Genomic DNA, 500,444 nt, shown 5'->3' on the forward strand with positions numbered 1-500,444 from the left:
GCTGCATCTGTGTCCAGCGCAGATTCATGGAGGTGGCAGTAGAGGTGAGTTTGGGTCTAGTACAAGACCTGGCAACATTGGCGAGGTGGGCCCTAAGTGGACCCATGGCAGCGGAGTCGAGTTTAGGCCAATGTGGTACCTGGTGGCATTAAAAACTCTCTACTCTCCTCTCCCATTCTCTCCATTTCCCCTAATTTTTAAAACATTTTGCATGAAATAGGTTAAAGACTAAAAGAGATTTCAAATTAAATTTTCTGCTTAAATTTTCTTAAAAATAGACACTTTGCTGGATTGACAATATGGATTCCACTATTCTGACATGATGCCAGTTGACCACGATTTCTGGAAAGTTCAGACCAGAGGGCAGAAAGTGTGCATCATCCCTCTGGAATGTGACATTCCTTATATTCCAAAAGCTAGTAGCTTGATGGAAACATGTATAACCATACAGCTTTGACTTCTGTTCATGAGTAGGCTTGATAACACTAGAAGAGAAACCATCAGAGTAAGCAATTCCAACCTTAATGCTTGCTTCTGATATCAATACCTCACAAAAGTCAAATTTCTGGAAACTTATATTTAACTGTGAAGTGAACTAATAATTCCAAGCTTAGGACTATTTCACTTTCATCAGCAGTTTGACTTCATCTGAGCTCCTGTGAAAGAGAAACCTCTGTGCAAGCCAATTGAAAGAAACTGACCAGGACAATGCCTTACTGGACTCCCTAATTCATGTGAACTCAATCTGATACCTTTGATTTTGAATCAATTATAATTTGTAATTCTCTCCTTTCTCTTTCTTTTTTCTCAGATGTTTATATGTAAGAAAATGTGTCATGACCCATTCTTTAGACCTTCGTGCAGTAATACGCCCTATTTTGGTTTAATCCTAAGAAATCTGCTATGAGGTCATTTTTATTTAGACCTCACAAACATGATTTGGTGCATATACCACCTACATTTAAAAAAAGGGAAGAAAATAAGAAACAAATTTGAAAAACCATCTCCTGTTACAGACATGGCAAGATAATGAAAATAATTCAATTCATACCTCCCTCTTGGACACTACACTCCCAATTTGAAACATATTTATACATCTTGAATGCATGTGTGCATGAGTCAGACATTTTTTTATTTTACTAAGTAAGGTTTTAACCAACTACTGTAATTGCACTTCTAAAAATAAAGTGTCAGGTTGCCGGAGTGGCAACAGCAGTGTGAAATGTTAATTAGGCTATCACTGTTTACTCACCAGTTAATATTAAGAAGGAGATATTGACTACAACTGGGCATTACATTTTCTCCCCTCTATGGATGAAACAAAGTAAGGAGATCCTCATTAGTCAGGAGGTTATTGATTGGGATAAAGTGAGAGACCTCAAGTATGTGCCCACAGGTCCCAAAAGGTGGTAGGACAAATAGATAGATAAGGTGCTAAGAGAGACATATGGGATACTTTCCTTCATTGGGTGAGGTACTGGATACAACAGCAGTAAATGTAATGCTAGAACTATATAGAATACTGGTTAGGCCATAGCTGGAGTTTTGTGTATTCTTCTGGCCACCACATTACAGGAAGGACATAGTTCTGCGACAGAAAGTACAGAGGAAATTGACAAGTATGTTGCCAGATTTTGCAAACTGCAGTTATGAAGAAAGATTTAAAAAGCTGGTTATTCTCCTTCAAAAAGTGGAGGCTAAGGGATGACTTAATTGGAGTACACAAAAGAATAAGGGGCTTGGATACGGTGGATAGAGGAGAGTTGTTTCCTCTAGCAGAAAGGTCAATTACCAGGGGCTACAGATTTAAGGTTATTGATAGATTGATTTGAGGAGACACAAGGGAAGGTTTTTCTTCCACTCACAGTGGAGGATGTCTGGAGTTGACTGCACAGGGAGCTCAGGATTTGTTTGCTATCCCTTCCCTTTGAGGGAATGTTCTTTGACTGTACCTGAATATCTCTTGAAGACAGTTATTGTTTAGCACAGTTAGTTCCAACCTTTGATTCCAGTCTATTTGGCCAACTTTCATTCTTGTCCCAGGTCTAACAGTATATCCTTTTTAGTTGGACTGGACATATACCGCTGTAGGAAGTTTTCTTGAACACAATCTAGGAATGTTTGCCCTCTCTGCCCTGAATGCTACCATTGACTCTGTCTACATTCAGATAGTTAAAGTCCCTAATTATAACCACTGTATAATGTTGACAACACTCTCTAAGTTTCCTGCAGATTTGTTCCTCCATATCCTTCCCACTCATAGAGTTGTCGAGTCATAGAGATGTACAGCATGGAAACAGACCCTTCAGTCCAAACCGTCCATGCTGACCAGATATCCCAACCCAATTTAGTTCCACCTGCCAACACCCAGCCCATATCCCTCCAAACCCTTCCTATTCACATATCCATCCAAATGCCTTTTAAATGTTGAAATTATACCAGCCTCCACCGCTTCCTCTGGCAGCTCATTCCATACACGTACCACTCTCTCTGCCTCTTAGGTCTCTTTTAGATCTCTTCCTTCTCACCCTAAACCTATGCCCTATAGTTCTGGACTCCCCAACCCCAGGGAAAAGACTTTGTCTATTTACCCTATCCATGCCCCTTATAATTTTGTAAACCTCTATAAGGTCACCCCTCAGCCTCTGACGCTCCAGGGAAAACAACCCCAGCCTGTTCAGCCTCTCCCTATAGCTCAAATCCTCCAATACTGGCAACATCCTTGTAAATCTTTTCTGAACCCTTTCAAGTTTCACAACATCTTTCCGATAGGAAGGAGACCAGAATTGCATGCAATATTCCAACAGTGGTTTAACCAATGTCCTGTACAGCTGCAGCATGACCTCCCAACTCCGATACTCAATACTCAATAAAGGAAAGCATACCAACGCCTTCTTCACTATCTACTTTCAAGGAGCTATGAACCTGCACTCCAAGGTCTCTGTTCAGCAACACTCCCTAGGACCTTACCATTAAGTGTATAAGTCCTGCTAATATTTGCTTTCCCAAAACGCAGCACCTCACATTTATCTAAATTAAGCTCCATCTGCCACTTCTCAGCCCATTGGCCTAGCTGATCAAGATCCTGTTGTACTCTGAGGTAACCTTCTTCGCTGTCAACTACACCTCCAATTTTGGTGTCATCTGCAAACTTACTAACTATACCTCTAATTCATGATTAATAAACGACATCAAGTAATATAATTGTAACTTTTTTGTTCCTTAGTCCTGGCCTAATACTCTTTCCCCAGCACTGTTTTACGCTTCTTTACTAACTGCCAACCGTCCTCTTTGCTTTCTTTTCCTAACTTTTCTGAACACACTGTAACTGAGAATACTTAACACATGGTCCTGCCTTTTCTTCAGCCAAATCTCACTATCACCACAACATGGTAATCTGTAACTATAACTCCTGGATCTTATTTAATATATTCCATGCATTTACATACATGATCAGTAACCCTGATTTAGACTTCATTACTTTCTCTTTGACTTCAACTTCATTTATTGACTTTCTAATCTTTACACTATTGCCTTCTATCACTCCAAGTATTCTGTGTGCCCTGCTATTCCTCTCAAATATTCTCTCTTGGATCCCACACCCCTGCTGATTTAACTTAACTTCATCCCAAATGTGAAAGCAAAACACCCACAAGGAAATCAGTCCCAGCTCTGTTCAGTTACAGCCCATTTGGCTTGTACAAAAGAATGCCCTGCAGCCTCACTGCAGCACCCTTGACTGTGGCACTAGGGATACAACAAACCATCCCAGGGTTATGTTTAGCGAAATGCCAGTCTGTTCCCATAACGAACGAATTCACCATTGCAATGTTTCTTCCTTCCTTCTCCTTCCCTTCTTGCATGTCTATACCATTCAAGGTGCCACAAACTTGGCTGACTGGACTTCTCTGTCTCGGGCTTGCCGCAGCATTCCAATGAAGCTCAGCAGAAACTGGAAGAAAAGCACCTCATTTTCCACTTGGGAACCCTGCAGCCTTCAGGATTCAATATTAAGTTCAATATCTTTATGGCATGAGCACCTTTTTCCGTGTTCTTCCCCCCCCCCTCCCCCCCTCCACACACACACACACCAGGTCTTGCTATCATATGAGCTGCTATCACAACCAACTCATTAGCAACTATTGATTCCCACAGACTGATCTTTACCCATTCCTTTGTCTGCCCAATCATTGCTCTCCATCTGTGAGCTTCAGCTACCAAAGGAAGTGATAGATGCAGGGACAGTTGCAACATTTAAAAGACATTTGGATAGGTACATTGAATAGGAAAGGTTTAGTGGGATATGGGCCAAATGCAGGCAAGTGGAACTAGTTTAGTTGGGGAAACTTAGTCACCATGAATGAGTTGGACAGAAGCTTTTTTTTCTATGCTGTATGACTCTATGACTTTATTGTTTACTCCCACCGCTTCCCAGCTTCAGCATATATACCAACCTTTTACTAGCTACAGTCAGTTCTGAAAAGGGGTGACTGGACCCAATATGTTAATTCTGCTTTCTCTCCACAGATGCTGCCAGACCAGCTGAGTTTTTCCAACAATTTCTGTTCTTGTGTCTGCCTATACAAATGTTGAATTTTTCTTTAGAAATTCAGTGTCAGAAATCTACATAATGTATTTTGGCTTCCTTTTAACAAAGAAATACTGTATGTATCCAAAAGCATGAAAGGATTCTGCACCTGAACAGGGTTATAATAAGTCTGAGATTTAATTAATTGGGATTCTACATACCTTCCAATTATAGTGCTGGCGAGTGTCCTAAAATTTAATTTTAATTTTTCTAACTGCTACTGAGCTCCTGAAATCCAATTTTCACTCTTATTCACTACTCTTGTGTTTAGCCATTTGATTATTACGGCAGGAAGCCAAACCTCACAAGAATTGGTGTTAGCGCCTGTGTCTACCCACAACTTAATGGAAGATGCCTTTGCATTCCATTCTGTACTTCCACCTTCACATTGGCCTTCAACTCAACAAAGGCAGAGCATGAAACGTTTAGACAGTTTTTTTTTTCTAACCAGTGCAGTTAATAAATCTGCAGCCTTGTTGTTACTCTGAAAAGCAATTTGGAGAAACAGCCCAGAGAGCTAAACTGATCGGACGTTGCAGTACTTGCAAACTAGGTAGTCTTGTTCAGTTTCAGTAGAAATTTTGCATGCTTGTACATGTGCAGAAGGTTGGGTGTGGAAATAGATAATGCTATTTATTTTTCTTGAGAGATTAATGACATAATGAGTAGTGCCTGCTCAGAGAAATTATAGTGAACTGTTAACCATAAATGGAACATCAGAGGTAATTGCAAACTGTTCATATGCCTGTCACTCAATCCTGACAAATGTTATCAGAACATTGACCTTTATTATTTTTTTCTGATCTTTCTTTTAATTTTTTTGATTTTGTTGTCTGTCCCTTCCACAGACATACTTTGATACTTAGTCCTGACAGTTTATTGTTATTTATTTCAGAGAAAGTATTTGTTTGCATTCCAAAAACCTGATTAATTTTACATTTTACAAATTTTACAGACTTACCATATTAGATTAAATCTTTCCTCATCGTACTGTTCAATGTTATGCATTAAAGTATTGGCGCCATTTTGATCCAGTAAAGCCCATCCCTAGCTATAGCCTTCTCTTATCTCTGTCCGTAGAAATTACCCTATTTCAATAAATCACCTCATTCTCGTGCTAACTTTTCTGTTCAGGGCCTGCTGCAATGTTCCTGTGCACAAAGTGTCCTTTCAGCAGTTTTGATGATAGTTGCCAGTGTATCCATTCTATAACATTCTGCAGCACTGAAGTGCAGGTCCATACTGTAAGTGGATCAAGATATGCCACAATAGCATGGAGAAGCTGACATAATGTCAGATGCCAGCATCTGTGGACATAGGGTGCATGAAGCCTCTTCCATAGAGTGTGGCCTAAAACATTGATGTCAAGTGTCCAAAATGGAGATCTGGAAGAGCAAGATCTGGAGTCACCATGTATCCACATTGGATTTCACGTTGTGAATTGTTAGCGTCTAGTCCTGTTTGATGGGAGGTAGGATCATGCTAATGAGGTAAGATTAGAAAATAATGAGTTCTGAGGAAGGGTCACTGGACCCGAAATATTAACTCTGATTTCTCTCCACAGATGCTGCCAGACCTGCTGAGCTTTTCTAGCAATCTCTGTTTTTGTTGTAGAATATAATGAGGGTGACTATGAGCATTAATTCCTGCGAATAGGCCTCTTACCACTCACTTGTCAGAATCTCATCTTGATATTGCATTTGCTTGGTCTTGCTGCTCAAGAATGGCCTTATGTGGCTTTTCACATGATTCTCCCACATTTTTCGCCATAGCCCACATCATTCAGGGTCTAAGAAAATTCAGTCCTAACAGTTCTGTTGATTAGTTTGTCAGAAGATGCTGCTGCAAAGGGCATGAATGTAACTTTTCCAAATGAGAATTATCAAAGTGACTCACTGAATTAGTCACCTCGTTTACTAATAAAGGCTTTAGGAAAGATCTTTTGGGTAGGAAGAAGAACTATAGCATGGATATATTATTCACAGACAGATGCAATACGAAGCCATAGGCTAACAAGAAATACATACTTTAGCCAACAACATTGTTATAGGCAGCAAAGCACTTCAAACCAACATCTGCAACAGATGAGGTTTTTCACATTATTCATAAGCTGTCCAATTTACTAATATCTGTAAAGCATTTGTTCCCAAGGGTATTAGACATGAATGTGCAGGAGATTTGATTCCAAAATCCAAGCCAAACTCCAGAACAAAACACAGATGACCAATAAGATAGTACAACACTACAACATTGGAGCAAGGAAAGTGCTAAGAAGATGCACAAACACAAACACATTAGTATGGTTCAGAATCAATCATGCAAAGACCAAGTTTTATAAGATGACCCACCTTCCCACATTGTTAAACTCATATACCATTTCAATGGTTCATGGTAACTGGAAATGTTTACAAACATTAATATCAGATGTCTTGGAAATACAGGGTGACACACACTAAAATAATATTGCATCAGAGCTAGTGCCAATATATTACCACTATGCATCCTGGAAAACATGTACTTCAGTGAATGGTGCTCCATGGTACAACCTACAAGACAGTGTAATAGGTACCAATTCTGTGCATCAGCACAGCCACTCTGAAGTGTCAATACATAAGCTCAGTGGTTCAGTGGTTAGCACTGTTGCCTCACAGTTCCAGAGACCGGGGTTCAATTCCAGCCTTGGGCAACTATCTGTGTGGAGTTTACACATTCTCCCTGTGCCTGCATGGGTTTCCTTCAGGTGCTCCGGTTTCTTCCCACAATGATGTGCAGAATAGGTGGTTTGGCCTTGTTAAATTGTCCATAGTATCCAGGGATGTGTAGGTTAGGTGGATTAACCATGAGATATGCAGGGTTACGGGAATAGAGTAGCAGGGTCGATCTCAGTGGGGTGCTCTTCAGAGGGTCGGTGTAGAGTCGAAGGGGTGAATGGCCTGCTTCCACACTGTAGGATTCTGTGATAAGGACATGTCTGCAGGTGTTCTTCATGATAGGGTCTGAGACCCAGCCATCTTCAGCTGCTTCATCAATGACCTTCCCTTCATCATAAGATCAGAACTGGGGATGTTTGCCAATGATTGCACAATGTGCAGCACCATTCGCGACTCTCCAGACACTGACTCACTTCCTGACTCCTGAAAGCCTGTCTACCATCTACAAGGTGCAAGTCAGGAGTGTGATGGAATACTCCTACTTGTCTGGATGACTGCAGCCCCAACAACACTCAAGAAGCTTGACAACTTCCAGGACAAAGCAGCCCGCTTTATTGGCACCACATCCATTCCCTCCAATGCTCAGTAGTGTGTTCTATTTACAAGATGCACAGCAGAAATTCACCAAAGATCCTCAGACAGCACCTTCCAAACCCACAATCACTTCCATTTAGAAGGACAAGGGCAGCAGATAAATTTGAAGGGGAACACCACCACCTTCGAATTCCCCTCCAAGCCACTCACCATCCTGACTTGGAAATATATCGCCGTTCCTTCACTGTTACTGGGTCAAAATCCTGGAGTTCTCTCCCTAATGGCATTGTGGATCAGTGGACTGCAGTGGCTCAAGAAGCCAACTAGGGATGGGTAATAAATGCTGGCCAACTAGTGTAGCCAACAAGTCACAAAAAGAATAAATTTTAAAATTTTATGATATGCTCTCTTGGTTTCCTGCATTCTCCTAGCCAGTAGGTACCAATGGTCTACAATAGCAGGACTACCAGTACACTGATCTCAGTATAGTCACAATTCATAAGATATTAACCAGACCTACCGTGCCAGAACAGACCACATGCATCAGTCAAAAATCTCCAAAGATATAACTTTGAAATTTAAACCAGAAGGCCTGTCCCAGAGATGCATCAAAATATGTCTGAATGGATTGGATAGAAAATAAATAACTATGAAGTGAGATGTATAGCAGGTACCAGGATGATTACATCTGAAATGCTGAGCAGGTTATCCAACTGTCCTCTCCTTGCGCAGAAGTAGCAACAAACACATTTATGATGTGCAGAGAAGATTATATCCTTTTGATGTATTACTTCTCTAAATGTCCCATCGTTTTTTTTCAAGGTAACAACACAATAGATATAACTATTGCTGAAACCGAGTGTTATTTTTAGTTTATTCAATATCCAGGATCAGATAGTGTCTGGCAATGGACTGCAATAAAGTGGAAAATTGTTTCAAGGTGCTAGTTCTCAGTAAGGAGTGACCCAGATCACATCATCACCCCACTCAAATGTTCTAGCAGAATATTCTATCATGGTGGCTCACAGTTCAATTCCAAACTCAGGCGACAGTCTCTGTGGAGTTTGCACATTCTCCCTGTGCCTGTGTGGGTTCCCTCCAGGTGCTCTGGTTTCCTCATACAGGTAGAGAAAAATACAGGAGATACAAAATGAGAAAGCAAGTAGAGAACTACCAAAACTGTACACTGGGCAGAGACTGAAAGTTAGAAATACAAATGCAAAGGGCAGAATTTTATAGAGTTCTTATAAGGCTACAATGAGATTTGTAACAGAATCAGACAAGATGTCCAGTAATGCTAATCTCAACTTTGGGAGCATTTGTTGATCTTCAATGTTTTTGGCAAACGGCATAGTGATCTTCTGTCGAGGCAAGATTGAGTTGCCAGTTATAGGGATTATTGCTTGTTAAACGCCTTATTAACAGCCCAACTCAGCTTATTAATATTCAGCTTTCTATTTCACCAAAGTCACCAAATAAGCTAGACATTGTGAAAAGTAACATGGAAACCAGAGCAGGTAGTTGGCAAATTCAGTTTACGATTGTTCTGAACATCCTCTGAGTTGAACATCAGGCATCAACATCTCCATGGGCACCAGCAATGCACAATAAATGCCATTGATATTAGCAGCCTAAATCTGCCAGCATGTAAGAACCCTCAAGACATGTCTCGGACTGACTTACATTTCAATGTTGCACTTGGTGCTGCGCTGGCAATTATAATGCAATGCTTCTGCAAAGTCACTGTGCGCTCAGGGATGTACACTTAGCACATAGACTGAAGCAGGCTGTATTCCAGGCCCTTAGCTCACTGTCATAGTAGTAACTCACTTTGAGCCTACCAGGATGCTCGCAGTATCCCTGCGTTGCAATAGCTTGCCTTGACTTTTTGCAGTTTGTCCTCTCAGCCAGAGGTGTCAGAGTCACTACTTCTCTCTTCCTGTGCTGTTTAGTGCAAAGGAAGAAAGTCTGTCATTGTTGTCAACAGTCCTTAGTCAAGTCAAGCCTTCACTCAGACGGTCCTGGTACAGTAAGTCAAGGGCGGCCTCCAATATTAGTCCAGAGGCTATGAAATGGTCATTCATCCACTCGGGGTGGTCAGAGTCAGGATGCTGTCCATATAACGGGTGAAAATCTGAATGCTGAGCAGCTCAACAGGCTGTTTTCCTCATGGAATAAGAGAGAGGCAGGTAAATAGGGAGATGAAAGTGGGATAAAGCTATTACATTTGCTTGTAATGGATTCTTCAATTCTACAATATCCTGGCCTGGTTTCATATGTTACAGAATGTAAACACTGTTGCATCAGGTTAAACATCTGATTGGAAGCAGAATCACACCAGATAGTTGAAACTTGACATAAAATATATTGCAGTTTTCCTCTGGCATGACATCTTTTCATTTCATAGTCATTGACAATTTGAGCTCATATCTACCTCTATCAAAAACTGCATATCTGTTTGGTCTTGAGGACAAAAGGCAAAGGAAGCAAAATTAATTACAGCAAACAAACCTCCCAATCAAAAAGTCCAATGCATTGGGACTTTTTTTCACATAAATAAATGACATAATTATATTTTCTAATTATTTTATGATGAAGCCTACACTCATATCAGTCAATAAATGGAGATAATGTATTAAAGTCCAAGACTAAGAAAAATGAATTAAAAATGTCCACTTGGGTGAGATATTAGAGAGCTGTTAACTGTTACGTATTGTTTGCTAGCATGGATCAACGCTTTCATTGTACAAGGGCAAAGGAGAATGGATGTGGTGCAGATTATGTGGGGAGAACTGATGCAGGCAATAATTAGCTAAGGCACTAGAACTGGTGCACTGAAAGTTAAACAACATTCTCATGTGAATAGCAATTTGGATGCTTCTCAGCTATGAGTTGTGGAATGTCAAACAGCAGCTGCTTAGGTAGAAATGCAATGGATATAATTTTCTTACAACCACTAAAGGACCCTAATAAATCAAAGTGTAATGAAGCCAAGTGACAAACATAGCACAGGTGATGTGGAAAGGGTGGGGAGGATTACACTTGAGCATTTAATCTACCAGGGGCCAGACTGTAAAGCATTAATTACTTTATTTCTTTTTAATAGTTGAGAAGAGGGTTTTGTTTCTTTCCTTGTCTTGTCAAGAGAACAATCTTACATTCATCTGTCAACACCAGGATAAGATACAGTTTGAAACTGTAGCCCATTCCAGCAATGAACACAGGCCAAAAGCACGCTCACCTGAAACCAGTTTTTGTGGATAACTGCCTATAGGCCATTTATTTCATGCGGGTCTGGACAGCTGATGCCTTGTTCTGAAATAGTACAAGGCAGAAAGAACTCAGTTATTGTACTCAATCTGCAAGAACATGATTCAGTCTTGGCTAGACATTGTGAATGTTAACTTCTCAAATGTAACTTGTTTAACCCATAAGGTTTCAGCCAAATCCAAGCTCAGTGCGTGCCAGACAACATTGTACAGGTTCAAACTCCTGAATGGCAAGTGTTACACATTGCTGCAAGTTCTGTGTGAATTACAAATTGAGTTGATGCCAAGTTGTGGCATTAGTAGAAATATTTTTGAGATTTCTATCCACAGTTCCCGATTGTTGGCAGCTCCAATAATCTCAAAGTAATGAGGATTAAGATGGTCAGCACAAGCCCTCAAATATTTAATTTTTACTATGTGAGCCTCTCCATGCTGGGTGTAGAAAGTATAAGAAGTGAATTGACATACAAGGAAGTGAAGGTGTCACTGAAGTAGTAGTCCAGACAAACCAATCTAGTTCAATAATATCCCTTTAGGAAGGAAATCTGCTGCCTTTATTGGGTTTAGCCTACATGGATTTGAGATCCACAGCAATGCAAATGACTCTTAACTGCCCTTTGAAATGGTCTAGCAAACAACTCAGTTGTATTCAATTGCTACAAAGTCCAAGACCTTAGTAAATCATGCCTAACAGTCATGATCTAGACACAACCAACATCTTGCCTGCGTATATCCTATCCTGCCCACAGGACAGACCTACCAGAGGTGACTTGGCAGTACTCAACATTGACTCTGAATGTAATGAATTCTCATGGTGTCAGGTTAAACATGGATAATGAAACCTCCTGCTGATTGCTACCTATTGTCCTCTCTCAGCTGATGATCCAGTTCTTCTCCATGTTGAACACCAACTAGGAGAAGCACTGAAGGTGCTAAGAGCATAGATTTACTCTTAGTTGGTGACTTTAATGATCATCACCAAGCCTTGATGTGGTGTCACAAGGACTGACTGAGCTGGCCAAGTTCTAAAGGAGATAGCTGGTAGGCTAATCTACTTGTCATAAATTCATCCAAATATGATAACATTGATAGGAATCATCATTAGAGATTAAAAAAAAATCAGCAGATGCTGGAATTCAAAGTAGACAAACAAGAAGCTGGAATAGCACAGCAAACCAGGCAGCATCAGAAGGTGGAAAAGGCAAAGTTTTGGGCATAACCCACTTTTCAGGAATCTTGGGAAGCAGGTAGATGCATGCAGTGCGAGGCTGTGAAACTATGAGGTTGGAGGCAGTGGAGGGGAGTTCACCGGAGGCGATGAGGTCACAGACAATGCAGATGACAGTGGCCTGATGAGCTAAGCTGGGGTTGTGGTCAAGGGGGGGGGGGGGGGGGGGGGGTAGGGCATGGTTTCAGAGAGCTGGTGTTTGGCCTCTGTGACATAGACTGCGACATTCTTGAAGAAGGAATCATCATTATACAGCATTGTGGAGACAAAATCTCATATTTATGTTGAGGGTACCTTCCATTTCATTAAATCATTACAAACAGATCCATCAGCTCAAAATTAGATACTCAGGGGGCATTGTGGGTCAACAGCAACTACAGAACGTTTTTCAGCTATAATCCGTAATCTCAGTTTACCATTAGCAGTAGACGAGGGATTAATCTGGTTTAATGAAGAACACAGAAAGAAATGTCAGGAGCAGCATGAAGCATACCTAAAAATAAGTTGTCAATCTGACAAAGTCAGTACACAAGACTTGCAACAATTATAACATTGCATTTATTCTCTGTTCCTGGAGCCATCTCCTACCAATGTTCATGTCCTTACTACTGCCTGCAACATCTTTCTTTGCTCACTGCTACACATTTCAATCCCTCTGGGCTGCCTCACTCACTCAGGACACCTCCCCACTTACCCCTTAATTAACAGCTGTGCCACCTTTAGTACCTTTCTCTCATTACTGGAGGAAAACAGATCACAATAAGGCAGAGAGTCATGCAGCTGGTGGGCTGCTCAATGTTCAGCTCCTGATCCCTAATGATGAGACCATCCTGAATTTGTCTATCCAAGTGGCTCATGGACACTATCCAAGCTCCTAATCTGGCACTGGAAGTTTCCTTTGATTTATTGTGCTGGGGGCTCCTGACCAAAGGATATCTCTCTTGATTGAGAACTGCTGACAACAATGACAAAGCAGTTCTATGAGTCCAATATCTCTGGCTGATGGGCAAGACACAATAAGACAAGGATATAGGTTTGCTCGCTGAGCTGGAAGGTTCATTTCCAGGTGTTTCATCACCCTACTAGGTAACATCTTCAGTGGGCCTCAGGTGAAGCACTGCTGATAAGTCCTGCTTTCTATTTATATGTTTAGGTTTCTTTGGGTTGGTGATGTCATTTCCTGTGGTGATAATATCACCAATGTAAAGAAACCACCTCAGCACGCAAACCTACATCCAGAACCTCAACCTGAGCTACAAATCTTTTCAAAACTCACTAACAATAAGACAAGACAAGGCAAGTCAGGGATGCTGTGAGTATCCAGGTAGGTGCTAATTGAACAAGTGGTAAGAGATCAAGTGAGCCGCCCTGAGGTGCAGCCTGGTCCTTTCCATCAATTGGATTTCTCCACCCCGGGAACACAGTGTCTTTGCTGCAACTTTACAATGATAGATGGTGTGGCACACCAAATACAGCAATGAAGTACAGATGTATCCTGCAAATGGATTAAAAATTTGCCATGAAGGTTCTTAGAGGCTAGCACATGTCAGATTCCAATGCCCATAGATATGGGGTGCATGTGGCTGATACCCATGGAGAGTGCCCTGAAATGTTTATGCCTGGTGTTCAACATGAATATCCTCTACAGTAAGCTATGAGATGAATTTTCCATATGCCCAACTGGTCTTCAATGTCAAGAATTTTCCCATTTTATGTAGTTCTACCATGTCTCACCACAGCTGACGTCATTCAGGTCTCTCTAAGATCTGTCTTATGTCTCAGTCTTGTATTCTTTTTCACAACTTGTCCTATCACTTTGAAATGATTAATGCATGTTTACCCACACATCTGTCTATTTATGAAGCCCCTTTAAATTTAGTACAAATTAGTTTGTATCCTCTCTCCTCATTCTTCTTAGACACCCACCTTTGTTATTTGATTCACCTTTCCCCATAACCCTGAACATTGTTTCTATTTAAATATTCAGCTCATGCCCTTTTGAGTGCTGCAATTGAAGCAGTCTCTATCACACTTCTATGTAGTGCATTCCAAACTCAAACTGCTTGCTATGTGAAAAAGATGTTTCTCACCTTGCATTTACTTAACTACAATTCAAATCTAATCCCTCTGGTTCTTGATTCTTTGAAAGAATGAAATGTTTCCCCATATCTACGTTGTCCAGATCCATGATTTTGAAAACTTTTATAAAATCTCCTGTTGGTCTTCTCCTCACATACAGTTTGATGCTTCCAGCTGGCTAGTTGTAGGTAAATCCATAAGACAAGTCAGATGATTTTTGTAAGACTTGTTTAAAAGCTCCTCTGTATCTATCGTTAAAGGATGACTATAGTTTTAAAAGCTTTAGTTCATAAGTACATGTCTTTAACACCAAGACAGCTCTGATTGAACCACTGACGTTTGACTGAGATTATTGCGAAGGTGCTAGTTCAATGAATGGCTTTCCTAGAAGGTTTAAGGGTAGGTTTTAGAACTCTGAGGGCTACGTGCTACATGCCAGGAAGACAATCATTTACTGGAAGATTCAGAAGCATAACAGAGAATAACGATTCCTAAATTTTGGTGTACCTGATTCATCCTTATCGATCACATGGGAATTAATTAGGAGAGGAATGGTGGTATTGTTACTTGATTAGTAATCCAGCAGGTTAGGGAATCCAAATTCAAATCCCACCACAGCAGAGAGTTGAATTTGGAAATTATTTTCAAGAAGGAATTTCATATAGTTCTTATGGCCAAAGGGACCAAAAGATATGAGGATAAAATGGGAACACTATACTGAGTTGGAAGAGATAAGCTATGATCGTATTGTATGGCCTCAAAGAATTGGATGATCTATTCCTGCTCCTATTTTCTAGGTTTCTATGTGCCCATACAATGAGTAGTTTTCCTAAAGGGTACATTGTGTTGAGGTAATGGACTGACTGTGCCCTTTATACCCCAATAGCCACGAAATTCTTGCTGTAGCTATCACAGTCTGCAGCAACTTCACATTAAATTAGATTAGATTTCCTACATTGCGGAAACAGGCCCTTTGGCCCAACAAGTACATACCGACCCTCCGAAGAGTAACCCACCCAGACCCACTCACCTACTCCCTACTAATGCCTTTATCACCATGGGCAACTTAGCATGGCCAATTCACGTGACCAAACATCTTTGGACTGTGGGAGGAAACCGGAGCACCCGAAGGAAACCCACGCAGACACAGGAAGAATGTGCAAAACTCCACGCAGACAGTCACCCGAGGCTGGAATCAAACTCAGATCCCTGGTGCTGCAAGGCAGCAGTGTTAACTACTGAGCCACTGTGTCATCCCTTATTGAGGTTTATAAATTGACATCACAGCTGGAGAAGAAAAATATTGGAGACAAAGATCTGGATGAACTGATAGTCACAGCCTTGGAGCCAAGTCTTGGAACAGAGGACTTATAAAGATGAGAACACTGAAATGTGAGAATCAATTAGCTCGTTTGGTTGGATGGCAGGTTTGCCATGCAGAGTGATGCTAACAGCATGGGTACAAGTCTTTCTCTGGCTGAGGTTACCATGAAGGGTTCTCCTTCTCAATTTATTCTCTCAGGTTAAATCACCACCAGTAATCTCTCTCTCTCTACTGAAAGAATAACCCTTTGATTCAGTTAGACTATGATGACTTTTTACTGAAATGTTCCTTCAAAACAGAATAGTTTTATTTTGGAAATTGGAATACTTGCTTTTTTTTGAACACTTTGAAACAAGTATCTTTGAGTGATGTTACCCTCAACTCCTCAGATTTTCACAATTATCTCCTGCTTACAGTACACAAGGTATCATGTGCCAAAAAGTCTTTTCTCAGGTGAGGCACAAAATTGAATTTGAAAAACATGAGAAAGTTCTAAGCTTTTTTAAATAGCTTCTATTTACAGTTGATTGCTCAAACTTTCATATGGGCAGCAGTCATACGATGTTGTTTTGGGTCCAAAACATTGTGCCACATGGACACATTTCTATTGTGGGACACACTGGCTGCGACTTTGGTGAGATTATTAGTGTAGGTGCTGAAACATATGCCATAAGTATGCAAAGTATGCAATGTAAGCAAACCAGTCAGTCAGCATTTAATCTTGGTTTGACTGTAATATTCCTGTCCCTGTCTTGAATATTTCAACTCACAAAATTTCTTCAATTTTCTTCACTTTTTGAGAAGGTGACAGATGGCATTATTAAGGATGGAGTGGGCAGCGTGGATTTGCCATTTGGCAAGCTGATCTTAAATATTAAAATTATTGGAGTCCAAAGTAAAGTGGTAAATTGAACCTAAACCTAGTTTAATTGGAGGATGCAAAAGACAAAGGTTGAGTTTTTTTCTGTGACTTTTTTTTATAAACTATGCGGTTTGACAGGATTCAGCACTGTCTCTTAACTTGCTTTTAATGGTGAAGAGAAAGCTTTAGATTGCAGGAAGGTAAGGAGAGTCTGATCAATTGGGCAAGAAAATGGAGTTCAATCCAGAGAATTATGAGGTAATGTATTTTGAGAGGCTCAACAAGACCAGGTAATGCTGTAAATGGAAAGAATCCGATAAAGGTGAGGGATCAGAGGGAATTTGGAATATATATCTACAAATCCTACTCCATGATGGGCTTCAGTGCTGAATCAGGGAACTTTTATACTGTATGCCCTATTTTCTTTTCTTACAGGTCAGACTCTCTTCCTCAGCCACTTGCAGCATCTGCTCTCTTTAAGAGGTGTAATCTAGCCTTAAATAGTGAAAGCTAGCTTTGATGAATTTGGGCCTCGCACTGAGCAAAGCCACTGAACAGTTCATTTAACACTGGGCTGCAAAGAAAAAGCAACCAAATGATTAGACAACTTACAAAAACAAAAATTTCTGGAAAAACTCAGCAGAACTGGTTGCATAGAACATAGAAATGTACAGCACAGAACAGGCCCTTTGGCCCACGATGTTATGCTGAGGATTATTCCTAATCTAACATAAAATAACCTAACCAACGGACCCCTCAATTCACTGCTGTTCATGTGCATGTCCAGCAGTCGCTTAAATGTACATGTGGGAGGAAATCAGACAATCTGAAGGAAACCCCCATCGACACAGGGAGAACATACATCTGTAGAGTGAAATCAGAATTAATATTTCGGGTTGAGTGACAGCAACTTGAAGTTCATGTACTACGTTTATGATAAGAAATGAGCACATTTTAACCTCACATTACTTTGTCCATTTTCAGAGGCTCTTGAATTTATCCTCAATATATTTAGCCTCAACAATATTTATTGTTATGGTAAATTATGGGAATTTCAACACAGCTTATATATATGATATAAAAATGTTATCTTTTCTCTATTCCATTGAAATTCTTTTCCATCTTTTTACTGAAATCCAGTGGTACTTCCCAAAATATTTAAATATGCTTTTTATTTTTATAGCTGCTCAATGTTTGCGCTGAAGCCAAATTTAAAATTCAGTTCTCTGCACCTGACATTTCCAATTCAAACAAATCAAAAATATATTGACTGTCAGTGTTTTCTTTTAAAAAGTGACTTGAAGAAATATGATTAATTAATCAAAACTGAATGAGTACCTGGCAAACACAGCTAAAAGTGGATTCACATTAAATAGAACAAACACTACACTATTAAGTAATTCAGGCTCTGACATGAATGAACCAGGATCCTTAGAGACTGAGATGGTATTGGATTTAGCCTTGAAAAGTAGTACTTGGGTCAGCAGTTCTGTATAGTAGAAATGACTGGGAAATTTGGCTCAGCAGATTTTGTTCAACTTTTCTTTTCTTTTACTTTACGGCTGCTCCAGAAAATCAAAGCATTATTGTCCTCGTGCTCACTTTCTTTTCATTCCTTTTCAGCTTTTCCTCATTTTTCCGTCAGGATATATACCCTCACTTTTTAAATATATTTATTGTCTCTTCCTTTGATTTCTGCACCGCGCAGACAACATCCAGTGACAGGTGACTTCCAATAATGGTATATTTTGAAAAGAGGACATTATGAAGGTGCATATTCCTAATCTCTTCCTGTGTGTGATCAGATGGCCTCTACTTGTTGCATCTCCACAATGGACTTCTGAGGCCAGCAACTCAGCACATGGATGACATAGACAAGAAACAGTATTCCATTAAAGTAGCTCGACACCTCCATTTCTGCTCTACTGTATCTCTTAGGTAAGAAGAAAAGCTCTGACTTGCTCTGGAATTCTCCAGCTGCCAGGAAGGTGTGCAAGAATGCCTTAGAATAAGTTCCTCCAGCTTCATAAGTGGACATTGACCTGAAGTGCAGCAAATTTGCAGTATGGGAACAGGGATTCAGAGCCACCATGTAACACAATTCCTCCACAGACATTTGGAATGATTCCGTGCTGGAGGTTCACAGCTCAGACACAATTTCTCCTATATGAATGAAGTCACTGAGGTTGAGTAGCGAGAGTTTCTGCCAAAGTTATGGCAGTGGAGAAGTTCATAAGAGAATGTCTGGCAATTTAAAATTTGATTATGAAATTCATCAAACTATGCGGTTAGGAAACTCGGGCAAACTTTTAACCATGGCACGTTGATGCAGTGGTAGATCAGGAAGTGGACATGAGTTCCAATGCAACTCAAATTAAAATTCAAACTCCTGTTGGATTACACAGGAGACACATGCAATTCCACATTCAGGAAAGCTTTTCATATATTTAAAACCACCATCATTTCACAATGCAGCAGTGAGACTACTAAAGAACCTCCTAAACAAATGGGGAGGCTCTGCATCACAGCCCCATCAGATCCATTTTTTGCTGCATACCATCAGCAAATTCAGCTCTGCTTCCCCTGTTGAGGAATATTCTCCCATCACATAAAGACACCTCAACTGTACGCATGTCAGAGCCCAGTCAGAGACCAATTACTGAGCATACCTTGAATTCACCAGTTCAGTGATGCCACAACAAAGATTCTCCACCATACTGTCACGGCAACACAGGAAGTGCTTTCCCTCCAGCTGATATCAGAAGACCTACCCACCTAACCAAGATGCCCAAGACTGGTGGCAGAGGAGGTAAGCAACCATGGATCCATAGCAGAACCTGGGTGTAATGCAGGAAATTGGTGAACAATATGCTCAGACCCATCAGGGTGAGTAACAATCTCACATTCTAAGAAGGGGCCTCTGTGGGATCATTAATACATTATATTTATAAGTGGATGGCTCTGCCAGGTAGTGAATGCCTGATTTGTCTTAGAATCACTGAGTGCCATGGCAATTGAAGCCAAAGCATTTGACAATTATTTGTGCTTAGATTTGTGTGGCAAGCACAGTGGCTCAGTAGTTAGTAGAGCTGCCACACAGCACCACGGACTAGGGTTTGATTTTAGCGTTGGGCAGCTGACTAGGTGGAGTTTGTTGTTCTCCCTGTGTCTGTGTGGGTTCCCTTCAGGTACTCTGGTTTCCTCCCAACTCCAAAGATATGCAGATTAGGTGGATTGGCCATACTAAATTGCCCATAGTGTGTGGGAATATGTAGTTTTGAAAGATTAGCCATGGGGAATGCAGGATTATAGGGTAGGTGCCTGGACCCTGACTGTCCTCTAAGTGCCAGCAACCTGAGGCATTTCTTCCTTGGTCATTCACAGAATGTGGCGCCAAAATATGCTTCCACAAGTATTGAGGCTAATATGCACGTTCAAGCTGACTATATCTGAGCAGATGGAGGATAAAGAAGTCAGCCTTGCCTCTGAGAGTTCTGTGACTTCTTACTCAGAGGTGAAGGAGGAGATGCTGACTGGAGTGACTGCTCCCTTGAATATGGAGACAGACTGGGAAGTCTTGCAAGCTCCAGCTTGCAAGATAGCACCAGCACTGCATTGTGGAGGCATGGTGCATACTTAATGAGATGAGCAGTAGAGAACTGCACAAGATAACCCACAAAATTCAGTGATATTAGACTAAACTTCAGTGATACTAGACTAAAATCGAGTGATACTGGACTGCAGAGCCCATTATGATGAAAATAAAGTATTTCAAAGTGTCTGACAGCAGAAAGTGGATTATATTACATTAAAACGGCTTCTGAATACTTGATCTAATTTCTAGAATTTTATTCTTCTGTCTAAAAAAATCACTGGAAAGAACTAAATGTTAGAGTGGAGATATGTGTGGCATTCTTCATAAGCAATACACTAGGCTTGCATTGAATCAGTTTTCATAATAAAAATTCTGATTTTGAAATAATCACCTGACTTTTAAAGTCCTTTTTAAAACACAGGAGTTAAGTGTTGGTTATTTATGGGGCTGTGCAAAACAATTACTTAGAGACAGAGAAACAAAGAACCTGCAAACATGAATCAGAAGCTTTCTTCCCTATGCACAGTCTTTTAGTCTCTTTGGGAAGGCAATACTCCAAGTTAGCTTGCAGCTCTATCTGACTGTCATCGCTTTGTTATATTATCCCTGGCCCGGGGAGATTCACACCATCACTAACTATTACTTGTATTATATCAACATGTAAATTAAGTTAATCTGTCAGGGCAAGTGGAAATGTACCATGTAGTGAGGAGAGATTGGCACAAGAAAGAAAAACAGTCTATTTCCAGGGAGAATTGAAGGTAAAGAATTGTGCAGCTGGGACTTTGGATTTATTCAGGGCTTGTTATGGAAAGATGAGATGTTACCTTTGATAAAATCTAGATTGACTTCTTCACAGTTTCAATGTCCAGGTACCATTCTCCCCTCATCTTATGTTTCCTGATTTTTTTTTATGTCAGCTTTTTCTGATTTAACTTAATTGTATGTCAGCAAAGTCTTTTGCCCATCACATTTAAGACATCACACTTTGGTTGTTATTTGTATATTTGCAAATATCTTGTTTGATAAAAAGAACCCTTTGGGAATAAATTAGACATTTTAACCAATATGTAAGTGAATAAAATACCTGCCATCTGCATCTAGTCTGCATGGTTGACTCCTTACTGCCGAGAAAGGTAGCTTCGCCAATTACTCAGTTGTGCCAAACTGCAACACAGAATATCACACTGATCACCATGGTTCAAGACTATTCACTATCATCTTTCGAAGACAACTGGAATTGGAAAATAAATCATGGTCTTGTCAGAATTGCCTATGGAATGAAACAAAAGGCCTCATTTCTGTGTGTGGAGATTGCACAAATGACAATCACATATACACCATGACCAAAGCACAGGACAAAACCATATCAAACTTCAGAAAAGGTCAGCATTGTAGGCAGCCACAATTCAAGCTTAGCAGAGATATATGAACAGAAATGTTTTTCTATACACTTGATACAACAAAATATTCCTTGCTAAGGAAGGATGAGTGAAATAGACTTAAAGAAGTAAAATCAAAATAGTTATCACTATATCTTCTGGGTCTTGCTCCAATTAAATTATATGTTCCTCTTTATTCTTGTTTTCAAAATGTACTGGGTTTTCCAATGCAAAACACAACTTGCAAAATCACTTGTGGAAGTGATCTTGAGCGCTGTAAAAGATTGATCACAATGATTAATATGTTAAGATTTGTAGAAGTGATTTTTAAGGCTGCAGCAATACAAAATAATTGAACCCCTGTTCAACATCTTCAACTTCACTTTCATAATATTGAGTGCTGTGTGAAGATCAGCACTTTATTATAATCTCTTGATCGTTATTCTTCTCTATAAAATAGTGCTGATAATTTTCAAGAAGTATTATCTTCCTTCCCATGAATCATCATATTCTCAGAGAAATATGGTGCTTCATAACCTAGCCACATATACTTCCTGTCTCATGCCATCAAAGTCTATGGCAAAACAATTGTTGCAGTGTAATAATGAAGAATAGTGCTTGAAAAGGGAAAGTGAAGGGTTCAGAACATGAAGGGTTAATACTTACAGACTGCAGTGTTATGTGCTGTTCCCAGAAGAAGAAACGTCATTGGAAACAGTAAGCCCTGTGCACACACGTGCAAAAACAACTAACCGTCTTTCGTGGAATTTTTTGTAGATGACATCAACACATCATCAAAAGTATAAAAACTGCTGTAACTTTTGTTCAGACAGAGATGGCATGGACAAGACCCACAGATAGGCTCAGAGTCGTGCTGCCTCTCCCAAAAGCTTTTGTGTAATAAACTGTTGATTGACTTGCTTCTAAATTTAAGTTTTTATTAATTTTACCTACAACAAATTGGCGCTGCAAACATGGTCCTATTCATGGTCCTGGGTAGGGTGGGCACCTTCCAGGAGTCGGGCAGGATATCGGACAAAAGCAGATCAAACTACAGAAGCTGTTGAGTCTGGTAAGAGTGAATGAGAGAATACCTGTTGTGTGGGCTCTGAGTTGAGTGATACTCAGATGCCAGTGTGATTGTCCCAGCCTGGGATAAATACCTAGATCACTCTTTAAAACAGGTATCGCCAAACTCTGATAGAAACAATCCTAGGTGAGATGCAGCTGGTGGGAAAACATGCAGCAATTGTGGTCGTGGGTAAATGTGATCGACCGACAGAGTATCCGTCAGTATAGACCTATCATTGTTATGGCAGGACAGGAGAGATCAATAGGAACCCCAGGGATCTCTCATTAGCTAGTATATGATCGACAGTCATTCGTTAGACAGATGAAACAGGGTAGGTGGGACTCGTTCCAAACCCTAGATTAACAGCAAGGTTAGCTCATGGGTGAAAAAAAAATAGGACCAAGAAAATGAGAGTCCTTTTGGTCTATCAATTGGCCGGCCTCATAGGCCAGACTTTGGAATCTACAAAGTACTGGACCGAGGAAAAACAAATGCTTCACTCCTGAGTAAGGGAATTGGAAAAGAAAAATCAGTTCCTTGAGGATAGTCAGTGGGGATCATTGCCACCTTATAATGCCCGGAAGGACCCAGTCACATTCCCTGAACTTTGGACAACCCTCCAAGGAAATTAACTCGGTCCCGGTAACTCACAGTGGGGAAGGAGCTCACGCGAATGCAAAATGTAAGCCATTTATGCCAGATGAATTGTTCTGAATATGGGGAATGACACTTTAGGGTCTACCAAGTATGCTCTGGGATTCCCCAGATAGCCCACTCTGACTGGGTCTTATTTAGGCTTTCAAGGATGGATTGTCTCCCATGCACAAGGCCTTCCTAAAAATGGGGTAATCGTTCCTCAAGACAATGACACCGTGGTAGAATGGGCAACACGTGTTAAAGAGGATACGGGAGGAACCCCCCCATCTCCACCCCCCATGTGTGTAAAGCAGGAATACCTAGGCGGCGTCACAAAGACAAATCTAGACCCATGTGTAACAATTGTGGTAAGACGGGTCACTTTGCTTGGGATTGTATGGGGAGGAAACAGAACAACAGGAAACCCACTTGTGTCTGTCAGTACTGATGCAAAAGGGGCCACTCTGTAGACACCTGTTTGGAAACCAACAAACACTGAGAATACATCAGACTGACATTCGGCACCCTCCATGGGCATGGGTGAGTAGGAGGGTAGGATTTACATGTCTGCAGTGTGAGATCTAGTGGACACAGGAGCCTCCATATCCATTAGTGCCCACACTAACAAAATGATTTATGTGAAGGAGATTAATGGGCAACAAACCCCTGCATACTTGAGTCGGCCCACTCTAGTAGAAATTAATAACCCGTATGTACCAATGCATTTTTATGTGTGTAAAATTAATGAAGGAACTATTCTGGGTAATGACTTAATGAAGTCCTTATAGACTATGGGAAGGGTGAATTAATAAGGTCCCATCCCAATGGGAGAAAGGAAAAAATGGGGACTTGTGCGAGCCACTTGAGCGCTGTCCATGTTCCCTCCTCTATGGGAGGCTTTGGTGCCATTTGTGCTTCTGTCCTAGGGGTATGGGTGGAAACTAAATTAGACACAAGCTTGATTAAAATCAACCCCATAGTCGTGGAAGATCTGCTGAGTCAGCCCTAGAGACAGAAGACATCCATCCCTTGTTTGCCTCCTTCACTGAGCACGGCCCCACCATAAGTATTATCCAACTGCACACTGATATTCCTGAGGGGGCCACGCCAGATGAGATTGAACGACAAGGTTATGCCCCCCACATGCATCCAACATACTTTCATGCTCTTCTACCATGGCATTTCCCATGTGGGCTGCGATGCCATGATGACCAGCATCGGGAAGGAATGGTGGTAGAAGGGCATGGGCAGAGATATAGTTCGATTCTGTCACCGCTGTGTGACGTGTGTCCAGCACAACCCAGGCAGGCCCATTAAAATTAGAATGGGTCACCAGCTGTGCTCAGGGGGCCCTGAGAACATATTCTGATAGATTTTAGGGGACCTCTTCCCCAATCCCATGGATGACGTATTGCCTTGTGATTATTCACCAGGTGGGTGGAAGCCTACCCTACTCAGAACTGCTCAGCTAACACTGTTGCAAGAAATCTAGCTGAGGAAGTGATTCCCAGGTGAGGGATGCCATCCCAGATTGACTCCAACCAGGGGACCCATTTTACTGGAAGAGTTGGAAAAACAATACGTCAGCTGATGAGCATTAAAGAGAAATTTCACATACTCTACCATTCACAAAATTCTGGCATGGTGGAGTGAATGAACAGAATTCTTAAAACCTTCCTTGCTAAGGCCATGTAGGACTCTGGCAAATGCTGGACTGAGGTCCTGCTTTGATACTCATCTGACACCAGTCCACCACAAGCTGGTCAACTGGTTTGACCCCTTATGAGTTGATGACAGGTAGGGCAATGCAACTGCCCAAGTCCATCATCATAGGGGGTTCTGGTGTTGGCCCTCTCTGCGATAGAATACGTCACCATGTGCTCGAATTGAGCGCCCAACTGAAGGAGATGCGGAAGACAGGTAGGGACAAACAGTAGGGACAGGATGAACAGAGACACTTAGAGGATTGTCCTGAGGTCCCATCGGCTGGTAGTAAGGTTATGGTTAAGACTCTACCTGTCAAACCTGGCTTCACCCCTAAGTGGAATGGTCCCTATGAGGTTATCATTAGTGGTGACACGTGCGCCTGTATTGACATGTGAGGGAAGGGAGTCTGAAAACACTGGTCACTACTGAAGAAATATACAGACATCAATTGAGGATCCTCACCCTCTGCTTTTTTTCAGGCTGATTCCTCTCGAGGCCTGCTGACATCCTTTGTGTGCACGTGATTGTTGCGTGCAGGCAGTATAGCCTTTGGACCATTGTATAACTCTGTTTGGTAAACTCCAGGATGTTTCTGTCTATTTTTGCCTTTGCCCTTTGCCTCGTAGCCACTTGTGGGGGGGGAGCAGCAATGGGATTGTGCTGACCTAGGTACTGTTCACTGTAAGCATCTTTGTAATCGCGATTCTGTCTTTTGCCCCCATCATACGTATGGGTTGGGCCCATGGCAGGTCACCCGCCTGGCCCACTTTCAGGCTTACTCAACCACACACTCACACACAAGGTTAGACGGATGGGGGGAACCTGGAAATTCCCTTGTGGGGACACCTGGTGCACATGGAGCTTTAGGTGCCCAGTGGACAGTCAAGGGGGAACGCCAGGAGGAGCTGGTGAACAAGTACCTCCGCGAGCGGTTTAGTCAATCCAGACACTCAGTAGGCTGGGATAGATGCGAGATACATGCCAATACTTACCTAAAAGTGTCCTACATGAACGTGCAGCAAAATAACGTCTCCAAATTCTGGGTCTGTAGTCAATTCCCCGCACACTCTAAGGGAGGGATTCCACTGAGACCCATTCCGTTTAATAAATCAGAAACGGTGGAATGGTGGTTGCACCAGGACTGATCCTCACAATTATCCATTTGAGGGGGGTAGGTCTGACAACGACTCTCATAAATCATTCAAGCGAGGCCCTGACAGGACCATTTATGTTGCCAATAATAACGTCACCTGGGAGACTGCGAGTTATAACATGCAAAACTATAAAGGCTAATTCCAGCATCACTACAACCTTTCGCATACACCCTCAGCTCTGTCCCTCACAAACACCATAGGTGAAGGAATGCCCATGGGGACTATTTGTTTTAAATGTAATCACACGTCAGGGTGGAATGCCGGAACCAGCGAATGTTGCCATTCCCTGCTCCTTACCCTCTCTGACCGCCAATCGTTTCCTTCTGGAAGTATCCTGAGCCTTGAGGTTGTCAACAAGACTACACGTAACATGTTCAAAACTATTTGGATAGCAATTCAGACTAATGTTCTGAGGACTTAGAATTGTACCTATTTTGTCTGTGGTCTGAAGGCCTACTCTTGGCTCCCTCCAAATTGGTCCAGATCTTGCTACCTTGCCCATGTGGTCCCTTTTGTTCACCATTACAGTTTTCTCCACCTTCATCCTAACATACACCTACTTTGATCCAAACAGTCCATCATGAGACTGAGTGATTCTTTATGATCACCTTCCCCACCTAAGAGATCTCTAAGGCCGTTAGGGAACTGATCAATATGGTCTCAACTTTGGAGAGGCTTGCTAATGAGACTGCCGATGGCTTTGCAGCCATTAGCACAGCCATCTCCAAGGTGTTGGCCAAAGTTGTTGCTTTGCAGAACCGTTTGGTCCTTGACTATTTGCTAGCGGCACAAAGTGGCGCCTGTGCTGTTACTGGCCCCGAGTGTTGCACTACATTCTGGATAGTTCAGACAATATAACTAATCTAACGGATTGCAGCCACCTAGAGGCTCATAAGATCCAGCAAGAGGGGAAACTGTTTCATGATTATAAATCCCCAGGGTGGCTCGTATGGTTACTAGGCAGATCTTGGGGCTATTACCTTTTGCATGCCTTCATCAAGCTCATTGTTATTGTTATCATGTTGCATTGTTATGGCTGTCCTTAACTCATGTTGTAAAGTTCTGACAGCGGGAATTATGCCGGGTGCTAGCCTCCATGTTGAGTCGCCAGGGAGTCACCCGTCTTGCTGGCCTTACTGATGGCTACTGGAAGTTGGTGGTCTGTTTGTCATGCTCCCACATGTCTCGGACCACAAGGGGCAACTGAAAACAGAAACTGAAGGGTTCAGAACACAAAGGGTTAATACGTACAGACTGCGGCATGGTGTGCTGTTCCTGGAAGATGAAACATCTTTGGAAACAGTGAGCCATGCACGCATGAGTGCGAAAACAATTAATCGTCTTTCAAGGGTTTTTTTGGAGACGTCATCAACACATGATCAAGAGTATAAAAACTGCTGTACCTTTTGTCCAGAGAAAGACGGTGTGGTCAAGTCGCACAGATAGGGTTAGACCTATGCTGCCTCTCCCAAAAGTTTCTTGTGTAATAAACTGTTGATTGACTTGCTTCTAAATTTGAGATTTTAAAATTAATTTTACTTACAATAGTGCTCCGGTGACAAATTACAAACAAAAAATGCAATAGGAAAGACTAAAAAACTGAGCAGGATCCCACATAACAAATGAAATAAATCACTGTTTTAACAGCATTAGTGAAAAAAAAAATAGCATATCAATTAAGTATATTTATTAGGTCTGTGCATTTATTACCATTTACATTTACTTCAATTTTCATAATAAAATAAACATTTTTATGGACCAGGCAAAACCCTCTCAAAATATGTTAAGAAGATACTCTAGATCCTAACCTTTTCTTATTTTAAAGGTAATTGTGAGGCAATGCATTCCATTGCAATTCTATTGGTCCAATTACTTGACATGAAGCAAAACACACTTTATTTTTACAATACAGTTAAAATACAGACAAACTAAAATAAAACAATTGGCCCAACTGTAACTCTAGTAAAATGTTTACAAAATAATAGATATATTAACTACTACTAATTAACTGCTCCGATAATAGCAACATTCAACTAACAAAGGCAAATTCAATAGATTTGTGCCACATGCAATTCTAGCAGCAAAAAGAGAACCCTAGCTTTTAGCTGTAACAGAGACAGGAATAAGAGGTTCCACATCCAGCTTCAAGACCCCAGCAACTGCAAAAGCTAAAACTAATATTCCTGGTTCTGTGGAGCTTGACCCCACTCATTCAGGCTGTTTCTATTGGTTCAACGTTACAAAAAAAACCAAGGCCTCACAAGTTGTTAATTTTATTGGCTTTGAGCAGACCACTATGTACTTCTTAAAGCCGTAGTACTGTCACAACATTGTTTTCCTGTGGGCAGTGGGAGTAGATAACCAAATACCTGAAGGAGAACAATTCTGATAGCAACTTACATATAAATATATTTTCCATGGTAATTTCTGTGGGTCAGGGTTGAAATAAAAAAGGGAATGGGTGATGTTTGAAAGAATAGTTAAAAAAAGTGTCAATGTGTTTTGATGCTGCAAAGATAAAATATGATAGAGTGATTTAGGAAGAGAATTCCAAAGAGTTAGCTTGTGATAATTTAAACTATGAATGTGGACAGATCCATCTTTGTAAAACAGTTAATGTTTTACTACATCAGTGTTGACCAAATCTCCTATGACTGAAACCTTAAAATAGTTGATTCAAATAGTTTGCGTGTTCTGGTTACCCAATAACCACAGTGGAGAGAATGTCATTTAGTGGCAAGAATCTTCCTGCTACCCATATAGTCCATCAAGTCCATTGCAATTAAAGTTATACAGAATAAAGATGTTTAAATTCTTGAGGCACAGCAGTTGGGGTGAAAGCTTTCACAAAAGAACAAGTTATACAGTATTTTCTTAAAAATGCAATTCCTTGAGGTCAGAGGCCTATATTTTCACATCATATGTTTACTGTTTGGAAGATCACCATAAAAATGCTGCTCATTGCACAAATCATTTCAAAAGTAACATTATTGAAGCTAGTGGTGGTGAATGTATTTTAATCATTCAGCCACACCAGTTTTCTTGACTTTCAGCTTTTCATCACTAAGAAAATAAGGTGATGGCATTGACTCAGGTAATGTTTGCCTTGTCACATTTACTGTGTTTTATCTCTAGACACTCCAAACAAAACATAGCCAAAGGCAAAATGAAATTATATTGAACTTTATTCTGAATGGTAGCTGTTGAACTCGTGGTACGTTTCACACAAAACAATGGGTAGATAATGTACAAGAAGCAGAACGTGTAATCCAATATCAAGGATTTCAATGACAAACAGAAACATCCAAATTCTGTTTTTGTGTTTTATGACATCAGGCTAGCCCATGACTTAAATAGTTCAAATGTGTGGGAGGAAGTGAAATGATGTAGCTTTATGAGTTATTCTTGCCTTCGGAAAAGGGATAATACTTTGAAAACAAGTAGGGTAATTTTCTATGCTTGTTGCTGGAACTACTCTGCCAAATGTGAAAATAAATGTTGATAAAAACTAACAATGAAGAAAAAAAAACAAAGGATGCAATTAGTCTAAATGAAAACAACTTCGGTTCTGCAAATCAGACATTAAGTCCTGAAATAACTCCAAAGAGAAGCACAATGAGACTTCCTCACATAATGCAGTCTCATTTATATTGCTTTGATGTCATGTTGAGCCTTGAGTCTGAATTAGACCCACTAATCGTAGTGTTGGTACTTACAGAAGTTGATTCACATTGATGCAAAACTGGGAAACGGTATATTAGCCTTCATTGCAAAAAGATTTGACTACCTGAGCAAGGATATCTTGCTGGAGCTTGATGAAATTACACCTGGAGTACTGTGTTTAGTTCTGGTCTCCTTTTCTAAGAAAATATATACTTGGCAGAGAGGGATTGCAGCAAAGGTTCACAAGACTGAGACTGGATGGAAAGTTTGTTGTAGGAGGGGAGAGTGGATTCACTGGGCGTGCATTCACTGGAGTTTAGAAAAATGAATGGAGATCTCGTTGAAATATGTAAAATTCTGACAGGGCTGGTGAAACTGGCTGCAGGGATAATATTTCTCCTGGATAGTGGACTAAAACAAGGGGTTGCTGTCTCAAAATGGACAGTCACTGAACATATTTAAGAAAGATATAGACAGGGTTCTAGAGGCTAAAGATGTCAAGAGATATGGAGAAGGAAGAGCAGGGATATTATGTTGAAACAGAGGATCACATTTAACAGCGGAAATGGCTGGATGGGTTGAATGATCTATGTCTGCTGTGATAACAATTAGTTGGTGGGCAAGTTTAAAACCTAACTATCTACATATGTCATTCATTGCCATCATAGTAAAATGTAAAGAATTATTTATTTAAAATTTATCTCAATTAATTGAAAAAAAAACATTTATGACCTAAATTGAGACAAACAAAAACACAGTTTCAAATTAGCAGTTAACTATCATGCTGTTCTAATAATATGGTTGGACTTAAACCATACATGCAATTCTCCACCTGCAAAGTTTTTGTTGGTGAGATATTCCATTGAAGGAAATACCCAGTCAAGAACATGTCTGTGCTAAATCCCAATTATATCATTGCAACTGTCTCAGGAATGCTGTGGACAGATGTCAGGGAAGGCTATTTGCTCTCTTGGAAAGAAATGCAAATGTAAATTTGACTAAAGAAGCAAAACCCCATACCACTACAAAAGCTTAATAGGAAATAGATTTTATAATAAACAATTGAGCAAAATTTTGGCAGAAAGTCATGTGTGGAGTTAACCTCCAACTAGACTTCTAATGCCTTTTGATTGATATTATTCTAGTTATATGAATTTCAGCAGTATAAAAATATCTGAAAACTATTGCAGCTGGGCTGTGCTGTTGAATAAATCATCAACCCAATTGCACTTCAATCTACATGTAAAAGAAAATGAACTAGTCTAAGATTGCAGTTAGGGGTGATCACTTCCCGACCTACACTTTTCTTTTTTTTTAATTTATAAAATGGATAAATTACATGTGATATGTTATAAGCTTTTGTTGTTGTAAATAAAAGCTGTATCCAACATTAAATAAAGCTTTTACTGTATTTCACATAAGGAGTGGTATTAAATCAGTAATATGAAGAATAAGTGTTTAATGTGGTTAGCTAATGTAAACATACCTCCACCCAAGGACATTTTTCTTGAATGTTATTTATTAAATCTTTTGATGGTGATTCAGGTAGTAACATGGATAAAAGCTGTCTACATTCAGAGTAAACATATCCAACAGGGTTAGAATTGTCTTGTGTTTTTGGAGGCCTCAGTGAGAAGTTGGAATCCCAGTAAAGGCAAAGAAAGATCAGAACCACATTATTATTTCACTATCATTTCGGGAAAGTTCATGGAGGATTTCTCACTGTAAGCTCCAGCAGGCTATTTCTCTGCTGCTCACCTCAGTATGTGTGTACCAAACCTCTAAGGTGCTGAACTAATACTATTGAGTGCTCACCAATGACAGAACTACTCGTCATTGCTGGGATTTTGCAGGATTCTTGCCTCCAGCTCCATATTATCCCCACATCATCCAAGAAATGCACATTGAATATAACTGCATATTAGCAAACAATATACTCTTCTGTTTTTTTTTGTCAAGATGGTGGCAACGGCAGGGTAGAAAATGTTTGGGCTCTGTCCCTGTAGACTCCAACTCACCTGGCTGGCCACACTCTTTTTGTTTCTCCATTTCTCTTTTGTATCAAAGTTCACCTTTTCTTCTTTTCTGTGGTTACAGCAGAGCAAGGCGATTGCAAGGGCCTGTCAACAGTACCTAGTTTATACACATTCTCATCCAATTCTTTCATTTCGGTCTTCATCTCCCAACGTTTCCTGTGAGTCCTGAGCCTTGGGCTTAGCCTGCCAAACATTATGATGCACCATCATGCATCAATTCATAATGATGCTGAGCATTGATAACCTCTTTCCCCACATTCCACAATACACTGTCATCTTGTACCCTTAAATATTGAGTTGTCTCACTGTCACATTCATTGTCCCATCTGGAGGCCACAGCTGTGGACCTTGATGAATCATCTTGCCCTTCAGTAAACAGACACCTAGTACTGTCCCTGACCCACCTATCTGACCAATTTAGGAAAGCAGTGTGACTGATGAATGACTAGCCCTCTGACTGATCTCTTTGTAGCTCTCTCATTGACTTACTATTAATCTCCAACTGGTTGTACAGACTTGTAGAACTAACCATGGTGCAATCTCCAAACTGTAATGATAAGGATCCCCTGATAGTAATCACTCCTGCTATCGAACTGACCACATTCAATCCCAAGACTGAGAAGGGCATTGTCACTGATTTACGATACCAGTACCCCAGGTGTCTTCCTGGTCTTGACTGAAGATTCTCCTTAAAAGTTTAAGGCATTGCCATTTGTTTGAGGCACATGCAGTGTGTTTGCAACATAAGCTGCTGGCACATGCTGTAGGTGTGAGATAAACATAGTTCAGTGCCACAGAGCAACATGTCCACTACCCTCTTGACTGATCACCGCTGCTAACCTTGATATGCTGTTTAGCTTTGCTTCTGCACTAATTGGCAAGACACAAGTAAACTTGTAAGTATGAATGAGGGAGCAGAGAGCAAAATGGCATGGCAAAGTAGAGATGCTGCTAACATCCAAGTACATGCTATGAAAGTTAGTGAAGAGTCTTGAGATGCACCCACCGCCACTACCCCTGAACACAAATTACCCTGGCAGCAAATTACAACACTAGGAATTGGCATGCTCCAAACTGCAGCATTGACGTGGATAACTGTATTGTAAGTGAGTCCAAGATACACAGTAGTGATTTGATGAGGCTGATGCATGTCCAATGCTAATCTCCTCGGAGGGAGGGGTGCAGGCATTCACTGCCCATGGAGCATGCCCTGAGCTGCTAGAGACTGCTGACCAGGATGGAGGTCAGAGGAACTGGAGCCACTAGGGACCCGTTCAGGTCTTCACAATGGGATTGTCGGTCTCATTTCTCTCCACCACTTGGGCAAGTAGCACTCTTACATCTAATTGCATACACAGCAAAGAATAGGCAATAATGAGATATAAATATATGCAAACAGACCTTTCCCTACTCACTAATATGATTCTCTTCTCAGCATTCAAAAGTGGAAAATCAGATTTTTTTTCTCAACTTCAAGAATCTAATTTTTTCAATCTCACCATATTTTTACAACTGCCACACCATTGCCTACATTGTTCAGGAGGTGGAAAAAATCCAGCCCAAAAAGTTTTAATTTCGGACTCAGCCATTTTCACAGTGCTTGAAATAGGTTTTGTTGCTAAAATGAAGCAATGCTATTAGCAACTCATGCATTAATAATTTTACTTAAAAAAACCTACTTACAGTTCAATAACTAAACTTTCTACAGTTTGGTACAAGACAAATTTTATTTCTCCTTGTTTTTGTTCATCTGAGAGACACCTTACTAATTGTATGTCAATATTGTTTTCTTCCCAATTTTAAAAAGTTAAGTTCCTTGTTTCTGGGAAACAAATTCTATGCACCAACTAAGTCAAAATCTTCAGTTACTTGCAGTAACCTAACATGTTAGGAAAATAGGAACTACACTCACTTTAGAAAATAATCAACTTGAATGGAAGCAAATAAATTATAAAAAGAGCATTGTAAGTCATCAAAGCAATTAGGTTAGATTCCCTACAGTTTGGAAACAGGCCTTTCGGCCCAACAAGTCCACACCGACCCTCCGAAGAGTAATCCACCCAGACCCATTCCCCTCTGACTAATGCAACCTAACACTATGGGCAATTTAGCATGGCCAATTCACCTGACCCGCACATCTTTGGACTGTGAGAGGAAATCGGAGCATCTGGAGGAAACCGACAGAGACATGGGAAGAATGTGCAAACTCCACACAGACAGTCACCTGAGGCTTGAATTGAACCTGGAGCTGTGAGGCAGCAGTGCTAACAACTGAGTCACCGTGCTGTCCAATTGCAATCCTAACAAAGCATTAGGACTTACTTATAGTGGTATAGAGTTCAGAAATAGTAAAGTCATGTTGAACTTGTATTGGACTCTAAGTTGAGTCACACAACATTTACTGGGGTAGCACTCTGGAACTAGAGCCTGGCCATTCCCAAAGCTGTCATAAGTGTTAAGGATTTTTTAAAAGTATGTAGAATTCCATGTTGACAGAAAAAATGGACTAGGTTTCAGTATTTAACAAGACTGACTATCTCTCTACAAAGAAATAGACTCTAACTATAGATGATCAATTGTTGCATAATATAGTTCATATTATTGGGGATTATGTATTAGCATGGATTGAGGATTGCTTATCTAAATGCAGACAGCCAGGATTGATGGGTCTTCTTCAAGTTGGAAAGACGTAAATTAGTGGAGTGCCACAAGGTTCAGTTAGGGCCTCAGTTATTTGGTATTAATGACTTGGAGGAGGGGCCAGAGTGTAATTTGCTGATAATACAAAAATAGGTGGGAGGGCATGTTATGATGAGGATATAAAGAATCTGCAAGTGGATATAAACAGTTTGACAAAGTGGGCAAAAACTTGGCAGATGGAGTTTAATGTAAGAAAAGTCATGACTTTGGTAGAAAGAATCAAAAGGTAGAGTATTAATTACTTAAATGGAAGGAAACTCAAGAAAAGTGTAGTGCAGAGGGATCTAGGTGCTCCTGTGCAAGAAACACAAAACATTATCATGTCTTGCAGCAAGTTATTAAGATGGCAATTGGAATTTTGGTCCTTATTGCTTGGGAGTAGGAGTTTAAAAATAGGACAGTGTTGTGACAGCTGTACAGAATGTTAGTTAGACTGCACCTGGAGCTCTGTGTACAGTTTGGTCCCTGGACATTCATTTAAAACTGAAATGTGAAGGAATATATTCTCCCAGAGAGTACAGAATATCTTGAATTCTATTCCTCAGACAGTTGTGGAGACTGGGTCATTGGAAGTATTTAAAGAGCAAGAAGATACATTTTTGAGATATTGTGGAATTGAGGACTATGGAAGCTTGGCGCAAAAAAAAAGTCGAGGCCTGGGGCAGATCATTCATGATCTCGTTAAATAGTGGGGCAGGGTTGGGGGGCCAAATGGGTTGCACCAACTCATATTTCTTATTTTCTAATGTAGATACGTGGAATGGCCCCACCTGCAATCTTTCCTTCATTCCATTCACCATACTGACTTTGAAATTGCCACTCCTTCACTGTCATTGGGTCAAAATTCTGGAACTCCCTTCCTAAACAATACGGGTGTACATGGAGAGCAATGATTTTTGAAAGCAACACACCACCTTCCCAGAGCAATTAGAAATGAGCAATAAATATTGGCCTAGCCAGCAGTGCACTTGTTATCAATGAACAAAACTCCTTGAATTGCAAAAGAAGCAGAGTAGAATTATTAGCAAGATTTATATCATGAGCAAGGGTCATTATGTTGACAATTGTGGCTGTAAATAGAGTCGAGAGTATGGTGCTGGAAAAGCACAGCAGGTCAGGCAGCATCCAAGGAACAGGAGAATCGATGTGTTAGGCATAAGCCTGGCCTGCTGTGCTTTTCCAGCACCACACTCGCGATTCTGATCTTCAGCATCTGCAATCCTCACTTTCTCCTCCCTGTAAATAGAGTCACCTGGAAATAAAGTGTAATTTCCTAAAAACAGTAAAGGCAACGTTGAAGATAATTTTGGATAATGTGAAATGTGCTCTGTAGCAAAATTGTCATATATGATAAACATAAAAATTTCTGTTACCTCTTTAAAATAATGTCATGGTAATTAGCCTAATTAGCAAAATGACTGAGGGATCTGAAATTTTTATGTATTTGAATTCATCTTTTTGGAATTACAATAGGCATCTATATTTCTCCTCAGCTCTTTTCTTGTAATTTAGACCACTATTCAATTGTGACCTTTGATCTTATGTGCCAAAAATAGCTAGTGTTTTGAAATGTACTTGCCTCATTGTGTTCCTAAAACTAGTATTGGAAAACATTGGTGCAACTGGTTGCATTCTTCTGACCTTTCATTTTCTTTACTTAGCAATGTAAATGGTGCTTCTACAAAAACTTTGCCCCTTTCTAATTCAGCTACAGTGTTTCTACAGGTTTCAGTACAACTGGATCTCCTGCCTACCAAATCATGACCTATTCAAGTTAATAGTATATTCTAAACAACTTGTTCAGAGATGTTATTACACACCTGTGGAGCAGGTAAGAGTTGAACCTAGGTCACTCAGTGCAGGGGTAGGGGCACTACCTCTACACCACAAGTGCCCCAAGTTAATGCTATATATGCTGGGGTTAAGTTAAATCAATTAGGTGGGCCATGTGAACCTGGAAATGACTCATCTCCAACTAAATTAGTAGGTGTGAAGGCCATTGTACTTAAAGCACATCACACCTTGGTCCAGACCCTGTGCACAGACTATGGAACAACCAGCAGTCATTTTGCAAGGCTGATATGATATTCAATAAATCTCTCTTATATGAATATTCTCTTTTCATTGCTATAATATTTGCTTTCTCCCTGCACCTTAACTAGCTTTTATGGCATCTACTGCATGCTGTTTCTTCAGAGATCAGGCAGTTTGAGCATGGGAAAAAGACAATAAATAAGGTTGAATAGATCTCCAGGGAAATGGGCTCGAGTTTAAGGATTAATTTAAATTTGAAGATTAGGAATGTATTTCTGTAGAATTCAACATTATCTGGTTTCTGCTCACAGTGATCAGCTCAACTTCCTTCTTAATGCAGCATAAACCATAACGTGCCCACAGGAGAGGTGAAACACTAACAGGGATTAAGGGCTAAAACAGAGAAGGTCAGTTCAAGGGAAAACAAAGGGAACATTGTTGCAGTGTAAATCAAGTGGAGACACAGCATGCAGCTGAAATATGAGCCAATGCATTTCAGGAGAAAAAAAGTTCTCTATGTGCAAAGATTGGGAGTGTAGAAGTGGATCCCACACATTATCATACTATTCCCAGGGAACATAGTAAGACCAAGTAGTAGTCCATGACCAGTCATACTCAATGTTTTGAATTTGTAAAAGTCATTGATGTGGAGTTCCAGATAAAATCCTTAAAATACATATCTTCATAAACGTAAGAAGCGTAAATCTGTCCACTCAAATCTTCTGCCCCACAGAAATACTGTGTTAAATATTATACACCACTTTAATTTGGTACATTTCACTCTGTCCCTCTTTGTTTGTTATGTTTAGATCTATTTTTTATGTAATTGAACCTTCAGGATTTTGATAATTTAATATCCTTCGTATGAGGCTTTAGGTTATGAGAGCTATCTGGAAGTTTTTAATATTGTTGGATTAGCTATTCTTTGTTGAGGATTACATAAATATAATTCTTGGTTGATCTTTTCATTTAATAAGAAGCCTTGTGAAATAGTCCGTCTCATCTTCCTGAAATGTGTAATCTATGAAATAGAATATGTTGTAGAGAGGAGGGTCTTCAACATCCATCACCAAGAATGGCAGCTGAGTTGACAACATCATGAAAGCTATTTATGTCAGTCTAGGTCTTCAATAGCTAATGATAGAGTCTAGATTAGAGTGGTGCTGGAAAAGCACAGCAGTTCAGGCAGCATCCAAGGAGCAGTAAAATCGACGTTTAGGGCAAAAGCCCTTCGTCAGGAATACAGGCAGAGAGCCTGAAGGGTGGAGAGATAAGTCATTATTACCTAGTCTATCATTACCTAGCTAATGATAGAACCAACTCATAAGAAAACCTTACTTGACCCTGTCCTTGTCAGCCTACTGTTGCAGCTGCATCTGTCTGGAACGATACTCATCAGAGTGAGTACCACACACACCTTTTGGAAACAATGAGCTATCTTCATACCAAAAACAGCCTCCAATTTGTTGTTCTGAGGACCAGGTGTTAGGTAAGTGCTTCTTGGGAGATGGAAGCAGTTCTTGAGTTGGGGGTTACGGAGGGAGAGGTGGGTCGAGAACAGGGTCTTTCAGGTAGTACTACCTCATGCATTTGATCGGACTCTGAGTGCCTTTGTTCTGGAACAACAATTGCAGTCATGAAAGAAAATCTTGGAAACAGTTATTACTTCTGAAGTGTTAAATCAGTGTAGATCTCTGGTCCTGAATGCTAATCCAATCTTAATAGCTTACTTCTCTATATCAGGTAGACTCAAACCTGGAAATTATATATCTGAGGACTGTTTAAACATGTAAATTCTGTTAAGAGGTCTATGCCCTAACTTAAACTTGGGAATTTTGTGGACAATATACCTTTGATATTCCCTGCTTTGTTACCTATCATTTGCCTTTCAAAAATGAATTAAGCTAGCTTCTTGACAGGGATTAACTAAGACATTGAGGATTGTCTAATGTACTTTAGTATGATCTCCCAGTGGTTCCCAGTGACCATATCTGTAGTAAATGTTGGTTGCTGGAAGAATTCCGGCTCAGAGTCGATGAGCTTGAGTCTGAGCTTCAAACATTGCAACACATCAGATTTACCTGGATGCTGTGTTTCAGGAGACAGTCACACTCCTTACACTAACTAGCTTGAATTCAGCCAGTGGTCAGAGATAGGAGGGTGTGGCTGTGAATAAGGCAGGTAGAGGGATCCAGGAGGTAGAGTTGCAGGTGCCTCAGTCCCTGTCCTTGTCCAACAGGTTGAAGAGCTTTGCTCCCTGTGTGGATGGGAGTGGGGACTGCAGGGAAGATGAGCTGACTGACCAAAGCACATTGGTGCAAGGAGCAATTCAAGTGGGGGGAGAGAAGAGAAATGTCATAATTGGGGATAGTTTAGTTAGAGGCAAAGACACTGTGACCAGGATCGAGAGTCCTGAAGGTTATGTTGCCAGCCTGGTGCTTGGTTCAGGATATTTGGGCTGCAGAAAAACTTAAGAGTGGGAGTGGTCCATGTAGGTGCCAATGATATATATAAAACTTAGGCAGAGATTCTAAGGGAGTATGAACAGCTCGGAACTAAATGAAAAATTAGCACAAAAAAGGTAATAACCTTCGGATTATCACCTGAGCCACAAGCTAATTGGGACAGAATCAATACGATTAAGCAGGTAAATGTGTGGCTCAAGGATTGGTATTGGGAGAATGGGGTTTGAATTCATGGGACATTGGCACCAGTTCTAGGGAAGAAGAGACCTATTCCGCTGGGATGGTCCTCATCTGAACCGAACTGCGTAACTAGGGCTGTAGACAGGGATTTACACTAAATGGGTGGACGGAGGGGGGCTCAGCTATAGGGGAGATTAGAAAACCCAAATTAAAGGAGAAGGTAAGAGCGCGGAACTCAGGAGAGGTTATTAAAATCTCCAGCACAGACACAAATAGGACAGTATTTGGAAAGGGTTAGCAATCAAACTTCAAGCACACTGGACAAATGAATGACAATGAGAAGAGGGATGGTTAATACAACACTAAAGGTGTTATATCTGAATGCATGCAGTATAAGGAATAAGGTAAATTAGCTTATGGCGCAAATCAAAATTGGGAGAAAGTGAGGACTGCAGATGCTGGAGATCAGAGCTGAAAAATGTGTTGCTGGAAAAGCGCAGCAGGTCAGGCAGCATCAAAGGAGCAGGAGAATCGACGTTTCGGGCATAAGCCCTTCTTCAGGAATGAGGAGGGTGTGCCAAGCAGGCTAAGATAAAAGTTAGGGAGGAGGGACTTGGGGGAAGGGCGTTGGGAATGCGATAGGTGGAAGGAGGTTAAGGTGAGGGTGATATGCCGGAGAGGTTGGGAAGAAGATTGCAGGTCAAGAAGGCAGTGCTGAGTCCGAGGGTTGGGACTGAGATAAGGTGAGGGGAGGGGAAATGAGAACGCTGGAGAAATCTGCATTCATCCCTTGTGGTTGGAGGGTTCCTAGGCGGAAGATGAGGCGCTCTTCCTCCAGGCGTCATGTTGCCATGGTCTGGTGATAGAGGAGGACAAGGACCTGCACGTCCTTGGCAGAGTGGAAGGGGGAGTTAAAGTGCTCAGCCATGGGGCGGTTGGGTTGGTTTGTGCGGATGTCCCAGAGGTGTTCTCTGAAATGTTCCGCAAGTAGGCGGCCTGTCTCCCCAATGTATAGGAGGCTACATCGGGTGCAGCGGATGCAGTAAATGATGTGTGTGGAAGTTTAGGTGAATTTGTGACGGATATGGAAGGATCCCTTTCCGCGACTCCCTCATCAGGTCCACACCCCCCACCAACCCAACCTCCACTCCCGGCACCTTCCCCTGCAACCGCAAGAAATGCAAAACTTGAGCCCACACCTCCCCCCTCACTTCCCTCCAAGGCCCCACATTATTTACTGCATCCGCTGCACCTGATGTGGCCTCCTATACATTGGGGAGACAGGCCGCCTACTTGCGGAACATTTCAGAGAACACCTCTGGGACACCCGCACAAACCAACCCAACCGCCCCATGGCTGAACACTTTAACTCCCCCTCCCACTCCGCCAAGGATATGCAGGTCCTTAGCCTCCTCCATCGCCAGTCCATGCCTGGAGGAAGAGCGCCTCATCTTCCGCCTAGGAACCCTCCAACCACAAGGGATGAATGCAGATTTCTCCAGCTTTCTCATTTCCCCTCCCCCCACCTTATCTCAGTCCCAACCCTTGGACTCAGCACCGCCTTCTTGACCTGCAATTTTCTTCCCGACCTCTCCGCCCCCACCCCCTCTACGGCCTATCACCCTCACCTTAACCTCCTTCCACCTATCGCATTCCCAATGCTCCTCCCCGAAGTCCCTCCTCCCTACCTTTTATCTTAGCCTGCTTGGCACACCCTCCTCATTCCTGAAGAAGGACTTATGCCCGAAACGTCGATTCTCCTGCTCCTTTGATGCTGCCTGACCTGCTGCGCTTTTCCAGCAACACATTTTTCAGCGCAGATCGAAATTAGCAGGTATGGCGTGGTGGGCATCATAGAGTCATGGCTGCAAAAGCTGAATATTCAAGGATATAGAGCCTCTCAAAAAGATAGTCAGGTGGGCAGAGGGGTGCCTTATTAGTAAGAAATTAAATCAAATCAATAGTAAGAAACGAAGTAAAGTCCCATGGTGTAGAATCTGTGTGAGTAGAATTGAAGAACTGCAAAGGTGAAAAGACCATATTTGGAGTAATGTACAGGCCTTCAAATACTAGTCAGGAGCTGGGGTGCAAGATACACCAGGAAATAGAAAAGATGTGTAGGAAATGCAAGGTTACAGTGATCATGGAGGATTTCAATATGCAGGCGGACTGGGAAAATCAGGTTGGTAGTGGATTGCAAGAAAAGGAATTTGTGAAATGTCTATGAGATGGCTTTTTGGAGCAGCTTGTGGTGGAGCCTAGTAGGGAACAGGCAATACTGGATGTAGTGCTGTGCAATGAGGCAGACTTAATAAGGGAGCTTAAGGTAAAGAAACCCTTAGGAGGCAGTGATCATAATATGATTGAACTTGCTCTGCAATTGAGGCGGAGAAGATAGAATCAGAGGTAATGGTGCTACAGCTGAATAAAGGCACCTATAGAGGCATGAGAGGGGAGCTGGGTAGAATTGACTGGGAAAAGAGACTAGTAGGAAAGACAGTGGAACAGCAATGGTAGGAGTTTCTTGGAACTGAGGGAATTCTGGCTAAGTTTGCAGATGAGGTCATGCAGTTTGGTAGGAAGAATAGAGGTATGGACTATTTTTTTAAATGGGAAAAAGTTCTCAAGTCTGAAGTATAAAACAGATTTGGGAGTTCTTGTCCAGGATTCTTTCAAAGTAAACTTGCAAGTTGAGTCAGTAATTAGGAAGGCAAATGGTGGCATTTATTTTGAGAGGGCTTGAATATAAAAGCAAGGATGTACTTCTGTGACTCTATAACGCTCTGGTCAGACCACATTTGGAATATTGTGCGCAGCTTTGGGCCTCAAATCTCAGGAAGGATGTAGTGACCTTGGAGTATATTCAGAGGAAGTTCACGAAAATGGTCCAGGAATGAAAAGCTTAACATGAGGAATGTTTGAGGACTCTGGGTTTATTTTTGATGGAGTTTAGAAGGATGAGAGGGGGATCTAATTAAAACTTACAGAATACTGGAAGGCCTGGACAGAGCAGATGTTTTTTTTTTATTAGATTAGATTATATTACAGTGTGGAAACAAGCCCTTCGGCCCAACAAGTCCACACCGACTCGCCGAAGCGAAACCCACCCATACCCCTACATTTACCCCTTACCTAACACTACTGGCAATTTAGTATGGCCAATTCACCTGACCCTGCACATCTTTGGACTGTGGGAGGAAACCGGAGCACCCGGAGGAAACCCACGCAGACATGGGGAGAACGTGCAAACTCCACACAGTCAGTCGCCTGAGGCAGGAATTGAACCCAGGTCTCAGGCGCTGTGAGGCAGCAGTGCTAAGATATTTCCATTGGTAGGAGGGACAAGGACCCAAGGGCCTGGTTTTAGAGTAAAGGGAAGACCTTTTAGAACTGAGATAAGGAGGAACATCTTCAGATAGCGGTGAATCTATGGAATTCATTTCCACAGAAGGCTGTGGAGACCAGATCATTGAGTATATTCAACTGAGATAGACAGGTTCTTGAGTATGAAGGGCTATGGGGAGAAAAGGGAGAATGGGGTGGAGAAACCTATCAGCCATGACTGAACGGTGGAGCATGCTCGATGGGCTGAATGGCCTAATTTCTGCTCCTATGTCTTCTGGTCTTATGGATTTAAGATTATCAATTGTATGTTCCACCTGCAGATTAACTTGCTTGATGCACAATAAACTTCATTAGCACAATGCTTATCAATGCTGCTCACCATGTTACCATATGATATTAATGATAATATTTTAATGATCAGGGATGTCAGGGATTGATAAACTCTGTGGGTTAGTTTATTTAAAACAGTGCAACACATTACAAGTTATGAAACAAATATTCCAGCAACCTGATTTCTATATGTGCAACTTAGAAGTACACAGCCTACTAACTGCTATGCACAGTGCAACATGTGACACAGTGCCACACAAACATATGAGGCAAATTGTAGATCATGGAATAACAGGTCAGTAATACTTTGGATACAAAACTGGCTGAGTTGTGAGAGTCAGAGCGTAATAGGCAATAGATTTTTTTGAGTTGGTGGAAAGTCTGTTATGGAGTTCCGCTGAGGTCGCTATTGGAACCCTTTTCTTGATGTATATTAATGATGTAGATCTTAGTATGCAGGGGACAATTCCAATATTTGTCGATGAGACATATCTTAAAAGAATTATAAACTGTGGGGAGGACAGTGTAGAACTCCAAAAGAACTTAGACAAGGTGGTGCAGTAGGTGGATAGGTGGCAGATTAGTTTCAACACAGATAAGTGTGAGCTGATGCATTTTAGTAGGAAGAACATCGTTAGATAGTATAAAATGGGTATACGTCTAAAGGGTGCACAAGTGGAGGGATCTGAGTGTATATATGCACAGATCATTGCAGTTGGCAGGACAGATGGAGAGAGCAGTACATAAAGAAAACAGTATCCTCAGCTTTATTATTAGGGATATGGATGACAACAACAAACATAAGTCACTTGTTAGGGCCCATCCGGGGTATTGCATACATTTCTGGCACCTCACTAATAGGAAGATTATGAACAAACTGGAATGTAGAAGTGATTACATGTTGAGAAACTTTAGTTATGATGATGGACTGAAGAAGTCGGGACTGTTCTTCTTGAGAAAAGAGGGCTAAGAGAGAACAAATGGACATTTTCAAAATCATGAGCAGGCAGGACAAAGTTGACAGGGAGAAGCTGTTTCCGCTTTCTAAAAGCAATGAGAACGAGATGGAGTAAGGGATTTGCAAAAAAAAAACAAGGGTGATATCAGAAAAAAATCTTTTTCACGCAGTGAATAGTTAAGGTATGGAATGCAGTCCCTGGTAGTGTGGTGGAGGCCAGTTTAATTGAGACATTCAAGAGGACATTGAAAAAGCAGGATATTGACACTAGGAAACCATGCTAATTTGAACAGCCAGTGCAGACATGATGAGCCAAAGACTTTTAGCCCCTCATGTCTGCCATAAGACTTCTGTGATTCTGTTAACATTGTACCCACAAACACATTTAATGCTTAAAGGTGAACTCTTTCTTATATATATATTTATTAATTTTGAGAAGACTCATGTGTTGCAAGTGTACAATGTTTCATTGTACATCTTTATAACAATCAAAACGCAATGCTGGTCCCACTCTTAAATAATGATTCTTCCTAAGAAACAGAATATTTAATAATAATGTGTAGATATTGCACAACCTCACACTATATCTTCAGCATGTAATCTCCTATTTTGAGTTCTCTAATAAGAGCAGCTTTTGTGCCTGCAAGTTCTGTTTACAGCTACATGGTAATATATTATGCTAGTTTATAAGCTTTACATGTTTTGCTTATTTCAGTTACAGCATCAGAGTTCATCTTTCACTTTTCCAGCTTTCTCTCAAATTCACTGCTGCGCTGAGTTTTTACAGAACACAGCATTTTTCTTACACTTTGCCCAAGTAATCATTCGACATGCATGATATGATCTGTCAGCGGGTGATTTGATTTTTGGGAGAATCTCAGTTTAAACTAATCCTGTCCTCACACATAAAGTGGTCAGCATAGTGACCATGTGTAACTAATTACCACTGTCCCTTGAACTCTAGCTTATTTAGCATAACTATAGCTCGCCAATATCTTGACAGACATCTCAAAATAATCCACAGGCTGAAATCTGATGCACTCCTTACTGCTGAACTCCTTACTGCTGACAGTACTTTTACCAACCTGGAGTGTTAGTAGAGCCCTGATTTGAATTAATGTTAGAGTTTATAAACCTACAAGCTGTTTTTTGGATGAATAGTTAAATTACTGCTCCACCACTGTTCAATGATCTATGATTACTAATGATATACTAATTTCTGTCTATTGACATCAGCGTCAATAGCCCAGGATCACTGGGTTACCCAGGTCAGTGGTAAATAATTGCAGTAGTAGTTTCACGAGGTGGGGTTTGCAGGGGAAAGGAGTGGCGGGAGGTTTACAGCAAAGGCAGGTGGAGGAGTGGCTTTTAGCTTACCGAATCCTGTGATTTTGGGGATTTATATGTATGATCTCCATCAAAGTTAGAATTATCTTAGGCATAAGAGTTCCTACTAAAGCACCACAACTGCTAACAGAAGTGAATCTGACTCTCAAATAAGTTATCAGCATGTGCAGAAGCTCTGAACTTGTAATTCAATTGCCACAGCACATAATTGGGAGAATAAGTAAGTTTGTCCATATTGTGGAGAGACAGCCTGAACTAATGCACGATATTGACAAGGACCTCCGACTTCTCCACAATCTTGAAACGTAGCTTAAACCATTAAAGAGTGAGTGACAGTGTTTCTTTTTCATCCCTGTCTTCTTGCTGTTTCACCTCTTCTTCTTCCATCCGAAGATCACCGAGCCAGAATGTATTCCTTGGATATGTGAAAGGAGAAAAACATAGGCCAGTACAGTGAAGGGGGAAAGCGAAGAGTATCTTGTATTATTTCTAAGTAGAAATAAGGAAGGATTATGTGCTGAAAGGAAAGTAAAACATCTAAGGAGGATTATGTATGAGTGTACCATAATGCTCTATCATTTCAGCCTTGCTGCTAGCCACTCCAACGATGATGATCACCATTTGCTCCCATGGAAAGGACATTAAGCTATTCTTATTCTCTGCAGGTTAACTCTTGTTATCTCCAATTATGCAACAACTTGCCCTGTAAATCATCATTTGAGTGGCTAGCAACAATACAGGATTATGATATAGACACGCATGATCCTCCTCATATTTCATTTTCCACATATCACATAGCCTTCCTTATTTACAGTGGCAAATAATGTAAAAAACTCCACTCGCTTTCCCTCTCCCCTTTCCACTTCTCTGACCTTGTTAGTAAGTTAGATGCAAAACCAAAATACTAAACAGAAATTGCTGGAAAAATTCAGCGGGTTTGGCAGCATCTGTTGAGAAAAAGAAGAGTTAATGTTTTGGCTCCAGTGACCCTTCTTCAGAATGCTGCAATGCAGTTAGGTGATGTGGCAGTCATGTTTTTTAAGGCTAGTGCCACTATCTCAAGTTTTCACTGTTTAGTATTCTTCCATTTTTTCTTTCAAACTCAGGACAGACTTCTGGGTTACATTGAAACAATAGTTATTGACAATATGTCCATGATAATAAGGCAATAAAACTCCATTTGTCAAGTTGCACTGGTTCCAACCTTCTAACAAAGTCTTGTTGCATGACTACCGAGGTCATAATTAGAATACAACATACCATGGAGGCTCATTTATATGCTTATTAAACCCAATCTTTAAATTCCCTTCCCTACCTTCACAAACAATCAATCTCTCAGACACTATCATTATTACTTCAAACATTTAACCAAATATATTCTTATTTAACTAAATGCATTTGCAACCCCACTATCTACCTCTAAAGTCAGTTGGTCACAAATTCAGGTGCATTGGTTATCTTTCAGTTCTCCTTAATCTGATCATTTCAAACATTGTCGGAGGATGATAGCCTGCAGGCTGGAGAGGAACCACAATTTAAGCACCTGAAACAGTAGAAGTAGGATTAGTAACATTATCCCAAATTTTACTGTAGGACCTTATTGAAAGGACCTGTTTCCTGTGGGCTGCTGTATCAGTACAACAAACAGGTGGGTGCTCACCAAGTAGGTGCCCCTTCTTCTTGACTGCGGACTAATAGGATTTAGCTCTTTCATGAAGTCTTCTGTTGAAAAGATCATCTGACAACGAAAGACCACTGAAGGGATTACCATTCAATGACAATCTAAGATAATAGGTTCTTGTGCTATATTCATACGTTCAGGTCAAGGAAAATCATCAGGAAGACTGCAGAGTATTGAGTCACTCTTCAAAAGACTCACACAAGGACTGTTAACATTTAATTAAAAATCTCTTAAGAAATTGCTGCTTGCACTAGAAGGTTTTCAGCCAAACCATCACGACTATATCTACAGTTAAAGTCTATAAAATTCTTAAGGTGCTTGAAAAGATGTATGTTGACTGAAAGACTAATACAAGGCCTGATGGCATCTGAATAAGGTGTCAACCATTTATGACAGAGATGAGAATTTTTACATTTAAAGAGTTGTGGATATTTAGAATTTTCACCCAATATGTATTGGAAAATCAATTGTTAAATAAATTCAAGACAGAGATTGTTAGATTTTTGAATAAAGAGGGAATTAAGGGATGTGAGAACATTGTTGGAGTGAAACGAGGTGAAAGATCAACCATAATCATTTTGAATGGCAAAACAGGCTTCTTGTAAGGGTTCAAGTAAGATTTATTTGAATATATGCATACAAGCAGGTCTCACAGCCTCATTCAACTAAAAAATGTTTGCAGCACATATTAATAGTACTTAAAATTCCTAAGCCCACATTATACCGTTCCACAATTTCATGATTCATCACTCATATGGCAACATATGACAATTTCATTGAGCTTTCTGATACATTCTGTTCTGCACATAAAAAAATGCACATAATCCTTATATTAACTTCCCCACCTGTGGACTATTTGTTTCCTTTTATTTGCATGTTTGTTTTTTTCTCCTATTTTTGCTTTCAGACACACCTTCTCTAGCCATGTTATTTGTCTGTTCTTTTTTTGTCACATCATCATTCTCATTTCTTTTGTGAACGAAATCTTCTGAAATTCAATCTCTCCTTTTTTATCACCTAGGCGAGTGGGAAGGCAATGGACTAGTAGTTTAATAATCCAGAAACCGAAGTAATGTTCTGAGAATCCACAGCAGTTGGTGGCTTTGAAATCAGTTTCACTAATGACCTTTAGGGAAGGAGAAGTGAATGAAATTGGACGGATCATGCCATTGACTGAGGTACTAGAAATGATATGAGTAAACTCAGCTCTTTCAACATTGCAAAGCCCTTCATATCAATATGCCTAACGGTGACTTGGTGATGGGATACGGCCTCTGTAGAGTCATTCCAAGAAGAATGAGAAGTGATCTAATTGAAGCATATAAAATTCTTAAGGTGCTTGAAAGGGTGAATGTTGACTGAAAGTCGTTTCATAGACCATTCGGACCACAGACCACACCTCACAGTGACGCTGGATGCCACAAAGTCTCATGTTATCAAGCCAAACATGGGCAGAAAAGCTTCCTGTCAATTAGCACATAATGAGCACACAATTACAACATAATTAGTACTCTCAAAACACGCCTATGGCTACAGAACTTCTTGTCAGTTACCACAGACCCTATCCTCTCCCAACGGCTCATGAATTAGTAATCCTCATGGATAGGATAAATGGACAAAGTCTTTTCCCTGGGGTCGGGGAGTCCAGAACTAGAGGGCATAGTTTTAGGCTGAGAGGGGAAAGATATAAAAGAGACCTAAGAGGCAACTTTTTCATGCAGAAGGTAGTACATGTATGGAATGAGCTGCCCCAGGATGTGGTGGAGGCTGGTACAATTGCAACATTTAAGAGGCATTTGGATAGATACATGAATAGGAAGGGTTTGGAGGGATATGGGCCAGGTGGTGGCAGGTGGGACTAGTTTGGGTTGGGATATCTGGTCAGCATGGATGGGTTGGACCGAAGGTTCTGTTTCCATTCTGTACATCTCTATGACTCTATGACTGACATTACATCCACAAAATTTCTCTCCCTTTTTCACCAATGCTCAGGAGCAAGAGTATGTACCAACAGTAAAATGCACTACACCAATTGACCAAGGGTCCTTCAATGGTACTTGCCAAACCATGGCCACTATTATCTAAAGAACAAGGAGAGCAGATACATGGCTCGATCACCATGTGCAAGATTCCAATTAAGCCACTCAAATCTTGATTTGGATATGTATCACCATTCCTTCAGTGCTGCTGGATCTAAATCCTGAGCTTTCTACACCGCCAACGCCATTTTGGGTGTCCCTATATCAAATGGACTGCAGTGGTTCAGGATGGCAGCTCACCATCACCTTGTCAAAGTCAACTTGGAATAGGCAATTAACGCTGAGCAATGCCCACATCCCATGAATGAAAATTTAAATAAAAACCCAAAAACAGATATTCCTTTAGTCTTTGTGTTACCTGTAACTTGGTCAAAACCCAATAAATCTCCAACTCTTCCCAATTGCATTGAAAGAACATTAGCCTCATTTGTTGACTCTCCATGGTTGGAGCCTGGCCTGCTGAGCACTTCCAGCATTTTCTGTTTTTATTTCAGATCCTCCGGGTGCTCCGGTTTCCTCCCACAATCCAAACATGTGCAGGTTAGGTGAATTGGCCATGCTAAATTGCCCATAGTGTTAGGTGAAGGGGTAAATGTAGGGGAATGGGTCTGGGTGGGTTGCGCTTCAGTGGGTTGGTGTGGACTTGTTGGGCCGAAGGGCCTGTTTCCACACTGTAAGTAATGTAATCTAAGCTAATTTCCAGGGAGCTGATTTTTGATTAGTTTGCCTCTCATCTGCTGAGTCCCAAAGGTTGCACCGCACAGTTGCTGGAAAATGAAGACTAAACATTTGTAGCTGTACAAGCATATATACGTGGGTGAGTTATATACTGCTAAAGAGTTACAATTATGTTTTGTTTGTGAGCAACAGGCATTTTTTGATCACTTCCACATCTTCTCATTCATAAATAATAACACAAAATGTTGGAAATACAGATGAAGGGCTTTTGTCCGAAACATAGATTTTTCCGCTCCTCGGATGCTGCCTGACCTGCTGTGCTTTTCCAGCACCACTCTAATCTAGAAACAGAACAGAATTAACATGTTGGGTCTGTGATCTTTCAGATGTATTTAAATGGGAAGATACAAATTTTTGTGAAGTGACAGAATGAAAGGAGGTTTCCTTGCAGGGCTACTTTGAGCTGATGGACAGGAGGTGATGGTGACCTTCATCACATATTGTTAGTTGACAGGTGCATTGGTGGACATTTTCCTGTGCAGCAACTCATATATTCTGCCTGTTGTTCCTCCACTTAGTCTTTCCTCCTCCTTCTCTTCAAATTCATCCAAACAGGTTCTGTCTTCTGCTTACTGTTGCAGGTGTGGGTCCAAACCTCATTGCTTTGCAATATTAAGCGAAGCCCAGTGTGCCATGATCATTTTGACGACACTGGTTTGTGCAGATTTACAGCCACCAGGCACATGAAACATATGTTTACAGCTTTCTGGACACAACACTCAAATTGCAGCAAAAGCTCAGCAGGTCTGGCAGCATCTATAGAGAGAAATCAGAGCTAATGTTTTGGGTCAGGTGACCCTTTATCAAATCATTCCAGCAAGTTCTACTTTTGTTTCTGATTTACAGCATCTGCAGTAGTTTCAGTTTATACTGATTTCAACAATTTCAGACCAAATCAGAACGAACATGCCAATAGATTTCTTTTGATGACACATCTGGTGGTAATATGGCACTCACTGTAATGCACCAGGTTCTGAGACATAGCATGAGAAAAAAATTGTAAAATATAAGAAAAACTTGCAAAATATAGCATTTTTTAACATTTATCTCAAGATACTATACATAGTAGCCAGATGGGCATCATAGTCAGCCAGGTGGATATCACAGAATATGAATTAAATAAAAACTGAATGAACTGCAGAAGTTGGAAATCAGAGACAAAAAGAGGAATAGCTGAAAAAGCTCAGCATGTCTGGGACATCTGTGGAGAGAAATCAGAACTAACATTTTGGGTCCAATGACTCTTCCTCAGAACCAATGGCAGCTAGGAAAGTGTCATTTTTTAATGCAGAAGTTAGGTTGGAAGAGAGGGAATAAGGTGTAAACAAGAGGTGGAGATAAAGCCCGAAGAGAGAGAACAGTTGGGCAGACAAAGGAGTGGGTAAAGATCAGGCATGGAGTGAATAACTGTTAATGGGGACTATTAGTGGTGAACAATGGATTGTTTGTAATATTGTTGCAGTGTTCCAGCAGAGCTCAGCGCAAGCCAGAAGCACCCGGACCTCCTTTTCCGCTTGAATCTCTATAGCCTGCAGGAGTTCAACACGAGTTCTCCCATTTCTTACCCCTAACCCCTACCCACTATGCCTTGTTGTGACATTTTTTTTAGACTAGATTAGATTCCCTACAATATGGAAACAGGCCCTTTGGCCCAACAAGTCTACACCGACCGTCTGAAGAGTAACCCATCCAGACGCATTCCCCTACCCTATATTTACCCTATACATCTAATGCTATGGCCAATTCACCTGACCTGCATATCTTTTGGATTGTGGGAGGAAATCGGAGCACCCTGAGGAAACCACATAGACATGGAGAGAATGTGAAGACTCCACACAGACAGTCACCCGGGGCGGGAATCAAAGCCGGGTCCCTGGCGTTGTGAGGCAGCAGTGCTAACCACTGAGCCACATAGTCTGCTATTACACAGAATGCATTGTCAGCCACTAACAGTCCCCATTAACAGCTGTTCATCCTCCTAGTTTGATAGTTATCCACTCCTTTGCCTGTCCAAAACATTAACTCTGATTTCTCTCCATAGAGTATGAGTTCCCTGATTGGGGCCATTAATCTGGTCCAAACAGAGAGTCCTGGTTGACAGATAAAAAGAGGAGTGTCAGACATTCTGATACTCTGACAGTGGACTCTGAGGGAACTGGACCAGTGAAAAGGATTTTCCATGTGTAAATAAAGGATGACTTGGTGACAGGATACCAGCCTCTGTGGAGTTATTTCATTTTACAGACAATAAATTACTTTTGAAATGTTATAATTATTGTAATATCAGGAACACAGCAATCAATTTTGTACACAGCTAACCCCTAGATACAGCATTATGACGATGACCAGATAAACTATATTGTGTTGTTGACTGAGATAAAAATATTAGTCATAACACCAGACATAACTGTCCTGTTGTGCTCCAAATTAGTGTCATGGGATTGTTTACATGCCCGTGGGGACAGATAGGGCCGCTGCTTAATGTCTCACCCACAAGATGGCACATTCTCCCAGTAATGCATTGGAGTTTCAGCCTTAATTTATGTGCTCAAGTACTGGAACAGGTCTTGAACAGGATTTTTTTTTGTTTTAGTTTGTTCAAAGGATGCTAGCATCATTGTTGAAGACAGCATTTATTACCCGTTCCTAAATGCCTTGAAGAAAATGTTAGTGAGTTATTGTCTTCAATCACTGCAGTTCATGTGGCGTAAGTACCTCAACAGTACAATTAAACTGGAAATTCCAGAATGATTTGGAGGAGAATCCACAGGTGCTGGTGTTCCTATGATCTGCTCCTTTTAGATAAAAGATATTATTGATTTGTCAGCTTCAATCGAAGGCAACTTGGTGATTGCTACAGTGTATCCAATACACTGCAGACATTATTGCTACTGTCATCTTGGTCTTTATATGTGGTCAAAAATAACACAGCTGATATTATAGTATAGAACATGAAAGTGCAGATCGAATCACTAAACCTCCAGACGTAAATGGCACTCAAAGTTTGTAAAACAACCTCTTAGAACAAAGCCTTTGCTACAAGCAGGTATATTTACCCATTATAGCTTTATGTCTTGTTGCTTTTGTCTTGCAAGGTATTGAGATGGAGCCGAAAAGCAAAATCCAGGAGGTCCATGTATTTACATTAGGAAGACAAATTTCAGAACATTTACAAAGGTGGAAAACATCCCTAGGCACACACATTTTTCTGGGATTGAACCACAGAATCCGTGCCTTCCAGTTGTACGATGTCACATTAGACTCATCAGATGCAAATTATTCATGATTTACCACTAATCCCGGATACCCTGTTAGTAATTGTATACATCACAAAGCTCCTGTCAAGTAGAATTAACAAATGTGTAAAATCTATTTGACAGAGCGGCTGACAGAAATACTCATTAACACTTGAACAGCTGATACCTAACAAGACTGTTTATGACTACTTTTTGTTTTACTTTTTATCAACTATTTCAAGACTTGTTTTTGGTGCATCCTAGCCTTCATCTCAATACTACCTTGTTGCAATACAAACACAACCAGTAATGTATTAATGTTAGTGGATTGCTTAGTGTACATTTTCACATTGCAAAGTCTTATTTGTCTGTCAACACTAACTCTCCTTATGATTAATGCATGAGTGTTTTTCTATAATAACAAGCTTTATTATGCTGACCAATATGCTGATCATTCATAGTAAATCGCCTGCAAATAATACAACCTCATTCTCAAGATCCCATTGACTCAAAAGCACCTGACAGACCAACACAAGTCGAGACTGACAAGTCCTTGAGTCACTCTCCATGCCCCTGCAATTTACCAAACCTTACTGTACTACTGGATTCAACAATAATACTCCATTCTCTCAAACAAAAGACTACATCCCCTATTCTATTAAATAAAGGGCCATTTTATTCTGCAAATACCAAAAGTACTTCATTTTAGTATAGATCCCAAACCAAACAAAACATTTCCTGCTTTCAAAATCCCATCATCCAAGACTCCTGTGCCATTACCCAGCCCCATAAACTTTGCCCAATTATTAACATACAACTCGTACAGCCTTCATTATTTTGCTGTCATCTTCAATAATGCCGATACTTCCAAAAAAGAAATAAACATTAAATAATAATGCCAAACCCCTTTTACTGGTAACCAGGTAATGGCTTTCATAAAATAATGATTTGGAGATGCCGGTGTTAGACTGGGGTGTACAAAGCTAAAAATCACACAACACCAGGTCATAGTCCAACAGGTTTAGTTGGAAGCACTAGTTTTTGGAGCGCTCCTCCATCATCAGGTGGTTGTGATGAAGATGACAACCACCTGATGAAGGAGCAACGCTCCCAAAGCGAGTGCTTCCACTTAAACCTGTTGGACTATAACCTGGTGTTGTGTGATTTTTAGCTTCATAAAATAAGCTAGCTTTTCTGGATTTGGTGCTAAAAACACAAGAATAAATAACAGATTGGTATGATATTAAAGCAGGATTTTCTACATTATGTGACAAGGAATGAGTGTTGCGAAAACTATTTTACACAAAACAAACCTACTCTTTTGGGGTGAGTGTGTCTGAAATCTGAAAAATAATGCCCAAAGATAAAAATGTCTGAAAATTATTTGAACACAAAATTGTGTAACTTTTTATGATGTGTATGAATGCAAAAACGTCTAACCTAATTTTAATGGGTGAAATTCATAATTGTCAATAGAATATTTATATAAAAGTACAAAATGACTTCTTCAACATTTCAGTATTTAATGCAGTTAGTATGCACAATATGAATAATAACTACTAACATTAGAATTTGACTTATTTCTGTCTGTCATCACAGACGTTTACTGCTGCCTTTGTCCTTTGAGATGGATTGTGGATTTGGAAGGTGCTGTCTAAGGATCTTTGGCAAATTTCTGCAGAGCATCTTGTAGATAGTACACACTACTGCTGCTGAATGTTGATGGTGGAGGGAGTAGATGTTTGTACATATAGTGCCAATCAAGTGGGCTACTTTGTCTCAGATGGTCATAGAGTCATGAAGTCCAATAGCACAGAGACAGGCCCATTGGCCCAAAATGGTCCATGCTAACCACCATGTCTGTCCACGCTAACCCAATTTCCTGCATTTGGTCCATATCCTTCTAAACCTTTCCTATCCATGTATTTGTCCAAATGCCATTTAAACACTATTAATGTACCTGTCTCAACCACTTTTGCTGGCAACTCATTCCATATGCTTACCACCCTCTGTATAAAAAAGTTGCCTCTAAGATTCCCTTTTATTCTTTCCTCTTTAACCTTAAACTGATGGCCTCTAGTCCTCAATTCTTCAACCGTGGGAAAAAGACTGAGTGCATTCACCCTATCCACGCCTCTCATGATCTTATACACTTCTACAAGAGCCCCCCTCAATCTCCTACGCTCGAAAGAAAAAGTCTTAGCTTGTCCAACCCCTCACTATAACTCAGACCCTTCAACCCTTGTAAATTTTGTCTGCACTCTTTCCAATTTAATAACATCCTTCCACAGCAACGTGACCAAAACTGAACACAATACTCCAAGTGCAGCCTCATGAACATCCTGTACAACTGCAACATAACTTCCCAACTTTGAACCTCAGTACTGACTGATGAAGGCCAGTGTGCCAAAAACTGTGCACCTGAACTGCAGTGCAACAGTCCCTCTGTTGCACTGCAGTACTTAAGGTCCTACCTTTCACCATGAAACTCTCACCTTGATTTGACTTTGCAAGATGCAACATTTCACACTTAGCTATATTAAACTCCATTTGCCATTTTCAGCCTACTTTCTGAGCTGATCAAGGTCCTGCTGCAATTTCAGATAACTTTCCTCACTGTCTATGATGGTATCAAGCTTCTTGAGTGTTGCTGAAGTTGAACTCTTCCAGGTAAGTGGTAATTATTCTATCACACACTTGACTTGTGCTGTGTAGATGGCTGACAGGCTTTGGGGAGTTAGGAGGTGAATATTTACCACAGTATTCCTAACCTCTGACCTGACCTTGCAGCCTTGTTTTTATGTAGTGAGTTCACTTGAGTTTCTGGTCAATGGCAATCCCAAGAATGTTGATCGTGGGGTAACATTATTGAATGTTAAGGTGCGGTGGGCAGAGGACCTCAACCCACCACCTCCATGATCACCTGCCTCCTTGGGAGAAAAGTGGCTACTTTCAATAATGAGAAAATAAGGTGACTTGCCTGCCGAGAGTGTTGAGGGCTTTTAATTCCCACAAATTGGAAACAATTTGAGGCATAGTGAGCAAGGATTGCCTCTTAAAACATCCCTGTGCTCCTGTCCCAGTTTCGTCATCATTACAACTACAAACTTTGGGGCAATATAACCTCCAACTCATTGATAACAATATCATAAGAAATCCACTGATAGGAATAGTATAAATACAGTGACAATAATACAGTAACACCTGGGAGTAAACTGCAAGCTGGAATTAATATGTTTGGATGTCTAATGAGAAGAACGTCTGATATCAAAGAGTGAGCTACAGAATATAATCTACTTTGTACTGAACCCATGGGATGATTATAAGGTTGCAAACTTCACAGGGGTTAAGATAAATCGTATCACAAAATTTACAAGTGATATTTAAGCGTTTTAAAAAAAAACTTTCATAATGAGATTACAGATTTTAAATTCCTCTAGTTTATTTAGTGAGTTTCAGTTGTTGAATGCAAGAAAATCAAAGGGACAGAATTGGACCTTTTCTTTTATAACCAGAAAGCCCAAAAAGATAAGCAATCTGAAGCTGGGAATTTTCAGATATCTCTAATGATGGCTTCTCTCAGATATTAGGCAACTTAAGTAGAGTCATAGAGATGTACAGCATGGAAACAGACCCTTCGGTCCAACCCATCCATGCCGACCAGATGTCCCAAACCCAATCTAGTCACATCTGCCAGCACCGGCCCATATCCATCCAAATGCCTTTTAAATGTTGCAATTATAACAGCCTCCACCACTTCCTCTGGCAGCTCATTCCATACACGTACCACCCTCAGTGTGAAAAAGTTGCCCCTTAGATCTATTTTATATCTTTCCCCTCTCACCCTAAACATATGCCCTCTAAGTTTTGGACTTCCCAACCCCAGGGAAAAGACTGTGTCTATTTACCCTATCCATGCCCCTCATGATTTTGAAACCTCTATAAGGTCACCCCTCAGCCTCCGACACTCCAGGGAAAACAGCCCCAGCCTGTTCAGCCTCTCTCTATAGCTTAAATCCTCCAACCCTGGCAACATCCTTGTAAATCGTTTCTGAACCCTTTCAAGTTTCACAACATCTTTCCGATAGGAAGGAGCCCAGAACTGCATGCAATATTCCAACAGTGGCCTAACCAATGTCTTGTACAGCCACAACATGCCCTCCCAACTCCTATACTCAATACTCTGACCAATAAAAGAAAGCATACCAAACGCCTTCTTCACTATCTTATCTACCTGCGACTCCACTTTCAAGGAGCTATGAACCTGCATTCCAAGGTCTCTTTGTTCAGCAACACTCCCTAGGACTTACCATTAAGTGTATAGGTCCTGCTAAGATTTGCTTTCCCAAAATGCAGCACCTCGCATTTATCTTAATTAAACTCCATCTGCCACTTCTCAGCCCATTGGCCCATCTGGTCAAGATTCTGTTATAATCTGAGGTAACCTTCTTAGCTGTCCACTACACCTCCAAGTCTGGTGTCATTTGCAACCTTACTAACTGTACCTCTTATGCTCGCATCCAAATCATTTATGTAAATGACAAAAAGTAGAGGACCCAGCACCGATCCTTGTGGCACTCCACTGGTCATAGGCCTCCAATCTGAAAAACAACCCTCCACCACCACCCTCTGTCTTCTACCTTTCAGCTAGTTCTGTATCCAAATGGCAAGTTCTCCCTGTATTCCGTGAGAGTAGAAATAACCCTTCAGAGGTCATCATCCCATTACTAATCATCCTTATTTACAAATGCCTCACTCAGTCAGGCATCCAGCAACTCAATGTCCCTGACATTCATCCTTTTGCATCAGCCAGATCTCCCTATTGGACCAGGTTAACAGCCCCAATCAGGGAATTCATATTCTGAGGTCCAGATGGATGACCTCATTACAGTCACGACATAAGTGTATAAAATGACAAGAAACTGGTGCTCCAAGCAGTGAATTAGATGACAGTCTCACTTTGTATGAATGAAGCCTAGAAATAAGCTGCTTCACTATGAAGATGAACTTTAGGAACTCTTTAAAATGTTCACATGTAGTTGGGATAAGGAGGACTACACGGAACTCCTACCAGCCATGGATGTCTTCATTTTTTTTCTTTTCTCCTCTCACTCTGGACAGGCAGGTGATTCAAATTTAATTACAGCAAAAGGGAAAATGCCTTTTGGAAGTACAACAAGCAGCAAACCCCATCCAGATTATTTAGGAGAGTCTATAGGCACAATTTAAATCCTGCCTCAGGTTGAGCTTTTCGGGTTGTGCATTATGGTTGCATTACCATGTCCACTGTAAAATCAGACGATTACGAATTTCTGCCCCAAAGATTCACTTCATATTGCTAAGGTTACTCCCAACTTCATGTGCACAACTTCAAACAACTAGGTTGGTTCCTTGTAATGAAATTGCAGCTGATCTGGAGAATGAACATGCTTTTCTTAATTCTTTTGTTGTAGAGTCTGAGATCTACCACTGCCGGGGGATGGGATAAGAGACATGACAAGAGTTCACGAGGTAGCTGAATGTTTGTGGAAGGAGCCAAAAATGAACAGCTTCTGATTTTGTAACTAATTATTTGTTTCAACTAGGTATTTAAAAGGATTAAAAAGACAGATGTACCTGTGATATGCTTCTTATTACAGATGACTGATAAACTTGTGCCTTTGTATAAAATGATGAAAAGGAGCCAACTGCTGATATCTTCAGTCCAGAATTAAATTTACATGTAAATGTGCTTCTAAAACCAAACCAAAAAAGCCACTGAAATGAAATGTTAAATACTAATTTGCTTTCAAGTTTTAATCTATATATCTTAATTAACTTGTTTCTATTTAAATACGTGACTGCATTTTTTAATATTAACTGTTTAATTACATTGTGAAATACTTTGTTACCAATACAAAACCTACTATTGTAACAGAGTTTTTATACACCAGTCTCCTGCTTTGGTCCCCTGGTGATATTGCTGTGAAAGAAACTTAGATTTTATCTTTTATTATAAATAACTAGATTTAAAATTGAAGCAGTGGTCTTTTACTATTGTTTCTAAATAGAGTACCAAACTTGTACTGAAACATGTTTACAGCTAAAAATAGTTAAGTCAAATCTACTTGATGAATATCATAACATATTCAAAATGTTCATGGATATAGACATTGACAAAGAAAATTGCTCTGAATTATGTCTGTTCATGACTTATTCACATAATGCAAGGGTGAATTTAGCCAATGTATGTCATATGAATTGGAGCTCCATTTTGAATAGGGTACAGGCACAGAAAAATCTTGGGTTCATGAACTCATTCTGATGCTTCATCTACTGCACTTGCCCAGTTTCTTTATTGCTTGCCCCTCTTCCTTCCATGTGCTCAAGACTGTCAAAATCAAAGTAGTACCTTGCTACTTTGTTGTAAACCACATTGTGAAGATATCACATGCTATATTTGCTGCTGAAAATGTTCTGGTGCTTTAACAAAAGTATTATTAGATCAGAGTTGAAAGTGGGTGCTGGAAAAGTACAGCAGGTCAGGCAGCATCCAAGGAGCAGGGGAATTGACATTTCAGGCAAGAGCCATTCATCAGGAATGAGGCTTGTGAGTCGAGCGGGTGGAGAGATAAATGAGAGGGGCATGGGGCTGGTGGGAAGGTAGCTGAGAATGCAATAGGTAGATGGAGGTGGGGGTAAAAGTGATAGGTCGGAGAGGAGGGTGGAGCGGATAGGTGTGAAGGAAGAGGGACAGGTCATGAGGGCAGTGCTTAGGATCCTCCAACCACATGGCATCAATGTAGATTTCACCAGTTTCCTCATTTCCACTCCCCCCACCTTATCCCAGTTCCAACCTTCCAACTCGGCACCACCCTCATGACCTGTCCTACCTGTCCATTTTCCTACCCACCTATCCGCTCCACCTTCCTCTCCGACCTCTCACCATTACCACACCTCCATCTACCTATCACATTCTCATCTACCTTACCCCCCACACTCCCCCCCCCCCCCCCCCATCCCCTTCTCATTTATCTCTCTACCCCCTTGGCTCACAAACCTCATTCCTGATGAAGGGCTCTTGCCCGAAACATCTCCTGCTCCCCGGACCTGCTGTGCTGTTCCAGCACCCCACCCTTGACTCTGACCTCCAACATCTGCAATCCTCACTTTCTCATATGATTAGATCAGCATAATTCAGTTAACCCTGAAGAAATATCAACGTGTTCCATTAATTACACATTATAAAGGACTGTAAACCGTTTTATTAAGGAACTATCCATAAACAAGGGCAACAAGTATTATAACCACATTTAATGTATTCCAGCTCCGTGGGCGGCACGGTGGCACAGTGGTTAGCACTGCTGCCTCACAGCGCCAGAGACCCGGGTTCAATTCCCGCCTCAGGCGACTCTCTGTGTGGAGTTTGCACATTCTCCCCGTGTCTGCGTGGGTTTCCTCCGGGTGCTCCGGTTTCCTCCCACAATCCAAAAATGTGCAGGTTAGGTGAATTGACCATGCTAAATTGTCCGTAGTGTTAGGTGAAGAGGTAAATGTAGGAGTATGGGTCTGGGTGCTATACGTTTCGGCGGGTCGGTGTGGACTTGTTGGGCCGAAGGGCCTGTTTCCACACTGTAAGTAATCTAATCTAATCTAGGAAAAGAAATTTACTCCTTTTTAATTTTATATGTCTTTCTGTGTGGGAAAACTTCCTTTCTTTTCCTGGTTGCTTCAAATGTTGGCTAGGACCGAGAGCTCACAATGTGCTAGCAGGTTGATATACTTTCGCTTATTTGAAAATATTATGTGGCATGCAATCAATATCAATAACCATTATGTTAGGTGGAAAACCATCTCACAATTAAGATGATACAAGTCTGATGATTTAATTTACGAGAGGGAGAGTTTTACTTTTAAAACTCCAGAGTTAGAGTATATTAGGACCAAGAGAAATCTGGAGGCTATGCTTAAGATTCCAGAAATGCTTTTGGTGAAAGGAGAGTTTGCAAATATAGAATGGTTAAAGGAACAAACTTGCCAGGTGCATAGAGTCATAGAGATACACAACACGGAAACAAACCCTTTGGTCCAACTCACCCATGCCGACTCTAACCTAATCTAGTCCCATTTGCCAGCACTTGGCCCATATTCCTCTAAATCCTTCCTATTCATATACCCATCCAGATGCCTTTCAAATGCTGTAATTGTATCAGCCTTCACTACTTCCACTGGCAGCTCATTCCATACGCGCACCACGCTCTGTGTGAAAAAGTTGCCTCTTAGGTCCCTTTTATATCTTTCCCCTCTCACCCTGAGCCTATGCCCTCTAGTTCTGGACTTCCCCACCCCAGGGAAAAGACCTTGTCTCTTCACCCTATCCATGCCCCTCATGATTTTATAAACCTCTAAAAGGTCACCCCACAGCCTCCAACGCTCCAAGGAAAACAGCCCCAGTCTATTCAGTCTCTCCCTACAGCTCAAATCCTCCAAATCTAGCAACATCCTTGTAAATTTTTTCTCAACCCTTTCCAGCATGCAAAAGGTCTAAGAAATCTTAACTCTTGTACACATCTTTGAAGTAGTCAAACCAAGTGGTTATCTTCTAATTTTTGAGAAGTATCTGACTTGAGTTTTGGGTGTCAAACTTAGTATAAAAGGAAAATAGATGAATGAAGTTGACAGCTTAAAAATATGTTGCTGGAAAAGCACAGCAGGTCAGGCAACAAAGGAACAGGAGAATTGATGTTTCAGGCATAAGCCCTCCTTCAGGAATGAGGAGGGTGTGCCAAGCAGGCTAAGATAAAAGGTAGGGAGGAGGGACTTGGAGGAGGGGCGTTGGGAATATGTTAGGTGGAAGGAGGTTAACGTGAGGGTGACAGGTCGGAGAGGTTGGGAAGAAGATTGCAGGTCAAGAAGGCGCTGCTGAGTCTGAGGGTTGGGACTGAGAAAAGGTGGGGGGAGGGGAAATGAGAAAGCTGGAGAAATCTGCATTCATCCCTTGTGGTTGGAGGGCTCCAAGGCGGAAGATGAGGCGCTCTTCCTCCAGGCATCGTGTTGCCATGGTCTAGCAATGGAGGAGGCCAAGGATCTGCATGTCCTTGGCGGAGTGGGAGGGGGAGTTAAAGTGTTCAGCCACGGGACGGTTGGGTTGGTTGGTGCAGGTGTCCTCAAACAGACTCGCTACCACAGCCACATCTCCTTCCTCAGCACCTGTCTACAGAACCGACTGACCCCGCATGGACTCCGGACTACGTTCAGACCAACAAAATTTGGACCCAAACAGTACCTACAACAAATCCGAAGCCTGCAACAACAGACCTCCCTCCGGATCCTCTGCTCCATACTTGCAGCCATGCGCCGCTACCTACATTCCCTGCAATCAGCTCTAACCCAGCTCAGGACAACACTCTCACAGCTGAAAATGTGTTGCTGGAAAAGCACAGCAGGTCAGGCAGCATCCAAGGAACAGGAGAATCGACGTTTCGGGCATAAGCCCTTCTTCAGGAATGGGCTTATGCCCGAAACGTCGATTCTCCTGTTCCTTGGATGCTGCCTGACCTGCTGCGCTTTTCCAGCAACACATTTTCAGCTCTGATCTCCAGCATCTGCAGTCCTCACTTTATCCACAACACTCTCACAGACCTGTAAAGGACCTCTACTCTTCTTCATCCACAGAAGAATCTATACACTAAACAAACAGTTCTTCCGAGCCATATCGGAAATTAAAGATAGTAAGTACCAAAAACTTTCATGTACTTACCCCCACACTCCGGATTCCTCAACCATTCCAGAATCTTCCATCGGCCTCCGGAAGCGCTCGGGCACCATTAACCACACGGCTGCTGCAGCAACCGCCGCCGCGAACCATGATGTCACTTCCGCCCCCACCGACCATGCAGCCTCCACGATCGCCGCCCAGACAACCGCCTCCACGATCGCCAGGAAGACCATTGCTGACAGATTTGCAGCCTCCGCGGGGTCCACAACCACCGGGAACACACCGTTTCTGCATTCGCCGCAGCCACCTCCACCCCCAGTGACGTCACTCGCCTGCACAACGACCACGCCGCATGTGTCCCCGCCCCCACGCCGATCCCTGCCCCCACGCCGATCCCTGCCCCCACTCCCAGCTCCAGTCCCACACCAGATCCTAGGTCCTAGCTTCTAGCTCCCAGCCCTGCCGTATTTTCACCATCCCTCCAGACCTCCCCCTCTCTGAGGACGAAAGATTAGTCCTCAACAGAGGCCTCACCTTCATCTCCCTATGCTCCCAGATTAACGAATTCAACACGCGGCGAGACATCAAGCATTTCTTCCGCCGCCTTTGCCTCTGCGCCTACTTCTTCAACCTGGACTCCCGCCCACCCTCTGACGACCCCTTCTCTCGCCTCCAACATACCCCATCCACCTGGACACCCCGTGCTGGCCTCTTACCCGTCCTCGATCAACCTGTCCACCCCCTCACCCACTCCAACCTTCACCCTCGCAACATGCAGCCCTCCGCTCCAACCCCAACCTCACCATCAAACCGGCAGACAAGGGAGGCACGCTGGTAGTTTGGCGCACCGATCTTTATATTGCTGAGGCTAAACGTCAGCTCGCGGACACCTCCTCATACTGCACCCTTGACCATGACCCCACCTCCCGTCACCAAACCATCATCTCCCAGACCATCCATAACCTCATCACCTCAGGGGATCTCCCATCCACCGCCTCCAACCTCATAGTCCCACAACCCCGCACTGCCCGTTTCTACCTCCTGCCCAAAATCCACAAACCTGACTGCCCCGGCCGACCTATTGTCTCAGCCTGCTCCTGCCCCACCAAACTCATTTCTGCATACCTTGACACGGTCCTGTCCCCCTTAGTCCAAGAACTTCCTACCTACCTTCGGGACACCTCCTCTATGATTTTCGCTTCCCCGGCCCCCAACGCCTTATCTTCACCATGGACATCCAGTCCCTATACACCTCCATCCCCCATCACGAAGGCATCAAAGCCCTCCGCTTCTTCCTTTCCCGCCGAACCAACAAGTACCCTTCCACTGACACCCTCCTTCGACTGACTGAACTGGTCTTCACTCTGAACAACTTCTCTTTCCGATCCTCCCACTTCCTCCAAACCAAAGGTGTAGCCATGGGCACCCGCATGCCTGCCTCTTCGTTGGATATATGGAACAGTCCATCTTCCGCAGCTACACTGGCACCAACCCCCACCTTTTCCGCCGCTACATCGATGACTGTATCGGCGCTACCTCGTGCTCCCATGAGGAGGTTGAACAGTTCATCCATTTTACTAACACCTTCCACCCTGACCTCAAATTTACCTGGACCGTCTCAGACTCCTCCCTCCCCTTCCTAGACCTCTCCATTTCTATCTCGGACGACCGACTCAACATGGACGTTTACTATAAACCGACTGACTCCCACAGCTACCCACCCTGCCCCCTGTAAAAACGCCATCCCATATTCCCAATTCCTTCGCCTTCGCCGCATCTGCTCCCAGGAGGACCAATTCCAATATCGAACAACCCAGATGACCTCCTTCTTCAAAGACCTCAATTTCCTCTCAGACGTGGTTGTCGATGATCTCCACTGCATCTCCTCCACTTCCCGCTCCTCCGCCCTTGAACCCCGCCACTCCAATCACCACCAGGACAGAACCCCACTGGTCCTCACATACCACCCCACCAACCTCCAGATACATCGTATCATCCTTCATCATTTCTGCCACCTCCAAACAGACCCCACCACCAAGGATATATTTCCCTCCCCACCCCTATCAGCGTTCCAGAAAGACCACTCCCTCCGCGACTCCCTCATCAGATCCACACCCCCCACCAACCCAACCTCCAATCCCGGCACCTTCCCCTGCAACCGCAAGAAATGCAAAACTTGCGCCCACACCTCCTCCCTCACTTCTCTCCAAGGCCCCAAGGGATCCTTCCATATTCGTCAGAAATTCACCTGCACCTCCACACACATCATTTACTGCATCCGCTGCACCCGATGTGGCCTCCTATACATTGGGGAGACAGGCCGCCTACTTGCGGAACATTTCAGAGAACACCTCTGGGACACCGGCACAAACCAACCCAACCGCCCCATGGCTGAACACTTTAACTCCCCCTTCTCACTCCGCCAAGGATATGCAGGTCCTTGGCCTCCTCTATCGCCAGACCATGGCAACACGACGCCTGGAGGAAGAGCGCCTCATCTTCCGCCTAGGAACCCTCCAACCACAAGGGATGAATGCAGATTTCTCCAGCTTTCTCATTTCCCCTCCCCCCACCTTATCTCAGTCCCAACCCTCGGACTCAGCATCGCCTTCTTGACCTGCAATCTTCTTCCCGACCTCTCCGCCCCCACCCCCTCTCCGGCCTATCACCCTCACCTTAACCTCCTTCCACCTATCACATTCCCAATGCTCCTCCCCGAAGTCCCTCCTCCCTACCTTTTATCTTAGCCTGCTTGGCACACCCTCCTCATTCCTGAAGAAGGACTTATGCCCGAAACGTTGATTCTTCTGTTCCTTTGATGCTGCCTGATCTGCTGCACTTTTCCAGCAACACATTTTTAAGCTCTGATCCCCAGCATCTGCAGTCCTCACTTTCTCCTAAAGAAGTTGAGACTATACATAACTGTACACCTTGTGCTTTTAAAATTGTTAACATAACTGAACTAGTTAAAATAGAGTGTAGTTATTGGAATTCATATGTTCTTTACATCTGTAGTGAAGAAAAAAAGGAAAAGGAATTGGAGCTGTGGCAGAGAAAGCATAGAACTGGAAGGAAACTAAATCAGATGCATAATAATAACTAAGATCAAGTTTTTTTTCCAGTTTCAGCAGATGAGCTGACATTTTAGTCATGTCAAGCCCATCAAAATTTTGAGACAAACAGAAAAATCTCTCAAGAAAATCAGCTGGCTGGGTCTTGCTAGAAGTACATAATCGTATTCTTAGAATTGCAACCATTGTTTGTCAGCTTTAGCATGCATGGATCATGTTTACAGCATGTTTAAAAATCTTTGAATCTGTATTATAAAGGAAAAGAGCAGGTGAGTTTTGTTTTTATCACCGTCGTTATTTTTACTGCTGTTGTTAATGAACTTTTGTTTTATTTTATTGTTTAAACAAAGACTTCAACACTGTGTGCTTATGTTTTAGTACAGTATCATGTTAGTTAAAAACTAATTATTACCTATCCAGTCAGATCCCTTCTAGGAATATGATCTGTCTGGTATAAACATCAACTGGACATTCCCTGATAACAATTGGGGCCATGAGGTCAATTTGGGGATTATTTGGGTTGTTTGAATTAGTAACTATGAATGCTGTTGAGACATGAATGTGGGGAAATGTATTGCACAACATTTGAAGATGGCTTTGAATGTTGCGAAGAGTTTTGTGGAAGTAGAAGATGTAACAGCGGATTATTTAAGATATTTGATTAAAGCTAAACTGAAGGATTTAACAGATAAATACAAGATAGAAGTAAAAGCAGGGTCTTGTAAGGATGAGAAACTTCACATGATTGTACAACAATTAGAAAGTTTGGAGAATGCAAATCTGAAAGTTGGGCTCCTATCATATATGTGTAGTACTGAGCATTTGGATGCACTTCCAAGAAAAGCAATGACCCCACACAAATGGTCAAGGTTGGTAAATCTATCTTCAAATAACATATTTCCTCATTCACCAGTTCTTCACTCACCTACTGAAAGCCTCTATCATGAATTGAAATTAATATTTATATACCTCACCTCAAAGTCATCTACCTAGTCCTGCTTCAAATCTCCTTTCCACATGTCTCAGACTGTACACACTGCAAATTATGCAGCAACCATATCAGTCAAAGACAATGCGTCACACTCAGTCACAATTACTGACTTTTGGGCGGCACAGTGGCACAGTGGTTAGCACTGCTGCCTCACAGCGCCAGACACCCGGGTTCAATTCCCGCCTCAGGCGACTGACTGTGTGGAGTTTGCACGTTCTCCCCGTGTCTGCGTGGGTTTCCTCCGGGTGCTCCGGTTTCCTCCCACAGTCCAAAGATGTGCAGGTCAGGTGAATTGGCCATGCTAAATTGCCCGTAGTGTTAGGTAAGGGGTAAATGTAGGGGTATGGGTGGGTTGCGCTTCGACAGGGCGGTGTGGACTTGTTGGGCCGAAGGGCCTGTTTCCACACTGTAAGTAATCTAATCTAATCTACTCTCCCTTGCAAGGTAAATTGGTGCCGAACTGAAGGTTGCAGCAGTTAACTAGGGAGGGGGGACAAATATGCCTACCCATCCTTATATCTATGGAGGAATTGGAACTTGCTATAATTACAATGAAATCATTAGGCTGTGGTCAGTGATTAGAGTGGTGCTAGAAAAGCACAGCAGGTCAGACAGCATTGGAGGAGCAGGAAAATTGACTTTTCAGGGCTAATGAAGGGCTTTTGCCTGAAACATCGATTTTCCTGCTCCTCCGTTGCTGCCTGACTTGGTGTGCTTTTCCAACACCACTCTAATCTTGCCAGTGATGACACAGTCTCTTCTGATTATAAGCTGTAGATGTCATGAATTCGTATATTTTGCTTTCTGCTCATCCTTTCACAACACTACCCTCATGCCTGTTCCTTTTCAGATTCCCAAGAACTACAACCTGACCAAGAATTGATGGGAGCAAAAGCAGTGGAACGGCAGCAGTACAATGAAGAAACATTGGCCTGAATTTTATGATATGGGGAGTATTGAGCAGCTCAATTGAAAACAATAATGAACATTAGGGCTTTTAAATACTGACTCTCACACAGGAAGCACTTATGTGGGAAGTTTAAAACTTTCAATTGACAGTTTTAATTCCCAACGATAGGGTGTTCAGGTGACCAGAGCCACTGGAACCTGTGCTATTTGGGCTATACTTACTTTACTTTTTAAAAAACATTTACCAAGAGCCTTTCCAAGCAGATATAATGCCTGCTGAGAAGGACAGCCTTCAATAAATCAGCTTGAGTCCCAATGCACTGCATCACCACAGTAGCCCCTATACAGCTCACCCCATCCAAACAATGTTCATCCCCTTCAGACAATGTTTGCAGACCACTGAACCCATCCATTGCCAAAGTCCACCCACCTCTCAGCTATGTCGGTCCTCTCCCAATAACATTCAACTCCAAGTCTCCCAAATCATCTCTGGAATCCATGGCTCCTGTCAGAGCAATATTGAACCTCATAGAATCACTATACATTTTAGATACTTCCATGGGTAATCAGGATCCTTAGGTAGGATGTATGACATAAGCTTTTGACTTATACACAGCTACACACCTCCAATATTGGCCATATACCATCTGCATTCTCCTTTATTTTTCCACAATTTTTTTCTAAGAATTTGGACAAATAATGGTTCGAAAAGATTGTCCCAATCTACCTCCTGAACATTACTTATGCTAAATCAATGTCTAAAGATGATGCTGTTTAGTACAGCAGAGAACTTGCTGTCTTGCTGTATGTCACAATCTTTATGCCATATGGCCTTTTAAAAGCTGAATCCTACTCAGCTTGCAAACACTTACAAAGCTCTGCTGATTGTTGCTTGGTTTCTCAAAGATTGAGCATTGAATAGTGGTCACTGACTCATTGACAGCAACCAGCCTCTCATTGACCTGCAGCTCTATGAAGTGGAAATCCTGTCTCCAGAATATAAACAACTGTGAGGCAACTGCTTTTCACTTGGACAGGATCTCTCACCTGACTTTTCAACCAGGGTAATTCTGGACAACAGTAGCCCATATAATTTAGCCAAATGACTGGGCATTGGAGCTCAGAATGAAGTTTGGGAAATTGTTTGCTGCCATATAAGCTCAGATTGTCGCTACTATTGCTGCAGTCACCAGTGTGCAAAGGGTCTTACAGGATTGTACAAAGGTCCAGCAATCGATCCAGTAGCATATTTCTAGGATTACTTAACCACTACCATGTTGGAATGGCAGTGGCTTAGTGAAATAAGGATCTGTTGCACTCAGGATGACAGCATTCTTACTCCCACCAATGTCTCTCCACCAGTGATCTTGCTGTTACTTGCTCCATTTGCCAACCATCCTAGACTGCTGCTGTGCATGCTCAGGTTGTATTGTTTGAAACCTTCTCAAGTCCAAAGCTATTTTATATCATCTTGCAATGCCACCTGCAGTCACCCTCACTGAAATCTGGCAGGCTTTCACCAGGTATGCTGTTCCTATTGGGTAGGAGCACTAGGCCAAGCAAAAACAAATGGAAGATGGGGACTAATCATTTGCACAAGAGCAATTAGTTGACTTTTCTTTTCAACATTAGATAGCTTGATTGATAATATTAGTTTGGAATGTCTGTTTGTGCTGGCTTATTCTTTCATATTGTAGCCAAGTGGTGCCAGGATAGTCAGAATTGAGGGAAGGCAAGATGTGAAATTGGTGGCGAATGGGTTTTGGAGTCATTTTCACCAGTGCTGTAGTTAAGACGAGCAAGGGATAGACAGGTCAGCAGGAAAGGAAACAAAAACAGAAATTGCTAGAGAAACTCAGCATGTCTGGCTGCATCTATGGAGAGAAAGCAAAATTAATATTTTGTGTCCAGTGAACCTTTTTCAGAACTGTAGCTACGAGAGGGTTGGTATATATGCTGAAGATGTGGTGTGGGAACTGGGGAGGAGTAAACAATAGGTGGAGATGGCGCCAAGAGAGAGAGAACAAAAATTGGGCAGACAAAGAATGGTTAATGGTCAGCCTGGGAGAATCAATGGCTACTATGGGGACTACGAGTAGCTGACAATATGTTGGTTGTGGTAGCAAACCATGTGATGACAAGGCCTGGTGTGTGGGAGTTGGGGGAAAGGCATGGAGGAAGGTGCTCAGGTCACACAATTATTGAATTTGATATTGAGTCCTGAAGGCTGTAGGGTCCCCAAGTGGAAAATGAGATGCTGTTCTCCCAGCTTGCATTGAAGTACTGTAGTGGCCAAGGAACAGGGTGGTCCATTGAAGTGATAGGTAACTGGAAGCTCAGGATCATTTTTGTGGACAAAATGTAGGTATTCTGCAAAGTGGTCGTCCAGTCTACATTTCCTCTCCCCAATGTTGATTAGACCACATTGTGAGCAATGAAAACAGCAGATTGAGTGAACTGCAGGTAAATAGTTACTTCACCTGAAAGGTGTGTCTTGAATCTTGGATAGTGAGGAAGAGGAAGTAAATGGGGAGGTGTTACCTGTGATTGCAAGGGAAGGTGCCATGGGGGTCTTGGGAGTGGAAGAGGAGTGGACCAAGGTGTTCCAGAGGGAACAGTCCCTGCGGAAGGCTGAGAAGGGAGGCAAAGGGTGGTGTCTGATGGTGGCACCCTGCTGGAGGTGGCAGAAATGGTGGCTAATGGTCCTTTGGATGCTGATGGGGTTATAAGTGAGGAGTAGAGGAACCTTTCAGTGTTGTGGGAGAGAGCAGAAGGGTCGAGGTGAATCCTTAGTTGAGGAAGAAATGGACATGTCAGAGGCACCCTTGTAGATGCTGGCATCATTGGAACAGATGCAAGAGAGATGGAGAAACTGGGAGAATGGAAGGTAGTATTTCTAGGAAGCCAGGTATGAGGATGTATAGTCCAAATACTTGTGAGGGTCAGTGGGTTTATAGTGGATATTGATGGCCAACCTATCCCCAGAAATATAAATAGAGATGTCCTCCTATCTATCCCTGACCATGATCCTATCATTGAACACTAGGCTGACTTTCAACAGCAATCTCTGTTTTTGTTTCTGATTTTCAGTAGCCATACTTCTTTGGTTTTGTTTGATCCAGTAAGGAAGGGAATGCGCTGATTGCCTTGTCCTCAACTTGCCATGGTATACTAAGCGGCAAAGGTTGGAGAGGTTGTGCATCATGCAGCAGACCACAACAAATCAGAACAAATATTTTGGTGAATATTGCAAAGATCCTCAAGAATGATCCAGGTAGTGGGAAATATTCCTTAAATATCCAATGGTCTATGCCATGACATTTGATATTGTACCATTACTTTTATTATCATGTTGGCCATGTGTACATGGGTTGGGCACCAAAGTAATTAGCCAGGGGTTAGCAAGGAGCCCATGTCATCCATCGCCACTTTCTGGTTGTCCATAGTGGCTCAAAAACACCTGACACAATGGACTGTTGCAGAATTATCACTGCTGCCAGAATACTGGATGTTGACATTTGTGATTTCCTTCCTTTGGTCATATACCATTAGACAGTAAGCAAATGGAATCTCTTCTGTACTTCAAAGTCATTTGCAATCCTTGCAAAGTGAAGGGTGTGCACTCTGACATATGATATCATGTCAGCAATGCTGGCAACCTTAGTCTGTCTGCTTCTTCAGACTAAATATATTTTGCATACATAGCGCAGTGATTTCCCCCCCCCCCACCACACACACACACAATAAATACAGGAATGTCAAACATGGGAGGTGTTTGTAAATATCATCTGTCCCAAGAAATAACAAGTCATGTTTAAATTGTCATTGGCAATTTCATCCTCATTCTGCTGCAAGGTTACAAAAAGTGGCAATTTCGGTGATGAAGCCACACAAAGTACTGTTTCTCACTAAGATTGAGATTGAAAGAATTGCTTCCAGAAGACCTTGTGGCAATTTAGTCTTCTGGTGAGAGTCTTTCTTCCTCTCCTCCTCTCTCTTTAAAGAGCTTATCCAGATCTGCTGTCAAGTTGCAACCCAAGAGGGAAGTAAGCAGTCAGATCAGAATTCTTGAAATCAGGACCAATTCCTCAAGCTCTTGTTAAAACCAGCTCTTGGACCCTTAGTAACTTCAAAGCAGTAAAACCCACACTTCTACAACTCAGCAAAGGTCAGTAAAAATTAATCAGCAAGTAACATGAAAGTCATGAATGATTCTTTTAATTTGTGTGTGTGTGTGGGGAAGAGCTTTATTTTCCTGAACAACCTGTTCAGATATGTTATTACACATCTCTGGTCAGGTGCGACTTGAACCCAGGCCACCTGGCTCAGACGTTCGTGTTGCACTATCGCAGTGCAACACTAACCCTTTGTTGGGGAGGCACTGCTAATGCATGATATATTCAGCTGTGTGGGGTTAAGACTGAATATTCGCTTAAGCATTCAAGTTGACTGCTGGCGGGGAGTCTGGTGGTAAAGACCTGGGTTCAAGTCTTATCTATTCTGGAGGTTGTCATCGTAACATATCTGAACAGGTTAATTAAAAGTAAGTACAGTCTGGGGATAGGGGTGGATATTATATTTCCAGCATCAAGTTATGAAGTGACTGCTACCTCAACCTTCCGACTCTTATACGCTGCTCTCTCGGTGGCAAAGCACCAACTCGATAGCAAGTGAGGCCTGTACTAACTACACTGCGCCACACATTACCAGTACTCCACAACCATCTGATGAAGGAGCAGCACTCCGAAAGCTAGTGCTTCCAAATAAACCTGTTGTGTGATTTTTTAACTTTCCACACATTACCCGTTTGGTTATGGGCTACCTTTCCTCTCACCAGAATAAGCGGAAACATCTAATTGGCGGTCACTTAAATGTTGCGCCACTAGCCTCTGACGATCACTTAATTGTTCATCGAGCCTCTTGTAACTCTCACTCCCGGTACCGCCGCTTCTCGTTTCCCAGCGCTCGGGGGGCGCGCACGCTCCTGCGTCATGACGTCAGCCACTGCAACGGGCAAGATGGCGGTGAGCTGTGAATGTGTTCCTGAATTAACCGCCCGCCTCAAGGAATTAACTCGAGACTGTCAAAAGGAAGAGTTGGCGCTGGTTTCCATGACACCGATCCAGAGTTTGACCATCGCGTTCAAAGAACAGCGTAATAGGTGCGTCAGTTAGTGTTTGAACTGCATTTGTGCTTAGGCTTCAATTAAAATGCAGCCGTCTGACTAATGAGTGCCTTCAGTGAGGCTTTTGGTTTAAATTAATTAAACTTTTACCGATGCGTTTACCCAGAAAAGTTTATCTTTCGGTGGAATGTCGTCATCTATGAATATGTTCACCACCCTCCTGCTCATGTCTTATGTTACACGTTCAGTTTCCATAGAAAGTCTTCGGGAAAAATTGTCTGGATGGCATCATTCGCGCTGAAATTGTATCACACAAGTCGCCTCACTGCCACAGAAGATCTCCTTACCACTCACCTCTCACTTACGGAGTTCCCAGTTCAAACCCTATTCCAGAGCTTGCGTGTCGAAGTCAAAGTTGACACATCAGTGCAGTTTCTACTGTATTGCACTGTTGGAGATGCCAACTTTTGGATGAGACGTCAAACTGAATGCCTATCTGCCTGTTTTGGTGCATTTAAAATGTCCCGTGGCGTTATTTTGAGGATGAACTGCGGAGTTATTCCCAGTTTCCTGATTAATGTTTATCCGTATTCCCCACTACAAATCATAGATTATCTGGTCATTATCATTTTGCTGTTTGAGTCATAAACGTTATGAAATACAGTGGTGTGTTTTTGGTATGGATACAACTGCAACAGAAATAGTTATTTGAAGATTGTGACTCTTAAAGTTGAGTCACCTTTCATTCTCCTTCCTCAACATGTATTCACATTTAGGTTTCTAAAATAAACCTTTGTTTTTCCAACAAAACTAATGGCAAAGTAATGTACCAAACACAATTGTTGGAAAATGAAGTTTAACAAGATTTCTATTCTTATGTTAATTCTCCTGATAAAATTGAATTTTTATTTGATTTCAGGATTACAAGTATTACAGAGACTACATGCACGTAGATATATGTAGTGCCTTTATCAAAGTAAAAGGCCCCAAGTTGCTTCAGAGATTTTATCATCAAATAAAATCTGATGTTAAATTGTATTAGGATATGTGAGTAAAAACTTAATCAAAAGGTAAATTTTAAGAAGAGACATGTAGAGAGGTGGAGGGAATTCCTGAGACTAGGTCTTGGGGACCTGAAATCACAACCTGAATGATGTAGTTAAGAAGGTTAGGGCTGTGCAAAAAGCCAGATTTGAAGGAAGGTTATAAAGAAGACATGTGATGAGATTTTGGATGGAGTTTTAAACAGAATGCAAATCTTAAAAGTGATGTGGCCAAATCATGAGATATTTGTATTTGCCTAACACTTACATTATGTACAATTAGGCATAATTATTCCCTTTTTAACAGCACTGTGAGCAATACCTACACCAAATGGACTGCAGTATTTTAAGAGGACAACTAATTACCACCTTCTCAAAGGAATTACAGATGGGCAATAACTGCAAGTCCAAGCACTGAAGTCCAAACTCATTGATTCAAATAAATTCCTAATAGCTTGCTGTAATTGTATAACTTTGTCTTATATAAGTGTACCCAAGTCTCTGATGTCAACCTCTACAAGTATCTCAGCATTTTTCGAAAGCATCAGCTTTTCAACCAAAGTGAATACATACGCACTTCTCCACGATATAGTCCATCTGCTGTCTTGCTCTAAACTTACTTAATCTGTTTATTTCTCCTCTTCAGCCACTTTGAGTCTTCTCTACAGTGTACCTTTTTACCCAGCTTTGTATTATCCTCAACACTACTCTCTCTTCACCTAAATCATTAATAAAGATATATTTCAAATGGTAAAAGAATAGAAGAGAATCAATCTACCCATTCGATTCTTTTGCATTCTATTCATGTGCTTGTTTTGGAAGTGCTACAAAAGAGGTGCTTTTCCTCTGTTCGGTATTTAGTATTTGTTTCCTGGAAATCCTGTTTTTGCTTTTTACCATTCTTTCCCAATTGGCTCAAAATTACATTAGAAACAAATCAACACTAGTAATAATGAATGTAAGTAGGTAGAAAATAGATAGCTAAAAGGTCCATGTATTGACTGAATGAGTCAGGAATGCATACAGATTTAGAAAAAATCAATTCCATTTATTTTTAGAAAAATACATGTCCTATAATCCATAGCTATTTCTGATATCGCAATTTAATGTTTTATAGTTTAATAAAATGTACACATTTAATTGTATTTTGCACTACCCTAATCGAGTTTTACTTCATTAAAGTTTATGTCAAGACTTAACCTGTAACAAACTTTTGTTTTGGATATTTTCCTCAAAACAAGTGAAAGGAGTTGCTGACCACATGTGTAATCTAAGCTGGTGTAGTTATTTTAGAATTTTTCCAGAATTCATTTATGGGCATTTCTGACTTACAGTGGCAAGTTGTTTCCTTCATTATGTAAGAAATTGAATGTATTTTCTTTTCTCCAAAAATATTCAAATAAGTTGGAACTTGAATTCTCAAACTTTATCAGGGGTAAGGTTCACAATTAAAGTTTTGCTACAGGTAAACTACATTTACAATGAACATGTCTGGTAAGTATGTCCTTCCAGTCACTTTACTATACTGTATGCTTATTTTGTGTAATTTGCCAATTCACATCATATCCCTGCACTGGGGCATTGAGAGTGTGTTTGCAGCCTATTCTCTAATGGCTATCTCATTGGTCATTGCCACAAAATGCAGTCTCTCATTCGTTGATGCTGATTGAAGAATTTCCTTGTGATCATCAAATAAAGCCATGGGATTTATTATGTCCATGTAAACAGAGGCTTCTTTTGTCCTTTTGTTAAGTCCTTGCATTAAATTGACTTCCAATCTTTTCTTCAGCCAAGTTATCTGAATTTTAGCCTGTGATGTCAGTTTATTATCTCGATTTCAATGGAAAGTTCCTTGTTGAGTCTTAAGCCTTACTCAGATCCAAGAACACTTTTCCTTTAGATAGTGTGTCCAGTTTTTCTCTTATTTCAATAGCTCTGAATGGGTCATATGTAGTGCAAGTAATCTGTTTCGTCTTTCTGAAGGTGTCAAACCATGAATGTGAAGCTGTTGTAATTCAAATCTTTAGATATTTTGCTGCCTTAAAATGTACACTTAATTTTCAAAGAGTAATTCTAGTTCTAATTTCGTTCTTGTGTCCTGTTTAATTGATACATGTAAGCTATTTCAATTTTTAAAGCAAAAAGACACTTATTTTAAACTTTTGCTTTGAATGCAACAAAAAGTTGGCATAGGAATAGTTCAGTTTGGATCTTTGCTTAATGATTAATGAGATTTAATGCTTTGATTAATGGTATTTTCTCTAAATTGTAGCTGTGTTCTCACATTTAGCCATATTAATTAAGTAAACTAAAATATATTGTAAAAGCAAGGTATATATTTTAAACACACATTTAAAATAATGTCAGTAAGTTTGTTTCAATGGATGCTGTTGATTGTGTCAGATTTCCAGCAGTAAGTTTTGTAGTTGAACTCATTTCCTTCCATTTATTTATTTTTGCTGAGAAATCAAAACTGATATAGATACCTTCCTTCAACTAATGTTACTCAAGCATGCAATGAAGTTCTATATTTTATAACTTGATTTATTTAATTTAACTGCGTGGGGCACTCCTAAAATGAGAATTGGAATTAAGATAGTGTTCATCTAAATTTCAGGCTTCCCAATTTGATAAAATGAAAATGTATTTTGCTGTAACTTTAAGATCTTGACTCCCAAATCATCCTAAAATTTCCACATTTGTGTACAAACATTTTCAATGCTTACTTTATTGTGACCTGAATTAATTTAACTTGTTTAAAAAGCTGTAGGCAGAATGGCAGCTATTTCGAGTTGAGAGGGTGGTGTCTGCAAAATAGAAAGCATTTTCAAGGAAAGGTTCAAAGATAGGATGCAACTCACTTGAAAAGATTTATATGTTAATATCTTCGATGTCTTTGGAAACTAAAATATGTATGTAGATTGACACTTTATTGAGCATGTGTTGCTGGAAAAGTGCCAGCAACACATTTTCAGCTCTGATCTCCAGCATCTGCAGACTTCACTTTCTCCACTTTATTGAGCATATACATTATATAAGAAATCATTGGTTATGGTTGAAGGTTTTCTTTGGCATTCTGAGAAATATAGATTTTATTTCACTGCTTAATGTTCAATATGGAATTCATTGATTTTCCTTAAGGCTCAAGCTGAATAATAGTTAATTTATTTTTTCATAGCATATGAGTCTTGTATTTATTGCTCATCTTAAGTTGCTCGTGAAATGCTGGTGGTGAACTGTCATTAGTAAGACATTCAAACTTTAAAATTAGATTTAGCTTTGCTAAAATTGCTACTTACACCAATGGAAAAAAAATTCTCAAAAGTCTCAACTTACTTTCTTTATCCATCTTTGTGCCCTCAGGAAATTTAGCAATCATTCCTTCGGTTGCTTCACCTAAGTCATTTATATAAATTGAATCTCTGGCACCATTGTATACCATTGTCACATCTTGCCAACCAGAAAAAGACTCTTTTAGACCTACTACTTTGCTTACCAATCTTCTACCTGTGCAATATGTTACTCTCTACACTATATGTTCTTATTTTCTAAACTAACCTTTATGACACATTTCTCTAATGTCTTCTGGAAATCTAAGCACGCTACATCCACAGGTTCCTGTTATTCAGAGAATGCATTACTTCTTCAAAAACTTTGATAAGTTGGCTCGATATGATTTCCCTTTCACTAAACAAAGGGATGCTGCCTGGTTACCTTCATCTTCTCTAAGTGCTCGGAGATAACATTTTCATTAATCACTTCTAACATCTTCCCTATGACAGATGGTAAGGTAGCTGGCCTGCAGTTTTCTCCTTTGTCTTGTTTCCTTTTGAAATAAAGAAGTTACACTTGCTATTTTCCAATCAAATTGAGCCTTCTTTGAATCTAGGGAATTTTGGAAAATAAATCCAATTTTTCAACCATCTCACCAACCACTTCTTTTAAGAGTCTAAGATGAATAATTGTCAGTCCAGAGCTCCAACTGTTAACTCAGTACCATTTCCCTAGTGATTTTAATTTTCTTGCATTCCCCTCTTCCATTTACAGCTATTTCTGGGATGTTATTTGAATGCTGTACAGTGAAGACCAATGTAAATAAAGTACCTGTTTGATTCATCCACCATCTCCTTATTTCTATATTAATTCCACAGATTCTGACTATTAGGTGTCTATTAAAAACTTTGTTTTTAGCTAGCCTTTCTTGTACTCCAATGTCATCATCTTGACTAATCATTGTTAGTCATTCTTTTCTGTTTTTGTATTCTGTCCAACCTCCTGACCTGCCATCCATATTTGTGCACTTAGAACTTTTCTTTAAGTTTGACACCATCATATTTTTCAGTTAATTATGAATGGTAGGCCCTCTCCTTGGAATTTTTCTTCGTGATTGGAAAACCTCTATACTGTGTATTCTGAAATATCCCCTTAAGTGTCTGCTAAGGCTCCTCTATTGATGTATCCTTTAACAAAATTTACATTCACTTTCTCTAGCTCTGCTTTTACACCCTGACAATTGCCTTTATTTAAAATTAAGATTGAAAATACTTTTATTTTAATGTAAAATTGATTACTATTGTGATAACTCTTGCATAGAGGTGCCTTCATTGTGAGGTAATTATTCTCATTGCACAGTACCAGGTCTGGAGTAACCTACTCCCTGGTTGGCAGTAGAATGTGCTGTCTAAGAAACTGGCCCAAAAACCTTCTATGATCTCCTCACGTAGTTAACTTTTGTTCATCTGATCTTTTTCAGTCAACATGTAGATTCAAGATCCCCATGATTATCCGACAAACTCCTCCTGTAACTGTACACACAAGTGATTTATTGCCTTTATTGTTTTTCATCTTTATCCAAATTACTGTTCTGATGAAAGACCATCAATCTGAAATATTAACTCTTTATCAGCTTGGATGGCATCTCACCTAAGTATATCCAAAATTTTCCACTTCTATTTTTGTACTTTCCTGTGTTACTGTGTGCCATGAATTACTGTATGGTTACAATAATCCCAGACACTGTTGCGGTGTCCTTGTGCAGGAGCTGAGGTGGACCTGTACATAATCTATTTGTCCAGACAGGAGTGATCTGAGCAACCACGGTCACTCCACATGTCCAGAAGATTTGTTTGTTGAACTTTGAGATGCATTGGAACTGCAGTGTGATTGTCGAGAGCAATTTCAGTTATTTGCCTGAACATAGAATGTATATGACATACAGATTTTGTTTCTCTAACAGGAAGGAGGCAACACAACCTTTATTTGAAACTTTCGTAAACATCCTCACGGCACAGTTGACTGAGATAGAGGTATTCACTGACAATCCTGACAGTAACAGGAACAGACAACTTGAAGCTTGTTTGCGGCTCATTGCTGAGTGCTTCCGATGTCTTAGAAATGCTTGCATACAATGTGTAAAGAACCAGTCTCATGGAAGGTAATTAAAGCTAATGTTCTTTTTGTGATAGAATGTGATGTGCAATTTGTACAATTGTGTATGTTGCATTGGGAGACATATATGCTTGCGGTTTTAGATCAGAGCTCCTGATCTGACTTGCACTGTTGTGGGATAATACATAACAGAGACAGAAGTTTTCCCATAGAATAGATGAGACTTGCTGGGAACATTCATCTACTCTGCTTTCAGGTGAGACCCGGGAATAGCGCTGATTCCAGTGCACGGAGCATAAAAGCAAAGAAATGGGACTAAAAATACTATAGAGAAAAACTGTACCATTGGGTTGAGGAATGAAAAGCAGTTGTTCTCTCAATATTCCAAATTAAATTGAAGTTTCTTTTTAAGAGCTTATGCACATAATCATGAGCAATAGTTAAATGAATTTGTTAAATGTTCTCACTATGCACTGATAAATATAGAAACTAGGAGCAGAATTAGGCTACTCAGCCCCTCAAGCTTGCTCCACCTCTTGAGCATATTCTCGCTTTCTCCCCAGCGCCTTTGTTTCTTGAATGTATTCAGCGGCTTGGTCTACCTAGCTTACTGTGGTAGAGAATTCCACTTTTCATTACCCTTCGTGAAAAAATATTTTTCTTGTCTCCATCCTACCCTGTACCCCAAGTCTGTCCCCCCGATTCTAGACTCCCCAACCAGGCACAGCATCCTGCCTAGTTTGTCCAGCCTGTTAAAAAGTTTTTTTTATGTGTTGCACTCCCTCTGTGGCAAATGTATCCTTTCTTAGGTAGGAATAATAAAACTGCATGCAATACTCTAGATGTGGTCTCATCAAGGCCCTGTATAACTGCAGCAAGACATCCTACTTCTGAACTTAAATCCTTTTGCAATGAAAACCAGTTTACCAGTTGTCTTCCTGACTGCTTGTTTCACTTTCATGGATTGGTGTGTAAGGACACGCAGATTCCTTTGTACATTCATGTTTTCCAATATAACACAATTTAAATAACATGCTTTGTTTCTGTTTTGCACACTCACGTGTATATCCATTTGTACTGCATCTTTCAACTCAACCAACTTGTCTAAATCACCTTAAAGCCGTCTCAACGCAGCTCTCAATCCTACCCAGTTTTGTGTCAACAGCAAATGTGAAAATATGGCATTTAAATTATTATTCAAATCATTTATATAATCATGAATATGTGGGCCAAAACACTAATCCTTGAGGTCATTGCCTGTCATTCAGAGAAGGACCCATTTATTTCCACCCTCTACTTAGAACATAGAACAGTACAGCACAGGAACAGGCCCTTCGGCCCACAGTGTTGTGCCGAACATGATGCAAAATTAAACCAATTCCTTCTGTTTGTTGTTGGTCCATATCCCTCTATTCCTTACATATTAATGTGCTTTTCTAAATGTCCTTTAAGCACCCTTAAAATATGTCTTCGTACGGCACAGAAACAGATCCTTCAGTCCAACTCATCCATACTGACCAGATATCTTAACCTAATCAAGTTCCATTTGCCAGCACTTGGCCTATATCCCTCTAAACCCTTCCTATTCATATACCCATCCAGATGTCTTTTAAATGTTGTAATTATACCAAGCCTCTACCACTTCCTCTAGCAGCTCGTTCCATATACGCACCACCCTCTGCATTAGAAAGTTACCCATTAGGTCCCTTTTAAATATTTTCCCTCTCGCCCTTACCCTATGCCTTCCAGTTCTGGACGACTCCACCCCAGGGAAAAGATCTTGTCTATTTGCCTTATCCATGCCCTCATAATTTTATAAAACTCGATATGGTCACCTCTCAGTCTCCGACACTGTAGGGAAAACGGCCCCAGCCTTTTCAGGTTCTCCCTCTAACTCAAATCCTCCAATCCTGGCAACATCCTTGTAAATCTTTTCTGAACCCTTTCAAACTTCACAACATCCTTCCAATAGGAGGGAGACCTGAACTGCACACAGTATTCCAATAGTGGCCTAACCAATGTCCTGTACAGTCGCAACATGACCTCTCAACTCCTATACTCAACCCCGATTAAACTCCATCTGCTATTTCTCCGCCCATATCTGCAACTGATCTCTATCTTGCTATATTCTTTGATAACTTTCTATACTATCCACAATTCCACCAATCTTTGTCATCTGTAAACTTACTAACCCACCCATCTACATTTTCATCCAAGTCATATATCGGGATGCTTGCAGAACACCACTAGTGAAGGACCTTCAGCCAGAAAAACACTCATCACTACCCTCTGCCTTCTATGGGCAAGGCAATTCTGTGAATCCAAGAGGCCAAGTCACCATGGATGCAATGTATCTTAAGCTTCTGAATGAGCCTGACATGAGGAACCTTGTTGAAAGCCTTAGTAAAATCCATGTAGACAACAACCACTGTTCTACCCTTATCTTTGTCACCTCCTTGAAAAATTCACTCAAGTTAGTAAGACATGACCTTCCCCACACAAAGCCATGCTGACTTTCCCTAATTAGATCATGCTTTTCCAAATGCATGTAAATCCTATCCCTAAGAATTCTTTCCAATTGCTTCCTAACCACTGATGCGAGACTCACTGGACTATAGTATCCTGGGCTATCCCTATTTCCCATCTTGAACAGAGGTACAACATTAGCTACTCGCCAGTCCCCCAGGACCCCTCCAGTGTCTAGTGAGGATGCAAAGATCTTAGTCAAAACCCCAGCAATCTCCTGTCTTGCCTCTCTCAACAACCTGGGGTAGATACCATCGGGCCTTGGGGTCTTATTCACTTAATGCTCTTTAAGAGACTCAAAACCACTTCCTCCTTGATCTCAAAATACTCTAGCGTATTTGCATGCTCCACACTAATCTCACTATTCTCCGTATCATTCTCCTGGGTGATTACTGATGACAAGTACTCATTTAGGATCTCACTCACATCCTCTGCCTCTAAGCACAAGTTTCCTCCTTTATCTTTGAGTGGTCCTGTCTTCTCCCTAAGTTTTAGTTTGTTTTTAATGTATGTGTAGAATGCCTTGGAATTCTCTTTAACCCTTGCCAAGGTAATTTCATTGCCACTTCTTGCTTTTTCTAATTCCCAGCTTGAGTTCTTTCCCTGCTTTGTTTATATTCCTCACATGCCCTGTCTGATTTTAGCTTAATAAACCTTAGATGTGCTTTCTTTTCTTTTGGGAGTCAGAGCACAGCAGGTCAGGCAGCATCCGAGGAGCAGGAGAATCGACGTTTCAACCATAAGCCCTTCATCAAGAATGAGGCTTGTGGGTTGGGGCTGAGAGATAAATGGGAGAGGGGGCCTGTTGGGGGGGAGGTAGCTGGGAAAGGAATAGGTGAATGGAGGTGAGGGAGAAGGTGGTAGGTCAGAGGGTGCAATGATGGATGGGTCCAGAGGACGGTGCTGAGTTGGAGGCTTGGGACTGGGATAATGGGGGGGAGGGGAAATGAGGAAGCTGTTGAAATCCACATTTATTCCATGTGGTTGCAGGGTTCCAAGGCCGAATATGAGGTGTTCTTCCTCCAGGCATCGGGTGGTAATGGTTTGGCGATGGAGGTGGCCCAGGACCTGCAAGTCCTTGACAGAGTGGGAAGGGGAGTTGAAGTGTTCAGCCATGGTGTGGTAGGGTTGGTGGGTGTGGGTACCCAAAGATGTTATCTGAAATGTTCTGCAAGAAAGCATCCTATCTCCCTGATGTAGAGGTGACCACACCAGGTGCAACAGATGCAGTAGATAACATTGGTAGAGGTACATGTGAATTTCTCACGAATGCGAAGGATCCCCTGGGGCCTTGGATAGAGGTGAGGGGAGTGGTATGGGCGCAGGTTGTGCACTTCCTGCGGTGGCAGGGAAAGATGCCAGGAGTGGGGTGTGGGCTGGTGGTAGGTGTGGACCTGACAAGGGAGTTGTGAAGGGTTTTTGGAACACTGATAGGGGTGGGGATGGAAATATATCTCTGGTGGTGGGGTCCGTTTGGAGATGGTGGAAGTGGCGGAGGATGATGCGTTGTATGCAGAGGTTGGGGTGGAAGGTGAGGACCGGGGGGTTCTGTCCTTTGCTGCATTGGGAGGGGTGGGGTTCAAGGGTGGTGGTATGTGAAGTGGAGGAGATACGCTGGAGAGCATCGTCGACCACATGGGAAGGGAAGTTGCGATCATGGAAGAAGGAGGCCATCTGGAACTTTGGGGTTGGACTGAAGGGTCTGTTTCCACACTGAACATCTCTATGACTCTATGGTCATCCTGGGAACAGATGCAGCAGAGGCGGAGCAATTGGGAATTGGGATTTTTACAGGAGGTAGGGTGGGAGAAAGTGTAGTCTAGCTAGCTGTGGGAGTCGGGCTTGCACTATATGTCTGTGGTTAGTCAGTCGTCAGAGACGATGATGGAGAGGTCTGGGAAGGGGAGAGAGGTTGCCGAGATGGTCCAAGTGAATTTAAGGTCTGGGTGGAAGATGTTGGTAAAGTTAATGAACTGTTCACCCTCCTCATAGGAGCATGAGGTGGTGCCGATAAAGTCGTTAATGTAGCGGAGGAACAGGTGGGTGGTGTTGCCGGTGTAACTGTGGAAGATGGACTGTTCCATATATTCGACAAACAGGCAGGCATAGCTGGGTCCCATGACTATCCATTTGGTTTGGAGGAAGTGGAGGATTGGAAGGAGAAGTTGTTCAGGGTGAGGGCCAGTTCAGTCAGGTGGATGAGGATGTTGGTGGAAGGGTACTGGTTGGGATGGCGAGAGGAGAAGAAACAGAGCGCTTGGAGACCTTTTGTCGTGGTGGATTGATGTGTATAGGGACAAGATATCCAGGATGAAGATGAGACGTTGGAGGTTGGGGAACCAAAAATCTTGGAGGAGGTGAAGGGCATGGGTGGTGTCATGAACGTAGGTGGGGAGTTCCTGGACTAAGGGGGAACAGGACAATATCTAGGTAGGAAGAGATGAATTCGGTGGGACAGGCACAGGCTGAGACAATGGGTTGACCGGTTTGTGATTCTTTGGAAGGAGGTAGAATCAGGCAGTGGGGTGTTCATGGACAATGAGGTTGCAGGCTGTGGATGGGAGATCCCCAGAGGTGATGAGGTTGTGGATGATCTGGGAGATGATGCTTTGGTGATGGGAGGCAAGGTCATGATCAAAGGGGCAGTAGGAGGAGGTGTCTGCGAGTTGGCTCCTGGCTTCAGCGTTTAGAGGTCTTTTTGAATTACTGGTCCTAATATCTACCTTGCCCTCAATCCCACCACTTGCTGACTTGCTGCTCTGGTTCCCAGCCCCTGCCAGTTTAAACCCTAGTTTAAACCCTTGTGAATAGTAGTAGCAAACCTCATAAATCATGAATATCTGGGGCCCAAGCACTGATCCTTGAGGAACCTAACTAGTCACTGCCTGCCATTCGGAGAAGGACCCATTCATTTCCACCTTCTACTTCTTGACTGTCAACTAATTCTTGATTCATGCTAACATATTATCCCTTAACATTTGCCCTAAGTTTGCTGACTAACCTCTTGTGACAGATCTTATCTAAATCCATATATGCTGCATCTACTGGTTCTCCCTTACCTATGCTATTAGATAATCATCAAAAACTCCAGAAGATTTGTTAGCGTGATTTGCCTTTCATAAAACAATGCTGGCTTTGTTCAGTCCTGTTACGGCTTTCCAAATATTCTGCTTTCATGTCTTTTATGTTAGACTGTAGTGTTTTCCCCAGTACTGATGTTAGGCTTTCCGGTCTGTAATTCAATTTGTTTCCTTTTTTTTAAAATAGTGGGGTTACCTTTGCCATTCTTCAATCTAAAGGAACTACTCCAGAGTTCATAGAGTTTTGGAAAAAGACCTCTAATGCATCCAATATTTCCATGGCTGCTTCCTTTTGTACTCTGCTAAAGACGCAGAGTGAATGAATGAACTGGATTTGTTGACAAACTGGGTGTCCAGAGAGTGAAAATCATAGTATGATGCTAATATCGCACAGCCATACCAAAGTGGGGCTTCCGAGCCACACCTGTTCATGCCCAACATAGTGTTGATGATCGTAGTGCACACCGCCTTCTTACAAGATTGAGGACTGCCATTTGTATTGTGCTTGTGCAGTGAAGTCTAATGCAATATATACATGACATTTTCAGGGGATAAGTACCTGATTGGTAATTATCTATACTTTAATATCAAATTGGTTTCCAATTACATCATTTAGGAATTAGTTTGGTTAGAACTTCTATCTTTGCCCTTGGGAGAGAGAGGACCAGAGAGAGCAAGGAAATCCCAATCGAGCACAGATCAACAAGGCCATTTTTGCACATTTATCAGTAGAAAGTGAGATTTGAAAAGGAGCTGCAAATGCCAAGAGAGATGGTGTACGGAATGGAAGAATAAACTTGATCTGTAGACAAGCTGTCTATTTACAGAATGTAAACCCTAGTTATAAAAAGAAACTATGCTGGAGGAATTTGTTGCTCATGGATACAGTTTTATTTAGTTAACTATCACAGCTGCCTTTCAAATTAAGAACATTGTTACCAAATGGAATGTCTTAATTCCCACATTTCTGTCTCAACCCCGTTTGGAGGTAGTGATTAGTTCCATCTGTGTGTATCTAATTTTATTCATGTTGCTTGATTGGGTGTGTCATGTTGGGACAGTCTGGTTTTGATTGCCTTGTATAGAAGATTTGCATTGCCTATGAATGAGAATGATCCATTCAGACTGACTGAAAAGGTTAAGTATAGTATTGGATTAAAAGAAGAGATTTCTAGTCATAGAATCATACAGCATGGAAATGTAACATGTCCTTTGGTCCAACCAGTCCATGCCGACTATAATCCCAAATCAAACTAGTCCCACATCCTGCACTTGATTCATATACCTGGAAACATTTCTTATTCATGTACTTAACTAAATGTCTTGTAAGTTGAAACTTTATTGCTGGAACAGCACAGCAGGTCAGGCAGCATCCAGGGAACAGGAGATTCGACGTTTCGGGCACAGGCCCTTCTTCAGGAATGAGCAGAGAGTGTTCAGCAGGAGAAGATAAAAGGTAGGGAGGAGGGACTTGGAGGAGGGGAGTTGGAAATGTGATAGGTGGAAAGAGGTCAAGGTGAGGGTGATAGGTCGGAGTAGGGTGGAGGCGGAGAGGTCAAGAAGAAGACTGCAGGTCAGGAAGGCGGTGCCGGGCTGGAAGGATCCGGCTGAGACAAGGTGGGGGGAGGGGGGATGAAGAAACTGGTGAAGTCCAAGTTCATCCCCTGCGGTTGGAGGGTTCCCAGTCGGAAGATAAGACGCTCCTCCTCCGACCGTCGGGTTGTTGTGGTTTGGCGGTGGATGAGTCCAATGACCTGCATATCCTCGGTGGAGTGGGAGGGGGAGTTGAAATGCTGTGCCACAGGTTGGTTGGGTTGGTTCGTCCGGGTGGCCCAGAGGTGCTCCCTGAATCGCTCCGCAAGTAGGCGGCCTGTCTCCCCAATATAGAGGAGGCCACACCGGCTGCAGCGGATGCAGTAGATGATGTGGGTGGAGGTGCAGGTGAATCTGTGGCGGATATGGAAGTTTCCCTTGGGGCCTTGGAGAGAAGTGAGGGGGGAGGTGTGGGCGCAAGTGTTGCACCTCCTGCGGTTGCAAGGGAAGGTGCCGGGAGTGGTGGTTGGGTCGGTGGGGGGTGTGGATCTGACAAGGGAGTCGCGGAGGGAGTGGTCTCTACGGAAAGCTGATAGGGGAGGGGAGGGAAATATATCCTTGGTGCTGGGGTCTGTTTGGAGGTGGCGGAAGTGACGGCGGATGATGCGCTGTACATGGAGATTGGTGGGGTGGTAGGTGAGGACCAGTGGGGTTCTGTCCTGGTGGCGGTTGGAGGGGCGGGGCTCAAGGGCGGAGGAGCGGGAAGTGGAGGAGATGCGGTGGAGGGCACCGTCGACCACGTCGGGGGGGAAATTGCGGTCCTTGAAGAAGGAGGCCATCTGTGTTGTACGTATTTTGAACTGGTCCTCCTGGGAGCAGATGCGGCGGAGACGAAGGAATTGGGAGAATGGGATGGCGTTTTTACAGGGGGCAGGATGGGAGGAGGTGTAGTCCGGCAGGATGGGAGGAGGTGTCTCCTCCACTTCCCGCTCCTCCGCCCTTGAGCCCCGCCCCTCCAACCGCAGGGGATGAACTTGGACTTCACCAGTTTCTTCATCCCCCCTCCCCCCACCTTGTCTCAGCCGGATCCTTCCAGCCCGGCACCGCCTTCCTGACCTGCAGTCTTCTTCTTGACCTCTCCGCCTCCACCCTACTCCGACCTATCACCCTCACCTTGACCTCATTCCACCTATCACATTTCCAACTCCCCTCCTCCAAGTCCCTCCTCCCTACCTTTTATCTTCTCCTGCTGAACACTCTCTGCTCATTCCTGAAGAAGGGCCTGTGCCCGAAACGTCGAATCTCCTGTTCCCTGGATGCTGCCTGACCTGCTGTGCTGTTCCAGCAATAAAGTTTCAACTTTGATCTCCAGCATCTGCAGACCTCACTTTCTCCTAAATGTCTTGTAAACATTGTAACCGTACCTGCATCCTCCACTTCCTCTGGAAATCTGTTCTGCACACGAAGTATTCTCTGTGTAAAATGAAAATTCCCTGCATGTCTTTTATAAATCTTTCTCCTCTTATCTTAAAAAAAAAATGCCCCCTAGTCTTTAAATCCCCCACCCTAGGAAGAAGACATCTGCCTTTCATGTTATTGATATCCCTCATGATTTTGTACACCTCTATAAGGTCACCTCCCAATCTCTTAAACTCGATTGAAAAAGGTCCCAGCCTATCCAGCCTCTTCTTGTAACTCAAACCCTTTATTCCTGGCAATATCCTGGTAAATCTTTTCTGAACCCTCTCCAGCTGACATGATCAAGGAGGCTAATAAACCTGACTTTTGGGAACATTCTGGAAGTCAACAAAGGATGATCAAAAAATTGATTTGAAGGTTAATAAAATGACCATATACTAACAAAACAACATTAAAAAGTGTAAGAGCTTTATAAGTATGTCAAATGAAATAGAACAGTAAATGAAAATAAGTGGGTTGTCCAGAAGTTGAGACTGGAACAATTATAATGGGGAATAAATAAATGCAGAGATGTTGAAGAACATACAGGAAAGCATATTAAATGATGTGGAAAAGCAATGTAATGAGAATAAGGAATTTATAGTAGTTATTATTTGTAAAGAAAATGTATTGGAGAATTTACAGCTTGTTTTGCCATAACGCAACAGTTATGTTCCTCTGCAACTTCAAGCTCAGCGAGCTAACTTACATACTTATCACCAACCTGAGCTACAAATCTTCTAAAACATCGCTAGCATTAAATAAAATCCAAATATCCACTATTATTCTATGTCTACATTGCTAGTTACATCCTCAAAAATGTCTATAAAAGCACATCAACTGCTGAGTTTTTTTGTACATTAGATTCTCTAAATGTTTTGTGCCAGGTACCTTAACAATGGATTCCAGCATTTTCCCGATGGAAAATGTCAGGTGTACAGCCCTGCAAGTTCCCAATTTTCTGTCTTTCTCATTTGTTGGAGATCAAGTTTAAATTGCTTAAATTTCAAGGAGGAATGCTAGGAAATGGTAAAATTATATTAAGTAATCAAAGTAAATTAAAGTTACCCTAACTTTTAACTGTAAGTGTATTTATTTTAATGGTAACAACTAGTTTTCAGAGTTACAGAATGGCAAGTCAGCTGGGACAAGTGGAGCATACTTTCAGTGATGTGTGTGAAATCATGGACACACTGATATCACAGAAAAACACATCTGCAGGAAGTGTTACCAGCTACGTGTGCTTAAGCTCTGGGTTTTGAAGCTGTAACTGGAGTCATTATTGTGCATCCAAGAGGCAGAGGACTACGTGGATAGCACCTATAGGGAATACACACTTTAAATTAGAAATGTCCAGAGCGGAGGGAATGAGTGACTGCAAGGCAAATGAAAAAAGCTGGGCAGATAGTGCAGGAGTTCCCGCAGTCTACCATGCCTGTCAATTGATATTTTATTTTGGAAACTAGTGATGGTGATGGTTCCTCAGAGGGGTGGAGAAAGATAAAGCTTGGAAGGTCAACAGCAATAGGGGATTCAAGGAATCCAATAACATTTCTGCACCATGGAACCTGACTCCAAGATGGTCTGTTGTCTCCCCAGTCAAGAATGTTGGAGAGCAGTCATAGGACATCTTTCTCTGGGAAAGGATTAGCCAGAGGTTGTGGTCCACATTGGTATCAATGACATAAGTAGGAAGTAAGATGAGGTCTTGAAAGAAGAATTCAAGGAATTAGAAAGGAAATCTAAAAGTAGGGTGCAAATGCAGTGATTTCATGCTACCCTTGGTGCCATGTACTAGTGAGTACAAGAACAGGAGGATTGATCAATTGAACACATGAAAGGAGAACATTAGATTTCTGAGGCATTGGAAACAACCTGAAGCAGGGGGCACCTGTGCAAACTGCATAGGTTATGTATTAAAGGGGTTGGGCTAATTTTCTCTCAGGAAAATTTGCTTGTGTTGTTGCAGTTAGTTTAAACTATCTTGCCATAGGAGATGGGAACCTGAGGGGTAGCCCATATTGGAACAGAGTTAAGCTGGTGACAAGAAATAGAAAAGCTGTAAGGAAGATTATAAGACAGGAGAAATAAAGCCAAGTGTTGAAGTATACTTCAAATGCAGAATGATATCAAAAATCAATGTCGCCATTTAGTCACAGAGATATACAGGGTACAGCATGGAAACAGATCATTTAGTCCAAGTCCTCCATGGTGATCGGACATGCTAAATACATCTGGTTCCATTTGCCAACGTTTGGCCCATTTCCCTCTAAACCCTTCCTTTTCATATATCATATATACCTCCAGGTGCCTTTTAAGTGTTGTAATTGTACCGACCTCCACCATTTCCTCTGGCAGCTCATTCTACACATCACCCTTTGTGTGAAAGGGTTGCCCTTTAGGTCCCTTTTTAAATCTTTCTCCTCTCACCTTAAACCTATGCCCTCTAGTTTTGGACTCCCCTACCCCAGGATAAAGATCTTGTCTATTTACCCTATCCATGCCCCTCATGATTTTATACACCCCTTTCAGGTCATCCCTCAGCCTCTGATGCTCCAGGAAAAATAGCCCCGCCTATTCAGCCTCTCCCTGTAGCTCAAACTCTTCAACCCTAGCAACATCCTTCTAAAAATGTTCTGAACCTTTTCAAGTTTTGTGACATTCTTCCTATAGCAGGGAGACCAGAACTGCGTACAATATTCCAACAGTGGCCTAACCAATGTCCTGTACAGCCGCAACATGACCTCCCAACTCCTATACTCAATGCACTGACCAATAAAGGCAAACTTACTAAACTGGTATCCTATCTACCTATGCCTCCACTGTCTAGGTACTGTGAACCTGCACTCCAAGGTCTCATTGCTCAGCAACACTCCTCAGGACCTTACCATTAACTGTATAAGTCCAGTCCTGATATGTCTTTCTAAAATGCAGTGCCTCACATTTACCTAAATTAAACTCCACTTGCCACTCTTTGGCCCAGTGGCCAGTCTAATCAAGATCCCATTGTACTCTGAGGTAACCTTCACTGTCCGCTACACTGCCAATTTTGGTGTCATCTGCAAATTTACTAACCATACCTCCTATGTTCACTTCCAAATCATTTATATAAATGATGAAAAGCAATGGATCCAGCACCGATCCTTGTGCAATAATAATTTCACTAAAGATCCTCAGACAGTACCTTCCAAACCTATGATCACTTTCATCTAGATGGGCAAGGGCAGCAGATACATGGCAACACCACCACTTCAAGTTCCCATCCAAATCACTTACCATCCTGACTTGGAAATATATTGCTGTTCCTTCACTGTCACTGGATCAAAATCCTGGAATACCCTCCCTAGTGGCATTGTGGGTCAACCCATAGCAGGTGGACTGCGGTGGTTCAAGAAGGCAGCTCACCACCACCTTCTCAAGGGCAACTAGGGATGGGCAATAAATGCTGGCCAGCCACTGACACCCACATTCAACAAATGAATAAAAAGAAATCTACAAGCGCAAATTGCGGTAAATGATAATACAACTGTCATTGCCACGTGGCCATATTTTTGCAATCGGGACTGGGAACTGGATATTTACGGATATTTTGCATTTAGGAAGGATAGACATAAAGGAAAAGGAGGCAGAGTTGTGCTGATAATACAAGATGGAATCAGAACATTAGCAGTGGATTCTTTCAGACCTGAAGAATAATAAATGGGATCTGTTTGGGTGGAGGTAAGAAACAGCAAAGGGCAACAGACATTGTTTAAAGTTATTTATAGGCCACTAAATATTAGTGCTATAAATCAGGAAATCAGAAGCTTGTAGCATATGGACTGGAGAAATCAGGTGACTTCACTCCAGATAGACTGAGTAAATCAACTGAGCACCAAAGCTGTGGAGGACAAGTTTCTGGACTGTGTTTAGGGATGGTTTCTTGAACAGTATGTTTGAGGACATACTTTTAAGAGGATAACCTATTTTAGATTTAGTAGGATGTAATGGAAAGAGCTAATTGATAATTTTGTTTGTAAAAGAATCTTTAGGGATTAATAACCACACTGCCAGAGTTTTACATTGTTTAAAAATGAGGCGTGTCAGTCTGAAGCAAGGGTGTTACATCTGAACAAGGGAAATTGTGAAAGCAATGAGGCAAACATTGGCTGAGCTGAATTGGTAAAAATACATTAAAAGGCATGGCTGTATATAGTCAATGGAAGTATTACAGCAACTATGCATTTCTTTAAGATACAAACACTCAAAAAGGTCAGACAACTCTGGTTGACAAAAAAAGTTCAGAATTGTATAAAATTTTAAAAAGGCCCATAAAGTGGCCAAAAGTAGGAGTACACTTGAGGATTGGAAGTTTTTTTTTAAGAATACATCAAAGTAGGATGAAGTAAGTGGTAAAGGAAGAATAGAATATAGCTGTCAGACTCAATGTTCTCGTTGGTAGTTAAAGAGAGTGCATTCAAGGTCCTTGGAGATAAAACTTTACTGTTAGCTTCCATAATCTAAAGCACTTTTTCTAAATCTCATTAATGTGGAGAACATGTTGCAGTAAAATGAACCTTTAAAAGGTTCATAAAAATGGGAGTCAGCCATGCATGCGAGTAACAGTTTCACAAGTTATATTTATTGTCAATGGCAGTTGCATTAGTTAATCATTTTGAAGCTTCCAGGCTATTGAAATACATTGCATGTTTTATATGCTTGATGTTTGGTTATGAATTATATCCTTTAAAGCCTTGAACCTTAGTTGTCTCTCCACTAAATGCTTAATTTTGAGGGGAAAAAGTGTTGTTGCTATTATTAGTAAAAGTGAGCATTTTACAAGATTTATTTTAATAAAAAGGGTTACCTTTTCCTGCTGTGGCTAGGAGTAGTATCAACAGCTTTCATTTCATGCTGAAGTATGTTGATAATTTGAACTGTGGTAAAACCTTGACGTGAATCATTCTCAGGCCACCAACTCTCATTGAACCTCTGTTAGGTTGAGTGGGAATTTGGAGGTTATTTATGAACAACAGTACATTATTCTTAACCACATGTGTATTGAATGTACCAATCAGCTCTACAGGATTTGATGTCAGAAAAGATGTTACAAATATTCACTTTCCTGTTTCTAATTTATCTAAAAGTTATTCCATAAATTATGTTGCGCCAAATGTTTTTTTAAGGGGGCTGTAAGAATAAACTCTAATGTTGAGAATAATGCTAAATATAATGTGTTTTTTAAAAAAAAAACACACACACCTTCTGATGCACTGTTGGAGAGGGATTTTATAAAGGAGTCTTGAGTCCTATGTTTACTAGAACAAAATCAATCTTTATTCAGAGCTCCTTACCAATGCAGTGTGGGAGAGGCCTCTGGAAACAGACTCCAAGGCATTCTAACTCTCCCAATAAAGTGCAGGATATTTGTATATTTCACGTTATAGTGATTATTTGCAACATTGATATCAGTGTCATCCACATCATGTAAATACACGATCAATGATGGGCAACTTCATGGACAACCGTAGGTATTTCCATGTTCTAATGTTTGCCAGGCATCCTGACCACAATTTTTCCTGCTATCAAGTCTCCCTCTTATCAGGAACATTCCCATACTGATATGATTCAATCATCCCTGCTAGCAAGATGGAGGTATCTCTTTTCTATCTGCAGCCGTTTATTTAAAGCAATTTATCTAAATTCCTTAGTGTTAGTTTGTTGGTTACATTTATAATTTTACTATACCTTAATGTATAATATGCAATAGCAATTACCCAAAAGAATCTTTTCCCCTTTTTAGCCATACTAAGTAACAAATTTTAAACAGGCTTGCTAAAAGGTTTTCATCTGAGTTTCTTTTATCGGAAATGCCTGATGTCACTCTCTTTCACTAAAGTTCCCATATTTTCTGCCTGTGGGAACTGTTGTATTCAGTTAGCAATTCTCTTTAGCTATCTTATGTCTACGGAAAACCACAGGCAGCTATTTTGTTTTACCTTCAGCCGTTGGCAGCTCCAACATGCATCGTGATTTCTTCACGACTCCTGCAGAACATCACTGTATGCAAGCTTTGCTGATGTAGGAAACAATTACCAGTCATAACTAATCTTGTGCTTTATTAACTCAGTTTCCTTGTCCTTATCGTTGTGCCATGCATGTTTGGTATTCTCATATGGCATTGGAGGTTTTTAACCACTATATGCTATGCTAAAAGCTTGGGTTCTTATGCACTAAAACATTGAATTTCAAGCATTTCAGGCATGCAAATAAAAAAAAGTTGTAAATTTAGTGTAAAAGCAATGTACAGTAGCAACACTGTGTACCATCTACAAGTTGCACAGTAGAAATTTGTCAAAGCTTCCAAGCCCACAACCACTGCCATCAAGGGCAGCAGATGTACGAAAAAAACACTACCTTCTAGTTCCCCTCCAAACCTCTCACCATACTGGCTTGGAAACTAATCATTATTCCTTCAGGACTGATGGGTCAAAATCCTGGATATCCTTGCTGAAAAGCTTTTTGGTTGTTCCTAAACCAAATGGACTGCAGCAATATCGGAAGGCAGCTCTCCACTGCTTTCTCGAGGGCAGTTGGAGATAGACAATAAATCCCATCCCAGCCAATGATACCCACATCCCCTAAATGAATATGCGGTGTGCCTGTATGGGTGCAGCTTGAACAGCATTCAAGCTCGCTATCATCCACATCAAAGCAGCTCCTTGATTGGCACCACATCCACCTCCTTGAATGTTCATTCTGTTCACCACCAACGCAGTGGTAGCTGTGTGTACCAACTACACACAGCTGTATGGTAGAATCTCACCTAGAATCCTTTGAAAGCACTTTCTAAACCCTTCGCCTGGACCACCAAGAAAGACGAGGGTTGTTAAGTCCCTTTTTAAATCTTTCCCCCATCACCCTAAACTTATGTTCTCTAGTTCTGGACTGTCCCACCCTATGGAAAAGACAGTGACTATTTACCCTATCCATGCCCCTCATGATTTTATAAAGCTCTATAAGGCCAGTCGTCAGCCTCTGATGTTCCAGGGAAAACAGCCCCAGCCTAAACAACCTCTCCCTATAGCTCAAACCCTCCAACCCTGGCAACATTCTTGTAAATCTGTTGTGGTTCTGTTTGCCGAGCTGGGAATTTGTTGCAGACATTTCGTCCCCTGTCTAGGTGACATCCTCAGTGCTTGGGAGCCTCCTGTGAAGCGCTTCTGTGATCTTTCCTCCGGCATTTGTAGTGGTTTGAATCTGCCGCTTCCGGTTGTCAGTTCTAGCTGTCCGTTGCAGTGGTCGGTATATTGGGTCCAGGTCGATGTGCTTATTGATTGAATCTGTGGATGAGTGCCATGCCTCTAGGAATTCCCTGGCTGTTCTCTGTTTGGCTTGTCCTATAATAGTAGTATTGTCCCAGTCAAATTCATGTTGCTTGTCATCTGTGTGTGGCTACTAAGGATAGCTGGTCGTGTCATTTCGGAAAGATCACAGAAGCGCTTCACAGGAGGCTCCCAAGCACTGAGGATGTCACCTAGACAGGGGACGAAACGTCTGCAACACAAATTCCCAGCTCGGCGAACAGAACCACAACAACGAGCACCCGAGCTACAAATCTTCTCACAAACTTTGAATTCTTGTATATCTTTTCTGAACCCTTTCAAATTTTGCGACATTCTTCCTATAGCAGGGAGACCAGAATTGCACAAAACATTCTAGAAGAGAGCGAACAAATATCCTGTACAGCTGCAATGTGACCTCTCAACCCCTATATTCAATGCTCTGACCAATAAAGAAAGCATAGCAAATGGCTTCTTTCCTATCCGCTGTGACTCCACTTTTAAGGAACTATGAATCCGCACTCTAAGATCTCCTTGTTCAGCAACAATCCCCAGGTTCTCACCATTGAGTGTATAACTCCTGCCCTGATTTGCCTTTCCACAATGTCATACCATTTATCTAAATTAAACCCCATCTGCCACTCCTCAGCCCATAGGCCCATCTGATCAAGATCCTGTTGTACTCTGAGGTAACCTTCTTTCGCTGTCCACTGCACTTTGAAGTTTGGTATTATCTGCAAACTTACTAACTACACCTCTTGTGTTCACATCCAAATCATTTATATAAATGAGGCAAAGCAGTGGATCCAGCACCAATCCTTGTGGCACACCACTGGTTATAGACCTCCAGTCTCTATCACCCTCTGTCTTCTAACTTTGAGCCAGTTCAGTATCCAGATGGCTAGTTCACCTTGTATACCATGTGATCTAACCCTACTAACTGGCCTACCATGAGGAACCTTGTCAAACACCTTACTGAAGTCCATATAGATAATGTCTACCACTCTGCTCTCATCAATCCTTTTCGTTACTTCTTCAAAAAACTTAATCACATCGTGCATGGGAAATCATGTCTCACTAAAGTCATGTTGACTATCCTAAACAGTTCTTGCCTATCCAAATATATGTACATCCTGTCCCTCAGGATTCCCTCCAACAACCTCCCCAGCAGCAATGCCAGGCTCACTGGTATATAGTTTCCTGGTTTTTCCTTATCATCTTTCTTAAATTATGGCAGCATGTTCGCCAACTTCTAGTCTTCCGGCACCTCCATCTGTGACTATCGATGATCCAAATATCTCAGCAAGCAAGGGGCCTAGCAATCCCTTCCTTGGCTTCCCACAGAGTTCTAGGGTGTGCCCGATTGGGTCCCGGGGATTTATCCACCTTTATGCATTTTAAGACCTAAATCCCGCCCCCCCCCCCCAAATCAGCTCCGTATATGGACATTTTTTTAAGATATTCCCCCACGTTCTACATCTTCACAGTAAACACTGGTGCAAAATAGTTTTTTAGTGTCTCCCCTGTTTCTTGCGGTCCCACATGTAGGCTGCCCTACTGATTATTGAGGATCCTATTCTCTCCCTAATTACTCTTTTGTCCTTAATGTATTTATAAAATCTCTTTGGATTCTCCTTAACCCTGTCTACCAAAGCTATGTCTTTTTCCCCTCCTGATTTCCCTCTTAAGTATACCCCTACTGTCTTTATTCTCTTCCATTCACTCGATCTCTGCTGTCTATACCTTCTTTTTCTTAACCAAAACCTTTAATTTCTCTACTCATCCAGCATTCCTTACATCTACCAGCCTTGCCTTTCACCCTAACAGGACCATATTGTCTCTTGATTCATGTTATCTCATTTTTTGAAGGCTTCTCATGTTCCAGCCATCCCTTTACCTGTAAACATCTGTCCCCAATCGACATTTGAAAGTTCTTGCCTAATACTGTCAAAATTGGCCTTTCTACAATTTAGAACTTTGACTTTTAGATCTGGTCTATCCTTTTCCATCACTATTTTGAAACTAGTAGAATGATAGTTGCTGGCCCCAAAGTACTCCCTGTGCCCCCCCCCCGGACAACCTCAGTTACTTGCCTGCCTTATTTTCCAAGAGTAGGCCTCTTTCCTCACTGTCTCCTTATGTCCCCACCTTACTAGTTTAAATCCTGAGCAGCTGTAGCAAATCTCCCTGATTAGTTTATTCATCCCCTTCAAATTCAGATGCAATCCATCCTCCTTATAAGGGTCACTTCTGCCCCAGAAGAATATTCCAATGATCCAAAAATGTGAACCCTTCTCCCCTGCACTAGCTCCCCAGCCACGCTTTCATTATCCTCCTATTCCTACCCTCACTAGCTGTGGCAACGGAAGTAAAACTGATACCCTCAAGGACCTCCTTTCTAAATTCCTGCCTAACTTCCTATATTCTCCCTTCAGAATCTCATCTATTTTTTTTTTCTTCCTGTCATTAATTCCAATATGTACAACAACTTCCTGCTGGTCCCTCTCCTCTTTGAGAATATTCTGTGCCTTCTCTGAGAGATCCTCGATCCTGGCACCAGGAAGGCAGCACATCATTCGGATTCTTCGCTGTTGACTGCAGAAACTGTCTGTGCCTCTGACCAGAGAGTCCCCTATCACAATTGATCGCTTGGAACCTGATCTGCCTCTCATTATACTAGAACCAGTGTCAGTATCAGAAACTTGGCTGTTCGTGCTACATTCCCCTGCGAGTCCATCACCCCTTACGTTTTCCAAAACCGCATACTTTGTTGAGATGGGATAGCCACAGAAGACTCCTGCATGACCTACCCCTCTCTCCTACCTTTCCTGGAGGTAACCCATCTACCTGACTGTATCCACAGTGTTTATCACTTTTCTATAAATACCCCATCGGTCCTGTAAATTTCTCATTGCCTCTCACTGTCACTCCAACCGACCCATGTAATAGGATAGGATTCACAAACAAACGCACTTACTGTAGACATAATCAACAGTAACATGGAAACTCTACCAAATCTCCCACATCTGACAGGAAGAGCACATTACTCTGTTAAAGGCCATCTTTGTACCCTAAAAATCTACAGACCCAGAAAACAGCACAGTCTTACCGCTCTAAAAAAAACACTGCTCCAGGCTAACTTAGTACCTGTGTTTTGTATTTTTAAATTTTAATCAAGTGACAGATCTCAAAACATAGAATCATAGAGACGTACAGAATGGAAACAGACCCTTTGATCAAAAAGAACCCACTCTACTCACTATTGTAGACTTCCAAAAAAAAGAACAGCAAGGTTACACTTCAAAAACTATGTGCTTATCTGCTCCTGTGGTGTGAGCTCTCCCACACAGCTTCCTCCAAAGTCAGCTGTGATTTTCAATGTTTGTTAATTTTTTTAAGATGTACTCCGATGTTCTGAAATACTTGAACTCAAACATCAAAGGCAGTAGCTGTGCAGATTCACTGCTGTGTCATCAGCAGTGTAGGTTTCTTTTTCTCTCCCTCATTGACCATGTGATCTCTGCTTTTGTCTGTCTTCCTCCTTTTTAAAGTGCCGTTGTTTTGATCTTTCCCCAAAGTTCCGAGTGAAACAGCTTACAAAACAGCAATTACAGCTCTTGAAATTTGAGAAAATCAGCTCTAACACCTAAAATACCTCAAAAGAGGAGCAGCATTTATAGCCGCAATCTTTTCCATCCTCCATCTTGGATTACCTAGAATTCTTTTTAAAATAATGTTTATATTTTTCAAATGCATGTGTTCTTCTAATTTACCTGTTTTCTTTCCAGGAATGTAGGATTGTTTGAACCAACTATTCGGATTCTCGACTTGCTTCACGGGTTAAGATTTTCCCAGAGTGATGATTTGTTGGCAGGTAAGAAATCCTCGTATGTGCCAACTTCCAGTGATTCATGGTGTTGGTCAATACTAGCTGTCATAAATCAAGTCCATATGTGTGCCACTCCGCTCAGTCCCCTCTACCTGGTAATAGACTGAGGAGCTTTCTCTAATATTAACCAAAATCAAAAATTGATGGAAAAACTCAGCAGGTGTGGCAGCATCTGTGGAGACAAAGCAGGGTTAATGTTTCTGGTCCAATGACCCTTCCTTCTTCAGAGTGTTCCGCAATCTTTAAGCAATTTATGATTTTGTTTCTGATTTCCAACATCTGCAGGTTTTTGTGGTTTTTTTTCTTTCATGTTTCTCGCTCCACTACTATGAGTGAGTTGAACCACTGCAAAGCTGAATTCCTGACGATAACATGCACTATCCAAAATTGTAACTGTTAGTGGTAGCAGTAAAGTTGGAGGGAGAGGGGCCAAAGGTTTTGACTGTTAAGAGCTTGATTCTGAGTGTTCTGTAGTGGTTGAAGAAAGAATAGCAACAAAGAGGAAAGGGCATGGGGAAATGAATGGAAGCTGAATAAGGGATGCAGCTGGGAGTAGAATTTTGGAGTTGGGAAGGCAAGAGATTGATAGTATCAACTAATGGTAAAGAAGGAGAAAGCACCAACTTCACCTGAGGAAATTCGTTAAGGAAGGAAACTGCCAGTTCAAATTGGGCTGACAGGAAGTAGCATATTAGCTAAACAGCAAATATGAATTGGTCATTTGCTAGGACAATAGATTGTCAGGTTGAAGTGATGGAAGGAAGAAAAAAGGAATCAAAGTGCTTTAATGAGCTGGAGGGTTAGAGACTACCTCTGCACAATTGAAGGATGGGATAATGGAGGAAGGTATCCTGGATTAGGAGAAACTACTGTTTTATAGAGAATTGGGATGGGAATATCAGATGTAGTGTAGTGCTGCATTAACTTCTTGGCGGAATTGTGTGGTTGGTTTGTTTGTAATTAACATGGTACTTAGATTTTAATTTTATAAAGGAAAAATAATAGTAGAAACAAAACCTACTTAAATGAACTAAATACAGGTACTTTTATTTTTAAAATTTGACATTCCCCACAGGAGCATGCATTCATTTTGAATCTAAAGATCTTCTCGTACTTAGTTTTTACCTCCTGTTTAAGTTAATTATTTACATAAGTTATAGCTGGAACCATTTTTCAGTTGTCAGCTCTTTCAAATCTGTTGGTGAGATTTTATAGTTTGTCAAAGTTAATATACAGAAGTTTTAAAAATTTAGAAGTAATATTCATTGAAATTGATAATTTTCTTGCTTTGGAAATAGAGAAAATTGTAATGCTGTTAATATAGAAATAAGATCAATAAAAATCTATTTCTTAAAATATTCTTTGCAAGGTCAATTACAAGTCTTGAGAATGCTTTCAAGATTCTCATACTCCACTGATTTGTTTTTTTGTAATGAAAAGTAGAGGATAGTCAATTGTTGTGGTTGAAATAAAAGCTCTCGTTTTCAAGCGATAGAAAATACTTCTGCAATTGTTAGATCATAACAAAAGTTAAAACTAAAGGCTGAGAAAGCACCGCTTTGCTTCCGTATCCATGGTTATAATAGTCTAAGACTGATGAGACAAAGACTGACGTGAATTTATTTTGGATTAAAACCACTATAGTTTAACTGTGACCAGTCTAGTTTGTACTAATGGCACCACCTACATTCAAAAGCGATGTGATAGTCCACAATGCAATCGCAGGCAGAAAGTTTAAAAGCACAATTTAAGTTGCTATAACCCTCAAACGTAGCTTTCTCTTTGTGTGTCTCTCTCTCTTTACTGTCTCCCATCTTGGATGTTGTTAGCTGTGAAAAGTTTAATGCTTACTGTTTTATATACTTTCATTGTATCTATCATTGCAGTCTAATGAGAAAGCATTTGAAATTTATCAATTCACATAATTTTAATGAAAAGCTGAGAGATTATACATATTGAACTATTTGAATATTTTATTAATATTCAGTTCACAGAAGTGTGTAATGACTGTATATTTATTCAATAGATTTATACACCTGACAAAGCAGGATGCTAAGGTGTAAAGAAGTTAGCTTTGTGCAGAAAGCATTCTAAAGACTTCTAACTGCAAAGAATATTTTAAGAAATGGATTTTTATTTCATGAAGTTTTCTGAATTGAACAACTTTTTGATTTTTTTTTTAACATGTAATACTTGGTTCTTTCACAAGTTCAAAAGGCCCAGTACTAAACAGAATTCATAAGCTGTTGAAAAGTCTCTATTGGCACAGAGCTTGGTCCATTTAACAACAATGCTTTCTCTGTGACGATTTAAGCACAAATAAGATGAAGTGAGAGTGAAATATAAGCAGATTGGATCTCAATTGACCTAGAAGCAGAATTGCATCTAGGTTCTTTTGGAAATATTGATTTGGAAACATCAATACTCATGATGTCAATAAAACGACTCAGGTTGGAATTTTCAAAATGCAATGGAATAGATTTATGTTAGGTTAGGCTATCAAGGGGGCATAAAGAAAACTCAGGTAAATTACGTTGAGCCTTTGATCCACTATTCAACTAGATTATGGTTGAATATCAAATTTTTTTTTAACAAGAAACAATTTTATGTTCATTATTTTGTTTCGAAATGCTCAATTTTATATTCGTATTGAATTTAGCACATAGAGCTAAAGTTAACCAAATAACATTCAATTCAAGTATTTAGTTCTGAAACCATGATATTGATACACTGTTTTGATAGAGCATACAGGATTGCACTGTTTTTGTGTTTAGTAAAGATCTCGCATATTCTTTCAATGTCCTTCTAAATATTTCCTCAAAAAATGTTTTAAGAACTAAAAGTGCTATTTTGATGGCAGGTTGTGATTGTCCTACCATTTGGTACACTTTACAAAAATTGCAACACAAAACTGTACTGTAGATAGGTTAAAAATTGTGGATATTTGATTTTTGCCTGTGGATGTTGACTTTTGATACCTATTTTTTGGTACAGATAGGCAAATTCACGATTTGTGATTTCAAAGTTACAGACAATTTACTGCAGTAAAATTTCAGAATTCATCTTAGAGTCATAGAGATGTACAGCATGGAAACAGACCCTTCGGTCCAGCCTGTCCATGCCGACCAGATATCCCAACCCAATCTAGTCCCACCTGCCAGCACCCAGCCCATATCTCTCCAAACCCTTCCTATTCATACACCCATCCAAATGCCCCATAAATGTTGCAATTGTACCAGCCTCCACCACTTCCTCTGGCAGCTCATTCCATACACGTATCACCCTCTGCATGGAAAAGTTGCCCCTTAGGTCTCTTTTATATCTTTCTCCTCTCACCCTAACCCTATGCCCTCTAGTTCTGGACTCCCCGACCCCAGGAAAAATACTTTGTCTATTTACCCTATCCATGCCTCTCATAATTTTGTAAACCTCTATAAGGTCACCCCTCAGCCTCCGATGCTCCAGGGAAAACAGCCCCAGCCTGTTCAGCCTCTCCCTGTAGCTCAGATCCTCCAACCCTGGCAACATCCTTGTAAATGTAGGGTGTAGGTTTGCTCGCTGAGCTGTAGGTTTGATATCCAGATGTTTCATTACCTGGCTAGGTAACCTCATCAGTGGCGACCTCCAAATGAAGCAAAACTGTTGTCTCTTGCTTTCTATTTATATCTCTCTCCTGAATGGGGTTCCTGGGGTTTGTGGTGATGTCATTTCCTGTTCGTTTTCTGAGGGGTTGATAGATGGTATCTAGATCTATGCATTTGTTTATGGCGTTGTGGTTGGAGTGCCAGGCCTCTAGGAATTCTCTGGCATGTCTTTGCTTAGCCCGTCCAGGATAGATGCGTTGTCCCAGTCGAAATGGTGGTGTTTTTACATCCGTGTGTAGGGCTACGAGGGAGAGAGGGTCGTGTCTTTTTTGTGGCTAGCTGGTGTTCGTGTATCCTGGTGGCTAACTTTCTTCCTGTTTGTCCTACATATTGTTTGTAGCATGGAATTTTGTAGATGACGTTGGTTTTGTCCATGGGTTGTACTGGGTCTTTTAAGTTTGTTAGTTTTTGTTTGAGAGTGTTGGTGGGTTTGTGTGCTACTAGGATTCCGAGGGGTCTTAGTAGTCTGGCCAGAGAATTCTTAGAGGCATGGCACTCCAACCACAACGCCATAAACAAATGCATAGATCTAGATACCATCTATCAACCCCTCAGGAAATGACATCACCAGAAACCCCATCCAGGAGAAAGATATAAATAGAAAGCAGGAGATCAACAGCTTCTCTTCACTTGGAGGTTGCCACTGATGATGTTACCTAGCCAGGTAATGAAACGTCTGGATATCAAACCTACAGCTCAGCGAGTAAACCTACACCCAAAACCTCAACCTGAGCTACAAACCTTGCAAAAATCCTTGTAAATCTTTTCTGAACCCTTTCAAGTTTCACAACATCTTTCTGATAGGAAGGAGACCAGAATTGCATGCGATATTCCAACAGCAGCTGAACCAATGTCCTGTACAGCCGCAACATGACCTCCCAAATCTTCTTAAATTCAGTTTGATTCAATTCGGCTTCTTAACTCTGGATTGACTTGATGAGCCTTGACCAGAGAAGACTTACTGAATACTTCTTTTTGAATTACCCAGATTCCCAAAAGAAATACCAGATAATCAAATATCTGTCTTTGAAGCCAATATGACCTCGCATAATGGACTTTGTTTGGACATTATTCGGGTCACCACACATGAAGACAAAGTTCACAGAACCTTTTTCTGTAACTATTCTATTTCCTTGAGCAGATGTGGCCTTCCCGTGACTACTAGAGATGCTACTACCTTTGCTCCTGCCAAATTATTCTCTCTTAGCAGGTCATGGAATAAGGAGTTACTTTTCCTATTGAAAAGAATCCCCTGTAACACTTGGGCAACTTTTTTTAAATTACGCTCCAGCAGTGTTTATCCTTGGTCTCAGTTGTAATCAGACTTAATCTGTTGTTAGTCTCCGTATCAGCTCCTGTCTCTGAATTGAAGTCAATCTGGACCCCAATAGATTACCCCATCATCCACCACGTTACTTGAAGGTGCCTTCAGACATTAATTCCACCCTTGGTATTTTTCTTCTCAACCTAGGAGGTGGTCATAGGTAACCATCCCTTTTTGCTTCGCGCTTCTTGACTTTTACCATCTCACCTTCTATCTTTCAGTTTGTGTGGGTGACTGATGAAATGGTTGAGTTTGTGCACATTCCATTCAGTCGTTTCCTCTGTCTATTTTGCTGTTGCAACCTTCTGTTTTCCTGTGAGCTCTTATCAATAGAAGGAGTGAATTTTTAAATTGTTCTAAGAGAATTATTTCCCTCATATGTAGACTATACCCTTAATGTCTGCATCTAACAGTCAAAATTATTTTACTTTACCCTGTCAAATTCTATGCAAGCCATTCCCAGACATGCATCTGAATATTCTAAAATTTCTGTCTAGAGGTCTCGGGGACCAATCCATAAACAGTGAGAATAACTTTACTTGCCACCTTATAATCCATAGAAGGCTCTTTAGAAGGAAAGGCACCAATTTCATGAGCTCTTTTTGTTAACACTACTCGTGCAAAGCAGGTTCAGTTTTGTTTTGGTCACTCCTTTTGAAAAATTGATAAGCAAATTAAATGAAAAAATGCTTCAGTGATCCTTTTCTTCAGACTTTGGGAATATGTGCAAATTTAAACAGTTCTCCACTGAAACTTGGATTGAATTCCGATCTTTCCTTGTCAAAATGTTTCCCAGAGTTAGAGGCTTTTTTATAGTCTAGAAGCTAGTACTCTCTCTCGCGCTCTCGCTCTCTCTCGCGCTCTCTCTCTCTCTCGCGCTCTCTCTCTCTCTCGCGCTCTCTCTCTCTCTCTCTCGCGCTCTCTCTCTCTCTCTCGCGCTCTCTCTCTCTCTCTCGCGCGCTCTCTCTCTCTCGCGCGCTCTCTCTCTCTCTCGCGCTCTCTCTCTCTCTCGCGCTCTCTCTCTCTCTCGCGCTCTCTCTCTCTCTCGCGCTCTCTCTCTCTCGCGCTCTCTCTCTCTCTCGCGCTCTCTCTCTCTCTCGCGCTCTCTCTCTCTCTCGCGCTCTCTCTCTCTCTCGCGCTCTCTCTCTCTCTCTCGCGCTCTCTCTCTCTCTCGCGCTCTCTCTCTCTCGCGCTCTCTCTCTCTCGCGCTCTCTCTCTCTCGCGCTCTCTCTCTCTCGCGCTCTCTCTCTCTCGCGCTCTCTCTCTCTCGCGCTCTCTCTCTCTCGCGCTCTCTCTCTCTCGCGCTCTCTCTCTCTCGCGCTCTCTCGCTCTCGCGCTCTCTCGCTCTCGCGCTCTCTCGCGCTCTCTCGCGCTCTCTCGCTCTCTCTCGCTCTCTCTCGCTCTCTCTCGCTCTCTCTCGCTCTCTCTCGCTCTCTCTCGCTCTCTCTCGCTCTCTCTCGCTCTCTCTCGCTCTCTCTCGCTCTCTCTCGCTCTCTCTCGCTCTCTCGCGCTCTCTCGCGCTCTCTCTCGCTCTCTCTCGCTCTCTCTCGCGCTCTCGCTCCCTTTTCGATTCGAGTGTCATCTTCTTAAATACTCTTTCCTTTTTCTTTGGCTCTTTCTGGGATACCTTTTTGTTCCTCTCTTCTCTGTAGCGTTCATGTTTTGTTGCCATTTCCTTTATTGTTTCTTGTTTTATCTGCACTTTGATATTCGGTTGACTCACTATCTGGTTTGCATTGCTGTTCTTCTGTTTTCAAAAGTTCTGGTACTATTTTCATTACATCTGCCTTTCTGCCCCCTACTTTAACTCCTTTGCCAATGCAGCTAGGCTAACCTTCATTGTTCCTGCCATATCATTCAGCAATAAATCTTTCAATTCCACACAAGTCTTAGCAATTGGCAATGCCATTTTGATGTAATAATACATAAGGGACCTGGTGCATTTTGCAATTATTATTAGGAGAAAGTGTGGACTGTAGATGCTGGAGACCAGAGTTGAAAAATGTGGTGCTGGTAAAACACAGCAGGCCAGGCCCTTCTTCAGAAGGGCTTATGCCCGAAACGTTGATTCTCCTGCTCCTCGGATGCTGCCTTGCCTGCTGTGTTTTACCAGTATCCCATTTTTCAACTGCAATTATTATTACCCAACTTTCAATTAAATGTCTATTGGGTATCCTGCTGGAAGAGCTCTCACTTTTATCTTACAACCAAAGTTGGAGTTACTCAATAAGTCATAACATAAAATAAAAATTGTTTTCCAATTGTCAAGATGACTATTTAATACCTTCGCTATATTGTGTACCACAGTGTCATAGAGCCATACAGCATGGAAACAGACAATCGGTCTATGCCAAATATAATGCCAAGCTAAACTACTCCAACCTGCCTGCTCCTGGCCCATATCCCTCCCAATCTTTTCTATTCATGCACTTATCTAAATATTGTAACTGTGCCCACATCTACCATTCCTCAGGAAGTTCATTTCACACATGAACCACCTTCTGTGTAAAACATTTGGCCCTCATGTGTCTCAAATCTCTCCTCTCATTTTAAAAAATGCCCCTCCTCCTGAAATACCCCATCCTAGGGAAAAGGCACTTACCATTAACCCTAACTATACCCCTCATGATCTTATACACCTCCTGTAAGGTCACCTCTCAACCTCCTACACTCCAGTGAAAAAAGCCATCTTTTTGAAGAACCCACTGCCCGGTTCTACCTTCTTCCCAAGATCCACAAGCCTGACCACCCTGGATGCCCATTGTCTCAGCATATTCCTGCCTCACTGAACTCATTTCTCCCTACCTCGACACTGTCCTATCCCCCCTAGTCCAGGAATTCCCCACATACGTTCGAGACACCACCCACGCCCTCCACCTCCTCCAAGACTTCCGTTTCCCCGGTCCCCAACGCCTCATCTTCACCATGGATATCCAATCCCTCTACACCTCCATCCGCCATGACCAGGGCCTCCAAGCCCTCCATTTTGTCCTCTCCCGACGTCCCCAACTGTACCCTTCCACCGACGCTCTCATTCGTTTGGCCGAACTGGTCCTCACCCTTTAACAATTTCTCCTTCGAATCCTCCCACTTCCTCCAGACCAAAGGGGTAGCCATGGGCACATGTATGGGCCCCAGCTATGCCTGTCTCTTTGTTGGCTACGTAGAACAGTTGATCTTCCGTAATTACACCGGCACCACTCCCCACCTCTTCCTCTGCTACATTGATGACTGCATTGGCGCTACCTCGTGCTCCCGCGAGGAGGTTGAGCAGTTCATCAACTTCACCAACACATTCCACCCTGACCTTAAATTTACCTGGACCATCTCTGACACCTCCCTCCCCTTCCTGGACCTCTCCATCTCCATTAATGACGACCGACTTGACACTGACATTTTTTACAAACCCACAGACTCCCACAGCTAACTAGATTACACCTCTTCCCACCCCTACCTCTTGCAAAAATGCCATCCCGTATTCCCAATTCCTCCGCCTCCGCCGTATCTGCTCCCAGGAGGACCAGTTCTACCACAGAACACACCAGATGGCCGCCTCCTTTAGAGACCGCAATTTCCCTTCCCACGTGGTTAAAGATGCCCTCCAATGCATCTTGTCCACATCCCGCACCTCCGCCCTCAGACCTCACCCCTCCAAACGTAACAAGGACAGAACGCTCCTGGTGCTCACCTTCCACCCTACCAACCTTCGCATAAACCAAATCATCCGCCGACATTTCCGCCACCTCCAAAAAGACCCCACCACCAGGGATATATTTCCCTCCCCACCCCTTTCCGCCTTCCGCAAAGACCGTTCCCTCCGTGACTACCTGGTCAGGTCCACGCCCCCCTACAACCCACCCTCCCATCCTGGCACCTTCCCATGCCACTGCAGGAATTGCAAAACCTACGCCCACACCTCCTCCCTCACCTCCATCCAAAGCCCTAAAGGAGCCTTCCACATCCATCAAAGTTTTACCTGCACATCTACCAATATCCTTTATTGTATCCGTTGCTCTCGGTGCGGTCTCCTCTACATTGGCAAGACTGGATGCCTCCTAGCAGAGCGCTTTAGGGAACATCTCCGGGACACCTGCACCAATGAACCACACCGCCCTGTGGCCCAACATTTCAACTCACCCTCCCACTCTACCGAGGACATGGAGGTCCTGGGCCTCCTTCACTGCTGCTCCCTCACCACCCAACGCCTGGAGGAAAAACACCTCATCTTCCGCCTCGGAACACTTCAACCCCAGGGCATCAATGAGTATTTCAACAGTTTCCTCATTTCCCCTTCCCCTGCCTCACCCTAGTTCCAAACTTCCAGCTCAGCACTGTCCCCATGACTTGTTCTACCTGCCTATCTTCTTTTCCACCTATCCACTCCACCCTCCTCCCTAACCTATCACCTTCATCCCCTCCCCCACTCACCTATTGTACTCTATGCTACTTTCTCCCCACCCCCACCCTCCTCTATCTTATCTCTCCATCCTTCAGGCTCTCTGCCTTTATTCCTGATGAAGGGCTTTTGCCCGAAATGTTGATTTTACTGCTCCTAGGATGCTGCCTGAACTGCTGTGCTCTCCCAGCATCACTAATCCAGAATTTGCCTTTTACCTGACTAGTAAACATGTTGAGTTACATGTGCCTGGATCTTCCAGATTGCTACATGTTCTGCCACAGGAATTTCTTCGGCTATCCTCACTATTTTTGACGATATTTTGGTGGTACCACTGTCTATTGAATCACCGTGTGCTCTTCATCTGTAGGTTTCTGTAGAAGGCTCCCACTTCTTCAACAGTGTTATGTGATAGATTGAGCATCTGGATCAGGATACTCCATGTGTTTTTAACCTGTCTCCTTTGTTCATGAAATACGGACAGAGCCAGAGGATAGAATAATGTCTCTTTTCTGACCCCAAAACAACAGTTACATTTTGACACAACAAAATACACTGTAATAGATTATAGTGTTCACATAAATCACCAAATACACAAGAAATTGCATCCAAAATTGTACATGATTGATACAATATTTTTGGCCAGTGTCTGTCCAATTCCTGTTCTTGACCGCTTGTGTAGATTGTTGGTCAGGTTTTACCCACTGCCTGTGCTTTCTTTTATAGATTCCTTTCATAGAATCTCTACAGCGTGGAAACAGGCCCTTCGGCCCAACAGGTCCACACTGATCTTCCAAGGAGTAATCTGTCCAGACCCATTGCCCTACATTTACCCCTGAATAATGCACCTAACCGACACATCCCTGAACACTATGCGATAATTTAGCATGGCCAATTCACCTAACCTGCACATCTTTGCTTGCCCATATATGTTTGTGCTATATAAACCCTTTTGTCAGAAACCAAAATTTAATATACAGTCATTCCTCCATATCCATGAGGGTTCCATTCCTGAGAACCCCACGAATGATGAAATCCATGAGTGCAGAGCTTGTTTAAAAATTGTTTGAAACCCTCCTCAAAACTTCTTGCTTTCTTTATTTAAGATGCTGCTTAAAATCTATCTCATTGACCAAGCTTTTGACCATTTCTCTATTACAACCAATGTGATATGAACCTAACTTTTCAAATGATGACAAAATATTTTAGATACTGGAATTCTGAAGCACACTGAACTATCTTGAAATCAGAAACAAAAACATAAATTGCTGGGAAAACACAGGTCTGGCAGCATCTGTGAAGAAAATGCAGACTTAATGTTTCAAGTCCTGTGACCTTTCTTAAAACCTAATAGGAAAAGGTTAAATATGCTAAAGGTGGGGTAGAGGGAGGGGGGAAAAGAGTAAATGATAGGTGGAGATAGAGTCCAGAGATAGAGAAAAACAGTTGAGCAGACAAAACATTAGCAGCTGACAATGGTTTATTTGTGTTAGTAGCCCATGTTATGGCAAGACTTGGCGTATGGGGGTTGGGAATGAGGACATGGGAGAAGGTGCTGACCTCCTAAAATGATTAGTTCAATATTGACTTCAGAAGGTTGCTGTGTTCCCAAGTGGAATATGAGGTGTTGTTCTTCTAGCTTTGCTGGATCACCACAGCAAGCCAAATAAAGATGTTGGCCAGGGGACACTAGTATGTTGAAGTGGCAGGCAACTTGAAGCTTGGGGTCATTTTTGTGGACAGAGTGTAGGTGTTCTGCAAAGCAGTCGTCCAATGTAGGAGAGACCACAATGTACAGCGACGAGTATAGTAGACTAGATAGAATGAAATGCAGCTAAGTCGTTGCTTCACCTGGAAGGTGTGTCTGGGGCCTTGGATATTGGGGGAAGAAAGTAAATGGGCAGTTATTAGATTTTCTGCAATTACAGGGGAAGGTGGCTGTGGGGGTGTGGCAGTGTGTTGAGACTGAAGGAAGAGTGGACCAGGGTGTCATGGAGGAAATGGTCCCTATGGAAGGCTGACAAGGGATAAGAGGGAAATATGTGTCTGGTGGTGCCATCCCACTGGACGTGATGGAAATGGTGGCTAATAATCCTTTGGATGTGGATGCTGATTGGATGGTAGGTGAGGATGAGGGATACTCTTTTTTGCTGTTGTGGGAGGGAACAAAGGGGCTGAGGGCCAAAGTGCGGGAGATGGACACAGCTGAGGGTTCTGTCAACCATGGTGATGAAGAACTTACATTTGAGGAAGAAGGTGGACATTTTGGAAGCCCCCTTTATTGAAGTTGGCATTATCAGAATAGAGACAGAGGAACTGGGAGAATTGAATAAGTGTCTTTACCGGAAGCGGGGTGTAAGCATGAATAATCAAAGTAACTGAGAGTTAGTGGGTTTGTAGTGGATATTAGTGGTCAGCCTATCCCCAGAAATGGAAACAGATATCGGTGGGGAAGGGAGGAGTCAGAGATGGACCATGTGAAGGTGACAGTCGGGTGGAAATTGGAAGAAAGATTGATAAACCTTTCCAATTCTGGGCAAGAGAGGGGAGCAACACCTTTGATATCAACTACATACTGGAGAAAGAGTGTGGATGGGGGCCAGAGTAGGACATGAACAAGGAACGTTCCACGTAGCCCACAAAGAGACAGGGTACCCATGTGGGTACCCATGGCCACCCCTTTGACCTGAAGAAAATGGAAGGAGTTAAGGGAGAATTTGTTCAGTGTTGGTGAGCTCGGCCAGGCTGAGGAGGCTGATGGTGGATGGGGGCTGTTCAGGACTGTTTTTCATGAAGAAGCAGAGAGCCCTGAGACCATCCTGATAGGGGATGAATGTGTAAAAGGGATTGCATATTCACAGTAAAGAGGAGGCACTGGAGCCCATGAACTAGAAATTTTTAAACTGATGTAAAGTGTCAGAAGAATTAGAGATAAGTGGGAAGAGACTTTACAAGGTCAAGCAGCATCTGTGGAAGGAGAAATAGTTGAAGTTTTGAGACAGGTATGACTCTTCAAAGAACGCAATATTAAAAACTTTACAGCCTAGAAGAAGAAGCCCTTACAATCCGCTGTGTATGTATGGCAGATGTTAAGATGTTCAGCTTAACTTCGTTCCTATCTCTTGGTCTGTAGCTCTGCAGATAGCAACACGTAAAGTACAAAGGCAAACTTTTTGAACGTAATAAAGTTTCCTGCCTCTATCTCCATATGTAACACCATATACTGTAATTATTTTATTTACTGTAGTTCTATACCTCTGAGTAACCCACTATTTATTGTGTATTTTCTTGATTGATTTGCTCTCTCAAATGTGTTTCTTTTCACTTTGTCAGTTTTATTTCACTTGTAGTTTCTTTTTTGCCCACCTAACAAGTGCATTGATGTTTCCAGTCTGCAGCTAACTTCCATTCTTCTAGTTTTTGTATCATTTATTCAACTCTTCACAGTTAACTGTAAATCAAAGACATATATGGCAAAAAAGCAAGGAACCCAGTACTGAACTGTGTGAAACCCCACTGAAGGCTCCCTTTACTAAATGATCAGCTGTGATGTGATCTTGTTGAATGCTTGAGTAAGCTTAAAAGATCAAATAGCCAACTTGAACTTCTATATTTTGCATTTGTATGATGAAGATCCTTGTAGCATTAGCATCCTGTTTACAGCTATAATTGATTCTTCAACCAACGTTATGACCTCTCCTCCATATTTTTACTTCTCCTTACTACTTTCAGAAAATCCTGATCTCTCATTCTTGCCCTTTTAAACCATGTTTTGTCAGAGCTACTATATCACACTTCATGTTTGTCTGTGCCCTCTGCTCATCTGCCTATTTATTAGATTTCATTTTGCACTGAAATAAATGCAGTTAATCACTGAACAACCTGTATGTTGTTTATTTTGTAGGTTTTGTTTCCTCTGCCTTCCCTACTTGTTTGCAAATTTTCTACTTTCTGTTTCCTGTTTAACTTCTTTGCCTTTTGGACTTGTATTTTGTGCATAACTGTGGGTTCCCGGAATTTTACTTCCTTAAAATACAGAATCCCACCAGAAATTTGTCCTTGGTCAGTCTGCCAGTTGAATAATTGAATTCCGTTAAATTATTAAACATCTATCAACATCAGATCATTTCTTGGCATTACTTTGGTTATGTTTTATTTACTGTAGTTCTAAAAATGCTGGAGCCTTACAGTTTTCATTTCTCAGCTGTTGCTATGTGGATTTGCATGGTATCTTGAAACATAATACTGCAACTTTATTAAAATAAATTTGAAAATATTTAAACAAATGCAAAATACTATGAAATCAATAACAGCTATAACAAATGTATAAAGCTTTTGTACTTTTGAAACTTATACCAGGAAAGCCTCTTTCCATCTGAAGTACAGAAGAAAATGCCATTCACTGTATTAAGACTCTATCTGGTACTTTTCACTACAAAGCATCTTATCTACTAGACTATCCTGTTTACTCCCTTTACTCCTTAGTATTACTTTTCAAGTAACTGTCTAACTTATTTTTAAAAGTAAGTTAATCAGAAGTACAGATCTAATTTAAAGAAAGCATTCTGATTGTGACTGCTAGAATAGGAAGATAAGATTAATCTATGTTCCTGCTTTTGATCACTAATCAGCAAGTCCTGCTTCCAGTATGCTGTTAAGTCTGTATTATTCAATAACAGTATAACTTTTTGAATAATTTCCACTTGGAGACTATCCTTCAGGAAGAAGTCAACAATGATAACTTAGGCAGAAAGAGAAGTTCGTTGACTTTTTTATGCAAAGGTTTGAAAATTGAAAGGAGGAATTTGAATAAAGGAACGCATATGTAGTCATATTATTTATGTGAGAATTGCTACCAATGATAGTCGTATGTTATCTCTGAAGTTACTTTATATTCTGTTTGCATGGAGATACCCCATGTTTTATTTAAAGTGCATCAACAGAGGTTTTGTGGACCTTTCTTGAGAACCTATTTGAATTTAGTGATATTGCACCAATGTGATCTCTTAAAACTACTTTGATCTTGCAGAGATGGTGAACATATCTGATTTGGGCACATTTGTACAGGTGATTAGCTCTTAATGTGTTGAATTGTCTAATTTATATGACTTCTGAACTGGGGAACCTTCAGGACAATTCTTGGGTCTGCTAAAAAGCTGAAGCTGCAGGATGTCAGGCCTGAATGAGGAAATTGGTTATATATGGAGAATAAATGATGTTTTATCTATTAGATATGTTAGTACAGTAGAGCAGAAGTTAATTTCCAACAGTATACTGTGGGGCTTTTAGTTGGGTGCTAAGGTGAAACTGAAGATGAAGAATTTATAAATGCTTATTCCTTAAAGGCTTTGGTTGAGCTTAACCTTAATACAGGTAGAAAGTGAGGACTGCAGATGCTGCAGATCAGCGTCGAGAGTGTGGTGCTGGAAAAGCACAGCAGGTTGGGCAGCGTCCGAAGAGCAGGAGAATCGACATTTCGGGCATAAGTCCTGATGAAGCTGCCAGACCTGCTGTGCTTAACCTTAATACAGTCAGGTTCTATGATATTGGAAGCCATGATTCTTTGAAAATCCACAAAGCACATGGAAAATAGGAGCTATTAAATAAAATAACTTAGAAAGCCCATTGAAAATCATTTTTATGATACTGATCTGAGGTTAATTGGTGCAGAAATAACACCTAATGAGGTTACACACTTGTGATTAAAATGGTTGCATAAGTTTGGTTCTGCTCCAGAGAAGCAAGATTGAATTCAAGTATTGTATATGCCCAGAGGAAATCTAATAGCTGTTCAGGTTAGACAGTGACTAAGTGAGAGTATTGACCACCAGATTTTCCAGTCCAGTTAGATGGTGACCAAGTGAGAGCTCAGGTCATCAAGTTTCTCAGTGCCCAGTTTCTAAATCTTTCTGATAGAAATTTCACTGAATGTATCCGATATGAGGTGTGTTCTTTCTTTGCTATACATGGAGAGCATTTATTTTCTTCAGTTGCAAAATAAAATTCAATCATTTGTGAACAGCCCATGCCATCCAGAAGCATAGACTTTGAAAAGAAGATATAAAAAGGAACACAAAATTTGCTAACAGCAGATTTCCTGTCATTAGTATCTGTGCCGAGATCAATGCTTCGTATGTTAGTTTTCAAACTGAAGTCTGTTTAACATTAGATGATCTGTGATGTTATTCGATTTGTCAGCTTGTTATCTAATTTTGTAACTTTCAAAACTTTGCTAAAATGCTTTTTATATTCATCACTCATAAAAGTATTTATTTTTTTCCTTGGGATAGGTGACATTGTATTGGGCGGGGGGTGGTGTTTAAATTTCCCAAGATCTGAATCATTGGCAATCTAATTCAGAAAAGATTTGCAAAACCTCTTGTATATGTTGAGTTCTGTACCAACACAGCAATTCACACATGGTCTGCTCAAATGCTTCCTGGCTATCTGATTCAGAGCGAAAAGAATAGAAATCTGGTGCACGTTGTCTGTTCTTTTTCTTCAGTGAGCTTATCGTCTGTAGTGGGAGATCTAAGAATTAAGCAAAGTTGGTAATCGTTATTTTATTTTCCTTTATAAAAAATAAAAAAAAAAGCCTGGTCACTTTGGTGTTACCCAGGGCCAACAAAATTAATATACCCTTGGTGTGAAATGAAAACAAAGTACTGGAGAAACTCAGCAAGTCTGGCAACATCTGTGGAGAGAGAAACAAAGTTGATGTTTAGAGTCCGATCTGAACTATTGCCATACTGGACTCAAAACATTAACTCTGCTTCTCTCTCCACAGGTGCTGCTAGACCTGCTAAGTTTCTCCAGCACTTTTGTTTATCTTCCAGGTTTCCATCATCCACTATGGCTTTTAGTACATCCTTGCTGTTGGAACAAATAACATAAATGTTTCATCAACTGAGATGAATGTATAATTGTTGTTGATAAATATATTGGCAATTGTTTTTAACTATTTTCTAAATTATAATGTTTTTATGCATATTTGAAGTTAACGAGTATTTGTTAATACTTGCAAGTCATGACAGCTAACTTGAGAACACCTCTGATACAAGTTAGTTCCTTTTAGAAATAAATTTTATTTCAGGAGTTAGTTGTAAAACATATGCCCTTGTTTTTGCATAGCTATTCGATGCGGCCTTCAGTTCCTTGGAAACTTTGTAACTGGCAATGAAGAGTCTAAGCATATTCTGTGGAAAAGCGCCTTTCCAGATCTTTTTCTGTGAGTATCGCTTCGAATTTGGTTGTGCAAATTGCTGTTTGGTTGGTCCAAGTTTTGTTTCACTATGGGATATGAAACTGCCCATTTCACTTAAATTGTTTTGCTCATCAGTGAAAGCACTTGGGACTGAAATAATTCAAAGTCAGTGCATTCCATAAGTTCTCTGAAACACTTTATTTTCTTTTCCTCGTTTGAGTCCATAAGATGTTTCCATCTTGCCTCAGGGCCACATGTTATCCTGCTGAGAAGATGGATATTAGAGGCCTTGTTAAATGCTGTTTGAGTCTGTAGGCAGGTGTTAAACAGTTGGGCATGCCCTTGTCAACCTTTGATTTATTATTCTCCTTTCCAATCCTGCCTTCTGACAGATATCTAACTGATATTAATTATAGAAGCTCAGTGAACTGTATCTGCCATGCCAGTACCCCAGAATGTAATATCCCTCCATAACTGTTTTTAATGTTTCGAGAATGCTTTGATGGTTTATCAAGAGGAGGTTGTTTGCAAAGTTACAGATTTGCGACACAAAACATTTAAGTCCGTTATTTAACTGTTCTCGCCTGTGTTTATGTTCCAATGACTGAGATAAACCATTTGGTGAAGGGGGTGAATCACTTCCCAGAACTAATTAAGAAAAATATGAATTGATCCTGAACTGAAATTGGGGCTCTTTAGCTTTACAAACTTCAAATTGATGCCTAGTTCACACCCCTACCCATTTTGTGAAACATCTTATCAATTGTTAGATGTTAAAAATAGTGATTTATTTTTTATTGTTGAATGTAAGTCAAATGACTCAGAAAAATATAAACCTTTAGACTTTTTTTTCTGAAACTTGAACTTCTTTACTTTCATGACAATATATCTGATATAAAAGCATACAAGAGTGATTTCCTGAACCAGTGTATGAAGTTTCCTGTTTTTAATCTCTCCTAAGGCACTACCTGACTCAATCCGATAAGAAAGTTGTTACCTATTGCTGCATGGTTCTGTTCACCTGCCTTAATGCCGAGAGAACAGCTGACCTATTAAACCACACGAAAGGGGTTGAACTGGCTGAAGCTGTTATCAAGATATGCAAGAAAGAACCTGAACTAGATTGGGCGTATGTACTTTTTGAGCAACATTTAAAATGTACTCTTAATTATTTGAGCAGGAAACCATAAGACTTCAACTTGCCTTCAGCTGCTGGTCTACCTCCTAAAATATTAACATCAGTATTACTTTGCATTTTTTAATTCTGTGTTTCAAAAAATTCTGGAATGGTCGGTGACTTGTTAACTTTTAGATTTAATTATACAGTCTCTTGATCATCGTGAAGAATTTGTTGCCATTTTTTGAGCAGGAGTTCCAGAATTGAAGCTCTTTCCCTGCTTTTAGAATTTGTGTCTCTCTTCCCCTCAAAGCCACTGACTCCATGCTACAGTATGTTTCCCTAATATTTGTCATTACTTATACCATTGCAAAGGCTGTTCTCAGTGTTGGGGTCCCGACAGTGGATACCATGAGATTTTCAACTGTGGCACAACTGAATCAGTTCAACATTTCAATGCATACATGAGCTCACAAAAATATTCTATCTGCAAGCAGGAGACATAGGATTGTGATTAGTCACTGATTTGTTTTCCTCTGAGTCACAACTCACTATATTGTCTTGGCTAACCTAACAAAGTTAAAAATTGAACCTGAAATTTTACTTCTGAGTATGGCTCAGCAGTTTGCTGAATAAGCACAATGAGTAATCAGAAAAACATCAGATTTGATATTCTATTTTTTTCCAGTTTTATAAAATCAGTTGTGATTTTTTTTGTGCCAATGACATTGCTAGAATGGAAGTATAAATTGTCAGCTGAAAATGCCTTTCTCTGCCATGCTTCACCCATACGATAGCCAAGTGTTTTAGTTTCCGATTGTACGTAAAGGACTTTAGACACACAAACTCGGAGCAGGAAAATGTCATTTGCCTTATTGAGCCTGATCTGCCATTCATTAGGATCATGGCTAACCCTTAACTTCAATACCATGCTTGTACTCTCTCCCCAAAACTATGATGTCTTGAAATTCACTTTAAGTTTAAAAATCTACTTATATCTGAAGTATATTCAGTGGTTTGACATCCACTGTGTTATGTGGTAGAGAATGCATAAGGTAATCTTAATGCTAAATGGTCTACCCTATATTCTACCCTACTCAATGTTCCAGACCCTCAGCTGGGGGAAAATAGTCTCTGCATCCAGTCTGTTCATCTCTGTCAGAATTTTGTTTGTTCCAATGAAAACTCCTGTCACTCTTCTAAACTTCAGTGAATACAAGTTTTCTTGTCAACCCAATCTCTCCTCCTATGACAAATCTGCCATTCCAGGAATCAGTGTGGTGAACCTTCTTAAACTTACTGCATGGCAAGTATTTCTTAATACCTCAGATGTGATTTCACCAAGGTACTGTACAGCAGGGAGACTTCCTTGTTATTGCAGTCAAATCCACTTGTAATAAAGGGCAACATTTGTCTTCCTAACTGCTTGCAGCTTGCTTTCAGTGACTGGCGTACAAGGATACTTGGGTTCCTTTTTACATCAATCTTTCTCAGTCCATCACCATTGAAATAATATCATGATATATGAAGAGAGACTGGATCAGTTAGGATTATATTCATTGGGGTTTAGAGGAATAAGGGGATATTTCATGGAAACCTATATAACCCTAACAGGACTATGCACACTAAGTGCATGAAGGGTGTTCTGGATGTTGGGGAATCCAAAGCCAGGCATCAGAATCTAAGGATTCAGGGTAGGCTTTTTAGGACTGAGATAGGAGAAATTTCTTCACACACAGTGGTGAGCCTGAGGAATTTTCTGTCACTTCAGTTCCTCTTTTTGTGTTTCTACATTACATGTTTTAAGTCCAAAGATATTCCTCTTCACAACTGAAGGGGGCTAGAAAAAGATATATTTATGCTTCCTGTAAAGACTTCATTCCTTTTTCCCAGTTTCTTGCCTTTGTTGTGATGATGCCATCTTCAAGGAGTGCCTCTGTCATGTTCTTCCTTTTCCTCAACTGAGGACACTGCCAACCATGGATGACAGTCCTCATAGAATTGGATGTTCTCAAAATAAATCTTAAGACCATTAAATGACAGTTTAGATGCATTGACATGTTGAATCACAATAAACAGAGAAAATCTGTGGATTAAGAAAAAAAGGAAAAGACTTCCATTCATCTAGCACTTTTTATAACCCTTTGGACATCCCAAAGCATTTTTGTGCCATTTTATACCTTTCAAGTATAATCATTATTGTAAGTAGGCAGTGGGACAAGCAATTTGCATACAACAGTTCCCAAAAGGTGCAATATGTTAACGACCAGATTATCTGTTTTTGTGATGTTGATTGGAACATTGACCAGGATTCCTGGAATAACTTCCCTACTTTTGAACTATTACTGTATAGCCACATAAAACATTAGATGATTTCATTTAGTACCTCATCTGAAAGGCAGTACTTCTGCCACTGCAACCTTACTGAACTGGAATGGCAAGCTTGATTTTTGGGCCTGAACTGAGCATTGAACCTGCAACTGTCTAACTCTGTGGCATGAGTGAACCAAAGCTCTCATGGGATAAATAACTTGACTGTAATTATCTTTCCCTATTTATTTTTATAGGCAACTTTGTAAATTAGTACAATATTTTTGAACTTGCTGATAAGTTAGGGTTTTTTTGAAATCCTGTACAATTTTTTTGAAATCCTGTACAGATCTCAATTTAGTCTCCTTAAAAGTTACAAGCATGTATTGTACACTTTTGGAAAATAACCACCACCAAAATATGTAACTATTAACCCAACAAATATGCTAGTATTATTCTCTTATCAAACTTTATAATTAGCTTTCTTGAGCTACTATTGTTTTTTTCAAATAAATGTTCATTTATCTGATTTAAAGTACGCAGAGACAAATTGTTTGAAACTTCATTAAAAAGAAAATTTGTGTCTGATTGCACCTTTGAAGTTTATTGTCTTTATGCTTTTAGTTTGTTGTGTTTCTAAATCAGGACAGGACTTACACAGTTAATGATAGGATCCTGGGGAGTGTTGTCAAACAGCGAATCCTAGGGCTGCAGTACATTGTTCCTTGGAAATGGAGTCACAGGTAGACAGGGTGGTGAAGAAGGCGAAAGTGAGGACTGGAGATTAGAGTCAAGATTAGAGTGGTGCTGGAAAAGCACAGCAGGTCAGACAGCATCCGAGGGGCAGGAAAATCGATGTTTCAGGCAAAAAGGCATTTGGCATGCTTGCTTTCATCGGTCAGAGCACGAATTGCAGCATCATGTTACAGCTGTGCAAGACACTGGTAAGGCCACATTTTGAGTACTATGTACAATTCTGTTCACTGTCCCATGGGAAGATATTATTAAACTGGAAAGGGTGGCAAAAATATTTACAAGGATGTTACCAAAATTAGGTGGTTTGAGTTGTAAGGAGAGGCCAGATACGCTGTAACTTTCTTCCCTGGAGCTTAGGAGGCCAAGGAGTGACCTTTTTTAGAGTTTTATGAGAAGTAAAGATGATGATAGATAAGGTAAATAGCCATGGTCTTACCCCTAAGGTGGCGGAGTCTAAAACTATACAGCTTAAGGGGAAATATTTCAGAGGAACTTGAGGGGCACAATTTTCATACAGAAGGTAGTACATGTATGAAATGAGCTGCCAAAGGAAATGATAGAGGTGAGTACAGTGCCAGCATTTAAAAGATAATTTGGACAGGTACATGGACAGGAAAAGTATTGAGGGATATGCACTAAATGCAGGCAAATGGAACTGGTTCAGCTTAGGAAACCTGATTTGGCATGGATGAGCTGGGCTGAAGGGTCTGTGTCTCTTCTGTATGACTCTATGACCAAGTGATATCTGCTATTTCACTCCTGATCGGAGCTCTAATTTTAAGATTAACTGTCAACTTCTATTCTACAGCAGTGGTTTGGGAACAGAAATCTCCTGACATACAAATGATAGCCTGTTGTAAGGCTTTAGGAAACTTTATTCTATTAAATAATGACTGTTATACTGCAGTGTAAGTATTATAAAAGTTGCACTATGTAAAATCTAGTGATTGCTTTGAAAGCAGACTGAAATCTGACAAGCTCTAAGAAAACTAGTCTTTCTAGTTGGAGCTTGCGAACAGTTTACTATATTTAGTACTGTGTGCACCAACATATTATGTAGAACACCTCGAGTTTTCACATCAGATTCTAAAACCAGTATTTATGTTTGTTAATGTTGCACCAGCAATATATCTCATTTTACTGACGAGTTCCTCTGTCTATCCAGTATCTGTAACCAGTATCTGTACTATAGTGAGGTTGAAACTAGTGTTGCTGCTCTAAGTTATTTCTACGTACAAACTATGTAAATTACTATTTGAAAAATTTAAAGTTTTGCAAAGATTTGCTTTGAAAATATGGTTAATCATATTTGACCTCTGATCAGTTTAATACATACAAACATGTAAGTATGCTTGAATGCCCATTGTTAATTACTCCTTGCCTAGTTATAAAGGCATGAACTGCCCATATAACAGTCCCCCCATTATACATATCGAAAGAATATTACCAAAGATTAGCAAATCTCATTATTTAAGAACTCTCTGCTCTGGACAAGGCTTAACCAGTTAGTTATCAGCACAGAAAATGAGCTTCATACTGTGTGCCCAGCTTGTTTAAAACAAAATCTGCTATCAGCGGGAGGTTTACCCTGCAGGTTTTGTTGATGAATAAGGCTGATTGGTATTTGAGGTACTATGGACTCACTTAGCTCTAGGATCAGATTACTGACTCTGATTCAGAAGCTTCTTATTGGTGGGCATGTCATGATGTTCAGGCACCTTAATCCTGAAGATCCCCAACAAAGATATTTAAAGTGTCAGCAACGTCAATTTTGGAAAAAGAGAGTTCATGATGAGATGCCATTTTTCTTTGAGAAATTACTGAACAAATTTAATTTGCTTTCCTTCAGATTAATCAGATTAAAATTGTGCAAGGCTCTGGTCCCTAACTGATTAATGGTGTTCTCGTAACCAGAGAGAACTGTCATATATATAATGTGTATCTCATTCACTCCACCTTATCTTCTGTCTGTTCCATCTCGGTGATGCTGAAATCAGGAACTACACTCCTCATGCCTCCTATGCTATGTTTATCTACCTGATTTTAGACTAGAATTTGATGTTACAAACTTTCACATATAATAGTATATGAATACATTCACTGAACACCCATTTCAATAAGAACAACCTTTCTATATAATTGGTATGAATACCTTTTTAAAAAAACTCTGCTTTACAAGGATGTATTAACAATTAAGCTACAACATATTTTTGATCGACTGCAGCGGTTTCTTGTTCCTATTTGACATTTTAGTATTGAAAAGCTGCACTTTGTTCCTGTATAATTAAATAATTATATATTGCAGGCTGCCATGGTAATAAATTGTTGTTGTGCTTCAGATGCAGTGCTTTGGCAGTTCTTTTCCTTGTTTAAATAACTTTTTAGTTTCTGATGTATGTTTGTTTAGCTTTTCTGGTAAATTAGATTTTGTTCTGATTGGCCTTATGAAAAGTTATAGTTGAGGTCATGATAGTAACTCCACTTCATTCCTAGATATTCACCCATGTCCCTGTGCTTAGTTAAAAGATATTTAATTGAGAAGTGAAATTTTTCTTCAAGCATCTGGCCACCAGACTGAAGCTACCATCTTTGTGGCATTTTTTTGCTGGAATAGAATGTTTTCGTGCTTAATTCTTAGCTCCCAGTACTTCAAATGCTCTTTTTTAAACTTTTTTTGGTTTTCTTTCTATCTCCTGTAAAAGTGCTAAACTCATGTTGGCAGGGAGTTTGAGCTTTCATAGCAGACCAACAGTATCTCGCCATATAGTTGCTTCTCATTCTAAGCTGACACATTGTTGGAAAACTACTTTCTCAGTGCATGTTGCTGCCAAATGTGATCTGATATCCAGTAGTAACCGACAGATTACTGTCCAGATTAATGACCCCTGCTAATGTTTCTTTTTAACTCATTCACTCCACCTTTTCTTCTGCCTGTCCCATCTCAGTGATACTGAAATCGGGAACTACACTCCTCATACCTCCTAGTTTAGACTAGAATTTGATATTACAATCTTTTAAACTGGTCCTAATGAAAACTTGATGACTGGAGCACCCATATTTAAGGAGATTAGTAAAAGAGCCAATGGGATATCATTTTAGCACAGAAAGTGTTTATAATTTGAAATATGTTACCTAGTAAAGTGATAGAAACAGATTTAGTAGAAGCTTTCAAAGGAGAATAACATCTCAAAGGCGAAGGAGTAAATTTTGTCGGGATAAGAGGAAAGATTTGTGGAGTGGGACCAACTGAATTAATCTTTGACAGAAATGATATAGAGGTAGTGGGCTGAATGACTTCATTCTGTGCTGTGCTATGTTAAAGAAGTATTGATCAGAACTATCAATTTAACTTTTGTTTAGATGAAGATATTTAGTGGTAAGAGTCACAACCCATCTGCTTTATATTGTAGTAATATAAATCCTTTGAGTTTAAATAGTAGAGATTTGAGCTAAAGTATTTTGGCATAGATTTACATTACAGAATTTTCATCCATTTATGAAATACATTTGCATTCAATTCATTTTTGGTGGTGATGTCAGCCATTGGCGATTTAAGCCACATTTTGGCTGCACAGATTGCACACCAATTGAGGGCAATATAGAGTTGAATCCTCCCTGAGGGAAATAACTATGTCAAGGATTTTAAATGACCTCTTACTTTTGAAATCAAGTTGGACTTTAACTAAAATCATTGCAGGAAAATTAAAATCGTGTAACTTCAAATGATATAATCTGGCAAAAATCTGTGCAGTCTTCTAAATATTCATTCATCTGACCAGAAGACTTGAAGAAAACATTGAGTCAAAATATTTCAATTGAATTTTAAAAGTAACTTACTTAAAATTTAAGAAAAAACATTGTATTTTATTTAATATATAAATTTTGAAAGCCTCGCTTCATGACTGATTATCAAGTAGTGTGCAAACTTCCCTCTAAGGTGCATGACTGCACTGCACTTGGGGCAGTTGCAAGCCACATGGGACAAATGTGCCACAAGCAAGCAGCAGTCCTTTTTCAAATGAATGCATGCATCAGACTCTTAACAGAATTCCTTAGTGCAACAAAAACTGGTCATGCACAGCAAAGGAAAATTCAGGAGAACACTAGTTGTAACTCAGCGACATAGGAAATATAGATGATGCATATAGTACCAAGTAAATAAATGACAAATCTTTTACTTGATTTCCTGTAAGTTGTATTTGTTTCAAAAATAGGCATTTGTGAACCTAAAGTTTTGTGGCAAATATCTTGAAAGTATTTCAATTTAACTGTGACTGTTCGTTCTTTCTTGTAGGATCTTAAGAAGCTATCATTGAAGAATGTTGTGATAACAAGTTAAAATCTTACAACTTAATATTTTCTTTTCAGATTTCTGATTATGACAGACCAATTTCTGAAATGTCCAGACTTGATGGCGGAGTTGTACATAAAATTGAATAACCACGAAAGGTAGGACAAAAGTTCACTTTGGAAAGCTGCTTTACGATCTTTGGTCCTAGCTGTTCAAATCTTAATATTTCCAAACATACCTGTTATTTCTTTATACTTTTACAGATAACATCAAATTCTTACAAGTTTGGGTGTTTTTCTCAATTTGCTGTAAAAGTGTACTTTTTAGATTGCTCTGGTTCGATATAATGCCAAAGTACTTGAGTCAGGTTGACCTCAGAAGCTCTAATTTTAAATCTCTGTGTCAAACAGGATGATTACCCTAATCAAGCTATTGTACCCACTGCTGACTGACCATGATTTTAGCATGGAAAGTCTACCTTTAACTTTTTGTTGCCTTTTCATTTAAACTGGGAGATTTACCCCTTGTACAATAATAATTAGCACTTAGACTATGCAGAGTAAATAGTGATTTTCAGTAGTTCAAAACTTGATTTCCCACATACTCACTTGTGCCCTCTGTTACTGACCCTGTTGAATTGTGTGCCTATTTGGAAAAATCTGAATAGTGCTTGTTGTGAGAATTTTCAATGGGTGTCTGCACAAGGGCAGAAGGAGTTTTGCTGTGCCTTCTCCAAAAGGACATTTCATTTATTCCCATAAACCTGCTCTGATAATTTTCTCTGGGGTGTGTAGAAGCTGTGCCCCAAAACAGTGCTTCTCAGAAATTGGAAGGGAAACCCGAGTCCTACAAGCAGGTGAGAAAGAGAACACACCAACCTCTCTATTCAGCTTAGTATGGATATCCTTCCCATTTCAAAAATGTTAAAATGCCTTTGTAAAGTGAAAATGTTTTCCTTGATGAAACATATTGTTTGTCCACTTTATTTAGATTACCATCTTGTATTTTCCCTAAAAGTAGCCATTTTCTGTATATGTTTTTTAATGTGATTCTTGCCAAGCTGTGATAGTTTTAAGGAAAGAGCATATTTTTGGCAGTTAGTTGAATTAGATTAAATTCTGCTTTTATCTCAGAATAATGTAATTAGTTGAAATCTGACGTAGGAAATTTGAAAAAATATAAATTTTAATAAAGGTCTACTTTTACAGATGTTAGCAAGATAAATTTAAAACAGAACAAGACCGTACATTATATTAGTGTTCATAAATCCCTTTGAAGTTATTATATATTGAAAATAATCGGATATGTATTATTTTGCTGTTAGTGATATCACATATTGACTTTGTATATAATAGGCGCTTTGCAGGAACTTTATATATAGTGAATTTTCAGTAGGTGTTGCAAAGTTACAGCTCTGCCTAACAATCTTCTGTTTCAGGATTGTTGTATTGGATCTGATTTCTGTAAAGTTAAGTGAGATACTGGGATGTCCAGCTGGCAGTGATGACTTGAGTGCTCTTATGAAGATGATGCAATTCTTGGCAAGCTGTTTCCTAGAAAAATGCATGGCAGTATTGAAATTCACCTCTGCTACTGAGGAAGAGAATGAGGTATGATGGAGGTTTAACCCACTTCTGCCGAATCAGGTTGAAAAAGATAGCTTTAATTTCATAGAGCTGTTCACATTGTGTACAGGGCTTCAAATAATTGTTTTATTGCCAGCTTGTGAAGAGGGTGATTTGGTGGTGTTTGGCTGTGGTTTGAGCAAGACAACTTATTTAGATGTATTGCAAGAATTCACTAACAATTGCTGTGATCAATTTAACAAATAATTCTAGTTGATAATTATTGTTTCTCATTGCCAAGTTACAGTTATGAACTTGGGTGTTCTATCAAAATATAGAACAATTGCGTTGACTTTACAGAAGTATTTTTATATTTGTTCTTTGGTGATCAGATGGGTGACACATGCAAGGCAATGTAAATTACATGTTCTAAGGTTCCCTGGAGGTATTACGTTGAACCCTAATTCTGCCATTTAGTTTTTGACTTGATTCATATGTTGAGCTGATAACTTAGGGGTCACAGATATTCTCCCAGGAAGTTAGAGAAGAGGAAAGCTTTTGCTGGCCCCGAAATTACTAATACTTACCACTGTGGGATTTGAATTCATGAAATTCTGGTTGTTGGTCCAGCACCATAGCCAGGTCATGCAATCGTGCTGACACTACATCTCCACCAAATGTTGATGCTCTGATCAGGATTCTATCCTCTCCTGACACCTTGTTGTTCTTTAGAATGGTTTTCTCTACCTCATGCCAGGTTTTGGTTGTGTTGAGTTGGTAGTGTCCACGCCCTCACTGAAGCTATGCAGCATGAATCTTAGAGTAAACCTGATAAGACAAAGGTCCTTTACCAAACATCCCTTCCGCAATGGACTGCCCCTCCACTTCCCAATGATCAAAATCTACAAAGAAGCTTGAACATTATGGACCACTTGGGATCCTAATATCAACAAGGACAGACAATGTAACAGTCAACATTGCCTTCAATATGTTAGGGCAGATTTTAGTTCCCCGAGAGAGCATCTCAAACCACAAACTGAGAGCAGTAGTGATACCTGCACTCCTACGTGGTTCAGAGCCATGGACTACGTAGTGTAGGGATCTCAAAACCCCAGAGAATTTCCACTAGAATTGCCTCTGCAAAATTCTGCAAATTCGTTAAGTGTAGGTACATCATGTCAGTATTCTTACCCAGACATTGAAGCATTGGCCATGTTTGATGAGCTTTGAAAGGTCAGACTACTTCATCTGCATGCATGACATGAGATTTCCAAAATAAACCCTCCACTTGGAGCTTCAACACAGTAAGCAAGGCACAGGGAAAATGTTTCAAGCACACACACAAAGCCTCCTTGAGAAATGTGATGTTCCCATTGCCACCTGGGAAATATTGCCCCAAGATTGCTGAAGTGGAGAGAAAGCATCTGGGACCTGTAAAGCTGTACACCTAAAGTCTCCTCGACAACACAAGCTGAAGTTGAGACTTGACGGAGAAAGAAACACTTGTTAACCCATTTCCCCAACCACTGCTTGCTCCCCTGTGACAGAGACTGTAGGTCATACATTGGACTCTTCAATCACCTAACAACTCCTTTTCAGTACATCCCCAATCACGAGGAACTACCTAAGAAGCAAAGATGATGACCAGGAGGCAACATATGGATGAGTACTTTGTACAAACAGCAAGACAGAAAACCCATCTCATTCTATTGACAGCTGATCTTGAATATTCTTATACAAATACAACATCTAATGTCTAGCTGGTTTTTTTATGACACAAAGGTATATATCTTCATATTATGGAGTCATACAGCACAAAAACAGACCCTGATGTCCAACCAGTCCATGCCAAACATAATCCCAAACGAAAATAATCCCACCTGCCTGTTCCTGGCCCATATTGCTCCAAACCTTTCCTATTCATGTATCTATCTAAATGCCTTTTAAATGTTGAAATTGTACCCAGATCAAGACTAATTCATACTATCACTTGTTCTGCTCTGTTAATCCATAATCCCTTATTTCATCCATAACACTGCATAATTATTTGCATTACTATTATCTACCTTTCTAGATCCATGTTTGAAATGCATTGGACACCTGAGCTGTTCATTATAGAATTTAATTTTCTACACCACCAGCACCAGTCTCTGACCATCAGTAACATGGAATTTTTTTCTTGTCTTTCAGACTGAAGAATAGACTAGGGATTTTGGTATGCCTTAAGAAAAAAAAGAACCTGAGCTTCCTATGCCAGAATTTTTTGTTTTTACGCAATGACAGAAATATATTTAGATAGACTTCTTTTGCCTTTCCACCACCTCTCTTTATTCCAAAGGCTGCCTTTGCGAGATGCTCACTTTTTAAAATCCTGGTTTTTCACATCTGCTTTGTGAAAGATGCTAATCCACATGAGCTGAAGCCAGGATCTTCAAAGTGCCTCCTATTTCTCCATATTTTTCCCAATTCTAGAAGGTTTAAATACATTCCCAACTCTGTGTCCTATTCCTGTCTGGATATCATGACTGACTACTTGATTTCCCTGGACAACAGGGTGTTTGGAAGTTTTTCAAAGTCTGTTTGTTTTCTTCACACCGGTGAGATTAATGAGGTACTGCATAAGACACATTCAAATCTGACTGAAATTGAACCTCTGATACTCTGGCACTACCTGCGACTGTGAAGAAACTGTTAGTTGCCAGATATCCTGGTCATAGTTGCTTTAAAAAGCTGGTGTATGCTTCCACAGACTGGAATTGTTTAAACCCTAATGGGCAAAGCAGTTACTTTTTGATTAATTTATTTTTCCTTCCTCCTTGTATAACTATGAGCTTCAATCTTAAAACAGAACAGTTCATTTGCCCTTTATTATTGAATCGGCTTTATTATTGAATGGGCTTTATTAAATGGGCTTTATTAAATCATTTGTCACAACGACAAATTAGAATTTGGTCTATACATAGAATCAATGTGCTGCTTGGAAAAAATATCAACTCTATTTGGTTTCGCTTTAAATTTTGACAAGAACGATTTTGCTGTAAAATTATTTTGAAACTTGTTATGTTTCTAGAAGCACTATTCTCTAAATCTATAGTTTGGGATACTTATTTAATTATAAAATGTCTCTTCGTGATTTATCTTATGAACTCATTGTCTGCTTTTTCTCTGTGAATCACTTTTAGGTGTGCAACACATTAATTTATCCTTTTTGTTTTTTTATGTTTTGCATAGGAAGCCTTCATTGTAATCAGGCTCCTTGATATTCTTTGTGAAGCAACTTCAAACTATGAAAAGTTCAGTTATTTGCAGAATTCACCTGGTCTGCTAGAAACTGTTGTTGGTAAGTACAAAGGAAAGATAAACTTTCTTGCAATTGTTCCACATTTCTGAATGATGTTGAGAAAGTTACTATCAAAAGAAATAAAAAGATATTTGTTCTGAATTTTACATGGAATGTTTAGTTGTTACTTTTAGTAATTATTGCAGTGATAGTTTTAAAATATGAAACTTATTTATTGGAGGTTATAATCAGATTCATAAACCAAAAGAACAAACTGTTGGAAGGTGGAATAGTTAGGACCAGGATATGGAAAGATCAGAGTTAAGATTTTGAGTCCAATGACCATTCTTCAGATTTGCGTTTCTCCACCAATTCTGATTTTGTTTTACATTTCCAATGTGCACAGTTCTTTGTTTTATTTTATTGTAAAATATTAGTTGTAATCTTATTTGAGCTAGGATCCATGAGCTATTTCACTTAAAGCCTTGCCGACAGTGAATAGTTGGCCAAGAAAATGAGCCACGTGGAATATGAATCCTTAGAGAGTACCCAAATTGTGCAGCAATTATTTTGCTAATCCAATGACCTGAAAATATAAAAAGGGCAAAAGACTAAAAGAGAACAATAAAACATTGTTCTCCATCTTCCATAAATTGACCAAAATTATTGCAGTGATACATATTACTTTGATGTAGCGACAAATGCATCATTACTAACAGACTAATAATGTTGGCCCCTGTTTTTGCAGTCAGATAACCCCGGATAATATAGAACAGGCAATGAGGTAATTGATTAAAATTGAAAATTCACAACATTAGCAAAAACTGAAATTTGGCAGAAGCAAGGCTGGATTGATGGTGAATTATTTTAGGTTCTAAAGCTTATTTATGTTGAAGACGAAAGCCTACATTTTGTTGTTGTAATTGTAACTGAGAGGCTATAAGTGTTATCAAGGAGCAACGTCTGGCAACTTTACCTTTATAGTTAAACACTGAAATCAGCAAGTTGATGTCAAGTTTTCCTTGCTCCTTCACAAGCCTTGCTGCATTGATGTCTTAATGAAGGCTCAATGTTAAAACATTTGAAAGTCTACAGTATTTGCTCACTACATACTCACCAAGTACATCAGAATAAGCTCATATTTGAATTTTCAAATATAAATGAATTTTTAATAGACTGATAAGTCTTAATTAATGTCAACATCCTCCTGTTGTGTTAAAGATGTATTTTTTACGGTGGAGAGTCTTATTGCTTTGGGTGTTCATTGTTTTACATTTTTAAAAATGTAATTTTGATTTTTTTTTTCCTTTATCTCTCAACCTCTCTGTATATGATTTTGCATTGTATTTCCTGCTGTAGTTTTTGCATCTTATTCTTCAGTTTGTTTGGATGAGAACAAGTAGTGTTCAGGGTATCCACATACCCTGAAGAGGGTACCACTCTGTTTTGACTGATTTACAATTGTCAGGCACAGTGGAAAAGCTAACTTCAATACTCTGTACAATTATAGTCAGTGGGGAGTTTGTTCGCATTTGACTGCAAAATCCCGACCAATACCACTGCACTGGACCACATGGATTTTGTTAAAAGTGGTCTAAACAGAATTCTTTTGGATAAAGCTGAAGCATAACAATTGGCAGATTACTGGAAGCTTGTTAAAGGTAATAGAACAGTGGAAAGAAATTGAATGATGACGTTTGATAACTGCATTGAGGATGTGTACTGACAATTGTGCCTTTTAAAGATTTTTAAGACACAGCAATACCTGGCAGAGAAGAAATAACTTGCATTCATGTAGCACCCTTCATGAATTCAACACATTCCAAAAATGGAAAAAAACACTGTACAGACAATGAGGTGCTTTGAGTGTAGTTAAAGTTTTAATGTAGGGAATGTCACAGTCAATTTGCATCCAGCAACTTCCCCCAAACAGTAATGGGAAGATACTGATCAGTCTGTTATTGTCATCTTGATTGTGGGATAAAAATCAGCAAAAGCACTGGAGAGTTCCACTTGCTTTAGCTTCCTTATAAAATTATGAAATTACATTTCTAAAAGATAGGGCAATGTTTGTGTTTAGTGCATAACATTTTTTTCAAACAACACACTGTTAATCTAACAAGGAAGGAAACCCTTTGTTAGTCGTGAAGTTGAACATGCAAGTGATCTAACAGTGAATGAATTTTTGAGAAGGACTGGGTCTTAATATGAAAGAAGAAAAGAGAAATCAATGGTTGTTTGATTTTTTTTTTAAATGTGACCAGATTAAAAGCAACACTTGGCAGATAAAACCCAGTGGCTCAGTACCAGGGTCCCAGGTTCGATTCCAGCCTCTGGCGAATGTGGAGTTTGCACATTCTCCCTGTGTCTGCATTGGTTTTCTCTGGGTGCTCTGGTTTCCTCCCACAGTCCAAAGATGTGCAAGTCAGGTGAATTGGCCATGCTAAATTGCCCATTGTGTTAGGTGCATTAGTCAGAGGGAAATGGGTCTGGGTGGGTTACTCTTCAGAGAGTCGGTGTGGACTGTTTGGGCCAAAGGGCCTGTTTCCACACTGTAGGGAACCTAATCTAATCTAAACCCACATTGGCAATGGAAAGCGTTTAAGCACAAAAAGGAAAAGGTATGTATTGAGGTAAGAGGGATAAAGGGAGTAATTTGGGTTCTATGGGTGAATGTGGAAATCAAATTAAACTTTAAATTTAAAGTAAAAATTACCACCTCACATGAAATATAATTAAGAGAAATATGGATTTAGAAGTTGAGGGAACAAATGCCAAAACATTCAGATTGTAATATACATGTTAACGTAACATAAAACATTAGCAGTTTTAGATCTATTTTTAACTGTTTACTTAAAATTATATGTATATAACTAGTACATATTGCAAATTGTGAAAAGCATTATGAAAAAAACTGCAGGACCAATAACTGACAAATGAAGATTGGAGAAACATAATGCATTTTTGACACAAAAATGGCATTTTTATTTAAGATTGAACATTAATGCAAATATGAGACATCATATTAATATTTTCTCTTGAATATCACATTCTGTTCTAGATCTTTTATATCAGACGCATCTTGCAGGCAAACAGCAACAGAATATTTTCAGCATAAACCAATCTTTATCATTCACTGACCAGACCTTCCACCCTGCTGTTGGTTTTAAAGCTCATTTGATCCATCTCATTGGAAATCTTTGTTATCACAACAATGAAAACCAAGATAAGGTGAGAATTTGTAAAGTAAGACTTTTGTTTATAAAAAAATGGCTTAGTTGTGTTTCTGAAATTTTTGGAGACATTAACTTCTGATTCAAGGAAGAACAACACCATTTTAATTTTATTATTCAAGATCTTCAAGCCATTGCAACAATGTGTTTCATTGTGTTCTTATGTGAGCTCTTCAGTTCTTAAAGAAGGAAAGGCCAGACATCTTAGTAACTGTTAAATTATGTTTATTGTTACATGATGCATGATGGTAAGGCCAAGAAGGCTCCAAGCTGCATAGAATCCAATTTCATTGTAAAACACTAACACAAGATCACAGAAATTACAGTGACGTTGCAGCTTAACTCATGCTCATCTATATATTCGTTCAACTGTTTCACAACCTTCCCCATGTGACACACCAAAAGCATTTTTCCAATTTCCAACTAAACATAATGTGTTAACACTATTAGCTGAAACATTGAACAAAAGGCTTCCCCTTTATGACTGACTGACTGTATTTCAACACCATCTTTTCCTGAAGTCCTTTTCTCAACAGATCCACGTGTTGTGAAGATGTCTCAAATTGCTGAGCTGGTCATTCAGTGTGGTTTAAGACAAAAACAGCAAGAAGACTGAAATCACTCTTTCACCAACAAAAACAAAGAACAGGATGAGTGACAACATCCCGAAGTTCAAAGCACTGAAAGAATAACTGACCACTGAACATTATTTCTTTCATGATATCTTCGAGTGAGTAGAAGATTTGACAATAAAAGAAGTTGCATTTGTCAAAGAAGTAAAGAGTATCATCATTCAGTTGAATATCAGAACAAAATCTTGAGATTCCTATGCCATATTTTCTATTCTAGGACAAAGGGATGAGTCAATTTTCAAGAAGACTGCAATGGATAAATTGACTTCTTCACAGAATGCAAAAGGTGCCAGTTACAACACTGGCTGTTAAGTGCTATTAAGCAACATCTGCTCAGCAATAACCTGTTCAAAAATGCCCAGTTTGGGTTCTGCCAGGGCCACTCAGCCCCAGACGTCATTACTGCCTTCATTCAATTATGAACAAAAAAGCTGAATTCCAGAAATAAGGTAAGAGTGACAGCCATTGACATCACGGCCGCATTTGATCGAGTATGGCATCAAGGAACCCTAGCAAAACTGGAATTAATGGGTATCATAGATAAACTCCTTGCCGGTTGGAGTCATGCCAAGCACAAAGCCTGTCCACCATCTGCAAGACACAAATCAGGAGTGTGATGAAAAACTCTCCATTTGCTTGGATGGGTGCAGCTCCAACAGCACTCCAGAAACTTGGCACCGTCCAGGACAAACAGTCTTGATTGGCACCACATCCACAAGCAATCATTCCCTTGACCACTGACATTCAGCTGCAGAATATACTACCTACAAAATGCACTGCAGAAATTCACCAAAGATCCTTGGTGAGTACCTTCCAAACCCATAACAGCTTTCAACTAGAAGGACAAGGGCAGCAAATACATGAGAACACCACCAGCTGCAAGTTCCCTCCAAGCCACTCACCGTCCTGACTTGGAAATATATCCCCATTTCCTCACTGTCGCTGGGTCAAAATCCTGGAATTTCCTGCCTAAGGGCATTTTGGGTCAGGGAGACCTACAGCAGGAAGACTGCAGTCGTTCAAAAAGGCAGCACACTACCTCCTTCTCAAGGGCAACTAGAGATGGGCAACAAATGCTGGCCCAAGCAGCAACACACATCCTGTGAGTGAATACATGTTTTTAAAAAAAAAAGTGAAGAGTCAACAATAATCTCTTCAACCATTGCACTGAAAAGCAAGTAAGACTGCATCCGAAAGCCGTCATAAACCATTTTGGATGAAGGAATAAATAAGAAGAACTTCCGAATCGCTGACTGGCACGTCTGGTAGTGTCCCTGGAATACTAGTTCAAGACTAAAGATTTTCTGGGCTCTTGTACAAAAGTAGAGCATCAGTCCAGTTTTTCAGTCTGGTTGAAGAACCTTACTGCATATACGGAGTGTTCTGTTCCCTGTAGTTTTGGGCAGTTTCACCAGGCACACTTTGCATGCGCCAAGTGAAACAGCAATACCATCGCCTCCTTACAGTGAAAACTACTCGAACTTCCCATCTCTACTTCAACATGTAATACCCTCCTTATTTGTACTGCCAGTCATGCAGTCAGACTTCACTGAAGAATAGCTGAAGAATTCTGCCCCTTTGATCTGGAAGTGTATCACATGAATTATGATATATAGCATCTAGAACTTGAGAGTCAGGTTCTAGTTGGTCACATCCTTTCCAACTCAACACATTTCTCCGATGCTGCAAGATGTAAATCTGGTCCTTAATAACTTTACAATTGTAGATAATTATTACTTAATTACAGTCTTCATGAGTGTGGCCTCTCAGATGCTGGATCTTGACTTTTGACAGCTAAAGGCAGATGGCCTTTTCAAATGCAGCCCTGAGACAATTCTGTCCCAGTGGAACTCTATCTTGTTTACCATCTAAGTGCTTTCATTAGTAGTGAAGAGTCCTGAAGAGGTGGGGACTGCTGAGCTGGTGTGAATGTGCTGCCACTTCAGAATTTACCTCACATTGCCTCATTTTGGGTAAGTCTTCAAGTACTTCACACCATTTTTGAAGCCTGTTGAAGATAGCAGTAATTTCAGATTCGGAAACAAGAAAACTTTACTATCAGAATTTTTGACTTTCAATATGACCACATCATATTTTGTTGTAAGACCAACAATATCTACTTGACCAGAGGTCAAAGACCATTATTTCTGCTTGTTCAATTTGCTGAACTCTCCTTTATTTGGAGGGTGATTTGTATGATTTACTTCTAAAGGATGTTCTCTCATTGCAGAATTTTTGATCGTAGCCACATCTGTCATGGAATGCCCTATCATGAACTATCTTGTCACCCATGATTCGTCCTTCCCATTACAATATCAACACTTCAAAATAATAATTCTTGCTTTTTCTCGCTTTTGACTAACTTCTTGTTGGGCAAGGGTCTTAGGGCCTAAATCACTCACTGGCTCAAACCAGGCTTCAGTCTTACATTGAATCATCCATTCTCACCCATTGCCATTATTTTGCATTCATCCGTTCTTGTGCACTGACTCACTTGTTGGAAAGTCAGCCCTTGTTATGACTGAAATAAATCAAGGAGGTTACTGTCAAATATCCAAAAGACCTCATCTCTCAAACTGAGTCTTTGCATGAATTAGCGACATTATACAATTCTTTGGGATCTACTGAGATTACTGAATGCTGAGACCCGTGGGCTGACTGTACAGATTTGACACCAAAATCCTCAGGACTGACTGAACGTCTGCTAAGGTTTCATCAACACTTAGCCTGAAAAGGATCTTTTTGGTATTGGATCCGTTGCACACAAGTACTTACTCACCTGGAGCTGTTGCTGTTTCAAATGGAGATCTGAAATGATTCTATACCTGTGTAACTCCATCTTGATACTATCCAAGAGCTCTCATCGGTATTGAGAAGCCCAGAAATGATGGGGACTATTGAACTGGTGTAAGCATGCTGCCCTTTAGGATATACCTCACTTTTGAATCTTCTTTTGAATCCTTTTGCCTCAGTTCCTCAGATTCTTCTGGAAAAAAAGAAACCATGTATCTTAGACTGATACCTTAGTCCTAGTCACCAGTTTTCGTCATGTTCTCCTAAGTTCTTAGGATCTGAGCTTGTTTTCACATCCAAAGCCTAACCATCTTAAACTGCTTCATCAATGACCTTCCTTCCATCATAAGGTCAGTGGTGTGGATGTTTGTTGATCATTGAACAACGTTCAACACCATTCATGACTCCTTGGATTCTGAAACAGTCCATATCCAAATGCAGCTAGATCTAGACAGTATCCAGGTTTGACTTGACAAGTGGCAAGTAAGCATTGTGCCTCATGAGTGCCAGGCAATGTCCATCTGCAACAAAAGAAAATGCAACTTTTGCCCCATGTATTCAAGGCATTACTGTCACTATTCTCCCACTATCAACATTCTGAGGGTCACCATTGACCAGAAGCCGAACTGGACTAGTCATACAAAAGTGGTTGCAAGAGCAGGTCAGAGGCTGGAACTCCTGCATTGAATAACTCACTTGCTGATTTCCCATAGCCTGCCATAGAGTGTGATGGTATTCTCCCATTTGGATGAGTGCAGCTTCAGCAGCATTCAAGAAGCTTGGCGCCATCAAGTGCAAAGCAGCCGGCTCTCCTCCACCAGCACATAGCGGCAGTACAAAATGCACTGCAGAAATTCACCAAGTCTTCTTCAAAGGCATCTTCCAAACTCATGGCCACTATTGTCATATTGTGTGTGTAATGTAACAAATGGCATTCAAACAAATCATGACCCCTGGCAAATTATATGTTGAATGTGGCTTCCTGTCAATTAAAGCCGAGGCATTGAATAGATGTTGCATTCAGTAACTGGTAACTTGGCAGTATGGGGCAGAAAAATTTCTAACCATTGTCAGGCTACAGCGTTATCATAAGGAGATCTTTTCTTTCATACTACACAGAATTGTACAATTGATATTCAGTTGAAATTTCTACTGGATGCTAAAACTATTTCTCTTTTGACTCTGGTTTACAAGTATTAGTGATTTTTGACATTCTTTTAAAAAATGACAAATTATCCTTTGGTACATTATAAGCTGGTTGGTATTGTGATGCAATTCTTGCTCACTGTTTTGAAGCTCATTTGACTGAATGGAGGAAAATAAGGCTTCATAAAATTGAAAATTGGAATGAAAAGCAACTGGATGGAAAATGTGACATATTAACTGGTTATTCTGAGAATGAGTGTGAGAGAGACTGTAAATTGTATTATTTACAAGTAGGTATCTTCAGGTATTCGCAGGAATAGAAAGGTTTTAGAGGGATTTGGGCCAAATGCTGGCAAATGGCCCAAATCCCTCTAAATTTAGGATATCTGGTCAGCATGGAGGAGTTGGACTAAATGGTCTGTTTCCATGCTGTACATCTCTGACTCTACAATTCAAGAATATTTAAATGGAGAGAAGCTGCAACAAAAAGGGACTTGGGGTACTTATGCACGAATCTCAAAAAGCTAACAGCAGGTAATCATGAAGGCTAATGGGATGTTGAACTCTTTATCAAAGAGTATGGAGTATAAAATTAGGAAGTCTTAATGCAACTGCACACCGTGCTGGTAAGACCACATCTGCAATACGTAGAGCAGCTTTGGTCCCTTTACTGAGGAAATTATCATTTTATTGGAGGCAGTTCAAACAAGGTTCACTCGAATGATCCCTAGTATGGAGGGATTGCTTTATGAGCAAAGGCTAAACAGATTGAGACTGTACTCGCTGGAGTTCAGAAGAATGAGAAGTGATCTCATTGAAAGATATTGGATTCTTAAAGGTCTTGACAGGATAAATGTGGAGAGGATATTTCCCCTCTTGAGAGAGTCTAGGACCAGAGGGCATAGTTTTACCAATAAGGGGCACCAATTTAAGACTGAAATGAGGAGGAATTTCTTCCTTGAGAGTTGACGGACTTTGGAACTTTTTGCCACAGAGCGCTGTGGAGGCAGAGTCCTTTAAGGCTGAGATAGTCACACCCTTAATCGGTAGGGAATCAAGGGAACAAAGGAACGGGCGTAGGCTATGCAGCCCCTTGGGCCTGTTCCACCATTGAGTGAGACTGTGACTAATCAAAGAATAGAGGTTTATGGGGTAAATGCAGGAAAGTGGATGTGTGGAATTTTTGATCAGCTCTGATCCTGTTGAATGGTGGAGCAGGCTCAAGGGTTCAAATGCCTATTCCTGTTTCTATTTGTTACGGTCTTATTCACAGAGTAATCAGACGGGAAATATTAAATAAGTGTCAGCAGGCAAGCTCAATAAGAGGGGATTGGGGTATGTATAGTTCAATAATTGTAAAATGTTTTAACTCTGTCACTTTAGGCACAAACTTTTTATATTGCACACGTGGGATATAAATCTTCTTTTTTCAAAACTCCTTCAGTTCATGGCTTGAATAACTCTGACCTGGACTGGTTGGACTGAACAGATTGTTTCTGTCTTGTATATTTTACATAATTCCACATAATGTTCTTTGTTCTGACATGTTTTCTGTGTGGCCCTGAAATGTAAAATTCTCGAGGGGGATGGTTTGCTCCGTTTAAAAGAAATGTTGACAAGACTGCACATGATTCTATTGCAACTCTACCTTCACTATAATTAGAATGAGGTTTGCACTGGTTGCTTAAATTAATAAATCAAGTTGTCTTGCATGTGGTAGTGTATGAAATTAAAGTGGCTGTTGAATGGAACCAGAATAATAAATAGCCTGTTTTTCAAATAAACTTGAGATGGAACAAAATACTTAATTGAGTTGTGTGCATGATTCCTAAAGTTTTTAAGATTATAAATGATGAATATTCAAAGCAAATCCCATATCTAATATGCTTCGTAGAAACAATGCTGGTTCTATTTACCTGCAAAATCCACAGCCTCTCATTATTAACAAATAAACAAAGTCAACTGATTTGTTACTCTTTTTCTTTCATCGCTTTTTGTTATCTGGATATCTTGTGACATTTCATTCAAATAAATTTGAAATTATCAGTTCCTTTTCAGGTTCAGGGAGAAAGTTTTGTGTGAGGTGTGAATGGAATTTTACAGCTGATGTTTGAAACAGCACAACTAGAGATGTAGTGAATAAACTGGCTAGGTTTTTTTAACTTCTTCCAGACAACTTTTATTTGTGTTTCTTGCAATGCAGTTGAAGAGAAAAGCTTTTAGTAATGTTTCTAAGGAAAGACTAGAGCTAGTAAGGAGGACTGTTGTGGGAATTACATGTCAGAGGACTTGATGGGCATAATGTTGCAGAAATAGGGGACATAACTGATGTGCTGAAATAAGTTGAAAATTAAAAACAGTAAGTAGTGAAAAATGAGAAAAATAAAATTCTTTCACTTTGTATGAATGGCTTTTGCATATTCAGGACATCAAAAGCACTTCATAACAAAAATGTTCTTCTCAAGTGTAATCACTGACATGTTGCCCAACATTAGTATTGCAAGGACTCTCAAACACAAATAAGATAAATAACCATGTCATCCGTTTTGATGCTGTTGGTTTAGGGCTCTGAGAGAAGTCCCCTCATCTTCAATAAGTGTCATGGCAACTTTTATGTCTACTTGAAAAGGCAGACAAGGCCTTCATGTAATGTTCTATTTGGAAGGTATTACTTCTCAAAGTACTGCCTGTATTATATTCTCAAAGATCAGAATTCTGAACAAAGCTGGCACATGAAGAAAATTAAAAAGCTGGAGATCTTGAGATTGGAAGGAACCATTTTGTTTGTATTGAGGGGAAAACATCAAACCAAGTTGGAAATATCATTGAAAATAGTGAAAAAGGGAAAACAGGAACTGGGGAAAATTGATACAATCAGAATATAAAGATGTAGCTGTTAGGGAGAGATAGAAATGTCTGGTGAGAAATTTGCTGTGAAGTCAGACATGGATCATTTTCGGAGAGACAGAGATGAAGTTAATTCAGTATTTCTTAAAGGGTCTCCTGCTGACCCAATCTGGAATACCAAGCAAGGATAAAAACTTGAAGCTAGATGTTACGAAATTGAGAAGATAATCTGAGTTGTTTCAGGGATTAAAGACAAATTGGAGGTCCGTGATCTGAATATTTCAAAGCTTTGGCTTATGGCAACAACATCGTATTTTTGGAAACTTAAATGGCAATGAAAAAATAAGTATCATTGTATAATTATTGGTATATAGGTTGTTGACCAATTCAAATTGGACATCTTATTTTAAATTGTACTTAGAAGTAAAACATCCATTTGGAGTGGGCAATATAGTCTCTCTTAGTAACTAGGGATAACTGTAAAATTTCCAAAACGATTCAGATACATAGTGGTGGAGAAACATCTTCAATCATCTACAGTAAGTAAAATAATCCTGATTTACTACTCTAGACTGCATTGATTGTGCACTAGTTTAGACCTTGAAAGTCATTACTAATTTTACTTTGCATTCTTGGCATACAGCCTGAATGTATAACAGTATTGCCCAGAAGCCCATGTGAAGGGTGTGTAGAAAATGAATTGTGAAATGAGGAAAATACTAAGGGCAGGGTACTTTTAGAAAAATGTTTATTTTGAACTGCACTCCTGCAAAATATTGTTCACAGGCATGCCTAAATTTCAATTCATGTCAGTAATTGAGTCCATCATTCTGAAGAATATAAGTGGATCCTTTAATTTACAATCCAACTAAAACTCTTTTCTTTGTCTCAATTCTAAAAACATAACATAATCCCTTCAGACCAGTTAATAAACTCTATAAGAGAAAAATAAAATGCTGGAAATAGTTAGTATAGAGTCATAGAGATGTATAGCACGGAAAACCTTCAGTCCAACTCATCAATGCTGACCAGATACCTTAATTAATCTAGTCCCATTTGCCAGCACATGGCCCATATCCCTCTAAACCCTTCCTATTCATATAACCATCCAGATGCCTTTTAAATGTTGTAATTGTATCAGTCTCCACTACTTCCTCTGGCAGCTCGTTCCATACACACACCACCCTTTGCATGAAAAGGTTGCCCCATAGGCTCCTTTTAAATCTTTCCCCTCTCACTCAAAACCCATGCCCTGGGTTCTGGGCTACTCCATTCTTGTGTATTTGTCGTGCAACATCGCTGAAGAGAGAAACTGAGTTAACATTTCAAGATAATTATCTTTCATTTCAATTGAAAATATAAAGTACAGTGATGTCTCAAATCCTGGTGTCCAGAAACTGGATTCTTTCAGAATGTGTAATAAGAAGTATTTTCATGACATTGTTTTCTATTTACCGCTCGTCATGAATGTGGATCCTGGTTGCTTTTATATCTTGGCAGCTTTCTGCCTAAAACATGGCTGTGTCCACAGTCTAGGATATGATTACAGGTACAGACTATTTGTAATATTTGTCAGAACAAGTGACATATTTAATATTACTGACTTTGACAGCTGTATTGAAGTGTATTTTTGAGCAACAGCCGGATGTCTACTATGACGCTATGAAAATTTAAAGGAATAATTTAATTGAGTAAAATAAGAAAAGTTTTGGTTGTACAACTTGACAGCTTCTGCATTTGTGCAGTGTGGCACCAGATATGTTACGTGCTTCAACAGTTGCATGTCAGTTCCATTCCCATGCTCCAAGCAGTCCTTGACCCCACTCCATCTGATTCAGCTTTAACCAATCCACCCAATTTGAAACTCTGAACTATCCAAAATCTGGAACAAAGAGGGACTAAATAGTAAAAGATGTGTGGTACACTGTCAAAGTGACTGGTCATGAGACAAAAAGCAAAAGATGTGTCCAGAAAAGGTATAAATGATCGTACAATGAACAGCTGCCAACCAAAAGCAGAAAAATGGCAGAATAAAATCAAAATCTAAAAATGGAAACAAAATGGGAAGAAATTATGGTCTGACATTGTTAGATTTATGTTGAATTTGGAAATCTATAAAGTGCCAGGATTCGAACCAAGGTTCCCAGAACATTAACATGGGTCTTAGGATTAACAGTCCAGTGATAATACTACTAGGCTGACCTTCCCTAAATTCAGTATCATTAGAACACTGCAGAAGGCCAAGGTCAGAAAAATGAAAGTGAAAGCAGATCAAAATGGCAGGCGACCGGAAGCTCCGGGTCACACATCAATTGAATGAAGATGTTCACAATGTAGCCAACCAATCAACCTTTGGTCTTCCCTTTGGGGAGCAGATTTCCATCATTTGCTATTTTGCTTTTGAATAACATGTTGATCTTTAATAAGCATGGTAAGAGTCAGTGTATTTTGCAAAATCTCAAATTTTATAACATTTACTTGCTAACACTGTGCTATTGAATATCTTTTGAAAGCATTGTTTCTTTGATAGCCTCTTGATCCATGGTATTGGCTGCACTCTAATACTTTGTCTAAATGGTCATTCTGAAATAGGCTGATGAACTATTTGATAATTTTATCTCTATTATATGTTCGTATGACGATACTGTGACATCTGGCAAATGTTCAGGAACAGGAGCCAGACTTGATTCATTTTATCCCTTGTTAGCACAGGTGCCAACAAGAGTTGTTGCAGTCAATCTTGAATAATTTTTAATCTCATTTGAGCGTGTTATAGCCTTTAAATTTATTCATTCGTAACATTAGTAGGAGCACTAGGACTTGCTTGGCCCTATCTCTTATTGACATTTTCAAAATGCCGCCTAATAATGTGATGTAAATTTGTTCATTATAGTCAAAGATGTTAGTGTCGTGTGATAAGTACATGTTCCTTGTGATTTATTTATGTTCACTGTTCCTGGATCATAAAATATAGGATTATGATGCTACAAATTTCACAGTGTTAATTTAGCTTTCATGATCAATATAAATTATTTCTGAAATCTATTGGTTTTATTTCGTGGGATTTGCATGTCACTGCCAGCATTTTATTGTCTATATCTAATTTCCTTTAAGAAGGTAGTTAGCAACCATGAGCCGCTGCAATTAATCAGGTTCACGTACACTCTCGCTGTCGCTAGGAATGAAGTGACAGGAATAGTTTATTCTTATTTCTCATTTGTGGAATGTGGGCTTCACTGGCTGGGCAAGCATTTGTTGCCAATCCCCAGCTGACCTGGCGAAGGTGGTGATAAATTTCCTCATTGAACCATTGTAGTCCATTTGGTGTTGGTACACCTACAATGCTGTTCGGGAGGAATTTCCAGGATTTTGACCCAGTGACAGTGAATCAATGGTGATATATTTCCAAGCTAGGATAGTTGGTAGCTAGGTGTTGTTGCAGTTGGTGTTGACCCCATGAATCTATGCACTTGTTGTTTGAGATAGAAGTCCTCATGGGTGTGGAAAGCACAGAAGATCTTTGGTGAATTTCTGCATTGCATCTTGTAGATAGTACACACTGCTTTGACTGAGCATTAGTGGTGGTGGGAGTGGATGCTTACGGATATGGTGCCAATCAAGCGGGTTCCTTTGTCCTAGATGGTGTCAAGCTTCTTAAGTGATGGAGCTGCACTTGTCCAAGGAAGTGAAGTGTATTCCATCATACTCCTAATTTGTGCCTTGTGGATGGGCAGATTTTGAGGAGTCAGGAGGTGAATTACTTGCTACAGGTTTCCTAGCCTCTGATCTACTCTTGTAGCCACAGTATTTAAATGGCTAGTTAATTCAGTTTCTGATTATTGGTATCTGTCAGAATGTCATCGGTGGGGGACTCAGAGATGATAATGCCATGGAAGGTCATAAGGTGATGATTAGATTTTCTTTTTTGTTGCTGATGGTCGCTGCTGGCAGTTGTGTGGCATTTGGGCATGGACTGCTTCTATATCTGGGGAGTCACAAATGGTGCTAAATATTGTGCAATCGTCATCGAACAACACCACTTCTCACCTTATATTGGGGGGAGTAGGATTTAGTTGAAGATGATAGGTCCTTGGATATACTATTCTGGAAAGGTGTGGACAGAAATGTCCTGGAATTGAGATGACAAGCCTCTAACAGCCATCTTCCTTAGTACTCACTATGACTCTGGCCATTGCAGAGTTTTCTTTATAGTTTCCATTGATTCCTGTTTTACAAGGGTTCTTAATGTCGAACTTGGTCAAATGGGACCTTAATGTCAAGGGCAGTCATCTTGCACTTCACCTGTGGAGTTCAATTCTTTTGCCCCTGTTTGAACCAAAGCTTCCACTACCTTCGTGGCAGAGAATTCCAAATATTAATTGACTCTCTAACCCCAAAAAACTGTGAAATCCTGTGCCACCCCAGTTCTAGTTTCCAGCATGAAGGGAAGCATTCTTTCAGCATCTACCCTGTAAAGTATTAACTCCATTAAGTGTCTGCACAACCTACTCAACATTCTCTCATAAGACTGCTCTTTGGACCCAGAAAGCATCTTCATGAACATTCTCTGAACTGCCTTTGGCAACTATATCCCTCTTGAAGAAGGTAACATACTTAGAAAGTCCTTGAGACTTATTGTAGTGATACGTAAGGTTTCATGAATGCTTTATACAGCTGCAGCAATTTTCATTACTTTTATGTTCCCTCTCCATTGTAATAAAGTCCATTTGCCACTTAAGTTGCATGCTGTTACCTGCATGCTAAGGTTTTTGTGTTTGAAGTATAAGGTCATCCTGATCCCTCTGCTCCTCTGCATACTGCTGTCTCTCCATTTAAATAATATTCTGCTTTTCTCCTCTTATCAAAATGGATAAACTCAAATCTCAGTGGTGCTAACCACTGAGCCAATGTGCAGCCTGGCAATTGGGAAGAGTGCACCAATAATCAAACCCCACTGTGACACAAACCATCACAAATGTGTGACTATCTAAAACTTCCAAAGTGATTAATTTGCCTGACTGACTGGCAGTTAAGAATTTTTAAAAGCAATTCATACAAACTTTTGTCATGAACAGGAAATGTCTAGTTATTGTAAATGTCTTACTCTTTAACAAATGGCAGAGAACAAAGAAAGGATTGACTCTCCAGCATCTGCAGTTCTCACCATCTCTAAGGATTGCTAATTTACAGGTATGTGGTTTAAACTGTACCCTTTAAACACCAAATACACACGCAATCACTCATGAATATGATAGACAAAAGGCAGATGGTTTGACACATAGGTGGAAAAATATAGATGGAGAATGTGGATAGATTAAGTTGTCTCTCTCAGTTCTTTTCATTTTAGCAATGATAACACAAAGTTGTCACTAGAATGGTCAGTTCACTTTGATAATGGAGTGGACCCAGTTTTTTTTTTTATTGTATTAGAATCTTTCTTATAAGTTACTTTTTCTGCCTTCTCACTTCGAGAGAGAGAGAGATGAAAGATGTTTTCTGCTTGCTGGATGTGGATGGTTTTGTCTGTGCTTCTCCCACTGTTCTGCAGCTCAACGAATCTAAGGGCTGGCATCTAGCAGTTTTTTTTCTTAAGTCAAAAATTCCTGATCCAATCTGGTGAAAAATCTAGCAGCCTCTCTGCTGCAAAAGCAACATAGACATGTACAACTAAAAATCTGTATCACTTGACTTTTTCCAAATTGTAAACCCTGTCTCGTATAGCAATGTCCAATTCCTGTTCCAATTACGGCAGACTTGAAATGTTAACCCTGCTTTATTCCCTCAGCTGCTGCCAGACATGAATTTCGCCAGTAATTTCTGTTGTTGTGTCAGATCTCCAGGATCTGCAATTCTTTGCTTTATGTTCCTTTAGTTGTTAGAAATGTTTAAAGGAGAGACCATACTCGACCTGTTTGCACTTAGAAAATGTAAAACAAAATATCTGCTGTTGGATATGCTTTCACGGATGGGCAACACTTGCTGAATAATCCTCAGTTTGTGGAATGCTACATTGACAACGAATTTTAAATAAACTGCTGAACTTGGAAAATTGCTCATTTAGAACTGCTAAAAGTGCAGAGATATGTTTCCTGGAAACAGAAGGAAATCATTCAAGCATTACACCTCTTTGTGCAGCTAAGATGTTGGTTTCTTGTTTTATCTTAAAAATTGGAACTTCTCTGATTGTACCAATACTTCAGCAAAATACTAAAGTGTCAGTCCAAAAAAAGAAGACGTAGAGAATACAGTCAATAGATTAGCTGACAATATGAAGAAACGGCAAGAATGTTAGAATCCTGTCTTGAAATTTGGTATACAGTAGTTGTACCATCCTCTTGCTGTGTATTATTTTCATTTGAGGGCTTTTATTTGGCTTTCATTGCTGTTTCTTCCACTGAAGTGAGAGTAAATCTCATCTGATGTTACTTAACCTCATTTTTTATAACCCTTTTAATATCTTATTTACCAAAATATTTGGTCATGCAAATACAAAGGAATAGTTTCTCTAATTTTACCAACACTTGGAGTATTCCTGTTAATAAATGAGGGTGCTGTGGTAATGTTAAATATGCCTAGTAATGTCAGAGTTCATAATAATTTGGTGGTCATGATTTTTGCAAAATGTTAACACAATAGTTCTTTTGTGAAAGGAGTGCTTGTAATTTAAAAGCTTTTCTTCTCTCCCATGTCTAGCAATGACTTACTTCAGGGCATTTTGGTCTATTATCTTGAACTTTTATTAGATGTGGTCAAAATTTAAATTGCCAAACTTAAGAAGAATTCTTGTGTCCATCTGATTTGTGCAATTAGATTTGAGTTATGTGCATTAGTACTGTGTGTATTATTGTATTTTTTTCTGAATTCATTACGCTTTATCTTAAGCGTTTTTCTCTTAAGCACACAATCTCATCATTTGAATGTAGGTTTTGTGTCAGCTGTTTCAACTGTGAAAATCAGTTGTATTAGGATAAAGCAATCAAATGAAAACTATGTATGCAACTTCACTGTAGTAATTGATTTTCTGGTATGGTTTTAAATTATATTGTGATATTATGAAGAGTTTTTTAAAATCAAGTCATTGTTGAGGCCACATGTACCTAATGTTACCAAAAGTATACTGTCTTGTGAGATTGTGTGATGTAATTTGTTCTTTGTAGGTAGTCAGCTTGGAGCCATTGATCAGGAATTCTGGAGCTCTGTTTGAAAGAGTGGTTTAAAACTGCTAATAATGAGTGCTAAGTAGACTGGCAGAGGCTGAAAGAACACAGCAAGCCAGGCATCATCAGGAGGTAGAGAAGTCGACATTTCAGGTGTAATCCTCCTTCAGGACTGGGCCCAGTCCTGAAGAAGAGTTACACCTGAAATGTTGACTTCTTCACCTCCTGATGATGCCTGGCTTCCTGAGTTCTTCCAGCCTCCTGCCTGTCTACTTTGAATTCCAGCATCTGCAGTTTTTTTGTTTCTAATAATAATGCGTGCTAATCCTTCAAGTCTATAGCCTTTTGTATTGGCTACGGATAACTGAGGAAGTGAATCTAGTCATTGATTTTTTAAAAATATAATTTGGACATTTAACGAAAAGTGTTATTCCATTCCTTGTTGGCATAAAAAAATCAAATTAAGTTTCTTTAAAGACAGTGACGCAGACAGATGGTATTAAGAATGACAACACAAAAGAGCTAAATGTCTATGCAGCTGAAACATTAGTATTGAATCTGTTTTGACATAGGATTTGAGTGACAGCAATACCTTCCATCACTTGGAACAAAATGCCTTCCTAAAATTATAGAGCCATAGAAAAGTTACAGCACAGAGGAAGGCTATTCAGTCAATCATATCAATGCCAACTGAACTAGATCTTTCAAATGAATCGAATTTAAGTCACCCACCACCCTCCCAATAGAACTTTTTTTTTCTCATGTCCCCTTTAAACCTTCTACTGATCACCTTAAATCAGTGCCTCATGATAATTGACCCCTCCACGAGGAAAAACAGATTTTTCCTGTCCAGTGTATCCAGCCCCTCATTATTTACAATTGAATCACTCACTCAGTGTCTTCTGTTCCCTGTTGCAATATAGTGACTAGAACTGGACACACAACCTCAGCTGTACCTAACCAGTGCCGTACAGAGTTCCAGCATTTTGCCCTTTTTTTTAATTCAATACTTCATCCAATGAAGGAAAGCATCCCATATGCTGCCTTTACCACCTAACTAACTGACCTGCCATCTTCAGAGATATGTGGACATGTACTCTAAAGTTTCTCATTTCCTCTAACCCTCTCAATAACCTCCCATTTATTGTACATTTCCTTGCTTTGTTTGCCCTTCCCAAATGTATAACCTTTTTCTCTGGAACGGTCCCATTTACAGAGAAATCTCAATTATCCGAAGGACTCAGGCAGGGAGTATTTCGTTCAGTTTATCGAATGCTGGATGATATAGTTTCGCCGAGCACTGGGACCTTGCAATCTTGCCGGATAACCCTATATTTGGATAATCGAATGTTGGGCAAACCATTGATCTCATCCCACAGTCAACCTTTTCCCTATCAACGACCCAGCCAATTTTTGTGTTGTTTTCAAATTTCTCAATCTTGCTTCCGCATTTAAGACTAACTCACACAGTCAGAAACAAACTCAACAGTCCCGTTGAACACTACGAATGCCTTCCATTCACATAAGCATAAGTCAACCATTACCTTTTTGTTTCCTGTCACTGCACAAATGTTAGATCCAATTTGCCATATTTCCCTGTATTTCATGGGTTTTACTTTTTTTTTTGACAAGTCTGACTGCTGGGGCCTTGCTAATGCTGTACTAAAGAACATGCAGATAACACCCACTGCACTACCCTAATCAATCTTCATTATTTTCTTCAAAATTCAGGCCTTCTCTTAACAAAACTATGCTGACAATTAATGATTAATACATTCTTTTCCAAGTATTAGTTATTCCTGTCACCCAGTATTGATTATATCATTTCTCACCATTGTGGTCAGGCTAACTAACCTATAATTATTTGGCGATCCTTTTGTACCTTTTTTGAATAATGGTACAACATTTGCATAACCTCTAATCCTCTAGTATTTCATCTCTGTCCATTGAGGATTACAAAATGATCCCAGGGGCATTCTCGCGAAGTTTGCCGATGATACGATGATATGAAGTTAGGTGGACAGGCAGGTAGTACTGAGGAAGTGGGGAGGCTACAGAAGGATCTAGACAGGTTGGGAGAGTGGTCCAGGAAATGGCTGATGGAATTTAACGTGAGCAAGTGCGAGGTCTTGCACTTTGGCAAAAAGAATAAAAGCATAGACTACTTTCTAAATGGTGAGAAAATTAATAAAGCCAAAGCACAAAGGGATCTGGGAGTGCTAGTCGAGGATTCTCTAAAGGTAAACATGCAGGTTGAGTCCGTGATTAAGAAAGCGAATGCAATGTTGTCTCTTATCTCAAGAGGGTTGGAATATAAAAGCAGAGATGTACTACTAAGACTTTATAAAGCTCTGGTTAGGCCCCATTTGGAGTACTGTGTACAGTTTTGGTCCCCACACCTCAGGAAGGACATACTGGCACTGGAACGTGTCCAGCGGAGATTCACACGGATGATCCCTGGAATGACAGGTCTAACATATGAGGAACGGCTGAGGATACTGGGATTGTATTCGTTGGAGTTTAGAAGATTAAGGGGAGACTTAATAGAGACGTACAAAATAATACATGGCTTGGAAAAGGTGGATGCTAGGAAATTGTTTCCGTTAGACAAGGAGACTAGGACCCGTGGACACAGCCTTAAAATTAGAGGGGGTCATTTCAGAACAGAAATGCGGAGACATTTCTTCAGCCAGAGAGTGGTGGGCCTGTGGAATTCATTGCCATGGAGTGCAGTGGAAGCCGGGACGCTAAATGTCTTCAAGGCCAAAATTGATAGATTCTTGTTGTCTAGAGGAATTAAGGGCTACGGGGAGAACGCTGGTAAGTGGAGCTGAAATGCGCATCAGCCATGATTGAATGGCGGAGTGGACTCAATGGGCTAAATGGCCTTACTTCCACTCCTATGTCTTATGGTCTTATGGTAAGCAGTCCACTTTTTCCAGATCATTTCTTAGCTTTGTAAAGTCTGCTTTCTCCAGGTTTAATTTTTTTACTCATGTACAATCTTTATTCCTTCTCAACAATGATGCTAAATCTAACATATTTTGATCACTGACCCTAATATGGTCACCCTATGCTACTTCATCCACTTGGCCAGTTCATTTCCTAACAGTAAATCTAGAATTGAACCATTCTCATTAGGTTTGTTCTGTGCTGACTTTAAAAAAATGCTTTTGAAGGCAGTTCAAAATTTTGGACACTCCGTAACTTTCACACTGTTTGTATCCCTGGATGTTTGGGTAGTTGAATACCCCACCTGTTAATGTCATGTTCTTGCACTGAGAAGTTTGCATACTTATTTGCTCTTATAACTTTGTCCGATGATTTTGAGGTCTTTAATACACATTTAGCACGTAATCCCTTTCTGTATCTTGAGCTCAAATGATATTCATAATGCTTAATTTAGTATATCACCTCTACTTATAGCTATGATTGATTCTTTAGCCAATAATGATTCACCCCTACCTTCTTTGTCCCATTCTTATTCTGCCAAAATCTCTAAATCTAGGGACATTTACCTGCTTTTCTTGCTCTTCTTTAAGACAACTTTCTGTTCTGTACTGTTGCTCTGTTCTATTGCAGGAAAAGGAGATAAACAATTGATTATTTGAATGGATAGTCGCTGGCCAAATCTAGCCTGACTCTTCCCCATGACTCTGATTTTTGATATCCAAAACATAATTTATGAATTATGCATTCAATATGTTGTTAATTTGTACCGTAGCCTTTTTGGAATGAATACTTGAGATTTGGGATACTTGTCCTTTATAATGCCTAGTGTTTTAATTATAAAGTTTTCATTATGTTGGGGGGGGGGGGGGCGGGCTTCCTGATTTTGCATTTTTTTTTGTGAAACTGGTTTCATCTTAAATTTAAGTAGAATTTGTATTAATTGTTTAAAATGTAGAATGTAATTAAAAATCAAGCTTTTAAACTTGCTTGATTTTATTTGCATTGTACCTGTTACAGTAAAAAGATTGTGAACATGGGCTTTTCACATGAGTTAAGTATTTAATTGTTATTTACCATCTATATAACAACTGAAATCTATTTTTCTCCAGTTCCAGTTTTGGCTTTTTTGGGTGGCAATGATTAAACCAACTAGCAAGCTTTTTATGTTTAGGCCCATTAAAGCCTGTGCCATTATCTTGTTGCAATTTCTGGATGTGGGCCAGCCATCTCAACATTATTTATACGAACTCCTTATGCATAACGCACTAATTTCAGCCATTAGCAGTGGTCCAAAGGCTGTCATTGTTAAAACTGTTTCCTTTTTTTTGCCATTTCATTTCTCGAAATGTTGTCAATGTAACAATACAAATTATTTCCTTTCCTATCCCTCAAGGTAATCTTCAAACATTCCTAGGTTCCATATTTGGTGTTACTCCTCATCTATCCTCTGTCCCTTTGTGATATTAAAAAAAGGTATGTGTCAGCTTTCATGCATAAAGCTATACCACAGAAGTGGTAATTCATTAGACTCAATTGGTCAGTGTTGGTATTTATGCCCCATATGAGTCTCCCGTTCTCCAACCATGGCTCTTTGATTATTTTACTTGGAAATACTTAGTAAATATTGCATTAAAGATGCTTTTATAATCAAAGTTGTGAGCAAAAGAAAACACTTGGACTGTTTGGTTGTTACCGTATTGCACCCCATTTACAAGTCATTGCATGGCTTTATTGTTTCTTATCTGTGCATACTTTCCACAGCAACCAAGGAAATTATAGGAACAAAAGAAAAATGGAATAAAAATTTTAAGAAAATTTGTACGCTGAAACAATATTGACTTTGTGCATAGCTGCTTTTGAATAGATTTTCTGTATGCCACATAGAAATTTGAATTGGTTCCATACGAATACAAGTATGTTCAAGTTGGGACAAATGATATTTTCTCATAGAATACAAGATATGAATTTTTATTTAGTTGTATCATCACAAGATGTTCAAAGCAAAAACAAGTTGAGATTTATCTACCCAAACCTGTCATCTTCAGATTTTACATTTCAGTACAAGTAATATCCATTTTATCCAGTCGAATGGAGGACACAATTATATTTTTTTGTAGCATGCCCTGACTGTGCTCAAAAAGCCTCCCTGTTCCAGTTCTGTCACCCAAATTGCAGAAGTAATTATCCACATATATGGTCAATCATAGATATGAAAAACACTATCTTTTATTATTAATGCCCTTTATTCTTGCCTTGTTGATTGGAAGAATTTATCTAAATGAAGATAAGACCTGAGACATTTTATCATCATCTGTGAATAAAACTGTTGTAGTAGTTTGATGTTATCACTGGAGGGTGCTATAGAAGGTAATACAGAAATTTAGTAATGAAATGTCTTAGATTTCAGATGTGGATTTGGCAAAAACCTGCTGAACTCAGATGATGTTAGGAATAAAGAAGTTTTATTTTATTGCATATTTTTTTTAAAAAGCATGTCAGACCTCAAATGTTTGATGAAGTATCATGTGGCAAGTAAGACCTGAAAAGCTTTGATAAAATGTACAGACGAATCCAAAGTATTAATTTCCAGTATGCAATAAAATTGAATCAATTTGCTATGTAATTTTATTTTGAATTCTTATGTTGTGGAAAGCAATTTTGGCTTCCCAAAAATTGTTCAATTGCCATGGCTACAATTTGAAGAACTGCAATCGTCTTCAGGTAGATATTTGATGGTGCCCTTTTGCAAATCAGTAGCTCCTGGTGGTGTTAGTTTTATAAGTTGTTCAAAATGTACATTGATATGAAATCCATTATTAGAAATGCTCACTTATTTTAATACTTCATTGGTGAATAAGTCAATGTGAGGTTCATTGCAAATAAAATTGAAGATAATTTTTCATGTTTGAGCCATCACGTTAAGAGTTCTATATAGCAAGAGAGGACAGGACCAGACTCAAAGTAAGTCTGAAAAATTGAATTTTTTTCAATATTCATTTTTCTACAGTCAACTTTAATGTTTCCCTTTGGAGAGTGAATCATTGTCTTAAACACTTGAATAGTGTATCTGTGGTTTGAGATGGTGAAACCTTAGTCCCATCCAGTGAAATAGGATGTGTTTTGTTTCATTGTTTAGTTAGTGCACAATTTGCAGTTTTGTTTCTAAACTTGAAGCAGCTCAATTTTGGGTTTTACTGTTTTGAATACAACTCCTATTTACACCGCAGGCAGCTGTCTAACTTGGCTGGGTTTTGCATGTTTAGTTCCATATTAACTCTAAAATTAATTGTTACTGTTTTATGTTGGTTATATGGGTTAGCAAACTGGATGATTGGAGCGATATTACAACTCCCATAACACCTGTCTCAAAATTATCTTGAACCGGTAAAAACATTCCTACTTTGTTCTTAGATTGATGGCAATTTAATTTGGGTTCCTCAGGAGTCATAGCTTTGAACTGCTCCATCCCTTATTGTCCTTGAAAATGTGTTAATGAGCTGTCTTCTTGAACCGTTGTAATCCATATACTGTAGGTAATTCAAAAATGTCGTTACGGCGCTAACTCCAAGATTTTGACCCAAAGACATTGAAGGATCTGTAATATATTTCCATGTCAGGATGGTGAATAATTTGGAAAGGAATGTGCAGATAGTGGTATTCCCTTCTGCTGACTTTGTCCTTTGAAATGGAAGTTGTCATGGGTTTGGAAGGTGCTGCCTTAGGAGCTTTCATAAATTTCTGTCGTGCATCTTATAGATTGTCCTGGATGGTGTCAAGCTTCTTGAGTGTTGGAGCTGCACATATCCAAGCAACTGGGGAGTATTCCATCACACTCCTGACTTAAAGATTGGAGAGTCTTTGCAAAGCCAGAAAGTCAGTTAGTCACTGCCTAGGCTCTGAAATGCTCTTGTAACCACTATATTTATATGGTTAGTCCAGTTGAATTTCTGGTCAATAGTAACTTCCATGACGTTAATAGTCGGTTGGGGGTGGTGGAGGAGGAGTTTTCAGTCATAGTAAGTCCATTGAGTGTCAAAAGGTCATGGTTAGATTGTCTCTATTTACAGATGATGTTTGCCTGGCATTTGTGTGGCACAAATGTTACTTACTTACCACTTTTCATTCCAAACTTGATTATTGTCCATGACCTGTTCCATTTGGACATGGATGGCTGTGGAGTTGTGATGTTGAACATTCTGCATTCATCAGCAAACTTCTCCACTTCTGACTTTGTGGATGGTGAGAAAGTTGTTGATGAAGCAGCTGAAAATGGTTGGGCCTCGGACACTACCCTGAGGAATTCCTGCAACGATGTGTGGGAGCTGAGATGATTGATCTCCAACAAACACCACCATCTTTCTTTATGCTAGGTATGACTCCAGTAAGCAGAGAGTTTTCCCCGATTCCCATTGACTCCAATTTTGTTTGGTGTCCTGATGCCACAATCAAACAAGTGCAGCCCTAATGTCAAGGGCAGTTTTTCTGTACCTGGCTTTTTTGTCCATGCTTAAATCAATTCTGCAATGAAGTCAGCAGCTGAGTGGCCCTGGCCCTGGATGAACCCAAACTGAGCATCATTAAGCAGATTATTGTTGAGCAGCAGCTGCTAGATAGCACTGATGATGACACCTTCTGTCACTTTACTGGTGATTGAGAGTAGATGATGGGGTGGTAATTGGCCCAGTTGGATTTGTCCTGCTTTTTGTGACCATGACATAACTGCACAATTTTCCACATTGGTAAAAGCCAGTGTTGAAGCTATACTGGAACAATTTTTTGACTACTGCTGTCTGTCTGATATGTGATCTATGTGATCTCAAAAGTGGTTTCTCCTGCCATCAATAAGATGTTGTTTGGGGGTATATTTTGGCCACAATTGTACATCCCTATCTGGCATAAGAGTAAAACAGGGAAGAGGGCTCCACCATGGCTAACAAGGGATATGTTAAAGTCAAATAGGACGTATATAAATTGGCCAAAAAAAGCTGAAGACTGGGAAAAATTTAAAATTTGGCAGAGGAGGGCAAAGGGTTTAATTCAGACAGGGAATATAGAATATACAAGTAAGCTTGCAGAAAACATAAAAACTGACTGCAAAATCTTCTATAAATTTGTGAAGAGAAAAAGACTGGTGAAGAAAAATATAGGTCCCTTGCAGTTAGAATCAGGTGCATTCATAATGGACAACAAAGAGATGGCAGACCAGTTGAACAAATACTTTGGATTTGCCTTCACTAAGGAGGATACAAATAACCTTCAGAAAATGATAGAGAACAGATGGCCAAGCCTAAAGGAAGAACTGAAGGAAATCCGTAGTAGTCAAGAAATTGGGAAGATTGATAGGATTAAAACCAATAGGCCCCAAGGGCTTGATGCTGTGAATCCCAGAGTACTTAAGGAAGTGGCCCTACAAATAACAGATGCATTGGTGATCATTTTCCAGCATTCTGTAGACTCTGGAAGAGTTTCAATATCACCCACTCTTTAAAAAAGGAGCAAGAGAGAAAATGGGGAATTATAGACCAGTTAGCTTGACATTGGTGGTGGGGAAAATGCTGGAGTCTGTCATTAAGGATGTAATAACTGACCATTTGGAAAGCAATGACAGAATCCGCCCTAGTCAGCGTGGGTTACTGAAGGGGAATCTCATGCTTGACAAATCTTCTGGAACTTTTTGAAGATGTGACCATTAGAGTGGACAAGAGTGAATCAATAGATGTTGTGTATCTAGACTTTCAAAAAGCTTTTGACAAGGTTCCACAAAAGAGATTAGCAAGGAAAATTAGAGCTCATGGCATCGGAGTTATGTATTGTTATGGATAAAGTACTGGTTGGCTGATAGGAAGCAGACAGTTGGAATAAATATGTCCTTTTCAGAGTGGCAGGCAGTGATGAGTGGGGTGTGGCAGGGTTCAGTGCTGGGACCTCAGCTGTTCACGATATACACTAACGATTTGGACAAAGTTGAACGCAATTCCTCCAAATTTGCAGATTTCACTAAGCTGGGTGCAGTATGTATTGTGAGGAGGATGCTAATCCACCCCCTCAACCCCCTTCACTATAGTCCTGTTTTTCTTCAGCTCTTGTATAAAGCAGCTGTCGGGACTCATTGAGAAAAAAGTCATGACAGCTTGTCCTCATTGGGAGCAGTCAACGAGTTCAATGGGAAATCGTTGACTGAACACTTTCTCCCCAATCTCCCTTCTCGGAGTTTGGCGATCCCAGACATTGGTGTAATTCCCGCTGTCTGTGCAAATCCAGTCTCTGGGTGACTTGAACAGACTTACTGAGTGGGCAAATACTTGGCCAATACAATGTAATGTGTGAATAAACGAGAGGTTATCCACTTTAGTCACAAAAACAGGGAGGCAGATTATTATCTGGTGGTAGTTTAGGAAAGTGTGCAATGCATTGAGACCTGGGTTTCATGGTGGAACAGTCGCTGAAAGTTGGCGTGCAAGTGCAGCAGGCAGTGAGGAAAGCTAATGGCATGCTGGCCTTCATAACAAGAGGATTTGAGTTTTGGAATAAGGATGTCTTGCTGCAGTTATACAGGCCTTGGTGAGGCCACACCTTGTGTATTGTGTGCAGTTTTGTTCTCATGGTCTAAGGAAGGACATTCTTGCTATTGAGGGAGTCCAGCAAAGGTTCACAAGACTGAGTAATGGGATGGCAGGACTGATGTATGAGGAAAGACTGGATGGCCTAGGTTTGTTTCACTGGAATTTAGAAGAATGAGGGGGAATCTCTTGGAAACAGTCCTGATGGGACTGGACAGGTTAGATGCAGGAAGAATGTTCCTGATGGTGGGGATGTCCAGAACTAGGGGTCACAATCTAAGAATAAGGGTAAGCCATTCAGGACTGAGGAAGAAGAATTCCTTCACCGAGAATGAACCTGTGGAATTCTGTCCTGCACAAAGCTGTTGGAGCCAGTTCACTAGATATATTCAAGAGGGAATCTCAGTGGCCCTTGCAGCTAACAGGATCAAGGAGTATGGGAAGAGGGTGGCAATGGGATACTGAGATTATGTGATCAGCCACAATCGTATTGAGTGGTGGTGTGGTTTTGAAGGGCCGAATCGCCTTCTCCTGCACCTATTTTTCTATGTTTCTATGTTTTAATAAAACTGGAAGAGCTCCCCATCTTGTGTTTGAAATAGTCCTATGTATTCTGTTTTATTTTCTAATAGGAGAAAGTGAGGACTGCAGATGCTGGAGATCAGAGCTGAAACACATTTTCCAGCATCACATTTTCAGCTTTATTTTCTAATAGTTCATGGGAATATGTATAAAATTTATGGTGGCACATGGTAGTGATGGGATCGTGAGAGATTAGAAGATGAATATTATTGTGTCTCAACTGTAGAGCACATTGAGGAAGGTGAAGGTGAGATCAAAAAGGAATTGACTGGTGTAATACAGTCAATTCCACGTTTTAATTTGCCTTTTAAATTTGTTTCTGCCCACAGTATGTTGCAGAAACCCTGAAGGATTCCAAAAGATTTGGCTTTAGAATTTAGATTCTGGTCCTGCAACTGTCAGTAAAATGAAATAAAAATAGACCTGAAACCAATTTGGTTGATTCTATACATGGGAGAAAAAAATGCAACTTGTGGCATTCTCTGCGTGCACTGCAGCTGAACTTCGTAAGATAGAAAAAAAATTAAATGGGTTTAGTTAAAACTCTTGTTTTGCATTGAGGAAAGAAAAAAATATCTTTTGAACAGATGTATTCTTTACTGATTAGATCTTAAGTTGCAAGCATGCCTTTCAACAGCTCCCAAGAATTGGAGGTTATTGGCAGGTTAAAAGCGGATTAATGATGAGCAGGTGTCTTTGAACTGTCCTGTGAGGGGGCTAAAAAAGGTATGTTTCTGTCTTTGAATCGCCTTTTTCTTTTGATTCACCATTGCCAATTCAGAGGGTTCAGATTGATGTGCCAGTCTCCCTTGATTGATTTTGTTTTTCCCATGGTGTGAAATAATTGGTATCACCATATTAGTTAATTGCATTGTGTGGAAAGCTCGGTGACTGGTTAGTCTAATGCCTGCTTTTCTGGTCTAGTGAAAGAAAATTGTCCAAATCAAAAAACAAAGTATTAATTAACTGATTCATTTTCTGTCGTCCCAGCTCCCACCCCCTCACTTCTTATCTACCATTTTTTAACTGAAGAACGCATGCAATTTGCCCAGTAATCTCACATTTCTACTCAATAGTACTTTCAGTTGGGATTTTAAGACCACATGAGCATTGCTGGAAAAATACCATTTAAGATATTTCTTAGCTTCCTGAGTTAGATGCACCTGACCTAAAGTTGATATCATAACTGAATGATGGAGTTGATGCAGGCCAATAAAGTGTTGGATCATAGCACATCACAGAATTAAACCAATGGACGTGATGCTTTACATTGGAGCAAGAAAAACATTAACTTGAATTAATCTTATAATAATGAAAATATGACATGTATACATAATTCTTGCAGATATTTGCATTGATTTCAACAAGTCAAAACAGACAGATAGAAGTTATATGCCTTTACTTGTATACGAATTGTTAACTGGAATACTATACTCTTCTGCTTTCACTTGTGTATATGGAGTAATTCCAGAGTGTGAATTTTAAAAGAGATGTACGTTTCTCTTCTGGATGAGCATACTTTCAGATAGATTGAAGTACATTTTTACACTGTTTACCTGTTGATAATTCTCCTCTCACAATACTGATTTCCCTCCTTTATAATTACCTAATTTGGCGAATTCTGCCTCCCCTTGCTTATAACTGTACAGTTTTAAGAAATGGAAAGAAAATAATGTTATGATTGTAGATGCTTATATATCATGATAGTTACATATGGTTTTGAGGCATGTGTGGGAAGGTTGTCAGTGCCATATATTGCATTCATACAGATAGATGATGTCTGATTCCTGTTCAGTGTATTTTTTTAATAGTTTTTCAATTAAGTTCTTTGCTCATTAATATATCTGCCAGGACTAACTGCATAATCAAAAATACTGCCATGTTTTATTTATTCAGTAATCCACATTTTAAAATAATCTTAACTTCGTTTGTTCTGATTAACTGAGTGTTTTATTGACAAATTAGTTCTGCTGGACTGAATGTCAACATGGTCCAAAATTCTTTAGTAAGTAATTCTGAGTCACAATTAACATGTTTAGTTGAAGGCCGAAGCCTAACTTCCTTCGAAGCAAGTAAATAATGTGATAATCTGTCCAAGAATTTTGTTCTTCCATTGTTTATATTCTAACACTCAAAAGGGAACGTTGGAGACTGGAATGGAACTGAACAGCAGAGGCTAATAGTATAAAATGTAGCAGATCTGATTCTACCTCTTTTACACTACTGCCAGAGACACAATTTTATTTTTACTGAAAGCAAAAGGGATGTTTGTGCAAGATAAAATGTAATAGTAATAGGCTAACAAATTACTACTTACATTTACATGGCACCTTTAATGTAACTAAATGCTCCAAAGTATTTCAGACATGCACTGTGAAGCAAAACCTGACAGGCAAGCCATATAAGGAAATTAGAGGACTCTAAAGGATGTGTAAATGAAAATAGTAAAGTAGCTACCCAGAGCCATTATCTGAAAAAAGTGGGGCAGTAGTTATGATTGAAAATTGTTGAACTCAATGCTGAGAAACATGGAATATTTGAAGCCTCATTTGAAAATCATAAAAAAAATCTTGTGAAAGGATACATGACTTGTATATGTCTTTAAAAGCAAATAAACACAACCAAGTTCATAAAAGCATTCCTGCTTGATATTAGCCATATCTGAATCATTTGGACTTTGAAAAACAAGAGGCAAAAAAAAATTCTTGCATATTCAAATAAAAATGTAAACTAATTAAATCTGTAAAATTTTACGCAAGTAGTGTATTGTCATTGCTACGATGATTAGTTTATCTATTAATTCTAATGTATCCAAGCTCGCTTCTGCGTTCTATGTGTGTTGTAACAAAATATATTAATTTCCTTCAAATCCCACAGCCAAAAAATGACATTCCATAATAATGATAAACAATTTACAAAACTCTATAAAATACAATCACTAATTAACCTGTTCTTACAAAGGATATTATTACAAAGTCTTGTTTTTCAAAGAACATGTGATTCATTTACGATTAATACCAAGCAGGAACACACTTATGAACTCCATCATGGAGAAGTGCTTTTGAAGAATGATTTTTCTCAGTGACACCAGTACAGTAGTTGAGCATGTGTTCCTCAAAATTCCTTGTACATCTAGTTTTAATTGTAATCTGCAGAGGGGGGAAATCAGGTAGACTGAAGACTTCAATCTCACCAAATGCAGCTTTTGATTCAAGAACAACAGTGACTCAGTGACACAAAAACAGAAAGAACTATGAATGCTGGAAATCTGAAACAAAAACAGAATTTGCTGGAAAACCTTAGCAAGTCTGGCAGCATCTGTGGAGAGAAACATTTTCGGTCCAGTGACTTTCCATTAGAACAGATGCTGCCAGACCTGCTCAGATTTTCCAGCAATTATTGTTTTTGTTTCACTGACTTAAAACAGGTCAGGACTACTTTCTGAGTCAGGTGCCTAGCAAAAGTGAGACTTTGATTAGGCATTAAATCCTCCAAAGCAAATACACAAAGTGTTCACAATACATGGATAGAAGGAGCTGAAGGTAGAAGATAAGGAGAGAAATATTAGCAGCAGGATCAGGAGATGCCACTCATTGGTTGAGGAACCTTGGGTTCCAGACCTCAGTGACTTTGCTATATGGATATTTGCAGAATGTAAAGGAACATATAGCAAGTGGCAAGTCAAAGTGGAGGAGTTGATTATGCAATTAAAAACAGGAAATTCTGGGTGTGTCAGGCAGCACTTGTGGGTCCAGGAATTAAGTTAACACTTCCATATTTGTTGAAAGATTATCAATCTAGAAAAATTAAAAACTACTCCCTTCTGAACCAATAGAGTAGAGGAAAAAAGGGTAAAAGGGCAAGTTTGTAATAAACAGGAAGACAAAGTTAAAAATAACAGATGCAATGAAGCAAGACTTTAGCATAGAACTAAAAGGTGTAACAAGGGAAGGTTTAAGTGAGAATAGTCAAATTGTCACCAAGTGATGTTGTCTGGAAGAAGTAGGGACTTAGATTTTAAACTAAAGTTGTTGAGTTTAGATGTCTGAAAGTACCTAACTGAAAGCTGAATTTCTATTTCTTCATCTTACATTGAACTTCACAGTTCAAAGGAGGAAGGGAGTTGGCACCTAACCCTGGCAAGGTAGGAATCAGTTCAAACAAGAACAGTATCAAACTTCTTGGTAGGTTCAAGGACATTGTTAGTTGGACCTAAGTGAACACAAATTAGAGGAGCAGAGAAATCAAAATGGCCAGTGAAGCCCTAGAAAGGAAGGACCCAGGTTGAATGGAAAATTTGGTGCTTGACGAAATGCCCAATATGCTGGAGGAGGACGCCTGATCAAGTAAATAGATATGGAAATGAAGACAGCTGAAAAAGAGCTCCGAATCATGGTGAAATTGATGTTTAATGCAGTAGACATGCAATAGGAGGAAGAGGTAAGCTGATTGTTTGAAGTCAGTAGTGGAAGGGGAAATGTGAGAGGGGATAGTAAATCATGGCAACTGGTGAGATTGGAAAAAGAGATTGAGGTCAGAGAGAAGTCAAGGCGAGGAAGGATCTGGAGTTGCATTTGTATTTCAGAGTTGTTGAAGCTTGTGATCCTTGACACTTAAAAGAAATAAAATGCCAAAAGGTGCGAAAATGAAATATGGACAGGTCAGCTTTTAGATGGAGAGTCAGTACTGCTAGAGAGAGAGGTCAAGTGCGTATCTATGGTGAATCATTGCATTGAGCATATTTCTCTACATGCGGTGAAAACATGCAGTTTGAGAAGCATTGAATATTTTGGAGATATCTTTATTCCTTGGTGGAAATATGTTATGAGGAATTTCAGTTGAAATCTTTATGCAATAAGTCAGAGGCGATGAGTGAGGAGAGAGATGAGGCAGTCAGTAAGTTTTGATAGACACCTCATCAAGCCTAAGAAGGGAAACAGAAAGCAATGAAGGAGAACATAGTTCAAAGAAACAAATGGTAATCCGATCGGAAAGATGAGCAGAACTTGTTCAAGGTACAAAGTTAAAAATCACACAACACCAGGTTATAGTCCAACAGATTTATTTGGAAGCACCAGCTTCCGGAATGCTGCTCCTTCATTAGGAGCAGCGCTCCGAAAGCTGGTGCTTCCAAATAAATCTGTTGAACTATAACCTGGTGTTGTGATTTTTAACTTTGTACACCTCAGTCCAACACTGGTATCTCCAAATCTTGACTTGTTCAAGGTAGAAATTGCTGGAAGTGAAATGACAGTGAATTAAACATTATTGCCAAATCAAAGTACTGTGGTTGCAGGCAAACTGTTGAAGCAAATTTTCCAGACCGTTACCATGATGGATGGCTTCATAGCTCTTGGTCCATTGTGAATTATGTAGCAACGATGTGCCGACCTCAACTGAAAAATGTTTTGTTGGCAGAGGCAATGATAATGTGCGGTGCTGGCAAGCCTTGGGGAAATATCTCTCTTTAGAATCTGACCTGTCACCAAAATTTATATTTCTAATGGCATCCTAGTTTCCAAGACTTGATCACATAAATAAGGGCTAGCACTTCATTGCATTTGTTAGGGAAGGTTGTGCTGCTGAAAAGTGCTAGGCTTGAGATATTAATTTGACATCTTTCAGCTTTGAGGTGGAAATAAAAGATCTCAAATAATAGTAAGAGAACTATCCTCCGAGCCCTTGTCCATATTTAATGATCCATCATAATCAAAAGCACCATTGGGTCATTAACATATTGTTTTTTAGAAGAGATTACTGTGCATAATTTGTTTATTTGTTTGGGGCTTATGGATGTTACTGGATAGTTCATCATTTATTGTCCATTCTTAGTTACCCTGGAGAAGGTAGCTACGATCTGTTGTCTTAAACGACTGTAGTCCTTGGGGTGTAGAAATACCTACAGTGCTGTCAGGAAATTAGTTGCAGGATTTTGATCTAGCAGTAGTGGACAAATGGTGATATTGTTCCAACTCAGAATAGTCTTGTGGTTTGGAGGGGAACCTGCAAGTGGTGGTGTTCCCATGCATGTCCTGTTCCTCTAGGTGGGTAGAGGTTGTGGGTTTGGAAGATGCTTTGAAGGAGCGTTGGTGAATTACAGCAATAGATTTTGTATATGGTACGTGTTGTTTCCACTGTGATGGTGGGTGGTGTGCCAGTCAAGCACGTTGGTTTGTCTTGAATGGTGTCTGGGATGACAAGAAATGAGTTAGTTACCACAGAACTCCTAGACAAGGACTCCTCCTTTTCGCTATGTATAAAGCTGATCCAGTTCAGTTTCTGATCAGTAGTAACTCCCAGAATGTTGATCATATGGGGATTTAGCAATGGTAATGCCTTGAACATTAAGGGGCAGTGGTTAGATTCTTGGGCACTTGTGTGGCATGATTGTTACTTACCAGTTATCAAGTCAGAACGTTGTTCAGATCTTACTGCATTTGGATCCCAAGTTGGCTTCAATATCTGAGGAAATGCAAATGGACCTGAACATTATTATCAGTGAACATTTTCACCTGTGACCTCATGATGAAGGGAAGGCATTGATGAAGTACGTGAAGGTAGCTGGGCCATGGACATTACCCAGAGGAATTCAGATGTCCAGGAGCTGAAATGACTGAGCTCCAACAACTACACCATTTTCCTTTGTTCCATTCATAACTCACACCAGTGGACAGTTTTAACTGTTTCACATTGATTCCAGTTTTGTTTGGGTTCTTTGATACCACACTTGGTTGATTGCTACATTGATGTCAAGGACAGTCACTCTCTACTCTGGAGTTCAGCTCTTTTGTCAATGTTTGAAGCAAGGCTGTAATGAAGTTAGGAGCTGAGTGGCCCTGGCAAACCCAATGTGAGTGTCACCATAAAGACCATAAAAAACATGCACAGAGTTTAAAAGGAGAAACTGCAAAAGGAAATATCAACATTATTGTTATTATTTTAGTAGTACAGCAGTAAGAAAGTAGGTGAAGAGATGTTTAACAAAGCATTGACCATCAAGTTACAAACCATCTGCCAACAAGGAAGGCTACGATTACAAAGTCAGAAATTTTTTAAAGAAGGTAGAATTTGAGGATGAGACTGAGATAGTTGTATGTTAAATTATTCATTTCCTAGTGAATACTTACAAAAGCATCAAGCACCATGCTCTCCCTCAATAGCAATACTGCAAGTAGAAATACCTTCAGCCTAAATCACTAGGAATGCAAGACAGACTGACAAGGTACAAAACCAACAACTCTGAACAGGTTGTTTCTGTTAGAGTAGTGAGGACCAAGACAGTAAATTTATGAGGAAGTCAATCATTAATGAGGGCAGGAGAGAAGTACACCATACAACAACACACTCAATTACACAGCTGATGTCTCTTTAAATACAGTATACTCAATTATGCTTTGCATGTCCCTTTAAATATAGCACTGTAAACTGTACTGTCAACCCAATCTTCTGCCTGCCAGCCCTAATTGACCTCTTTGAAGATTACATCACAGGCCACACTGCAGACTCAAAACAAATTTGGTACCCAGAAGTTACTTTAATACCCAAGTTTTTTTTAGATGTCCAGAAAATTCTGGCCATGTGACCTCCAAAGCTACTGACAGTAAGTGGTGTGGCTGGAAGAGTTGTGCTTTTCATCAGGTTTCAGCACATGACATTACTTAATTACAGCCTTTGTAAATATTGCTCCTGCGTTTGCTGTAAGAAACATTGTGCTGTAATTTGGATAGAGGTACCTCATTGGTAATGCCTTGCATCACCTGTGTGGCTTGACCACCCTTTAGTGCTGTTATTAACAAATAACCCTAATACTAGAAATTATAGTTCAGACTATGTGATTTTAGTTGTCCGAAGCAGTACATTTTCTATGGAATTGATACCACTTTCCAAGTATCTGGATCAAAGCAGGACCAGTTGCGCTGAATGAAGTTGTACTGAACCTTTGTACAATGCACATGCAATGTTCTTAGCTTTATTCTGTACTGTCCTGGAAATTCAGTTTAAAACTGTAGATGCCTCCTTATCATGGTACTTATGCAAATTCAATTTTGATTCCAGTTAATGCTCTTTAGTAGTGGATGTCCATACATGATATAAACATACCTTGGGTTTCACAGACCCAATGGATATTACAGCATTTGACCAAATTGAAGAATAATTGTTTTGAAAGGGCCTATTCCAATAACCTACTTAAGTTAATCTGCAAACTGCTGACTTGATCTAAATTTGCAACCTCTTTGCACCATTTTAAGTAATCTCCAAAATTTTGATTTGTTCAGTTAATTTATTCAGTATTTTATAGTGCTCAAAAATAAAAACACAAAACGTAAGTAGCTCATACTGTACCAATCCTTCCAGGATGTGATTAAACTTCATGTATAACAGCACCGTTAAAGAATAAAATATGTTAATTTCCATTTCAGAATAATGTGTTGCTATGGTGTAAATATAAATAGGCAACAGGCTTGTGATTTGAATTGGAATCTGATTCCTGATCCCTATGCTGTCAATACACTGATGCCACTTGATCTTGGAAAACACACAGGATCAGGGAATACACCATTTTGAGTAAGTAATTTATGTCTAGTCTTAAAATAAGAGGAATAGGATTAAAAATGTTTAGGATTGAACTTTTGCTAACTGTTCTTCATTCTTCAAAATTAACAGACTCCCACCCATCCAATTTGGAAATTGGTTTATCAAGTTCAAAACATGTATTTGGCATCTAAACTCTAAGGTGAATCAACAGGATATTTCTATTAAGTTTGCAATAGTACAGGTCGTCATCAATGGTACTTATTGCACATCCTCCCAGTTATGGTATTTAGTCCAATATAATTGCAGTTTTAAAAAAAAACTTGAACATAATTCCTGTACCTGGTGAAGACTTGAATATAGAAATTGCAAGCGTAAAGCTACTCTGGTCGAACTGTATTTATAAATAGTCTTTTAACATTTCATTACTAAAATGACCACCCCACTCCTGACACCAGGATTCAGTTTTCTTGATTGTATATCTCTTGAATCTGTGCTAAATATTTCACACCATAAAAGCTTTTAAAGATGGTGATTGCTGAGTCATTCATTCCTATTATTTTGCATGCGTTAAGTAAACTGTTGAAAATTATTGTTTCCAGAATTGAAGATCTTTGTTTAATTCATTCTATACAGAGGCATCCCAAATAGATGTCTGCTCTGAATCTGCTGAACACAGAGGATTCTTGTTGCACATAAGTAAATAGATCAGATGTTATGGTCAGTAATTCAAAGAATCAATATTGACAATCTTAGGTTACTTGTCTGTCTTCTGCTTGTTTATTTTCTTGGATAGATATATCAAGCCTTGTTTGTTGTAAAGCAGATGTTTAATTTTGTGATGAAAATTCATGCTTTTGTCTTTAACAATAAAATCACAAATGTAAATATGGATTAACAGAGATTAAAGAAATTATTTTAGAACTAGTTCAAACAGGCCATATATATTTGCACTTTCACTGCTAATGTGAAGATTTTTTTAAAAATGTGACAATTTATTATCGCGAGCTATCATTTTATGATGTGTTGATAAACTTTTGACTTCACAAAGTTCCACCATTGCTTGCTTGCTTCAGTAGTCTGTGATGTTGTTTGATGTTTTCAAAATGCTAATGCAGTCTGATAATCAAATCTTATTGTGTGATGCTTCAGGTTACTGCTTTTATCTTCCCTTCTCATCTGTGATGTAGGTGATCTATGAAATTATGACTAATTCTTTTAAATTTGTTTTTGAAAAAGTGTTCAAAGTTTGCTCGGTGACGGGAAACACAGCCTGAAGTGTCAGTCTTAATGTTGTCACATGAGGGTTTATTAAATACCTCCAGAGAGAGAAGAGGGAACTTGCCTTTGAAATAGTTTTGTTGCCTGTCAAAACAGGCTTCTTTGGCTTACTCGGGATTTCTATGGCTGGACTTGATTGGTAATTTGGGGAACCTGAGAGGATTGAGTTCAACATTTAATTATCTAAGGAACTTTCTTTGGTGCAACTTACTATCTTTTTGGTTAAAAATCACACAAAACCAGGTTATAGTCTAACAGGTTTATTTGGAAGCACTAGCTTTCAGAGCACTGCTCCTTCATCAGGTAGCTTTTTGGTAGGTAACTAAGACTAACTTACAAATGATGGCAGAGTCAAATGCATGTTTGAATAACTAACAGTTCCATCCCACTGAATTCCATGGCATCATACTATTTATATGGTTTTTCTGACCTCACAGGGAAACTTTACAAGGAATTGAGGACATTGGGTTATTCACTAGAGTTAATAATTGAGTATGACTTAATTCTTATTAATTGGCTGCCTTTTTGAACAGAATGGTTGATGGAGCTTGCAGATTTGCTTCTTCACAAAAATAAGTCTTATCGGGAAAGATGGTCCTGAGAAAAGTGGCAATTTTTATTGTATTGAAAATTCTCCAAGTACCCATGATGTGAGGAGTGCCATCAGTGATTCTGTGCACACCTGTTGTTCCTTTCTTTCCATTGGGAAAGTAACAGGTATATTCACCACTTGTTTAGATGAAGCAGAATATGAATGACTTAAATCAATGTAAGTAGTGGATTGAAATTAGCCAGTTTTATAAATTACTTCTGTTTCAGTTTTAACCTGAATAAATAGGGCTGTTCCCTGCCGTTTGTCTGTATCATATTCTGAGACATAACAGAGTTATAGATTTCCGGTTTGTTCAATATAGATGAGAAAGGCATGTCACTTCTTTTATGCTAGCTCTTTATGGATCACATAATCTAACCAAAGAAATACCAATGTACATTACTTGTAGTTCTCTGTTTGAATGGCTGGTATGAGAGGACACTCCGGTGGAAGATATGTGCTGAAGGAACCGTGCAGCATCGTTAAAAGAAAATGTTAGGACTAATGCTCCAGGTTCAGCTCTCAGGTCAAAAGAGCCAGAATAATTGAAGTGTTGTTATTGCAGCAACCTAGCTTTAAATAAGTAAATCAAAGAACTGCACTGCAAAATGTTGAGGATTTGGAACAGCAGAAATTGTCATTCGGTCATGGAATTTTGTCTCAGCCAGCATGTACACAAAATATCTTATTGAACCTAGCATTCAGGTCAAATGCAATGAATCTCGCCAGCTGTGGTTAAGAGGAATAATGATCCAGTATGCGTCTGCTCATTACTGCTCCGCAGTTTTCTTTCTTCAGAAATCACATGACACCAGGTTGCAGTCCAACAGCTTTATTTGAAATCACAAGCTTTCGGAGTGCTTCTCCTTTGTCAGGTGAAATGGAGGGAGGTGCACAGGCACAGAATTTACAGGAAGAAGGGTCATTGCAAGGTAATTCTGGGTAATTAAGAGTGTCAAAAGATAGTACAAATGGTGTGGGTGAGTGTTGACAGGCTGAATAACAAGTCTTTGCACGTGATTAAAAGTTTCAAAGGGTGTAAGTGTCAGTAGCTGAATAGCAAGTGAAGGGGTGACCTATAAATGATGCAAGTGAGACTTGTTTGCTGCACAGGACCTCTAACTAATGCTTTACTGCAGATACATTGATGACCTTTTCTTCTTTGAACTAGTGAGGAATCACTGAAATGACTTCACGACAATATTGACAAATTTCATCCCACCATCAGACTTACCATGGCTTACTCTTCAGAATCAGTCTCATTCTTGGATACGTGCATCTCCAGGGATGGACACCTTCATACTTCATTCTACTGCAAGTCCACGGATAACCTCACGATGCTTCACCTATCTAGCTTCCACCCCAAACATATTAAAGAAGCCATTCCCTATGGATAAGCCCTGTGCATGCCTAGGATCTGCTCAGGAATGTGACAGACACCTACCGATGCTGAAAGACACCGTCATAAGCTCAACTCATCGATTGCCATTTCCAACATGCTACAGCAAAAAATCATAATGACCTCCGAAGACAAACATGGGACACAATCAACAGAGTACGCTTCCTCATAAGTACTTCCTCAAAATGGATAAATCAAACCTTCAACATATAATTGACGATGATGAACATTTCACCAGGACCATCTCTACGCATTTACTTCTCACCTTCAAACAATGGGCAAACCTCAAACTGACCATTGCTCACAGAAAACAGCCCAGCCTTCAGGAGAACAGAGACCACAAGACTACACAGCCCTGTCATGGCAACCTCAGTTGACATGCCAGATCATTGACATGGATACTACCATAACACATGGGATCATCACCCACCATGTACACAGCAGATACTCATGTGACTCTGCCAATGTTGTCTCCCTCAAACACTGCAGGCAAGGATGCCCCGAGGCATGTTATATTTGGTGAGACCATGCAGATGCTACAACAACGGATGAACAGACACCATATAACAATCATAAAGTCATAGAGATGTACTGTAAGAAAAGAGACCATTCAGTCCAACTCTTCCATACCGACCAGATATCCTAAATTAATCTAGTCCCATTTGCCTGCACTTGGCCCGTATCCCTCTAACTGCTTCCTATTCATATACCCATCCAGATGCCTTTTAAATGTAATTGTACCAGCTTCCTCCACTTCCACTGGCAGCTCATTCCATACACTCACCAGCCTTTGCTTGAAAGGGTGCCCCTTGGGTCCCTTTTAAATCTTTCCCCTCTTACCATAAACCTATGCCCTCTAGTTCTGCACTCCCACCACCCCAGGGAAAAGACCTCAACTATTCACCCACTCCTTACTACTCATGATTTTTATAAACCTCTATAAAGTCACCCCTTAACCTCTGACGCTCCAGGGAAAACAACCCCATCCTATTCAGCCTCGCCCTGTAGCCTAAATCCTCCAACCCTGGCAACATCCTTGTAAATTTTTTCTGAATCCTTTCAAGCTTCGCAACATCCTTCCTGTATCAGGGAGACCAGAATTGCACACAGTGTTCCAAAAGTGGCCAAGCCAATCTCCTGTGCAGCTGCAACATGACCTCCAACGCCTATACTCAATGTTCTGATCATTAAAGGAAAGCATACCAAGCACCTTCTTCACTATCCTATCTACCTGCGATCCACTTTCAAGGAACAATGAACCTGCACTCCAAGGTCTCTTTCCTCAGCAGCACTCCCCAGGAACTTGCCATTAAGTGGATAGGTTCTGCCCTGATTTGCCTTTACAAAATGCAGCACCTCCGCATTTGTCTAAATTAAACTCCCATCTCACCAGATGGGTATGATCCTTCCTAGTTGGGGAACGCTTGGTCAAGGACATTCAGCGTCCAATCTTTGGATAAGCATCCACTAAGGCAGCCTTCGAGATGCGCAACAACGCAGAATCATTGAGCAGTAACTGATAGACAAGTTCTGTACCCATAAAGGCAGCCTCAGCTGTGATCTTGGGTTCATGTTTCATGACATTTAACCCCAGCACACTGTTCTGTATTTGTAAAATCTTGCTTACTGTTCTATTTTGACACCATCACCTTGATTACTTATTATCTCTCTACCTTAATTAGTTTGTACAGTTTTGGATTACTTGTTACTTTGATCAGACCCTCGTCATGCAACTCCTGCACCTGTCTTATTACTTTAACCATTTGATTTCTTCCTAACATCATCTCTTTCTATTTTTTTGTAATTATCTCTCTGCCTTAATTAATTGGATCATTGGTCATCCCTTCACTTGCTATTCAGCTGTTGACACTTTACTCACACCATTTGACACCTTTTGATCACCTGCAAAGACTTGCTATTCAGCCTGTTGACACTCAATTCATCATTTGTACTGTTTTTTGACACTCTTAATTACCTGGAATTATCTTGCAATGATCTCTCCACCTTATAAATTCTGTGCCTCTACTTCACCTGATGAAGGACCAGCGCTTTGAAAGCTTGTGATTTCAAATTAACCTTTTGGATTATAGTCTGCTATTGTGTGACTTTTGACTTTGTCCACCCCAGTCTAACATCAGTACCTCTCAATTATGTTTTCTCTTTTGCCCTAGATTAACTTGACATGCAGTATTGTGAGATGAAAATATCACCGTGCCATGTATGTTGACTACTGTTTGACAACAAGTAACACTGTCTTCTGATCAAAAGTTCGCCACCTTCTCAAGGGCAATTAGACAATTATTTTTGGACATTAATTATGTTTTATACTAGGTGCTGTTCTGTTTACCTATGTCTGTTTATACTGCGTCGATCAAAAATTATCTGGACAATAGGACTTGCAATAAAATCTTAGAGCTGTGAAAAATGTTAAAACCAGAACAGGGTAATGTGTGTTTGCAGTGCAAAGACATTGCAGTTTGTTTCAAAGTACAATAAAAATTAATTAGATATGTTTTGTTTAAAAGAAAATCCTCAGTAGCATTTTGGTTTCAACGTAAATTTGGACAAGATTTTACTTCTAATTCCATTCTTCATGGTGCATCTACCAATGGCATTTAACTTACAGTCACTTGACGCAAGATATTGGAAGTTAGTTATATTAGAGAATTACAAATCCAAGCAGCATTGCTTTGTGTAGTGAGGCTATTGTGTGAAATGAACAGTAGCATTGCTTTCAAGTGCCCTGACCTTCAATACGGCCACACTTGAAGTCAGCCAAAGATTGCTTCATGTCATATTGTTTAGCCTCTGAGTTTCCCACACACATTGTATAAGAACAGAGAAGCAAGTTCAGCAACAGGCTTACTGAGTATACTAAAATGTGCAGTCTTGAACACAGCATTTAGTTGAACTATTTTCGTCAGTCCATTTCTTCTATTCTGGCTATGACTTTTACATTCTAAACTGTGACCTTTCCATTCATACCCACTTGATGATTTTATAAAAAAATGACCATTTGAAAAGTCGCTGCTGATTTGAAAGTTTATACACTTTGACAAAATGCCATTAGTCATTGAAGAATAGTTTTGCTGCTGCAAGATTGCAGTCTAGTCAGTTGTCATTTTGTTGTTCTGACACAATCAGTTTTTTCATTGTTCAAGAAATATTTGCTTTCTTCTGTCATATTTGGCTTTTTCTGTAAGTGATGAATTCCCATTGAACTTTGCAACTCACAATAATGCAGATTTGTTAATGATAGCAATCCTATTCCATCCTGTCATCTTTCGTTAACCATGTTACCCCTATTGTCCACAACTCTTAATTTGCTTTGAACTGATGAATTTAGCTGGATTAATTTTGAAATAAGGAGAGAATGCTCATAATGCAATTGGAAATTCTTACAAATCAGTAATTATCAATGTAGGGAAAGTGTGCTGTTGCTGCTTTCAGATTGCCAATAATATTCCTGGAACATAGAACATTAATTTCTATTTGATAGTCAACCAATATATAGTGTAGCTTTCCTTTTTCCTTCCTTTCAATTGTGGCAGTTTCACTAGACACACTGCCTGTCTTTGAAAAATGTGTACAATTACTTAATTTGATGCAGAACTCATTGAATCATGTTGTAAGTTGCCTAAAACTCCATAGTTACCTGACTGCAAGAGTGTGGTCCATGAACAGGGATTAATTAATCTTATGATGCCATCTTTTAATTTGTATTTCATGTTAAAGGCTCCAAATATTAAGCTTCTGTTGAAGCTAGTTGAAAGTTAGTGTATTACAGGTGTTACTAAAGTTCCTTGGAGGTAAAGAAATATGAAGTTATGAGCAAGAAATTACAGATCACCATATTAAAACAAGTAATGGTAAAATAAAAACACACTGGTAAGGACGAAGTCCCAATAGGTCTCCATGGTATAACATTGGGCTCTGTTCCTTGAGTTCCTTGTTGCTGAATCAAATAGATTAACATTTAAACTAGTGCTTAAACTTAAATTACATGCAATGACTTCTGTAGTTGGTGTTTTCTTGTTCAGGTGTGACAGAAGGACAGCATAATTTAGGCTGAAGTGAGAAGGTTCCTTGTTCTTCACTGGTTCTGTGCATTTGGCACTTTTGGACTGCTGACTTTTGTTCAGCAGAATAGTATTTTGTCTCTTTGTTGCAGTTTCTTTGTCCTGCATCGATCAAAGCTTCTGAGGGTGGTTGTCAAGGCTGCTCCTTATTGTTCTGTACACTGGCTGTTATTAGCCAGGTTTCTTTCTCCAATTCAAAAGCACAAAATGGTGGTATGTTCATTTCGAGGAGTCCAGGGTCCATGTAGCAAAAAGGTCACTTATGATTAATCCCTTTGAAGTTCTTCCTCCTGTCTACTGTTTATCTCTGAAGCCAGAATTCTGACACATCCATTATTTGTTTTGCCTGTATTTGAAGAGTTTTTACATGCCTCGACGTGTGTCTCTGTAAATCATTCAGAATTGTAGCTGTGCAATCTGGTGACTTGTAGCAGCCTCTTTTTCATCTCTTCTGTTGAGTTAGTCAATTTAATTTTTTTTTAAAATGTCTATCATATCATAACCCTTGTGTTCATGAAATAATAGTCATTATTAAGACATGAAGAATGACCAAGGTTGAAAATTAAATTTTCCAAGATATTTAACTTTTAGAAGGGGAATAGAAGGTAAAGAAGGGAGCCCTGCTAACAAAGGGTAGAGTAAACGTAGGAAAGAGGAAGAGCTTTAATTAAGATAATTGAAGTGTCAAATCAAGAACAAGAAGGGAATAAAGATTATGCTCACTGCTTGTTAATGCCTTAACATTTGTGTTAGACATAGAATAAATTAGAAAATTTGAGATTAAGGAACAAGTAATCATGAAGGATTTTAATCCAAAACAACTAAATTTGTATTAATAATTTACAGGACATGCTCATGAAATGTATCCATAGATTTTAAATCATTTTTTGAGCAACAAACCAGAGAATAACCAGTAACTCTCTGATTGTATAACCAAAAAAATTGTAATTAATAACCTTTTAGTAAATAACTATTGGAGGTAAATTTATCATAGCATGATGCAATTTCATAGTTTAATACTGATTTAGTGAAGCTTGAAATGAGAATTATAGCAAATTGTAAAGATATGAAAGCTAAATTTGCAAAAATGTGTTTGGAAACTAGGTTCAGAGTTTAGAAGACAGAAAAAATATAGAAGACAAAAAAATGACAGCAATAGTGAGAAACCAACGTCTGATGAGATTGGCAAAGAAATTGAAATCGGAGAAATTCATGGAACTAAATGAAACAATACCCTGGGCCTGTTGGCCTGTGCCCTATAGTTTTAAAAGAGATAACTAAATAGAAAGTAAGCGCATTGCTTTCAATCATAAACCATTCTTTAATTCTGAAGTTCATAGAATCACTGCAGCGTGGAAACAGACCATTCAGATCATCGAGTCAAGCATCAACCCGCTAAAGCGCATCCCACCCAGACCCACCCCTACCCTGTGATCCTATATTTTCCACAGTTATTCTCCCTAACCTGCACATCTTTGGACCATTGGAGCGCCCGGTGGAAACCCATGCAGAAATGGGAGAATGTGGAAACTCTATGCAGACAGTTGCCCAAGGGTAGAATCGAACACAGCACCCTGGTCGTGAGGCAGCGATACTAACCATTGGCCCACCATGCCACCCTACCATTCTACCTATGTGTTGCAGCATAACAAATACCAATCCACAATTCAGAGAAAAGAGGGATCTATAAACTAGTTAATGTGATATCAATCATTCAGAAAGTGCTAAAAGTGCTTTTATTGCAGATATGATAGCAGGCACTTAGAGTCAGAGTTCTCCAGCACGGAGAAAGGTCCTTTGGCTCAAACTGGTCCATGGTGACCAAAATGTCCGTCCACACTAACTGCATTTCCCTGCACCTGGCCCATATCCTTCTAATCCTTTCCTATCCATGCATTTGCTCAAATGCCTTTTAAATGTTATTAATGTACCTGCCTCAACCACTTGCCCCTGGCAGCTCATTTCATAAGCGTACCACCCTCTGTTTAAAAAAAAAAGTTGCCCCTCCGGTTTCCTTTTATTCTTTTCCCTCTAACCTTAATCCGATGCCCTCTAGTTCCAACCCTAGGAAAAAAAAACTGAGTGCATTCACCCTTTCCATGCCTCTCATGGTCTTCATGATGAGGAGGTACTAGTATTGGACTGGGGTGAACAAAGTTAAAAATCACACAACACCAGGTTCTAGTCCAACAGGTTTATTTGGAAGTACTAGCTTTCAGAGTGCTGCTCCTTCATCAGGTAACTAGTGGGGCAGAATCATAAGATACAGAATTTATAACACACGATCATAGTGTCATGCAACTGACACAATAGATTGACCAACCATAGATTGCTGTTAAGTCTTTCATCTTTTAGAATGGGTTGCAGGTTTTGATTCATTATGCAAATCCCAGAATTTCTTTCAAGTCACATTCCCGAGATAACTTAAGGTTTTATGAAAAACGGGTGACATCTCAGCTCAGACAATGCATTGAAGGTGTGAGGTTAGAGTCTGTATAGATTCCAACCTTTGATTCATAAGTGTCGTGCAACCGATATGATCTATTGAACAACCCTAGATTGCTGTTAAGTCTTTCATCTTTTACAATGGGTTGCAGATTTTGTTTCATTAATACACTCTACCAAGCTACACTCTCTACTCTATTTTAGTGTCTTTAGCAAACTTACTAATCATGCCTTGTACATTCTGATCCAAATCATTGATATGGATAATAAACAGTAATGAGCACAGTACTGACTCCTGAGGAATTTGGAAAATGGGCAGAGTCTACATGGGTTTATGAAACTAGTAGAGATGTGGAAGAATGAATGGAGGTCCATTTTTGATTGAGAAATGGAAAAGCAACTTGTCTAGAATGAGAGAAACTTCAGGGAGCTTTCGTGCAGGGGGGTTTGGGAATCCTCATGCATGAATTGCAGAAGACTGGGATGCAGATGGTGGTGAAGGCACATGGAACTTTGGCGTTTCTTGCTGGAAGAGTGGAGTATGGAAGTAGAAAGGTGTTACAACTTTATGGGATATGGGTTAGACTGAACTTAAAGTATTGTGTGCAGTTTTGGTCCCCTTATTTTAGAAGGGATGTATTGCATGGGAGGCAGTTCAGAAGAGGTTGACTGGATAGATTCCAGAGATGATGGGTTTGTCTTAGGAAGAGAGATTGAGCAGTTTTAAGTCTATACTTTCTGAAGTTTAGAAGAATGAGAGAAGATCTAATTGAGATACATATGAATCAAAAGGGGATTGATAAAGTAGACATAGAGAGAATGTTCCATCATGTGGGGAAATCTAGAATGCATGGTTATAGTTTTAGGATAAAGGTAGCAGATTTAAAACAGATGAGGAGAAATTACTTCTCTCAAAAGTAGTGAATCTATGGAAGTCATTGCCCAAACGTAGAGTGGATGCCAGGGCATTGAGTAAATTTAAGGAGGATATAGACTGATTCCTTATTAGTAACGGGTTGAACAGTTATGGAGAGTGGGCAAGAAAATGGAATTGAGACTGAGATGAGCTCAACCATGATTATATTAAATGGTGGAGCAGCCTCAAGAAGGTGAATTGCCTACTCCTCCTCTCAGCATTCTGAAGGGACCATTCTCCATGACACCCAGGCCCATTCTTCCATTATCCTAGTAGTTCTGCTTTATCTATGCAGGGGTAACTGAAAGAGTACTTGCCCTTTTACTCCTTCTGTTCTTAGCAAGTCCTAAACTGTGCTTTCCATTTAAGTTATTGTCCACTGCTCTCAATGTGATCTCCTCCACATTACAGTAACTAAAAGCACATTGAGTGAATGGTTTGTGGACATCTCTCTTTGGTCTACATGCAGGACCCGAAGCTTCCTGTCACTAGTCATTTCAATTCTCTCTCTTGATCCCACTCTGATCGTTCTGTTCCTGGCCTGGTACAGTGGTTCAGTGAATGTTAATGCTTGAGGGACAGTGCCTCATCTTTAGCATTTTACAGCCTTCTAGACTCAACGTTGTGTTCAGTAATTTTTAGTCATAACCACTGCTTCCGCTTTGTTTCATTTCAGTTCAGGATTTGACTTTTTCTTGTTTCTTTGTTTATTACTAGTATTGCATTTGACTGGTTGGTATGCACGATGCTATATTACCATGCCCCTCCTGCCATGTTGGTAGGTGTGGTAATAATCACATTAGAAAGGTGATGTGCAAGAAGTCTTAGTGAGTGAATGCTGTGCATTTTGTTGGTGTAACAATGGCTCCTGCTATGCAGGTGGTGGCCGGAATGATCATTAAAGGTGTGGATGACTGCCTATCAGGTTTATTGCTTTGAGCTAGATGGTGTCAAGATACTTGTATTGGATCTATTCTCATCCAAGAAAGAGGAGAATATTCCAGTTTACTGCTGATCTGTGCCTCATGAGTCGGGGAAGGGCTCGGGTGTTAAAAGGTGAGTCAGAATATCTGTAACCACAGTATTCAAGAGTGAAAGGAAAGAGAAAAGATGAGAGAGAATTATTTACTAATGAAAGGGGGTGATTTGTTTGGGACCAATCATTGATGGCATCAGTGGCATTGCAATGATTGACCCACAAGTCTAGTGAAGGCAATAAAAGCATAATATTCTAGATGCTGAAAATTTGAAGCAGACACAGAGAATGTTGGAGAAACTCTGTTCATCTGGCAGCATCTGTAGAGAAAGACAGAGTTACAGTAACTCTTTCTCTGAAGTGTCTTTTTGAACTTGCAATGTTTCCCTCTCTGCATCTGCTGTTAGTGAAGGTGACCAGGGAGGAGTAAAGCAAATATTAAAGGCTAGATGTGAGCCAGAAGGCTGATACCAGCAGAATTTTAGAGGTTTACAGAGCTGTGGTTATCCCTGTCCTCCTATATGGCTCTGAGAAGTGGAGCGTCTACAGGAGACAGCCTAATGGACTGGAGCAGTACTACCAACACCGCCTGCGCAAGGTCCTGCGAATCCACTCGGAAGAAAGACACACCATCACCAGCATCCTCAACGAAGCCAACATCCCCAGCGCCGAGGTACTGACCAACCTTGATCAGTTACGATGGGCTGGACATGTCACCTGCGTGACCAACATGAGACTCCTCAAGCAGGGGATGCTGTACGCCCAGCATTGAAACAGCAGGCTAGCCCAGATGGACTGAGGAAACACATCAGTGACACCCTCAAGGCCATTCAAACAGACACCTAGGAATCACTGGCTCAAGACCATCCATAGTGGAGGAAGAGCATCAGGGTAGCTGTTGAGTACCTTGTCTCTTTCCATTGCGAAAAAATGGAAGTCAGGAGAAAACAGCAAAAGGAGTGTGCTGCCACACCAACGTCCCGTGACCACCACCTGCCACAACTGTAACAGAGCCTGCGGTAGCCTGTGCTCACATTTCATTTCATTTCATTTCATTTGAGTATTATGGTTTCCTATGTGTTGTTTCATCAAAAATTTATATCTGGCACTGAATGTCAATCTATTGTTCTCATCTAATCCTCTTATTTTTTTTGCTTAAAAGTCAGCCATTATTACCTTAATGTCTCTCTTTATATTGCAAGTTTTCTTTAAGTCCCATGTATTATTGTCACTGTTAGATGCTCTGATCTTGACTTCACTGGCATTCTTTGCCTAGTGATTAATAGTTACTCTAGTATTGCAGTTCAGAGGACTCTTTGCACTTCCATACTCATTTAACATAACAATTTATTATCATGTCCAGAAACAGTAATTTATTTATTTCTATCAAATGTTTTCCAATATATTCTAATAAATACAATCTCTTCATAACTTATTACACTTCTCTCCCTGGTTAAATCATAGCATGACATGAATATTTGTTTTAATTTTTTTATTTAACTGTTTTTGAGGTTTATAGTTCTTCTGTATTTGAATCTAAGTTAATCATCTTGCTAATTTCTTTAATATAGATTATTCATCTTGAGCCTGAATACTTAATGTCCATTTCACCTCTTCAATCTGTTCAGAATGATCTAAGTGCTTTGAAATATGCCTCTTTGCTCTCTCTATCCTATAAAACTGTTGACACAAGTACATTCATTTATTTTGTATTTTAGCAATCATGTGTAAAATACATGTTCAGTGGCTTCTTAAAGATTCCAATCCTAGTTGGCCTGTCTCCTAGCTCTTCTGTATTTTCTTGGAATCTTATCTTGATCAGATGCTTTCTCCACTACTACTGTATTATATATTTTTACTTTCTTTGATAAATTGTCTAGCTTAAAACTTTGAATTCATTCTTCCCATGCCTTATTGTAAATCAATACATCAGTGTGTATTATCTACAAGATGCACCATATTCACCAAGTTTTCTTAGCACATTCCAAATCCACAAGGACAGCAGATATGTGGAAGCACCACCACCTGCAAGTTCCCTTCCAAGCCACTCGGCATCCTGAGCTGAAAATATATTTCTGTTCCTTTAATGTTGCTGGGTCAAAAATCTTGTGACTACCTCCCTAACAGCATTGTGCATTACCTATGCCAAATGGACGACAGCAGTTCAAGAAGGTAGTCCACCAGCACATTTTAAGGGCAATTGGGATGGGCAAGAAATGCTGGCCCAACCACTGCCATCATATTCCATGATGAATAATACAGAAAGTTGATGCGATGGAAAATGAACATGAGAGTTATGAGGCTTTGGCCATTTGGCTCTTTAAACGTTCTCCACCCTTTTGTAAGGCCATGGCTTGTTGTTCCTCAACTCCATATTCCTGTTTACCTCAATAAATTTCAGTTCTTTTTTGGCAATAATTTATCTACCTCTGCCTTAAAAATATTCAATTACTCTGTTTGTACTGCTCGCTGAAGAACTCAGATATTCAAAGCCTTGCAACCCATGAGAGAAAGTACTTCTTATTTCTGTCTGTAATAGAAAACCTCTTATTAATGGTTTGCCCTAGTTCTAGTCTTTCTCACATGAGGAAACATTCTCTCAGCATCCACACTGTAAAATCTTTTCAGCTTAAATGTTTCATAAGCAACTGTATAGAAACCCCAGCAACAGTAAAGACTATTATTTGTTGTGCAACTAAAGCAATATCTACCACAAATTTTATTGTGAATAATGTTACACATGTGATTTTATATTCTAATTTATTGATGGATAGCACTGTTGACACAAATGGGTTAAACATTTGATCATTCACATCAGTTGAGTTATGATAATTTCCTTCGACAGCGGTGTGGCTGAGCATAGCTCGCAAGACAGTAAAAAGCCTAATTTATATGGACCATTAAAGAGATAGAAATCTTTCATAAATGAGTGTGTACAATGTAAGTAGAATTCTGTGATAAATGTGTTATTTCAAAGGAATGAATTTAACTGCTCGCCCACATCCTTTTCTATCAGACAACTGTATCTTTTATTTAGCTCAGTGCTTTTTCTTTAATCCCAACTCAAGTCGCCTATTTGTGTGCAAGAGTTTCTTTTATGTTTCATTGTGTGGGCTTTAAAAGAACTCTATTGTCGCATTGCAGTCACCTGTCAGGAAGGACTCCAGCTTCCTTATAATTGAATACTCTTCAGAATATCCAGGAACAAAACATATTCAGCTTTCTGAGAGTGGGAAAATAATAACCAATAACTAGCTGTACTGTAAACTGGAAATACTGCCATTTCTTGAATCAAGAAAATATTACAAGCGAATAATTATTTCTATTTTAACTTTTAATGGGTAGTTTTATTTTCTAGCAGTTTTCATTCTGTTCTCTGCAATCAAAAATAGCTAGAAATCTTTTTTTTCTGATAAATGAAGTGTTTACAATCAAAGCATTGGGAATGTCAGATCATGTTAAGTACAGTTGAAGGTGACCACCTTGGCTTTTCCATGCAAACAAAATCTGCAGTTTGCCACACCATCTCCCAGATTCGACACGCCCCTCACAAAAATCACAACTAAACACACCAAATCAAAATTAGTCATGTTTTAAATCATTCTAAAGCTCTTTCCTTTACTATTCTATCCACATGTTGACATTGATTTTGTGTGAAAAACAGTTTGTGTGTTTTCTACTTATGGCTAGTTTGAAACTGTGCTCCCTTTGTACTGTTGATGGGTTATTTATAAGTGTCTTTTTGAACAAGACGGTGCACTCTCCTCTAATTTAGAAAGAGATTGATTCGAGACCCATTCCAGGATTTGAGCACATGTTGACTCATTAATCACGTACACTACAATGTGCTGCATTTTCTCTTGGAATACTACCCTGTGTCACTATTTGAAGATGAGAGAACAGCCCTACAATCTTCTGGTCCTGTGATGACTTTATCTTTTACTTTTATTTGAAGATAATAGGAAAATGTTTGATAAAGTTGACTATCTCCGAGGAGATCAAATGACTAAAAGACCGCATTCATCCAATTTCGCCTTGTTTTCTCTTCACTGTTGGACATCTGTATTTACTTGTTTATTTGTTCATCGGATGTGGGAATTGCATTTATTGCTGGTCCATAATTGCTCTTGGAGAAGGTGATGGTGAGTCCCTGCCTTGAACTTTTGTAGTCGTTTGTATTAGGCATATCATTGCAATTAGGAAGAGAGCTCCAGGATTTTAATAAAGTAGCAGTGAAGAAATGATGTCATTGTTCCATGTCAGGATGGTGATCAGGGCTTGGAGGAGAAGTTGCAGTTGGTGGTGTTCCAGGCATCTGTTATCCTTGTCCTTCTAGCTGGTAGAGATGATAGATTTGTAAGTTCCTGTATTGTATCTTGTAGATGGTAAACACTGCTACCAGTGTACATCAGTAGTTGAGGAGGCGTGAATGTTTTAAGATGGTGGCTAGGGTGCAAATCAAGAGGGTCTACCTTATCCTGGATGTTGTTGAGCTTCCCAAATGGTGGAGCTCCTATTTGTAACTCAGCCAGGCAAATGTTACTTCAGACTTTGCCTTGTAGGCGACCTTTGGTGTGTTAGAAAGTATACTAAGCACCTCAGAATTCTCAGTCTCCAACCTGTCCTTATAGCCACAGTATTTATACAGCTGGTCTAAGTTAGTTTCTGGTCATTGGTAACCACCAGTATATTAGTAATACCACAGGTTTTAGCTATGGTAAAGACATTGAAAAGGGGAATGGTTTGATTGTCTTGAGTGGTTGTTACTTAGAATCTATGGCCATGAGTAGCATTTGCAACTTATCAGCTCATTTCTGTATTTTTACCGCATCTTACTGCAAATGTGCACAGACTGCTTCAGTATATGAGGAGTCCTGAATGGTGCTGAACATTGTGGAATCATTAGCGAGCTCCACGTCTCACCATACCATGGAGGGAAGGTCATTGATGAAGCAGCTGACGATGGTTGTACCTAAGACATTATACTGAGAATTTGAGGGTGCTCGTAGCATAATGGTCAAGTCCCTGCCTCTGGGCCAGAGAAGACACAGGTTCAAGTTCTACCTGTGCTGGACGAGTCCCTCAACATGTTCAAACAGGTTGATTCGAAATTCTTACGCTGGGTACTTGGGACTCTTGTGGTGCAGTGGTAGTTTCCCTACCTTTAAGCCAAGAGGCCCAAGGTCAAATCGCACCTGTTCCAGAGGTGTGTAATAACATCGCTGAACAGCTTGCTTAAAAATATTTGTCCTGAGGTGGTCCTCCAGTAACATCTGGAGACTGAGTTTATTGACTTCCAACAATATGGAAACAATCTTTCTTTTTGCTAGGTATGATTCTAACTATGGAAGCATTTTTCTTCTGATACACTGACTCATTAGAACCCCTTGATGCCACTCTCAGTAAAATGCTGCTTTGGTATTGAGGGCAGTCACTCTCGCCTCACCTCCCAAGTTTAGTTCTTTTACCCATAGCTGAGCCAAGTCTGTAGTGGGGTCAAGGACTACATGTCCCTGGGAGAATGCAAACAGTCAGTGAGCAGGTAATTACTAAACACCTGCTTGATAGCAAAGTTGATGATTGATTCAATCATTTTGTTGATGAACAAGAACACACTGATAAGGTTGGCTCAGTTAGATTTATTCTACTTGTGGTAGAAGGGACTTACCTTGCCAGGTGAATGATGATATAACTGTTCTGGAGCAGAAGTCTTCTGTGCTGATTCCAGAAAGTTGACAGGGTCTATAGTCCTTGCAAAATCCAGTCACTGTCTTTTGTCATTTTACCTTTTTGTGCTAACAAATGAAGTGAATTGAATCGACTGTGAGACTGACATCTATTTGGCTCAGGAACTCAGAAAAAGGTCGCGATGCATTCTCCACTTAGTTCTTCTGGTTGCAAATAATTGAGTGCTTCAACTTTGTCATTTGTACTCAATACTGGGCTGTTCCATCGTTAAAGATAGGAATATTTGTCAAGCTGCCTCCTCTTCTTGTTTAATTATCTACCACCACATCACCTTGTCCACCAGTTGAGTTGCTATCTCAAGAGGCATCCTATGTAGGAATGCTGAACTTTGTCCCAAAAAAAACTGTGCAGTGATCACTCCTACTATCACTGTCATGGAGAGATGCATCTGTGACCATTAAATTGGTAAGGACATGTTCAAGTAGGATTTTACCTCTTGGTTCTCTTATGACCATTGAAGGTCCAGTACAGCTATGCCCTTTAGGACTTGGCCAGCTCAATTAGTAGGGGAATCACAGGTGATGAGATAAAGGCAGGAAAGTGGAGTTGGAAATTATCAATCGTTCATAATCTGATTGGTTGAATGGGGGAGCAAAATCGGTGAGCTGAATGATCTTTTGGTTCTATGTTGTATAGTCAATAATGGTGCTACTGAGTCCTCCACTTAGAGCACATTCTGTTCTCTTGCTGCCCTCAATGCTTTGTCCCAGTTGTGCTGAATATGGTGGAGCATTGAAACATCAACTTATGGGTTAGGGTGATAGTGCCAGATGCCACTAGGTGTTAATTATAAGAGGTTTCTTTGATCATGTCTGACCTAATGACATGACTTATTAAGTCACACTGAGTCAATATTGAGGACTAGCTGGGTAATTCCCTGTTGATTGTACACTGCTATATCACTGCTACTTCTGATGGATCTGATGTGCCATTGGATCAGGCCAAACCCAGGGATGGTGAAGATGGTGTCCAGGATATTACCTGTACAGTTATTATAACAGGCTGTTGTTGACTAGTCTCTGGGACAATTATTCAAATTTTGGCACAAGCTTTCAGTTATAATAAGAAAGGGTCCTCAGGGTTGGGTTTGATGTTCTTAGAACTTCTTCAGCCAGAGATGGTGAATTTGTGGAACTCATTGCAACAGAAAACTGTGGAGTCCGAGTCATTGAGTGCCTTCAAGAGAGAGACATAGGTTCTTGATTAGTAAGGGGACCAAGAGTTACAGGAAGAAAGCAGTAGAAGGAGGTTGAGAAATTCATCAGCAATGATCGAGTTGCAGAGCATATCCAATGGGCTGAATTGACTAATTCTGCTCCTATATCTTATGTTCTTACTTTTAAGTCAAAGCAAGGTGGTCCAACCAAGTTTCATTTCTTTCAGAGTTTGTAGCAGTTTGGTAAAATTGAGTGTTTGTTATCTCATTTCAGAATGGACCACATTGTGGTGGTTCTGAAGAGGCAGGTAGAACTAAATCAAGGACTACAAACTTCCTTCTCTAAAAGACATAAATGTACCAGATGAGCTTTCACAATTGAGAGTGATAAACTATTGATTTAAATTCCATCAGCTGCTGTAATGGGGTTGGAACCCATATCTCTGGAGAATTACTAATTCAATGCTGCAGGAACAATGAAGTCTGTATTTGGTGTAGAATTCAATACTTTACACCTGCAGAATTCTAGTGAACTAGGACAAATCTCCATAGAACATAGAATATAGAATATTACAGCGCAGTAAAGGCCCTTCGGCCCTCAATGTTGCACCGACCTGTGGAAGCAATCTGAAGCCCATCTACCCTACACTATTTCATTTTCATCCATATGTTTATCCAATGAACATTTAAATGCCCTTAAAGTTGGCGAGTCTACTACTGTTGCAGGCAGGGTATTCCATGGCCCTACTACTGAGTAAAGAAACTACCTCTGACATCTGTCCTATGTTTATCACCCCTCAATTTAAAGCTATGTCCCCTCATTCTAGCCATCACCATCCGAGGAAAAAGGCTCTGACAGTCCACCCTTTCTAATCCTCTGATCATCTTATATGTCTCAATTAAATCACCTCTCAACCTTCTTCTCTAATGAAAACAGCCTCAAGTCCCTCAGCCCTTCCTCATAAGACCTTCCCTCCATACTAGGCAACATGCTAGTAAATCTCCTCTGAACACCTTCCAAAGCTTTCACATCCTATAATGCGGTGACCAGAACTGGACACAATACTTCAAGTGCAACCGCACCAGAGTTTTGTACAGCTGCAGCATGCCCTCATAGCTCTGAAACTCAATCCCTCTACCAATAAAAGCCAACACATCGTATGCCTTCTTAACACCCTATCAATCTGGGTTGCAACTTTCAGGGGCCTATGTACATGGACATTGAGATCTGTCTGCCCATCTACACTACCATGAATCTTAACATTAGCCCAGTACTCTTTATTCCTGTTGTTCCTTCCAAAGTGACTCACCTCACCTTTCTACATTAAACTCCACTTTCCACCTCTCAGCCCAGCTCTGCAGCTTATCTATGTCACACTATAACCTCCAACATGCTTCAGCACTATCCACAACTCCACTGGCCTTATTGTCATCTGCAAATTTACTAACCCATCCTTCTACACCCTCATCTAGTCATTTATAAAAATGACCAGCAGCAGTGGGCCCAAAACATATCCTTGCACTACACCACTACTAACTAAACTCCAGGATGAACATTTCCCATCAACCACCATCCTTTGTCTTATTTCAGCTGACCAATTTCTGATGCAAACTGCTAAATCACCCTCACTCCCATGCCTCTGTATTTTGTGCAATAACCTACCATGGGGAACCTTATTAAACGCCTTACTAAAATCGATATACACCACATCAAGTGCTTGACCCTCGTCCACCTGTTTGGTCACTGTCTTAAAGAATTGAGTAAGGTTTGAGAGGCATGACCTACCCTTCACAAAACCGTATTGACTATCCTAATCAACTTATTCCTCTTTGATTATAAATCCTATCTCTTACAACCTTTTCCAACACTTTACCCACGACAGAAGTAAGGCTCACTGATCTATAATTACCAAGGTTGTCTCTACTCCCCTTCTTGAACAAGGGGACAACATTTGCTACCCTCCAGTCTTCTGGCACTATTCCTGTAGACAAATCTGAACCAATTAACATGGATGTGTTTCAGCGTATTCAGTAGATTGTTGCTGTACTGGATGGTTAGAATGCTTTTATTTTCCCATTCATGTATTAATTACTCCCTCAGTTTCCAGATTGCAGAGTCATGGAGACTGCAGATAAGCTGTTCAGTTAGGTACTTTTAGAAAGAAAATGGCACTGATCATTAAAAACAAAAATAAATTTCTGCAAACATTAAAGCAGTTAGAACCTGGGTCAACATCTGAAACATTTATTTGTTCAGTCTCCACAAATGGTAATTTAGCTGCCATTTTCTGTTTTCTTTCAATTGTATTGATAGTAGATGTTTGGAAATGGAGCACTAATAAAATCATCTTAGTGTAGACTGCCAAGGAAATAAGTCTCTAGCAGGTATTAAGGATGATGCCCTGGATTTTATTGTCCAAGGGTGACATCATTTTTAGAGCTTAAACAATGAGCAAACTGCACCCCTTTTGTCCTGGACACAAGCTTTAATGCTCGGCAAGCTTTGAGTAAAGTAGACTTAGGAGGATTCATGTAGGCCTCTCAACAGGATTGATAGTTGAAACAATCTTGTAATGTTAATTAGGCATGAAAAGGGGTAAGAGAAGGAATTAGTGCTGTTAAATTAGACATCAGTTCATCAGCTGCATTTCTTTAGAACTAATCATAGCGGGTATTAAATATCAAGCTACATTTGGTTAATTATATAGGGCTGTTATCTCTTTTAAGGTCCTTTTGAAAAACTGGCAATTGATTTGCCAGTTTATAAATAGTTGCTTAGATAACATTCTAAACAGAGCATTAGGTTTCCAATTAAAGGTGTAATTAAACTATTGATTTGAATTACTGAAGAGTTTTGATTTGGGCCTTACTGAGGACAGGTCAAGCAATTTGGCAGTGAAACCATATGGTATAATTGTGGTTGAACGTCACTGAAGAGTGAAAACAAATTGGAAAGCTTAAAATGGACAAATTTGATAGTGTGCATTTTTTAAAAATCAGGAATTGTTCTATCAATCTATTTATAGCAGGTTTAATTTGAAATAAAAATAAAAAAAATTGCCCATGTTTAAAATGCATCAACATTTCCTTTCGAATTTTCCACACTGAAATGTGTTGAAGTTGAAATTTTTTAATTGATAATACTTTCAAAGTAACCCAATTTTGAATTCAATATCTATATAGGAAAGTAGTTGCTTGTGGTGGCATGTCCATAAAGCCGGTGTTAAATGTTAAAACAATGTTCATTTATGCTTTTTGTATAACATGGTCTTTGAATTTACTATAGCAGTAATGAGTATGGAGATGAAACTGCCAACGATGCATGTAAATGTCTGTTATTTGTTTGGGGGGTGGGGGTGGTGGGGTGGGTGGGCACTGTGAAAATGAATGTGCATATATCAGTGAGTGCTCAAAATTATGTAAAGCTGAGTGTTCCAGTGTAAAATTATATTAAGATTCAAACATTCCAAGTTCCTCCATTGCCTCTGTTCTGTAGACTATTTTTGTCAGACCATCCCTGCCTGGTTCTACTTGTAATGCGTGGAGAAGTTGGGAAGTGGTACAGTTGGACTTCTTCAAAATAAAAAAAAAATCATCCAGGAAGAGATTGTTTGAAAAATTTAACTTCCTGTTGTTTACCTTCTCGCACATAATTAATCTTAACAAAGATTGGGAATATGTCATCATCTATAGATGACATATTGTTGTTGATTAACTTTTTTTAGGATTTGGATTTTAAAATAATGGCAGATAGATGTGGATTAGTTCTGTGAATATCTTTTTAAAAGGTCAGAAAGATATTCTGGGATGGTAACCCAAGTGCATCAGTTCCAGGAAGACTGCAAACAAATGCTTGGCAGACTCCTATAATTGAGAAAATGTTTATACTTAATGACAAGCAGAGTAAACAGAACAAAGCTGTTGTTTCTGTTTTGAATTCTCTTCAGAAGTAAACAAGATTCTATTTTTCAGTTCATATTAGAGGAATCAATCACCTTCATCAAAAGTATTTTCTAATCTGTGGAGTTTACAAGCCGAAAGAGTTTGGCATCATAGGAACGTAGGAACAGGCATAGACCACTCAGCCCCCCGACCCTGTTCCACAACTGAGATTTTGGGTGGTCAGTAGTCTAACTCCATATGCATACCTTTTAACTCATATACCTTAATGTCTTTGTTTATCAAAATGTTACCTACCTCAGATTTAAAATTAACAACTGATCCAGCATCCACTGCCATTTGTGGAAGAGAGTTCCAAACATTTACCATCCTCTGTGCTCAGAAGTGCTTCCAAATATCTCTCCAACAGTTTGGCCCTAATTCTGAGACAATGCTCCCTTGTACTAGAATGTCCAACCAGTGCAAGTGGTTTATATCTATCCAGTCTTTTCTTGTTAATATCTTGAAGACTTCAATCAGATCACCCGTTAACCTTCTAAATTGTAGAGAAAATAGAGCTAATTTGTATAATCTCTCCTCATACCTGAACATCAGGGGTTAAGTTATCATTCTTCTAAACCAATGTTGCAATCCCTCCAAGACCAATATATCACTCCTAAGGTGTGGTGCCCAGATCCACTCAAATTACTCCTAGTAGGGTTTAACCAGGGTTTTGTATAACTTAAGCATAACTTCCGCATCATTATGTGCCAGTCTTCTGGATATAAAAACCAAGATTCCATTAGCTTGCTTGATTATTTTCTTTGCCTAATTGTGACATTTTGGAGATCTGTGCACCTGAACCCCCAAGTATCTTTGGACATCAATTGTATTTAACTTCATACCATTTGCAAAGTACCATGATCTCTCTTTTGTCAGTCTAAATGGTTAACCTCACCTGCTTATATTGAACTCCATCTGCCACAGTTTTGCTCATTACTAAGTCTATCAATACACCTTTGTAATTTTATATCATTTACACTGTGTACAATTATGCTCAATTTTGTGTCATCAGCAAATTTGGATATATGACTTTCTATGCCATTTTTCAAGTCATTAATAAATAATGTGATTAATTGAGGCCTTAACACAGATTCTTGGGAGACATCACCAATCAAATCTTGTCAATTTGTGTACCTCACCATTATCACTACTGTCTGTTGCCTCTATTATTATTACTACTATTCAACTGCCATGGCAGTAATTTGGCCTCCATTCCTATATTAAAGTTGTCAGAAATGAAAGACCTCAGAATTATAAAAGGTTTATGGAATTGGATATGGAAAGGAATCTTAAATTGTCTCTATAGTTCAAGAAAAAAAAAACTGGAAGGCCTAGAGCTATTGGGAAACTTTGTTGTCATGTTTAAGATATTTTTAAAATCTATGTTCTTCTTTCTTTTGTGTTCTATTCTGTTCTTGAAATGCATCTGCAGACTTATGTGAATATGTTTTACTGACAAACCATTATGTATGGTAACCAACTGCAAAAATTAAATATATGATCTATCAATCCCAGTTTCATTCTTGGAGCTGACTTGTCACCATTGATTGGGTTCATAATACAATGTAATTATCAAATTGTTATTTTATAAAATTTTTATTTCAATGTTTCCTGAAATTAGAAACTGGGTTTATGGGACATAGTTACAAGATAGTAAAGATAATTGAGGTGAAGGGTGTTGTGAATCATGTGATCAGAATAAAGTGTCTTCTCTCAAAGTTGGGGTTGTATTCTTGAAAAACACAACTTTAATAAACTCTGACTTTGAAATGTGGTTTCCCATAGAAATCAATATTAAAGCCAAAGTTAAATTAGGGCAAGTTTTGTCCAAAACGTCAACGTCAAGTTTGAAGTACTGTGCCATCATCTGTGGAACTATGTATTTCTAGCTGCAATAACTTGCAAAGCAAAATGGAAACTTAAATGAAAAAAGCAATTTCTTGCTTGCACAGATTTAGATTTAGATTTTATTGCCACATGTATTTAAGTCCAGGGTACAAGAGTACAGTGAAAAGTGTACAATGTCACCTCAAATGGCGCCATCTTAGTTACAAGTATCTTGGTACAAAATCTTTGTTACAGAAGTAGAAAAGTAAAGACGTGTTTAAAGAAATTTATAGTGCAAGTTCCTCAACTGCTGTACCTGTGCAGGCAAAATATTGTAACCTACAGCAGTTAATTTATTTAAAAGTTATGTGCAAGCAGTTTGTCTCCTCGTACATATACGTAAGTATAGAAATTTTAGAAACAAAATTTACCAATAATGTTTACTTCCGTATTTGACCTGGGAACTGTTGGAAGAGACAATGATCTTCAACTGTTTGGGGCACAGTCACAATGATGCCAACTCTAGCAGCATGATCAGTGGGCATCACTAATAATGCGATGACATGAGAGTCACAGCAATATAAGAGGCATAATGCTATGAGACATGACCAGGAAGTAAAGGATGTTAAAATGAGGATCAGTACTCCATATGAGGAAAGAGGACTGAAAAGAGGAGACTCAAATTAAGGACCTTCAATGTTATCATCTTTGCTTCTGAACCAGTATTAGGAAGAATAAACAATGATCAGTCCAAGGAGTTTGCACTATATAATTACAAAGAAGTAAATTAACTTAGCTAGTTAGTTAAGCATGGATTTAACCTTTCATGTGTGATCAATTTATTTGTCTCGGAATATTTTCCTGCCTCAGGCGACTGACTGTGTGGAGTTTGCACGTTCTCCCCGTGTCTGCGTGGGTTTCCTCCGGGTGCTCCGGTTTCCTCCCACAGTCCAAAGATGTGCAGGTCAGGTGAATTGGCCATGCTAAATTGCCCGTAGTGTTAGGTAAGGGGTAAATGCAGGGGTATGGGTGGGTTACTCTTCGGCGGGTCGGTGTGGACTTGTTGGGCCGAAGGGCCTGTTTCCACACTGTAAAGTAATTTAATCTAATTTAATTTAATCTAAAAAATTTAATTTAATCTAATTTAATTTAATTTAATCTAATCTAAATTTAATTTAATTTAATTAGCGCTTGTCAGGTAATCTAATGTCAGTGTTTGGACCTGGATCAAAGATTCATTTTGTTGAAAATAGAATGCTACCTTTTCAGTTTATATACTCTGAGCTTCCAATAGGTTGACCCTTAAAACCAGTTTTTACCCATCATGAGGCCTTTTGAAAATGGTTTGGGCCTGGCAGATTTTTAAACTAGAAGTTAAAATTGATAGAACTGTTGAAAACAAAATCAAATAGAAATTTCAAAAATGTAGGGAAAATGAGAGAAAGGGAAGATGAGAAAAACCAGCGAACACATGATCAAATACTCATTTTATGGAGGATTTTCATTTTCTCTTTTTGGCTTTGTTAATAAAAGTAACTTAATGGTTACTTAACCTCTCAAATCTTAACCATTATCCTTAACTTTTGCGGTGCTTCAGTCCACAATTTCTGATTTCTAAAGGTATAAAATATAATGTGGTTACTCTGTTATTGAGTGATTAATCGTGGAACCTGTGTTGAGATCACTTTTGGTAGATAGGTAGATTTGTACCACTTGGGCTTTCATCAGTGGTAATATAAATTGCCTCAAGTATCTCTTGGACATCATCAGTGTATTTTCTTTCAATTTTAGGAAAGAATAGGGTTTTGAATGTCTCAGGTTTTACCATTGCTAGAAAACTAACATAACAGTTTAGAAACTTCAATGTTATTGAAAGTTTTTAATTTAAAATTGCTGTTCAGAAAAACTCAGTCATGACCCATCTGTTCTGAGCTTGTCAGTTCTCAATTTCATCTCCCTTTCTTCTTGCCTTTGAAGAAGTTCTTGCATCCAAATCTGTGCCTAACTTTCACACACTTGGGTTTCCGTATATGTCACAGCATCAACATGATCTCCAGCCAAATTCAAAAATCGCATCCACTATGTCAGTGACCTTAATGCATCTGTTCTCCTTATAGCCTCTGACTTCCTGACTAACATATATCTCTTGGTTGTGCAGTTCACTTGGGCTATCATCACTTCATTTCATTTATTTTTTTTTGATTGAAGACACAGCATCTCCAATAATTGTCACTGTTCTTATTTCCAGACTGTTGACTCCAGAGCCCCCAAGGATCTGTCCTGGGTTCCATCCTCTTCCTCATATTCCTCTTCTTCCCTTTCGTGACATGATCTATAGACATGAGTATTTGTCTCAAATTCCTTCTAACTTTTGTATTTGTCTAGATCTTAATTTATATTTCCCAGCATTGAGGTCGTTTGAATTTGGCTCTTGAGATTTTCTCAACATAAGTTGCATGCAGATACAAATTTCACAGTCAGAAATTCCAAATAATGCATTTTATCAAAGCGCAAGGCCTTGCTTGCCTATGCCTTATATAACCTAGTTGTTCTTCCAATAATGTGTAACAGACACTTCTTGCTCCCAATATTTACAATTGAAGTGTGCACCTTATTTAGAATTGAGACATTGCAAAAGTTCTAGATGATCATTACTGCTTTCCCCACCAATCCCACCTTTTTGATAGATTTTGGTATCTGCTATCAGAGGTACATTTTCTATATTCTTGTTTTGAATATAGTCTAATATCTGAAACTTTAAAATTTCAATGATGTTGTAAGTTTCAAATGACTTTTAAGACATTACCATGCCCAGAAATCTTGCAGGGTAGCATTTTTCTCCACCTAGTCACTTAGTTTCTTGTGGTTAAACTATTTCAGGAAATTAATGTTCCGTAAACACTAAGCTTGTGCATGCGCATTCACTCAGCAGAGTGGAAGTATTTTTAATCACAATATTTGCATAATATTTTATTACTTTGCCCTAACATGACCACTCTGTCTTGGCTGATCTTTGGACTCTGACTGAATCACCTCAAAGGTTGGTCCTGATCGTGACTGAACAGTTTTTACTACTTATTCTGGAGGACAAAAAGACTCCTTTTTTTCTTTTGACGCGCTATCACTTCGATTTCCCTCCCCACACAGTACACTTCATCCCACTCCTATCTACAGTTTTTTTTTTTTTACTCAACCTCATCTTCATCTATTTCTATCCTTATCTCAATGTCATGGACCTCTACGTGTAAAGTCAAAGCCACCCTGTTTGCAACTGCTGTCTCTTACTATCATCAATATCGAAATTCTCAGCTCTCTCTATTTAACTGTGCATTTATCCTGTCAGTTTTAATGCATCTGATAGTTTATATGTAGCTGATTTGACTCATTCCTGTCACATCAACTTAGTAAGCTAAGGAGATGCTAAACCTTGTCCTGTTCACCCCAGTTCAGCATCCTTTGTAACATCTTTGTTTCCTTCTACCCAAGTATCATGACTTATCTTCACTCTGATCTATCCGTTTTTACTGCCAAAATATCAGATTCAACAAGATTTTGCTTATCTGAAGTTAATCTGAGGTCTGCTGACAGGATGCTTTGTTTTCCATGGTAAAAACAGTGTTGAATAGATGGAAATACATTTGAAATGTATACTGTTTGTTCAGATATGACATGTAAAAGAAACCAGTTTGATGGTTTAAATTTGACCTGACCTAGAATGTTTATCATACTACCTTCCCAATGATAAAATAACTTTGTGTAATGGTATATGTCTGGTTACAGAACTCAGTGCACGCAAACAATGAGGTTTTTATTGTTATGGTCCCTGGGGCGCACTATTCCAAGATGAGGAAAGATAAACTTTTGGTCATGTGGAATATGTAATAGTACTTTAAAGGATGGCAAGCTACAGATAAGAAATTGCTTTGGACCAGATGAATAACTTTGACTGTTGAATATTTTTTAGTTAAATGAAATTTGTTTAAAAATCTATACAGGTCATGTTTGTTACAAAATTGATAAACACCACATTCATCACCTTCAATATTTATTCACTTTGTCACTGATGCACAGTAGCAGCAGTGTGTTCCATCTACAAGATGCACTGTACTAATTCACCATAGCTCATCCAGCAGCACCTCACAAACTCATGACTGCTACCACTAGGACAAGGGCAGCAAATGCATGGGAACACCACCTGCAAGTTCACCTCCAAACACATACTTTCCTGACTTGGAACTATATTGTCATTCCTCAGTGATACTAGGTTAAAATTCTGAAACTTATTTCTCAACAACTTCAGGTGTCTCTACACTTCCATTGACTGCAGTGGTTCAAGAAGGCAACTCACCATTACTTTCTCTACAAGACAATTAGGGATGGGTAATAAATACTGGAAAATCCAGGAAACATCCACATCACATGAATTAATTAAAAACAACCTTCAAAAATATTATTATTACTTCATGGTATGTGAATTTCCTTAGCAAGGTCAGCATTTGTTACTATTTCTTGTAGTTGAGAAGGTGGTGGTGAGTATCCTTTAAAAGTTGCAAGTCATTTGGAACAGACGTCCGCGGCGAGAGTGAAGGAAGAGTGATATAGTTCTAAGATAGGCAGCTGTGATTCTAAAGCAAATTTGCACATGGTAGTGTTCCATGCACCTGTTGCCCTGTTTCCATGTGGGAGGGATTGTGGGTTTGCGAGGTGCAGCTAAAGGAACCTTGTTGAGTTACTGCACAGCATCTAGTAAATGGTGTACACTGCTGCACTGAATGCTAGTATGGGAGTGAATCAATATTGAACGCAGTGGATGGGGGTGCCAGTCATGTGGCTGTTTTGCCCTGGATAATGTCAAGGCTCTTGCGTGATGTTGGAGGTTCACTCGTCCAGACAGTTGGAGAAAATTCCATCACACTCCTGACTTGACCCTTGGAAATGGTCGTCAAGCATTTGGGAGTCAGGGACTGACATCACAGAATTTCCAAGTTCTCACCCACTCCTAAAGCCACAGTATTTATATAGGTGTTAAGCATTGGTAGTGGCACTGGCCATCACGAGGTAAAGGATAGATTCTCTTTGTAGAAGGTCATTAGCTGGTGCCTGTGTACTGCAAATATTTTCTTATTCCTATGGGTATGATGGTGTTGCATGGTGGTTTGTGCCAAAATCAACTGACTATATTTCTGGTCATTATACTGGGGTCATTACATCCAGAGTTTGAGGTCATTAGATGACACCTGTGCCATTATAGACACCTGCACCACTATAGACACTTACTGGCATAAGTCTATACACCCATAGCAAAACAGTGCACATAGACCTGCCAACCCTTTAAAGTCTTCCTTACTGACCTCCAGGGAATTGTCAAAATTGGGAAAGCTAACCAGCCCACAGACTAATCAAATGCATTGAACCAGGCCAGACCCCCTCAAAATATTTCAAGAGAGTAGCCCAGACCCTAACTTTGCTAGTTGTTTTAAGCAGGTGTAACACAGATATTCCAGGAGGGATGCAGTTGGTCAAACCACTTAGTTTTAAACAAAACAGAATTTATTTACAAGATTACCGAATGAAACACAAACAAAAGAGAACAGAATACTGAATAAGTTAACCCATCCAAAAACCCAACGGATCATCCCACCTTAATGATGCTGTTCCAAATAATTGCAACAATTCCCATAAATACCCCTTGGCACAGAAGGGAAAATCAAACATAGGGTCTTACAGAAGAGATCTCTGAGAGAGAAGAGGATCAGCCTGTATCTATTTCTTTGGGTCCAGCAGCTTTTACAATTGCCTGACTGTGTGTAATGAATGCCTGACTAAACCAAACCAGAGAAAAGCTGAGCTGGGAGAGCTGGCCACTCCCTGTTCATTGTACAAGTGATTTTTTTTTTTTTAAAACTTAAATGCCTTCTGCCTCAGGCAGTATCTGTTGGCTATAATTAAATTGGCCCTAAAACCCTTCAATCCCAGATTTTTTGGAACCTGTGCTTTTACGACCCCTTGAGAAAAGAAAAGGACAACATAACCATGTTAAAGGAGCAGCAGCATCACACAAGCAACAGCCTGACATAGTCATATTTACTGAATAATATCCCAGAAAACACCACCATCACCATCCCTGAGTGAGTCCTTTCCCTTTAGCAGACAAACTCACCTATGGCAGTGCCACAGTCGTCATCATCATTGGCGATCCCTCGCAGACTAGTATGACTCGCTTCCACTCTCAGGGCGAGTCCATAGGTGGCTGTACAGACCAATGCGGCTATCACAGACTCTGTTACACTTCAGACAGTCTTGGGCCACTGATTCCCAGGTGTCTGTGAGAATGCTGCACTTCGCCACTGAGACCTTGATGGTATTACTGAAGCGCTTCCTCTGTCCACCTTGCCAGCTGTTTCAAAGCTGGGAATAGAGCACCTGCGGTAGGGAGTCTCATGTCAGTCATGCAGACAACGTGCCCAGCCCATCATAACTAATCAAGGGTCATCAGTGCCTTGATGCTGGGGATGTTGACCTGGGTCGAGGACAGTGGTGTTGGTGCATCTTTCTTCCCAGTGGATTTGCAGGATCTTGCACAGGTAGCCTTGGTGGTACTGTTCCAGCACCTTGAGGTATCTGCTGTAGGCAGTCCACATCTCAGAGTCAAAAGATGTGGCGCTGGAAAAGCATAGCCGATCAAGCAGCATCTGAGGAGCAGGACGGTCAACGTTTTGAGCAAAAGGGCTTATGCTCAATGTTGACTCTCCTGCTCCTCAGATGCTGCCTGACTGGCAGTGCTTTTCCAGCGCTACACTTTTTGACCCTGATCTCCAGCATCTGCAGTCCTCACTTTCTCTTCGTTCACATCTCAGAGCCATACAGGAGGGTGGAAACCACCACAGCTCTGTAAACCATGATCTTAGTGTTGGATCTGTTGTTTGTTGTTCTTGAACACCCTTTTCCTCAGATGGCTGAAGGCTGCATTAGCACACTGTATCTCTTCATCAATAGCTACTTTGGTCGACAGGACATTCTCAAGGTATTGGAAGTGGTCAGCGTTTTCTAATGCCTCCCCATGGATCTTGATGTTCAGGGGTTCACTCCATAATACCAAGCCAGTTACTGGAGGACCTTCGTCTTGCGGATGTTCAAGGTGAGATCCAGGCTGTCATATACCTCCGTACAGGTGCTGACAATGATTTGGACTACATCCTCCGAGATTGCATATTTGCAAACAGCATCTGCATACTGCAGTTCAATGACGCTGGTTGAGGTAGTGCAAGAGAGAGGGAGTTGTTTTGGAAGTCCTCACCTTTGACTCTAGACCCTGTGTGGTTCTGTGCCATCAGGTCAAACATGGAAAAGGAAACCACTTGCTGATGGGAAGTCCGTATTTCTCTAATATTTCTCTCTTTCTCATCTGCACCAATTTACCGGTCACAGATGCACCTATCCTTGTGGGCGGCACGGTGGCACAGCGGTTCGCACTGCAGCCTCACAGCGCCAGAGACCCGGGTTCAATTCCCGCCTCAGGCGACTGACTGTGTGGAGTTTGCACATTCTCCCCGTGACTGTGTGGGTTTCCTCCGGGTGCTCCGGTTTCCTCCCACAATCCAAAAATGTGTAGTTTAGGTGAATTGGCCATGCTAAATTGCCCCCGTAGTGTTAGGTGAAGGGGTAAATGTCGGAGAATGGGTCTGGATGGGTTACGCTTCGGCGGGGCGGTGTGGACTTGTTGGGCCGAAGGGCCTGTTTCCACACTGTAGGTAATCTAATCTATCCATGACGCTTGGTGGGAGTAAGCATCAGATTGTCGAGACCGACTCCTATCTTCACATTGAGAGCATTCTCTATCATGATCTGTGGCACTAACACCTTGTAAAATGATTTCAAATCGATCCAGCATCTTGAAACTGGATATTCATGAGGCACTATGGGCCATCAAGAACAAAATTGTAATGAACCACAATCTCTTAGCATGTTCCTTACTCTACCATTACTGTCAAGCCTGGGGACCAACCTGATCCAGTGAAGAACACTGCAAAGCACAACATGAGAAACACCGGAAACAGTAAAAATGAGGTGTCAGTCAAGTGGTGAGGCTGCAGCATAGGACTATATACGTATCAAACATAGGCAGAGCTAAGCAATGGAATTAGATCTCTGAAATCCTGTCAAATCCAGTCATAGTAGTGAACAATTAAACAACTTACCAGAGGAGGTACCATCTTCAGGGAGCCTAAAGACATTGGAACCATCTTCAGCCAGAAGTCTTGATGCCAATTTGGATTGCTACAAAAAATGACTGAAGACACCAGACACTGTCTATGGGTCCTGAAAATATTCGAGCAGTAGTTCTGAAGACTTATGCTTCAAAACTTGCCCCCCCCGCAAGCTGTTCGAGTAAAGCTATAACTCTAGCATCTATCTTACAATGTGAATAATTGCCTGGGGGTATGGCCCATACAACCAAAGGAGGATAAATCCAATCCAGCCAAGTACAGCCCCATTGGTCTATTCTTGATCACCAGTCAAGTAATAGAAGGTGTTGTTAACAGCCTATCTAGCAGCAATTGCACAGAAATAACTTGCTCACTGATGTTTAGTTAGGTTCTGCCAAGGCTTTCAGCTCCTGATCTCATTAGAGCATTGGGCCAACATGGATGAATGAGTTGAACTCATGAGGCAAGTATGAATGCCTTTGACATCAAGGCAGCATTTTAACAAGTATGCTTTCGAAGTGCCCTATCCAAACTGGAGTCAGAGAATTTGGGGCACAAATATGAACTTGTTAGAGGTATGCCAGTCATAAAGCAACATGGTTGTGATTATGGAGTCTATGATCTTATTTCCAGGAACATTGTTAAGCTAGTGATATTTTCTAATCAACCTGTTCTGGAGATGCTCTTACACAGCTCTGGCATAGGTGGGTCTTGAATCTGGCAGTATCACAAAGGCCCCTTTATTTCCTGAGGGTAATGTCCTTGGTTAAACCATCTTCAAATGCTTCATCAATGTCATTCACTCCATTGTAAGGTCAGAATATGGACATTTGCTGATTATTGCAAAATATTCAGCCCTATTAATGACTCCTCCAGATACTGAAGCTGACTGTGTCCATATGCAGCAAGATCTAGGCAGCATCCAGGCGGAGTTGTAGGTAGCAAGTAGCATTTGTGCAACATTAGTTTCACTGGCCATCTCCAACCAAATCCTCTTTCCTTGTCATTTGAATACATTGCCATTGCTGAATCATCCATATCATTATCCTGGAAATTACCATTGACCAGAAAGTGAACTGAACCAGGACATAAACAAAGCCACCTCCTGCACCTGGAAAAACAAGGGGAACGATGCATGGAAACACCACCAGTTGAGAATTGCTCTCCAAATTTCAGTCCCTTTATCAATTGCTCTATAATACTTGCAATTCATTTGTCCTGAAAGCAGACTATGATGAGTTTGTTAACTGACAATTATCAGCCTCATTCCCAATTTAGAATATTGGGCAGCCCCAAGAGCATTTATATTGTAAATTCAGAATTTGACATGAAAAAAGTCACTATTCTAGTCCAATCCTTTAAAAAGTAGATTGTCGTTTCCCAACCACTATGATAAATTTTAAAATAAAACAAAGATGCAGAAATCTGAATAAGGGTTACTGCTCTCAACGTTAACTCCGCTTTGTCTCCACAGATGCTGCGAGATCTGCTGAGTTTCTGTAGCAACTTCTGTTTTGTTTATGATAAATTTTAGGTTGCTCAACTCACCCAACACCTCCAACATTAGTTTCATAATTTCTCTCAAGCCAATTGATTTCAGTGTAACCTGACTCTTCTTGGAAGTAGAGACCAATTCCCAGGACACTTACCCAGACATATTTCTAAACCATGTGCAATTTTCTGCAAGGTAAGACAGAAAAGTGAAAAGGATCAAAGAACAAGATTTGAGCCTTTAATTAATAGAAGAAAAAAAACAGAAGAGTTAAACGTAAAATCTAAACACTGCAACAAAAAGCAATGTTACCATAATGTATAATGATTTGTAGATGTCGGTATTTGACTGGGGTGTACAAAGTTAAAATCACAACCATCTGATGAAGGAGAGCGCTCTGAAAGCTAGTGCTTCCAAATAAACCTATTGGACTATAACCTGGTGTTGTGTGATTTTTAACATAATATATAAAGAAGCTTATTTCTAAACCTGAATATTGAATTTTATAAACAAAATATTTACTTAATTTTTAGTTAAGGTCTGAGCAAATAATTGAATGTTCTTCAACATTGCCTCCTGGTCCCAAAATCTGTGCAATGATACACTACAAAAAAATCCAGTCCTTTCAAACTCCTCTAGGGCCAGAATTTGCAGGGACAGGGCATCTCTCAAGTAAATGTAAAAAATGGAAAAGGAATGTTAAATAACAAGAAATGAAAATGAGGTGCAAGCTGTGTTGAGGAAAAGTGTTGAATTTTAAAAATCTCTTAGCGCAATTTGCTACGTTCAGAATTAAACTTTTCTTATCCATTGTTCCCTTTCTGGAGTTGAAAGGCTGAGTGGCATCGTAGTCAGTCCTTACGTCTTAGTCTGCTCGCCCAAACTTCCTGCAGTGAATTTAATTCCGTTTAATATTTCAAATATGGAAATTTTTTGAAACTCTCGTGAAGCTTGACTGCACAGTCCCATACTCACAGGGCGAATAGTAGTGTGTTGAAAATCATCCAGCACTTTGTGGTGATTTGCAGCTTACGATATCAATGCCTTAATACAAATTGCTGCGATATCTATAGAATAATAATCATAATATAATGGAATAATAATAGTATGTCCAGCAAATTTGCCATAAATTTCCCAGCAGAACTGTGACTGTGATTCCCTCCCCTTTCCTATTATTTCTCCAGTTTATGTTGGTGGGAAGTTGAGTTTTCCTTCTGGAGGGCCTAAATACGGTGTGAGTAATCTTTGTGTGAAAGGCTTTGTTGAATTGGAGTCTCCTGTTGTCAGATGGCAATAAAGCATGACTTGTGTTTCAGTTTCCAGAAAAATAAGCTGGGTAAAGTTTAAAAGAAACATGCATATTTCTCCTTTTGTTTTCCTGTCATGTGATTAATGTTCTCAGTTATGCTTAACCGTCTGCTTGCCTAGGCATTTGTTTAGATTTAGTTAGCTTTTTCACCCAGCACAATGTTTTGGAGACAGCCCAATGCCCAGCTTGTCAGTCAAACAGAGTGCTTGTATTGTTGTTGCAGCCCATTGTTGAATTGAAGTGCATATTGAAAGAGCATGTTTAAACTATCCTCGGCTTGCCTAAATGTTAAAAATATATGGACTAGCTGGTGTTTTATCCTGACCTTTGAACACAAGAGACAGCAACCTTGTTCCACTTTGTTTCCAAAGACAATGACTTGCACATTTTAAAAATTTGTTTTCCTGTGAAAATCTGGATAGACTGTCATAAACTTTGCACCGGTCATCAACTATTAGGAATGCTTCACCATGGTGAACAAAGCATTACATTCTAATGAAGCACAATTGAACTGTAGGGAATAACTCATTGAATTTACTTGTGGACTTTTCCGTAATCATTGTCTATATTATTTTTTGCTAACACGAAGTGAAGGCCCAGAGAAATTGAGAATCAATTCAAGGAAGGATAAGTGATAAAGTTAAAGTTACCAGTGCAGATGTTAGATTGTGAACAGTGCTACCAATTCCAGCTAGGTGAATCTCCTGAGCCCAACAACAAACTCCATATAATTTTAAACTGTTGAGAACACTTGGCGGGTACTTTTCACTGATCTGAAACATTAGCTCAGTTTGACTCCACTCCATTGCTGAGTATTTCCAGTATATTTTGTTTCTATTTCCAATTTCCACATATGCAGTAGTTTGCCCCTAAGGCCAGTGCTTTGCACACCTTTTTTAAACCCATTACTCATTTATCTTTTGTCATGTATATCCTTTTTTTTGTGTGAAAGACTTTGCAGTTAATAGTGTTGAATTCATCTATTGTGGTTGTGTCCATCTGCAAATAATAGCTGGTTCATTGTGAAGTTCCTGTGATATGGGACCAAATTTCATTCTTCCCCCAAATACTTACCTACCCCATTTATTTTTATATAATCAGTAGTAGTTGTATTTCTGAATTCATGTCTTTTATAGAAATTTAACTTTACAGTGACTGAAGACAGAAATCTGGAGAATGCATGTAGGTCATCTCTCTTAATTCATGCCTTCTGCTTATTTTGCTTTCATTTAGTTCTTTATCTATTCCTAGTTGTATCAATTATATCCCTTTCTTAAATCTGAATTGCCACTTTCCATGTGGATACTTTTTGAAGGCTACATATAGTATATAGCTGGTTTACAGACATTGGAATTCCAGAGCCAAAATTATAAATACTGTATAAATATTATTTTCAACTTGCCTATTAACGCACTTTAGAAGCCACCCCTTCAATCATGCTTTTAGTCACCAGCCCATATATCTTATGTTTTAACTTGTACAATGTTTGGCTGACTTTGCTGATGTGAAATGACTTTAAACATTCTCCTAACTTAAAGGTGCTAGATTAATGCTCACTTTTATATCAGTGTACTAATTAATCTTGTATCATCCCAGATTAAATTGTGTTACGTCAACTATTATTTAGGGTGCCCCAACTTCTTCTTTTCTCAGTTTGGCTACTTTGCCATTACTAGCTGAAATTTTAAGTAGTCTCTTGTGGCATGCCTAACAAACTGAGTCATGCATTGCATTTAGAATTTTAGATTTTTATTTCTTGAACATTTTCAGTTTATACTGTGTTGATTTATGGTATACATACAGCCTTTTTGTTTGCACATCCCTTCTTCATTTCCACAAAAGTTAACCTACCTTCTTTTTGTGGTCAATGATAATCCCTTTATTCAACATAGAGTATGTTTCAAATTAAATATGCAATATTGCGATGTTATTACACCAATGTCAGAATTGTGAGTGAAGCTAAAAGTTGGTTTCACAAAGCAACCTTGAACAGGAAAAGCCCCACCTGACTCTGAGCTGGAGCAAAATCCTGAAGCTTAGAAGCCAAATGATTTCATTTTTCTAAGCCGTTGCCACGGCTTGCTCATGTAACATGTCATCCTTGACAATAATCCTCACTCTGCAATTTGAACATTGAATTAAGCACCTGTACTTAGTAGTTAATGCCTAGAAACCAAAAAGTCTTTACGTGATAGGGCTATAGATCTGTCAAGTGCCATATTGTCATAAAACCCGACTAGCTCACTTATGTCCTACAGAGGAGGGAACCTGTCACTCCTATCAGGTCTGACCTACAAATGACTCCAGTCTCTCACTATGTGATTGACTCTTAACGCCCTCTGAAGTAGCTTACTAATCCAATTGGTTATAAAGAATCGTGACAGAATGTAATCATATGAAAAATACCTGACATAGTTGTATTCACATAGATATTTCAATTAGCCAACATTCCAGACTTCTTCTCCACTCCTGGTTTTGTTTCTATCCTAGCAATCAGATAGACTTAAGAGAGCTGCAGGTACCATGTTATATTGTAGGATGATGTGACTCTAGTCCATTATATTGGCTTCAGTCCTTATAAAATCTAATGGTTTCAGGTCAAAAATGGCCAAAAGAGGTTCCTGCAGGTTTCCACCCATTCTAGAGGAGCGACTTCAATGTCCACCATCAAGAGTAACTCTTTTCACATCACTACTGACTGACCTGAGCTAGTTCTGACGAACCAGATTAGACAAGTGTGTTAAAAGTTGAATGAACCAGCATAAAAGTTGTTTTGTGTTTTTAAAATTATAATTCATGGAAAGGATCAGTTTAAATATCAAAGTAAATACTTAAATTGTACATCTTCCAGTTCTAATACCACACTGGCAAATCTACAAATGTCATCATCATCTCAGGCTGGCAAAAGAATGCCATGGACAAATGAGATTCCCTATATACTGCCTTTATCAGTCTCACTAGGCACACCACCTGCCGTGTGAGCAGGATCTGTCTGTTTCATCTACTAAAAAAATTTGAGCAGGTTTGGCAGGCAGCTCATTGTGATCGCTTCTATCCATGATGAGATTATAAGTAAATTTAGCTATGACAAGGCAACATTAGAATACTAAGATTCACAAATATATTTAAATAATATTGTAGTCTGGCATTGACGTCCTTTGATATATTCTCCTGGCTGCTGTCATATGCTTTTAGGTTTTCTACAGAGAATGCCTGTTTGTGTACTAGAACCGATGGAAAGCTAGGAGCAAAAGCTATTCGCTCCAGCTCACTTGAGATCCAAGATAAGTCTTGATCAGAGAATTCCTCTTTGCTGACAGTGTTGAATTGCAGTTCCATACTGAGGATCGCGATCAGCAGCAAATGCGCAGATTTTTACACAGGTAAAGTATTTTATATAACCAGCTTCAGAAGAACAAATGTTATTGTCCAGTACTTGGAGTATTGCGTAAAGTTCTGGTCACAGCATTTTAGGAAGGATGTGGAAGCTTTGCAAAGTGTTCAGAGGAGATTTACTAGAATTTTGCCTGGTATGGAGGAAAGACTGAGGGACTTGAGGCTGTTTTCGTTAGAGAGAAGAAGGTTGAGAGGTGACTTAATTGAGACATATAAGATAACCAGAAGGTCACAGTCTAACCTTTTTCCTTGGATGGCGATGGCTCACACGAAGGCTCATAGCTTTAAATTGAGGGCTGATAGATATAGGACAGATGTCAGAGGTAGTTTCTTTACTCAGAGAGGGGCATGGAACGCACTGCCTGCAACAGTAGTAGACTTGCCAACTTTAAGGGCATTGAAATGGTCATTGGATAGGCATATGGATGAGAACGGAATAGTGTAGGTTAGATGGGCTTCAGATTGGTTCCACAGGTTGGCGCAAGATCGAGGGCTGAAAGACCTGTACTGCGCTGTAATATTCTGTGTTCTATGACATTGCCATAATGCCATCAATCAACACTGATAATGTGATGCTGTAGTTTGATAGCTTTACATACTTAGGTTCCACAAACACCAGCAATTTATCATTTGATGTTAAAATCAATGCATTCATCTGAAATATTGCAATTGTTACATCCAAGTTAAATAAGAGAATGTAGAGCATTAGCTTGACTGAAAGCATCAAGCTGTGAGTCTACCAAATCCACACCCTTGTGGTGTGTGTTAATATTAAGTCAGTTATGTCGCTAACGCTAAATAAGTGATGGGTCAATTGATTACCTTTTAAGTATATAAGATAAGGGGCACTTGCAATGTCCCCACCTCGAGACCAGAAGGGCTGGGTTCATGTCCCACCTGCAGCTATGTTATTACATCACTGAACAGGTAGATTAAAAATACCTTGTACAATCTAGTGGTCTTTTAGATGTAATTTCACAACAAAAATAAATTTGGGAGGTTAGATTCCCATCATTCTTGGATGTTTATTATAAATTGGCCATCTGTGCCCACCTAAAAATTAATCTTAATTCTCTTGACAGTGTCCCAGCTTTCTGTATTCCCAACAGAATAACATCTCAGCTGTCAAGAACTAATTACAAAAAAACTATTTTTAATCAGATGTGCAAAAGCTGTTTGTATCTTATTTAAAAAGGGAAGAAACCAAAACAGAGTAATAGAATTTTGCACCTTAAAACTGCCACTAAACCTACATTTTTGCATTTACAAAGTCTTTTCTTGCATTTTTGTTTCACCAAATTTTCAAGAAATAACATAATTCTATTTTAAAATATATGCACTGTCTTCTATGCTTCTCTGCCTTTGTGCTCTCTAAAACTTGAATCTCCTCAAGAACTTACATGGTTATCAGATTGATTTGTCATATTCATAAATTGCATCATAATATGCAGCCAAAGTTCAGAGTTAGTTGTACATAAGGACATTATCTTATCACACTGCCGGTATGTGTCTTTACTTTGAATGAATACTTCACTAGAAAATAACAATCAAGGAAATTCTTGGATTCTAACACCCAGCCTCGATTTTAACTCCCTTAATGTGGTCCCTCTATATTTCCCAGCAGATTATTCTTAAGTATTTGCCCTTCTCTCCCAATATGTATTACAAAACTAAAAATTGAAAGAACTGTGGATGCTGAAAATCAGAAATAAAACAGGAATTGCTAGAAAAACTCATCAGATCTGGAAGCATCCGTGGGGCGAAATCAGAATTAACATCTTGAGTTCAGTGACCCTACTTCAGAACTGACTCCTCTTAACTGGATGTGAAACGTTAACTTTGATTTCTTTCCCCAGATGTTGTCAGAAATGCTGAGGTTTTGCAGTAATTTGTAGGGTTTTTCTGTTTTTGGTTCAATTATAAAACTATTTAGTTTGAATTATTGTCCAGTGATCTTGTTTTATTAGCTTAACTTCTGAAAATTACTTCCAATTATCGTATGTACTCATAGCTAATATTTTGCAAAGTTCAGAAATCAAAGAAATGTCTTTTAGTTGAATGACCGTTTCTAGGAGGAGGCAATTGGATTTTGAATCTAAATTTTCCAACAATTTATCTGTTCAGATCTAATACTTCAACAATTACATTACCAAAGCTGCAAATGTCAATGTATAAGACTATCCTTCATGCACGCCATTATATTCTGCAAATGTAGCGAGATGTGCACAATAGTAGAAAAATGTTTTGCTTACTGAAATGCAATTATAAAATGTGGAGCAACAGATAAAGGTAAGCAGTGATATTGTTCATGGTTTCATGGCTGATGTGAGTTTGTCTTATTACATACTGTCCTCTTTTCTTTTTTTAATTTATGCTGATAATTTGGTGCAGCACCAATGAAGTCCTGCATTGCTGGAGTTGACATGTTTTAGATGACGTACTAAGTTAAGACAAAGATGCTTGGAGAGACGGATAGAAGCGATGAGGAATTTGCAACAGCAACAGTATGTGATGGATGGCAGTTATAGGAAGGCGGAGAAAAGTCTCAGATACAGTCATATAGATGGGTTAACTCCAGGAAGGGTAAGAAAGGTAGGCAGCTAGTGCAGGAGTCTTTTGTGGATATACCCATTTCAAACAGGTATGCTGTTTTGGAAAATGTAGGGGGTGATGGATTCTCAGGGAAATGTAGCACGAACAGCCAAGTTTCTGGTATTGAGACTGGCTGTAATGCAACGAGCGATAAGTCAGCTTCCAAGTGATCAATTGTGTTAGGGGATTCTGTAGTCAGAGGTACAGACAGACGTTTCTGTGGCCAGCAGAGAAAAAGCAGAATGGTGTGTTGTTTCCCTGGTGCCAGGATCAAGGATGTCTCGGAGAGAGTGCAGAATGTTCTCATGGGGGAGAGGGGCCAGCAGGAGGTCAATGTCCACATTGGAACCAACGACATTGAAAGGGAAAAGGTTGAGATTTTGAAGGGAGATTACAGAGAGTTAGGCAGAAACTTAAAAAGGAGGTCCTCAAGGGTAGTAATATCTGGATTACTCCCAGTGCTATGAGCTAGTGAGGGCAGGAATAGGAGGATAGAGCAGATGAATGCATGGCTGAAGAGCTGGTGCATGGGTGAAGGATTCACATTTTTGGATCATTGGAATCTATTTTGGGGTAGAAGTGACCTGTACAAGAAGGACGGATTGCACCTAAATTGGAAGGGGACTAATATACTGGCAGGGAAATTTGCTAGAACTGCTTGGGAGGATTTAAACTATTAAGGTGGGGGGGGGGGGGTGGGACCCAGGGAGATAGTGAGGAAAGAGATCAGTCTGGGATGGGTACAGCTGAGAACAGAAGTGAGTCAAACATTCAGGGCAGGCAGGGACAAGGTAGGACTAATAAATTAAACTGCATTTATTTCAATGCAAGGGGCCTAACAGGGAAGGCAGGTGAACTCAGGGCATGGTTAAAAACATAGGACTGGGATATCATAGCAATTACAGAAACATGGCTCAGGCTTGGGCAGGACTGGCAGCTTAATGTTCCAGGATACAAATGCTACAGGAAGGATAGAAAGGGAGACGAGAGAAGGGGAAGTGGCATTTTTGATAAGGGATAGCATTATAGCTGTGCTGAGGGAGGATATTCCTGGAAATACATCCAGGGAAGTTATTTGGGTGGAACTGAGAAATAAGAAAGGGATGATCATATTATTGGGATATTATTATAGACCCCCCAATAGTCAGAGGGAAATTGAGAAACAAACTTGTAAGGAGGTCTCAACTATCTGTAAGAATAATAGGGTGGTTATGGTAGGGGATTTTAACTTTCCAAACATTGACTGGGACTGCCATAGTGTTAAAGGTTTAGATGGAGAAGAATTTCTCAAGTGTGTGCAAGACAATTTTCTGATTCAGTATGTGGATGTACCTACTCGAGAAGGTGCAAAACTTGACCTACTCTTTAGAAATAAGGCAGGGCAGGTGACTGAGGTGTCAGTGGGGGAGCACTTTGGGACCAGTGACCATAATTCTATTTGTTTTAAAATAGTGATGGAAAAGGATAGACCAGATCTAAAAGTTGAAGTTCTAAATTGGAGAAAGGCCAATTTTGACGGTATTAGGCAAGAACTTTTGAAAGCTGATTGGAGGCAGATGTTCGCAGGTAAAGGGACAGCTGGAAAATGGGAAACCTTCAGAAATGAGATAACTAGAATCCAGAGAAAGTATATTCCTGTCAGGGTGAAAGGGAAGGCTGGTAGGTATAGGGAATGCTGGATGACTAAAGAAATTGAGGGTTTGGTGAAGAAAAAGAAGGAAGCATATGTCAGGTATAGACAGGATAGATCGAGTGAATACTTAGAAGAGTATAAAGAAGGTAGATGTATACTTAAGAGGGAAATCAGGAGGGCAAAACGGGGACATGAGATAGCTTTGGCAAATAGAATTAAGGAGAATCCAAAGGGTTTTTACAAATATATTAAGGACAAAAGGGTAACTAGGGAGAGAATAGGGCCCCTCAAAGATCAGCAAGGCAGCCTTTGTGTGGAGCCACAAAAAATGGGGGAGATACTAAATTAATATTTTGCATCAGTATTTACTGTGGAAAAGGATATGGAAGATATAGACTGTAGGGAAATAGATGGTGACATCTTGCAAAATGTTCATATTACAGAAGAGGAAGTGCTGGATGTCTTGAAACGGTTAAAGGTGGATAAATCCCCAGGACCTGATCAGGTGTACCCGAGAACTCTGTGGGAAGCTAGAGAAGTGATTGCAGGGCCTCTTGCTGAGATATTTGTATCGTCGATAGTCACAGATGAGGTGCCGGAAGACAGGAGGTTGGCAAACATGGTGCCACTGTTTAAGAAGGGCGGTAAAGACAAGCCAGGGACCTATAAACCAGTGAGCCTGACCTCGGTGGACGAGTTGTTGCAGGGAATCCTGAGGGTCAGGATGTACGTGTATTTGGAAAGGCAAGGACTGATTCGGGATAGTCAACATGGCTTTGTGCGTGGGAAATCATGTCTCACAACTTGATTGAGTTTTTTGAAGAAGTAACAAAGAAGATTGATGAGGGCAGAGCAGTAGATATGATCTATATAGACTTCAGTAAGGCGTTCGACAAGGTTCCCCATGAGAGACTGGTTAGCAAGGTTAGATCTCATGGAATACAGCGAGAACTAGCCATTTGGATACAGAACTGGCTCAAAGGTAGAAGACAGAGGGTGGTGGTGGAGGGTTGTTTTTCAGACTGGAGGCCTGTGACCAGTGGAGTGCCACAAGGATTGGTGCTGGGCCTTCTATATTTTGTCATTTAATAAATGATTTGGATGCGAGCATAAGAGCTACAGCTAGTAAGTTTGCAGATGACACCAAAATTGGAGGTGTAGTGGACACCGAAGAGGGTTATCTCAGATTACAACAGGATCTGGACCAGATGTGCCAATGGACTGAGAAATGGCAGATGGAGTTTAATTCAGATAAATGCAAGGTGCTGCATTTTGGGAAAGCAAATCTTAGCAGGACTTATACACTCAATGGCAAGGTCCTAGGGAGTGTTGCTGGTTCATAGCTCCTTGAAAGTGGAGTCGCAGGTAGATAGGATAGTGAAGGCGGCGTTTGGTATGCTTTCCTTTATTGGTCAGCGTATTGAGTACAGGAGTTGGGAGGTCATATTGCGACTGCACAGGACATTGGTTAGGCCACTGTTGGAATATTGTGTGCAATTCTGGTCTCCATCCTATCGGAAAGATGTTGTGAAACTTGAAAGGGTTCAGAAAATATTTACAAGGATGTTGCCAGGGTTGGAGGATCTGAGCTACAGGGAGAGGCTGAACAGGCTGGGGCTGTTCTCCCTGGAGTGTCGGAGAGAGAGGGGTGACCTTATAGAGGTTTACAAAATTGAGGGGCATGGATAGGGTAAATAGACAAAGTCTTTTCCCTGAGGTCAGGGAGTCCAGAACTAGAGGGCATAGGTTTCGGGTGAGAGGGGAAAGATATAAGAGACCTAAGGGGCAACCTTTTCATGCAGAGGGTGGTATGTGTATGGAATGAGCTGCCAGAGGATGTGGTGGAGGCTAGTACAATTGCAACATTTAAGAGGCATTTGGATGGGTATATGAATAGGAAGGGTTTGGAGGGATATGGGCCGGGTGCTGGCAGATGTGACTAGATTGGGTTGGGATATCTGGTCGGCATGGATGGGTTGGACCGAAGGGTCTGTTTCCATGCTGTACATCTCTATGACTCTGGAAGGCAAGTGGTAAGTATGAATGAAGAAGGATGTAAAGCTAAACAGTTATTCTGGTATTTTTGTATGTTTTCAACTTTTTATTTGATGGCAAGAGAAAGTATTAGTGGGCGGCACGGTGGCACAGTGGTTAGCACTGCTGCCTCACAGCGCCTGAGACCCGGGTTCAATTCCCGCCTCAGGCGACCGACTGTGTGGAGTTTGCACGTTCTCCCCGTGTCTGCGTGGGTTTCCTCCGGGTGCTCTGGTTTCCTCCCACAGTCCAAAAGATGTGCAGGGTCAGGTGAATTGGCCATGCTAAATTGCCCGTAGTGTTAGGTAAGGGGTAAATGTAGGGGTATGGGTGGGTTTCGCTTCGGCGGGTCGGTGTGGACCTGTTGGGCCGAAGGGCCTGTTTCCACACTGTAATCTAATCTAATCTAATCTAATCTAATCTAATCTATTTGTTTTTGATGAATTTTCCCTCACGAAATCAAAATGATAGAATTGACTTTGATTGGAACGGTTGCACGGTCTTTGGAGAGAATGGCTTTGGTTGGTCAAATTAATATTTCCCAATGCACTTTTTTTGAGTATCATGGGGATAAAGGACATAGTCACCTTATTGGGATTGTTTCTATTTTCCTTTAAGATGAAGAAGGTTCTTCCTGAAATTTAATAGTCTGTTATTACTGTTAAGATTCATTTTGTTTTAAATTAGTGATGAATATGCAATGTGAGGTATGAACATAAGACTGATCCGCCAAACAGTGAGATCATGGCTGATCTGTCTGTGTTTTGAATTCCCATTTCCCAAGTACTTCCAATAGCCTGAGATTTTTGTTAGGCAAAAGAATCAATCTACTTCTGCCTTAAAAATATTCAATGTCCCCCACCTCCTCCACCTTCTGATAAAGTTCCAAAATCACACAACCCTCCGAGAGAAAAGCAGTTTTCTCATTCCTGTCCTAAAACAGCAACCACTAATTTTAAAACAGTGCCCTGGATCCCGACTCACCCACAAGAGGAAACATTGTTTCTTTGTCAAGACCATTCAGGATCTCATATTTAAACCAAGTCACCCCTCACTCCTTTAAACTCCAGTGGAAACTAGCCCAGTGTCCAACATTTGATCAATGAATATAAGTGAAGTGCCATGACATCAACTCTCATGAAGTCAGCTTGGGAAATCACTTTTTTAAAAAGTTCACAGATTTCTCTCTCAATCTAACAATTGCTTCCAATGTTCAAATTGAAAATGTTATTTCTTGAAGGCTCCAAAATGATTGAAATATTATCTGAAACTGCGTCTTTGTTCTACAGAGCAATAAAAAGGAAAGTAGCCTCACAATATATACAGTATTTTGTTGAAAATACCAGAGACATTTCAGGATAAATATGCTTTTTTTTTAACATAATGGTGGATGGGAATTTGTTGGAGCAAGCCCTACCTTACTTGCATACCAGTAATTTCTGCATTTTGTTGCCTCAAGGCTTTCTTAACCTCAAATGTCTCTCTGCTGCTTTGAGAATAAAGACTAGTTTAGGCAAACATGACTTGAAGTAAAATACTAAGTTCTTTCCCAGTTAAGCAGAAAGTTTTGTTCTTACATGCAACTTCCAAAATATTTTGAAATCACCAAATTAGCTGAATGTACTTTTGTTCCTCTTCCTCTTAGATTTGGTGTTTCCATTTTGCTTCTTCAATAATGGTACTTTGGCAATTGTGAAATTTCCACAGTGTTTAAGGCAGGTGCATGTAAATTGCCATGCATAATGACATGATGTGCAAGGAAAAGCTTGACTTCATTTTTCACATAAATCAAAACTTTTTGAAGTAAGAACTACAGTCTTACTATATTTTGGTTGCAGACTCAGAACAGCATTGAAGTTGTCCAGCCCAATTTAACTGAGTCTACAGGCACTTTTTTGTCATAGCAGTGTCATAGAATTTTGTCATGGTCCAACCAGACTAATAGCCTGATTGCTCATTGGTCAGACTTATAGATGCCTTTCTTTGATTTAATACATTATTGGGCATCTGTCATGACTGCCCAAGTTTAATATTGTGTTGGACCAATGTTGTGTTTATTTTTGGACAACATATTGTTGTGTTTTGATGATGATGTCTAATGCAAAAGAAGTGCAATACATTGTCCAGTCTGTATGCTCTTCATGTTTCCCTGTTGGAAAAGGCTAATTTAAAATGATAAGTAAAGGCAGTTGATTGTATACCAATGGGAGAGTGATACACAGAGATAAGATTGATGTCCAGCTCTCTCAATGCGTCATATGTAATTTCATAACACTCATGAATGTCCTTGCATCTTTCTCCAACTTTGAATCCCAGTGCTTTAGAGGAGCAAATAGAAATTGAGCAATATAAAAAAGATTAACAGATAAATTTTGAAATGAGACCTATTAGGCTTCCTAAAGGACTATGGAAGAGGTTTTTTTATTGGAAGGAACAAAAATGGAGTATTTCCATGATTCGATTATGATCCTGATAATTCTTTCAACCACGTTGAATAACTTGAGTGCATTTCTCTGTACCTGCAAGCATTCATTACTAGAACAGTGTTTCTTCTATTATTGATCTTAGAGTTTGATGCTTCCAGAACAATTGATATTGATTTCTAAATTCTAGCCTCTTTATCATATTCAACTTTACTTATCTCATTAAATTTGGGAGAAATATATAGGTGAATGTATATTTAACAACCAATTCTGTTCTCCCACTCAAACAAACGTGATCTGTTATATATCTGATGAACAATGCTAGTATTGACAGTATTTGCTTATACTTTACCAATTGAAGTGTTAAGAGAGTAAAGAAAGACTCTTTTTGTTCAAAATAGCAATGACATATCTGAGAATCTTCATCTCTTCACAGTGAATGCTTTTTTTGAACAGCCTCCATGAATCAACACCCTTTGCGAGCAGTGTTCACATTCGAGTTTGATTTTTCTTTCGTATTGATAAGGTTGTGTTTTTATATGAAGTTTTAAGAGGAAGGACCTAGAGCAATGTTTCACGTATCCTGTGGCATAATCTGTGTAAATATGTGTATCTCTAATAACAGGTTGAGAATGTAAGTGCCCAAAGTAAAAGCACTTGGAAGATGAGATATAAATGTCTTAATATTTAAACCTTAAGGGTAAATATACTTTCTTCCTCATTACTACGAAAAGCAGGACTGCCGAGATGCCCAGTTTGTAGCTCACTTTTTTAAAATTGATCAAAAGATGTTGTTCCTTGCAGGGTATTCTGCTGCATGTGGTTTTGGTGGCTTCTAAAAGCAATATTTGTTTTCCTTTATTGAGAAAAAACTTAGCAATTCGATCTTACCTTTTGGGATGGGTAGGAAAGTGGAGCTCACTGGTTCACATGGATACTATAAATGTGATGTTCTCCAAGTACCAGAAGCATGGTTATACACAGTTGGGATATGGGAGGGTCAGAGAAGGTGAGTGAATTTCTCAAATAAGAACAAAAATGCTGGAAATTCTCAGCAGATTTTTCAGCATCTGGAGTCAAACAGCGTTAATGTATCAGATCAATGACCTTTCAGACAAAAAAATCTTAACACTGCTGTTAATGAAGGTCATCAAAGCTGAGACAGTTACTCCATTTCTATTCAAAATTGCTGTCTGACAAGCTGAATATTTCTTGATTTTGTTTTTGTTTATATTTCAGATTTCCAACATCTGATAATTTGATCATTATATTTGGCAATTTCCATTGCATGGGTAGATGCTTTTCTCTGGCAGATATTTTACCACTGGCATTAATGGGAACTGTACAGTATTCTAATAATTTATTTACTTATGCTATTTCTTTGTTTTGCCACTTACTATCCAAATCATAAAAAACGTCACGTCACTCCGGATTCAAATGTTCTTTTCTGAAACCATTACTTTTAAGATTTTTTCCAAAAATTATAGTTGGAGAAGATAGAGGAATGTTAAAAGAGTCATGTGTTTCCCTTCACAGTGCTTGGAAACAGAGTGTTCTGTAGGTGCAGTGAAGAGGACAAGTTGAAGAGACCTATTATGTCATAACTATAAAACCAACTGTAGTCCTGTTGGATAATTGAAAGCTACCTTATTGGGCAAAACTGAATCTGTGCCTAGACAATACCTGCACAGGTCTAGGGAAAAAAATAGTTTAAATGAAACTGCCTGAAGTGGTCCCAGAAACTTTACTTTCTTGCACTTAGAGTTATAGGGATGTACAGATACAGATGTACGGATACAGACTTTTTGGTCCAACTCATCCATGCCGACCAGATAAACCAAACTAATCTATCCCCATTTGCCAGTAGTTGGCTCCTATCCCTCCAAACCTTTCTATTCATATAACCATTCAGATGTCTTTTAAATGCTGTAATTGTACCAACCTCCACCACTTTCTTTGGAAGCTCATTCCATACACGCACCACCCTCTGTGTGAAAAAGTTACCACCAGGTCCCTTTCATATCTTTCCCCTCTCAGCCTAAACCTATGCCCTCTAGTTCTGGACTCTACCACCCCAGGGAAAAGACCATGTCAATTTACTCTATCTATGCCCCTCATGAGTTTATAAACCTCCATGAGGTCGCCCCTTAGCCTCCAATGCTCCAAAGAAAACAGCCCCAGCATATTCAGCCTCTCCCGATAGCTGAAATCCTCCAACCCTGGCAACATCCTTGGAAATCTTTTCTGAATCCTTTCAAGTTTCACAACATCTTTCTGATAGGAAGAAGACCAGAATTACACGCAATATTCCAAAAGTGGCCTAACAAAAGTCCAGTACAGCCACAACATGACCTCTCAACTCCTGTACTCAATGTTCTGATCAATAAAGGAAAGCAGACCAAACACCGCCTTCACTATCCTATCTATCTGCGACTCCACTTTCAAGGAACTATGAACCTGCACTCCAAGGTCTCCTTGTTCAGCATCATTCCCCAGGACCTTACCATTAAGTGTATAAGTCCTGCTCTGATTTGCTTTTTAAAACTGCAGCATTCACATTTATCTAAATTAAACTCCATCTGCCACTTCTCAGCCCATTCGCCCATCTGATCAAGATCCCATTGTACTCTTAGGTAACCTTCTTCACTGTTCACTAGACCTCCAATTTTGGTGTCATCTGCAAACTTACTAACTATACCTCCTATACTCACATCCAGATCATTTATATAATGACGAAAAGCAGTGGACCCAGCACTGATCCTTGTGGCACACCACTGGCCACAGGCCTCCAGTCTGAAAAGCAACCCTCCCACCACCACCCTCTGTCTCGTACCTTCAGTATCCAATGGCTAGTTCTTCCTGTATTCCATGAGATCTCACCTTGATAACCAGTCTCCCATGAGGAGCCTTGTCAAATGCCTTACTGAAGTTGATATATATCATGTCCACTGCTCTGCTCTCCTCAATCCTCTTTGTTACTTCAAAAAACTCAATCATGTTAGTGAGACATGATTTCCCACACCCAAAGCCATGCTGACTATCCCTAATAGGTCATTGCCACTTGCATCTGTGGAACGTCGAAAGGGAAGAATGCCCCTTAGATTGCTGGTAGCTGTATTTGCACCGATCCTTCAATCCACTGTTGTAAGTTTCTGCAGGATCTTGGGACTACCCCAAGGATTAAGCTTTATAGAAGTTTATTTCTTTACTTCACTTTAGGAAGGACAGTCTTTAGGCCTTTTGACCTTTTAGCTTGCTGAAGAATAGCAGCTGCAGAAATTGAGTTTCAAGTTTTGTTACTTTCCTGATTTGATCCCGTTCTTCTCTCTTTCCACACCCTTGCCCATATGGCCTTTTCTAATCTCTTGTACTAAAGAGTAATTTGTTTGTTTGAACCATATATTCTTGATGCCTTACTCTCTAAATAAGTAGCAAGTGTCTCAAACATTTTCTGTTTTAAACAAAAATAAAGTTACTGGTCCCTAACCAGTTAGCCACACCGACTTGGCTGCTTTGCCAGAGATCATAAAAACACTTAAAGCTGCACATAAGAGCACAATGAAAGAATTTTAAAAATAGAGTGAGTGGAACCAAACAGGATAAAGGTTAACTCAAAATTATAAATATTACTTTGGAAAAAGGAAAGAAGGTATCATTTGGTTTAGGGACAAGAAAGGAAAGCAGAAACGTATTCTGAGAATGTTGATTCCAGATAACAAAGGAACTAGGATAATGGTAGATTTGCCATCTTCAAAGGAACATGTTGGCACTAATTGAAATTGCTGCTGGCATAAAATAGCTTGTGCTACATAGAGTCTACAAACAGAAACCAAACAATGTTGTGGAACTAGTTAAAAAAGCATTTCTTTTTAAGTCCAACAATGTGCTAAGGTTCTCTGCATAGGGGTGGCTCACTCCTTATCTCTGTTCAAAGGCTGCAACAATATCTTCATGTAAGTTAATACTTTTTAAACTAAAATTTCTCATTTTATTGACACTTCCTGTCAGATTAGAAATGTTCTCCACTCCTCTTGCATATTGAAGTATTTCTGAAGTTATCAATGGTTTGATTTTTTTTTTGTTTTTCAGTTTTGTTTTGCAAAATTCAGTACTTTATTAATCAAGAGATTCAATTCTCCTCCATGATGTCCAATTTCAGTACTTTGCAGTACTAAATTAAATTATTCCCTGTCAAGTAGTTCATGAAAAGAAGATTGGAATACGTGAATATCTTGACAGCTTTGTCCAAAGGGGTTGTTTGCTTCTATTGGAGTGTTTAAGGTTATGGATCAAAATAGTGTCACCTGTGCTATTTACTGTTGACCACTTTCTAGTGTATATGTTTTCTTCCTTCACACAAGGCAGTTCAGGCTTCTGGTGCACTCATCAGCGTAGTTTTTTTGGTGCAACTTCCAATCTCATGTTGTTGTAACATTTTAACTATTTAAGTTCCTGAGAAAGTTTGACAGAGTGGATATAGACAATCCACTTAGAATTGAAATTAGAATGATGTTTTATTGTCACGTACTCAAGTACAGGGATACATGAGTACAGTGAAATGTGCACAAAGTTAACATTTCCGGCGCCACCTTAGGTGAATCTAGAGCAGAGGTCTTTATTTAAAATATAGATGTCGCCCATAAATCAGCCAAAATCTTTTCTGCAGATCAAAACTCTTTTGAACTCTTTCTGAATAGCTGGTAGAAGCAGAATTGTTGAATATTTCTAAACAGAGGTATGTTTTCAGTAAGCAAAGGTCATCGAGGTAGGGGTAGTGCAGAGTTGAGGTTACAATCAGAATAGCCAGGTTGAGGTTACAATCAGAGCAGGTTCAAGGAGCCAAATAGCCACCTCCTGTTCACTTACTCACATATTTGGATGCTATTTACCGTAAGGAGAAGATGTGCTGCGTATTCGGTACAAGGAGCTAGGTATCAATTTAAGAAGCAGAGGATTGATGAGGGCAAAGCAGTAGACATGATATATATATATAGACTTCAGTAAGCAAATAATCTCTGAAATTTACCTGCGCCATGTGCAAAAAATGGTGCAGCTTGCTAAAGTGCTCCTTAGTTATCTATTGGTATGTGCTGCGCAATAATTCTTTTGCCTCTTCATTAAAGTCAATAACTTCCTCAAACCTGTTCTGTCAACAGTCTAATGAGCTTATACTGTTTAAACAAAAAGAACACTGTAATACTACAGGAAAGCAAACATTTTTAATTCTTTGAGTGACATGCATGGGTGAGATTTGCTCTAAAAATGTTTCATTGTACCATGTGTTGCATCTGTTTTCCAAATTTATTTGAATTTATGGCTTGAGGCCTAGAAGAATCAACTCGCCCTTAGTTTGAAAGACAAATATAAAATTAATAAAAGCTCTGTGCCTTAGTCAATAGCTTTTTTCCAGAGCTAGCATGGATGCAGTCAATTGAATAGCCTATGCTGGTTGTTCTTCTAAACTAAGACCAGGAAAATCAAAAGGGGCAATCTTGTGAAGCTCCTTGTAGCTACTGATATTGCTCAGAACATTCTTAGAGATCTGGGGACATTGTGCTGCAATGGGCAAAACAGTGGAGGGAAAAATACAGGCTGAAATATAATACGTAAGAACAAGGAAGAATTCAGCTCCTTGAGCTTGCTCCACCATTTAATACGGTCATAGCTGATCTCATCTCGGCCTCAACTCCTTCCAGCCAGCTCCCCATAACCTTTTAGAACATTATTAATTAAAAATCTGTCTACTCCTTAAATTTGTTAACTGTCTGATATCTACCACGTTCTAGGGCAGTGAATTTTATTGATCAATTGAAATATCTAGAGCAATGAGTCTTTGGTAGTATTCTGAATTGGTACAGTGATTATTTAGCTAAATTAAATAAAATCTTATCTTAGATATTTGGAGCTTTGAATTCTGCAAGCTTCTATTAATACTCAGGTAACAGGTCAAGTGTTGTAATTGCTCATTAGCTCAATTCTTTCTGTCTAATGATTTCTAATAAAGTATGCAACAAACAATAGCCAGCAGTAGATGCTACATTTATGCAGCTGTCAAAAAGACACGGTTTGTCAGTCTTGAAATGGCTCATCATTGTCTGATACTTAATTCCATTCCACAGTGATCACAGTGGTGGCTGCTTTTAAATACAAGAGCCCAGTGTGGTTTTTCAAGTGGCCCCTTTTGTGAAGGAATTAAATCTACTGAAGTCAAGCATTTGGTTGGTGTTTTATTTCTTCTCATTGTTGTATTTACATTGCAAGGATTCCTGGTGTTCAAAATTTTGTCATTTTCTCTTTATTCACGTGTTGTCAATGTTGCTAAGGTTTGAACTTCTCACAGCAATTGTGCCAACTTGGCCAGCAGTGCTAGCTGTATGTCAAACTTCATTTATGCTACAACCTTTAACTTATTTTGTTATAAATTTGCCATAATGCTGTAGATGTTGTGGAGCATTTGACTTTTGGTAAAGAGGCAAAGCAGCATGTTCCTTCAAACTGTCCACAAAACAGTCAGTTTGATTTAATTCTGAATCAATTGGCCCATCTCCAGGCAACCTGTAAGAATTGAATGTTTCTCCAACTTGTGTGATATCATCTAAGTAGCTTCTGAACCTTTGCTTTTCAAAAAGATTTTTGCTTCCTGATGAAACTTAATGGAGCCCCTGTAAGTATATTAAAATATGAATTGTATCTGAGTTGTATTTGTTGAATTCACTTCGCGTACATTCAACTTACCAACAACAAAGTTGGTGCAATATAACCAACTGAGATAAAAATGCAATGCAGTAAACCCCCATACCGGTGGGGGATACACTCCACAACCTACCATGGAAGACCAAAACAGCAGATAGGAGCGAACCCATTCATTTAAGTGGGAAGTTTACCTTCCTGGCAGCTTCCTGGTCCCTGCTTCCAGAATATTCACCATAGTATGTTCCAGGCGCAATAAATCGTGGGTAACTTATACCACCAAAAACGATTCCACGGATATGAGAAGTCACCCGGTACCGTATTCATGCTCATCCTGACTTGCTATAACTTTCAACATGAGACACTTGGCTAGAAGGAAGCTCAACAACAGAAACAGGGGAGATATTAGTCAAAGATTCTAATGAGCCATTTTGCACCATACAGCATATTGGTTCAGGCAGGTCAGTCAGTGATAAATAGATTGTCATTGTTGGAAGGATGACTGCAGAAAGAAAAAATCAAGTCAATATAGTGTCAGATAGATACTAATGCACAATGGATCACAGACATGGACTATTTGGCTGAATATGGTAACCCAAAAATGAAGTCCTTGAAAGCAAAGTTGAGACTATATTATGACACCATATGTGTGATGAAAGAACTTATGCTGAGAGCCCAACATGAGAACAAAAATCTGGAGTTCTGGGTCATAGATGGCAAGCAAAAGCCATTTACGTCAGCTGGAGCAAGTCTGAAGCTTGGATCGTAACCTTTAATGTGCTAAAAGTGTCACAGCTCATGAAACTGAGTGTAACCCAGAGGAGTACAATGATGTGTTTTCAAGTTTGGGACATGTTCCAGATTCTTGGAGAATATCATCTTGAGGCAAATGAGAATCTAAGACCAATTCAGGATCTGCTGAAGAAAAGTTCGAACTGCCCTCCAAGTCAGCCTGGCAGACAAAATAGAAGGAAATAATTAAGGAAGGACATCTCCTACAGAACAGATTAGAGGCATGGTAGCAGTGAAACAGCATAAAAAGCTAAATCAACCCAAAGGATCTAAATAAAGCTCTTGAGATCTCAATCCCTATGCCAGTGGCCAAAGACATTTGCCACAACTTGCAAAGGCAAGAATCTTTACCACCATATTACGGATGGTTACAGCGAAGTGAAGCTTGATGAAAACAACAAATTTCTGATTACATTATGGACACTGTTCAGGAGATACAAATGGTTGTGTTATTTGGTACTCGCATAGCTCCAGAGTAATATCAACATGGACAGCTTGTTGTAGGTTGTGATCTTCCTGGAATGCAAGCAATGTTGGATACTGGAACACAGAAGAAGCCATTGCTGAAGACTGTTGCTGCAAAGACAGTGCAACTGCTAGATAGAGATCACCAGAGGATCTAAAGCAGTATAAGAGAAAATTACAATTCGGGATCCCTGAAGTTTGGTACATAGGTCATGTATTGACAGCAAAATGTTTTCAGGTGGGTTGCAAAAAGACAAAAGCTGTAGCAACAGTGAAACAACCAATAAATGTAGAAAAAGTACAACAATTTGTTGATTTAATTATTCTAGTAAAATTTGTGTCCAATCATCAAAGTGTGAGACACTATACCAACTCACTGCAAAGGAGATGCAGTAGTATTGGGGTACAGAACAAGAAGCAAGATTCACTAAAATTACGCAACTGATGATGGCAACACCAATGCTGACACTATGATATAAATTATTAATTCAACCACTCTGTGATGCCACTGAAATGACTGGACTTGGAGCAACTCGAATTTAGAAGGGACAAATTATTGCATTTAATAATCCATCAATAAATCTGTATCTCTAATCCCAATACCAGTTTTTGAAAATTTACCATTGTCTTAATAGATTGTGTAGGATGCCTACCTAAAACCATGAAAGGGAATCAGTATCATTTAACAGTTATGAATATTTCCACAAGTTTTCCTGAATCAGTACCTGTAGGAGGAAAAAAACCCTGCAAAAATGGGAGCAGAAAAGCATTACAAGATATAGATTATTCCAAAGAAATACAGCCAGATCAAGGTTCAAATTTCAAAATTTGCAAAGTTCATTTATAACTGTTTGCTATTAGGATGCTCTAAAGAGTCTACAGGATTCCATTCTATTGAACTGTTATAATGAAGCGAGAAAGGTCTTTAGCATTTCTATAAATAATTTGGGTGTGAATATGAGGTATAGTAAATATGTTTGCAGATGACACCAAAATTGGTGGTGTAGTGGGCAGCCAAGAAGGTTACCTCTGAGTACAGCGGGACCTTGATCAGAGGACAAACAGGCCAAGGAGTGGCAGATGGAGCTTAATTTAGATTAATGTGAGGTACTGCGTTTTGGTAAGGCAAATTATGGCAGGAATTATACACTTAATGGTAACGTCCAGGGATGTGTTGCTGAGCAAAGATACCTTGGGGTGTAGGTTCCTTGAAAGTAGAGTTGCAGGATAGTGAAGGAGGTGTTTGGAACGTTTGCCTTTACTGATCAGTGCATTGAGTATAGGAGGTGGGAAGTCATGTTGTGGCTGTACAGATTTGATTTGATTTATTGGTGGCACATGTATCTGAGTACAGTGAAAAGTTTTGTTTTGCGAGCAGTACAAGCAGATCATAACATACAAGGACGTACAGATTATAGGGTGTTTTGACAGAGCAAGCCATATAGGGTTACGGTTGCATAGGAGGTGCACAAAAGCAAGATCAACATTAGATTTGGAATTAGAGAGGTCCATTCAGCAGGGAAGAAGCTGTTCTTTAACCTGTTCGTTCATGTGTTCAAGCTTCTATAACTTCTGCCTCACAAAAGAGGTTGGAAGAGAGTATTACTAGGGTGGGAGGGAGTCTTTGATGATGTTGACAGCCTTTTCACAGCAAGGCAATGTTTAGATGGAGTCAATGTATGGGAGGTTGGCTTTCGTGATGGTCTCGGCTGTGTGCACGACTTTCTGTAGTTTCTTCTAGTCCTGGGAAGGTCGGTTGCTGTACCAAGCAATTATTCACCCAGATAGAATGCTTTCTGATGCGCATCTGTAAAAGTTAGTGTGGCTGCCTCACCTCAGGTTTTGGAATTCTGCAGTCAGTTCCAGTCTCCCTGATGTAGGAAAGATGTTATGAAACTTGAAAGGGTTCAGAAAAGATTTACAGAGATCTTGCCAGGGTTGGAGGATTGAGCTGTAGAGAGAGGCTGAATAAGCTGGGGCTATTTTCCCTGGAGCTTTGCAGTCTGAGGGGTGACCTTACAGAGGTTTATGAAATCATAAGGGATATGGATTGGGTGAACAGCCAAGGTCTTTTTTTCCCAGGGTGGGGGAGTCCAAAGCTAGGCGACATTGGTTTAAGGTGAGAGGAGAAAGATTTGAAAAGGACCTAAGGGGCAACTTCTTTATACAAAGGGTGGTGCGTACAGAATGAGCTACCAGCGGAAGTGGTGGAGGCTGGTACAATTACACCATTTAAAAGGCATCTGGATGGATACATGAGTAGGAAGGGTTTAAAGGAACATGTGCCAAATGCTGGCAAATAGATCTAGATCTTGGGATATCTGGACAGCACGTGAGTTAGATCGGAGGGTCTGTTTTTTGTGCTGTACCTCTGTATGACTCTAACCACTCGCATTGAATAGAGAAAAATTGATAAACCAAAGCTCAGAAACTACACTTCCAGTGATAAACTAACCAAAGCATGTAGGTTGGCCAATTTGAAAAGTGGTCAACAAACAACGAAAGGTGGGAACAGGTAAAAAAGCTAAAGTTCAAATTTTATTGCTTAATACAAGATGTTTATATTGTTGCCTATCTCTAGAGAACTATTAAAAGAAATGTTCAATAAACCTTATCAAATCAAAATGAAATGTAATGATGTAAATTATATGGTGATTAGTCAGGACAATCAGTATGCTTGTTATGTTAATGAGATATTATGACAGGGAGAATAGCCAGGAGAAAGATGGTGAATGGAAAAGGTTACAACAGGACTTGGGTGCTCTTGGACATTGGTCACTGAAAGTAAGCATGCAAGTTCAGCAAGCAATTAGGAAGGCAAATGGTACTTAAGAGGGCAGATGGCATGATATTTTATCCTTCAGAAAACTATCAAAGTAATTTACAAAAACTATCATAATCTCATAAATCAATTTATGTGCATAGACTAGGAGAAACATCTTTGAGTGATCATGATCTTTACCTAAGGGGTGCATTACCTAACAACCTATTTATAGAATCAGTCTGGAAAAAATTAACTCATTTGATGGACAAGAATTAGTTCATAATGGACATTATTCAAGCGAGTCAGAATAGCTGAAAACCACCTGTCGTAATGGTGCCAAAAACTGGATGGGTCACACTGTTTGTGTTTTGACTATTATGCAGTCAATGAGTTACCAAAGGTGGGCTCATATCCTGTTCCAAAATTGGAAGATTTTATTGAAAGACTTCAACAAGCATTCATCGTGACAAACATTAACCTGCTAAAAAGATATTGCTAAGTTGTGTTAGCACATAGATCAGTGAAATGTCAGCTTTTTTTAAACACTAAATGACATTTTTCAATGCAAAATCTTGCCATTTGAAATGAAAAAAGCACCAGCAACATTCCAATAATTAACCAATATTGTCAATGAAGGGCTATGTAACTGTATGATTCATGTCAACATGAATCAACTTAACTATATTCTGCCAAACCTGCGTTGTTCATTTATGTCATTTGACTGAACTGTTCAGTTAGGTACAGAGAGTCACTTTGGTCTGGCTAAAGTTGATCTTCCAAAACCAAAATTACTTATTTGGGCCACACTATGGGACAGGTCAAGTAGCAACTAGGGGGCAACATGGTGGCTGAGTGGTTAGCACTGCTGCCTCACCGCATCAGGGACCTGGGTTTGATTCAAGCCTCGGGCAATTGTCTGTTTGGAGTTTGCACGTTCTCTGTGTCTGCATAGATTTCTTCCGGGTGCTGCGGTTCCTTCCCACAATCCAGAGATGTGCAGGTTAGGTGAATTGGCCGTGCTAAATTGTCCCATAGTGTTCAGGAATGTACAGGTTAGGTGCATTAATCAAGGGTAAATGTAGGGCAATGTGTCAGGGTGGGATACTCTTCGGAGAATTAGTGTGGACTTGTTAGGCCGAAGGGCCTGTTCCACACATAAAGAAGTAAAAGTAAAAGCTATTTTGGACTTTCAGTCCCAGGAGAAGAGACAACATTTTGCAATTTGCTGGCATGAGTGGATTTTATTGAATGTTTATTTCAAACATCATCACTACAGTGGCTGTTTGACAAATTTGTTAAAGAAAGACAGAAAACTTGAATAAATACAAGAATGATAACCTTACAGTTTTTGCAGCATTAAATTATGAGAAGCCATTCAAGCTGGCTTTTGATACCGGTAACATCAGTGTGATTGCCATTTTATAAGAAGTTGACAAAATGAGGATCTTTAGAGGATCTTTAGTGGGCGGCACGGTGGCACAGTGGTTAGCACTGCTGCCTCACAGTGCCAGGTTCAATTCCCGCCTCAGGCGACTGTGTGTGGAGTTTGCACATTCTTCCCGTGTCTGCGTGGGTTTCCTCCGGGTGCTCCAGTTTCCTCCCACAGTCCAAAAATGTGCAGAGGTTAGGTGTATTGGCCATGCTAAATTGCCCGTAGTGTTAGATGAAGGGGTTAGATGGGTCTGGGTGGGTTACGCTTCGGTGGGTCGGTGTGGACTTGTTGGGCCGAAGGGCCTGTTTCCACACTGTAAGTAATCTAATCTAATCAAACGGCCGGTCAGTTATTTTTAAACTGAATACATGTCAACAGAAATATTTGATGATGGAAAAAGAGACATAGTCTTATGTTGGATCTACATCAGTTTAAAATCTACATCAGCAACAATAGTAAAACAAACAACTTGCCCATCACCAAGGTCAGGCTCACCGGTCTATAGTTCCCTGGCTTGTCTTTACCGCCCTTCTTAAACAGTGGCACCACGTTTGCCAACCTCCAGTCTTCCGGCACCTCACCTGTGACTATCGATGGTACAAATATCTCAGCAAGAGGCACTGCAATCACTTCTCTAGCTTCCCACAGAGTTCCTGGGTACACCTGATCAGGTCCTAGGGATTTATCCACCTTTAACCGTTTCAAGACATCCAGCACTTCCTCCTCTGTAATCTGGACATTTTGCAAGATGTCATCATCTATTTCCCTACAGTCTATATCTTCCATATCCTTTTCCACAGTAAATACTGATGCAAAATATTCATTTAGTATCTCCCCCATTTTCTGTGGCTCCACACAAAGGCTGCCTTGCTGATCTTTGAGGGGCCCTATTCTCTCCCTAGTTACCCTTTTGTCCTTAATATATTTGTAAAAACCCTTTGGATTCTCCTTAATTCAATTTTGCCAAAGCTATCTCATGTTCCCGTTTTGCCCTCCTGATTTCCCTCTTAAGTATACTCCTACTTCCTTTTTATTCTTCTAAGGATTCACTCGATCTATCCTGTCTATACCTGACATATGCTTCCTTCTTTTTCTTTTTGGTCAGCGTATTGAGTACAGGAGTTGGGAGGTCATGTTGCGGCTGTACAGGACATTGGTTAGGCCACTTGGAATATTGCGTGCAATTCTTGTCTCCTTCCTATCGGAAAGATGTTGTGAAACTTGAAAGGGTTCAGAAAATATTTACAAGGACGTTGCCAGGGTTGGAGGATCTGAGCTACAGGGAGAGGCTGAACAGGCTGGGGCTGTTTTCCCTGGAGCGTCGGAGGCTGAGGGGTGACCTTATAGATGTTTACAAAATTATGAGGGGCATGGATAGGATAAATAGACAAAGTCTTTTCCCTGGGGTCAGGGAGTCCAGAACTAGAGGGCATAGGTTTCGGGTGAGAGAGGAAAGATATAAAAGAGACCTAAGGGGCAACTTTTTCAGAGGGTGGTACGTGTATGGAATGAGCTGCCAGAGGATGTGGTGGAGGCTGGTACAATTGCAACATTTAAGAGGCATTTGGATGGGTATATGAAGAGGAAGGGTTTGGAGGGATATGGGCCGGGTGCTGGCAGGTGGGACTAGATTAGGTTGGGATATCTGGTCGGCATGGATGGGTTGGACCGAAGGATCTGTTTCCATGCTGTACATCTCTATGACTCTAAGCTTATTTATACAGGCCACAATCCTTTGGTTTTGTTTTTAGATTTTTGGGGACCAGATGTTTCAATGGCATAAAATCCTGTAGCTATACAATTTAAAGAGCATTCATATGCCTGGAAAAGACAATGTTATAGCTGATGCTTCTTCAAGAGCACTTATGAAAGAAACTGGATGCTGTTCAGAATCAAAATTGTCTAATGTAAAATGCTGTTGTCATAAGTATTGTGTACTTCATGTCAGCATGTTATTACTGTTGATGTAACATTCAAATAGTATTAAGAAGTCTTAGAGGAATGGAAAATGAAAATGTCACTTAGGTTTCTTTTTACTTTGTGGGGAGGTTTGATGAAAGTTATCTGATCTATATATAAATTTTTTTTAGAATTAGGATTTTAAAATAGTTGCATGTGTGTGGGATACATTTTTAAAGATTTTTTCTGAAAGGTAACAAGGTCAGATCGTCCTTCTGGAAGAGTAACCTAATGCAGTTTGTATCAGAAAACACAAACTCCTGGAGTGTTAATGGCAGATTGTTTTTACTGTGGTTATTTCCAACAGGTGGTATAAACATTGAAGGCCATTAGCTTGCATTGGTTCAAGATAATTAAAGATTGATCTTAGCTGAGAAAACCTGGAGGTCAGAAGCTTTTGGACAGTCGTTGGGATCTGATTCTGGTCAGAAGCAAATGCATTTTCTCTTCTTGAAAGGAGAATAGTGCAGTTTATGGAAAGTATAGTTACTTTATCATCCATACCTCAGGAGGCAAGTTTAAGATGTGAAATTTTCGGTTTGGTTTGGTTACAAATCTGCAGGTTATTTAAAGTTGAAAAGGTCTAAGCTACCACTTTTGATAGTATTTACAGGAAAGAATTAGGGAATTTCAGTTAAATTCAACTTAAATATTTGATGTAGAGTGGCAACGCCTCTGAATTTGAATCTCTGTAACCCATAGTTTGGGAAACAGTGTCAGTTTGACTTGCTGTGTGTTTTAAAATTCTTCGAGTTATGTTCTGTATTTAAATAGAATAATTTATTGTTTTTCTTTTTGTATGATGAACTTCCGTTTTGTTATTAAAGAAGATCTGCAGCCTTGTGCCTGTGTTTCAGTGAATGACCATCACATTAATAGAAACTGTGAAATAAAATATACGAACTATGAAGCCAGATTTCATTCTGGGATCTGACCTGTGCAGTAGAACCATCGGCTGGGGCCATAACAAAACAAATGACCAAATATAACATCACAATCTCAAAGTAAAATATACAAACCTAATAGCTGATCCTTCACTACAGATGGCCAATAGGAGCATGTGAACTCATTATCTGTTCAGACCATAGATCAATCGATTGCCATAGATCAACCCTCAGTCGCAGAGGTCCACAGCATCCCAACGATGTAAATGGCACAACAATAGTTACCATAGCAACAACCTGTGACATGAAAACAACATTCCATCTCAAAGTCATATCACTCAGATGAACAGCAAACAGCAATGCACGTGTACCATTAAGAGTTTGGCATTATTTAAAGATTATGTGTAAAGTGCATGTGCACAGACTGAAACGAATAACTAACTGCTAATGCATGAGCACAGTTGATATGCATAGCAGGCATCTTGGATAGCAGTGTAAATAATTATGTGCATTTTTTTATGAAATGGAGAATGTTTGGGATAGGAATACAGCACTGTACTGATGTGCATCCTGGCTTGGTGTAGTCCTGTGACCTCCTGAGACAGTCAGTGTAGGCATACACATATTATAGCCAGCTCAATAAGGACACAGTTCAAGCTAAAAATTGCACAGAACGGCTGGTACAGTTGCAACATTTAAAAGGCATATGAATAGGATGGATTTAGAGGAATAGGGGCAAAATGGTGGCAAATGGGACTAGATTTATGTAGGATATTTGGTCGGCATGGACAAGTTGGACTGAAGTGTCTTTTTCCGTACTGTATATCTCTATGATTCCATGACTGAGCGTTCTGGTGACATCATCAAATGCATTTCCTAGTTGATTGAATTCTTATGCTCATTTTTAAAATCGGGGTCATGCCACTGCACGCTGGTGTATGTGTATCTTCACAGTTAAATTTTCTCAGACTGACTTTTCTCATTGATGAGAGAACATTTGCCTGTGTTTATTGACTGAAGTATAACAGTCCTGAGATGCTGAAGACCTAAACAACAGACTCCACAGATGCAGATCCTTCCACAAACTGTGAGAGTGAGACATTGTTGTATTGCTACAGTGGGCTGGATACAACATGCCTGCAATCCTGTTTATTGCTTGCTGCAAGGTGACAGTTCAGATATTGATAGAGATTATTGCCATTGTCATTGACAAAGGAGAAGCCCAAAATACTGCAGTAAAGATCTTCAGTTTTCATTTTACATCTGCTACCAATGGAGCAAGTTATTCTCTTGAATAGAATGCTTTCTGTGAGAGGTAATTTCGGTTTAAACTTTAAGATGTGCCTGGACCACAGACTGATCTATAATAAAAGACAAAACTTTTGTTTCTTTTCTAGAACATTTTATATACTCAAAAGTAGAATAGTTTAAATTGTGCAGAATGCTGACAATTTGTGAGCAGAGTAAAAACAAACAGGCTATTTTAAATTGTGCAGAATGCTACAAACAGGCCCTTGATTGATGAAACCATTAACACAGGCAGGGAAGGATGAGTCCTTGACTGATAAGACTCCAGGATAGGGAAACGACTCGAGAGACATCTGCTACAGATTGCACAGACAGAGAAGAATAAGTCTTTGACTGATAAGACTACAGGGTGAGAAAAACAACAACTTTAGAGACTCTGGAGACATTTGTTGCAGACTTTGTGATAAGAATAATGATGTTTTTAAGAATGTGAACCTCATGGCTTGTTAGAGTCAAGGAGAGGAGGGACTTGTACTGTATATAATGGGAGACTTTGTAAGCCTCAGCGCGCCTTTTCTTCAAGGGTGCCCAACTCTGCAGACTTGACTTGTTAATAAAACTTTGTTTTCCTGAATTTGTCTAGAGCGATTATTGAGAAGCGATTTTCGTTTCTAACACTTTCTGTCCTTGCCATTACTTCGGCCAGCAATGCTCCTAAAAAGGTCTCGAAGAGCCTGAAGACTTTCTTGTGGCTCATTCTGAATCAGTTTCTTATTCCACTAATTGTGATGGTGAAACCAGCTCGAAAATAATTAAATCTTGCTTCTAAGAGATGCTCCAAGCAAAACTGTGACCTTAAATTGTGCTATAGAAGTGAGCAGGTGTCCTATTTGGATCAATAGCAACAAACTGATCACTGAGGTTATAATGAATTTTCAGAATTAAAGTATTCCAGCTCGTGTATCAACATTTGTGGGGTTGAGTGTGAGCCGTATTGTCTGAAATGATTGCTAGCAAATTAAAATTAAAACTAAGGCTCTTTGCATGTCTTCAGGTGAATGTTAAAATTTCTAAACAGCATGGAATCTGTCAACCTTCACCCCAAAAGAAAAGGTTATCTGCTTACTCATTTCATTCACTATTTATAGGAACACAATCAGAAAATGCTGGAAGTATTCTGCAAGTTAAGCAGCAGCAGCTGTGGAGAGTGAAACGTAAGCTAAAACATTAGAGCTGTAATGAATTTTAAACAAGTGCAAGGATAGAGAAAGAGGGGAGTAAATGACTGATAGATTGGAAGGCTAAGGAGGGAGGTGTTCTCCAAAGAGCAATCACCCAATCTTCATTTTGGTTTATCCAGTAAAAAAGTGATCACAATGTGAACAGTGCATGCTGTATATGAAATTGAAAGAAATCTAAAGCTTTTTTTTTCATTTGAAAGACCTGTTTGAGGCAGCGAACAATGAGAATGGAGGAAGTGAAAGTGCAGCTCTTGTATCTGCAATGCTTGTATCTGTATAGGAAGGTGACATCAGAAGGATCACAGAAAAGTTACATAAAATGAGATGCATTTAGTCAAGAGCCTTACCATCCATTGCTCGAAGTAAATTTTCTACTGTTGGAAAAGGAAGACTGGTATGGATGTTGGCAACTTTGGAATGGATGAGACGGAGAACCTAGAATGGAATAGAGCCCTTACAAGAAGCCGAATGGGTCGGAGTGTAACCGAAGTAGCTGTGAATCCTTGTGTTTCAGGTAGATATTTAAAGAACTTTGTATAATAAAATTATTGACATGGTTTGTTAGTAAGTGTTTCTGCTTCAAAAATAAATTGGTTATGAAATATCTTGTGTATCCCGCAGCTATGTTGATGTATTGTATAATGGCAAATCCTTTCCATGACTTTGCCCCTTTTATCTTTGCCAGTTTAGCTGACATTTAGTAGTTGACTGTTTATGAAATTGGGAAGAAAGTTAACCTCAAAACAATGCAACTCACATTGAGCAGGGTCACATTCAAATGTGCACTGCTGAGACTCTGCTGTCATGGAGTTCATAGCTTAAGATAGTGTAATAGGTAAGACTGCTTATTTCCTATCTGACATCCAGCACTCAGACTTGATTCTGCCAGTAACAGAGCCAAAATTGTATGCATGCCCTACAATTTCCAGTCTCCAAAATACTTTAATGTAGTAGATGCTGAATATAATAAGCCAAATTATTAAATGGCTGTTTTTAATTTTTTTTTCTTTTTAGTGACTCACTGTATTTGTTGTAGGGAGAGATTTGTGGCCATACTTGCAGAATGAAAAGTTTAGGTTCCAAGATTAAACAAATTATAGCAGCACATCTGTGTATTTCTTGAGTCAGGTTTTCCCTTCATTTCAGAATCAGTATACTTTGCTATCAAAACATTTGCACAATAAATATATTGTGTTTGCTTTCCATTTGGTGGTCATTGTAATACACCTCAGTCCCCACAAAACTGAGAGACACAACAACAGGCTGTCTGCCCACCATTTTGATTCGTGACAGGTAGTTGATGAAGTGGGGGAGATTTATGGGGAATTTCCTGATTGAGGAGAAAAAAAATTGCATAACAAGATATTTGTTTCCTTTGTTACTGTATAATTTCCCACATTTATTTGCATTATAGTTTGGCTTTGATACCTTGGCTATTTAAATGTGATATGTAAGTGGATATAAGGCCTTGTCAGAACAATGGTCTGTGGTTATGCAGTCATGTAAATGACAAATTCGATCTCTGGAATGTGGCTGCCACAATTGTGGTCTAAATGTTCAATCCATTACCATTCTCAAAGCCATGCTAGAGCTCAACATTGGTAAAATGCATTTTATTATGTCTTTGCAGTACGTTCTCAAATTGAATAATGCATACCTAGCATACTTGGCATTCATAGCCGTGAGGCAGATAACAATAAATGTGTACTTGCCTGCCTGTATTTTTTTATTTAACCTGTTCTGGATAGTTGGATCGACGGCTTCTCTCCATCTCCGCAACAAAAAGTGTACTACTGTGGGTGTATATTGGAACTTAAGAACTGACGATGGCCATTCAGTCATTTAGAATATCACTAGCAGTTGTATTGTGCTCAACTCCATATCACCTAGAATGGTTTAGCAGTCCCAATCTGGCACAGCAGTCTCTGCATCTGTGCTACAAGGCAAGTTAATGGGCTTTGAAGGTGCATGATTTGCTTACCTCTGTTTTCTCAGAGTCCTCTTCTCAGTCAGCTCTTTTTTTTTTAACTTGTTCCCTCTTTTGAATAGTCAGCCTCTAGCGGTCACAGGCCATCAGTATTCTGTGTCAGTGCCAGCTATATTCATACCTCACTTTCAAGCGTCTTTGTAGAGAAAGTATGGCCATCCAGGAGGTCATGGCCTAGTGATCAGTTAATTGTTTTGAATATTTTTGGCTATAGGGTCTTCATCCATTTAATGAATGTAGTGATGCCAGCAAATATATTGTTGCCTTAGCAATGAGTACATGCTGATAGGATTAGCATGCTCCAGGACTTCTGAGCTGATTACCTTGTCATGCTAAGAGATGCTGAGGATGCATCTGTAAAGGAAAGGTGGAAACTGTGGGCTGCTTCTTCTGTCTAGCAAATGTTGTCCAGGTCTAACCACACCTCAAGTGCACTAAGGACATAAGATTAGTAGACTTAGTTTGATCTCTATTAGGTTGATATTGTTCTACATCTTAGTCAGTTTGGACATAACAGGTGGAGCATTTGTAATGCTTGTTTCAATTTCAGCAACAAGTAACAGTTTGCTGATCATTGTGGTCACATTAAATTAGTGACAACCTCTAAAGGTACTTGTCAATGCTGATAGATGGCAGAATGGCAATATCCGAAACCGTGACATTAGTCTTGCTGATACAGATAATCAAATTAACTTGTTACAGGCATGACAGAATCTCTCCATTTGTCACTGAAAGTGTTCTTGATATTTGCGGCACAGTCGGCTCTCTAATCAATACTTGACGCTTCTTTGCTTTGGATCTCAGGTGAGTTGAGTGAGCAACCTTCTATCAGTTTGGGTATGTGAGCAGACAACTTCTGGAGATGACCTGAATGTATGTTGCAACAACAAAGGGAAAAGAAGTGCCAAAAAGCTTCAGCGTTTAACCCCACTGCAGATCTCAAAGGTTACTGATGTTGCTCTGTCCAGCTGACCTTCCTATTATCTTGTCCCTGAAGGAAGAGATCACTTTGGGCAACACTCCATTTCTCCAGCAGCTGTGTGAGAATGCCTTTGGACAGGTTCATGAATAGGAAATGTATGAGGAATGTGGGCCAAATGCAGACACGTCGGACTAATTTAGCTTGAGAACATCGGTGTGGATTAGTTGGACCAAAAAGTCTGTTTCTCTGCTATGTGACTGAACGATCTGGATCATAGTCAGCACTGTGGTAGTTCTGTGGGTTGGGTATGCTGATCACAGATCTCACCAGAAACCTTGTCACACTTTGTCTTGAAAGCAGCTTTTGGTAGCAGCAAAGTTCTGTTGTCAGTTTTCATTTAACTTCCCCATACCATGGGGTGAAACAAAAGGGCCATGCTTCAAGGTCCACACTCACTTTTGTGTTGAAGTCATCCAGTAGCTAAAGATATCTGACTTAGGAATTCTGCTAATGATAGTCTCAGACTCCTCATAAAGCTGGTCCTTTGCCTCCATCATGGAACATGGCATTGGAGTTTGGATACTTGAGCTGAGCTCAGGTTTGAGTGTTTTGAGTAAGTGATTATAGTGATTGATGAAGGTAGGGCAATGGATGTTGTCTACATGGGCTTTACTAAAACATTTGTCAAGGTTCCTGATGGTAGGCTAGTCAAGAAGATTAAGTAACATGGGATCCACAGTGAATTGGTAGGTTGGATACAGAATTAACTTGGTTATAGAATACAGAGGATAGTTACAGAGATGTGTTTTTCTGACTAGAGTCTGTGATATTCCACAAGGATCAGTGCTGGTACCAATGTTGTTTGCAATATACATGATTTGGATGAAGATATAGGTGGTCTGATTAGTAAGTTTGCAGATGACATGAAAATTAGGAAAGTTGTGGATAGCGAGAAAGTTACCAAAAGGTATAGCAGGACATAGATCAATTAAAGATTTGGGTGGAGAGATTGCAGTTGAAATTTAATCCAGGTAATTATGAAGTGAAAGAGGAAAGTATACAGTAAATGGCAAGATGCTTTGGAGCATTGATATAGAGCAGGATCTGAAGGTGCAAATCTATAGCTCCCTGAAAGTGGCAACATGTGGACAAGGTGGTAAACAAGATATGCTGTATGCTTTCCTTCATTGGTTAGGACATTGAGTACAAAAGTTGGAAATCATGTTACGGTGGCACAGTGGTTAGCACTGCTGCCTCACAGCGCCTGAGACCCGGGTTCAATTCCCGCCTCAGGCGACTGACTGTGTGGAGTTTGCATGTTCTCCCCGTGTCTGCGTGGGTTTCCTCCGGGTGCTCCGGATTTCTCCCACAGTCCAAAGATGTGCAGGTCAGGTGAATTGGCCATGCTAAATTGCCCATAGTGTTAGGTAAGGGGTAGATGTAGGTGTATGGGTGGGTTGAGCTTTGGCGGGTCGGTGTGGACCTGTTGGACCGAAGGGCCTGTTTCCACACTGTAATGTAATCTAATCTAAGCTGTACAAAACTTTAGTTATGGTATCTTTGGAGTATTGTGTGAAGTATAGAAAGAATGTGGAAGCCCTGGAGAGGGTGTAAAGGAGTTTCACCACGGTGTTGCCAAAATTGGATTGTTTTTGCTGAGCTTTGGAAGCTGAGGGGTGACTCGATCATAGAATCCCTCTAGTGCAGATAAAGGCCATTTTGCTCATCAAGTAAGCACCGATTAACAGAAGAACATCCCACCCTATCCTTGTAAACCCACATTTCCTACAGTTAACTCACTTAACCTGCACAATACAGGGCAATTTAGCAAGGCCAATCGACCAAACCCGCATATCTCTGGACTGTGGAAACCGGAGCAGCCAGAGGAAACCCACAGCAAACACCAGGCGAATGTGCAAACTCCGCATAGACAGTCACCTCAGGCTGATAGTAGTATATAAAATTAAGAGGCTTGGATAGGGTAAATAGTCAAATCTTTTTACCTTGTGTGAATAAGGCCACAATTCTGTGGTGAGACAGGAAAGTTTAAAGCAAAGCAAGTTTTTTATTACACAGAAGGTGGTTGGTGCCTGGAAGTTGCTGCCGGGGGAGGTGTTAGAATCAAATCTCTTAGCAATGTTAAAGAAGCATTTAGACAAACAGACAGGTGAACAGACAGGGAATAGAGGGATATGGACCATGTGCAGACAGATAGGATTAGTTTAGAATGGCATCATGATCAGCACAGACATGGTGGACCAAATGGCCTGTTTCTGTGCACTGCCATTTTGTATTCTATGAATGATTTGTATGTGGTTCTTTAATTACAGCTAAACCTTAAAGTTGCTCATGCATTTTTTCCATTCCTGCACAATATGTAAATTTGATCTGACTATAAATCAGATGCGCAAAGGAGTCTGAGAACTTGAATAGGCTGCGCAGCCCTGTAACTTATACCATAGAATAAAATCATGGCTGGTCAGTACACAACCTTTTTTACCTGCCTTTTTTTGTATCTCTTGATGTCCATATCTAACAAAAATTATTGAACCATGGCTTTGAAAATTTCAATTGACGTCCACAACCTCTTAACAGGCAGTTTCAGATTTCAAATATCTTTCCTGTTGAAAAAAATGTTTCCTGTTTTCACCAGAATTGATTTCATTCCAATATTAAGACTGTGGTCAAAAGAACTGCAAATACTAAGAATCAGAAATTGCTGGAAAAACTCAGCAGGTCTGGCAGTATCTGTGGAGAAAAATCAGAGTTAACATTTCAGGTCCAGTGACCCTTCAGAAATGAATGTTCCCTAAAGGACCTCAGTGAATATCTTGTTACATAGGTTTATAATTGTGGCAGGAAATGAAAAGGTTTGTTTTACAAAAAAGAAATTGGACCTGAACCTGCTTTTGTTTACATTTCCAAGTTTTAAGATAAACAACTGGAGGAAGGACAGTGTTAAGCCACCAATCTCATGTAAAATAATTGCCAGCTAACTATGGTTTTATGTTGAAATTCCTCCAGTGTGACGAGTGACAAAAGTTTTGTAGTAAATGTGAAGCCAAATAGATTTTTAATTCAAAGTTTGTGAGAAGATTTGTAGCTCGGGTGCTCGTTGTTGTGGTTCCGTTCGCCGAGCTGGGAATTTGTGTTGCAGACGTTTCGTCCCCTGTCTAGGTGACATCCCCAGTGCTTGGGAGCCTCCTGTGAAGCGCTTCTGTGTTTTTTCCTCCAGCATTTCCTCCGCCATGGGCGGCATGGTGGCACAGTGGTTAGCACTGCTGCCTCGCAGCGCCAGAGACCCGGGTTCAATTCCCGTCTCAGGCGACTGACTGTGTGGAGTTTGCACGTTCTCCCCGTGTCTGCGTGGGTTTCCTCCGGGTGCTCCGGTTTCCTCCCACAGTCCAAAGATGTGCAGGTCAGGTGAATTGGCCATGCTAAATTGCCCGTAGTGTTAGGTAAGGGGTAAATGTAGGGGTATGGGTGGGTTACGCTTCGGCGGGTCAGTGTGGACTTGTCGGACCGAAGGGCCTGTTTCCACACTGTAAAGTAATCTAATCTAATCTAATCTAATCTAAAAAAAATTTATAGTGGTCTGCCTCTGCCGCTTCCGGTTGTCAGTTCCAGCTGTTCTCTGCAGTGGCCGGTATATTGGGTCCAGGTCGATGTGTTTGTTGATATCAGAAGCCTTGATCAACTTCTGCAGTGCATCTAGTAGATGGTGCAGACTGTTGCTGCTGAATGACAGTGGCCAAGAAAGTGAATGTTTGTGGATGTAGTACAAATCAAGCAGGCTGCTTTGATCTGGATGTTGTCGAATTTCATGTGTGTTGTGGGAGCTGCACCCATCCAAGCAAATGGGGAATATTCCATTACACTCCTGACTTGTGCCTTCTAGATTGTGGACAGGTTTTGGGAAGTCAGAAGTGGAGTTACGCATTATGGTATTCCTAGTCTCTGACCTGCCTTTGTAGTCACTGTATTTATATGGTTAGTGCAGTTCAATTTTTGGCAAATGATAAAGCTAATGATGTTGACAGTGATGGATTCAGTGATTGTGATGCCATTGAATGCCAGGAGGCAAAGATTAGATTCTCTCTTGTTGAAGATAGTTATTGCCTGGCATTTGTGTGGCATAACTATTACTTTTCACATGCCAGCCCAAGCCTGGATATTGTCCAGGTCTTGCTGCATTTGGGAAGGATTGCTTCAATAACTGAGGAGTCATGAATGGCACTGAACATTGTGCAATGGTCAGTGAACATCCCCACTTCTGATCTTATGATGAAGGGAAGTTCATTGATAAATCAATTGAAGATGTTTGGGCAAAACCTATAAAGTATTATGAAAGCTATGAAAGACTATTTTGAAATACAGGAAGGGTGTTTTGGCCGAGGGCAACATTTAAATAAAATTACAACAGAGCTTTCGGTATGAACTGCCGGACTGCTGCGCACTCTGCTTCACAGAAACCTGTCTCAACCCATCCATTCACTTCAGGCTGATGGTTTTTCTATCCATTTGTATGGACCGTACAGCATCCTTGGGTAAGACAAAGAGTTGGAGGGGTTTGATTTTTAATCAACAACTGTGGTGCATGGACACTGCAACCCTAGGCAGCCTTTGCTCCCCAAACCTTGAATTAGTCACCATCAAATATCGCTCCTTCTATCTACCACGGGAATTCATCGCTGTTATACTAACTGCTGTGTATGTACCGTCACAGGCAAATGTTGAGAAAGCTCTGAATGTGCTGTACTCCACCACTAACACCCTGGAGACAGAACACGCCGAGGCCCTGTTTATTGTAACTGACAACTTCAATCAAGCCAATCTAAGGAAGGTGTTGCCCAAATACCACCAGAATATTACCTGCCCCACCAGTGGTCCGAACCTTTTAGACCACTGCTATACCACTGTGAAAGATGCCTACTGCTCCATCCCTCGCCCTCATTTCAGGAACTCCGATCACAATACCATGTTTATTCTCCCGGCTTATAGGCAAAAGCTCAAGCAGGAGACTCCCTCGAGGATACAGGTTTAGTGCTGCTCGGAGGAGGCAGAGGATCAACTCCAGTGCTGTCTGGAATCAGCTGATTGGGCCATGTTCAAACAATCCGCAGGTACGCCACCACCGTCACAAACTTTATCAGCGAGTGTGTGGAGGATTGCATAGCCGAGGAAGTCAATCCAGGTGTTCCCCAGCAGGAAACCCTGGATGAATCAGAACATACAGAACCTGCTAAAAAACAGGCGTGAGGCCTTCAGATCAGGAGACCCACTCAAATATAAGGAATCCAAATATGACCTTCACAGAGTCATTAAGACAGCCAAAGACAAATACCAATCCAAACTACAAACCCAGACAGACACCCAGCGACTATGGCAAGAACTGAATGACAATACAGGTTCTAAAGAGATGGTGCAAGATAGCACATGATGACACATCCCTCCCAGATTGTCTCAACACCTATGTTCACTTTGAGCAGAATTTCTATTCTGACAAGTCCTGATGAACCTGTCCCAACAGTCACTGCATCAGAGGGCAAATCAGTTTTCCTTCATGTGAATCCAAGGAAAGCGATGGGACCAGACGCAGTACCAGGCCGTGCACTCAGAGCATGCATAGATCAACCGGCAGAGGTCTTCTTGGACATCTTCAACCTCTCCCTGCAGCAGGCCACTGTCCCTGCCTGTTTCAAGAGGGCCAACATCATCCCTATGCTTAAGAAGGATCATGCAGCATGTCTCAATGACTACCGCCCAGTGGCCTTACTTCGGTGGTCATGAAGTGCTTTGAAAGGCAGCTCATGGCATTAATCAATTTCAGCCTCCCCACTACTCTTGACCCACTCTGATTTGCCTATCTGACCAACAGATCTACGTCAGATGCCATATCACTTGCCTTTCATTCCTCCCTAGAACATCTTGACATCAAGAACAGCTACAGAAGAATCCAATCATTGACTACAGTTCAGCCTTCAACACTATTATCCCCTCGAGACTAGTAACGAAACTTAGTGATCTCAGACTAAGCCCCACTTTCTGCAACTGAATCCTCAGTTTCCTGACCCGCAGACGCAATCAGAGATGATTGGGGATAATATTTCATCCTCACTAACACTCAACACTGGAGCTCTCCAGGGGTGCATACTCAGCCCCCCACTGTACTCACTGTATATGTCGCCAAATACCAGACTAATGCCATTTACAAGTTCGCTGATGATGCCTCCATAGTTGGTTGAATCTCAGATGGCGACGAAACAGAATACAGATGGGAGGTGGAAGACCTGGAAAAATGGTGCACTGCAAACCACCTAGCTCTCAATGCCAAGGAACTCATTATTGACTAGCCCCCCTACACATTAACAGCACAAAGGTGGAACAAGTGGAAAGTGTCAAGCTTCTGGGTGTGGTTCTCCACAGCAAGCTTTTTTGGACTCGTCATGTGAACGCACTGCTACAAAGGCCCAACAACGTCTCCTCTTCCTCAGGCAGCTGAGGAAATTTGGCCTGCCGGCGAATACCCTTGCCAACTTTTATAGGTGCACCATCGAGAGCATTCTGTCTGGATGTATCACTACCTAGTATGGCAACTGTACCATTCAAGATCTGAGATGGTTACAGCAAGTGGTGAACTCGGCCTGGGCAATCACAAAGGCCAACCTCCCATCTATAGCATCCATCTACCAGGTCTGCTGTCAAGGACACCAGTATTCTCAAAGATCCATCCCACCCTGGCAATGTATTTCTACAACCTCTATCATTGGGGAGAAGGTACAGAAGCCTGAACACACACACACCGGCCGGTTTCAAAACAGTTTCTACTCTACTGTTAGAATACTGAATGGACTCAAAAACTCTTAACATTTGCCTGTACCTGTGTTTTTGTTTTTGCCACTGTTTATCTATTATTTACTTATCTATGCTACTTAACTCTGTGGTCTGCCTGTATTGCTCGCAAGACAAAGCTTTTCACTGTGCCTCGGTACACGTGACAAGAAATTCAATTCAATTCAATTTAGAGGGAATGGTTTCAGATAAAATGTGACCACACAGAAAGAAGCAAGTGACTACTTCAAAGCCAGTGACATCGTACAAGAAGGTCTTATTCTGAAACAGCTGAAGTGTGAAAAGTATTATTACCATTGAAAATAAGAAATGCAGATTGAAAATAAATGCATAAACTCCCCAATTAAAAGAAGAGGTAACTAAGGAAAATGTAATTGGTATATATCCTTGTTGCTTGCTGCCTGTGCACTTAATTTGAATTTTAAAGGTTCACTTGTCTGGGTCATCTGCTTAAACAGTTCAGGAAGGTGTGCCATTACGGTTATGTCACTGAATTATAATCCAGAATTCCAGGTTCATGTTCTACATAATGAGTTCAGATCCCACTCTGACAGATTATAAAATCTGAAATCAATACAAATCTGAATAAAAAGCTGACCTAATGGTAACTATGTAACCAAAAGTCTATTTGTTTTGCTAATGTCTTTTAGGAAAGAGTATCTGTCATCTCTACCCAATCTGACCTACATGTAACTCCAGACCCACAACAATGTGGTTTACTTTTAACTGCCCTCTGAGCAATAAGGGATGGACATTAAATGGTGGCCCACCTGTCAACAAATTCAAAAAGTAAATCCTGATCACACCCACTGAGAGATTGTAATGAGTTTTCTGCTGCTTATTTATGGCTGGGTGTTCTGTTTGTTACAAGCCAGTTGGAAGCCACCTTTAATATTTACAAATCTATGAACCTTAAATGCGATACTAATTGGTGGTCTCAAATTCTACCGTTTGAAATTACTTAATTTAAAATATTAAACCCTTCCTGCTGCATTAATGTCCAGAATGTGTCTATATGCAGCAACAAAAATTATTCAAACTCCCTGAAGAAATGCCTTTTGTGTGACCCAAAGCTGAGCTCTCTCAGAAATCATCTCATACTGCCAAATCAGGAGCAGACAGTGGGAACTGACGACTTTGGAAGGAGCTTGGTGAATAGGGTTGTATGGATGAAATTAATCCTTGTTCCCTTTCTCTTGACAAAGAATCTCATGACATGCAATTTTCTGAGAGTTGCTTCATTAATAAGTAGTGGACTTCACATTTTGACAACTGTAATAAAAAAACTATTTTATAACATGACTAATTAGTATAATCTTTAATCACCATGCAAGTCTTAGATTTAGATGTTTTTCACTGAGAGTAAAGTAGGTCCTATTAATCTCTGAAAATTAACAGTAATGACTGGAAGAAAGGTTTATCAAGTGTCATATTAAGAATAGCTAGTTGCTGCATGTCTTTAGAAGCAGTCAGTTTCTGAATGTTCACCGCATTTCTCAGTTTAGAACAAAATGATTTCAAAATGTTATGTTAAGTTACAATGTCACAAATTCAATATTACTCAATCTATTTTAGTGTGAGTGCTGTCCTTTGTATTATTTTTGTTAAATACATGATTTGGTAACATTTTAGATGGTATGTTTCCTTATGTGATTAGAGTATTTTAAATTTTAAAAATTAGTTCAATAATGGAAAATTTGATCTGCAATTTTTCAGATCTCTAGAATTGACAATGCACTGTATCACAATATCTGCTATAGACTCACAGTTCTTAATGTGTTAAGCAGCAAATTTCTCATCTCTGCAATGAAGAGGCACTGAAGGGTGGTCACAAGAATTTTGTTTTTCAGCCTGGGGCAGAATCCAAACTCTGTCACCATTTTGAATTACTATAAAATCTTGAATAACTTCCTTTTTCTAAAATGCCTAAGAACTGAAACCTAATTAATGGAAAGAAGTTATTAAAGGAAGCACAAGTCTGATTCAGATTATATTTAGACCGTGAAAAGTGTGAATGTTTTTACCCAGATCTCCCTGGTGCTATTAAAATTGCTTGACTTGGAACTAAAGTCATAAGAATTATAGGAGAAAGTGAGGTCTGCAGATGCTGGAGATCAGAGCTGGAAATGTGTTGCTGGAAAAGCGCAGTAGGTCAGGCAGCATCCAGGGAACAGGAGAATCAACGTTTCGGGCATAAGCCCTTCTTCAGGAATGGGGAAAGTTTGTCCAGCAGGCTAAGATAAAAGGTAGGGAGGAGGGACTTGGGGTAGGGGCGTCGGAAATGTGATAGGTGGAAAGAGGTCAAGGTGAGGGTGATAGGTCAGACTCGGGTGGGGGCGGAGAGGTCGGGAAGAAAATCCATCGAATCTTCTTCCCGACCTCTCCGCCCCCACCCGAGTCTGACCTATCACCATCACCTTGACCTCTTTCCACCTATCACATTTCCGACGCCCCTACCCCAAGTCCCTCCTCCCTACCTTTTATCTTAGCCTGCTGGACAAACTTTCCCCATTCCTGAAGAAGGGCTTATGCCCGAAACGTCGATTCTCCTGTTCCCTGGATGCTGCCTGACCTGCTGCGCTTTTCCAGCAACACATTTCCAGCTCATAAGAATTATAAACAGGCATAAGTCATTCAGCCCATTGATCCTGATCTGTCATTCAATAAGAAAATGGCTCATCTGATTGTGATCTTAAATCTACTTTCCTACTTTCCCCACCCAGACCTTTGATTTACTTGTCAGTCAAAGATCAGTCTAACTCAGGCTTGAATATATTCAGTGACCCAGCAGTCTCCATTGCACTCTGAGAAGGGAATTCCAAAGACAAATGATTCTTTGAGAGAAGAAGTTCCTTCTGATCTCTGCCTTATTTATAAGCCCCTTATAATTCTAGATTGAAATCGAAGGGAAACATCATTTCAGCATGTACCCTGTTAAGTTTCCTCAGAATCTTATATTTCCATAAGATCATCTGTCATTCTTCTAAATACCAATGATTATAGGCCCAAAATGCTCATAAAGCCAACTCTTTCAGTCAAGGAATCAAACTTTCTCTAACCTGCTTCTAATGCAAGTGCATCTTTCTTAAATAAGAAAACTAACCCGTACAATGCTATGTCCAGTTGTATCAAGACTTCTCTACCATTTTTTCCTGAAGAAGGGCCTGTGCCCGAAACGTCGAATCTCCTGTTCCCTGGATGCTGCCTGACCTGCTGTGCTGTTCCAGCAATAAAGTTTCAACTTCTCCATCAACCTTACAATAAAATCCAACATTTCATTTGAGAATTACCTTCTATATCAACACTCTGTAATTCATTTTTGAGGACACCCAGATTAATCTGTACAACAGCATTCTTCAATTTTTCTCTATTTAAATATTGTTCTGATTTTGTACTCTTCCTGCTAAAGTGGACAAATTTTCCATCATTATACACAGTCTGCCAATTCCTTTGCCCTCTAATTTAACCTATCCATATCTATTCACATCTTTGAAAATAGCTTTCCTAACTGTCTCATTTCATCCACCAAATTGTCTACAGTACACTGGATCCCATCATCCAAATCATTATTGTAGATCATAAATAAAATTCCACTAGCTACATTTACTAACCTGAAGATTATCTGTTTGTCCCAGCTCTATTTAATTAGCCACTCTTCTGTCCATAATAATAAACACCCACTACATTAAGTGTTCTCACCTGATGCCTCATCAAATTCAATTGTCTTTTGGAAATCCAAATACGCTATATCAATTCGTATCCTTTTATCCATCTTGGTTGTTACATCCTCAAAAAGCTCTAAACAATTTGTCCAACTATTTACCTTTCACAAAACATTGTTGAATCTGCATTGATCTTTATGTCCTGCTTCTTCCTCCTTCATAATTCAGTCTAACATTTCCCAAATTTTAGCCTAACACGCTTTTGATTTCTTACTTTCTTTCCCTTCTTTGCAATGCTAAATTTGTGGTTTTCTAATTTACTGGTATCTTTCTGGAATCTAGTAATTTTTGAAAGATTGCAACAAATACATCCACTAACTCTAGCCACCTCTTTTAAGTCCAAAGATGCAGGCCATCACGTCCAAGTGACCTGTCATCTTTTAGTCACATCACTTTTCCAAAGAGCTTTCTTTCCCTACTAATTGTGATTGTTTTAATTTCCTTCTTCCCTCTTGATCTTCTACTATTCTTGAGAGGCATTTTGTGTCTTCTACCTGATGATAGGTACAAAGTCGCTACTATTTCATTGATTCCCATTATTAATTCCCCAATTTCACTCTCTAAGCTTACGTTGCTATTCTGTTCCCTTTTATATATGTGTAAAAGTTTTGTACTTTTTTTCTATTTCTTGCTTATTTTCTCAGTTACTCCAATTTCTCCCTCTTTGTTTTTGGTTTAGTTGTCCTTTGCTAGTTTCTTTAAATGTCCAATCTTCTGGCCTACCACTAACCTTTGCAGCATTGTGCTAGTTTTTTGAATTTAATATTATCCTTAATTTCCTTAGGTACAACAGTGCATCCTTCTGAACTCTTCTTTCTCAAATTATTTGTCTTTATTGAGAGTTGTGAAATAGCCAGAATATTGCTGACACATTCAGTAATGGTAATATCTTTGAATATGAAAGAGATTTATTTAGGCACATTCTTATTGGAGATGGTCATTACTCGGCACTTGTATGGCACAAATATTACTTATCACTTACTAACCCAAGATTGTCCAGATATTGAATCTAAGCACAAACTATTCATATTTTGGGTAGAAATCCAACTAGCAGAGAGGGTATCAAATTAAGCTATAAGCTTTTTTTTGTATTGGAGCTTTTGGGGAGGTATAGGAAACTGCAAGGGAAAGGAGAGGGATAGGAATCCATGAGTGCTTGGAATGATAAACAGAAGGCAAGAAGAAGTGAGAAAGTGTAGACTGAGAATGCTCAGTTTAGAAATTGAAAGCAAAGAATTTGAATAAATGGATCAATCTCAGGATTGATGTTAGCAATGGTTATGATAAAGCTGAGTGCTAGGTCCACACACAGCTGTTCACTATATATAATAATTTAGATGTGGGGAACAATTGGAATGTTTCAAATTTGCTAATATCATAAAACTGAATGAGAACATAAATTGTGAGGACAATGCCAAAAGGCTATAAGATAACTTAGGCTAAGTAAATGGGCTGGAACTAGACAGCTAGAATATAATGTGAATAAATGTGGAGTTATTCACTTTGGGAGGGGAAAAAAAACAGAAGGGCAAAATATTTCTAAAATGTTGAGAGATTGGAAAGTGAGAATGTTCAAAGAAACCTGAGTGTCTTTATTTGTGAGGCACTAAAAGTGCAGCAGGCAATTAGGAAGGCAAATGCTACATTGGCCTTCATTGCAAGGAGATTCGATTAAATAAGTAAAAATATCTTGCTGCAATTTTAAACTGCTTTTGTGAGACTCACCAGGATTATTGAGTACAGTTTTGGTCTCCTTTTGCAAGGAGGGATATAGTCAGCATAGATGGGGTGTTATGGAGATTCACCAGACTAATAACTGAGATGGAAGAATTGTTTTATGAGGAGAAATTGAGAAAACTGAGTCTGTATTTCCTAGAATTTCAGACCTGATTGGAACTTACTAAATTCTTACGGGATATGGCAGGGTGGATGTAGATAAGATGTTTCATCTGTCTGGGGGTGAATCTAAAACAAGTAACAAACTCTGGTATGAGATGAGAAGACATTTCTTTACCCAGAGGCTGTTGAATTAGTAGAATTATCTACCTAGAGGGCTATGGAAGCTTCATTGTTCATGTTCATTAAAAAAAAAGACTCATTTCTGGAAACTAATGACATCAAAGAATACACAGAGAGTGCAGGAAAGTGGCATTGACATATATGATCTGCCATGATCTGATTGAATGCCGGGCTGAATAGTTTACCCTACTCCTGTGTTCCAAAGAGGGTGAAAGCATGAGGAGTGGCTGCTTAGTGCTGAATGCACCTGATCAAAATGATGAGAGATAGAAAGAACACTCAATCACAGATGTGAAGAAGCTTGGTCATTTAAAACCTTTCCAATTTGTAAGATAAGACGTTTCTCAAAATCATAGGGAAGACTTTTCAGTAAAGTTAGTTTTTAGTTGAGGATCAATTTTCCAAATTTAGCCAAACCAGACTCATTTCAGCTACTTTCTTGAATAATCAAAAATCATTGACAGAATCAATTCACAGTAGACCATGACCATTAACAACTTACCATTAGTAACTTTTCTATCCTCAACTGAATGAAACTGTCAGGTGTAATACAAGTTTACCGTTTCTAATAGCAGGGGAAGTCACTGTTGTGACTATGATAGGAGAGCTCACCAGAATCCTGTCACTCTGCAATATGTTACCTTCCACAAAGAAAATGACGTTCCTAAGTGAACTCGTGTACTTACTTATATTTACCAATTCGGGGACAAACCAAGACTGATAAATATTACATTAATAGGAACTGCAGTTCAGGACTGTAATAACAATCTTTTGACCTGAAGATCATTTTAGGATCTCAAAAAATTAACATGTTTTAATGCATTGTACCTTTTCACTTAGCAACAGTCCGAATTGTATGTTCAACAAAAGTAAATGAAATGATATCAGAAAAGCATCCTGTTTTCCCATGCAAAGAAAACATGCAATTACTGGAGAGAAGAGTTGAAGATTAGTAATTACAATTATTCTGTCAACTCTAGCAACCAAGTTGTAGATAGCACTAGCAGTAGCTGAGAAATAAATGTAATGTCTGTTCTCCTCTCCAAGGTAATAATGGCATGGAAAGACTTCCAAGAAGAGAGAACACGAGGAAGAAAATTCATTAGTGTTGTTTTTACAACAGGCATGTAGTGTCCTAATGCATTAAATTGTTAGTATTAATACTTGAATAGGATGCAAGGTTTTCTTTTGACTTTGTTGAGTGATGAACTTTGTGTTAAATCTAAACTGTTTTTATTCTGGTGGAAAATGCACCAAATATGAATCTCATTGCAAGAAAGAACCGTCAAGATCTACTGAAAATGTGATATCTCCAATACTCTTGACTTGCCCATGAATCTAGCATGCCTTCCTCAAGCAACTTCTGTCCTTGTGTGAGGCTTCCTTCTGCAAAAAGAAAGAGGGTAGTAGAGACAGCCTTCTTAGCTGTTTTGTTCATGGGCCTGTCGTGGTCAAATAATACAAATGTTGTGTAAGAAATAAGAGTACAATCATGCATTGAGATGGACGTGAAAGTTTATGGAGGGGGAGTTTGTTTTCACAGACATTGAGACAAGTTTGTTTGTGTGCTAGGATGTAAATTCCAAATATGACATCATGTCTGGATCCCAACAAGTTTGCACCCTCTTCCCTGTTTCATCCAGGTGGGTCATCGACAAATGGGGACTCTCATGTAACTATCCATTAAGATATTTAAATGTTTTACATGTAATGAAATGTTATTTCAACCCTCAATTTGAGTTTTAACAGACAGGGCACCTTTTGTTTTGACTTGTGAGCCGTTCAGCTGGGACACTGAGGTGAACTGAATGGCTGGGAAGCCTTTAATCAATGAAACTTAATAGGACACCATCCATGCCTACTACTTTGAGCGATTGTCCTATGAAAAAGTACGTCATTACAGTTTTCAATCTTGCAGCAGGACCTCCAGATAGCAGGCTTCCCAAGTTTCTTCTCCTTTCCAATGGCTGCTGCAGCCTCAAAAATTCTTGCCTAGTTGAGCCATTGTAATTCACATTGAGGTTCATTTAATTTGAAATCCTTTCTTTGATGCAACACATCAACCTGTCCATCTTGCTGATTGGTCATGTAATCCAGAAGCAGGTTGCCATAGCGATATTAATGGCCTTGGCAAAACCTGATGAAGCTGTCAGAATTGAGAGAATTTGTCTGAACAGATTGCTTGCTGGCATTAAAGTGGCTATCAATCTTTCTGTGAGAAAGGGTTGAAGTTATTTGAGCCTTAGCAGAGCTGAAGTGGTTGACCAATACCATGGAGAATAGGCCACTTGTCCATCCATATACCCAATGGCGACTTTTCTGACCTTTGAGAAAGGAATGAAAAATAGTTTAAAGGTCTAAAATGCTGCTCAGCTTTAACAGCGCAATTGATGTCTGAAAGTACAATTTGAAAAGTAATGCGAGATTTGAGTTTAATCTTTACTTTGTTCTGTACAGGTCCGTGAATTAGGTGGTATTCCAATCATTCTGGACAACTGCAGTATCGATGACAACAATCCTTGTATCCTTTTCTGCAATTTATACCCTCGTCTTTTGATGCACTTTAATCAACACAGCTGAGCATGTCCTTTCATGCTACTTCCCCATAAAAAGCAAGATAAATATTTCATTATTTAAATTTCATGTCCTTGTTGTCTATCAGTTCTCTGGAATGTCAAGAATTGAAACAATAAAATGAACTGTAGTGTTTCACTCTCCCACAAGGTTCCAGATTCAAGTCCCTTTCCAGGGCATGAGCACAAAACGTAATCATGCTCCAGTGCAATCATTAAGAGAGTCTTGCATTATTGGAGGCATCATTTTTTGGATAAGATGTTAACCTGAGGCCTCATTGACTTTCTTGGTCAGTGTTAAAGATTCTGTGGCATCATGTCCAAGAAAAATATGGAAGTTATCCTGGTGGCCTAGCCAAAACTTCTGCCTCATTCAACATCATAAAGGCAAAAAATTATCTGCTCTTTATCACAAGGTTGTTTTGCAACTTGCTGTGTGCAAAATAGCTGTCATGTTTCCTATATTTCAATGTGACTATATTTCTAATACCAAGAAACTTATTAACAATTTGTACTTAACTTTTCTGGTATGATTTCACAATATTGAGAAGTGTTATTTTCTGATATGAAAGATTGGCGGCACAGTGGCTCAGTGATTAGCACTGCTGACTCACAGCGCCAGGGACCCAGGTTCAATTCCTGCTTCGGGTAACTGTCTGAGTTTGTACATTTTCCCATGTCTGCATGGGTTTCCTCCGGGTGCCCCTGTTTCCTCCCACAGTCCAAAGAAGTATAGGTCAGGTGAATTGGCCAGGCTAAATTGTCCATAATGTTAGGTGCATTATGCAGGGGGAAATACAGGGGAGGGGAATAGGTGTTGGTGGGTTACACTTCGGAGGGTCGGTATGGACCTGAAGGGCCCGTTTTCATTCTATAGGGAATCTAATCTGGTATTTTGATTAAAGTTGAGATGAAGTAAATATTACAGTGATTTTTTTTTAAACTTTCTCTTTGGGTTACATGGTTACACTGGCTTCCTTATGAGATCAGGACCTAGGGTTCAGAGGTAGATAAAGTAGGCACTGCCATTTGCTTGAAATTTCAAAATGACAGGCAACCTTCTCTTTGTAACTTTAAAAACTGACACATTAAAGATCATTCATGTTGGTGATTCATTATTTTATTATATTTGAAAGTCCAGTGTTGAACTTATTTTTTTCACTTACTTTACATCAAATCCTGAACCAAACAGTTAACTTGTATTGAAATCTCAAGTAGTTGGTTCAAAAACTTGTATTTATTGAAATAATCTCTGTTCACCAAAAAGTTAGCTTTCTTCATCCTTTAGCTTTCTTCATCCTTCAGCTTCCACAGAAATAAACGATTGTCTGATCATTCAAATAGGAAAATTAGTGAGGGACACAGTGGGTGAGATTTTCGGTTAAGTATTTTGTTTTTTTTTAGATTAGATTACTTACAGTGTGAAAATAGGCCCTTCGGCCCAACAAGTCCACATCGACCCTCCAGAGAGCAATCCACCCAGACTCATTCCTCTACATTTACCCCTTCACCTAACACTACGGGCAATTTAGCATGGCCAATTTACCTAACCTGCACATTTTTGGACTGTGGGAGGAAACCGGAGCACCAGGAGGAAACCCACGTAGACATGGGGAGAATGTGCAAACTCCACTCAGACAGTTGCCTGAGGGAGGCATCTCTGGCGTTGTGAGGCAGCAGTGCTAACCACTGTGCTACCGTGCCGCCCAGTGAGATTCAAGTTTCAAGTGAGATTCATGCCAAGTCTGCCACAATTTAGAGCAATCTTCCGTTCCATCTTATTAATTATGTAATTGAACCTTGGGGGTGCTTCACCAGGAATCAGATAGCAGCACAGACAAAAGCACCCCCACAACTACTTGGATCTTCTGCATTCATGTGCTGTCATCATATGCATACGACTTAAGAGCTTCAAACCAAGAAGTGGCCCTGGCAGTGTGGTGCTTGTCTGTTGTCACCAAAGACATGGCCCAGAGGAAATGAAAACTCACTCCCTGCTTTGAGGGCTGGGTATTGGTGGACATGATGGTGGAGAGAAGGACAGTTCTTCCTACAGACAGCCACAAGAGACCTCACCATGAGACCAACAAAGTCCGAATGTAAATTGTTGCACATCTCAAAAAAAACAGGATTTGCACAAGATCCTGGCATACCTTTTCAATCTCGAGCAAAGTGGAGACTGGAAGATTTGATCAAATGTTTCCAGGTGTACAAAACATCAGTAACCCAGCCTGCTAGTTTAAGAACAACTTTGGAACAACAGACTGAAGAAGAAAAAAATCAATCTCATTCAGAGACAATGTAAAACTGTCTGAATTAAGGTGCTGTGAAGCTAGCTAGGTATTCTTAAATTAAATTAGAGTTTTAAAACTTTTGATAGGTAGGAATTGGACACATTTCAAACAGTGGGGAAAAAAGAAAAATAAAAAGGAATCAAAATTTATGAACTGAATAAAAAGGAATATAAAGCTTTCTTAGTTGAACAACATAACCTTAATGAAGTCCTTAAAGAAGCTAAAGATGATTTTGCTTGGCAGAAAATTGAGCTGGTTACAAAATTGAGAAATGTTAAAACTGAGATTCCTGGAGGAAAAATAAAACGTTAGATTAATGAAGAATGTGGACTTAAAAGTGATCCTGAATTTAAACAGGATGAGAATTCAGTTGTCTTCAATCTAATGTTCCAAGGTTGTTTTTAAGCCAGCAGGCTGGGTTACATTTGGTCCAATCTTCCAGTCTCCACATTGCTAGAGATTGAAGAGCTATGCTAGGATCTTGTGCAAGTCCTGTTTTTTGGAGATATGTGACAATTTACATCCTGACTTTGGTTGAAGAACAACTTGGTATGTTTAACTGAACATTTAACTCACCTTCAGTTAAAGAACACTTAGAATGTTTAACCGGTTTATGCTTTTTCAAATACTTGTCCAGTAAAACCTTAAAGAAAGTGAAAACCACATATTTAAAAACTGAAGAGTGCTGTCGAGTCTGTTTCAAATAATGGAAACCATAATGTCAACTCATTGTCTGACTATAAAATTGTTGAATTCCGAGGGTAAGAAGCAATGTATCAGGAGGTTTTTCCATAGATTTCAATTTATAGTCACCAATATTGAAAAGTAATCAGCAATGTTGTTCTCAAAATTAACCAGACCGAACAAATTACAAACTGGCGGACCCATCACAAATGACTGAACAAAATTCGTAAAGATTTTTGTTTTATAAACAGTGCAAACTCAAGATAATATCTAGGGCGTATCAAACTTTGTCTCCCTTTTAAATGCCTTTGCAGAGTGTCATGATTTGGTGATGCCAGTGTTGGACTGGGGTGTACAAAGTTAAAAATCACACAACACCAGGTTATAGTCCAACAGATTTATTTGGAAGCACTAGCTTTTGGAGGGCTGCTCCTTGATCAGATGGTTGTGGAGTATAAAATCGTAAGACAGAATTTATTGCAAATGTTTACGTGTGATATAACCTAAATTATATATTGAAAAAGAACTGGATTGTTTAAGTGTCTCATCTTTTAGAATGAACATGTTGGTTTCAGTTCTTTCATATGTAAATCGCAGAACTTTCTTAAAGTTACGTTCTCAAGTGAACTTCAACAATAGTTGCCATGTTGGCCCAGGTAATGCATTGAAGGTGTGAGGTGCCCTGTGTGCGGCTGTCTGTGCCCAAATATTCAGACTGATTCTAATCTAAAAAGGTTTACAGAATCTTACATGGATTCATGCAGTTTTTGAGCAAAATAAAATGTAATTGTGCAAGTACAAATTTACCCCACTTTTTCTTTGTGTGGATGTGTGCGTGCGGGAGCATTCGACCTCTGACCTTCAGGTGACCATCCTTCAAGGCAGACTTCAGGACAGGCAACAATGCAAAGTGGCTGATCAGAGGCTGATAGCCAAGTTTGGTACCCATGGGGATGGCCTCAACCAGGACCTTGGGTTCATGCCACACTACAGATGACCCCACTGCACCACGCGCGGACACACACGCCCTCTCCTACAGACCCATACACTCACTCACAAGCTCGCTCTCATACTCTCACAGACACACTCCCACACTCTCACGCATCCTCTCATGGACTTATATCCCTTTACACTCTCTCTCACACACTCACAGACACTCTCACACCCCTGCACAATGGGGTGAATTTGTACAGTCTGGACATTGGCACACAGGGCACCTCACACCTTCAATGCATTATCTGGGCCAACATGGACCTATTGTTAAAGTTCACTTGAGAATGTACCTTTGAGGAAGTTCTGGGATTTATATTTGAAAATACTGAAACCAACATGCCCATTCCACAAGATGAGAGACTTAACAAAGAATCCATGTTTTTCCAATGCATAATTTCAGATACATTTTTTGTATCTGTAAATTTGTAAATTTTTGCGATAAAATCTGTGTCCTACGGTCTTATACTCCACAACCACCTGATGAAGGAGCAGCGCTCCGAAAGCTACTGCTTCCAAATAAACCTGTTGAACTATAATCTGGTGTTGTGTGATTTTTAACTTATCAGAGTGTAGTCTTTTGTTTGGACAGCTGTGGTCATTCTGAATAGGGGAGATAGTCTATTTGGGAATCTAATTGGTTTCAAGAATACTTGATACGAACTTTTAAGGGTTTGCATAAATTTTAGAGACCAATTCTAATTTCTTTGAATATTAAGAAACATTGGTCCACATAACTGAGCAATCTTCAACCTGGAATTAGTGTCAGTAGGAATGAACTTAACTTATGAACGTGTCTGGCCAGATGCTGATTTAGAGCTGCTACAGAAAGGATAATAGGAAAGGCATATTAACAAGAAGTTGTATGTGACCACAAAATGAATTTTTATTTACGTAACAACTGAGCTTCTGATCCTTTTTCTGTCAGCCGTTAAGCAGTACACCATGAATATAAACTGATACAAGCATTTTTATTTAAAATGTCCACTCTTGAGTAGGCTGTATCATGACTTAAATCCAATGGGCAACTGAGGTGGTCAAGGACTATATCTTGTGTTACATTTCAAAACAAAAGTTGCAGAAATTATGTTCAGCCAGATTAATGCAGCAGTACAAATAAGCGACACTTCCACAATTTATTGAAAATGGCTGTTATTTTACATCTTCACCTTGGTTTGTTCTGATTTCTAGAACCATCCACAAAATTTGTGCAGGGAAAATCTCAGCCCTGTAAATAATGTTCTAGTTGATTCTCCAGTCTTTGTAGATTGACCATTTTGGATCAAGTCAAGACAGTGAGTATTGCTGCAAATGTAGAATCACAGGTACAGCAATCCCAAAACATCTTTTTAATGGTCCCACTTTTAAAAGTGACATCATAAGTAGTGTTAGGTAAGGGATAAATGTAGGGGTTGCGCTTCGGCAGGTTGGTGTGGACTTGTTGGGCCGAAGGGCCTGTTTCCACACTAATTTAATCTAATCTAATCTAAAATCTAATCTAAAGCAGCAGTGTTTTATTTTAAAAGGATTTTTCAAGCATCTTCATTGTAAAAATTGATAGCATGAAAATAATTTTCTTAGTGGTCGAGTTGAGTGAACTGAATTGTAGAACCCTTGTACTTTAATTCCCTTGCTATCAGGAGCCATCAAGAAAGTTGAAAGCTATCTACTCAGGCATTTAGCTTGACCACTGTACTGTTTTACTTGACCCTGTTCAACAAAGTATTTGTTTGGACTCAAATATACTTTTCTCTCAATTGTATATTCATTGAATGCTATCATTTTCAATTGACAGACACTATAGAGAATTTGCGACTACCCACATTTGGATCATGCAGTTTCGCCACTTTTATGCAATTGTTGACTGAGGAGAGACCTATCAGACAATCAATTCCTGACCTGGTCTCCATCCTTCTTTGAATATGGTTCACATTGCACAAAGTTGCCTCCCTCCGATATTTGTTGGGATTTTTGTTAGATCTGATATTAAACATATTTATCTGTGCATTTCAGTTCCCTTACAGCTTTGTCTCTCCATCGTTTTCTGTGGTCAAAAGAATAAATGCATTTGACTAATCATGACATATTTGAAAGTGTGCTAAAAAAAATTAGGAAACCAGTGCCATTGATGTGATATGGTAAAGTTCTGCATTTCTATTGTTTGTCTGTGCATGTTTTAGATTGATTGCAGTCATTTACCAGCACTTTCATTGGCAAGATCTTGCAGTTTGAAAATGCCCTTTAAAACATTCTGTCTTAAGAAATACTCTGAGTTTATTGTGAAGTTCTTCATCATTAGATTATCTGCAGGCTTGTCACTTTACTGCTATTGTCTCCATTGTCTGAATTAGGTAGTGCATTTGAGGAAGGCCTCAGGGATGGGGTTAATGAGAGTGAATTGTTGTGAATCTAAGGGTTAATTAAAGATGCAGGCAGTGCTGACCAAAAGGTAAAACTCTGCACAAGAACATTGGGATTGGGACCTGGGTAAATTCTCACGTTGTCTAATTTATTTTCCAATTGTTCAAATCTAGTGTTTTGTGTTAAGGGATTTTTTTTGGTCTATAACTGCTCATATCAATATACATATAGCCATTTAAAATATTGAATATTTAATTGGGTTTGTTGAATGATTTATATTGTATACTTGACTATTTCATAAGTGATCTGTTAAATTATAATTTAATTTATGGTCTTATGATTAAAACAAACAAAAGTTTCATAAATAATGACTTTGCAGTACAGTTTATATCAAATCAGGGAGCCAGGACATTATGCGCAAGATGTGAAGAAGGTGGAGTATATCCATTTATGAGATATCATTGTACTCGAACAGAGTAAGATTCACAATATTCTAGATTTTGTCCATATGGCACAAAAAGATTCAGATCTAATTTTTGTTTGTGGAAAACAATTCTAAAATCAACTAAAGTTATATTGTAATGCTGTTAATTATGGTGTACTAGTTAATACTTTCTCTGCTCTTTCTTTCCCCACCCCCCCCCCCCCCCCCCGTTTTTATTTATTTTACCATAGAAGTGTTAGGTGATAAAGGCAACAAATGTTGGAAAAACTCAGCTGATCAGGCAGAGTTACTGTTTAAGACCTGTGATTTTTCAGCAGAGTATAGAGTAATATGTGAAATGAGTTGAAGAGTAAGTACGTATTCAGAAACAAAAACTGCTTTGCAAGTCATTAAGACTAACTTTCCAAAATGATTAACAAAAGTTCCTCACTCCTGCTCAAGTATATGCAGTGTTTATACATTCTCAACATGCAAAGCCAGTGCCATGATACTCTCCTATTTGGTTAGAATGGCAACTTTTATTAACACATAAAAGGACGGAAATGTGGCAGATGAACTCCACATTGGCAGTGTTGAACATCTGACAGCAAAAGCTACGTGTGATGTGTACACATTTTATCTTTTAAAAAATTGTGAAGGTTTAGCCTGAATGTGCTGAAAAAGTCAGTTTCTTTTAAGGTAAGCTGAAGTGTTTTTTAAAATCACATTGTATTGAGTACTGCATTCAGAATGATTTGAGTTTGTTCAGTAACGTAATTATGAACTTTACAATGGAACTACAGACTCCGAAACACATTAGCTAATGTTTATAGATTACAGGAACTGGAAGTAACCAAACACATATGGCATTAAGGCTTCACTTTAGGAGATGTGTTTTTGTCCAAAATACCGGAACTGATTTCTTGAAGAGCTGACCGAGGTTGTCTTTACAGAGTGTGAAGTGCCTTTTAAAGGGTAATGAACTGGAACTGAATAGGTTCGTACAGTAATAAATACTTCTGAATAGCGATCTGTGCACAACCAAGGCATCAACGTGATTTACACTTCTGAATGATTTTAAAGTCATAGACTTTAAAAGTATTTTGCAATTGTGCTGCTGTCTGCAGCCAATAAACAAACATTAGGGAAGAAAAAGGACTTAACTAATGTCTGATTGCATCTTGAGACTCTGAATCAAGGTTTGTTACGGGGATAATTCTAATTCAATCGTTGCAGATTGTGATCTGAATAGAAATCAATGGTTAGAAATTTAGCTGAAGAAAATAATTATTTTACAAATGAACATTGCCAATAGACAATGTCTCAGAAGTTGTGATTAGAATCCTTCAAGTTTTTCTTTGAGGGAAATAAATTTAACTTGAAAATAAGCAAATTCACAGGCCAATGTTATGAAGACTTCATATTTAAATGTTTGCATGGATTTTAGATTGAAAGATTGTGGATACTTGGATTTTTTTTCAAAGTGGTAATTGAAAAGGCATTGGAACTTTTTTTTTAAAGTAGGCATTGCAGATAGTCATATGGCTTGGGATAACTATTTGTTTACTGGAGACCATCTGACTCGGCATATGGGTGCCAGGCGTAAGTTCCTGCTTTGGATATTGTTTGGAGTAGTTGATGATCAACTTGCTGAAAGAATGAAGCTTCCCAGTTTGATCTCCTGTCTCTGGAAAAATTCTGACTGTGAATCCAGTGTGAAAACAGATTGTCCTCTTGAAGAGCAACCAGAAGAATCTTTCATAATGAATCTCAGAGACAACTGTCCATGTTTGATTACAGCTGTCTCTAGATATCAGAAACTTGAACATCCATGCCTTATCCTTTTTGTCTTCAAGAACTAACCATCAGTGGCCAAGAATGATTTTTTTCATCCCCAAAGTGAAACTCTGGAAAGAGAAATCAATTTTTCCTTTTTCCTGCTCTGCATGAGTGTAGGTTTGTGTGAGAATTGTGGGAATATTTACAAGGGTAGGTAGTTATAGGTTTATATTTCAAATTGTGTTAATTACCTTTAGATATTTGCTAATTAAATCTGATTTTCTAAAATTATCAATAATTTTATTGTTTGTTAAAGAGCTATTGTGGTAAATCTTTTATTTTAAACCTAATATTGATAAAGTATTCATAAGACCATAAGAAACAGGACAGAAATAGGTTGTTTGGTCTCTTGAGTCTGTTCCACCATTGAATAGGATCATGGCTGATCTAATATTTCTCGTGTCCACTTTCCTGCCTTTTGCCCGTAAACCCTTGATTCCCTTACTGATAAAGAATCTATATATCTCAGCCTTAAATATATCCCCCCACAACTCTCTGTGGTAAGGAGTTCCAAAGGCACTCAACCCTCTGAGAGAAGAAATTCCTCCTTATCTGACTCTTACATTGGCACCTTACATGCCCTCTGGTCTTAGACTCTCCCCTAATGGGAAACATCCTTTCAGCATTTACCCTACATGCTCCTTAAAAATCCTATATATTTCAATAAGATCACCTCTCATTCTTCTAAATTTCAATGAGCAGAGTCCCAACCTGTTTAGACTTTGCGCATAAGGCAATCCCTCCATACCAGGGATCATCCTAGTGAACCTTCTGTGAACTGATTCCAATGAACTAATAAAGGGAACATTACTCCAGATGTGATCTCACCAACACTTTGTAGAGTTGCAGTAAGACTTCCCTACTCATTTATTCCAATCCCCTTGAAAATAAGGGCCAACATTCCATTAGCTTTCCGGATTATCTAAATGGACATATTGATAACTGGGTAACATTTTTAAGTTTGTGTTATGGTCATTGGATTAATAAGGCTAAAGAGAGATACAGTGCAATCCTCCAGCCTGTGTCATAATGCTTGTTGTGCATTAGAAGTTAAAGTAATTTCTATTTATATTTATATTATCCTGCAAGATTGTACAAATAGTAAATGTGAAGATTGTAAGCAAGCTTTCAAAATCTGTAGGGAATTCAAAGCAAGCATAGTATTCAGGTCCAACTATCTTCAGAATAAGAGAATAGTTGAATTGGATCAAGACATAGGAATGGGGAGAGACTAGGGCAGTGGAGATGGTGAGACTGTGGGTAAGTGGCAGAAGAAAAATAGATCTTCATGGAGAGACAAAAGTAGAGGATAAAGAAAGAAAGATGGACAGAGAAGTTAACTCGAGTGATGTTTGGAAGGATGGTAGCAAGAGAACATATTTCCATCTGCAACTAAGTTAGCCATGAAGTTGTACAGCATTCTGGAGCAGTACTACACTGCATGATGTGATGATGGAAATCTTCCACTTGCACAAGTCCTGACTTCAGCCATATTCCTGAGTAGGAAAAACAGGAATCATGAAAACTGGATTGTAATTTGATTAAACACATCTATTCTTTAAAAAAAATTTGTTGCTTGAAAATCTCAGCAATAGATCTCCACTCTATTACTCCATTAGTTTAGCTGGCATTGCAATCTCAGTAATGTACAAACTACCTCTTCTTTTAAGAAGTCCATACTTCATATCAGCATCTTTTGCTCTCTTCCTCACAAAGTTGTTATGGCTCAAGTTGCAGAATTAATTTGATCCTTCAATCCCCCATTTTTAAAATTAGCTTACAGTCTCACATCTAAAGTTTATGCTGTTTCTGTCGTTCCTCTCATGAACTTGGTAGTCTATCTCCCCTTTTGAATCTATAACCTGTAACTTTCCATTCTGGCCTGTGAGGATTTATTAATATACCCTTCCATTTTTACCTAATTACAGGATAACTAGCAGTTAACAGATAGCATTTATACTAAGCCAGATCCATCTGTCTGTTTTTGAATTTATGATAGGCATACTCCTTTTCCATCAGACCTGACATATGCAGCAATACTTCCACTTTGTCTTGGGAATATTATAAGCTAAAATTGCACAGTTTGGTAACCAGCACATCCATTCAGATTTATATAGTATAAAATTGTATTAGTAGGTTTTTAATTGTGCATGTGACATAAGTGAAACAGCATGGCTACAATGAATATGAACAGCAAAAATCTCATTCACATCTCTTTAGAGATGTTGCCATACGTGCTGAGTTTCTCCAGGACTTCCTTCTTTTATTTAAAATCTCATTCAGCCTTTAAGTGGCCCATCAGGCCATTGTAATAAATTGGAACATTAATCAAAACAATACATTTATACCCCCATGATACCTTTCACACAATTAAAACAGTATATAATCTATACATAGGCCACAGAAATCATAACAGGATAGAACATGGAGCAATGCAGCTCGGGAAAAGGCTCACCATGCCTGCACTGACTATGTTGCCATTCTAAACTAATCCAATCTGTCTGTACATAGTCTATAACACTCTAATAAACACATGTTCATGTGTTTGTCTAAATATCTCTTAAATGGCACTATCATGTCTATTTTTATCACCACTCTGGCTGTGTGTTCTAGGCTTCTGTCAACCTCTGTGTAAAAGAAACTGTCTCACACATTTCCTTTAAACTTTCCCCCTCTCAACTTAAACCTATGTCCTCTAGTATTTCATGCTTCCACCCTCGGAGTATCCATGACTCATAATTTTATACAGAGAGACCTTGGAGTGCAGATTCATAATTCCTTGAAAGTGGGTTCATGGGTGGTCAGAGCAGTGAAGAAGTCTATTGGTACACTTGCCTTTCTTGATCAGTGCATTGAGTTTAGGAGTTGGGAAGTCATATTGCAGCTGTACAGGACATTGGTTAGAATATTACATTCAATTCTGGTCTCCCTGCTATAGGGAAGTTGTTGATAAACGTACCAAAGGGGGAGAGGCTGAATAGGCTGAGACTGTTTTCCCTGGAGCTTTGGAAGCTGAGGGGTGACCTTATAGAGGTTTATAAATTCATGAGGTGTATATATAGGGTAAAAAGGCAAGATCTTTTCCTCAGGATAGGTGAGTCCAAAGGTTTGAGGGCATAGGTTTAAAATGAGAGGGAAAGATTTAAAAGGGGCCTAAGGGGCAACCTTTTCGTGCAGAGGGTGGTGTGTGTATGGAATGAACTGCCAGAGGAAGTGGTGAAGACTGATACAATTACAACATTTAAAAAGATCTGGATGAGTATATGAATAGGATGGGTTTAAAGGGATGGGGGCCACATGCTGGCAAATGTGACGAGATTAATGTAAGATATTTGGTGGGAATGGACGAATTGGACCAATGGTTTGTTTCCATGCTGCATGTCTCTATGACTCAATATACTTATATTAGGTCACCCCTCTGCCTCCGGCACTCCAGCAAAAACAATCGAAGTTTGTCCAACCTCTCCTTTTAGTTAATACACTCCAATCTAGGCAACATCCTGGTAAATCTCCTTTATACCCTCTCCAAAACCTCCATATCCTTCGTATTATGTGGCAACCAGAATGGCACAAATACTCAATGTGGCTTAACTAAATTTTTATACAACAGTAACATGACTTTCCAACTTTTATACTCAATACCTCAACCGACGAAAGAAAGGAAGCCACACACTATCTTTACCACCTTACCCACTTGTGTTACCATTTTCAGGGAGCTGTAAATTTGTACCCCAAGATCTCTGTGTATATTTGCTCCTAATGGTTTTACCATTTACTGTATACTTTCCTCTTGCATTTGACCTTCCAAAATGCATCACTCATTCTTGTCCAGATTAAACTCCATCTACCATTTCTCTGCCCAACTTTCCAACTGATCCATGTCCTGGCAGCATCCTAACTTTCCACAACTCTATCAATTTTCCTGCCTGCAAACAGTCTAATCAGACCACCTACATTTTCACCAAAACGTGTATATATGACTGAGTTGAAAAATGTGGTGCTGGAAAAACACAGCAGGCCAGGCTGCATCCGAGGAGCAGGAGAATCGACGTTTCGGGCATAAGCCCTTCTTCAGGATTCCTGAAGAAGGGCTTATGCCCAAAACGTCGATTCTCCTGCTCCTCTGATGCAGCCTGGCCTGCTGTGTTTTTCCAGCACCACATTTTTCAACTCTGGTCTCCAGCATCTGCAGTCCTCACTTTCTCCTGTTCTATGACTGAGCCAAGTTTGTGTCCAACTCACTGTGGATCACATCTGGACCACCTACCATGAGGGCCCCTCTCAAATGCTTTAGTTGAAGTCCATTTAGACAATATCTACTGCCTGACCCACATCAATTATCTTCCTCACTTCCTTAAAAAATCTCAATCAAATTTGAGAGACATGATCTCCCCTGCACAAAGCCATGCTGACTATCCCAAACAAGTCCATTCTTTTCCAAGTATGAGTAAATCCTGTCCCAAAGAATCTCTAATATCTTGGATTATTCCTGTTGCTCCTCTTTAAAAAAAGGAACACTGGCTATTTTCTAGTCTTCTAAGACCTCACTTGTGGCTGAAGATTTCTATCAAGGCCCCAGCAATCCCTGCCCTTGCCTCCCTCAGTTTCTTGAGATTGATGCCATCAGGCCCTGGAGACTTTCCTACCTTAATATTTTTCAAGACAACCAACACCACCTCTTTCTTAATAATGTCATGCCCTAGAGTATCAACATGCTTCTCCCTAATCTCACCCTCATTCATGTCTTTCTCCTCTGTGAATGCCAATGCAAAGTGCTCATTAAGGACCTTACCCACTTTCTCTGGCTCAATGCTTAAATTCCCTCCTTTGTCCTTGAGTGGACCTGTGCTTTCCTAGCTACCCTCTTGCTCCTAATATGTGTATAAAATGCTTTGGGATTTTTCTTTATCCAACTTGCCAAGGACATTTCATGATTCCTTTTAGCCCTTCTAATTCCTTATTTAAGTTTGTTCCTGTTTTTTTTAATATTCTTCAAGGGCCTTGTCTGATTTTGGTTTCCTAAACCTTACATATGCTTCCTTTTTATTTTTGACTAAACTTTCAATATCTCCCATGATCCAAGATTCCCAATCTTGCCATTCTTATCTTTCATCCTCACAGAAACAATCTGGCCTTTACAAGACTCCCACATGTCAGATGTGGATTTACCCTCAAATAGCCACTCCAATCTAGTTTCTCCAGTTCTTGCCTAATACTGTTGCAGTTGGCCTTCCCCCAGTTGAGCACTTTGATACAGGACCAATGTTATCCTTATCCATAATTATTCTAAAACATATGGAATTATGATCACTATTCCCAAAATGCTCCCACATTGAAATTTCAATCATCTGTCCAGACTCATTCTCCAATATAAGGTCTAGCACAGCCTCTTGGTTGAGAGTGTGTTGTTGGAAATGCATAGCAGGTCAGGCAGCATCCGAGGAGCAGGAGAATCGAAGTTTCGGGCCGGAGCCCTTCATCAGGAACAGCCTCTTGCCTAGTACAGCCTCTTCCCTAGTTGGACTATGTAGATATTGTATCTAGAAACTCTCCTGGATGCACCTAACAAATTCTGCCCCATCTAAGCCACTGGTACTCAGAAGTCCCTGTCAATATTGCGGAAGTGAAAATCACCCACTTCAATGTTATTTTGACATCGTTCCATGATCTGCCTACGTATCTGTACCTCTATCTCCCACCGGCTATTTGGAAGCTTGTAGTATAATCCCATCATACGGATTGCACCTTTCTTATTTCTGAGTTATACCCAAATGGCCTTGCTGGATGAAACTCCCAAGATGTTCTCTCTTAGTGTGGCTATGACATGTGCCTTAACCAGTAATGCACCTCCTCCACCATTTTTACACCCTCTCTATCATGCATGAAACAGCTAAACCCTGGCATGTTGAGCTGCCAATTTTGCCCTTTGCTCAACCAAGTTTCTGTAATGGCTACAACATCGTAGTTCCAGTACTAATCCAATGTCTAAACATATTTATCTTGCCTGTTATATCCTTTGCATTAAAATAAATACACGTCAGACTGTCAGTCCACTGTATTCATTAATGTGTGCCTGCCTGTTCTTCCTAATAAATTAACTTGACATAACCTCTACCTTCTCCCCATTCATCTACAAGGTGACCCACTGTTCTGGTTACCACCCCGCCACACTAATTTAAACCCTCTTGAATGTCACTCAAAATATGTATCAGCTAATATTATAAATAAAGGATTAACATAAATAATCTTGATATGGTAGACCAGCATCCAAATCTAGAACCCCAGTGTTGCATTCTAACCTTTGTTACAACAAGGTTGGTGAGGTGCCATGCAAAGGTTGGTAAGCAGATTGGGGTTCCTGGGATGTAAGGATTAGTTAATAGATGGGTAATAGTAGGAATGTAGTGGTTCTTTCAGGGTAGCAGGGTAGAACCGGTGGAGTGCCACAAAGGTTAACACTTGACCTCAGCTTTTTACAATTTATGACTTTGATAAAGGAACTAAGTGTAATGTATCCGAATTGGCTCATGATACTGAAATTACACTGTAATCAAGACACAAAGAGACTGCAAATGAATATAGTCCAGTTAGGTGATTGGGCAAGAGGAAGTACAAGGATATTGTGGGGAAAAAATATTTTCATAGAAAGAATGGAAAAGTAGATTTATTTTAAAGAGACAAGCAAATGTTGGCAGTCTTAGGGATTTGTGCATTAATTGCAAAGTTACCATGTAAATTGTATTTTTATATTCTTTCCTCAGATTTAGGCATGGATAGCAAGTATGATATTTGTGGCCCATTTTTAATTACATTTGAGACGGTGCTAGTGAGCCACCTTCATGAACTGCCTTCAGTCTATCTAATGCAGGTACACTTGCAGCGCAGTTAGGAAAGCAATTTCATGATTTTTATCCACTATCAATGGTACGTGGTTTGTAGGACAATGAGGAAGTGTTCCCATGTGTTTCCTAGCCTTGTCCTTCTCAAATGAGAGGTTGTGTTTTAAGAGTTGTTAAGGAATGAAAATTAGCTAAAGCAAATCATATGTTAGTTTTTGTCACAAGGAAAATGGAGTACACGTGTTAGGAAGCTTTGCAATTATATAGGGCTTTAGTGACATCATACGTTTTTGTATCTCCTTAGCAAAGGAAGGATATAATTTTCTTACAGAATGTGACCAAAATTCACAAGATTGATTGCTGGGATAATAAGGATTCTATGAATAGATATTGACTAGAATGGCTTAGATTCTTTGGAGTTTGGAAAAATGTGAGGTGGTCTCATTGAAATGTATTAAATTCTCAGAAGGCTTGTTGGATAATATAGTCAGAGACTGTTTTAGAGAGTCTATAACTAGGGTCATAGTCTCAGGACAAGGGATTGGCCACTTTGGACTGAGGTGACGGTAAAGCAGAGTAAGATTTGGGAGTCAGAAATATTTAAGATCAAGAGCCAAGTACATGACTTTAAAAGAGATTACTTAAGTGGGAGATTTACTAAAACTATGATTAGGGAAGGCTGTTTAGCAAAACTTGAGTTCACATTGAAACACTTTTAAAACTATAATGCTGGGCATGCAAGATAAATACATTCTGAAAGCTGACAAAGCAAAAAAGAACCTAACTGGATTAAGGGATAAAAATAGGAAAAACAACTTTGACAATATTGCAGGAAAAAATGGAAAAGAATGAATACAAGAAAATGAAGAAATATGTTAAAAGGGTCGTCAGAGGGTGAAAAGAAACTTCTAAAATGTCATAGCTGATACTCATCATAAGATTGAAAAGTTATTTAATCAGGGTAGCAATGAAGAGTTAAAAGCTAGTGAAGAGGTGAGTGTTTTAAAAAACATGAAAACATTACATATCCTGGACCCTGTATGAACAACAATGATCAGTTTTGCAATAAATTGTAAACTGCTTCTCATTGTACTTTTTCAAGTGCTGAATCAACCTTGTAATATTAATAACAACAATATTGCATGTTGTTGAAACAAAACTTGAAACTCTTTCCATTTTGAATATGAAAGGATTCAAAGAAAAAATAGTTTGTGTTCCTTTGTGTTGCAAGACTTTCTAGCTGGAGTAAATGTTGAGAATTTAATTTAATGTAACTGCTACCTTCCCTGTTCAATTCTAACTGATCAGTTCTCTTTAAGTTATATGTGCTCAATTCATACAATCTTCAGTGCTATCGGAGTGAGCTGATTCATTTATTGCTTCTTGATCATCTCCTACGTTTTGACAAGCAGTGAAAATCAAATATCATTCAACTGTCCATAAGCAGAATATGTTTATTTCTGTCCAAAGCTGAAACAACAGCTTCCATCTTTCTTTGTTTATTTTTTTCCACTGTTCCTTCATCAATTGATCTATTTGCACATTGCCCACTCTGACCTCAAAGTGAATTCTCAAATCATCTCTATTGCAAAAGCTGGCAGCAAGAAATTCAATATCTTCTTTCATGCCAAATAATTCATCTTCTGTCAATTTGCTTTAAAGCAGAAATATTTTCATGATTTGAATGTTCCTCCTAGTCTGAGGATGCTCTTCTGTACAAAAAAAAACTGTTTCCTAATAGGTCATCCTTCTCATATTCCAGAGTTTTTTTTTTTTGCTTGTTCCTTGAAAACTCCAGATATATCACAATAATTAATTCCTACATCCACAATGTATTGCAATCAAGGCATATTGCAGACTTCTAATAACTTTGTTTACTAGATCCTCGAACCTGAGGAACTCTGTTTCCTCTTTTTACCTCGAGTAGAGACTTAACATCCTACAGGGAAATAGAATTTAAACTATTCTTTTACCGTTTTCAAGTGATTTGATCTCCACCTCCTCAGTGTCACTGAAATGGGATATCTCCATCATTAATTCCTCCACCCAGAGCTAAGTTCCAGTTTTATTTGCTTGTTCATAAAGATTTTAAGTGTTTTTAATATACTCTGTTCAAATTAATGAAGGGACAATTGTGGGCAGCAAATGCAGTTTTCTGACATGAACTTGGGTGTGACCGAAACATATGACCATTAACCAAAATTATCTCCTAAAGCATTAGATGTGATAATTTGAATTTGTTAATCCTTATATGTCCTAGATGCTGTTAGGATTCCAAGATAGCATTTGAGGCACATATACAAATACAGCAGGCAGTGTATTCGTTTAGGCCTTCACATGTGTGCACTAAATATCTGCAAGAAGTATACAAAAATGACATATCATGAAGTCAGCTAACCTGCAATACTGAATTGTTAGCAGGAGTGCTAATTCACAGTTCAATGTTGCAGCTGGTGTCCTTTCTTAACCTTTACAGCTGAATGTGTAAAGAGCACATTTTTTAACTGTGATTTGCAGCACAGAGGATGCTAAATTCTGTATCACTGGATAATAATAAACTTGGGCTTAAAAGTTCAGATTTATTGCAACTGCAGTATCCTTCATCCTCAATAGTTTTTTTCTAATCTAAAACTCTGGTGTACCCAATCTTGTCCTATATTGTATATGTACTTGTTCCCCAATGCTGTACCTTAGATCCATGCACTAGAACTCCCTCTTTAAGCCTTTTTCTTCCTTTTTAAAGATTTTATTCAGAAATAATTTCTTTGGCGAAGCTTTTAGTTGCCCATCCTATTATTTTGTCTTTTGGACTATTTTATGTCTCTATTAAGCATCATGGAACATTTTCTTTGGCAAAAGACTCTAAATGGAGTTTGGTATCCTTCATCCATGAAGAGAGAACGTAGTTCTGACTTTACAGATGACAATAACCCAGATATAGTTTGTAACTTCTGGAAAATCCTCACAAATATTTAATTTGGACTTTTGTGATTGGTTCCTGGAAGTGGGTTTCACAAATTCCATCTTCCAATCTCTTTCTCCCCCCCCCCACCCCCCCATACCCATTCTCTTGCTGTTAGCAAGGCTTCTCTGTTTTAAAAACACATGCATGATTGTTTGTATCTAAATAAAGCTTAAGAAATTTTTGCTTTAGCTTTTGTTCAAATAGTTTTGAAATGGAATTAAACAATAAATACTATTAATGCTATTGATGTATTCTCAGATGTTGTGCATACCAAGTGCAAATCGAAGCACAGGCTTTTGAAATAGGATGAGGTATTTAAATATAGACATTAATGAAGATAAATAAATGCATGAAAGATAATTAAGAGATAAATGTAATCATGTTGTCATAAAAATGTATAACACTATGAATATTTAGATTAATGCTTTATTTTGGAAATTGGGAATTGCATTTGTGAGGTGAATAGTATATTATAAAGCATTTAGAGAGATTCATTGTTCATCAGCAAATTCAGTGAAATGTGACCATGTTTACTGTGATATTTTCTCATTGAAACTCTACCTGAAGACAGCTATAATGTTAATATAAAAAAGTCAATATGATCATATAAAATGTACGGTTGTGGACTTGAGCTGTGTGCTATACAAACAACAGAAATAAACTAAATCAGTCACTTGACACTGTTCACCAAGCCTGTTGATACCTGTAACTGCACATGTTGCAAGAGAATTCTGGCCTGTTATATATACCTCTTGAAAAATGGTTCAACATTTGTCATTTCTGATCATTACTTTTTGGATCTGCATAATGCTAATCCACAAGTTGTGCTTGTGAAATTGTATGATAGCAAATTTTTTCAGTCCTATTTCAATCATTGGAACATGTGTTTTTCAGTTTATGTGCTCTTCAGGAGTACCATTTCAATCATGGTTTATTGATTCATCTTTTGGGTCCAAAAAAATGTTTTTGTGAGAATGTAACTTTTCTGGATGCAGAGACACCAAAATTATTATTACAAGGGGTGATGATAAATCAGATTATATTGTATTATGGAGAAACTCAATCAGCAGGTCTGGCAGCAGCAGACATTCTGAAGAAAAGACTTGAAATATTGATTCTTTCTTTATCACTTTTCAGATGCTGCAAGACCTGCTGGGTTTCTTCAGAGTTTTGTTTTTGAGTTCCAGCATCCACAGTATTTTATTTTTATTGTATTATGGGTTAATCATTTAATTGTAGCTATGGTCCTGTCAGGTTAAATTCAGTGCACAAATAATACATATTTCTTCCTAGTTGTTTGCTTCACTGTCTGTTACACACTGGTGGACCCTATGGTTTACCATCTTAACACAATGCAAGCAGAAAAATGCCTGTTTTTGTGGTTTACTAGATTATTCAGTTCACGTGATATTGTTACGTTCTTATTTTTTCAGACTAGTGGAGTGCATTATTACAGTATATTCAACTGTGTACAGTTTCTATTCTCAGTTGGACATATGATGATCATGTAATCCAAAAAGAACAATCATGAGCTCTCAGGTTAGATCTTGCAAGGTACAGGTTCAGTTCAGACCTGTATTTTTGCCCTCAAAAATATGGATTCAGGTGCACAAAGAATTTTGGCATCTTATTTCTTTCTCCCACTCTGATTTAATTGTGTGAACTGTTAGATTGAAGTACAGTAGCCACACGATTTTGCTTAATGTGTGTGATTACTCTTTTATTATTGTTTCCAAAAGCTAATGATTTAGAGATAATATAAATTAGGCTAACAAACAAAATGATTATTTCGATCATTTATAATGTGATAGGTATTCTGAGTCAGTCAGGAGAGTAGTTAATAAGTACCTAATAAAAATCTTCAATTGTCTTTAAAACAGCACATCTTTGCTGTCACTAATGATGTAAATATTTGAACAAGTTCCACAATTGAAGGTTGAATTCATATAATCTCTTAAATTCGTGTGAAACTTTTGAATTCTTTTTGACACCAATTTTAAGAGTCTTGAATATGTGAAATTGTAAATGCAGGATGAGCCTTTTATTCCATAGATGGAAGGATGTCAAACATGAAAAACATTGGGTAGAGCAAGATTTATTCAGCAGGTTAAGGCATTGCCCTTCCAACATGTGCCACGGTATTGAAAAGTTTTTTCCTCATACTATCCTGATAATAGATTTATCACTAATATTTAGCACAAACTTAAGTCAAAACATCTTCTATTTTTATTTTTATTTTATTTTGCACTCATTTTGACTAAATACTTGACTCACTAGTTGTCATTGAACTAACATCAGAATGGTTCACGTATAAGAGAAGATTAGGCAAAAATGCAGATTTGCCAGCATTACCCAGGTTCCAAGAGAAAAAAGTTAAAGTTGATACACTGATTGATCTGTAAGCCACTAGACTGGGGTTGTTTCTCTGAAATATAGATGATAAATGCATTTTCTTGTTTCTAATCCTGCATCACCTTCATTGTCATACTGTTCCCTAATGATAATAGTATCGAACACATTTCCTTTCTGGCCCTATTCAGCAGTTGAAGTTGTATACTCAGGGAATTTGTGATCTTAAGTGGTTACATTTATCCGGTACCTCTACCATCCATTTTACAATTGTTCTAGAATATTGACAGAACTTGGTAATAGCTGAAAATGTGTTGCTGGAAAAGCGCAACAGGTCAAGCAGCATCCAAGGAGCAGGAGAATCGACATTTCGGGCATGAGCCCTTCTTCAGGAATGAGGAAAGCGTGCCAAACAGGCTAAGATACAAGGTAGGGAGGAGGGACTTGGGGGAGGGGAAATGCGATAGGTGGAAGGAGGTTAAGGTGAGGGTGATAGGCCGGAGTGGGGGTGGGTGCGGAGAGGTCAGGAAGAAGATTGCAGGTTAGGAAGGTGGTGCTGAGTTCGAGGGTTGGGACTGAGACAAGATGGGGGGAGGGGAAATGAGAACTTGATAGTAAGTTAGTAAACCCTGCTCTAATGAATGCTTAAATAATTTACTTAACAGTACTAATATTATTATTCATCATGTAAACAATAGAATTCTATTACACCAGTACATTTTCTGGAATAAACATGTTAATTCCCCAACAATACAAACTGACTCTAATCTTCCATATAAATATTTCTCTGCTGCCTTATTATGTATCATCTGTATTCATGCCCTTTGAAAATTTGAAGTTTTCACATAAATGGTTCGAAGACAGATTATTTTTTGTAAGTGTAGTGACTCTTATATGAAAGGCCAGCTTAAATAAAATGTACCATTTAGATTCAAATGCTCACCCTGGATTGTTGTATCAGGCTTTAGTTTAAATCAGACTGACTTTTGGCCATCTTGGACCAGTTTTACAGCATTCCTCAAAAACACTGATTAAGCCTTATCATATAGAAACATTTGTGAAAATAGGCTTAAGAAATGCCTTCCTCTGGGGACATTCCTGTTTTTGAAAGCTGTGAAGTGTTGTGCTGAAATATAGTTTTGTTTTTAGCTTTAGCTTTGTTGCACTTTTCAGAGTTTTAAAGAGGACACTAAAGTGCTGATATCCAGCAAGTACTTGATACACCGTTTGTTCACTATAATTATCTCTGATATACAAGTTAGACAGGTATTATTGTTCATGTTTCCATTTTTTTTAATGAATCTGGTTGAACTTTCTTCAATGTAACACACATTTGCGTGCTTAATAGTAGAGACAGTCAAAACTTGTTTTCATTCTTTTCAGAATTCAGACCAATAGTTTGTCATGCAAATCATCTCAAAGAATAATAAACTTTGCATTAAATTCAAATGACTCGAAGATTTGCAATTGTATAACATTTTCATGAACATAGGACATTCTTAAGTACTTTTGAAGTGTAATGTTTGTTGAATTGTAAGAAACATGGCAGCTAATTTCTGCACAGCAAAATGACAAGGCAATTCAATTTTATGATGTTGATTGAGGGATTAAACATTGGTCAGGACCTGAGGATAATTCCACTGCTTTTCTTTTAAATAATGTTGTGGAATCTTTTACATCTGCTTGAGAGAGGGCATGTATTTAAGGTCTCATCTGGATGCTAACATCTTTGACAGTGCAGAATTCCCTCAACTGCACAGGCATGTCAGCTCTTGAACTGGATCTTGAACCACCAACTTGATGACTTGGGCAAGAGTGCTACCGATACCAGTTGAGCCATCAGCGAGTTTATATCCAAAGTAAAGTTGTCAATTTTTCAAGGACATTTAACTAAATTCATGTATATTTCAAGTGATCTGTGTTCAAAATAGCCTCAAGATTGGTGAGATTTCCCAAGTGAAATATATGCCCTCTCAAGTATGTTTAGAAACAGTGAAAAATTTGCCTTTCTTGCTGGGTGTATTCATAATGCAAATTTAGTCTCGGGATTAACTCCAGCAGCCCTCAGATTGCATAGATTGTGTTCTCACTGAGGGCAAATGAATAGAACTCTCAACATATACAGGTAACCTCCTCACCTTCAAAGCTGTCAGTAGATTTTAAAAGGGAAGAGAGAACATTTACAATCCCCATCCCTGAAATTATCCAGATAATACAGTTCTTCTTTTCGTTTTGTAATTTGTGCTTTTCTGTTCCTTGCGAAAAAAAAATACATTTACATTATCTTTAAACTGAATGGTGAGACACCTGTGAGCATTCAAATGGGCTAGTGCTTTTATAGCATTGTGTTCTAGTGCTATGATAAAACTAGGGTGAAAATAATATCTTTGCAAGTGTTGTGAGTGATACTGGGCAATTATTATTGTTGCATCATTCTACCTCTTCATTTTCCACAGCAATTAAAAACAATTTTGAGAGACAACTGACAAGATAAGTTTATTGATAAGACAAGACCAGATTGTATTTTCAGCATTCTTGTAATTTTAAAGACAGCTTCTCTTAATGTCTGACATTTCTTTGTATTGGTAACAGGTTTATCAACTATTTCAAAGTAATTATTTTCTGTGTTAAGTTTGTTAGGTAGTATAATTTGTCAGTGTTGCTATTAAGTGATGTTATTTCCAGTATGATAAATATCTTCATACGCTTGGCTTAGAAGGTGCTATGCTGTGCATCTCATCAGTACATTGGCAGTTCTCCTTTTAACTGAGCATATTACCACCTGAGGAAGTTTTTTGACATTCAGTTTTCAGAAAAGCTAGATGCAGATACAGTTGTGACACAAACATTTCCTTTTGGCAACATTGTATTATGGAATTAGTCATAACTGCTGCAGCACAGACTGCCTTAAGTTTTACATACTTTTATTCTTGCATTTAATCAATAACAATTTGATGTAGGTCACAAATGAGATTGCATCTGATTGCTATCCAAACAACCTGAGCTGTCTTAGGAATGCATTCACAACGAACAACGTCGTTTAAGTTGACTATGTCCTTTGTTTAGATTGCCTCATTTTAATCATTCTGCTTTACATCTATCCGAAGAATCCATATTCTCATTTATCAGTGGGAATTTTGATTTAACATCATTTCGTGCTAATATGGCATTGTGTAACCTGATTGCCATTTTGGAGCTGAGTCTCTATTCCCTGGTCACTGCCAATCATTTCTCTCCCTGACGTTCATTATTACTTCTTTGTTCATAGATACTGCCAGATTTCAGTGTGAGATGGGAGCAAAGAATTAAAATGATAGGCAATCAGAAACTCCAGGTTATATCTGTGGACTAAAAGGGCATAGTCCACTATTTAGTCACCTGATCTGCATTTGCTTTTCCCAGTATAAAGGAGATCACAGCATTAAGCAATGCATAAGCAAATTCAGTAAACTACATTGAAGGAAGTACAAGTAAATATTGTTTCCAGTTGAATGTCATTGGTCAGCTTATGGACGTTGCATTTATCTAATAAATAACTGCTTTTCAAAAATAACTCGCTGAAACATTTGAGGTAACAAGTAGTTAGATATTTTATACCAAATGTGATCAATATTGACTGTAAAGTGCATTGTGCTCTATTTTAAAGTGTCCAGATTATCTCTCCCCTTACGGTTGTCACAGACCAGAAACCAAAAACTCCTATGTGCTTGTTTTCTTTTCCTTGAATCATTTCATCCTATTATTCCAGTCGTCTTTTCTTCCTCCAGCATTTGTAAGAACTCTCAATACACGTACCTCCATATCTCAATAATCACAGCTTTAGTGATGTACCTGTTCTTTCTCACAATTCCTCCCATTGCGATTTTCTTTTAGAAATGGGGTAGGGATTAAAATTGAACTTAGTATTTCAAATAAGGTCTTGCTGATACTTTTACTTAGCACGGTTACAGATTTATAATAAACGGTCTGTGCAGTACAGCCCAAGGTTGTATTTTTCTTGGGCTCAGCTTTCTGATGCTATAACAATAACTTGTACCAGTATAGCACTTTTAAAGTAGTAAAACTCAAAAAAGTTTCACAAGTGTTATAAAGCAAGATTTGAAACTGAGCCGCATAAGGTGATGTTAGTGCTGACAGCCCAAAGCTTGATCAAAGAGAGAGGTTTAATGAACACCTTAAAGGAAAAAATATTTAGTATTGAAGAGATTTAAGAGAGTAATTATAGAGTTTAGGGCCTCAGAAGCAGAAGATTTGATTGGCAATGACGTAGCAAGTAAAATCAGAAATATTCAACAGGCCAAATTAGATATGAACACAAATAACTTTGAGATTGTAGGGCTTGGGGAGATTAGAGATAGAGCTGATAAGATTTAAGAAATGATTATTCATTGCTCTTCTCATCTGTTACCATCTTCCAAAATCCCATCAGTGCTATACATTCTGTTATCAGTGAAATTCCGTCTCCAATTTATTGATGAAAATATTTAATAAGGACCTATCACTGGACTAGGGTATCTGACACACAGCCAGATCTAATTTAAACAATACACTTTTAAAAGGTTTTGTTTGCAATCCTTTGGCCAGTTTATTGCCCTTCTTCATTTTCACCCCAAATTCAAAACAGAAGGCTCACTATCCCTCAATAACACTTTTAAACTACATGAAATGGACATATTGTTAAGTGAGGTTACATTCCCATTGTTTGAAGTCAGTCTTTTCAAACATGACCCTCTTGATGAGCTCAAAGTATTATGGCTACTAAATTATGGGTGCTGTCTGGACGAATGTGTATTTATTTGCAAGAAGCAAAAAGTTGTTTAATTTAATGAATAAGTTCATTTGTAGTTTTTGCATGAATTCAGGTTGCAATCTCTCTTAACTCTCAACTGCTAATGAAAGCAAAGAAAAGTGAAGCCACAGAAATCGTGAACATCCTGTGTACTAAATCACAGCTTACATTAGCAAACTAACTAAATGTGCCCTCGACTTGGGAAATAATTGTTTTTCTTTGTTAGATTTATCTATTTTTTGTTGCTATGCTACAGAGCAGTTTAGATCATTAACAGAAATGGCAGCCAAGTTCTTTTTGGCTTCTAAGTGCATCCTCTTCCACTCTTTAAGCATGAGCAGTCTGTTCCCATGGCATTTTATTATTCTAAGTTAGAGTTGACTGCATTGTTTCACAGATGGCTTCTACCTTTAATCAAAGCAATTGTATCTGATTTTTCTTTTTCTTTTGACAAAACTAGTTTCTTATCATTCTTCATATATTCAAAATGACATTTATATTAAAGGTGCTATTTCTTAGAGAGAATCTTGACATTACTAGAAATCTTTGATTTATGACTGTTAAATGGCAAACTCATGCTTTCCTACCAAAGATCTGTTGTAAAAATAATATGATTTGTTTATTTTTGGATAAGAGCATTAAATGAAACTTAGATCTGTATCCTGCTCACTCCTAGCTCTTGTGGATTTATTGCATTCTACAGAATGGAAACAAACAGGATCATGGCCTGGCTTGCAGTAACCGTGGAAACATTAGTAGCTTTTCATGAGGTTCAATATACAATGAGGTGCTCAAGTGCCAGAAGGATTAAGGATTTTCTTTAGCAATGTGCTTTATATTCCCCCTGTCAGTGGGCAGATGAACAAGAGAGTAAGGTGAATGTTGGGTTGAACTTCCTTTAATCTCTTGTAACACTTATGTTCTTCTTGTGCTCAAAATGATCTGGTAGTTTGAGTTTAATGCACTGTGTTAACAAGTAGCCTCATGTTTATGCATCACCTACTTTTTTGGCATACAAGTGCTCGGAGCGAAAAACTGATTAAGTCGTCAATGTTTGAATGTCAAAATAAAATTAGCCAAAGTAAAGTTTTACTTTTAAAAAGCCGTAAAAAGATTGGCAGAGCATAGCTAGGTTTCTTTGGTTTCTACAAGTTCATGCGCCATTCAATTCCTGTGATTTCACAGGTATTTATTTTAAGTTACTTTTGAAGCCTTATCTTTCAGCAAAAAATCTGTAAGACACAAATTGCGAGTGATAGTGAGGTCAAAACTGTTCAAAGAGACACAGGAAATGTTAAATTAAAAATAAGTGCTGGAGATACTCAGCAGATTTGGCGGCTTCTGTGGAGAGTTAACGTTTTCAGTCCAATTACACTTCTTCAAAACTCATTGCTGCAGTGGCCATAATATTACTGCAGATTCAATAAGCAAGCTCAATGAATGCTGCCATCTTAGATGTGCCTAAATTGACAGTGAAGGTATTTATAAGGAATTGTCAAGTAGGCAACAATTGTCATGTTCAATATGAAGAGGTACAAGCATTTTTGATTTATAAATAGCTAGTTATTTAATCACTAATACGTTCCATAATCTGAGTATAGCATAATATACAGGTGAAAAGATGATAACAATACCCAAATCTTGACCCAGAAATTCTCTGACAATAAAATATAAAATTGCATTTTGATGCTTTAAACTCAGTTCTGTCTTGGATTTACTGGAGGCTACATAGGTATTAACATACAGAGTCCTGTTGTTTGCAGGCAGAAAGAACATGTACATACACTGCACCAATTTAAGGTCAACTGGACAGGTGCCAACCATTCTCTGATTCATTTCTTAGGTACATATCTTGACCAATCAGAGTTAACCAGCCTGGTTTAAAATTTAAACAAAGCTTAGTAGTTAGCTGTCGTTATCATTAACTGGTGCATTGTCAATGGCAAAGCCTCTAACAACCAGAGTACACTTGCCATCCAAACAGCGTTGTCCTTTTATACAATATAAACGTTGTTTTCCCTTCACTTTGTTAATTTTTTAAGAATTGTCCTGAAGACAAAACATCTTTTTTTCTTTAATACTACAGAAAATGTACTTGCCCATAAATTGTATGTCAATAGAGCAGGATAAATCAGAACGTATTCTTTCTGACCGACTATCAACCCGCTGCTGGCCTCTACAAATTGAACAATAACAGTTTGGAAAAAAAAGCATTATTACATGGATTAATAATGGCTTAACCACATCTGATGTGCCATAGGATTGTATCTTTAGAAGTCTTTGAATTCAGTATATTAGAGGTTCATGACCACCAATGTAGCTCCTCCATCATTAGTCAAGATATACTGACAGGACGACAGCCGAAGTAGTGAGTATTATTACGATTTGACTAACTACTTTGTATTCTATAAAATTTAATCAGATTCCTTAACTCAGTGCACCATAGTTGTGAGCCAGTGGGCCATTTTTACCATTCGAATCCTTACAGAACAGAACTTGAAGAATCAAGAAGTGATATCCCAGATGGCATATCAGGGTGTGGCAGATAGTGCCATGCTAAACAACATGGGATTGCAAGTTGAAGAACAAGATGGAAAGCTTTATGTGAAGTCCCAGGGAAAGAGTTCATAGTGAGAAGGGTTCCGAAAACATTGCCATAACAGGATTTATCAATCTGTTTTTCCAGTCATTTGTCACACCGAGAAAAATGTAGACTGAGAACAAAAGTAGAATATAATACTACTTTAACTGTTTCAGGACAACAGAATAGTCTGCAGTCATTCTTTGGTGTATTTCTCAGTCCATTGCCTTGACTAATTAGTGTCAACTTGTCTGTTTTAAAATTTAACCAAAGTTTGGCGGTTAACTGCCAGTCATCCTCAGACTGCTACATTATCCATGGAAATGTCTCAAACAATCAGTGTCCACTTGCTAACCAACTTCTTCTATTACATGGTGTAAATATTGTTTTTCATTTGCATTGGTCAGGCTTGTGTATTGTCCTAATGAATACAAGCAGTTTTCAAGTTCTGTACTACCAAATGACAATCTGAAAACTGATCTTTCTTAGGATGTACTGGCTTTAATTAATACTGTACTTATTTGCAATGGCCACTGCTTATATTGACGAAATATAAATTCTCGAATGCAAAAGGTGATCTTTCTTCAAATACAGAATTGTTATCAAAGATCAATCAATAAACTTTGTTTCTCGTAATCTTGTTTCTTTTGAACTGTTGCAGGATATAGTTTCTTTACTAATGCCTACAACTGAAATAACAAGTGAACTATGCCCACCATTCATTTTAACTGTCTTGAGATAAGATTAAATTAATGAAGGAATAGTGTTTTACTGGTAAGTCTGCTCTTTAGTCATACTGCAAAAGGTGCATCCATGCTCCATCATCAACAAAATGATGCTACAAGGCTGTAACAATCCTGGAAAAATGTGAGCTGAAATAACCTCGAATAGGTTCTCTTTCTTATGTGAGTTTGATCTAGCTATCAGGCTATCCTTTAATTTTTAAGTACGAGACAGAGTTGACTATCCTAAAAGTTGTTCTTCATTGTTAAAATCCATTGAATCTTGGAGCAAAAGTTTGAGTATTGCACTAGCCAGTGATGTTTCTTAGAAGCACAGTAAATTACATATTAAAATTCTGTCACACTAAAACTTCAGAATAAGATGGCTGAACTCTAAAGCAAGCATCCATAGAAAATCAAAAGAAAGGCAGAAGTTTAAAGTCCAACTGTTATAAACAGTGATTTGTACTTGTGTTATGCACATCATCAAACACTTGGTCACCATTTCTGGATTTTGAAAAAAATGCAGTAAAATCAATTCAATTTAATCTACTTCCCTCTGGCCTCAAGAAATTATGGTACAGAATTAACTTTAGACAAATGCTCAATAGTGAAGCCATTTATAAATCTCAAACAAACTGCAATCTGCAATTCTCAATCCTACCTCAATAGTTGATTATTTCAGCGCCAAAAACTGGGGTCATTTCCAACGTGGTGATGAAGGCTTTGTCCATCAAAGTTAAGGGAAATGGAGACATGCATTGTGCTGCCCTGCTGATGTCAACTGCACTGTGGCCTGGACGTAAGGGAAAAAAATTAACAGGGTCAGCATTTCTCCTGTTTGTGCATTAATAAGTAAAGATTAGCAACAGAATGCTACCTGAACCCCTAACTTGTAAACATCATTTAAACTACATTTAAATATGTTCTAATTGTTCATTACAGACTTTAGGTTCTCAAAAAAAAGTGCATTGATTGCTAACTTTCAAAAACATACAAACACTTAGTAAAATTTGCTTTTTGTTGCCTTGTCTTTGAGGTGATTGGAAAAGGGAGAAATTGTGGGCAATAAACAACACTTTTGGCAAAAAAAGGAAGTCTAGTATTAGAGCAAGCTAATTTTTTGTTATATTTCCAATCTTATTAATGAGGCCAAATCTCAGTGTTATGTAAAGAGAAATTTGGAGGTCTCCCCAATGGATTACTTACAATTATGTGACATAAAGCAGGAAAGTCTTGAACGGCTGACTTGTACTAGTTCACCTGTCTCAGCCAAGGCTGCAGTCAGAAGATATAATCAACCTTGGAAACCTGGGTTAGATACCTAAAAGAAAAAAACACCATGCATGCTGCAAATGTTAGCGATGAGGAGAAATCACTTCTCTCAAAGTGTCATGCGTCTGTGAAATTCATTACACCAGATTACAGTAGATGTCAAGACACTGAATAAATTTAAGAAGGAAATAGATTTTTAATTACAAATGGGTTAAAGGGTTCTGGGGAGCAGGCAGGAAATTGGAGTTGAGGCAGGCTTGACGGACTGAATTACCTACTTCTGGTCAATCATCAGTCACGTGCCGTGGTTTGGAACATCAGTTGTATTTTTACCTTGAATCTGAAAGTTCTGATTCGAGATTCATTGCAGGCCTGAGCAGGTAATCCAGCTGGCATGCTATATTGTTGAAGGAATTACCTTTCAGAAGAGGATGAATGAAAACCATAACTGAAATCTTGCCAAGTATAAACTGTCAGATATATTGCTGACAATGATAATGGTAATTGAGTTTGAAGTTCTGAAATGTTGAAGTACTGAAGTTAAATATACTGAACATACTCAGGAAGAAAGTTGCCTTTCTTCTTTGCTCTCCATTTAGCTATAAATTCCATTTTCCCCAGTTTGATTTGGGGGAACTCAGAACACTTCAGCAGGTGAGTATACTGCAGCTTGTTCTAATCAACCTTACAGACCACAAACTCAAGATCTGATGTTCTGAATTTTATGTAATGTGAGGATTCCACCTTGCCATTTAGGTGGATCCAAAAGATCATCTTGACATAGATTGAAGAAAACCAGAATTATTCTCTCAACTTTTGGCAACTGTTATGACATTATTCCTGGATATGTCAGATCCACGCCAGGAACTTGGCTTGATAGATTATAATTTTGTTTTGGTTTGGTTTTGACAAAGTGATCTCTTACAGAACCATAAGCATACAAAACTGCAGGTTAAGCTTTAACAATAAAACTAAAGTTTATTACAAAAGGAATTAAGAAGAAACTGAAAAGATTTAGTACTTCCTTGAAAGTCTGAAAAGAAATAGAAGAGAAGAACACAAATTCACTGAAACTTACATGAGACTACATTTATTCAAATACAACAACAAGAAGAAAGGCCTTATCTTCAGATGTGAATTAAACAGATGTTTTTTTTTTCAAGTTATTTTTTAGGATCTGAGCATGGCAGCCAAGATCAGCATTTATTGCCCATCACTAATTGCTGTCAAGAAAATGTTGGTGCATTCCCCCTTTGAAGGAAGGAGTTGTAGGATTTTCTCGTAATGAAGGGATGCTGATAAAGTTGCAAGTCAGGATGATGCATGATGTGGAGGGGTACTTCTCTGCGTCTGCTGTTTTTGCTCTGCCAGGTGGTAGAGGTTGCATTATTGGAAGGGACCAAGTTGGCAAACAGTTTGGTGAGTTGAGGAAACTCACTTTGTGGATGGTTCAACTCTGCTGCCACTATAGAACATAGAAAAGTACAGCACAGAACAGACCCTTCGATGTTGTGCCGAGGATTAATCCTAAAGTAAAACAAAATAACCTAACCTACGCACCCCTCAATTCACTGCTGTCCATGTGCATGACCAGCAGTCCCTAATGACTCTGCTTCCACCAGCAACGCTGGCAACGCATTTCACAACTCTCTGCATAAAGAACCTACCTCTGACATCCCCTCTATACCTTTCTCCTAATATCTTAAAACTATGACCTCTTGTGACAGTCAATCCTGCCCTGGGGAAAAGTCGCTGGCTATTGACTCTATCCGTGGCCAATTCACCTGACCTGCACATGTTTGGACCGTGGGAGGAAACCGGAGCACCTGGTGGATACCCATGCAGGCACTGGGAGAATGTGCAAACTTCACACAGACAGATGCCCTAGGTTGGAATTGAACCTGGGACCTGGTGCTGTGAGGCAGCAGTGCTAACCACTGTGCCACCCCCTAGTTGCTACTTGGCCTGTCCCATAGTGTGGCCCATGATAACATGAAAAACTTAACAATGGGTGATAAGATTTAAAAACAAAATTATTTATAGGATGTGGGTGTCACTGCTAGAACCAAAATGCCATCCCTAACTCCCTTGGAGAAGGCAGGGTAAGCTGCTGCCTTGAACCATTCCAATGCCTTGGATGTAAGAGACATCATAGTATGGTTAAAATTGAGGTGCAGTGACAATGAAGGTCAGTGATATCATTCCAAGAGATCACTGTCCTGAAACATTTGCGACCATTATCGTTTGATGATGATCCTATGACTGCCACCACCTGAGAGTTTTGCCTGATTTTCCTACTGACTGTGGCTTCCTGATGCCATATTCGGTCAAATGTGATCTTAGTGTCAGAGGTAGTCACTCTCGCCTCACTTTTGGAAATTCAACTCCGTTGTCCATGTTTAGATCAAGACTAAAATGAGGTCAGGAGCTGAGTGGCCTCAGTGGAACTCAAGCTAAGAATCAGTGAGCAGATTATTGGTAAGCAAATGTTGTTTGATATCACTGTTGATGATGTGTCCCATCATTCACTGATGATTGAAAGTACACTAATGGAGTGGTAATTGATTTCTGGCAATTCAGAGATTTCTTTGCCCAAATTTGACAAAATAACTGGTCCACAGCCACTGTTGAGAATTCTCTCCTTCGTGTTTATCACTGTGCAGCCACTTCTGCTGGTGGGAAAGGACGAATCCAGAGATGGTAATACAACTGAATGGCTTGCCAATGCTATTTCAGAGGGTGGATAAGTCAATCATATTGCTGTGGGTCTGGAGTCACATTTGGACCACTTCTTCAGGTAACTACAGCAGATTTTTTCTCTTAACTGAGAGATATTTGTGATTGTAGTGCCTTTCATAATGAGTGTACATCCAAAAGGGTTTTACAGCAATTAAGTGCTTTTGAACACTGTTGTAATCAATAAATAGAAGTAGCCACTTTGGACAGACCATGTTCTCATAAACAGCAATGTGATGAAAAACAGATAAGGTATTTTTGTGATATTGATTGATGGATAAGTATTGCCATCACATCCCTGCACTTTTTCATTGCAATGAATAGTCAGCTTTGATTTTTGGGCTCAAGTTCTGGAATGGGAATTGAATTCTCACATGCTTTTGATTCAGAAGTCAGTGTGCTGTCTTCTGAGTGATGACAGGCACTACAAATAACCTGTGACATACAACAATCTATAATAATACCTACTGAGAATAACATCACTTATTTTGTGCATTCGTTGTCTGCTCAAAGGTTCAGCAAGATATCTCATATGTAATCTTCCCTTTACAAATCGGTGCTGCTTCTGATTAGCTCATATTTGCATAAATGTTTGGTCAATCTGTCCCACTGCTAACCTCCACACAACTGACTTTAAACCAACAGGTATCTAATTTCGCAGTTTATTTCTTCCACTTTGTAGAACATTTGAATGAATTTGACAATATTCTAATCCAAGGTGTTAATTCCTGAACTGTTGTGTTTTGGATGACTAGGCCTGATGAATCATCAATTCCCTCATGTTCTTTAATGTGGAGGTCTGTCTATCTTTAACAGCACTCAATTTATTGTCATTTTTGGCTTCTTTTGTAGAGTTGAATTGGTTCCGTTCCTTGATTTATTTTTATTTCCTTTGAATCTTTGGTAATTTTTTCTTAACCTCTATTGTGAAGACCAACACAAAATAACTATTCGGTAACTATACCATTACCTGACTTAATAACCTATAATATCTGCTTTTGTAATTTATGTGGAAGTGCAGGACAAATAAATGCTCAGCTTTGGACCTTGTGTTTTAGTTGAATACTCTATGGATATTTCCTTAATTTGAACAAATATTTATAGAAAATTTGACATTTAATTAACAAAAGCAGACTACTCCTCTTCCAAATTCATACTTTAGGTTTTTTATTGAAGTGAGTTCCTAACACCACTAAGTTTCTTAATGTAAATTAATGACTTGGATGTTGAGAGCGAAGTTTCAAAATTTGCAATGTGCTACATTTTGGGAGGCAATATAAACTAAAGAAAACAATTTTAAAGGTGGTGAAAGAACAAAGAAACCTGAGAGTATATGTGCACCTATACAACTGGAGGACCAGTTGAAAAATGTTTTAAAAGGCATATGGGATCCTGAACTTCTATGAATAGAGAAAGAGGGAAAACAAAATAAGGAATTTATGATAAAAGCTTTTAAAACACTGGTTCACTCTTACCTGGATATATATTGTTAGGGTTCTAGACAGACTAGCTTGAATGAAACTGTTCTCACTTTCACGAAGGTTAAGAATGAGAGGGATACAAGTTTCAAAAGAAGCAAAGGTGAAATGAGGGACATTTCACAATGAGTGGTTGGGATCTGGAATGCACACAGATTTAATTATGGCTTTCAAAAGAAAATTGCATTAGCATCTGATGGGGAAAAACAAAATTACAGGGGTATAGGAAAAGGGTGAGGGACTGAGACCAGCTCCATTATTCCTGTAGAGGAAAATAAAATATTGTGGATGCTGGAAATCTAAAACAAACATGGAAAATGCTGGAGAAACGCAACTCTCCTGAAAGACGATCTCTCTGGACTCAAAGCATTGTCTGTTTTTCTCTTCACAAATGCTGTCAGACCGGCTGAGTTTCTCCAGAATTTTCTGTGTTGTTTGCTCTTGCAGAGAGCCAGGACAGACTTGTCAAGCTAAACACTTCTCTTCTGTGCTGTAACTAAATTTATGATCTGATGGGTTTAACCATGTTACAAGTGATCAACATTGTTCACATTAGCATAAACATTAGTTACCTGGTTGATTATACTAGAAACCAAGAAGTTCATTAAAAAAAAACATGTCAGAATGGCTGCTTGGTTGCAATTAACTAGACAGTATAGTATTCACTTTAGCTTAAATTTTCATTGACCTTTTTGTGTAACCTTCTCAAGCTGGATAATTTAATATCTTGAGTGGGTTGAATAGCTAGGGTGCCACAAGGCATCTGCAAATAAACTTGCATTCTGAGAATATTTTATTTTCCTCATTAAGGCGAATGCAATCATAATATAAGAAAAATAATTTTTCAAATTACTTTAAAAGAACATAAAATTTACAGTAGTTAATTTGTGAGTGACTGAGAGTCATATAAAAGATGACTTGAGGCCTGATTCATGTGTTGTACATGTACCTCAGGTTTAGGATTAGGACAGTATTAGTTGCCAACAGAGGTTATCCTAAATTTACGCAGATTTGCTTTGGGTTAGGAATCTGTCAGGGGAAGCTTACTTGAAGTAAACCAAAGCTGTTCAGATGACTGTCAAATAGCAATAAGCCCACTAGCAGTCAATGTAGTACAATGCCAGTAATCAACGAAGCTCTCACATTATGTAGTGTCCACTGCTATGCATTCAGATGGAATTTCCCACCTGCTGGACGAACCAGTTTTAGTATTTTGTGTTCTCCTATTAAAGGAGAATAGAACAGTTCTAGCAAAGTAAAAAGTTATTCCTCATTCCTAAAAAAATGGGCATAAGTACATTGTGACTACAGAATATGAGAGAAAAAGTTTCCCAGGAGGATATACGTACAAGATACAGTTCCTCATTCAAAAACTTAGTAAAGTTCCATCTTTTAGCTTGCAGGATTGATCAAAAGTCTACATTCAAATCATTAAATCAGTTTTATCTTTACAGAGGCAGCTAGACATGCTGTGCATTTCTGCCATTTGGTGCTTTTCTACTTTTTTAAAACTTTTGTTTTATTTCTTGTAAATATTTCATGGCTTGCACTTCTAACAGTGCAGCCAACTATTTCTTGCACAGAAGGCAACAAATGTCCAACATTTTCAGTGCACTAAATATGAACACAGAGTTAATTCTTAAAAATGCAAGATGCAGAATAAAAAACAGAACTAATGGATTTTTAGATAATTTATTAGACATTGGCAGCAAGGATGGGTACTCCCTCAGGGTTTCAAAGATGGACAGCAGTTCAAGTAAAAGTAGACAAGCAGGAGGCTGGAAGAACGCAGCAAGCCAGGCAGCATCAGGAGGTGGAGAAGTCAACACTTAGGGTGTAACCCTTCTTCAGGACTGGGGGTGAGGTGTAAGGGGAGCTGCAGATTGAGGTAGGGGGTTTGGGGGAGGGTTTTGAGTGGGGAGAAGGGGGGGTAGTGAGGTAGGGACAGGTAGAGGGTGCATCCTGATAGGTCAATGAGAAGAATGAATTCAGTTGGTAGCTGCAAGGAAGTGTCTATCAAATGGAATGGAAAGGAGGGGAGGGGCTGGAAAGGAGTCAGGGGATGGGAAAGTAGGTTATTTGAAATTGGAGAACTCAACATTGAGTCTTCCGGGCTGTAGGGTTCCCAGACATAAGATGAGGTGTTATTCCTCCAATTTGCAGTCTGATTCGCCATGACAATGGAGGTGGCCAGGAATGGTCATGTCGGAAAGGGAATTAAAATGGGCGATAACTGGGAGGTCAGATTGGCCCTTGTGGGCCCGGCTGAGATGCTTGGCAAAATGTGCCTTGAGTTTACATTTGGTCTCACCAACATAGAGAAGACTACATCAGGAGCACCGGATACAGTAAACTAAGTTGGCGGAGAGAACCTTTGTCTCACCTGGCAGGTCTGTTTGGGACTCTGGATGGAGGTGAGGAGGTGGGGTGGGGGTGGGTTGGTGTTGTATGCCAGCAGGTTTTGCATCTTTTACAGTTGAAGGGGAAAGTACCTGGGGGCTCAGGGCTTTGTGGGAGAATGGCATGAACCAAAGATTGCTGAAGGGAATGGTCCTTGCGGAAGACAGAGGTGTGGGTAGGGGCAAAATCTTCTTGGTGGGGGGATCTATTTGGAGTTGGGTAATGTTGCATGTGCAGACTGGTGGGGTAGAGGGTGAGGACAATGGGGACTTTGTCTTTATTGTGTTTTGGGGGTGGGTGCAGGTTAGAGCAGTAGAGTGGGGAATGGAGGTGATGTGGTGAAGGGCTGTCTGGATGACAGAGGGAGAGAAAGCACTTCCTTCAAACTAGGTGGACATCTGGGATGCTTGGGAGTGGAATATCTCCTCATCTGAGCAGATGGAGTGGAGGTGGAAGAATTGGGAAAATGGGTTGGAGTTCTTGCAGGATATGGGTGGGAGGAATTGTCGTTCAAGTAGTTATGGGAGTCTGGGGGTTTATAATAAACTCCAATCTGGAGATGGAAATGGTGAGATCAAGAAAGGAGAGGGAGGAGTCCAAGGTAGACCACGTGAATTTAAGGGCACCCCTTACATCCACCCCCAAGTACATACACTTGAAACATTGACTTCTCCACCTCCTGAAGCTGCCTGGCTTGCTCTGTTCTTCCAGCCTCCTGCTTGTCTACCTTGGATTCCTGCAGCTGTAGTCTTTTTGTCTCTTCAAGTAAGAGTTGCAAGATTATGTCAAAAATTCATATGCAAAAATTAAAGTGGGTATGGGTAGAATTTATGCTAAGGTGAAAGTAAGGTCAGTCTCTAAGATCATTGCAGGCCTGTTTCTTGTTTGAACATTCCCTTTCTAAAGTGAAGGAACCGAAAACAGAACTAAACAGCTGTGATGACTTTTTTAGTTGAATAACCAGAGGTTTTTTCAACAGTTAGACTGGGTAGAACACATGTATGGAGTGAGTGAAGGTTCATTTGTTTCATGTTGACAACAGTGCAGATTGTGGGTCTTGGTATTCTGGTTTAATATAGTGAGCTTTGAAATCATCCTCTGACACCCTGTTGAGTAGTAGTGTCTGTTTCAAGATTTCTCTGTTATGATGTCTGCGCAAAAATGGTTCCTCATTACCAGACTTTCATATGGACCAAAACTAAAATGGCTGCTGTCCTAAAACTGTTCAAACATGTTTCCTATTAGATATTGGATTAACCTAGGCTTGGAACACAGGTCCATCCAATGTCTTCTTGTCAAGGTACCCATGTATACATTGCATCTTTAACTGTCTAAGCCATTAGTTGGGATGGCTGTTATCCTGTAAGGTCATAAGTGGTATAGGAACAGCTGATCACACCTCCAGGAGAAACATTGTCAAGGTGTTTCTTTTATATATTCAAGAGGTCTCTTGTGATGTCGTCTTGAAGGAATTACATTCTGGCCTCAATACTAGATGATTCCACATATGACACCTTAGACCTATTTTCTCAGATAGTGTGTTCATTTTAAAGACAGGTTAGCTTCCTTCACAAAATAAAATTGCCCATTTGTGAAACAGATAAATAAGCATTCGCTGCTGCTCCACCTCCTGTCACTGAACCAACTTTGTCATGATTCTGCCACTATTCCTTTTATCAATAAATGTCATTCTTTCCACAATGCCATTGTGTGGCACATTATCAAATGCTTTTTCGAAGTTCATATTTGTCACATTAACTCTATTAACCTCATCAACCCTCACTGTTACCTCATTAAAACACTCGAACCATGTTAGTTATATGCAATTTGCTTTTAACAAATCCATACAGCCTTTTCTTAATTAATACATTATCCAAGTTGTTTAATTTTGTCTTTGATTCCATTTCTACAACTGTTGTTAACTGCAACTGTCTGGCCTGCGGTTGCAGGGTTTTCAACCAAGGGTGTACCAAATTTCCACTGCTCTGGAATGAACAACCCTCGCAGCTAAGAAAAGGATTGTAGGATTGTGGTCAGTACTTGCATAATTTTGGCCTTTTCATCTCTCAGCATCCTTGATGTAACCCATCTGGTCCTGGTGACTTTTCAACTTAAATGTAAGGACAGGCCTTCTAATACATCTGCTTTATCAGTTTTTAGCACATTTTGTATCTTGTCAACTTCCTCTTTCATTGCATTCTTTGGGAAGACAAGACAACTTGTTCTATTCATGGCCTGTATTTCCTCATGTAGGTCTCCGTTTGCCCCTAATCAATGCTATTCCCCCATTCCTACGATTTCAATGTTTTTATGTCTGTAGAATGATTTCCATAAATGCTAGATGCCAGTCTCTTGTCATAATTTCCCTTTGTCTCTATATTTCCTTTTTCACTTCCCCTGTAAATGTTTGATATTTAGCCTCATTATTATTTTCTTAACAACCTGACATCTGTCAGTTGCCAGATTCTGCAGCTTAATCTTACTTCTGGGGAACTCTTGAATTTGGTTGACAAGTTTTAAATTGGGTCTGAGCCTGATGGGAACAGCTCAGGTATGCGGTCAGAACACTGATCTCCCAAACACAAATTCCAGTCTTGACTAATATCTGTATCTGAGATGTATTTCATTATTAGTGGTTATTTTTTGAGAAGACAATTAAAAGTTGATTGCAGTAATTAAGCAACAACAGACAATTTATGAACAGGGCTACCATTCTATCAGAGGTGAGGATAAATAAAATGATTTATTTTCTTTGGGAGAAAGATATATGGGGAAATATTGTGAGAAATAATGAAATGTGATTTGAATGTCACTTACAAGTTTTTTTTAGTTTTTAATCAACCTGTTGAGAAATATTATTATACACCTTTGGAGTGGGTGGGACTTGTACTCAGGCCTTCTGTGTTAGCGCCTTTGTAAGACTTAATGTCAGTCTGGTTACTCTCATCAATGAAGCTCAAGTGCTTCTGGGCCAAAATGTATCCACTTCTTTGGATGCGGACTATTTCCTTTTTGGTGGGAGTTTTCTTGACTCTTTTCCCCTCACCGTTTAACACAATACGATTGGCCTTTCTGACCCCCAGGAGTCATCACTGCAATGGAAACCTGTCTATCATCAATCATCATCTGGTTAGAATGCCATTCTAACCAAAGCTCCATCAATATAAACATCAATTTAAAGCCTATCTACCTTCCCTTGAAAAATACAACTGGAAATGATATCACCCACCTTAAGAAATGAGATGCGGGACAAAACACCAGCGCTTCACCGGAGACTCTCACTGATGGTGTTACCTAGTATGGTGATGAAACGCCTGAAATAAACCTTCAAGTTCCGCAAGCTAACTTACATACTTGAGATACAATACTTCTATCATTGGAGAGACTGAACATAGAGCAAGCCTGGGACAAATTAGTTAATTACCTTCTTCACAATGATGCACAGAATGACAATTAGGATTACATAGAACAATACAACACAGTACAGGCCCTTTGGCCCTCGATGTTTTCACAGGTCGGTGCAACAATCTAAAGCCCATCTAACCTACACTATTCCATTATCATCCAAATGCCCTTAAAGTTGGTAAGTCTACTACTGTTGCAGGTAGGGAGTTCCACACCCTTACTACTCTTTGAGTAAAAAACTACCTCTGATATCTGTCCTTTATCTATCACCCCTCAATTTGAAGCTATGTCCCCTCGTGCTAGCTGTCACCATCCAAGGAAAAAGACTCTCACTGTCTACCCTATCTAATCCTCTGATCATCTTGTTTGCCTCTATTAAGTCATCTCTCAACCTCCTTCTCTCTAATGAAAACAGCCTCAAGTCCCTCAGCCTTTCATCATAAGACCTTCCTTTCATACCAGGCAATATCATAGTAAATCTCCTCTGCACCTTTTCCAATGCTTCTGTATCCTTCCTATAATGCAGCAACCAGAACTGTTCGCAGTACTTTAACAAAGTGCAGCTGCAACATGACCTCCTGGCTCTGAAACTCTATCCCTCTACCAATAAAAAACTAACATAACTTCTTCACAACTCTATCAACCTGGGTGTAAACTTTCAGGGATCAATGCACATGGACACCGAGAGCTCTCTGCTCATCCACACTACCAAGAATATTACCATTAGCCTAGTACTCTGTATTCCTGTTACTCTTTCCAAAGTGAATCACCTCACACTGGTCCACATTAAACTCCATTTGCCACCTCTCAGCCCAACTCTGCAGCTTATCTATGTCCATTTGTAACCTCTAACATCCTTTGACACTGCCCACAACTCTACTGACCTTAGTGTCATCTGCTAATTTACTAACCTACTCTTCTACACCCTCATCAAGGTTATTTATTAAAGTGACAAACAGCAGTGTCCCTAAAACAGGTCCTTGTGGTACTTCCAGAATGAACATTTTCCCATCAACCATCACCCTCTATCTTCTTACAACTAGCCAATTTCTGATCCAAACCACTAAATCACCCTCAATCCTATGCCTCTGTATTTTGTGCAATAGCCTTCCATGGGGAACCTTATCAAACGCTTTACTGAAATCCATATACACCACATGAACCGCTTTATCCTCATCCACCTGTTTGGTCACCTCAAAGAACTCAATAAGGTTTGTGAGGCACGACATACCCTTCACAAAACCGTGTTGACTATGCCTAATTAACTTCTTCCTTTCTAGATGATTATAAATCCTATCTCTTTATAATCCTTTCTAACACGTTACCCATGAAAAGATTCCCTTCATTCATACAGTACATCAATTTGCATGAATCAGCATCTCTGGCTTCTTAGTCTTGACAAAACTCCTCACATTTTGTTTCTACTCTCTGGTCACTCTTGCAATATTCCTGATTGAAGAGGTTTCTCCAATAGTGTGTGCCCCAGTTTTGCTTTTGTGTCTTCCTGAAAACATCCAGAAAGGATCTAAGACTTTTCAACACAATGGATGTAAGCTGCTTTTCAACACATGATTTTAAAATCATCCAGTACTTTTAAAGTAGTGAAATACATCATTGAAGTTAAAACAAGATTTGACACAAAGCCACATCTGCCAGTGAAGGTGTGATCAAAATTATGGGCTCTCTAGAGGCAAGGATATAGGGTCACATATCTTGGAGGGTTTTGGGGCTAGCACAAGTTACAGAGATAGCATGTAAGGTCCCGTAGGAGTAAGGGAAGAATTTTCAAATCAAAGCATTGCTTAACTATGAGCCAGTGTTGGACAGTGCATGTAGATATGATTGGTAAAGGACACTTGGTGTGAGTTAGGATGCAAGCAGCAGAAGTTTTGATTACCTTAATTTTGCAAAGAGTAGAATGTGGAAGGCTGATTAGGTGTACATTGAACAGTCAAATCCAGAGGTAAACTTTACTCCCTGACCCCAGGCAAAGTTTCCCGATTTGTTACAGTTCCAGACAGGATGCCCCAAATCTTTAAGCTTCCAGGTGAGGAGGAATGAATTGGTTCCCGTCCTTTATTCAACCAGCTGCTCGGTTGGTTATAACAAGGTTAGTTTAAAAACTGATCTCTTCCGTTGTGCATTCCGTCTTCCCAGATCCAAATGAACTTATGTTAACAAGAAGCCAATTTAACCAGGTTTTCTTGAGTTAACAAAGAGTGAGTTTATTAATTAATTAATAAACAGAAGAAGAATTAGTAAACCACTAACACCCCCTCCAAAAATAGAAACTCCTTTGGTCCAAGGATCTTCTGGAATGTTTCCAGGAAGCTACATCATTAAGCTGGTTTTGCCCTGCAGCATAACCCTTCAAAAGACTTTTCATTATGGAAATCAAGTGTCTACCAAATGGGTCTTTTCCTGATACTGATACTAGAAAAATATATTAGTAATGGGGCTGCATCGAGAAGCTATCCTGAAGCGACTCAGTTCCACTTTCCTTGGCCCCAAAGAATGCTCAACTCCCCGTCCCAGATTCTTTACATTATTTAAGTCCAACTATATTGGCAAAGGATCACTCTTGTTCCTTCCATATGGAACAACAGATGTGTCTTTAAACATTGGTTTTCTGCTTTGTTGCTTCTGCAGTTATTAATAAGCCTATTCTACAGTTTCTGGCCTGAACCAGTCTTATTTGTAGTTGTTCAGTCACATGCTGAAGCCTCAGAAGCCACGTGTGAATTTGTGATATTCAGCTCGCTGGATATACAACAAGTAGTGTTTGTGTGCAACATTGGCAAATAAAGGCAATTGATTACAGGAAAATAAAGACAAGGACCCGATTACAGGAGTGTAAACCAAGTATCCCTAAGTCTTTAAAACAAACTGTTTCCTGTCCATATCCAAACTTCATTAGTATGCTTTCTCATAAGGTGGTAACTGCAACTTTTAATTAATACTTATTATGTAGTCACATTTTACGTGGGTACATACCCTTTATTGTTCTTGTTGGAGGGGTTTCTGAACTGTAAAAATAGAAAGCAAAAGAGGAAAAAAGTTTCTCACCATGATTAGTTCTTGGTTTCTACTTGCTCAACTCAGTCTTTCCAAAACTTTGACAAAACTCATTTCCAGCTAATTAATTTGAGATGTGTGGAAGAATGAAAGGCTCTACCTCTTCATTTCAGGTGCCTTTGGTTCTCTTATTCATTCCCTCTGCTGTGGAGTGTGTTGGTAAATTAGCTGGAAGAAGTAAAGCGTATGCCTTTAACGCTTCCCAGTCCCCTTTTCACCTCCAAGATACTGCTTCATTTCCAGCTGTTATCAACCTCTAACTATTCATATTCAGATATATGTTTATCTAGACATGCAAGATACATACTGGGCTTCTACAATTTTTTGAAGAAATCTATTTGGTGTCCTTGTGTGCAACAGTAATACCTTTCTATAACATATTGTGACACAGTATAATCTTCACTAAAGCAGCCAGTCTTAGCATACTTGTGCAGAAGATATACAGACAGAGCACATATCCAATAATATAATTCTGACCAAAAAAACTGATTGATAGCAACTTGAACATTGCACCTTTACTTCAAGCATGATGTGATGCTAATGGCTTTTTGTATTAATTGGATTCTTATATAAACATTCAGAACAGCACACTTGCTTTCATTTAGTTCCAAACTACAATTTTAAATTAAGTGTGGAGATCCTATTTGGGAGAATTCAATACCCAAATCATATAAATATAGAAATAGCATAGTCTATAAAAATAAATAATTTGCTTAAACTAGACTACCATAATTGAGTTTCATTTTCTATCCAGAATGTATTGCTATTCATTGTCAATGAACTTTAATTTCATTGAATATTCAATAGAGTAGCAGATCATTATTAGCCTTTTGTTGATCATTTTACTTTCAACTAATGTTTTCAGTAAATCCATTCATTATCCATTACAATGCGTTAGCTGCTGTAAATGAGATTATTTTTTGGCCATGATCATATTATTGGGTATGTGCTTTACCTGTATATCTTTTGTATGAACATGCCAAAGAGTATCTGCTGCACTGAAGATTGCAGTATTAGTTAAAGTGTTTCACACATCCACTCTGTTTCAACCAAAATCAATTGCTCACCAACGCTCACTAAGCAATGTTTCTTGTGTCATTGTCATGATTTGTTACAGCCAAGGGAAATCTTTCATCTGCCCCTTTCAGATCAGATACTTCTACACCTCATTGCTTGTCCAACCACTAGGAATATACTCAGCACAAATAGGTATAATCCATATAATAAAACAACAAATGAAAGGGGTTGTGTGAAAACAAAGAGTAATGTGCTTGGTTTTAAATAGGGAAAAAGTAGGGCTTTCAGATTGAAAACATGCTGATTACTGTATTGTAAGTGGCTTTTGATTTTGTGGCCGGATTAATTCTCCTGAAAAGTCCAGAACACAACAGCAGCCCTGTCTTCTGCTACTACAGATTCAACCTCCAAGAGACTCGTTCTCTTTCCTAGTGGATTAATTCAGTCCCAATCAGCATTTTGAGATGAAGAAGAAAAAACGTTTGCCTTGTTGAATTTGTAAGAGTGAAGACCAGTCAACCCTAGCCTTGTGACTGTCCTACTGCTTTTTTGGCTGAAATGGTAAGTTCATGATTTGTTGTGCAAAACAAAGTGAGGCACTGAACAGAGTTTCCAACTGTTTCTTGTTCTCTCCCTCCCCCTCCCCATCCTGTCTGTCTCTCTGTCACACACGCACAGAAAGCAACTGGTGAATGAGATTTTCACAGCAATGCTAAGGTTCATTGGAGACAAGTTGTACTCCTTTCAATGTGCTACAGATACCAATTTAATTTGTGTGGTTTGGTTTTCAGGTGATCTCAAAGAAGCAGCGTATTTTTCAAAACATAAACGGGAAGAACATCCTTTTAATAATGTTGAAGATAAGGTGCTCAATTGTGCTTCATCTGTTACATCTTGAGAGTTTTGCTGGTGGAGAGCAGTCATTTGTAGGATTAGACTCTAATTGCTTTGTGAAATAATATTTCAGAAGAAAAAGATTCCAGTTTTAGTTTGAAAGAAATTGTAATTTTTTTAACCCCAACCTACTGTTAGGTATCCTTATGAGGATTTCTATTATTTTAGCAACAAGACATAGTTTTTTCATGAAGCTCTCACCATTTCACACTGCGTTTGCTTTCCATTAGTTATGATACACAACCTTATATTCAACTAATCTCACAGTTTGGAGTTAAAATAATTTCAGTGTGCAACTCATGCAGTGGCTGTCTGCTTTGTTAAATGCTGTTAATCATGTCCCTCCATGCATGAAACAATCTATGTTCTGAAGAGAAATAAACTGCAGTGAGATTTATTGAATCACATTCAACAGATATTTATTGCATAATTTAAAGTAAACTCTCAAAGATGCTTTTGAACCCCCTTATAAAGTTAATTCACAAAAGCCCTGCCACATAATTTTAAAACAAAAGTGTGCATCAACAAGATGCATTGCTGTATTCTATTTGACTGTTCAATGACCACACTGAAAAACTTGTTCGAAATTGTCTTGCCAAAAGCAGACAGACAATGAAGCTTTGCAGAGCAGGGGAAAGAGCAGGATTTGACAATAATTGAATTGAGGTTTCAGTCAGCAGAGACACAAGTAGTTTATATTCGTTTTTGATGCAGTAAAAATACATGAAGCAAGAAAAATAAATTTCTGCAAGTCTGCAGCATACTTTTCCAAAATTCTCTGTGTGATTAAGAGTTATGTACATGGATAATGTTATCAAATTATATAGTGAAAAGCATGTCTCTATGAGCTTGTTATTAGTGATGCCAATATCTTCTGAATTGCTGTACTATTCTAATGTCTTTGGTATGAAGTAGCCACTCAGGAACTGAGTGATATTGGTGCAAGTATCAGAAGGCAAGGAAATAATGGTTGAAAAAAATTGATGGTAATACTAAACTTTAGAGGTGGGGAGAGAGAGAGAGAGAGCAGGCACAATGTGTTGAACGGCTTCCTTCCGCACTGTAATGATTCGGTGAAGCGAAAGTTTTTTTGAAAGGTGAGGATTTGCACACACATCTAGAGAATATTTCTGAAGTTTTACGGGGCAAGGCCATGGAAGGAAAAATATGCTTGGAGCCATATCAGATTGTCTGAGCATTAGAGGGATATCCACTTGAGAAGAGGTAGAAACAGAATCATCAGAGAACACTGCCAGGGGATTGATGATGGGTGGCGTTGGAAGGGCCAACAGCACTTCAACAGCAGAAAGGCCATGGGGAATAAGAAGCAACAGCAAACCAAAGATTTTGGAAACTGCTTGACATTTGCAACACATACATGTTAATGACAGAATGGGTAAGAGCAGTAAAGGAAATCTGTGTTCCTTGAGAAGGACCAATACCAAAACAAGAGTGTATTTGATAGTTGATAAGATAGAAAGAAGGGTTCAGGCAGATTAAAGAGAAAAGTGCTGAGATGTGAAAAAGACATATTTCCAATGAAAAGGAATGCACACAGAGAGACTGTGGAAGGTAGAATTTAGGATGAATAGAAAGTTATTGGGTAGGTCTGTGAAACAGTGAGCAGCCTAAAAGAAACTCCACAATGCTCAGGTAAAGAATCGAAAGAAAAATGAAACTGATGTACATGACAGCACCGGGTAAGTTACCTACAAGGGTGAACACACAGGAAAATTTAAACTTTTGGAAAAACAGCATTTGCAGAAACATAAGTGACAAATTGTTCTGACTAATCTATAAATGTAAACAACTATTACTCTTATTTATATAATGTATTTAATATAACAATGCATACCATGACACTACATGGAGGCATTATAAAAACAAAATCTGATACCAAGTCACTTAAGGAAATATTGGGGGACAGATGATTAAAAGCTTAGTCAGCAAGATTGGTTTTAAGTGATGTCTTAAAAGAGCAAAGTGAGGTAGAGAGCAAAGAAGTTAAAGGAGGGAATGAATGAGCTTGGGGCTGAGGCCACTGAAAACACAGACTTTGTTCTTGTAATGATTTTTTAAAAAATCAGGGTTTCTGAAGAGATTGCAATTAGAGGAACACAGTTATCTTGAAATGTTGTAGGATTGGAGGAGGTTACAGAGATAGCGAGCAGACAAATCCAAGAATTTTAAATTAAGGACTTCCTTCTCCAGAGTACATGGGAAGATCAGAGCATGGGGGGGGAAGGGTGCAAAGTAATGGGTGAATGGCATCTGATGAAAATTAGGATGTGAGTAACATTGTTTTGGATGTCTTCAGGTTCATGGTGAGTAGAATGTAGGAGAGGGACAGGCCTCTGTCAAAATAATCATGTTTGGAAGTATCAATAGGCACAGATGAGAGCTCCAGCAACAGAAAAGCTGAATAAGGCAATGTTAAACAGATGGAAAAATGTTTTGTTTTGTCACAGTGTGGATATCTAGTTGAAAGCTCACATATGACACCAAAGTTTCGAACAGTCTATTTCACTGTTTAATGTTTGCCTGGGAGTGGGCTGGAATTGGTGGGGAGGCAGAAGAGCTTGACATGAGGATTGAACTCAAAGTTTTCAGTCCTTCCAATATTTAATCAGACAAAACATAGTCTTCTCTTTAATGTCACACTAATGTGGCTTGTGTATACCATTCAAAGAAGTGACTCAGTAGCTGGTGTTCAAAAGTATGTGAAGTGACCTGGCCTGAAGTGGGCAAGGCACGTTATTGCTGTCCAAGGTTCTGATCTGAGTGAAGTGAAGAAGTGCAGTGTTTAAATGAAACCATACCATGGCAGATGTTGATGCATGCAGTAGCTGCTCAGACAGACTTAGTTGATGTAATGTTAACATGGAACACAATGAATTTTACTTGTAAGAACAGAAGTGGCTTGGTGCCATTGGTCATGATAGGAAGCTTCATGTGGGTTTACAAGTCCAAGGGAGCAAGTATTCAAAATAATGGAAAAGAGAAGTTCTTTAGAATAAAGTAAAACTGCTAACACATGCCTCCATTTTGAAATAAAAATTTTCAGTAATAGAAAGCAAATAGTAAATGATGTGCAGTTAATTTATTCAAATAAAACATATCTATATTAGATTACCTCCAGTGTGGAAACAGGCCCTTTGGCCCAACCAGTCCACACCGACCCTCCGAACAGTAACCCACCCAGACCCAGTTCCCTCTGACTAATGCACCTAACACTATGGGCAATTTAGCATGGCCAATTCACTTGACCTGCACATCTTTGGACCCACGCAAACACTGGGAGAATGTGCAAACTCCACACAGACAGTCACCCGAGGCTGGAATCGAACCTGGGACCCTGGTGCTGTTAGGCAGCAGTGCTAACCACTGAGCTACTGTGCTGCCCCATGTTAACTAATTATTACTGATTGCACAAGCAACAGTAAGATTCTAACTGAAACAAGCCTGATCAGAAAACATAGGTGAATCACTCTTTTAAAATACTTAGCAAATTGAGGACTGTTGAGGAAAATTGAGTAAATATATCAGTCAAATCTTAATTTCTATTACACAGTTGAAACTTTGTGGGCAGCACAGTGGCACAGTGGTTAGCACTGCTGCCTCACAGCACCTGAGACCCGGGTTCAATTCCCGCCTCAGGCGACTGTGGAGTTTGCACGTTCTCCCCGTGTCTGCGTGGGTTTCCTCCGGGTGCTCCGGTTTCCTCCCACAGTCCAAAGATGTGCAGGTCAGGTGAATTGGCCATGCTAAATTGCCCGTAGTGTTAGGTAAGGGGTAAATGTAGGGGTATGGGTGGGTTGCGCTTCGGGTCGGTGTGGACTTGTTGGGCCGAAGGGCCTGTTTCCACACTGTAATGTAATTTAATCTAATGTGTCTGAATGTATGGGATTTATTTTATATTGATATGTAAACAACTGTCTCAGTATTGTTTCAGTTGGGCAAAATGCAGTTTTATTACATTTGAGACATTAATGTTATGTATAGATGCACACAATCAGTAACTGTCAAATCACATTTTTGTTAGCACTTGGAGATTGGATTAGATGATCCTGCCCATTATTCTGTGAGAAGTGTATATGAGTGGCCTTCTGTATTTCCTCACCTTTGTTTTCATTCCTTTACAAGTTTTGAATATGTGACAAGCATGTGTGGGCAATGTACTTGTTGGAGAAGCTGTTGCAGTACATGACATCTCAGTAGCAGATTAGATCATCCACTGTTCTCAGTAATACTCCAATGAGTTTTTGAGGTAAGGGAAACTAGGAACTGGCAGAACTATCTGTTAGATACAACTTTGAGGGTATCATACAATTTGGACCGCATTGGTTCACAAAAGCAGCTTACTGAAATAATTCCACAGAGGCTGGTATTCAGCCTTTACTTACACGTGCATAGTACTTGACACTAGTCTGGCTTCCTCATAGCCAGCTCTGAGTGAGTGGAATCTCTGACAGTCCTGTTTATATCTGTCAGCCAGGGCACCTTGATTGGACCAGGTGAATGGCCCCGATCAGGGAATGCATACTCTACAACATCCACCTGCTGACCTCATTGCAAACACTACATTCCTCCCTCTCTCAGTCCAGAAGCAAAGGATGGCTCTTTTTCCTATAACCTCTCTTGGTGGGGGGAGGACTGGGTCCAGTTCCCTTGACTCAGTCTCAGATATGGGTGGTGTGTAATAGACCGGAACATGCTTCTTGTGCCCAGAACATCTCCAAAGAAATTTATCCTCTTCCTCAGGTGGTAAAGGCACCGAGGCTGCGACGTTTGCCATGTCCAGCTCAAATTCCTTTCTGGCTGTTCTGAGGAGCCAAGTATGTTTTCTCCTGATCTGTTTGCAAGATAGCAGCTTTCATGTGGTCCAAGTCCTCGTTCAGGACCACCTCACCTTCCCGGACTTTGTAAGGCATGGGACCTGACCTTGCATTGACCATGCCTCTTCCCTATGCAGGGCCAATCCCGTGATTTCAGCACCATACTTTGTCCCCTGAAGTAAACTGTCTATCTCATTTAGAGGAGTCTTGTGTTCAGTATTGGCATTCCTGATGCTGTTTCACCTCTATCCCCAATTCTGGGAAGATCAAATTTAATGTGGTGCGGTGTCTTCTCCCCATTAGCAACTCTGCTGGAGCTATCCCTGTAGTTGCATGAGGGGTAGTTTGATAATCAAATAGGAACTGGGACTGTTTGGTTTCAAGTGAAGTTATAGGCTGTTTCTTTAAGACTGCTTTCAAAGTTTGAGCTGCTTTTTCCATAAGAACATTGGACGATGGATTGTCTAGAGCTGTCCTTATAAGCAGAATGCTATTCAACTTTAGTTAATACTCAAATTCCCTCATGGTAAATGATGGCCTGTTGTCTGTGACCAACACTTCCAAGAGCCCATGTATTGCAAAAGATGTTCGCAGCTTTTCTATTGTCGCCGCATGTTTGACGAATTAACTTTATGCATGTTCAACCACTTTGAGTGAGCATCTACAATGACAAAGAAAGTTGAACCCATGAAAGAGCCGGCATTGTTGATGTGTAACTGAGTCCAGGGTTCACATGGCCATTCCCACAAATGTGGGGGAGCTGCTAGCAATAATTTTTGTATTTGTTGGCACTGTGGGCTCTGCCCCACTAAACTGACCATGTCTGCATCCAATACTGGCCACTAAATATAACTTCTCACAACATGGTCATTTTGGACATCCCTGGACAACCCTGATGGAGTTCAGCCTATACCTGGCGGCAACCTTTGCTCGGGACAATCACTCTTGCCCCTGTAATAAAATGCCATCCTCTATGGTAATCTGTTCTCACCATGTCCAGAAAGGTTTCACTTCTGCTTGTGATGGCCCTTTAGTTTCTCCCATCACCACCATCTGTTTTATTTTTGGCAGAATCAAATCTATTTGTGTCCACAGTCTGATATTGTGAGTGGTGACTGTAAGAGTGTACAGAAAATTTAAATGCAGATGGACTCTTCTAAAGCTGACATCACCAGTGGTGTGCTGGAAATGTGTTGCTGGAAAAGCGCAGCAGGTCAGGCAGCATCCAAGGAGCAGGAGAATCGACGTTTCGGGCATGAGCCCTTCTTCAGGAATGAGGAAAGTGTGTCCAGCAGGCTAAGATAAAAGGTATGGAGGAGGGACTTGGGGGAGGGGCATTGGAAATGCGATAGGTGGAAGGAGGTTAAGGTGAGGGTGATAGGCCGGAGTGGGGGTGGGGGCGGAGAGGTCAGGAAGAAGATTGCAGGTTAGGAAGGTGGTGCTGAGTTCGAGAGTTGGGACTGAGACACGGTAGGGGGAGGGGAAATGAGGAAACTGGAGAAATCTTAGTTCATCCCTTGTGGTTGGAGGGTTCCTAGACGGAAGATGAGACGCTCTTCCTCCAGCCGTCATGTTGCTATGGTCTGGCGATGGAGGAGTCCAAGGACCTGCACGTCCTTGGTGGAATGGGAGGGGGAGTTGAAGTGTTGAGCCACGGGGTGGTTCGGTTGGTTGGTCCGGGTGTCCCAGAGGTGTTCTCTGAAATGTTCTGCAAGTAGGCGGCCTGTCTCCCCAATATAGAGGAGGCCACATCGGGTGCAGCGGATGCAGTAAATGATGTGTGTGGAGGTGCAGGTGAATTTGTGGCGGATATGGAAGGATCCCTTGGGGCCTTGGAGGGAAGTAAGGGGGGAGGTGTGGGTGCAAGTTTTGCATTTCTTGCGGTTGCGGAGGAAGGTGCCGGGAGTGGAGGTTGGGTTGGTGGGGGGTGTGGACCTGACGAGGGAGTCACGGAGGGAGTGGTCTTTTCGGAACACTGATAGGGGAGAGGAGGGAAGTATATATCCCTGGTGGTGGGGTCCGTTTGGAGGTGGCGGAAATGACGACGGATGATACGATGTATATGGAGGTTGGTAGGGTAGTAGGTGAGGACCAGTGGGCTTCTGTCCTGGTGGTGATTGGAGGGGCGGGGCTCAAGGGCGGAGGAGCGGGAAGTGGAGGAGATGCGGTGGAGAGCATCGTCGATCACGTCTGGGGGGAAATTGCGGTCTTTGAAGAAGGAGACCATCTGGGTTGTACGATATTGGAACTAGTCCTCCTGGGAACAGATGCGGCGGAGACTAAGGAATTGGGAATATGGAATGGCGTTTTTACAGGGGGCAGGGTGGGAGGAGGTATAGTCTAGGTAGCTGTGGGAGTCGGTCGGTTTATAGTAAATGTTCGTGTTGATTCAGTCGCCCGAGATAGAAATGGAGAAGTCTAGGAAGGGGAGGGAGGAGTCTGAGATGGTCCAGGTAAATTTGAGGTCTGGGTGGAAGGTATTGGTAAAGTGGATGAACTGTTCAACCTCCTCGTGGGAGCACGAGGCAGCGCCGATACAGTCATCGATGTAGCGGAGGAAAAGGTGGGGTGTGGTGCCAGTGTAGCTGCGGAAGATGGACTGTTCCACATATCCTACGAAGAGGCAGGCATAGCTGGGGCCCATGTGGGTGCCCATGGCTACTCCTTTGGTTTGGAGGAAGTGGGAGGATTGGAAAGAAAAGTTGTTCAGGGTGAGGACCAGTTCAGTCAGTCGAAGGAGGGTGTCAGTGGAAGGGTACTGGTTGGTACAGAGGGAAAGGAAGAAGCAGAGGGCTTTGACGCCTTTGTGATGGGGGATGGAGGTGTACAGGGACTGGATGTCCATGGTGAAGATAAGGCGTTGGGGACCGGGAGGAAAATCATGGAGGAGGTGGAGGGCGTGGGTGGTGTCCCGAACGTAGGTGGGGAGTTCTTGGACTAAGGGGGACAGGACCGTGTCGAGGTATGCAGAGATGAGTTTGGTGGGGCAGGAGCAGGCTGAGATAATGGGTCAGCCGGGGCAGTCAGGTTTGTGGATTTTGGGCAGAAGGTAGAAACGGGTGGTGCGGGGTTGTGGGACTATGCGGTTGGAGGCGGTGGATGGGAGATCCCCTGAGGTGATGAGGTGATCACCAGTGGCGTATCGACCAGCGGGAGGCAGCTCAATTTGCTACTTGGCTTCCCAGACAGTATTCTAACTTGTAATTGTATACACTTAGAATGAGAGCCCATTGTTGGATTTGACATCAGGCTATGGGCGGCACAGCTTTGAGTAACCCTAGTAGAGGTTTGTGGTCTGTTACTATTACAAACTGACATCCATAAGGTTTGGCAGTCATCTTTTGACATGAGCAAGTTCCACCAACACCCTTCATCAGGAATGAGGTTTGTGGGCCGGGGGGGCTGAGAGATAAATGGGAGTAGGGGTGGGGCTGGGGGGAAGGTAGCTGAGAATGCAATCGGTCGATGAAGGTGGGGAAGAAGGTGATAGGTCGCAGAGTAGGGTGGAACAGATAGTTGGGAAAGGTGATGGACAGGACAAGAGGTCAAGAGTTGTCGGCTTGGGACTGGGATAAGGAGAGGGGAGGGGAAATGAAAAAACTGATGAAATCCACATTAATCCCATGTGGTTGCAGGGTCCCAAGGCGGTAGATGAGGCATTCATCTTCAAGGTATCAGGTGGTTAGGGTTTGGTGATGGAGGAGGCCCAGGACCTGCATGTCCTTGGTAGAGTGGGTGGGAGGAGTTGAAGTGTTCAGCCATGGGGCGGTAGGGTTGGATGGTGCAGAATCCCAGAGATGTTCTCTGAAATGATCCACAAGTTGGCATACTGTCTCCCTGATGTAGAGGAGACCACATCGGGCAAAATGGATACAGTAGATGACATTTGTGGAGGTATGGGAAAATTTCTGTCAGATGTGGAAGGATCCTTTGGAGCTTTGGGCGAAGGTGAGGGAGGATGTGTGTGCACGGGTTTTGCATTTCCTGCGGTGGCAGGGGAAGGTGCCAGGAGTGGGGTGAGGGCTGGTGGGGGGGGCGTGGATCTGACAAGGGAGTCGTGGACAAAATAGTCTCTCCAAAACGCTGTTAGGGGTGGAGGGGGGAAACATATCCCTAGTGGTCGGGTCTTTTTGGAGGTGGTGGAAGTGGCGAAGGATGATGCAATATATTCATAGGCTGGTGGGGTGGAAGGTGAGGACCGGGGTCTCTGTCCTTGTTACGTTGGGAGGGTTGGGGTTCAAGGGCTGAGGTGCAGGAAGTAGAGGAGATGGACTGGAGGGCATCATTGACCACATGGGAGGGGAAATTGCGATCTTTGAGGAAGAAGGAAGCCATCTGGGGTTTTCTATGGTGGAATTGGTCATCCTGCAAACAGATGCGGCAGAGGAATTGGGAATAAGGGAATAAGGTTTTTAACAGGAGGTAGGGTGGGAGGACATGTAGTCCAGATAACTGTGGGAGTCCATGAGTTTGCAGTAGATGTCCATGGTTAGTTGGTCACTGGAAATGAAGAGGTCCAGGAAGGGGAGGGAAGTGTCTGAGATGGTCCAGGTGAAGTGAGCTCCAGCATCTGCAGTCCTCACTTTCTCCTTGGAGAAATGTCTGAGGACTATGTACAAGTTCTCTAAGTGCTTTTTATTTGTCTCCCCTGTTATTAGCACATCATCTAGATAAGTGGCGACCTGAAGTAGACCTTGTAAAAAGTTCTCCATCGTCCGCTGAAAAAATGGCTGTCTCTTATATTGGTACAAATCCTTACTTAAGCATACATCTGGGAATCCTCATCTATCTGCAATTGCAGGTATGCATGGCTCATGTCCAGCTTCGTGAAGTACAGCTCCCACCCCCTGCAGTTTTACATATAAGTCCTGTATGCGAGGGATTGGGTATTTATCCAGCTGTGAGAAGTGATTTACCACTTGGTTAAAATCCTGACAAAGACAAAACGACCCATTGGGCTTCATAATCAGTGAAACTGGTGCTACCCATTCCGTAAACTGGACTGGTTTTATGATTCCTTCTCTATCCAGCTTCCTGATTTCTGCTGTCACTTTTGCACGTAAGGCAAATAGCACTCTGCTGGCCTTGCAATATAATGGAATTGCTTCCTGGTCAATATGCAAGGTGGCCTTGGCTGCTTTGATAGTCTCTAGATCTTCCTGAAAAATGTTTGGGTATTTAGAGTCATAGAAAAGTACAGCACGGAAACAGACCCTTCGCTCAAACCTGTCCATGCTGACCTGACATCCTAACCTAACCTAGTCCCATTTGCCAGCATTTGGCCCATATCTCTCTAAAACTTTCCTATTCATATACCTATCCAGATGCCTTTTAACTGCTGCAATTGTACCAGCCTCCACCACTTCCTCTGCAGGTCATTTTATACATGTACCATCTTCTGTGTGAAAAAGTCACCCCTCAGGTGCCTTTTATATCTTCCCCTTCTCACCTAAACCTATGCCATCTAGTCCTGGTCTCCCCCACCCCAAGGAAAAGACCTTGTCTATTTATCCTATCCATGCCCCTCATGATTTTATAAACCTCTAAGGTCACCCCCCCTAGCCTTTGACACTCCAGGGTAAACAGCACCAAGCCTTTTACTACAAATGGGTGATAACTGAACTGACTGTTCCTCATACAAGATCGGAATTGAAGTTGTACCCTTAATCTGTAAAGGTTCCCTGATTTAAGTTCTCAGTCTAGCTGAGGTCTTGCAAAACCTTAAGGGGTAGAGTCCAGAGCAAATTTTGTTAAAGACTGGTTCTACAATCACTGATACAGCCACTAGAACCATTCGAACCGGGTGACCATTTAACCAGCATTTATTTTAATTGGTTCTGTCGCTAAGCAATTTAATTGTTCCAAGCCAGATATAAGTGGGCTTTCATCTTTCCAGGGTGCGCACTCTCTTAGATATTGACCGATGAGTTCTCCTACTATATTCAGGCCTAGTGGGAGTCTTTTGCTGTCTCAAGTCCACATACCAGCGGTAACTATAATGGCTTACCAGCCCAGATCTTGAAGAAAATGTTAACTGTTTATCGGATGTTTGGCTTTGTTTTGCGTTCTGCTGTGAGTTGACCTAGGATCCCTCTGTTCAGGATTTACCCTGAGTGAGGCTATACAAGTGCCTCACTCAATTGATGTCCCCCAAGCTCAGTCAGCCTGGCGCGGGTGTCCACTTCCATTGGCATAACCAGTAATTCATTTGCTCTACTCACTGCATTTTCTAATGACAAAGCCCATTGTATTATCTGTTTAAAGTTCAGTTGGGTTACAGCTAGTAGGTACTTTTACATGGTTATATCATTAATCCCACATACTGAATGATGTCTCAGCATCTCATTAAGAGTTAAACCAAAGTTATATGTCACTGCCAGTCATCTTAATCTCGTCAAAATTCATGTTATGGATTCCCCTGGTTTTGAACTGCCAAGTAAAACTGATCGCATCTCAGAATGAGAGGAGACTTGAGGTTATAATGTTCCTTAACTAAATCTGTCAACCCAAGAAAAGTTTTAGTATCTGGTGCATCAGAAAACGTTAGGCTCTTAATAACCAAAAAAGCTGTGGATCCACAAGCTATTAGGAGAATTGTCATTTGCCCCAATTGTCATTTGCCCAGAGAAAGTAACACATTCTTTTCACATACTGGTACCAGTCTTCAATGGCAGGATTGAACAAGTCCAGCTTCCCAAATGATCAAATGATGCCAGAAAAGACTACTGTTGCAAGCAGATTTCTTTCAGAGCATTTTTTTTCCCTCATTGCCACTGAAATAACTCCACAGAGATTGGTATCCTGTCACCAAGTCATCCTTTATTTACACATAACACTGGTCCAGCTTCCTCAGGGCCAGCTCTCAGAGTGAGCAGAACCTCTGACACACCTGTTTATATCTGTCAGCAAAGGCTTCCTGACTGGGGCTGTTAATCTGGTCCAATTGGGAAACACATATTCTGTGAGGTCCACCTGGCTGACCTCATTACAATCGGCACACTAGCCATCATCTTTCCAAGGGCAATTAGAGATCTGCAATAAATGCTGACTTTACTAGCAAATATCCAAAATGTAAAGAAGGTGCAGGTAGCCCCCACTCTCTGAAAGTAGACTGTTCCCAGCCTCTTGTAAGCTGAAAATGGCGTAATGTGATGGTGCATGATTTTATGGGGAAAAGTATCACTGTTTCTTGCAAAGCAAAAATCCTCTTCAGATTCACGAAAACAGGTACTAATGTAGATCTTTCGTTAAAATGAAATTGAGTAAAGTGAACTTTCAAAAAGCGGGAGATAGTTGTATTGCTGCAAGCATTATGTTTGATGTTTTGTTACTGGATCCTGGAATTCCAATGTCAGAAGTTTGTAGCTTGCATTGTCTACAGGAATATTTAATTATAGACTCAAAAGCTGCTTACTGCTATTTTTGTGCTTAGTTCTGTTGTCTATTATACATGCATGAAAGCCAGGCTCTGTAACTACGTATTTTTAGCTTTTTTTTTTCATTTTCTTAATTCTGTGGTGTACTTTCATGCTCATTCTTCTTTGGTCCGCAATCTATCATTCACACGGAGTGGTTGGTTTTATGAGGCAGCAATATGTTTCCTATGAATTGTTTTTCATTTTGTGCTTTTACTTTCAACATTAACGACTCAGTTATTTTCAGTCATAAACATAATCTACACGTACATGGTTAAGACCTTCTTCTTTATATTTTTAGCTACAGATTTTATTCATTATACTATTCTCTATAAAGCCAGTATTTGTGAAACCATGACAGTTACCTTATGGCTCTATATTTTCTCTCTTGCTTTTTGTATTTACTTTTCGCCTTTCCACTTATTGCTTTTCTTCACATCTATTAGTTTATGTTTTTGATGCATAAAATTAGTCTGGTCACATTACATAACTTATATTGCTAAATGCCAGCTAGTTACCTTAAATCTCTGTTGCACCTTACTATGTATCCAAATCCTTAGAAAAACGTGAGCTTTAAAATAAAACAACATTTAAAACTTAAGGCCCATGATGTGTAGGTTTAATGAAAAACAAGTCAAACTCTGATATTTGTGAACTAGAATGACAAAAAAAACCCAAAAACTACATGGTAATAGTGTACACACATATATTCTTCAAAGAATTAACCTTAGCACATTTACTTGAATAAGACATTTGTTAGGTCTCAACTTGAGTATTGTGTTCAGTTCGGGATGCCACATAGTAGGAAAGATGTGAATGTATTGGATAGAGTGCAGAAGCGACTTGCAAGAATAGTTCCAGAGATGAGAATTTTCAGTTATGAGGACAGGGAATAGAAGTTGAGTGTTCTCCTTGGAGACAAGAATGCTAAGGGCCATAGTCCATAGATATAGAAGCAGAATTAGGTCATTCGGCCTATCAAGTCTACTCTGGCATTCAATCATGGCTGACATGTTTCTCAATCCCATTCTCCTGTCTTCTCCCAAAACCCTCAATCCCCTCACCAATCAAGAACCTATCTATCACTGTCTTAAATACATGCAATGACTTGATCACCACAGCCTTTGTAGCATTGAGTTCCACAGATTCGCTACCTTCTGGCCGAAGAAATTCCTCCTCATCTCAGTTCTAAAAGGTCGTCGCTTCACTCTAAGGCTGTGCCCTTGTGTCCTAGTTTCTCCTACTAGTGGAAGCATCTTCTTCATGTCCACTCTGTCCAGACCTCTCCGTAATCTGTAAGTTTCAATGAGATCTCCTGTCAGCCTTCTGAACTCTATCAAGTTCAGACTCAGAGTCTTCAACTCCTCGTCATGTGACAAGCCTTGGGAGGTGAGGGTTCAATGGCATTATTGCTAAACTGTTAATCCAGAGAACAGTTAATGTTCTGGCGACTCAAGTTCAAATCCCGCCATAATAGATGGTGGAATTTCAATTCAATGAAAATCTAGAATTAAGAGTCTAATGCTGACCACAAATCCATTGTCAATTGTTGGAAAAATGCAACAGGAACACTAATTACCTTGAGCGAAAGAAACTGCCATCCTTACCTGGTTTGGCCTACATGTGACTCAAGCAATGAGGCAACATGCCCTCTGGGTAATTAGTGATGGGTATTAAATGGCTTAGGCAACAGTGCCCTCATCCTGTGAATAAATTAAAAAGATCCAAAATCATTCTTGTAAACCTCCTCTGGACCTCCTTCAAGACCTGGACATCATTTCTTAGATATGAGACCGAAAACTGCTCATAATATTCCAAATGTGGTATGACCAGAGCGTCATACAGCTGCAAAAGTACATCTCTGCTCTTGTATTCCAGCCCTCTTGAAATGAGTACTAACATTGCATTTGCCTTCCTAACTGTCAACTGAGGAGATCTGATGGAGGTTTTCAAAATCATGAGTGGGCTGGATAGAGCAGATATGGAGAAACTGTTCCCACTCATATAGAATCAAGAACCGAAGGGCACAAATTTAAAGTGATTTGCGAGGGGAACAAATGTGAGATGAGAAAAAACTTTTGTAGTCAGTGAGTAGTAAGGGTATGGAATGCACTGAGTGGAGTTGTGGTTGGAAGTGGGTTCAACTGAGGCATTCAAGAGAGTTTTGGATGATTATTTCAATAGAAATAATATGTGAGGGTATGAGACAAAAGCAGGAAATTGGCAATAGGTAACAGTATTCATTTGAAGAGCTGATGTAAGCATGACGGACCAAATACAGTGTCTCCTCCTGTGCCATAACATTTCTGTGATATTCACCTAACTGAAATTCTAGTTCCATACTACATGATTGGGTGTAATGACCTCGGATGTGTCCTTGGAAACCACCCAGTTGTACAAATAACCACTATTCAAGAAGATTCACGAACACCACTTTGGTAAAAAAGCTGGATTATAAATATGAATGTGCACACAGCATTCTTTGATTCTGTTTTCTTTTTCATCTCCACACATTAATAGGAAATTGTTGGGGATCAAAACCTATAGTATTTGACAGGGATGTTGAATTTCACTAGAATTGGTTTGCTTTATTTTGTGTAAATGTTGGAACAAAGTGTAAACTCCAAATTTTCAATGATCAAAGTTAAATTTGGTTCCTTTATTCAACTTATTGTACCCCAAACTCTGCTGTCCACCTACATGCCCCACTTCAACAACCTCAACAACCTAAAAATAGGGAAGTGAAAGATTAAGGAAAGGGAGATGTACTTGTGCTGTTCCAATGCACACATTGATATTTCAAATCAAAATAATCCTTTTACGTTTGGTAGACCATCATGTTAATTTTATCAGCATATTTCTGGCCAGTCTGGTGGCTTTTGATTGTTTTTAATGTCTGACTTGCATATCAAACAGTTTGGCTGCAAGAACGTGTCTGACTAGAGTTTGCAAGGCTTTTAACATTTCAAAGGCATGAAGGCATTGCTTAATTAACTTGTGAATATACAAGTTTAATTTATTAACCCAGACAGTTCCCATAGAAATGCCAATATCCCCATACACAATGTGTGTTTTATTCTTTCACAAAAAAATCTTTTTGAGAATTCAATTAATTGGAGTCACATTTTAAAATAAACAAATATTTTGTCCATCTACAGTTTCAAATGAAAATAATTCAGACATGTTATTGTTTGAAACAAGAGAACTGTACATTTTTAACAAAGGAGCACTAAGTATTGCTGTTGTGGTCCAGTTCGCTGAGCTGGGAATTTGTGTTGCAGACGTTTCGTCCCCTGTCTAGGTGGCATCCTCCGTGCTTAGGAGCTTCCTGGGAAGCGCTTCTGTGATCTTTCCTCCAGCATTTGTAGTGGTTTGAATCTGTCGCTTCCAGTTGTCAGTTCCAGCTGTCCGCTGCAGTGGCCGGTATATTGGGTCCAGGTCGATGTGCTTATTGATTGAATCTGTGGATGAGTGCCATGCCTCTAGGAATTCCCTGGCTGTTCTCTGTTTGGCTTGTCCTATAATAGTAGTGTTGTTCCAGTCGAATTCATGTTGCTTGTCATCTGCATGTGTGGCTACTAAGGATAGCTGGTCTCATGCTGGGTATCGGGTCCTTCGTTCTGGTGAGTTGTTGTCTGAGAGTGGCTGTTGGTTTGTGTGCTGTTATGAGTCCTAGTGGTTGGAGTAGTCTGGCTGTCAGTTCGGAAATGCTCTTGATGTATGGTAACGTGGCTAGTCCTTTGGGTTGCGGCATGTCCTTGTTCCGTTGTCTTTCCCTTAGGCATCTGTTGATGAGATTGCGGGGGTATCCGTTTTTGGCGAATACATTGTAGAGATGTTCTTCTTCCTCTTTTTGCAGTTCTGGTGTACTGCAGTGTGTTGTGGCCTTTCTGAACAGTGTCTTGATGCAACTTCTTTTGTGTGTGTTGGGGTGGTTGCTTTCGTAGTTCAGGACTTGGTCTGTGTGTGTGGCTTTCCTGTATACCTTTGTGGTGCATTCTCCGTTCGGTGTTCTCTTTACCATCACGTCTAGGAATGGGAGTTGGTTGTCCTTTTCTTCCTCTCAGACAAACAGGAAGACAGCTAACGATCTGCATCCATGAACACCAACTAACCACAAAACGACATGACCAGCTGTCCTTAGTAGCCACACACGCAGATGACAAGCAACATGAATTCGACTGGAACAACACTACTATTATTGGACAAGCCAAACAGAGAACAGCCAGGGAATTCCTAGAGGCATGGCACTCATCCACAGATTCAATCAATAAGCACATCGATCTGGACCCAATATACCAGCCACTGCAACGGACAGCTGGAACTGACAACCGGAAGCAACAGATTCAAACCACCACAAATGCTGGAGGAAAGATCACAGAAGCGCTTCACAGGAGGCTCCCAAGCACTGAGGATGCCACCTAGACAGGGGACGAAGCGTCTGCAACACAAATTCCCAGCTCGGCGAACAGAACCACAACAACAAGCACCCGAGCTACAAATCTTCTCACAAACTTTGAACTAAGTATTGCTGCAGAAATATTTGGTTAAAGAAGAAAAGGTGCTGAATAATTATTTTCCTTAAAGCAAATATGTATATGTTTTAGTCTTCACTCTAAAAAATGGCCAGCAAAGATAAAAAGGTACATTTTCATGTTAAAAGTGGATATATTAGATTAGATTCCCTACAGTATGGAAACAGGCCCTTCGACCCAACAAGTCCACACGGATGTTCGGAAGAGTAACTCACCCAAATCCATTCCCGTACCCTATATATACCCCTAACTAATGCACCTAACACTATGGGCAATTTAGCATGGCCAATTCACCTGACCTGCACATCCTTGGATTGTGGGAGGAAACCAGAGCATCTGGAGGATACACGGGGAGAACGTGCAAACTCCATGCAGGCAATCACCCGAGGTGGGAATCGAACCCAGGTCCCTGGTGCTGTGAGGCAGCAGTGCTAACCACTGAGCCACCATGCTGCCCCTATTTAACCATCTTTGCAAGAAAGGATAACTCAGCTTGTTTACAATGAAGCAATTAATAAGATTTATTATTCTTACATTAAGAAAACTTCAGCCTCCTTTGCAAATTCCCTCAATAAGGCCCACAGCCCTCAATCACTTCATCTAGCACCCTCTTGGCAAAATTATAATCTATGATTTAAGCTGTTTTTTTTACAATAGTATCTGGAAATATGAGGTAAACAATGAACAGAAGCCACTTTAAATTTAAAATGGCAATCATCCAAAAGTTGAAAGAAAGGAAATGAAAAAACGAGTGACACTTTGGCAGACTTGTGATAAATGCACAGTTGTACTAAAGGTACCATTGGCAGTTTTGCCAGTGAACACGTCCAATGGGTGCCAGTTTATGCATATTTCACTCATAGACTGGTTGTTGCTCGGTAGATTTTTGTTTATTTGATGAGTGGTGACAGATTCCAGGGTAATCTTCAAACACTTACTTTACTGTAACTGGGACTTGTAATGAGAGTGATCAGCCAGAACTCACGGTCCACCATGATACATGTAGGAAGGGAAATGTGATCCTGCAGTCAGAATGTAAGGAACTAGATAGAAAATTAGTAAGCAGAACCTCAAAAATAATGATCTCTAGATTATCATGCACAAGTGAGTACAGAAATAGAAAGATAAGACAGATGAATATGTGACTGGAAAGATGGTACAGAGGGAAACAATGGTATTTATACAAGTCAGAAGGGTTGTACCTGAATGGATTTGGGACTGAGTTCCTTGTGGGGCATTTTACTGGTGCTATTGAGGAAGCTTTAAATTAATACATCAGTAGTCTGCTAACAAAGAGAGAATATTAGCGAGTAATATCACAGTGCACCCCAGAGTAAGGAAGAAATTCAAACATTCTAAATCAGAACTCTACTTTCTGTAAGTGAATGAATAGAGTACAGTAAATGAAGCTGGTGAGTTCTAGGCACAGATTGCTGTGTGAAATTATGATATTACACTGATAAGTTATCTGACTGTAGGAAAAGAAGACTGAGTGTTAAATAATCCTGAATATATGGTGTTCAGGAAAGCTAGGAAAGACAGTAATGGAGGAGAAGTGATGGTATTGGTTAAATGTAGCATAGCAGTACTGAAGAAAAAATGCCTCCGAGTTCAAAGACAGAATTCACTTGAACAAGAAGGGTGCAATTACATTGCTGTGCATAGTCTACAGACTGCCAACTATTGGGAAGGATGTAAAGGAGCAAATCTGTATGGAAATTGCAGCAAGGTGGAAATATCATAGGGTAGTTAATATGGGGACTTTAATTAGCCAAAAATTGACTCATGTTAAGGTCAGAGATAGGCACAATGTCTTAAATTGCAAGCAAGAAGTGTACTTCTGACAAGTGTCAGGGAGGAAGTACAGTTGAGAACCAAGCTGCATACAAAATGTTCAGGGGGAAGGGGAAAATCAAATAAAAGAAGCAAAGAGGGTTTATGAACAAAAATTGGCAGCTAACATAAAAGGGGATCCCAAAGTCTTCAATTGATATGTAGATAATAAAAATATAGTAAAAGAATGAGTAGAGATGATTAGGGGACCAAGCAGGAGATTACACATAGAGGTACGTGGCGCGGACAAGGTATTTAGCGACAATTTTTAGGTATCTTTATCAAGGAAGCAGATGTCATCCAGAATGAGGTAACAGAGGAGGAAACTCTGTCACTGTCAAAAATTGTTAAGGAGCAAGTATTGTACACATGTTGGTGCTTAGAGTTGAGAAGGCACTGGGACCGAATGAGGTATATCCAACTATATTGGAAAAAAAAAGTGGTAGTGGAAATTGTGAGGACACTGGCCATAATCTTTCAGTCTTCCCTGCACTTGCGGGAGGTGCTAGAAGACTGGAGAATTGCAATCAGATGTCCTTGTTCAAAAAGGTTGTAACAATTAGGTCTGCAATTATAGATCAATCAATTTTAAAGTCGGTCATGGGGAAACTTCCAGAAACAAAATTTGGGATAGAATTAATAGTCACACGGACAAATGTGGATTAATTCTAAATTCTAACTCTAAAGAGGAGATCATTGTTTACTAAGTTGCTGTGTTCTTTGAAAACATAATAGAAATGATCAGTTGGAGTATCACTGTTGTAGTGTAAGTGGATTTCCAGAAAGTGTTCAATGCAGTGCCACAAAACAGATATAAGAGAAAATTTAGAGTTTCTAGAATAAAAGGGCAGTAGCAACTTGGATACAAAATTGGCTGAGTGATAAGAAAAACAGAATAATGGTCAATGGATGTTTCAGGTGGGAAGAAGTTTTGTAGTAGAGCTCTCTAGGAGTCATAGAGTCATAGAGATGTACAGCATGGAAACAGACCCTTCGGTCCAACCTGTCCATGCTGACCAGATATCCCAACCCCATCTAGTCCCACCTGCCAGCGCCCGGCCCATATCCCTCCAAACCCTTCCTATTCATATACCCATCCAAATGCCTCTTAAATGTTGCAATTGTATCAGCCTCCACCACATTCTCTGGCAGCTCATTCCATACATGTACCATCCTCTGTGTGAAAAAGTTGCCCCTTAGGTCTCTTTTATATCTTTCCCCCCTCACCCTAAACCTATGCCCTCTAGTTCTGGACTCCCCGACCAGAACTGATTGATATTAATTATCTAGATGTTGGAGTGCAGTGGACAATTTCAAAGTTTCTGGATGATACTAAGCTTGGAAGCATTGTAGCCTATGAGGAGAACAGTCTAAATCATTGAAAGACATTGACAATTTGGTCTAGTGAGCAGATAAAGTTCAGTGCAGGCAAGAATGAGGTTATACCTTTTGGTAGAATGAACACGGAAAGACAGCATGAAGCAAAGAATATATCTCGAAAGAGTGTGCAGGAGCAGAGAGACCTTGGTGTATATGGGCATGAGTCATGAAAGCTGGCAAGACAGGTGGAGAGCCCTGTTAATAAAGCAAACATTGTCCACAACTTTATTAGTAGTCGCATAGATTACAAGAGCAGGGAGGTATGCTGAACTTGTATAAGATGTTTGTTAGACCTCAGCTGGAGTATTGTGTATAGTTCTGGGTGCCAGATTTTGGATGTGGGAGAGTATGAATGCATCAGAACAAGTGCAGAGGAGGTTGACAAGAATGGTCCTAGGGATGAGAAAACTAAGTTAGGAGAATAGTTTGGGGTGGTTAGGATTAGTTTTCTTGGAAAGAAGAAATGTCTGGACAGAGCAGACAGGGAGACACTGTTCCTTATTGTAAACGGGTCAAGAATGTGAGGGCACAGATTTAACCTGATTGGCAAAAGCATAAAATGCGATGTGAGAAAAAAACTTCACATGGCAAATGATTTAGATCTGGAACACATTGCACAGAAACGTGGTGGAGGCAAGTTCAATTGAGGCATTCAAGAGGGCATTAGATGTGTATTTAAATAGAAACCGCATGAAAGGCTAGAAAAGGTGTAATAAGTCATGATACCCATTCAAAAACCCAATGCAAATGTTGTGGACCAAATGGCTACTTTCTGAACTATAACGATTCTATGATATATAACCTGGTAATAAGGGAAATCTGTGGTAGACATTGTGACTTGGCACTATACTTAACTCGTACAGATGCTTTGTAGATGGTAAACTTGCATCATAAAGCTGAATCCACATTTGCAAAGTTTACAAATTACCTGGGGAGTGGTGGTACCAGGTATGGAAAATCAATAGCCATGCTAGATTACTTTAAAGTACAAGTTATATTGTGATGTAAAAGTTAAATAACTGAATATGAAAGCATTTGTATGAAACTGACTCATCGTGGGTTTGCTTGATTTTCCTTTGTGGACCTATAAACCAAAGTGAATTAATCTGCTTCTCTTTCATTATGCTGCTGTTATGTTTGATGTCTAGTTCCCACACAAAATATACAAGCTTAGAGCATAAAAAATGACTGAGGTTAGTGCAATCCACATCTGCTGAATGTTCTTAATGAAGAACATATCCGCAGCTGGAGTTTTACTATCAATACTTCTGTCTTCATTTGTGATTTTTCAGAATTCTGAATGTTTGTACTCCAAATGTATGGTTTCTACTTGAGCTGTTCTGGTGGCTGTAGAACAGGTGCATTCTTTATATGGAGCCTTTTTTTGTGGCTGCCACTGAAGTTTCTGCCCTTGTGAACTCCTTTTTGCTTTTTCTTCCTCCTCATTTTATTTTAATGAATGGTAGCTTTTCACCACCATGGGAACATGGCACAGGAAGCACTGCCAATGGGGAACCAACAACACACTTAAAAAAAGAATTCATGTGACACAGGTACAGCACATAGCTAATAGAATTAATTTCCTTCTCAATGACTGCAATCATTTTTCTTTAACATTATGTAACATTACACTTTTATTCTAATTTTTTTTAAAACACAAGATAATTTCTTTATATCTGGTTTGTATCTATACATGACATGCACATGCAAATGCTCACTCGTAAAATAAACACAGGACCTACTTTGCAATTTCCATTGTGAATTTTATTCGTTGAGGTAACTGAGATGGCCGGGAACATTGGTTTAAGGTGCCAGTAGTTGATTTAAAAGGTTTAAACGTCACTGAAGCTGATTTATGCAGGATGTTGAGCTGTTCAAACTCAGACAGAAATCAAACGCAAAAGTTGTAGAAGAGCCCTACACTGGAATAATAATAATAACAAAAGTAATATCACAGTTGATAGAAATAATGTTTAAAGCTTATTTGAAACATTCAGTGGGTAGCTGTAAAGTGCATTCATTTCTAGAGCATTTTCCTCTTTTCACTACTTGGCCCAAGTCTTCTGTTCTCTGACTCATATTACCACAAACATCCTCTTTGGGGAGTTCAGTTGCCTTCCTGGTGACTAAACAATGATACTTAAGGCTTAACATGTAGATGATTTTGGCATGTATTTGTGTGAAATATAAACAAATGTACAGCTCCCAGCCAAACCACCACAGCAATATGCATGAACTGAGGGCACTCTGAAAACCAAAATATTCCAATTAATCTCATGCCATTTTCCAGTGACTGTTCATGTTAAATATAGTTGCTGCTAAACTGTAATCAAATAAGATCGTAGAACAGTGGATGAAACCAAGTAAATGCAATGTCTCATCCTGCTCATCTCCAAAATCATTTTACTTCCACAAAGTCCTTGAATATGTTATTTTTCTCCAAATCCATACCTTTTCTTTCCAGAATTTTCTGCGATTAGATTTCCACCCCATGCAATAATCAAAGTCACAAATGGCATTCTATCTGACTGTGATAAAGGTAAACGATCCTTTCTCAGTCTGTGTGCACTTATTGACATGATGGATCACATCATTCTCCTCTGACACCTTTCCACTATCATCCAGCTGCACCCTTCTGGTTCCATTATCTGCTTTTTAATCATTGAATTCACTGGCAATGGTTACTCTTCCTACTCCAGCACTGTTACTCACATGGTGAAAAGAAAACTAGGGGACAGTTCCCAGCATGAAAATCAGTGTGTGTACCTGACTGCTCCAGCTCACTGCATGCCCCTCCAGGCCTCCATCTTGGTCAGCAGTCCCCAGCACCTCAGCACTTGCTCAATGGGCAGTGACTGTCTGAATTTTTCATCTGTGAAAGGTGACATCAAACACATAGCAGCCTCACCACACTGTCATGAGATTCCTCCCATTCACTAAAAATCAATGTTCTCTCTAAGCTGTGTATGGTATACAAACACATTGATGTCTGGACCTCAGAGGTCCACATAGTGGCAGGAGAAATTAGAAGGATCAAATCTTATGTTACATTTCTCCATTTCAATCCTACACTTTCAAGTTCACCAACACTTTTCACTGCAATGCTCTTGCTGGGCCACTTTGCATGCAGGAGGAGGCATCCATCTCCTACATCAAGAGCAAGATGCATATTAGGGCTCTTAGTTGGCTCTCTTAGTGCTAGTTTTCTTAGTGCTCACTCTCTTCACACTTAGATTCTCATCTCGGCCTTGCTTTGCCTCTTTTCTGCCTCATTCAGAACTTAACTGGTTCACAAAGCTTTGCCTTGTATTTTAATTCAGACACAAAACTAGGGAGCCTGACATGATTGTTGGCAGTAATCATCCAGCTGGTGAACATGTTACTGTGTGACACTGTTCTATGTCAATGCCACACCTGCATCTTACCTGGCATACACACTATATGTGGTCAAGCAAACGTCTGTGTCCCGAAGTCTAAGAAGAGCAGTCCTCAGTCAATTTAAGAGTGACTGTCAGCAGTCAGAGAGGGGAAGTGGTGAGGGATGGGATTCCAGTCAGCAAAGGGCAGTGTCTGATCTCATCCAGGGTCATGGACACTTTTGTCTCAGCTGCTTGGGGCTATCAGGGTCAGGGAGTGGGCCGTGGTCAGTCCTGCAGCTTCAATGCAGCCAGTCCAGGAATTAATGGTAAGTCACTTGGGGAATTACATAAAGATAAGTCACTCACCAGTTGTGGTTGTCCTTCCAAGTCAGTTGCACAGGGGTGGGTGTTAGTGGTATTGTAGATTAGGCACGGGCAGTCCTCACTCACCAGATATTATGCTATGCTCGGCATTAGGCAAAGAGTAGCACTCCTTTACAGAGAGTGAACAGCAAATGAACAATGAACAGCAAATATCTCATGCATTCACATAGGTTTGACAAACATCTACAAATCTGAATGCAGCTACAAATTGCTTCCACATGATTTGATTCCCAACAGCACCATTCATTGACCATTTGTTGTGTTCAAGCAGTTGAATCAGCATAGCCAAAACCAAATAAAGAGGCATCAAAGAAAGTAGCACATGATGAGAAAACGTTGCTTTGAGGAAAAGATAGGGTAGAGTGTCAGATGAAATACTCAAATTTGCTCCCTGTAATGTCAACAACAGCTGCTTGTTTGTAACTGTCTAAGATGATTCACCAACATTCCTTGAGAAGGGAATTCTGCCACCTAAACCTGAACTACTCTGTAAGTGACTCTGGAGCCATAGCAATGTGATCTGATTCTTAACTGTTTTCTGAAAAGGGAGGCAAGGGCCTAATGGTATTATTGTTGGACTGTTAGTCCAAGGACCCAGATAATGTTCTGGGGACCCACGGCATGGCAGATGGTGGAATTTGAATTCAATAAAAAATCTGGAATTAAAAGATGACCATGAATCCATTGTCGAATGTTGGAAAAAGTCATCTGGCTCACTATGCCCTTTTGGGAAGGAAATTGCCATCCTTATCTGGTCTGGTCTACCTGTAATTCCAGTCCTATAACAATGTGGTTGACTTTTAACTGTCCTCTGTGCAATTAAGGATGGGCAATAAATGGTGCCTAGCCTGTGATATGTTCATCCCATGAATGAATTTTTAAAAAAGGCCCACTAAAGGGTCCTTTAAGAGTAAAATCAAATAGACCTCTGTATCAGACACAAAAAAGGCACATGCTGCTGAGTCATAGGAACTTAGGAACAGAAGTAGGCCATTCAGTGAGACCAGGACTGATTTGAAGTCTAAATCTACATACATTCTGCTTTTGGCCCATTTCCCTTCATACCTTTGATTAACAAAAATGTATCTATCTCAGACTTAAAATTAACAACCAATCCTGCATTTACTGCTATTTGTGGAAGAGAGTTCCAAACATCAACCACCCTTTTCTTTTGCGGAAATGTTTCCTAATATTTCTCCTCCGTGGTCTGGCCCTAATTGTCAGTCTATGCCCCCTAGTTCTGAAATCCCCAACCAGTGGAAAAAGTTTATCTTTATTTATTCTTTCGTTTTCTGTTAAAATATTGAAGACTTTGCTCATATCATTCCCTTACCTTCTAAATGCTGGAGAAAACAGGGTAAATTTATATAACCTCTCCTGATAAAACAACCCTTGAAATCCAGTTATCATTCTTGTAAACTGACATTGTACTCCCTCCAAGGCCAATATATTATTCCTAAGGTGTGGTGCCCAGTCCACTCTCAGTATTCAAGTGGGATCTAACCAAGGTTGGTTGAGCTGCAGCATAACTTCTGCATCCTTGTAATCCAATCCTGTAAATATAAATGCCAGCATTCCATTAGCTTTCCTAATTAATTTCTGCATTTAAATATCTGTGTACCAGAACCCCCCCAAGTGTCTTTGGACATCCACTGTGTTTAACTTCATGCCTCCTAGAAAGTACCTTGATCTATCTTCTTTCAGTCCAAAATGTATAACCTCAGTTGCTTACATTGAACTCCATCTGCCACAATTCTCCTCATTCACTTAGTCTACCAATATCCCTGTATAATTTTATGATATCATCCATACTGGCTACAGTGATGCCTAACTTTGTATCATCAGCAAATTTGGATATATGCCTTTCTATGCCATTATCTAAGTCGTTGATGAATAATTAGATTAATTGAGGCCCTAACACAGATCCTTGTGGGATATCCCTGATCACATCCTGCCAGTTTGAGTACCAACCTTATCCCTATTTTCTGTTGCCTGCTACTCAACTAGTTTCCTAGTCATGTCAGTAATTTTCCCTCATTTCACCATAGTTAACGTTCTCTTATATGAGACTTTATCAAACACCTTCTGAAAATCCACATAAACATCATTCACAGCCATTCCCCAGTCACATCTTCAAAACAATTTAATAACATTTGCCAGACATGACCTCATTAACTGAAATTTTCAAAGTGTCAAGTTGTCCCACCTTTGATTCTGGACTTGAGCAACTTCCCCACCACAGATGTTAAACTACTCATTTTGTAATTTCCTTATTTTCCTCTTTCACCCTTCTTTAAAAGTGGAGTGACATTTGCAATTTTCTGATCTAAAGGAATGACTTCTGTATCTAGGGAACTCTTGAAGATTATAGTTAGAGCATCTACAATGTGCTCCATATACTCTTTAACATCCTCAGATAGAAACTGTCAGTTGTCACTCTTTAATTCCATTATTTTCCTCTTTACTGATGTTTTGCTTAAGTTAATTTTATTTGTTCCCTGTTCCCAAACATTATAATTCTCTTGGGACTTCTAGGAAGCTTTCCTCCTTTTCTAATGTAAATAGTGGGGTAAAGTAATTTCAATTTTTAAATGGGGCAACATTGTTCCTGACTGCACACTTTGCCTTTATGTAACTATTGTTTCTTATTCAAAACAAAAACAGAAATTGCTGGAAAAGCTCAACAGGTCTGGAAGCATCTGTGCAGAAATATCAGATTTAACCTTTGGGTCGAATGACCCTTCCTCAGAACTTGGGACATACGGTGGTGTAATCAGAAACCCAGGCCAACTCTGGAGAAATCAATTCAAATTCCACATGGTAGATAATGCCACTTGAATTGAATTAAAACATTTGGAGTTAAAAGCCAACCAAAAGGCGATTGTCATAAAAATCCATCCGGTTCATTAACGCCATTTAAGGAAGGAAGTTTGCCATCCTTAGCAGGTCTGGCCTACCTGTGACTCCAGAACTACAGCAATGTGGTGGACTCTTAACTGCCCTCTGGGCAATTAGGGATGGGATATAAATGCTGGCCCAGCCGTCTATGCCCTCATGTATAAACAAATTAGAAACAAAATGAATGTTGTCACAAAAGATTTGTGTAATTGTCCAATATTGAATGATAAAACATCATTTCAGACATAAGGATAATATGAACAGTGTGTGATGTTTCAAAGTCATCTCAACCAAGAGTGCTACTGCCAGATATACCTGCAATTAAATACACTTTTCAACAGTGTTTACTTCCCCATTTCCAATTGCTGATGCAAGTTACTCTTGATTGCATGGTGAGCAAAACTCTTTATCCTAGTTTTACATTGTGTTTTTTGTGCCTGTCCTGCACCTATTCCTACCACTTTCTCCTTTGGTGAGTGTGAAGGAATATAAAGCTGTTCAAATACAGACAAGTTGGAACAATGTAACAGCTGGTTGAGATGACCCTGGGAAAGAAAACTCTGATGACACTGAGAGACACAACAATACATTTGACAGCCTATGATTTTCCTTCTTTACAGAGGGATCCTGTGAAAGGATTTGCCTCTGACAGCCTGAAACTCTCCTTCACAGCCCACAAACACAAATAAACTTAGGCTTCTCGATAGTAGTTGGCACTTTAAGATATGTTCTCCACAGCATGCCATGTTCTCACAGTGAAGAAGATAATACATAGGATTACATGGACTACATAATATGCAAGCAGGTTATTCAGCCAACAAGTTCATCTTGGTATTTATATTCCACTCAAGCCTCCTATCACCTTCCACATCTAAATTTACCATCACAAATCCTATTCTTAAATTTATTGGGAGATTGATTTCTGTTCTCATTAATTCTCGTCATTGTGATTGCTTTGATTTAAATCCAACACTTGTTCTAGTTCAATGAATAAAATGGTGAATTTTAGTTCACATATTTAGTGACTGTTAAAAGGAGCTAAGATTTCAGTTGACAGAATGTTCTTTCCTTCAAAGAAATCTCTTGAGGCAAATTGAATCTGTGTTTAATACAAACCACTCTCTTGTGTAGATTTGGGTCACACTGATCATGTAGATAGGTTGAGTCTGTTGGGAACGACATTGCAAGGGCTGTTGTATTTCTCCAAGCCAGTCAGAGGATCAGTTGTTTCATCCCACATTACCCTTAGTGACAACTACTAAACAACATTTTTCATACTCAGTAGTATTTTGTATTTACATAATATGGAAAATAATTAATCATACCTCATTGACTTTGATTATTACACCCACGTAGCTATGAAATATATTCAATGTCTTACCCTTTTTAAAGTCTAGTATCCAGAAGAAAATGATAGGAAAGAGACTCCATGATTATGAGACATATTGAAGTAGAGAAGAAGATACATTTTTCTGCTCTTCCTTTTTTTAAGCATTAAGATATTAAGCACCGTGATGTCATGCAATAACTTAGTCCCTTGGGGTTGTGGAGTCACCAACAATTAGCAGTAGAGATGAAAAGTGTGTTTTATGTCATAGAGTTGCACTATGTAAAGCTCTGCTTTATAAAGATGTGTCATAATTTATCATGTCCAGCTTATAACATTTGAATTTTGCACAGGTGACATCAACATTCTTTCATTTTAAGTTTTATCTGATGGTCATGTTGAGGAGATTTTGCCAGAGGATAAGTGTTGCAAAATTAGATCATAACTCTGTGCAGAATATTCCAGTGGATAGTTACATTAGAAATAAAAGAACATGGACACAAATAAAAGAATGATGTATTCTATTGCCTTTCTTCATATTTCAGATTTAGAGGAGGTTCTGTTTGGGGGCCATTTAATCTCTGGGTCGTAAAAATATCTTTACGAAAGATGATTACATTTTCATTTGAATCAGTCAAGGTACAATAAATTGACCTATTAAGATTTAAGATTTGAAGATTTAAGCATGATCTCATTAAGGTGCGACAATGGTGAAGAAATTTGACAGGGTAGATAAAATCTATTGCCTGGTAAGATATGATCTTATCCCTAGGTCAAGGCAATGTTAAGAGTGAAATATAGAAGCATGTTTTCACTCAAAGTATAAATAAAATCTAGAAAGTGGTTCCCCAAAACGTTGTGAATTCTGTGTCAAGATACATCTTCAAGACTGAAATTTGTATTAGTTATGGGTATCACAGGATTTGAAACAAATCCACCACACCCGTGTCATCAGCAAACTTGATGATGTGATTCAACCTGTGCATCACTGCACACGTATGTGTCAGCAGGTAAACAGCAGTGGACTGAGCACACAGCCTTGGGGGGGTCTCCGTGTTCAGTGCCATGTTGTTGGAGGTACTGTTCCCAATCTGGACTGACTGAAGTCTCCTAGTCAGGGAGTCCAGGATCCAGTTACAAAAGGAGGTATTTAGGCTCAATAGGCTCTGCTTTCCAATCGGGTGCTGAGGAATAGTAGTGTTAAATGCAGAACTGAAGTCTCTGAAAAGTAGTCTGACATAGGTGTCCTCCATCTCCAGGTGGGTGAGGGCCAGATGGAGGGTGTAGAAATGGCACCATCTGTTGAGCAGTTAGGTCTATACACGAACTGCAGGGTGCCCAGTGAGGGGGCAGCAGAGTTTTAATATGCCTCATCACGAGCCTCTCGAAGCACTTCATGGTGATGTATGTACGTGCAACAGGGCTGTAGTTGTTGAGACAGTCGCTGAAGCCTTCTTTTGGACGGGGATATGGTAGCGGCCTTGAAGCACATTTGAACCATGGCACAGCTCAGGGAGATGTTGAAGATGTCCATGAGAACATCTGCCAGTCTGTCAGAGCATCCTCTGAGCAGTTTGCTAAGAATGTTAGCTGGTCCAGCAGCCTTCTGTAGTTGACTCTGCGTATGGGTTTTCCTCATGTTGACCGTGGTAAAACTCAGCACTTGGTCATTGAGAGGGGGGATGGTGGGCTTCCTCATTGCAGCGTCATTTCGTGCCTCAAACCGTGCATAGAAGTTGTTCAACTCATTCGGGAGGGAGGCATCACCAGCACAAGCAATGCTGTCCTGTGGTTGGTAATGGCCTGGATGCCCTTCCACATGCTCCGTGTAAACGCTGCTGTCCTGAAAGTGGCTGTGTATTCTCTATGCATGTGCACACTTTGTCTCTTCAATGGCCTGAGTCAGGTTTGCCCTCGCTGTTGTTAGGACTGCCTTGTCATCTGCTCTGAAGGCGAATCACAGGTCCTCAGCAGTGCACACAACTTTGCGGTCATCCACAGTTTTTGGTTGGGGCGAGAAGTGATGGTCTTGAACACAGTGACGTCAATGCAGTTGCTAATGTAGGGTTGAGTGTGTGGTGCTGGAAAAGTACAGCCGGTCGGGCAGCATCCAAGGAGCAGGAGAATTGACGTTTCAGGCAAAAGCCCTTTATGGCTCACGAAGGGCTTTTGCCCGAAACATTGATTCTCCTACTCCTCGAATGCTACCTGACCAGCTGTACTTTTCCAGCACCACACACTTGACTCTGATCTCCAGCATCTGCAGTCCTCACTTTAGCCCACTTGCTCATGTAGCAAATCACCGACACCGTGTACTCCTCCAAGTTGATGGAGTCGCCATCGGTTGCCACCTCCCTGAACACACGCCAGTCAGTATGCTCAAAACAGTCTTGAAAAGCAGAAATGGCTCCTGCCGGCCAGGCTTTCACCTGCTTCAGAACCGGTTTGACACATCTGGCGAGTGATCAGAGATGTGATCTGAGGAGCCGAGGTGGTGCAGGGCCTCTGCCCTGTATACATTGGGATGTTTGTGTCAACCAGATCCAGCATGTTCTCCCCTCTCATTGCCAAGTCCACATGCTGATGGAATTTAGGGAGCACTGTCTTGAGATTTGCATGGTTGAAATCTCCCGCCACAGTAAACAGACTGTCAGGATGTGCATTCTGCAGTCCACTAATAGCTCCATACAGTTCACAGAGTGCTTCCTTAGTATTAGCACCAGGAGGAATGTACACCCTGACTATAAGGACAGCGGTGAATTCCTGTGGCAAATAAAACGGTCTGCATCTAAAGGTCACAAGCTCCACCAGTGATGAGCAGTAACTGGAGACTAGCACAGAGTTTTTACACCATTTCGCATTGGTGTAGACATACAGACTCCCACCCCAAGCCTTACTGCTGTGCCTTTCTGTCAGCGCAAAGCAAGGCGAGCCCATCTAGCTGGATGGTGATGTCTGGAACTCTGTCACTGAGCCATGCATTCTGTATTCTAAAACTCATGGCCACGCTCCCACTTCAAGAGCTGATTACAGCCTACACATGATCTTCCTCATTACTAAGAGTTGCACTAAAGCTTGTGTCAGCCATTGCAGAGGCTGAATGAGAAAAGACCCCTGTCTAAATATTCACTGGTGCATACAACTCTTGACGTTTTACACAGGAAAAGAAATTAGATACCAGCAGAGGATAACTTTAAGAAAAAAATTGAGAAATTGGAGTGAGAGAGAAAAGCAAGGCAAGCTTCTGCAAGTATATTAAAAGGATTGAATAGCTAAGGTGAGCATTGGTCCCCAAGGGGTGAGTCTAGGGAGTTAATACTATGAAACAAAGGAAGGGTAGAGATTTTGGACAAATATTTTGTACTTGTCATCACGGTAAAAGATACAGAAAGCATCCAAAGAATAGTGGAAACTTGAGTCAAAAGGAAGGAAGACACCTAAAACAATCAACAATCAGAAAAAGAAATGGAAAACCTAATGGAACCTATAGTTGACAAATTCCTTAAGTTGATGGTCTGCATCCGAGGGCCATCTGATTCTACAGCAATGGTGAATGCATTGATTTTAATCCATCAAAATTCTGTAGAAGTCTCAGCATACTGGGAAACTGCAAACATAACACCCTCATTTAAGTTAGGTCAAGGTGAGTCTAAAAAGCTGTAGGGCAGTTAGTATGAAGCTTCTCCTTGGGGGGGGAAAAAAGGTGGAAATCATTATCAAAGAGGGAGTACTAGACAATTTAGACAATCATAATACAATGAGACAGAGTTTGTCAAAGGAAAATCTGTTTGATAAATTTATTAGAGTTCTATAAAGATGAAACGATCGAGTTAAGTAAAGAGGAACTAACAGATATAGCGTGTTTGGATGTTCAAAAAAGACATTAAATAAGTTGGCACAAAAGTTTATTGCACAAGTTAAGAGCTTATGCAGTCGGAAGTGATAAGGTTATAGGTTAATGGACAGGGTTTAACTGCATCTAACTGATGGAAAAGAAATTTTAGATAAATGGTTCATTTTCAGGATGGTAAAGTGTAATTATTAGAGTACCTTATGAGTCAAAGCTGGGAACTCGACTATTTATGTTCTACATTAACGACTTGTTTGATGAGGTCAACTATATTGTTATCAAATTTGTAGACAATACAGAGGAAAGAAAATTGCAAGGAAGATACAAAGCATCTGTAAAGGGAAATATAGATAAGATGAGTAAACAGACAAAACTTTGGCAGATCTAATGTAATTTGGGAAAATGTGATGTTGTCTACTTTAGCTGGAAAAACAAGAAAAAATTATAATTGGTGAGAGACAATAAATGCTGCAGTGCAGAGGGATCAGCAAGTTTCTTTGCCTGAATCACAAAGGTTAGCATGCAGGTACAGCAAGTAATTAGGAAGGCAAGCAGAATGAGGTCTTTATTGCAAGTGGGATGAAGTATAAAAATAGGGAACTCTGGCTGCAATCGCACAGGGCACAGTGAGATCAGAGCTGGAGTAGTGTAGTTTCAGCCACCTCACTTAAGGATGGACATTCTCATATTGGAAGCTGTTCAGAGTATATATTCTTGGAAGTTGGGATTTGTCTAGTGAGGAAAGGGTAAGCAGATTGGAGTTTAGAAGAATAAGAAGTGATTTTATGGCAACATAAAGGTTCTGAGGGAGTTTGACAGGTGGATATTTCTGCTCATGAAAGAATCTAGTGACACCTTCAAAGTAAGGGATCTCCCATTTAAACTAGGATGAAAAGGAGTCTTGTCACTTAGAAGGTGATAAATCTTTGGAATTCTCTATCACCATACTGCAGTAGAGGCTAGATAATTGAATGTATTTAAGGCTAGATTAGACTTCTGATTGACAAAGGAGTCCAGGGTTCTGGAGTGAAAATAGGGAAGTGGAGTTATTGACATGATATAGATCAGCTATTTAGTTATTACAAGGTAGAACAGGCTTGATATGCCTACATCTGTTCTTATTCTTCTGTTAAGTGAAATTTGTCCTGAGTACCAATCTTAGGTGTTGTCAGTAGCCAGGCAGTGTGCGAGCAAAGGTTCAAATAAATTATATTTGCAACCAATGTCAGATCAAGCTACATGTTCAGATGAAAGTGAGGACTGCAGATGCTAGAGATCAGACTCAAGATTAGAGTGGTGCTGGAAAAGCATGACAGGTTAGGCAGCATCTGAGGAGCAGGAAAATCGATATTTTGGGCCAATTTCTGATGAAAGGCTTTTGCCCAAAATGTCAATTTACCTGCTCCTCAGATGCTGCCTGACCTACATGTCCAGATATCCATTGAAAGGTTGATATTTCAATTAGTTACCAGTGAAACATTCAAAAACTGCCAAATTTTAGCTTACTAATTGGAAAAATATTGTGTAGTATATTGAAGTTCTTCTACCAGATGCCACCAACATATTTAATTAATATAATAGTATAATAGGGCCAAGAGCAAAGAACTTTACAGCACAGGAACAGGTCCTTCGGCCTTCCAAGCTTGCGCCAGTCCAGATCCTCTATTTAAACCTGTCGTCTATTTTCTAAGGATCTGTATCCCTCTGTTCCCTACCCATTCATGTATCTGTCTAAATACATCTTACATGCACTATCGTTCGTGCACCAACCACTTTCACTGGCAACGCGTTCCAAGCACCCACCACCCTCTACGTGAAGAACTTTCCACATATATCTCCCCAAAACGTTTCCCCTCTCACTTTGAACTCGTGACCCCCAAGTAATTGACTCCTCTATTCTGGGGAAAATGTTTCTTGCTATCCACGTAAAGCATGTAATTGACAAAAATGGAAAAAATTTCACTTGAACTTAAATTTTCTGAAAATCTCATCCATCTCGCTACAGATTTCTGTGTATCAGATTTCTGAAACTAACAGTGGTAAATCTCTTCAGTAGTCATGTGGCATTGCTTTGCTGTATGTACCTCTGATTTTTGTGAATGGTTAGATCATTATCTGGACCACTTCATGTTTCATTAGTCTTTTTTCACCTTTTGGCAGTACTAATTTAATTGTGCCCTATATGAAATGTAAAAGAGGCTGATTTTTTTTTTTGACATGTCTGTTTTATCTTCCACGTAGCTTTCCATGCAAGTTGCACTTGTTTATCCTTTTAAGGGATGGGACATTGATAATGACCGTAAAGCAATTTCAATTTCTAATAGTGGGTATGTTGTTGATGGTTATGTGCAAGATATTTTCACTGTACAATTCTAATTCCTGGCATGAACAAAACTAACTCACAGCTAATTTCAGTAGTGTCAAAACCATATAAAAGAGCACATGAAACTACAGGAACAAACCCATGAAGACAATTAAAGGGGTACGATAAATTGCCTCTGGCAGTTCTTTGCATGAAAGAAAGCAGAATACCCTTTGCAATGGACTTGTCAGCCCTGATAAATTTTCATGGCTTGAAGTAAAAGACGTAAAGCATAGATTTAAACAAAGCAAGTAATGTTTGATGTGTGTATGGACTTGCAGAGGATTTTACATTGCAGTCAGCAGTCAGTGCATCTTTGCCTCTAGGTATGATGTTAATTACTGTTCTCAGAAGGGTTTCTGATTGTCACTGTCAAATGGTAGTGGATCGAAGTGGTAGTGGTATTAGGAAATCAAATGCAAAACCTGAGGCAAAATGAAAAAACGCTTTTTTGCATAGTTCTCCACAAAATCTGTCATTCAAGGTGCTCATATGTTCCTGCACTTAGTTCCTTTATCTCCACAGACTATAACAGTATCAATTCCATCAAAGTGTAGTCCATCTGTGACTATCAAAATAAATACAGGCAAATCACTTCCCAGATGACAGTCAGGATTCTTTCATTTTAAGTAATGTCCTTGCTGTACATGTAGATAGCAGCAATAAGGAACCATGATGCGTGACTACAGTTTTGCACATTCTGATGTCCTTGATACTTAGCATCAGTCTGTAAAGGGTATTATGCAGATCCTGTAGAATGACTGTAGAAATCTATAGTATTCAAACAGCATCTAAGCTACATTTAAGGAACTGGAAGCTGAATAAAGACACAAGTTGATCCTTACATCAATAGATTGCTGACTCATCCTGTGATTATCACTTACTGCACAATTTTGTAACTTGCTATTTAACTCTCAAAGGCTAGACAGATCACTGCTGAGACAGTGTTGCTGGATGCTTTCTCTGATGTCCTGAGAGGCACACTTTACTGTTCCCACTTATGAAAAATTAATCCTGACTTCCTTTCAAATATTCAGTAGATAAAACAGTCACTGTCTTAGTCAATTAAAATAGTGATGGTAACTATCATGCAGGATGGTTCAATTGGACAAATGTTCAGGATTAAACTTATGAAGTTTAGGAATAATTACAGGTATAAGTTGCTGCTCTGAAGTGTGCTCCAATGTAGTATGGACATACATCAAAAAATCTGAATGAGAAGGAGGATATACTCTGACAGTGTACACTTTGAGGGTGTGGTCAGCATATCAGTATATGCTGTTAGCATTTAGCATAAATAGGAACCTTTTTGCTACCCTCTCCTTTCCACAGTTGTATCTGTACCAGATGAGGTTCCACTCTGTAATCATGGTAACTGCTAGAACATATTTGTGGTCACCAAATGCATCTGGGAGGAGCACTGATGAGAACCAAGTTCTAATCTCAGTCTCAATTATCTATCTCTCTTCATCTTTGTCCAGTGTTTCTTCCTTTGTCTCTTTAACAACAAAAGTAAGTATTTCAAAGTTTTTGCCCATGAAACATTGCCCCCAAAAATTATTGATCTTCTTTTAGAATTACTTAACAAAACAAACTTATAAGTAGCATTATAGCCTAAGGAAAATTGTGCTCAGAAAAACATACAAACATTGCTGAAGAAAAACATTTTGCTGAGGCTTTTCATCTTGTATTTATCAAACGATTTGTAAGAATATCAATTAGAGGGAAACCAACATTTATACTGCATGGGAAGAAAGTGCTGATTGTTGGCAAATGTACTCAGTATGGTCAATGTCTTGTGAGAATCCTTGAGAATTCTTTCAATGATTGAGATTGACAACACTTGGTGGATAATCCTGAATCTGTGAAGAATCATGCTGACAACCAATTTAGGAGTGTTAGTTATACTTGCTCTGTGGCACACTTGCATATACAGTAAGTGAGATATATTAATATACAGGACCATGTTCTTTGCAGGCAGAGCAACATGTGTCCTCACCACACTTGTTTCAACTTAATTAAATGGTGACAGCTGGTTCATTTCTCCGTTTAATGCACAAGCCATTAGAGTCAGCCTGCTTAGCTTAAACTTTAAGCAAACTCTGACTGTTTGCTGTCAATCAGCAGTTACTCAATGTGTTCCCTATGGTACTGCCTGCATTAATCAGCATCCCTTTGCCAACCAGTCAGTACGTTCCTCTCCTGCAGTATAAGTGTTATTTTTCCCCTTGAATTGTTGACAATTCTTGTGAATTGTCTTGATGAGTGCAAGATGAATAGCTTCAACAAAATGTCTTTTTCCTATTGCCAAATCTCCAAGTTTTGTACTACCAAATGACTATTTATATAAAGATGTATAGTGAGGTATACCATGTGCTGTATATATTTGATCTGAAGTACCTTATTAATCATGGGCAGCAATGAGGTGGATTGCTGCCTTCAGCTGAAGGAATACTGGAGGATGAATATTAATGTCAGGTCTGTAGCTTAAGAGATATCAAAAAAATGTTCACAAATGCATTGCAGATGCTTTATGAACAAAATTGTGTTGCTCTGAAATATGTAAAAATGTATTATGAGTTTCTCAATATTTGAGTTTATTAAAAAAAAGGTGCATTACAGAAAAGGTGTGTACATTATTTTGGAAATTCAAGTTGGATTTTCAATTAGAGAGTTCCGCTTTTTTTGAATGATATGATGCATTTTCCTCATACTGATGAAGTTCAGATTTATACAGTCATAGAGTCATACAGCACGGAAACTCAGTCCAACTCATCCACGCCGACCAAGTTTCCCAAACTAAGCTAGTCCCACCTGCCTGTGTTTGGTCCATGTATCCCTTTTGTATTCATGTACCTATCCCAATTTTTTTTTAAATATTGTAACTGTACCTGCAATTACCACTTCCTCTGGTAGTTCATTCCACATATGAACCACTATCTGTGTGAAAAAGTTGCTGCTCAGATCCCTTTTAAGTCTTTCTCCTCTCACCTTAAAAACATGCCCCTTAGTTTTGAACGCCCCCACCCAAGGGAAAAGATCTTTGCTATACACTTTATCTATGCCTTCATGATTTTATGCTCCAGTGGAAAAGGTCTCAGCCTGTCCAATCCAGTGTTTCCTTATAACTCTCACTCTCCAGACCTGGCAACATCATGGTAAATCTTTCCAGTTAAATAATATCCTTCCTTATTATTTTATGAATATAAAATTTGTGCCAATCAGCAAAATAAATGTAGAGTGACACAAGAATTGTGATGTAGATCATAATTGTCTGTGGTCATTAGTTTTATCTTTGATTCTTTTTTAATTTTCCTTTTCTAATCCCCTGGAGTTTTCTGGATTGAAAGGTGACTGGCTTTCCAGACCCCTGAAAATAGTATTGTTCAACAAGCAAGTGCACTAAGAGCTTAGTATTCCAAGTGATAGCGTCCACTAAGCATGGTAGCTCAGTATTCCAGAGTGTTCAGGAATGACAGCTGTAAACCATTGTGTTGAAAGGAAACTGCTCTTGAAAAGTGTCCATATTACAGAGGAGGAAGTGCTGGATGTCTTGAGACACATAAAAGTGGATAAATCCCCAGGAGCTGATCAGGTGTTCCCTCAAACTCTGTGGGAAGCTGGGAAGTGATTGCTTTGCCTTCTGTTGAGATATTTGTATCATCAATAGTCCCAGGTGAGGTGCTGGAAGACTGGAGGTTGGTGAACGTGGTGCCACCTTTAAGAAAGGTGGTAAGGAAAAGTCAGGGAACTATAGACCAGTGAGCCTGACATCAGTGGTGGGCAGGTTATTGGTGGGTATCCTGAGAGACAGGATTTACATGACACGGACTGATTAGAGATCATCAGCATGGCTTTGTGCATGGGAAATCATGTCTCACTAACTTGATTGAGTTTTTAAAGAAGTAACAAAGAGGATTGATGAGGGCAGAGCAGTAGACGTGATCTATATGGACTTTAGTAAGGCGTTCAACACGGTTCCTCATGAGGGACTGGTTAGCAAGATTAGATCTCATGAAGTACAGGGAGAACTAGCCATTTGGATACAGAACTGCCTCAAAGGTAGAAGACAGGGTGGTGGTGGAGGGTTGTTTTTCAAACTGGAGGCCTGTGACCAGTGGAGTGCCACAAAGATCGGTGCTGGGTCCACTACTTTCATCATTTGTATAAATGATTTGGATATGAACAGAGGAGGAATAGTTAGTATGTTAACAGAGGACACTAAAATTGGAGGTGTAGTGGACAGCGAAGAAGGTTCCCTCACATTACAGTAGGATCTTGATCAGTTGTGTCAATGGGCCGAGAAGTGGCAGATGGAGTTTAATTTAGAAAAGTGCAAAGTGCTGCATTTTGGAAAGGCAAATCAGAGCAGGTCTTATACACATAATGGTGAGTTTCTGTAAAGCATTGCTGAACAAAGAGACCTTGGAGTGCAGGTTGATAGTTTCTTGAAAGTGGAGTCGTAGGTAGATAGGATAGTGAAGAAGGTGTTTAGATTAGATTAGATTAGATTACTTACAGTGTGGAAACAGGCCCTTCGGCCCAACAAGTCCACACCGACCCGCTGAAGCGCAACCCACCCATTCCCCTACATTTACCCCTTTTACCTAACACTACGGGCAATTTAACATGGCCAATTCATCTGACCTGCACATCTTTGGACTGTGGGAGGAAACCGGAGCACCCAGAGGAAACCCACGCAGACACGGGGAGAATGTGCGTACTCCACACAGTCAGTCGCCTGAGTCGGGAATTGAACCCGGGTCTCTGGCGCTGTGAGGCAGCAGTGCTAACCACTGTGCCACCGTGCCATTTAGTATGTTTCCTTTTATTCAGAGCATTGAGTACATGAGTTGAGAGGTCATGTTGTGGCTGTACAGGACATTGGTTCGGCCCCTTTTGGAATATTGCGTGCAATTCTGGTCTCCTTCCTATCAGAAGAATGTTGTGAAACTTGAAAGGGTTCAGAAAAGATTTACAAGGTTGTAGCCAGGGTTGGAGGATTTAGGCTATAGGGAGAAGCTGAATAGGCTGGGGCTGTTTACCCTGGAACGCCGGAGGCTGAGGGGTGACCTTATAGAGGTTTATAAAATCATGAGGGGCATGGATAGGATAAATAGACAAACTCTTTTCCCTGGGGTCAGGGAGTCCAGAACTAGAGGACATAGGTTTAGGGTGAGAGGGGAATGATATAAAAGGGATTTAAGGGGCAACTTTTTCACACAGAGGATGCTTCGTGTATGGAATGAGCAACCAGGCTAGTACAATTACAATGTTTAAAGGTATCTGGATGGATGTATGAATAGGAAGGGTTGAGAGGGAAATGGGCCAAGTGCTGGAAAATGGGACTAGATTAGGTTAGGACTGAAATTGGATTGAAGGGTCTGTTTCCGTGCTGTACATCTCTATGTCTCTCTGTAAGTAGCGGATAAAATGTATTACAGCAGAGAAGGCCATGTAAATTGACATCTTGTTTGAGTCCTTGTACAATGGTGTGAGAGCAGATCAATTTATAGGTATCCTGGAAATATGGTTGCATGAAAACGTAGCAAGAAAGGGCAGCTAGAAAGCAGAAGGTGGAAGCATGAACAAGCTATTCCAGAGAGGACAGTCTGGTATAACCACATTTGCAGCTAGACGGAAGTGAGTACTGCAAATGCTGGAGATTACAGTCAAGACTGTGGTGCTGGAAAAGCACAGCAGGTCAGGAAACAGCCAAGGAGCAGGAAAATCGATGTTTCTGGCAAAAGCCCTTTCATCAGAAATTTGCAGCTGACCAATTGAATCGATGGAAGATTTGGATGAAATGCAAACTTTCTATTTGTGGGGGAAAAGGCTGGGAGTGGGGACAATTGAGACTCTTGCACCCTACTTGACCAGAGCTCTAATCATTGCTTCCATTTAAGACATAAAATTGTAACTAACATTGATGTTGAGGTGGTATCTATATGTAGTCCAACTTTGAAGCCATGTAGAAGAGTCAGAAGGATGACTGCCTTATTCACAAGGATCTTGGTATCAGCACCATGTCACAGTCATCAAAGACACTCACCTTAGGTATCCGAAGGCGGTGCTCACAGATTGGATGCGCTGTTGAATCTCCAAATTGATGTGCCTTGGGTGAGAGGTAAGGCAAATAGTCCTTGTTTGGGAGGAATTCTCCAATGATCTTAATAGAGGGATCTCCTGGGACAGGTTAGTAAAGCATTTGAATTATCGTTGTCTTCTTAATCTCATATGAAACATCAGGAAGTAATTGGCAGACAATGTTGCCACTAACCTAACACCTTGGAGTTTAAAGGAATGATCTTACAAGAAATTATGAACACCCAAGCTATCATCTTTAAACTGTTAAATTACATGATTAGAAAGTCAAAGGTTGTGCAATTGTAATCTCCACAATGTACTACTAGCTTGGAGCATGGAATTGTTCCTATTGGTTGAACTTATTTGATTTGATCTTGAGTGCCCTGCATATTTGCTTCTTTGTTCTTTGTGAAACCACTATGGATTGTGATATGGTTCACCACACTATTTTCCTCAATTGTTATTTTTACTATGGTTCACCTCAATGCTGCTCTTTCACATTTCCTGTCCTATTTGTGCGAATGTAGAAAACTCCTTTCTGATAATACTGCTTCCTCACATTCCTGCCCAGTCACATTTGACACATACCAGTGTTGTGTCCTTGGCATGCTCAAGTTACTTATTCACACACAATTCCCTTTGGGATTATTAATAAGACCACACTCAACTCTTATGCTGTCTGATGCCTATCTAACATTAAGTTATAGCTGAATCACAGCTTCCTAGCTTAAAGAAAAATCAAATCATCATGTTTGATTCTCATCTGAACCTCCACAAACAAATCTACAATTGTGTTTCTGTTTTTATCTGTTACCGTGGCTGACCCAGACAGCATGCAACTTCACTGTTGTGCTTGATCCTGGATTGAATTGTAAAACCTAGTTCTAGTTATTGCCCAGATTTCTGAGGCATCATCCAGCTATGAAGCATAGCTGCTGAAAACTTCAGCCCACATCTTTATCTCTCATAGCCTCAATTTTTTTTGTTGGACACCAGAATCCTATTTCATGCAACTCTAATACAAATAAATATGCCATTACTAAGATCTTAAAGAACATTGGTTAAGTACTGCTGGGAAACCTAATGGTAAGTACCAGAGTTTGGGACAGAAATAATCAAACCTTTAAAGAGAAATATCTTCACTCATATTTGAACTCTTCCCTGGTTGTTTGATGGAAAAAGTTGACTACAGTGCTCATTGGCTGGCACGATAAATTTTGAGGTAGAACACAAATTTTGTTAAAAGTGTGCAATATTCAAATTCCTTGTTTGCTGGCTGGCAGAATGGAAATGCTGCTGTATGAACTGAATGGGAGAGAAGTCGTCCTGTTTTCCATTCCAGTTAATTCTGTGGAGATAATAGTCAGCAGAATAATATAGTTGGCAGGAGCAGACAGCAATCTCAATATTGTATACACGACCTGAAAGACCAGGAGTAGACAAGGATGATGAATACAATCCTTTGGGTAGCTGTCAAGATAAGCCTAACCAAGGATTCCAAATGACAGATCACAACCAATGTTATCGTGCCACAAGATGTTGCCAGGCAACATAATTGCACATTTCCTGCTGGTCATGCCAAGACCTCACACAACTTTACATATTTTTCATAGTTGAACATGCAGCTGCAGTTTATAATTTTAAATCATGGCACATTCAAACCTTCAAAGAGCTTCTTAGAAAAGCTCTGTTTCATATCCTGGCTGAATGATGCATGTCATTTACCGACAGTCATGAGGAACTGCAGGTTAGCTGTCTCTGGCATGTACTCGTTCATCTCATACGTGCAAGCATTACTTCTTTGCTTGCATGAAAAGACAGCACCTAATACAATACAGCAAATATAACTGGAACACTTCATAATTCATTTAAGCCTTTAGCTCTCTTGGAGGAAGCCACCCTGAATAGCCTTGCCTACAAGGACAAAGAAGCATTCAATAAATCCTGGTGAAACTGCCAACCTTCCTAGTCTGTAGACTAATACCATGCAGTTATTATGTTTTGCATCTTTTTCACTGATCTCATTGGCAGAGCAGACTCAATAAGCCGAATGGCCTATTTCTGCTGCTGTATTTTATGGTCTTGTGATCTAATTCATACCATGTAATGTGAGCTCTTTGGAAGTTGACTTCCAGATCCAAAATTTCAACACAATTAACACTCCTGCTTGTGAACAGCAGCTTGCCAAAAATTCACAACTGCCAATGTCATTATCATGTTTCAGTATACTTTGGTCATTTTGCTTCCCCCTAAGATGATTTGGGTAAAACAGAGATATGTAGATTAATCATGATCACTATACCCAACTTGTTTTCCACAGAGATTAAACAATGATCAACCTGTCAGTTTATCAGGGTGATCAGGAAAACAATGTCTGACAGGCACCCTGCTGTCATTGATGAGAGACAGAAAGGGAAGAGAGAAAAGCCGTTGAATTGAAAAGGCAAATCAGGGCAAGAATTATACGCTAAATGGTAAAGTCCAAAGGAAGAACAAAGAGACCTTGGAGTGGAGTTTCATTGTTCCTTGAAAGTGGAATCACAGGTAGTTAGGAGAGTGAAAAAGGTGTTTGGTATGCTTCCCTTTATTGGTCAGAGCATTGAGTATAGAAGTTAAGATTGCGTTGTGGCTGTGCACGACACTTTTGGAGTATTGTGTGCAATTCTGGTCTTCCTCCAACAGGGAGGATGTTGTGAAACTTGAAAGGGTTTAGAAAAGATTTACAAGGACGTTGCCAGGGTTAGAGGGTTTGAGTTATAGGGAGAGGCTGAATAGTCTGGGGCTGTTTTTCCTGGAGCATCGGAGGCTGAAGGGTGACCTTACAGACGTTTATAAAATCATGAGGGGCATGGATAGGATAAATAGACAAGGTCTTTTCCCTGGACTGGAGGAGTCTAGAACCAGAGGGCACAGGTTTAGGGTGAGAAGGGAAAGATTTAAAAGGGACTAAAGGGGCAACTGTTTCACACAGAGTGGTGCATGTATGGAATGAGCTACCAGACGAAGTGATGAAGGTTATTACAGTTACAACACTTGAAAGGCATCTGGATGGGCCTTATTTGAATAGGAAGGGTTCAGAGGGATATGGGCCAAGTGCTCGCAAATGGGACTAGATTAATTTAAGATACCTGGTTGGCATGGACTAGTTGGACCGAAGGGTCTATTTCTATGCTGTACATCTCTATTAATCTATGGTTCAGAAAGTCAAGTTTTTAAACAAAAAAGGATGCAGTGACAGTTAAGTTTATTAAATTAAAAATCACATAACACCAGGTTTATTTGGAAGCACTAGCTTTTGGAGCTCTGCTTCTTCATCAGGTGGTTGTGTGATGATGAAGGAGCAGTGCTTCGAAAGCTAGTGCTTCCGAATAAACCTGTTGGACAATAACCTGATGTGTGTGATTTTTAACTTAGTCCACTCCAGTACAACACCAGCATCTCCAAATCAGGGTTTATTAGAGGGAAAGTGATGAAGACATTCATTGATGCAAAATATAGAAATGTTGAAGGATAATTCGAAGACATCTTATTTATGTCAACAAAGACAGCTACTGATGTGGGGAAGTATGATATTCTTTATTTTCTGCCATTGTGCATAGGTGTGTTTTAATGATTGAACTGAGTGAGTCTGTTTAGAACTGTAGCAATGTCCATTTGGTGTGAAATAAAGCTCAGGGGTAGTTTAAACATTTGTATTCAAGGAGATTAAAAAACAGGAAAGATGTAAATTCCAGGTAAGAAAAGATAGTATTGTTACATCTCTAGATTATTCTATTAGACAATTATATTTATTTAGCAGGATAATCCTCTGAAGCAAGTTGCTCAAATCAGAAATGGAAGTGAGCTCCAGAGGATTTGCATGACTGAGTCCACATTTTGTATGAAGGCCCAAAGTACCATTAGTATCTATGTGATCATGTCCCTTTCACCACTGCCACATTAGAATATTAATGTAAAGATCCACCTCCTTCAGACAGGAATTTCCTGCATCAGTTGAAATGGCCACTGGACGTTTGTGTTGGTGATAGAATGCAAGTAAACGTCATTTATGTTTTCCCCTGCATTGGGAGCCCAGTCCACACATTAGAGCCAGATGTTTCTGGAGTGAAATTGGGAACCTGTTCTACACAGTGTGAAAGGAGATTAGAACTCTCTCCCACAAACATCCAATGTTAACCTTAAAGCAAAATTCTATTAATTTTAATTTTTCAAGGGAAAGAGCAGCAGCAGGCATATGTATTTAGAGCACAGACAATTGATCTCATTGAAGGGTGGAAAACAGTGACTATGTTTCAAAAGTACATTATTAGCTGTAAGGTACTTAGATCTCGAATAGTCATGAAAAGCACAACGTAAATGTAAGTCTTTCTTTTTATAATGGGGAATACTGATATAAAAACACCATTCTGTTTACAAGAAGCGCAGAGTTTTCCACTGCACCTGCAGTGCCTTTGGGAAACTTCACTCCTGTAATTTATGATATTCCTCAAACTCCCCAATGTGTTATTGATCTTTCAATGCAGATCAATATTTTCTCAAACTTTTAAACTGTAACAGAGTCATTTACTGTCATTTTTTTTAAAAACTCCTTTGCTTTGTATTTCTTATTGAATTCCTGTAATTAAAATATTCTAAGAGGTTGGGCAGCTTTAACATTATTGTTACATGACTATTAAATTCACCCCTTTCTTCTGTCATGAGTTAAGCTGACATGCGATCCTCAGTTGGCTGCCTCTGGCTGTATGATCAAGATGAACTTGCATTGCCGGTTCACTGCAAGTGGAATTTGCAATTTGAGCTGTTCAGGTGAGATCTTAGATTTTTTTCCCTACTGAAAAATTCAAATACAGTATCACTGAACCAATCATGTGACAAATACAATTATTGTCATGGGGTGCGGGAGGTAACTATTGGCAACAACATCCTGTTTAACCCTCTTGTGATGGAATTAAGAGTCTCACCTTTCAAAGCCTATTACATTTAATTTTTAAAACAATTTCCCTTTCCTCTCTTAAATGTTCCATAGGTATCAAGATCCCTCTTTTGTTCGAGATCTTTCTACTGTTCTAATTATTTATAATAAATCTATAAGTCTGGCGATTTTTTCTTTATACTTGAGATGTAGGCCATTAGTATTTAATGCCAATCCATAGTTTGAATGAGAAGTGGGACAAGTGATTTGATACAACTATCACTTGCTCAGCCATTTCCGAGCACAGTGTCAATCCCACAGAAGTCACTCATAGGCCAGACTGTGTAAACACAGCAGGTTTCTTTGCCAAAAGGGCATTAATATAACAAATAGAACAAATTATTGCCACAAGGTGACCTGGAGAAACTACAAGATCAGCTCGATCTGATAATCACCTGACATCAACCCCTCAAAAACCTTCTTAGCATCCGCAGTTACCACAGGGCAAATTGTCAGACAGATTACTTCCTGCTGTGCATCAGGGTTTAAAATACAATCCCTTGAAGCTTTTTCACTCAAAGCGAAAATCTTTCAGAGTCTTCATATCAGCATTAGCTATATGAACTCAGTACAGGCAGCACAGTGGCTAGCACTGCTGCTTCACAGCGCCAGGGACTCTCACTATCTGTATGGAGTTTGCACATTCTCTCCCTGTATATGTGGGTTTCTGCTAGGTGTACTGGTTTCCTCCCACACTCCAAAGATGTGCAGGTTAAGTGAATTAGCTGGGCTAAATGCAGAGTAATGGGGATAAAGTAAGGGGCCAGGTCTCGGTGGGATACTCTTCGGAGGGTCTGTGCAGTCTTGATGGGCAGAATGGCCTCTTTCCACATTGTATTGATTCTATATTGTCTCCCCATATAAGAAACGACTGTTCTTTGTCTCAATTGAGCAGACATTTGCTAGTATTATTACAAAAGTGCAGACTGGACTGTTCATTTGCAATACCACACTGAAAAGATCTATAGGAAGCAAGAGAGAAAGATGGGTTTGAGGCTAAGGTCATTGTGATGGGCATGTCATTTAGATTCCTGAACTCACTAAACACAGGGAACTGCCACTCCTGCAACATTTTCTTCATTGTCTCTGTATCTGTGGAGGGAAGGGACGTGCAAAGGTTGTGATCTTGTGCAAGAACAAGGGTGACCAAAGGGTGACCACAGCGATTGCATCAAATATCAAGTTGAGCATTGTTGGGAAAAGTGCTTGTCTGTGTTATCCTTGATAGGCAGAAAATTATAGCCAAAGGCATTGGATCCAAATCCCAGTGTGGTTCCAGAACTGGAAGATCCATAATTGACATAATCTTTTGCATCTGGCATTTGCAAGTGGAATGTCAGGAACAAAATAAACAACTATATATTGGCATCATCAATCTCACCAAGACATTTTGCCAAGTGAGCAAAGGCAGTCTGTTTAAGCTGCTGGATTAAAGTGGTTGCCAAAGCTGCTCGGTGTGATCTCTTTCCATGACAGCATGATGGATATGGTCAGCTATTACAGGATTGGAACCTCTGAGATCTTCAGTGGGTTCAAACAGGGTTGTCTTCTGATGCCAGTACACTTTGGCATAATCTTCTCCTTGCTGGTGTCATATACCTTCAGTTCATCAACAGAGGATGCCTACTTACTAGAATTGACAGAAAATCATCAGCCTTGTTCATCTGCAATCCAACGCAAAAGTGTTCCATGTTCTCAAGAAAGCATTGCTGTTTGCCATTGATGCTGCAATATCTTCCCATACTGAGTTACACCTGCAGCAGCAAATGGGCTCACATTTATAAAGAGCTTGGTTTAACCATCAGCATCAGGAAGACAAATAATATGGTCTAAGGTGGTTCCATAATGTCATCGTCAACTTTCACAATGTGGCCTCAGGGTTGTTGAGAATTTCACATCTATAAGCTTTACAATCACCAATAAACTTTTGCTTGATGTTGACATGAATGCCTGCAGTGCAAAAGCTGTACCTGTTATGTCCAAGCTAAATAAAATGCTGTGGAACTAAAGCAAACCGACTGAGAACACCAAATTACAATTCTACCAAGTCTGTGTCCTTAGCACATTATGTTACAATGGTTAGACCTCAGAATCATATGCTAGGCAGGAGTAAAGGCTAAACAGCTTCCATTGCTTGGGAATATCTACACAGATTTTGAGATACTGAGGTTACACTGAGTTGGATGTTAAAATTATATTTGCTGTCTCAAATGTAACCTCAGTATTTCCAGACAAGCAAGATGACATGCCAGTTGCCTTAGCTTAAGTCAATTGCATCTTGGCTAACTCATCCACAATCATTGGATAGATGATACTGCACACCCTAGGACATTTTGTATACAAATGAGATATGAAGATGGCAAACATTGATACTGACAATTGGAAAATAATAACCAATGGCTGTGACCTATGTAAGCTAATTGGAGGGGAATTGGAAGAGGCAAAGAGAACTGGAAAGCTTGTCTGGCTAACAAGTGGTCCCAGAGAAAACAGAAGCCAACAAACCCTATGCTTTCTTAGCCCAGTATAATTTTCTGCAGTAACTGTGGCAAGAGAGTGATGCTCCCAATCCACCCCAAGGTTATCTTTAACACAGAGTTGACCATCAGGGCACAAACCATCATCTGACAAGATGGATGGCAACCAAAGCAGTGAATAGACTTCTGTAACAAAGAGACAACTTCATAGTAACTTCAACCGGTATCTTTCTTTCTCATCTCTATTTTTAAAACTAAATTCAGATTCACAAACTAAATGAAATTTGGACTTAGATTCTCTAGATTATTAGTTTAGGAACAAGAGCCTCAGTATTAAATGTTCAGCTTATTTTGTCACAATTAAGGCAAACATCATAGCAGCGACCTTTTTGGAGCAGGCCATTGTCCACAAACACATTTTCCAGCAAGGATCATGAGGTGATCCTCAGTTACTTTTCCTTCCTACTCCAAAAGATTTGCTTGATTATAGCCCTTTCACCTAGAGATCAAAAAGATGAGAGTTCAAGCTCCTTACCACAACACACAATCTGTGTAGATACTCCCAAGCACTATTGTATTGATGCTATCATTACAATGCTATCCTTCGAATGAAATTTTAACCTGAGTTTCTGTTTGTCTTTTCGACTGGTTGATCTGAATGATAAGGATCTATGTCACTTGGAACAAATGAATGGGAAGTCTGGCCATAAGTTTTCCCTCAACCACAATCATGAAGTTGACGGAATCAGGTAATTCTGCACTATGCTGGTAAAACAGGCTGAGGGACACAACAAACACACTGCTGTATTAGCAATTCATCACATGAAGTGTTCTGATTTGCAATTACACGTAAACAACAGTATCACTATCACTACAATGATGGAGAGCAGCTAACTCAGCATGAACCAGGTATCTGTCACTGTCCTTATGTTGTAGTACTCGCAATTCAGTGCATTACTGTTGGCTGTTGAGAGTATTCTTCCTTAACTTGGTGGGGATCAGGCTGGAGTTTCAATCCTGTACTAATCTGATTTCAAATTGATCAAAGCCTATCAAATATGAGCCATCCATGCCTCTGTGATTTCTTAATCCAGCATCTAAATGTGCCACATTTTAACAAGTAGGTGGATGCATTTCCTATGAGTCGGGTCAAAACCAAGTAGATTCAACCTGTAGATAGTCTTTTTGATTATTGTGTCAAACTTTCCTCTGCCCTTTTACTGTAAGCAAATACTTGAGAGAGGAAGAGGTCGAAGGAAAGGATGTTTTAAGGAGGGGTTAATTGGAGTCATGCAATTGATGAAAAGATTAACCAGATCCCTTACTGAGAAAACAGTGACTCAGTTTCACCAGTCCTGTCAATTTTAGCACTTTTTTTTCTCTCTCTTTTTTCAGCTTGGGTTTTATTTAAGCAGCAGACACGTAGACCCGCAGTGAATTAGATCAGAAGCATTAGCTTGCAGAATATATGCCAATGAGCTAACGATTCTGACACTTTGACAATACTAGCCTTACAGCAAAGTACCCACACAGCAAAACCCATTTTTGTATCTCATTTTTTTAATTGTGAAATGTTTGTCAGAAAGAAACGGATTTATTTTCTGTCAATCCAGGCTAAATATCAGAGGTTATCCGGTTCCGGTCCTTAGGGCTTCAGACAACTAACAAAACACATCTTATTTCTGCTCCGATAGTTCCCTGTTATGCCTTTCAGATACAGGGAAAAGTAATGAAAGCATAAACTAGTTGAATGTGGTAGTACTGTGCCATTCATTGCTTATGAAGCATCACGTGATATGCCTTTATTTTTCAAACAAAAAAAGTGTACCTGCAAAAATGGGAATTTATTTTAAGAAAAATAAATTACAAAGAGCTGTATAGTTATTTGCAAGAATACAAATTAAACATTATATAGAAAAATATTCTCTTTGAAAATATATACTTAGTTGAGTTTCTACATAGAGGGAAAATGCATTGCTTAAAAGCAATGGGAATTGTTCATGCCAGGCAAAAGTGCTGGTGTTCATACAAATTGTTGTAGATCTGTGTAGCTGGAGTATCTGCTGTTCAAAGTGTGAGCCTGAACTTTAATGTCACTATACACACACAGTTCAAATATGTATGATGTAGGTCTTTCAGTCATTGTCAAAAGCATAAACTGCTCAAAATATCCAAAAATAACTATCATGCAACTCAGAAATTACAAATCAATTAAGTCAGATTTACATTTTATTCTGGAGGATTCCAGCTGGGAAAATTAATGTTCCATCCCAGTATCAGGTCAGGAAATTTAATGAGTGAATCTCCCCTTCCCAAGTCATTCAATCCAACAAATACAACTGTTAGCACAGATTTAAAGTAGAATATCTGTGTCATGTTTTTTTCTTTTTGACAAATGTTTTCTTTTTGTAGGTCACCTTTTTTTGCTCAACTGAAGTGGCAGGCTAATACCTGTTTGTTCCCATACCTACGGCTCCAACAAGTACTCAGTTTCTAGACATGTATTTGGCTTGACTTATGGATGACTTTGATTACTTACTTACTTACAGTGTGGAAACAGGCCTTTCGGCCCAACAAGTCCACACCGACCCACCGAAGCGCAACCACCCAGACCCATTCCCCTACATTTACCCCTGCACCTAACACTACGGGCAATTTAGCGTGGCCAATTTACCTAACCTGCACATTTTTGCACTGTGGGAGGAACCCGGAGCACCCGAAGGAAACCCACGCAGACACGGGGAGAATGTGCAAACTCCACACAGACAGTCACCTGAGGCGGGAATTGAACCGGGTCTCTGTGAGGAAGCAGTGCTAACCACCATGCCGCCCACCAGTCCAGTGACTTTGGGATGATATGTGCAAATTATTTTCCTCCTCTGCATCCATCCATGGGGAAAATGAAAGTATAGACTCCTCCTGAGCACTTATTCTCTCCAGCAGTTCAACCAATATTGGCTGCTGAACTGTTTAACAAATTGTGTCTCACCACGCTGCTACTGATTTCATTAAAAATGTTAAACAGTCTACAAAAAGTCTTGGCATCCACAGGGCTGCTTTCTTAGCACCTGAAAAAATTGTGAATCTGATGCTTTGAGCACTTTTTAAAATCATAAGTGAGGATCACTAGTAATCCTAGCATTTGTTGTCCATTCTCAAGTGCCCTTAATTTGAATGTTGCAAGGCCGATTCAGAAGACACTTAAGAGTCAATTACATGATGGTGGATCTGGAGTCACATGTAGGCCAGATCATGTAAGGATAGCAGATTTCTTTCCTTCAAGGAAGCTAGTAAATCAGAAAGGCTTTTAGAATAATTGATTCATCATTACTGATGACTAGCTTTCAATTCCAGATTTTTAAATTAATTGCATTTAAATTCTACCAGCTGCCATAATGGGATTTGAACACTTGTCCCCAGAACCTCTGGGTAACCAGTCCAGTGACATCAGGAGGAGAGTGGAGAGTGGTTAAATAGTTTGTTCCCTTTGCTTGTTGGTTAACTACTGGGGAGAAAAGAAAGCAGTTGGATGTCTCTTAGCTTTTAGGCCTTGGGATCTACTAAGTGTACAGCTTAAAACAGATACAAAAGTTAGTCTGTTGTCCCAATAAACCTTACTGTAGAACTGAAGGCTATGTACAAGTCCTTAGCAAGAAGTCCTGTAGAGCTTTTATGCACTCAGAAGGGAATATCGCAGTTATTTTGGCCAGCGCATTAACACTATATTCTGGTTTGAAAACTTATTCAAAATTACCCAAGAAAATTTACATTCATCACCAGAATGCCCATTTTTAAATTATATGATAATGTATGTTTTTGAAGGGTACATTGTCGGCAGATGTATTGCTTCAAATAACTGACAGATAGAGTATTGTCAGTGTACCAATGTCCACAACATGGGTTTATTGTCTGTGAATTCACATATCTTGCAGTGCTGCAATACCAATGTGACAATAACTGTGCTTTGTGAATGTAAAAGAAGGTAGTGTAGGACAATTTTGAAACAATATAAGGCATCCAACATGAGAAATAGGAGCAGGATAGACTGTACAATCAGACTTCAACTTTACTTCACTTTCCTGCCTTATCCCCATTTCCTTCAATTTCCAGAGATACCAAACATTTGATTATCCCAGCATTAAATGTATTCAACTACAGAGTATCCATAACCCTCAGGAATAAAAAAATTCAAATGGTCAAAACTCTTCAATTTCTCCTCATCTCAATTCGAAATGATAAACCTTTTATTGTGAGACTTTGCCCCTGTGTTTTAGATTTTCCAATTAGTGAAAACAATCCCTCACCATCTACTCTGACATGTTACTTAAATATCTTATATGTTTCAATTAGATCACCTCACATTTTTCCGAGCTCTGGGCAACTTAGGCCCAATTTACTCAACCTCTCATTATATGATAATCCCAATGATCAAGGCACTAATTTAGTGAACCTTCAATGTACTATGTCCAATAAAAATAATGCAATGCAACGTAAGTTTCTTAAATATGGAGACCAAAGCTGCACGCATTATTGCAGACTTAGTCTCACCAGCCCCTGTACAATTGCAGGACAACTTCTACATTCCTATACTCCAATAATGTTTAGTAGTCTTGAAAGTTTTTTTAAAAATGGCTTCTCTATCCTTACTTCCAAACTGTAAAACTTCACATTTTCCCACATTATACTCCACCTGCCATCTTGTTATCCTTTAAATATCTATATGTCTTTCCATTTCCTCTGTGTCCTACCCACAGGTTACCTGACCACCCAACTTTGTATCATCAGCAAACGTAGATGGAGGGACAGAGTAGTAACATATATAGGTAATTCATGCATTACAGTGCAGGAACAGTCCCTTCGGCCTGCCAAATCTGTACCAATTCCTATTCCTTATTTAGACCTGCTATATATTGCCCATGCATGGTATCTCAACATCTGTTTGCCTCACATTCACGTGTCTATCAAGATGCCTCAAACATTGCTAATGTTTTGCTTCTACCACTTTCACTGGCAGTGTGTTTCAGGCACTCAGTACCCTCTCTGAGAAAGATTTTCACTGCCCTTCTCCCCTAAATTTTCTCCCTCTCACCCTGAACCTGTGCCATCTTGACATCAACCTTTCCACCTTGAGAAAAAGCCTCTGACTATCCACCATATCTATGCCTCTCATAATTTTGTAGACCTCTCAAGTCACCCCTCACCCTCAGTCTTTCCAGTGAAAACAATCCAAGTTTATACAGCCTCTCCTCATAAAAAAAGCCTTGCAGACAAGGCAACGTGCTGGTAAACCTTCTCTGCATCCACATCCTTCTGGTAGTGTGGTGACCAGAATTGCATGCAATCTTCCAAATATGGCCCAACAAAGTTTTCTACTGTTGTAACATAACTTGCCAACTTTGAATTCACTGCCCCGGCCAAAGAAGGCAAGTGTGCTATATGCTTTCTTGACCACCTTATCCACCTATGTTGCCACTTTCAGGGATCTGTGTTCCTGTATGCCCAAATCCCCCTCTATGTCAATGCTTCTAAGGGTTATGCCATTTATTCTATAATTCGCACCTGAGTTTCATCTTCCAAAATGTATCCCCTTGCATTTGTTTGGATTAAATGCCATCTGACATTTCTCTGCTCAACTCTGAAATCTACCTATATCCCACTGTATCCTTTGACAATCCTCCTCACTATCTGCAACTCCAGCAATTTTGGTGTCATCCACAAACTTACTAAATATATAGTGTACATAGCTACAGCCCTAGCACTCCTCTACTTGCAGCCTGCCAAATGGAAAATACCCTGATTATGCCCAGTATTTGCCTCCTATTCATTAACTAATCCTCTATTACCCCTTACTACCTGAGTCCTTATCTTGCCTGCTAGTCTTCTGTGTGGCACTTTATTGAATGCATTTTGGAAGTACAGATATACTGTATCTATTAGTTTCCCAGTATGTGCAGTATTAATTACATCCTCCATAACGCTAACAACTTTCTCAAAAATAATGTACCTTTTGCAAAATTATTTGATTTGTCCTAATTATACTTCTCTAAGTGCATTGTTAGGACACTCAGCATCTATTCTGACATATCCTTTTCAAACTTACATGTTTCAGTGAGATTGCTGATCATCCTAGGAACCAAGTAAGTGAATCATCAATATGCCATTTCCAATAGAAGTAATGCAATAGTATAATCTCACTTTATCCCAGAGACAGATGTTAGGTTAACTGGACAGTAGTTCGTTTTCTCCCTCCCTAATTTCTTGAAATGCGATGTTATATTTGCATGCTTCTTGCATGTGTGGCTTGTTGAATGTATACCTTGCCAGTTAGTCTTCATTGGGGTTGCAAGGTTCCCACACAGAAATCAGATAGCTTCTTTGTTTTATGGTTTTAAATAAACTAACTTGAGGAGTTAATCAAGCGATTGCCATAAACATTAACATGACAGAAGCATTCCCAAATCTAAGGAATTTTGGAAAGTCATAGTTACAGCCTCCCGTACATCTGCATTAGAGGCAAGAAAACTGCAGATGCTGGATTTCGGGGTAGACAAGCAGGAGGTGGGAAGAACACAGCAAGCCAAAGTATCAGGAGGTGGAGAAGTCAACGTTTTGGGTGTAACTCTTCTTCAGGTCCTGATGCTTCCTAGCTTGCTGTATCCTTCCAGCCTCCTCCTTGTCTATCCAGTACGTTGCAGCTATCTCCCTTAGAAGCATAGGTTTTTATGCAATCAGTTCTAAGAGATTTGTCAGGTTTAAGTTGTAAAATACTTTAAATTACCTTGACTTTCTCACTACATATTCTCATAATCCAAGTATATTGTTTGATTCTTTTAACACCATAGTCTGAAAAGGTTTGGGTGACAGTGGTTGCTCATCTGATTTTATTTTTGTCATGTATATTAACTATTTTCCAAATTTTGTCAATCTCATTGCCTGAATTGGGTGGGAGTGAGGGGTGGGTATAAGACAACCTGAGTTGAAAATGTGTTGCTGGAAAAGAGTAGCAGGTCAGGCAGCATCCAGGGAACAGGAGAATCGACGTTTCGGGCATAAGCCTTTCTGCCCGAAACGTCGATTCTCCTGTTCCCTGGATGCTGCCTGACCTGCTGCGCTTTTCCAGCAACACATTTTCAGCTCTGATCTCCAGCATCTGCAGTCCTCACTTTCTCCTCATAAGACAACCTGACCCTTGTTCATTCCAAGGAAGAGTCCTAGAAGGTAATAAGTAAGAGTTTGTGCTAGCTGGCAGAATATTTGGAAATCCCCTAAACAAAATTGCAGTGGTGTTTCTGTGTGAGCGTTCTCATGGAGGTAAATAGAATTGACTTCCAATTCCATCAAAGATAGCAAATAACACCACCAGTCTATTCAATTCCTAGCTGTCCTTGAATAGGAAATTGCCTCGTGTTCTCTAGTATTCCATTATGGTTCCATTTTATTCTATTGGCGTAATAGAATGGAAGTGGAATTTACTTCAACTTTCAGCTTTGAATATTGCAATTGAAAAACATAAACTTTAACATTTATTTCCATTTTCTCCAATACTTAGTGCCACTTTGTAATCATACAATGTATTTTTGACGTTTGAATTTTCTGTTGGCAATCACTGTAAATGTGTTAAGTTGCTCAAGTAAACTCTGTCTCTATTAAGTGTACAACTACAGGAAAACATTGTTGAAGGAAGAATTCATGGCTTGTTGAGGGTGATATTGAATTGTTTTGAACCGCCACATATCCAGCTGCCTGATATAATTGAATTTGCTTCATTGTTGTATCATTGCTTACATGTTCAATATCCAGTTGTATTTCTTCTAAAGTAATAATTTCTCTTCTGAGAATCTGGGAAAAAGGTTTTAGTAACAATTGTAATTGGGTGCAAACCACAGCAAAGCCCATTCTTGATGTCACATGACATGAATTCTCACTGGAGTCTGTTTTTCTGAGGCTACTGAAGTCAACTGTAAAACATCTATCACTGCCCTCGATACTACCAACAAACTGAGATCATAACTTGTATGTTAAGATGATCCCTATCCCTTCTGGTCTGTTTGTATATGAGAAAACTGAAAGCTTTTACATAGGTTTTAATGATCGTTATGAGTAATTCTGAAGATTTACAAGTTATTGCAAACTTCAGTGTAAATGGGACTACAGATATGTTACCAAAATTATTTCTTGCTGGCAAGTAACTCATTACAGTGTCTCTATCATACTGGTAGCAGACCAAGATCTTATAATTTATCTGGAAAAACCTTCTAAACTGAGTTTAGTATTATTTGATGACTAGCAATTAATTTTAAAATCCCTAACATACTGAATACTTCAGTCTTTTGAGGATGTCACATAAATCAAAACTCAGATTTTGGTATGCTCAAATATGTCTGATTTCAAACATGTTCACTAGAAAGTTAATAACCAGCTCCTTGAATTAAGTTCCCATTCCAAAAGGTTCTGGATGGCTGTTTGAAATTTGGGTATGTACTATGGTCCTGAGCCGATGTGTTTTCCTGGCATCTTTCAGCATTTATTGTTTTCTTTGCTTTTTCATTTTTTTTTCAGTTACTTAATTGAAATCATTGAATTGCAAAAGTGGCAGAGCTGTGGCCACCTATATGGTGATGATATATGTGTATGAATACAAGCTCAACTCATATCTTTACCAGAAAAAGTGCCAGTCATTTTCCAAAATATAACCTCAGCAGACAGACATCAACTGTGTCACTATCCACAGGTGATTTCATAATGCACAACCAGGTGAAGGACAGTGTCAATACAGGAAGAGACCAGAGATGGTAACAAACTGAAGGTATGTTAGACAGTGCTTGTACGTGGTCACAGATGAAAATGTTCCAGCGTGGAACTGTATGATCAAGGGAGGAGGCGTGGTTGTCAAATATTCACTTAAAAGTAATTATAACAACATGAGTCATCTCATTTCAATTTCTCAATCGTACTGTTATGTTATCGAGGTTTTCCATTATATTATTAATGTTCTGGTGGTGGTTTCCCAGAGGGAACTAGGTTCAATCCCAGTTGTGCACTGACCTCTTAACTCTAGGGATTTTAGTAGGACAATGAAAAGTGTGGTCATGGCTTGGCTTGCCAGCTAAAGTATGGTGCTTTGAGTGCTGTTTGGCATAAAGCAAATAAACTAGTTTTATTCTGCTACCTGAACAACACACAGCTTCCATTGGCCAAACCTGAAATGGATTATTTCCTCCTGATTGAAGATGAGGGAACTATGGAAAGGATGAAGCTAGTCCATAAGGATGAAGTAAATCTAAGCCATATGTTTATGTAAGATTCCATGTTTAAGTAATTGAATTGTCTCAGTTGGTCACAATGTGGCACATGTGCACTGTAGATGAGAAAGCACCTGCTGAAACCCATAATCCATTGTCTTGAACTTAATGCATGGGGTGAGGGAACAAAGCTACATATAGACCAGCCAGCCCACAAATTGTATGATAGTCATGTAGTAAAACCAAAAGAGCACATTTTCAGCCACAATCACCTTTTCTAGGATATTCCTTTTCTGCTAAATGCAATAGTGACAAGGGTCAAGTGGAGACACAATACTGATCAAATTAAGGATCAATGTATTGATCTGAATAATAAGATATCCTCAACTATAAAACATTTATAATCAATAATTATGGTCAGCCATACTTGTAGCAAATAACATCCCTTTGTCCCAGCATTCAGGAACTTTCTTTCAAAATAAATTATTTTTTAAAAGAGTATTTGCACCTATGAATACCTGGATGTTAATTTTAAAATTAAGTTGTTCATGAGTTTCTCTATAACATTCTAGCCACATGTATTGTTAAACTATTGGCATATATATAGAGTAATGTCACAAAAATATTTGGGAACATATCCAAATAAATGTGTTATAAGTCAGAAAGGAATCTAACAAGTTTACATTTTTAAAAAATTACAATATTACTACCCGTTAGTGCTTAATCTTGCTTGTGTTCTACAACATAAATAAACATTTTTAATATCCAAACAGCTCCAGTGAGACTGGACAAGACATATATTTAGTCATTTTGAAACAAAATGATCTGCAAGGCCTCCTGCCTTACTCTGAATGTCAGCATATCATTTCTGCAATGATGCAGCTCAGTTATTTCCAGTTCTTAATTACAAGAATAATTTCTTGTGATCCTTTGCCATCTGATGACTCTCCTAACACCCCACTGCTCACTTTGCTTCACACCTTTTCTTTGTTGTGCACAATTACTGTTTTCTCGAAGCATAGGATTGTGCCACAGTTGAGCAGAATTTCTTGTGGGGAAAATGAAAATGGGGAGAATCTGTAAAGTGCACAGCATTCTGAGAGTTGTAGCTTGTTCACCTATTGTACAGATATCAACAATATCACCCATAAGAATGGACTGCAGCTCCCAAAGTGCATTGCAATTATTGCAGACTTGTACTGGCGTTACATACGTCAAATTGCATCTGACTCCTGGTTTATGGTGATCATGAGATGGAAACATCAGCCAACCTACAACATCCTCTCAAGCAGAGGGTGCATTTTTAAGTACATGCACAATTTTATACTGAAAGGGTGGTGAGTTAGTATTAAATTCCATTCTTCTTTTGTTGACTCCTTCCAATTTCTTTCTTCTCCATTTCTCCCTTGTTGTTTCTTTTACCCTGGATGAAGTATCTGACTTTTTTTTCTGGCAGGTTGACTTCCTCACTTACAGGTGAAGACTTCAGTCCTTTCACTGCATGTGTTGCATTTGACGAAACAGCACCAGTGGAACTTGCAGTTGCACTGCCACACTTTGGTATACTGGTGGGTATTGTAACCTCGACCACAGCACATCAGGTCACAGCCATCTCCATGAAGAGAGGTGCGATTACATAGTCTTCCCTGTGTTCCTACACTTCCTGTTGAGCTATCCTCCTCACAATAGTTTGGTGATCGGTCAATATAAACTAAATCTGTATCCATGGGCTTTCGATAGGTCCTGGGCTTCTTGATTTTGAGAAATGTGGGCTGTCGTAATCGGGTGGCCCTGACAGCTTCAACATGAACAGCTTCACTGTACTTTTCTTTCAAAACATATCCAATCTCTCGGAATTTGGGAAGAGTTGTCCAACATGTCTTGGTAGTACACGAACCAGAAACACCATGACATTTGCATTCCAACTTCATCCTTTCTTCCAAAATCTATTGAAGTTAGAATAAGAAGCGTTACATGTGAATATCTTGACTTTAGCTATGCTTTATTTGAGATATTGCTCAACTGATATGAGAGAATACCAAGAATACCTCTGCAACTAGTATATGATTGCTAAAGTAATATTTGCTTATTTTGCTTGCTTGCGATCTTATAGAACTGTAAAATATTACTTGGTTAATGTATTTTAAAAATAAAACTGCTTTGCTACTGATATGTTTTTTAAATCTAAAAATAAACATCTTTCCGTTATTTGTCTTCTCAGCTAAGATATGTCTGACTGGATTTGCAGCAACAAAAGCAAAGAAAGAACCAGATTCCTAACCAATTAGTTAGTTGGATACATGAAGTGTTTCACTTTGGATTCCAAATTCAGGCTTTAAGAATTTTAATCTATCTTTTGCTTTCAAATGTTGGCAGATCTGATTTTTCTGTTCTTCTTTAAGATTCTTTAAATCTGCTTTAAATCGATGAGATTGTATTGAACCCTCAGATTGCCAGTGTTGGTTTTCTTATTGATTCCTTGAAATTCTTTATTCCACAATCATTTCACGTTGCCATTTCAGTATGTTTTATTTGATTACCTGGTCCTTCAACACATTTCCTCTATACCTTATGTTTGTTACATTTGGTTTGATAAATTATATATAGTGAAGCCACCTTAATGTGCATTGGAATTGTCCATTGAGGGTCATTCTAATAAGTCCCCATGAGCCCTTTAACCAAATTTCAGTCAATGGTTGGTTAATTTTAATACTTTCCTTCTACAGTTTTTTGACATGATCTATCTAATGGCAGCATCCCAAATCAAGCTATGGTCAGAGACACCATGGCATTGCCATAAAAGAAAACTGGTGTCCTTTCCCAATACATCTATGACTCTGCTGCTGGGATCATAGGTCCACAAAAAAAAACTGGGTTTGAGATTCTACCACTAGAAGGCCCACTTAGCAGTCTATAATAAAGTCTCAGAATCTGAATAAAATAAATGCACAAACCTGTGGGTGGTAAATAATGTTGGTGTTTGGATTGATCCTTTAAATCTCAGATGTATTGACGCACATTGTAACCAATGAGAAAAGAAAGTGTGTGCTCTAGTAAAGTCACAAACTTTGAATTTGCACTAATGGAGAGAAAGCTAACTAAGATATAATGCAAAGTATTTTAATTTGATCAAATATTCTGTCATCATAAACTTGTGTCTTCAAACAGGATGAACCAGTTTTTCCATTTACTTCAGCTGATTAGCTTATTGCCCCTTCCCCGTTGACAGTTAAGTTTCAACTGGTATTCAGAATATTACTTTTTTTTGTATCTGCTTCTTTCTGTTGACAGTCAGGAATGTGGAATACGTTTTGAGGAATGTGAGGTTTTTTTCTCATCTGTTCTTTTTGCTGGGGTTAACAAAAAATTCTTCTGCCTACTTGTCTCTTCACCTGGAATCAATGACCCCTGACTCGCCAATCAGTGGACTTCTAGCAGTATATGACCTTATACTAGTTACAATGTGCATGTTTCAACTGGAAATAATTTGGACTCTGAAACATTCTGATAATAAATTGATTACTGCATAAATTGGCTAGATAATAAACAGGCTGCAATGCATCCCTTTGCTTTTCTGAAATATTTGTTGATATTTTTACTACCCAGAAGTTGCCCATGGTATACTATCATCCAAGCTAAATAATTTCCAGCCCAAACAAATACAATAGTCAAGTACCCACTATAAAATTATATGTGTCCAGTCTGTAATGGGTGTGTAAAGATTGTATTTTTAGCTTCTTAAGTACTAGGTGGAAATGTTCATGCTTTAACGCTGACATGGCAAATTCAAACAAACATCTGTACTTCAGCATGTTATAATTACAGAATTATGTTACAGATCATTTCTCTTGAAACGGATATTGACACTTTCAAAATTTGATTTAAAAATAATAGATTCCTCCAGAATCTAATGAAAGCAAGTAATAATTCATTTTATACATGGCCGTTAATGTTACATTTGCTGGATTACTAACCATAAAATGGGTTAACTAGTGAATTGACTAGCCAAACCAAAAACACCCAAGTTAAATTCCTGAAGTATCAATGGCATGAATCTCATCCCATGATCTACTTCTTTCGCCACTGGCAAGAAATCCCTTTGCTAAAAAAGCAGGCTGCTTACAACTGATAGTAATGTGGTGGTCTGCATCTTCCTTTAGAAAGTATTTTTGGTTCAGCACCTTTTCATTGAAATTTCATGCTTATATAACCCTTCAGCTTTATATTAAAGTGCTAAATTGTTAACTGATGCATCTTCTGTGTTTAAAAGATTTCCTTTCCTCCCCCCTTTTCCTAGCCTATTCCATGATGTGGAGGAGCTGGTGTAGACAAAGTTAAAAATCAAACAATACCAGGTGGTCTCTGCTCCATAACCACCTGATGAAGAATCAGCACTTCGAAAGCTAGTTTAGATTAGATTAGATTAGATTACTTACAGTGTGGAAACAGGCCCTTCGGGCCAACAAGTCCACACCGACCCGAAACCCACTCATACCCCTACATTTACCCCTTACCTAACACTACAGTCAATTTAGTATGGCCAATTCACCTGACCCTGCACATCTTTGGACTGTGGGAGGAAACCGGAGCACCCGGAGGAAACCCACACAGACATGGGGAGAACGTGCAAACTCCACACAGTCAGTCGCCTGAGGCGGGAATTGAACCCGGGTCTCTGGCGCTGTGAGGCAGCAGTGCTAACCACTGTGCCACCGTGTTCTTCCAAATAAACCTTTTGTACTATAACTTGGTGTTGTATGATTTTTAACTTTAACCTATTCCACTGTGCTATTTCCATTTTCACTTGCTGTCTCTTGAAACAGCGCAGTGGAAATTACATTTCTCAAAGGCACTGTTCATGTTTCTCCGCAATAGATAAGAGGACGCTAGTATTTCAAATGTCTTTCACAACCATAGGACATCCTAATACAGCCACTGATGTATTTTTGAAGTGCAGTCATTGTTGTAATGTAGGTATTATGGGGTCAATCCAGGTTTTCTTCAATCCATGCATGAGTAGAATACCACACAGACTTGGAATAAGCTCTAGTTGTGCTGCAGAAAACTATCAAAGCCAAATGAAATCTGAGTATTAGCTTGAATCATTGGTAATATTCTCACACTCTGCATCAAAATGTTGAAGGTTCAAGCTCAGTTGCCAACCTGAGGACATACTATAGCTGACATACTATAGCTCAGCTCTCACTCTGAGGACATACTGCAGATGTTGGAGATCTGAAACAAAAGTAAAAAGTGCTGGTGAAACTCAGCAGGTCTGGCAGCATCTGTGGGGAAAGAAACAGAGTTAAATGTTTTGACTTGAGTCCAAAATGACTTCTTTGTAACTAATGTAGGGTGTAAGTGCCTTGGGCTTTATAGTGTGGGGTGGAGCAAGTGGAAGAAAAGGGAAGGTCGAGGAAAGGTTGGAGGGCAAGAGAGATGAGAGATCACAGGTGTCACAGAGCAAAAGGCAAAGGGAGAGTGAGACAAGAAACAAAGCACAGATCCAAACTAGGTTTTAATCAGTAAATATTGATCAGCTCTGCTGAAAACAAAACCATGAAAACTGTGGGGTGGGGGAGGAAGGAGGAGGTATCAGATGGAGGATAGTGGTCTGGTTGTTGAATTCAATGTTGACTTCTGCAGGCTGTAAAGAGTCCAATGTCAAAATGTTAGCAATTTATAAATTAAATCAAATACAATAGTGAAAGCAGGACAGGTGATGTGTTGCTACTGCAACATTTGGAAGTTGCTGGACATCAATGGGATCGAGAGTGAATATATCTGTAGTGAGTGTTTGCAGCTTGAGGAACTTCATATCTGAGTTGGAGAGCTGGAATCTGAGCAGCAGGCATTGCACAAATCAGGGAAGTGGAAGGGTTACTAGAACATTTTGCTCCAGCAGGCAATCACACCCTCAGACTAGGTAATTCAAAATTGGTTTGTGATCAGGGACAGGAGCATGGGACTGTAGGTAGGTACCAGGATGTAGGGGGTTCCAGTTGAGGAGCCTTGACCCATACAATTGTCCAATAATTACAAGGTTCTTGTAAGCTGTGCAGATGAAATTGGGGACTGCAGGGAGAAGGAGCAAACTGGTCATGATGCCTTAGCTCAAGGAGTCATTCAAACGGTGGAGCAAATAGGCATGTAGTAATGGTAGGGGAAAGTATTAGGGGGATAGAATCTGTTCCCTACCTCCATAAGCAGGCATTCCAAAGGCTGTGTTGCCTGCTTATTGCCGGGATTAAAGACACCTCCTTGGTGCTGGAGAAGAACATGGATGGGAGGAGAGCGATCCAGTTGTCATCATCCATATTGATACCAACAACATTGCTAGGACTTGAAAAGAGGTACTGCTGAAAGTTAGAAAATTTGGGAGCTAAATTGAAAAGCTGAATCTCCAACGTAGTAATCTATAGATTATTATGCGAGTCACAGGTAAAACTGATATAGGGTAAATAAAGTCAAGGAGTTAAATGCATGGTTCAAAAGTTCGTATTGTGTCAGTTCATGGGTCCTTGGTACTAATACTGGCGTAGAAGGGAGCTGTAAGCGGGGGATGTGCTTCACTTGAACCATGGGACCAGTGTCCTGAGGAATCAAATAATTAGGACCATAAGGAGGACTTTAAACTAAGAGGTTTTTGAGTAAGGGTGGGGGGGTTATGGTGGGTCGGGTCAGAGGTTGGTGGGGGTTTGGAATGCAGGCTTTTAAGCAAGAGGATGTAGCAGTATTATAGGGCAGCTATTTGGATAACAATACCCACAGTGGGGTGGGAATGGGCAGAGTATATAAAGATAAAAAAGCAGCTAGAAACAGAGTCAATGGGGAAAAATGATAAAAAGGCAAAATTAATGGTTCTTTATTTGAGTGCATAGTGTATTCAAAATGATATAAATGAATTAATGGCACAAATTAAAATAAATGGGTATGATCTTATCACCAATATTGAGAAATGGTTACAAAGCTGAGAACTAAATACTCAGGGTTCTGTGACTTTTCGAAAGGATAGGCAGGAAGGAAAGGGTAGTGGGGTAGCATTGTTAGTGCAAGATAGAATTAATATGATAGCAAGAAATGATCTTGGATCAGAAGATGTCAAATCAATATAGGTGGAGGTAAGAAAAGAAATAAGAAGGGAAGACAATACTGTTTGGAGTAGTATTTAGGCCCTGAACAGTAGCTGTACTATAAGACTGAGAAAATGGATATAGGAGCAATTCAAACTTCTCTGCTGGAGAAACACATCATTATTCATCCAGAGAACTTATTGAAAAGCAAAGCCTTAATAAACAGGATAAGAGGAGAGTACATGCCATTCCATTGTACAAAATGCACTTAGAATGTGACTTAATATGCAGAACACTAAGTAGGAGTTTTTCAGAAAGTACGCATGGATAGAGTTGACTTCCTACGAGGTAAGAATTTGGTCTGAGTAAAAGTTATAGCTTTGCCAAAATCAGAGAAAGTCTGAATGAGGTTAAAGTGATGGAGCTATTACAGGAACAAGTTCCATCATGTGTGGTGACCAAGGCAATGACTAAACAACATCCATCACCAGAGGTAATATCACAAGCAAATGCCTTTCTTTAAGGCAGGTGTCTTTACTTGAGGCAAGGAAAGCAGATCCAGAGTTAAGCTTGCACTGAAGCTGAGGCTAAAAGAGTTCCAGAGTATTAAAAAATGGAGTTTTGATGAGAAAGTGGAGACATCCTCACAGGCCTGCAGATGAGGAATGGATGGTTTTTCATCAGATAGTGCTATTGCCCGTATCATATGGAGATATTGTAAATAGCAAATTCAGTTCCTTCAGGGCATGTATGAATATGGAAAATTCAAGCATCAATAAAGAGTCATTTTACGTGGCCAAGACTTCATCAGAGTGTAGTGCTGTTCTGTAAAATATACCATACATATCAGGTAGTGGAAAAACCTCATCATGTAATCAAGCAGTGTATCCTTACTGTTATGGATATGACAACCTGATTGCCAGAAGCTATTACTTGGAAGATATTATAGATAAAGTAGAGATGGAAAAATAAACTTTTTTTATATTCCATATGGACTCCCAGTAGAAATACAGGTCGGACCAAGATTCCAATCATATATCTAAAGATTTTCAGGACATACTTAGATATCAGACTTTTTAACAGAAAGATGAATCCTCAATGCTAGATTATGTGTCCATTCTTCTAGAGAGACTCGTGACGGATGTAAAATAGCACAGGAATATTTCAGAAAGCTTCACAGGTAAAGACGCTGCAACTTTTCAAGCAGTGTTAGTGTTATTACCTTTACAAGATGAATCTCTGAAAGTGACTTTCAATAATAACGTAATTAAGAGAATTAGTACAGTGACTTATTTGATAGATACTCCAAATTGCAAGCAGAAGTATCAGTTGGAAAAATAAACATGTTAAAATGATACCAGAGACAGGAAGATAAGAAACAACAAGTATGTCAAATGGTAAGAATAGTGGAGGTTGACAGACACTGCAAGAGTGAGGTAGGAAAGTGAGGAACCTTCCACAATCCAATTAGCCAATACTGGAAGTTAGACACCATGTTCTCACACTTCGAGGACGAATAATGAAAGATCTAGTAAGGTTACTTAGAAAATTAAGTACAATTTGTAAGAATACACAAGAGTGTACAGTGTTAGCCAGGCACAATGTGGATGTAGCAAAAGCAGTACCAAAGAAACAACAGCCTTATTAATTAAACCCAGAGAAACGAGCACAGTAGAAACTGAGATTCGGCACATGTTAAAAAAAATCACTTGATTTAACCTAGTCAAGTCTGTTGGAGTTTATCAGTGGTGTTAGTTCCTGAACCAAATGGATTGGCTAGATTCTGCGTTGATTATAGAAAAGTAAACGCGATAACTAAAACAGATTTGTATCCAGTCCTTTGGTTAGAAGACTGTATGGATAGGGTCGGAAGTGCTTCATTATTTACTAAGATTGATCTATTGAAGGGCTGCTGGCAAGTACTCATAGATCATTTAGATAATGTTTGGATATGCAGCAATATGGGAGGAACATGTAAAAAAATTAGGAGACTTAATTTAAGCAATTACTGTTAGCTGACTGAGTATAAAATCTTGCTAAGTGTGAGTTTATGACAGCAAGGATGAATTACCTAGAGCACATTGTAAGGTAAATATTACCCTCCTACAAAGAATAGCAAAAGTGAAATCTCTAATAGAATTCAACATTTCTAAAACTAAATGATAAATCATGAGATTTCTGGGGATGTGTTTTCAGGGAAATTTTTGCCTAACTTCAGCATCATAGCTATACCTCTAACAGATTTATAAAGAAAACGTGCAAAGGTAACATGGTCAAAGAGTGTTAAACAGCTTTTGAGAAGCTGAAAGCAATCCTAACGAAAGACCCTGTGTTAGCCACCACTGACTTTACTAAATCTTTAAAAATGGCAATTGATGTTAATGCCTTGGGGGTGAGAGTGCAAAAAGATGAATTGGGAATAGAGACACTAGTGAGGTACTTTTTAAATAAATTAAACAGTGGACAAGAAGACTCTGGGATTTTTACTGGTTTTAAACATTTTACAGTTATGTCTGCCTGACCACAAAGAAACACTGACTACAATCCCATGTCTTTTTTTAGCGAAATTTATACCTCAAAATATGAGATTATTTTAATGCAGCTTGTTAATTCAACCTTTATACTATAAACGTTGTTCATATTCTGGAATTTAAAAAAAATTGTTGATACATTCTGAATAATGTGATGATGCTGAAATAGTTTGAAAATTGGAGAATAGATGATAACCAGAAATCATACAAATCATGTAAAGAATGAGTAAGAATGAATGTATGGAACGTTTTGTGTTTGATTATATATGGCATGTTTACCTTGTTATAGTTTCCTTAACTGGACCAGGGGGTGCCACCTTAGCTGATTACACTCCCACTACTGTATCAGAAGATTCAAGAACTAATTCAGTTCTTAGAAGCTCAGAAACAAAACAAGAATTGTTGGAGAAACTCAGCAGGTCTGGCAACACCTGTGGAGAGAAAGCCAAGTTAACATTTTAAGTCCAGTGACCGTTCTTAAGGGTGACTAGACTTGAAATGTTAACTCTACTTTCTCTCTACAGCTGCTACCAGACCTGGTGAGTCTTTCCAACAATTTCAGGTATTATTTCAGATTTCCAACAAGCACAGTTCTTTGTTTAGTTTTTACTTAGAAGCTCAGTATCCAGGCCTAGAGTCCAGTAGAAATTTTGAAAGATTGCCTTATTGTTAGGTCTTCAGATGAGATTTCAATCCAAGCTTCCACCTACTTTTTTGAATGTTGATGCAGAATACAAACATTTGCTGGAAACCTATGGATAAATATAGGTAGTGTCCTGATCTTTTGACTATTTTTCCATCTTCCACTAACACTGAAAAAGAATTAATTATTTATCTCAGGACTGTGCACACAACCAAAGTAACAGCAACGTAATATAAGTTTAAGTAGTTCATTGTACATTAAAGACTTGAATTTATATACTCCTTGTCATGTTGCAAGGCATCCCAAAGTGTTTTTAAAGCCAATTTTTGAAAGGACTTGAAATACAGTCACTGATGCAATATGTGTGAAATTTGAGATGTTTGAGATATCGCTGAGAAATAATAATAAAAGAAGGCAGCAAATAGTTGCAAGTCTTTTTTTTCTTTTGGCTATCTTTAAATATTAGTTTTGTAATCTGATTAGATGGCTCTTTGTTTCTTCTGATTATCAGGCCTTTCATTCCTATTTTCAGATTGCTCACCCTTTTTTGGCTAAATGCTAAACAAACTGCTGAGAATGGTGTGGAAGTGGCACATGCAGAGTTGTCCTATATTCCTGTTTACCCTAATCTTCTTTGGTTTAGTTTAAATATCTTCAGAAAGATGGAGGTTGGCTTGATTTTTTTCTGATCATTTGCATATTGGAACATTTACTGTTTTTATTCAAGTGCAGCAGAAATTAACATTTTTCAAATTAAGCATTGAACATGCTTCAATGGAACTATGTTGAAATTCTTAGCTTAGCTGATGTTGGTCACACATCTATCCTCAAAATTACCTTTCTCCCAGCCTTGTTGTTATGCAGATTCATCAGCCTCCTGGCGTTTTTTTTAATTTCCCTTGCATCTACAAATTTCCTTGAGAACTCAATTCCATATTTGATGTCTGCCGAGCAGCCTCCCCACTTCCAGCCTTCGTCTTGGTTGTAGTAGCCCTGTTTCTCTCGATCACAGCCACAGTTGCTCAGGTTTCCTTGACTGCAGGCAGCAGTCACTGCATGAGCTACACCAGCTGCAGTGATGGCATAAGTGAAAGCTGCTTCTCGACTACCTGTAGACACAGGATGTCAGCAGTTAGTGCAGGGCATCAGACACCTGTAAATTTATTGAAATTTATCACATTATTTTATTGAAATAAAACCCTTTTAAAGCATTAATGGAAAGATGCATGGCTGACAGTTAATTAAATTACAGAATATCAGAACAGCAAACAATCTAAGCGACAACAGAATATTCTTAATTTGTTATTGTGAAGACCATTTACCGGAGTTCTTGGAAGGCACCACCTAAATTGAAAATAAATTCTCCCAATATTAAAAGGAGGAGCAGACTTTGATTTGATTTATCATTGTCACACGTACCAAGTCATAGTGAAAAGTATTGTTTTGAGCGCTATCCAGACAAATGGTACCTTACATAATAAGTACATGTGGGTAATACAACAGAATGCAGAATATACTGTTACAGCTACAGAGAAGGTGCAGAGAAAGATCAACTCTAATGAAAGGTCCACTCATAAATCTGATAACAGTGAGGAAGAAGCTGTTCTTGAATCTATTGGTATGTGTTTTCAAACTTTTGTATCTTCTACTCAATGAAAGAGAGTATAACTGGGATGGGAAGAGTCTTTCATTATGTTTGCTACTTTCCTGAAGCAGCGTGAAGTGTAGACGCAGTCAGTGGAAGGAAAATTGTTTTTTGTGATGGACTAGGCCGCATTCACAACATGTGTAATTTCTTGTGGACTTGGACGCAGCAATTGCCATACCAAGCTGTGATACCTCCAGATAGGATGCTTTCTATGGTGCATCAATAAAAATTGATAAGAGTCATTGTGGACATGTTGAATTGCCTTAGCTTTCTGAGGAAGTAGAGGCTTTAATTGATCTACTTATTTAAGATTTAATTTAATCTACTTATTCGTATAAACTAAACAGGAAGCAGCAAGAAAAGTTGAGGCTGAGTTGATCAAGTTATTGCGTACATGCTGGCAAACTACATAATCAGCAAAAATGTGATTGGTTCGAGAGATAGATATAGATTCAATGGATGTATTGCTTCTTGTGGTTTGGGTGGGGGTAACTTTGCCCAGGGGACAGACAACTCAGTGTTGTTGATTATAGAGATGAATCAATATTCTAAAGTTACTTTGCAATCATCTTCAAGGCTCAGTGAATTTTTATTCAAGTTTATTAACTTTTTTAATTTTAGGATTTTATTTCTGAAAAATAAATATTTTGGGCAGAATCTACAACAGGTTACACTGTATGGCAAACCTCTCTTCATTTCACCAATGTAGCCCATTCTCTCCATGCCCAATCCCTCTCCCCACCAGTTCACCCAACCACTGAAACAATATACAGCCTACGCTATCCTTTTGTTCCATCAGCAAGATGTTATATTGTAATCCCCAAAGAGATCCTTTGCTGTGGTTTAGGTCTTGGAACAGCGTGTAGTATAACGGGAAAAAGAATCAAAGATTGGCAAGCAATATATGAAAGACAGGCTTTTATTTACTTGTTTATGCAACAACAGCCTTAAACTTTGCTGCAGGGAGTACAAGACTTGATTTGCTAAAGATGATCTTAGCTGTATTTCACACCATGGGGCACTAATTCCAAGAAATCATCCAGCACATCTAGAGTGAGAGGGTTTGTATAAAAGGAGAATTCTTACAAGTGAGACAGATGCGAACTATGGCCTAGTGTTTTTTATCCTGCTGACTTCATGACTTCATTCTGAGAATACCAATTACATTAACAAGTTGGGAAGCCTCAGTCAGACTGAAGGAAAAGCAAGTCATCATAAAATACAAAGCAGTGTGCATAGTGGGTGAAGCGGAAGCACAAAATACCCAGTTTGTACAAAAAAAACGCTAATTTGACAAAATATTTCCAAGACAGCAATCAAATTCCAGTTTCAAATCTTATCCAGCTCTGCATATAAAATCTAAATGGCTTATCATCACCTAAATATAAAATTCAGTTTCACATGTTGATTTCCTCTGCAGGCTTTTTTGAAACGTGTTATTTTGTTGGGTCATGTCTACTTAGAGCAGTTTAGCAAAAGTCACCATTCTAAAAGGGAGATCCACCATAGGCATCTTTCTTTATTTAACTTTGCTTTGAGATTTTTATGAAGTTAGCAACAAATGCCAAAATGCTGGTAACGCTCAATAAGTGAGATTAAAGCAACTTAGGACATTGAATCAACTTCTTTATTGTCATGTGCATTCAATATAAAATGCAGTAAAAAGTGTGTACTGTCACCATGTATAGGCGTCATTCACATTAACTTGGAATAAAATTTTTAAAACAGATAGCTTAAGAGAATCCAACTTTTCCTTCTCTGCTGCTACAGTCCCACTCCGGGCTTCACCAGCTCACACCCTGCGGTATTGAAATACCTTCTCTATTCTCTCCATAGGTTTTGTCTCACCTGCTGTCTGTTTGCAATGTTTTCAGATTCGGGTTTACAAAATCTGTAGTTAATGTTAAGATTCCTTATCTAACGGGCTTATGTTTCTTTTCTATTCTTCTCTGAATGGTGTTGAAATAGCTTTACAGGAATTTGAAAGACACCTCACAATTTTGAATAGATTTACCCTCAACAGATTCACCCAATGCAGAGAAACAATCAACAGGGCCAAGAGAATATTCAACTTAATGGCCAGAACAATAGGATACAATTCATGGGAAGCCATGATCAAACCCATGGTCTGATCACATCTAGAATTCTGGTCTTTGAAGCACAAAAGGGACATTCAAGCAATGCAGACTTTATAAGGAATACCTGTGAGGCCAATCCCTAGTTACTAAATCCCGTGTTTTACAAGAACTGACTGAAAACCTGAACAAAATGAGTCTGAAAAATGATCATGTATATAAATATGGTAATTACTGGACTGCTACTATTTTATTTAAGTTTTATTTATTTATGTAAGACACATTTTGACAAAACCTTTTGTCTTGAACTCATCAGGACAATTCGCAAGAACACCAATATAAAAGAAAATACCATTTTTTAAATATATAAAACAGAGCATGCTGATTGTTTGGCAAGGAGAAAGTGAGGATTGCTGGAGATCAGAGTCGAGAGTGTAGTGCTGGAAAAGCACAACAGGTCAGGCAGCATCTGAGGAGCAGGAGAATCAATGCTACGGGCCGTAAGCCCTTCATCAGGAATGAGGCTTATGGGTCGAGGCTGAGAGACAAATGGGAGGAATGGGTTTGGGGAAAGGGAGCTGAGAAAGTGATAGGTGGATAAAGGTGAGGGAGAAGGTGATAGGTCAGTGGGGGAAGTGATGAACAGGCCCGGAGGGCGGTGATTGTTTGGCAAGTGGATTCTGATTGGTTGCGGCATTGCAATGGAGAATACACCCATTATATGATGACTGTCAGTTAACTGTCAAGCTTTTCTTAAATAATTAAATAAATTCTAAACTTGAACTCTAACTAAACAAGCCATTCTCCTGAGGATTTAGCCAGAGAATGCCTTGGTTAGCTAGAGGTCAAATGCTTTTGCTTATCCTGTAATTCCTTCAAAGGAATCCAAAGCAATACTTTTTTCAGCTACTGTTCAATTTCAAAAGAAATAAACGCAAAACCTCAACTCTGACTTAAAACTTAATCTTACTTTTTTGTCCGATACTTATAGAAACATAGAAAATCTGAGTAGTTCTATGGTTCTTTTAGGTTTCTCCCACTGATCATGCTGCCACTTCCAATGCAGTACCCTGTTCCTGCTTTCTCTCCATACCTCATCTTAACTAAAGTATTCAGGTGTAGCAATCAATGAGGCAACATTCAGATGCTGGAAGCATAACACAGAGGAGCCCTAACATTTAATATCCAACATCTGAGTTGAGGAAAGATTGGAGTAAAGTGGGCTTCTTAGCCTTCAAAGCAGGTGATACACGTGATCTTATAGCAGCGTATAAAATAGTATATGTTAGATTAAAAATAACAAAATTATTTCAAAGCAATTTACAAGTTTCAGACAAGTTTCAACTCAGAAGGTGAGTTTAATATGTGTATTAAATAGATATTTAAATAGATTATTAAGGTAAGATCTTTGGAATTATACGGTACTTTATGGAGTTGATATTGTACTGATGAACCATATGATCATAATTTGGCTGACCTAATTAAATTGTCCATTGCTGGTTTTATTTGTATTTACTTCAGATCATTTGGTTTTATCTGTGTTTTTCAAGACATTATCACTTCTTGCTAAGGTTTGAATTCCTGGAATTAGCTTTGCCATCCTTCTCTGCACCCTCTTCATAGCTTACTTCTGAAGGGAGAAAGTACAAAAGTCCTCCCAGGATCTTGCATATCATCTCACTAAAATGCTGTTCTAGATTAAAATAATATTGAATGTACAATCAGAAATCTTTGCACTTAGTGTGTTTAGTCATTGCTTGGTAAATATACACTGGGTCCTTTCAGTGGTCCAGATACGAACAGATTCTGTGTGATTTATCAGAGTTTGGAACATAAGAAGTAAACAAACTAGAATAATGGCATCAATTTTCAAGATGTCACATTTTAATCATGTGTAGAACTAATTATGAAGAAGAGTGTGCATTTATACAATGCTCCAGTAACTCCTCAAACTTACTGAACTTCAGTAACTGTTATTGCATTGTTAAATATGGCAGCTGCAGAATTATAGTTTACAGCACAGAGGGAAGCTTTTGACTCATCATCTCTGTGGTAGTTATTTGATGAAGCAGTAAATTCAATTCACAGAGCAAATGCAGTGAATTTATTTTTTGGTGGTGTTGGTTGAAGAAACAATAATGGCCAAAACAAAGAGAGATCTCTTGCCATGGAATATTTTATGTTTATCTGAACCATGGTATAAAATCTAATTAAATGTAATTCATTTCAATAATGTAGCTCTCTCAATACTGCAGACATGTTAGTCTCAGTAGTGCACTGCTGTGGAATTGACTTTCTTGATTCAGAAGAAATGGCACAAACTGAGATTAGCTACATCCTCCAAAAGTTCTGGTTTAAAAACTTCTGAAGTGTAAGTCAAGTTAATAACTGTTATCTTTTCTCTCTCTGAACATTATGAAATTAGAGCTGATTTTAAAAACTGATAAATATGGACCGTAAACGTTATTTTAAAAGATCATTTTACGAGGTGGGGCTCCTTGAACAGTCACCTTTCTTGAAGGTTTTTAAAGTTATGATGTTATTAACAGACTTGTCTCCTCAGGTTTTGAGTGAAATCAGCCAGTTCGGTGGTGCTGCATGCTCCTACAGGAAAGTTCTTTGATGCTGGCAATGGTAACATGTTCAGAGTTAGACAAGAATGACAGCAGGGAGATCAATAGGATGCAATTGAATAGACTTGACAACAGAATCTTGCACAAATCTCATGGAAACTGACATTATTCTTGTAAAATCAAATCAAATTTATGTTAATCCTGTAAATGATTGGCTGTTCTCTGGATGTTTGTTCACACACAACAGAAGTTACTACAGTGACCTAAAGATGTTGGCTGCCACTATAGTATTTTCAAATTAAAATTAAATCAGTATTCATTTAAAGAATAAAGATGCAATTTTTCTTTTAAATGAACCATATGCCTTAACTTTCAGAAAGTGTGATTGAATAGGAGCCATATACTCTACTTGTAAAATTAAAACTGATACACTTTATATCTACTTTTTATCATCCAATCATGTGACTATCCCAAGTCGTGAACACAGATATAGGTGCACACTTCCAAGCATGTACAGATGTATTTATTGCAGCTGTTGTTACTGTTATGATTGCAGCTGTTGTTACTGGACAAGTCAGATCCCAGACACAATCCTAATTTGATAGATCATGGAGATTAAAAGAATGATCTCTTACTGAAACATAAGCGCACACTGCTGCAGCTTTTGCTTGAACATTAAAAAAAGGAGTGTATTAACAAATGAATTGAAAATAAATTAGAGTAAACCAAACCATCTGCTTATTACCCAAATTCAAAGACTTTTAAACACACAGTAAAAGTATAATTAATTCCAAAACACTCCTTCCCAAATTGAAAAGAAATAAAAAAGCTTTAGGAAAGTACCCAAAATACCGTTCTTAAAATACTCACACCAGAATCCCTGTAACTAAAACCCCAGTGGGTTTAGGTCATTTGTGATTTCAACCTTTGTCTAGAACTGCAGAGAGATTCTTCCTGGAGACATTATACACTTGAGCTTAAACGTACTCCCCTTAAATAACATCTTCAGGGTTTTAATTCTAGTCTGGGAGTTAACTCTTGTTAGGTTACCTTCGATTGAAGAGTTAATTTATGTTCAGTAAATATCCTTCCCCTCTCAGGAGCACTAGTCTACACAGCTAGACTGATTAGCAAGGTTAGATCTCATGGAATACAGGGAGAACTAGCCATTTGGATACAGAACTGGCTCAAAGGTAGAAGACAGAGGGTGGTGGTGGAGGGTTGTTTTTCAGACTGGAGGCCTGTGACCAGTGGAGTGCCACAGGATCAGTACTGGGCCCTCTACTTTTTGTCACTTACATAAATGATTTGGATGCGAGCATAAGAGGTACAGTTAGTAAGTTTGCAGATGACATCAAAATTGGAGGTGTAGTGGACAGCGAAGAGGGTTACCTCAGATTACAACAGGATCAGGACCAGATAGGCCAATGGGCTGAGAAGTGGCAGATGGAGTTTAATTTGGATAAATGCGAGATGCTGCATTTTGGGAAAGCAAATCTTAGCAGGACTTATACACTTAATGGTAAGGTCCTAGGGAGTGTTGCTGAACAAAGACACCTTGGAGTGCAGGTTCATAGCTCCTTGAAAGTGGAGTTGCAGGTAGATAGGATAGTGAAGAAGGTGTTTGGTATCCTTTCCTTTATTGGTCAGAGTATTGAGTACAGGAGTTGGGAGGTCATGTTGCGGCTGTACAGGACATTGGTTAGGCCACTGTTGGAATATTGTGTGCAATTCTGGTCTCCTTCCTATCGGAAAAATGATGTGAAACTTGAAAGGGTTCAGAAAAAATTTACAAGGATGTTGCCAGGGTTGGATGAGTTGAACTATAGAGAGAGGCTGAACAGGCTGGGGCTGTTTTCCCTGGAGCGTCAGAGGCTGAGGGGTGACCTTATAGAGGTTTACAAAATTATGAGGGGCATGGATAGGATAAATAGACAAAGTCTTTTCCCTGGGGTCGGGAGTCCAGAACTAGAGGGCATAGGTTTAGGGTGAGAGGGGAAAGATATGAAAGAGACCTAAGGGGCAACTTTTTCACGCAGAGGGTGGTACATGCATGGAATGAGCTGCCCGAGGATGTGGTGGAGGCTGGTACAATTGCAACATTTAAGAGGCATTTGGATGGGTATATGAATAGGAAGGGTTTGGAGGGATATGGGCCGGGTGCTGGCAGGTGGGACTAGGTTGGGTTGGGATATCTAGTCGGCATGGACAGGTTGGACTGAAGAGTATGTTTCCATGCTGCACATCTCTATGACTCTATGACTTCACAGGACTGCCCAATTCTCAAAGTAAAACAGAAACTAAACATTTTCCCTTCTAAGGTATGGGTGTTTCCTTTAAAAAAAAAGTTCCATAAGTTTCTAACAAGGTTTAAGGCCCCATTATTTACTTTACTGAGTCACAAAACAATCTAAGTTAAACAAAAAAAATTCATAGTTGTGTACACAAACCCATTCACTCTAGTCAGACCTCAAAGTCTATTTTAAAATAAATCACCTTCTCTACGAAATACTTAAAAGTTAATCATTAACTTCAGACTCATAGAAAATCCACAAGTTACTAACTCAAATATCAACCTAAACTTACAGTAAATGATATTAAATATATATCACACAGTTTACGTCACCCTGAACACAGTGGTACTGTCTCAGAACCTAAAGGTGCATCCTATTAAATTACAGAGATTGTGAACTGTCATAATATATCGGGATATGTTTTGTAATCATAGTGGACTCAAATTGTCCATAAGCATCTCGATAGATATTAAACACAAACAACCAGATTTACTTTGATTTTCTTGAACTGTACTATTTTTTCACCAATTGAAAGTATAATTAAAATTATATTTCACCTTTTTTTAGGTGATAATAAGAAATCAGGAACATAAAATTAGGAGCAAGTACAGGCCATTTGGCCCCTTAAGCCCGCCCTTAAGGCTAATCATATTAAGACTGTCCTGCCCCAGGCCTTAACTGCTGTTTTCTGCCAGCCACTCATAACCATCAGCTTGCTGATATTTCAAAACTCTTTCTACTTTCTCTTTAAATATTTTAACGTCCATTACCCTCTGGAATAGAGAATTCCAAACATCTACTCCTATCAGAGAAGAATTTCCTTCACACCTCAGTTTTAAATGAGTATTCCTTTATTTTGTAGCCCTGACCCTAGCTCGAGACTCTCCACTCAGACTACTGTATATTTCAATAAGATCACTCCTTGTTCTTCTAAATTCTAATGAGTAAAGTTCTAACCTGTAGCTGCTCTTGATATGTTAACCCCTTCTTGCCAAGAATCAGCCCACTGAGTCTCTTTTAAACTGCTTCCAATGCCAGTACATCCTTATTTAACTAGCGAGATTAAAACTACACACAGTACCACAGGTACCACAACAACACCCTGTACAGTTGTAATGAGATTTTCCTATCATTAAATTCAAACTCCTTGGCAATAAAGGCCAAAACTCTATTTGCCTTCTTAATTGCTTCCGGCATTTACATGATACCGTTTTATGTTTCATGCACAAAAATATTATGCTTTTCTGGATTCTCTTTCCATTTAAATAATAGTCTGCCTTTTGATTCTTCGTACCAAAGTGCACAACCTTACACTTCCCTACATTATACGCCATCTGTCCAAGTTTTTGCCCACTCAACCTATCTGTAATTCCTTATGTCCTCATCACTACCTGCCTCCCACCTATTTTTATATCATTTGGCTACATCACACACTGTCTCATCCTCCAAGTCAATAACATAGATAATAAATATAAACTTAGAAAATACAAGCACAAGTCAGCCAATCAGTCCTTCAAGTCTGCTCTGCCATTCGATCTGGTTATGGCTGACCATCCAACTCCATACTCTTCTTTTGCTTTCTCCTATAATCTTTGATTCCTTTAGCCCCAAGAATTATATCTGTTTCCTGGATGTAGGTTTGCTCGTGAGCTGGAAGATTCATTTCTAGACGTTTCGTCACCCTAATAGGTAACATCTTCAGTGAGCCTCCAGGCAAAGCAGTGCTGATAATTCCTGCTTTCTATTTATATGTTTGGGTTTCTTTGGGTCAGTGACGTCATTTCCTTTGGTGATGTCATTGCCAGTGGTGGTACCATTGCCGGTGGTGATGTCATTGCCTGTCCCTTTTCTCAGGGGGTGGTAAATGAGATCCAAGTCAATGTGTTTGTTGATAGAGTTCCGGTTGGAATGCCATACTTCTAGGAATTCACATGTGTGTCTCTGTTTGGCTATGATGGATGTCTTAGATTAGATCCCCTACAACGTGGAAACAGGCTGTCCCAGTCGAAGTGGTATCATTCCTTATCTGTATGTAAGGATACTAGTAAGAGAGGGTCATGTCATTTTGTGGCTAATTGATGCTCATGTATCCTGGTGGCTAGTTTTCTGCCTGTTTGTCCAATGTAGTGTTTGTAACAGTTCTTGCACGGTATTTTGTAAATGACATTAGTTTTGCTTGTTGTCTATACAGACCCTAGGCAGGTCTAGAAGTCCTCATTCCTTTCTGGGTGTGAGAATCATCAGCAGCAGCCTATAGAACAGTTATCGCATCCTCAGTTCCCCACTCCGCTTCCCTATCTCTCCCCCAAAACACCCAATCCACAGGAACCATTCAAAAAATTTGAGGGTTACTTGCCATCTGTTACAAACTTGTTGCTCTTCTCAGTCTGAGAGGTTTTTTTATCAGACCCTTCAGCTTTTTCAGCCCATCACCCTGAATTGAACAGGGAAACTGTCTCCATGTCAATTAAGGTGGCAATCCTGTGAAAATTCAAATGTGACCATTTGCTCCTCTGGGGTAGGCTTGGGACTTGAAAACACCCCCAACTCCTATTTCCTGCCCCATGAGAGAATATCCAGCCCTCTGTGTCTGCAGTATGTGAACTAAAAGGATAGGAGTGATCTAATCAACCTGCTAATTATTTACAGATGAAGTATTAATATGAGGGGGATGGTGGAGAATGTGTTCATCAGAACCATATACAACAATGTGAACAGTTGCAATTTCAGTGAAAGTCTCTACAGCACAAAGCTTTGAATATTGAGCACTTTCTCCTTTAGCTCTTAAACATTAAATATGAACCTCCTCCTTCTTTTCACAATTACCTGGAGCATTCATCAATTATCTCCAATTTGAAATTATCGGAGTACAGTTCTGTGTGAAGGCAACTATTTAGTTTCTAAAGTAGAATTTGTAAAACTAAAGCTGTAGACCATTGTTTAGTTAGGGGCAAAAGAAAGGATTCATTTATTGATAAAACTATTCAGGTGACCTACAAAAGTGAACACAATGTGCTCTTGCAAAGAAAGCTGAGATTCATTCATAGTATTTAAATGCTTTTTTTTAGAAAGGGCAGAGATGTAACTCAATGCCTGACTCCAAAACAAAGATGGTATGTCTACCTTCATGCTGCGTATTGCTCACTTGCACACTGGAAGGAATTTCTGACGCTGTTCATATATACCAAAAATGCCTGCAAATTCCATTTTTTTAAAAAAGGGAATGCTTCTGGGTGGGAATGAGCTGAAGATCTGTAAATCTTTTGCTGCAACATCTAATAATTCTGGAATGCAAGCACAAGCAACAGATAGTCATCAGCACAGATAGCATCACCCCAGGCATCACACAAGGTGCAAGATCGCAGATAAATCACTGGTTTCAAAAACACATTGATTTTAAGTTCTAAAAATAATTCCTGGATGACCACAATATAAAATTGGTAAATTCTACTATACTTTACAGCTCTCAGTTAGAAATATCTAGAATACAAGAGGAGAAGAATAAGCTAGCAAATTCAGATGGTTATTAGTATTACCTCACATTTTGGCAAACTGATACAATCCATAATATATTGATAAACACTTGAGAGGCAATGGGTTAATCAGGTGCAGTCTGCATTGACATGTAGAAAACAGGTTGTGCTTAGATAATTTAACTGTGGTCTGAGAAAATTGTAGTGTATATCTGAAGGGAATCTGGTTCAGTTTGTATGTTTTGGCAAAATGCCACATACAAGACTTATGATAATTAAAACAATGGTACTAAAGAAATGAGAATAAAAAGTATAGTGGGGAACAGAACAAAGGGTAGGGGGTAAATGGTTATAGGAGAAAGTGAGGTCTGCAGATGCTGGAGATCAGAGATGGAAATGTGTTGCTGGAACAGCGCAGCAGGTCAGGCAGCATCTAGGGAACAGGAGAATCGACGTTTCGGGCATTAGCCCTTCTTCAGGAATGAGGAAAGTTGGTCCAGCAGGCTAAGATAAAAGATAGGGAGGAGGGACTTGGGGGAGGGGCGTCGGAAATGTGATAGGTGGAAAGAGGTCAAGGTGAGGGTGATAGGTCAGACTGGGGTGGGGGCGGAGAGGTTGGGAAGAAGATTGCAGGTTAGGAAGGCGGTGCTGAATTTGATGGATTTGACTGAGACAGGCTGGGGGGAGGGGAAATGAGGAAACTGGTGAAATCCGAGTTCATCCCTTGTGGTTGGAGGGTTCCTAGCCGGAAGATGAGGCGTTCTTCCTCCAACCGTCGTTTCGCTGTGGTCTGACGATGGAGGAGTCCAAAGACCTGCATATCCTTGGTGGAGTGGGAGGGGGAATTGAAATGTTGAGCTACAGGGTGGTTGGGTTGGTTGGTCCGGGTGTCCCAGAGGTGTTCTCTGAAACGCTCCGCAAGTAGGCGGCCTGTCTCCCCAATATAGAGGAGGCCACATCGGATGCAGAGGATGCAATAGATGATATGTGTGGAGGTACAGGTGAATCTGTGGCGGATATGGAAGTTTCCTTTGGGGCCTTGGAGGGAGGTGAGGGGGGAGGTGTGGGCGCAAGTCTTGCACCTCCTGCGGTTGCAGGGGAAGGTGCCGGGAGTGGAGGTTGGGTTGGTGGGGGGTGTGGATCTGACGAGGGAGTCACGGAGGGAGTGGTCTTTACGGAATGCTGATAGGGGACCAACCAACCCAACCACCCTGTAGCTCAACATTTCAATTCCCCCTCCCACTCCACCAAGGATATGCAGGTCTTTGGACTCCTCCATCGTCAGACCACAGCGAAACGACGGTTGGAGGAAGAACGCCTCATCTTCCGGCTAGGAACCCTCCAACCACAAGGGATGAACTCGGATTTCACCAGTTTCCTCATTTCCCCTCCCCCCAGCCTGTCTCAGTCAAATCCATCAAATTCAGCACCGCCTTCCTAACCTGCAATCTTCTTCCCGACCTCTCCGCCCCCACCCCAGTCTGACCTATCACCCTCACCTTGACCTCTTTCCACCTATCACATTTCCGACGCCCCTCCCCCAAGTCCCTCCTCCCTATCTTTTATCTTAGCCTGCTGGACCAACTTTCCTCATTCCTGAAGAAGGGCTAATGCCCGAAATGTCGATTCTCCTGTTCCCTAGATGCTGCCTGACCTGCTGCGCTTTTCCAGCAACACATTTCCATCTCTGGTAAATGGTTATACTTTTAGTATTGATGTAATTTGCCCAGAGCTGTTTCACCAGGAAAGTGTTTCCTAGCTGCTTTTTTTTAAATTTAAACTTCTTCTGGATTGAAGTATCAGCAGGTCAATAATGAAAGAGAAGGTGTCGGGATTTCACATTGTTTTATTAGCACCAGACGATTCCTAACATTGTTCAATAAAGCTACCCAAGGGAAATACTTGCAGTATAAATTGGACATCTCTGGCCTCTTACCCCACCTTTATGCTTAAATTATGAATCTTAGATTTATTTTTTAGAGAAACCATCACATTGATTGTGAATTTTGCCTCAATTTAAAGTGATCCTTGCGCTGATGATGTTGGACATTAGTAAGTCAGAATCAGAGAATCCCTGCAGTGTGGAAGCAGGCCATTCAGCTCAACAAGTCTACACCGGACCTCTGAAGAGCATCCCGCCCAGAACCACCCCATCCCTGTCATCACCTAGCCTTCACATGCCTGGACACTATGGGCAATGTAGTATGGTCAATCCACCTAACCTGCACATCTCTGGTCTGTGGGAGAAAACTGGAGCACTTGCAGGAAAGCTACACAGACATGGGGAGAATATGCAGACTTCACACAGTCACGCAAGCCTGGAATTGAATCTGGGTCCCTGACACTGAAAGGCAGCAGGGCTAATCACTGAGCCATTGAGCAACCGCTGATACATCCAAAATATGTCAAAGTGTGCACAGCAAGAGTCCATAAACATTGATTGAGATGAATGATGAATTAATCTCTTTCAATGGTTTTGGTTGAGAGATGGACATCAAGAAAACTTCTTTTTTTTTTCAAAAACAAAATCCTTTTTTTATATCCACCTGATTAGCCTGAACATATAGCAGATATTCCATTGTTCGTTGGCATCCTACAATTTCATAGGGAACAAACTGGAAAAGGGGCGTGGGCTATTTTAGCCAGATTTAAACAAGGAAAGTCTTACTAACAACAGAGAGAATCCTAAAAAAAGCCCAGTGACAATGTCTCATGACAATGAATCAATAACAATAAAACTGCCCCACATAATCAAATGGGGCAAGCCAGTTCTCTCTGAAACCATGAATGTAATAATGGGAATGTCACATTTCAGCAGCTTTAATTATTTTAACAATGGGCAACTAAGCAACATTAGAAAGCACAACCTAAAGTAAACATTCAGGTGGCTAATATATGTATAAAATTTATTGGCTGCCTGGGAACAAGTTAGTGGCTGAATATATATGAGAGTTAGATGTCTTATTTCTAGAATAATAAATACTTAAGTTTACCTTTCAGGGTCAAACCTAATGAATAGATTAATTTGTAAATTTATACCTGGATTCTTTCAGTGAATTTAATTATGATTTTGACCCAGAGACAATGAAAGAAAGGTTATATAATTCCAAGCTGTGATGGTGTGTAGCTTGCACATGGTTGTGTGCCCAAGAGGTCATGAATTTGGAAGGTGCTGTCAAAAGAGTCTTGGTGAGTTGCGGCAGCAATATTGTATATGATATATGCTGTTGCCACTACACTAGCAATGGAGGGAGTCAATGTTGAAGGTGATAGACAGAGTGACCGTCAAGCAGGCTGCTTTGTCCTGAATGGTGTGCAATTTCCTTTGTATTCTTGGAGCTGCAATCTCAGCAACAACCAACTGAATTTATAAAAGTGCCTAAAAGTACCATTGCAATTTTCTTCACCAAAATATAATCAGATGAAAGCTGATATTAAGCCAAAGAATTAGTCACCAAAAGCTCGATAAAGGGCTCAGCTAAGGAGGAGACATGGATAGAAAGATTTAAAACATTAATTTGCATTAGCCTTTAAGATAGTAAAATGTAATTTCAAAGGAACTTTCTTAAATATATTTACCACTGATCTACTTAAAAAGATACATCAGGTCAAGTAACCAAAAGTTTGACTAAATAGGTAACATTTAGGGGCAAATTTAAGGAGAAGAAAGGAGTCAACAGTAGTGCAATTTAGGGATGGTATTCCACTATTTAGTACCTTGACAGCTGAAAGCACAGCGGTGGAGTAAAGGAAATCCAGATACACAAGAAATCAAATTTGGAGGAATACACAGAACAATGGAGGGTTGTAGGGCTGGAGAATATTACAAGGAGGGCAGAGATTCCTTTTGGCTGAAAACACAGCCATTGGTGGATGAAAGATGTATCCCCCTGAGATAAGTACCACCATCCCCAAATATTTACTGTTTTAGTGGAAACAAAATCTAAATGCAGACTAGGCAACAACTCTGCAGAGCACCTACATTCTGTCTGCAAAAGTGAACCTGAACATTCTGTTGCTTGCCACTTCAACACACTGCTATGTTCCCTGGCCAACATTTCTGTTTCAGCCTTGCTGCAGAGCTCAGTATAAGCTGGAAAAAAAGCATCTCATTTTCCACTTGAGTACCCTGCAGCCTTCAGGATTTAATATCAGGTTCAATAATTTCAGGGTCTGAACACGTTCTTCCATGTCCTTACCCCAACTCCACACACCAGGCCTTGTCATCCCACAAGCTGCTATCACAACCAACCAATTGTCAGCTACTAACAATCCCCATTAGCAGTTACTGATTTCCCGAGGCCGACCTTTACCCATTCTTTTGTCAGTCCAACTGTCTTTCTCTCTCTCTGGGCTCCATCTCCACCAATCATTTACTTCTTCCCACAACCCATCTTCAGCATAAATGCCAAACTTTCCTAGCTACCACCAGTTCTGAAGAAGGGTCATTGTGACCCGGACCATTAACTCTGCTTGATCTCCACAGATGCTGCCAGACCTGCTGAGTTTTTCCTGCAGTTTCTCTTGTTGTTCCTGATTCTTCAAATCTCTGTCCTCAATTATGTGCTTTAATTCCTGATATTGTTCTAGTAAACATGCATTGTTGCTTCTCCATGACTCTTAATATCCTTCCCTATAAGATGTTTAGAACTGCACACAATATGCTGACCATGATCTAACCAATCATGCTTTCAGTTTCAAATGTCTGCTTTTAGATTCAGTATCCCTTTAAATGTTTTTTTTGTGATCGTTAAATGTCTACTCTCACCTTTAAAAATCTATGATTTTCTGCTTTCAGAGGCTTTGTTGCCCATCCCTAATTGCCTTTGGGAAAGTCATGTTGAGCTGCCTTTTTTAACTGTTGAAATCCATGTGGTGTAAGTACATACAGTGGTGTTAGGAACGAAGTTGCAGAATTTTGACCCAAAGATAGTGAAGGAATGGCGATATAGTTTCAAGTCAGGATGATGTGTGATTCAGTGGGGTTGCGTGTGTGATGTTCCCATGTATCTTCTGCTCTTGGCCTTTTAAGTCAGAGTTCACAGGTTTGGAAGGTGTTGTTGAAGGATCTTTGGTGAGTTGCTATCCTGTATCTTGTGGATGGTCTACATTGCTGTCACAGTGTGCCATTAGTAAAGAAAATGAATGTTAAAAGTTATGGATGGGGTGCCAGTCAAATGGGCTACCTTGCCTAGGATGATTTTGAATTTAGTGGAGAAAGTACCATAGCACTCCTGACTCATGCCAATCAGTACCAGTTCAGTTCCTGGTCAATAGTAATCCCCAGGATATTAATACTGAGTGATTCAGCAATGACAAGTTCATTGAACATCAAGAAGACATGGTTAAATTCTCTCTTGTTTGAGATCATCATTGCCTAACACTGTGTGTTGTGAATGGTACTTTCCAAATCAGTTCTAAACTGAATGTTATCCAGATCTTTGTGTACATGGACACAAAATACATGAGCATCTGAGGAATTGCAAAATATGTTGAAGATTATTGGTTCATCAAGGAACACCCCACTCCTGGTGTGTAGCGCAGAGGTGGACATGCGAGGTCATTGATGAAACAACTACAGATACTTGCATATCATACACTACAGCAGGAGTTCCTCAGAGTAATGTCCTGTAACTAAGATGACTGAACTCTTTATTTTAATTCATTCATGGGACATGGCTGCTAAACATTTATTGCCCATTCCTACCTTTGAGAAGGTACTGATGATCTGCCATCTTGAACCATTGCAGTTTGGATGCTGCAGGTTGATCAACAATACCCTTAGGGAGGGAATTCCAGGATTTTGATCCAGTGACACTGAGGGAATGATTATATATTTCCAAGCAAGGATAGTGGGTAGTTTAGAGGGGAACCTGTAGGTAGTGTTACAATGTATATGCTCTCCATGTCCTTTTAGATGGATATTGTCCAGATGTTGCATTTGAACACATAATGCTTCAGTATCTGAGGAGCCGCAAATGCTGAACATTATGCAATCATCAGCAAATATCCCCACTTCCGACCTTATGATGGAGGGATGGTCATTGATAAAGCAGTTGAAGGTGGTTGGGCCTAGGACACTACACTGAGGAATTCCTTTAGAGTTGTCCTGGAGCTGAGATGACTGATCTCCAACAACCACAACCATCTTCATACCTGCCAGGTATGGCTCCAACCAGCAGAGATGTTGCCAACTCAGACCCATTGATTCTTGGGCTCCTTGATGCCACAATCAGTCAAGGGCTGTCATTCTTACCTCACCTCTGGAATTCAGCTCTTTTACCCATTTTTTAATTAAATCTGTAGTGAGGTCAGGGGTTGAGTGGCTCTGGCAGAATCCAAACTGGGCGTCACTGAGAAGATTATTGCTGAGCAGATGCTGCCTGATAACACTTTTGATAACATCTTCCATCACTTGACTGATAATCAAGAGAAAATTGATGGGATGGTAATTGGTCAGGTTGGATTTGTCCTCCTTTTCGTTACTGAATATACCTGGGCAATTTTCCACATTGAAGGGGAATTAGCAGTGTTACATTGTACTGGAAGACCTTGGCTAGGGGAATGGAAAGTTCTGGAGAAAAAAGTCTTGAGTCCTATTGTCAGAATGTTGCCAGGGCCTCCAACCTTTGCACTCTCCAGTTCTTCCAACTATTTCTTGATATCATGTGGGTGAATTGATTTGACGAAAGAATGTTATCTGTGATGCAGGAGACCACTGGAGGAGTCCTTTAAGGATCATCCACTCAACACTTCTTGCTGAAGAGTGTTTCAATCTTATCTTTTGCACTGATGTTTTGGGTTCTTCCATCATTTAGGATGGGGATATTTGTGCAGCATCCTCCTCCAATGAATTACTCAATTGTCCAGCACCATACATGACTGAATGTTTTAGGACTGCAGAGCTTAGATTTGATCCAGTGGTTGTGCTCTCTCTATCACTTGCTCCAACAACCATAACCATCTTTTATGCTATCTATGACTCTAACCAAAGAAGGGATTTCCCCGAATTCTCCCATTGAACCCTTATTGCCACACACAGTCAAATGCTCCTTTGATACCAAGGGTAGTCAGTCTCACTTCATCTCTGGATTTCAATTCTTTTGTCAAGTTTGGACCATGGCTGCGATAAGGTCATAAGTAGACTTGCCCTAGTGGAACCCAAACTGAGCATTAGTGAGCAGTTTGTTGATGAGGAAGTACCACTTGATGGTACTATTGATCACTCCTTCCATCATTTTACCAGTCACCAGGATGGCCAGGCTGGAATTGTCCTGCCTTTCTACATTGCCAGATAGACGCCAATGTTACAGGTATAATGAAACAGCTTGGTTAGGGGTACAGCTAGTTCTGTATTCTCCATGGCAAAGAAGAAAAAATATAGGTCTTTGCAACAATCTTAGACCACAGCCAGGATTAACTGGTAGTTAATCTGGTAGTTGAAAAATAGATTAGATTCCAAATAATAAAATTGCTAGATGGAAGACAGTCTAGAGTTCTAAAGCCAATCTAGCAATAGTATTAGCAGCAATATTTAGGGATTAGACAGATAAATGGTACATTTCATGCCCTCACTTCCCTTACTTGAAGAAGAAACTGGGTGTGTTGGGTAACATTTGTTGAATTTATTTGACATAAAAACAAGGTTAAAAGAAAGTAATAAGGACAAGGTAATGGAGCACATGAACGTAATTTACAGCATTAGATACTGATTGTAAATCTACCAAAGAAAAACTAAGTTGAAGGAGTTTTTTGATAAAATAGCAAAAGATCTGTACATGGGCAAGAAGGTAGGGCAATATTTGGATTTTAGTGATAATTTTAATGAAGTCTTCTAGAAAGCTGTCACATAAAATCAGCATTTGTAATTGCTGACTGAAATTGGCTGGGTAAAAGGGAACACAATGTCATGGAATGGGAAGCAATCTGGCAGAAAGTGTTATATATGGAGTTTCATAGGCTCAGTGCAATGGCTGACACTCCTGATATTTTGATAAGTAATCTGCAAGAGGTTAGTAACTACTTCTCAATATTTGTAGATATTTTTAAAAGAGCCAATGGAGTTAGGACTACCAAGAATGGAGAGAAGCCTAGATTGTTTGCAGAAATGGGCAAACAACTGTGATATCAGTTTAGTATAGGTAAAAGGTAAAGTAATGAATTTAGGGAAAAGGAACAAATGGTTATGTATATAGCATTTAATTGCAGAATCAGTGGGAAATAGTAACTAAGGCAAATCATAGGAAAAATCTTAGAGCCTTAATTGGTCCCTCAAAACTTCAAGGTAATACTTGGCAGCTGCCAAATATCATATGGGATGTAGATCAAAGAGAGTCATTTACTCTTAAAGAGAAAATTAGTCAGACCCCACCTAGAATACTGTGTGTAGTTCTGAAATTTTTACCAGAAGGGATGCATGTGAATTAGGGAGGTATAAAATCAAGCTAGTAAGATGATTAGAAGGTTACAGTCTTAAATACAGATTTATGACGTGGGATTATTCCTGTTGGAAAGGAGAATGTGAAGTGGTGGAGTATAATGTGATTGAAGTAAAGCTCAGAGATGTAAAAGATCAGTCAGGATTATTTGAATTAGCACGAGATAGCTGAACAAGGATGAGTTTAGGCACAGCAGTATTACCATCAGACATCATATAAGGGAACATTAGTATTACTGACAGAATAATTGGTTATTGGAACTGCTAAATGAGGGAGGTTGAGGAGCATGACAGTTCACAATATCATGAAGGCAAAGTTGGTAAGCACCTTAATGGGAAACATATTAATGGGCATGATTACACGCAGCTAGGTCTTTCCAGCTTTAACTGTCTGGTTCTACATTAGCAAGAAAAGGTTACAAGGCAAATAACAAGGCATTGAACCTATGTTGGTTGAAGATTAATGATAAGGTAATGTACATGTCATATTATCTGGTGAATAATATGAACATACAACATAGAAGCACAAGTAAACCATTTCCCCCCTTAAGCCTGCTCTACCATGCAATAAGATCGTGATTGATCTGTTTGTGTTTTGAATTCTATATTCCTATTCACTCCTGATAACCTTTGATTGCTCTGCCAACCAAAACTTTATGCAACTCTGAAAAATATTTGTCGCAGGCCGAAAGTACTAAAGTTGCATGATGGGTCAGGGGAATGTTCAACAGAAGATAACAAAAAAGATTGAGATGCATCATACATCTGGTAAAAAAGCTATAAACCACTTATTGGAGGCTGATGTGAAATGTAAGGGAATGTGTTTGACAGAGTATAATGAAGAGCTGGAATTAGCTTAGGTAGTGGATTATCTGAAGTCCATTAGGCAAAGAATAGTTGAGACATTGGAATGTGGTCCACAGTAATTAACAGAAACCAATGAATATGTTTGATAGAGGATAATAACAAGTTGAAGTTACTCTCAGGACAACTGACAACAGTAGAAAAAGGACAATACAATGCTCATATGTATACTACTGTGTGAAGTTTCCCAATAATATTATTTGGAAACAGAAGTGGAGAAATGATATATACTTTTATGTTTGATTTGTAATTCCATGATGTGATAAGAAGGGAAAGACCTAGTTTTAGTTTAATTTTGAGTTCTGAGAGTGGAGAAAAGGTTGGCTAGAATTTTGTTAATATGTGCATGTTAATGAAGGTTACTGTTTAGACTTGAGCTTGATATTGAACCAGTACAGTGTGTTAGAAACAAAGGTGTAAGAGTAAAATTAATTGCTGTCACCTAGTAAAAAGATGTCATTTATTTATTTAAGGATCTCAGGAAAGATACTAACTTAAGAAAATAGCATAACATGAATGTAGAAATTTGGCAAAAACAAGCCAATAACAGTCATGCCAACAGAACAAGGAACTTTAAAGTTGAGACAGGGTGACCCTCCCATAAGGTTTGAGTATCTGTAAAATTGCTGTTGAGGGTAAAGGGTTGAATTTTTACTTCTAATATTTGTAATAGGGCCATTTCAACTTGTTCACGTGTGGTGTAATATAGTTAGTGTTTTTGTCCTTTTGTGTGGAATAAACTTTGATGTTCTTTGTTAGAACTATATTGACATCCTATTGGGAATATGTTCACTGACTGGCTGCTAGGGTAAACAAATGGGGGAAAAAGTATGGTCCATCAAGCTAGGTTTGACTCTGGTCTCTGAATTGTCTAGTATGACCATCAACTCAGATCATAACACTGCAAAGAAAAATAGGCAGTGACACACAAAGCACAGCTGAAGTTATCAAATATAAAAAGGAAGCATTAGCAATTTACAGACGATAAAAACCTGTATTCAGAAATGTTTCTACTTCCTTGTGAATTATTTGAGCAGTAGTTAAGCACACTATGATTGCAATTACCGTGGAAGATAGGTTGTTTCCTGTAATATCATTATTGCAATGTGTTGTGTTATATAATACAACTCCAGGTGAGTCATGTAGCAGAATTGTTCATGAGAACTTACTTGCTTATCTGCACTATTGGCTTTCACAAAGTAAGTAAGCATTTCTGCATTACCAGCATATTGAAACATCTATGATTCTAATTCCCCACAGTACTGGAATCATTGTTGTTTTGCTGTCAGAAAACTACATCTGTATTACACTACATTATGCTGTTTATGCAAACAAAGTAACTTGCTTTATAAAAGTCAGTAGTGCAAGTGAGCAGACACATTTTTCATGAATAACTGTGTTGCATGACTCATCTGGAGTCACACACCATATTGCCGTAATGTGAACATTTACAAAATATTACAGGAAACAACTGCCTTCTACAGTAATTGTATCAATCATAGAGTGCTTAATTACTGCTCAAGTGGCTCATATACAAGGAGAATTGTGTTGGAAAGATTACCAAAAGCTGGCTGGGTACTTTGCTTGGGATTGCCAGAGTAGAGCAGGAGCATTAATGCAGGTATCATGTATCACTGAATGGCACTGTGCAGTAATGCCACCAGCTGGCTGCTCCAAGGCAGATCATTAGGGTCATAGAACCATATAAAGTTGCAGCATGCAAACAGGCCATTCAGCCCATCAACTCCATCTGTCAGTTCTTTCTCCACATTTGCTGCTGTTGTGCACATCAGGAGAGCAATTACCAATCACTAAGAAAATAATTTTCAAACATTTATATTTAAAAGGATCTTCTGGATAAAAAAATTTCAACAAGTAGTTTTAATTTGAGAAAGAGATTATAGGGTCACTATCAACCAATGCAAGTGATACATTTTGGCAGGTTCAGGTCACGAATTCCTATTCTTTTGGATGTAATATGGATATGAAAGACTTAACGGATGCTATTTGTCAATATCTGGCTTCTGTAGTCCAAAAAGAGCATGAGTAATCATATTCCATATGCACGTATACTTATTAAAAATTCCAGTTTAACACTTCTTTATTGGAAATATTAATTGAAATAGTGTTAGTTTTATTGTTGTTTATTCTATGCACATAGTACATTAGGGAGAAGCAAAGAGGGGAAATTGTTCTCTAAGCTAAGGTTTGTTTTCAGTGCTTAAATTGCTAGGATTTCAGCTTGATCCTCCCACATCAATTAACTTATGACCTCAGCTATGTAGCTATTACACTTGCTAACTGGCAGCCAGAATGTACTTCATTAAAGTGAAATGGGGTACAGTCAGCAGGAGACACCTCTTACCCCATTCTTTCTGAAAGCCTTTTCAGATTATTCGAATCATTTTTACAGCTTAATTTCTGGAGTACATTGTCTGCAGAAACAAATTAAGAAATTGAGATAATTTACTTCATGAAAATGGCAATGATTCGGGTTAAATCTCAATCTCATTCTCTCAGCCAAATCTCTGAGAGGTCTAGTACCATTCTTCTGCATATATAGGGAAATAGTACTGAGGTACTCTGGGTTTCTGGTATACAGAGGCATGGTCCCAATACTTTAATAGATGAAATTTTAGAAAATATCTACCCCATTCTGATATGCCTTTACCATTATATAAGCAACTCAGCATCAGTTTCAAGTATATATCAATATCTCAGGGGTGTTGTGTTACAATATTGGAGGAATTCAGGACCATATCCCTAACCATTCTGTTTTTCTTAAATATGTTGATACTGCTATGAATGCAGTATTTTCTTTCTGCTTATCATAAAATCAGAAACTAGAAATATTATTTATTTAGTTAAGAGTAATAAATTAACAATTTTGACAGTAAAGGAGGATTTTGAGAATACCATCCAGAATATGATTGAATTCAATGACACTCAATGAGAAAAAAGAGAATCAGAAACCAAGATTTACAGATGAACCAAAGCTGTATTTGAAAGTATGAAGTTGGAATAAACAATTAAAGCGAAGAATATCTTGTTTGTTAATTCTTTTGTTCAATAACAAAATCTATGGATGACAGCAATTGGATTACAAAACAAATGAAAGTGAAAGCAACAGTTCTAGGGAGATATAACAAAAGTCTACAACAATGCTATCCTGTAGGATTTTGTTAGTTGCCAAACTCATGACAATCAGGAAAACATACTTGCATGATATAAATGTAAGCAATATTAATAAAACATAATCTTTTATGTTTTGAGGTTTAAAACTGTCATCATTTAAGATCTATACAGTCAATGCTGACTTCAAAAGGACTTTTCAAAGTAAGTTTATCATATATGTTCTCAGAAAGTGGTGACAATCTGTTAAATGAAAAATTTGCTTCCAACACACTGATCCAGCTTATTAAAGAAAGTGACAAATTTCTTAAAAAGTGACTATTTGATCATATTTTAGGAGATTAGGGAGTGAAAGGAATTGATAAATCTCTACAGATTAGCTTCTGTGTTGTGATTCTTGGCACGCTTACATTTATTATCTGTCTTTCGGACTCAGTTTCTGGGCATTTATTAGACCTTTTGGCAAAGAACCAAGTCTGTTAACTTTCCTTTCACACCAACAGCACCCTATTCTTTTTAAGCACTTATTTCAACAGATCTGTTGAGGGGAAAGCTGAACACTTTTGCATGTTCCTGCACAGCCCCAGCTTACCAAAATTGTACATTTCAATCCTCTTTGGCAATCGTGCACCTTAACTACCAGTTAAATAAAACCAGTTAGCATGCCCTGTTCTATTAGATTCCTGAAGAAAATTTCAAGAGCAATGAGACCACTATCCCTCTGAAGTCTGGCCCTGAGTACATCACACTTCACAAAGTGATCCCATAGATCTCAATGGTTTATCCTTCAGAGGTAACCAGAAAGAACAGGAATAGAGAAGGTAACAAATAACAATCCATTTGTTTTTATTAATTGAGCAAGGAACCTTTCAACTTCCCGGTCAGTAGAAATCAAACACTGGAACAACATTTTGATAAAATGTTATCATCTGACTAATATTTGATTTCTGTCTGACAGCAAAATGATCAATTCTTCCTCACTCAATTAAGGATGTATGACAATAGTGGACTAGAAAGTGAAACTTTTCCAACTGCTGCAATTTTAACAACCCATTATTGTATGGTGTATTGTATGGCTTTAAAGTGAAGAGCATCATTTTGTCACATATCTGTGACTTATCAGCCTTAGTACTGAGAACATTGGAGAATGGTGTTCTAAAAGAGTTCTTTTTCTGTTAGGATGAACATGAAAAACAAAAGAGATTTTTTTTTAAGCAGGACAAAAATTGTGAAGGGTAAATAATTTTAAATAGACAAAAGACAAAGAGAAGGACAGGTCAGAATAATTATATGAACATTTGGTTTAATCTTTACAGTGGAGAAGCAGAATAGATATTCCAGAGATTTAATGAAGACTAAAGATTAGTGAAGAAGAGATTAGTATGAAGAAAGAATCATGCTGGTTGTAATAATGTGCAGAAGCCATGAAATCTTCCAGATACTTATGATTTCTATATGAGGATGTGAAAGAAATAGTCAAGGGTTTGCAATATTTATAGTTTATTCAAAGTTTAATAAATTTGGCCATTGCTTTGGACGATTACGACATTGTAAATGTATTCCACTATCAAAAAAATGAGAAAGGAAGAAAAAAAGAGTTATGGGAAATGTTTGGGAACTGTGGGAATGGGCTTGGGGATGAGGAGGTTGAAAAATTGGCAGAGAGGGTAGTGGGTCGTGATGCCTCCATCACCTTTCCACAGATATGGCATTCTACCAGAGATGAGGAATGTAGAGGATGGCTCCTCTGTCCAGAGGACAACTATGCTTCTTAAGTGGCCTTTTCCTCTTATAGCTTTCCTTTTTCCAGTAGAGATGGGTTCTGTGGCATGTGTGGAGACTGCCTAATGAGCCCTGACCATCTCTCAAGTGGCTTGTTGGTGGAGGGGATTCTCCCAGTCAGGCAACCTCTGGCTCATGGAGGACCATCCAATTCCACAAAAATGGCTGCACAGCACCCCTCACCAGTAAATAAGAACCTCACTAATGTCATCTCCCAACCCAGACAGTCCTCACCAATCACCTGATCCCATTTACCTTGATCTGAGTGTAGTGGTCCATGTGTGGTCTCCCAGCAGTGGCCACTACTCCCAATGGCACTGCTGTATCTGAAGAGCTTCCAGATGGGAGGACTGGCACAACTTGAGCAATTAGTTCTCCATAGAGTGTAGTCAAGGCTCTGCCAAATGGCCAAGGCAGAATTACCCCTGACTTTCTGGTCTGTCATCTGGATCACTGCCACTCCAACTGAATCCATCACCAGTAACTGCAGTTCAGTGGTAGGGAAAATCACAAAAATCCATGATCAAATAATATTTGGAAAAATCTGTACTGATTAGGTTTAAAGGAGAATGATTCCATTCTTGCTACTAGTTTATTTTGTACAGTGTAAGTACAGAGAGTGTGATTGAAGGGATTACTCTTTCAGAGAGCCATTACAGCTACATTCGACATAGTAGCTTTCTTCTGCATTTTAAAATTCCAACCCTGACTTTTCTGAAAGTCCTTTCTGTCATTATGTAAGTGCTAGATTGAAAGGGATAAATACATCTCTCATGAGTTTGGATTTGCTTTGAATATCTTTTTGTATTTAGTGGCACTGACCATTCCTGCAAGAGGATCCAAGTCTTTGCATTTTAACTATCCTATAGGTAATTTCCCAACATAGTGTTACTAGCAGATTTACCCCATATGCTGTTGCCATCACCTGTGTTGACAGAGAATTTGAAAATAGTATCACACAGTGTCTTTTGTCACTCAATGCCTTTTGTTAGTAAAGAAAAGCTCTGTAGTGATAGTACTGAATAACTCCTGTCTGATTATTGGATCTCTCGGGCACACCACTTTTGTGGATCCAAGAGGCTTCAAAGTAGTTGTGTAACAGTATGATGGAATTGTCAGTGATAGTTTAGAGGGTATAAGAGCTGCCTGTCATGTCTTCAGCTCCATGCAAAGCTCTGCTGATTCCTACATCTCAAATTCACCCTGCTGGACATCCATGTAATCAATTATCTTTTAACTTGCGAATCTAGGATGCATCCTGAATGTTTTATCCACGTCCGATGAACCCGCTCATGCTTAATGTGTTTTGTTAGAAGTAGATTATTGTTGATTTCTGACATGACTGCCGTATTATGTGTAGTTTTAAGCAGCACGTCTCAAAGGATATTTCAGCATTGCAGAACGTGCAGTGCAGATTAGCAGAATACACCAGGGTTGAAGAGATTAAATTGTGAGGACAGGTTGCCAAAATTGAGTTTGTATTCCTTTGCATATAGAAGATCAAGAACTGATTTAATTAAATTATTTTGGAATTTCAAAAGAATTGATAGGATAAGTGAGAAACTCTTTCCTCTAATGGGGCTGTCCAGAACAGAAGGTGTAACCTCAAATTTAGAGCGATGCCTTTGAAGCAAGATGTCAGGAAGCATTTTCACACACACAGTAATGAAAATCTGGAAGTCAACTGAACATTTCAAAATTGAGATTGCTGAATGCTTGACAGGCAAGGGTATTAAGGATAACAGAGCCAAGTCAGGTCAATCGAGTTAAGATGCAGATTAGCTTGGATTTAATTGTAATGTGGTAAGGACTCGGAGTTGAATAGCCTACTTCTTCTATTATGTTCCTATCTGCAAACTGTGGCATTCCAGCAAACTGTTTCTCATGATGATCAGTTTGCTGATTGCATTATGATCACTTCATCTGTCCCATTCTTTGGAACTGTTGCCCTTTGTCACTTTGCTGGCATTGCTTCTTATTGTTCAAGCACAAATAATAGCAGCATATTGCTTCTGTTTTAGTGACAATCTGACAGGCTTCAGGTATCTTTAGGTTGATTTCAAATGAGTAATGTGGCTCCACACCATAAGGAAGGATTACAAGTCAAAATAGAGTGTACTGTGCACACTCATGGATGCTTCCTGGTATGAATATAAACACAAAGAAATACTGGAAAACTGTTGGCTATTTGTTAGAGGGTGGTGGTTTGATAGAAGTGTTTGACATTATGAGGAGATTAGTAAATGCATGTAAAGCAAAGACTCTAGTGGTTGAGGCATGTAGGAGGAGGAAATGTAGAATTAAGAATATATCTAAGATTTGGAAAAGGGAGCAAAAGAAACCTTTCACACAAGGTTGACAATGTACAACAACTGAAAGTTTTTGAATCAGGTTGTGTTAACATTTCTGAATAGATTAGATAGATGGTTAAAGGAAAAGGAGTTATGGGAATAAAAGGAGTTATGGGAATGAAGCAGACATTAATTGATAGACAGTACGCACCAAAATGTACTGATTGAGCTAAACAATTAGTTTCCAGGTTATAATTTCAATATAGTTCTATGCAAGTATAATTATGAATTAAAAATCATGAGTTACTTGCCTTTTTATAATATTTTTAATTGAGTAAAACATCCCAAGTTACTTCAGAGGTCCTTAATTAAATTAAATTCATAGCAACCAAAGAAATAGGCATGAGGAGAGGTGACCAAAGCTTGACCAAAGAGGTAAATTCTAAGAAATGTCTTAAAGAAGGACAGAGATTTAGAGAAGTGAAAAGGTTTAGGAAGAGAATTCTAGATCTTAGAACCTGGATAGCTTAAGGTACCTTGAGCCATTCCACTACCTTGTCCCTCTGTCAATGTTTTTTTCTATTCACTCGTGGGATGTAGATGTTGTTAGCTGGAGCAGCACTTATTGCCCATCTCTAATTGCCTGGGGAGGGTGATAGAGGTGGGTAACCTCTCAATCTTTTTAAAGTACTTGAATTAACTCTTGAAGTGTTACAACATTCAAGGCTATGAGCCAATTGCTGGAAAGTGGAACTAGTGTAGATTCTGCATAGTTTTGGCAGTACCAAAGGGATTCTTCTGTATTGTATAATTCTCCAATTCGATGCCTTTCAGAAGGTGATGGTGAGCCACCCTCCATTTCCATTTGGTGTAGGTGCATCTAACAATACTTGTAAGGGAGGAAATTCCAGTTTTGTGTTCCACTCACAGTGAAGGATTGAAGCAAGGTGATAGGTTTGAAAATGTAATTCATTATCATTCACAAAAAAATGCACACACACTCATCGCTTTAAACAATAAAATCACTGTAACTGGAATGCATGGTTCACTTTCCCAGTGGATCTAAATTCCCTGTGCAGTATGGTCAAATTGTTAATCAAACTTACCATGAGTGACTGTTATTTGCTTGGCCTTTACCCTATGACTTTCCCTTTGTGGTAACTCTAATGATAGCAAGGCTACTGCTGGTATAGCTCTTCATGAATGGGGGCACAGAAGATTTGTCACGATGTTTAGGTTGCAGAGAAAAATAAGGCACAGAATATTTTAAAACATTTAAAACTCTTTCCAGAATATCAGAATATTACAGGCAAAAATATCCAAATACAAGATGCAGATAAAACTCAATACTATAAGGACTTTGTTATAAATTAAGTGTTTCTAACAGTGATGAATAAAACCCAATGTAACCGCAAGCAACATGTTTGCTGGTAAGTGTTCAGTATGAATAGGGATGTGTAAGGTAGGAATGTGTACTTATACATATTATCCTTGGATCAGTGATAAGACCTGTGCCTTTGAATCAGAAGATAATCACCTCAAGCCACACTCCAGAGGCTTGAACCTATTTCTGTGACATGCTGAGGGACAATGCACTATTAAAGATGCTGTATTTTCAACTGAAAGGAACATAAAGATTAGAAGACACAATTCAAAGAAGAGATCCAGCAGCTTCCAAGTCAATATCTGTTTTCTAAACAACACATCAAAGCATGGCAGTTTATCTCATTACAGTATGAAGTGTGGAAATTGGCTGCTGTCTTTCCCATCAACAACATGACTATACTTCACTGGCTATGAAGTTTTTCAACATGTTCTGATGGTGTAATAGGCATTACTTGAAATTCTTTCTTTAAAAATTAATTTCTCAAAATCAATGGCAAGTAATTCAGAATCAGAAATTGATATCTGCATTGACAATAATCTAATCTTGGCGCAGTTAACTCTATAGCAACAAACAGAACCTCTAGTTCACAGGAGCCCACATGATATTTGACAAAGAAATATGTTAACCAATGGGAAGTTAGGACGTTAAATACCTAGTTTTTTTTATAATGGAAGTGAAAATAAGGTGAAACAGTTATTTATAGTGATCCACTAGGTGTCACTGGTTCACTTGATGAGTACACTGAACTTTCAGTATTTGGTTACTTTTTGGAATATTGGAAAAGAAAGTAGTAATGAATAATGAAATGCTACAAGGGTATTCCATATGTAATTTACGTGGTATCTCTTCATGTGCGAGAGAGGCCTAATGTGCCTAATCAAGACTGAAAAATGGATACAGTTGTTAGAGAGATGGTGAGGATGTTTGATTTCTGTCACTGAGGAAACTGTGATTGATGTGTGTTATACAGGAGTGTTTGAGAAGATGTTAGTCTGGTTCTCTATTACAGAGCTTTTGATGAAATCATTGTATGAATAGTCTATTCACTGGAACTCATTAATTCAGTGTTAATCGCTTTTTTTTTGTCTGTAAAGGTCACCATCCCAAACAGCTTTTAGCTTGAGGACCACCCTCAGTAACACTCCTAAATACCGCTTTCTCCAGTGATGGAACCCCAGTCTGTGTCTACAGTTTCCAATGTGCTGAGCTATTCAATTCAGTTTCTGAGTGGAAGCCAAACTCCTCTCCACAGTAACAGTGTAAAGAAAGTAACCAACTCTAAAACCAGTTGTTTAAGTGGAATGATTGGCTTTTATGTTGTAATGGGAACCTTTCATTTGCTCTCTGGGTGTTTTCTCTTTGTTTGCCCTGGCTAAAAAGCAAAAGGAGAGGGAACAGCACTGAATCCAACTTTGGTGATATCATAAAGACTGGCTACATGAAGGCCCAAAGATTTAGACAGCAGCAAATCTGCGAATGAACGCAGGTGAGAGATGCTGTAAGTGGAGATACTGAATTACAAGTATTACTGTAGCAATAAGTTAGCTCTTCTTTTAATGAATACATATTCAATCATTCACACGTGCGTGCACACACACATTGCTAAACACACACTCTCACGCACTCAATAATACACAAATACACATACTCACTCTCACGCATGCATGAAGACAATGAACAGTAGAAGCATTCAAGAATTTGATCTTAATTACCCCCAGACTACAATGGTGTCATTTTTAAATGGATTTTGTATGAAAAAAAAGTTAATCTTTTAACTAGATGAAAAAAATGCAATTCTAAAACTGATCTTGAACTAACCCAAACCAATTATAGAAATAGGTTTTCTAGTTAAAAAATGTTTCAGTTACTCGGATGATGTGACTAAGAGCCTGTTCTGTTTGTTTTTAGGGCTGTCATCAATCATCACTGCATGCCAGATTCACCTCCAGCAATCTGACAGTAGCCTGGGCTCCTGACTGCACCCACATGGTTGACTGATAATTCTGAAGTAAACAAGCACAGGAACCTTAAATTTATAGATCAAGCGAAAGTGTCTACAGAATAGGTACTTATGAAATGATTGTTTTCAGGGCAAATCGTCACTGAATGTAATGCCACCAATTGGAATCTGATCTATTTCCACGGTTGGAGTTTTTAGGCTGTGTTTAATATTCACTTTATATTGCAGAATTGATTCAAGATGGGGTTCTTTTATTGAGTAAAATCTTGTGGAATCAATTCTGATTTTTTGTCATGGTGAGATTCCATTGAAACGTTCAAGTACCAATTTTCCATCCTATCATACCCTAATTCTTCCTGAGTTGTTCTTGCCATAAAGAGTATTGTCTGAAACAGATTTAGTTATCACATTCTGAAAAAAATCCAGTCATTCTCATAGCTTTCTTGAATATGGATCACAGCTGCTGAGAAAATTAATGTTATTGGTTTCATCTGTTCTTTAAACTTTGAGGGATAGCAATATAAGTTGTTTGCCTTCAGCCATTGGACTTGGTGATACAAGAGGTTAATGCATAGTCCTTTTAGATGCACATAACCTATGTTGATAGGATGAATATTTCTCTTGGATGCCTTTATGATATTGTGCGAAATAAATTTGACAATCATGATGGACTGAACAGCATACTTATGTGTCATTTCATTTCTTAAATCAAGTTACTCAGCTATGAGACTGCTCACAAATTAGCACTAATTTGGCAGTCTTACTTAATGCCACTGCTGCAGGAAACAGGTCTGTCACGCTTATGCTGTGACAATTACTTTTGAAGCTGGATTGCACAGAAGGAACATTTTTCTGTATTTAAGCCATTAAAATAAAAAGACTTGCATTTACATGGAACTTTTCAGAACCGCTGAACATCTCCAATTTACTGCCAACAAGAAACTTGCTTTGAAGTTCTAGTCACTGTTGTAATATTTTATAATGTTGTAACTGTGCTGCAGTGTACCTAATTGAGGGACATCTGATGACAAATCTTAGAACTGAAAACCTTTTCCATACTCTACAATCATTCTTTATCTTAAACAACCTCTTATAAAGAAGTTTTTAAAACCATTCACTCTTTCAAAAAAGAAGCAGTTTGAATACTATTCTATCCAGTTGCAGAATATAATGTGGAAAAGTGCTGTTGGAACTGACTGTACAAACAAAACATAAAACCAGTGCTGTCTTGTGTTCATGTGCCTCTTCAGATGTGAGTTCTGTACTTACTCACTGAAGTAGGAGAAATTTACCAGCTGAATTGTTTTGTACTTTCTTTCAGTGAGAAGCAATATGTTCAGCTACCTGAACTGTCTGAAATTTTCTGGGTATGAATGCAAGCAGTACTGAACAGTTGGGAATATTGAGACTTATAAGCAGGGGGTCAACTGGAATCAGAATGGAAGCACTTCACTGGCTCAAGTCATACCTTGCAAAAAGAAATCATTTTGCTTGTTTGATGTCAATGAACTAACCCTCAGGGCATTGCAGGAATTCTTCAGGGCAATGTCCAGGTCTAATCATCTTCAATTGCTTCATCAAGAACTGTCCCTCTACTGTAAGGTCAGATTGGGGATGTTTTTGCATAGTGTTCAGTTCCTTTTGCATCTCGTCAGATCTGAAGAAGTCTTTGCCTAATCGCAGCAAGACCTGGACAACATTCAGGCTAACAATTGCATCATACAATTTCTAGACAATTACTGTGGGCAATAAAAAAAAATTGAATCATCTCTCTTTAACATCCAATGCCATTACTATTGCTGAATCAGTACCCTGTGGGTCACTCTGAACCAGAAATTTAACTGGACCAACTACATAAATAATGTAGCTGCAGAGTGAAGTCAGAGGCTGTGTAATTTGCAGAGAGTAGCTCGCCTCCTGATTCCCCAAAGAGCTTTCCACCAGTTACAAGGCACATACCATGAGCATGATGGAATACTTTTCACTTGTTTGGATGAGTGTAATTTAAACAACACTCAGGAACCTCAAAACCACGCACCACAAAGTAGCTCACATGATCCATCCTTTAATTCAAATGTTCACCCCTTGTAGCATCATCATATAATGTGAGCAGTGTGTACTTCTACAAGATGCACTGCAGCAACTCAGCAGATCTCCTTCAATAGCATCATTCAATCCAATGACATCTATAACACAGAGGAACAAGGGGCAGCACATATATGAGAATACCATTACCTGCAATTTCACCTCCAAGTCAGAATGGTCTGTGACTTGAAACTATATCACTATTCTTTCATCAACACTGGGTCGCAATCCTGGAATTTCCTCAAATACTGTGGGTAAACTATACTAAATGGAATGCACCAGTTCAAGAAGGTAGCTCCCCATCACCTTTTCAAGGACAAATAGTGGTGTTCACCTTGCCAAAGATGCTCTAATACTGTGAAAGAATTAAAAACATAAAATCTTTTTCTTTCTCAAAAGACTTAATCACTAAATAAACCACTACATGGGGCACTGAGACATCCAGGACAGAAACAATCAAGATTCAATTTCCAATCAGTGCTGAGTTTGATGATCTATGGTAATGTGGCCCGTAATAGGTGGAAAAATCAACCTACAGAAAACTGTATGTGAGCTGATAAGTAACAAATAACATTCATACCACAGAAATCCCAGGCAATGAACAACAGCAACAAGAGAGAATCTCCCCTTGACATTCAATAGCATCGTGATCATTGAAGACTCCACTATCCTCATCCTATGGGTTCCCATTGATCAGGAGGCAAGCTATCCCTGATATTGAACCAACCACTTCAATACTGTGATTACAAGAGTAGGCTAGAGGTTGAACATTCTGAAGTAACTAACTCACCTCCTGACTCTCCAAAACCTGTCCACCATCTAGAAAACATAACTCAGGAGTTTACTGGAAAACACTCCACTTGTCTGGATGACTGCAATTCCAGCGCCATTCAAGAAGCTCCATAACATCCAGGAAAAAGCAGCCCACATGATGGGCATATCATCCACCACCTTAAACATTCATTTCTTCCATCACCAACACACAATGACAACAGTGTGTATTATCAAGATGCACTGCAGCAATTTGCTGAGCATCCTTCAACAATAACCTCCAAACTCACAACCTCAACCATTTAAAAACACAAGCACAGCAGATGCACAGGAACACCACTATGATCTGCAAACATGCACTTTAGCAGACATGCGATCCATGGATAGTGAAGGTAGATGTTCCAACCTGAAGAGTCATCTTGACTCGAAAAGTTAGCTTGCTTTCTCTCCATGGATGCTGCCTGACCCACTGTGATCTCCAGCATTTTTTGTTTCTATCACATAGCTGTTGAGAACGCTCTAGTGCCTGCTATTAGTTTGTGTTGGCAGGGTTTGCAAATTGCTATCAACCTGCTTCTCCAGTTTTGAATGCATCTTCCTTGGCCATCAAGTCCTAGAGTGAATCTCAACCATTCTGACTCAGAGGTAGAGATGCTACCCACTGCGCACAAAACCTCCTAAATACAGGAGAGTCACAAATAAATCCATTCAGGAATTCAGAAGAAACTTGTTTACTCAGGTTGATTGTATTATGAATGTCACCACCATTAACATTAGTGGAAATGAGTAGTGTAATGTTTCAGCAGAAGCTAGATGAGCCCACAAGTGAGAAGAGATTAGAAGGATATGCTGAGATGGTTAGATGTCAAGGATGGAAGTCACTCTTTTTTTAAATTCTTTCATGGGACCTGGGCCTCGCTGCTAAGGACAAGACTTGTTGCCTATCCCTAATTACCTAACCAGTTTCCTCAGCCATTTCAGAGGGCAGTCAAGAATCTATCACATTGCTGTGGGCGAGTCCCTTGCAGACCAGACTAGGTGAGGATAGCTGATTCCCAAATGCAGTTTTATAAAGTTTAATCATTATTTCATGGTCACCATTATCAAGTCCAGCTTCATATTCCACATTTAATTTAGTAAATTCAAATTCCTGTAGCTGCCATGATGGGAATTAAACTTGTGTTTCCATAACACTGAGCTGCATCTCTAGATTACTAGTCCAGTGACATTACCACTGTACTGCTGTCACCCCTCCATGTGCTGCATGAACAACGCTGTAGACCAGTTGAGTCAAGTGGCCTGTTTCTCTGTTGCAAATTCTTTGTAATTCTATATAGTATTGCAGAATTCAATTTGCATTCTTTTTAAGATAATCATGCACTGATCACTTAACAGTGACATTTTAAGAAGGTTTGACCTAGCATTTTTTTTAAATTTGGAAAACAGTTCTCAAAACATACATAGAAATTAATGCCTGCTGGCCAGCCAATTGCATAATTGAATTAAATTATCTACTGCTATGGGAAAATAGTCTCACATCAATGAATAAACCAGTGAATCAGCGGATGTGAAAGCTCTGAAGTGATTAAAACCGGTTATGCTACATTTCAAACAAGTTTATCTCAATCAACTCACTTTAATCAAACAAGGAAGTAGAAATTTGAAACAATGCCTTGCAGACTCATGACAACTTTTCTCTTTCCATTACAGGTTGATGGGTAAGGTTAACTATGACGTTGAGATCAGCAGTGGAGTCAAACAAGGTTGGGTTCTGGCACCGATACTCTGACTTATTCTCTATGTTGCTGTCATGTGCAATCTACAGTGGGTGTTTCACTTATATATGAGAGCTGATGGTTAGCTCTTCAGCTTTGCTGAACTGAGGTCCAAGATGAAGGTGTGCCAGCTCATAATCAGAGATGTTCTATGTTATGGGATGCCACACCAGCCTTCCACATCAAGGAACTTTCCTTGGAAATGGACAGACTCTGTCACACTTGTTAAGAATTTGGTTTGACTGACAACATCAGAATTTGGTTTGACTGAGTGACATGGTCCAGGATGTTGCCATACTGATATCTATCAGCATTGACAATGTGATCCTAAGGTTGTTGATAGCTTCTCATATCTGGGCTTTACAATTACCAATAATCTGTCACTTAATGCTGAATCAACTTGTGAAAAGGCTGATTTGTTCAAGCTGATTCAAAGAGTGTAGAACTACAGCAACTAGCCTTGGAATATCAAATAGTGAGTCTACCAACCCTGCAGCCACAGTGCACCTCTCTACAGTGGTGAGACCTGGACTTCGTCTGTCAAGCAGAAGAAAAGGCATTGATTTCAGATATATCCTCACCATCTCTTGGCAGATCAAGAAATCCAACTCAGGTTCAGGAGAGTTCTAATTCCATCAGCGTACACTTGTTGCTAAGTCAACAACATCTGCACTGGTTTGGCCACATTCATTGAATAGATGATGATTCTACATGCAAAGACAATGAACTAACCACTCAATTCACTCATGATCACAACTTCCTGGTGTCCATTTCTTTACTATTTATCTGTAATGCTGACAATACAGCATCACAGCAGCAAGCTGACTCAAAGATGAATTGGGAAATAATAGCAGAACACTAGGTTTAATTTGAAAACATAAAAGGCTCATGAAGAATAAAGTATGAAGATGGCTGAACTACAAAAAGAGAAATTTCAATGAAATAAAATAGGATCTCATCCAAATTCAATGGGCAAAAATATGAAAACAGGCAACCTTCAAATATGAGGTGGACAGCTTCCAAAACAATTCTTTAAAGGCAAAAAAAGTGTGCTGGGAGTAACTATTTCTTTCTGGTTGGAAAGTTAGTGCTGAGCGGTTCAATAATTTAAAACTGCTACAGAGAAGCTAAGAATAATATATTTTCACTGAAAGGCCGTGCTTTGGGGGGTTTTGAGAAATTTTGTAGCTCAGGTTGAGGTTTTGGATGTTGGTTTGCTTGTGGAGCTTGAAGGTTCATTTCCAGACGTTTCGTCACCCTACTAAGTAACATCTTCAGTGGGCCTCAGATGAAGCACTGCTGAAAAATTCCTGCTTTCTATTTATATGTTTGGGTTGGTGATGTCATTTCCTGTGGTGAAGTCACTTCCTGTTCATTTTCTCAGGGGGTGTTAGATGGGGTCTAACTCAATGTGTTTGTTGTTAACTTTGGGAAGAGTTGAGGCAGAGATTATTCTTTCTTTTAAGAGATTAGATAAAAATTTGATGTAGAGGAAAATGCAGGACTACGGAGGAAGGTCGTGGGTTTAGTTCTGGATTCTTATAGAAAAACCTGGCATTGAAAATCGGGCAAAAGCCTTCTTCTTAGATAAGAACATAAGAACTAGGAACAGGAGTAGGCAATTCATCCCCTCAAGCCTGCTGTGCCATTTAGTACAATCATGGCTGATCTCATCTCAGCCTCAACTCCACTTTTCTGTCCACTCCACACAACCCTTCAACCCATCACTAATTGCACATCTGTCAATATCCTCCTAAATGTATTCATTGTCCTGGCATCACCACACTCTAAGTAGTGAATTGTACAGATTCATGACCCTTTGTGAGAAGTAATTCTTCCTCATCTCTGTTTTAAATATGTTACCACTTATCCTAAAACTGTAACCTCTCAAACTAGATTGACACACAAGAGGAAACACCCGATCTATATATACTTTGTTAATCCCCCCTTTAGCATCTTATATACCTCAATTAGATTTTATTTCATTCTTTTAAACACGAGTGAGAATAGGTCAAACTACTGAATCTCTTTTCATAAGACAAAACTTTAATCTCTGGAATTAATCCAGTGAACTTTCTCTGAACTACCTCCAATGCAATTATATCCTTCTTGAAGTAAGTGGACCAAATCTGTACACAATATGCTAGAAGCAGTCTTACTAATGCCTTGTACAGTAATACTTCCCTACCTTTATACTCCATTTCTTTTGCATTAAAGCCAAAATTCCATTTTCCCTCATTATCTGCTCTAATATTAGCTTTCTGTGACTCATGCATGAGGACACCCAGATCCCACTGAAATGAAGCACTCTGAAGTTTCTCTCCATTTAGGTAATAAGTTGCCTTTTCATTCTTCTGACTAAAATGGATAACCTCACACTTACCCACATTAAATTCTATCTGCCAACTTTTGGCCTAGTCACCTAAACTATCCATATTCACTTGTAAACTTTCTATTTCTTCATTGCAACTGACTTTCCTTCCTATTTTAATGTCATCTGTAAAATTTAGCTATAGTACGTTCTAACCCTGCATCCAATTCATTAATATACCTTCTAAATAGATGGGGCCCAAAGACCAGATACTGTGGCTCACCATTAATAACAGCTTGTCAATGAGAAAAAGAACCATATATCCCAACTCTGTTTTCTGTCGATTAACCAATCATCTATCCAAGCTAATGTATTAACCTTAACTCCGTATAATCTTACCTTGTGTATTAACCTTTTGTGTCGTAGCTTATTAAATGCTTTCTGGAAGTCCAGATCTATAGGATCCCCCCCCCGCCCCCCCCCATTATTCACTTTGCTTATGATATCTTCAAAGAACTCCTGCAAATTAGTCAAACGTGATTTACTTTTCATAAAACCATGCTGACACTGATGGATTGTGTTTTGACTTTCCAAATGACCTGTTACTACTGCCCTATTATTGGATTCCAAGAATTTCCCAATGACAAACATTAAACTAACTGGTCTACAGTTTCCTAATTTCTACTTTCTCCTTTTTTGAATAAGGGCATTATATTAGCATTTTTCCAGTCGACAGGAACCTTTCCAGAATACAGGGAATTTTGGAATATTATAACTAGTGCATTCACTATCTCGGCTACCATTTTGTTTGAGATCCTAGGAAAGAAGCCATCAGGCCCTAAGGACTTGTCTGCCTTTCGAGATGTAACTTTTTGTGATATACACCAAGTATCTATAGCTGAGAAAATAAAACAGTTCAGAAAGCCACCTGTCCAAATGCGTTCAGAGCATAACACCATCATAAAAATGAGCTGCATAGGAACTACTCATTTGTACTTCAGTATAATGCCCATCGCCAAATATACTTTTCTAATCACTCATCTATATCATTGAGTATACTCTAATGCTGATACTAAAGCCAGTTGGTAATATTAAGAACACTAATGCATTTAATAGATATTTTGAGGGTCCTCAAACATGGTGACATTAGAAAAAGCTATATTTGTAATGCATTTATCATAGTGAAGCACTACAAGATGCATTGCAGGAGCAAATAAAGTAAAATGTGATATCAAACTCAAAAGAAATTAGGTCAGATGACCAAAACCTGTTCAGAGAGAACAAACACAATTTGCATTTTATAACTTTTACAGTAGAAAATGGTCTCAAGGCACTTCAGAGGGGTGTAATCAAGACAAAATGGAAGTTAAGCCAATAGGCTGAGCAGTAGTTTGATTTAAAAGGTGTTTTTTGAGAGGGACCTTAGAGGAGGAGAGGGACGTGGGGAGTATATTCTATTTCATGTGGAATTGTAGTTAGATGTGGTGTAATGTTTGCTCAATTTGGATAGAATGTGCTTTTCTATCTGAAATTCAATAGTTTACTTCAAAAGGATTGACCATGGAATTCCACATTGCCACTCACACAGGTACTGTGCCCAAACCAGAACTTGCATCCATTCCTGATGCAGCCTGACCTGCTGTTCTTTTCCAACACCACACTCTCGACTCAGAACTTGCACCTACCCATACTGTCCACACTCTTCTGTCCATAGTTTGTAGGCTCAACTTATTTGTCTGTCCATTAATAATGCATTGGTGGAAGGGGAAGCCTAGACATTTAGACTGCAGCCTTTAACAAAAAGGTGATGGAGTAAGCACTAGGTAGTTAGGAATGTACTTAGTGCAAGGAGTTAATAGAAAACAGTAATAGGTGGCTCATATACAATTTTGTGGTATTGGTAAGACATGCTTTCAAAGGGCAGACCTGATAAGCCACAGTTGGAATACTGTATGTAGCTCTGGTCACTGCACTATAGAAAGGATATGTTTGCACTGGAGGGGGTGCAAAGGATGTTTACTAGGATCTTGCATGGCTTGAAGTATTTAAGCTATGAAGAGATGCTGGATAGGGTGAGGTTGTTTTCTTTACAGCAGAGAATGCTGAGGAGCAACCTGATTGAGGTGTACAGTATATGATTATAAGAGGCATGGACAGGGTGGAAGAAAGCAGCTGGGTCCCCCCCATTTAAAGGATCAATAACAAGGGGCATAAATTTGAGGTCAAGGACAGGAAGGCAATTTGAGGAAACATTTTTCTCACTCAGGGTAGTAAGAATCTGGAATGCAATTCCTGGGACAGCAGTGGAGGTAGAAAATCACTCAACCTTTAAGATAGATGTGGATAAACACTTGAAATGTCATAACATACAAGGTGATGGACACATGTTAGAAAATGGGATTAGTGTAGTTAGGTCAGTGCAGACTCAATGGGCCAAAGGGCCTCTTCTGCTCTGCATGATTTTATAACTATGATAGAGGTATTCAAAGAAAGAAGCAGGAGCTTGCAAGAAAGCAGAATATAATCAAATATTTTTTTGGGGTAATTTCCAAATCCTCTGAATTAATCACAGAAAAGAAGAGAGAAGCTGTTGGATGCTCGCAGAGGAAATCTCAAAAACAAATGTTGTGCCACCTGGAAAGAATTGACAGCAACACTGAATTCCAGAAAATGTTCAATGATCAATTGACAGAAACATCTATTTGTCATTCAAGATTTTAAATTAATTAACTTCTCTAGAATTTCCATCATTGTGTAAAGCTTCCTTCTCCCACCATGGGATTTGCTTGTACTATCTAGAGGCAAGGTTGCTTTTTGTGTTTCATCTCCACTAATTCTGGAACCTTCTTTAGTAACTCCCTGTTCTCAACTCCATACCCCTGTGTCAATGGAAAAATAAGGCATGTGTGAAACTATTGTATGGCCAACCAGATAGGACCATAGTGGTTTTGCCATTGGATTAGTAATCTGGATTACATTTGAAGGCATGTTTTACCAATACCACAAAATAGTCTATGAGCCTTTTAATGTTTTCTGTTAACTCCTTGTGCTAAATACATTCTGCAACTATCTGCTGTTTACTCAGTCACCATTTTCACAAGCTGCAGTGTAAATTATAAGCTTCCTCTTGGACCAAAGCATTACTAATGGACATTCAAATAAACTGAGCACACAATTTATGGAAGGACAAGTGTGGGTGGATGCAATTGGATTAATAACCAAGGATCTGCAGAATGAGCTCATATCCCACCATGGAAGCTGGGAATTTAAATTCCGTTAAATATAGCTGGAATAAAAAAGGCACTGATGAACATGCAACTACCAGATTAGTAAACTAGATAGGTATTAATCAATGACCTTTAGGACGGAATTTTGTTGTCCTTATCCTGTGACTACAGAATACAGCAATGCAGTTAACTCTTACCTTCCTGCTGAAGTGGTCTACCTAGCTTGTCAGTTGTGCCAAACCACAATGTAACTGTCTGATAAGCATTAAGCTGGCCAGATCACCCAGCATCAACGTCAGTACCATACAAAATCAAGGTGCACCAGACCCAGTTGATCCTGCAAATGTCTCCTTGCTAACATCTGGGAACATGTCAAAATTGGGAGACGCCTCTAGCAACTAGGCAAGCAATAGGTTGGCAAAGTCATATTAACACAATTATACCTTTTCAGTCGACATCCCACCCCATCATCATTGTTTTATGCACTCCCTTTTTAGACTCTGCTATCATGAGAAACTGGCATATTCATGGAGCTCCCTTCTCCTGTGCAGAGCCTTGTTTCAATCTATTTCATGTCTATGATGACTTAGCTTTATCTAAAGCATGCTGCTGCTGTTTATTAAGTTATCCTGTATTGTCGTTTTACCAGGTTGGCATTCCATTTTTATGTATATCTGGTGCTACTTCTGGCCTACTCTTCTAAACTCCTCACTGAATCAAAAATCATAACCTGATTTAATGATAACAGTAAGCTCGATCAGCTAAGGACATGGCAGGTTTCTCTCCTAACAAGACATTAGTGAAACAGATGGGATTTTTACAACCATTAATGATAATTTCCTGGCACTATTACAAAGACTAGCTTTCAATTTCAGATTTTTACTATTAAAGTAAATTTATTAATTAACTGAATTTAAATTCCACCAGTTACCATGGTACAATTTGAACCAATGTTGAAACTCTGGATTGAATCCAGTGATGTTACCATCATGCCACCATCTCCACAGATAAAATGTCAGTTTGGGACTCGAACAATAATTTTGGGACATTACCAATAAATTGTTTAGAAAATGTCTGAACATAACTGGAAAGTGCTATATTTCTGGTACAGTGGATGATGCACCTTGCTATGGAAATTTGCGACACCTTATTTATGTGCTTTTCTCTGTTTAACAAGGAAAAGGATTGACAGTCTTCATATGCTCAGAGTGGGGATGTTTCATTAAGTATGCAAAGTCCCCAAAGATCTCCACCAGTATTGCCAATTCTGTAATAATGCAACTTGAGGACACTTTGTCAGTCTGCACATAATGGCTTGTACGCAGATGAATTCTAAAGGCAACTGAAATAGAACCCAAGGCGAATTAATTTTATTCATAAAATGATATGAAAGTATTATTTTACATCATGCCAAGTTAGTGCCATATTGAGGTCCCATAGCAATACATTATGCTGCAAACTTAAAAGTACATTGTCTACAAAACGTATTGGAGAAGCCTTTTTTTTTGTTTTCAGAAAGTGGAGACTACTTAATTTTTATTGTAATATAATGTAACAATACATGGGTGTGTTTTATGGGATCATATATTTGTCAGAAAACTAAATTACTGAGAATTGCTACCATTGATCATAAACCATCAGGGAATCAGGGATCGGTGCCATTGTCCTATGAAACATCAGGAAATCAGGGCAGTCTAGGAATTGGTGACAGTAACCATTGAACTTGCAGAGACACAGTCACTGTTTAAAGAAAAAGATATTCTGTTAAAATTATGAACTCTGCTTTGTCCAGTGCTTCAGTGTTTGATGAGATTGTTGGCACAACAATAGTACCTAACAATAGGGATGGGAGAAAGGAATAAAAACTGCAGGAATAATGGGAAAATTTAGAATGTTGGACAAATTGAATTGTTCTTTGGAAAAGCTGGCATGGATGATGGATCTGATGGCTTTCTTCTGTGCCATACTGATCTAGGGGTTAGGCCATCTACACTACAGTAAAAACAGCAATTATTTATAAGCTAATTGTATTAAATTAATTTTAGTGTTAATATTGTCAAAGAACCACAGTGAGCAATCAGGTTAGAAATTTGTACCTGATTTTTTCAATTTTTGTTGAACCATGTGTGATCTGTTAAACCAAAGTGAAATAGGATACACACATGTATATAAATAAAGGCAATTTCTCTAAAAGTCAGATGATCCATTCTGCTAGTTTAATGTCCATGTGATGAAAATAAAATTTGCTCCCATATTGTTCTACATATACTTTTACTTTTCAGGTTGTCATAAATAAACTTAATTTAAACGAAATTTGATTTGTTTCTATAATACAGTGCAGTAGTAGAAGGTTTGGTTCAGTATTATAATACTTGTTGCAGCTCTGTGTTTAGTGCAGTAATGTTTTCAGTACATTATAAGTGCACAGTGGTGCTCAATGTGGTGTTTCAGTATTAATACAGTATTGTACTGATGCATCAGTGCATTACCGAAGTAGTGCACCACTTTCAGAGAAGCTGCTTTTAAGATGAGATGTTAAACTGAGGTCCCGTCAACCTTGTACATAGATAATCCTCTTATGATATTCAAAATATCAAGGTGGACTATCTATCTTTGACCTAGATACCAGAAATGACAATGACAAATTCACCCCTGTCAACCTTGTAAAATCCTCCATACTAACATTTGAGGATTAATGCCAAACTTGACAGCACGGTCTCACAGAGCAGTCAAGCAAATGCTCAATGTCATCATTCTCACAGAATCACATCTTGCAGACCATGTCCCAGACAATACCATCACACTCCCACCAGCAGGACAGACCTAGCAGAAGTCGTGGTCTGAAGAATACAGTTGGAAGGCAGTTGCCTTGGGAGTCATCAACATTGATTGCAGAACCTAGATGAAATCCTCTAGTATCAGGTCAAACATGGGCAAGGGAACCTCCTGCTGATTACCAGGTAACTTTCCACTCTGGCCAGCTGATGAATTGGTGCTTCTCAATGTTGAACACCACTTAGAGAAAGCACTGAGAATAACTCAGGTGTGTAATGTACTCTAGGTGGGGGTTTTCACTGTCAATCAGAAAGAGTGACTCAGCAGCAGCACCACTGATTGAGCAGGTCAAGTCCTAAAGGATATTGCTACTAGAATGGGTCTGTGACAGGTAGTGAGGAAACCAACAAGAGGGAAAAACAAATACTACTTGCAGAACCAATGGATCTGATCTAAGTCCTGATACATGGAACTGTGAATGATAATGAACAAATTAAACAACTCCAGAAATATCCCCAATCCTCAATGATGGGAGGGCCCCAGTGCAGTTATCTTCAGCCACAAGGGCCAAGTGACGATACAACTCAGTGTCCTGCTTCAGCCCTAAGCCAACTTGATCCATTCCACATGATGTGAAGGTACTGGAAACTGTAAAGCCTGTGGACCCTGCAACCATTCTGGCAATAGTACTGGAGACTTGTGGTTCAGAAATTGCAGCTTCCCTGGCCAAGATGCTCCAGTACAGTATGACTACAATACTGGCATCAACCAGACAATGTAGAAAATATGCAGATACACAGAAAGCAGGACAAATCCAAACTGGTCAATTACCTCCCCATAAATCCACTGCTGATCATCAGCAAAGTGATGGAAGAGGTCATCAGTATTGCTATCAAGCAACACCTACTTAGCACTACCTTTCATTGAAGCTAGGTTTGGGTTATACCAGACCCATTCAGCTTCTGATGTCATTACAGCCTTGGTTCAAACATGAGAAAAAAAAAGAACTGTATCCAGAGGGGAGTTTAGAGTGACCGCCCTTGACATCAAGGCCCTATTTGACTGAATGTTGCATTAAGATCCCCTCACAAAACTGGAGTTAATTGGAATCAGGGAAACTTTCCACTGGTTGGAGTCGTATCAGGCGCATAGGAAGATGGATGTAGTTGTTGGAGGTGAATCATTTTAGCTTCAAGACATCTCTGCAGCAGTTTCTAAGAGTAGTCATAGGGCCAATTATTTTCAGCTGCTTATTCAAAGATCTTCTTGCCATCATAACATCAGAAGTGGCCCATTCGCAATGCCTCAGATACTGAAGCAGTTCATGTCCAAATGCGGCAATATCTAACCAAGATTCAGGCCTGGACTTATAAGTAGCAACTAACATTCATGCCACACAACAACCAGGCAATCACCACCTCCAAGAAGAGAGAATCTAACCATTGCCCTTTGAACATTACCATCACTGAATCTCCTACTATCAACGTCCTGAGAGTTACCATTGACCAGAAAATGAACTGAACTAGCCATATAAATGCTGGAGCTACAAGACCAAGTTAGAGGCTAGAAGTCCAGCAGTGAGTAACCCACCTCCTGATTCCACAAAAATCTGTCCATCATCTATAAGGCAAAATTCAGGAATATAAGACAATGTTCTCCTTTTTCTGGATGGGTGCAGCTCCAACAACACTCAAGAAGCTTGATACCATCTAGGACAAATTGATTAGCACCACATCTAGAAACATTCACTCTCTCTACTTTCAAAATACCGAAACATTGGTGTTTTCCATGTAAAAAATGAAATTCACCTAGGCTTCTTAAACAGCACCTTCATAATCAATGACCATCCAGAAGGACAAGGTCAGCAGATATATGGGAACACCACTCCTCTAAGTTTCTTCCAAATTCAAATCATCCTGACTAAGAAATATTTTCAGTTCCTTCAATGTCACTAGGTCAATATCTTGGAACTCCCATGCTAGCATCTGTGAGTCTACTCATAGCAAATGAACTGCAGCAATTCAGGAAGGTACCTAAATGCCATACCTTCAAGAGCAACTAAGGATGGTTAATAAATGCTGGCAGAGTCAGCAAAGCCAACATCCCACAAATGAAACCAAAAGCAAGGATGTTCCAAGGTGCTTCAGATAACCCTTATCTCTTAACCAGTACAATAAAATTAAAAGATTGTTTGGTCATTTATTTGATTGTTCTTTGAAGAACCTATATATTTGTAAATTGCAAATCCTTACAACATTAACTGTAGGGTTTTATTGGCTGAGAAGAGCTTTGGGATGACATGAGATCATGACAGTATTATATTAATGCAACTTCTTTATTATAATGTTATTGATATGATTGTGGTATGTGGCTGGGTGTTGTGCACAGAAAAGTATTGACTTACTGTTCAGTATAATATTATAAGATTTGATACAACAATGTCTGATCAGCATAATAGTATTTTATTTGTTTTCGCTGTACCAGCCTTGTTATAAAGCTTTGGCACTAGATCTATTTAAAATGCTCAGCCTCTCTAAAATGCTCCCTTTTAAGATGATCTTGAAAATCTAACTCTGTGACCAAACTTTAATCACCTGCCCTAATATCACCTTATATAATTCAAATTTGGTTTGACTAGTTTTGAGAAGTGCCTTGGGTGTATTACTATATTAAAGGTGTTATCCAAACTTAAGTTGTTTTATTGTAAAATGAACAAATTGCTATAAACTTAACCATTTTTGAGTTTTTTTTTCTACATGAAAAACTGATTCAAATGCTATCCTTGAATTCTATGGGCAGGACTGCTTCATTCATCTGTGTGCAGAAGTTCGCAAACATTATTGATCAGCTCCTGTTAATCAATAACTTTGGCTTAGCAGCTACAGTTTTCTTTGTTTTATGTTCTTCACTTCACTGAATCCATCTTGCCCTGGTTGTTATATAGGCTGGAATGGTGAATAATCCAGAAATGTATTCTAAACAACACTCCTAATTTTATGGCTACATTTTCTTTAATTACTGTGAAATAAACCTTCACGAAGGCAGCTATTTTCAGACAATAAGCTTGAATACATAAATGTAGGCCTATAATTTGTTATTAGGGGAGTATTTGGGATTAACTGCAGGTCATTAAAAATAGCTGAATGAATGCTTACCTGCCTGTGAGAATGCTGCTTTACTTCTACGTATAAAACAGTCTAACCCCACCCATACAGTCAGCTGTCACAGTCCTGCAGAATAATACTTAAATAGTTTACACACACATTTAACTGCCCAGGATTACTAAAGGGGTCTCCTAAAAACATCTAATCTTGTAAGCTTGGAATCGATTTGCTGAAGAATGAAATATTCTGTTCAGGGCCAAGTAGACCTGGATACAGTTCAGAATGAAGCTGGTTGACTCAAAGAATTCCACTAATGTTTCAATATTAAGTAACTGCCCAAGTTACAGACTACGAAGTATAACCTGATAATTTTAAAGCATTTTGTAAGGAACCATTCTAAGCATTAATAGAAACTGTTGTGTAAGAAATGCACTGAATGCATTGTGTGTCAAAATCTACACTACCTAAACTAGCAATACCTTTGGACCTATTCATACTTCTTAGTCTCTATAATTTTTTTTCTTTATTCCTTCCATCACTATTCTTCTCCTTGACCATTTATAAGTGTTCAGTACAATATATCCAATGCAGTATCAATATTCAGTACATACTGATGTTATTGGTATGGTTTCGTGCTATATTGAACATTATAATATCATATTTAGCGCTTCAGTATTGTATTGATCTCTGTAATAGGCCCTGAACACTTTGCTATTTTGAACACTAATTACAATGTTTAGACAGTATTAAAGCATTCAATCCATTCAGTATAATGTTGTATTTAAAATTTTCATATTATATTAAAGGTTTAAGTAGAATATTGAACTCTTCCAGTGATTATTATTAGATACTGTACTGGCTCAGTGGTTAGCACTGCTGCCTCACAGCGCTAGGGACCCAGGTTCAATTCCAGTCTCGTGCGACTGCTCGTGTGGAGTTTGCCCGTGTCTGTGTGGGTTTCCTCTGGATGCTCCAGTTTCCTCCCACAATCCAAAGATGTGCAGATTAGGTGAATTGACCATAGTAAAATGGTGTTCAGGGGTGTGTAGGTTAGGTGCATTAGTCAGGGGTAAATGCAGAGTAATAGAGTAGGGGAATGGGTCTGGGTGGGTTACTCTTCAGAGGGTCAGTGTGAACTTGTATACAGAGTACAAGATCCTGTACAGAAGAGTAAGGCTGTGTATAGCATCATAGATCCCCATATAAAACTATAGACAAAACTATAAGCTTAACATGTAATATTGTATAGTTCTGGCATTCAAAATAAGTTTCAGTACAATATGGTAAGTCTTTACACAATGTTATGCATTTCTGTATAGTATTATGAATTGTTTTGTACAACTAGCACTATTGGATTTTGTAGACTGCATTACAGCACTGTATAGTATGGACAATTCTTGGGCTCAATGTAGTATATGGTGTTTTGAACAACTTCTAGGCAGAGTATGCTCTAATTTCTCTGTTCTGTGCAAGGCTGAGGTTCTGTACAACCTCATATTTTCTCTGAGCATTTTAAGGTTCTATAGAGCTTTCCTGACTTCTCACCTGCAATAGAGATTTCTATGCAGCACAGTAAGGGTGGTTGCTGTGGAAAACTATGTGGCTCTGTTGACTTCTGTGTAGCATTGCAAGTTTTTTTTACAACTTCAAGGTTGTGTATAACATTATAGGTAACCTGAAAATGCAGTTTGTTAAATGTATTCTATATTCAAAATGTCACAGTGTCTGGTATAATATTAGATACTGTGTTAAGTAACAGGTCACAAGATTATGTAAAATTTGGAGTTGGAGCCCTCTGAAGTATTAGTGATCAGTGCAATACTATAATGTGCAGTACTGTAGTGAAGAAATTTTTTGTAACAAAAGTTCACTAAAATATTCTAATTAGTTTAATTGCAGTGTACATCACAATATTAAATTGCACAGTATAATACAATATGAACCTTATAGTTCACTTGGTTTTAGTGTTCAGTGCAATGCCCAATTTAGCGTAATACTGAGAGGTACATAAAAATTGGATCAATATAACTGGAATTTGCTTATAGCACAGAAGTCTCATGACCCTAAAATAAAAAGAAAGCCATGTCAACGTACATGCACCTAGTCCAGAATTTAAGCATTTCAGTTAAGTATGAGAAGTGTTTTTAACTTGGTTAGCTTGGTGAGATTAGAGCAGTATGATGCTCAGCACAGTTATATATGGAATGGGATACAGTGCAAAGCCTAATACTGTTAAAATATCCAGTACTAGTGTAAATAACAGTACTAATACATAGTATAGCCCTTTTATGGTAAAAGCTATAGTGTATAAGTGCATTTAGATATATTCTAGTATTCAGTATAGTGTTGTGTTAGGATGTATAAGGTCATATGTCATATCAGGTTCAATACAATATTATAATATTTGGTATAGGGCTTACCAGACTGTATTGCATAACATGCAGTGTGTTATAATATCATTATATCCTGCTGAATTTTATGGCATTCGAATATTTTTCCCTTAGTGAGGTAGTAAACTGATGGAAGAGTGAAAGTGAAATTTATCCCCAGAATATGCTTAATGGTATAATTATATATACTGACATTAGCATAGAATGTCACATACATGTGATAAATTAAACTGTATTGATTTTGCAAATAATTGTCTTCATGTAACAGTCTGTTCTCTTATTCTTTTTGACTGTTGTATCACATGTGACAAGAAAATAACAATGGGTTTCGTACTGAATGGCGATTATATCTCTGTAAAAACATTCACGTAGCTATCATGTAAAACAGTGAGGCCATTTTGGTCTACTGTGTCTAGACAGCTCTCCAAATAAACATCACGCTTTGTGCCATCTCTTGCCTTCTCCCTGTAACTTTGCACATTGTTCTTTTTCAGGTATTGATCTGATGAACACTTCAATTGAAACTATCTCCACAGTACTCTCAGGCAATGCTTTCCAGATCCAGCTGTTTGAAAAGGTTTTTGCTTATATCACTTTTTTTTGCTCCTTTTATTAATTATTTTAAATCTATGCTCTCTTATGCTTAATCCTTTTATGAGTGGGAACATTTTATCTCCATCTAATCTGTCCAGACTGCTCATGATTTTGAATACTTTTATTGGAATTTCTCACAGCCTCCTCTTTAAAGAAAACAGACCCAAGTTTTCTAATCTATATTCATAACTCTCATTATGAGAATTCTCATAAATCTCTTCTAGACTCTTCCAATGTCTTTGCATCCTTTCTAAAGTGTATGTCCAGAACTTGACACATTGCTCCAGTGAAGTATGATAGTGTTCTCTTCACAATTTCCAATGTTTGCATGTTTCAGTTCATCTGCATTCCGAGGTCTAGATCTTTAATATATGTCACAGAAAGCAAGGATTGCAATGCTGGTTACTGAGGAGTTCCATTACAAACCTTCCTCCAACCCGATAAACATTGATTATCCATAAACTTTGTTTCCAGTCACTCTGACTTTTTTTATTCATGTTGTTACTGTCTCTTTCAGTTCACAAGCTATCTTTGCTCACAAGTCTGTTACATGATTCTATATCAAATGCTGCCCACAACAGTCCATTTATGCTACATCAACAGCATTGCCCTCATCAATCTGCTCTGTTACCTCTTTAAAATATTCCAATCATTGTAGTTAAAATTATTTTCCCTTTCAAAATCCATTCCAGCTCTCCTCAATTAATCTACATTTGGCCATCACTTTGCCCCAAATTGTTATTTCCAGGAATTTCCCCAACAAATTAAATTGACTAGTCTGTAGTTTTGTTTATCTTGGTATCTTTTTGAACTGGAGCATGGCATTTGTGATACTTCCAACCTAGTGATACCATCCCTGCATCTAAGAAGGACTGAAAAAAATATTGCTAGTACCTCTGCAGTTTCCCTCCTCAATTCCCTCAGCAAGTTTGGATGCATCTCATTCAGTCCAGGTGCCTTGTCAACTTTTGAGTACAGATAGCCAATCCAATACCTCCTCTTTATCAATTTTATACGCCCTTGAAACAATATTTGCCCTGTTTTCACCGTGGCCTGGGTAAGGTCTTCCTTTTTGATTTAACAAAAAGGATGTAAAGTATTCACCTTTGGGTATTTCAATACCACTATAATAGTCTTAATACTTACAGTGTACATAGAAATAAAGAAACTAGGACCAGAGATAGGCTATTCAATTGTTCAAATCTGTTATGCCATTTAATATAATCACGTCCTCATGAGACAGTCCTGACATCTCCACATCAGCTTATTGAACCTCTGCTGTATTCCCTAAATGGCAAATATATTTTTTCTTAGGTAGGGGACAAAAACTGCACCAAAGCCCTGTATAACTGCAGTAAGATACTCTTACTTCTGAACTCAAATTCTCTTATCTTTAAGGCCAATTTACCATTTGCCTCCATTTGCCTTCCTTACTGCTTGCTCCATCTGCTTATCTACTTTCAATGCAGAGGGTGGTACGTATGTGGAATGAGCTGTCAGAGAAAGTGGTGGAGGCTAGTACAATTACATTTAAAAGGCATCTGGATGGGTATATGAATAGGAAGGGTTTTGAGGAATATGGGCCGGGTGCTGGCAGGTGGGACTAGATTGGGTTGGGATATCTGGTCGGCATGGACAAGTTGAACCGAAGGGTCTGTTTCCATGCTGTACATCTCAATGACTCTGTGACTCTAAGACAGACATCCACACTTCCTAATATCACCATTTAAATAATACTCTTTCTTTCTGTTTTGCACACTGAAGTGCAGAGCTTTATGTTTAGCCACATTGTACTGCATCACCATGTCTTTGTCCACTCACTCAACTTGCTCCTTGCAACCTCCTCAACTCTCAATCCTTCCCAGTTTTGTGTCATAAGTGAAGTTGGAAATGTGGCATTGGTTCCCTCATTCATATATATCATGAATAGCCAGCACCCGAGCACTGATCCTTATGGTATCCTACTAATCACAACTTGCTACTCAGAAAATGACCCATTGATTCCAATCCTCCATTTTCTGACTGTCAACCAATTTTCTATCCATGCAAATAAATTACCCCCATCCCATTTGTTTTAATGTCTTATGAGGGACCTAATGAAAAGCCATCTGCTAATCCAAATACACCACAACTACCGGTTCTCCCTCATCTATTCAACTAGTTAAATTCTTATAGATTTGTTAAGCATGATTTGCCTTTCACAAACCTATGCTTCCTTTGTCTAATCCCATTGATGCTTTCCAAATGTGTTATCACAGGTTCTAGCATTTTCCCTACTACTGTTAGGCTAACTGATCTGTAGTTCGTTGTTTTCTTCTTCTCCTCATTCCATGTCATTCCATGTGGAACCTACAGCCCAAAAGGGCAGAACATTTTAAATTGAATATTTTCAAAAGTGCAATAGTAATAGGTTTTTCTCAATATACCATGTTCCATTCTGAGATATCTCAATACAAATTTCAATACTCCTCAATATTCACTGTCCATATTCCTTGTCAGATGCAAACTATTTAATACTCAGTGATGCTCTTTGCCTCTGTGTGTAAATACATATCCCCCCACCACTGGCCCCACTTCACCCTGCTCTAGAAGCAGTCCTAAATTTCCTTTTACCACCTATTTTGGGATTCCCATTTATTTACAGTGCAGTGAAGCAATATAAACTTGTGTATTAGTACCTGAACAGTCCACTTTTACATCTAAACAGTAGTGCTTATCACATTGATTACCACAAGTGCTTTTGAGCCCCAGCAGCTGAGAAGGTGAAAAGATCTGCAATACTACTGAACTGGTCACTAAGCATTTTTACACCTTGATTAAAACACTTTGTTTAGCAAGGCAGTGCAGAAATAGAGAAGGTTCACTTTATTTGATCGCCATTCATCAAGAGTCAATAAACTGCCTGTTAATCTGAAAACTTTCCTCAATGGCAGCAATTTACCTCCAGATAGTCTAGAATTGTGCATAATTACAGAAAATAAACTTTATAACTTTATCAGCCCCTTTAAAGCAAAGCAGATGCATATTAGCAGCAGAATAATATATTGTGTGCTGTATCATATACGTAAGGATGAATAATATATTGTGTGCTGTATCATATACATAAGGACAATTCACCTTACTATGAGCAAACCTATGAAAGATCTATTTTTATTATAGTATGTTATTGCAATAAATGTTTTTGGGTGTTGAATGTTTTCCATTCTTGTGTTATTACTGAAGTAAATCTAGTGTACAATTATTTATTATTCCCTCACCTTTTTTCACTGCCTTTTCCATATGCACCTAGCTGCTGCAAATTTTTTTAATATAAAAATACAGGCCAGATGATTAAAGTTGTAAGTTGTATGATTATGAATTTATGACAGTAATTTAGCATGAATATTCAAAAATCGCTCAGCTGTTTGTGATAATATTGAAACTGCTGGATTGATGGAATGCATTTAGCATGCTGCTAAACATCTACTATATAGTGTCACACTGAGTGGATAAAGCAAGACAACATTTGCAAAAAACTAAAAATGACAAAACCACAAGCAGGCGATGGAAATTGTTGGATCAAGGGTGTAAATCATTTAAAAGTTTTTAATTTAAAATTGTAAAATAGCCTGGGTCCTGAAATTACTTTGTTGGACCCTGACCTAAAGATATAATGTCTGCCTGAATTTCCTCTCCTGTTAGCTCAGTTGACTGAATGTAGAGAGATACCAACAGCATGAGTTGAATTCCCCATCAGCTGAGATTAACATGAGTCTTGCCTTCTCAACTTGTCCTCTTACTTGAGTCGTAACAACCTTTCGGTTAAACCACAACCAGTCAACCCTCTCGAATGAAACAGCAGCCCTATGGCCAGGGAGGACTATGGCAACTTTACCTTTTTAACTTTTCTCCATGAAATTATTTTGAAATTGTTGCATCGCAGCCCTTTGTGGAATTGCGTCTACAACATCAAATTTGTACAGCAGAAACTTTTAGTCTGTGGTTGAGAATAGGACACAATATCTGGCATCTAACGAGGATACACTTGTCAAGGTTTGGGTCCCAATCTCATAGAAGTAAATGGATCGATATATAACCGCCCAGCAAAGATATCCCTCATTCTAACAAGCACTAATTTGACAGCATACAGAATGCCCATTCTTAGGGACATACTGTAGTATACTGTAAAATATGTTGACAAAAACATCTTCATCTCTTAGATGACCTGCATCATAATCTTGTTGAATTTCATAAATTGCCACATTATATAGAAGTATATGGTGGTCCATGGTTAAGTTACAGCAAAGATCGAAGTAGACACTTGTATTGAAACTTTAATAAGCAATTAAAAATAGAAAAAAATTAAAAATAAAAAAACATATTAAAAGTAGAACTGACACCTTCAGAGTATGATCCTGATACATTTTGAAGGCTGAGCAGCATGAGTTTTGTTGTTGCAGTCTATAACATCTGAATCCCAAGCCTATATTACAACCTCCTTCAAATCACTACTCATTTTCAGTTTAACTATTTCTTACTTTTTTTTCCCTAGAAACAAATAGTGATGTTAGCTGAAGTTTAGGGACTTCATGATCTTACATTACATTTTTTAATTTCCCAGTTAGATTTCCTTATTGTTTGGTTAGCTTTTTTTTTTGCCAATTGAAGTTTTCTCCCTATTTAAACATTGATAACCCTGATCAAGGGCAGCCTCTTTTTCTAAAGAAATTATTCTTCTTTATCTGCCACTTATCACCACCTTCCCAATATTTTTAATTCAATTGTACTTATATATATATAGCAACAAATTGTGTTGATTCTGTGCCTTGACTATATTAAAATGATCCAAGCAGTTCATGGTAACGTTATAATGTAGAATTTGATACATAATGTGAAGGCAGATGGCCAAAAGCTTGGTCAAAATAGTAGGATTTTAAGGAGCATCTTGAAGAAGAAAGAGTGATGGAGAGTCAGAAATATTCAGGAAGAGAATTCCAGTGTCTTTACAGCTTAATATACAGCCAGCAGTGGTACAGCAGTTAAAATTGAGATGCTCAAGAGACCATACATAAAGAGTATATATATGTTAGAGCATTGCAAGATAGGGGAGATTCTAGGGGTAGTGAGGGGCAAGGCCATGCAGGGATTTGAGGACAAGGCTGACGATACAAAAACAGGAACCAATAGAGGTGATGGGTGAAGCGGACTTGGTACAAATAAAGACATGAGGAGCAAAGGCTGAGTTCAAATTTGCAAAGGATAAAATGTGGAAGGATGGCAAGGAACATATTGAAGCAGTCAAATCTGGAGGTACAAAAAGGCAGGGTTAAGGGCTTAGGCAGCAGCTGAACTTAGGAAAGGTCAGAATCTGGTGATGTTACCAAGATTGAATAGGCAATCTAAATGATAGTATGGTTGTGTAAACAAGGTCAAATATGATAGCAAGGTTTCAAAGATCTGGTTCAGCCTCAGATAGTTGTTACATCAAGAGATAGAGGAATGGAGTTTCTATTAAAGACTCAAAGCATTGCTTTGGTTTTCCCAATATTAAATTGGAGGAAATTTCTTCTTATCCAGTACCAAATGGTGAACATACGATCTGATAATTTAACAACATTGAAGGAGTTAATAGAAGTAACTGTGAGGTATAGCTGGATGTTATTAGTGTACATATAAAAACTAACTATATAGAATCATAGAGATATGCAGCATGGAAATAGACTCTTCGGTCCAACTCGTTCATGCCAACCAGACATCCTCAATAAATCTAGTGTTATTTGCTAGCACTTGGCCCATATCCCTCTAAACCCTTCCTATTTATATATCCATCCAGATGCCTTTTAAATGTTGTAATTACACCAGCCTCTACCATTTCCTTTGGCAGCTCATTCCACACACACACACCACCCTCTGCATGAAAAGCTTGGGTCCCTTTTACATCTTTCCCTTCTCACCTTGAACCTATGCCTCTAGTATTAGACCCCCCCCCCCACCCCAGGAAAAGGCCATGTCTATTTATTCTATCAAGCCCTTCATGATTTTATAAACCTCTCTAAGGTCACCCCTCAGCTTCAGACACTCCAGGGAAAACAGCCCCAGCCTATGCAGTCTCTCCCAATAGCTCAAACCTTCCAACCCTGGCAACATCCTTGCAAATCTTTTCTGAACCCTTTCAAGTCTCACAACATCCAGCAGGGAGACTAAAATTGCATGCAGTATTCCAATAGTGGCCTAACCAATGTCTTGTACAGCCGCAACATGACCTCAGAACTCCTATACTCAATGCAGAGAAAAAAATGATAAAGAGCTTGTGCTCAAAACGTCAACTCTCCTGCTCCTCGTATGCTGCTTTTCCAGCACCGCATTGTTTGGCTCCTATGCTCACTCAATGCCACCAATAAAATCAAGCATACCAAACACCATCTTCACTATCCTATCTACCTGCAACTTCACTTTCAAGGAGCTATGAACTCCAAGGCCTCTTTGTTCAGCAACACTCCCCAAGACCTTACCATTAAGGCCTCTCCCGATTTGCCTTTCTAAAATGCAGCACCTCACATTTACCTAAATTAAAATCCATCTGCCGCTCCTCCACCCATTGACCCATTTGATCAAGATCCCATTGTACTCTGAGGTAACCTCTTTTGCTCTCCACTACACCTCCAATTTTGATGTCTCCACAATGTCTCCTATATTCCGCATACCTCTTATATATTTGGATAATATTGTGTAGTTGAGAAATAGGAAAGTTTGGAGTTTAGATCCTTGGGGGACACCAGATGTAACAATATGATCTAGGAAGAGAAGTCATTCATTCTAAGGTAGTATTCTGTCTTGGACTAGATGGATAACAATGGAATCTGGCCAGTGAAGTCTTACTTAGTTGGATCATAATGAGGAGGCACTAGAAAAGAATGGTGTGCCATCAACTGTATCAAAGACTACAAATTGATTCAGAAGGATGAAAGTGATTAGTTTGCCTTTCATTGGATGACAGTTGTTACTTTGACAAAAGCAACTTTAGTACTTTGTGAAGGAGAAACCAGACTGGTTGAATTCAGTCAAGGAATTACAGAAATGTTGAGCACAGATTTGAGAGACAACACATCCAAGATTTTGGACAGTGAAGAAAAGTTGGAGATGTGGTATTTGCAAGGAAGATAAGAGGGAGAGCTGTAAATCAGCTATTTAATTCTCTAACAGTTGAGTATCCATTACTTTTGAGACATAGTACATTAAAAAAATCAAAAGCATAAAGAAGGGAAAGAAAGGTTGTTTTTTTTTCTGACTTGGGGTTGGGATATTTTAGGCATTTTGTAGTCAGCAAACATCCCTCACTAATTCAATTACATTGACCTCAGGATCTACTTATACCATTTTCTCACAGGGAGTGTCTGAGCAGAAGACTTAAAGGGATATATCAGATCAGCAAGGGAATAGCACCAAGATTATCTGTAAGTGGTATTTGGGGGTGGGGAGGGGTGGAATAACTTTATTATAGGTTTTGTAGATCAAATGTTTCCTAGGTAATCACCCTGAAACGTTAACCCTGCATTCCTCTTTCCTACACTTGCTTCCTGACTGCTGAATGTACCAGTATTTTCTGTTTATATTTCAAGTTTCCCTTTTGTACATCTCTTCTGAGAATGGAAATAAAATACGGTAGAGATGTAAAATGGGCTACCAATTTGTTGATAACTTTGGGCTCTGTGGATTGAGTAACACAAGCAAAAAGAAACTATCATATACGGCCCTCAGCTGGACATTCCCAAGATACTTCTTGCCATGTGTCAAAGTGTTACGGATTTTCCATTCATCTTTATATCAGATAAATGTCCCATTGTACAGACACTGATTGCAAAGAACACAAGTAGAAATTCCTGGCTAACACTACCTTGAGGATATTTTGTCATTGATGGTGAGACAAAGCTGTTCTTTCATGAGTGTATTTGATCTCTTGTCGCTTTAAATGAGCAAAATAACTTGAAGCTCATCATCAGTGGTGTGACTGAACTGGAGATTCTGTTTATTCTAAGCATGTAACTCCTGATGGCACATTCTTTAGATCAATTTCAGAAAGCCTGAATGCTACTGAAGGGAAATGAGAACTATGCAATTTTCCATGTTAATATTTAATTTTATGTATTTCTATTATAAATTCAAATGCTTATAAAATATTAATTTTTTAATGTTAGAAACAAGACTCCACCTGCCACCATTTAGTCTAATGACACCATGCTGCTTACATTCGTTGTGGGAAAAATAAAGGTAAAGCTCTCCTGAGTGATGTGTTAAGTCTGCAGAGAAACAGCTGTCTGTGTAATTTTTCCACATTTCAGAGTTAATGGACATCATCACCATGGCATCATCAATTGAAATGACAACAAGCAGGAATCTGCTCCAAATATCAAGAAGTTAACCTTTATTCAGTAAGTATGTATGTTTAATTAAAATGTACTAAGGCTAACACTGAGAGACATGGAAATATGTCTTCGTACACTTTCCCTTTAAAGACATCATATGTGAGGCAATGGCCTTTTACTTGTGTATTTAAAATATTTAACTTTACAAAAGGTAATAAGTAAATATCAAATGTTGGATTCTTGTCTTGCATTGAAGCAGTGGAAGTGTCATTGTCTGATGTCCCTGATGAACAGCAAGAGTTACTTGGGGATGATGGGGCTGAGGCTAAGGCTTGGATGTTTAGGTACTCAGTTGAAACTGCCACCTTTCAGAGGCAGAGTGGGTAAATATCTTGAATTAATTGCAGGATGTATCTGTGGCAAAAATTTGGAATGTGATCCATAATCTGGCTTTTTTCCACTATATATCTTTCAAAGGGACTGTTTCTATGGTGAATATATTAGAATATTTCTTCTGCATTCACATCAATTTCTTATGATTCATGAGTCTATGAGGCTGGTTTTGCACTGGTTTGAGCAATCTGTTTTGGTGTGCTTGCCTAATATAGAAATGTTTCTGATACAATAGTTATGTTTTTTTTGGAATGTTTCTTTAATGAGTTTAAGCAATTACACAGCTTTATTCTGCAGACACAGCAAACAAACATTTCATTCCTGTCAATGCTCACTGCTGACACCAAAGTTGCTCAGTCTTGTGAAATGGAACTGAAGAATAACATTAATATGCAACATGCAATCTTTATTTCACACAGTGTAGCTCATGAACATAACTTTGGTGGAAGTTAATTCCTACTAGTGGAGGCATTCTGTCAGACTGAAGCTGTACAAAGTAACCAGAAGTGTTGGTTTTCTGGACTTGCAGCACATCTGATAATTTTTAATTTGTGTATTATCATTGTTCACATTTAATTTCTGTCAAAATTATTACTAAAACGTCCACTGAATATTAAATACAAGAAATATAAGGTGACACCATAAATCTGAATAGCAAACAAATGTATATTCATCACCCACCCTCAACTATCATCTTTGCTCCAGAATTAAAACTGCAATATTTTTATCTTTTCGATATTTATATTGTTTATATTACAGGGAATGTTTATTCACTTCAAACTCTAAATGTTATCTTACTCTAGTAATTGCATTTATATGTACTGGTGACTTTAAACAGACTCTTTTCAATTGTAGTGATCTTCCCATCAAAGTAGTATGGCCATTGCAACTTTGTCAAGAAATAGTTTTCCATGAAGTTATTCTCTACATTTCTTTTAGAACAATTGTACATTTGAAGAAAATGTAATATGATATTGTTCTGTTATAAAGCAAACAAGATTCCTGTAAGATTTGTTCTCTTTGTTGATCAGAAATTAAATATTGATGTTAGTCACATTGTGTTGATTCAGTCAAGGGCACATTTAACCCATGACAACCTCATCAACAAAAATCAAAATAGAATACAATAGTCAGTAATTGTAAAGATTGCTTTCATCATACAAATGAAGCACACTGTGGAATGCATTTCATGGCAATAACATCACGATGTAGGGGAAAATACACAAGTGGAAACAAATTGGAAGAGATGAAAGTTTTGTATTGTATCAAACATGTTGCTGTTTGCAAAAGCAACACAAGATTGTGTTATATTCTATATAACACTATATAAATATTCTATATAAGATCACCTTGCCTAATTACACCTGATGCAAGTGAAACTTCAAAAACACCCAGCTATTACTAATGCTTTGGCAGTTATATTGATGTAAGTAACAATCCCTATAGATCATGGCAGGAAAATGTGGGATACCTATCTGTAGTACAGGAATTGTTATTGTAAAATTAAAGCTTGTCATCAGTAACATTAAATTGTACAAGCCAGTGTTTTAAGCGTACAGAGGTTTATTTGTAATAAGCATATTATGGGATTGGTATCTGAAATAAGTGTTTACATCATTGGTCTAATGTGATAATATCAAGCTAAAGTGTGACAACAGCTCAGAGCCTAAATATTAATATTTGATGGATTATCTTATATTGTAATTTAAGATTGTGGGAGTTGTGTTTTTCTTATGATCATGGTAATTGATATCCTGTTTTCAGACTAATTAAAGATATAAAAGAATATGCAATTTGGCACAGTGCTGACGTACAGAGTACTGGACTCTTTTAGCAGGTTGTTTCATATTTGGACCAAAATTTGAGATTCTGAAAGTTTATTGGAAGCAACTGGGAAACATGTAGTCTTTAAACTCTAATAGTAGATGAAGGTTGTAAACTGCTTTTGGTACTCTATTATTCTACCTGTATTTTTACATTTCTGAATTGCCCTATTGAAATTTTAACTTGCCTCAGTGCAATGAGTAGTTTAAGCTTGTTCAAAGTAAATGTGCTATTTGATATCTTGTATCTTTGAAATCATGCAGACGGAAGCCTAAGAATTATTTTGACAATATCAATAGGAAAATACCCAAGACTGATTCCTACAACTAAAATATTTGCCCATTCTTGTTAAGAGGTAGGTATATGTTGTCACTGAAGTGTCATTCATTTGAGTGTATTGCCTGAGCAGCACGCTAATAATACTAATGTAATTTTCAATTCTATACTGCAGGGTTTCCCAGTGGAAAGGATTTGGGGGTCACAAGGTCTAAGACGGCAATGGTGACCATGCAGCTCGGATTCAGCTTTGACAGCCATGGTCACTTTAAATACTTGCGTTTTTTTTCTGACCTCAGGCATAGCTTAATCATCTAGTCGAAAGTGAAGATTGTAGATGCTGGGGATCAGAGTCTAGATCAGAGTGGTGCTGGAAAAGCACAGCAGGTCAGGCAGCATCCGAGGAGCAGGAAAATCAACGTTTCGGGCAGAATCCCTTTATCAGGAATGAGGCAGGGAGCCTCCGGGATGGAGAGATAAATGGGAGGGAATGGGGCTGGGAAGAAGGTAGCTAGGAGTGTAATCTGTCCACTGAGGCCCGATTGCTGCTACAACCTCAACGGGTAAAAAGGTGGCTGTTTACTTTCTTAGGGCTTGAACCACCCCTCCCAATTCTTACCCTGTGACCACACCAAATCTGGGGCATTAAAACGGCATCAGATTGAGAAAGAGATTAACAGGTACTCTTATAGTGGGTATCGTGCATATAAATTATAGTCTGCAATATTAATGCTAAAGTAGAACTTTGATGACAACATCAGCAATACAACGTCGAGACAGGGTTTGAAATGAATCCCAAAAAGCTGAGAAATCGGTGTGTGCTATGTAGCCACTGTGCTATGAGGTCACTGCAGTCCGGCAAAACCTGGGCTTTCATCTCCAACGCTGCTCCCTAGTCTGTCATGAAACAATGCATTTCACAGAGAGCTGCACTTGATCTATTTGCCGTGACTCACCCACTCTGAGCTCCTGTCCGAAGACTGTTTTCTCTCCGAGTGCTGAGCAGTTCCAGCGGCCGTGCCTGAACTGGTACTGACACTCGTTGATGCCCATTTGTGCCCCTTCCCCGATCACGATGATGGCATCCGGGCGGCTCTGACAGATCGCCCGCTGCCGGGGTGCCAGTCCTGGGATCTTGTTGCAGATGATATTCGCTCCCAAGGCCACCACTGAGGACAAAGCTCTAAAACAGAGAACAAGAAGAATCAATCAAATCACACAAAACTTAGGGCCCCAGCAGCGATTCCAGTCAAATCGCGTCTATTAACTAAGGCGATCTCCAGGCAAAATCCTATCGACTGTGTTTCCAAACCGGTGACTTGGCTGAATTGCACTTCCGAACAGACGGTCATTGTGTTGCATTGGACGTAAATCTACGGAAAGGTTGACATTGAAGTGATCCTGTTCCAGGTTAACAGGGCGCCTACACAACGAACGGGTTAAACGAGAGAGCACGTTCCCACCATTCACTGCCGTCCCCGGGAGTTCGCATTCCGTCTGCTTCCCTTGAAAGAAAAAAAACCCAGTGATCTTCTGTAGGATTTGGGTTAGTATGTAATTGGGCTAGAGAGAGAGAGAAAACATGTGGATTAAGTTTAAACGGATGAAATGGAGAGTGAGATTGGGAACACAGAGAGGGAGGGGCGAGAGATTGAAGGCAGGCTCAGAAAGTGAGCCGGACTTTCCAGTGCACTGTACTGTACCTGGAGAGGAGTCCGGTGCTGGGCCAAGCCCTCCTAGTCCACCAGCGCCCTGTGCATTTCGCCATTCCCTCTTCCCCAGTGCACAGTAAATGGCTATTTGCCATCTACATTTAAAGTGGAGGGGAGAGGCAACCAATTGACCAGCTGGTGGTGTGAATACCGCAGTGTAAATATACAGGTAAATAAATACACCCGGGCGTCCGACAAAGACCCAGAGACAGAAACAATGCAATCGGAGCACCCCCCCCCCCCCCACCAACCCGAGTATTAGCATTTCCAAAACAAACTCTGAAGGTACGACTTAAATCCTCGAGAATCTTAAGTCATTAAAAGAAAAGGTTGTCTGACTTACAGGTAACTTCCGCTGGTGAGGATAAGAAACATCTGCGGGTAATAAACTGACAGCAGCACACTGCGGGATATAAAGATGATCATGTTCGCTGTTTGCGCCAGCTCCTACGGGATTTGTTTGTTTTATTAGAATAAGAATGCTAGATGCTATTTGTGCGCTGGGTCTTTGTTTAAGTCCTCGGTAGTTAGTCTTGTCCGGTGTCTTGACGCTAAGCTGGTGTTTTTGCCTCTCTTTCATGACGGAGCAGGGGCTTGCAGTTGTTCGGAGTTGCGGTTCGAATGGTTGAGTGTTTTGTGAGAGTTCATCTGCTCTCAGGAGACCGCCTGTTGCAATTGGGCAGACAGGCTAATCCCAGCCACTGCAATCCGCCCACTCCCTTTCAAATCACAATGGGGCAAAAATGACAATGAAAATTGCTCAGATCTGCTGATAGACAGTTAGGCGAGTTCCATACACAGCTTCCTCACATTTTAAAGGGAAATTAGTGATTAGCCATGGGTCCAGGATACAATACAACGAACCTAGCCATGTATAAAGAGGCAACCAGTTTCATTGGGTTCAGTAATGTTATTTTGGACACTGCAATGTGGAGGGTTTCATTTAAATAGTCACACGTTATTTTAAAGACTTTTTCCAAAACATGGCATCCTAATCTTATTCAAGTACCTCGTTTGGTCGGTAATATTAAATTCAACACATCTTCGTAAAAGAAGACAGAGCCTTAAGAATGTAACTTCTGTATGTAAATCCATCCACCCACGATTACTGCAGCCATTGACGTGTGGCGGACGGCATTGATTTGACCGTCTTGGATATTCGGTGATCAGTAAAAGGCCAGTTATGGGGCAAGAAGCCTTGCGATGTGATATTTGTCTTAATTTTACTGCATAGAATTGATAATACAACTGAATTTCAAAACACAAAATATTATCATGTTTGAACCATTTTCCACTGACTGTACTGATAGCCTTAGGTGAACGTAATCCAGGTCCTGGAGACTCAGTACTCCTGGTGTAGGCATATACAGTAGCGCCAACAGTAGGTATTACAGTCGCAGTTTCACGAGACAGGTGCTTTCAGTGGGGAGTACACTAAATAGCGCATACATCACTTACACAATGGGTGGTGAGGCCATTAGAACGTATAGTCATTTGGAGAAAGAGCTCACGACCCACAAAATAATCCTTTAGGACAAGGACTGGCCAAACAAGCACCGAGAATGCTGGAGAAGCTCAGCAGGTGTGGCAGCATCGGTGCAGAGAGAAATACAGTGTTAACGCTCCTGACCATTCTTCAGAACCCCAGGTCCTTCCAGACCTGCTGAGTTCTGAAGAATTATTAAGTTATTAAGAACTGGCAAAATATTGTTGCTGTTAGGGGCAGGGGAGCACTTCCATGAAATATAAACTTCATCTTTTAATTTGAAAGGATGGTTTTGGAAGGAGAGCGTGTAACCTTTGTCAGTGTTTTGTTTAACCGGTGCCAAACAGGGAGAACCGAGAGGACGAGAGCTTATTTTAATGTTTTCTTACTGTAAAAATGTCATTTTAGCAGTGTAACTGAAGCGACATAGGACCTGTCTGATTTGCTTCATTATAAGGTAGTGATATTAAAAAGTTACCACTACCTTTTAAAGAATGATGTGAACGTTCTGCTGCTAATATTGGGTTCCCTGGGCAGCACCCCTAGTTATTCCAGTCGTCTTGCTGCCAGCTAAGCGGAAGCCCAATATCAAGAGATAAGTAAAACATGACTGTAGATATTAGAAAATCAGTCTGTTCAGGCACATTGTGACACCCCTGGGGCAAGTAGGCCTTGGACTCGCACTTCCTGAAGGGCCGACACCTGATTGAAACCTTGGCGCTAAAAAGGTGATATACCACCCAAGGATTTTGTCAACTTAAATATTTTTGCGAACATATCAAATATTAAGAGGTTGGTTCCACGGCCCTGACGCACCAATCTAGCTCCGTCAGCATTCGTTACGTTGCCTTGCCCAAAAAATGCCTTGTTCTCTTGGACTGGACCATGGCATCACCATAACGCCGCTTCATCCTAAAGGCGATGCAAAAATTCAGTACAAACCTGCACTTGAGGGGCAGTGGTGACGTCTCCCTCTTGGACTCGAAACCACGTCTGCAACGGAGTTTTCAGAAGAGAGTTCAGCAGGTTGATTAAAAATAACCCGGAGCGTGAGGTTTTCACTTGGCTGGGTTAGGGGCAGTGCCCGCCAATTGTGGTTTCACGCAGTGGGCTTTCTAACTTCAGCGCGGTGCTGGGAGATGGGAGTTGTGACAGCGACACAAGAGCATACGCTGTTTAAACCGTCTAAAGCATTTAGAGCCGGAGAGTGTCCGCATTTTCCAAACATTCAAAATTAGATATTGGGACAGGACTAAGCTGAAATGCGCAAAGTTATTCGGTAGTGAAGTATGATTTTAAGCCCTTCTGACTAGAACCAAGACTCCAGTGTAGCCAAAAAACCCCAAGAACAGCCCATCCTGCAGTGCAGCCCAAACCCCCGAGCCTGTAGTCGAGCACGAGTTAACCAAGACTTAGAAGAAAGATCTCAACATGCGAGACCGGAGATGTTCTGAGTGAAAATTTAACAAGCTTTATTGATCAGATTCTACTCTAACACTTCATACTTGACTTTGTACTGAAACAGAAATTAATACCAACAGTACAGTTATCCGCGGTATCTCCACACCTGCGATACCTTATTGTTTTCCCGAGCTCCCGTGTGGGTTTCAATCAAGTTATTGCACGGGGCACTGTGGCCGGATGATTTGAAAGGGTTGATCTGAACCAATTAAAATTCGGAGATTATTTTGAGAGGGTGGTCATGTTGTCTTAGCCCAACTGGCACGGAGCCAATTTTAACATTTAAATGAAAATTAGTAGAATATGGTTACGTTTTTAATGGTATTGGGTTATTGACAACTCTTGTGGTACAATGGTAGCATCGTTACCCTCGGAATGGGAGATCCGGATTCAAGTCCCACCTGCTCTAGAAGTGTGTCATAGCGCCTCCGAAGTGGTTGATGAGGAAAAAAAAGATGATTTTTTAAAAAAAATAGACAGTTCACGAATGTTTTATTCTAAACCAGCATTGGGACAACATTAAGTTGAGCATTCCGCGCTTCTCTCGTCAGGATGAGACACGGCGGGAACACACTTCTAAAAGCAAACTTGTGATCTAACGGTGCACTTCTCATAATGATACCCCGCCCTTGCGAAATTACACTATACTATTTACCTCGAGTGATGGATTGGCGTAGATTAGTGAAGGTCAAGTATTGCAGTTAAAAAGTCGAATGGTTAAGTTTTATGTGTGACTGGTATAACTCGAACACTGTATTTTAGTCTGATGTGTGAAGGCAGTGTTCGTCTCCTATGGAATGTTTCAGTGCGAGAGGGGTGCTGGAGAGGTAACACACTGTTTTCCAGAATTGACTTACTATTCGTTCAGAGAGACTAACTGCAGTATTAATGGAGAGTAACGATATTGTTGGTATCATCTAGCATGATGTGGACACTTTAACTAATTAAAGTTTCACTCTGGTGTAAAGCCAACTCTTGACAATACTAAAAATACAAATGATGGAAATGCACACTGTACCATTAAAATAATAGCTATTTAAATGGTGACAGGTTATATACGATGATGTTGACATAACGATAAAAGTCGTGGCTTGGGTAGGGCACCAAGATGAAGAGAACTTTAGGGAGTAAGCTTTAGTGATTGCTTAATTCACTGCACTGACAGTCAATCGTTAATTTACTGCCCTTGAGGTTACGAGGTCACAATTGATAGATGCTCTTGCAATCTGTTGTCAGTCTGTAATATAGATACATATTTTTTCTGGGCCCACCGGAAGTTGCCACTGAAGTTCAACACCTGGTCTAATAGACGAGGAATCTGCTTCTTTACACCACGTTCATCCATCGCCGAATAGAACTTTGAGGTAGAACTACTCCCTCAACTGCTCATTAGAGGAACGTTTGTTTTGTTTCCAAATAACTCGTATCTTCCTGTTCGTTCTTGTTGTTAGTAAGCCTTGGGGATTTGAGGCACAATTTCTGGAATTACTTTCGCCCAGGTGTGATTGCAGCTGGATTTAACGCGTACAGTATTTTTAATTTGATTGTCTCTTAGAAGCTAGGCAAGTAACATATTACTGAATAATATTGTAACATGGTTGAAACTATTTTCATTGTTGCACCTTCTCAGAACTAGCTAGCATTACCTCTAGGACCTTGCTATCCATTACCTACAACAATGAAGTCCATTAAAGTCACTTTACAGTTTGTAAATGATCGACGTTTTCCAGGCAATGCCCAGAGTGAAACACCTGCATGAGAGAGACAGTGAGCTTTGTGTACAATTGTTTGAGGTGCACCTAAGGTAGTCGGAGAATCTAACCTAATTGCGAGTTTAATCTGCTTAGTTTCACTGATCTCTTGTCAAACACCGAAACAATTAATTTGGGCTCATTATGACCAATAAATAGTTTTAAGCGACATTTTCATTTTTACTGATTACAGCCACTTTAAAGACAGTCCAACAAAGTCCCTCCGGAAAGAGCGCGCTTGAAAAGCAGCTTGATTCATGACCAAATTATCCCAAGAATTGAGTATTCCTGAGAATAAGACTATTCGTTCGAAAGTCAACGGGACTAGAACTGCTAAAGCTGGTTTATGTCCCGTAAGCTACTTGGTTAGAAAATGAGATGGGGACGGGGGGGGGGGGGAGACGAGGGGGTGGGTGGGGGGAGACATAGTCTGTCAATTATTTCATATAGTAAGCCGCGTGTTCCTGCATGAGCCATCCGCTTTGACTGGTTCCAAAAGGTTTTTTTTGGTCGAAATCCGTTAGAAAAATGGCAGGGATGCTGGGAGTTTGAAACAGAAAATGGACATTTTTAAGGGTCAGACATTTTCACGTCTCAATTTTTGACCAAAATCTAGAATGTAAAGATTTTTAAAATAAGATGTTAATTGGTTTGACGTGAGGATTCGTTTTGTTTTTAAAACGTGCTGGGAGCTACCAGTTCGATACCTGAATACATTCCCTGCATGGTATTCGTTAAAAGGCAAAATTCCCATCCTTTATGTTGAGAACTTTCTGATTGATAATCTCTTGGCAGTTTGTGTGAACTGAGTGGCTGCTGCTGATGGAATGAACCCTGTTAAACGAACAGGATTATACCGGCCAATGAAAATATAAACTTACCCGAGTAGTGCAGTATCAGGAGGGTTAAATTTCCTTTTGAGAGATAGACGTCATAATGAATGAACCGAGTGGGAAACTAGTCCCTCTCTAAATATGACAATACACTTAACTGATGTTTCCTGACTCGCGTCTGCTCACGGGTTTCTGTGTACTGTATAAATCGAGTACACGCCAGCATAGATTTAGAGCGATATTCTCGGGGCGCCATAATTTGTGGTATCGCCAGTGATTCCTAAAAAAAAATGGCGCGTTGTATAAAGACCCATTTGTGTACATTCAACTTCAGAAAGCAACCAACATGGGAAGCTCATCTGCTTTGAAGATATCTTCTGGGCAGCTATTGGGTCACATTATCCGACTAAACTTCGAGTGTCGCTGTAGGTAACATGGACGTCACCATCCGGGGGAAATATTTCAACCCATGTCTTTAAGTGGCTCTCCGATTGGAAGTGTGAAATCAGGATATCCTACTTATGGTGCACGGAATGCACCGCCCAAAACTTTAAACTGGCCTGAATATACCTCCCACCCGCTAAAAGAACGCCTCTAAGGAGGTAAATGACAGGGTCTCAATCCTACACTTATCACATCAATTCCACAAATGTCAGCTCTGCCTCCCCACCCTGGGCTTTGCCCCTTCTGAAAACGGTTCCCCTTGGAGCATACACCTGTTAACGCCGCAACATCCACCCAGATCCGCCGCTACCTCGCCCGACCACGTAGCTTTCCAATCGAATTTCCTGCAAATCCAACTCCGACCGGCTCCGCTCGTGTCATTCCGTCTAATCCAGGTAACTTCGGAGCTGTTCCCGACAAGGCTTGGTTTGCCAACAAGAAGAGAGCCTGTGCTCTCCAGGTCAGCGAATAGGCGTGGCGGTGGCTCGCAAACCCTGACCTGTTCGGCAAAGTTTGAACTAATCTCCCAAATCCAAACATTCCCCTGGGATCTAGAGCGTGGGTTTCAGTGGGAATTGGGAGGTTTTTGTTCTGATCTTGAATCGGGTCGTTACGCTGTGTGTTTAATTGGCTTGCCTCCTCGCAGTGTTTCCACTCGATGTGAATTCTTAGGGAACTAACCGGACACCTATTTCAGCCCCCCATCCCCTCCTTCCTCCATCCCTGTCCTCGGACTGCACCCCTCCAAATCCCAGAGGCATTGTCATCTCTTTATAAGAGACGGGATTTAGCAGAGTCGGGGGAAAAAAAAGTTGTGCATTCCTCATCCAAAATCCCACAACTATGTAGCGCCAAAAGTATTTGAGTTCAGAGGGGATAACAGGTAGCAGCGCATTCTAACAAACCGGGACTGTTGGGTTAGTGCTGAGGAATGTGGAAATACAACTCAGCCTTGCAACTAATAAGGGCACAGAGGCAGGCAAGTTGGCAAATATTCATAAACGCACAACCTGTGTACTGAGTTAAAACCTCCGCCTGACAGTAATAAAGCCTGATCACTGAATAGCAGGTGTCAGCACGTCAACACATTTCTACAAATTCGGCCTTTTTTGTGTGTTTAAATTCTGCTCGCGTTTCTCCCCGTGTAAAACTTGATTTTTGCCTCCAATCTGTTGCATGAGAGGAGGGCAGACAAACCAGTTGTCAAATAATTTCAACACGTATGTATGATGGATAGCATCAACGGTTCTGCCCAGGCCTGTACATTCGCTATGCTTTGGAAACCGACTGCGAGAGATCTCTTATCGAGTGATTCATTTTTAAAAATTATGTTTGAAAGGGATGCTGTACAAGCTCATTCGGTGGCTCACGTCATATTTAAGGGGAACAAATAAAAGTCTCTTTTACACGTGTGTCACTCAGTCACCTCAGTAGTGAGATCCAGAATGTATATACAGTTTGCAGAAATCACACCCGTTTGCACATTACAGGATTTTGAACTATTTCGCTCTAATTGTTTTCTGTTTTGTTGAAATTTCCAGATTTCTGAAAATTTTAACAAAATTCTGATTTCTTTACTTACCCTAACTTGACATAGATGAAACCCAGGCAGAGGAAGACATATAGGATCCACCGTCGGAAGTTCCTGTGCATGTTCTGGAGTCAGGGCTTCGCCGGAAAGCCTAAATTGTGCGATCCTGTTGAAATTAAACACCCCGCCACGCAAACACACATACACACACTCAAACTCTCAGAATAGGCAATCCAGTTTCAGCGGTGGGGCCAGTCTCAAATCACTGCACAACCTGCTCTCTCGCGCAGTAGCAATGATGGGACACTCAGATCCTTCCAATTCCATGTGGACCTCTTCCCCATTTGTATTCAGTTCACATAAGGAGAGGGAAACAGACTGACTCCACAGTGTAACCAAGAGAGGACACCAGCGGGTTATTCCAGGTCTGCTCAGGCATTGCATTGCATGTGTTGTTACTTGTCCCGAATTCTCTAGTTCTCAGCTACCTAAAATCTTTTTGAATCGTCTGGGGTGGGGGGTTCTTGGAGACAATCCTCAGTGGAATGGGTTTAAAATATCTCGCAGCTTGTTCACATCGACCTCCGCCTGGCGAGATCCATTTACCTGCTGATTTAGGTTGCTGCAGAGCGACACGCTCGTCACAAAGGAGCGAAATGAGAGAGATGCAGACAGAGAGATACGCCTCTAATAAATCAAGATAGGAAAACGGTGTCTAAGCAAGCTGCTGCCCATAGCTCGTGAAAGCACGTGTTACTTTTGTTTGGAAACCCCTTCGCTGCCAAGTAAAAAGATAGGATGTGACAGGTTGTGTGAGACAAACGCTATTCAATAAGAATGTGATTCTTAACGCTGTCATCTGTCCCTTTTTTTTAAATTTAACACGTTAAAGCAAGCACCCCCTTTTTTAAAAAAAATGTATACGCAGTAGAAGATGCAGCTTTATCTCTGTAGCTCTACAGCAACCCGAGATCTGACATTTCAAAGCCACATCTTTACAGCAGATATAAGTAGAGACGGGAAGACATTGTATGTGTACCATAAAGTCTTACACGCATTTCATGAGTAAAATTCTACAGTTTGTGCCAATGTGATTTATGCGAGTCTGGAGGGGGCGGGGCTCCATATTTTTAATTAATCAAATGTAAATTTGACCTAGTCTAAATTTGATTATTTTTCCATTAACTTCAGTTTGAATTTTCCTGCCCAGACATCTCGGAGAGAGAAATGAGGAGGGGACAATGCTGGTGGTAAACACGTTTGTGGCGTGTTTAACAAGATAACCCAATTTGCTTTCACGGGGCATAGCCGAGATGAATTGGAGCAGATACTGCTCAGAATCACACAACATTGTTTTTCTGAGAGTTTAAAAGGAGGTCTCTATTGCTGCCCAAACGTCAACTACCTGGTGCAGATACAGATGGTGACAGACTCCATGTGTTTGCTATATGCCATTCTTGAATGGTTTCACGAAGGGAGTTGTGAGATGCTAAAGATTGTGCAGCCTGTTAGGCTAATTGTCTAATAAAAGATGTAGGTCTGACTACAGCCACACATTATCTGCGGTTATCCTGAGTGTTGACACACAAATTGCTTCCCAACATACGAACAACGAGCTAATTTCCATTTGGGAATAAACAATACCAATTGCCCAGGGAAAACTGTACAATAACATATTAAAATAGATTGACCATGCACAAAGATAAAAGATTATGAGAACCACTTTCTTTTTACGAGTGTCTGTCTGTATTTCTATGTGGATATGTGTGTACCTGCATATGTCTGTATATCTGTGCCGATGTGTATGCATTTGTTTGTTTGTATATGTGTGCATGAGTATGTATTTATGTGATGTGTATATGTGTAGCCATGATGTGGAGGGGCTGGTGTTGAACTAGGGTGGACAAAGTTAAAAATCACACAACACCAGGTTGTAGTCCAACAGGTTTATTTGGAAGCACTAGCTTTTGGAGCGCTGCTCCTTCAACAGGTGGTTGTGGAGCACAAACCATAAGACACAGAATTTATATCAAAAGATTACAGTGTCATGCAACTGTATTGATAAATTGAACAAACCTGAAATTTTATTAATTATTTCATCTTTTAGAATGGGTTGCAGGTTTCTGTTCATTAATATGTAATTCCCAGAACTACTTTTAAGTCACCTTCTCCAGATAACTAAAGGTTTTATAACAAAAGGTGACCTCTCAGCTCAGACTATGCATTAAAGGTGTGAACTTAGAGTCTGTCTGTATCCCAAGCAGTCCATAGCGACCCTCCGAAGAGTAACCCACTCAGACCCATTTCCCTCTAATGCACTTAACACTATGTGGCCAATTCACCTGACCTGTACATCTTTGGACTGTGAGAGGAAAGCCGGACAGACATGGGGAGAATGTGCAAACTCTACACAGACAGTCGCCCGAGGCTGGAATCCGCTACAACAACGGATGAGTGGACACTGTGCAACAATCACCAGAATGGGAACACTTCAGCGGTCAGGGACATTCGGCCTTGGACCTTAGGGTAACCATCCTCCAAGGTGGACTTCGGGTCAGCCAACAACGCAAAGTGGCCCAGCAGAGGCTGATAGCCAAGTTTGGTACCCATGGGGATGGCCTCAATCAGGGATCTTGGGTTCATGTCACATTTCAGGTGACCCCACTACATTATTTTCTTTTCTCTCACACACTTTCACTCTCTCCCTCTCACCCTCTCTCACGCATGCACACATACATATAAGTCTATGGGGTGAATTTGTATTTGCAGAATTATATTTGCAGATGCATTCTATTTTACTCAAAAATGCACAATCTGGAGGCAGTCAATACATGTAAGATTTTGTACATTCCACTTTGGAACTAGAACCAGTCTGATTCAAGATTGAGATACAGACAGACTCTGATCTTACCTTTAATGCATTGTCTGAGTTGAGATGTCATCTTTTGTTATAAAACCTTAAATTATCTCAAGAAAGTAACTTAAAAGAAGTTCTGGGATTTACATATTAATGAACAGAAACCTGCAACCCATTCTAAAAGATGAAAGACTGAACAGCAATCCAAGTTTGTTCAATATATCATTTCAGTTGCATGACACTGTAATCTTTTGATAAGATTCTGTGTTTTATGGTTGTGTGCTCCACAATCACCTGATGAAGGAGCAGCGCTCGAAAAACTAGTGCTTCCAAATAAACCTGTTGGACTATAACCTGGTGTTGTGTGATTTTTAACTTTGTAAAAATGTATCTTTTTTGATGTGCATGTCTTTGTCTATTTGAATCTATGTATATTTGTGTAAATGTGTGTATTTGCGAATGTTGGTGTATCTGTTTTTGAAACCTTTCCTGTATGTGTGTATCTCTGTGTGGATGTTGTTTGAAATCACTACTCCAGCAACTCCCAGATTCTGCCTGAGTTTTCAATCATTCCTTCAAGCAATGTATCTGATCATGGTAAAAATATCGCACCATCACTACCTGTTATCATAAATTGTTGATCAAACTGAACCTGTAATGCATATCTAGTATTTTATCCTGGAGATACAATAGGAAGTTAGGCCGCACATATTTTTCACCGCCTCATGTTTACATTTGTTTTTAAAGTAGTTACCGTTTCTTTTACTTAAATATTCATCTATGTTTGGTCTACTTCTCGCTTTCAACCTTTATTTTCAGCAGTTACCAGTTCACCTCGATCGTTTTCTGCACCACTCTGGTCATTTCCCTCCAGCCCCCAATACAGATTTATAATTTCTCTACCTTTTCATTTCAGTGCCCTTACGCCTTCTATTATCTTACCATTCCCTTTTGTTTTGCCCTCTACCCCTGACTAGTCATGGCATCTCCTTTTCCAACCCATCACCAAATCAACTATCGGTGACCCCAGCCTATACCGCCCCCACCTCATGTTGTAATTGTTGTGATCACTATTGGGACACCAGAATCAGATTTTTTGGGGACCGCTATGTCTTTCCACACTCTGAATAATTGGTTTATTTCCTATGCATTCATTCACGGTGGCTCAGTGGTTAGCGATGCTGCCTCAGAGCACCAGGGTCCCGGGTTCGATTCCAGCCTCGGGCGACTGTCTGTGTAGAGTTTGCACATTCTCCCCATGTCTGTCCGGCTTTCCTCTCACAGTCCAAAGATGTACAGGTCAGGTGAATTGGCCACATAGTGTTAAGTGCATTAGAGGGAAATGGGTCTGAGTGGGTTACTCTTCGGAGGGTCGCTATGGACTGGTTGAGCCAAAGGGCCTGTTTCCACACTGTTGGGAATCTAATCATAATGTTGTTAAATTGTCTTAGTTTAATTTTTGTCACTGTCTTCCCACAGTTGACACATTCCACTTCTTTTGCAGCTAATTGGATTCATTATTCAGTGAAGGGATATTTCTATGTGTGTTTGGACTTAAAGAAATTACTAGATCCGAAGGACTAGACTCTTTGTTTCGGCCTAATCGAAAGTCCTTAAACTTGCTAAGAGTCTGAGGGAAAGGTCTTCTCTAAACCGAGGCGGAAAAAAGACTACAAACATTCTTAAATGACATTTTTGAAATGAAAAATAATTGACCCGTCCAACTGGCTGTGACAGATCAGTTGTTTGCTCAGATATAACATGCATCTAAGGATCTTATTTCCCATACAAGCCAGTCTCCAGTAACAGCGTTTTGAGTTTCTGGGAGTGCAACGAAGATGCAGGTTGTTAAGGGAAAGTCGCACCCTCTTGTGGTGAGAGAACATCATTGCAGCGACTTTTTTTGTGTGTCGGAAGGTCGAGCTAAAGATAAATCTAATTGTAGGTTAATACTGCCATCTAGCAAGCAAATTATTGAATAGCTTACGTGACTTTTTATTGATATTTCTTTAGAGCGGACTTAACTCGCAGCAGTTTCCAGTTGTCAGCACGATAGCATGTTAACCGTCGCTGTCTGCTCTCTGATCTGTCAGTCCTTTCTCAGATGCTAGCACGCCCGCCTCAAAACTACAAACAAATTACTCACACGCCGGGAGTTTAATAAACAATAACAACAAAAAGCATGTCTGGCTATCCAGTACTATATTATCAGATCGTTCAGGTAAGAGTTTAAACTGAGGCCACGCCTGCTGTCTTCCGTGTTTTCTGAAGATTCAAAGCATTATTTCAAAAATGACCGAGGAAGTTACCTCCAGTATTTTGACCCTCAATCAACAATCCAAAAAAAAATGATTCTTTCAAAATTACAGTTTCTATACAAGTGAACTGCTCTGCTTCCTACATCCCAACATCACCTGTAAAGTCCATTGCGATAACTGATGCTCGTGAAAAGCACTGTGGAAAATGCAAATCTTTCACTGAAAGTTGAGGAATCAGTGATTCCGGTGTACAAATGGTTAGATCCAAGAAATTTCACTTGTCACTTTACCATCAGCAGCAACAGTGGCTCCCAGATATATCTCCATAACACATTTTAATTGTTAATAGCCCCTCTGGCTCCCTCAGAAGCACTTGGATTAATAATTTTCCTTATCAATTAGATATTAGCTTTGAACTCAATAACATAAACTCGTCTTACTTCAGTGCTGACAAAAAGTTTTTAACATTTACGCAATGCAGGCACTGTTAGAGGTAACCGATTGGTTATATGATTTTGCAGAAAATTCTTCATGACAGCAAATGCCTTCATTAAAGTTGTTATGCCTATTTAATTTATTCACTTTGAGTTATGAAACTACTCAATCAGCTATCTTAGCACTTCAAAGTTGTTCAAAATCAGTTGTTGAGGTATTCCTTTGTCTTTTGGGGTGTCCAGGCAGGGATGTACGGCTAAGTGGATTAGCCATAGGAAATGCAGGATCATGGGGATTGGACAGGAGGTCTTAGGAGGATTGGTGTTGACTCAAACAGCTGAATGGCCTGCTTCCACACTGTAAGGAATCTGCAATTGGTTTTATAGCTTTAGCAAAATTAAGATATGTTGGCTAGCAACAAGCAGTTTATGTTTAAACCAGGGCCACATTTCTTCAAAATATTCTCCAAAATGCTGCTCAAGCAAGTAGAATCATCATAGAATCCCTGCAAAGTGGAAACAGGTCCTTCAGCCCAATAAGTCCACACTGACCCTCTGAAGAGTAACCCACCAAGACCTACTCCCCTACATTATTTTCCTATATTTACCCTTGACTAATGCACCTAACCTACACATCCCTGAACACTATGGGCAATTCTAGCATGTCTAATTCACCTGACCTGCACATCTTTGGACTGTGGGAGGAAACTGGAGCATCCAGAAAAAACTCACACAGACACGGGGAGAATGTGCAAACTCCACACAAGGCCAGAATCAAACCTGGGTCCCTGGCACTTGGAGGCAGCAGTGTTAACCACTGAGCCGCTGTGCCACCCAAAGTACATTTTCTATTTTTATGTGTACAACACAGATGGCAAATTCTGAACAACAAAATTCCATAAATAGCAACTAGATCAATGAATAGCTAATTTATTTTTTGGTCTTGTTGGTTTCATTTAAATACAGAAGATTTTTCTAATCTTCATTTGATAACAACAACATTCATCAATTGAAGCAGTCAGAAAGGGGCTCAGTTTAATATCTCATTAAAGAAATTAATGGAAGTAACGGCATGGAAACTGATCATTCACCAACTGTTTTGGTTACCCTTTAATTGCAAAAATAATTATGATAATAACTACCCACCAAGTTCTCATTTCCCTTCAATCCCTCTTCCTTTACCCATTTAGCTAACTTAATATTGATTATTGACATAGTTTTTGTCTCAGTTATTAACATTGGAAATGAATTCCATAGTTTTTAGCATTTTTGTGTGGAAATAAGATTTTTCTAGCTCTGTGTTCTATCACATTTACAAAAGCAGGGAAGTCTTATTGGAATTGTGTTGAACTTTGGTGGGACCACAGCCAGAGGAATGTGTGCAGTTCTGGTCATAAGAACATTAGAAACACGAGCAGGACTAGGCTACCTGACCTGTTGAGCCTGCTCCACCATTCAATAAGATCATGGTTGATCTTTTCATGAACTCAGTTCCACCTCCCCACTCGCTCAACATAACCCTTTATTTCTCTATTGTTCTAAAATCTATCTTTGCCTTAAAACATTCAATGAGGTAGCCTCAACTGCTTCACTGGGCAGGGAATTCCACAGATTCACAACCCTCTGGGTGAAGAAGTTCCTCCTCAACTCAGTTGTAAATCTGCTTCCCCTTATTTTGAGGCTATGCACCCTAGTTGTAGTTTTACCCGTCAGTGGAAACAACTTCCTTGCTTCTCTTCATAATTGTAAATAAGATCTGTCTCATTCTTCTGATTCCAATGAGCATATCCCCAGTCTACTCAATCTCTACTTATAAACCAACCTTCTCAACTCCAGAATCAACCTAGTGAACCACCTCTGCACCCCCTCGAGTGCAGCACATCCTTTCTCATGTAAGGAGACCAAAAATGTACACAATATGTCAGATACATCCTCATCAGCATCCTAACCAGCTGCAGCATAACTATCCAATTTTAAATTCCATCCCTCTAGCAATGAAGAACAATAATCCATTTGCCTTCTTAATTACCTGCTGCACCTGCAAACCAACTTTTTTGTTATTCATGCACAAGGATACTCAGTCCCCTCTTTGTAGCAGTATGCTGCAGTTTTTCACCATTTAAATAAAAAAATCCGCTTTGCTGATATTTGTACCAAGGGAATAACCTCACATTTACCAACATTGCACTCCATCTGCCAGACTGTTGGCCACTCATTTAACCTATCTATTTCCCTCTGCAGCCTTTCAGTGTCCTTTGCACACTTTGCGATACTACTGGTCGCCATATTACAGCAAGGATGTGATTGCTTTGCAAGGAATGCAGAGAAGATTCACCAGGATGCTATCTGGGAATGAAAATTTAAATTATAAAGAAAGGTAGGATAAGCTTTGTTGTTTTTGTTGGTGCAGAGAAGACTAAGGGACAATCTGAAAACGGTGTACAAGATTATGAGAGACATGGACAAAATGGATAAGGAGCAGCTTATTTGAAGGGTCAGTCATGAGAGGACATGGTTCAAGGTGAAGGGAAGGAGGTTTTGGAGGAGACACGAAGAAAAGCTTCTTTACCCAGAGGGTGATGATGTTCTGGAATGTGTTGCCTGGGAGGGTGGTATAGGCAGGTTGCCTCACAGCTTTTAAGAAGTATCTGAAGGAGCACTTGGCATGTTGTAACATTCAAGGCTATGGGCCATGTGCTAGTAAATGAGGTCACGTTGAAGGTGTTTCTCCAATGTCAGTGCAAACCGATCAGCTGAAGGACCTCTTCTGCACTGACTGATTCTATTTTTATTCCAATTGGCCCATGTTCTTAAATCCTTAACTACTGAAAATAGTTTTCTATATCCTGCCCCATTCCCCAATAATTTCAAGTACTACTATCATGCCTCTGATTGAAAGGCAATACAGTAGGCTCTCAAATTTATTCTTCTGCTGACGTTTTATGTGTCATTCATGGTTCATACTCTCGACTCTGATCTCCAGCAGATTCTCCTGCTCCTTAGATGCTGCAGGACTGGCTGTGCTTTTCCAGCACCACACTCTCCACATGGTTCAACTAGTACCATTCTTGCCTCTCAGTCAGCAGGCTAGTTGGTTCAAATCCCATTTGAGCATAAAAATCTAGGGTCACGCTCAACTGCAATAACCAGGGAGTGCTGCAGTGTCAGTGATGTTGATATTTAGAGGATATACTAAACCAAGAGCCTGTCTCCCCTCTTGGATGGTTGCAGAAGATCTCGTGATACTCTACTGAAGAACAGGTAAAAACAATGACTGCAGATGCTGGAAACCAGAGTCTAGATTAGAGTGGTGCTGAAAAAACACAGCAGTTCAGGCAGCATCCGAGGAGCAGTAAAATCGACGTTTCGGGCAAAAGCCCTTCATCAGGAATACTGAAGAACAGCAGTGTGTTATTTTTGCTGTCCTTGCCAATATTTACTCCTTAATCAGCATTACAAAAATAGGTTATCTTATCATTATTTCATAGCAGTTTGTGGGAACTTGTCAAGCAAATAACTGCTGCATTTATTACATTACCGCAGTGTTTCTACCTCAAATGTACTTCATTGGCTATAAAGTGTTGGCAATGTCCTGAGATCACGTAAGTTGCTATTTAAATCCAGACCTCTCTTTGATTGGGCTTGAAAATAAAACTTCTGACAAAATGTGTAAGATTAATAATACCTAGATAATTTGTACTTCCAGAAGAACCTTTGAAAGCTCAAGATTTAAGTGCTAAGCAGATTTGAAACATATGTACATTACCCCTTGCACCTATCCATGCTGTCCACTGTACTTATTGTTCCCAGATTGACTCTTCTCCACCCAGCAGATTTCTTCTACCTATTATCATCACTTTGCTGAAAGCACTATTTAAAATTATGAAGAAAAGGTTAAAATATTGTAATTATTTGCAGAACTAACTGTTCTATGGAGCAGTTAGGAAGAAAATAGCTTCCCTCAAGGACCTAACTATTTTAGTTCTCATGCATTGCATTATGTTCCAGAAAAAATGTATTTTTCTCATTTTCTTTTTTAGTTACGTTTATTTAAAACTTCCTGAGAACTAGTAAAGTAGGAAATAAAAGGGCAGGAGCAAGTGGCCTGTAGGCAGACTCTTACTTCACTTTAAGTTAATTTGCAAAATTGTCCTTGGTATAAATGAGAAGTTTCAAAAGTCAGAAAGAATATGAATGTTACTTTTATCTGGTCACATCCCAGTGCTAAACACAATGTTGAATGACCCACATGATATCCATGATTGTACCTTTAACTTTACTCAGAGCAACTGTCAGGATTTTCTTCAATCTGTTGCAGAGAACCAAATGAGTAAAAATACATCTCAAATATTAAACACTATGATGGAAGAGGAATCAGAATACTTCTCTCATAAGCTTACCCCAGGACCTTTGAAGCAAAGCAAATAGATTACTTTGTATCACAAGCTGACCTCCTATATGCTTTCAAATCCTTCAAATATTCAACATTTTCTGCCAAACACATTGAGTGAGTATGCTTTCTGGCACTCTTCAATCTGTTTCAAGCTTGTCATAAATACACCTACCATTTTCCATTCAAAGTTTCTTGCTGATGATATAGGAAATATTAGAGATATGCTGCACAGTAATGTTCAAAAAGATGCATTTGATTTGTGACTTTTACATTATCGAACCATTCACTGAATAAGAAGAAGGAAAGGATATAGATTAAAGTATAGGAACAGTGATATTATATGATATTTTATGAACAAAATCAGAATCACGGAGGTGATAAGGAAGGGAGGTGTTTCAACAAGTGCCCAAGACATCTTCCTGCTATAATACATTTTATCCAACATGGAAAAGGACAGTTTTTAAGGTATAGTTCTACAAAATTAATGAAGCAATAGAGAATGCATGTTTTGGGAACATCTATACGCTATGAACATAGTTAGGTTTGATGTAAAACTTAATAAGGAGCGCGAATGGTCAAAGATGAAAGGACAATGAAAAACAATGCTGTAAAGAGGGAAGAAAAATCAACCCAGAATAGCGAGGAAGGGAAATGACAAATAAATTAATACACAAGTGATGGCAAATCTTCAAACTGAAATGAGCAGAGTGCATATTGGACAGAGCGTAGAAATAAAGGTAATAGAACATAAGTTGAGTTGTTGGATAAGTCATAAATTTATAGTTTTTAAAAATGAACGCTGTGAACTATCAAGCCAATATAATAGAACGTTAAGTTAAATATAGAGAGATAAAAAGAAATTTGGAAGGGTTGAGTGGAAGTACAAAAAAAAGAGAAGGGTACAAAGGTAGCAGAATCATCTGATGAAGGAGCAGTTCTCTGAAAGACAGTGCTTCCGAATAAACCTGTTGGACTATAACCTGGTGTTGTGTGATTTTTAACTTTATATGTACCCCAATCATTCTCCAGCACCTCCAAATTACAAAGAAAGAATAAGAGATAAAGATGGAACATGCAGATCAACCAACCTAACATTAGTGTTATTATGTTTCTAGAAGCAATAATAATGGTTAAAATTAATAATCTTGCAATGAAATGTTAATGCATTTTAAAACCATGGAAAAGATTAAAGCAAGGGTGAAATCCATTTAAAAATGTGATTTTATGAAGACTGAAATATTAGCAGACATACAAAACCAACACCTCCAGATCTTAAAGGCATGCTGACAGAATGTGCAGAAAAATCAGAAAGCAAATAGCAGAAGTTCTGATTGCAATCTTTCTATGTACATTGATAAAGATTACGACAACAGAACAGACAGCTGACGAGACTAATATGGTTGATGTAGTGTACATGGACTTCCAAAAGACTTTTGTGAAAATGTCACATAACCACTCTGTAAGTGAAGTTGGAGCTCAGGGAGAACTGTGGGGAGGATAGTGTTAAACTTCAAAAGCACATAGTTCGACTAGTTGATTGGGCAGTCATGTTGCAGATGAAATGCAAAGTAATATCTTTCTGGGTCAAGTGGCCTGATTTAGGGAAATAAATTTTCTATGATTTTGTGATTTCAAAAGATTGTTGACCTGAAAGAGATTATGGAGATAAAGTGCGGCAAGAACATGGAGGAATTTGAAAACAAGGATACATATTTTAAAATGGAGGTGTTTTTTTTTAACTGAAAACCATTGAAGGCCAGTGTGAATAGTAGGATAGGTCAAAGGGGCTTGGTGTAAGTTGTGTCATTTTACAATATTAGAGGCATTGGAGAAATGCATATTTTATTGTCATCATGTGGGATCCTAACTTGGGTATACTATGTTAAAATGTGTAGATCACAATATAGTTAACTATGAATGAATAATAAATAACTCTAGAATGATTAGTAGATGCGTCAGATAGAAAATAAATGACACTTAACGTGGAGAAAAGTAAAGTGACATATTTTGGGAGGTATAAAATTCAAATTTTAGTTTCATTATATGTAAACTTATAGTTTTGGCACTGGAGATGACAACCATAGAAATTGGTATGGAAATTATTAAGTTGTTTTATTGTAAATATTTTCATTGGGAAAAAGATTTTAAATTTTTTACAGAATTACAAAATCACTACAAAATATTATAACAACCTTATAGTGTAATGACAATAACAGAAAACAAACTACTACTCTAGTCCACAAACCACTGAGGAGAGAGGAAAAAGAACCCTACAAAAACCACAATTCAATAAATAATTAAGAAAAAAAAAGTATTAAACCAAGTTAAACCAAAGTAAATAAAGTTATATTCAGTTAAGTTACTGCACTCAGTGCAATCCTACCAAAACTCCCCACCACCAGGAGCATCAGTTAGCAAACCCGTATTTGTTAAGGATTCTTCCCCCAATGGGTCCCCAGACCGCCAGACAGAGCCCTCATAACTACACAAAGGCCCTGACCATATTGCTGACAAATCTGCATCTATATAATTCAGAAAGTGTCACCATGTTCTATAAAACAGTTCCATTTTCTGGTGCACCATATTCGTAAGAAAGTCCAGGGAGATATGCTCCATAACTAATCTATGCCAACCCGAAAATCCCCAGGGAATTTCCAACATCCAGCTCACTAGAATGTTCTTCCTTGCACTGAATGAAAAAATATTAAACAGTTTCTTCCCATGTGCATCCAAAGGGAGGAGGTTTGGCAAATACAAGAGGAGGGATACCAGATCCAACTTAACCTCAGTTCCCAAGACCCCTTCCAAAATACTCGTTATGGCACCCCAATACCTACGAAGCTTATGGCATGACCACAAGCAATGGGCAAGAGTACCAAATCTATTTTATATTTGGGGCACATTGAGGATGCTCCTGTCTTAAATTTTGCAAGCCGCTCCGGTGCCAAATGAGCCTTGTGGAGTACCTTCAGTTGCATAGCCTGCGTCCTGTTACTAATGGAAATCTTCCTTACCTTCTCCCAAATATTCTCTCATACCTCTGACGAGATTTCCTTCCTCAATTCCCAAGTCCAGACTCCGCATAGCCGCTCAATGTCCTTCAAAATATTGCTTCCTAACAAGCGATAGAGGCTGCTAACTGAGAGAGTGCCCGTAGACCGGAGCACTCTCATCTCCATATCTGACTTATAGGGACTAACCATTAATGTAGTCTTTTTCTGTATAAAGTCCCGAACCTGAAAGTAACGAAAGAGGTCCCTCCTAGATAGCTCATATTTCTGTTTCAGCTGCTCGAAAGACACCATTCCCTCCCTGTCAAATAAATCTCCTAAACAGGAGAATCCTCTCGACTCATAGAGCTTGAAACCAGAGTTCGTTGACCCCGGCCGGAATCCTAACATTCCCACTATGGGAGTGTAAGGGGAAGTTTTTTGTAAGTTGCCCTCACCATGCAGCAAGATTCTCCATGCTTTGACTGTGTTAAGGACAATCGAGTTTCTGCAATGGTCCATAACAGTCCTCATCTTGTTCATAAACAACAAATTGATGAGGGAGCATTTTACCTTGGAGTCCTGATGTCCAACCAGATCGACCGCGGGTCCTGGCAGACCCAGTCAACCACATAGGATGGTAAGGAACTCAATTGATATTTCTTATAGTCCGGGAAATCCAAATCTTCCATCTCCTGCAGAAGCTACAATTTGCCCAGCTTAATAAGAGGCCACATATGATGCAAGATGAAAGATCCAAGCCAACTGTAAAGCCTCTGTAGTGCTTGCTTCGGCAGCATTAAAGGGAGCATTCGCATGGGATAATAATAAGCGAGGAAGAACTTTCATTTTGACCAAAGCTATTCTACCCAGTCATGATATCGGAAGATCCCCCCAGCGCCAAAGGTCTTGGTTTATCTTCTCTAGCAACTGCACAAAATTAGCTTTATATACTTGATTGAAGGCCGGGGTAATAAAAATGCCTAAGGACAGGAAACCTCCCTGTGACCACCTGAAAGGGAAATGGGTTCCATCCCCAAAATCGGATATTCTAGTAAGGCCCCCACAGGCATAGCCTCCGATTTCATAAAGTTAATTTTATACCCTGAGAACAAACCAAATCGATTAATCACTTGTATTAAATGGGGCACAGATGTCATCGGATCAGTTAAAAAGAGAAAACGTCATCCGCATAGAGGATGATCTTATGTCTGCCTGACCCTCTCTCTGGGACAATTATGTTGGGATCCCTCCAGATGGCCTCCACCAACAGCTCAATCACCACAACTGTAAATAATAGTGGTGAGAGAGGGCACCCCTGTCGGCTGCCTCTGTCGATACTAAAATTATCTGACCTTATACCATTCATGAGAACCACTGCTTTCAGGTCACTGTTTAACACTGCCACGAACTTTGCAAAAACCCCTCCAAGACCAAACCACTCCAGTACATAAGAGAGGTATGGCCACTCCATCCGGTCAAACACTTGCTCTGCATCCAGGGAGACTACCAAGCCCGGAATTGACCCTTGCTGGCAAATCCGGACCATGTTTAATACTCTTCTAATATTATTAGAAGACCTACAACCCCAAATAAAACCTGTCTGGTCCTCCCTTACAATGAAGGGCAAAAACCTTCTCCAACCTTAACACCAGCATTTTTGACAGAATTTTAAAATTCATGTTCAGTAACGATATGGACCTGTATGAAATACAATCCTCTGGGGCTTTCCCTTTCTTAAGAATAAGAAAAATATTTGGTTCTCTCAGAGAGGATGGGATGCAGTCCTGACTTTATGAGTAGTTGTACAAATCCAAGAGTGATCTGGCCAGCATGTCTATAAACTCCTCATAAAATTCACTTTGAACTCCGTCAGGGCTGGGCGCTTTCCCACTCTGGAGCTGCCTCACTGCCTCCTGTGTTTCCTGGATTGTCAGGGTGCATTCAGAAAGGATGCATGCTCTGAAGTTACACCTGGAAGGTTCGGGGTCTTTAAAAAGGACTCCATCTTCATCAGTCTGTTCTCACAGCCCTCTGACCAGAACAGCTCAGAGTAGAATTTCCTAAATGCTTTCTGGCATTGCAAGTAAGGGTACCAGCACTCTCTGTGATGGATGTGATAGATTAGGGGACATTCTTCTTTCTGGCCAGGTACCCTAGATATCTACCCAGTTTATCACCATACTCAAATAACCTCTGTTTCGCAAAAGAGTCTTCCCTCTTTGCTGTCTGGTTGGGCGCAGCATTCAAAGTAGCCCTGAGGGCTGTAATCCGCTGCAATTTAGTTATAGATGGTCTGTCAAAGTATGCTAACTCAGCTGCCTTCAGGCGAGCCTCAAGCAAACGCTGCTGCTCTCCCCTCTGCCACTTCCGGGTTGCTGAGTAAGAAATAATCAAACCCTGTGCATAGGCCTTGGCAGTCTCCCAGAGGGCTAATGGATTACTGGCCATACTCAAATTAATGTCCCAAAAGATTTTAAATTCCCACGAAAAATACTCTATAAATATGCTATCTTTCAAGAGGAAGGGATCCATGTGCCAGTGCCGCGAGCCTATCCCATTACCACTGGCCTTGACCTCCATGTACGCTGCTGCATGATTGGCAATGGCTATGTTCCCAATTCTGCAAGACAACACCAAACTCAAAAAGGTCGATGGGACAACAAACATGTCAATTCTGCTATAGCACTTATGTGGATTAGAAGACATCTCCACACATCCACCAACCCCAGCTCCCTGTTCGAGTCCACCAGCTGCCTGGCTTGCGGGGACATACCCGCAAGACCCCTAGCATCCTGTCCACTTTGGGGTCAATAAGATGATTAAAGTCTCCCCATATAATTGTATGACATGCCCCAAGGGCCATCAATCTGGAAAGTGCATCTGTTAAAAATTTGAGGCGATGTATGCCGGGCGGGCAATATACATTCAAGATCCCATACTCCTCTCCAAGTGTTAAAGTTTTAAGAATTATAAACCGCCCATATTCATCCTTTATTTGGTCTAACATTTGAAACGGGAGATTCTTCCGGATGAGTATAGCAACTCCTCTACTTTTTGAATTAAAGGATGAGAAAAACATCTGTCCAAACCCTCCCTGCTGCAACTTCAAGCACTCCTTATCGGTTAAATGTGTTTCTTGCAGCAAGGCTACATCGACCCTCTCTTTTCTAAGGCTTGACAGTATCTTTTTTCTCTTTTTTTATAGATATTTTTATTGAAAATGTAACATATTTTTACAAGTTTACAAAAAAACCCAAGTATAAATATTGATATACAATTAAATCTTAAATAAATAATAACCAAAATTTATCAAACAAAAAAAAATATACCGAGAGAAGAAAAACAAAACTCAACTGACTACTAATCTAACCTACAAATAACCAGAGTGTATAATTAAGTATCTTACATTATTCAAAGAAAAACAAACCCAACGGATAACACAGAAATTGGATAGTGAGATATATGCTCGGAATGTATTAACATCAAATCGTAACAAAACCCGTATTCATGCGGGATTCCTCTCCCAAGGGGCCCTGGACCAGCCAGGTTCGCCATCTCAGTTAAATAAAAGCCCTTGTTAGGATGGCCGAAATATCTATATTTATGTAATTCAAGAAGGGCTGCCATATTTTACAGAATAATGCGGTTTTTTGGTACACCATATTTGTAAGGAAGTCAAGGGGAATACATTCCATGATTAATCTGTGCCAATTCGAATATCCAGGGGGGGCCCTCAGCCACCCAGTTTACCAAAATATTTTTCCTTGCACAGAAAGAGAGAATAGAAAATAATCTCTTCCTGTGCATATCCAGGGAGGGTAAGTTCGAAAAGCCCAAAAGGAGAGATACAGGGTCCACTCTAATTTCCATTCCTAAGATTTCTGTCAGAGCACTTACTACCTTTAGTCCAATATCTACGGATCTTACGACAGGTCCATAAGCAATGTACAAGAGTGCCCACCTCTATTTTACATTTGGGACACATTGGAGATGCTCCTGCCTTAAATTTTGCCAATCGGTCTGGTGCTATGTGGGCCCTATAAAGTATCTTCAATTGAATGGCCTGAGTTCTGTTGCAAATGGTGATTCTTCTGACGTTTTCCCAAATGTCATTCCATGTTTCTATAGAGATTTCCAGTCCCAAATCCTGATCCCATGTTTTAAGCAGATTGTCCATATCTCCCGATACTTCATCATGTAATAAATGATATATAGTGCTGATGGAAGATACCCCCATTGGCCATAGCACTCTACGTTTTCTATCTGATTTATAAAGACTATATAATAACGTAGTCTTCTTCTGTATGAATTTGGAAGTATCGAAAGAGGTTTCCATTAGGTAATCCAAATTTCTGACGCAGCTGTTCAAAAGACATCAGGACCCCTTCTTTAAACAGATCCCCTAAACATGAGATACCCCTGGACATCAGTAAGCCCCGGTTGAAATCCCCAGGCTCCCACTATCGGAGCATAGGGGGATGTTTTATGTGAGTTGCCCTCATTTTGCCACATTATATTCCAAGCTTTAATTGTGTTTAGTATTGTAGGGTTTTTACATTGATCCGTAATGATTTCCTCTCGTCTGAAAATAAAAGGTTAATAAATGGGCATTTTACTTGAGAAGCCTCGATGTCCAGCCAGATTGATTGCGAGTCAGACAAGACCCAATCAGTTAAGGAACTTAACTGATATTTCCTAAAATCTGGGAAATCCAATCCTCCCCTTGCCTGTGGAAGCTGTAGCTTCTTCAGCTTAATGAGGGGCCGTCTATGATTCCAGATAAAGGAACCCAACCAGCCATACAATTTGCATAGTACCAGCCTCAGCAGCATCACCGGAAGCATTCTCATAGGGTATAGGAGACGGGGCAGGGCATTCATTTTAATTAGTGCTATTCTACCCAGCCAGGAGATTGGAAGGTCTCCCCATCGCTGGAGGTCCTGCCTTATCCTTTCCAGTAAATGCACAAAGTTAGCCTTGTATAACTGACCAAATACTGGAGTAATAAAAATGCCTAAATATAAGAAACCCTCCAGGGACCACCGAAAGGGAAAGTGGGATCCGTCCAATAAGTGGGATATACTAGCAAGGCCACCCATTGGCATAGCCTCCGATTTTGAGAAATTAATCTTATAGCCTGAAAATGCACTAAATGTATTAATAACTTGGATTAAATGAGGCACGGACATCAGAGGATTACTGAGAAATAGGAGAACATCATCTGCATAAAGGGTAATTTTATGTTTACCTGTACCAAGCCCATATAGCTTCTGCTAGTGGCTCAATTATTAGCATAAATAGCAATGGCAAAAGAGGACATCCCTGACAGCAGCCCCTATCCACACTGAAGCTATCTGAGCCTAATCTATTGGTAATCACAACTGCTTTAGGATCACTATTCAGTGTTGAGACCCATTTGGTAAACACCTTTCCAACGCCAAACCTTTCCAATGTGTAAAACAAATATGACCATTCAACCCTGTCGATTGCCTTTTCCGCGTCTAATGAGACTACTACACCTGGTATCTTTCCCTGATGGCAGGCTTGAATCACATTCAAAACCCTTCTAACATTATTGGATGATCTACGGCCCTTAATAAACTCCGTCTGATCCTCCTTTATGATGTATGGCAATACCCTTTCTAGCCTCAATGCTAATGTTTTAGAGAGGATTTTAAAATCTACATTTAGCAAGGATATTGGTCTGTATGACGCACAATCTTCTGGGTCCTTTCCTTTTTTGAGGATAATAGAGATATTCGCCTCTTTCAGCGAAGGCGACAGACAACACTGACTGTATGAATAGTTATACATGTCCACAAGTGGACCAGCCAATATTCCTGTAAATTCTTTAGAGAGTTCAGCTTGAAAGCCATCTGGGCCAGGCGCCTTACCGATCTGAAGTTGCCTGATTGCGTCAAGTATTTCTTGGATTGTTAGGGGAACATTCAAAACTGTTCCGGAGTTAGGTCCGGAAAGGTCAGGTTTTTAAAAAATGACTGCATCCTCCTAGTCCTGTCTTCGCAATCCTGCGATTTATATAAATCAGAATAAAATTTTCTAAAGATTGCGTTAATCCTTTTATGATCATGAGTCAGAATACCCGTACTTTCCTTGATAGACATGATAGTTTGAGGGGCCTTCTTTTTCTTTGCGAGAAATGCTAAATATCTACCAGGTTTATTGCCAAATTCATATAACCTTTGTTTTGCAAATAATATTTCCCTCTCAGCCGTTTGGGTAAGCATGGTGTTTAGAGCTGTCCTAAGGGCCGTAATCCTTTATAATTTGATAATAGAAAGCGAGCTTCAAGCAGACGCTGTTGTTCTCCCTTTAATTTTTTCTGGGTCGCTGAGTATAAGATGATCAAACCTCACGGGTAAGCTTTGATGGTCTCCCACATCATTGATGGGTTGCTAGCCGTACCTGAATTAATTTCTATAAAAGTTTTAATTTCTTGAGAGAAGTACTTTACAAATTTACTACCTTTCATCAGAAAGGGTCCATACACCAATGCCGGGGGGATGTCTCATTGTTCCTCGCCTTGATTTCCATATGTGATCGGAAATTGCTATACTACCTATTTTACAGGATGATATGGAATTTTAAAAAATCGAGGAGGCAAAAAACATATCGATTCTGGTATGACATTTATGTGGATTGGAGTAAAAAGAAAAATCTCTACCCTGTGGATGAAGGCATCTCCATACATCTACTAGTCCTAATTCTTTGTTCAAATCCATCAATTGTCTAGATCTGGGAGATACTCCCGCAGTACTTTTGGGAATCCTATCTATTTCCGGATCCATAATACAATTAAAATCTCCCCCTATAATTGTATGACGAGCACCGAGAACCATCAATTTTGAGAAGGCTTCCGTTATAAATTCAAAAAGGATGTGCTGGGGGGCAATACAAATTTAAGATCCCATATTCCTCTCCATTTATAAGGGCTTTAATCAGAATATATTGTCCAGATTCGTCTTTTATCTGATTTAGGATTTTGAAAGGCAAATTCTTCTGAATAAGAGTAACAACTCCCCTGCTTTTTGAGCTAAAAGAAGAAAAAAAGGCCTGATCAAATCCACCCTGTCGTAATTTCAAGTGTTCTTTATCCAATAAGTGTGTCTCCTGTAGGAGAGCTATATCGATCCTTTCTTTCTTAAGGTTTGATAATATTTTCTTCCTTTTGACTGGTGAATTACTCCCCTTGACATTCCAGGTGCACCACTTAACCGACTGATTAAGCATAATCATCCGAGCAAATCAGAGACCCCTCGGGAGGGAAAACCCTATCCAGAACATCCCGAGCATAGAGCATATAAAATTTACAAAAATAAAGGCTCTTTAATACACTCACATGGATATAATAAAAAACTATTTATAAATAAAAAAAAACGTATTTAAATGGATATTTTCCCCCTTGTTCCCGGGGGTATCACTTCCTTTCGAACAGTCCATCGTATCCTCTCCCAACCAGTGCCCTACCCTTGACCCAGGCGCTCCTCGATAGGATGAAGAAAATTCAAATAAACTACAGAGCTAGAGTTAACAGTGAGCACCCTACCTCCCACCCCCCACCCACACCAACACCTGGATATATTTGGTAATGTTAATATCATGTATAAACATATATAACTATAAAATTACAACCTCAACAAGTAATAATTAAATCTAATAATACAAAATAACAGGAGAAAACAACCCTGCTCCTAAAGACAGAAATAAAACAGGATAAGGTAGCCACCTCCCCCCACCAACATTAACTAGACCCATATATATATATATATTTAAAAAAAGGGGGTGGGAGAAAATCGCTAAGTAAAGAACAAATAAATAAATCCTTCTCCCCACCCCCCGAAGATAATATTAAACAGTAAGGTAAAAAAAGGGATTAATATTAAAAAAATGTAAACTGGAGTCGGGGGAGAGCAAAACAACGTCAATTAACTCTTACAATTTATCTAAGAGAGTCCAAAAATTCCTTGGCCTTTTCCGGCGATCCGAAGTTATACACGGACCCTTCATGGTTAAAGCGTAATGTCGCTGGCTAGCGCAAGGAGTACTGACTATTAAAGTCCCTTAAACACTTCTCCGCTTCATCAAACGCCTTCCTCTTTCGGACCAGAGCTGGGGAAAAGTCCTGGAATAACATAATCTTGGATCCTTTATAAATCATGGTTTGGGGATCTTTCCCAAGATTTCTGGAAGCTTCTAAGAGCATCTGCCTCTCCTTATAGCTCTGCAGCCAGAACAGGACCGGGCGGGGGCACTGGTTCGAGCCGGGCCCGTGTATTGCAACCCGGTAGGCCCATTCCACCCTTACCTGGCCTGATCCAGCCTCCAGATTTAAAAGCTGTGGCAGCCACTGTTCAAGAAACGCTGTAAGCTGGCCTTCCTCTTCCCGTTCGGGAAGGCCCAACAAACGAATATTTTTTTCAATGACCTCGATTCTCGAGGTCATCAATGTGATTCTCTAAGGTCCGGACTCGCTGTTCAAGAGTCCGGACCCGATCCACGGCCGATTCTGCTGTAGTTTGGGAGGTCGTGGACTTTAGCTCCACCCCTCCGACTGGGCACTCAATTTCCTTGATGCCTCGGTCGTGCTGTTGTAGCGCGGCCGAGAGTGAGTCCCATAGGCTCCGGGATTCTTCAATGAAGGCATCGATCTTCGCATCGCGTTTAGAGATTATTTCCGCGAGGCTCGCCACCGGGGCGGCTGCGGATGCCTCTGCAGCAGCTGGGGAGGGTGGGGGAGGGGTTCCTGCCTGCTGAGAATTGCGGGCTCCCTTCCCTTTAGTCATTTTTACTGGAGATTAAATTGTTTAAATGCAGTACTAAGCAAGTAATTACATTAAGTAAAAGCCAATTTGAATGATTTGGTGAGTGTGGTGGGGTGGGTGACCCCACTTTGCCCAAGTCTTGGGAGGAGCACTATAGACTCAGACTTGCTGGGTCGCCGCCATCTTGGATCCCCCAATTTTTGTTCTCTTAATTGGTGAAGGACTCCCCTTAACATTACAGGTGCACCATTTAAATAAATGGCTAGCCATAGCCATCCAAAACAGTCCGTGAACCCCGGGAGGAAGAACCCTACTCATAGCACGCTGAGTGAAAACAAGAAACAGTTCATATAAATTTAAAAATACAACTTCCAGAACTACCAAATCAAAACTTCTAACATCTACTTCTGCAACATACCAACATATAACACAATTGAAAGGAGACTTTACCCCTTGCCCACAGGGGGGGCACTCATACCACCCATTAAACCCTCCATGCCTCCTTCTGGCTGGAGCCATGCCCCTGCCCCAGACAACACAAAGTAAGAAAAAATACACACATCTTAAAACAAGAAAGTTAAAAGTGGGCACTCAACCCATCCCACTCCTAGTAAAACAGAAATATATGACCTCTCCCTGCCTTCCCAACTGCACCCCCCCCCCCCCCATCCCATATCAGAAGAGAAAAACCAAAGGGAATGACAAGAAAAAAAGAACAAAAGGATGACAGGAGGGAAGAGAGAAGGGAGAAGAGAGAGAAAAAGAAAACAACACAATTATGACCCCCACATATATTTAAAAAACCCCGACAACCAGGTAAACCAGGCAAATTACAGGGAAAAACAAAATAAACATTATTGTCCACATTATTCAAGCCAGCCAGTCTATTTTAAAGCATCCAGGAAGTCCTTTGCCTTTTCCGGTGAGTCAAATTGAACATGGATCCTCTGTAGCTGAAACATAATATTGCTGGATATCTTACGGAATACTGGATATTCAAGTCCCTCAGTTGCCTTTTTACCTTATCAAAGGCCTTCCACTTACGAAACACGACCGCAGAAAAGTCTTGGAAAAGCATAATTCGTGACCTTTATATATCAGAGTCTGTGGATTCTTCCCCAGTGCTCTAGAGGCTTCCAATTTCATTTGCTTGCCTCCATAATGCTGGAGTTGCACTAAGACTGGGTAGGGGTGCTGGTCTGATCTGGGCCTGCGCACTGCGACCCAGTGGGCCCGCTCGACCCGCACCCAGCCTGCCTCGACTTCCACTTCAAAAACTGCGGGAGCCATTGTGCCAAAAAACTGATGATCTGGCCTTCCTCCTCCCGTTCCGGAAGCCCCACCAGTCGGATGTTCTTTCGACAACCTCGAAAATCGAGATCATCAACCTGCGCCTCCAAGGCCCATACCCACCGTTCCAGGGCCTGGACCCAACCTGCCGAGGATTCTGCCGCGTTTTCGGATGCCACGGCCCATTGCTCCACCTTCCAACATGCTGCCCGAAACCTGGATCTCCTGGTCATGTTTCTGCAGCATGACCGAGATCGGTTCAAGCCTGGCCCGGGTCTCCTCCATCGCTGAGTCAAACTTCTCTTGGAGTTTCACAAACTCCAAGACCAGGCTCTGCTCCATAGATAAGTCCTCTGGGGTGATCGCAGAGGCTGATGCTACGGCCATGGGCATGTCCGTTGTTGCAGGTAAGGGGGGGTGGTGTCCCTGCTTGCTGTGATCCTCAAGGACCCTTTCTTTGGTCATTTTCCTAACTATTTTAAACTAACACTGAACAATTCTAGGGGTGAAAAATAACTATTTCTACCACATAGAAATGTGGGTGAGTGCATCAATTTGTCTGGGTTCTGGTGCAGAGCTTAGCAGGGCAGACCTGCTGGGTTATCAGCATCTTGAATCCCCATTATTATTCATTTGACTGCTGGGAGTCAACAAGCAATCATTCAAGTTAGGGCTTACAACTGCACATAATGATTTAAAATGTAGGGTAATCAGGCTGTTATTCTGGGAGAGTTGGCATGTTGACCAAAATAACCTTCTTTAACCTCTTCTTCTTATACTTATTTCTTAGCACAACATCGCCAGCTATTTCGTTTGTGTTCTTTGGTTGGGCAGTATCCCAGATTCCTCTTTTTACTCAAACTGGAAGTGAACTTGGTAAGGTAATATTCCCTAATGGAGACCATGACAGTTATTATTGCTCACTGTAATAACCCAATTGGTTCATTAAAGCCCTTTAGGGGAGGAGATATGCCATTCTCTCCTGGTCTAAATGTGACACCATGACTCACAGTAATGTGACTCATAACTACCATCTAAAATGGCCATGTAACCATTCAGTTCAAGAGAAATTAGGGATGAGTCACAAATATTGGCCTTTCTAGAGATGCTTATATCCTATGAGAGTCTTTTTATGACACAGCATATTGAAATCTCAGTATAAACGGTTTACGAAACCATACTCAAAATTTCATGCAACTGTCTCATAGTTCCCCAGTGATTAGGAAGCTGACTTAAATAAATTCTTCATGTCCCTAAGACATTAATATCCAAGCCAATAATTCAGCGTTCAGGCTGAAATCTTTTGGTTTAATGGCTTTTAGCTTTAACTTTTATAAATGGTGTGTACACACATTATGGGTAGAAAGGTAGAAGAGGTATGCAGGTAGTGCAAGACTCTTCTGTGGCTATCCCCATTTCAAACAAGTATGCTGTTTTGGAAAATGTAGGGAGTGATGGATTCTCAGGGGAATGTAGCACGAACAGCCAAGTTTCTGGTATTGAGACTGGCTAAAACGCAATGAAGGGTATATCAGGTTCCAAGAGATCGATTGTGTTAGGGAACTCTCTAGTCCGAGGCACAGACAGACGTTACTATGGTCAGCAGCAAAAAATCAGAATGGTATGTTATCTCCCTGTGCCAGGATCAAGGATATATTGGAGAGGGTTCAGAATTTTCTCAAGGAGGAGATGGCCCAGCAGGAGGTCATTGTACACATTGGAACAAACAAAATAGGAAGGGAAATGAATGAGATTCTGAAGGGAGATTACAGAGAGTTAGGCAGGAATTTAAAAAGGAGGCCCTCGAGAGTAGTACTATTTGGATTACTCCCGATGCTACGAGCTAGTGAGGGTAGGAATAGGAGGATAAAGCAGTTGAATGCATGGCTGAGGAGCTGGTGTATGGGAGAAGGATTCACATTTTAAAAGTGACCTGTACAAGAAGGATATATTGCACCTGAATTTGAAGGGGACTAATATACTGGCAGGGAGATTTGCTAGAACTGCTTGGGAGGATTTAAACTAGTAATGTTGGGGGGGAACCCAGGGAGATAGTGAGGAAAGAAAGCAATCTGAGACTGGTACAGTTGAGAAAAGAAGCGAGTCAAACAGTCAGGGCAGACAGGGACAAAGCAGAGAACAAGGTAGGACTGATAAATTAAACTGCATTTACTTCAATGCAAGAGGCATAACAGGGAAGGCAGATGAATTCAGGGCGTGGTTAGGAACATAGGACTGGGATATCATAGCAATTGGCTCAGAGATGGACAGGACTGGCAGCTTAAAGCTCTAAGTTACAAATGCTACAGGAAGGATAGAAAAGGAGTCAAGAGAGGAGGGGGAGTGGTGTTTTTGATAAGGGATAGCATTACAGCTGTGCTGAGGGAGGATTTTCCTGTAAATAAGAAAGGGATGATCACTTTATTGGGATTGTAATATAGACCCCCTAACAGTCAAGAGGGAAATTGAGAAACAAACTTGTAAGGAGATCTCAGCTATCTGTAGGAATAATAGAATGGTTATGGTAGGGGATTTTACCTTTTCAAACATAAACTGGGACTGCCATAGTGTTAAGGGTTTAGATGGAGAGGAATTTGTTAAGTGTGTACAAGAAAATTTTCTGATTAAATATGTGGATGTACCTACTAGAGAAGGTGCAAAGGTTGACCTACTCTTGGGAAATAAGGCAGGGCAGGTGACTGAGGTGTCAGTGGGGGAGCACTTTGGGGCTAGTGACATAATTCTATTAGTTTTAAAACAGTGATGGAAAAGGAAAGACCAGATCTAAAAGTTGAAGCTCTAAATTGGAGAAAGGCCCATTTTGATAGTATTGGGGAAGAACTTTCAAAAGCTGATTGGAGGCAGATGTTCACAGGTAAGGGGGTGGCTGGAAGATGGGAAGCCTTCAAAAATGAGAAAGCAAGAATCCAGAGACAGTATATTCTTGTTAGGATGAAAGGAGAGGCTGGTAGATGCAGGGAATGCTGGATGACTAAAGAAATTGAGGATTTGGTTAAGAAAGAGATGGAAGCATATATCAAGTACAAACAGGATAGATTGAGTGAATCCTTATAGTTGAGAGTGTGTTGCTGGAAATGCACAGCAGTTCAGGCAGCATCCAAGGAGCAGGAAAATTGACGTTTTGGGTCACAGGAATCCTTAGAAGCATATAAAGGCAGTAGGAGTATATTTAAGAGGGAGATCAGGAGGGCAAAAAGGGAACATGAGATAGCTTTGGTAATAGAGTTAAGGAGAATCCAAAGAGTTTTTACAAATACATTAAGGACAAAAGGGTAACTAGGGAGAGAATAGGGCCTCTCAAAGATCAGCAAGTCAGCCTATGTGTGGAGCCGCAGGAGATGGGGGAGATACTAAATGAGTATTTTGCATCAGTGTTTACTGTGGAAAAAGACATGGAAGATATAGAATGTAGGGAAATGGATGGTGACATCTTGAAAAATATCCATATTACAGAGGAGGAAGTGCTGGATGTCTTGAAATGCATAAAAGTGAATAAATCCCCAGGACCTGATCAGGTGTATCCTAGAACTCTGTGGGAAGTTAGGGAAGTGATTGCTGGGCCTCTTGCTGACGTATTTGTATCATCGATAGTCACAGGTGAGCTGCTGGAAAACTGGAGGTTGGCTAATGTTGCACCACTTTTTAAGAAAGGTGGTAAGGACAAGCCAGGGAACTATAGACCGGTGGGCCTGATGTCTGTGATGGGCAAGTTGTTACAGGGAATCCTGGGGGACAGCATGTACATGTATTTGGGATAGTCAGCATGGCTTTGTGCATGGAAAATCATGTCTCAAAAACCTGATTGTGTTTTTTTTTAAGAAATAAAGAGGATTGATGAGGGCAGAGCAGTAGATGTGATCTATGTGGAGTTCAGTAAGGCATTCAACAAGGTTCCCCATGGGAGACTGGTTAGCAAGGAATATTATGGAATACGGGGAGAACTAGCCATTTGGATACAGAACTGGCTTGAAGGTAGAAGACAGAGTGTGGTGGTGGAGGATTGTTTTTCAGACTGGAGGCCTGTGACCAGTGGAGGGCCACAAGGATCAGTGCTGGGTCCACTACTTTTTGTCATTTATATAAATGATTTGGATGTGAGCATCAGAGGTACAATTAGTAAGTTTGCAGATGATACTACAATTGGAGGTGTTGTGGACAGCGAAGAAGGTGATCTCGGATTACAAAGGGATCTTGATCAGATGGGCCAATAGGTTGAGGAGTGGCAGATTGTGTTTAATTAGATGAATGCGAGATGCTGCATTTTGGGAAAGCAAATCTTTGCAAGACTTACACACTTAATGGTAAGGTCCGAGGGAGTGTTGCTGAACAAAGAGACCTTGGAGTACAGGTTCAGAGCTCCTTGAAAGTGGAGTCCCAGGTAGATAGGATAGTGAAGAAGGTGTTTGGTATGGTTTCTTTTATTGGTCAGGGTATTGAGTACAGGAGTTGGGAGGTCATGTTGCAGCTGTCCAGGACATTGGTTAGGCCAGTGATGGAATATTGCGTGCAATTATGGTCTCCTTAAGGAAAGATTTACAAGGATGGTTCAGAAAAGATTTACAAGGATGTTGCCAGGGTTGGAGGGTTTGAGCTATAGGGAGAGGTTGAATAGGCTGGGGCTGTTTTCCCTGGAGCATCAGAGGCTGAGGGGTGACCTTATAGAGGTTTATAAAATCATGATGGGCATGGATAGAATAAATAGACAAAGTCTTTTCCCTGGGGTGGGGAGTCCATAACTAGTGGGCATAGGTTTAGATTTAGAGGGGAAAGATATAAAAGAGACCTGAGGGGCAACATTTTCATGCAGAGGGTGGTGCGTGTATGGAATGAGCTGCCAGAGGAAGTGGTGGAGGCTGGTACAATTGCAACGTTTAAAAGGCATCTGGATGGGTATATGAATAGGAAGGGTTTGGAGGGATATGGGCTGGGTGCTGGCATGTGGGATTAGATTGGGTTGGGATATCTGGTTGGCATGGATGAGTTGGACCGAAGGGTCTGTTTCTGTGCTGTACATCTCAATGACTCTGTTGGCACACCTTAAACATACGTATTGATGAGAAATAGACCTCCATTCTGTAGGGCTGATAACGTCCCCACAGGATCTGCTTAGAAAGATTAAAGCACATATGATAGGAGGCCATGTACTAGCATAGATTAATGATTGCTAGACAGAAGAGAAGAGGAATGAATGGGTAAAGCTTACAATGGCAGGCTGTGATTAGTGAGGCACTGCAAGGAACAGCATTTGGACTCCAGCTGTTCACAACTGATATCAATGGTTTGGAGGTGGGGACCAAATGCGATATTTCCAAATTTGCAAATGATACAAAGCTCTAGAAGATGTAAAGTGACTCAGGAGATTTGAACAGGACGTAGTGAATAGGCAAAAACATAACGGTGGAAAATGGGAGATTATCCACTTTGTAGGAGGAACAAATATGCAGAGTATTTCTTAAATAATACAAGGTTGGAAAGTGTAGTTTAACAATAGGACCCAGGTGTCCGTGTCAAAGTCACTGAATGCTAGTATATAGGTGGAGCAAGCTATTACAAAAAGTAATGGAATGTTTTTAATGCAAGAGCATGAGCATACAGGAGTAGTGTCATCTTTCAATTGTTTCGGAGCTTGCTTAAATTGCACCTGGAGCACTGTGTGCTGTTTGGTCTCCTTATCTCAGGAAAGATATTACTGCCATCGAGGCAGTGCAACGAATGTTCACCAGACTGATGTCAGGGATGGTGAAAATGTCCTATGAAGAGAAATTGGGCAAACAGAGCCTGTAATTTCTAGCATTTCAAAAAATAAGATACTTAAAGGGGTAGACAGGGTAGATGCAAGTGAGCTATTTCCCCTGCAGGAGGAGTCTAGAACCAGGGGGAATAACTTAAAAATAAGGGGACCCATTTATGTCTGAGTTTTTTTTATTCCAGAGGGTTGTAAACCTTTGAAATTCCCTACCACAGAAAGCTGTGGAGGATTGGTCTTTTAGTATATTTAAGGTTGGAAATGATAGATTTCCAGTTACCAGGATGAATGGGATTGGGGATTTGGGGGGATAAGTAAAAGGCATTGAAGTGTTTAATCAGTCATGATTGTATAGGATGATGGAGCAGGCTCACTGGGCTGAATGGCTGACTTTTGTTCCTATGAGGCAGTGTGCCACTGGGAACCTTTACATTGAGGGAAGTATGCCTGATGACCTCTGATTTAATTTAGCTGCAGGGCAGCCACAGATATCGAGATCAACATCTCTTCCCTTCCCCACCTCTCCATGTGAGTGAAAAACAGATAAGTGCAGCAGGTCAGGCAGCATCCAAGGAGCAGGAGAATCGACGTTTCGGGCATGAGCCCTTCTTCAGGAATTCCTAAAGAAGGGCTCATGCCCAAAACGTCGATTCTCCTGCTCCTTGGATGCTGCCTGACCTGCACCCAGCCCATATCCCTCCAAACCCTTCCTATTCATATACCCATCCAGATGCCTTTTAAACGTTGCAATTGTATTAGCCTCCACCACTTCCTCTGGAAATATCGCATTTGGTCCCCACCTCCAAACCATTGATATCAGTTGTGAACAGCTGGAGTCCAAATGCTGTTTTCCAGCAACACATTTTCAGCTCTGATCTCCAGCATCTGCAGTCCTCACTTTCTCCTCCCATATGTCAAATTAAGCATGTTATAATAGTTATTTGCTGTGAATAACAAATCCTTTTGTCCTGAATAACAGTCAGCCAGGATAATTGATTCTAAAGGATCACTAGACCTGAAACATTGATTCTGTTTTCACTCCATATATGCTGCCAGATCTGCTGAGGTTCTCCAGCAATTTCTGGTTTTGCTTCAAGTTGGTCACCTTGGTCTAATGGGATTTTGCAGTTTGTGATGGTTTGTGAAACAGTGTAGCATGATTTTCGGTGCAGTCTTTGCAGTTAAATTGTGCCAATCACACCTTTATTCCTATACATATAAAACTACCAACGAATCTTACAGTTTTTCGGTTGCTTTCCACAACATTATGGAAAAATGAGAACAATGTCTTGACTTTACCATACTTTGCAGTCATCTCTTTTAAGACACATGAGGTCAGAATAGTAGCTGATTCTTACCAAACCAATTTTTCTACCTTTTAATTCCAGCACTCTTGATTGCTGTTCATCCATTTTTCAGCTGCTGCTGTCAATTTTACTTTCACAATAATCTTAGAACGGACAGTTAAGTCTAAGGATTCACCTTTCCTGCACTCCCCGGATTTAGATGAATGCAATGTGCAATTAACTGATAACGGTAAGGAGCTACAATTGTTCTTTGGTCTAGGTTCATAAAATGGAATAAGTTTGAAAGAGATTGTTGATTATACTATTGATATATTGGCCAGGATTTTATGTTAGGAATAGTGATGACACTGACAGTGCTCATCCATAACACTGTTTAAATCAGGCAGTACATGAGCAGTTAAGCATAGAAATCTGGAACTGGTGCATCGTCGCCCTAGAAAATGTTATTTAAATTTAGTAAATTTCTGTTTCTATAACTAATGGCTTAGGAAAGGCTACAGAAATCATTGTTTAATATATTCTCATAATCATTAGTAGGTAAGAGTGAAATGAAGCAAGGAGAGGAGACACAGAGTTCAAGGTGTAATGTACTGTGCCCCAATCAGAAAGCTTGAAAGCATGTGATTTGTGTCTTTGTTAGTGTAATGATTGGAACTAGGTGGATCTTATTGAATGGGATCCTTGATTGGGATTATTAACCTAGGTCAATTAGGGAGCCCTGGATGGCCAATGTGTGTGTGTGTGTGTCTATATTATAAGGGTGACTTGGTGATGGAATGCCAGCCTCTGTGCAGATATTTCAGTTAATCTCTTTCCTGTGCTGTGGTTTGATCAGAAACCTGATTGGAGAAATTCAAACATGCAATTGTTGAATAGTTGGGTTCATATTTGGAAACCGACAACTTTCAGATTTCATTCATTAGCTTTCTCCTGTGAACAACTACCACACATGAAGGTGAAGTTTCTATTTTGTGCAGAATGAATTTCATCACCTCGACTACTGTAGATAAGGGAAAGTGTTAGATAACTGAGTTATCTAAAGATTGAACTTATGGTGTAGCTATTTTAGACATAGAATGAAATAAACATAATAATAAGAAACAATGTAGAGTGTATTTATTACAAATAATTAAATAAACTATACATCAAGGTAATTGTTATAAGGTCGGGTACCAATGACTGGTGGCTTGAGATTAGGGGAGATCACTGCAACATAGACTACTTTGGACTAAGTAGCTAAGTATGAGCTATTTTTTCAATTCACTCATAAAGCGTAGGTGTTACTGGCTGGGCCAGCATTTATTACCCATCCCTAGTTGCCCTTGAGAAAGTAGTGGTGAACTGCTGTCTTGAACTGCTGCAGTCTCTGATCTGTAGGTAGATGCATAGGGCCGATAGGAATTCCAGAATTTTGACCCAATGACACTGAAGGAATGATGATATATTTCCAAATCAGGGTGGTGAGTGGCTTGAAGAGGAACTCCCAGGAGATGATGTTCCAATGCAGACCTTTTCCTTCTTGATGGTAGCGGTCATGAGTTTGGAAGGTGCCATCTAAGAATCATTGGTAAATTTCTGCTGTGCATGTTGTAGATAGTTCACACCGCTCCTACAGTGATTGAGGGATTGAATGTTTGTGGATGCAGTCAATCAGGCAGCTTTGTCATGGATGGTTTCAAGCTGGAGTTGCACTCATGGAAGCAAGTGGGGAGTATTCCATCACACATCAGGCTTGTGTGTTGCAGATGTTGGAGAGGCTTTGGGGAATCAGGAGTTGAGTTACTTGCGGATGTTCCAAGTCTCTGACCTGCTCTTGTAGCCATTATTTTTATGGCTAGTCCAGTTGAGTTTCTGGTCAATGGTAAATCCCCAGGTTGTTGATAGTAGGGAGCTTAGTGATGAAAATGTCATAGAATTTCAAGAGGTGATAATTAGATTGTCTCTTATTGGAGATGGTCATTGCCTGGCATTTGTGTGGCACTCACTATGTATCAGCTGAAGTCTGGATATTGTCCAGGTCTTGCTGTATTTGGACATGGGCTGCTTCAGTATCTGGAGTTGCAAATGGTGCTGAATATTGTACACTCATCAGTAAACATCCCCACATCTGACCTGATGATGGTCATTGATGAAGCAGCTGAAGATGATTGGGTCTTGGACACTATCCTGAAGAACCCCTGCAGAGACATAGCAGAAGATAAACCAGTAGAATCTTAGCAAGAAGATGCACTTGCAATACATGACATATTTAATGCATGGTAGCAAAAGTTACAATTATCGTTAACTAATTCAGAATAATTACAAGTAACTAGGAGGCAGGTGTGTTACAACTGTCTCCATTGGGACCTTGCTAACTGTTCCTCCACATGACGACTGTGTGACATCATCAGTTTGGGTGGAAGGCTATACATCTCAACATTATTGCTCTATAAAGTGATGTCTGTAACATTTAATGTCCTGTGAAGCTTTGATGATAGATTGAGAGTGTGAATCTAAATGTTCCATTTTAATTTGTTCCAGATGGATTCTCCATGAAGAGTTGTTGTACAAACAAAAAGCATAGCCTATTAAAATCAGGAAAGTAATAATTACATTCAATATTTCAAATCTACATCAAGCAAATGTCAAAACATTACTCTCCAGATTTGTTTTATCACTAGAAACTTTAATAATCAAGCCATAACTCTTGACAGTTTCACAGAGCCAATATATAAACATAATTTATATTATCTATTTTCTCTTTTCTCTCTTGACACAATAGTTTCACTATTTACAGATGATGGTATCAAAATGGTGCTGCAAATTTTCTTCATTTTCAGAGTCTCAGATATAAATCAGGAACACAAGATCGCCATTCTTGAGTCTGCTCTACCATTCAATTAGGTTACGGTGATCTGAATTTTAATTTCATCTATCTGCCTTGGTTTCATAACTGTTACTATCCTTGCCTATTGTTGTTAGGTTTGAAATTTTGAGTTGATGTAGTCTGAAGAGGTAGGGAACATTCCATTGACATGTATTCAGAATTTATGCTGAATTTCTAGGGTTGGAAAATGGGAGCAAACAGCTCAACTCCCCCAAGGACAAGTCTGTTCTGAGTATACCGAATTTAAACTCAGTTGTTCCAGAGCCATAACTGTAGCAAACCTAGCAATGCTGGAACTGAGTAATGTGCACTACTGCAAACAGTTCCTGGGTGCACAATACATAGCTACCAAATTCAGGCATATCTGGGGATTAGGATGGGAGAGGGGATCCAGACACTTAAGGAAGAATACAAAGGGAATGCTGTTTTGAAGGTCACACGGGAAGGTATAAAGGGCAATATGTTTCACCATTGTAGGCAAAAGTGAGGGCTGCAGATGCTGGAAACCAGAGTTTACATCAGAGTGGTGCTGGAAAAGCACAGCAGGTCAGGCAGCATCCGAGGAGCAGGAAAATCGACGTTTCGGGCAAAAGCCCTTCATCAGAAATTCCTGATGAAGGGTTTTTGCTCGAAACGTCGATTTTCCTGCTCCTCGGATGCTGCCTGACCTGCTGTGCTTTTCCAGCACCACTCTGTTTCACCATCATGCATAGTGCAGCGCCTGAAGAAATAAGCTTATTTCCATCCCATCACAAAGTTGGTCAAAAATAAGGCTTCCCATTCTAGTTGATCTTATACTGGCCAGCATATTATCAGAATAGAGGGGAATCGAGGTCTTAGGTGGGCAATAATTGGTCTAAGGACAACTGGCTTAGTGGGTGTCTTATCTATTCTTTTGTTTTGTGTGTGTGTGCGCGCCCTCTATATAGCAAATGTTCATAGATTGAATCCGTGCTCAAAGCAGAAAAAACTTCCAGACACAGCTCTTTATAGGAGTTATTAGTCACCTGATTTGATTCAAAATTGATTGAAAATAAAAGTCATCATTTTAACCTAATTTTTTTTCAGAAAAATTAATTGAGTTTCTGGTCAGAAAAGCATAATGATATTTCCTTAAAGATCTTACTCACAAATCTAGTCCCCAAAACTTCCAAGAAAACTATAACTCTGATTCTGACCTCTTCTGCCTAACTAGAACAGGGCGTGGTATTTTGGTGACGGGGTGAAAGGGCAAGGGGAAAGCAGTGAAAATACTAACATAGCATGCAATGTACATGTTTAATGGACTCGTTTGGCTACAAGTGGATCTCTTCGCACAGACTAGCAAGTCCCTCTTTGTGATGGAGAAGTTAAGAACTGATGATGTATTTAATACACTGATCATATTGCAATCAGCAGCACCTATAGTTCATTTCTGGTGTTAGCCTCACTAGTGAAAACTAGCACATGGATTAGCAGACAAAAAGGATAATCAAAACATGTTTTTTGAACATTGTCTTGGGTGCCAGGATGAATGTACTTACACTCTCAGGCAGTACTATCAATCCTTGACCCTCAATGGCCTTGGGATACCACAGTCTTACTGGATGCAATTCCCCTTTCACTTATCTTGCTGGGCCATTCCCAGCTGTCCTGTGGACAAGGGTTTTGTAAGACTCTTATCCACTTGCCTGATACCATTAATGCCAGATTAAGAGGCCCTTGATCTGTTAACTTGACTTTTGGGAATTCAAATAGTCCAGGGCTTTTGCTGGTGAGTAGAGAGTATGTGGGATGCACACTTGGTTGGCCCTTGAACTGGCAAAAAGAAATAAACTAAACAACTTAGCATCAGGGAATATTTGCTTGCTCAGTCTCATTTTCATCCCAAAACAGGTCATTCTGTATAAAATTGTAGCTACCTTGTTCACTATTACACTCGTCAATTGTTTAAATTATATCTTAGAGGTAACAGACTTTTTTATGAGCATTGAAATTAAGTATATGAATACATTTTTATTTAAATCTTGTCTTCAGTATGTGAGCAAAAACTTGTCAAATGGAATATAATGTGAGAAAATGTAAGGTTATGCACTTAGGCAGGAAGAATAGAGGTGTTGAATATTGTTTAATGGAGAATGAATGCAGAAAGCTGCAGCATAGATGATTTGGGCATCCATGTGCATAAAACACAAAACGTAAGCATCTAATTTCAGACAATATGGAATGTTGGCCTTTATGTCAAAGGAAATGAAAATATAAAGTATAAAACTATACAAGGCCATATTCAGACCACAACTGCAATACTGAAGAACAATTTTGGGGCCCTTATCTAAGATATACTGGCATTGGAGACAGTCCATAGAGATTCACTAGGCATTCCTAGCTGTGGAGGGACTGTCTTAAGAGGAGGACTAGCTTGGGCCGGTACTCATTGGAATTTGGAACAGGTGACCTATTTGAAACATTGAAAATTCTTAGGGACTTGACAAGAATGTAAGAACATAAAAAGTAGGAGTAGGCCATCTTGCCCTTTGATCCCACTCTGTTATTCAATAAAATCAAAGCTGATCTTTTTGTGACCTCAGATCCACTTAACCTCTCTTGCACCTTAACCCTTAATTCCTTTACTGTTCAAAAAGTTACCTATCTTAGCATTAAGAACATCCAATGAGGAAGCCTCAACTGCCTCACTAGGCAGGGAATTCCACAGAGACACAATTCTTTGGGTGAAGAAGTCCTAAATCTGCTCTGCCTAATTTTGAGGCATGCCCTCTTGTCCTAGTTTCACCCATCAGTGGAAACATCCTCTCTACTTCTATCCTATCTATTCCCTTCATAATTTTATATGTTTCTATAAGATCCCCCCCATTCTTCTAAATTCCAATGAATATCATCCCAGTCTACTCAGTCTCTCCTCATAAGCCAACTCTCTCAATTCCAGAATCAATCTAGTGAATCTCCTCTGCACACCCTCTTGTGCCAGTACATCTTTTCTCAAGTAAGGAAGCCAAAACTGCAAACAGAATTCCAGGTGTGGCCTTCCCAGCATCCTACACAGCTGAAAAATAACTTCCCTGTTTTTAAACTCAATCCCTCTGGCAGTGAAGAACAAAATTCCATTTGCCTTCTTAAATACCTGCTGCACCTGCAAACCATTCATGCACAAGGACACCCAGGTCCCTCTGCACAGCAGCATGCTGCAATTTTTTACCATTCAAATAATAGTCCTTTTACTGTTATTTCTACCAAAATGAATGACTTCACATTTATTAACATTGTACTCCATTTGCCAGACCTTTGCCCATTAAACTAAGCTCTGCCATTCACTTTATAGTGTCATCTGCAAACTTTAATAGACTATATGTGGTCCCCAATGCCAAATCATCTCTGTAAATTGTGAATAATTGCAGTCCCAATACTAAGGCACACCTATCATCACTGATTGCCAACTGGAAAGCACTTATTTATCCCCACTCTTTGCTTCCTTTAATTATTTAATCCTCTATTGACATAACACCACACATCTTTATCTTATGCAGTAGCTTTTTGTGCGGCACCTTTTGGAAATCTCGATACACCACATATATAGGGTCCCCGTTGTCCACTGTGCTCGTGATGTCTTCATAGAATTCCAGCAAATTAGTTAAGCATGACCTGCCTTGATGAGCCTATTCTACGGCTGTCCAATGGGACGATTTCTATCTAGATGTCTTGTTATTTCTTCCTTGATAATAGATGCAAGCATTTTGCCCACTACATAGGTTAAGCTAACCAGTCTATAATTCCCTATCTTTTGTCTGCCTCCTTTTTTAAACAGTGGTATCACATTTGCTGTTTTCCAATCTTCTGGAATTGACCCAGAGTCTAATGAATTTTGGAAAATTACCATGAGTGCTTTTGCTATTTCTCTTGCTATCTCTTTTAGTACCCTGGGATGTATTCCATCAGAGCCAGGAGACTTGTCTACCTTTAGCTTCATTAGTTTGCCCAACACTGCCTTTTTATGGTCATTTCTAGATCCTCGCCTACCTTAGTTTTCTTGTCATCAATTACTGGCATGTTACTCGTGTCCTCCACTGTGAAGATTGACACCCAATCCCTGCTCATTGCCTTGACTATTTCCTCATTTCCCATAATTAAATCCTGCTTCTCACTATCTAAAGAACCAATGTTTACCTTAACCATTTTTTCTCATTTTATACATTTAATAGAAACTTTTGATGTCTGCCTTTATATTCTGAGTTAGTTTACTCTCATGACATATCTTCTTTATAGCTTTTTTCTGGGTTTTCTGATGACCTTTAAAGTGTTCCCGTTCTTCTAGTTTCCCACTGATCTTTGCCACTTTGTATATATTCTCTTTCAATTTTATATCCTCCTATATTTCCTTAGATATTCATGGCACATTAAACCCTTTCTTACAGTCCTTCCTTTTCACTGGTATATACTTTTCCCTGGTATATACATTGAAAAATTGCTTTGCAAGTCCTCCATTGATCGTCATCTGTTCCACCATAAGGTTAATGCGGAAAGATTGTTGCCTGTTGTGGGAGAGTCTAGGACAAGAGGGCATAATCTCAGAATAGGAGTCACCCATTTCAGACCAATGAGGAGAATTTCTTCTTTTAGGGGGTAATGAGATAGATTTTTGATCAGTAAGTGAATTGAGGGTTATGGGGAAGAGGCAAGAAAGCTCAGCACTGTCCCCATGATCTGTCCTACCTGCCTATCTTCTTTTCCACCTATCCACTCTACCCTCCTCCCTGACCTATCACCTTCATCCCCTCCCCCACTCACCTATTGTACTCTATGCTACTTTCTCCCCACCCCCACCCTCCTCTAGCTTATCTCTCCACCCTTCAGGCTCTCTGCCTTTATTCCTGATGAAGGGCTTTTGCCCAAAATGTCGATTTTACTGCTCCTCAGATGCTGCCTGAACTGCTGTGCTCTTCCAGCACCACTACCATGATCTCACTGAATACTGGATAAACTCAATGGGCTGAATTGGTCTATATCTCTTACATCTTGTGGTCATGGTATGATTTTGATTTAACATCATTTCATATGATTAGATGTTTTGGGACTAGGGGCTAAATAAATAGGTGTAGCATTGCTATGGATATTCCTGAACACTTTGGTTGGTATTATCTCAACTAATCACATCAGAAATTACTTCTAGGCAAGTAGCGAGGTTAGATTCAGTAATATTCTGAAATTAGGATATTCAAATGGATGAACAAAAAGCACAGTATTATGAACAGGGGACAATGTAGTGAGGGGGTTGACAATGTTTTCTGAAGCAAAGAGTGAGAATCCAGATGGTTGTGTTGTCTACACAGTGCCAGGGTTCAGGACATTTGCTCAGGAGTGGATCCATTTATTGTGGTCCATGTAATTATCAATGATATACACAGGACAAGGAAAGAGGTTCTGCATAATCAATACTAGGAGCTAGGCATCAAAATAAGAAACAAAACTTCAAAGATAATGATTTCCAGATTACTGCAAATTGCCTTAGGACAAATCAGATTAAAGAGATAAATATATAAATTAAAAGTTAGTGTGGGAGAAGTGGTTTCTGGTTCATGGGGCATTGGCATTGGTACCTGGGAAAGTGGGATGGTCTATATGTAAATTGGACTGATGTTCTTGTGAGCTTCATGACAAGGGAAATAGACAGGATTTTGAACTAAATAGCAGGGACAAGGGATCAAATTCAGTAATACGTAGTAAATCATAGGAGACGGGGCATGAAAGAAAACTATTAGTGTGGGAAATGAAAACAGACCAGCACAGGAGGAACAGAAAGTACAGATTAAGAGTCAATCAGCATATAGAGCTAGAGGTTACAAAAAGACTAAAAGGACAAAACTCAAGGCTGTGTATCTGAATGCACATAACATATGAAAGAAAACAGATGAACTCAGAGCCCAGATGGAAATTAATAAATATGATCTGGTAGCCATGACAGGCATGTGACTGCAGGAAGATATGGGTTAAGACCTAAATCTTGGGGGGTATGTGATATATAGGAAGGACAGTCTTTTGATACACAGAATTTCCACCTCCCCGCACCCCCCACCCCCCCACAAACCACCCAACAAGGTGAGCTTGTGGGTTTTGATGTCCTCTTAAAGGTCTCATTATGCTGGTAGGGGAATTCATAAAACCAAATGCAGGTTTCTGCAGAGGGCCCTTGTTATCAGGTACACGGTGGCTACTTGAGGTATCCAATATCTGGATTAGGAAAGGGCCCACTGAGAGCCAATACACACCCCAGCCCATTTTTCCAACCCCACTCTCTATAACCTCCATCCAACGTTGTGGTCTGGTTGTCTTGCTGATCCTGGATCTGTATCACTGCCTCCCCCTGGTGGCAGTGACAGCAATGAGAAGCATTGGTTATTGCCACCTAAAGTTGCAGCCATTTCTCAAAAGGAAACACTGTGGGGCTTTTGTTGGCACACTTTCTGGGAGGCAAGACCCCTGCCCCTTTGAGTAAATTCCACCCTATATGTGCAGCATACGTTTATCATTTTTGAGTTAGATTCTTTTCGTTATATGCTGTTGTCTAACAGACTGAATTGTTGAGGAGGTTTTGAGTCCTGGTTCATATAATTTCAATTTGTATTTGCATTGTGGGTCTCTAAACAAACAATTTAGTCAGCATGGACAGATTGGACTGAAGTGTCTGTTTCCATGCTGTTTCCACTCTATTACAGGGAGCTTGAAAAAGATGGAGGGATGGACCTGGTAATTAAAGATGATAGTACAGTGGAGAGAGACAACCAAAATAGTGCAGTAACAGTTTGGTTAGTGATGGGGGAAGTGACCTGTGGGAGTGGTGTAAAGGCCTCCTAATAGTTGCCACGTCACAGGCAAAGAATATATATTGGAGCAGCACTGCTCAATGGTTAGCATTGCTTCCTCACACCCAGGTTCAATTCTGACCTTGGGTGACAGTGTGGACTTTCCTCTGGGTGGTCTGGTTTCCTCCTAAAGTCCAAAGATGTGCAGATTAGGCAAATTAACACAGCCATAGTGTCTAGGGATGTGCAGGTTAGATGAATTAGCCATGGGAAATGCAGGGTTACAGCGAAGGGGTGGGTCTATGTGGGATGCTCTTCGGACATTCAGTGTGGACTTGATGGGCTGAATGGCCTGCTTCTCCACCATAGAGGTTCTATGATATAATGGAAGCTCGTCAGAAGGGTTTGGTGATTATCATGGAGAATTTTTTATTTACATACAGAGTGAAAATATCAGATAATTAAATGTAACCAAGATAAGGAATTCACAGAAAATTTTCAGGATAGTTTCTGAGATAGCATGTTCTGGTATCAACCAGAGAGCGGGCTATAATAGACCAGATATTGACTAACAAGATAGGACAAACTAATATTTATAGTGAAGATGCCCTTAGAGTCTAAAACTAATACTTCACACTTAAACACAGATAATTATGAGGGCATGAAAGTTACGCTAGTGAAAGTATTATGAAGGTTAAGATGTTGGAAACAAATATTTAAGATATTTAAATACACAAAACAGATACATTCCAACAAAGCAGAACCCATCATCAATGATTAACTAAATAAATTACAGATGGGAATAAACTGAAAAGGAAAAGCATATAATTGTGTAATATGCAGGTCAGGAGATTAGACAAAAGGTTAAAAAAAAAGCAACAACTAAAAAGATTAAAAAGGAGGGAAAATTATTTAATCGAGGAAATAATAAAGTTAGCAATTGTCTTACAGAAATTCACTCTGGGAAATTAATAATGGAAAATAAGGAGATGGCAGAAGAACAGAACAAGTAATTTGCAAGGAATAAGCAAACACCATTGTGTTCTTGGTCAAACATAACTATTCTTTCCTTGGCTCCAGTGTGTAAAAGTATTGACCTTGAATGAACTGGTCAGCAATGTCGGGGCAGTGAGGTGTACAAAACACAAGGAGCCAATGCATTCAGTTTGTGAGGGACTGCGGGTCTGCAGGTCTGTGTCCTGTACTGTACATGGATCTATGTGTAATATTTTGTTTTCTGAAGAGCCTCACATTAGTGGGTCTTTCATACCATTCCTCACAGATTGAGAAACCTACCTGGCCCAGTGCAACTGTGGTCATGATTGTTTTCTTTTCAAATACTGTTTCCAATATGATGGAAGGCAATAGCGAGGTCTTCGAGTTGACGGGCACCTAGATATTCGAATAACCATCTCATGAATCCCCAAGGCTTCACACTGCCCTATCTAAAGGAACCTGCAGCTGCTCACCATTCCCACATGAACCCATCCCCATCCATGCTTTACCATGCACCCCCTTCTTGCAAACACAGTTCCACCTTTCATAACTGATAATTCTCCTTCTTCCCCAAGCCTGCAGCTCCCAATCCACTTGAATAGGTTCCTGACTCTCCTTCCTATAGCCACTGCCCCCTTGTCCCCTCCCCCAAACCCCATTTCCCCTTAGTGTTTCAGGGTAAACCAGACTGACTGTGGTCCAATCCCTTGAGCAATCTAACCAGACAGCTCCAGTTGATAAATGCCCAAGCACCTGTCCAATGCCTGTACATCTCCTGGATTGCATTGACCTGAGATATGGACTGACCATGACCCATTTCCCAGACAGCAGAGGCACAGACTCCCTGACCAAGAAAACTCCAACTGGACGCCTGACGTATCAATCCCCTGGACTGTTACTGGACTCTGATGACTTACCATGCTAATATGTGCTGCCATGGATTTTGGTAAAGACTACTCCCCTAAGATGAGGGGATGTTTTCTGCACATGCAGTGTGTTTGTCACACAAGATACTGGCACATGGTACAATCATGGGATTGATGGAGCACATTGCCTCACAGCAAGGTGAACATGGCCATGGACTACTGACCAGCAAGGCAAACTGCCTGGTTTTGTGACTGCACTGATAGGCAAGGGAGAGATACTGTCAGTATGCAGATAGGCGCTAAATGAACAAGGGCTAAGAGAACAAGTGAGCAGTCCTAAGATGCTGTCTATCTAATCTAACAGCTGAGTACTTACCCAGGAACATAAAGCCATCCTGCTGCAGTGGTTTAGCAATAATTACTGGTGTGCTCTGAAGTGTAAATCTCAACTTCCTAAGCATCCTACAAATAGGAAAGGTGCCATGAAGACCCTGAGAGTTTGGCAATTACTGGATGCCAATGTCAGTGGATGAGGGATGTTGCCAGTGCCCATGGATTGTGCCCAGAGATACTATCTTTTTGGATGTCGTTTGGAGCTAGTGACAAGCTGAAGTCACCAAGTACCCACTCTGACCTACTTGTTGAGAATTCTTGGCATCTAGCTTGTTTGGCAGTTTTGCTAAGAAAGGAAGATGAATATTAATGAGGTGAGTTGTGGTGTTATTTAAGCATTAAACAAGCTATAATCTCCCTTAATAGGGGACTTATTAATACCTCGTGAGAATTCCACCTTGATGCCTGGAACTTAGTTGAAAGATATAGCAAGTTGTTCCCAATGTTGAAATGGGTCTCGCTGCACTTGCATGATTCTACCAGCATTTTTGCCATAAACCACATCTTTCACATCCCTATAAGATTCCACCCTCTAGGTCAATTAACACCTGTCATAGAGAAATTATTAGAATCTATTAGTAAAGAGATCATGACTGTTGTGGTTCTGTTCGCCGAGCTGGAAGTTTTTGTTGCAAACGTTTCGTCCCCTGGCTAGGCGACATCATCGGTGCTTGGGAGCCTCCTGTGAAGCGCTTCTTTGATGTTTCCTCCGGTGTTTATAGTGGTCTGTCCCTGCCGCTTCCGGTTGTCAGTTTCAGCTGTCCGCTGTAGTGGTTGGTATATTGGGTCCAGGTCGATGTGTTTGTTGATGGAGTTTGTGGATGAATGCCATGCCTCTAGGAATTTCCTGGCTGTTCTCTGTCTGGCTTGCCCTATGATAGTAGTGTTGTCCCAGTCGAATTCATGTTGCTTGTTGTCTGCGTGTGTGGCTACTAAGGATAGCTGGTCGTGCCGTTTCGTGGCTAGTTGATGTTCATGTATGCGGATTGTTAGCTGTCTTCCTGTTTGTCCTATATAGTGTTTAGTGCAGTCCTTGCATGGTATTTTGTACACTACATTCGTCTTGCTCATGTTGGGTATCGGGTCCTTCGTTCTGGTGAGTTGTTGTCTGAGCGTGGCTGTTGGTTTGTGTGCCGTTATGAGTCCTAGGGGTCGCAGTAGTCTGGCAGTCAGTTCCGAGATGCTCCTGATGTATGGTAGTGTGGCTAGTCCTTTTGGTTGTGGTATATCCTTGTTCCGTGGTCTTTCTCTTAGGCATCTGCTGATGAAGTTGCGCGGGTATCCGTTTTTGGCGATATAGGTGAAGAGGACAGTAGCAAACTGTCATAAATATAGGTGAAGAGGACAGTAGCAAACTTCAAGACAATATGGATGGTTTAGGTGAGTGAGAAAAATGCTGGCAAATGGAGTATAATGTGGGAAAATCTGGAACTGTCCATTTTGGCTGGAAAAATAAAAATGCATATTATTTCAAATGGTGAGAGGTTGCAGAGATCAAAGATGCAGAGGGATCTCAGTCATGATGCATGAATAATGGAAGGTTAGTCTGTTGGTACAGCAAGTAAAAAAAAACAAATAGAATGTTCTTGCTTATTGTGAGGAGAATTAAATATTAAAAAGTAGGGGGATTTTGCTTCAGTTATAAAGGGTATTGATGAGACTACATCTAGAATACTGTGTAGAGATTTGGTCGCCCTGTTTAAGGAAGTTAAAAAGCACACAACACCAGGTTATAGTCCAACAGGTTTATTTGGAAGCACTAGCTTTTGGAGGGTGTTGGGTGATTTTAAATTTTGTACACCCCAGTCCAACACTGGCATCTCTGACTCATGATGGCTATTTAAGGAAGGATATAAATGTGTTGGAGGCAATTCAGAGAAAATTGACTAGACCAATACCTGGAATGGATGGGTTGTTTTATGAGAGAAAACTGGGCAGGCTAAGCTTGTATCCATTGGAGTTTAGAAGAGTAAGACATGACTTGGTTGAAACATGTAAGATTCTGAGGGTTCTTGACTGGGTGAATGTACAACAGATGTTTCCTATCATGGGAGAATCTAAAACTTAGGAGTCACTACTTAAAAATAGGGGACTCCCAATTTATGGCAGAAAGAAAATTCTTTTCATTCAGAAGGTTGAATGTGTTTGGAACTCTTCTGCACTTTTAACTATTTTTGTCCCTAAAATAATTCAGATTCTTGATAATTGAGTAAAGATAGCTACAAAGATATGAAGGAGGAGCTGGCCAGAGTTGATTGAAAGGGGAGCCCAGCAGGAAATCCAGTGGAGATACAATGGCAGGAGTTTCTGGGGTAATTTGGGAGGCACAGCAGAAATTCATCCCATGGAAGAAGAAACATACTAAGGGGACGACAAGGCAAACCTTACTGTCAAGAGCAGTTAGGGACAGCATAAATGCAAAAGGAAATGCATAGAATGTGAACAAGTTTTGCGGGAAGCCAGAGGATTGGGAAACTTTTAAAAACCAGTAGAGGACAACTAAAAAAAAGAGAAAAAAAGAGGGATGGAGAAGATGAAATATGAAGGTAAGCTAGATAGTAGTATAAAAGAAGATTGCAAGAGTTTTTTTTAAAAGACATATAAAAGTTACGAGAGAGGCAAGAGTGGATGTTTGGCTGCTGAAAAAGTACTAATAAGGAACAAAGAAATGGCACAGAATTGAATAGGTACTTTGCATCTGTTTTCACAATGGAAGACACCAGCAGTATACTAGAACGTTAAGAGGATAGGGGGCAGAGGTGAGTGCAGTGGCCACCATGAAGGTGGTGGTGCTGGGCAAGCTGAAAGGTCTAAAAGGTGGACAAGTTACCTGGACCAGATGGACTATACCCAGGCTTCAAAAAGAGATAGCTAAAGAGATTGTGGAGGCATTTGTGGTAATCTTTCAGAAATCACTGGAGTCAGGAATGCTGCCAGAGGATTGGAAAATGACTAATGTAACACCCCTGTTTAAGAAGGGTGGGAGGCAGGAAATTATAGGCTGGTTAGACCGACTTCAGTCGATGGTAGGTCTTATAGTCCACTATTAAGTATGACATTACAGAGTACTTGCAAATGCATAGGAAAATAGGGCTGACTCTGCACAGTTTTGACAAGAAGAGGTAATCTCTGACAAACTTGTTGGAATAGAGTGGGTAATGATCAGGTTAGACAAAGGAGAGCCAGTGGAAATGATTTATTTGGATTTCCAGAAAGCATTTGACAAGGTCTCACCTTGTATCTGAACTCACACCAGAATCCCACCCATCTGTCATTCCTATGTGCACTGATCTATGTGGGTCTGGCAATGCCTTTATTTTAATATTGTCAAGCACATCATCACATCTGTCCATGAAACATTCCTCAGGTTCTCTCTCTATTGATTAGCCAAACCCTTGCCAGTTGTTCATGTTTAAACTGTCTTTCTCCATGTGTGTTCTCTGTCAAACAATGATTTTCACATCTACCACCAACATTCCTCCCCCCCCCCCCCACACACACACACACACTTGTACTGGTGATAAATTTAGGGAAAGACAACTACAAATTTGAGGGAGCTCCATTTCCTGTCACACACAGATGGGTTGCAAATCTCCCCATGCCAGGCAGTTATCTAGTACAAGTAACATACTAGTGTGCTTCAATGATCCCCATGCTGGACATGTTGTTCAACTTATTGAGCAACAGCAAAAAGATAGATACATTAATACACTAGCATTTTCTGCATAGCTTTCCATGCTGGGCTGACAGAATGTGCCAGTTTTTGGGTGTCTGGGCTGGTTATGTGAGGCAGATTCAGAATTTCATTTAAGGAACCATTTCAGCTGATCTGGCAATGTCTTTATTCAATGTTCCATTTTTGTGGTATGTTCCCTTCAAGATTTCACTCCTCCGGTTAATTCAACTCTCCTGTCTTTTCTCCCCATATTTCGAAAACATGTTCTCAGTTATTTGTCTGTTTCTATGTTTAACTTGAATATTTCTGTCCCTCTGTATGTTTCCCTGGCCTTGGATTTTGGCTCCCTCATCTATTGAGTACTGCATTGTGAAGCTCAGAAACAATGAAATGTAATGGGCTGTTGTTCGCCTCCTGGTCTGTCCCATGTTGTGCTCCATCTTGGACATGTCTTTAAAATTTTGTCTGTGCCTGACCACTGAATGTCTGTTTGCATGGTCAGTAACACAAGGAATCCTCTTGGGTATTATTGTAAAGGACCAGACATCTAACTTTTAGCTGAGAGACTTCTGACTAACTCCTGTTATTGAAAAGTTAGTAGAGGTGCTGGAGATAGTTTGCTGAAGTTGTGCTGTAAGCTGCCTCAGACATTCAGGAGACTTGAGAATTAGGTGACCCAACTCTGGATGGAGCACGAAGACTCTAGTTACAGCATCTGGGTCTGCAACATGAACAACAAATGGAGCAGAGGCTGCAGAGAAGGGAAACGTGAGTGTGTTTGGGGAAAGGGATCTGATGTATCCACTCCGTGTTTTCCAAGAATAGCTGGAAGTGCTGGATATCTTGAAACAAATAAATCCCCTGGACCTGATCAGGTGCACCCGAAAACTCTGTGGGAAGCTAGGGAAGTGATTGCTGGGCCCCTTGCTGAGATAGTTGTATCATCGATTGTCACAGGTGAGGTGCCGGAAGACTGGAGGTTGGCAAACATGGTATCACTATTTAAGAAAGGTGATAAGGACAAGCCAGGGAATTATGGACCGGTGAGCTTAACATCAGTGGTGGGTAAGTTGCAGGGAATCGTGAGGGACAGGATTTACATATATTTGGAATGGCAAGGACTGATTAGGAGTAGTCAACATGGCTTTGTGTGGAGGAAATCATGTCTCACAAACTTGATTGACTTTTTTGAAGAAGTAACAAACAGGATTGATGAGGGCAGAGTGGTAGACATGATCTATATGAACTTTAGTAAGGCATTCAACAAGGTTCCCCATGGGAGACTGGTTAGCAAGGTTAGATCTCATGGAATACAGGAAAACTAGCCATTTGGATACAGAACTGGCTCAAAGGTAGAAGACAGAGGGTGATGGTGGAGGGTTGTTTTTCAGACTGGAGGCCTGTGACCAGTGGAGTGCCACAAGGATCGGTCCTGGGCCCTCTACTTTTTGTCACTTACATAAATGATTCGGATGCGAGCATTAGAGGTACAGTTAGTAAGTTTGCAGATGACATCAAAATTGGAGGAGTTGTGGACAGCGAAGAAGGTTACCTCAGATTACAACAGGATCTTGATCAGTTGGGCCATTGGGCTGAGGAGTGACAAATGGAGTTTAATTTAGATAAATGAAAGCTGTTGCATTTTGGGAAAGCAAATCTTAGCAGGACTTATACACTTAATGGTAAGGTCCTAGGGAGTGTTGCTGAACAAAGACACTTTGGAGTGCAGGTTCATAGCTCCTTGAAAGTAGAGTTGCAGGTAGATAGGATAGTGAAGAAGGTGTTTGGTATCCTTTCTTTTATTGGTCAGAGTATTGAGTACAGGAGTTGGGAGGTCATGTTGTGGCTGTGCAGGACATTGGTTAGGCCACTTTTGGAACATTGTGTGCAATTCTGGTCTCCTTCCTATTGGAAGGATGTTGTGAAACTTGAAAGGGTTCAGAAAAGATGTACAAGGATGATGTGAGAATTGGAGGATTTGAGCTATAGGGAGAGGTTGGATAGACTGGGGCTGTTTTTTCTGGAATGTCGGTTGCTAAGCGGTGAGTTTAGAGGTTTACAAAATCATGAGGGACATGGATAGGATAAATAGACAAAGTCTTTTCCCTGGAGTGGAGAAATCCAGAACGAGAGGGCATAGGTTTAGGGTGAGAGGGGAAAGTTACAAAAGAGACCTAAGGGGCAACTTTTTCCACACAGAGAGTGTGTGTATGGAATGAGCTGCCAGAGGAAGTGTGGAAGCTGGTACAATTGCAACATTTAAAAGGCATTTGGATGGGTATATGAATAGGAAGGGTTTGAAGGGATATGGGCCGGGTGCTACCAAGTGGGACTAGATTGGGTTAGGTCGGCATGGATGAGTTGGACCAAAGGGTCTGTTTCCGTGCTGTACATCTCTATGACTCTAATAGCATCCTAAGCTACGCTTAACCCAGGAGCACAGTGTGAGGGGGCCCAGATTGAACAAGGAGCAGGTCACAGAGTGGTGTCAACACCTTCAACACGATCTGCAGCTTCACACCAGTGGGAGGACAGTATTGCCAGGTCACAATTTCATTCAGCTTCAATGATCTGGAACTTTCCAGGCAGGAGTGGGTGACAGATTGTTCTGAAGTTGACTATGTGGCCCCACATTCCTAATGAAGAGCTTATGCTCAAAACATCAACTCTCCTGCTCCTCGGATGCTGCTTGACTGGCTGTGCTTTTCCAGCATCACACCTTTTGACACTGAAGCCAGGGAATCAACCCTGGTTCAATGGAGAGTTCAGGAAGGCATTATAGAAGCAGCACCAGGCATACCTGAAGATGAGAAGCCACCAAATAGGACTAATGCATGCCAAAACAACATAAGCAGTAACTGATAGACTTAGCTAAGCGATCTCACAACCAATGGATCAGATCAGAGGAATCACGAATGGTACTGAACACTGCACAATCATCAAACATCCCCAGTTCTGACTTTATGACCTTTATGAGTAAGGAAGGTCGTTGATGAAGCAGTTGAAAATGGTTGGGCCATTTTCTGAGGAATCCTTAAGAACTCCTGCAGTGATGTCCTGAAACTGAGATGACTGACCTCCAGCAACCACAACCATCTTCCTATGTGTCAGGTATAACTGTAACCACTGTAGAGTTTGCCTCCTGATACACATTGATTCCAGTTTTGCTAGGACTCCTTGATGCCACACTTGGTCAATTGCAGTCTTGATGTGATGGTCTGTCACTTTCACCTCCTCTCTGGAATCCAGCTCTTTTGTCCACGTGTGAACCAAGGCTGTAATGAGGTCAGGAGTTGAGTGACGCTGACAAAACCCAAATGGGGTGTCACTAAGCAGGTTATTGCTGAGCAGGTGCTGCCTGATAGCATTTTTGGTGACAACTTCCATCACTTTACTGATGATGGAGAGGAGACTGATTGGGCGGTAATTGGCTGGGTTGGATTTGTCCTGCTTTTTATGTACAGGAAATACTTGGGCAATTTTCCACACTGTTGGGTAGATGCCAGGATTGTAACTATACTGGAACAGCTTGGCTAAGGGAGCATCAAGTTCTGGAGCACAAGTCTCGGTACTATTGCCAGAATGTTGTCAGGACCAGCCTTTGCAGTATCCAGCGCCTCCAACCATTTCTTGACATCACGTGGACTGAATTGAATTGGCTAAAGACTGGTACCTGTGACGCTGGGGACCACTGGAGGCCAAGATTGAATCATCTACTTGGCATTTTTGGATGAAGATTGCTGCAGCCTTACCTTTTACATGGATGTGCTAGGCTCTTCCACCATGGAGGATGGGGATATTTTGGAGCTGCCTCCTCCAGTGAGTTTAAGCATCCACCACTGTTCATGTCTGGATGAGAGCTTAGATCAGATCCACTGGCTGTGGGATCACTTAGCTCTGTCTATCACTTACTGCTTATGTTGTTTTAGTATGCATGTGGTCCTATTTGGTGGCTTCATCAGGTTGACACTCATCTTTAGGTATGCCTGGTACTGCTTCTGGCATGCCCTCCTGCACTCTCCATTGAACCAGGGTTGACTCCCTGGCTGATTGATGGTAGTAGTTGAGTGGGAGATATGCTGGGCTATGATGTTACAGATTATGCCCGAGTTCAATTCTGCTGCCTTTGATGACCTACAGCACCTCATGGATGCCCGGTCTTGCATTGCTAAGTCTGTTTGAAGTCTATCCCATTTAGCATGGTGATAGTGCCACACAACACGATGGAGGCTATTTTGAATGTGAAGGTGAGGCTTCGTCCTCACAAGGACCGTGCGGTAGTTGCTCTTACTGATGCTGTCGTGAACAGATCCATCTGCAGCCAGCAGATTGGTAAAGGTGAGGTCAACTATGTTTTGCCCTCTTGTTTGTACCCTCACCACCTGCCACAGACCCAGTCTATTAACAATGTCCTTTTTTGAAAGGATCAAACAAAAAAAATTTTAATAGGTGGATAAGGGTATTACAAATAGAACAAACATATGCTGTTCTTTGAGAGACAATTAGTTTGAAAGAATTCAAAAATTCACTTCCTGAAGTAGTGAGAACTCATGTGGAAGTGCAGAGAGTTAAAATAGCAGGACTATCAGCAGAAATAGCTGATGAGTATGAGTTGGTTCATAAATCAAAGTTTGGCTTCCAACATCAATTTCAGCCGGTGAGGGATAGAAATTGGGGTAAAGAGAAATCCCCAGGTGATAAGGGAAAAGGAGATCTCATTGAAGATAGTAAAGATAGTTTGCCACAGGGTAAAAAGGAAACCCAAGGGAGGGAAAGAGAAATGGAAAAGCTCAGGGGTTTTCACTGGAATAAAATATGAAGTCACAGTGTTGGTGGTTTAGAAAAAGCACTGGGAGGACAGTTGTGGAAAAACAGGATAAGCCAGTGAGTTTTGTTGAAGTGGGAAAGGAAAGCATAGTGGAAGCTAAAAAGTTGCAACAGAATGTGCGACTGATTTGGTTGGTTGAGGAGATGCAGATCTCTTAAAGAATTTACTTGTGAAGGTAATATTTACTCACACATGCCAAGAGGAGCGGATAAAGAAATTAAAATTTTAAGAGAAACGGGAGCATATCACTCATTGATGGTGAGAGAGTAGGGGATATGTAATTCAGAAGGACGATGGCCAGAAAACGTGGTAACACGTGGAATTCATGATGAGATGAGGAGTGCTCTATTATATAAAGTGAGGTTGGAGTATTTGGTGAGAAATGGTGACTGGAGGAAGTCTCGGATCCAGGAATACAATTTGTCCTCGGTAATGATAGTTGGATCATGAGTGGGAATGATGCCTACTATGGTTGAAAAGCCAGTGGAACATCAGGCAACTGAGGTATTAAAGGAAATGTTCCTGACTGTATGATAACAAGGTCACAAAGTCCCAGATTGAAGCGGGGGAGAAATCAAAGAATAAAGAGAAGGAAGTTGAAGTACAATTATCAGAGACCATATTTGATCAAATGGTTGAGAAAAAACAAGAAGAGTGGAGGATAAAATGGATATTTTTAGCTCAGAGAAATTAACTTAATTATTAAAAGAAAATCAAAACTAAAGCAATTGATTCTACACATAAGAAGAATCTGAGTGTATCCCAGAACATTACTTTCTTTAAAATGACGTCTTGATGAAGAAATGCACGTGAATTACCAGGTGGTCATTTGGGAGTAAGAAAACGTAAGTTAAAATCAAAGAACATTTTTACTGGCCTGGACTGCATAAGGATGTGGTTGGATTTTTCCAGACCTGTCATATGTGTCAGGTAATTAGAAAATCTCAGGCAGTGATTAAAAACAAAACCTTTAATACCCATTCCCATATTTGAGAAACATTTTACTTGATCACATGGCACCCATACCTAAAACAAAAGGTGGGAATCAGTAATTCTTGACCATAATTGATGTATCCACTAGATTTCCAAAGGCCACTTCATTATGCAATATCATAGCTAAAAGGACTATAGAAGAGTTACTCAAATTTTTCACTAGATACGGATTAATACCAGGATAGAAATAAGACCAAGGGTCAAATTTTACATTAAAATTATTTAAGGAAGTTATAAATTGCTTGAAAATAAAATCAAATCCACTGCATACCATCCACAATTGCAGGAAGCATCAAAATGGTGGCATCAACTTTAAAGACAATATTGAGGGCTTATAGTCAAGATTATCCAGAGGATTGTGATAAAGGAATTCCATTTGTACTTTTTGCAATTAGGAATGCACCAAATGACTCTACCAAATTTTGTCTATTTGAATTAGTTTTTGGGCATGAAGTGAGAGGAGCACTGAAATTAATTAAGGAGAAATTGGTGAGTCAGAGACCAAATATTTGGACTTTGGGTCAAAGGAAAGATTAAATAGAGCAGGTGAACTGGCTAGACAGCATTAAAAAGTAGCAGGGTATATGATGAAACACGAGGCAAACAATAAACCAAAAATTTGCAATTTTGCGAGTGGAAGTGTTAGTGTTACTTCCAGTGATAGGTGAACCTTTCAAACCAAGGTTTGATGGGGTGAATTATTTGATAAGAATGCCAAATAGAAAGAAATCTCAGAATGTGTCATGTGAATATGCTCAAAAGGTATTTTGATAGGGAAGTAAAACAAACAGGCAATGTGTTACTGATTACAACACAGAGTGAAGAACCAATTTTGGAGGATTCTAAATTGGACATTCCTTAAATTAAATTGGATAATGACAAAGTTCTCAAAAATTGGGCTAAATTATTGAGTTACCTTCCAAATGACAATCAGAATGACCTGAAAGAGTTATTACAATCACATGGGAAGTACAAATCTAGATGTAGATATAGGAAATGCTGTCCCAATTAAGCAATATCCTTAACCCTCCAAAGTTGGCAGAGTTCAAACAGAGATTGAATGCATGCTCAAAGACAACATAATGGAAGTGAGTTGCAGTGAATGAAGCTCACCCATAATAATAGTGCCAAAACCAGATGGTACCCAACGATTATGTGTGGATTTTCGCAAAGTCAATGCAGTTACAAAGTCTGATTCCATTTCTTAGTCCACGTTTGTAAGTCTGTATTGAGAAGGTGGGACAAGCAACTTATATTTCTAAGTTGGACTTACTCAGAGGAAAATGGCAGGCACCTTTATCTGAAAAAGCAAACACAATTTTGGCTTTCATGACATTGAATGGACTACACCAATTTAAAGTCATTCTATTTGATACGAAAAATGTGCCAACCACATTTCAAGGACTAATCAATGAAGTCATTTCTGGAATACCCAATTGTGTGGTGTACATCATAGACCTGGTGATTTTTAGTCACATGGAACAAACATTTGCAACATCTATTGGAACTGTTCGATTGACTTTGGGAGGCAGTTTTGGTGATAAACCTGACTAAGAATGATTTGCAAAAGCCCAAGTCACATTTGTGGGCGGCACGGTGGCACAGTGGTTAGCACTGCTGCCTCACAGCACCAGAGACCCGGGTTCAATTCCCGCCTCAGGCGACTGACTGTGTGGAGTTTGCACAATCTCCCAGTATCTGCGTGGGTTTCCTCTGGGTGCTCCGGTTTCCTCCCACAGTCCAAAGATGTGCAGGTCAGGTGAATTGGCCATGCTAAATTGGCCGTAGTGTTAGGTAAGGGGTAAATGTAGGGGTATGGGTGGGTTGCGCTTCGGCGGGTCGGTGTGGACTTGTTGGGCCGAAGGGCCTGTTTCCACACTAAGTAATCTAATCTAATTATTCCTGGACCATGTTTTTGGACAGGGACAGATGCATCCATGAGATATGAAAACAAGGGGTATTGGGTAGTTTCACATATCTTCAGTGAAGAGGGCAGTACTACACTTGTTGGGATTGAGTATATTCTATCAGAGGTTCGTACTGAATTTTAGCAGTGTAGTTGCTCCACTGACTGACTTATTAAAGAACTGCAGAAAATTTCAGTGGATGGCGAACTGTCAGAAGGCACTCGACAGTTTGAATGCTGTGTTAACCACTGCCCCAATATTAGCCATATGTAAGTATGCAAAGCAATTCAAGGTGGCTATTGATGCAAGTGATGTGGGTGTTCGGTGCTTACTCTTACAAGAAGGCAACAAGAAGATAGAAAGACCTATTGTGTCATTTTCCAGAAAATTGAATGATCGTCAACAGAAATATTCTACAATTGAGAAGGAAACCTTGAGCTTGGTGTTGGCGTTACAACATTTCAACATTTATATTGTCAGTGATGTGTCTAAGACAATTATACATACTGATCATAGCTCATTAAAATATTTGGAAAAATTTAAGGACAAAAATTCAAGACTGTTTAGATGGAGCTTATTATTGCAGCCATTCAATGCGAAAATTAAACACATGGCAGGATGAGAGAACGTAATTGCCAGAGCATTGTCACGGTTTTGATGAAGAAAGACAGAGGCAGTCAGTAGTGGGAATAGATGGACTGCAAAAGATTGGAGTGGGGAATGTTTGCATGCTTAGAGTCAATTTAATGTTTCTGTATTGTTTTGTACTAATAGAGTAAGACTTAGGATTTTTAAAAATTAATCTTTGCAATTTGGTATTCATTCTTTTCTAATGGGGGAAGAGGTGTGACAAAATTATGACTTTAAGAGATTATTTTGGCCTTTTTTTTAAGAAAAAGACGACATTGTACATGAGGTGAAGAGCCGTCTGTAAGAAAGTGAACAGCTTGAGAGGCTTTGGGCCTTTTTTTCAAAAGTTGAAACATCAGAAGCAGGCTTATTTTAGTTTTAGGTTTAGCTGTAAGCAGATGCTATTGTGGGCTTGAAGAAGTAGTTATCTTTCCCTCTCACATTACAGTTAGAATCTGGGGTCTCGCACTGCTGTTGAGTTACCCATGAGCCAAATCTATTTTTTTCTTCATTTTCCTTTTTTGCCAAGGGGTATGTTTATGGGATATTACTTTATTGGAACAGTTAATTAGTAATAGTTACAATTATTCAGTTAAGTTTTCTAATATAATTAAGTCCTTCTAAGTTCTTCTTTCTTTCATTTGATTTTTAACTGAAGTGTTTTAAAAAATTTTGTTTTTGCTTAACATTGCATAGTTTGACCTGTTGCATTGCCTCGAGAACACAGCATTTTACCTTGAACAAAAGTTAGGGTCTAGGCTACCTTCTTAAAATATTTTGATGGAGTCTGGTCTGGTCCATAACACACAACACCATGTATTTTCAAATCTGTATCATTACCCATGTTAACTTCAATCCATCTGTCATTGAAATTCTTATGTACAATTTTGTCATCTCCAGATTTGACTATTACAATTGCTGATCCCATCTTTGACTCTCTATTCCAGTTCATCCAAAATTCTGCTGCCCACATCCTAACCCATTGCTTGTCCAGGTCCTCAAATGTAAAAATTCACATCCTAGTGTTTAAATACATTCACAACCACACCCTTTCTCCACTCTAGAATACGTTGCAGAATTTTCTGTTGCTCTAATTCTGCCTTTTTCACGTGTCTAATCCTCACCCCAGTCAAACATCCATGGTAAATACCATGCTCTGGCATTCTTTCACTGAGCCGCTCAGTGTCTTTGCAGCAAATATTTCATTTTTGGGAGCCAATTTTATTTCTATTTCTGATTCTCCTGAGGTGGTGGCAATGACACTTCACTCGTTACAGCTGGTGGGACCTTGGTGAATACAGGCCATTCTGCAATAATGCATGTTTTGTTAACAAGAATTTGTTATAATATGATCAACGATTTGGGGACACTGTTTCTAAAATGTGAACTATTAAAACATGTGTTGGCTGTAATGTGATTACATCGCCAACACTTTAAGCACTGTTTCTAAAGCACATTTTTTCCATAAAAATGGTGTTGCACAAGAACGCAACCATCGTATTATAGATGTACTGATGTCACAAAATTGTCTTTGAGAACTGAGCTTGAAAACTGTTCCCAAATTAAGATTGAGACTTTAGTGTCTATTTTTGTTTCATTATGTTTCTTTAATACATGTTGAGATATTAAAGCTACAATATGACTGCAAGTTGTCTTTATGGCAAGAACCTCATTTATCACGTTCACGTTGTTTATCAAAATGTGTTTTTCATGTTTTTCCATCATGTCTGGGTGTGACATATTCCTGATGAAGGACTTTTGCCCGAAACGTCGATTTTACTGCTCCTCGGATGCTGCCTAAACTGCTGTGCTCTTCCAGCACCACTAATCCAGAATCTAGATAGATGCTTAGAGTTATACAGAAGAAGTCCTTAAGCTCATTATACCTGCATCGACAAATCAACACTAGTTTCACTTTCTAGCACTTGGCCTATAGCCTTGAATTTTATGGCATTTGAAGTACTGATTCCAAGTATTTTGTAAAGGTTGAGGGTCTCCCCCTCAACTACCCTCCCAAGCTGTGAATTTCAGATTCCCAACATACTCTGGGTGAAAACAAATTTCCTAAAATCACATCTAAACCTCCTGACTTTCACCTTAACATTTTGTCTTGTCATTGATCTTGCCATTTGTGGGGTGGGGGGGGAGCGCGGGAAGAAGAACGGGGGGGGGGGGCAACTGCTTTCTATCCACCAAGTTCATCCCCCTCAAATTATGTACAATTCAATCAGGTCTCCTCTCAGCCTTGCCTACTCCAAAAACAATCCAAGCTTATTCAGCTTATCTTCATTGCTAAATGCTTTGAACCAGGTAGCATCCTGGTGAATCCCCTTTCCAACCTTACCAATGCAATCACATTGTTCCTATAGTGTGGTGACCAGAACTGCACACAGTACTCCAGCTGTGGCCTGAAAAATGTCCTGAACAGTTTCAACAATAACCTCCCTGTTCTTATAATCTATGCCATGACTGATAAAACGCAAATATCCTGTGTGTCTTCTTAACTACTCTATTAACCTGGCATGCTACTTTCAGGAATGTGTGGACAAGCACTCCAAGATCCCTCTGAGTTTTGTGTCCTACCATTCAATGAGTCCTCCTTTGTCTTATTACATCACCCCACACGTATTGGTTACATTCAATCTGCCACTGACCTGTCCATCTGACCAATCTGTACATATCCACCCTCTAACCTAAGATCTTCTTCCTAACTGTTAACCACCCAGTCAAGCTTTGTAGAGGTTATGCCTAATTTTCACTGCAAAAAAGCTTGTGTATTTGTCTTTCAGATTTCTTGGTGGTGCTAGTTCTTACTGAATTTGTTTTTCTTTTCTTCTAGGTGACATTGCAATTAAGTTTTTATTAATTTAATTGTTTCTTTTTGTTTCAAGATCCACTGTGTTTCTGGAGGTAAGTTGCATTCTTCTTTTTTATTTTGAACTTTCAAGCCTTCCATTTTACTTCCTACCTGCACTATTTCCATATCCCTAACCACTAAAAGCTTCGCCCTCATTGCTGTGTGCAGACACTTGCACCCATTTCTATTGCTGATGGACATATGCACTAACCCCCTGCTGCTCTAGGTTTGATTACTAATCTTCACTCATTTGCTAGCACTGAGTTCAAGGAGTGATGAAGGTATGGAGGAAAGAAAGGAAGGGCGAAATTGGTGAAGAAGTGTACTGATGGGTATCTTCACATGGGTATAAAGAACTTGGGTAACAGATTAGGGAGTAGAGGAAAGGAAGAGAAAGGGACTTGGAAGGTGGAGACATATGGGCTGAGTGAATACAGGAGAGGATTTATTCAGAATTAACTTGGGTTTATAAGCACAATTTAGAGCTCCACCTCCTTCACACTGTTTCCTATTGCTGCCCAGCACACTGGTCAGATTCCTTCCCTTACCATTGGCTTCAAACCTTTAGGCATCCCTCCCACTGATTACCTGACAATCTGCCTGCAATACAGATAAGATCCTTCTAAAGAGCTACCGCTTGCCAACTTGTCCCAGGGTGATAATGTACCTAAAGTCCAAGCAAGCTCACCATTGGGCCTAGATTTCTCCCTCTACCTCAAACCGTTATCACCTATGCAACCTGTTGAAACATTTACTATCATCAGTGCCTTGCAAATGTGGAGTACAGCTGTCTCGAACTCACATTCTTACCTAACAAGCACCTCCCTCACATTACTGCAGTATTGAGCCAGCAACCCTTACTGACTCTTATCCATCACATCTACTCCTGACTAAAAATAACAGGATCCAAAAAAGAATACCTGCTTATCCAGGCATTTCATTTAATCTATCTACCCATTCAATCCATTTTTAACCAACTTATCTGCTTGGCCATTTAGCTATAAACCCACTACAGATGTTTTTATTATAAGATGAAAATTTACCTAAAAAACTTTTGCCCTATTCCCTGTGATCATAAACATTTTGATGGCCATATATCATTCAACGACAAAAAAATAAATTGAAATCAAATCAGAATTGTAAAGATAGGAGGGAGCATATTAATCAAAAAAGTGAGAAAATGCTGGAAAACTGCCAATAATCTATGACTAAGGACTTATCAAAGCAGCTTATTTTCCTTGATCACTGAGGAAAACCACAAATAAGTTAAATAAATGATGTGAACCAAATGGCTCACTCAAAAAAATTCAAAAAAAAAGATATGCCTATCAATTGCATTCAAGTGTATTTTGTCAGAATTTTCACAGTGACAAAGAAGCTTTTTGACTGCCATGCACAGAGCTTTGGCTAATATTTAGGAAATCAAATAGCATAACATCTAGCACTTTGAAATTTGTTCCTAACTTTTAATCCAGTTAAACTCATCTTTCAGCGCACTGCCATTTTTAATACCCAGCAGCTATTGGGTATGTAGGATTATTTTATTTCAGAGTAAACTGTTAATAAATTTAATGCCACATTACCCAAGCAATTAACAGATTCAAAAGTCCAAGAAGAATCAAGGATGCGCATAGTTAAGTTACGATCTATGTTAATTGAAAAGAAATTTGAAGTTTCTGGTTTTCAGCAAATAGAATTATTTTGGCATAAGTCATTTTGAAACTTTTGTTGTACGTACAATGACCAGATGTCTCCTGCTTTTAAGAGAGTTCATTCTTTTTCAGATTCTTCATTTAAAGGTATCAACATTTTATTTAGTTGAGGCTCATTAATGATCTGACTGGCTCACTGCTTTTTGAGAAGATATCTGCCAGTTTACTCAGTAACTGAATTGTTTAATGTCTAAAAACTTCATTCAAAATTTTTTTTAAAATGTATCTCAGAATTGTGTCATTAAATCTGCCATTGAATTGTGTTTGAACACATGCTAAAGTTGTTGCTGTGAATTCCTGCCTGCGTCAAAAGCCTGACCTTTATGCTTGACATGATTTATGTCATAATTATTTTTAAAAATACTCAAACAGAAATCTGTGAGAAGCAGCAACAATAAAAGTATAAATAGCCAAACAGTTTTTGTTGATGGTTAGAAAAACAGATCATCTCTGGAGAATGGATTGTTGAAGCATGAGTTAAAAGTTTGTGTTCTGCACTAGCTTTGAAGCTTCACAAATGTTTTTGTAACTGCATGAACAATGAACTTGAAATAATGTTTTGTTGTTCATATAACATTTATTGACTATTTCCTATGTTCTGAGTTTTGCAGCATTTATTTCCAATTTATGAATCAGCTTTCTGAAGACAGTGCATTAGTTCTTACACTTGTTTCACGACCTCTGTCTGATTATGGTCAATAATTAAAATATTTAAACCGTATTATTAGAATTTAGGTTTCATTGTTATGTGTACTCAAGTACAAGAGTGTGGTGAAAAGTATACAAACTTGCCATTCTCTGGTGCCACCTGAGGTACAAAACCCCAAATTTTAAAAACTGAAAAATATGTTGCTAGAAAAGCGCAGCAGGTCAGGCAGCATCCAAGGAGCAGGAGCATGAGAATCGACGTTTCGGGCATAAGCCCTTCTTATGCCCAAAACGTTGATTCTCCTGCTCCTTGGATGCTGCCTGACCTGCTGCACTTTTCCAGCAACACATTTTTCAGCTCTGATCTCCAGCATCTGCAGTACTCACTTTCCCCAAATTTTAAAAAGCCCATCTTAGATACAAAAATTCATACAACCATCTAAAAGATATAAAAATCAGAATAAAAAAAACACAAAGATCCAAGAATAAAGGGGAAGGCGTCCAGATCCAAAAGTTTTATCTCCATAAGGTAAATCTTATTTCACTAAGGTAAGCCTTGAGTTTCATTTCCGATGGCCTATGATGGTGGCAGCAGCACTCACTTCTGCTACCACAGCAGGCCTTCAGACCTCTCCCACAGGCCCTCTGAACCTACTTCTGCCACAGGCCCCCAAACTTGCTCAAGTCCTTTGCTGCTGGTGCCAAAACCTGGAACGTACCATCCCCAACTCATTGCTGCCATTCTGCTCTTGCCAGTACCCCAAAGATGCCACAAAATCCAAAAAAAGAGCAAAAGTATAACAAGAAAAGACTTAAAAAAATTAATGAAAACAGATGAGTCCCAGGCTTGAACACTGCGCTGCTACCCTACAGCCATCTTGGTCCAGATCAAAACATGGTAAATGTAATCATACCTTTTCCATTTGACTCAGCTGCTTTCAAAAATCAGATCTTTTCCAGAAAAATATAATAATTAGAATCCCTCCGTCTCCCAGGCTCCTCATATTTAAAACTGCGGCTACAAGAGCAAGTCAGAGACTAGGACTAACACAGTGAGTAACTCACCTCCTGACTCCCCAAAGCCTGTACATTATCAACAAGCCAAGTTATGGAACACTCCCCAGTTGCCTGGATGGGTGCAGCTCCAACAACAGGACAAGTAAGAAGCTTTACACCATCCAGGACAAAGCAGCCTACTTAATTGGCAACATATCCACAAGCATCCACTCCCTCCACCATTGATGCTTAGTAGCAGCAGTGTGTAGTTTCCACAAGATGCACTGCAGAAATTCACCAAAGATCCTCAGAATACCTTCCAACTCTGTAGCCACTTCCATATACAAGAACAAGTGAAGCCAATACATGGCAACACTGCCTCTTGCAAGTTCTCCTCCAACCATTCACCATCCTGACTTGAAAGTATAGTTGCCATTCCTTCAGTGTCACGGAGTCCCTCCCTAATGGCATTGTGAGCCTACCTACAGCAAGTAAGTGGACTGCAACAGTTCAAGAAGGCAGCACACCACCACCTTGTAAATGGCAACTAGGAACAGACAAATGTTGACCAGCTAGCAAAGCCCACATCCACATGTAAATTTTTAAAAATCACATTTTCTGTTTTCATTTAGCATAGATCACATAACTCGAATATGTGCATCTTCTCCTCGACTTGGAGTTTTACATATTTTAATTACTTATGGTTATGTTGCACAAACTTGTGTAGTTTACCCTGAAATCAATGTAGGCCAGATACTCGTTCGTCGCTAGGAACTAAAGATGACTAGGTGCCGTACACTCTGATTACCAAGATGGGTGAAAGGTTTAGGAAAAACTTCAAAGTACTACTTGTTTAAGCTACTTATTTTCTTATACATTGGACAAAAAAAACTGTGAACATGACCCTCACAAAACTTCTACTCTGAAAACATGAGTGCAATTGTTGAGAATTCCCTAAACCCCACGATGTAACAATATTCTTGGAGGCCTTTCGCAGAAATCTCAGGGGCAATTGTCAAAAATCACCAGAGAGACTTATTGGTATCGTTACTAGCCTTCTCGCCTCAGATGAGAAGGTTGGGCGTACAAGACGTAAATCAGAACATGACCGTTTCATCTAATCTGAAATTTAAATACAATAATGATGTCTTGAAACGCGTAAAGTAGATAAATCCCCGGGACCTGATCAGGTGTACCCTAGAACTCTGTGGGAAGCTAGAGAAGTGATTGCTGGGCCTCTTGCTGAGATATTTTATCATCGATAGTCACAGGTAAGGTGCCGGAAGACTGGAGGTTGGCAAACATGGTATCACTATTTAAGAAAAGGTGATAAGGACAAGCCAGGGAACTATAGACCGGTGAGCTTAACATCAATGGTTGTAGGGAAACCTAAGGGACAGGATTTACATGTATTTGGAAAGGCAAGGACTGATTAGGAATAGCCAACATGGCTTTGTGTGGAGGAATCATGTCTCACAAACTTGATTGACTTTTTTGAAGAAGTAACAAACAGGATTGATGAGGGCAGAGTGGTAGACATGATCTATATGCACTTCAGTAAGGCGTTCGACAAGGTTCCCCATGGGAGACTGGTTAGCAAGGTTAGATCTCATGGAATACAGGAAAACTAGCCATTTGGATACAGAATTGGCTCAAAGGTAGAAGAAAGAGGGTGGAGGTGGAGGATTGTTTTACTGGAGGCCGGTGACCAGTAGAGTGCCACAAGATTGGTGCTGGGTCCTCTATTTTTGTCATTTACATAAATGATTCAGATGCAAGCATAAGAGGTACAGTTAGTAAGTTTGCAGATGACATCAAAATTGGAGGTGTAGTGGACAGCGGAGGTTACCTCAGATTACGACAGGATCTGGACCAGATGGGCCAAAGGGCTGAGAAGTGGTAGATAGAGTTTAATTCAGATAAATGCGAAGTGCTGCATTTTGGGAAAGCAAATCTTAGCAGGACTTATACACTTGGGCAGCACGGTGGCACAGTGGTTAGCACTGCTGCCTCACAGTGCCAGAGACCCGGGTTCAATTCCCAAATCAGGCGACTGACTGTGTGGAGTTTGCACGTTCTCCCAGTGTCTGCGTGGGTTTCCTCCGGGTGCTCCGGTTTCCTCCCACAGTCCAAAGATGTGCAGGTCAGGTGAATTGGCTATGCTAAATTGTCCATAGTGTTAGGTAAGAGATAAATGTAGGGCTATGGGTGGGTTGCGCTTCGGTGGGGCGGTGTGGACTTGTTGGGCCGAAGGGCCTGTTTCCACACTAAGTAATCTAATCTAATCTAATCTAATCTTAATGGTAAGGTCCTAGGGAGTGTTGCTGAACAAAGAAATCTTGCAGTGCAGGTTCATAGCTCCTTGAAAGTGGAGTCGCAGGTAGATAGGATAGTGAAGAAGGTGTTTGGTGTGCTTTCTTTTATTGGTCAGAATATGGAGTACAGGAGTTGGAAGGTCATGTTGCGGCTGTACAGGACATTGGTTAGGCCACTGTTAGAATATTGCATACAATTCTGGTCTCCTTCCTATCGGAAAGATATTGTGAAACTTGAAAGGCTTCAGAAACGATTTACAAGGATGTTGCCAGGGTTGGATGATTTGAGCCAAAGGAAGAGGCTGAACAGGCTGGGGCTGTTTTCCCTGGAGCATCAGAGGCTGAGGGGTGACCTTATAGAGGTTTACAAAATTATGAGGGGCATGGATAGGGTAAATGGGCAAAGTCTTTTCCCTGGGGTTGGGGAATCCAGAACTAGAGGGCATAGGTTTCAGGTGAGAGGGGAAACATATAAAAGAGACCTAAGGGGCAACTTTTTTCACACAGAGGGTGGTATGAGTATGGAATGAGCTACCAGATGAAGTGGTGGAGGCTGGCACAATTGCAACATTTAAGAGGAATTTGAATGGGTATATGAATAAGAAGGGCTGGGGGGAATATGGGCCGGGTGCTGGTAGGTGGGACTAGATTGGGTTGGGATATCTGGTCGGCATGGACGGGTTGGATCGAAGGGTCTGTTTCCAAGCTGTTCATCTCTATGACTCAAATGGGAACGTGCCGCAATTTCAGGTCAAACTTAAGATGATAGCTGAAAATGTGTTGCTGGAAAAGCGCAGCAGGTCAGGCAGCATCCAGGGAACAGGAGAATTGACATTTCGGGCATAAGCCCTTCTTCAGGAATGCGCTTTTCCAGCAACACATTTTCAGCTCTGATCTCCAGCATCTACAGACCTCACTTTCTCCTCAAAACTTAAGATGATACCAAAGTACGGTTTGAACCATCAGAATTGTATATTTCTAGCATTTTCTTAAATTTAACAGCAGTTCCAAGAAACCTCCAGCAGAGGGAGTCCGATTTCTTTTTAAAAATCTGAGGAATCATCAGAACTCGAAACTGCCAATTTGGGGAAAAAGACCCTGAGGAGAAACGTAAAAGATCAGGGTTTTTTTAAGGAATGAGCACGTGTTGTTCAAAGCGCCTATTTGAGTGACGTAAATTGATACAATATGACTACACCACGTGACTCCGCCCAACTCGGCACTCAACATTCCAGCGTCACGAGACCGCCGGTGCTGCTCTGTGATTTGCGGAGAGCTGGGCTGTTGCGCGCGTTCTCATTGGTCAGCCACTGTTTTCAGCCTGAACTCTTGTGGAAATGTCTGCGGCGGCTCGTTCTTCCGGGGCATGGTAGCATTGAACAAGTGTTGCATAACGTCTTAATTTTTTTAAAAAAAATCATTAAAATCCACTCACTTTCCTCCAATTCCAAGCATATGCATCATCTCGTTGGGCCACTTTCTATAGATAATAATTATTGCCAGGTGAATTTCACATGCAGTCAGAACCCAACGACGCAATGTTCCGAGGGTCACACAACTTGCTACAGATTAATTTTCAGGGTAATGCGAAGTAGAGACAGTGTTAATTTATTAACGTTTCATCGCGTACTTTGGTTACCTTCAATACCATAATTAAGTCACATAATACGGATAGTGATTGTATTTGTTTGATCTCCTGTATGTTTGTGAAATTCCGGCTGTCGTGGTTTTTGGTTCTTTTGGTTTCCGTTCCCAAACAACACAAAACAAAACCCCCCCAAAAAAACATATTTCTGGACTACACCAGTCTATAATCTAGCAAAATTTGAAATTCCGCTGATATAAAAGATGCGAAATTATTTTATCGATTAATCTTTTAATCAGTTCGGATAGCCGTTTGAAAGATATCAGGTTTCTCGATCAGAAATGTTTGCTTGCCGTACAAAAAAAATCACAGGAGAAAAATCTGTTTACGAGCTAAGTAAAACACGAGCGAGAACTCAAACAAGGTTAAGTTTTCTCCAAGTTAATACACGCATTTTTTTTCTCTATTTTATTTGAGTTCTACATGAAGAGAACTGTTGCTTTCTGACCCTTTCTGCTTTGTTATACGTTATACAAATTATAAATGCATTATTTGTTTAAGGAAGCCGTTTAATTTTAAAATAAGCTTGAATTTCCTCCAGTTTTACAGTTGCCAGTTAACAGGAGGATGAGAGAAAGCTCAACCTTAAAAAAGCACTCTGCTTTATTTTCAAGTTCTGTAAATCGCACATAAATTAGCCTGTCGAAACCAAAGATTTCATTTTAAATACAGAAACTGGATTTGACAGGCGAAATGGTCGGCCCTGTTTGAATTTCATTTTTGATTAATCGTCAATCCTTGTCATCTAAAATCGTCACATTTAAATATATGTAGACTTTATCCTCGTTTATAAAATGGGCATTCTACTTTTGTAACGCCGCATTATAGACTGTACTTGCTAATTCGCTTACGAGATACGGGAGCGATAAATTAACATATCAAAAAAGTGCTATTATATCTGGACTTCAGAAAACTTTAAATAAGTAAGATAGAACCACGTGGACCGTTCGCATTAATACGTTTATCAGGATGGATCTGAATACCACAATAAAAGATTTGACATTTGGAACTGCATATTCCAGCGTTTAGCTGGGTGCCAAAGTTGACAAAGAAGCATCTTTTTGTTTTTGATGCCTCATGTTTAATGCCAGCTGACCGGATAGTAAATATCAGTACAGTTCTAATTATTTATAGCGACTGCAAGTTAACATTAAAAAAACAAAATGCGTCTTTGCTGGATATTTAGATATAAAGTGTCAGTTTAACACTACAGTTTCATTAAGTGTTGTGTAAAGAACTCTATGTATGCAGCCCGACAAGAATCTGTTTTAAAATGAAATTTATATTAATTTACAGATAATCTGTGTCGGGAAAAACTTTCCTTGAGCCCTTTGTGTGTAAAATATGACAACATATTGCAATAAGAAATCATTCCAATGAGTGTTCTGAAATCAGTCCAATTTCCTGTGTCATTTGAGGTCAGCACAGGCAGTCACCACCCCCAACTCTCTCTCTCTCTAACGGATTCTTTTTGTTTATTGCCACATCACCCAGGTTCAATTCTACATCTGTTTAGGCGGAGAGTATTTGTTGTCAGAAAAAAATCCTTAAAAAGTAAATCGACCCCAACTCCACCCCAACCAAAAAAGAATGATTGTTTCAACGTGGAATTTCCTAGCATTCTAACTCTCTGGAACGAAGTTATTCATTATTGCAAATTAAGAGGTTTGGCTGTTGCGAGATTTGTTGCTGGAAATCGTATTACCAAAAACATGGATTTGACATTTTTAAAGGTGCATTTCTATTTTGGACGTTTCCAAATTTTAAAAAGAAGCATAATGTTGCCCTATGGTTCACTGAAATAAAAATCCAAATGTACATTTTTTTAAAAAAAGTATGCTATAATCAACCAATAACACGTTTATGCTGCATATTTTTTAAATGAAACCACGGATACATTTTCATTTAAAAATAATTGTCAGTTAGCATAACTGATTGTAAAAGGTGTATAATGAAGTTAAGTGAAGATCAAATGAACCCTTTCTTTGCCGAGCTCTCCCCTAGAACCCGCCAGGGTTCCTCTACCGACCACCAATTCACCAAGGACTCTTTCGTAGATTTCGTGACTGGACAATACACTGTCTTCTAGGTGAGGTGCGGCCCTGAACCCCTTCAAACTGATGATCAAAATAGATTCCCAGTAAGACACTGACCTGGCACAGGAAAAGCGACGGCCTCTCACAGCCAACGAGAACTGTGATTCTGAGCAGCCAGTGCTTTACAGAAAGCAGCGATTGCTCATGTTAATATTTACAACAAATACACTAGTTGCATTTGAAAATGATAGCTGTCACCAGACTGTTTACTACACACATCATATTCTATTTATGCCTGTTACGAATTAAATGTTTAGAAATTTAAATACTCGAATTCATTTAGTAAAAATGTTTTTAAAAAGGTCGAAAGAAACTAATTAAATTTCTCAAAATCCCCATTCTTCGGGGACAATTTAGTTACTGTTGTTGACTGCTTAGGGCAGATAAACTCCGTTAAATCTCATCCAAATAAACCTGTTCGACTAGAATCTGGTGGTGTGTGATTTATAACTTTGTCTACCAAAGTCCAAAACCGACACCTTCACATCCTTTAGCTTATAACCAAGCCATTTCTTCCAGAATTAATACCGTACAACTGACCAATACTTTACCCCGTGATTAAAAACAAACTGAATTTTTCCGGAAATACTCAGCAGTGTTTACAGAAAGAGACAACAGGGTTTACGTTTCAGTTCGATGCCCATACATCTCAATACAGAAACTGGCAGGTTTTCATCAACCTTAGCCTTTCACTTTTGCATTTTATCCTGTCAATCGGGGTGACCACATACAATGCAGTGAAAGTACTTTCAGTAAAAATAACACTTTTTTTTTGTTCCACACACACGACGTAACCCCTGCGGATCCGATTGTGATTGTAGAGAGAAATTCCGTTTTACAATGCTTTAAAAGTTTACGTTTCTTTTTATTAGTCTGGAAAGGAGAAAAGAGGATTGAATTCCCAAAGAAATCCTGGCTCTATTTTAGTTGATCCCACATCAAATGTTTCTTCTATTCTTCTCCCACTTTTGTTATTACAGATCCCCAGCAAAATTGAAGTCAGACATAAAGTGACCCAGGGATTTTAATTTCACTGTAAACGTTATTAACAAATGAAATATTCATAACTGGAACCTGAATACATACATTTCTGGAAGATTTTCACAATACGAAATGCCATCCGTGGGGTTATTGTTTACTTAACTCAGTTTGAAAGAGAATAATATCATTACAGTAAATCAAAACAAGACAAACAGGACTTTTTTTAAAAAACTTAAGTATCCGGCATTGTGCCCTGTGAATTTTTTTTAAAATTCAGACAATGTGATTAAACCAGAGACCTAGCTAATAAAACCATTGGTAAAAATCTGTGATAACAATTGACGAGTGTGAACAGATAACGGGCTTTGCTGTGTTACAGTAAGGCTATTGTGCTATACTGAAACTGATCAGACAGCTGAAACTTCATATGGCAAACCGACAGTTATATGTAAAGTGGTTTAGGAATGCATTGGTTTTACCAAATAAGCACTTACACGGCATCTTTAAGATCGTCACATACTAGATAATATCAGTTGGATTTATTTAAAATTGTATTTAAATATTTAATATCTTTTCGTAAAAACAGCAGTTGAGAAAGAAGCAACAAAATCACACCCAGAGATAAAACGGACGTTAGTTCAGAGATTCAGTATCTCTAAAGTGGTTGAAAATATACGAGCAAATTTGAAAATACTCCACTGGATTGTCTTTACATTCTGTAAAAGGACAAATGTTAATGTCAGATTGGTAATCCAGCAGCAAACAATATCTACTCAATAAAGCCATCGGCCAAGAAAAGTTTATTTTTCTTTCAAGGCTGCAACTTTTGTCCCGTTTTACTAAGACAGGAGAGCTCTGTTTGTTGAACTGCAGACTTCTGATGAAGTTCGAAACATAATCTGGAGTAGGGAAAGGCAGTGGGGAAAAGTTGTTTCCTTAAAGATTAATATTTACCAATTAACTTTATCCGGGCTCGAATGTGCATCTATTTTAGCAGACGCGAAATACTAACGCAACATATTTCTGATTCGAACCTAGTTGACCTCGGCCATATTTAAAACCAAGGCTTATTTTTGAAGTATATTCATTTTCCCCTTTATTACATTATTTCAATGTAATCTTTTGCACTAATCAGTAATAATGCACAGGACATACGAATTAAAACACTACATGTTTCTACCTGATCTGAACTGGTGCATGTTTCTTGCTGTTAGTTTTGTTTTATTAATACTTTATGCAGATTTCGATATTCAGGGCCAAAAACATGCAGCAGGCCTGAGAGAAGCTTCAGTGAGGTGACTCATTGTTACTTCAGTTCTAAAAACAAAATGATAACTTTTAAACATGTCATGGGACAGTATTCAGAGTTCAATTAAATCATGAAAAAAAACCCGAATATTTATATTACATTAATATTGAAAACAAAATTATCTGTGCAGTGATATCCTTCTGCTCGGGAAAGCAAATCCATCTTTCACATTGAAAGTGAGCTCTCAATCGAACTAATGGGACTGAAAACATTGCACATGTATTTCAGAGGTTACATACATGACAATCGTTAAAATTCAGTTGAATGGGAGGAAAAGGAATTCCGAATGTTTC

General features: G+C 39.7%; 2 protein-coding genes and 1 long non-coding RNA gene across 12 annotated transcripts in view; 1 reads left to right on the forward strand and 2 right to left on the reverse strand.

Annotated features, from left to right (window-relative positions):
* Window positions 1-72,561: 72,561 nt before the first annotated feature.
* On the forward strand, window positions 72,562-393,150 carry atxn10 (ataxin 10). 8 transcript variants are annotated; one of them, XR_006314464.2, is made up of 13 exons: window positions 72,562-72,722; window positions 78,966-79,163; window positions 98,825-98,910; window positions 115,421-115,517; window positions 116,455-116,622; window positions 124,045-124,125; window positions 125,406-125,577; window positions 128,764-128,872; window positions 131,874-132,043; window positions 144,585-144,653; window positions 247,243-247,313; window positions 248,128-248,191; window positions 276,224-276,362. XR_006314464.2 is itself a non-coding variant. In XM_043709265.2 (12 exons), the coding sequence occupies exons 1-12, from the start codon at window positions 72,580-72,582 to the stop codon at window positions 276,406-276,408; spliced, it is 1,542 nt and encodes a 513-aa protein (XP_043565200.2). In that variant the 5' UTR covers window positions 72,562-72,579; the 3' UTR covers window positions 276,409-276,994. The 8 variants fall into 8 exon arrangements, 6 of the variants coding, with proteins under 6 accessions (XP_043565200.2, XP_043565204.2, XP_043565205.2 ...); XR_006314466.2 differs by lacking the exon at window positions 144,585-144,653; XM_043709265.2 differs by lacking the exon at window positions 247,243-247,313 and having other exon boundaries at window positions 276,224-276,994.
* On the reverse strand, window positions 351,666-432,225 carry LOC122559573 (protein Wnt-7b). 3 transcript variants are annotated; one of them, XM_043709277.2, is made up of 4 exons: window positions 431,616-432,225; window positions 423,303-423,529; window positions 361,401-361,672; window positions 351,666-352,262 (listed from the first exon to the last, which is right to left on the reverse strand). In XM_043709277.2, exons 1-4 carry the CDS (start codon window positions 431,684-431,686, stop codon window positions 351,783-351,785), a joined length of 1,050 nt encoding a protein of 349 aa, XP_043565212.1. In that variant the 5' UTR covers window positions 431,687-432,225; the 3' UTR covers window positions 351,666-351,782. The 3 variants fall into 3 exon arrangements, with proteins under 3 accessions (XP_043565212.1, XP_043565208.2, XP_043565211.1); XM_043709273.2 differs by lacking the exon at window positions 431,616-432,225 and adding an exon at window positions 429,748-429,846; XM_043709276.2 differs by lacking the exon at window positions 431,616-432,225 and adding an exon at window positions 424,402-429,106.
* Window positions 432,226-462,745: 30,520 nt separating this feature from the next.
* Window positions 462,746-500,444, reverse strand: part of LOC148146777 (uncharacterized) — a 57,912-nt gene continuing 20,213 nt past the window's right edge. The window contains exon 2 of the long non-coding RNA XR_015760476.1: window positions 462,746-463,823. This is a non-coding gene — a long non-coding RNA (uncharacterized LOC148146777). The remainder of the gene's footprint in view (window positions 463,824-500,444) is intronic.

The sequence above is a fragment of the Chiloscyllium plagiosum genome, unplaced genomic scaffold (assembly GCF_037043375.1).
Source record: "Chiloscyllium plagiosum isolate Xiang-an unplaced genomic scaffold, Cpla_swu_hap1 HiC_scaffold_19, whole genome shotgun sequence".
In the NCBI taxonomy this organism is placed as follows: Eukaryota; Metazoa; Chordata; class Chondrichthyes; order Orectolobiformes; family Hemiscylliidae; genus Chiloscyllium; species Chiloscyllium plagiosum.

What these genes read in the sequence shown, in the direction of transcription:
- atxn10 (XM_043709265.2), top strand. Translation starts at nt 72,580, where the DNA reads ATGGCGGTGAGCTGTGAATGTGTTCCTGAATTAACCGCCCGCCTCAAG. An exon ending in TTCAAAGAACAGCGTAATAG is followed by an intron (nt 72,723 to 78,965) that starts GTGCGTCAGTTA and finishes TTTCTCTAACAG; the next exon opens with GAAGGAGGCAACACAACCTT. An exon ending in AAGAACCAGTCTCATGGAAG is followed by an intron (nt 79,164 to 98,824) that starts GTAATTAAAGCT and finishes TTTTCTTTCCAG; the next exon opens with GAATGTAGGATTGTTTGAAC.
- LOC122559573 (XM_043709273.2), bottom strand. Translation starts at nt 429,845, where the DNA reads ATGGCGCCCCGAGAATATCGCTCTAAATCTATGCTGGCGTGTACTCGA. An exon ending in ACGCGAGTCAGGAAACATCA is followed by an intron (nt 423,530 to 429,747) that starts GTTAAGTGTATT and finishes TCTCTGTTTTAG; the next exon opens with AGCTTTGTCCTCAGTGGTGG. An exon ending in ACAACAAGGCTGGGAGAAAG is followed by an intron (nt 352,263 to 361,400) that starts GTAATTTTGAGG and finishes TAACTTCAATAG; the next exon opens with ATTTTGGAAGAAAGGATGAA.